This window comes from Hemicordylus capensis, chromosome 3, assembly GCF_027244095.1.
Source record: "Hemicordylus capensis ecotype Gifberg chromosome 3, rHemCap1.1.pri, whole genome shotgun sequence".
Classification (NCBI taxonomy): domain Eukaryota; kingdom Metazoa; phylum Chordata; class Lepidosauria; order Squamata; family Cordylidae; genus Hemicordylus; species Hemicordylus capensis.
The window spans coordinates 309633504-310210219 of NC_069659.1; the positions used below are offsets into that span (position 1 = coordinate 309633504).

General features: G+C 43.5%; 3 protein-coding genes and 1 long non-coding RNA gene across 18 annotated transcripts; 2 read left to right on the forward strand and 2 right to left on the reverse strand.

The window, feature by feature from the left end:
• The first annotated feature begins 40066 nt into the window (after nt 1-40066).
• Nucleotides 40067-74752, forward strand: LOC128348839 (guanylate cyclase soluble subunit beta-2-like). Of its 2 annotated transcripts, none has more exons than XM_053304516.1 (16): nt 40067-40527; nt 43782-43855; nt 48217-48311; nt 51353-51513; nt 51928-52027; nt 53042-53262; nt 56142-56253; nt 58335-58438; nt 60943-61159; nt 61995-62315; nt 63465-63613; nt 68903-69049; nt 70247-70401; nt 71324-71538; nt 71613-71729; nt 72671-74752. In XM_053304516.1, exons 1-16 carry the CDS (start codon nt 40525-40527, stop codon nt 72817-72819), a joined length of 2340 nt encoding a protein of 779 aa, XP_053160491.1. In that variant the 5' UTR covers nt 40067-40524; the 3' UTR covers nt 72820-74752. The 2 variants fall into 2 exon arrangements, with proteins under 2 accessions (XP_053160491.1, XP_053160492.1); XM_053304517.1 differs by lacking the exon at nt 40067-40527 and adding an exon at nt 49506-49567 and having other exon boundaries at nt 43821-43855.
• A 2037-nt stretch (nt 74753-76789) lies between these two features.
• CCDC195 (coiled-coil domain containing 195) lies at nt 76790-88339 on the reverse strand. Its single transcript, XM_053313188.1, has 3 exons — nt 88074-88339; nt 79632-79893; nt 76790-77217 (listed from the first exon to the last, which is right to left on the reverse strand). The coding sequence occupies exons 1-3, from the start codon at nt 88336-88338 to the stop codon at nt 77085-77087; spliced, it is 660 nt and encodes a 219-aa protein (XP_053169163.1). The 5' UTR covers nt 88339; the 3' UTR covers nt 76790-77084.
• A 27442-nt stretch (nt 88340-115781) lies between these two features.
• On the forward strand, nt 115782-199574 carry LOC128350375 (uncharacterized). Its single transcript, XR_008319296.1, has 3 exons — nt 115782-115809; nt 116448-116648; nt 199397-199574. It is a non-coding gene; the product is annotated as an uncharacterized LOC128350375 (long non-coding RNA).
• On the reverse strand, nt 129278-426159 carry DOCK10 (dedicator of cytokinesis 10). Of its 14 annotated transcripts, none has more exons than XM_053308598.1 (57): nt 425674-426159; nt 283832-283948; nt 275113-275202; nt 264848-264930; nt 256057-256129; nt 255229-255351; nt 254803-254937; nt 244226-244409; nt 241765-241850; nt 240595-240678; nt 239919-240074; nt 232364-232582; nt 230266-230388; nt 228959-229041; nt 222993-223115; nt 220292-220371; nt 218268-218455; nt 216985-217050; nt 215503-215595; nt 211060-211183; nt 210761-210882; nt 209826-209912; nt 206859-206951; nt 202802-202920; nt 199945-200014; nt 192453-192566; nt 190551-190622; nt 188311-188457; nt 187870-187953; nt 182771-182867; nt 180845-180889; nt 178498-178673; nt 178277-178393; nt 174662-174773; nt 173067-173188; nt 172850-172964; nt 172627-172693; nt 164403-164450; nt 163649-163750; nt 162372-162496; nt 160944-161056; nt 156949-157086; nt 156330-156512; nt 155785-155895; nt 154637-154852; nt 152538-152595; nt 152107-152205; nt 149113-149219; nt 148146-148268; nt 146679-146792; nt 139228-139374; nt 137103-137313; nt 136348-136538; nt 135126-135226; nt 134293-134431; nt 131773-131848; nt 129278-129944 (listed from the first exon to the last, which is right to left on the reverse strand). In XM_053308598.1, the coding sequence occupies exons 1-57, from the start codon at nt 425887-425889 to the stop codon at nt 129877-129879; spliced, it is 6675 nt and encodes a 2224-aa protein (XP_053164573.1). In that variant the 5' UTR covers nt 425890-426159; the 3' UTR covers nt 129278-129876. The 14 variants fall into 14 exon arrangements, with proteins under 14 accessions (XP_053164573.1, XP_053164575.1, XP_053164572.1 ...); XM_053308600.1 differs by having other exon boundaries at nt 173067-173161; nt 283832-283951; XM_053308597.1 differs by having other exon boundaries at nt 283832-283951.
• Nucleotides 426160-576716: the final 150557 nt, after the last annotated feature.

The following is a 576716-nucleotide window of genomic DNA, read 5'->3' on the forward strand; positions in this document are numbered from 1 at the left end:
GCCTCTGGATGCCTTCTAAAGGTAGTGAGAGAAAACTCTAAATGCTTGTGTTGTCTACTTTCTTCATGTTAAGCTAAAATCTTGAATATACCATTTCTGGCACACCAGTGATGTGCTCTGTGTGTGTGTGTGTGTGTGTGTGTATTTATAAAATTTCATTTTTTCCATTTGTTTTCAGTCTGCCAGAATGCATGCTTGAGAAATAAGGGTGCTGCTTATGGCAATCATCAAGTCTGAAGGGTTATTTCAGAATAAATATTTTTCAGTCTGCATTCATAATCTCAATCTAGATTAGGTCATCAAGACTTTAGAAGATGGTAATATGTGGGTCAACAGATATTTTTGTGCAGCTCAGTACTCTGAACAGAAGTCTAGAAATTTAATCTAATGAATATAGATAAACTAGTAGTGTAGTTTATCAAGTGTTTGTATAGTACTATACACACATATTATTTTATTTTGTCACATTTATATACCTCTCTATATAAAATCTCAGGGCAGTTTACAATTTAAACAAACAGCCACTAAAACCTAAAAATCACATAGAGCAGATTAAAGTTATAATAAATAACACTTAAAAACCACTGCTAACTTAACAAAGAGGCACCTTTTAACGTGATTCTTTTTATTTAGCAGGGGGAGAGTAAACGGCCCTATCCTCCCCCAGCACAGTACCTCCAGTGACTGTTGCTGATGTCTATCTTATGTTTCTTTTTAGATTGTGAGCCCTTTGGGGACAGTGATCCATCTTATTTATTTATTATTTATCTGTGTAAACCACCCTGAGCAATTTTTGGATGGGCAGTATAGAAATTGAATAAATAAATAAAACATCATAAATGAAAAGACTGATAAAACAGGTGTGTTTTCGAGAGTTGTTTAAAAACAATAAGAAATGGGGAGATTCTGATTTCATTCGGGAGTATGTTCCAGAGCCACGGGGCAACCCAAGAGAAGGCCCGGCTTTGGGTTGCCACCAAGCAAGCTGATGGCAACTGCAACTGGACCTCCCCCATTGATCTTGATAGGTGGCAGGCTTCATGAAGAAGAAGGCGCTCTCTTAAATACCCCGGCCAAGCAGTTCATATAATATAATAAACTATCAATATATCTGGTATAGTACCATCAATGTGTGCAGCACTTTACAGTATGGACAAAGCCAAAACGCAAGGCCTGTACCCTGAGAAGCTTACAGTCCGCATGTTCACCCCTGTTGAGGCCACAAAGGAAGACCAAGAGAAGACACCAGGTGCTCTCTCTCATATAAATAATTTGTAAAGTTCTCAGTTCTTGTAACTGCAAACGCCATCTTGAAAAGCAGTTGTGGGCCAAACTACGCATGGCACTCAGTAGGGCAAAAAGCAGTTGGGAGAGTAATTTTTACAATAATATTGCACAAGGGAAAAGACTTTAGAAGGTGGTAATATGTGGGTCAACAGATATTTTTGTGCAGGTCAGTACTCTAGACCCCCCCCGGACTAGCTGTGGAGAGGCTTTGCAGGACTGGGGCTGCAAGGGTAACTAGACAATTTTTACTGGTTCCACCTGCTGAGCTTGCTGCTCAGCCTATATAGGAAGGCTGCCAGTGGTGGTGGGCTTGCCACCGGTGGGGTCACCACAGAAGGGGCGACACCAAAGGGGGACATCTTGTCCAGCTATTTGTACAGAGGGAGGCATTCAATAGTGGGGCTTCTGTTTAATTGGTTTTAAGTTGTTTTAGAATTGGGTTGAAGTTGTCCTAATGGGTGTGGGTTTGTCTGGAGATGGGGAGGCAGGGAGCGCCTTCATTGAATGTGGGGCAGCTATCCTGGTGGTGGTGGGGAATAGAAGAAGTAACGTTGGCAGGTCAGCAGGCCGTTCCAGGGGAAAGGTAGTCAGAAACTTAATAGCTGTCTCCCCTTCCAGCTGTCCTGCCAGCTCTTTGACCTCGGGGAGCACTGCCAACAACCCACATAGCCTTACCTTGCTCCTCTGCAATGCCAGTCCAGTCCAAAATAAATCAGAACTCCTCCATGATTTGATTATGGATGGAGGGGCCGACCTGGTGCGTATTACCGAGACTTGGTTGGGGGAGGCTAGTGTCCTAGTCTGGTCCCAGCTTCTTCCTCCAGGATATTCTGTAGAGGAGCGGGTGAGGGGATGTGGGCGGGGAGGTGGAGTGGCTGTGGTCTATAAGGATAACATCTCCCTTACCAGGGTCCCTGTTAGGGTATCGGACCATATTGAATGTGTACTTGAGTTTGGGGACCAGGGATGGATTGGGACTTCTGTTGGTGTACCGATCACCCCGCTGCCCAACGGAATCCCTCACTGAGCTCATGGAGTTGGTTGCAGAACTTGCGTTGGAGTCTCCCAGACTTTTGGTCCTGGGGGACTTCAATGTTCATTTTGGGACCAATTTGTCCGGGGTAGCTCAGGAGTTCATAGTGGCCATGACAACTATGAGCCTATCCCAAGTGGTCTCTGGACCAACGCATATTGCGGGTCACACGCTTGATCTGGTCTTTTACTCTGATCAGAGTGGTGTTCCATGGGTGGGTACTCCTACGATCTCCCCGTTGTCATGGATGGATGATCATCTGGTTAAGGTTGGACTTACAACCACTTCCCACCTCCACAGGGGCAAGGAGCCTATTAGAATCGTCCGCCCGAAGAGGTTATTGGATCCGGTAGGATTCCAAGAATGCTTGGAGGGATTTAATGTTGGCTTTGCCAATGATCCTGTTGATGGCCTGGTTGAGAATTGGAACAACTTGCTCATCAGGGCAGTAGACACGATTGCTCCTAAGCAGGGTGGATTTGATTTAAATCAAACTGATTTAAATCACTAGCAGGATGGATAAAAATCAAAAAAATCTGATTTAAATAAAAAAATCTGATTTAAATCAAAAAATCTGATTTTTTTGATTTTTATCCACCCTGCTAGTGATTTAAATCGTGATTTAAATCAGTTTGATTTAAATCAAATCCACCCTGCTCCTAAGAGTCCCCTCCGACCTGCTTCAAAACTGGCTGCTTGGTATACGGAATATCTATGAGGGCTGAAGCAGCAAGGTAGGTGACTGGAGCGCAAGTGGAGAAAGACTCGACTTGAATCTGACAGATTATGTCATAGAGCACATTTAAAGATCTATGCTGAGGCGATACGTGCGGCAAAGAGGCGGTTCTTTTCTGCCCGTATTGGTTCTGCAAACTCGCATCAGGCGGAGTTGTTCAGGGTTGTGAGGGGACTAGTATCTGCCCCCCCCCCCTTGAACCAGGATTTGGAGTCATCAGTTATCCACTGTGATGTGTTTAAAGAATTTTTCGCAGATAAAATCTCTCAGATTCGGAATGACTTAGATGGAGACTCCACAATTAATTCAATGTCTGAATTGGAGGTGTCCAACAACTCCTCTTATGCGACTTTACTGGATCGGTTTCAGTTTGTGACTCTTGAGGATGTGGACAAGCTGCTTGGAGCGGTGAGGCCTACCACTTGTTCTCTTGACCCTTGTCCAACATGGTTTGTTCTATCTAGCAGGGAGGCTGTTGTAGGAGGCCTGGTGGAAATCATAAATGCTTCTCTGAGGGAGAGCAGGATGCCTCCTTGTCTCAAGGAGGCATTCATTAGACCTCTTTTAAAGCCTACACTGGATCCCTCAGAGTTGAGCAACTATAGGCCTGTCTCCAACCTCCCATGGCTGGGCAAGGTAATTGAGAGGGTGGTGGCCTCTCAGCTCCAGGCCGTCTTGGAGGAAACTGATTATCTAGACCCATTTCAAACTGGCTTCCGGGCGGGTTATGGGGTGTAGACTGCCTTGGTCAGCCTGATAGATGATCTCCAGTTGGGAATGACAGAGGAAGTGTGACTCTATTGGTCCTTTTGGACTTCTTGGCAGCTTTCGATACTATCAACCATAGTATCCTTCTGGAACATCTGATGGTGTTGGGGGTGGGAGGCACTGTTTTACAGTGGTTCCGCTCCTACCTCTCTGATAGATTCCAGATGGTGTCGATTGGAGATTGTTGCTCTTCAAAATCTGAGCTTAAGTATGGTGTCCCTCAAGGCTCCATACTCTCTTCAATGCTTTTCAACATCTATATGAAACCGCTGGGAGAGATCATCAGGGGATTTTGAGCGAGATGTTATCAGTATGCTGATGAAACCCAGATCTATTTCTCCATGTCACCTTCTTCAGGAGATGGCATATCTTCCCTGAATGCCTGCCTGGAGGCAGTAATGGGCTGGATGAGGGAAAATAAACTGAAACTGAATCCAGACAAGATGGAGGTACTTACTGTGCGGGGTCAGAACTCCAGAGACGATTTTGATCTACCTTTTCTAGATCTACCTTTTGATCTACCTTTTCTGGGGGTTACACTTCCCCAAAAGGAACAGGTTTGCAGTCTGGGAGTACTTCTGGATTCACACCTCTCCCTCGTTCCTCAGGTTGAGGCAGTGGCCAGGGGTGCTTTCTGTCAGCTTAGGCTGATACACCAACTGTGCTGATTTCTCGAGATCAATGACCTCAAAACAGTGGTACATTTGTTGGTAACCTCCAGACTGGACTTCTGTAATGCGCTCTACATGGGGCTGCCTTTGTACATAGTCCAGAAACTTCAGTTGGTTCAGAATGCAGCGGCCAGGTTGGTCTCCGGGTTATCTCTGAGAGACCACATTACTCCCTTGTTGATTGAGCTACACTGGCTGCCAATAAGTTTCCGGGCAGAATACAAAGTACTAGTTATAACTTATGAAGCCCTAAACGGCTGAGGCCCTGGGTATTTAAGAGAACGTCTTCTTTATGTGCCCCACCGCCCATTGAGGTCACTTGAGGAGGTCTGTCTCCAGTTACCCTCAGCTCATCTGGTGGTCACATGGAGACGGGCCTTCTTGATTGCTGCTCCAAGATTGTGGAATGCGCTCTCTGCTGAGATATGATCCTCCCCATCTCTGGCTATTTTTAAAAAACGTCTGAAGACTCAACTCTTCACCCAAGCTTTTTCAGCTTTTTTAATTTGTTGGTTTTAATTTTATGCTGTTTTTAATTTGTTAACCTTTTATATTTGTTGTAATTGTTTTTATGTCATTGTTAACTGCCCAGAGACGAAAGTTTGGGTGGTATACAAGTTAAATAAATTAATAATAAATAAAATGTTAAGAACCCCCTCTTCCCCACACATGCCAGTTTTCCATTTTATTTTGCAGTCTCCCCCACTGAATTTTTAAAAACAAGGTAATGGGTAACAAACTGCATGTAACATGTTTTTGCCCATAGGATTGCTTCTTCCTTGCAGCTTAATGCAAGAGTCTCTTCCAGGATTAGAGCCTGTTCCTGACTGGGGCCGATTCAGCTGCTGCCTTTGTGGTACTATTGCTGCTGCAAAGCCAGTGTCCCCATTTTATCTGGGTCAGTGATGGCAAGTGCATGTAATATGGTTTTCTTTGTGATTCATTCACATATTGAGGTCATTCACACAATCACAAACTGGAGCTATTCATATGACTGGGCTTGGTGGAGGAAGGCTGCTCAAACTCGCCTTCCTCCCAGATGAGCACAAAAATGCTGCTGGGAGATCAGACTGCATGGTGCAGTGTGGAGCTTCAAAGGCCAGAATGGCACATCCAGATATCCCACAATGTGCCATGCCATGAGCGCAGTGCATTGACTGGATCCCCTGTCAGACAGGCAGCTCGAGGAGACCCACGAACCCAACAGTCGGGTTAAGGGAGCGCTTGCTCATTTAACCTTGGATAAGAGACGGGCTTAGGAGCAGGGATAGGCTGGGCAGGAGCATTGGGATCCATGTGGATCCTGGTGCTCCACATGATCAGCCTAGCCCAGACTAGGCTGCTTGTGAGAACAGCCTCACTGTGTTCTACATAGTTTTGGTAGCTGAGTGTGCACTCAGTTTTCGGTTGTGTGGAAACAAGATAGGAGGAAAGCCTGGAAGGAAGTGATTGTTTGGAAGCAAGGCAGGAGGAAAACCTGGGTAGCTTTTCATCCTACCTTGCTTCCACACAATCACTTTTATCTAGGTTTTCCTTCTACCTTGCTTCCACACAACTGAAAATTGGGAGCCCACCAGTGTTCTCTCTAATTTTTTTCATCTGTGTGTGGAATGAGTTTTGTTCTAGGCGGCAGTATCAAGGTACTGTGTGCGCGCATGTGCATTCAGATTGGGGCTTTCCTGATTCAACCTGAGTGGGATCTAAAATTTAGTGAGCGGACATAAAAAAAACTTGTGCGCACCCGCACATGTGCACGCCTTAGAGGGAACACTGAAGCCCAAACAAGAAGATTATTGATTTGGTGATGACTGATTGGAAGAAGATGATTGATTTGATTAAGTGCCGTCAAGTCAGTGTCGACTCTTAGCAACCACGCTGATAGATTCTCTCCAGGATGATCTGTCTTCAACTTGGCCTTTAAGGTCTCTCAATGGTGCATTTATTGCTGTTGTAATTGAGTCCATTCACCTTGCTGCTGGTTGCCCTCTTCTCTTTCCTTAAACTTTTCCCAGCATTATGGACTTCTCAAGGGAGCTGGGTTTTCACATAATGTAATCAAAGTATGATAGTTTAAGCCTGGTCAACTGTATGCCCATACATTTATTCATAATTTATGTTAAATGCACATACAATAATACACTTCCTTTCGGTGCAAGTTTTAATACACACTTCTGCTCCAAGTACTCAGCCTCTAATTTTTATAAGGCATCTTACTTATCTTTACACCTTTATTGTTTACCTCTGCATTGCCATATTGACATGATCAATTGTCTGTTTACAATCTCAGTATTTATTTATGTATATATTGTTTGATTTATATACTGCTTTTCATAAAATTATCCCAAGGTGGTTCACAAAGTTAATACAATAAAATTCCATAAAATCACATTCAAATACTAAAATCTATTAAAACCATAAACATATAAAACACCAAGAATAGCCATAAAAACAAAATGAGCAGCTGGAAAGGAGAGGCTGGCAACCCCTAAGGAGTAAAAGCTTGAACAAATAAAAGCATTTTCAGTTGTTTTTTAAAAGCAGCCACAGACACCAGAGAATGGACTGCCACTGGAAGAGCATTCCAGTGCCTGGGGGCAACAGAGAAGACCCTGTCCCATGTACATAACTGTAGAGCCTCCCTCAATGTCATCACATGGAGCAGAGCCCCCTCTGATGATCTTGGTGGGTGAGCAGAAACCCTTGGAAGCAGGTGGTCCTTCAGATATACAGGGCCCAAACCACTGAGGGCCTTAAAGGTAATAACCAGCACCTTGAATTGGATATGGAAACAACTTGGCAGCCAGTGCAACTATTTCAAAATAGGTATAATAATATGTTCTAGATAGAACCATAGCTGCTGCATTCTGCACCAAATGAAGTTTCCTCAAGGTCAGCCCCATGTGAAGTATATGGCAGTAATCCAGCCATGATGTGACTTACCCGCAATGTGGGTAACCATGGCTAGATCTGCTTTCACAAAAAGGGATGCAGCTGGCACACTAGCCGAAGCTGTGTAAAGACACCCCTGAAAATGTTCCGACATGCTTAATGTAAGTGCATGTAGTTTGTGTATGAGCTATATGGGCTGGTTCAAATAATATCTCACCCCTAAACTGCCCAACAGAATTAAAACAAGAACACACCATGAGCATGTACTTCCTTGCCCGCTCAAATACTGCCCCCATGGAAAAAAGAAACGTGTTGGGAATATGTTAACGCCATGTGCACTCCTGATGCATTCCCATTTTAATCATGTGGGCCAATTTAGAATTGAAGTATATCATTTGAACAGGCCCTATGTGATCTTTTTGTAAATACTAAAGGCCTATTCAGACATTGAGGTCATTCACACAACCAATACCAAGATGGGAGGGGAGGCAGGATTCAACCTGCCCTCTCCCAAACAATTGATCATTGTGTCTTTGGTTTATGAGCCGTGCACCCACACACTCCACACTGCTGGGAGCAAAACGGATCACTATTTGCACTGCTCACAGCAGCGCGGATCAACAGAGTCTGGAACTCATTTTCCCAGTCTCCAGATATCCCACAAAGCACCGTGCAACAAGCGTGGTGCCTTGGAGGATTCCCCCATTAGATGGGCACTCTAGGTACCCATCTCTGTGTCTCCTCATTCTGTGTACAGCCCGAGGAGACACATGATCCTGGCAGCTGGGTTAAGGGTGCACTCACACCCTTAACTTCTGCTAAGAGCCAAGCAGAGCCCCACTAAGAAGTGAAGTTAGTCTAGCCGGGAGCGCCAGGATCTGTGCAGACCCTCTGGTCCTCCACACGAGCATCCTCAATCAAAAACTGTGATCTACCTTGGTTTGCGATCTGTGTGAGCTCTCACTTTTTGGTTGTGTGGAAGCAAAGTAAGAGGAATGACTGGGTAGAAGTGATTGTGTTGAAGCAAGGTAGGGGGGAAAGCTACCCAGGTTTTCCTCCTACCTTGCTTCCTCACAACCAAAAAGGAGGAAAACCTGGGTAGAAGTGATTGTATAGTAGCAAGGTAGAAAAATAAAGTTCTGTGGGCAAGTTCCATTGAATTCAGTGTGATGTGCTTCCAGTAAACTTAAATAGGATTTGCTGCAAGTCTCATGGATTCAATTGAACAAGGAATTGCAGTCATAACTAGATTGTGCTTGAGGATTGTCTGTAATTTTTATTGGTACATCTTGTCCTGGTTTTAGTGACCTAATTGGGCAGGATAAGCTAAGCTGAAGAAAAACAACTTCCATCTTGTTCTACTAGTTGTCCACCATATTCTGAACAATGCCTGGTGGCTTACTGCCATGTGGTGAACCTTGAAAGAAAAGTCTTAATATAGGGATGCTATAATTATTGTGACACACTTTCAAAACAAGTTTAGCAGGAGAAAATACATAACCCAGAAACACATGGGTGGAGTTTGTCTTTTACCTTTGGGTGTCAGCATGTTATCATTCATGACTTCCTACCAAATAATATAATCCACCTGTCCTTTCTTTCTGGGAAATGTTCTGGAAAACCTTGTGGTCTGGCAAAACATAAACTGATCCTCTTGTAGGGCAACCAACTAGGTGATGGTCCAAAGATGGACTAGGAGACAACCTGCCATGGAGAAAGAAGTCTAGTGGGGCAGCCAAGGATTTGACTCCCACCCTGAACACACATACTGAGTAAATATTAAATGAAAACAATTACTCAGTATCACCAACATGATACACATACATCTTGTTCTGTCTGTAGGACCACTGCTCATTGTAGGAGTCACTGGCATTTGCTAGTATGTTGTGAACTTCCTAACATTGGTTCTATCTGTGTATTATAATTTTTTTCATGCTTTTAATGCATATTGAAGCTACCAGTTTAGTTTGCCAAGACAAAGTAGCTGCATATAAATAACCACATTATCATAATGTCACAAAGTTCTGCTCAGTATTTTTATGACACACCCAATACATTAAAATGTATTCATACTCGGACCTGTATATGTTTTAATGCAGTCTCATTTATCTGACTATCCCATGGTTAATTAGTTAAATGAACAGGAAGACTATTTACAAATGATTACCTTTATCACAGAGCTACATGGAGTAGACATGATTTAATTACTATATGTGTTTACTCCAGAGGCCAATGTCACTGAGTTTGATGGGACTTACTTCCAAGAAACAACAGGTATACCTTGTTACTCACGGAGGGTTCTGTTCCTCGCCTACAACCGCAAGTAGTGAGGCATTGTGCCTATAGAGAATGGGGTTAAAAAGGATTTTTGGATTTTTAAAAGTTCAAAGAACAAAACCAAAAAACTCTGAAAGTAATTACTGTACCATGCTCCATGGAGTCTCCTTATACCCAGCTATGCTGTGAAATGCCCCCCCAAATAACAGAAAAAACTTTGTTCTTTGTAGAAGAGTCTCAAAATGGCTCTGTTTCTTAAAATGGCAGCTAGAAATGTCCTCCAAGGTAATTTCCAGCCAGCCCCCGACCCACAGATACAAGAGTCTTAACCCTTTGTGTGCCGTCCCCCCACCCCACCCGCACCCGAATGCCGAGGTTAGGTGTCATTGACTCAACTGTGGATACATAAAATCACGGATGATGGATTTGCGGATAAAGAGGTTTGCCTGTATGCATAAAAATGTAGCCTAAGAGAGTTATGTTGTGAAATCAACATTTGGTTAATGGAGATATAAACACATAGCAAACAGCATCCAGACTAACACACTGATGGAAGAATACTTTCCATCATGCAAAGGGAGAGGGGGAATTTTCAGCATTCTCCATTAGGCACTGCAGTCATTTGTGTCTCCCAAAATATATCCCAAAGATTCTATGACCCTCAGGGACATATTTCTGGGAGGTACAGTGCGTGAGGATAACATCTCTTCTGCCAGTGTTTCACTAATCCGGATGTCAGCTAGTATGTTCAGAATAGTCTTTGAATTATATAATTATAATGGAATTAATATGAAGTTACCTTTTAAAGCAACATATTTTGTAATTGAAATTTGTATGTTTAACAGCTGTGAAACTGAAATGTGTATGTATATTCATTCACACTTGCATGGGTTATAATCTTCATTCCATGCAGCGTCATAATCATTAGGAAGAATTTGTTCAGTCATCTCTGCTCCATCTATCTCCTTTGATTCACAGACATAAACAAATGAGAAGAAATCCTGAATTGGGAAGGGGATCACAAATAGTGCCGCCACCACCACCCCTGCCTGCATAGGTGGGATGACTAAAGCGAGGAGATCCAACCTGCTTCTCCCTCAGTTGCACACCTCTGTAAAGGGACTCCATCACACCATACTTCTTCCCATACAAACTATTCTGTTTTCAAAATAAAATCATGATGACCTTTTTTTAAACAGAAGCAAAGAGTCTGCTTTTTCTTGAAGTCTTCAACAGAAAACAATTGAAACATTAGCAACATGGTATTTTGCTCTGATCTTTTCTTTATATGATTCTATAAAATTATGAAGCTATTCACATGATTGATCAAAACCAGGCTACCAGAGAGAGGGGAGCAGGAGGGAGGGGGAGGGCGGGCAAGAGAGTGTGGGGCAGGAGGGGGAAGGGGCAAGAGAGAGTGAACGGGAGGGAGGGGGAGAGGTGGGAGGGGAAGGCAGGGAGCAAGTGAGAGGGGAGCAGGAGTGAGGGGGCAGGGGGGACAAGAGAGTGTGGGGCAGGAGGGAAGGGGAAGGAGGGCAAGAGAGAGTGGGGCAGGAGGAAGGGGAGGGAGGGCAAGAGAGAGTGGGGCAGGAGGGAGCAGCCAGCCCCAAAGAGCGCACATATGCTCTGTCCAGGTAGGCTAGTATGTATGTATGTATGTATGTATGTATGTATGTATGTATGTATGTATGTATGTATAATAAACCTGTTAGACTAGTTTGAAACTAGCCAGATGGCAATGTTACCTGCATAATGAATTTACCTGTTGATACTAAACCGGGATGGATGGTGCTTTAGTTGCATATGTAGTCTTCCTCTTACAAGAGTGCTAATTTAATTTAGCACTCCATGTTAATAAGGGAGATTGCATGCCTCCTCCTATCAACCCTTTCATTTCCTTCTTTGAGCTGACAACTTAGGCAGCTGTTAACTTAAAGAGGGAGCAAGCAGCCTAAAGAGGCTGCTGTTAGCTTACAGAGGGAGGGGTGGGTGGGTAGAATGCATGCATGCATCTATCAGATACTGGCCTTCTTATTAGTAGAATTGGCACATATAAAAGAATCTAGCATCTGATGTGAAATGTTTGGAAATATTGATGCTGCCACTTTAACATTGTCAACAAGACATTTGAATAGAATACACAAGGATTCTTTGCCTTCACATTGCTTGCCTCCATCTAGCTAGACTTAGCACGCACACACGTGCACACACACGCACCTTTCTCACGATCCCATGAGAGGATTTGAGGGTGGGCAGTGAGGAAGGCTGCAGCAGCTTACCTTCCCCACAGACAATCCTGCTGCTGCATTGTGGGATCCCCCTCCCCGGCGCTGGCCAGGTGCCCTGCAGTGTCTCAGCAAGCAGCAGGTGCTGAGACATGAGCACTTTAGACGTGTTTAAGGGTGCAAGCCGCACTCCCTTAACTTCAGCTAACTGGTCGGCTTCTTTGACAGATTTAGCCACTGAGGCGCCATTGGGATCTGCACAGATCCTGGTGGTTCTCACACACAGCCTAACCCAGGCTGGGCATCCTTAGCCCAGGTCAGGCAGTGCATGAGAACATCCTCACAGAGTTTTATTTAACTTTCTCCATTCTACAACCTTCTGATTAGTCATACTTTCAACTGGGAACAATATTCTTCACTTCAATTTCATTCATGTCAGCACAATATTCTGGGAGCACACATGGTCCTGAAGACAAAATATTTCCGAGGCGTTACGTTATGACAGATTATAGTTCCTAATCCTCGCTTCATCTGGAGTAGTCCTATTTATTTAACTGCCACGATTCTCCAGTCAGAGGTTTCGGGATAGTAGCAGCAGCCTGACCAATTAGTTTGTATTGCCACGACTAAGAAATATACTTTAAGCAAGTATTATGCAACCTAAGCCTGAGCTACTATCTGTAAGAGTCTAGCCAAAAGAATTGTGGAAGATTTAAACAGCTGTTGTGAGCAGCCCTCAAGTAAAGTAACATGAGAAACAGGAACTCGAAAGGAAATGTACCTCAGTTGTTTTTTTTCAGAGTCCTGACCCAGGAATGTTCACAGGGGGGCTGAGTCAGCTTTACATTACTATAATTCCTCTGAGGTCTTTAACCCAGAGCAGAGAATGAAGTACAGAAGGAATCTAATACATGAAACATTAAAAAATGCAATAAAAGATTGCTCTTTACACTGCCTTTTCTCCCAGGAGGCTTGCATAAAGAGGCACATGATAGTAAGTGTCAGCTAAAGCCCTTTGGAAGTACCTTTTGGTACAGAAGAGCCTGCAAGTGTCATTCCCAATGAAGACACTTGTTGATACATGAGCAATTTGATCATATGAATAAACTCTTATGACACCTGCTTGAGGGTCGCTTCTCTTTGCATTTTTGGCCATCTATGTGACGTCTATTTGTAAAAGTGTAGGAAATGTTATGATCCTTATGGACGCATAACTGGAGCACCTACCGGTGAGATGAAGATACTGGCAGACTTGAGGTAACCTGCAGTAAAATCAGTTTCACAAAAATCTGGAAAGGAAAAACCTAATGGGGCCAAAATCCCCCCCAACTGCCCCCATGTAACTCAGTGGAGCGGACTAGCTTGGATGGCTTTAAAAGAGGCTTAGACAAAATCATGGACAGGTCTATCAATGCAAGGGAGCAACGGCAGGAGAGAGGGCAAGCCCTCACCCCCTCTCCTGCTGTTGCTCCGCTGCAACTGGTATTTAGTCGCATTAAGCCTCTGAGGCTGAGGTGGCCTACAGTCCCAGACTAGTAGCCATTAATAGACCTGTCCTCCAGGAATTTGTCTAAGCCCCTTTTAAAGCCATCCAAGCTAGTGGCCATCACCACATCCTGTGGCAGAGAATTCTATAAGTTAATTATGCACTGTGTGAAGAAGTACTTCTTGGAGATGCCAGGGAGTGAACTTGGAACCTTAATTTACATTGAGAGGAAAACCTGGGTAGAGTGATTGTGTAGAAGCAAGGTAGGAGAAAAAGCTACCCAGGTTTTCTTCCTAACCTGCTTCCAAACAACCAAAAGTTTGGAACACACACAGCTCGCAAACCTGGGTAGAACACAATTTTTGATTGTGTGAATGACCTCATTATAAGTGTCTTTATTTATATGTGCTTTTCATACAGTGAATGAGATGCACCCTGAATAGCCCGAACAGCCAAGATACCTGTATAGTGGTATTATTTTGAGTGGTGTTATTAAACTGTAGCAAGATGAATAGTTTGTCTCTCTAGGTGTCAACAGTGAATAGTGGGTCCATATGAAGGTGAATATAAGATCTGTCACAGGCAAGCTTTAAATTGTCTGGGAAGTGAAATGTGTCACATAAAGGCAGTTGGTATTCCATTTGAAGTGCTTGCAGGAAATCGTTTGGAGGAAATATTTCCGTACAGCTGCAGCATTTGGGGTTGCAGCCTGAAATATTTAGGAGGTGAACTGCTCAAACAGTAGGATGATTTGGAAGCAAATATTAACATTTTAGAGATGTCTATGTTAGTGCAACAATGATACAGCCAGGACCTAAAGGAGGATGTCATAGCTCAGAAAAAGACTCACAGCCGAGCCAGTTGTTTTCCCAGGAACAGATTAATTTACAATGAAGCTGTCATATACTGAGCCAGACCATTGACTCATCTTGCTCTGTAATGTCACTCTACACATTGACCGGCAGCAGCTCCTCGAGGGCTTTCAGACCATTTTCCCATCTGGAAATGGGGTGGAGAGCCAGCCTTGTGGTAGCAAGCATGAATTGTCACCTTTGCTAAGCAGGGGTTGCCTTGGTTTGCATTTGGATGGGTGACTACATGCAAGCTGTAGAAATTCCACTTTGGGGATGGAGCCACAGCTCAGCAATAGAGCTCCTTGCATGCAGAAGGTCCCAGATTCACTCCTTGGCATCTCTAGGTAAGGTGGGGAGAGACTGCTGACTGAAACTTTGGAGACCTGCTGCTGGTCAGTGTAGTACTGAGCTGGGTGGACCAGTGGTCTAACTCAGTATAAGGACGTTTCCTGTTTCCCTAATGTGGAAAGTATACCTGTCAGCATCTCTTATGTTATGAGAGGAGAGCTGGTCTTGTGGTAGCAAGCATGAACTGTCTCCTTAGCTAAGCAGGGTCTGCCCTGGTTGCATTTGAATGGGAGACTAGGAGTGTGAGCACTATAAGATCCTGCCCTCAGTGGATGGAGCCGCTCTGGGAAGAGCAAAAGGTTTCAAGTTCCCTCCCTGGCTTCTCCAAGATAGGGCTGAGAGAGATTCCTGCCTGCAACCTTGAAGAAGCCACTGCCAGTCTGTGAAGACAATACTGAGCTAGATATACCAGTGGTCTGACTCAGTATATGGCAGCTTCCTATGTTTCATATAGGTTGACTATGCCAGGGTTGTTTTCCTCCTCATTCTGTAATAGGCTCATTTCCAGCAGCGGAAATGTGCCCCCACTGTGACCCTCTTCCTCCCCACAGTGCCAGCAGGGCTTAAAAGAGCACAAGAGTTGTACACCATTCCTGCCTTTGTGATGATGTAGGGTCTCTGGGGCAAACACCTATTTTTGATTGGGTATTTGGCAGTAGAGGCAACAAAGCAGCTCTCAGCTGAGTGAGAAACCTTGTAGAAGCTGCCGCCAGTCTGTGTAAGCAATACTGAGCTAGATGGACCGATGGACTGACTCCGTATAAGGCAGCTTCCTGTGTTCCTATGAGTTGGATCAAGTCCATTATCACTGCCTCCTCCTGCCCTATATGCTCTCTGTGTCACTGCAGCAGCCTCTGGGCAAGCTTCCGTTTCCTGTTGGGAGACGCCTCTGCAGGAGGCAGCAACAAAGCAGCTCTCTCAGCTGAGACTCCTTCCATCAACACTTGCTCCTGTCTCCCCTCCCCTCCTGAAACAAGAGTTTCTTCAGAGACCCCGACATTGAAATAAATCCGATAAATGATAAAAAGTTAGGGACAACTTCCTTGAATTGTACATACAATAAGAGCCTTTTTATTTACCTGGATGCATGTTCCTTTTCTTTCTTTCTTCTCTTCCTTTCTTCTGTCTTCTTCCTCTTGGCCTCCCCGCTGCTTTTTTTCCACTTTCCTCCAACTGGTGTGGGAGGAAGAAGGCAAGAAGTTTTGGGTGGGGACCACTGGGGCGAGGTGGGTATGGGAAGGGGAGCTGGTTATACAAGGGAGAAATGGTTGTAAACCACTGTAGCAGATTAAAGCCTTTGTCTCAGAGCAAGTTCATGTGAGGGAAAGAAATGCTGAATCATCCCTGCTGAGCTGCCTGCCTAGGCATCTCCTAAAACGTTTCTGTATTATTGGTCAGTTCAAAAGGCTGCCACCACCACACCTCTTATCAATAGAGCTTGAATCTCCCTGGGCTTGGGGTGGAATCCCAGGGAAAACTCTCTTAATTTGGCTCTTGGACAAGTACAAAAATCTTCCATGTGCAAGCCTACACGTGGTGAGAAAACTGATAGCTGCTGAACGTCTGACGACACACTTGCACCAGAGAACTCCCCCTTCGCCCCCCATTTTTGCTGAGTTAAAAACCTACTCGGAGAGCCTTGTGAAAATAAATGAACTTTAAAAAAACAGTTTTATTCAATTACTACAGACTGCTTCCATCTCTGGCTTTCTAGCTTTTAAATACAATTTAGAATACTTAGTAGGATTACAAAAATAGGTTGTCTTAATGCATTTTTAAACGTTTATAGAGTCTTTTGCAACGCCCTAGATAGGGTTGGGCATAGGCTAGTGTTTCTTATTTTAATTACATTGCAGGTAAACGATGTTAGAACAGTATCAGGAATATACAAAGCAGACACCAAAGAAAAAGAAATTCTAATGCAAAGTCTAACTAAACAAACTTTTCCCTAGACTAAACTTCCTGAAGCCAAAGCCCAGGCTTCCTTTTTCCTTGAACTCACAAACTCCGGTTGAAAATCAAGCCCCTGCAGTTCTGCCTTCCAAGAGCTGCAGCCATCCTCCATGGGCACATGTGTCTTTCTCCTCTAACAAAGACCTGCCTTTCTTGTTCCCAGAATCCTCCGCAACCACTCTCTAAGTCCCACCCACCTAGTGTACTGATTGGCTGCCCTGGAGCTCACCAGCATGTCAATCAAGACAAGGGTCCACTCCCTATTAACTCTTTTGGGGGAGGGGTGGCTGGTCACTACAACCACTTAATGCCTTTCAATAAAAATTGTTAATAACAAAAGATAAATTCTCATTTCAGGAAAGGAGGGGCACGTAGAGCCAGTGATGGCAGAGTGAATGTATTAACATCTGCTAAGATGGTGCCTGCTATTAAATCAACAATTTTTTTTTTAAAAAATGTGCTGTCCAAGCAATTGGGAGCACCTTTTTAGTTGATCAGAAACATTTATTTATTTGTTTGTTTGTTTATTTAGATTTTAATACCACTTCACCCAGATCGCTCTAGGTGGTCCATAAATATAAAACAAATAAATGACTCAATAAAACCAGTTTAAAATTATTGCAGAACTCACTAAAGGCCAGGCTAAAAAGATATGTTTTTAGGGCTCTTTTAAGGGCTGCTAAAACTCTTAAGCCCCTAATATCCATAGGGAGCACATTCCAGAGACCAGGACCAGCTACAGAGAAGGCCTGATCCCAAGTTTCTGCCAGGTGAGCTGGCAGCAGCTGGAGACAGACTTCTCCTGATGACCTTAAAGTGCACTGGGGATAATACTGAAGAAGGCGCTCTCCCAGGTAACCCAGTCCTATGCCATTTAGGGCTTTAAAGCTAATTACCAGCACTTTGTATTTTGCCCAGAAACATATTGACAGCCAATGCTAGGGATGTGCATGGACTGCGGAGGCACGGTCCAACGCTGGGTGGGGGTGTTGTCGCTTTAAGGGCGGGGGGGTTTGTACTTACTCCTCCTGCCACTTTTCCTCCTCCGTCGCTCCATTTTTTAGTGAAATCTTCGGGGCGGCAGTGGTTGTCCCTGCTGCCCCTGCCCCCTTGTTGCCTGCAAAATGCAGAAGTAACTCCTGCTCATGCACACGCCGCTGAGGCGTGTGCGCGCTGCACATGTCACACACTCTGCTCAATGCGTGTCAGCGGCGCGCACATGCACGGGAGTTACTTCCACATTTTGCAGGCAACAAGGGGGCAGGGACGGCAGGGAGGACCGCTGCCGCCCCAAAGATTTCACTAAAAAATGGAGCGCCGGAGGGGAGAAAGCGGTGGGAGGGGTAAGTACAACCCCCCCCATCCTTAAAGCAATACACACACCCCTGGCGTTGGACCACCGGACCGGGCTATTTGTGAACCGGTCCACAGACCTCTAGCAGTTCGTGCATATCCCTAGCCAGTGCAGCTGTTTTTAAAACCGGCACAATATGCTCTCTCCAAGAGACCCTGGAGGCCAATCTGGCTGTTGCATTTTGAACTAACATAAATTTCTGAACAACATACAAAGGCAGCCCCATGTACAGCGCATAGCAGTAATCAAGCTGAGAAATTACCAGTGAGTGCACCACAGTTTTGAGATCATTATTTTCAAGGAACGGACAGCCGTGATCTCAACCAGTAGTCATTTTATTACAGACAGTGAGTCACTGGACCAAAAGTAGTTATAAACATACATTTTATAAACATACAATGGAAATACAATAAAAACAACATGAGATGATATCATATATATGTATGTATTATATATAATCTCCATTGGCCGTTCCGGCAGACGTGCCTTTGGTACCATCTGGTCCCGTTGTGTTGGATTCTTTTCGGTTGGTGTGGCCTGAGGATGTGGACAAGATCCTGGGCAGTGTGCGGGCAACTTCGTGCGCTCTTGACCCTTGCCCTTCATGGCTAATAAAAGCTGCCAGGGAGGGGACAGGCAGATGGCTGGAGGTGATCATTAATGCTTCATTAAGGGAGGGCAGGATGCCATCGGGCCTTAAGGAGGCGGTGGTAAGACCTCTATTAAAAAAGCCCTCCCTTGATCCCTCCAGCCTGGACAACTATAGACCTGTGTCTAACCTTCCCTTCTTGGGCAAGGTGATGGAGCGTGTGGTGGCGTCCCAGCTGCAGAGGGTCTTGGATGATACGGATTATCTGGACCCTTTTCAATCTGGCTTCCGCCCCGGGTATGGGACTGAGACTGCCTTGGTCGCTCTAGTGGATGACCTACGCCGGGAACTAGACAGGGGGAGTGCGTCCCTGTTGGTTCTGCTGGACCTCTCGGCGGCGTTCGATACCATCGACCATGGTATCCTTCTGGGCTGCCTCTCGAGTATGGGAATCGGAGGCACTGCGTTGCAGTGGTTCCGGTCCTTTCTTGAGGGGAGGGTCCAGAAGGTGGTGCTGGGGGACTACTGCTCGGCCCCGTGGCCGTTGGCCTGTGGGGTCCCGCAGGGTTCGGTCTTGTCCCCCATGCTGTTTAACATCTACATGAAGCCGCTGGGAGAGGTCATCCGGGGATTTGGACTGAGTTGTCAGCAATATGCGGATGACACTCAGCTCTATCTCTCCTTGTCATCTGATCCTAGGGAGGCGGTGGATGTCCTGAACCGGGGGCTGGAGGCCGTGATGGGTTGGATGTGGGCTAACAAACTGAAATTGAATCCAGATAAGACGGAGGTACTGTTGGTCAGTAGGAGAGCCAATCGGAATGAGGAGATTTTACCGGTTCTGGATGGGGTTGCACTCTCCTTGAAGGAGCAAGTATGCAGCTTGGGGGTACTACTGGACCCGGCTCTGCTTTTGGAAGCTCAGGTGGAGGCGGTGGCCAGGGGTGCCTTTGCACGGCTTCGGCTGGTGCGCCAGCTGCGTCCCTTTCTCGAGAAGGCAGATCTGGCCACGGTTACCCACGCCTTAGTCACGTCACGGCTGGATTACTGTAACGTGCTCTACTTGGGGCTGCCCTTGAAGAATATCCGGAAACTGCAGCTAGTGCAAAACGCGGCAGCGAGGGTTTTATCCAGAGCTGCCCGTTGGGAACATATCACCCCCATTTTGAAAGGGCTGCACTGGCTACCGGTTCGTTTCCGGGTCCAATTCAAGGTGCTGGTTTTGACCTTTAAAGCCCTTAACGGTTTGGGCCCGGGGTATTTGAGGGACCGCCTGCTCCCAAGGGTTGCTGCCCGCTTGACGAGGACATCTGAGGGGGCCCTGCTTCGGGTGCCGACAATGAGAGAGGCCCGGCTGTCGTGCACTCGGGACAGGGCCTTCTCTGTTGCTGCCCCCAGACTCTGGAATGCTCTCCCAGTGGCCATTCGTTCCTCGGACTCCATCATGGCTTTTAGAAAGCTTGTAAAGACTTGGCTTTTTACCCAGGCTTTTACATAATCGTTTTTACTGCTGCTTCTGGGTGTTTTTATTTGTTGTACTGTTTTATGCCTGTTTTTATATGTTTTTATACTCTTAGCATGTTGTTTTTATTGTATTTTTATTGTATGTTTTTAACTTTTGTAAACCGCCTTGGGGCTATATTTTAACGAAAGGTGGTATAAAAATGCAAAAATAAATAAATAAATAAATAAATAAATAAATAAATAAATAAATAAATAAATAAATAATACAACTAGTCAAATCTCCTAAAAAGAGTCTAGTCCTAGACAGTTAATCAAGAAAAATCAAAATATCAGAAACCTGTTCATTGGTATTAACAATTTATTGACAGAGCCAGAGAATTAATACATTGACATATGAATATGTTGATTTAGCAGTGCATCTCTTCTGCATTCTGCAGCACCAACTACACAGAATCTAGCAACGTTAAGAGAAATTCCATGTTTTTGATCTGAAAGGAGGACAACATAAAAATCATTAGATCTACAGGGATACTTATGAAGAATAGGACCAAACCATTCTCGAGGAATATCCCAATAAAATTGACAACACAGAAGGACATGGTCCACTGATTCAGCCTCCAGATTACTACATGGGCATAGTCTATTCCTGTACTGGATGTTATGAAATCTGCCATCTAAAATGGCCAAGGGTAAGACATCACAAAGAGCCTTCGTAAAAACATGCCTCAAGTTTGGAGTTTTAAGGCAAGATAAATAATTGGCTGACTTATTTATAGGTCTGTTATCACCTAATCTAACATATTTAGGCTCAAATCCCTCTGCCATTCCATATCCAAAATGTGCTGTCTCAATAAAGCTTTCTCATTGTCATGTCCCATTCAAATTAGGAACTCCGCAGAGAATCCATATGTCATGATTTTTCTAATTATAATCTTTGACCAATCCGAATTATATGAATCGTTCAGTACCAACGAGGCCAAGCTGGACGGAAGGAAAATCAATTTTAGCCAAAAATTGAAAATATAAAACCAGTAGGTAATCCTACTTCTAGCTGCACAACAATTTTGGGTGTGCATCTCGGAACTGCCAAAATTGATCTAAGAAATTGAGATTGTACTATTTCCAAAGAGCAAAAATCCTGGTAAACACATATCTGTGAGCCATATAATATCTGAGAGAGCACTCTAACCTGAAAGACCCTAATAGCTGAAGGGGCATGATGGCCTCCTTTGAAGACAAAATAGCATTTGCTGACCTCTGGGCATTCTCCCACACATACTTAGCAAGAGTACTCCGACTGCCTGTACTCCTGGGATATAACACCCCAATATTTGTGACACATATTCTGTTCAATATTCACTTCATTAATCTGCCACTTATGTAAAAGGGGTCTTCTCGCAAAAACTACAACCTTGGTCTTCTGATCATTTATTGTTAGATGCTCCTCCTCAGTACTCTGCAAAGGTATGTAACATTCTCCTCATACCAATTAAAGTTAATGACAAAAGTACTGCATCATCTGCATAGGACCCCAAGATGTCTATCACATATTCTGGGAAAATGAAACTTAATATCTGTTAGTTCTCCAACCATGTTATTAATATAAAAATTAAATAACAGTGGGGCCAATATACAACCCTGTCGGACTGCCTTTGAGACTATTACAGGTCTAGTCAAATGGCCCGCTGGTCACAGTGTACCCTAAGAAAGGTACTCTCATAGAGTGTCCGAATAAGGAGAAATAAACTGTGGTCTATCAAAGTGGCCACCAATTTCATCCATAGTTGTTCTCTTGATATATGGTCAAAGGCAGCTCTAAAATCAATAAATGTACTATATAAAACTCCTTTTGATTTACCAATATACTTATTTACCAAATGTTGAAGGACTAGTCCTTGGTCCATTGTAGTTTGACCGGCTCTAAATCCTGCCTGTTCATCCACAATAATATTTTCCAAATCCATCCAACTCAACAGTTTTCAGATACAAGTGCCTAGCATATAGCTTGCTTACTACACTCAGAAGGCTAATTGGCCTATAATTGGATGGTTCAGACTTATTTCCCGTATTTAAAATAGGGATAACAATGGCAAGGCCCCCATCTTTTGGTACATGTGCAGTCTAATCTATATAGTTAACTAAAACTTTCAGGACTAGAACCCACCAATTGATATTATCTTTAGTTAGTTCCATAGGTAAAAAGTCACTTCCAGGACCCTTCCCAGACGTTTGCTGTGATACTAGATTAGAAATCTCACCAGCAATGACTGGGGGTCATTCTGGCAGAAGATCAATATTAATATTATTAGTTGGAATCTGATAAACCTGCTGCATGTCTGCCATAAAATGTGAATAGAAATAAGCTTCCAAAGCAGTGGGGAAAACTTGATAGACTGTACCACTTGTTTTAAAATTAAGAACTCTTCTCACCAAATGCCAACATTTAGCAAAGTTCTTCAACTTGGCCACCTAGATAAGTTGATACCACTTTAAGGTTTGGTTTTTCTTCTTTTTTCTTTCCTTTCTTTTTTTCCTTTCCTTTCCTTTTTTCTTTTCTTTTTGGTTTTTTGTGGGGGTTTTGTACTGGAGAAGATTTTTATATTGCTTTTCCAACCACAACACTGATTGTACTGACACTGAGGGGGTCAACTGTCCTATAACACCAATAAGCATTTACTAAAGTTCTCTTAGCTGCCACACAATAGCACTTAGCAATAGCACTTACATTTATATACCGCTCTATAGCCGGAGCTCTCTAAGCGGTTTACAATGATTTAGCATATTGCCCCCAACATTCTGGGTACTCATTTTACCGACCTCGGAAGGATGGAAGGCTGAGTCAACCTTGAGCCCCTGGTCAGGATCGAACTTGTAACCTTCTGGTTACAGAGTGGCAGTTTTACCACTGCGCCACCAGGGGCTCATTGTTAGATGTTAAAAAACATTTAAATTCAAGGACACAACAATCTCAGTGAACTAGAGTTTTGATGTATAGGTAGTCCCTCACACTTTCTTAATCCCACTAACAGTAATTGACCCCTGCAAATGTTGAGTTAATTTATGGAAATGTAGCAGAAATGCATCAGCAGAATCTGCAGATATTATAGCAGACTATTTGCAATAAATCATTTGAAGCAAGCAATTTAGAGAGTTTGTTTTCCAATTATTTGGACCATCTTATGCAAATAGGGGAGAAATAATCAGAATCCACAAATAGGGGCTCTTCAGCTATATAAGCATCTTGATCTAAATGTTTCAAAGCTAGTCTCATAGGAAGATGGTCACTCTTCAGACGATATACTACCATCATCTGCTGAACATAACAAATTCCTAGAGGCAGAAAAATAATCTTTTGTACTAATTCCCCGCCCCCCTCACCAAAACGTAAGTTCACCATAACTATTACCTTCAACTATCCCATTAATAATTTTTAAAAATCAAATTTGGACATAACAGAGCGCCGTGTAAATACAAACTTTATCATTAGATGTCCGTTTCTGTAGTAATAAACCTTCCTCTCCAATTTGGGGGTGCATATGATATTTAGCATAAAACAAATCATTATTTAAACCAATCCTAGCATTACAATACCCACCTAAAATAATAAATGTTCCTGGATAAATAGATAGTAATTTTGCTAAATATTCTTCAAAATCAGCCCAATATATCTTGAACTTAGTTTGCACCTTTGGCAGGGGGGCATAAATATTAATCACAAGAATAGTAAAACATTTAAATTCAAGGACACAAGCAACAGAATGGGAATATGTGTCTAAACTAGGGATGTGCGGACCAGTCCGGGGGTTTGGCCCGGGGGTTCAGCCTGGGGGTCTGGGGGTTTGAGGTTGAACCAAACCACCACCCTGGTTCAGTCAGACCAGAACCAGACCACCAGGTCCGGTCCGGCAGGTCCGCAATTATTATTTTTTAAAAATTAAAGTCAAGGAAGTACCTGTAGCCCCTTTGGGGTGCTTTCTGAAGCTGTGGGGGGGGGGGTCCACGTGGGTTCCCTCTCCCCCCACTGGCCTTCCTCATCACTGCCACAGCTGGGTAAGTGAAGCATTTTTGGCCCTTTCACTTACCTGGCCATGGCGGTGATGAGGAAGTCTGGCGGTGGGAGAGCAAACCCGTGTGGGAAACCTGCCTCCCCCCCCCCCGCGGCTTCAGCAAGCCCCCTGAAGGGGCTACAGGTACTTTAAATTAAATTGACTTTAAATTAAATTGACTTTAAATTTAAATGAAATTCGCGGACCGGTCCGGGACCGGACCGGGGGGCGGGTTCGATGGGGGGCCAGACTGAACTGGCCCGGTTCCGTTCGAGGCCGGTCCAGCCTCGAACTGAACCAGGCCAGATGGTTCCGTGCACACCCCTAGTCTAAACCTATACACGTCACACATAACTTCATAGATATCCATAGGGCTAGAAACCTCTGGCCTGCCTTTTCCACTACCAGAAACAGCATTTAATGAGTATGACATAAAGCCATTTAGATCTATCTTCTCTAAAGCCCAGATTTCTTGTAAAATAATATTTTATGTTAATAATTTATAATAATTTATTTAAATAGAGAGTCCAGAAAAGAAGGGTCATTCTCCTTGGAACCCCAACCTGCAACATTGCAGGATTACAGCTAGGTAGGATGAGGGCACTCTTTAAATCAATCAGTAGATGGTGTAATAGTCACACCTGAAGGAACAGCCTCCAGAACAGTTGCATTTATCCCTGAGGGCAATGTTTTATCAATTATTACTAGAGCATCTTTATCAAGTTGAACCTTTTCATCTTCCTTAGGTAAATCTTTTGTATCTGTAACAGCAGAAGTCAAAGGATTTTCTGGCAAAGTGACATGCTGTTGAGAAAATGGGCCACTTCTGCATTCCATTTGTCCATAAACCTCCTGCCCCAAAACTTCATCTTCTAACAAAGTCTCAGTATCCAGAGCCTCTCCCCCATCCTTCTTCACTGGCATCTGAAATGGAAACAATCTGGACTGAAGTAATATTTATTAGAGATGCCAAGTCTTCTAGAGGAACATAATTTGATCAAATGATAACATCCATTTGATTTGCAGAGCTTTCACAGTCATCAATATTAGATGCACAATCCATAATTGGTTTTACTATTGATTTCTATTTCAAGATTATAATTAGCCGCCAAAGGGCCCACAGCATCCTGAAAGGCAGATAGAAAACATTTTAACCCTTCTAATTTAGTTATTTCCACCTGCATCTTTCTAAAAGATGAATCCAAAGAGTTAACTGACTTTTATTTCAGGCAAGTTTCCAAATTACTGTCAAGGCCATTTCACCGAGCTTGTTTACACAAAGTTTTCTGTGTAGCTGGCAAAATTAGAGGAGTTATCTTACTGTCCTTGTTACCTTAGATGCTGGAGAACTTGGCTTGGGATTAACCTTTTGAGAGAATAACAGACTTTTAATAGTATCTTGAGATACCCTTTGTGGCACAATTCGAAATGTATTGAGATAATTTCTCATTCTTAAAAGCCTAAATGGAATGAAAGATTACCTAAATGTTAGAAGTCTCTTGTGACCATAAAGGGCAGGCATCCATTTTACAGATACTAAACTAACTTGGCAAATTTGACAATGTAGCAGCTGACTCAATGTTTCACAGCATTTCATGTTATCCAGCAAGCAGTATTAATTTCATTCAAGGCTATCAGCAACACAATCTGAGAGGGTTGTAATATCCATGTACAACCTAAAGAGCTTTCCTCCATAGCTTTTTGATCCAGCCAGCTAATTTTCTCTTTACTTATTTTCTTTAAATTTGACCTCTGTTATAAGTCCAGTTTATGCTCTCCCCCAGAATTCGAACAGCTCTCCAAATTATTCTGAACAAACTGATTAAATGCTGATTCAACAGAGTCCACCTTATGGGTAATAGTTTTGATTTTTCCATAAATATTTATTAAGGTCCAGGCAGTTAGGAGGTATTGTTTAGATAAAAAATTCGCTGTAGTCTGGCTAAAAGCTGAACAACCATGATCTTCCTCCAAGGAGGGATCCCTTTGGGCGCCTCCCAAATGAGGCAACTAAGCCAATACAAAGTAATTTAGTGAGGATGTTGATTTTCTCCTTCCACTAGCTCTTCTCTTAGGAGTGGAAGTAAACTCCGATACTTCAGACTCCTGCAACTCTGATGGGGCAGATTTATTTGATATGGGGAAAGAGTTCACAATACTCACAGGTTCCTTTTAGTTGATGAGATAGGAACATAGGAAGCTGCCATATACTGAGTCAGACCATTGGTCTATCAAGCTCAGCATTGTCTTGACAGACTGGCAGTGGCTTCTACAAGGTTGCAGGCAGGAATCTCTCTCAGCTCTATCTTGGAGAAGCCAGGGAGGGAACGTGGAACCTAGATGCTCTTCTCAGACCAGCTCCATCCCCTGAGGGGAATATCTTACAGTGCTCACACTTCTAGTCTCCCATTCATATGCAACCAGGGCAGACCCTGCTTAGCTAAGTCATGCTTGCTACCACAAGACCAGCTCACCTCTCCACCTTCTATATACATTTACTTGGCAGATTTGTTTGAGGTCTGTAAATTTGGAGAACAGCATCTTTTCTTGTTTCCCATCATTAAACATTCCAATTAATATCAACTCATTAAATTCCTTTGGCCAGCAGCAGTGCTGAACCCCAGAAGAAAAAACACTCTGCTTAATCTTCTAAAAGGCTCTTACTGATGAAAACAGGCAGATTAATTATCCATTATCACAAGTATCCAGCAAAAAAACACAACATTGATTTTAAAACAAAACAGCCATAATTGAAAAGAAAAATTCTCCTCAGCAAGCAGAGAAGATTAAAAGAACTGTTGAGTCTTCATCATCTTGGTTCCTCTCCCTACCAAAGTTGATAGAAAGTGCTCTTGGCCATAGCCTCTACCTGACACACCAGGGTGAGGCCTGGGTCCAGAAGCACTCCCAAGCTACATATCTTTTCCTTTAGGGGAAATGCAGCCCCATTATCTGCAAAAAAAAAAAAAAGGGGGGGGGGCCTTAAAGGCATTGCAGTGGAATGATGATACCAAGTCTCCACCAGGACACCAACAGAATCACCAGTAGAACCAACTCTAAAGCTTTCCAAGTCCTCTTAGAATCATATGGGACCCAACAGCCTTTTCGGGTGGACCATACTAATAGGTCCTGCCCCAGAGGTGGTTTGTGGCCATGAAACCAACCTTAATCAGATGGTGGTCCATCCATGATGACGGAGACACTCTAGAAGTCCCCACCCATGGGACACCATCCTGATCTGAGCAACAAACCAAACTGAGGGTGTTACCAGCTGTATGTCTTGGCCGTATGACCAGTTGGGATAGGCCCATAGTTGTCATGGTCACTATTAACTCCTGAGCTGCACTAGACAAGCTAGTCCCAAAGTGAACATTTAAGTCAACCAACATCAAGAGCCTGGGTGACTCCAACATCAGTTCTGTCAGCTCAGTTAGGACTCCGCTGTGTACTCAATACACCAACAGAATCCTCATTCTATCCCTGGTCCCCAGGCTGAGATATACACACTCAATATAGGCCAGCTCTTTCACAGAGATTCTGCTAAGGGAGAATCCTATGGATCACAGCCACTCCCCCCCCGCCCCCCATTTCCCCTAACCTGCTCCACAACAGAATACCTGGAAGGGAGAAGCCGAGCCCAAACTGGGCCACTAGTCTCCCCCAGCAAGATCTCCATGATACAGGTCGGCTACCTCATCCATGATCAAATCATGAATGATTTCAATCTTCTTTTGAACCGATCTGGCATTGCAGAGGAGCAAGGTCAGGTTTTGTGGGTAGTTGGACCTACTCAGGCCTGGGAGCTGACAGGACAACTGGAAAGGGGAAACAGCTATTAAATTTCTGATGTCTCTTCCCCTGTTACGGGCTGCCAATCCTGCCAACATCAAATCTTCTATCTCCCACCACTACTGAAATAGCTGCTCCTGACCCCCCCCCCTCAAAAGGCACCCTCCACTCCCTCATTTGTACCAGAGCCCAAATACATAATTATAACCAGCTGAGCACCAACCAATAAGAGCTTTAGGACATTATTGCTCTCTATGCTGATGGCTGTTTGTCTCCCGAAACAAGGTAAACTAAAGATAAATCTTCTTCCCACAGCCAGAACGGACAAACGGCCAGATGGCAAAATGGTAAATAATTTTAAATCAATTTTTCCATCTGATTAATTGATCAAACTGTGGAGTCCGACTTGTTTCACATTCCTCATATAGCTGCAGGTGTCATTTCTTAAATACATCGAACACATTTACTGTCTTCATTCAAAGCACAGAGTTAATACCATTGTACTGGGCATTTGTGGAGAGGAAGTCTTCAGTTTTGCATTTTGGCATTTCAATTGGCCTCAGATCCTCATGGGTCTTATTGAAGGTTTCGTGACATTGAATGTGAACAGTTATCTGCAATGTGAATTTCACAACAGTTCTTACAGGGAATAGTAATATGTGTGTGTGTGTGTGTGTGAGAGAGAGAGAGAGAGAGAGAGAGAGAGAGAGAGAGAGAGAGAGAGAGAGAGGTTTAGAACCCAAATCAGGCAATATTCATAATCTCTTGAAGCAGATATATGTAAAGGTAAAACTTTGAAGTTCACTCATATGGATTAACAATCTCATATTTGAAATGTGTTTAGTTATTTTATCAATGTGATTGCCTAATCTGATAGTCAAGTTACTTGCTAGTCCTATAAAGTAAGCTGCAATAAGAGTAGCTAGCTGTTCCTATTGATAGTGCAGAATTTGCACATTAGCACAAAAACAAGTGTCAGTCATAGCAGAACCAAAGTTGGCATTATGTAAGAACAAATGATTTAATGGCATAAATAGCTTCATCATCTATATGATTTTTATTCCCTACAGAAAAAGTTTACAACTCCAGTGAATAGCTTTTATATTTTTAGTGTTTTTATAGTTCTACAGTTTTACTACTATTATGGCGCTTTAGCTTTTAGATAGCCATATGGGTTTTTTTATAGCCTCATATGTCTTCTGTGGATTTAGCTACACAGCTATGTAGTGTTTTTAATGCCCTTAGGCCTTTTATGCCCATTGTTCCTCACAAATCTTTGTGCCTCCCATACCTCTTTTATTCTTTGTACTTACGCTGGTCTGAGACAGTAATAAAGATGATTGATTTTTTTTATTCCACCCTTCTTTTAATAGCTCAGAGCCGCATAAACCTAGGTGTCATCCAGTTTATATTCAAACAGCTCTGTGACGCAGCTTAGGCTGAGAGACATTGACTGCCCCAAAGTCCCCCAGTAAGATTTGTGATTGAGTAGGGTTTGAACTCATGTCTTCCTAGACTAAGTCCAAGACTCTGAGCACTGCATGGCACTGGCTTGACAGTGAAGTTAATGAGGTAGTCCTTGTGCAGTGCTCCACATCATCATCGTCATCGTCATCATCATTGTTTTATTATTACTGTTGTTACTACTATGAATGTATACTACTTTTCAACAAATGTTCTCAAAACAGTTTACATAGAAGAATAAATAATAAAGATGCTTCCCTCTCTCCAAAGTGTCTATAAAACACACACACACACACACACACACACACACACACACACACCACCAACAACAGACACTGCAGGGATGCTGTGCTGGGGTTGGATAGAGACAGTTGCTCTCCCTCTAAATATAACACAGTGCATAATTGATCTATGGAATCCTCTGCGGAATGTGGAAATGGCCAGTAGATTGGGTGGCTTTAAATGGGGCTTGGACAAATTCATGGAGGACAGGTCTATCAATGGCTACTAGCCTGTTGTCTATAAGCCACCTCCAGCCTCAGAGGCAAGATGCCGCTGAATACCAGTTGCAGGGGAGCAACAATAGGAGAGAGGGCATGCCCTCAGCTCTTGACTGTGGGCTTCCCAGAGGCATCTGGTGGCCACTGTGTGAGACAGGATACTGGACCAGATAGGCCTGGGCCTGATCCAGCAGGGCTGTTCTTGTGTGCTTATGTAAGAGAATCGCCACTTTAAAAGGTGTCTCTTTGCTCATTTAGCAAGCGTCACATACTGCAAGTCTTCAAAACACAGGAAATATACATGTTGCACGTATGTAAGACACGGGGGCCATTCACACGACCAGGAGGGGCGAGCAGGCAGGGGAGAAGGCCGGTCCAACTCACCTTCCCCCGGCTGAGGACTGAAATGTTGCTGGGAGCACAGAGCATTTTCCCAGATGATCCACACTGTGGTGCAGTGCAGAACTCTGGATGCCGGAATGATACTTCCCGACCTCTGGGCATCCCACAATGCACCATGCAACGTGCACCGTGCATTGGGGGATTCCCCCACCAAACACACAATCTCAGGGCCTGGGTTAAGGGCTTCCTTGAGCCTTTAACCCCAGCTAAAAGCTGAGTTAAAAAGCTGGGCTAGGCAGCACTGCCCCACCAGGATTGGACCCGATCCTAGCGGTTTTCATGCACAGCCTAACCCAGACTGGGCTTCTCTAGTCTGGGTTAGGGTCAGGAGTGCATGAGAACAACCTAAGGGAATCCAAGAAGCTGTGTCTTGTTGAAACCTGGGGAATCCAGGAACGGTAATTCTTAAATTACCGTTGCACTTTTATACTATGATAATGAGTTTGTCAAGATACATGACTTTTTAAAACCAGCTTTCATTTGTCCCTCTTCCAGTCTTGGCTCCATTGGATCCAGGGTGTAACCTATCAATATAATGGTGGCAGCCAGTTTCTCAGGTGACTGCCCTTTTCTTTAAGCAACCCTAAGTTGCTCTCCAAACTTGGAGACACTTTTGGAGCAGCTTCCAACACAGTCTGAGGAAAACCCTTGCAGCTGCATGGAAGCATTTGCTAAATGACAGGAGAGATGCATTCTTTTTGGATCTGGCTATGTAAATTTGGGTCAACTCACAAAACTAAAGAATGGAGATGACATCAATCCATGAGGAGTTAGTGGAGCAAAATAGTTGTCATGTGGTTGTTTCATTATGCAGTTTGTATCACAAGTCCATCTAGGGTGGGATTCCTGGAAGTAAAAACTCCCTCTGGAGGGTGGAGAGATCTGCAAAATCCACACTCTCCGCTTCTCTGCCGCTGCTGGAGCCCAGTTATGCTCCAGTCTGTTAGCAGGGCTACTTCTCTTTTCATAATCCTGCAGAGAATGTCAGCCACTGATTCTACATCAGTTGCTCTGGAGTCAAAAGATATGACCTGGTGTGTACTGTATGACTTATATATCCAAAGTATTGAATACTAAAGAATTCCAATATAAGTTGCAAGTGAGATTAGAGATGTCACATGATCAGGTCAAATTATTTTGTTAATCATTAATTGATTACCTGTGTTTAGAATGAAAACAGTAGTTTTGACCAAAAAAGAGAGAATACTTTCTAACATCCTGTTTAATGAAGCACCAGTGCAACAGGATAAACACTGGTACTTCTGAAAAGTCCATTTAACTCAGCTCCATTCCTGGCAAATTTCAAGAACTTCCCCTTCCCCAGGAAGTATTCTGTATCGCCTGAAAATATGCCCCTGAAGGTCATGCAGCCCTCAGGGACATATTTTCAGGTGACACAGGAAGGAAGGTGAGTTGTTGAAATTCCCCTCCACACCAGTGCTTCTTTCATTGCAATGGTACTTAATTAGTCATAGGAACATAAGAAATTGCCTTTTACCGAGTCAGACCATTGGTCCATCTAGCACTGGAAGCTGTTCTCCAAGGTTTCAGGCAAGAGTCTCTCCCAGCACTGCCTGGAGATGCCAGGGATTGGACCTGAGACCTTCTGCATGCAAACAGATGCTATGAGCTATGATGCTACTGTGTTAATGGCCCCATCCCTTAAACGGAATATCTTAAAGTAGATAGCGCTCACATGCAATCACCCATCCAAATGCAAACCAAGGCAGACCTCAATTAGCAAAGGGGACAATTCATACTTCCCACCACAAGACTAGCTTTCCCTCCCCAAAGGAAGTGTCAGGAAGACTCTTTGTCTTTGTTTTTGTTTTTAGATGGTGCATGGATATGTTGCTGCAGCAGGCGTCATCTTAGAGGAGACATTCTTCTCCTGTGTGAGAGTGAGGAATACTTTTTCTAAGATGGTGTCTACTCTCTTCAGCTTTTATAACTACTAGTATAAAAAAGTTAATTGGCTGCATCCAAACAAAGTCTATTGTCATAGAAGCACTACTGCCCATGCAAAGGGGGTGGGGTAATTTTCAGCAATTCCCCTTCTATCTGCAGCCCTGCCTGTCTCCCCTGAAAATATGTACTTGAAGGTCCCAGAACCCTCAGAGACATATTTTCAGGGGGAACCAAACACAGTATAGGGAAGGGAGGAATTGCTGAAAATCACTTCTCCCCCTTTGCATGGGTGGAACATATTTTTTAGTGAACAACATTATTTTGGATGTAGGCTGATATTTTTTAAATATCTAATTAATTGGTTATTACTTTTTAGTTGATCAAATGAGTTTTTAATTATTTAATCTGATGAAAAAGGTTAATGAAATACATATGGTATTCCTCCAAAACATACACACAGCATGCTTTGGATCATAGCAGCAGTCTCACCAACCCTTCTGAATTGTTGGATCAGAGGTGGGCAAACTTGCCCTCTCCCACCAGCTGTTGTTGAACTACAATTCCAGTCTTCCCCAGCCATAATAAATTGTGGATGGGGGTGATGAGACTTGCAGTTCAACAACAACTGGAGGGTCAAGTTTGCTCACCCCTGGTTTAGATCCAAACTTATATCTGGCTATAAAAATACACTGGCCCAGGTGTTAAAAATACAGATACAGATGTCTGATCTTGGAATTTGAGAGCAAAGATCTGTTTAGCAAAGAGCTGTACTACAACAATTTGTCATGGGGCAGCTAACCAAGTTGTTGTTGTTGTTGTTGTTGTTGTTGTTGTTGTTGTTGTTATTATATTTAATTAATTAATTAATTAATTAATTACAGCACTCATTTTAACCTATGCAGGGGCATAGCAAGGTTGGAGTGGGCCCAGAGACAAGATTTTAAAATGCCACCCCCTCACTGAAGCTCAGCTCATGAAGTAAGTACATTGTGGATGATGCAAGTCATTTAATGGTACTAGAGAAAGACATGCTGTTCTGGTAGCTCCAGGTCTTAACACTCACATCAGTTTCGGAGGATGAATACAACTGAAGGAAGCCCGGGTGGGTGCGCGGCTGGGGGAGTTAGTCATGTGACTTGCCTCTGGGGGCTCCCCCAAGGCAGTGGGCCCCCAGACAACTGTCTCCCCTTGCCCTATTATAGTTACGCTCCTGAACCTATGCATAAAATGAAAATGTCCCTATGATCCTATAACCAGATTCAACTAATATAAAACTGCTTTTTTCAGTTGAAATTTTAATTGTTGAGAACATAAGTAATTAGAAAAGGTTACTTTCTGCTCTGTAACATTGAAGACTGCAGTCCTATGCACTTACCTGGGAATCAGCACCATTGAATATAGTGGGGCTTAATTCTTTCTTGGTAAAGGTGCATAGGATTGCACTGTGAAACATTTTGAATGAATGCCCTCTAGTGGTAAAACTTCAGAGATTGTTAAATGTTTTACCTTATGAATATGTAGAAGGAAGGAAAAGTGTTGAAAGATCAATTATTATTTTAAAACACACACACACACTTCTAGCCTATTCAGAACAATCTTTAACTTTTATTTCTGGTGGCAATAGATTTTGACATCTAGATAAAGCAAGTGTAGTCCTAATTAATAAGGAATCAAATATTTCAGCAAGGATGACTATGCCGTATGGTTGTGTGGCAGAACAAGGCCTAACCTCTTAGTTTTGAAAATAAGCCCATGTATTGTAAATGAATTGTATTTTATTGCACTGATATTCCTAAAACTCTTATTTCTGTAAATAGGATTGTTTGTGCAAAATTCCTTGCAAGTCTCTGTGTTAGAAAAGCTGGCAGAGTCAAAAGTTCATGGCAGCTTCAGCTCAAGCAATTCCAGTTAAGGATGATGCAATATAATGGTTTGATTTCGGAGGGAAAGGGAGGTTTGATTTCATTTTTAAAAATAGGTGGAACTTAAGTTGTGTTGATTGGATATTTTGAAAAGTATAGGAGGGAAATTGGGGTATATATAGGAGTGGTGTAGAGAGTTAGGGAGTTCAGAAAGAGAACCAAGATGTACATGTTGGAGAACTGTCTGGAAGAGAGTTGTCTGCAGCAGTCAGAGTTGGACAAAGAGAGGAACAGAGCTGGACAAGAAGTCAGAATCAGAAGACAAGTTGGTGAACGTCATGTGAGAATCAGTGAAGAATCCAAGGAAGGGATTGCACAGCATGATAGTTTATCAGAACTGGTGCTGTAACCAGAGCTGTTAAAACACTTGCAGAAGAGTGTAGTCTCTTTGCTGAGCTGAAACCACTCATAAAAAGAACCAGACTGGGCTGAACTAGAACTGTGGAAAAGAACAGGATCTGAGGCTGAAAGAAGGAAAACCTGGAATCACTGAAGTGATTGCCAAGGACTAAGCTAGGGCACAGTAAGAGTCAGGATGCGTTCTGACCACATTTTGTTTATTCCTTATGCGATTTTGGTAGGTGTTGGTTTTGGTGTTTGTTTGTTTTTTGTACTAAACTTGTTAAGCAACTATTGATTTAATGTGAACTAATTGCAAAGTAAAATTACTTTTATTACCACTATTACAAGTATTTTAAAGGCAGGAGCCCCCTTTCCTTTTAAAGGGGAATCCTCACAGAATACCCCTTAAACTGTATCTAACCAGTTCTGAACTGGTTCACAAACTGGTGACCCATTTTGAATTCAAACTGAACCACCAGAATCAGTTCCATGCACACCCCTAGCTTCTACTGCTTGAGGTGGCACATGGATCTCTGTGGGCACACAGAAAGCCAATGTGGTGTTGTGATTAGAGTGTTGGACTAGGATTGGAGAGACCTGAGTTCAAATCCCCGTTCAGCCATGAAACTCACTGGGTGACTCTGGGCCAGTCACTTATCTCTCAGCCTAACCTACTTCACAGGGTGTTGTGAGGGTAAACATTACAAGGCACACCAACTGAGCTCCTTGAAGAAAGAGGAAGATATAAATGTAGTAAATCAACAAAATCTCCTTGTATTGCCAAATGTAGAAATTCTCTGCTTGGTGCAATGGGATTCCTTGCTAGATAGCCGCTACAGCTCTGCAGTCTTGCATGATCTGTTGCTGCCTTGCTAATGGACAACTGAGAACCCTCCTTTTCATTAAACAGCCATTAAATAGCTGAATTAATCATTTTATGCTTGAAGCCATAATGGAAAATTATGTGGAAATGCAGTTTATCTTAGCTCAGAGACCTACAAATTACACAGTGCATTCACAGTTGAGAGAAGATGCAAGCCGTCAACAAAAATAAAATTCTCAGATTCATGGCATAAAATGAATCTCACTCCTTGCACCAAACCCACTGGAATATGTAAATTTTCCTAATGCAAATGACGCTTATGCTAAAGACAGATACTGTGACTCTAACCATGATTAACAAACATTTGCTGCATCATGATGTTTACATAGCTTGGTAATTAAATAATTACAAGTGTCTGTAATAGAAAGTAAACAGTACATTTTTTAAAAAAATCCTTGATGTCTAATGACTCCCTCATAATTATTGGATTAAATATAACATGAAGGCTTCATGTCATAATTTTTAACTCTGAATTTGAAATTCTGGAGTAGAGGGCAATTACATATTTTGGATTTAAAGGAAATGTCTGAACCCTAATAACTGTTAGCATTGTTTTAAAAAATGGTTTAGACTTTGAATCAAATTTATATTTCAAAACAGTCATTCTGTTCTTCTATGTCAGATTTTTCATAAAACTCTTTGGTTTACCAGAGTGAGAACATCATCCTAGTGGGGTGTTAGTTTTGCAACTGACTGGCTTACTTGTTTAGAACGATGCATTTTATTGCCCGTTTTTCATGACATGCACAATCTCTTGAGAGATTTGAAGGAAAGTAGTCATCATAGTGGAGAGAACCTTGGTATCATTTTGGAATTGATTACAAGAAGTGACCGTGGAAAAGAGACCAGCTGGTATAGTGAAAAGAACTCCTTGTAGAGAATGACAATTGATGCAAACCCAAAGTGAAGGAGGTGTGCAAATCTGTAGACTCTGATTAACTCATTGGATGGGCCACTGATGAAGACTAGGAGAAGTTGAAATGCATCTGGCCAGTAATCTATCACTCACTGATTGTCCACTTGTACTTTGGATTTGAACTGTCTTCTTTCTCTTATGGTCATAAGCAATGTTCAGGTTTAATAGTATATATCGTGTAGACTTTTTATTGGATGCTTCCTTTTTATGTCTTTTTAAAAAAAAACCCCAATTCTTTTGCTTTAGTTTTTTGGTGAGATTTTACTGTTTTCTGATGTTTTTAATCACTATTTGAATAAATATTGTCTATTTTGTACATAATTTTTATATTGTGAACCACCCAGGGATGTTATTGTATGGGGTGGTATATAAATGTACTAAATAAATAAAATAATAAATACATAAATAAATAAATCATGTCCTGGTTCAGGATGGTTTGTTTGCTGTAGAGAGCCAGGGTTGTTCTGCTGTTGTTTCTGTATTCTGCACAATAGATTTATCCAGAAATCCCTGGTTAACAACTCAGCAATAAACTCAATAGGTGGCCTTATATAAGTTGCTACTTCTTAGGCATGGTTCCCCACCTGCGAAAAATATGGGCAGAGATGCACCTAGTTAATTTTGGAGTACCCCCCCACTGCAAGTTGTGTCTTCCCCCTACACACACACACACACACACACACACACAGAGTATTTTTAACACATGGGTTCTTGAGGGCACAAACAGCAACTGAACTCACAAGAATGTAAGACTCTAAAACAAGTATTTTATGAATTATATGAAATATGAATTAACAGAAACATTTCAAAATGCACCTTATTTCTTTTCCAATTCCCCCTCTGTTTCTAAAGCAGAAGTTGTGCCCGGCGCAGGTTACCCCGGCCACCCAGAGCAGCACAGGCCAGCAGCACGGCAACCAAGCCACCTGGGACAGACTAAAGAGGATGGCGGGGAGGGGATATGGAGGCCCTGGACTTTGGCCTGGAAGTCCAGGGGGAAGAGCGTCTCTGAATATGGGGATCATCATAACGACCTGCCCTGCAAGAGTTGTTGCAAGGATTACTGCAATCATGTATGAAAAATGCTCTGAAAATTCAGGAAGTGCTATACAAATATCTAAGTAATGGATCAAACTTGTTTCCACTTGTTAAGTATCCATGGGATCAAGTATTAGGGGTCCAATCAGGTAGAGGTGTGCACGGAACCACGGAGCTGCGGCCCGGCACTGGGGTGGGGTTCCTTTAAGGGTGGGGGAGGGTCTACTTACTCCTCCTGCTGCTTTCCCCCCTCCGGCGCATGTATTTTTGTCAGTAATTGGGGCGGCAAGCCACCTCCCTGCCGCCCCTTCCCCCGCTCGGCTGCAAAAGGCTTCTTGAAGCCTTTTGCGCGTGCGCTTCACATCTCCGCGACGTGTGTGTGTGGCCGCGCATGCATGCACGTTGCAGAGATGTAAAGCATGTGTGACGTGCCCACGGGCAAAAGGCTTCTTGAAGCCTTTTGCAGCCAAGCAGGGGAAGGGGCGGCAGGGAGGTATCCTGCCACCCCAATTACTGATGAAACTTCGTGCACTGGAGGGGCGAAAGCGGTGAGAGGGGTAAGTAAACCCTCTCCCCGCCCTTAAAGGAACCCCCACCCCAGTGCCAGACCGCAGCTCCGTGGTTCCGTGCACACCTCTACTTACAGGAAGGGCAGGATGAAAAAATGCAATTACTAATAATGGGAGGGTAGCAAGCTTGGAGCAGACCCTAAGACAAGAAGTGAAGATGCGCCCCTGCCACCTTCTCCTCTCCTGTACCTTTGCTGCAGAAAGACATGGTGAAAACCAAAACATCAGCACTACACCTTTTCTCTTGCTCTTATGCAAATACCACACACCGGGGCGCAACTAGATGATTTTGGCACCCAGACCAGCCCTTCTGCGAGGGCTCACTGCTGTGAGACCCCCCCCATGGTGCCCCACAGCACCACGAGGCCCCTGGAACCAACTTTTGGGGGGCTCCTGCTGCAGCTAACCTATGTGCTGTTGTTGTTTTTTTAAATCAAAGCCGCCATGTCGCCAAGGGGTGGCTGCCTGTGGCTTGGAACAATCTTTCTCTGAACTGCACAGGCGTGCCTTGCAGTTCACAACAGCCACTGGGCGGAGAGGACATGCCCAGCGGTTGCTTCCCCTGCCACCGCTGGGCGAGGGGAGAAGGAGGTCGACTATTCGGCTCACTTCCCTCCTTCCCCGGGCAGCCAACCCTCAGCTGCACAGTGGCTTTGATTTTAAAAACCCCAGCACATAGGTTAGCTGTGGTGGGCAAGCGCAGGGTGGCTATAGGAGCCACCCACCACCATTTGGAGCCCCCCCGGACCTTGGAGGCCATGGACCGGCCCCAAGGTCCAGGGGTTAGAGTGCCTCTGATCACACACTCCCTATGCATGAGAGCAAAGAGCAAATTGTTGCACAGCCAGCAGTCGCTTCTCCCTCAAGGGCCCAGGGATATTTCTCCCACTTGTTCAATTATAGCTACGCCCCTGACTACTAATACATTAACATATGGATATCCTTAAGCAAGAAGTTTCCATTGGTTTTAACTGATGCAAGCATGCAGTGGGCATCATCTCAGAAGAGGCTGACCCTCCCCTATGAGAGAAAAGGAGGAATGCTGCTTTAAGATCCTGCTTGCTTTCTGCAGTTTTTCTTAGAACTTGTATTTTAAAATATATTAAACTAGCTGGACCAGGCACAGAGCATCTGCGCCTCTAGTTCTCCCCCTCCTTCTCCCCACCATTCTCAGCCCTCCCACATCCCTCTTGGCTCTCCCCTCATTCTCAGCCCTCCCCCCTCTTCTCCCCTTCAGCTCTGCTCCCATTCTTGGCCCATTCTGGCCACTGTTTCCAGCCTCCCCCCACTGTTTCCCCCCCTGCCACTGCCTCCCCACCGCCACCCCTGCCTCCCCGCCTCCCCAGCCACCGCTTCCCCCAGCACCACTTTCAGCCATCTGGACATCCATTAGCCTGCCAGATGGCTGCCCCCCTCCCCGCCAGAGCTCGCTCACGAACTCTCACGAGAGCTGCCATGCATGGGATTAGCGACAGGTATGTTTGAGAAAATTATATATAGAGATAATTTAAAATATTTTTTAAAAAATAAGCTGTTGCCCTATTATTTAGGGGGCACTCTCTCTTAGTTGATTAGTAGTTTTAAAATGGATTAATCTAACCTATTAAGTGTTGCAGCTCTGCTGAGATGTTTTGCATGCTTTTCAAGCCTGACTGTGGCTTTCAATTGTTTTAAGGTTTTCATTTTTGTTTTAATTTGCTTTACATTGTTGTGAACTACCGAGAGACAGAAGTTTGGGGAAGTCTACAAATTAGATATTTATCAGGAAGTATCTTTATAAAGGCCTCCAGTTCACGGTTGAGAATTAGGACTTTCCATTTGTTCCCATTTCATTGAAAGCCTTCTGACAGGTGTCCTTAAAGAACACTGAGGAGTGAACATAGGAAGCAGCCATATACTGAGTCAGACCGTTGGTCTATCCAGCTCAGCATTGTCTTGTCAGACTGGCAGTGGCTTCTACAAGGTTGCAGGCAGGAATCTCTCTCAGCTCTATCTTGGAGAAGCCAGGGAGGGAACGTGGAACCTAGATGCTCTTCTCAGACCAGCTCCATCCCCTGAGGGGAATATCTTACAGTGCTCACACTTCTAGTCTCCCATTCATAGGCAGCCAGGGCGGTCTGACCCTCCTTAGCTAAAGGGACAAGTCATGCTTGCTACCACAAGACCAGCTCTCCTTTTCAGGAGTGCTGAGGTTCCCCTCGATTCTGCCTCTGTCAACATATCATAACTTGTGCTTGGTAGTGCAGATTAGGAGAACCGCACTCCAGCACGGAGATATCCTTTGGGGTAGTTTGGCACTTCAGCACCTCAGACCGTTGGACAGCGACCTCTGCCTTCCAGCGCTTCCCAGCTAAAGCAGACAATGGTCACGTTGAGGCAGCCGGGAAGATGCTGCACTCACGCTGGGAGCAGAGAGAGGCGCTGTTTCTGCGCCGGCGTAACCTGGCTCCTCTCTGATCGGATTTCCATTGGCAGGGAAAGGCGACTCCCTGGCAGGCCGGCGCAACGCGGGGGACCGGAGGGCAGAGCCAAGTAACCGCAGCAGGGTTGGGGAGGGAGGAATGGGGGCTGCAGGCAAATCGCGCGGAATTCTGACTCCCGGAGTAGCTGCGGATCCCTTCCAATGTGTCACGGTTCGCAAGCCCTCCCTTTGCGGAAAAGAGCTGATCGCCAGGCTCCCCTAGGAAGCTCGGCGTGTGCTGGACAGACAGAATATCTAGAAGGACAGATATTTTGGTTAAACGAAAGAGCCAGGCCCAATAGAAGAACACAATGCTGCACGCCATCTGAACGTTTGAGTCATGCGCCAGAATGGTAAGTAGCGGTTCTCTCCCTCCTGCCCCCAAACCTCTGTTTGCTTCAAGGTGGGTGCAACGGACCACGGGCTGGAAAGCAAACAGAGAGGATCGGGTGGAGGGCGGCGACGCTCTTTGTGTCAAACCGTTGTTAGAAATAGCCTGAGGTTGGGAGGGAAGAAGGGGAAGAATACCACCCAGCTCTTTTGCTTTTCCAAGCGAGGGAGAAAAGGAAATAATTAAAACTGTATTCTTAAAGCCTTCACTCCGGAGTAGTCCTAATAACTTTAGGAGGACTGCTTTGAGGATCGTAGGAGCTTGGTGCCATCCCGAAGGATGCCCAGACCACTTAAAGCAATTAAATGACTTGTGATCTCGTTTAAGACTGAAACCTGTAGTAGTCTCTTCCCAGTCCATTGGCCGATCCAACTTCCAGTAAAGTCAAACAAACGACTTCTGATTGATGCCAACAGAGGGCGTTGGGTTCTTCCCTCAGGATTTAGGAGAGCGCAAATACTCCAAGTAGTAGGACTACATAATCATAAGTAAAAGAGAATAAAATATTATTACTCCTTATCTGGGCTGATGATTGCAGATAATTATTGTCCATCATTGCCTTTGCCTTCGACTAGCAAAATAGGACTCCTTTTAAACCAGAATGCCTGCTTCATTTTGCCTATACAGCAGCTAGTGCAATTCTAAGCATGTCTGCTCATAAGTAAATCCCACTGAGTTTAGTGGGACTTGTAAGGATCATAGCGTTATATACATCAGCATAGCTGTGCTAAAGGGCAGTAGGCATTTAATCTTATAGAATTTAGCAATTAATCATCTTTCTTGTTATGACTTTGAGAAGCATACAAGAAATAAAACTCAATTCATCTTGTTTGTAAAGCTTTAAAGAGACTGGGAATTATTGGGTATATTAATAAACCTTCATTTAGCTCTCAGAAAGCATCCAAGTTATTTGGACAAGTGAATACTAATCAATTGGGGGAGGGGCGAATGAGGAAAAAATTATACCATCCCACAATAAATATGTTGACCCTGGATTCTATTGCTTTGGCACTATTTGTAAAGATCATTGGAACATAGATTGTTGGAACATATACCGAGTCAGACCACTGGCCCATCTAGCTCAGTATTATCTACACAGACTGGCAGCAGCTTCTCCAAGGTTGCAGGCAGGAATCTCTCTCAGCCCTATCATGGAGATGCCAGGGAGGGAACTTGGAACCATCTGCAGATGCTATTCCCAGGGGGAATATCTTATAGTGCTCACATGTAGTCTCCCTTCAAATGCAAACCAAGGCAGACCCTGCTTAGCAAAGAGGACAATTCCTCCTTGCTACCAGAAGACCAGCTATCCTTCTGAAACACAGGGATAACACAGGCCATTTGGATAATACAACTAAAACTAGAATACCGGCAGTGAATATTCAGGTGCACTATATTTGAAATATAGTACACCTATATTTGAGTGGTGTTGAAATATGGTGTTTTCCTGAAATATAAGTGTCAATAATACACACATACACACTGTGTATTCTCCTAAGGTTGTAATCCTATATACACATTCCTAGGAAGAGACCTCATTAAACACAAAGGGGACTTACTTATGAGTAAACATACATAGCAATGCACATCATGATGTATATAGTTAAAATGACAATTTCCCTTCTGACTTTACTGAAATATGTTTGCTTGATCAGTAACAATGCTGAACTACAGGATCAAACCATAACTATTAACATTGTTTTCAATTCTTTTGCTGTGGACTGTAGAATACATTGGTGTGGTGCATATATTGCATATGTTGAGTTTCCTTCCCCCCCCTTCAAATTCAATTTTTATTAATTTTAACAATAGTAATATTGTCATTCATTACAAATACACACAAAAAGGTGGACTTCCTGCACACATCTCTTCATGAATCATCAACTATAAAGTTTACCCTTGCTATAATAATAATTCAAAACATAAATTTAAACCCTTACAAACATAGCTAATCTACCCAACCTGCAGTGCATATGTTGAGTTTCCTGATCAAGCAGCACACTGGGAATTTGCTGGCAACCAATGAAATTGCAAAGGCAATTTAAAAGGGGCAATTAAACAAAGGCAGTTAAAAATGAGGTGAAAAGAAAGGGAGAGGGCATCACTCTTTCTTGTCAAAATAAATTGTATATGCCAAACCTATGTATACTTATTTAGAAGTAAGTCCTGAAGTCTGTGTACATAGGTTTGCAACTGTGCAGCCTGAATCTACTCATGTTTCCTCTGAAGTGTGTAGGGTTGCAGTGTGCAGCCATATTCGCTCCATATTTACTCAGAAGTAATCGATTAAGCTTAATGGAGCTCACTCCCCATTTTATTAGGCTTCTAAACTTCGTATATCTAATAGCCAAAATGCTGGAACCAAATAAAATAAGGACATATCCAACTGAATTCAGGTGTACTAGACAGGAATCTTCTAAAGAATGCTCATTTTGATCATTGATTTTGGTGTTTTCAGAGATGTCATATGTTCAGACATGTCCAGCTGGGTTCACATATAAAAGTGCTACACATATTTTATTTAGGTAGGCATTGGATTCTAGAATGTGGGTATAGACATATGGTAGAACTTTGTAAACAGCACAGAGGAATCTAAAGAAGCCTTAGCCATAATACATATGAGCACACAGTATGGGGAACTCAAGGAAATCCAGAAGAAAGACTTGAGACTGTTTTGAGATAGGTACCTAAAATTAGGGGATACCTAATTTTATACCAAACCAGAGTTCCCAAGTGAAGACACCTGCAACTGGTATTTGTTTCTGTATTTTGGTTTATGTGGTTGTAATATTGGCTTCTGTAAAAGTAGAGTTCTGAGTTCAGTTTAAAAAGATTTGCTGACCTTGTGTGAGAGACACCTTTTTGTGGAATTTTGAAAGTACTTAGCGCGACCTATTTAATTGATTATGTATTTATTATGTCTAGTACTTGATTTAGTTATTTAATATTGATTGAACAATAGTATAGACATTTACTTATTTGTTTGTTTTATTGAAACTGCAAAGCAAGCAAGAGGATTATGATTGTAAACGTGAAGAATATCATTATACTGCCAAATCCTCAGTCTGTGTGAATTCAGTAAATCATTTTTAAAACCAGTCAGCCAAAGCTTCATGTAATAAAGAGGAGTGCAAAATGTTTTTGTTTTTAAATCAAGTGTTGGTGCTGCTATCTTAAAATCCACCTTCTCTTTTTTTCATGCATTTGCTTTTGCAGTATGGCTTCATAAATACCTGCCTGAAATCTTTGGTGGTTGAAAAATATGGTGAAGAAATATGGGAAAAACTAAGGTAATTTATAAGAAAATTAGTCATTGACTTCTAGGACTAGGAACAGCCTAAAAGATGATAAAGTGAAATTTCCTGCTGTAAAGGAAGAGGACTCGGCACAGTAACCCACATGCACCATACACAATAGCCCTCCTATGAGCCCAAACTATCAGGTCAAAGTGGTCCCATGATGTTTTTTTCCCCAAGGAAAAAGATGTCTACACTATTTCATTGCTGGTGTGATGTCACATCATCTTGCATCATCCTTCCCAGATTCTAGAGATATGAATGGCACAGGGAGGTTTTATTTTGCTACCAGAGGATGTATGCCATTGCTGCACCTTTCCTCTACTTGCAGTTCTGGAATAATCATAGTCCTGTTACTCAGTAGTTTTCTAAAAGTACCTGCTTAGCTTTCACCCTTTTTTCTTCTTCATTCCCTCTGATGGAAGCTTTTCTTTTTTAAAAAATCTAGCTCTTTTTTAACATCTCAGAGGCTGTGGCCTGGGTTGTATAAACAAATGTGACCCTCCCATGCATGTCAACCCATGCACATCATCATCCCTAACATCATTTTAGAGAGTTGTTTGAACATATGGTGCAGCCACACTCGGAGTACTGTGTACCACATCTAAAGAAGGACATTGTAGACCTGGAAAAGGTGCAGAAGAAGGCAACCAAGATGATCAGGGGCCAAGAGCACCTTCTTTATGAGGCTAGGCTACAACACTTGGGGCTTTTTTGTTTAGAAAAAAACAACAACTGCAGGGAGACATGATAGAGGTCTATAAAATCATGCATGGTATGGAGAAAGTGGGTAGAGAGAAATTTTCTCCCTCTCACATAACACTAGAACCAGGGGTCATCCCATGAAATTGATTGCCAGGAAATTTAGGACCAACAAACAGAAGTACTTTTTCACACAACGCTTAATCAACTTGTGGAATTCTCTGCCAGAAGATGTGGTGACAACCAACAACCTGGATGGCTTTAAGAGGGGTTTGGATAACTTCATGGAGGAGAGGTATATCAATGGCTACTAGTCAGAGGGCTATAGGCCACCTCCAGCCTCAAAGGCAGGATGCCTCTGAGTACCAGTTGCGGGGGAGTAATGGCAGGAGAAAGGGCATGCCCTCAACTCCTGCCTGTGGCTTCCAGCAGCATCTGGTGGGCCACTATGTGAAACAGGATGCTGGACTAGATAGGCCTTGGGCCTGATCCAGCAGGGCCCATGTTCTTACGTTCTTATATGAAGTGAGATATACTAAAACAGACCACTGATCCATTTGTATGCACTCTGACTGGCAGTGACTCTCCAGCATGTCAGGCATGGGATGTTGTGCCCAGCCTGCTCCTGAGTCATTTGAGATGCCAGGGACTGAGCCAGTAACCTTGGGTAAACAAAGCACATGTTCTCTCCCAGTTTTACAGCCTCTCCCCCAGTGCATGTCCAAAGCACAAACACTGCAAGACAGAGACTGACAAAGAGAGAGCTGCTACTAGACAACTGTGCAAAACTGCGGCTACCATACTGGAACCTCTGTTTTTCTTCACAGACTAATAGCAGCATCTGGGGGGTTAATAAGATCAGGAAAACTGTGGGGGAAGGGGTTAAACTTTCCCCCCTCCCCTCCCCTCCCCTCCCTCCACTGAATCAGTGTATCTCTGATCCAGATTAGAATTCCCAGAAGCTTTAAAAAATCCTCTCTAATAAAACACTTGGTGTCCGTCCGTGGACGGACACCAAGCGTGCGTTCGTGCCTGGCCTGTTCTGGGCATGCCCAGAACAGGGCAAGGGAGGCACGAACGGCAGGACCCGGCGGCCATGTTGGGGCCGGGAGAAGGAGAAGTGGCCGCTGCCTACGCCAGGAGGAGAGTGCGGGAGAGGCGGCGGCGCAGCCGTGGCCACGGCCAGAGGTGGCGGTGGCCACGACGGGGCAACTGGCGGCGGGAGTGCGGGTGAGGCGGCGGCGGGGCCAGAAGCGGCCACCGCAAATAAAGGAGAGAGGCGCCAGGGGAAGAGGCGGCGGGGAAGCTGGCCGAGGTGGTGGCGGAGCCGCCGCCGAGGCCTGGCGCCGCCAGTAAAGCCGGGCGGGGGGGGGAAAACCTTGGGCCCCGATCCCACCATTCCCGTCCCCCCGCCAAATTACTAAGGGCCAAATTGGCCCTGAAAAATGCCGCCGCCGAACCGCCCTCCCAGCTGCCCGATCCCACCATTTGTACAGGAAAGAGGAGCTCGCTAGCAGAGCTCCTCTTTCTGCAAAGGCTCTTCTCAAACTGGCGCTTTGAGCGGAAAGGGCGTCCTTTCCGCTCAAAGCGCCAGTTTGAGAAGAGCCTTTGCAGAAAGAGGAGCTCTGCTGGCGAGCTCCTCTTTCCTGTACAAATGGTGGGATCGGGCAGCTGGGAGGGCGGTTCGGCGGCGGGGGCCGAAAGCATTACTAGCGCCCGTTTTTCAACGGGCTAAAATTCACTTGTGTTAAATAAAATGATCACGGATCTCTGGTATTATGTCTGTTTTATCCCAAGGGAAAAAGAGAATGGTGTTCTGTTTTAAAATAGTGCTGGAAAGAGAAGAGATTGTCAGGGGAAAGAGTTTGTTAAATGGATTCTAGGGCTATAGTAGCAGCCTTGGACATTGCAGTTGTGCAAATCCAGAGTGCTAGAAAAGTGTACTTTGCTGTTAAAGTTGTGTGTTGCAGGAATAAGCAGTATTATGAACATAGGAATATAGGCACATAGGAAGCTGCCTTCTACTGAGTCAGACCACTGGTCCATCTAACTCAGTATTGTATACTCAGACTGGCAGCAGCTTCTCCAAGGTTACAGGCAAGGTGTCTCTCCTAGCCCTATCTGGTTGCAGGTGCTCTTCCCAGAGTGGCCCCATCCTCTAAGGGGAATGTCTTACAGCTCTCACATGTAGTATCCCATTCAAATACAAACCATGGTGGCCCCTGCTTAGCAAAAGGAATAATTCATGCTTGCTGCCATAAGACCAGCTCTCCTCCCATATGGCAGTATGGCTATATATATATATATATATATATATATATATATGTAGTACAACAGGTTAAAAAAAAGTGTAGATCCACAGAATCCTAGTACTTCCAAGTGGAAAAAGAACCCTAACATCTGGAAACATTCAACTCTTACCACAACTGAGCATCTTAAGTTATTACCCCATGTTGCAAGTGTCTTTAAGCAAAGGATAGTGATTCTGCACGGCTGGGGATAATTCTAAACATGTATTAAGACAAAGATAAGTGATTGTCCTGTCTCTTAGAGAGATAGTAACAGTACTCTTTTCAGTTTGCCTTGTTACGCAGAACAATTTGCAATGATGTCCTGTGTTCACATCTTTTGTGACAGTCCTTTTTCTTGGTGTGATGACTAAGAAGTCATAGTGAAATGATGCATCATGTCTACATGAACGATTAACCAGCAGACACTGAAGGAGACATTCTTGTGTTATTTTTTTTACGATTAAGGAAAGGGCGGAGCAATTCATAAGCTGAGGTGTGAGAGTTGCCCACGTATTGTTCTCTTGGTGACTTCACATGCATGACCAAGTGATATTACTGTAATTTAACAACTCTCATGTTACACTCTGTCCACAGAGTGATAATAGTTATTAGTATGGTTGTGGTAATAACTATGATTAAAGAAGCAGAGTTAAGTTTATTGATGATTTTCCCTTCCCTTCCCTTCTCTTTGATAATGGATTCTGCATCAGCCAGAGTAGAGAAATATAGGCTCTTTCCTTTCTCACATGTCAGGAATGCATGATTCCCCATCTTTGTTATCTTTGTATGTGTCTTGGTATGAAAATGCAGGCATACCTCCACTCCACCATCCCTATATTTTCCACTTCCAAGAGAAATGTTTTTGAAATCATACTTTTTTTCAGGAGGGAAAGTCACCTTGTGATGACTCTTGTTTTTTGGGTTTTTTGTTTTTTTTTTAAATCATCACTCTTCAACTGTGAATCAGGCTTCAGTCTCATCCATTTCATTAGGCTCATTACAACAGCAGCATTTGCACGATGCTGCTCTGCCAGCCCAATTACTGCAGAGATTAGGTTGTCGTTACAGTCTGGTCTCCTCCACTCTCCCAAGATTCAGCTCTCTCAACTGGGAGTTTCATCATAGGCTAGCCAGTGCATAGCCTGCCTTCAGAACCCCATCTTTTCACTGTTGGCAAGCAAGTCATTTTTGAACTGTGAATCCCTAAATATTGAGTTTAATCTCAGCAAGGGATGGGAATGGCTTTGCTGGGCAATGGCTATCCAAGTGGGGGCCATTTGTGAAGCACCTGACTGGAGGAGGGCAAGAGACAGACACAATGTTGATTATAGTGCTGCGGAACCTGTGTTATTTCTGTTACAGAGCCCAATGTGGAGTACAGGATACATTTTTGACTTTTGAAGTTTACAGAGATGATATCACAATGCAACTAATTGACAAAGCATGCAAAATGCTGGGTATGTATTGTCAGGAAATATGCATGGTCTCTCTTTATTTTCACTAGTTTGAAGTAAAATAGACTGATGCTGTAGCACAGCGATCCTCACTATTTTTCAAGCAGGGGCCACCTTGTCAAAATCCCTTCAGTATGAGAGCCATTTCCAACTCTGTGTCCTCCACACAGTGCTGTGCTTTTCTCAGTGGTGGGAGGGCCCTTTAAGAGAGACAAAGCCCTCTCTTAAGAGCTCTAAGAGGAAAGCACAGGGAAGTGTTTCCAGCACTCTGTGCATGCCTTTCAAGATGGTGCAGGGGCTCAAGAAGTAGAATTGCCTTGCCCCCCCAAAAAATTCTGGGTTTCACTCAGATTTTAAGCATCTCACCCAGATTCCTTAGCCCACCCAGATTCGCCCGGATTTCAGCTTTATTTATTTATTTAGCAATAGCAATAGCAATAGCACTTACATTTGTATACCGCTCTATAGCCGGAGCTCTCTAAGCGGTTTACAATGATTTAGCATATTGCCCCCAACATTCTGGGTACTCATTTTACTGACCTCGGAAGGATGGAAGGCTGAGTCAACCTTGAGCCCCTGGTCAGGATCGAACTTGTAACCTTCTGGTTACAGGGCGGCAGTTTTACCACTGCGCCACCAGGGGCTCTTTCTATTTATTTATTTATTTTTAAAAAGTTAAACTCTAACCCTTGTAGAAGTGGAATTATGGAACAAACTGTGCAGTCACTGCACTGCTCAAAAATTATCTTAAAGCTAATTTTTATAATATGCAAACTAAGCACCCGGATTTGGAAAGACAGAATATGGCAACCCTATCAAGAAGGCTCCATGTCCCTTCAAGGAGGCCCTGCCCCCACCAGCACTGGACAAAGGGCAGCACTGCATGAGGAGAATGGTAGTCTCCGCATGTTGCTAGAGGGACTGCACAGAGTATTGAACTTTGGACAAAACTTCACACAGGCCCAATAAATAGTTAGTCAGAGGGCCACACTTAGGGGTTAATAGTGGGGTGCCACTGGGCCCCAGGCCTTACCATGAAGAACACTGTACTAACAGAAGTCAGTTGGAACTTTGCAGCAGACTTCATGAGAGCAAATTATGCTCTCAGTACCTGGATGCATTTAGCCTTTGTGTATGCCTTCTTCTGCTAGTATATGCGATTGCATTTATTACATTTCTAACCCACCATTCCTCCAGGGAGCTCAAGTCAAGTGCCTGAGACTAATTATCCAATGTTATCCTCACCAGAACCCTGCAAGGTAGGCACACTGTTCGAAAGCTTTGCAAAATAAAAAACTATTCAGCCTCCTAAGGCTCAGGAAGGCCCTATGGCATAGCCTGAAGGCACATAATGCAGAGAACTTGCTAAAGCTAAGCAAATCTGGGTCTGGTTGGTCACTAGATGGAAGGCTACCTAAGAAAACCTGTGTGCCTCCTGGAGTTCTTTCAAGGAAGAAAAGCTGGATTTAGACATAGATATAAATATAAACAAATATGAAGTAGTGAGCTTGATGGGTCTCATTGGCAGCAAATGTCATGTGTAAGTGTTTTCTCTCCCCTCGGTACCAAAAGAGACCAATAGTCAAAACAAGGATCCCTTAATGATCACTGGATGTAGAGGAGTTCATATTCCAGCTGGGTAAGAGGCACCTTGTAAAGTGGTGGGTCTCTTATATTTAGTGGGAGGCGAGGAGTAACTGTCCCTGCTCCAATGTCTGTTGTTGCTGGTGTCTCCTTAATGTTTCTTCTTGCATTGTGAACCCTTTTGGAACAGGGATCATTATTCTCATTCCTTTTGCTATGTAAACTGCTCTGACAACTTTTTAAAAAGCATATAAATATTTTAAACAACAACAACAATAAGGCAGCAAGTAACCTAGAGAGGAAGAGTTTCGGCAGGCATAAATCAGCATGGTTGTTTGAGAGATTTTCACTAGTTCAACTAAATGGAGAATGTGTCACTTTTCTAGTCTATAATTAGCAGCAAAGCAACAAATGAAAGCCTAGGCAAGGGAAGGCATAACTGGCATGTCCATGGGCAATAATAATAATTTTCCCCCTTTAAAAAACAACAGACCATCTAGAAGCAGCATAGCAGACTGACAAACTGAGAATTTCAACTAAAACATGTTGGTCATTGTGTGATGCTATTGACGCCTCAGTTTTTATTTTGCAAATAATAAAAGAGACACCTAATGGAAAAGGCATGCATGGTTATGAATTCTAATTTATTTGTTTTATGTTGTTTTTAGAGGTCTTTGGAAATGTCCTGTTTTTGCCTTGAGGGGAAAAAAAGAAGGAAAGAAATGTTTAGGATGAAAAGGTTTACTTCCTGCCAGGAAATTGTATTGTTTTGGCAAAGGGGTGACCACATTTGTTTGTTTTAGAATCACTGTTTCAGAATCACTGCCCAGTCACAGGGCACCCAGGTCATTTCAATTTAAATGGAAAGCGCAGTCATACTTCACTGTGCAGATATACTGTTTACGTGGGGAAATGCTAGAACCTCAATTGTAAAGTGAAATGTTCTTGGTCTCCAATTTCTTTGCCAGAACCCTCTCTAATTTCTCTAATTATGCATTTTCAGGGATGCATTTTATTTTCAAGCCCAGCATAGGTTTTCAAGCACAGCATGGTGTGTTTGCTTTTGAAATCCTAGGGGTCAGGGGAACCTGTACAGGAGCATTAGATCCTGCCACTAAGATCCTGCCTCCATGACACTAAGGTGGTGCATGGAATTGGAGAGTGTTGAGTAGGAGCAGCTCCTGTTGCTCTTATAGCTGTGCTTATGGCATGCAGCCTGATACTAAGAATATTGACTCAGTAAGTTTCAGTAGCTGACATTCCCACTAACCATGTGGCTGCCTATCAGGAAGAAGCATCCATGCAGTGGGCTGCTTCTTTAGCTCCACAGAGCTGATTGCACCAGGGAACACACCAGGTTTGCACCAGGTAGACAGGAGCCAGGACAGGAGCCAATGAACTGGATTTCAGCACCTAAAACTTGTCAGATCTGTTGTGCTAATGCATATTTATTTCCCCAGATGTTCCTCCAGACATGGTTCTGATGCAATTTGGAGAATATTTCTTTGAATTCTGTAAGCGGTCAGGTTATGACCATATGCTGAGGACTCTGGGAGGAAATCTCTATGAATTTATAGAGAACCTGGATGCTCTGCACGGCTACCTGAGTCTTTCTTACCAGGCAAGTGGAAACAAGGATCAATGTTTGTTTCTTGCATCTGAACACTTAGCACATGTTCTCGGCAGCATGCTATGAAACATATCAATATGCAAGCATCTTAATGTATTCAGATTAGTTAATATTGGTTTTCATGCCTGGTTTGAAATAGTTGACTGCTGTTTTATTTCTGTTTTCCTGGACTTGATATTTTTTTAATGTTGAAAACAACTTTCATTTCTTTATTAGTTAAACAATTAGCATAGTTTTTACTATGATTAAAATTTGGCATAGCCACCATTTGGCAGAGCAGTTACAATCGGCTCTGCACCTTGATCTTCCCTGCAGATTGTCATTTGGTCCTGCCTGCTTGAAGGCACTATTGACCAAGAAGCTCTAAAATATAGGATCCTCATATTGATATGCTGTGTTTTTCAGGAAATGAATGCTCCTTCATTTAGGGTAGAAAAGAATGAAGATGGGTCAATGCTTTTGCATTATTATTCTGACAGAAGAGGCCTCTGCCATATTGTTCCAGGTATGTAACCTTCCAAGAGATGTGTTATGAAAGACACCATTTTCAGTTACTGGACTGAAAATATCCAATATATATCCACTATATTTCCAGTGTCTAGCATATTAACTCTCACCAGAGGATATTTGCTGTTATCCTAATGAAGGCTGGATTGAACCACTTGGGCAGAGGCATCTTTTAACTGGGCAGAGGCATATTTTAAAGTGGTGGTTCTCTTATATTTAGAAGAGGGAGAGCAACTGTCTCTATTCAGTCCAGCGTGGCATCTCTTCAGTTCTCTTGTGTGACCTGGTCACGCAAATGGCCAGTGCACATGCACGGAGGTCAAACAGAGCTGGCCCTGGACATTTGGGGGAGGCCAGTGGAGGTTGGGGGAGCCTCCTCCACCACCCCCAGCCCATAGTCATAGCGGCCACTGTGAAAACCCATTTTTAACGGTACTTTATATGCGGTAGGGGCTTCGAACTGGGCCTGAGAGGGTTCAGATTCGAACTGAAATGGGGGCCCAATTCTGGGGTGGGCCAGTACCAAGCCAGTCCATTCTGGTTTGAATCTGGTTCACATTTGAACCAGACTGGGAAAATCGGTTTTGTGCACACCCCTACTAATCATATTGTCCAGAATTACTTATAAGGTTGAGCCTTCATGCATCCAGAAATAATGCAGAAATGGGGCACAGGGGCTGGCAATATATGATATTTTAAGTAGTTCTACACCTTCTGCTTGAAAAGGGAAGCATTCGCCACAGGGAGGCCATGTTTAGTGGCATCCCTGCAGCAAACGTAATTTCTGCTGTCAGATGAACAACCGAGATGATGGCTGCCATGATGGAACTATGGAAATAATAATTCATGTAATGTTCTGGTACCTCAAGTGGTGAGCATTGGGATCTTTTTGAAATATGGGTAGCCAGCGGGTAGAGAGCAGCTCCGAGCCGGCGAGGGGCGGGGGGCACATACACATCTTTGACAGAGCTAACAATTTAAGGACTGTACAATATATGTTTCTTCTTTTCAGGAATCATTGGTGCAGCAGCCTTGGATTTTTTCAACATTGAAATTTCCATGGAAATAGTAAATCAGATGGAAGAAGAAGAAAGAACAGGGAAAAAAGAACACATTGTATTCCTTGTAATGCAAAAACCTGTCTTTTCATACAAAAAGAGAAATAAGTTTGTTTCTTCTTTACAATACCTTTCAAATTCTGGAACACAGATGGAAAAACAGCTGAATAAAGAGGTACTGTGATACGTATTTTTGTGAGCCTAGTCAGCAAGGACAAGGGACACCCACAAAGAAGGAGAGGGCAACTCGTAGGCTAAGAGTCTAAGCTGAAGTAAGAAGTGAACCAAGGGGATATTTCAAGAACTGGCTTCAACCCCATAGGCTGGAGTTAAGAAAATACTCAGAGCATGTGGAACATAGGAACATAGGAAGCTGCCATATACTGAGTCAGACCATAGGTCCATCTAGCTCAGTATTGTCTACACAGACTGACAGCAGCTTCTCCAAGGCTGCAGGCAGGAATCCCTCCCAGCCCTATCTTGGAGATGCTGCCAGGGAGGGAACTTGGAACCATCTGCTCTTCCCAGAGCGGCTCCATTCCCTAAGGTGTATATCTTACAGTGCTCACACATCAAGTCTCCTATTCATATGCAACCAGGGTAGAGCCTGCTTAGCTAAGGGGACAAGTCATGCTACCACAAGACCAGCTCTCCTCTTCATCAACTCTTCATCATTGCCTGTGAGGGCTGCCACCTGGGGAGGCCAGTACCAGGAAACTGGTAGGGCAAAACCCTGACCCTTATTGGGCCAAATGACCTGGTTGCACTTGGGCGCCAAGGAAGGGGGAGTGAGACTCCTCCCCCGCCTGTTTTTAAGACAGCCTATAACAAGACTCAGAGAGGAAGGGGAAGAATGGGAGGAAATGGGGTAGCACTTCAATGGGAAAGGATGTCAATCTACCCAAATCTAGAGTTCAGGATGGAGGATATCAGTCTCCAAATGGAACAGTCATCCAAGCCATGGAGCAACTAGCTCAGGCAAAGCTATGGGTAAGGTAGAGATCTTTCCACATCGCAAACCTGCTAGAATGAAGTGTTGCCCATATTGATAACCTGCTCCCTCATGTCGGGGAAAGATGGACATACCAGGAGTGCTCAGTGTCAACCTCTCCCCTGAGGGGATAAAGCCCCGAGAGTCCTGAATGCAGGTATCAGCAGGAAGATATCAGCATTTGGGCCTTTGTGTGCAAAGAGGACCCAGTTTTATTTATATGAATCCTATACATTTTGACACCAGTCCAGAACTAATTCATTGGCAAGAGCTTCATTACCTGAACAAAGGGTTCTGTGCACAGGACTGACTTTAAAAATTTTTTTCCATTGAAGCTCATGCTTTTAAAAATAGCATGCAGCTAGATCCTGTATGGAAGTATCACTTCTCCATTGCTTCTCCAGGGTTCTGTAATGCACTCCCTGCCGAAATAAGAGCCTCTCTATCTCTGACTACTTTAAAAAAGTCTGTCAAGACACATTTATTCAACCAAGCTTTTAATTAGTATCTAATTAAAATAGATACTGCTTTGATAGTTTTTAATATTGTTTTAAATTTTAAATTATTGTGGTTTTAGCCTTTTTTATTGTGTAATTTGTATTTTATTGTGAGCCACCCAGAGACATAAGTTTTGGGAGAGATATAAATATGCCGGATGGATGGATAATAAAATGCTAAGATGGATGGATGGATAGTAAAATGCTAAGATTAAAAATATATATTTTAGGTGTACCACAGGAGCTCCGTGGTAGAGTATATGCTTTGCATACCAAATACCTCCCAGCATCTCAGTTCCTGATGTCTCCAGTGTCTGAAATCCTGGAAAGCCACATTCAGTCAGTGTAGACCAGTACTGAGTTACATGAGCCAATGGTCTAACTCAGTATAAGACAACTTCCTATGTTCTAGTTTTCAAACATTTACTTGCAAGTTGATGCATTGGTTTCAACGGAACTTGCTTTTGCATAGGATTGAGTATACTCCTCAATCTGAATTATGATTGATTGATTGATTGATCGATCAATTTGATTTGTATACCACCCTTCCAAAATGGCTCAGGGCGGTTTACAATTAAAAACAAACCACTAAAACAATAAAGATCTAAAACAAAAATTAAAAACAATATAACAACAATTAACAATTTGAAAATATTTAAAAACAAGAATTAAACAATTGCAGTAATTAAACCCCCCGAAACCAGGTTAAAATATTAAAACCGATTTAAATACCCTGGAAAGCCAGGCCAAACAAATACGTTTTAAGGGCTCTCCTGAAAGGCTAATAGTGAATTCAAATTATGGATTTCCACAGGGAGCACATTCCACAGCCCCAGAGCAGCTATAGAGAAGGCCTGCCTCTGAGTCGCCACCAGATGAGCTGGTGGTAACTGGAGACGAACCTCCTCAGATGACCTTAATGTGTGGTGGGGATCACACAGAAGAAGGGAGATAATTCCTTCTTCATTTGAGAGAATGATGATGATACTGTTACTTGGATACAACACTATACTTCAACCTTTTTTATTTTCATATTAATTTCACTTCTGTTTGCACAAGCACAATATTTTGATATTTAGATTGCATATAGAGAGCTCCGGCTATAGAGCGGTATATAAATGTAAGTGCTATTGCTATTGCTATTGCTATATAGAATCATAGAATTTTATATCTTGCATAATAAAATAGAAGTGTGCAAAGATTTTTCCAACATTTCATCTAAACTTGCACAGACTGGGTGTTTTCTTATTATTATTTTTGTATTCATTTCAAAGCTGGATAACCAAAAAGAAAATGTATGAGAATATTGGGGAGTTTATGTTTATGTTGAAAGCACCACAAGTCATACTTATGCAAACAAATTGGCATGTGAGCCTCCAAAGGATTTGACATAGTGCTTGTAAGCAAGTACTTTCCAAGGGTAGGAAAGGGAATTTAAAACATGTATAAGTTGCATTACACATATTCCTTTGGGATAGTTCCCTTTTCTGTAGGAGGCCCTTAATATATTCCTATCACACTTTGAAACATTAAACACCTTAGTTCTCACTTTGGGTTATTCCACAGGATTTTGAAAGAGCCATGAATAAGATGAGAGATAAAAAAAGTCTTGTTCCTACTTGTCCTGTCAAGAAAAGCCACTGGGAAACCATTAGAGGAATTGTGACAATTGGAAAAGGTAAAAGTGATTTAATTCAGAAAAGCGTTTAGCACAATTCCTTTGTGTTTTCAGTAAGGCATTTAAAGCACAGTTTTTGTTCTCATTTTAAAGTAGCAGTTACTATTTTAAATTTTATTAGGTAAACTCTGAACACTTAGATGTGCTCCTGCCTAGAGAACTGTCCTAAATGAACTTCTCAAATTCTTCACTGTAACCAACAGACATTTCTCTGGATGTGTACCTTCCATTATGCTTGGGTAATTCAAAATCTTGCAGATCATGGCCAGAATCCAAAGAAAAAGGGTCAGTTCAGACGTAACTACAAACCATAGCTTGTTCTTATGAAAACAAACAGCAGCAAGCCTTGGAAATACACATTTACTTTCCTCCCTTCCCCATTCCTTTCTACATGAGGGAAGATGTAGGTGGGAAGGGTATCTGTACTATATTTACATATAGTGGCAGAGGCGGGGTTTGGTGGTGGTAGCAGCTTCCCCCCACCCCCACCGGCCTCCCCCAGAGTAGCCAAAGCCAGCGGCAGACTGGTTCTGGTCCAGTTCTGGCCTCTGCACATGATCCTATGGGGGTTTGGGGAAAATGTTTAAAAATGGTTTAAAATTGCTCGCTTGCCTATTTCTTTTGTGGATTGGTTGGTAGGTAGCACCCATCATGCCATACCACACAACCCACTTTGGTGTCCCTAGCAGCTATTCATGGAGAACAATGGGGTGTTTCATGTTTTCCCATTGTTCCCTATGCCCAAAACGCTCAAAATATTTTGAGTTTTGTTCCGTCAAAACAACCAGTGTGACCGCTGTTTTGACCATCTGCGTTTTGTTCCAAGCTTGAAACAAAATACAAGATACATTTCGTGCATTTCCCTATCTGACACATTTGGATGAAATTGCAGAGCATAGTTTTCCCCAAACTACAAATTGACTCTGGCATGTTCTCCTCACATCAAAGAAAGGGAAGAAGGATGCACAAAACAGACGACTATTGCTGCTTGTTCTTATACCTCAATTTGCCATTGTCTAGATTGAGGCTTAATTTAGGTCAGGGTTTCTCAATGTGGTACCAGGGTCTTTTAATGTGTCCACCCAAATATAACTGGTTCATTGGCTGACATCCAAACTAATGTGGCTGCTATCATACGGTGGTCCAATAGGGGAGAGGCTCCAAAGCCTATCAAGCCTGCCGAAAATATGGGTATCATTTAAAGATGCAAATTCAACCTGCAGTCTGAAATATGGTAAAGTACATGAAAATCTGTATTACTCATTCTAGAGAGAACAATTCAGCATACAAAAGAATCATTAAAAGATGGCTTGATCTCTGCATAACTTTGGAGGGATGGCAAATTATATCAACCCATTGGCATAAATATGACAATTAAGATTGCTATGGTGTTTGTAATAATCACAGAGTAGCTGAAAATTGGAATCTAGATGTCTCATATTGATCATGTGAAGGAATTCTTCTTTGCTATCCTTGTTTCTCTCTCCCCATCACACTATTTTCTTCTCTATTATCAATTTGCTATTTTCAGGTCCTCTGAGCAGAAACCTGTCTGTTTTGCTTACGAAACTCTGTAAAGTGTTGTGTAAATTAATGACACTGCACTAATATGGATGATAATAAAGTAACCGACTGAATCTGGATACTCTGCAAGTCATATTCTATTTGTGTGAAACCCTTAAGAGAGGAACATTTGGAGAATAAATGATTTGTGTGTTGCTCTCCCTACAAATAAAGAGATGGCATACAAGTGTTAGGTTGCTGGGTCTTTTCTCCTTCTTCCCCCATTTGTGATTTTTCAAATCTTTTCCAACTAAAACAAGCTTACATGAGCAATCTGTTGAACCTGTGCCTAGCAAACACTCAGTACTTGTAATCACATTGTAATAATATGAACAGAATAATACACTTTGACAGAGGGGCAGGACACAGAGGTGATGAGTGTGAGTGAATCAATCAATACATATTTGTGTATTAATGAGTTTTAAACCATCTTGTAAAATAATGTTGGCTACAAACTGCTACTGATTCTATCAGCAAGTCATGATATGATTGAAAGCATCACATTTTCTATATTCCAGGACGACTTTTGAGAGGATTTGATCCTGTTTATCCCAAGACCCTCTGGACTGATCCGAAGACGTTTTGCAATGGGCTTCCTTTCCATATTGTTTTTGATGAAGAGGTAAGGAAAACAAATGACCAACAGTTATCCTACATGTGAATCACAGGTCTAGCCATTGTTTAATTATCCAGTTGTTTAATTATCCAGCTTCCAGAATAAACTGTTTTCTGTTCACTATTGGCTATCCTGTACGTGATCAGTTATTTTGGGGCAGTGCATTGCTACTTCTGATCTCTTTACATATTTAGTAGGTTGGGAGAGGGAGAGGGGGAGAGAGAGAGAGAGAGAGAGAACATATGCTACATCTGACGGATGGAACTTGCAGTGATAGGGTTCTCTGGTAGTGTCCCATCCAGGCTCTGAGCAGACCCAGACTGCATAACTTCGGCAAAGTTGCTGCATAATGTGCCTACAGACCATGCCATGGAATGAGGCCAGCAACTCTTCAGCCAATTCAGAATAATCAGCATATAAGCAACAGTAAACTTGTTAGCTTATCTTTGGTACAGAGTTGAGTATGAAACAGATTTGTGTGAGGTCCACCATGAAACACAATTGCATAATTGTACAGTTATGTTGAACAAAATATTATTTATTTATTTATTTATTTATTTATTTGATTTATATACCACCCTTCCGAAATGGCTCAGGGCGGTTTACAATTAAAACAAAAAACATTAAAAACAATTAAAACAGAGATACAAATATAAATACCAATTTAAAACTTAAAAAACAATTAAACTATCAAAACAATTAAAACCCTGAAAACCATGTATTAAAACAATTAAAACTGATTAAAAACCCTGAAAGGCCAATATTCACCAATAATATTTTGGTGAACCACTCTCAAATTGCTTCTTCAAGCTGCCAGATGATGCCAGATGTTGATTTAGGATAGCATGCTTTCTTTCTATACCGTTGTGTAGCTCACAAATTAATTAGGAGGTACCAGTTTAGTTAACTAGGACACATTTATCAAATCATTCTAAAAGATGCAAATTAGCCAAAGTGAAGCATTTCAGTCCCAATGATTTCTGTGTGAGAGTTAAGTGCTGAATGGGACTTAAAAGTGCATAATTTTAGTGGACCAGGTCTATAGTCTCAGTTTGCCTTGTGTATTCTATTATCCCTTAGATCCTGCTGTGTTATAACTGGAATCACCATGTTTTAAAACTAAAAGCTGCCCTCTTATTTTCAGTTTCACTTTTAAACATTTATATAAATACAATTATGTTACAGAAATACCCACCGCAAACTCTTTGTGTTGTGTTGTATTATTTCTTTTTTTCTGCATATGTCTAACTGAATGTTTCTGATACATATCAGCAATGGATGCTTGCAGTGAATAATAGTGTACTGTGCATATGCGTCTTATTGTGCACCTCCTACATTAAATACAGCAGAAATCCACCCAGGATCTCTCTCCTTGGCATTTTAAAAAGACACTTGAAATTTGAATAAGTAAATACTAGGGGAAAGGATACTGTTTTTTCATAGCATCCTTCAGTTAAATAAAAATTACACTCTTCTCTCTCCTTTCTTTCTTTTCTTTCCTTTCTTTCCTTTCCCAAGAAAGCCAGTATGACATTGCTTAAACTCGGCTTAGTAGAGCACTGGCAAGGCAAGGACCTCCTTCATGAGTCTTCATGAGTCTTGCTTTATGAGTCTTAAATTGTTTCTCTAATGTTGGACAGATGACTTGAAAATTAATGTTCTTATCATCCATAATGGGTGAAATTTAGAATGCTACTCCATGGAAAAAAGCATTATATTGTACTCACACTGAAAAAATTCAGGTCAGGTAAAGGTTTATTGCATAGTGTTCTCCATGCTCATTTTCTGTGTGCAGGGATTTTCTGAACTCCCTTTAAGTAGGATTTTTTGGTAGGTTGTGGGATTTTTAAACATTTTTTTAATGTATCAGGATTTAATCAGGTCAGCTCCATCTGCAATCTGAAGTGGTATAGTCCAGTCAGAGGCTCACTGCCTTTGTGAAAACTAGGATGAAGGCTACAATCCTTGGCTGCCACACATTTGAAGGCCAATGAGCTTTACTGCATAGTAAAACAGTTTTGGATAGTGACAAGGAAAGGAAATAATAGGCCTATGCCTGTTGAAATTTGTTGGATTTGATCCAACCCAACAGGAAATTTTTCAGGAGAGTCAACTTGACCCAGTGAAAATTGTTGGGTCAGTTGGATTAGACTGGAAATCCAACAATTTTCTGACATTCTTTTGGGATTTAAAAGTTATCCCCTTTAACTTTTAATTAATTACTGCCTGTATGAGCAAGTCTAGTGATTGAGGCAACATGGTGGTGTGGTCTTCTACAAGTCAGCCCAGGCTGGCTATGAAGGGAAGAGGCAGAAGGTTAGCTGAATTCTTACAGTCTGTGTGAAACAGAAAGGGACTGAACTGAGGGATACAGTCAGAGTTAAGAACCTTTTAAGGAGGCTCCTTGTAAACAGCCTTTACCACAACAATGCCTATAAACTAAAGCTCTTCTAGTGGCTGAACAAAAACATGGTAAGGATGTGAAAGGGTCTCATTTCTTTCTTTTTAAGCTCAGAGTGAAGCAAGCTGGAGTCAGCATTCAGAAGATTGTGCCTGGCCTTCAAACGCTGGGCATCCGCCTTGATCAATACTTCAGCATCGTCCGCCCTGAAGTGAAATTCACCATCTCCAGTGTTCAGCAATTTATCAACAGTCAGTTTGTTTTCCGGACCAAGAGGGAGATGATGCCAGAGTCCTGGAAGCAACGTCCTATGTTGGAGCTGAGAGGTAGTTTAGTTTTCTTAATAAATATTGAGAAGTTGGGAGTTGCTAATGAGACTAATTGAAGAGTCGACTGGGTACATATGGAGATGTATGAGCATTATTGGAAAGTCTGGTTTTCATCAAAACTAGTAATAAACTAGTGTCTGTGTTTTCATCAAATCTGATAAACCAGTGTCTCTGGTTCAGACAGCTTGTGAGGGTTCACATGACTGAATTCTGTTCTCAACAAACAGGCAACAAGAACCCTGTAGGTAGAAAACTAGACATTAGGAAGAAAGATTCTTTCCTTATCTTCCTAAGGGGGGCTATGGGTGAGGATTTATTTATGCAATCTGAAATAGGACAGTCCAGAGACCAGTTTACCACCTCAGTGAAAAGTAGGCCAGAGTGAGTGAGAGTTTCAGCTCCTTACTCTGTTTGCAGTGAATTATTAACTCATAGTGTAACTGTATCCCTGTTTTCTTCATAGTGCAGCACTGTTTAGTGGCCTTTCTTAAAATATGGAAAACTAACACTTCTAGAGTTTAAATGTGCTCTTCTTATAAGGCAGAGGTTTCTAAACTTGGGCCCTCATATGTTGTTGGACTTCAGCTCCCATCATTTCAGCCACAAAGGCCACAACAGGTGGTCACAACTACTGCTTTCTAAGTTACATCTCAAATGTAGCCTTTGCTGAAAATGGGTCCCCCTTGAAATATCTTCTCCCTTGACATCTGAAATGATGTTTTCCTTGTAACATTTGAGATTATGTATTTGTTCTAAATGGGATAACAACAGCCCCACCCCCCAAATGGAATGCCGGAAACCTACCCATCATGGTTGTATTTGTTTCCACCAGGGCAGATGATCTGGATGGAGTCTCTTCAGTGTATGCTCTACCTGTGTTCCCCTCTCCTCCGCACACTGCATGAACTAGAAGAAAGGCACATGCATATTTCAGACATTGCTCCCCATGATGTCACCAGGGACTTGATCCTCCTAAACCAGCAGCGGCTGGCAGAGATGGAGCTCTCCAATCAGCTGGAGAGAAAGAAGGAGGAACTCCGGATACTGTCAAAGCATCTGGAAGAAGAGAAGAAAAAGACAGAAACCCTACTCTATGCCATGCTTCCAAAGCACGTGGCCAACCAGCTCAAAGAAGGGAAGCGAGTTGAGGCAGGTGAATGAATACAAGATGGGCAGAAATATTAGGGCTGGAACACAATTGTTCAGCTTCATAGAACCAAGTCCAGATATTTTATGAAAGAAGAGCTTGCCATTAAGCACCAGAATAAAAGCCTTTGGCAACGAATGTTTGTTTGTTGCACTAGTGCAGTGTGAGTCTGGATGTCAGCTAAAATGCTGAATTAGATTGGCCTTTGGAGTGATTCAGCAGCCCTCTTCTTTTGTGGAAAGTTCAGCACAGGCTTAACTCTGAGGACGCTATTGAGAGTTAAATGTGCCTAACTGTGTGTAAATCACATCCTTTAAAAAACACATTAAAACATATATAATATTTTATAGCCATGCTTTGATGTGGCCACCTCCAGCCTCAAAGGCAGAATGCCTCTGAATACCAGTTGCAGGGGAGTAATCAGCAGGAGAGAGAGGGGGCATGCCCTAAACTCCTGCCTGTGGCTTCTAGCGGCATCTGGTGGGCCACTGTGTGAAACAGGATGCTGGACCAGATGGGTCTTGGGCCTGATCCAGCAGGGCTATTCTTATGTTCTTATGTGGTGCAGTTGCATCATTTTGTCTTTTGTATATCTTTTTAGATAATGTTTTGATTGGCAAGGATATTTTTAAGCTGTAAAAAAAATCTCTTAACAAGTCAAGATTTAAAAAAACCAGATGTTAGAACATTGAATGACTGGCCGCGTTCGCATGTAATGCAGTTCCGCACTCTCTCACCCCCCACTCTCCTGTCTGAATTTGGATGTAATGGAGAGCAGGCTCCCTCCAGTCAGGGAGACTGAAAAGAGGATGGGGAACTGGCTGTTCTGGCTACCTTCTTGCATGAAGCTCACACAGCCAATCACAGGTGGAGAGTGGGAGGAGCTTCCTTGCTCAACTCCAGTTACTGGGAACACAGCCTGCAGTTCTGCATTCATATTAATGTAGGCTGCATTCAACCTCGGGTTGGGGTGGCGAAACTCACTACAACACAAGGATACAAATTGGAGTTTGTACTTAAACTCCAGTTTCGTGTTTCGTGTAAATGGGGCAAACAAATTAATGAGTATATAGCTTCAGTTCAAAATGGACAATTTTTGATCAGGTTTTTCCTAAAACTGCAACAAGCTTTTAACAGTCTCATTTTGACTTGCAGGAGAGTTTAAAGAGTGCACCATATTATTCAGCGATGTGGTCACTTTTACCAACATCTGTGCCCAGTGTGAACCGATTCAGATAGTTCTCATGTTAAATGCAATGTACCTGCGCTTCGACAGGCTAACCACAGTACACGACGTCTACAAGGTATTTGCTCGCTGTTAGTTTCATCAACATGATATTAGTGGGAGAGAGGAAAATAGGTGCCGAGAACCAATTGTTCTCAATTTCATCTTGCCTTGGAATGGAAGATCACCTGAGCTTTCCTATTCTCTTTTGCTCAAGTCTCCAGTAGCTCTTGTAAAAGGAAGTAGGAAGAGCTTGCTGATAGGCTGGTCAACAGCTCTGATTTACACCTTCTCAGCTATGCATTAAATTTGTGTGCTGGTTCTTTGGTTTGTTCACTCTTGTCCTGCCCTGCCTCTCCCTAAATCTCACCTAAGTTGCTTGTCCGTTCCCTGCCGAATTGTGCATGAATTCTCCCTTCAGCCAACTAAGTGTATCCTGGCTTGCCACCTGGCTTGCCATGTTCACGGGGCAAAGTTTGAGGCTACATGATGCAGCTACCTTGCTAAAAATATGCAGGTCTAGATCTGTCATCATCATCAATTTTATTATGGCCATTGGCCAGCAGAAACAGGAGTAACAAATATGCCCAATACAATGATCAATAAACAATGCTAAAACACAATAAAACAGAATACAATCACTCATAATAAATCACTTAAAAACAAACAGCTCTCGCAATTAAGCACTTAATAGGGACCTTAACCTGATGGCAATGTAGAAAAATTTAGCTACAATTGTTGTAATCCCAGGGCTTGAATCTGCGAGACAGTAATATATTTAAAAGAGCTCATACCTTCCGGGAAATTTGAGTAACAGAGGGGAAATAAGTTCTTCTCTAGTATCCCAATATAAAGAGCAATATAGCAATACATGGGTGACAGTTTCATGGAGGCCAACGCCACAAGGGCAAAAAACCGTAGCAGATTGGTCTTTAGCAAACCTATGTTCCAAAAGAGAAGAGGGCAACACATTAAACTGGGCCCGAGCAAATGAAACCCGAAATTTAGAAAAATGCAGCGTTGTTAAGTAATTAGCACCTCTATTTCCCCAAGGTGGCATAGTCCCAAAATGTAAAGGGGAGCAAGTCCTATTGGCCGAAGACATAAGTTCCTGCCGTTCAATATCGTGCAACCAGAGAAATAATATTTCCTTCACCTTATTATATTCCCAAGTAAGGAGTTCTGAAGGAGAAAGGCCCAGTTGCATAATTTTATTATTTACATATGTTAGCCAAGGGTTGGGATAAGAATCCACCCATAAATATTGGAAAAAAGAAAATTCCTGAATCTCTGAACAGAGTTTACTCCATCTAGCAAAAGTATAAGCTCCCAGGCTTTTCAGACAATAGAGAAAGACCCAGATTCCAAGCATAGAGCAGAATAAGGCACGCACCTAGGCACTGCAAAGATAGCTCTTAGAAAAATAGACTGTACTCTCTCCAGTTCAGCTGTTACTCCCTGGATCCATAGCGGGACTCCAAAAAGTAGTTGGGCCACAATCTTAGCACGAAATTCCTGGAGTGCCATGGGAACAAACTGGTCCCCTTTAGAGTAATAAAATTGCAAAAAGGCACTGAAAGTATTGCGGGCTTTATGAATTGAAGACAGCCTGTGGGTTTTCCAATTTAGATTATATTGAAATAATATGCCTAAATATTTATAGTTGTAAACCTGCTCAATGTGGTTCTGATTTATTACCCATTTATATAATTTCTTGGATTTAGAGAAAACCAGGACCTTTGTTTTTTTGTAGTTAACTGTTTGTTAGTTATCATTACAGTAGCCGGCAAAAGCGTGCAACAGTCTTTGCAGACCTAATCTGGACTGAGATAGCACAGCTGCGTCATCGGCATAGAGTAAAATGGGCACGCGTTTGTTAGCCAGCTTCGGGCCATGGGAATCCACGCTCTCCAGAAATGGAGCCAAATCATTAATAAAGAGATTAAACAGTGTCGGGGCCAAGACACAGCCCTGTCTGACCCCTCAAGTAGAAGGAATTGGATCAGTTAGGGCCCCATTGGTAGCATATCTAACCCGTAATGAGGAATTGGAGTAAAGCTGCACCATCAAAAATAGCAATCTCTTATCTATTGTTTTTCCAAGTTTGGACCATAATAAATATCTGGAGATAGAATCAAACAGAGATTTTAAGTCGATAACGGCAACAAAAAATTTGCATTTGAGGCCGCTAGAGTATTTCTTTGCTAGATGGTGCAGGATCACACAGTGATCAAGGGTACAGCAGCCTGCTCTAAAGCCTGCTTGTTCAATCCCAAGAATTTGATTTTCTGAAATCCATGTCTCAAGCTTAAGGTCTAGATCTGATGAGTGGTTGCCTGGAACCCCATGTACACTGCCTTGAGTTTCATGATAGACAAAAGGTAGGATATACAAGTGTGCGTTAAAGAAAATCAGTTATGTGATCAGAGAGGGTGGCAATGATTCTTGCTTTAAGTAAATTATGAACAAAATAACACACAGAATTTGTGATTAAAATTTTATTTACTTGAGCACAAAAATCAAGACATTTGAATCACTGGCCAATAGAACAAGATTATATGAATAAGTCCAATGATTTAAATAATTTTAAAGTGTAAAATTTTCACTCTAATAAAATGAATTTTTATTAAGGATTAAGGAGCTAAAATGGCAAATCTCATTTTACAGAGTAAGATAACTTTGCTTTGTTTTAACATTTTAAAATCTTATGATAAATCTTAGACAATGAATATATGATATGGAGCAACAAACTGAGCAGGGTTTTATCCCTACAGGTGTCTTCCTGGGTAATCAAGTTTTTAGTTTTAGCTCTGCTAGGTATCTTACCTTGATTACAGTGCCAAAATATCACAGAGCCCCAACTTTGGCATACTACAATGCCCTCAAACTGTAGTTTTGGAAGGGAGATTGAAATGATGGCTCATGTACTTTATTGCCAATGTTATCATAATTTGTAGTATAAATATGTAACACCTTTTATAAGTTGCTACCTAGGACATACTGATTTATTTTATCTTAGTTACCATTTAGCTGAACAGAATGATACAATGCCTGAATTTGCATGTAACACGGAACTATGGGTCCAATGGACCCATGGTTCAGCTCCCTTCCCTCTGCCCACTCTCCCGTCCAAATTCAGACGTAACTGAGACCTCCCTCTCTGCAGTTAGTGTGAGACTGTGGGGAGGAGAAGGAAATGGCTTCCTTGGCTTCCTTCTTGACTGAAGGACAGCCCCAGCAGCCAATTGAAGCTGGAAGGAGGGAGGAGCTTCCTCCCTCAACTCTGGTTGCCGACAAGGGTGGTGCCGTATTCAGATGTAATGCTGGCACCGCAGAACCAAAGTTGAATGCAGTGAAACTCACTACAAACTGAAGGTACAAATCAGAGTCTGGGGAGGGAAACCACGAGTCCATTTTTCATCTGAAATGTGATTGCATGCAATTGGACATACACAAATTTCAGCCGGGGGCCCCTTTACCTCTTTCATGTTATGTTCCCTTTCATGTTATTTCTGAATGTGGTCATTATCTTATAATGTGACTAAGTTCCGCTTGATAGCCAAAAAAGTTCATCAGGAGCTCATTAGGACTTTAATATCATTTGATTTAATCTAGTCTTTCTGTTTGTGCTCATTAATTTTTGTTATATATGATATATTATAAATTAGTTTCCTTTAGGTTTCCTACAGGTTTCCTTTAAGAAGAATAACAGGAATTAAATTTGTACCTGGCTTACCTGTTTTGAAAATTCCTTTTGTATCTGACAATCTTGTTAGACAATGTCAGAGAAAATTATATAAGTATGACATTACAACCAATGTGGTGGTTCAGTCAGCTAAGACGTTGAAACAACAACTGATGACAACAAGGTTATAAAATAGGAGATGTGGCAAGACAGATCACCCAGTATGTGAACTGGAGGAGGGGAGCTGTAGATTAAAACGAGTAGTGTACAGAATAACTTGTAAAGAGTGTGTGGAGTTTTATATTGGAGAAACAGAAAGAGAGTTAATCACTAGATTTAAAGATATAAATCTATATACCGTATAAAGATATAAATCACATACTGTATATCTGATAGATATACAGTATGTGGAGAGAGAGAGAGGCTATGGTCAGTACACATGACCAAATATCATGAGGGAATAAGGTGGATGTATTGGAGGCAGCTACCTAATGGCGCAGTGGGGAAATGACTTGAATAGCAAGTCAGAGGTTGCCTCTTCGAATCCCCGCTGGTATGGTTCCAAGAATATGGGAAACACCTATATCGGGCAGCAGCAATATAGGAAGATGCTGAAATGCATCATCTCATATTGCACGGGAGAAGGCAATGGTAAACCCCTCCTGTATTATACCAAAGAAAAACCACAGGGCTCTGTAATTGCCAGGAGTTGATATTGACTCAACAGCACACTTTACCTTTATTGGAGGTGGAATGTTGCTTAATACAAAGAAAGATTAGAGAGGCAATATATACAGATAAACTCAAACCCAGTGTAAATGGTAGGGAAGAGTTAAAGGAGACCGTGAAGTATATTGGCTACTAAGGAGTATGTAATGTAGGAACACAGACACACAACTGTATGGGCTTGGTTCCCTTTGTCTGTCTTCTCCCTCCCCACCTTTTTACTGAAAATTGATTGAAATTACTGCCAGTGCGTATGTTATTAAAGTTGTGAACAATATAAGCAGGTGATCCACAGAAGATGGAGGAACAACACGGAGGCTGGTGTTTGATGCTGAAATGTTTGTTTTTTACTATGCTTTTAACAACATTTTAAACAATGTTTTTACAAGATATTATCTGTTTTTATGTAATAAATTTGAAGGTCTTAAAGGAGTGATATATTATAATTTTTTTGTTTATCCTATGAGCTTCTGTTGGTATGTATTACTTTTTGTTCTGGTCAATGACCCTAATAAATATAAGAGTTCTGTTCTGTTCTGTTCGTTTCCTATTGTATTTCTTATACTATTTCCTATTCTATTCTATTTTATATTTTACTTTAAAAAAAAGCTTTTAGCAATGGGTCTGAGCAGAGCAAATACTGATCACAGATCTCTCTTTTCCTGGTACCATCTCATACCATCCTTCATCTTACCTTCTTTTCCTTCTATCCAACATGGAAATGGATAACAACATGGTTTTATTCTGTGCCTGGATAGTGCAGGGGTGTGTTTGTAGGTAGGTGGGTTGGGTGGAGGTGCTTGGTGATTTCAACGGGTTAGTTGTGTTATAAGGCTTGGATTCCTTTATTTTCAGTAACTGAGATCTTAAAATGACTAGGCAAAAGCTATCACATTATCATATTTTAAACTTGGGAAAAACTTGGACATGGTAAGTGGTATCTGCTTCTTTTCAAAGGTGGAGACCATAGGGGATGCCTACATGGTAGTCGGAGGAGTTCCTGTGCCTGTATCAACGCATGCTGAACGGGTTGCCAACTTTGCCCTGGGAATGATCATAGCAGCAAGAGACATAAAGAATCCAGTTTCTGGAAATCCTATACAAGTGAGTAACTAAAACTGATAGGTCTTGGGTTGTAGCTTTACATACAGAAGGTCCCAGGTCCAATCTCTGGCATCTCTAGATAAGACTGAGAAAGACTCCTGTCAGAAATCCTGAAGAGCCATTCTCATTAGGATAGACAATACTGAGTAGGTGGATCAAGGTTCTGACTCAGTATGAGGCCGTTTTTATTTGAAGGAATTGCTTATTACTTTTCTTAAGGAAGGTCCTTTAAAAAGCACATAAAACAGAGCACATGCTTTGCATGCAGATTGTCCAGGTTAATTTCTTGGCATCTCCAGCTAAGTCTGAGAGAGATCTCTGTCTGCAACACTGGAGATTCACTGTGCTAGTCATGTTTAATAATACTGACCTAGATGGATCAATGGTCTGAGTCAGTATAAGGCAGCTTCTAATGTAATAATTATGTAAGGATGGTGGGGTGTTTTTTGTGTTATTTTTGGTTACTGGAAAATGGAAGGGAGTCAGACAAGCCAGTCCTCTCAGCCTGCAATAATGCACCAAGTCCTAATGCCTATGGAAGTTCCTATGCCATATATTTGACAACTCCCTTTCATTTCAAGGAGAACTTCCTGATGGATTGTTCCTTCTATCAGCAGTAGTAATCCTCTCATGGACCATCCAGATGGCACACTACAGCTTCTTTCTACCAAAAAAAATGTTTGGGAGAAGAGTTGTCCAGTGCCAACAAACGTGCTGGCTTAGGCTAAGAGTGTCTACTTGGACTGGGGAATTTAAAATAGACCAAATTCAAAAAATGTCCACAATTTATGTTAAACTAGTATGGAGGTCATTTACACAATCAAAAACTGTGTTCTACCCTGGTTTGGGAGCTGTGTGTGCTCCCAATTTTCGGTTGTGTGGAAGCAAGGTAAGAGGAAAACCTGGGTAGCTTTTCCTCCTACCTTGCTTCCATACAGTCACTTCTACCCAGGTTTTCATCTTACCTTGCTTCCACACAACCAAAAATTGTGAACACACAGCTCCCAAACCTGAGTAGAACACCATTCTTAATTGTGTGAATGACCTCATTGTCTAACAGAGTTCACCCCAGGAAACTCTGGATTATGGTTTTTCTCCACTGATTCTGTTCTAGAAATTATGGCTAGATTATGCTTTAAATGAAACATGTAAAAAAGGAAGGCGGGGTATTGTTTTTTGTCTTTGCTTCTTATTCAGATAAGAGTTGGGATTCACACAGGGCCTGTCCTTGCTGGGGTTGTTGGAGAAAAAATGCCTCGTTATTGCTTATTTGGAGACACAGTGAATATAGCATCCCGGATGGAGAGTCATGGAGTACCAAGCAAAATCCACTTGAGTGCCAGTGTCCATCAGTGAGTACAGAGCCCAAGTATGGGTGGGTGAGAATGGGAACACTTCCAGGGCCCTGGGAGTCGAGAAAGTGTTGAAGATCCGGCTCCAGATGGCACCGACCTTTTGCACCAGTGGCCCTAATGACCACTGGGGGCATTGGGAGTAGATATAGTCAGTTACAGTCTCCTCTTTCCTGTTTACTTCTGCCTCTATCACCCCTCAAGCAGGGTCCCACAGCGTTCCGTGGCTCCACGCGGGCACTGGGAGGGAGTAGGCAACCTCCCCTGCTTGCTGAACCTGGTTTTAGAGAAGGGGCTGGGAACTGGGTGACCCTCTTTTGACAGAGTCCTGTTTGAGAGCTTGCCGAGGTTCCACACGGTAGTGCTAACCCCGCCTTCAGACCTCAAGCCCTGTTTTTGCTGGTTGTGAGAATAGCTTCCCAGTCACTTACAGTCTCCTCTTTCCTGTTTACCTCTGCCTCTATAACCCCTCAATTGATAGAGTGTACTCAGGAACTTCCTGGGAGTTCCTTCTTCTTCCCAGAATGCTTCTAGCTCTCTCTCTGAGCACCATGCTTCTATATGTCTCTCTCTGACCACCATGTAGCCAGTGGTTATATATAGGTCTTTTCTATCATCATAGACTTCTGAATAATGTAGATTAGTTTAACCTTACATGAATCTCGATGCTTATCATTTACAAGCTGTTGCCCCTGAGACCCTGTTAATTTCTGCTGTAATGGGAGTGAGTTAGCTCCTGAAACACTCTGCTGTATAAGTAATTACCCCCCACAGAAAAGATCTGACCTGTCATGTAAATCCATTACTATGGGGGGGAAAGGCTAAATTGTAGATCATGCTGAAGGATGTTTATGCAAACTTTGGCTGACTTCAATGTGTTCATTTCCTACAACTGAGATGTGCCATTTTCTTGATATTTCAGATGCCTAAAAGACAAGGATTTTGAGATGATGGAAAGAGGAGAAATTGATGTGAAGGGCAAAGGGAAAATGCACACTTACTTCTTGATCCGAAACAGATTTGCAACTGAGAATGAAATCATGGGAAGGCCAGTAAAGGAGGCTGTTGCCACCCACGAAGCTGCCCAATTGTCTCAGGAGTGCTGGGTGGAAGCATACCAAACCTCAAGTTCACAAGGTAGAGGATGGACAGCAGCCAAATATTCCTCTTGATTTTTTTTTAATTACATTTTCTCTCTCTACCTTTTCAAGATATCCAGCCCAATTCAGATGAGGAAACTCTTCCTATTATAGCAATGAAGTATGCAGATAGTCCCATAGAAGCACACTCCAACATCAAAGGAAGAACTCAAACAAAGGATTTAGCAGGTATTCAAAAGTTGCATGCTCTGTAGGACAAACCAGCATACCATTGATTTCAATCTCCCCTTGGAAGAGGGTCACAGTGGGCACCCTTACCATCATTTGCAGATGGTGTTAATTTAAGGACTTGATTCTGGCAGATAACATTTCCATTATATGGGGCAGTAGTTTGTCAGCTCTTAAATCACTGCACTGGTTGGATAGAAGGCAAGAGTGGATATTCAGTTGCGAATAACACTCCTTCTGTACACAAATAAAAATATATCAGCTTAGAGATGGTTCGAGCCAATGTGCCCAGTCTTTGCTTGTTTCAGCATTGCATTTCTGTTCATGCTTAGGGCCTATTTCACATGTTCCTTTTTTTGAAAGAGGCCGGTCTCTGTGATAAAGCATGCATATCCTGTAATGGCTGAATGGAGAGACAAGTGTGTTTGAGTTTTTTCCCCATGGGTATGTGGACTGGAAAAAACTGGAAGGCCAAAAAATGTACTGGAATGTACTCAATGTACTGGAAGGCCAAAAGAAAAAAGAAAAAGTTCATTCAAATGTCATATAGGACATTGTAAGTAGGAACCTTTGTGGCTTATGAAATAGGAGATTGTTTCCTGTATTATAGAACAGTAGCATTGTTTTCAAAAAAAGACCAGGCATTCAAAATGGGGTTTGTATAATGCTAGTACACAGTTATGACCTAAACAGATCACTTACACCCAAATCGGGTTTATTCTCTACTGAGCAGGGGTGAAGGAGATTTATTTAGTGCAAATTAGATGGGCATGAAAGATGCTGAACTACTCACCTAGCTGTCATCTTCATGCCCAAGCTTTTGTGCCCAGTTTCTTGAGAAAAGATCAGCCTTAATGGTACGCTGACGTGCTCATGTTCTAACTATTAGCACCAGACCCATGTTCTTTAAGAGTTCTCACAGAAGAAACATGTCTTTTCAGGCAGCCTGCACGATTCGGAACCCTATGGAGGTCTCCATGGCGACCAGCCATGCAGCAGAGGCTCTTATCTTTCGCAAGCCAGGAAGAAGCCGGCAGCAGAGGCACCGCGGCTCAGGACCGTTAGATCCAATTTCTGCACTTTACTTTAAGCTCCTGAATGTTTCAGTGGCAGAGTGAACATATGTTCTGTGATGTTCTTTTGCTGTTTCTCTTGGAGTCCTGACTTTGCACACAGAACTACAGCCATTCTTTTCTGGTCACGCACATGTTCTGGCACTGACATTTCTTCAATTAGCTGGTGGCAATAAGGAAACAAACTCCGACCTTTTTTTCCAGCCACAGTATTGAATTGTCCTCCTGTGTGTGTGAACATGACACATCTAGTTGTGTGAGACAGAAGCTGTTGTACTCCAGATGCCATAATATTTAGAAGTGTTCATTATCTATAACAGACATGTGTGTTTCAAGAAAGCCCCAGTGGATTCAAGCAGTACTAATGAGCTTGGTTAAGGATTCTTCTATCGACACACCACCACAACAGTGCTGCAGCTGTAGTCTCCAGTCTGTGACATCACATGATGGATACTTGCATTGCACTGTTGAAGGTAGTATCCTAGTGGACCCTCTAGAGCTTTCAGGCCACTGGCTTTGAAACTGGAGGTTCTGTTTTGGCTATAGTTTGCCCTGTCCCCCTTGAATGTGATGGCCTAAAAGCCATCCCTTTTCTCTCTGAGTGAGGGAACATACAAGCTCCTCTCAGGGAGACAGCTTGTGGGAGTCTTCTGTGACCAGGAAGAAAAAGGTGAAACAGCCAGGGCTGCTGAGAGTGGGTTTGGGCTCCGGTGGAAAAAGAATTGGGGGCCACTGCCACAAGGGCCTCCCACTGCCATGAGGCAGCCTCCATCGCTGCTGTGAGCCCCCACCCCCGACTGCCACCTCCACAAGGCCAAACCGCTGATCTTTAAAATAATTCTAGCCACCATGTGCATGGCTGGCTGTGGGGGGTGAGCCAAGCGCGCACGCACACACACACACACACACACACACACACACACACACACACACACACCCGTGGCAGCAGGCAGAGCAGGAGTGGATGCTGAACCTGACTGTCCAGGCTAGCTGCCCTTGAGAACTGGGAGGCACGCCAGTGCGCCTGTGCAGTTTGAATCGAGTGTCAAAGCTCCATTCAAACTGTGGAGCACCTTGCAGTTCTCAAGGGCTGCTGGGCCGGATGGTCAGGCTCAGCGGCTGCTCCCGCTTTACCCTCCACCATGGGGGTGGGTGGGTGCTCGGATCACCCACCCCCAGCCATGCACATGGCAGCTAAAATTATTTTAAAGATCGGCGGTTCAGCCTCATGGCAGCAGCGGGGCAGTGGCAGGAGGCAAGACAAAAACATATGTAACATAGTTGGGCCCCGGGCCCCTTTCCGGACCTCTGGGCCCCAGTAATTTGTACCAACTTCCCCCTCCCCTACTCCTTGTCGGCCCTGGAAACAGCTCCATCCCTCACTGGTCAGCATAGGGCACTGAGAGAGTAGAACAAGGGAAGGCAAGAACCCTCCCAAATAAGGAACTGCCCCCCTCTGCTGCCCCCTTCAGTGCTGACTCCTCTTTGCTCTCACCTCCATTTATATTTAGGATGGGAACATTGAATGTAAAATGCACAGTTGTTTTTCTTTCAGAGATCCAACATGTGGAACAAAGTTTGATCTCTCAAAAATGAACTTGGTCCCTTCTTACCTTCCTGCTGCTCCACCTGAAGCAGCCTTCACCCACTTAACATGATAAAAGAAAGCTGGGGTGAGATGTGGGACAACATATCTAACATAGTTCTGTCTTGAAAGTGAATGGAATGTATTGACTTCATCAACATTGGAAACTGCAAGTTTTCCCCAATGCCAGTAATAATTACTGAAGGTCAGCAGTCATGGTTGGAATATGTAGTTGTCGCAGAGAGACTTCCAGCCAAGAACCTGCACATGCACATCCAGGTATGGTTTTCTTATCTGTAGGAGTGAATGCACTCTTGTGGTGTATGGTGTAGTTTCTACTTGGACAATAAATGTTTTATCCGAGACATCAAACCAACTCTCTTTTTTGTGCTGTGGAAACTGTTAACTGCAAAGCAATAGCTGATATTTTAGCAAGACTATCATTTCCCATGAAAATTTTGACACAATTCCGAAGTCCTCGGCTGTGTTGTAACTAAGCACACACAAATAAAATCAATGTATATTCTTCACCAGCTTATTTCCATCTTCACCACTCTCACTTCCTTCTCTTCTTTCCCTTGTGTTGATTTTGGATGGTGAATCCCACAAAGGACTTGTCTTCTAACTCTTTGTCAAACACCATATGCATAAATAGGAATATGCTATCAATAATAAAAATGCTGACATGACACGCAGTCTTCTGTCACCCAGAAACTCCGCTCTGGGACTGCTGTGGAGTCCCAAGGCAGTGTTGGGGCTGTTCAGGATGAGCGGTTCCCAGCAGTGCTTCTGCTGGTTTCCCCATTGCAGCAAATGTGGGGATGCTGCTGTTGCACCTGCATATCGGCAGCAGTATCTTCACTGCTCAGGAGCTCGCAGCAGTATCCCCACACCTCCCTCCATCTCCATAATGGCTGTGGATCATGTCAGCCAATATATTTGGCCCATACTGAGGTGGTATGATGTCCACAATCTGTTAAGTTTCACTTACTTGTTGTATTCTTCATCATCCATGGTCCTGCTCATTGCATAGTTGCTCCTCCCCATAGTTGCATGGAAAACCAGCATGTGGAGAATGGGAATGGGAACCTACTGGTTGGCCATGTGCCCTGCACTGCCATATCACTAGCTACTCCCCCCGGAGGCTTTACACACAGGTTTTCTACCCCAAATCTCCTTCAGGAGAGAGTGTGTGCATTCACACACCTTCCAAACTTACCCTGAAGTCCTTTGGAGCTCCTTGGACCCATTCCACACATAAATCGGGCTTTGTCTTACTTTGTCTTGCAAATTCTAGCTTATCTCAAGTTATTTCCGGATTTTTAAAATGCTGGTTTTAAGCTACTTTTTCTGAAAACGCTGGAGCAAATAGGGAGAGGCACTGATGTAGAATCATTAGCATGATAAGAGGGATACTCTCTTTGCAAATGTTGATGTAGCTCTTTAGAACTCTCCCCCACTACATTGGCTAGAAGGAAAACATGGAGGCATGCCATGTGAACTTGCATCAAAGCAAACCCGAAAGAAGAGGGGAGGGGCTGCTTCCCTCAATGCTGTGAGTGTAATTCAAAGCGGCTTTGCTCAACATTTACCCTGCAGCATGAATAATTCCTGGTGCTTTCACATCAAAGCTTGTCAGCAGAGCCAGCATTCTAAATCATGGGGAGAACATCTCCCTGCATTCAGTGTTTGCCTCTAAGACAAGCTCTGAATTGAATATGGGGCTACCTAGAGGAGGAGAGCTGGTCTTGTGGAAGTGAGCATGTACTGTCCTCTTTGCGAAGCAGGGTCTCTCTTGGTTTGCTTTTGGATGGGTGATAGCACATGAGCACTGTAATATATCCCCCTTAGGGCAGGGTGGCTCAACTTTGACCCTCCAGCTGTTTTTGGACTACAACTTCCGTATTCCCCAACCACAGTGGCCAATACCCAAGGATTATCAGAGTTGTATGCCAACATCAGGAGGGCTGAAGCTGAGCAATCCTATCTTAGGGAATGGGGCATGCCAAAGGTCCCACCCAGGTTCATTCCCTGGTATCTCCAGGTAGGGCTGGGAAAGACTCCTGCCTGAAATCTTGGAAAGCTGTTGTCAGTCATTGTGGACACTACTGAGCTAGATGGGTCAATGTTCTGACTTGGTACAAGGCAGCTTCCTATATTCCTATGGCCAGCAATGCATCCATGAGGGGAAATTATGCTCCCTTTCTCCCTTCTACAAGTTGACTTTACATGTAAATGATAATGTTTGCATAGAGGGACAGTCTCCTGTATTGTTTTGTAGCTTCATAGTCAGACAATATCTCATGTTCCTTACAAGCATCTTTATTTCTGGATACTTTAGCAATAAAGAGGAGAGGTTGTACTGAACCCTCTTTAAAAGACCACAGTGAAACCTGTTCTATTAAATGCCATTTAATGCAGTCCTTGCAATAAACCATAGAGCTTAGAAAAATATACAATGGAGATGTATTTGTTACTCCTGTGTTTCAACACTCACTGCCTAGGCCTTTGACAGTCTCTTTCATGGGTTTTATTTCCTTGCTGAACAGTTGGCCAGTGACCTCAGATGCTGTCCAGGTGATTCTCGGAGGGCATTCTGCCAAAACACTTTGCAGAAATGTAATCCGACACAGGGCTATCGCTTAAGGCTTGCTTATCTCAGAAGTCGACTGATGGACCCTTTAAAAATTCACTAGCTCACATGTCCTTTTCAATGATGGTGCTTAACTGTTTTGTGTTCTGATTTTGTGGGCATGTGAAAGAACCTTGATTTTCAGAATAAGGCGAGATGTCCACTGGTAACAGGAAGCTGACAGCCTTTACTTTACCCCTAGAAAGGAAAGATGTGCAAAAGATTTAAGGATATTTCTTTGACAAAATGAGCTACTTTGTAATCGTCTAGATCACAAATACTGATAACTGAAAATGTATCCTGGACTGGAATTGTATACCGTAGTTCAGGGTTTCCCAACCTGTGGTCCTCCAGAAGTTGCTGAGCTACGACTCCCATAATCCCCAGCCTGTGACTGGGGATGATGGGAGTCATCGTTCAGCAACAATTGATGGATCACAAGTTGGGAACCACTGCCTTAGTTCCTGGATCAAAAGCTCTTGGATGGTATATTTTTTGAAACAACATTGTGCTAATCCAGACTATAATGTTTAAGGCAAGTATACAAACCAGGCTATTATTCATTATCATAAATGGCAATAAGTGCAGTAATTCTGGTAGTGCTAGCACTGGTTCTCTAGAGTGGCACCACTGCTCCCAGTTGTGCAGCAGTGGTGCGGCAAGTTAGAACTGCATGTCATGTCGGCCATTGTAAAACATGTGCTGAAGGACAGACTAGGACACTGGGAGGTGCAGTCCATCCCATGCACAAGTACAGAGGTTTATATACTTTCCTTGAATATTATAGTCTGGATTAGTACATTCTCCAAACACTTTTAGGTCTGCAGCTGCAGTGCTGCAAATTAGAACTGTGTATCATGGTGGCCAGTCAAGGCTACAGTCTAGCAAAGAATCTCCATATGTGACGATTGCTTCCTCACTCTTCACTAGCTACAGACAGCAACTGTCTCCCATGTATATACTGGCAGTGGTTAGAACATGGGAAGATGCCTAATTGACAGACCATTGGTCCATCCAGTATGGTCTACCCAGACTGGCAGCGGCTCCTCCAAGGTTGCAGGCAGGAGTCTCTCTTGACCCTATCTTGGAGATGCCAGGGAGGGAACCTGGAACTTTCTGCATGCAGATGCTCTTCCCAGAGCGGCCCCATCCCCTGGGGGGATATCTTACAGTGCTCACATGTAGTCTCCCATTCAAATGCAAACCAGGGTGGACCTGACTTAGCAAAGGGGACAATTCATGCTTGCTACCATGAGAGCAGCTCTCCTGCAGTTGTTTCATTGCTGAGACTCCATTCACATGCAACATTCAAGATCCTGAAGAAGCTATCTTCTTGTTCTTGGCCAGGCTGGCAGGAACTGGAAAATGCCTCTTGAACCTTCAGTTCAAGAACCTTCAGTTATCTTCAGTTAAGAGCCCCTGGTGGCGCAGTGGTAAAACTGCCGCCCTGTAACCAGAAGGTTGCAAGTTCGATCCTGACCAAGGGGCTCAAGGTTGACTCAGCCTTCCATCCTTCCGAGGTCGGTAAAATGAGTACCCAGAATGTTGGGTGGCAATATGCTAAATCATTGTAAACCGCTTAGAGAGCTTCCAGCTATAGAGCGGTATATAAATGTAAGTGCTATTGCTATTGCTATTGCTATTATTCACCTGGAATAACTCCAAATGTTATTCACCTAGAATAATTCCATAATTAAGGCTAAGATATCCAAAGCCCTTTTGAACAGATGTGTGAGAGCAAATAATAAGTGAAGGCTCATACATCCTATGGTAGCTGGTTCTATCTCAAAAGTTGGTTGGTTGAACCTGGATGTTCCACCTTAGGCAGTAGTAGCTGGTATGGGCAGTGTGGGGCGGGTGGTGGAGGAGGAAAACAAGCCACATGTACAGCCCATACCAGCAGCCATGGACCTCAGGAACTGTTATCCCAACTGAGTCACACAGCATTTCACATGAGCATACCTACTTGATTGCAAACGTATGCTACAGCCTGTGATGCTGCACTACACATATATGCTTTAAATTTGCTCAACTGATGGATGCAGTTTTAGAAATTACCATATTTTCATGAAACTGTCTACCAGTCTATTGACATGAATGCTAAAGCAGTGCCAGTTCTGTGAAAAAACCCAACCTCTGACATTGTATAATGACTAGAAATGACAAGTCACCAGGTTTGGGCACTCTTAAATCTAAAAAAGGGATTATTGGAGTTTTATTGACCGTAGGCCTATCACACATTAAGTTCAATGTATGTAAAATCTGTGTACAGTGAATGCACACAGATATGTGTTTTTTTAATTTATTGCTCAATTTTTATACTGCTTTTCATAAGGCATCCCAAAGCAGTTTACAAAAGTTAAAATGCAATAAAGTTTCATAAAAATCACATTAAAAACCTTAAAAAACAGTAAAAACCATAACACACCAAAAAAAGTACAGTTGTGTTCAGTGAATGTACATTAGTATACTTCCTATCGATACCCTGCATTTGGGGTGTCCTAAACCCCAGTTCCCTTTTGCACAAAAACATGCAGAAGTGCACAGACACCTATACACATATACAACGTAATATCTGAAGAGGGCTAAGTGCAGCATGCAATCTGACCTACCTGCATTTGTAAACATGGTCTTGGAAAGATCTCCTTTTATTCGATGTATTGTTGGAGAGGCAATCACCTGGCATTTTCGTAAACCCTTTTTCTTCTTTGTTGGATAGTTGCATATCTGTGGGAAATGCTGGTTGTTTCATTATTCCCTTAACTTCAAGAGCTCCCTTGAATGGATTCCTCTTGTCAGTTTTATGATGTTTGTTGCCAGAAAGTGAAGGCACCGATGAAGAGATGGAATAACGTCTGACAGTCATAATGTTACCTGTACAAAGAATACAACTATGTAGAGTCAACAGATAAAGACAAGACTTTATTTTATGATAAACTACTAGCATCTAATGGCGCAGCGGGGAAATGACTTGAATAACAAGCCAGAGGTTGCCAGTTCGAATCCCCGCTGGTATGTTTCCCAGAAACACCTATATCGAGCAGCAGCGATATAGGGAGATGCTGAAAGGCATCATCTCATACTGCACAGGAGATAGCAATGGTAAACTCCTCCTGTATTCTACCAAAGACAACTACAGGGCTCTGTGGTTGCCAGGAGTCGACCTCGACTCGACAGCACACTTTACCTTTACAGAATGAACTCAGTACATTCACAATGGACTCTTGTCACTATGAAACTCATTCATAAGAGATTGGCGCTCCCAAGGAATCCCTAATTCTGCAAGAAGTTGCTTGTTTTTTAAATAATCGATATCCTGTGTATTCATTCCCAATGAGAACTTTTAACCAATTAACCACCATTATTTGAAACAAAGCAGCCAAATAAAATATAAAAACAATAAAACACTAAGATAAGCATATTAATCTGCAGCAATATTATATTGTCATGTAAGATCATCAGGAGATTTGGTGCAGGTGTTACCAAAATTCTGACACCCAAATCTATTTCTCCATTTCAACTTCATCAGGAGATGGCTTAAACTCTCTAAATGCTTGCCTGGAATTGGTAATGGGCTGCATGAAGGAGAACAAACTGAAGTTTGAATCCAAACAAGACAGAGGTACTCTTTGCGGGAAGCTGGAACTAAGTGGTTTAGATTCGTTTCTTCTGGATAGGGTTACACTCCCCCTGAAAGATCAGGTATGTAGTTTGAGAATACTTCTGGATCCAAACCTCTCCATGATATCTCAGGTTGAGGCAGTGTCCTGGAGTGCTTTTTATCAGTTTTGACTGATATGCCAGCTATGCATTTTCTTGAGATGAACTACCTTAACATAGAGGTGCATATGCTGGTACCATCCAGGCTCGACTACTGCAATGCACTCTATGTTGGACTGCCTTTGTACATAGTTTGGAAACTGCTATTGCGGCAGATTTTGGCAGCCAGGCTGGTCTCCGGGGCTATACTGGTTGCTAATTAGTTTCCAGGTCAAATACAAAGTGCTAGTTAGTACCTATAAAGCCCTGAATGTTCATGATCCTGCCATGCAGAGGCCCATTGGGCATGCGCAGCGGCCTCCAAAATGGCTGCCACAATGGAAGGCAGGCCTGGAATGGGCTGAAGACGGCCCAAACAGGGTGATTTGGACAAATGGAGGCTGGCGGAGGGGGAGAGGGAACTTCTGAAGACCCTCCCCAGCATGGCTGAATCTAAGCCCCCAGACTGGGTGGCAGTAAATAAAAAGTTTAAAAAGAACTTTTTAAAAAAACTGCGAACCCCTCCCAAATGGTCAGTGGGGTTCTGTCTGATAGCAAACCAAACCGGGCTGATGGTTCAATATAGAACCATCGAATGAACTGAAGTGGTTTGATGTTGAACCTGTTCGACATTGAACCTGTTCTCATATCCCTAGCCCAGGGTGTTTAAGAGAGCGCTTTCTTCTCTATCAACCCCACTGCCTATTAAGATGCCTATTAAGATCACTGGGGGAAGACTGGTTGTGGTGGCCACCAGCTCATTTGGTAGTAACCCAAAACCGAGCCTTCTCTATGGTTGCCCCGGGGCTCTGGAAAACACGCCCAAATGACATCAGAATCTCCCCATTACTGGCTGTTTTTAAACAACTCCTGAAAAGTCCTGTTTTTTAGTTTGTGGTGTTACAAAGGTTATTTATGGTACAGGTGGCCCTTGTTATTTGCAGGGGTTTGATTCTAGCCTAAAACCGTGGATAATAAGACCTTGAGTTTATGGGAACGGCGGGTGAGTGGGGTAGGTTCCTTGAACCCCAAAAAGCTTCCAAAAAGCAAAAAATAAATGGAATAATGGAATAAATGGAATAAATGGAATAATGGAATAAATGGAATAAGCAAAAAATAAATGGAATAAAGCACAGTACCTTGCTCTCCAGGCCTCCAGCTTTCTAGAAAGCCCCCCACGCACCCACAAATTGTTCGGATTTTGAGAATTTATTCAAAAATAGTTTGAATTTTTAAAATTGATCGATTGATTGTTAAGGTGCCATCAAGTTGGTGTCGACTCTTAGCAACCACACAGATAGATTCTCTCTTCAACTACGGCTCTTGCTGCAAAATGGTGTTTGGAAATGACACTGGAAGTCAACCACAGATAGGCACATTTTGCCTATTTTTAAAACTATGGATAATGAGCTTGGGTCTAAATTGCACAACTGCCGATATGCAAAACTGTAGGTGCTGGGACTGTGGATAATGAGGGCCACCTGTAATTTTAATTTATTTTTTAGGTTTTAGTTGCTTTTTGGTCAAATTGTAAACTGCCCTGAGATTTTATATAGGGTGGTTTAAAAATACAACAAACAAACAAATAAATATGGCCTCCAATTTCATTTAGTGAGTAGTGAGAAGAGGAGTAGTGAGAAGTTCCAGGAGTGTAATGCAACTTGGATTTGGGCTTCCTTTGAAAGAGAGATTGTGGGTGGCTTAGGGTGGCTTTGTAATATTTGGTTAATCTACACAAATATACAAGCTGACCACCGGATGTAATTGGATGAGCAGAACTTTTTAAACATGGATAATTAGAGACTTAAGAACGTCAGCACCATTAAAAGAGCCCTAAAACATATATTTCTCACCTGGCCTTTAGTGATTACTGACATTATTTTAAACTGGTTTTAATTTTATTTATTTTTAATGAATAAATGGGTTTATCTGTTTTTATTGTTGTAAGGTGGTTAAAAAATCTAATGAACAAACAAACACACAGCAATAGTTCACGTCAGTACCCAGAGATCTCACTCTTTCATCCTACGATGTCTCCGTTTTCCTGCCTAGGTGTCCACATATGATCCTCCAGCTGTTCTTAGCCTACAACCCCAATCATCCCCAGTCACAGTGGCCAGTAGCCAAGGGATGTTGGGAGCTGTTATGCAAAAACATCTGGAGGGCCACAGGGACTCTCCGGCCTAGGTGCTTCATTCTAGGCTTCCCTCAAAATCAGTCTGTGTTAGTCTGCTGTATAAGTTGCTTGCTCCCCTCCCATTTCACTAGGCATCTGGTGGGCCACTGTGGGAAAGAGGATGCTGGACTAGATGAGCCTTGGGCTGTTCTTATGTTAACACACCTCTTAAGAGGGCCGAAGAGGCTCAGGATGATGTTACTTAAGCCACTCTCCTCAGGTCAGAGAGGTGGGTATTACAAGATTCTTCATGGCATTTCCCTTTTCAGAGTCACTCAGTTTTAATTTTAACAAAGCCACTCAGAAGCATCAAGTTGGCCTCCAAATGATTGCTTTTGCTTTTACTTAACAAAAGGAGATGGCCAAAGTAGCCATTACCTGATCCATAACAAGATCAACAAAGGAATAAGGAGGCAATCCAGAGCCATTTCATATTGTTATACTTCCTCCCATTCAGTCTTGACTCATTGCCTTTCACCACCTGAGTGAGCTGAATGAGCTGCCCCACCTTCAACACTGGCCCAGCATTCTGTGCTGGAGCTGGGTCTGACACTACCGTGCTCCACTGCTGGCTCCACCCCTACCCCCTCCACCATATGCTTGAGGCAGTGTGTTTGACAGTGGGGATAGTGCAGTTTTCCATTGGCACCTCATCATCGCTACCATGCTCCTGCACCAGCACCATATCGTGCTCAATCAATCAATCAATCTTTATTATGGTCATAGACCAGCACAGGCTATAAAACAGTAATACAATAAAATAGATTATATAAAAGAGTGTTACATGTATTACTGAGTCTGAGATTGGTCTAACAATTAAAACTAAGAAGGGAGGGATCTAAAAATACAAAATATTTAAGATATGCTACGAAGCGCAAACTGAATAATTAAAATACATATAGACTAAAAGAACGGATAAAACCCCTAATTAAAATAGTAGGGCGGGTAACTAAAACAGATAATAGGATTATAAAACCTGCTACATAAAATGAATAAAAAGTACAGGAGGGTCATCAAAGATCTAATATTAAAACTGATTGCATTTTATGAGTAGTTAAAGTGCGTATCTACTAAAAGAGCTAGAAAATACTAAAAGTAAAGAAGGCAAAATAATACTAAAGTAATACTATTTCCATTATAATACCAGTATAAGTACATATATAGCTATAAGATAGAAACCACTAAGGTAGTAAAATTAGTAAAAATATTTAAAAGGACATGTTAAAATAAATTGGTCACTATATCGTGCTCACTTTCCCCCTCCCCTGCTGCTGTCTCTCTTATAGTTACAGGACATGGCCAATTCCGCACACACACACACACCCCACACACACCAGGAAAAAGATGCAATATCATGACGTTGCTTTCTGCCCTGGTGCATTCTAGGATGGGGCAGTGGAGAGAAAGGCAGTGATTTGAAACATTGCCACCGTGGCTGACTTCTGCCAATTTCTTCAGGAACAGCTGGATCGGCAAGAAAGATAAAGCCCCCAGCCTTAGATAATATTAGATGAAACGCTGATAGAATGTGGCATTGTATTGAATCAATTATTAATAGCGCAGACATTTTTCATCAGAACTGTTTCCTGTGAAAAATGCCCCAATAGGGATAATATCGAATCACATCTGATTATTGCTCCAATTCAACGCACAACCCTACTACTTACCCCAAACTCACAACAATATGATTTCAATCAAATATGACTTCAATCAAATGTCCACCCAAACAGCGCTTTTTAACTTGCCCAGAGGTGGTCATCTGAGATAGATAACTCCTTATTCTGGGCAGAATAAGTACTGAAAAGGCCCTACCTTGCATACACCCACTGTACCTCAGTGGGATGACAAACAAGGTCTCCCCTCACTACTCCATGAACAGGGCCACTTCAAGGTAACAACGTTTGCAATCCTGGTTATAGAGAAAAGGGGTGGTTTGGTTTCACAATCTCTTCTGCATCCACTCATGTGAGATCAATAAGCACGAGATTTTTCTGAAATCTGAGTGGATGTTACTTACAAACACTAAGCCGTCGAGTTGGTGTCGACTCCTGGAGATCACAGAGCCCTGTGGTCACCTTGGGTAGAATACAGGAGGGGTTTACCATTGCCATCTCCTGCGCAGAATGAGATGATGCCTTTCAGCATCTTCCTATATCGCTGCTGCCCGATATAGGTGTTTCCCATAGTCTGGGAAACATACAAGCAGGGATTCAAACCAGCAATCTCTTGCTCCCTAGGCAAGTTATTTCCCCACTGCACCACTAGCAAGTCCTTTAATCAGGGAGGGAATGGAGGAGAGAATCCAAAAAGCCATCATATGCAAATTAGCAATAATAGTGGTGTCATACCAGGAATAACAGGTGGGCCTTTTTGAAACCTCTTCTAGGTGATAGGCAGTACTAAGAGGCAAGATATCAACAACCCCTATTAACTGGGCAGAGGCACCTTTTAAAGTGGTTGTTCTCTTATATTTTGCAGCGGAAAAGCAATGATACCTATTCAGACCAGCGTAGCATCCTTCCCAGAGGCTGTTGCTGGCATATCCCTTGGGTTTCTTGTTAGATTTTGAGTCTTTGGGGATAAGGAGCTATCTTGATCTTTTTTCTGTGTAAATACCTCTGAGGGTTTTGTTGTTGAAAAGTGGTATATACATATTCTTATTAATAGCAACAATAATATGGACACATTTAGCCCAGTTACCAAACTGTATTTGTTATATTTTTATCCTGTCAAGGAGCTCAGGATGTGGTTCTTCCCCACTATTGCCAATTTACCTTCACAACCACTAGTGAGATGGGTTAGTCTGAAAAATAATGACTAGGCTATGGGGCTATTCACATGATTGAAGAAAATCGGGCTAGCCTCCGCTAGCCTGATTTTCTTCAGTCGTAAGAACCACCGGGCTCGCAGCCGAGCCCAGTGGTTCTTGAGTGGCTGACTTGCTCCTGTAGCCTGCCCCTTAGCCCAGGTTTGCAGAGTGAGTGCTCCGCAAACCCGGGCTATTTGCTATGAGGTTTGCAGAGTGAGTGCTCCGCAAACCCGGGCTATGAGTAGCCACAGTGTGACTCCGCACCGTGGCTACTCATGAGTAGACCCCCAACTGGGAGGTGAAAATCTGCCTCCCGGCTCCGGGGGTCTCCCCAGTATGCCCTGCGCACTCGCAGGGCTTCCGGGGGCCACGCAGCCCCTGAGCTCCCCAGCCCCCACCGGCTCCATCTCGGAGCTGACAAACATGTGGGCGGCCAATCTAGCCGCCCAGGGCTCCCTCCCCGCTTGCGAGCAGGGAGAGTGGGCTTAGCCCGCCCTGCTCAGCGCCCCAAACCGGGTCTCACGGATCATGAGACCCAGTCCTATGGTTACTTGAATGGATATATGGGGATCTGAATTCTTAGTCTGACAATCCAACCATGGTAGCTCACAAAAAACGCTTTCTAATCTATATTTTGATACTCAACTATGATGGTTCATAGTTTGATACTCAACTATGATGGTTCATTTGTAGCCTAAACGAAAACAAAGAACCACACTTTTCTACCTAGAAGAAATGATTACTGCCAGAGGTGACTGAATGGTTGTTTACTTACAAGCCAGGTTTAATCTTGAACTTTTCTTTATTATTATGGCTACAATCTATAGAAAGCAAGTCCTGTTGCACTCAAAGGGACTTACTTATGAGTAAACATGCTTAGGAGTATATCATAAAGCACCCCTAATCTCAGCAGCCACTGTTGAGTACCACAGTTCTAAACATATTTAGAGTACCACAATTCTAAACATATTTATTTAAAAGTCAATCTGCTTCATTTCAGTGGGACATGCACAGAAGCATGCTTAGGATTACCATTTAATTATACTCAGTTATTATTGTACTTTACCTATACAGAGTACAAGGACTGAGACCTTCAGAGGTGCTACAGATCCTTGGCTACTATCACAAAATCTGGCTTAAAATATTCATAGGTAGAGACATTTCTTGGATACCAGGTAGAAGTTATTTGAAAATCTCAGGTAGTAGCTTCTAACCAATGATCAACTTCTGCAATTTGGTCCATATTTGGAATTATTTTTCTGCTTAATGCATTCTTAAACATTCTTCTGCTATGTTAGAATAAGCTTTCCTACGCCAAGAAGATTATGAAGTCTCCTCAACTGTATGGGAATTAGCATTTGTTCTTGCTAAGGGAGCACCTTTTTCTGAGGAACCTGGAATTCAAGAACAGAGAAGTGATATTCATGGGAGGCATTAGCTGTCACAGCTGCCACCGCAATAAGCAGAGTAGCTTAGATATACCTGGGCTAAGGCCCTAGATTAGAAACATATTTATTTACAAGTGCAACTACAACTACCTATATTCATATGCTACTTTTCAACATACAGACAAGTCTTTTTTCCATAGGCAAGTTCTACTGCTCTAGGCCCTTGCTCTCTTATTCTTAAGAAAAGGCTTAATGAAGTTACCATGCTTTCTGTCTCTATAACGTTATAACTGATCCCAGAACTGGGGTTAGGGCTGGCCTGGTGAGCCTTACCTATTATTGTACACCACCCTTCTCTGACATCATGTGAAATACCAGGTCTAGCCTTTCTCCTGATAACCCATTTTTTCTCTAGTAGGATTATTTGTTATTATATTAATGAAATATTTTGTCTCAAAAGCAACTGGGAAACAGTAAAAAAAGCCCTATAGATTAGAGTTTCACATTTATATAGGAGAGGTCTGAATTGTACTCAACAAGTCCCTACTTGTCCTCAGATCTCTCAATACTGAGCCAAATTTATAGCCAATGTTTTCAAAGCAAAAGTAATCAACTGGTAGGGATTTTTTTCCAACCTGTATGTAATTCTTGCCTAATTCTAAAAAACCCCTGAACTATCCTGAAAAGCACGATACCCTCTTTAGTTCATGCATCCTCACAATAATCTATGTGCATTAGATTACTGTTGTTCCCATTTTATAGATGGGAGATTTGGCTTTTGCGAGAAGCTGAGCTGCCAAAGCGAACTCACAGCGTTGGTGGGCCTTTAGTTGCTCAATCTGAAGTCCAGCATGAGCTTCTCTAACAAAAGGGACATATTCACCCCAGAGTCACCATCACAGCCACCATGGCTGCTTTGTACCTTTTTGCTCCTGTAGCATTAGAGTGGAGCCAGCAGAGACATTTCTGCGTAGAGCCACTGGGTTGCCAGCAGCCTCTTCCCCAGAGTCAGAAAGGCTCCTGGTTTCATCTCTTCTAGGGTCTTCTCCTGTTGCCTCCTCTCGCTTGGCTCCCTTCTGCCCGCTGAATTTAAGTTCCCCACGGAGAGCTCTGTTCTCTCTCTCTAGCTTGATGATCTCCGAGCGCATATCATGGATGACTTGCAGCAGCTGTTGGTTTCCCTCCATTGCCCACCTCCTTGCCAGACGGCCAGTTCCGGCACAGCTTCCTTTAAAGAGAACCCATGGAGCCAAGGGAAGGGGCTCATGTGGCACATAAACACTTCTGAACAATGGCAGTCCCGCCCTGGACTCAGCATTGTGCTGTCTTTCACCACCAGAAGAGCTTGGATAAACTGTCAAGGCTTTAAGAGCCCCTCCATGATTTATTCATTCTGGGTTTCACTTTCCTGGGCCGAGCTTTCCTCTGGTGGCTGTTGCTTCTGCACAAAGACACGGGCCCTGTCTGCAGCTGCCACTGAAATCCAAATCGGAGTATTCCGCATTCCTGCATTACTCAAACTTTGGGCTCAGGTATCCATACTTAAAAGGATTGTGTCCTACCTTGCACATTCCTCTGAAGGGCTGCTGAATGTGTTAGACTTATCCCGAAGCCCAGTGCTTCTAAATGCATCACTCCACCTCCACTAAGCTGCACTGTTTACTTCCCTTTCTGGCTTTTTCAGAAAGTACACCTTAATAAGAGAAAAATGTGCCCACTCACAGTACCCAGCAGTTTCAGTGAAGCAGCCGATGTTTATAAAAATATGTCTGGGTGGCAGTTCAGAAGGTCTTTCCACCCAGCACTCAGCTTCAGTTTTGTGACATTTGCCTGAATGAAATGTGTGCAGCAGCAATATTCTGGGGAGGTAAGGAGAGACAGATCTAGCATGAATCTTGCATTAGAAATGAAAGACAATCTCTTGGGCTGCTCCTGTTACCTGGTCCCTATGACTATTTCTGTGCTGCAAAATACCCTTATGTAGACTTGAGAAAAGGCCATTTTCTTTCTGTGACATAAGAATAGCCCTGCTGGGTCAGGCCCAGGGCCCATCTAGTCCAGCATCCTGTTTCACACAGTGACCCACCCGCTGCCTCTGGGAAGCCTGTAGGCAAAAGCTGAGGGGACGCCCTCTCTCCTGCTATTGCTCCCCCACAACTGGCATTTAGAGGCATCTTGCCTCTGAGGCTGTAGGTGGCCTATAGCCATCAATGCCTTAATGCCCTCAATGCCACTTGACATTAATATTAAAACACAGATGATGAACTCTCTGATCAGCATAGAAATTATTTTAAACCCTTTACTGCTGGTCAAGGACCGAATAAATATTATGTATGTATTTTAAACCCTGTGCCATTTAAAGTGATTTCCCCACTCTTGGATGATTTCCAGGCAAAAAGAGCTTGGCTAGATTGTGATTCATTATGCAAAGCAACAAATGACAGTGGCCGACACCCAGCACAGCGTTCTGTCTCTGTAATGCTGCCCTGCGGGGCTGCTAAGCCCTTCAAAGGCAGCATTGGGTTGCATAAAACAGGTGCCTGTGCAAGCAGCACTTCCACAGATCTCTCCACTGTCCCAAATGGGGAGATCTGCAAAAACACTGCTTGCACAATCACCCCTTTTGTATAACCTGACACTACCTTTGAAAGGTGCACCAGCCCCTGAGCGCAGCATTATGGGAACTTGACATTCTACTGGATGCCAGCCAGTAAAAACTAGGTATATCACATGCCTAGCATTTGTATAGTGCTTTCAAGAGCTCAAAGTATGGTGTTGTTACCCTACAACAAGCCTGAAAGGTAAATAAGTACTACTACCTCCATTTTGCAGCTGGGGAGCTCAGACTGAGAGGCTTGCCTAAGAGGCCACTTGGGCGCTTTCCAGATTAGACCCTGCAAGGGGGTCACGTGGGATCTCGGAAGTGTGCTTCCACACTTCCTGCGTTGTGACACCGCAGTCCCTACGCAGACAGCAGGGTGCTGTTCACATTTCCGATGCTTTGTTTCAAAATTAATTGCTGCGATATAGAGCTAGGACGTCGTATATTCGGCATAAAGAAGTTGCTGTTTTTCTGGGTTGTTAGTTTCCGCGAGACTGCTCCCCCTGCTGTTTACGTTTTGAATGTGACTTGCCTGAACGGAGGCATATTGCTGCTGCTGAGCAGCTAGACTGGAAAGTGCCCTGGTGAGCTGATAGCAGAGGTAAGAGTCAAACCAGGGAGGTCTTGATCAGCCTTCCCTCTAACAGGGAATTCCAGATGTTGTTGACTACAATTCCCAGCATCCTCAGCTGCAATGGCCTTTGGCTGGGAATAATTTTTTGTTTGTTTGTTTATTTATTACATTCATAAACTGCCCCATCCAGAGGCTCTGGGAGGTGTACAACTTTTAAAAGACATTAAAACACAATTGAAAACATAGTGCTAAAAACAATATAAAAACAATTCAAAAACAATTAAAACCATTTAAAACGAATTAAAATAGCTTTAAAAAACAACAACACTTTACAAGCCTTGGAAGGCTTGTTTATTATGTGTTATATTCAAAAACATCTTGGATTCTCTGCTAGAGGGAACACTGGTCCTGATCCGTAGGACCTCTTATCCAGGGATGGAGCTATAATTGAGCTGCCATGTTCCATAAACACTAGCCACTCACCCACTGCCTTCCCCCGCTCCCCTGGACCCCTGCACACCTGATGCTTCACCTCTCCCTCCTCCAGAGTTGCCACAGCTTCTAAGCCTCCAAGTGCCATGGCAGCTGGCTACAGTTTGCCCAGCTGCTGCACATTATAAAGACATCACAGCCCAGTGACAGGCCACAACATCTTTATAGATCATTGTGGTCAGGCAAACTGTAGCCAGCCATTATGGCTCCTACAGCTCTAGGAGCTGCAGTGAAGGTGGAGGAAGAGAGCCAAAGCGGGTGGGAGGGGGAAGAGAGGCAACAAAGGAGGTAAGGAGATGGTTGCAGAGCCTGGAGCAGGGCAAGAGAAATGGGGCAGATGAGCTTGAGGCCTGGTGGTGGATTTGGCAGTGGCAACTGTTTTAAAACAGTCATAATATGGTCTCTCTGGGTTACTCCAGAGACCAGTCTGGCTGCCACATTTTGAACTAACTGAAGTTCCTGAACTACATTCAAAGGCAGCCCAATGTAGAGCACATTGCAATAGTTAAGCCTGGAGATTACCAGCTGATGCACCACTGTTTTGAGGTCATTCTCTTCGAGGAATGGACGCAGCTTTCAAATCAGCCGAAGCTGATGGAAAGTGCTCATGGCCATCAGGGGTGTAACGAGGGTGGGGCAGGCAGGGCACGTGCCCTGGGTGCCATTGCAGGGGGGCGTAAACTGCCTGCCATGGCCCACCCCAACTGCAGCCTGGAGAGGTGCACCCCCAGCACTTGCTGTTTATTTCAGGCAGTGTTTGCTGCCTGAAAGTGTCTATTCCCCTTTCTCTCCCTCCAGATAGGGAAAGAAAAGAAGAATAGATGCTTTCAGGCAGCAAGTGCTGCCTGAAATAATGCTGAAGAGCTTGCTCAGGCTCTTCGGAGCTCGAGGCCATGCCCCCTTTGCATGTGATGTCAAAGGGGTTGTGGCCTCAAGCTCTGAAGAGCCTGAGCAAGCTCTTCGGCGTCATCTCTGGAGGGAGAGAAAGGGGAATAGATGCTTTCAGGCAGCAAACACTGCCTGAAATAAACGGCAAGTGCTCGCTCAGGGGGCGGGCGGATGTGGATTGGGCAATCAAGTGTGGATTAGGTAATAAGGCGTGCAAGCACTGAATGTTTTGGTTTTTCCCATTTATAACCTACTTTTACTCCAAGAAGCTCAGAGGACTGCATGGTTATGTTTATCCTTGCAACAACCCCGTGAGAGAGGTTAGGCTGAGAGATAAGTGGCTGACACAGAGTCACCTGTAAGTTTCATGGCTCGAATGGGGATCTGAACTTGGATCTCCCCAGTCCTAGTCCAACCCTCTAACCACTACACTCAACTGTTTTCCTCAACCACCCTCCTCTCCCCACCCCATCCCGCTCCTGGGTAAATTAAAAGAATTTTTCCCCCAACTGTATCAGTTGATCTGCTACAACATGGATGGGGATACTGACTGTTCATTTGCAAAAGAAATATTCAATTTCACCTTCAGTGAAAGAGAAGCCATATAATAGTGAACAGAAATCAATATTTCTTTTGGAATGGATGTACTCATGCCTGATAAATATTTACTCTGTGCTCATGGCTGATAAATCTTTAACACAATACAAGCATTTCACCTTCCATTGAAAGATGGGTGTCAGATGTTTGGAGGAGAGGGGGCGCAATTTCAGTGCTTGCCCTAGGCACTATTTCCCCTAGATATGCCCCTGCTGGCCATTGCCTCTAACTGATATACCTGATATTTATGCCTGGATCTAAGAGCACTCCCAAGCTGCATACCTCTTCCTTCTGGGGGAGTATAACCCCATCCAGCACAGGAAGCTCTAACTCATCCCTCAAATTCCAATCCCCCACAATGAGCACCTCTGTCTGCTTGGATTCAGCTTCAATTTGTTGCCCCTCATCCAACCCATTACTGCCTGTATTTAGGGAACGAGTGCCATTTTCTGATGTTGATAAGGAGAAATAGATTTGGGTGTCATCAGCATAACACTCTGCACCAAATCTCCTGATGACCTCACCCAGCGGTTTCATGTAGATATTGAAAAGCATTGGTGACAGAATGGAGCCCTGGGGGACTCCATATAACAGCTCCTGCTTTGAGGAGCGACTGTCACCAAACTCCACCATCTGGGATCTAACTGAGAGATAGGAGTGGAACCACTGCAAAGCAGTGCCTCCTATCCCCAATTCCCCCAGGTAATCCAGAAGGATACCATGGTCAATGGTACTGAACACCAGCTTGAGATCCAAAAGAACCAACAGTCACACTCCCTCTGTCAATTCCCTGGTAAAGATCATCCATCAGGCCTACCAAGGTTGTCTCAACCCCATAGCCCACTCTAAAGCCAGTTTAAAATGAGTCTAGATAATATGTTTCTTCCCAAACCACCTGGAGTTGGTTAGCCACCATTCTCCCAATCATCTTGCCCAACCATGGGAGGTTGGAGACTGGCCTATAACTATCCAACGTTGAGGGATCTACGAAAGGCTTCTTACAAATCGGTCTAACTATTGCCTCCTTCAAACAAGGAGACATCCTACCCTCTCTCAACAATGAGTTAATGATATTAACTAGGCCACCTCCAAGTATTTCCCTGCTAGACACAATCATCAAAATCAAGGTAGGAGGCATTCATTCACAAAAATCTCCAGATTGCTCAAAGTAGGGTAGAGGTTTTGTACCCTGCTCTTAACCAAGTAAGCTCTCCTAACTTACTGTTATGTTTGTGTGGATCCACCTACCTCCTGTATTTGTGACTCAGGCCTGTTTCACGCCCTCGCTCTCAGATAGCGAGGAGGAAGGGGATGCTGATGCAGGGGTGCCTGAGGGACAGAGCCCAGCTGTCGGTTCCCAAGAGACAGCCGAGGCAGGTCCGGCTGATGTCTCAGAGCAGGCACAGCAGTCTGAGGCAGCAGAGACAGGGACTGATGAACTGGAGGATGAGCTCTGCAGGCAACCCCCACTGACTCCACAGCAGAGACGGGTCACAAGACAGCAGGCAAAGCTGGAATCAATCAGGAGAAGTAAGCGCCTCTTGCATAGGGCTGATAAGCCTTGATAATCCCTGCCACTTGAGGATTATCAGCTTGGACTATAAAGCACGTCTACAGCTTGCAGTTAGTCGCTGGAAGGCAACGTATGTCATCCCTAGTGTTGACAACGTTCAGCCTGAGCCAGAGAGAGAGAAATATTTCCGAGCCGTGTTTCGCTTCTGCAACCCAGTTTGGTCTTTTGTGAACTATCATCCTAGACTTCCCTACCGGGTGGCCAGATTGCTAACAATAGAACACTGTGGCTACAGGGCTGCTGTCTATGGATGTGCCACTCTGCAAAGCACACTCTATGATCCTGTAACTGGAGCCGCTTCAGCAGGGCGGGGGTGTGTGTGCCGGTGTTTAGGTGCCGGCGGGAGTGGTACTTTAAGGGCGGGGGAGGGTGTACTTACCCCTCCTGCCACATTTTCCCCACCGGCACTCCATTATTTGTAAGCCCCTTGGGGCGGCAGCGTTCCTCTCTGCTGCCCCATTTCCCTCATCGGCTGGGAGTGGCCAGAAGTAGCGACTGCGTGTGCGCCCACTGCGTGCACGCACACACCAGTCTGCTGTGCACGCGCACAACGGGTGCACGCGCGGTCGCTGCTTCCGGCCACTTCTGGCCGATGAGGGAAATGACCTACCTCCAAATAGTCATATGAACAGGTCTAATGTGGGTAACATTCTTAAAGTATCCATCAAATGAAAGAAAATCATTAAATTGAATGAAGGAGGAAATTCAACACCATATAACCTTTTCCAAACTTCTTTGTGAGTGGTTATACAACATGGGGCTTTGTCAAAATGTATCAGATAAGCAGGTTTAAATCATGGAAATAAATCAGGTGGTTCATTTCTTTGAGAAGAGTCAGTTTTAAAATCTACTACTATAAAAATACATCAATGACTGGGAATAACTGCTCATTCTCAACAGAATCAGGCCTGCCTTATAAGTCTGCAGAAGCCCCAGCAGAGATTGCACTGCCACCAGAATGCTGTGCATCATGTTGGTCCTTTCAAACAAGTTTGATTAATCACTGAATGCAAAGTATTATAATCATTCATAATACAGAACAAGGCTTATACAAATGAATATTAAATTAAAATGGATGTTCATGTAAAGCACAAAAGGAGACCAATGTTTTTCAAAAATCTTTGAGCTTTGTTTACATCACACAACCTGATGTATTCCATTTGTTCTGCCATAATTGTCAAATACCAGGCTTTACAGAATGACTCTCATCATGTTAGTAAATCAGACATGCCAATATTGAGCAATTAATGCCTTTGCTGCCACTATAAATTTCTAAACTAGATGAAGATTATCCAAGGCAACTACTTGTTCTAAATATTCCAATGAGATTAAGGAAAGACTATCATTACTGGTGACTGACAATACCTCTTTGCAGAAGGATACAACCTCCTTGCATTTCCACTCTACACAATCGTTCACATGTGATTGTGTACAAAGGGAAAGTGGGATCTGTTGTGCCTGATCCTCACATGTGTATTACATGATCTGAAAGACTTCCCATTAAATGGTGTGTAAGTGATTTAGATAGTGATTTTGTTTTCTATTATGTAGCATTTTGGTTTCAGTGAAGGGTTTGGTTTTTTTAAAGATCATGTTAGCAAAACCTTTTTTGCATCTGAAAAACAGAAACTTTAAAGATGGATGGGCCAGAGTAAATAAAAAGTAACATGGTATTTCTCTCCCCTAGGGTAACTGAAGGAGATTTGGTACTGGGTGTTATCAATATCCTGATGACACCCAGATCTACTTCTCCATACCAACCTCATCAGGAAATGACACATCTTCTCTAAATGCCTGTCGGGAGGCAGTAATGGGATGGATGAGGGATAACAAACTGTATTTGAATCCAAATAAGATGGAGGTACTGGCTGGGGGGAGGGGGTCAGGACCTGAGAGATGGTTTAGATCTGCCTGTTCTGGTTTAGATCTGCCTGTTCTGTTTCACTCCCCATGAAAGATCAGGTACATAGCTTGGGAGTGCTCCTGGACCCAAAGCTCTCCCTGGTTTCTCAGGTTGAGGAGCGCCAGGAGCGCTTTTTTAAAAAAACAAGAATTTTTGCTTTTATTAGTAATAGAAATAGAACTGGTTACATCTCTGAGATTGACTTACTCATACATGAATAAGAGCAATTACTCATCCACAGCAAAGAAAGCAGGGAAAAGGAAAAAAGACTTGTACAGAGTAATAATATTTAAGTATACTTGAATGAATTAAGATAATCTGTAAAAAAAATAGAGGGTACATCTGAAAACTAAATCCAATTGTCAGAGAAAAAATAAACCTTGAGCCTCACACAGAACTCTCACCTTGGCCTCAGTAGAATGATTTAAAACATAAAAATTCAATGGAGAAGAAAATGTTAGTGTTAAAACACAGGTTCTACCAAAAGAAAAAGATATAGATATTGTATATACGAAGCCACATAGCCACCAATATTTTGTAATCAAAATTCCCATCTCGTCCCATACAGGTATGCAAAACGTCACAGTACAGTAAGTGACAGAAATCAGTTAAACCTTCAGCAGTCCTCCTCTTCATTTAACAAACAAAAAACCAAAGAGATAAATGGAGAGATATTCTTTCATGAAGAGATAGACTAACTTCAGCCAAAACTGGTCTCTATAACCCCCCACAGGGAGAATAGGCTATCAAGCTGTGTCACCCAGATCTCTCCCCTTACATATATGTAATCCTTCTCAATTTCCTTCTGATTGTTTGCATCAATCACAACAAGCAGTTCATTCAACAATTACCATTATACAGTTTCCATAACAACTGATGAAAGCCCATAGGAGGAAATGAAAATTTAAAAAGATACTGAAGAGAAAAAAAAATAGGAATGATAAAGGTATATATATTTTTAAAAGTTAAAATTTGATTTTAGTTAGAAGCTAAGGCTATCTAGTTAATTGTTCAAACCAAGACTTAAGAGTACCAAAAAGTCAGACACTGAGCATTCCAAACAAAATATCTCGGTATGTAGTCTTTTTAAAGCTATTATTATCATATAGTAAAATAGTGCCAATAATCTTATGCCTTAAATTTAAAATTCCCTCATTCTTAATATATCTCATCTCCTCTATGAAAAGGAAAAGAGAAACATAAAGAAACAAAGGACAAAAATCTGTGGCAATTCTTTAAGTCATTAAAACTATCGGGTTTATCATACAACATCCCAATTCCTAATTAGGTTGTTATCAATTTTAAATTGTTATATAGAGTCCCCTAACTGAAATTAATTAGGTATAATATTTAATAATACTCAGAGTTAAAACCTATATATTAAACCCTAAATTAGTTACATTAATTAACATTTTTTCCCAGAAAGTTATATAGCAGTTCCTTAAGTCATTGGACCATTCGGGTATATCTTAAAAAATCTCAGTTCCTGAGTAGGTTATTTCAATGCTAAACCCCTATATAGAGTTCCCTAAATCTTAATGGTTAAAAGAAAGAAAAAAAGGAACAATTAACACAGGGGATACATTAAAATACAATAATAAGGTATATTATTTAATTATACTCTGTTAAAATCTCTATGTGAAACCCTAAATAAATCAAATGTCTTAAGAAAAAGAGCCACAAAGGGGGGAGGAGACCTCAAAAGGAAAGGAAAGGAGGAAAAGGGGGGGTGACAAGTTCAGGAGGAATGAAAAGTAAGAGAGGGAAGATAATTCCATTATATTAAAAATATATCAGCAAAGAGAAATAAAATACTGATAGATACACCACTAAAAATATCGGGCTTCTCATTTATCCCAGCACAAAGACAGAAAGAAAGAAAAATGGGTAAACATCTCAGCTGACTCACATAACATAGGGTTAATATCAAATCTTAAAACCAGTGTCCAAGGACACTCTCTCATTAAGGGGGAGACTGAACAGTGCCAGAACTTTTATATGCCTGGGAAGAAAGGCTTATCAAGTTTCTATACAGTAAAATTCCTTCTGTTAGAATCCTTCTGCGCAAATCTCGCCATAACTACCTATCCAAGGACTAGGTAATTCTAATAAAACACACCCAAAAGACATATCGCTAAAGCAAATAAACTTTTAAATAAGATTTAAATACTTAAAAGATCCCTTTTTGTAAAAGCTTCTTAAATTATCCTAAAGAGAAACACCACTTAACAGTCTCCCCCCATGCCAATTTCCACTTCCTGTATTTGGCAAAAAGTGCCATGATTGCAACACCAGAATAAAAAAAATCATCATCACTCCATCTCAGCTGAGTAACAAGTTCAGAAATTCTTCAAAGTAAAGTCAAGATCCCGATACAAAATGCTAATTGACATGAACTGTGATTGAATGGCAGTTCCATCAGTGGTACTGAACTACAAAAGGCCGAGAAGTCCTGATTCCACTAAGACAGATAGAACATAGGAAAACAGTCCTTCTCTTCTTGTGCCAAACAGCCAGTTCTCACCAGTCATTTTCATTTCATTTCCCCAGTCAGAGCTTCAAATGGTTAGTAATAGGAAGATAATTGTCCAGCCATAAAACACTTTGTCAGCGGTGCAAACAGAAGGAACTATAAATCCAGGGAAGATCTTTCTAGATCCTGGCAGGCATGGCAAATCCTCCCTAATGCAGATAAACTGAGTCTTTCCAGTTGGGACTTTGTAAGTAAAACTTAAGTTGGTTAAATGTGTAAATATGTGGCATTACAAAGCAATTTTTAAAAGACCCATTAAAAAGCTGCTTTGCTCTCCAAGCCAATCTTCTTCACCATTCCTCTTCTCCATTGCAGATGTTGTAACAAAATTCACAATCATCTCTGACAGATTATGTGTAGGTTAAAGATCAAAATAGAATAAGTAATTGCTGTAGCCTCCAACATTTTAAAAAGATTCTTCAAAGCAAAACTAAAAGCTGATAGCATTTGAACGCTGATCTCTCTGGTCAAGTCCATAGAAAGATTCAAAAATAGAAAATAGCAGAAAATAAGCAAAAGTTGACAGTAAAAGAAAACCTTAAATCTGACAAACTCACAGCTGTGCCGGGAAGTTCAAGGTGAAGTGGGGGAGGTTTACGAAGGGGGGGGGGAAACCCCCATACTAATCTCCAACAAATGCTATGAGTAGTTTAAAGTTTAAGATTAAAATAAGAAATAAGTAATTGCTGGGATATCAGACATTTTAAAGAAAACTCTTCAGAGCAAAACTGAAAGCTGTTAGCATTGGAATGCTGAGATCTCCAGCAAAGTAAAGATAGCAAAAAAATAAGCAAGAGCTTTCAATGAAGAAGAAAAACGTAGATCTGCCAAACTCACGGCCGTGGACATCTCAGAGATTTATTAGGAAAGATAAGATAAGAGGAATAGAGCAGGTCGTCTGTAAATAGGTGATGAAAAGCCTCTCTTCATTCGGTCCGATGATCGCAGAAAGGTCTCCCCAGATGTTCATCCAGGGTTTCCAGACTTTTTAGGAACTTAGAGTCTTTTAGAGACCCCCTAGACTCCCACCTCTAGGAGGAGGACCAAGCCCCGCACACATACCTACCTCCATCTGGCCAACGGAAGGTGATAAGACCAAACGATTGATGAAAGCCCTGACAGTTGGTTTTAGTCAGGAGTTTTGGTTCCAGATGCCATTTTGCTTCTCCGACCTCTGGGAGCACTTTTTATCAGCTTTGGTTGATAGGTCAGCTACATCCAATTCTAGAGGTGAATGACCTTAAAACTGTGGTACATATGCTGGTAACCTCCAGGCTTGACTACTGTAATGCACTCTACGTGGGGCTGCCTTTGTACATAGTCCAGAAACTACAATGGCTACAGAATGCGGTAGCCAGTTTGGTCTCTGGGACAACACGAAGGGACCACATAACACCGGTTGTAAAAGAACTGCACTGGCTGCCAATATGTTTCTGGGTGAAATACAAAGTGCTGGTTATTACCTATAAAGCCCTTAATGGCTTGGGTCCAAGTTATTTGAGAGAGCGCCTCCTTTGTCATAATCGCTGCCACCTGTTATGATCTCCTGGAGATATCCAGTTACTGTTGCCACTGGCTCTTTTGCTGGTGACCCAGGACCGGGATTTCTCTGTGGCTGCCCAGGGGCTTTGGAATAAGCTCCCGGCTGAAATAAGAGCATCTCCTTCTCTGTCTGTTTTTAGGAAGACCCTCAAGACCCTCGTGTTTTCTCAGGCTTTTAAGTAGAATTAATTTAACAGGTGTTTTTTTAAAAGTTTTAATAATTTTATTCTATTTTTTTATTGACATGTATTTTAATTTGTGACTTTTAAATATTTTAAATTTTGCACACCGGCTAGAGATATACATATCAGGTGGTATAGAAATATGATAGATAGATAGATAACAAACAAACAAACAAACAATTCAAAGCGAGGAATTTGGTTCAGAAATGATGGCAATTTTACTAAAAGGCTTTGGTCAGGCACAAGTGTCCCTTGGTATTAGAGACTACAGAATGAAAAGTAATGGTGTGTAAGAGATTCAGACAATAACATTCTATCCACAAGTTTCTTGTTCCTGTTTCCCCCCTGCTGCAAAAGATCATGTGCAGGCTAAGTGACAAGAGAGCTCCCAATTATAGTATCACTTCTGACCTCCAAGGTCACTCTGTCAACAATCACCTTGCATTAGACGCAACTGGATGTTGTTCTCCCCCTTTTTGATGTGGCGAGTCAATATTAATTTTATTCACTCATTTCTAAAATGTATCGCGTGCCTCTCTGTCCAAAGACACTCAAGGCAATGGAGAATAAAATATGGAACATTAAAAACAATAATAAGACTACAAAATGGAAAATGAACAAAAACAATGCAACAAAACATCAAAAACTACTTTAACAAGAATACTCCTGGTGGAAATGCCTGGATCAATTGATATATAGAAAAAGTCTTAACAGGTCCCTTAAAACTAAGAAGCAAGATAGGCTTGTGGACTCCATAAAGAGGCAATGGTGACACTAAAGAGAAAGTCTTGCCTAGGGCATGCAGATCAGACCTCTGCAAAAGAAGGTAGTGAAGAAAACACTCACCCTCCCATGGGCCCCATTGTTACTCGTGAACATTGTGGAACATAACTAAAGGATGGTGTCTTATGAATGCAGAGTGTTCTTCATGAAAGCTTCCTTTCAGCAGACAGCGACAGCTACTCGGCTACTGGAATTGCTAAACAGCTGTTTATAGCCATTTGTTATGCCAAGCTAGTCCTGCTTTTCCAAAATTTGGACAGGTCCATTCTTTGCTGTTTCAATAAAAGTCAAATTGTTTTGCAAATAATCACTGTGACCCACCCACACATATGCAAGGCAAAACTCCAGCTAATTGGGCAAAAAGGCACCTTTAAGTGGTGTCTCTCTTACATTTAGCAGGGGAGGAAGCCCCTGTTCAGCCCAGCGTCGCATAGCATCTTTCCAGTGGCTGTTGCTGATCTCTCCCTTGTGTTTCTTTTGGACTTGAGATAGGGAAACATTTCTTACTCCTTTTGCTATGTAAATCACACTAAGAACATTTTTGCTAAATAGCAGTATAGATCAAGAATAGCAATAATAAATGATGGATTGATACATGCAGATGTTATCAAGGTCAGTAGCATGAAATGCATTCCATTGGGAAGTGTCTATACAAAAGGCAATCTTAACCATGGTTTCAATCCGACACACACTTACCTGGAGATAAGCTCCACTGAACACATTGGGACTTGCTTCTGAAAAGATATATGTATTATTGCACTGCAAAGCATTTACACTGTAATGAGTTAGTCATGAGGATTGGCTATTCCTTGTTCCTGAGAAATCAGATCAAAGTCTCACTTTTTAGATAATAACCCATAGAGCAGGGCTGCACAACTTAAGCCCTGCAACTGTTGTTGGACTACAACTCCCATTATTCCTAGTGACAGTGACCAGCAGTCAGGGATGTTGATAGTTGTAGTCCAACATCTGCAGGAGAGCCAAAGCGGTGTAGCCTTGCCACAGAAGCAAATACACATTGAAGCAAACTGCTGCATGCATATCCCTAAATGAGGAATCATCTGACCTCTGGATGAGGACCCATGTTTACAGACAAGAATTGTGCATATGGTTCTTCCCCTACTCCATTGGTGGGGCTACTTGCATATGGCCCAGTTGGTAAACTGGAGATGTCACTGATCAACTGAAACACGGAAATGGGTTTAGGCTGGGCTAGAATCCTTAACATCTAGTTTTCCACATGAACAGACATTTTTAGCCTAATTTCCTTTAAGGAAAGTGAGCTTATGGGATCACCCAGCATTCTGTGTGTAAGTGTGTCCATGTGTCCCTATCAACTTTGCAATGCCTGGACTAACATGAACCAAATTGGATACAGTTGTTGGGACACATAGGGATACCTCAATGGTGTAGTTTGTGATGATGTCATCTACCCCAATTCAAGATGCCAGATGTGTGAACTTTTGAGGCACAAGTGGGCTAACTTGTGAACTGCCTACTGATTTGAACCAAATTTGGTACAGTTGTACTGACACATACGGACATCTCAACAGTGTAGTTTGAGACAATGGGATCCACTCTAATTCAAGATGGTGGATGCATGAACATTTGAGGCACAGGTGGGCTAACTTGTGAAGATGGTAATTCTCAATTAAGATTAAAGTGAAAAGAAAGTAGGCAGATTAGTTCTTACCAGAACTTCTTGTTTGTGTATACTGTACTGGAGCATTCAGCCACATAAGCCAGGGGCTCCCAACTTTTAGTCAAAGGCCACTGTGACTGGGAATTATGGGAGTTGTAACCTAACAACATTATGGGACCCAAGGATGGGAACCCCTGACATAAGTCTCCACCTTCAGTCTTTAGTGATGCAGATCAGACACAAGTTTGGCACGTTAATGAGAACTGGACCTTAGTCTTGGTCTATACTACTGTTGCTGTAACATCAACTGGGAATAATAGCTAACAACTCAGGATGAACATGTGACATGTGGCCATGCCATAGGAACATAGGAAACTGCCATATACTGAATCAGACCATTGGTCTATCTAGCTCAGTATTGTCTTCACAGACTGGCAGTGGCTTCTCCAAGGTTGCAGGCAGGAATCTCTCTCAGCCCTATTGTGGAGAAGCCAGGAAGGGAACTTGAAACCTTCTGCTCTTCCCAGAGTGGCTTCATTCCCTGAGGGGAATATCTTGCAGTGCACACACATCAAGTCTCCCATTCAGATGCAACCAGGGCAGACCCTGCTTAGCTATGGGGAGAAGTCATGCTTGCTACCACAAGACCAGCTCTCAGTAGCAGCAACAATTTGCTCATGAGGATAAAGCAAAGGCCTATTTGTTATTAGAAATTGGAAATTGCCTTCAGCAATGTAATTCTGTGAGAATGCTCACTGATGTAAATGAGTGAATCAATTTCATAATAATGAATTTGACAGGCTGTGTTAGGAGGTGGCATGGCAACTGGTCTGTTTAATGTTGTCTTTCAAGTGCATGCTTTCCTATCCTTCCCATCAAAACTCATACTAGATTATCCTTGATATTGAAAGAAAATAGTTTTTTCAAGGTCTGGTGCTTTTCTGGATAAGAAGTAAAGGCCTGTTCTTTAAAATATATTGGTGCAGAATTCCCTTGGATGACATATGGCCTAGGGTTCCCATCTCAAACCCACAAGCAGGGCTGCTGCGTCTTTAACAAACTGCATGGTCAAGAGAAATCCAACTATTAAAACTTTTTCTGGCATGTTGTGATGAGAAAAGCTGCACCTGTTGAATTTTGTTTATTGCTGTGCAATTGGCAAAGGTACTGGAGTCATGCCAGAAAAAGGTTGTGACTCTACACAAACCTCTCACTCTCTGGGTTCCAAATGAGAGTATCGAATCCCATAATGTAGAATAATATGAAAATAAAACCATTGTCATTGGAACATACAGTGAGGGAAATAAGTATTTGATCCCCTGCTGATTTTGTCCGTTTGCCCTCTGACACAGAAATGCCCAGGCTATAATTGGAATGGTAGGTTTATTGTAGCTGTGAGAGACAGAATAACAACAAACAAACCCTCAAAAGCCCAGTGCCCAAAAGTCAGCGATGGATTTGCATTGTAGTGAGGGAAATAAGTATTCGATCCCTTCACAAAAGATGTCTCAGTACTTGGTGGCAAAACCCTTGTTGGCAATCACAGAGGTCAGACGTTTCTTGTAGTTGGCCACCAGGTTTGCACACAACCCAGGAGGGATGTTGTCCCACTCCTCTTTGCAGATCCTCTCCAAGTCAGAAAGGTTTCGAGGCTGATGTTTGGCAACCCGAACCTTCAGCTCCCTCCACAGATTTTCTATGGGATTAAGGTCTGGAGACTGGCTGGGCCACTCCAGGACCTTCATGTGTTTCTTCTTGAACCACTCCTTTGTTGCCTTGGCTGTGTGTTTGGGGTCATTGTCATGCTGGAATACCCATCCACGACCCATTCTCAATGCCCTGGCTGAGGGAAGGAGGTGCTCACCCAAGATCTGACGGTACATGGTCCCGTCCATCGTCCCTTCGATGCGGTGAAGGTGTCCTGTCCCCTTAGCAGAAAAACACCCCCAAAGCATAATGTGTCCACCTCCATGTTTGACGGTGGGGATGGTGTTCTTGGGCTCATAGGCAGCATTCCTCCTCCTCCAAACAAGGCGAGTTGAGTTGATGCCAAAGAGCTCAATTTTGGTCTCATCTGACCACAACACTTTCGCCCAGTTCTCCTCTGGATCATTCAGATGTGCATTGGCAAACTGCAGATGGGCCTGTACATGTGCTGCCTTGAGCAGGGGGACCTTGCGGGCACTGCAAGATTTCAGTCCTTCACGGCGTAGTGTGTTACCAATTGTTTTCTTGGTGACTATGGTTCCAGCTGCCCTGAGATCATTGACAAGTTCCCCCCGTGTAGTTCTGGGCTGCTTTGTCACCGTTCTCATGATCACTGCAACTCCACGAGGTGAGATCTTGCATGGAGCCCCAGACCGAGGGAGATTGACAGTTGTTTTGTGTTTCTTCCATTTGCGAGTTATCGTGCCAACTGTAGTCACCTTCTCACCGAGCTGCTTGGCGATAGTCTTGTAGCCCAGTCCAGCCTTGTGCAGGTCTACAACCTTGTCCCTGACATCCTTCGACAGCTCTTTGGTCTTGGGCATGGTGGTGAGTTTCGAAGCTGAGTGATTGCTTGCTTCTATGGACAGGTGTCTTTTATACAGGTACTGTAACAAGCTGGGATTAGGAGCACTCCCTTACAGAGGGTTTTCCTCATCTCAGCTTGTTACCTGCATATAGTGAAAAGACACCTGGGAGCCTGAAATCTTGCTGGTTGATAGGGGATCGAATACTTATTTCCCTCACTACAATGCAAATCCATCGCTGACTTTTGGGCACTGGGATTTTGAGGGTTTGTTTGTTGTTATTCCGTCTCTCACAGCTACAATAAACCTACCATTCCAATTATAGCCTGGGCATTTCTGTGTCAGAGGGCAAACGGACAAAATCAGCAGGGGATCAAATACTTATTTCCCTCACTGTAGGAACATAGGAAGCTGCCATATACTGAGTCAGACCATAGGTCCATCTAGCTCAGTATTGCCTTCACAGACTGGCAGTGGCTTATCCAAGGTTGCAGGCACGAATCTCTCTCAGCTCTAGCTTGGAGATGCCAGGGACGGAACTTGGAACCTTCTGCTCTTCCCAGAGCGGCTCCATACCTGAAGGGGAAGATCTTAGAATGCTCACACTTCTAGTCTCCCTTTCATTTGCAACCAGGGCAGACCCTGCTTAGCTAAGGGGACAGGTCATGCTTGCTACCACAAAACCAGCTTTTCTCCTCTCTTTCCTCCTCCATTTGTCTTGTCAGTTTTTACTCGGTTTGCCACCCCTATGCTAATCAGAGGGTGATCTTAGTTTACGATTTGCTGACATTGAACAAAAATACAATCTAAAAAACAAACTGAAACTCAGATTGGTCTACAGTAAGTAATGCATCCCAGTGAGGTTCATTCTAAGCTTTGTTTCCTACGGCACAAGCAGTAGGTGCAGCTCACCTCCCTCCATGAGCATCTCTTATTCAGAGAATCAGAGAATATTACAGTCAGAACGGATCTTGAGATCTTCTAGTCCAATCTCCTGCTTAGTGGAGGAAACTGCTACAATCTCCCTGAGAGACAGCCATCCAGCCTCTGCTTCAAAACTTCGAAAGAAAATGCGGAACCCAGAATTTGAAGCAATCTTTGATATGCTGCTTTGAAGTTAAAACCTTATTTAAACGCTTTAAACCAAGGCTGCTGAACTTTGGCCCTCCTGCAGATGTTGGCATACAACTCCCATAATCCCTGGCTATTGGCCACTGTGGCTGGGGATTATGGGAGTTGTAGTCCGAAAACAGCTGGGGGGGGGCTAAATTCAGCAGGCCTGCATTAAACAAACATTTGAAGATCAGTTGCCCAGATACAAACATGGTGAGAGTGCAGCAACTAAAGCTGCACACACACACACACACACACACACACACGGAGGTTGTGTAGCTGCACAGATGCTCACAGTTGTGTGATCCCTTGCGCTCTTGGTCAGCTTGTTCCAGTGTTGCACTTGTGCAAGGAGGACAGCAGAGCTTGATGCCAATGTCTGTTCTTGGACCTTGTGCAAAATCTCCCTGTTGCACTACCATAACACTAATCTGGAATACAAGCTCCCGATATAGCACAACAGCCTTGCGCATATTTACACAAGCACAGTGTTAGCGGGGATGACAAATGCCTTATCACTTTCCTTCCTTTTCTACTTGGTTCCCCTCTGTCACCATTCCCCACCCTTTTCCTGTTCTTTTTTCACTCTTGTTCAGCCTAGATCAATCTGTCATCTCCAGGGATAGATGCTATCCACCACTGCCCAAGGGAGTGGCACTTGACTTGGAAACGTGAATAGCTTCACTACATTTTGTGGAGTGATACAGAGTTAGAAGCAGTGGTGAGCAGGGCAATGAGCTGGTGGTGGGAGGGCAGAAAATGAGCTGCAGGTGTATTATTATTATTATTATTATTACTACTACTACTACATTTATTTCCCGCTCTTTCTCCAAGGAGCCCAGAGCGGTGTACTACATACTTGAGTTTCTCTTTCACAACAACCCTGTGAAGTAGGTTAGGCTGAGAGAGAAGTGACTGGCCCAGAGTCACCCAGCTAGTTTCATAGCTGAATGGGGATTTGAACTCGGGTCTCCCCGGTCCTAGTCCAGCACTCTAACCACTACACCACGCTGGCTCTCTTGATGTATCTTGGTGTATCTCTTGATCTCTCTTCTTACCCCACCCCAGGTGCCTCTCTCACTTCTCGCCCTGCCCTGATGTGTGTAGGCTGGTCATTCTTCTGGTTGGACATTACTGGATGAATGACCAGCCTGCCTGGCTTGTGGCAGGGGGAGAACAGAAAGAGAGGCAGGGCAGGAAGAGATATGGAGAGATGCAGGTGCGGCTCATTCCCCCCCCCCCCCCGCCCCACACACTGCTCATTGGCACTGTCTGCTACTGGTTAGAAGCAGTGGATCCTGAGATGACAGAAAATATATGATCACCTTACACACACACACACACATACACCCGCCCACCCGTTTCTGGATCTTCCTTAAAACTTCACAGAAACATTAATAGAATAAAATAGCTCTGCAAACGGGTAATGAGACTAAGCAGACTCAGTCCCTCTATTGAAGCTCTAGGCCATAAAGATTGAAACTTCAGTTTGCTTAAGTGTTAAGTTCTAGCTCTTAAAAAAAGAGAGAGCAGTCTACTCACTTTTTGTAGCCCCCCCCAAAGGTAGGCTGTTTATTGAATTCAAAGCAAACACAGAATGAATAGGAGAAATAAAGTCACTATCAGAACAATCTATAGGGTGGAGTCTGTAGCTCCTTTCCCATAAGCTGAATGCTTAATATTTAATCCTATAAGTCCTGCTCATACATTACCACACTGGAGCCTGGTAGTTATAAAAGGAAGAAGATCAGCCTGGCTCTCCTTAGCTGTCAAAGCTTCAACAGCTGACCTGAGTCTGTCGTCTTTCCCAACCAGACAATAGAACACTATCTTTTTTGGACACCAACAGGCTTGGGGACATAAGTAATGAGAGGCAGAGGAAGGAAAGAGACTCTGGCCGCAATCTATCCACATATACTTGGCAACAGGTTTCACTGAAGTAAATAAGTTTTACATCTGAGTAAACTTGCATGGGATCAGGCTGCATGCCCATGAATTATGTCCCATCCCGCTTATTTTAATGGTTCTCTGGCCTAATAATTATGTGTGTGTGTGTGTGTGTGTGTGTGTGTGTGAAAATGAACACATTGCTTGGAAAGCAAACAGAAGAACTGCATCACATCTCGAAATAACACCCAACGTGATCCAGACAGCTTCGGGAGGGGGGGGGATATACCCAACTGAGCTGAAGCTTCTGTTTCATGCATTGGCAGGATGAGTTTAAACATGTAATTGAAAGTCTGCATCAGCAGCAGTAGCGTCTCATTGACGTTTTAAGTGGGAGTGTGGGCGTGACAGGAGCATGAAGGCAAGCGGGGCTTGGGCGCCTTCTGACAGCAAATACCAACCCTGGGCTGACGTGACCAGCATTTGGAGGGACATCTGAAGGAAAGGAAGGACTGGTCAAGTGGAAAAAACACTCAAATGCTTTAAAAGTAACCAAGCACAAGAAAATCTCAGTCTGGCAGAGAGTTTTGATGCATAAGAGGAATATCAGGAAATTTGGGCATATGTCTTTAAACCTGGGCAAATATTTATTTGGGCCGGTTCTAATTAACCTTTCACCTGATTGTACATCTTTAGTTGTATCTGACACAACTCCACACCCATGCCATTTTGTGTACATTCAGAAAGATTATTATTGTTGTTGTTGTTTACACAGTCAGACAGGTGTTTTATCCAGTCAGTTAGACAGGTGTTTTACTATTTGACTGGTTTGTTTTATCCAGACATCGAGTCCTTCCCAAGGACCTGGGATGGCTGGATTTAATAATCATTGTTGTTGCTGTCACTATTATAGATATCGTCGCAGAATATAGGCTGTTCCCAGTAAAGCTGCTTTTTGTAATTGGCTGATGTGATTTCTGTGGCCCCTATGGTGTTGAGGTGCTCTTCAAGTTGTTTTGGAATTGCACATAGGGTGCCAATTTCTTCTGGGATTATTTTGGTCGTCTTCTGCCACAGCCTTTCAATTTCAATTTGTAGATCTTTGTATTTGGTGATTTTTTCTATTTCTTTTTCTTCTATTCTGCTATCCCCTGGTTTTGCTGTGTCGATTATTTTCACTTGTTTTTCTTTCTTCTTGACTACAGTTATATCTGGTGTATTGTGTGGCAGATGTTTGTCTGTTTGTAGTCAGAAGTCCCATAATATTTTTGCATCTTCATTTTCTACCACTTTTCCAATTTTATGGTCCCACCAATGTTTGGCTACAGGTAGCCTGTATTTTTTGCAGATGTTCCAGTGTATCATCCCTGCTACCTTGTCATGCCTTTGTTTGTAGTCAGTCTGTGCGATCTTTTTACAACAGCTGATTAGGTGGTCCACTGTTTCAGCTGCTTCTTTACAAAGGTGGCACTTGCTGTTTGTTGTTGTTGATGTTGTTGTTGTTTTTATTTCTTCCATGCCTTCCAGTCAAGCATGGACATATTTGTGTGGCCTATTAAAAATGTAGCAAACAGTAAAACCACTATTACACGTTGCCGCTTTTCCGAGTGAGGAGACGTTCCAGGGCACCTGGGCTTGTTTGTTTTGGAGGAGAGTGAACTGGGCACTGATATGATATAGCATATTTGCTTTATCTGCAAACGAACAAGCCGAGCATATGAGGAGGCAAACAGCAAGCAACACTCCTGGTGAGTGACACCCATATCAGATCTCCAGAGAAAGGCACTTTTGCACCTTATGCTGCATCTGCTCTCTATTTTCCATTTCTCTGCTTCACTCTCTATCTAAATGAAATCTGCAACATTAATGTTTCTTCACAAACACATCAGCCACCTCAATGGCTGCTGTTGAAGACCAGCAGTTTTGGTCAACAGCTGCATATGTGACTGCTTGGGAACACTGTTTGAGTTTCATGCTGAAATTTGAATACAAGTCTCATCTATCTATTGTCTGCGTAGGGAACTGCGTGGGGAACTTTACCACTGCGTAGGGAACTGCGTGGGGATGCGTCTGGATGCCTGCTGGTACTCTTGCAAGGTCCTGTGATGGTTCAAAATGTTGCCTTGGGAGGGAACGGCAGCGAGGGAGGCAGGCGGGAGAGAGGAGGAAGAAGCAAAATTGAAGGGGAATTGGCAGAGTGGGGGGGGGAGGAAGAGAGGAGGAAACCAGACCCATTGCCTTGGGAGGGAAGGGCATCGAAGGCGGCGAGACACCAGGCAGCCTCCATCAAGCTGCCTGACGGGAAGTACGGCTGCTTTGGGAGCAGTGCGGGCGGGAGATAAATAATGGCAGTGGCAAGAAAGCAGAGGAGAATGGGTCAGAAGGCGGGGGGGGGGGGAGAGGAGCTGGGGCAGAAGGGGGCAGGGGGAGAGGAGACTGGGGCAGAAGGGGGCAGTGGGGAGAGGAGACTGGGGCAGAAAGAGCAGGGGGAGAGGAGACTGGGGCAGAAGGGGGCAGTGGGGAGAGGAGACTGGGGCAGAAGGGGGTGGGGAGAGAGGAGCCTGGGGCAAAAGGGGGTGGGGTAGGTGGGCAGACCCCTTGACTGTCAGACCTGTTCTGCTCCCCACTCCTGTCTTCGGTTCATTCAAATGCTCCTTGTTGCTATACCTGTTTGTTGAAACCACAGCAGCAATCTTTTTGTAGCCTAATCCAGCCATTTCCCTTCATGATAGAAATTATGTTAACATTATCAGACCGATTTGTGATGTATTAAAAATGCAACCCCTTCAACATGCAAAATAAGCAAAGGCAACCCTTTTGACAGCTCAGCTAAGCATAGCTGCTGCTCATCCTTCTATTAGAAAGGTCTCTAGCCATGTGCACTTTTTCATTTCTATATTGCAATAAATGTAGGTGGCGGAATTGTTCCCATGCGTGGTAAAGGTGTACTCTGTTATCTGCAGGGTTTCCGTTCCCACCAATTTCCACGGGTAATGAAACCACAGATAACGGGGCATTTAGGCAATGGAAATGGGGGGGGGTTAGGTTCCTGAGGAGGCCAAAAAATGGGTCAAAAGGGGGCTAAAAATGGCAGAAATCGGGGGAAGCCCTACCATGTGCTGCGGGTCCCGAGTTGTCCAGCAATGTCCCACAAATGCCAATTTTTGCCAATTTTTCCGTGAAAAATTGCAGTTTCCCCCCTTTTAAAAACACAAATGGTGGCTGGAAATGACCTTGGAGATCATTTCCAGCCACCCCATAACTCAGATATGCAAAAATTATCCCCTTTCCCACCATCTTTTCAGTGTATACAGAGGTCGGGTGTGAATTGCCTGGCTGTGGATAGGCGGAAATGTGATTGCTGGGACTGCGTGTGCCGAGGTCCACTTGTATTGTTGAACCGTTTGTGTAACAGGTTGCTGTAGCTTTAAGAAGCATTTCCTGGTTGTGAGGTTCTTGGTTATAATGTAAGCTATGATCCAGCAGTTTAGCAGAGAGCTGCCGGTGAGCCTGCTGGTTGTAAGTCATTGTTTTGACCCTTTTTGTTAAGAGACCGAATGCTGTTTACATGTGTATGCTTCTCTACATATTATTTGTAACCTACAGCGAAAACAGAAGGAAGGGATCACATGCAGTGATGTAGTCACACAAATTCAGAACTGCAGGTGCTCTCCATGACACCCCCAATAGCCATACCCACCCTGACAGCCACACCTCATGGCCATGCCCATCCCAATGGACACATCCCAATGGACACACACTATCTATAATTAGATAGATGCAAATTATTGCATCTATCTAAGTGCATTCATCTTACTGCACTTAGACAGATGCAATAATTTGGGGGGTTCTGCTACAAGTCAAGAAAGAGGTAGACTCTAGGGATTGTAACTAAATGAATGACAGGGAATGTCCACTGAAATGCACTGGTCCCTTCCAAATGGGTACATGAATGGATAGAATTTTCTATCCATGGCTATTTGGAAGGAACCAGTGCATCCTAGTAGCACATTTCCACTATATGTTTTCATTAACAACCAAGCACTCCAGCTCACCCGTCTTGTCTTGGAGGCGTCTAGCATTCGTATACACTGAATATCTTACCTGGTCTGTGCTATTTTTCTTATGACCATTTTATCTCTAGCTAGCACCAGCTAGCACATCCTTCTGTCTGCTCTTTACCTGGTTCTACTCTGTCCTCTTCTGGTGTATCAGAAGCATTTATACCCTCACACCTTAAGGGATGGCATTTGCCTAACTGGATACTGTCCAGCTCGGTCCCAGCCCCCATGATGCATAGGTTTTACTGTATTCCCAAATTTTGATTGATTGATTGATTGATTGATTGCATTTCTAGACTGCCCCATCCAAGGCTCTGAGAGATGCACAACACATCCCCCCCCCATTAAAACAAACACTATTTTAAAACACACTGCTTAAAACAATATAAAAACAATTTTAAAACAATTCAGAGCCATTTAAAAACCAATTAAAATACTTAAAAATAATTTTAAAACCTTGGAGGGCCAGGCCAAACAAGTAAGTTATTAGCCATAAATTATAGATATCTGCTGCGAGTGCATTCTATAGGCCAGGAGCAGCTATAGAGAAGGCCCGGCTCCAAGTCGCCACTAGACGTACCCGTGGTAACTGGAGACGGAGCTCTCCAGATGACCTCAACGTGCGATGGGGGTCATACAGAAGAAAGCGCTCTCTAAGGTAGCCTGGACCCAAGCCATTCAGGGCTTTAAAGGTAATAGTCAGCACTTTGTATTTTGCCTGGAAACCTATCGGCAGCCAGTGTAACTATTTTAAGACAGGCATAATATGATCTCTCTGGGTTGCCTTTTGAACTAACTGAAGTTTCCGAACTACCTACAAAGGCAGCCCCATTTAAAGTGCATTGCCGGGGTGGACGAATGCCTAGAAGTATCCAGACCCTCTCTTACAGAAGGGGGGGTTGGCTTTGAAGGAATTGGGTGGGATGTACCTGCCCATTCCCGAGCCAGGGTGTCTCCCCCCCAGTAGGGTGCTGGGTAGGATTTCAGAGTTCTGACCTGCTTCTATTGGCCCGCACTGTTCTTTAAGGGTGATTAATCACCTGGTGTTCCAGTCTGCCATGCTGTGTGTAATAGTTAACAAAGTTGTGGCCCTTTTCCTCTATACTGAGTCTATGTTTTCTTGAGCTGGGGTCTGGGGATAATGTTTTATTTTTGTTTAAAATGTTTTAAATTGTTAGCTGTTTTATTGTTTTAATTTGTTTTAGCTTTTTACTGTTTTATAAGTTGTTTTAATTGTGAACCGCCCTGAGCCATTTTGGAAGGGCGGTATATAAATCAAATAAATAAATAAATAAATAAATAAATAAATAAATAAATAGTCAAGCCTGGAGGTTGCCATGTGATGCACCACTGTTTTGAGATCGTTCTCTTCAAGGAATGGACACAGCTATTGAATCGGCCAAAGTAGATAGAAAGCACTCATGGTCATAGCCTCCACCTGAGATACCAGGGTGAGGCTTGGATCCAAGAGCACTCCCAAGCTGCATACCTGTTCCTTCTGGGGGAGTACCCCATCCAGCACAGGAAGATCTAACTCATCCCTTAAATTCCGATCCCCCACAATGAGCACATCCATCTTGCTTGGATTCAGCTTCAATTTGTTATCCCTCCTCCAGCCCATTACTGCCCGTAGGCAGGCATTCAGGGAGTGAATACCATTTCCTGATGATGATAAGGAGAAATAGATTTGGGTGTCATCAGCATACTGATAACACCCAATCTCCTGATGACCTCACCCAGTGGTTTCATGTAGATGTTAAAAAGCATCAATGACAGAATGGAGCCCTGAGGGATTCCATATAATACCTCCTATTTTGAAGAGCAACTGTTGCCAAGCTCCACCACCTCGAATTTGTCTGAAAGATAGGAGCGGAACCACTACAAAGCAGTGCCTCCTATCCCCAGCTCCCCCAGGCGATCCAGAAGGATATCACGGTACTGAATGCCGCCGAGAGATCCAAAAGAACCAACAGAGTCACACTCCCCCGTCGATTCCTTGGTAAAGGAGAGGAGAGCTGGTCTTGTGGTAGCAAGCATGACTTGTCCCCATAGCTAAGCAGGGTCTGCCCTTGTTGCATCTGAATGGGAGACTTGATGTGCGAGCACTCAGGATATTCCCCTTAGGGGATGAAGCCGCTCTGGGAAGAGGAGAAGGTTTCAAGTTCCCTCCCTGGCTTCTCCAAGATAGGGCTGAGAGAGATTCCTGCCTGCAGCCTTGGAGAAGCCGCTGCCAGTCTGTGAAGACAATACTGAGCTAGATAGACCAATGGTCTGACTCAGTATATAGCAATAGCAATAGCACTTACATTTATATACCGCTTTATAGCCGGAGCTCTCTAAGCGGTTTACAATGATTTAGCATATTGCCCCCAACATTCTGGGTACTCATTTTACCGACCTCGGAAGGATGGAAGGCTGAGTCAACCTTGAGCCCCTGGTCAGGATCGAACTTGTAACCTTCTGGTTACAGGGCAGCAGTTTTACCACTGCGCCACCAGGGGCTCATGGCAGTTTCCTATTTCCATCAGGCTGACCAAGGCCATCTCAACCCCATAGCCTACTCTAAAGCCAGTTTGAAATGGGTATAGATAATCGGTTTCCTCCAAATGTCTGAACCAGGGTATAGATCTGATGGGATTTGTTGTTACAAACGAAGCATATCATCAAGGCAAAACAGGATTTAATTTTCATATATATATGTAGTGCTAGGTATATTCTCTTACTGATCAGACAATAGTATACTTGGCTACTGAATGCTATTCAAGGAATAGCAGACCTGTAAGATGCTCTCTGTATGCATTCATCCATGAAGCCCTGTGGGTATTAGGAAGATATATTTCAGCACACACTCAGGAGGAGGAAAAGGTTATATCTGAATGTAATGGCATGCTATCTCATTGCTCCTCTTCTGTGAGCACTGAGAAGTTTCAGGGGTTTGCAGCATGCCTTGGATTCTGCTTTCTGTTGGAAAGAGAGTCACTGCAGACTAAAACTGGTTTGTTTATACAAATATACAGTTGAGCACTGGATAAAGTTTGAAATAGTAGAGCATTCCTAAAAGTCAGCAACAGACTACGTCAGGTCCCCAGAGAATGGCCTTTGTATCTTAAGACACTGCAGCTCCTCTAGCATTCCAGGCACTCATCTAAGATCTTATTTCCCTTAGTCTTTAGTCCTATTCAGACGTATTGTACATGTGTACAGATGCCTATACACTTGTACATGTTTTTGCTTGAATGACTGCACCTGTGTTCATTTTAAAGGTGACCATACATACTCCACAAATGCATGGTAAAGATAGAAAGTGTGCTGCTGTAACTGTGTCCAACTTAAGGTGTGAATAACTACCTGTGCTTACTGTTCACTTGTATGAGTGTTCAGCATAATGTCTGAATAAAAGGAAAGATCATGCCGCTGAGTCGGTGTCGACTCCTGGCGACCACAGAGCCATGTGGTTTTCTTGGTAGAATACAGGAGGGGTTTACCATTGCCTCCTCCCACACAATATGAGATGATGCTTTTTCCTATATTTTCCTATATGTATTCCCTATAAATTTTTCCTATATTGCTGCCGCCCGATATAGGTGTTTCCCAAAGTCTGGGAAAGTCTGGGAAACATGCAGCAGGGATTTGCTCTAACAACCTCTTGCTCCCTAGGCAAGTCACTTCCCTGCTAAGCCATTAGGTGGCTCAGTGTCTGAATAGCACTTCTTATTGTTCCTGTTCTGCACCAGATATGGAGGGATGTTAACCTAATTGATGTGTGCAAATGTGTAGGTACATTGGAGAGATGGTTTTGATTTTATGGCCAATAGAATATTCAAAGCTTATAATAGCAGAATGTTGAAACTACTCCACACCTTAACTGTATAGTGGACGATATTTGTAACTCTAGATTTGATCCCTAGATTTCAATCTCCAGGGACCCAGCCTGGTAAAGGCCTATCTGTGTAATCCTGGGTTATGGCTCCTTTAAGTAGAAAAGGAAAGGAGAAGGGACATCCTGGAATGCATGCACTCAGTGGGATTTTCTGTGTTTTATGGTGTTCTAGTTTTATTCTCATTCTTTCTTTTGTACATGTTGCCATGGGAGTTGCAAGCCTTTTTCCTGAAAGATAACAAAGAGAAATAGGGTGGTGGTAGATGAAATGTACCATTGAACAGCCTATAATGGAACAGCTCCGTTTTCAGCTCTCAACAGCCTGAACTGAGTAAGATAAAGGTTAGGAAGTTGCCAAGGATCCTACAATTTTGCCTGATTGATTTGGCATATGCGGATGGTCAAATGTTCCAGGGCTTTTCTGAGTTCTCCTTTCTTGGGCTCTTTGTTCAAGTAATATGTCTAAAGTGTGATTCTGCAAACTGGAATTTTGAGAGAGTTTGCCAGAAACTGAAATCTTGATCCTTGTAGGAGGCCTGTATCGTTTGAACTGAGGGAAGGCTGGTCAGTGAGGGCTTAGGGTAAGCCCAAACAATCAGAAGACAGGATGGCTTGACTAGCACCTTTCCTGGCCAATCATGGAAGACCCGAGGCTGCAGCAGGAGGAAAGAGGGGTTGAAACAAGCTCCCTTCTCAGCGAAAATAGCTGTTTGTGGTTCTTCTGATTAAGCTGTAAGTTTTCTGTCTTAGCAAGTGTATTTGTTTGCTTCCCTCTTGCCCTGACTGCCTGTTCCTGCCCAGTGGGCTTTTCTTTTCTTTGCACCCCCATTCCAGGAACTCCTTTTCCATTCTATTGCCCAGAGGATTTTTCTTTTTTCTTCTTTCATTTCACCCCCACTTGCCCCCTCCCCTTCTTTTGCTCAGCGGGTAGTATTTCTGTGTGGAGATTTTGCTGTGTGCTTGCTGTAAGAAAACACTGAAACTCAGGCTTCCCAGCCTGCCCAGCTGCAAGGAGTTAGCTGCACAGGTCAGCTTGCTGTGGAAAAGTGTTTGCACTGGTGTTGAATGGGGTGCTTTATGTTCCCAGAAAGAGGGAGAGTGGGTGGGTGGGAGTCCAAGGGATCCCAAGGGATTAATAACTGGGGTGTACTAAAATGAATTATTAGAATGCTCACTGAAAACAGTGGGTCCTCTCTCAAGGTCTATGGAAAATACTGGGAGCCATGAATACCAAGGGACATGCCTGGCCTCTATAGAAATAAATGCATTATTTGTTAGTAAAGGTAAAGTGAGCCGTCGAGTTGGTGTCGACTCCTGGCGCCCACAGAGCCCCGTGGTTGTCTTTAGTAGAATACAGGAGGGGTTTACCATTGCCATCTCCCGCGCAGAATGAGATGATGCCTTTCAGCATCTTCGTATATTGCTGCTGCCCGATATAGCTAGGATTCAAACTGGCAACCTCTGGCTTGCAAATCAAGTCATTTCCCCGCTGCACCATTAGGTGGCTCTATTATTTGATAGTACAGGTGAAACTCGGAAAATTAGAATATCGTGCAAAAGTCCATTAATTTCAGTAATGCAAATTAAAAGGTGAAACTGATATATGAGACAGACGCATTACATGCAAAGCGAGATAAGTCAAGCCTTAATTTGTTATAATTGTGATGATCATGGCATACAGCTCATGAAAACCCCAAATCCACAATCCCAGAAAATTAGAATATTACATGGAACCAAGAAGACAAGGATTGTAGAATAGAACAATATCGGACCTCCGAAAAGTATACAGTGTACTGTGCTTGATTGGCCAGCAAACTCACCTGACCTGACCCCATAGAGAATCTATGGGGCATTGCCAAGAGAAGGATGAGAGACATGAGAACAAACAATGCAGAATTGCTGAAGGCCGCTAATGAAGCGTCCTGGTCTTCCATAATACCTCATCAGTGCCACAGGCTGATAGCATCCATGCCACGCCGCATTGAGGCAGTAATTGCTGCAAAAGGGGCCCAAACCAAGTACTGAATACATATACATGCTTATACTTTTCAGAGGTCCGATATTGTTCTATTCTACAATCCTTGTCTTCTTGGTTCCATGTAATATTCTAATTTTCTGGGATTGTGGATTTGGGGTTTTCATGAGCTGTACGCCATGATCATCACAATTATAACAAATTAAGGCTTGACTTATCTCGCTTTGCATGTAATGCGTCTGTCTCATATATCAGTTTCACCTTTTAATTTGCATTACTGAAATTAATGGACTTTTGCACGATATTCTAATTTTCTGAGTTTCACCTGTATATCCCTTCATAACAATAAGAGATGATAATTTCAATTAATTATTTAACTAACTAACTAACTAACTAACTAACATATTTTTATACCCTCCAAAACTTACATCTCTGGGAGTTTTACAAGATAAAAACAAAAGTAAAAAATTAATTAAAAACAAAAACAAGAAATTTAAAAAGAAAGCAAAGATAATAGCGAAGTAAGGTACATAAAAGAATAAAAATCAAGGATAGTATAAAAGAGAGCCAGCAACTTTTGCATAACAAAGATTATGACTGGAATATCTTCTTTCCTGTTCTCTGCTCTGCCTGTTCCAGTGACCAGCAGCTGCCATGGACTAATATCAAGAGAAGACGACTGATTTAGGTCTAGGCAATTTACACAGTTTAAAATGTTGTAATTTTTGGAGCTCTTCACAACTGTTTTGTATTTTACTATCCTCAGCATACTCACATCTGAATAATACCCATGAAAATACCTGTTTGCAATGAACTGGGTGTTATCTAATAAAACATCCCCAGGGAATATTAAAACATAATTACTCTGCAAGGGATGATTCCTATTAAACATTAAATGCATTTCCCTCTAATTGAAATTTAAACCTTTGCTTGTGGTTTGGTGTCACTGAAGATGCGATTAAACATAAAATATGCATAACTCTTAACTCCTTTAGGGGTGTTGGGATGACACCAACTAATGTATAAATAATTTCTAAACAGATTCAGTAAAAGTTTTTTCCAACTTTGTTTTGCCTGCCTGCAGAATATCTTTTTCATTGAAAAGAACGTGCCTATAGACCCCTGCCTCCTCACCGACTCAACAATGGTCTAGAATGCTGATGGTGTTAGGTTGTGCCAGATGAAAGTAGCTAGCTATTTTTATTTATTTATTTATTTATTTATTTATTATTTGTGACATTTTTATACCAAGACATTTTCTGCCTTGACAAAGGCACCCAAAACGGTTCACAATACTAAAAGGAGCAAATCAGGCGCGGAGCCTGACCTCCAGTGGCCCATGTGTGTCCCGCTCACCCCGCCTCCACATCTGACGTCAGATGCAGGGGACGTGGTCTGGCTCCCGAATGGATCCGCTTGGCTCCGTTCAGGACTCATTTGGAGTCTGGCTGGTGCTGCCTTCGTAGCGTTGGCCATTTAACTCCCGAAGGGGTCGCGCGGCCCCTTTGGGAGCTAGACTGGGGCTGGCGATGCATTTGCAGCGCAGCCAGGAGCAGCTCTTCTCTGCCTAAGGTAGGGAAGAGCCGCTCCTGGCCACGCCGTGAATGCAGTGGCCATTTAACTCCTGAATGGGGGCCTTATGGCCCCCGCTTGGGAGCTAAACCAGCACCCCCATGTCTGACTCCCACGAGGCACAGCCCCTGATTGGGCATGGCCTGGGTTCTTTGAACCCATTCGTCTAATGGTGGTTCCACCCCTGGAGCAAATTACAGAAGATTAATAAAATGTCTCAGGCCATTGGCCTTTTCAGGAGCTGAGTAGGGATGTGCACGGATCCGCGGAGTTGCGGTCCGGCATTGGGGTGGGGGTCCCTTTAAGGGCAGGGGGAGGATGTACTTACCCCTTCCACCACTTTCCCCCCACCGGCGTGTGTTTTTTAGGAAGCATTTGGGGCGGCAGGATACCTCGGCTGCAAAAGGATTCAGAAAGTCTTTTGTGTGTGCGCGCGCCACGGAGACGTGACTTGTGCGCGCAACATGCACATGTGCAAAAGGCTTTCTGAAGCCCTTTGCAGCCGAGAGGGGGAAGGGGTGGCAGGGAGGTATCCTGCTGCCCCAAATGCTTCCTAAAAAACGCGCGCCAGCGGGGGGAAAGTGGTGGGAGGGATAAGTACACCCTCCCCCTGCCCTTAAAAGAACCCCCACCCTGGTGTGCAAACCTCGAACCGACCCAAGATTGGACCGGTCCGGAGGCCTGTAGAATGGCCTCTGGACTGGTCCGTGCACATTTCTAGAGCTGAGGACAAGAACTCCCTGGCCTGGGTGCTTGTCTTCCTCTCAGGGCACACTGATCTTTCTGTACTCCTGGGAAGGAGGGAGAGGGGCTACCCCAACAGTCCTCACAGGCCAGAGTTAGCCAAAAGGCATATACCTGTAACCCCAAAGAGCCTTTGCACCTGAACTTAATAAATGATCAATAGCACGTGAGTAAAGACTTTAGGGCTTCTATTACAGCAACTGGAAATGGAATGATTTTTGACCAGAAGCTGTCTACAGGCAGTCTCCCCAGGTCAACGTCCTGGTCAGTTGTCCAGCCCATCTCGTTAGCACAATTGGACGTGTGCAAGTCCTGATGAAAAGTTAACTATGGTTGATGTCTGCTTTCTGACAAAAAGCATCCAAAGTTAGCTCTAAACTCAATCTTGCCTTCAGAAAGTTAGGAGAAGTACTTCTAACCCCTTTTTCTTGTTCTTCTCTCTCTCTCTCTCTGTGTATGTGTGTGTTTTGGGGGTCTGATTTTAGTAAATGTGAATGGTGTCTGCCATACAGACATAAGGCAACTGTAAAGGCTGCGTTTCACTGTTCAAGTTGGTCTGTGTAAGCTAACTTGGCTATTTGGTGTATCTTGGGTATAATTACAGAACAATTGGGCAATAAACAGACACTGTTCCTTTCTTTAGTTCACCAAACCTATCTATTGTCATGCGTATGCACACCTTCTCCCTCAGCCCGTCCTCACAGTGAGTGTGGGACTGTTGTGCGTACCCTAAGGTGTGCGTAATCACTGCTGTGCCATTCCCACCATTATTCCGAATGGTGGTGGTGACGCAGTAGCAATTACGCATGTGTTGGGTATACATGCAGCAATTGCCGCATGCTGCGGAGTTTGGTTTTCAGCTGGGCTGGAAGTGGCGTGTGTTTGTCCCTCTTCCATGGGAGGCATGCTATGCTGCATGCTAAAGGTAAAAGTGTGCCATCAAGTCGATTTTGACTCCTGGTGCCCACAGAGTCCTGTGGTTTTCTTTTGGTAGAATACAGGAGGGGTTTACCATTGCCTCCTCCCGTGCAGTGTGAGATGATGCTCAGCATCTTCCTATATCACTGCTGCCCAATGTTGTACCAGCGGGGATTCGAACCGGCAACCTTCTGCTTGTTAGTCAAGCATTTCCCCGCTGCACCACTTAAGGTGGTCTACACTGCATGCTAGCCACTGCTTTTTCCTTTCAAAGAAATGCAGACTGTGTTCATCAGTAATTTCTGCCACACACAGTACTTACATATATTGTGATATTGTGGCATTCACATCTGCTCAAATTTTATTTTTTTTAACATCTTTTGAAAATGTATATCCTGCCTTTCATTTTTTTTCTTTTTTGCAAAATGGCTGTCATTGCTCCTCCCTTTATGACCTAGAAGTAGAGTTGAGATGTTTCTTTCAGTGGAATTAAGGGTGGGTTTGGATGACACAGCACTGCATGAGAGCCACTTGCAATCTCACCATGGGACAGCTATATCAGAATTATTATTATTATTAATTCGATTTCTATACCACCCTTCCAAAAATGGCTCAGGGTGGTTTGCACAGAAAAATAACTACAAAATAAGATGGAACCCTGTCCCCAAAGGGCTCACAATCTAAAAAGAAACTTAAGATAGATACCAGCAACAGTTACTGGAGGTACTGTGCTGGGGGTAGATAGGGCCAGTTACTCTCCCCCTGCTAAATAAAGAGAATCACCACATTAAAAGGTGCCTCTTTGCCAAGTTAGCAGGGGTCATGAATGTCAATACTATCTAAATTACTTCCTCCCATAGGAGGAAGCTCTGGAGGAACTACATCCCACAGGCATCCCTGCACTTTCCCAGCCTCCATGTGCACACTCCCAACTCTCCTACATCACTCCCCATAATTATTATCAATGCTGCCAGAAGACTCCTGGCAGACTTGGCAGCCGTGCCCAGCCTACACTGGCTGTGCATGTGCAGAAGTACCCCTTAAAGCACTACCACCCTACCACCTGGGGCATTTCCCCCACTGTCACCTCTCCTTGTGGTGGAGGGTGGGGATTCTGACCTCCCCTTTCCCGTTTTACTGATGTGCCTGCCAAATAGTCACTTGTAGTGTCTGTCTGAATGGGGAAGGTGTCCTTGCTGCGCCCACATTACATTCAGAGTTCATAGCCATGTTAGAGCCAGCAACACTTCGATTGACAAGGCTTGTATTTTCAGAACTGTTTGTGCAGCTTAGAAAACTGAATGGTTCCAGAATTCACTGCTGCTGTTAACATCTGTCATTGTTGTGGTAGCTTCCAGAGATCATAACTGAGATGAAGGTCTACTGGATAGGGCTTGCGAAAATATAGGAAGCTGCCATTTCCTGTTTCAAAGTCCGTTGATGGCATTTAAGAGATCAGACGTTATAATAAAGGTCTTATATGTATAAAGTGTCTCTGAGCTTTGAAAAATCCAGACATGGAGTCCGAACCAATCTATGCATTTTGCATATTAGCACAGCGGACCCTATTTATTTATGTATTTTATTTTATATATCATATTTGTACACTACCCCAAACTTCCATCTCTGGGCAGTTTTTGAGCTGGTTCTGGGCCGTTCTGAGCTGGTCTTGTGGTAGCAAGCATGACTTGTTCCCTTATAGCTAAGCAGGGTCCACCCAAGTTGCATATGAATGGGAGACTAGAAGTGTGAGCACTGTAAGATATTCCCCTCAGGGGATGGAGCCGCTCTGGGAAGAGCAGAAGGTTTCAGGTTCCCTCCCTGGCTTCTCCAAGATAGAGCTGAGAGAGATTCCTGCCTGCAACCTTGGAGAAGCCACTGCCAGTCTGTGAAGGCAATACTGAGCTAGATGGACCAATGGTCTGACTCGGTATATGGCAGCTTCCTATGTTCCTATGTTTACAGCATTAAACAAATTAAAACAGAAACGAAAACCTTAAAATGATTTAAAACTACAAGTCTAGTTAAAAACCTTGAGTGAATCAATGTGCCTTTAGAGACTTTTAAAAAGTTGTCAGAGATGGGGAGGCTCTTATTTCATCAGGGAGTGCATTCCAGAGACTTGGGGTGCCAACAGAGAAGGGCCGTCCCTATCTAGCCACCAGATGAGCTGAAGACAAACCTCTCCAGATGATTTCAATGGGCGGTGGTGCTCATAATGAAGAAGCTGTTATCTTAAGTATCCAGGGCCTAAGCTCAGCTGTTTAGGGCTTTATAGGTTATAACCAAGACCTTGTATTTTGCCCAGATATGTATTGGTAGCCAGTGTAGTTCTTTTAATATAGGAGTAATATGGTCTCTATGAGATTACCTGGAGGCCAACCTGGCTGCCACATTCTGTACCAACTGCCGTTTCTGGACTATATACAAAGGCAGCCCCATACAGAGCGCATTGCAGTAGTCAAGTCTGGACATTACCAGCACGTATACCACTAGTTTGAGTCATTTATCTCAAGAAATGGACGCAGCTGGCAAAGCAGCCGAACTTGACAGAAACACCAGGGTGAGGTTTGGATCCAGAAGCACTCCAACTGTGTACCTGTTCCTTCTGGGGAACAGTGTGACCCCATCCAGAATCAGCAGATCAAAATGGTCTCTTGAGTTCTGACCCCACACAATAAGCACCTCCATCTTATCTGGATTCAGTCTCAGTTTTTCATCTCTCATCGAGCCCTTCACTGCCTCCAGGCAGGCATTTAAGGAGGTTATGCCTTTTCCTGATAATGCTGGAATGAATAAATAAATTTGGGTGTCAGCATACTGATAGCACCCTGCACCAAATCTCCTGATGATCTCTCCCAGTGGTTTCATGTTAAAAAGCATTGGAGACAGTATGGAGTCCTGGTGGCCACCATATAAAAGTTCACGTTTTGAAGAACTACAGTCTTTAAGCGACACCATCTGGAATCTGCCTGTAACGTAGGAGCGGAACCACTGCAAAGCAGTGCCTCCCACTCCCAACCCTCTCATATGGTCCAGAAGGATACTGTGGTCTATTGAAAGTCACCAAGAGATCCAAAAGGACCAACAGAGTCACACTTCCTTTGTCAATTCCCCATTTGAGATAATCCACCCCATAGCCTGCCCGAAAACCAATATGAAATGGGTCTAGATAATCAGTTTCCTCTAAAATGGTCTGCAGCTAGGATGCCACCACCCACTCAGTTACCTTGCCCAACCATGGAAGTTTGGAGTCAGACCTATAGTTGCTTAACTCTGAGGAATCCAATGCAGGCTTTTTCAGAAGAGGTCTAATAATTGCCTCCTTAAGATAGGAAGGCATACTGCCCTCCCTCAGATAAGCATTTATTGTTGATGTTCTGCTGTGCAAGAGCACAGCTGGGTATTTTGACAATGTTTGGCGTCCTGAGAATGGAAAGTTCGGGAATCCTGAGAATTGAGAATAGTCCTTTAAATTGTGACTTTTGTTCTAGCTCTGACAGTTTCTGAATGATTGAAAGCATCCGTACCTCAACATGGCTATTGCTCTTAGTAAGGCCAGGTATTATACTGGACTAGAGAGACAGGCAGCCCTCCAGGAATGGTATACAAAGGCATGGCTTAGTTGTGTGTCTGTAGATGTGATATGTGACCTGAGACTGAAACAGTAACGCTCTCCAGCCTCGCCTTATAAGCACCAAACCTCGGTACTTGTTATTTGCAAGGGTCCTAGTATGCAGGGTCAGAATAGAGCTGAATAAAATTTCCTGAGGGAACTGGAGAAGGAGGGCAAAAAGTGAATATCAGGCTAAGTGCTGCTTTGTTCATTTTTTGACTGCATGCCCAAGGGTTCTCTAGAGAATTTGTCCATTTTTGTGCTTCTCGTGTCATTGTTCTGAAAGAGGAACTGGGAAAGAGAGCATGTTTTTTCCTTGCTATTTCCATTTCAAAGGAAATTGCAACCTGCTACGCACGCAGCCAAGTGAAGGAAGCAGAGAAATATTCTTCAGCATTTCAAAGCAATAGCTTTGACTAAATGCTAATTTTGTAATATTTTGGAAAGAATTGAGGATTAGCTCACTCATTGACATCATTTCATGAATTAATGCCTTGTAGCTATTATTATGACTTCAGAAACTGGCCAATCATTTGAAACTTGAAAAGGAAATTTATAGCATCATTATTAAAAAAAAATCTTCCTGAGGTGCATTTCATACTCCCCCCACCCACACGACACAGATTAATCTCCATAGCAAGAAAGGCTGTGTGCAAGGCACCCCTAAGACTCTGTCCCAGCAGCTATTCTGCTCCTCACTTGCTGGTTTGTCTGACCTGCAAAGTCAAAGAGTTGCCAGAGGAGACATCCGGAGATACCTGTAGACACAAAAGAGAATACCAGCTAAACACCAGTGTGGCCACCAAGGAGATGTGCATTATCTCCAATTTATAGTGCAAAGTCTTTGTGAGGACAGAATCAAGCTGCCTCTTCCCAAGCAATTTATCTTTGAGAGAGGGGAGAATTGTCATGGTAACATTAGAAGCTTTCAAGAGGAAGTCCTCTTCAAGTAGCACAGGTTGAAGGGAAATTTGGAAGGGGGAATCTACAGGCTGACCTGCATCCCAGCTGCAGGCAGTTGGGTAACTTGAAGGACTTGAACACAATCACATTGAAAAGCAGCGGGTAGTTTCATCTTTACTTGGATCAGAAATCGGTCCATTTGAGCAGCAACTTCTATGACTGATGTTCCCAGAGCATTCCCAGCTTATTTTCTTCTTCTTCCTTAGTTCCTGGCTTCATCTCCTGATGTGACTAAGCAGGTTTAGTAGTTAGTTTAGTAGAAAGGATGACTGCATCGAGAATTTTTCTGCATCTATCTAATGTAGTTTTAGGCTATGATAGGGGAATCTAGATACATATTTGGCTTGATCAATAACCTGGAAGTACACTGATCCTCCTAAATTAGATTGGAATGGAGTAAATATGTGCATGACTGATCTGCCACAAACTGGTCTGTTTTGAGTGGTTTGATTGTGAACTGCTTTGAACCAGTTTGAGCCAGTTCATTGACCCAACCAGCCCATGGTCAGTCCAAATTTGGTCTGAATTCAGACTGAACTGCGGCAACTGGTTCATACATACCCCTAGAATGGAGTTGTTGTGATGTGGGGCCTCTGTAACCCACTTCCAGGCATTCCGTATCATTTTGTATTGGGAGTCTGCACCTTCTCTCATTCATGTTCAAGAACTTAAGAACAGGGTGTAGGGTGTAGTGGCTAAAGTGTTGGATTTATACTGGGGATAAAGGTAAAGTGTGCCATCAATTCAATTTCAACTCCTGGTACCCACAGAACCCTTTGGCTTTCTTTGGTAGAATACAGGAGAGGTTTACCATTGCCTCCTCCTGCGCAGTGTGTGATGATGCCTTTCAGCATCTTCCTATATCGCTGCTGCCCAATATAGTACCAGTGGGGATTCAGACTGGCAACCTTCTGCATGTTAGTCAAACATTTCCCTGCTGCGCCATTTAAGATTTCCTAGTTCAAATCCCCATCTGGCAGTAATAATAGCTTTGTAAAATAGTTCGTTGTGATTCCGATTGACAAAGAGGAGCTGAGCACAAGAGAGATTAATATCTCCCTGGAGGGCAATCTACTTCCTTTCCAGGCTATGTGGTGGCCACCTCTTCCAAGTCCAAAATTACTGCTCTATTAATTCTACAGGTGTATATCATGTCTGGGGAATTCATTCAGCATACCTGTAAAAAATGGAAATATTCTGTGATACCAGAGTCTATCTTTATAAATTCGTTGTGAGACACAACGGACTTATTGAAATTTCAGGTGTCCAAATAGCAACATGTATCTGGCTAGAATGTGACAGAATGTCTCTCATCGCCTTAAGAATGTTAGCGTCACTACTGGGCACAAAATGTTAAGATAATGAAAGAAGTTTCAAACAGTTATTACTTTGTGGATTGACTGTCTTGTGGCTTGACACTGACTGTCATATTTTTTTAATCTTCTTCCCAATGTGGTGAAAAGTAGCACAGTATATACACAAAGAAGTGTGTATTTTCTAAATATGATGCACATTAACATCTTGAGGTGCGACTATCTGTCTAAAGTACTATCGCCATTTCCCCCATTTGCCACAGTGGGGAAAACTGCAGTACTGCGGCTTGGGCAACCACTGGGTCTGAACAGTATTGGTGTTCCTTATGAGTCTGCAGCAGCCCCGTGGAGGAATGTTATGCCAATGGTGGGCTGTGTATCATGTCAGCCACAGTCTTTGAAAATTCACTCTCTTTAGTTTAGCTTTGTAGGTATGTGCATCCCAATCCTATGCATATTTACTCAGAAGTAAGTCCTGTGTTTAGTGGGTTTTATTCCACGTGAGTGTGCATACGATTGCCATCTTGGTTACCTTGGCTGTGTTCTTTCGGCCAGAATGATTATGGTTAAACAGTCAATTCTTTCTTGGGATTACACCTGGAATCTGGTGTGATCCTGGTTAGCGATCCCAGTTAAATGTTGGTTGATTGTAGGAATTTAACAAGGATTGCCCAGAAATAGTGGTGCTATTGTTTGCTGCTGTGACTATCTAGTTTTTCTGGATCTAAGATTTACAATACAAAGGCAGAACTTAGGTGCCCACCTGCCAGCTGTGGCTTGGTCTGTTTGAGAGATGGTGTTGTGGCGGGAAATGGACAGTGTCAGTTCAGCTCTGTGTGTCTAACTTGTGCTTCACTCACTGCTCTGGTCTGCTCTGCAGTCTGCATTGCAAGGTATACTCACTCAGTCAAAATGTGGCTGAAGACGTTGCTGTAGTTGAGCTTATGGCTATGCTTGCTGGCTGCTAAGGGTGCTGCTGTGCTGTGGCAGCTGTTGCAAGTAAGGATGAAGTAATAATTGTGTATGAGAGAGAAACTTGTGCCAGTGATGTTACGGCAGTGCAGGCACTGTGGCTGGCAGTGTATACTGGGTCAGTGATTCTTTTTTGGCCATCTTTGGACTGTGTGTTTGGCAAAATGTTTTGTTCTGTGTTGGGAGGGAGTGTGTGTGCTGCTTCACAGTGTTGTTTTTTAAGGCAGGTTTCCAAAATGTGTGCACAGTGCACTCTGCTTGTTTTGCCTATAGGGAACAATGGGGGACTTGAATCACCTGCTATCCTCACTTTTAAAAGTGCTGTCCACTGCCTCCCCCCCGCCCCACCCCCATACCAAACTTGACCTGCCGAACCGGTTTGGCTTCAAACCAGTGCATGAACCTCCATTCATGCACATCCCTAGTAGAGACCTGGGTTTGAACCCCCACTCAGCCTTGAGGCTCACGGGTGGTCTTTGGCCAGTCACTCTCACTTGGTCTAACCTACCTCATAGGGTTATTACTGCTAATTTTTATATATCACTTTTCAACAAAAGTTTTCAAAGTGCTTTAAACAGAACAAATAATAAATAAGACGATTCCTTGCCCCAAAAGGCTCATAGTCTAAGGGTTGTTACCCTATGAGGTAAAGAGAGGATAAAAAGGGGTAAGCCCCATGTAAAGCCATTTTAAGCTCTTGGGAGGAAAGACAGGACACAAATTGGAGAGACGGATAGAACAAGTGTATAATGCTGGTGATCAGCATCGGCAAATGAGGGCAAAGTTGATGTTGTCAGGGCACTGGGTAGTGGCTAGCAGGAAGATCTCTTTGGGTTTATTTGGGCAGCTGCTGAAGCTAGATCCCAGACTCAACTTTTGTCTGCACTCTGTCTTCTATCTTCATCTGCACCTGTCTATGCCAACCATAAACGCAAAATGTTCCAGCAGATATAGAGTGAACAACCTAAAGTATCGACAACAACATGGTGTTTTCTGCAGAATTGGTCCCCAGAATAAATATGTACTGGTGCAAGTATGTGAGTGAGAGAGAATTTTAGTTACCTCCCTTTTCCTGAGAAGCTCTCTCTGTCACCCAAAAATATTTCCCTGTGGAATGTAACTCTTTCCCAGGAATGGGGCTTCCTAAGGAAAGGAGGGTAATCAAAATTTGCCCCACTACTGAGCCAGCAGTAGAGCAGAGTGGAACTTTTCCAAAGCACAGATATGTTTGTTAGGATGACAGTCACTGCTTCTAGTGAATATTGCAATAGGTCAATGAACTCGTTAGTTATCATGAAGAAATATTTATAGATTATATTCTACACAGACAAATATTTTAATATAGTTGTATTTGAAATGCTATCCACATTTTAGTAATGTCAATTATTATTAACTAAATTTTTTGTAAAAATGACATATTTTACACATCTTCTATTTACAATTGCAATATACTTAAATGTTATAAAACATTCACTTTTGACCTTTAAAATATATGTATACTAGGACTTGTATTAGATTATATTATCATTTACAGCACACATAAGGTTTGCTGTGAAACTTAAAATGTTCAATGAAAATTTCATGTTCAGTCTGTTTAATAAAGACTGATCCATAACAAAGAAGACCATAGGAAAATGTGCAAATAAGAGGAAAGGCAATAACATTAAAAAACAAACAAACCAAAATGGCAATTAAAAAAATTAACACTGAAAATGTTCAATAAATTAAACAATGTACCACATTTCATTTTCATGGAATCCTTAATTATTTTCTTACATTGTTATCCAAAATACTCTCAAAGTTCTCTAGTAATCTTTTCAAAGTCAAATTCACTATCAAATGTCAGTATTTGATGGCACTGGAGGTCCAGGTGGAGTTGTGATTGTTTTACTGATTGCATGGGAATAAGGTGGTTCCACTCCTTGTTGCTTTGCAGAATCCTCCTTGTACATGATCTTAAAAAACAACAACACAATTTTAAAAAAGGAGTGATGAAATACATTTACAATTTGTGGAAATCAGATTATGGCAGTATATTCAACATGCCCACTCTAACATGTATTCCCAAGTTAATGATTTCAGCAGCTGCCAGATTATTAGGAAGACATATTGGTACTGTTGTATTTCATGGCTACCTACAAGTTGGAATTTTGTGACTGGAAATATCCCAATGTAATTTACTTCTTGTAAAAGCAACTGTGGGGCAACCTGATTTGATGGGGGCTGCAGTGCGTGTATGTTTGTGGGGGGTGGGGGAGAGAAGAGTCCAACCCTTTCCTCCCCTTGTTTTAGACTTATTCCAAATAGTCTTCCAAATTTGCTATTTGTTGAAACTGCTAAATTTTGTGTAGCAATTGTTTGTGTGACAACGACTGACCCAGTCATGATCCAGTTGGTTGCAATATATATATATATATATATATAGAGAGAGAGAGAGAGAGAGAGAGAGAGAGAGAGAGAGACAGAGATTTATTGTTCTTAAATTCTGTATTTGATCTTTGATCAAAATAAAGTTTGATTGAAGGGGGAAACTGTGCCCATAAGCTTTCTGCTTCATGGCTAATAGAAGCTTCAGGCAGTTATGTGAATATAAATCAGGAAATCAGCACCAGGGTACAGATTGAGCTCTTCTTGCCCCATACCACAGCCCTGATCCAAACCGAGAACCCCATGGCTTCTCCTACAAGCAGCAAATTATCTTGGGCATTCCAGTTAGAAAGCTCTAACCTAGTAAGTTTGGTCCTCAGATAATTCTTAGGACCAAAGCCTATGTGGAATGGTTCCAGACTTATGATAGAATAATCCACCCACTGACAGCCAACAACCTGGATGGCTTTAAGAGGGGTTTGGATAACTTCATGGAGGAGAGCTATATCATCGGCTGCTAGTTGGAGGGCTATAGGCCACCTCCAGCCTCAGAGGCACGATGCCTTTCAATACCAGTTGCAGGGGAGCGACAGCAAGAGAGAGGGCATGCCCTCTACTCCTGCCTGTAGGCTCCTAGTGGCATCTGGTGGGCCACCTTGTGAAACAGGTTGCTGGACTAGATGGGCCTTGGGCCTGATCCAGCAGGGCTGTTCTTATGTTCTTAGGTCCCAGTATTGGGTCCTCATTCCTACAGTAACTTCTGATTTTGTAATAGCATCATAATGAGGTCTTTCACACAGCCTCGCTGGGGAATGCGAGTGGGCTGTGAGAAAGGCATGAGGATGGGGCTGTAGCTCAGTAGAAGAGCACATGTTCTGCATGCAGAAAGCCCCCAGTTCAATCCCTGGCATCTCCAGGAAGGGCTGGGAAAGATCCCTCTCTTGCTGGAGAAATGCTGCCAGTGAGTGCAGACGATGCTGACCTGGATGAATCAACTGGTTGACTCAGTACAAGGCAGCTTCTTATGTTTACCTTACATACAATTTATTTAGCTGTCTGTGATGACTGCTGCAATTGACCGTGTCAGGTAAAAGGTGTATAGATGTACAATATATTCATAAGAAACATTCAACATATGAAACTGATAAGCATTATACGTCAGAAGTGAATATGGGAAACAGGGCCCAGTTATAGTTCATGACATCCTAAATAAGAGTGCTTGGGGTCCTATCATTACTTTTTCTTATTTGACTCCATGTTATGATTCATGATTCTTTTAAGAAACAGCAACAGCTAAACACAAATAAAACTAGAGGTGATACTTTAAATACATGTTAAAAGTCAGGTAACACAGAAGACTAGCAAGTGAAAATATGTGACAGCAAAGGGACATGTAGACAAAGAAAACTAACATACCACTTTTGGCTATAGTATTGAGGGAAATGTTAGACAGTGAAGCAGAGAAGTTGTATAAGCATTGACCATGACAGAGCTGCCAGAAAAAGAGAGAGAAAAATGTTGATGGGGGTGTGTCTATCAGTGGAAGTACAAACAAACAGTGAGAAATGCTTTGAGCCCCAATGCTTTTACAAGTAAATACACTGAAGTACTACAAAGAACTAATTCACATCTTATGTTTTGATGTGATAAAGTGACTTCCCCATATTAGTTTGCATAATTAATATATGGTTTGACTAGAGCTGAACAGTCCCACATAAAGCAAAGGATTTGCTGTGCTGTAGTAAATGCCAGTTCTTAGGTGAGGACACATTTAATCAAGATATGCATCCTGTGAAAATGATGTGGTGAAATCACTTTATGACATCACAAAGGCCAAACATGAATTGTCCCTGAGACTGTACATTGGTGTACGAGTTGTACAATCATTCCAGTTATACACATGATTGCATGAAATACAATGTAGCAGTGCACAATTTGAAGATAAATGCTATATAATTTAAGTTGAATCGCATCAATTTATTTTCCTAATGAATCAACATGACTGCCTGCATTTCTTTTCCTGATCAGTGTTGATCTCATACAAATGAGATGTCTACCAAAAGATGAAAATATGTATGGAAATGTGGCTATAGAAATAGGCTAAAAGTGTGTTGCGGGGAAAGCACCTATGCCACCTTCTCTTTCCTATGCTCAACTGTCTTTGTTCCACCATTCCATCCTTTGGCTAATACATCCTACTAATTCTCCATGCTAGGTTCCATGTTTCCTTCTGCACTTCCCATTTGCATTTGCCTGATGTCTTGTCTACCTGCTTTATTCAGGCCTCTGCCATCTGTACTCTTTCCCCCCCCTTTTCCCCGACACTGCATCTCCTCTTATGAAGTTTCTGGTCACAGTCCAGTTTCATTCGGACTTCGCTTCCTCCACCCCTCCCCTACCAACGGAGCAAAGAGGCACCTTTTTAAAGTGGTGATACTCTTTATTGAGCAGGGGGAGAGCAACTGGCCCTATCCATCCCAACACAGCATCCCCCCAGTGGCTGTTGCTGGCGTCTGTCTTGTGTTTCTTTTTTTTAATTGTGAGACCTTTGGGGACAGGGAGCCACTATGTAAACTGCTTTGGGAACGCTTGTTGAAATGCAGTATATAAATAATATTCATTGCACTTGTATTCCTTTTGTACCACTTGCTTAATAAATTTCTGAACTGTTTTCTGGGCACAATGGCCTTTTATTCCAAAATGTTTTGTCATCTTCCTCCTTATGTCTGTGTGGGCAGCCAAATGGTTCCATGGAGAAAGTCTGCTGCAAACTACAGCAGATGCGAAGTGGCTAAAGTGAGAGTGCAGAACATTTGATTGTGTTGGAGATCCAGCTCCAGATGGCATCGACCTTTTGCACCGGTAATCCTAATGACCACTAGGGGCATTGGGAGTAGAGATAGATAGAGAGGGTCTCCTCCTCTTTCCTGTTTATCTCTGCCCCTATGACCCCTCTAGGGATAGAATGTACTCAGGAACTTCCTGGGAGTGACTTCCTTCTGCTTCTTCCCAGAATGCTTCTGGCTCTCTGAGTACCATGCTTCTATAGGTTCCTCTCTGACCAACTTGTAGCCAGGAGTTAGATATAGGTCTTTTCCTACCATCATGTACTTCTGAATAAAGTAGATTAGTTTAACGTAACATGAATCTCCATGCTTATCATTTACAAGCTATTGCCCCTGAGACCCCGTTAACCTCTGCTGTAATGGGAATGAGTTAGCTCCTGAAAAGCTCTGCTATAGAAGGAATTACCCCCAGCAGATTGTGCAGCTAATTTGCCAGTTACTGGATACCCAGCCAGTCTTCCTATGTGTGCCTTCTCTAGGGAGCAGCCTTTTTGTGGGGATTGGGGGTAGATTTTTCTGAGGTGGCAAGTCATGGAGGGACTAAACGCGGCCTATTATTTTCCCCTCCTTTGAATCATGGTATTTCTTCTGTCAACCAGCAAAATGGTTTAGAGAAAGAAAGGAGACAGATACATAGGTGTACTTGTATACACAATGAGGAACATTATACAGACAGATTTTTGTGGGTCTTCAAAGACCTTCTGGAAACAGACGTCTTCTGCTTAGTGCTCTCCGAAGCACAGGCCAGCAGAAATCTCCAACGTAACATGACACTCCATAAAAACAACACTAGCTGAAGATACCTTGCAAGGGTATGTCAATCCAGTAATGCTGCATGTACACCAAACTGTGCAAACACAAAAACTGGGCAAAGGTTACACAAGAGTAAGTCCATTATTTCCAATATGAGCTAACACAATATTGTGTGGCATGTCAGCCACTCTGACATTTCCTTATAATTTATTTATTTCTTTTTTTAAAAAGACCAGTCATCTTCCGGGGGGGGGGGGGGGCGACCCAAGAAGATTGTTTATCTGAGATGGAGAAAAGTTCAACCACAATCACAAAAGGCTTAAATGGAATGGCTTACCTGTTCGTTCATGACTTCAGAGAGCTCACTGAGCATATCCTTGTAATGAGATTTCATTTCTTCTTGATATTCCAACTGGTCTTCCTTAATAAGGCGTTCATTAACCTCAAGAGCTTGTCCACATGCTTCTGCAAACTGCCTGCATAGCATAGAATACACCACATTTATAACCTCTAGGCCAGGGCTGCACAACTCAAATGCCTCCGTGGGCCAAGACCACCCGTGACTTAGTGCATGGGTGCCAAAGTCAATTTTCAGCACATTAACATTGTTACTTAAAATATTATTTAAAATATAATTTCCAAGGATATTGGACAGAAAGAAGGCCTTATCCCTGTCAAGTCAGTGGAGCATCTGGAGTGCATGCCAGCCTCAAATAAATGGTCTCTCCTCTTCCTAAATGTTCATGTTGCAATCCTAGTCATGCTTTGAGAGTAAGCTTCACTGGCTAAAATGTGGGGCGTATTTCTGAGCAAACATGCAAAGGATGGCAAAGGATGGCTCTATAAGGCAGTTTCTAGCCCCTATGATATTCCCTGGGGGCCGCTAAAAAAAGTCCCCGTGGGCCGATTCCGGCCCCCAAGCCTTATGTTGTGCAGGCCTGCTCTAGGCACTACAATTGTTGAAGCCATAAACCATCATTTTTATCTAGTAATTATGAATTACAGCAGTGAAACCATGATTCCTTGCAAGAAGAAAATTCTCTCTGTGTATTAGTAGAATAATGTGGTGTGGTCTTAAGTTTAACCTTATTAAACTGAAGGTTAAACAACTTCAGTTTCATCTGTTTATTTGTGCTAAAATTGTCTTGTATCTAGAAATAGAAAGCTTACCTGAAGATTTCTTTCAGAAGTTTAATCTGGTTATCTGGGTATTTCTTTGCGTTTGTTTCTTCAAGGAAAGCTCGAGCATAAGCCATTGGCCCTGCATTTACCTGTCAAATAAAATATGCTTCATTATATTAAAGTGCAAAGCAGAAAAACATCTCTCATATCTGAGGGTCAGATCTTTGCTTTTTCTTATGGTGATGTGTGTTTCCAACCAATTGTTGAGAGGATCACTATTTTATGAAAGGGTGGTGAAAGAAGTGTCTGTCAGGCCTGCCATGAGGTATTAAAGGGTAGCAGAATGCTGAGGAAAACTACCTGTAGCAGGTAGGGAGATGTAAGGAGGAAAATGAAGAGGTGAATGATGGTAACTGTCAAAGCCCACTCAGACTCTGATACTGAGAAGTCCCTTGAGGAGGGAGGAGGAGGAGGTCCCATCTGAAAGCCCTGGCCCTGATGAAAGCCCTTTAGAACTAACAGACCTAGAACAACCATAGCTTTCCACCACTTCTGCAGTCACCCCCCTTGGAGGAGCCCTGGAATCAGGGGCGTAGCTAGGGAAGAGGGGGCCCGTGTTCATCCCTCTCTCTGGCGGCCCCCCAGAGTGAGGGAGACAATGAAGAAAATAGGGATTGGTGGAACTGGAGGGCCCTCAGGAGCTGGGGGCCCGTGTTCTTTGAACCCTTTCGCTCAATTATAGCTACGCCTCTGCCTGGAATTCTGGGGACCCAGTGCTCTCTAGAGAGGCTCCTGCCTCATCCTTAGAACGTACACCATCACCCCGAGTCTCCAGGAGAAGAAGCGATACCACATCAGGGCTGCACTCCAGCTCGAAGGCAGAGAACTCTGTCTGCTGCTTGGGGCTTTCCTCCTGATGGGCCTACTGAGGAGAGGGGAAGTCCAATTCAGGTGCCTCCACTCTAGCAGGGCTGGTCTTTGGATACTGGAAGGGGTGGGGCTCTTGCTCTGTTAGCTGACATGAGCCTCTTGGTGGTTCATCAGCTCCCTTTGTGAGCTCATGCTTCTAGCTGTTTTGCTAGGTCTGGGCAGAGGTAATTTCCACCTTTCTGGACTTGAGTAGGAAAGGACCAGAGAGCTGGGCAAAAACCCTACAAGCACCCCTGGTGGTTTGACAAAACAGACAGGACTCCATTTTTTAAAAAAAATGTAGAAATGTGGTTTGAAATTTCAACAAGTTATTCCTCAAGAAGGACTGAGCCATATTTACCTTGACGCTGACACTTCCTTGTAGTTTTAGCTGTAGCCTAATCATATCCACTTCTTCCATAGTGCAAAGCTGATTGAGTTCAGAAATTTTCTTAGACATCTCATCAATCGCTACTTCAATGGGATTCAGTTCTGTGCTCGTTTGGCTTATGACTTGTATTCTCTTCTTCACGTACGGAAATAAGTGGCTGGCTGTGCTCAAAAACACGAGATGCACATTTAAGGATAACTACCCTACCACGTTGGTCAATATATGGAAAGGCCAACATATGGATTTCACATGTTCACAATTGAAGTGTAGTCTCATTGATATGAAAATTATGCAACAAATAATGATACTCCCCCCCCCCCAATTCTGTACAATCAATAGATGAGCTGCAGCATCATGTATCTTGATGGCATCATACCTATTTTTAAATCTAGCATTTTAAAAAAATTCATTCATTCACCAATGAATTAAGAGAGGAATGAAAAATGTGATTGCCTGTAAAGAAACCTCAGTGATCAGTTATTTCCTCCAAAATGAATATGTTTCAAAGCCTTGATCAATCAATCATTTCTTATGTATATTAAAAAAAAGCAGTAAGAATTTTGATCAAGGAAAAACATGTCCTAGACTAAAATGTCTAAATATTCAACTCAGTTCTAGTCAGTTCAGTTATGAAACTATATACTCCTGAACACAAGGTTTAGCTATTCCAGAGGAAACCTAAGGTTACTGCTCTCTGTGTTAAATAATGCAGACAATGTCCATACTTGTCAGAATGGTTCGTCTCTTGCACTGTTCTTCTACCCCGCCGTGCTTCTTTCCTGACAGCGTGAATGGCGTTTCAAACACAAAGTGGTTGATATTGTGATGCATTTCGAAGTCAGTCTTCCGTTCGTCGGCTTCTTTTTCCTCAAAGAAAGGTGTAACGTACGTCACTTGGATATAAGCATATTTTGGATCTAAATCCTTAGGGTTAACCTGTATAAACATGGTGGATAAAAAGAAACAACTTAGAACAGCATAGTAAATACCACTAAATGCTAATTAAATGCTAAATGCTAAATGTTCCATCTTATTTGTTATTTTTCTGTGTAAACCTCCCTGAGCCATTTTTGGAAGGGCAGTATAGAAATTAATAATAATAATAATAATAATAATAATAATAATTAATAATAATAAAATAATGATGACAGTAAAACTGTCTTCATTGAAAGATCATTTTTTTGCCTTCTAATCACATGTGGTTGAGGATTGTGGCCCTTCCTTCAAGCATCCTAAAAGAAAAAGATTGCTATTTATACATTAGTGTGTTCATAGTTGACAGAGTACACACTTATTTTGAACTGGGGTATCCATATTTAGTACAAAACACTGAGAAGCCCCCACGCAGCAGAGGGCGAAGGACACAGATCCCTAAGGAAGGCTTTCTTGGTGACAACTCCATAATGATTAAGTTCACCATCCTGGAAGTTTTGGCATGCAAACTCTATACAGCTTCAGGGTACAGGCCAATATCTTTCTGTCTGCACTTGCAGTTGGTAGACTGGGTTGAGCCACCAAATAATAAATGCGTTTAATGGCTTGCATACTGTGCGGTGTGACACTGAAGGTGAGAGACCAGTCCTCACTGCTGTGCAGCTTTATAATACACACCTATGCCACTTGCAGAGGTGGGTTATTCGGCTCCCCCAGAGTTTTGCATGATTGCACGGTGGGATGCGTCTTCCATTAGCGATAATGGAAGAAGTATCACACCAAGTGACTGTGCAATGCTCCACGGTAAGCAGAACATCCTGCCCCTGCAAGCAGCACAGGTCAGTGTGCGTTTTAAAGCTGCACAGCAGTGAGGATGGGGTGTTTCACCATCAGCATCACATTGCACAGTATGTAAGTCATTGTTACATGCCTCAGCTCTTCCAAACAGAGAGGGGTACAAATATAAATTAATAACAGTGGCCACTGCGCACCCCCAGATTTGCATCCCTATTCTCACCTGTTGCAGTTGCTTGAGTAAACTACACCTGCATCAAAGGGAGGCTGGCTGGGGATATGGGAGATGCTGATGGATCTCCCATTCTCCTTTATGGCCTGGTAAGGTAAAGGTGAAGTGTACCGTCGAGTCGGTGTCGACTCCTGGCGACCACAGAGCCCTGTGGTTGTCCTTAGGGGTTTACCATTGCCTCCTCCCACGCAGTATGCGACAATGCCTTTCAGCATCTTCCTATATCGCTGCTGCCCGATATAGGTATCTGGGAAACATACCAGCAGGGATTTGAATCGGCAATCTCTGGCTTGCTAGTCAAGTCATTTCCCGCTGCACCATTAGGTGGCCTGGTACATAATGGCAAAGGGGCCAGTAGTGGAACACAGACTTTAGATACAGAAGGCCCCAGGCTCAGTCCCTGTTGCCTCCAGTTGCAGGTTCTCGGGCAGTAGGGTTGGGCAAGATCCTTCTTTGATGCCTTGAAGAGCCAGCCAGAGTTGACAATCCTGGTTTAGATGGACCATTTGCTTGACTTAGTATAAGACAGCTTAATATGTCCATGTGTGTAGAAAGAATGTGCCATTTGTTTTCCTTGTTATTTTAGTGCACATTTATAATTTTTAGTGCATATTTATAATTTTTAATGTAACTATTCAATATGCCCTTGCTTCATTTATGGATCACAGTGACCATGGACCCTTCCACATACATTTTATGAACTGCTGCATGTTGGAGAGTAGCACTAAGATTTACTGAAAGCCAACATGCCTTCAAAGCCAGAATTTTTCCAGCAAACACCCCCTTGAAATGAATAAGAGCTGGGAGAAGATACAGATGTGCTCTTGCCAGCTCCCATTCATTGCATCTTCTCAACAGATCGTGCTCTGAATTTGGTGGCATTCATATACCTTGTTGGAGTCTTGGATTATCTTCACATTGTCTGCTCCAAACTTATCTGCATAAAGTTTCAGCAACCTTTGTGAGATCTCAGACAGGCCTGTTAATTTGGGTTCTTTGTAGATGTACTCCTTACCCTCCTCTTCCTCAAAGAAGCCCTGATTGAAACACAAACCATAACCATTAGAGTCAATTAAGTATACTAAGCAAGCAGCTTTTGAGGCAGTTTACTGTGGATGTAACAAATATAATTGATTAGATAAACAAACAACAACAACAACAAAAAACCACTTGCGTTTCTGAATGCTGTAGCTTATGCATGAAGGAGGAATGGAATGCATTAAAACCAGACTCTATATTAGCACAGGATGAATCTACACGTTTTATTTTTATGGTTGGTCAGTCCATAAGGAGCGTATCAGTTATCTAAACCTTTACCAGCAGAGAAAAATAACCCTAATGTTACAGAGCATTTTTGGAGAGTAAAATATTAGCCAGTCCATAATTTGTATCCTTACTTTATGGGGAAGAGTGCCATCATGTGGTGCAATCTAGTAACTGTTTTAGAAGATGCTAAATTATCTGTAGTTTTGAGATTCATGTATTTTGATTCAACTTGTGCTCTTAATCCCTGTCAAAACTTCAGTCAGGCTAAAAGTCTGCAACTAAGTCTGCTATGCTATAGAAACAAATAGTGGGTTCATCACTTACCCAATTCTGCTAAACAGAATCTAGTGAGCAAAGCCCCTGCAAAATTGTAGAATGTTCAGGGTTTTTTTAATTTCCCACACTTCTGCTCTATACTTCTGGTCCTCAAGGACCCCAAGGTAGCTTACAAAATTAAAAACAACAATAAAGACAATATAAACCTAATTACATCAACAGAACATCACAAAACACACCCAATCAAAACCATACCCAGCAGCAGCTATAATCACTCTAGTATAAAAGCTTATCTAATGAGCCAGACTTCACTGCCCATCAAAAGGCAGGCAGGGATCAGGTCAGGTAGGCCTTCCCTGGAGGGGCATTCCAAAATCACAGTGCCATGACTACATAGGGCCTACCCACACCATCTCCTTGTGTGCTTTCTTACTGCAGCCTCTGCTTAAGCACACCTAGAACCCCCTCAGTAAATGAGCACTGGTGTCCCTAGATCAGGTGAATGCAGTTTAGGATAAGACCCTTGCATTTCACAGATGGCAAACACTTATCTTCCTCATCAAAGATGCATCTAACTATCCATATGCTCTGCACTCCAGTTATACTGTATGTCGGTCTGGACAGTGGAAAAGCTACTCCTCTGTAAGGGGGTGCTGTGGACTTGGAATGCACCCTAATACTGGTCAGACCAGGTGCTAGCCTTGCTTCTGCAGTTTTCCTCATTGTCACCAGTGGGGAAAACTGCAGAAGGGTTGCTAGCACAACTGCTTCTTCTGACCAGTGTTGGTGCTGCACTCCAAGTTCACAGCAGCCCCAGGAAGCAGCATTACAGAGCTGTAATGATGCACATCAGGTCAGTGAGTAATTATTTTAAAAAGCAGTAAAACTCGTGAGATATAGACAACAGGGTATTGGACGAGGGAGACTTGGCTTCAAATTCATGATGAGGGATGAATGCCTTGGGCAAACTAACCTCACTGAGATACTGTGAAGTTAACATAGAATAACACTCTCTCTATATCACCCTGAGCTACTTGAAGGAAGTGTGAGATACACATGTGATAGGAGTAAAATCATATTGGCTGACATGCTGAAGAAAATCACTCATACTAACTTGTCCTTTTAATTCCAATGGGACTACTATGAGGAAGATTACTCAATCTTCCTCATGTCTGCCATTATATTCAGGCTGAATTATTTATTCATCCTAACCACTGGCAATACATAGAGGTGAAGGGCAGAATGGCACCTTATGACAAACACCAGAGCTGCCCCTCAAAATGGCATCCCTGTGCCCAGTTCCCTCTGCCCCTCCTTAAAGTATGCTAAAACGTACACCTCTCCTGATGTCATCACATGATGCAATTCTCCATCCCAGCTCCACATCATTGGCTGCTGGTGATGGGGAAATGTATAATGTAATTGAGTCAGGATGTGGAATACGTTTGACACTTAAAAGAAAGATAAGGATTATATTTGGCTAAACTACGGCCTGAGGTCAACGGCAAAGAAGAAATGAAGGGAATCTTAAAGTACATAGGCCATTACAGGGTGCAAGTAATATTTTTGTTTCATACCCTTCCTCTCCCAGGTTTTCTCTCTCTCATTGTCAGTGATAACCAGCATAGCTGTGAGTCATCAACCTTCTCCTCCTCTCCTCCCCACTTTTGTTGCATATTAACCAGGTGTTTAATTAGATTGGGGAAAGTCTTGGATATAAGAGTGCGGATTTTAAACAGTGGGATATAGAACACTGAAGCTGACGTATATGTCAAAATGTCGGTTCTTTGTTGCAATTCACTCTTTTTATGTTGTAACTAACGCAATAAAAAAGGTCTGGGGAGGAAGTGTAGTTTGACTACATATTGCAAGAGATCTTCACAAGAGGCTGCGGCTTTTGGTGGCAGCCCCATGTTTCTACATAAAACTCTGCCATTAAAAAATGCAAGTAAATAAATACATATTGATTTCTGACAATGTCAGTTTATCATCCAAATGGACCCTTTACCTTTAAAATGCTCACTGGTATATTTCTGTGAAAAGCTGCACACCACTGAATTCTTTCTAAATTAACCTGTGGCTACACCACTTGACAACAAAAACTGCAAACATCAGGATCTTGATGGCGATAGACAATGGGAAGCATTGGGACTATGTTAGTCATAGAATACCTTTGAAATTCATGATCACTAACTTGTCTAATTGATTTTAGTAGTGCTTAGTCATTTGTCACAGCTTGGGTCCAAGGTATTTAAGAGAGCGCCTCTTTTGTCATGAACCCTGCCGCTTGTCATGATCTTATGGAGCGGTCTGCCTACTGTTGCCACCAGCTCGTTTGGTGGCAACCCACGACCAGGCTTTCTCTGTGGCTGCCCCAGGGCTTTGGAATATGCATCTCCTTCTCTGTTTGTTTTCAGGAAGACACTCAAAACTCACCTGTTCTCACATGCTTTTAATTAGAATTAATTTTAATAATGTGTTTTAATAATTGTTTTATGTTACTGTTTTTATTGCTTTGTGTATTTTAATCTGTGTTGACTTTTAAATATTGTTTTAAATTTTGTATACCACCCAGAAATGTACATATCAGGCGGTATAAAAACTAGATAGATAAGTAACTAATTTGGATGTTGTCCACTGTTGATTCTGGATCTTGTAGGAGGTGATTCACACATTATGGGTCTGCCAGCAGTTGGGCATTGTGAAATGGCAATTAACAAGACATTCTGTTTTTGAGAAGTTAAGAGTTCAGGGAGAAATGTATAGTAGTATTATTCAAAACACCTTTAGGCCTGTGCAATTGCACTCAGTTTGCTTAATTTGCAGTACTGTATTAGACACTAAGCACACAATGTTTTTTGTCTATATTTCAGGGTGACTTTATGGACAATGGAATTTGACAATGGAATTTTCTACTACTTTGTGGACAATGGAATTTTCCACTACTGAGCAGTAGTGTGCTGGAGGAGCAGGGCATAAATATTTTAAATAAATTTAAAAAACAAATTCCTTATGAACCCTTAGAATACTAATTTAGAATTTTGTTTTTCATAGATATTCATGACCCATGGAATTAGAGTCTTCTGTGGATGTTTCATCAAATCTATTCTTGCTAGGAAAGAGCTGGTTTCACATAAATACAAATGCTGTTAGTGGATGCGTGAAATTAACTAGGTCACATAATAGCAGTTCTGCCTCTTTGGGATTTTGCTGTTAAAAAGTTGGCATTTCTTCCTAGAGAAGCTTGATAAAAATTTATGCTGCTGCTGAGCTTTATTCAAGCACAGTTCGGAAATAAAATCTGATACTTTTGTAATGCTTGCCTCGAAAGTAAGATTATGCTCTTAAATTCTTCTCCATCTCGGATTGAATTCTGAGCTGGGGAGGAATTTAAGGCTTATTTGCCTCCCATCCGCCCACACACTTCTTGCCTCCAACTCTCCCCTTACTTATCTTTCTCTGGGTCCAGCAGAAACAGCAAGAGAACGGAGTGTCATTTCTCTCCTCTCCCTGACGCTTGGCTTGATGTGGTGATTGTGTGCCAGATGCAAGAATTGCTGGGAGTCATAGTTTTTCCAGTGCTACTGCCATTGTTCACTAGTGCAGGAAGAACTACCATTCCAGCATTTCTTGCATCTGGCATGCAGTCATTATAACATGTGAAACATAATGGAGGGGAAAGGAAGCCCTTTGTTCTCCTGCTACAGCTGATGGAGCACAAGAAAGGTAAGTGGGGGGGGGATGAATTTTTTTGGGGGAGGCTGAATTGTGTTGATTTTTGTTTGTTATTAACGTAATAAATAATACATAATAATTTACAGATGGTTGTGGGAGGGATTGTATTGGAGCCTGTCATGATCTCAATGACATCATTGGAGGTGGTATAGGTTCAAAACTGACTTAGAATTGAGTCTGTGACAATATTCTGACAACAGTGACAATATCTGAGTTTGGGGTGGGGCCCAGAAATATTTCTTATTCCAAACAAAGTTTCTAGCATGATGAGGCAAGGTCCACCCATCAAGATTTATTCAAGTGTTCATTTATTTCCAGTTTACTTTGACCTTGTTTCCTCTTTATTTATGATTAAGTATGCCTAGCTGATATCTGATACCTGTATATCTGTCATGGTATCCTGAAGCTGGATATCTATCATGATTTGGGTCTAATCCTGCCATGCTTCTGACTCTTATCCCATAGCTATCATGGATAATCTTTTTGGCTGTAGTCTTGTTTTCAGGGTCTTCCATCTATTTTTAATTCTCTGGCTGAACATTATTGCTAGGCATATAACAAATTGAAATATCCCACAATGCAATGCGCGGCATGCAAGTTCCATTGGGGATTCTCCCATCAGATGCACTCTATGCACCTGTCTCTGTGTCTCCTCAGGCTGAGTTGATCCCGAAGAGACACACAATACACAGTAGCCGGGTTAATGGTCTGAGTGCCATTAACATCAGCTAACAGCCAGGTTAATTAAGAGGGTTCGGTGCGCGGGGAGTGGAGGCATCCGTGGAGCATCCCGCTGCTTCTCATGACCAGCTTCACCCTGCCTGGGCTGCCATGAGAAAAGCCTCATGATCCATGAGAAGAGCCTCATGATCTGTTTACTTTAGAAGTAAGTTTACAGTGACACCTGGATCGAGTCTTTCTTCTGGAAATTTTGTTTTAGGAACTGCACAGAAATGGGCTTGTGGGCTGGGAGATAAAGCCAGCAGCAAAGCAAAGTCAGGCCAAACATTTAATGTTTGCATAAGGCCCTACAGCAGTATCACTGAGATGGTGGATACCACCATCTTAAGTCTGCCAATACATAGAGCAAGGCTCTCTGCATTGAACATTTCAGTATAAGAAACACACAGCCTGAACCTGCTTCCACTGGAAATGGAAACAAGATTAGTATCTGAGTATGTGAACAGCACAAGACAAGATACATTTTTGTAGTTCAAGGAAGCAGGGCAAAATAATTAGTTTTGCTAGATGTAGCACAGCATATAAATGAGTGGAAGCAATGTTATTTCATCTCTCACACTGAAGACGAAGAAGCACTAGAAGTTAAGGTTAATTCAGACCATACGGAGAGGACAATTAATTAACAAAGAATTAAACAAAGCATGCAAAAGATAGACAACTTACCACAGCCTTGAATAAGATCAAAAGAAGAAAAGAGCAAATTTCTACATTAAAACCTAATTAGCAGACAGAGTGATTCAGATCAATCTGTTCTTTATACACCTTTTTCCCCAGAAAGCACTCCTTTGAAGAGCATACTTTATTTCTTTCACATGAGTGTACAGTTGAGGAAAGTAAATACCACCAAAATAAACATGCAGAAATAGTGTGTGGTATAAGACCAGTCTACAACTTATTGCAGAGAATCAGAGGTAAGCTAGAAAGCAAAGCATTCTATCAGAAATGCAACTAATGAAGGAATGTAGATTTTAAGCCACTTAAAAAGAATAGAACTAGTTTGGACATCATAAATCAGTTTCTGTAACTATAGGCATGTATTCCAAAGCACAAACATGCTTCCAATTATTATGAAACGTATTGTATTTTTTAATTATAATGCAACAAATAAGAAAAGTCTGTCTAATTGCTTAAATTCTTTTTCTGTTTCAAAAGAGATACTTTCAGACACTGGCTGACATTATGAGCAGCAGTACAGTGCCACTGTACACCGCTCAGGGTTGTTGTGGACTCATATGGTAGCCTCAATCCTGTTCAGAATGAGCAGTTGTGCAAGCAATTATTTCCAATGTTACTGCAATTATTCCCATTACGGAATGGGAGTAATTGTGGTAGTGCTGCTTGTGCAACCTCTTGTTCTGAACAGCATATGGGCTGCCTTATGAGTGTGCAGCAGCTGTGATATACAGCAAATTGATGCTGTACAGCTGTGCATCATGTCAGCCACTGAATATGATGTGAAGCATCATCATAAAGTTAATATTACAAGTGTACTGCTTTACCTCCATCCCTCCATCATTTGACCATCAAGAAGTATATATTTCTCTTATACTTTAATAACCAACTCTGAGACCAATGATGCGATGGGGTTATTTATGCTTCTCCATGCCAGTGGAGAAGATGGTAGAACTCAAAATGTGGCTCCTTCCAGACTGGCTTCTGTCTGGCAGGAACATGAAACATCTAATGGGCTCTCAGCTGGCAGAAACATGTTTAGTGACATGTCGTCCCCAAATTACTATTTAGTTGAAAGAATATCAGAAGAGTGACTAGATATAAATGGATGGTGCTGTTGAAAAATGAGGTGCTTCGCTACTACCTTGTTATAATGTAAACACGCAACTTGATTCTGTATCTGTTTATCTGAAAGCATGTCCCACTGATTTCAGAGAGATTTAGGCTCTAGTAAGCACACGTGGGCTATTCCATTGTTGAATGGGGCTGTATTCTCATGACTACGGAAAGCATGCTTAAAGAGTCAGCTGTGATGGCTGAACCCCATGTACTCCCATGAAGTGTGACATGAGAACCTAAATCCTGGTCAAACCGCAGATCGATAACCAGGATCTAATCCTGGTTATCGATCCCAGATATATGCTTTTCAAACAGAGCAGTTTGACCAGGATTGCCTGGAAATGGTTGGTTCTTGTCACACTCCGCAGGAGTGCGCAGGGCTCAGTGATCATGGACTCTTTAACATGCTCCCCATGGTTGTGAGAAAGTGGCCTGTGTTGGCTTATTTAATTTTCTTCAAGAAATATCTCTGTAATTTACTTAGAGAAAAGCATATGGCATGTATGTGCACAAGCATTTCACAGTTACTCACCTGCCCATAAAATGCCACGCGGTAGTACCGTCCAAACAAGCGTTTCTCAGAATTCACTACTTCTGCCACTTTCAAATAAGATCTGTGGATGTCATAGTACAGCTCTGACAGTCTCTGGAGTAGTAGTAGGAGAGAAATAATATTTTAAAATGAAAGCCTTGATCTTCCAAGTGACCCTCAATGCACAACAACCTATTCACAAATAGGCTGCTGGAGGTGGGGCTGCTTTTGCGAACTCATTTAAAAGGCATTATTCCCACCGCCACATTTTGCCCTTGTAAGCAAAATAGATGAGTCCTGTTTCCCTTATGAGTGACAAAAATACATTTCCCTTTTCTTTACAGCATGTAAAAGAAAATTTTTACACCCCCTGCTAACTGAGCAAAGAGGCACCTCTTAAAAAGTGGTGATTCTCTTTATTGAGCAGGGGGAGAGCAACTGGCCCTATCCAACCCCAGTACAGCATCCCTCCAGTGGCTGCTGCGGGTGTCTATCTTATGTTTCTTTTTAGATTGTGAGCCCTTTGGGGTCAGGAAGCCATTTTATTTATTTATTTTTATTTCTCTATGTAAGCCACTTTGGGAACTTTTGTTGAAAAGTGGTACATAAATATTTGTAATAATAATAATAAATTAATAATGTGGACATGGAGAAATCAAGCTCACTGCTGCTGTGTATTCTAAAGAGGGAAAGCTGTGTTTGAAAGCTGTGTGTGTGTGCCTCCTACTTAATTGACATGATGTGCCTGTATTTTGCATTGAAGTGTCTGAAGTTCTTGTCCCTTGCATGGGAACCATTTTCTCCCATTGTGTTGGGGGCTGCATGTGGCCCATGTACAAGGAAATATAAGGTAGCCCCAGCAGCAGCCACTGAAGAGATGCTGTGCTGGGCTTGGATACGTACAGTTGTTCTCCCCCTGCTAAATATAAGAGAATCACCGCTTTGAAGAGTGCTTAGTAGGGGACTAGAGTGAGCCAGTATTTCCCATGCAGTCAGTATGGTCTCTCCTGGGGGCGGGGGCAAGCTTCTGGGGCATGAATCTTTGCTATGCAGAACTCCACAAAGCTGCCCAACTCACACCCAGATGGTAATACTTTTTAAATAAAAAGCTCTAATCTAGTTTCAGTCTGCAGCAAGAGCTGAGAAACAAAAGCCCCTATGAGAAGACACATAATTCACAGTTCATAGACACGGCTTTTTCATGGCTTTGGTCACTCTCCATGAGATGCTTACCAAAAAAAAAGGCCTTTTTAAGTAGAAGCTTACAAGGAGATGCTTACAAAAAAGGCCTTTTTAAGTAGAAGCTTACAAGGAGATGCTTACAAAAAAGGCCTTTTTAAGTAGTCACTAAAGAAAGAACAATGTGGAAACATGGATAAAAAATAAAATACATGCCCATGTATACAATGGCATTCTGCTCTTCTCTCCCCAGGGTGAATGCTATTTGTTATTTTTAGCTTGCCTTACCTTGAAGTCTCTCTGTTTCTCAAAAACAGCAATGATTGGTTTGTTAACTTCAGCGATGAGTTCATATCTTTCAGATTTCCACAGATAATCAACACATAATTCCAGCTGTTCCACAAGGATGTTCTGCAATTCCACAGAAAGCAGAAAGTTATGTTTGTTCTGAAAGTATCCCTTAATTCTATTGACATAGAGCCTGTTTGCACAATGCAGTGCAGCACATGCAATTATGAAGGGGTTTAAATGTGTTTTTGGAGCATGTGTATAGGGGGCATTTGGGTAAATAGCATCCCCATGCAATAAAAGGATCCTTGGGGGCGGAGGCATCAGGATGTCTGTGGAGGTCATCCTGACAGGCACATTCTTGAAATGCCCCCTTCAGAATTATATGTGCTGGGGGCTGTATCATGTGAATACATAGTGGAAGCTAAAGGCCTGGCTGAAGAGGGTATAAGATTAGTCACTGAAGGGCAGCTTTGCATGTGTGTTTAACACACAGAAGCTGCTTTTTTCCCCTTAAGTGTGGGGGTGAAAACACACTGCAATAGATATGTCATTGCTTGGTGTCTTTAGCTGACACTATATGCTGATGCTTATGGACACGTGCATTATGCCATGCTATTTACTAATGCATCCATCTACTGGATCAATGTGGATGGCATAGTCCATTCATTTGGATTGACTGTGCCATCCAAATTTTAATTTTCTGAATGTTTTTTATTTTAGCTAAACTTGTTCTTCTGCTGTTAGAATTGTGCTGCATGACTAGTTTCTCTGTGCTGATGATCAGCTGACATTTCGACCCCAGTAGGGGTTGTGCTAATTTTACACAAAATTAAGAAAAATAAGAAAAGGTTGTATCAAAAAGTGATCTAAATGCATGGTTTCCTAGGAGTAGATCCCAGTAAACTCAGTGAGACTTCTGACAAGACATACATAAAATCAGGCTGTAAACGTTAGCCTTGCTAACCTCATTATATGGTGTATCTTGCATGCCAGAGTCTTCTTTCATAGCTCCTTCTTCTTTAATATTTGGTGTTATGTTGAGGAAAGCTGGCCATCCCATTGAAAATAAGCCTTTTTAACAAGAGAAAGAGTCCAATGAATGCTTGAATAACAATTGCTTAAAGTAATTATGGACTGAAAAAGAGAAGACAAAGCTGTTATAAAGTATGAAGGCTTTTAAAAAAAATAATGCTGGGACTAATTGCTTTTTCACAGCCCAAAGGATGAGTAGAATAAACAGAATGGACAATCTGTGAAAGATTCTACATCCCATCCAGTTCATTAAGCCACTTGCCAAAGCTGTGGATAGTTGCAGTTTGTGATGCAGGAGAAATATATTCTTGTCCAAATGCATCTTCTTTGGAACTCCCAGTGAGTCTCAAAATAAATATAAGACTAACAGAGCAAGGAATTTATTATTTGGACCATTCATAAATATGTAATTCTACTGGATTATTTATAAAGAAAAATCTGCCACCAGAATGAAGAATGTATACTTAAGAAATGCTTTGTGTTTAGTCTGAAAGCATATAAATATGAATGCCTATAAGCGCATTTATTAGAGATGGGTATGATCCTGAATTTCCCTTAATTGCAAAGGACCTGACTTAGAAAATTTAGTTTGTTTAAATTTAGACCTAGTCTGAATCAGGCTATGTTCCCCTCATGCCACCAGCTTTCCATGCTGCTGACCCTTTCCTCAAATTTAACATGGCGGGGGGAGGGGTGTGGTAAGGAGGGTTTTAAAAATTCTAGGCTTCAGGATCAAGACCGTTTCTTCCTGTCAATGGACATTATGACGTCTGCTTGTGACAGTATATCTTGACATCAGAAGCATTGAGAGCTATGTATCCCATGCTCCCTGGTACCAGTCACCAGTTAGATGCTCCAAAGAGCACATTCCAGCAGCATCAAGGCCTGAAACCTGAAGCCTACATGGCTGTGAGGACTTTTTGCCATTGTCCCCTTTACCAAGGGAAATGTTGGGAGAGGGGGTTGTTGGCAGACGGGGCTGGCAGCACAGAATTTGTTGGAGATGGAGTTCCAGTACATTGACCTTTCGCACCAACTATTGTAATGAACACTCGAGGCATTGGGAGTAGAGGTAGTTAGTGAGGGTCCCCTTACCTGTCCCTGCTTTGCCTCTCTCTATGACCTCTGCCTTGACTCTTCAGGCATTTCCTGTAGCAAGTCAGTTCTACTTCCTTTCTCCTTGGAGAGCAGATGGGAGCATATCTCCCCACCGCCATTCACTATGTAGCTCAGAGTTAGGATAGGTCTTTCCTATCTCAAATGTACTTAACCTAATAAATCTTATTTACTTTATACTGCTCTACAATCTCCATGCTTGTTATTGACTACCTGCAACAATAAGGCTCTGTACTACTTTGTAACTGGAGTGAGCAGCTTCCTCTTGGTGCTTTGCTAAAAAACCACAAACTACAACAGAATTAAGTTTTTGGTTTTTTTTGGAAGATGGCCTGAATTTTGGGGGGTTTGGGGTCCAAAAAGGTTTGAGGACCATATTGATGAAATTCACTTTTTGATCCTTCAATTCTGAAACTAAAGGCCATCACTAATATTAATTGTTTCACTATTTGTGAATGGTCACTTTCCCCCCAATTACTTTACTCTTTCTTCCATTCCTGCATAAGGTTGCTTGAAAAGGTACCTATTTTGCTATTAAACAGAGTGGACAGGATCCAGATTAGGTAGTCATGACTAAGCACCACTGAAATAAATGAGACTAGTTAGTCATGATTAACTTAAGTCCCATTAGTTTCAATGGGTCTAAGTTAGGAATAACTTTGGCATTTGCCATTTGTGTGCTGACGCCGCACGAGGGATGCTGAGAGCAGCATCCCATTGCCGTGGCGGGTGCCTTACAGGAGACATCAGCACAGGCTGCTGCTTTCACGGTGGACCTTTATGAAGTACAGCGCCGTGATGGGGCGGCGGAGGCTCACAGGAGGGGGAGGTAGGACCTGCCTACTTCCTCTTAAGGGAACCCCTTGCCTGCACCGAAACATTTTAGCTGCAGGGAGCCGAATCATTGGCGCCAAAATGATTTGGTCACATCCCTACTCCTCAGTGCTCTGCACAAAGGTAAGCAGGAGAAGTGGCTTACTCTGTGTAGGGCCAGAGGCAAGGTTTGAAGCTGAATCTTTGCACAGGCCTAATCAAAACTATATAAATAATACACATGACTTTTGGAAACATGGATGGTAGAGGATAAGGTAGGGAAATGATGTTAGAGGAATTATCCATTCATTTGCTCCAGCTATACAACATATCTTTGGGAAAGGAAATGGACAATTCGTGAATGCAACAGTCTAGTCCTGAGGCTCTGGATGTGAGCCTCCAGCTTAATACATGACTTATCTATAAAAGCAGGGAATAATTAGGTGGTCTGAATTCAGCTTTGCCTTGATCCATCTTTTTGAGCCTATCATGCAAGCAAGCAGCTAATAGGTAATCAAAAAAAGCTAATGCCCAACTATGAGTAAAGCAGTTATGAAAATAGTTTCACTGTCGGCCTCTTCTCCTTTCTACTGTGATGCTTCTGAGGAAAGTGGTCCCCAGAAGCTGGGTGGGTGGTTAAGTTGCAGACAATTAACTGTGCAAATAACTAATTCTCTGCCAAACATTGTTCTTCTTGGCTATCATAGGTGGATATTATGTAGGCATCCTACTGATATAAACATGGAAACTTTGTCTTGGAGTAAACCTTGTAACAAAAAGTATATAGTACTTGCAATGCAAGACATTAAATCCTTAAAATTTCTGACTCAATCTCCAACCAAGAACAGATCTGGATTTGTGATTTGAGACTTCCTAATATCAAGAAATATAGAAGTGAACCATATTTTCCCCCTTTTGTGAATCCATTCATTCCTATAATTAGAATTGTTTGAATGATGTTGTCTGACCCATAAACAGCCATGGTTAGAACACTCACTTCCTCCAGTGTGAGTTGTTAGTAAGACATTACTATCAGAGAGTTCAGCATCTTCCAGGAGCACACGAGAGGTACAAATCTTTTCCATTTTCCAGTAACCTATGATAGTGTGAGATGTTATTAGCATTCTGTTATCTGTATGTGTTAATACATGCATATTTAATGATACACACTAAGAAATGAAATATAAAAGCCCCCTCCTCTCAAACAAGAAATATTGTATTAGCCTTGGTTTTCATATAGCATACCAGGTTTCTGTTTCTAGGTATGTTACTAGCTTAAATGTCTTACGTGGGAAATATTTGAGAAGAGTCAAAAGGGCTTAAAAGATAAGTAGAAAAGAACATGAATCTCATCAGAAAAACAGGTCATCTGCAATTTGTGTTCATGTTCTAGTGTTTTCTACATCAGTCTGAATGTGATTGGCTTACCCTTTCTTTTCAGGTATTCAGCAATAAGGGCAGCTATATGGATATAGCACATGGCAGCCTGCAATGAGAAATCATATACATTTTTTAAAATTAAGCAGCACAAATCTTGCTTTATCTTCATCAGTGTCAGAACTTGTTTTGCAAAAAGGTGACTAGTCTTTGATTCACAGATTTGTCAATGTGACAGTTTGTACAAAAGAAAGAATCGATGCTGATGTCTTTACTTGAGTTAAGCTCTAGTTAAGTTAGAGAGAGATTTGCCTAAAAGGGCTAAGAGTATGGTCTATACATAAGCACGAAAATTTGGCTTGCAAGATCTGGGCCATGAGATTGAAAGTACATAGAAAATAAATTTGCTCAGAATCTGATCTGGGTTTTTTTGGTTTTTTGTGGGGGGGGGGGGGGGCATTATTTTAACAAATAATTGTAACAAATGTCAACTGGAGATAATTCAAACTCTGCACAGGTCAGTTGTATGTATGTCAGGCTGGCACTATTTGGGACCGTAGCTCAGTGCTAGAGCATCTTCTTTGCCTGTAGAAGGTGCAGGTTTAATCCCCAGCATTTCTAGCTAGAAAAGATTCCTGCCTGAAACTTTGGAGAACTGATGCCAGTCAGTGTAGAAAATACAGAGCTAGATGGACCACTCCCTATGTTCCTATGACCCACCAACCCAAGTCCATTAGGGACTCTGTGTACAGGTGAAACTCGGAAAATTAGAATATCGTGCAAAAGTCCATTAATTTCAGTAATGCAAATTAAAAGGTGAAACTGATATATGAGACAGACGCATTACATGCAAAGCGAGATAAGTCAAGCCTTAATTTGTTATAATTGTGATGATCATGGCGTACAGCTCATGAAAATCCCAAATCCACAATCTCAGAAAATTAGAATATTACATGGAACCAAGAAGACAAGGATTGAAGAATAGAACAATATCGGACCTCTGAAAAGTATAAGCATGCATATGTATTCAGTACTTGGTTTGGGCCCCTTTTGCAGCAATTACTGCCTCAGTGCGGCGTGGCATGGATGCTATCAGCCTGTGGCACTGATGAGGTATTATGGAAGACCAGGATGCTTCATTAGCGGCCTTCAGCAATTCTGCATTGTTTGGTCTCATGTCTCTTATCCTTCTCTTGGCAATGCCCCATAGATTCTCTATGGGGTCAGGTCAGGCAAGTTTGCTGGCCAATCAAGCACAGTACACTGTATACTTTTCAGAGGTCCGATATTGTTCTATTCTTCAATCCTTGTCTTCTTGGTTCCATGTAATATTCTAATTTTCTGGGATTGTGGATTTGGGGTTTTCATGAGCTGTACGCCATGATCATCACAATTATAACAAATTAAGGCTTGACTTATCTCGCTTTGCATGTAATGCGTCTGTCTCATATATCAGTTTCACCTTTTAATTTGCATTACTGAAATTAATGGACTTTTGCACGATATTCTAATTTTCCGAGTTTCACCTGTATGTACCGTGTTTGCTGCCTGCCTCAGGTACAAAATCAGGGTGCCTTGCAACCCACAATATATGGCTAAGGAATGGCATAAGTTTTGTAGACTTGATCTATGGCAGGGCTGCACAAATCTGGCCTCCTGTGGTTTCTGGACGACCGTTCCCATAATTCTCAGCCACAGTGGCCAGTAGTCAGGTATGATGGGAACTGTAGTCCAGCATCTTGAGGGCCCAAGTTGTGCAGCTCTGATCAATGGCTAATTCCATTTGTCTCGGAGGTATAATGCCATCTACTGTAAATACACAGGTCAGTAAACTGCTGGTGGATTTGTGGGCAGGTTTTGCTCTTGCACAAAGCATTGTTCAGGTAAATCAGCACCTCCGCATAGAATTTGTTTAGGCAGCTACTGAGATTTTTATTTATTTTATAACTGTATAGTCCATCCTTCAATGTAACTATTTCCAAGGCAGTTCACAATAATATCAATAAAACAACAATAGAACAATACAAAAGATAAAACAGCAGATTAAAAAGCAGTTGAATTAAGAGTCTTCTCAAAAAGTTAATACTTGGGAAAATAAACTCCTTTCAACCAGTCTTTTTCAAAATAAGTGGTTAGCTTTTGTAGGTTACCTCTGATAAGTCTCCATTTCTAGCATGAATCTTGGCCATGCTTTCCAGCCAGGTTCTGCGTAATTCTGGTGTACTGGCATATGAATTTGCCAAACTGTATTGTAAGTCCACCAGCATCTCAGGGTCCTTCTCGTGTTCTTTCATCTGAGCTGTAGCCATTAAAACTGTTCTTATGCGCTTGGTCAGGTCTTTCACTTCTGCTGGGAAGTTGCTGTTCTTTGGGGAAGAGAGGCAACAGAGTACTTTTAAGTTTACAGAATCTCTGTTACGTTGAATCATATACATTTGGGCCAGCATAATACCATTTATTTGTATAACCACTAGATGCATAATAACCCCTTCAAGATCCTAAGCATGCTTGCTCCTTGCCCATAGGCAGCTACTGCCATGCATAAGATTAAGTTTTTGCATGCCACTGTTGTTTTTGCCACTAGTCCTTTTTTAATATTAGGAAATGGAGGCACAAAGCTATAACCTTCTCATACTGTTCAGAACCTTTTGCAGGAATATATACAACAGACTGGAAAGTGGCTGCTTGGTCCCTAGTTTTCCATTGTTTCGGTTTATGCCCTCTAAAAGGATCTGACTTGATTCATACAATTTATTTATTATATGTGTACCCCACTTGTCAGCCAAAATTTGTTCCTAAAATGGTTTTTTCCAACTGAAATTCATCGAAAGAGATACATGTGCATGTGTGTGTATCAGGCAAAGAGGAAAAGTGGAGTATTAATTGCTCAGTGTCCTAGCTTCATTTCCCTTCCCCTTTGTTGTCATTTCCCCCTTTACATAGAATGCTTGGATAGCTTACTCCTCCTGTGCATTTTTTCATTAAATCCAATTGCTCAAAATTGGAAAGAAACAGAGCAACAACAAGGCATTACCTTGAAACTAGCAGTGTCACAGCATCATCTTCTAAAGAGAGGTCTAGCTGCAAGTGGACAGTAGTCTGCACTCTATTAGTCTTCCATTCATTCATTTATTTGATTTGAATGCATTATGCACATTTAGAGCAACTTAAATTAAGTATCTATTTCATTTGCAAAAATTATTTATTGGCAGATTTTGGACTGAGATGGTAATAGAGAAGAATGTGAAAATGTCTTGAGATCCACCTTTCTGCAGTCAGGAGTAACAGAATTTCTTACTTTCATTTGCTTGTCTCCATTAGCAAAGTTATTTGTAATAGCCAATGAATGTTGAAACCGAGAACCTCCAATTCCGGCATCTGCAATTAACTGGCTTACAGCTTTGATGAGCTGAAGAAGGAGAGGAGGAACAGGCAGTGTTAGCACAGGTAAACAAAGCTGGCACTTGATAAGACTAAGATATAAGCAGAGTCGATGACAGTAGCCCAAGTTGCCCAGCCAGGCAGTTGTCTAGGACTCTATATGGCATCAACCAAGCTGCTAGTAACTTGCATGAAGTTGCCCAGTGCCCCATTTTGCACTTAGGATTATTGCTAGGTATCACAAATCCTTAAGTTTGCTTAAAGAGGCTCATGATACTGGGGATGGAGCTTCTTGTTTTACATAAGAAAAATCCCTTTTCTTTAGAAAGAAAAATTGGGATTCTCAGGGCTTTCATTGGACCAAAGTGTTGAGTTATGAGTAACAATTTAAAATAAAAAGTGATTGGGAGAATTGAAACAGTGGTCTCACTGAGTAGCTTATTCATAGTCCGATTTTCATACCTGCAAATGTGACCTGACAATTGATTTCTGCTTATTAAATTCAAAGTTCTTTCTCATGAAGAAATAAAGCAGTGCGGAGGCTTCCATCTGAGTTGACCGTGACCTGTGATTACAGCACTTAAGAATTTCATAGCAGAATGAGCCACATAAGTCAGCTTGCCCTTGGAAGAATGCAGAAGGGAACTATGAAGACAAAATGTATGAAAAGGCTTTGTGAACCTTTATTACCAGACCTTTCATATCATACATATATGACAACTGTCAGTGCAGGAAACATATCAAGCTTAATGCTTCTAAAAGCCAGCTAAAAGTCAAGTACTCATTTTGACCCATGTCATGTACTTTTAAGAAAATCTCCATCTGAGTCATGCTCCTTAAAGGCCAGTTCTCACAGTATTGTTTCCCTAAGCTTGCATGTTGTAGGGGTGCTATGCACTGTACATTATATTCGGGACTCAAAATCATACATTCGGGACTCAAAATCTGATTTTGTCTGAAAGTTTCTGAAAATTCATTTCAAATCTGATCTGTAGGACACCATCTGGCCACCAGAAGTTCTGCCAAATAAGAGTCCAGCCTTTTTTCATAACTAGTAAATGTTTTTTTTACTAGTACTTACCTTACTCACGAACAATCTTAGAGCAGCAAAGACGTGTTTGAGGGCTGCTGCAGAGTGATTGATTTGCAAAAATAGTAGGTAGGTATCAAAGACTTTTTTCATCAGTGTATTCTGGCAATCGGATTGTTGCAATTGTCTCTGAAAAGATAGCCAACAAACATATTTCACTCTTTTAAAGCTAAATTGTGTGACTTTCTTGCAGGGAAGCTAGGGGAGAGGGGGCCCCATGTTCACCCATCTCCCCAGCAGCCGCTCTGTGAGGTAGATCATGAAGGAAATAGGGAGGGGTGGAGCTGGGGGCCCTCAGGAGCTGGGGGGGGGGCGAGTTCTTTGAACACAGCCACTCAATTAAAGCTACACCCCTGCTTTCTTATTTTGCATCAATCCATCCTGTTCAATGTGTATAACTTGTTTTGAGAGCATTAGCCATGAAATGTCAGCTCTAGCTCCACTATTTTCAGGCATCCAAAGGTTTTCCACTCCCTTTTGTCCTTTCTTGATTGCTATCTCTAATACCTGGTAGGGCACACATTCTAAACATTTTCATTTAGAGCTCCCACTGACTTTCATTTCAGACCCATTCAAGACCTTCCTCATTTGTTTTTGGACCTATTTTGAGGGCTCTAAGTCATTTTACATGCTTTTAAATATGTTTGTTCTTACTCTGAACTGTAGTTTGGCCTCTGACTGTGTCACTGGCAGCAGGTGTTGCAATGTGCAGCCACCTCCTGAGAGGCACTATCTTGAATATCCATTCTGGCACACAGCAAGGAAAATGGTGGTTGCTACACTTGTGATGCCACCCACCCTCTTCCTGCAAAACCCTTGCTTTCCATGAAGCCTTTGGCACCATGCCTTAGTTGTTCATCCTCCACTAAAACTAAAAGGCTATTCCCACAACCTGCTGAAACTGGGCTAAGGGAGCCCAGGTCATTCTCAGGCCATGCAGAGGCCCATTGCGCAGGTGCAGCGGCCTCCAAAATGGCCACCACGCCGGAAGGAGAAGGCCTGAATGGGCCAAAGAGCCAGCTGAATGGCTGGTTTGGAGGGGAATCTCTGCGGACCCCCCCTTCCTGCTGCCTCAAGCAACTCCACTGCAGGGGGTAAGTTTAAAAAATTAAATTAAAAATCATGAACCCCCCGAATGGCCTGATGATCACAGTAACACCAGCAGCAATCATGCTTAGGGCATCTGCCTCTTTAGACAAATGCCTTAAGTGTGAAGAGAGCTGAAGCCAGGACGAATGATATGCCACTGGTGGGACTTCTGACCTGCTTCTTTAAGTGTGTACAATGGACTTGATTTAAAAATGTCTGAATAGGGTTTTAGTAATTACTATGCTGCTTTATAAAAGGTAAGATAATAATAATAATAATAATAAATAATTAATGCTTCAGTTATTTTAATGCTCAGAGTTATAAAATAAGTCATATGGAATCCAAATATCTAGCTGAACCATTTTGTGAATCACAGCCTAAATACAGTGAGGGAAATAAGTATTTGATCCCCTGCTGATTTTGTCCGTTTGCCCTCTGACACAGAAATGACCAGGCTATAATTGGAATGGTAGGTTTATTGTAGCTGTGAGAGACAGAATAACAACAAACAAATCCTCAAAAGCCCAGTGCCCAAAAGTCAGCGATGGATTTGCATTGTAGTGAGGGAAATAAGTATTTGATCCCCTATCAACCAGCAAGATTTCAGGCTCCCAGGTGTCTTTTCACTATATGCAGGTAACGAGCTGAGATGAGGAACACCCTCTGTAACGGAGTGCCCCTAATCCCAGCTTGTTACAGTACCTGTATAAAAGACACCTGTCCATAGAAGCAAGCAATCACTCAGCTTCCAAACTCACCACCATGCCCAAGACCAAAGAGCTGTCGAAGGATGTCAGGGACAAGGTTGTAGACCTGCACAAGGCTGGACTGGGCTACAAGACTATCGCCAAGCAGCTTGGTGAGAAGGTGACTACAGCTGGCACGATAACTCGCAAATGGAAGAAACACAAAATAACTGTCAGTCTCCCTCGGTCTGGGGCTCCATGCAAGATCTCACCTCGTGGAGTTGCAATGATCATGAGAACGGTGACAAAGCAGCCCAGAACTACACGGGGGGAACTTGTCAATGATCTCAGGGCAGCTGGAACCATAGTCACCAAGAAAACAATTGGTAACACACTACGCCGTGAAGGACTGAAATCTTGCAGTGCCCGCAAGGTCCCCCTGCTCAAGGCAGCACATGTACAGGCCCGTCTGCAGTTTGCCAATGCACATCTGAATGATCCAGAGGAGAACTGGGCAAAAGTATTGTGGTCAGATGAGACCAAAATTGAGCTCTTTGCAATCAACTCAACTCGCCATGTGTGGAGGAGGAGGAATGCTGCCTATGAGCCCAAGAACAGCATCCCCACCGTCAAACATGGAGGTGGACACATTATGCTTTGGGGGTGTTTTTCTGCTAAGGGGACAGGACACCTTCACCGCATCGAAGGGATGATGGACGGGACCATGTACCGTCAGATCTTGGGTGAGCACCTCCTTCCCTCAGCCAGGGCATTGAGAATGGGTCGTGGATGGGTATTTCAGCATGACAATGACCCCAAACACACAGCCAAGGCAACAAAGGAGTGGCTCAAGAAGAAGCACATGAAGGTCCTGGAGTGGCCCAGCCAGTCTCCAGACCTTAATCCCATAGAAAATCTGTGGAGGGAGCTGAAGGTTCGGGTTGCCAAACATCAGCCTCGAAACCTTTCTGACTTGGAGAGGATCTGCAAAGAGGAGTGGGACAACATCCCTCCTGGGTTGTGTGCAAACCTGGTGGCCAACTACAAGAAACGTCTGACCTCTGTGATTGTCAACAAGGGTTTTGCCACCAAGTACTAAGACATCTTTTGTGAAGGGATCGAATACTTATTTCCCTCACTACAATGCAAATCCATCGCTGACTTTTGGGCACTGGGCTTTTGAGGATTTGTTTGTTGTTATTCTGTCTCTCACAGCTACAATAAACCTACCATTCTAATTATAGGTCATTTCTGGTCATTTCTGTGTCAGAGGGCAAACGGACAAAATCAGCAGGGGATCAAATACTTATTTCCCTCACTGTATGGATGAGAACCTGAAGTTATGGCTCAAAATGCTGGCATAAATAGTTTAGAATTCAGTTTCTCCCAAATAAAGATATAAATATCTTAATCTTCCTAAAATGTTCCGATGTCTCAGTATATACTTTCTTGTTAACTTATTTCCACAAATGTTCTTATGGATTTCTAGACCCACAGGGCTTGAAAATCCCAGAGATTTCCTGCTGCTAAAGTCTAAAGTCTGGTGTGGATGACAGCAGCCTGCCCAATCATATCGGGAGGAGCATGTGCCCACATGACACCCTGCAGGCTGTCTGGCTGCTGCATTCTTACGTGGAGAAGGTGGGTTGTCTAAATTGTCCCAGACCACATGGTTTAAATACTTTGAAACAGTATTTAGACCACATTTTGAAGGGTTCTGGATATTCTGACCCCTCCCGTGTGATTATGCAGTGGTGGAGTGGGATTCTGCAGGCAGGCAGAACACACATGACATGCATGCACATGTGCCTTGTCAGGTGCATGCTAACATCTCTGCAAATCTTTCTCACAGAGTGACATGAATGAAAATACAAAAAAGAAAGAAAGCTAGAACAGTTGCTGAAAAGATTTATAGGGCAGGGGGAACAAGAGGGCAGATTTTCTTCAGCAGTGTACAGAAGGATGTCATGAGCCTCAACACAGCAAAATGGCATGATAGATATTACATGCACTGGCCTAGCACATTCCTGGTAGTTTTACATGCATGATTCAAAATTTTGCACAGATCCAACACATCTGGCTAATTCTGTGTGTAATGTTGTTCTCCCACACATATACTGTGCATCTATGAAGGAACAGTTTGGCATAAACTCTGAATATTGTGATTTTACATAAAGCATTCTTCCATGTGTTGGAAGATGAAAATGATACCTGGTGGTGTTGAGTGAAAAGACATAGCAGGTCAAGAATAGTGAGGCAGACTTCTGTGGCAATGTTGGCCTCAGTATCTACATAGCTCACAATGTCAGTTTCATTAGAACCACCTACAACGAAATAAATGTAATGAAAAAAAGATACTATTATTTAACTTTATTCAATAAAATTATTTAAAGATACCAGGAAGAGAGCAATTACTTCACTAATGGGGAGTATGAGTAGAGAAGCATCAGACATTTTAAACATCTTTGTACAAAAAAGCTACTATTTTTCTGGAATGGCCACTTCATTCATTCATTCATCCATATATTCATTCCACTTATATCCTGCCTTCACTCTGTCAAAGAATTCAAGGAAGTCTGAATAGGGTTCTCAGGTGGTCTCTTATCCAGGCACTGAACTAGACCAGACTGACTTCAGCAAGGTGGATGGATAATCTGCCCTTGCACTATTCCTGGGACATCCAGGTTGAGTGTAGGTTTATTTCAGACTTGGATGGTTTAACTCATTAGTCAATAGGAGTTTTTAGATTCTCAAGCATTTTTTATATATGGATGATTAATTTAGATATTGAAAACAGATCTTGAGCCATAACTGCTGTCAGCATAGCAACGCTCTGTACTGGGATGGACGACTTGCTAGTGAGGTGAGGTATGCTGTGAGTCATGCCTCACGCAGCGTGTATACCTCAGGGCATCATGTCAGGCATCTCACCTGACCCCTGCTGCCCATGAGCGTCGCCTCACCTGCCTGCTGCTCCCCATGCCTTCCCAGTGCACCACCTTCCCCTGTCCCTTCTCCCACTGCTCATCAGCTTCTGGGTGCACAAGGATAACATGCCTACTGCTGCATGTTCAGAGGCTGGTGAGTGGTGGGGAAAGGGAGAAGGCAAATGCAGCACTTGGCATGCCACCTCCCCTTCCTCCCTTCTCCTGCCACATACCAATTTCTGGGTGCACTGGGATCAGATTTTAAAATCCCATCCCCACAAACCCAGAAGCTGGTGAATGACAGGAGACTGGAGATCAGGGAGATGGGGTGGAGATGGCCTAGGTGGGCTAGCCCTTGAAACTGATATATGTATCAGGGGGTGTGGGCAGCATAAAGGGCATGGTTGCCACTGGCGTATTACCACCTCAGGCAGTGCCAGCACTGCATATTAGAGCCAGCGTGGTGTAGTGGTTAGAGTGCAGGACTAGGACCGGGGAGGCCCGAGTTCAAATCCCCATTCAGCCATGATACTTTGCTGGGTGACTCTGGGCCAGTCACTTCTCTCTCAGCCTAACCTACTTCACAGGGTTGTTGTGAGGAGAAACTTAAGTATGGAGTACACCGCTTTGGGCTCCTTGAAGGAAGAGCAGGATATAAAATGTAAAAACATAAAATATAACTTCTGGCAGCTGGGTCTTCCTTTGTGCTTACTTGCAATGGTGCTGTCTATCATTTGTAGCAGTTTAGGGTTTGAAAAGGCATTTTTTCCACGGATGATTGGTAAAGTCTGAGATCTGTGATGCCTGTGAGTCTCACTGCTGGAAGCAGGATGTATCCTGTGGAATGGAAAGATCGAATGTTTTGCTTAATTGTGCCATGTTCCAGCTGTTCCCCTAAGTCCCTCAAAATGCTCTTTAAGACTATACAGTACAAAGATATTTTCTGTGTTTATGTACTTTAGTAAGTTTACAGAGATCAGTATTTCCAGAAAAAGAGAACAAGTATAAAACATACTAAAAAATTTAGAAAGTTGCCACTCAAGTATACATCATTAGGCACTGTATAACTCCAAAAATACAGCTAGTTTTTGGCAGTAGACTGCTTTCTCAACTGTATCCAGTGGTTAAATGAAAGTCTGGAAAAGCATGAATTCATGGATCAGACGTGCTAATAAGTATTTGGATTCCATGCACACAGATGCATCTTAAGAAACAAAAGGATTAAGTGCTTTCTGTTGGGAGTAAAGCAATGGTTAGATCTACTGTACCATACCCTCAACTGGTATGTCTTTCGTCTGGTGAAGCAATACGCTGCTTCTCCCATAAACATGCAACAATACAATGGCCTGACAGAAAGGTTTAAATCTGAGGGGCCCTTGCCAGGCCCAGCTGTAAAGTGAGATCAGTGCTTGTTTTGGAGTGAGAAGCAAAGGAACGCATCATAGTCTCTCATGCTTCATTTGCTCCTGCCATATGCCACGACACAAGCCTATTATACTAGCAATGGTTGTTTTTCAATTCGCCGCATGTGAACAAAGCAGCTCTCTTAGGGCCAAGCTATACGTTACATTAAAGGTGCAGTTTATCCCTGCTTGTGTGTTTTCCTCTTTGTCAATAACAGCTGTGGGGAGGCCCGACCAGGCTCAGGACGACAGTATGCAGAGAGATGGTATTTAATGTTTTCCTGCACACCATGGCACAACAATAGTTAATTGGTGCTCCAATCGTAGTATCAGTGGCAGCTTCCCTTCCAGAGCTAACCACAGCTTCAGGAATCAGGATGGAGGGATTTTTTTGGTCAAAATTACATAGGGGAAGAAAGTGTTAAATATACGCCCCTCACACACACCCAATGCCATGGTCTGCTCAAACTACACGCAATGTTAAGTCTGTCAAAGTAGCACTCTCACACGTGTGCTCTCTCGCTCTCTTTTTAATAAAAATGGCTCTTATCTACATTAAGACCCATTAAGTTGGAATTAACCTTACCACTGGGGTATAACTCCTGACGTTTGACAGGATGAGTTGGAGCCTTTCAGAGTGCCATTATTCTGGGTGGTTTGAACAAACTTAAATGCAGCAGCAATTTTCCTATGGAAAACAACAATAATTAATAAAACAACAAGATTTATGTTACTCTTTTATTTCAGATGCTGAATTGACATCATCTGAGATAAATAAAAATGCATCTGGCAAAGCATAATACAAAACCCAAATCCATTAATACAGTTCCTTTTCATTTCTACTGCTGGAAATGTAGCAGACAGAGAAGTTCATTGTTTCAGCTAGAAATGAAAAACAAAACTTTATAATATGGCCAAAGAAAAGGGCATGTGGAAGCTTGGCAGCTGGAAACATGATCTCAAATTTCTGAGATAGGGGTGGGGGAGGGAGAGAGAGAAGAGGAAGAGAAAGAAGAGACCAGAAAGTCTCAGATTATAATGCTTATAGAATATTCTTCATTCCATTCCATTTATCCGATCTCTGCCATGGTGAAATCAAACTGCGAAAAGCCAAACACAGAGATTCATGAAGCTACTGATATGAGACCTCCCCCATCTCTCCAATTACTCAGCTCCCTAGGTCCCTAACATTAATGTGCTCAAGAGGGTCTTATAAGCCAGGTACAGTGTACTGGGGGTGGTGGGGGGGGCATTATCTTGAACTGGATTTGTATGTACTCATGTTTGCTGCATCTTTAAAATTCCATCCAGCCATAGTTTTAAGACTAAAGCATAATTACCTCACTATATTTCGTTTTCCTAGATACCTGAAGTTTTGAAGGCAAACTCTGAAAGATAAAAAGAAAAACAGGCTCTCAAATAATTTTGCTTGATAGTATAGCTAGGTTTTACATGCAAAATATTTAGTATGACAGACACATCTAATTTGACTTCCATAAGCTTTCTGGCAATTACTACTGATGTTCAGGACACAGAATCCCATGTAGCCTGCCAGAAAAGTGTTCCCTTTTCAGATATATGTATTTCCTTCTCTTGCCATGAAATTTGCCATGGCTCCAAGACAGTTCACATCATATCTTGCTGACATGATGAAGAAAATTAGCCTAAGCACTCTCACTGAAATTTAAAAGCATTTTAGTTTCAGTGGGATTACTCTGAGTCATTTTCATCATCATGTCACCATTGTTTACTACAATATTTGTAGCTACTTTTTAGTTCAAACTCCCAAAGTGATGAAATGAAGATAAAACCACAACATGGTGTTTTCCCCCTTTTATTCTCTCACTGCAAATATTCCTTGTGAATGTGGTTCTGTACAAAAAGAGCAACAATATGGTCAGTTGTATCCATCACAAGTGACTGTCTAAACCCAGAGTAGATATTCACATAGTTGATTTGTTGGGGAGAGGAGGGAAAATAAGTGCAGTTGTTACTCATTGATTAAAACTTCATTAAGCTAAAGTAAAGTGTGCCATCGAGTTGATGTCGACTCCAGGCGACCACAGAACCCTTTGGTTGTCTTTGGTAGAATTACCCAATGCAATTTTTAATCTGCATTTTCTAAGCACTCAAACAGTAAATTCTCAGTTTAGTGAAAATGCAGTTCTCCCATCAGATAATTTTATCATTGCTAATCTGATTGCTATGTGCACAAATGCAATGAGACTAATGAGTGGTTGTGCTATTAATGAGCGCTCCTGCCATAACAATAGTTTGCAGTTTATTATTTTATTTATTTATTTAGCATATTTTTATACCGCCCAAAATTTATGTCTCTGGGTGGTTTGACGTGCTTATCACCTGTGCATAGCCTAAATCTTCAGTGCTAATGAAGCCAGATGGACAGTTTGTTAACCTGATTGACTTCTCCAGCTCTGAACAGAAAAGGAAGACTGATTCTAGAGATACAACTCTTTTGCCTTTTCCCACAGGATTAGGGATTTATGTGCTGAGATTAAACTGTGATTAAGAAGTAAACCCCTGCTAACCAGGTGCACCTTCTAAGTGGGCCTTCTTACATTTAGCAGAGAAATAGCAACTATACTTATTCAGCCCAGAAAAGTGCCCCTTCCAGAGGCTCTTGCTGATGTCTCCCTTGTATTTTAGCTTAAACATTTATATCCTGCTCTTCCTCCGAGGAGCTCAGAGCGGTGTACATGCTTATTTTTATCTTTCTTTTTAGATTGTAAATACCTTTGTGACAGAGAACCATCTTCTCATTTCTTTTGCTCTGTGACCCACTCTATGATTTTGCTTGTTGAGGTGTGGCATATATTCTTAATACTAATATTAATACTAACAACGGCTAACACGGGCAGTGCAGATGTGCCTGTGCCACTATGGGCTCTAAATCACCCAGTGACGCTGCTGTGCAAAAGGACAGTAACCCTCTTTGGCATCATTGCATGTTGTGTGCTACTTCTGTTGGGAAATAGTCTGTGACATGTGAGCATGCAAGAGTCAGAGTATTGGTACTGCCCTCTTGCACAGTAGTGTTACCAGGTGATTTAGAGCCCTGCCTGTATTATGCTGTGGTACATGTCAGCCAATACCAACAATAATTTTTTCCGTTAATTCTGTGGATATGTTATGGCTAGGCCAATGGCCATGCTTTCATCTTTCACATATGAGTAGCGGGCTCTGTGCAGGGCTAACTGCAATGAGGGCAAAAGATAGTGCTGAGAAGAGGAGATGTTAGCAAAGGGAAAATAAGAGAAATTAGTATATTCCCCATCCTAATATGTATGTGATACACTGGTTTTGACAAGGGGAGCACAAACCTTTTATTGACTTTTATTTTACTGACTTTTATTAACCTTTTAATGGAGAAGGCAAGAAATATTTCTGACAAAGCTTTAAGAATGTCTAAGATGAAAATATTTTCTGTCTTCAGCTTCGATTACTTCACTTCAAGCCTGTGTTGATACTATTACTGCTAGAGTGGAGGTGTTGGAAGGCAGAATCTCTCAATTAGAAGATAAAAGTTCCTCTGTTGATTCCGCCTTGGGAACATTACAGATGGTCAATAAGAGCCCGCAAGCCAGGGTGTGCACCCTGGAATTAGAAACTCACCATTTGAGTTTGCTTATTTTGGGGGTCCCAGAACATATGGAAAAGACTGACTCTATTGATTTCATTATGAGTTCCTTTGAAAACATTTGCTCTGCTGGAGGCGTATGAGTTGGAAACTGAAAGAATTTATCATATACCTATTCCTCCGTCATATTCCACTGACAAGCCTCATCCATTTATTGTAAAGTTTCTTAAATCTACAGTTAATGAAGATCTTTTGAGTCATGCTTGAGAAGGAAAGGAGTTTATGTGGGATAACTCGCGAATCATTTCCCCCCTAGATTTTCCTAAAGAGATGGCTGATAAATGTCATTCTTTCCAAAAGGCACACCTGATGGCTTGAGAGAAAAACCTGCAATATCATGTTAGCTTTCCAGCAGTGTTTTGCATTTATTATGAAAATAAATTGAGATCTCTTCATGATTCTCTAACAGCAGAAAAGCTTCTTCCTACATTGAATCATGTTAGAGCAGAATAATTGTTTTGACTATCTCATGTTCATATTTAAACATCTGCCAGTGGTCTCATCTTCATTTCAAGGTCCCTGCATTAAATCCTGTTTTGCAGTCTTTACCCTGACTTTAATTGCTTTTCTCAGGGATCCACTGGAGTGTGCTGAGAGTCAAGATTACCACGCTAGACTTGGGAGTGCAAATAGATTCCCCCCCCCCCAATCTTCTGGTTTGTAGTTATATATCTATTTTTCACTTATTGGGTTAATTGGTGTTGGCATTATGTTAAGTTGTGCCTATTAATAATTATGTACTGGAACATTAGTATCATGTGTAAGAGGTGAATTAATGCTTATTCATATTTATCTTGCTCTATGATAAATATTTATCGTAGAACACATATTCATCTTGTTCTATGAGCCAGTTCAAGTTGTTTGCTTCTCCTGTTTTGGCTCTTTGCTGTGATGTTTTTAGTATTTGATTATGGTGGTTTCCGTGGTTACCTGGAATGTCCATGGATTGCACCAATCTTTGAAGATCTATCAGGTGTTGGCCAAGTTGGGGGAAATGGCTTTAAGGTTGCTTTTCTACAAGAAACCCCGTATTTTGCCAGTTGATAATTGTTTTTGCAACAGGCATGGATGGGGAACATCTATGTAAGTGGTAATTCTACAAGGGTGAGGGCCCTGGCTATTTTCCATCTTATTTATGTATTATTTCTCTGTGTAAACCACCCTGAGCCATTTTTGGAAGGGTGGTAAATAAATTGAATAAATAATAAATAATAATTTTAATTCACAAATCTTCTGAACTATTTTTTGAACAGGCAATAATAGATGATGGTCACTTTCTTACACTTATTGCCAGCATGGGATATCAACACTTGGCATTAATTTCTTTGTATGGTCCAGGCATGGGTTCCCCAGAATTAATACACAACTGTTTTGCACATTTACATACTTTGGTGTTTGATCACTTGATTACTGGTAGGGATTTGAATCAAATTCTTGATCACATGTATTTATTTATTTATTTACAACATATTTCTATACTGATCCAAACTTGCATCTCTGGGCAGTTTACAATTAAAATAATTCAAATGTTAAAATCAATTAAACCATTAAAATCATTTAAACATTAAAATCAGTTAAAACCCAACATTAAATGTAAAAAACTATAAATCTAATTAAAAGCTGGGGTGAATAATATGTCTTCAGTGTCTTTTTAAAAGTTGCCACAGACGGGGAGGCTCTTATTTCAACAGGGAGCACATTCCAAAGCCCAGGGGCAGCAACAGAGAAGGCCAGCCCCCGATTAGCTGCTGGATGAGCTGCTGGCAACCGCAGATGAACCTCTCCAGACAATCTTAATGGGTGATGGGGCTCATGGTGAAGAAGATGTTCTCTTAAATACCCAGAGCCTAAGCTGATTAGGGCTTTATAGGTAATAACCAGCACCTTCTTTTTGCCTGGAAACCTATTGGCAACCAGTGTGGCTCTTTCAACACAGGAGTAATATTATCTTTCTGAGATGACCCAGAGACCAACCTGGCCGCCATATTCTGTACCAACTGTAGTTTCCGGACTACGTACAAAGGCAGCCCCATATAGTGCATTGCAATAGTCCAGCCTGGAGGTTGCCAGCATATGTACCACTGTTCTGAGGTCGTTCATCTCAAGAAAAGGATGCAGCTGGCATATCAGCCGAAGCTGATAGAAAGCACTTTTGGCCACTGCCTCAACCTGGGACACCAGGGAGAGGTTTGGCTCCAGAACACCCCCAGACTACGTACCTGTTCCTTCCGAGAGAGCGTGACCCCATCCAGAACCGGGAGATCAAAATTATCTCCCGAGTTCCAACCCTGCACAATAAGTACCTCCGTCTTATCTGGATTCAGCCTCAGTTTGTTATCCCTCATCCAGCCCATTACTGCCTCCAGGCAGGCATTTAGGAAGGTTGTGCCTTCTCCCAATGAAGCTGACATGGAGAAATAGATTTGGGTGTCACCAGCATATTCATAACACCCTGCACCTAATGTCCTGATGATCAGAGACAATATGGAGCCCTGAGAGACACCATAGGAAAGTTCAGATTTTGAAGAAAAACAGTTTCCAAGAGACACCATCTGGAATCTGCCCATGAGGTAGGAGCAGAAACACTGCAAAGCAGTGCCTCCTACCCACAATCCCCTCAGACGTTCCAGAAGGATACTATGGTCTAGTATAGAAAGCCGCCGAGAGATCCAGAAGGACCCACAGAGTCACACTCCCTCTGTCAATTCCCAATTGGAGATCATCCAACAGGCTGACCAAGGCAGTCTCCACCCCATAGCCTGCCCAAAAGCCAGTTTGAAATGGGTCTAGATAATCAGTTTCCTCCAAGACTGCTTGGAGCTGGAAGCCAACACCTTCTCAATCACCTTGTCCAACCATGGAAGGTTGGAGACAGGCCTGTAGTTGCTCAACTCTGAGGGATTCAGGGCAGGCTTCTTCAGAAGTGGTCTAATGATTGCCTCCTTAAGGCAAGGAGGCATCCTTCCCTCCCCCAGAGAAGCATTTATAATCTCTACCAGGCCATCTACAACAGCCTCCCTGCTAGATAGTATAAGCCATGTCGGGCAAGGATAAAGAGGGCAGGTGGTAGGCCGCACCATTCCAGACAACGTGTCCATATTCTCAGGAGTCATGAACTGAATTTGATACACATAAGAGGAGCTTCTGGACACCTTGGCATCAGAGTCTGTAACAGTTGTGGAGTTTGAATCTAAATCGGCCTAAATATAAGAGATTTTGTCCACAAAAAACATGACCCCACTGAAATCTTGGCAGCTGCTTGGTTGATCATGTGTTCATGGATCTAGATCATTACCAGTGGTTGAAGTCCCAAGGCATATATGGAGAACCCTGGGTTCTAGACATGGTTTTGATCCTTTCCAGCTTGAAAAGCTCAAATTGTGGGTGAATCTCTGTTTGAAGATTGCTTGTAAATCTTTTTTTGGGCTAACTAGGCCTCCCGCAGTGTCATTACACTAGATCAGTTGATATATTCCGAAGCTGTTTTTAAGTCTTCTGACACTTTGAGGGCTGAGTATGATACACTCTCAAATGCTAGCTGGCAGTTTATTCAGCTAAAGCATTCCCTATCACATCTCTTTGGATCTGATGTGATTGCAGCTTCTGAAACTCAATTTTATTATTAGACCTGGAACATCTATTGATGCATCTAAGCCTGTAACCTTGCTCTATCAGAAACTTAAATATATTGGTAAAACTGATATAGATTATAACTGAGATTTTTGGAACAATGACCTTGGATACTCTGTCTTATTAAATCAATGGAGGGTTGCCTTGAAGGCAATGAAATGTGCTCTTTAAATCTCAAAATGCAGCTAATACAGCAGAAACATTTATTCCATATTTATTGGACACCTCTGAGAGTGTTATTTATTTATTTACTTCATATACCGCCCTTCCAAAATGGCTCTGGGCAGTTTACAGCATGATAAAAACAATTAAAACAAGTTAACAATTAAAATCAAACTATTAAAACACAATAAAACCAATTAAACAGCTAAAACCCCTGGAAATCAGGGTTACAATTTAAAACGGTTAGTCAGTCATTTAAAACCCTGGAAGGCCAGGCCAGTAATGATCTCAAATGAAGGACAGCAATGATCTCAAATCATGAATTTCTGCTGGAAGTGCATTCCACAGCCCAGGAGCAGCTACAGAGAAAGGCCGCCTCTGCGTCGCCACCAGATGAACCGGTGGCAACTGGAGACGGACCTCCTCAGATGACCTTAACGTGTGGTGGGAATCATGTAGAAGAAGGTGCTCCCTTAGTTTGATAAGGGATGGCTGCAGACTTCTAGATGTTGGAGGTGTAACTGTCCGGTTATTGCACCGTTTTGGCTTCAAATGCATAAGCTAGTTAATATGACATTGTAGTTATCATTGCCTGTTAAGGACGTTCACGTTTTGTTGGGGTACATCCCCAGCATACAGAATCTAGCATTACTCAAGAATTGTGAACTCTTCATGCTTGAGGTGTTGCCAAAAGGTAATAAAACACTGGAAGGACAAATTTACTCCTGAACTGCAACTTTGGATCACTGATATGAAATAGTTCCCTGTCAGCATTTAAACTATCCCTACCACCAGTATCGGCAAGGTACAGAAGAGGAATTTTCAGCAATCTGCTCAAACTTTTATGAATTGTTTATGCTTTGAAACACAAGAGATATATCTTTGAAGATGCTGATCCTGTCCCCCTCCTGTTTTGGTTGTATCTTATTATGTTTAAACTATGTTTAAGGGATTTTTCTTTTTCTTTTTCAGTTATATTCACATGTATTATTACTATCCTTGATCATGTATATGAACTGTAATCTTATTGCAATTAAAGTGTGTGTGTGGTGGGGGAGACATTTATTCCAGATGCTGTTGAAAAAGAGAAATAACTTCAAAATAAATTAGTGATGGGTATATTAGTGAGGCGTATATCTGGGTTGTACGCATTGGGGAAATGCTTGACTATCAAGCAGAAGGTTACCGGTTCGAATCCCTGCTGGTACTATATCAGGCAGCAGCAATATAGGAAGATGCTGAAAGGTATCATCTCAGACAGCGTGGGAGGAGGAAATGGTAAAGCCCTCCTTTATTCTACCAAAGAAAACCACAGGGCTCTGTGGGCGCCAGGAGTAGAAATTGACTTGACAGAACACTTTACCTTTACATCTGGGTTAGCTACCCAAAGGCACAGCGGGGAAATGACTTGATTATTAAGCCAGAGGTTGCCGGTTTGAATCCCCACACTATGGGAAACGCCTATATTGGGCAGCAGCGACATAGGAAGATGCTGAAAGGCATCATCTCACACTGCGTGGGAGGAGGCAATGGTAAACCCCTCCTGTATTCTACCAAAGACAACCACAGGGATCTGTGGTTGCCAGTAGTCAAAACTGACTCGACAGCACACTTTACCTTTATATCTGGGTTAAGCAGCTCTTTGGGGGGAAAACCAAAGAGTGGAAATAATCTGTCTTTCACATGTCAAACAAAAATGCAAATTTGGCTTTGCACAGATATAAAGCATTTTTATGTGTCTGACATCTAGAGCAAGGAAACACCAGTGCAATGAGAGGAATAGATGAACAGCATCTCTAGGCTAACTGCACTAATGCACCAGGGAAAGGGTAATTTTTGATAACAAATATGTCCCTGAGAGTTGCGCAGTCCTCAGGCATGTATTTTCAGGTGGCACATAGGGCTTCCAGGGGAGGGAGAGGTCTTAAAAAATTGCCCCTTCCCTGGTACAGTTGGTCTGGAAGTGCTGTTAGTCTGTTATTCTTGCTGCACCCGTTCTCTCTTGCTCTGAATATCAGCTAGTAAATATAAAAATGTATACTTTGCATTTGCTTCCTTCTGTTTCAGTTATTACCACAATATCCTTGGAAGAACAAACCTCAGAGTGAGCTTACTCTAAAATGCTGAAAAAGTCTGTTATCTCCGTGAATGGGGCTCTCTGCCAATAGGAGATCAGTGTATCTGGAAAGAAACACCAAAAATATAACATGTATTGATTACCCATAATTAAAGAGCTTGGAAAAAAATAGCTACCAGCAAGAACTGAGACTAAATGAAGTCTGAAATATATTATGTGAATCCAAGCAGAATGGTGGCTGAATTTCATTATTCCCTTACCTTCTGAGATGGTTTTCATAATGTGAAGGAAACACATTAGGAGACTTCTCGTTTCAGCCTGATCCAATTTGTCAAAACGGAGAGCTGACCCAATCAGAGATAAGGGTCTTACAATCTGTTGGGTTGAAATACACAGGATCTGTACAGTTCTGAAAGTTCTGAATGTACATCTGTACATTCTGAAAATTATCTTTGGATTGTTGAGATGCGTACATACCTTTTCACAGGTTTCAGTCCCTTCACTGGTCTTTTCGTTGAGGCTTGGGTTAGAATCAAGACTTGCTAAGGAGCCTCTGGAATCAGTATGGTTTGCTGCAGAAATAGCTATTGATGAAAATGCTGGAAACAAAAGCCATAGCAAACATGCTAAAATGATGTTTATGGAGACAAAAATTAAACATAAGAATGGAAACCCAAAAGCTTGTTTGTAAGACTGGCAATGTTGAGAACACAATGTATTTTAATTAATGAAGACGCTGAAGGTGATGGGTCTGAGTGTATGAAATATAGTAGACATATAATGATAAATACAATGGTACATGTTCTGTTATCGGTGGTTTTAGAGAAACTCAATACATTCTCAGGCAAAACAGTCTCAGAACCGCTGAAGAAGAGAGTCTTATCAAACACAATTAGTATTATGTATGAATATCTACATAAATTAAGCAGTACTTCTATCCCATAATTTGACATGGTGGCAATTGAAGAGCAAAATTGGGGGAGGAAATTCAGCCTATTCAAAGTCTAATTTTTTCTGACCACAAATATGTATGAGCCTAAGCACAAAATAACTCTAATTTCATAGAATTATGTGTGAAAGGAATCTTTAAGAATACATATCTATTTATGAATCATGCAGGAGGAATTGTGCCAAAATAGGTTCATATTCAATTGTTGTTTCATATGGTAAAAAGAGGGACATCTATGAGGCTGTTAGAGAGGGAGCCCCAGCTCTCTACAGAGTTGTCTTGTGTAGAAAGGCACTTGAGTTACAGATCAGAGCATCTCCTTAGATTGCAAAGGGTCCTAAGTACTAAAGTCATTTCCATCCTTTCAGGCTGGCCATTTGTTTCTTTCAACAGGAAGGGCTTCCTGTTCAGGCATGGATTTCCTAGGCAATGGGAGTCTTTAATGGCTCTTGGCTTGTTTCAAGGAGCTCTGTTATTTGACTGGTTCCCAAGAGCCTATGCCTTCATTCTGACAGCTGGTAATGAAAATATAACAATGAGGCTATTCCCACGACCAGGGGGAAACGGGCTAAGGGAGCCTAGCGTGGTTCCTTCTGGTTGTGTGTTGCCACGGGAGCCATGCGGCTTCCCGCAACAAACCCCGCAAAATACACCTATTCTTAAACGAGGTTAGTGGAGCGAGCACTCCGCTAACCCCATTTAGTTGATCGCGTGCCGCTGCTGCATAGCTCCACGCTGACACATGAGCAGACCCCCCGACTGGGAGGTTACAACAAGCCTCCCAGCCTCGGGGGTCTCCTCAGGATGCCCTGCAGGGCATCCTCAGACTTCCAGGGGCCAGGTGGCCCACGATCTCCGCCGCCCCACCGGCTCCATGATGGAGCTGGTAGTCCTGTGAGTGGCTGATACGGCCACCCAGGGATGGCTCCCTGCTCATCTGCAGGGAGAGCAGGCTAAGCCCGCTCTCCCCGCAGGGCCCAGGAAGGCTCAACACACTGGTCAAAGTTGGTTTAACCACCTTTCATCTAAAATGAGTCAATAAAATAATTCTAAGGTGTTGGAGGGAACTATAACAAAAACCCACAGTGCAGTGAAACATATCTCTGTGGAAGTGCTTTAATACCTGCTATGGAGTTAAGAACGTCTTTGGAAAAAGAGGTATCTACAGAGTTTGCATGTTTCATTGCTGCCTGACCCTGGAAGCCTCCAGCGGTACTCAAATCATCTCTGGATCCCTGAATTTCAATGAAAATAGGGGAACAAATTTAGTTACATATTTATCACCTTTCAAAATCCAAGTTCTGCCTCTTCTCTTGATAGTTTTATAACTGCATAGATTCTGGGACATTCTAGGAATGTGCATGGAATTCTGCATTGATTCAGTGTGACACGAAGTCAACATAACACAAAGCTTAAGATCTCAAATTCTGCTGATTAATGCCAGGGAAGTCTTAGCAATATAATCATAGTATAGATCTTTTGTATTTATATACTCCTTTCACCAAGTGCCCAAAGAAATTAGGAGGTGCCAGGTGCTATCCTTGGGCAGCAGCTAACCCAGTGCCCAAAAAGGCCAACTGCTGACACCTGTGGGAATGATTCTACTCAGTCAGCAAGTAGGGATGTGTATGTGCTGGCTCTGCAGCTGTGGATAGGGCTGGGATCGGTTCCTTTAAAAATGAGGAATGCATGTGCTTACCTGTTCCTCCACTGTCCATCCAGGACTGGTACTGGCATGCAAAAGACAGCGCATGGCTGCTCCCTTGTTCCCAGCAGCCTGTGCATGCTGATGCTGTGTGCAGGCTGCTGGGAACAAGGAAGCAGTCGCACATGGTCTTCTGCATGCCAGCACCAGTTCTGGATGAGTGGTGGGGTGGCAGAGAAGCAGGTAAGCACCTGTATCCCTCCTTTTAAAAGGAACCAATCCATTCCCCACCAGACCGGCTTGGGTGCGCCTACCCGAACCTTGATATTCCTTGACCACTGACCACTTGACCAAGGGCCCGCCTTTGGGTGCGCCCACCCAAATCTTCCACCCTGAGGCACCAAACTGGTTCAGGCACATCTCTATCAGCAAGTGGTGACCACCAGATGCGTACCCAGCTTGCCTTACAGCAGGCTTCCCCAACCTTACAGTAGGAGCCAGCGTGGTGTAGTGGTTAGAGTGCTGGACTAAGACCGGGGTGTAGTGGTTAGAGTGCTGGACTAGGACCGGGGGGGACCCGAGTTCAAATCCCCATTCAGCCATAATACTAGCTGGGTGACTCTGGGCCAGTCACTTCTCTCTCAGCCTAACCTACTTCACAGGGTTGTTGTGAGGAGAAACTTAAGTATGTAGTACACCGCTCTGGGCTCCTTGGAGGAAGAGCGGCATATAAATGCAAAATAATAATAATAACAACAACAACCACCTGCGGCCCTCCAGATGTTGCTGAACTACTATTCCCTGCATCCCTAGCTGCAATTTATTGTGGATGGTTTATTACAGCCACAATTTATTACAGGATGATAGCTGCAGTCATATGAGACATCATCATTTGGCTTAAGTGACTTAAATCATTGTTCCTCCTCCTCCCCTTCATCCTGCTCTACCCTACCCTATTTCCTCTTCCCACTTTTTGTAAAGTTGAGGAAAGAGGAGGAGGAGGAAATCTGGAAACATTTCACCTCATTCACCTGCTTGCTAGCTGTAGCACTGCTGCCTGCCTCGGCAGCCACCATCATTTAATCATTTAATCAAAGTGGCTAGGTAGCAGCAAAAACCACTGGCAGCTAAATGTGCTCTTGTTGCTGGAGGCGGGATTTTTGATGTTACTGGGAAAGTGTTAGTTTCCCTTTACTGTACACCACATACCTGTATTGAGAGCCAATAGCTAGTTTTTAACAATAAAAGGACCACTTTCAGTCCTCTTCTTTGTTAAGCCATTTGTAGTTTGACTTTGTAGTCAAATTGCAGGCTGTATCTTCCCACAGTAGCAACACACTTGGGGACAGCTTCCTTGCAAATTGCTTGGACAGGGTGAGTTTGGCTTTCTAAAAGATCAGGAAGTTGGATGTTGCTGTGCTAGACTAAGGTGGTTCAGTGTTAGAAGTCCATATTCCTACATCAGAAGTCAGGGGCCTCACAACCTAATGAAGACAGGCTACTTAGCTTGAAGCTTATTTAGGAGCCACTCAAACATTTAAGTCGTACAGTCCCCACATGCAACTGTTATCACCACAGTTTTCACAGTTCCTCTTTGAAAATCCCTCCACATTAATATAATATCTCAAGTACAAAATATCAGACAGAAGGATTAGAAACCTCAATGATGTGTAAGCTAGGAATGTGCATGGAACTGCAGCGGGGAGGCTCAAAGGCGGCGGGGGTCTATCTTTAAGAGCAGGGGAGGGTGCACTCCCCCCCTGCTGCTTCCCCCTCCTGCTGCTTCCCCCCCGCCGGTGTCCATGTTATTCAAAGTCCATCGGGGTGGCAACGTACCTCCCTGCCACCCCGTTGCCCTCGTCTTCCAGATATGACCGGAAGTCGCTGACGCACCTGCATGCATGCATGACGTATGCCCGTGCCAGCATACGCAGGTGTGTTGGTGACGTCCAGTCATATCTGGAAGATGAGGGCAGCAGGGAGGTACGCTGCCGCTCTGATGGGTTTTGAATAACAAGGATGGGGGGGGGAGTGGCAGGAGGGGTAAGTGCATCCTCCCCCACTCTTAAAGACAGACTCCTGCCACCTTTGAACCTGCAGAACCACTGGTTCCGTGCACATCCCTAGCGTAAGCAGCCCAGCTTCAGTATGTGAATCCACAAATGCCTGCCATGAGTTCTAAATAATATTTTTGTGCTTCTTTTGGAGCAGGGAAATTTATTTATTTATTTATTTATTTATTTATTTATTTATTTATTTGATTCCTATACCGCCCTTCCAAAAATGGCTCAGGGCAGTTTACACAGTGAGATAATAAATAAATAAGATGGCTCCCTGTCCCCAAAGGGCTCACAATCTAAAAAGAAACCTAAGATAGACACCAGCAACAGTCACTGGAGGCACTGTGCTGGGGGTGGATAGGGCCAGTTACTCTCCCCCTGCTAAATAAAAGAGAATCACCACGTTAAAATGCCTCTTTGCCCAGTTAGCAGAGGTTTCCCACAGTGTCCCAGATGTCGAGCAGTTCTGGGCACAATGGGAAAAATGGCCACTGCCACACAAACATGTTGTCCTCCACTGGCAGTAGTCATTTCCCCCCACAATGCCTGGAATTACACAACATCCAGGTATTGTGGCAAACGAAGATGCCAGCTGTCCACTGCCTGATGCTGAGAGAAGTATGGCTGGCAGCTTAAAAAGAAAATGGAAAAAAAAGACACGCTGCTCCACCAAAGTAAGCTATGAACCTTGGGCCCAATGTAGGAGGGGTTCCACCAGGCAACATTTTGCCAAAGGTTTCTCAATGCTGAAACTTTTCATGTGCATTTTGATTTGATATTAATATGCCTTCAAAGAAAGCAGCCTTTACCATCAGTGGGGATGCTGAGGTAATACAGTGACATGTGTGAACGATACCAAATGATAGAATGAATGTTTAAATTGTGTTACAGTCAAATCTCTACAGCCTGTATTTGACTTCCTATTATTGCCAAGTTAATCTAAATACCGATTCAGCAGAAACAGGTATTGAGAAAAGAACTGTTTGTACTGTAGCTTTAGAAAAATCAAATTGCTACCCAACATATGATTTACCTGATTGGATGTATTTATATTGAACAGAATCATGTCCTTCATATATATCCTTGGCATATTGTCCAAAAGCATGCCATAAAGAGGCATATACAAATTTGCTATTTTTGCCTGTTTCTCCTGAGGAAAAAAATGGGAAATTCAAAGAGATGAATCTCTGCAAGCAGCTGGATAGATGTTAAAAGCTTGTTGCAATATGCAGGAATGGTAAAAAGTTCACTTACCAGCTCTGCATATCGATCGTCAAAGGAATGTTTTGCCATGAGATTTTTGAGTACTGCTAAGGCCATATGTCTGATATCCTGATCTTCCTGGAGTGCAAACCCAACCTCCCGAAGAAGTAATCCAATTAAGAAATGCTTCCGGCAAAACTCATTTGTCACAGTGTATTCTGGAATATCTTGATGAGAACAGACAAAAGGCTCATTGTACTTTAAGAACTTGCTCTATTAGTGCTTGTCCAAGGCTTATAGTATGATAATATCATTGCAATGAGAGCTCTTTTTATTGGACCAGGTTCAAACAAAGCTAACTACCAATGATTAATGGTTGTTTTGTTGCAATATTTGTGAGTTAAAGATTAGTAGCTGGAAGTTATGTAGACTGGATGCAGACAGCCATTTTGCCACCCTTTTGCATCTTCTACTTCCAGTTCGGCAGGATGATACAGACAATCAAGTTATTGGTATCTTTCCCAGCTGAAGATAGTTTGGTAGTCTGCATGGGCTCTGAGTTCCTTTTAGCTTCCTTTCCGTAGGAAAGAATGAGATCACCATGTCCGTGTGGGCATCTGTATGCAATTCCATGTGTGTCCACTTAAAAACCTTTGTGCTTATAGTCTGATAGAAACCAAATTTACAACACATGGGAAGGGGTCCTAGAGAACCCTTATGGAGGTATTTTAATTTCAATCTGTCATCTTGTTCCCAGATGGCATCATAGACTTTTCCTTCCCACCTTTGGCTTTCTACACAAAGCTATGGAAGAACAGCACAGTCAGTCACTTGGTGCCAGGAGTAAACTGGTCTCGGCTTGGATCAAGCAGCAGTGTTGTGCAAAAACTGAACAGCTGCAAACCCAGTATAAGCACCACCTCTTTTAGACTCATCAAAGGGGAGAGGTATCTAAAGCATCCTGATGGAGGTATTTAGATTATAACTCCTATCTCAAAACAGATAGTAGTCATTCCTATTATAAGTACCTGCCCTGTAAAATTGTTTTGGGGGGGGAGCATAGTGAACAAGCAAGTCCGATTTCTAAGAAGAGGAATCAAATACTACCAAAAAGATTTTGTTCTAAACCCTTGATGTGACTTGTGTATTGAAAGAAGTGAAAAGTAGGCTCCATTATTTCTGTTAGAAGTACTGGTTTACGACGATATACCAGTGGTGAAATACACATTGCCCTGCTCCAAAGACAAACTTTAAATGACCTCTTTAATGTGTTAAAGATATTAAAGTAACTTACATTTCCCCCCACAAAACATATAAGCTAAAACAAAACTGAGTAAATGTTTTGGTATAATACACTCTCCTCAGTACATCATTTAGCATGCCAGCTGAAGGCACTTAAATACAGAAGCTGAGAACAGAAAGCAGCAAACAGATAAAAGATAACACATGAGGGAGGACAGAGCAGACCTTTTGCAGAGAAGACAGTAACTCTTTCAGTGACCAATTTATCTCATGGCTTCTTTCATCTCATCCTGAACATTAATAGGTTTCAATTGTTCTATGAACATTGCTTCCCTTCAACAGCCAATATTGATACTTTTGTTTTGGTCCCTTTTCCAGTGTGTTCTTCTTTCATATGCATTGCCCATGGTTTTGTTTGACTTTTATTATGCTGCATATCAGTTAGATCTTTTCATTAATGGTATTCCTATTTCTCCAATATAGAATGCTATATTGGAGAACGTTAATGTTAACATTCTTTAATGTTAAGGATGTGATGAAAGAAGCCATGAGATACATTGGTCAATGAAAGGGTTCATATCTTCTCTACAAAAGGTCTGCTCTGTCCTCCATCATGTGTTGTCTATTATCTGTTTGCTGCTTTCAGTTCTCAGCTTCTATATTTAAGTGCCTTCAACTGGCATGCTAAATGGAGCACTGAGGATGGTGTATTACACCGAAACGTTTGCTTGGTTTTGTTTTAGCATACATGTTTTGTGGAAAATCTGTAAATTATTTTAATATCTTTTATGAATTAAAAAGGTCATTTGAAGTTTGTCTTTGGAGTACTTGTTCAATTCAGGTTTCCTAAGGTTTAAGGTTTCTTAAGGCTTAAGGGTTCTTAAACTATCTTTATAAACATTTCTGTCAGATACTGTTGATGAGGATTACACTCTGGCGAACTGGATTCCATGACACACTCATTCAGTATTTGACAACACTGAGGCAACTTTCCAAACTGAACTTGCCATCATAGTTTATAAATACTTGGTTCAATGAAAAATTGTAGCTAGCTTAACAAATGCTATGAATAGTATTTGGAATGCCCGAATCCCTTAGTCTGTGCATTCACATTTAATTGATGATCATCAAGGACAGAAAGCAATTTAATTCTTACCTGATGCATGAAACTGCTGTGTTGTTTCTGATGGTGTAACAGGATCTTAAATAATTTTACAGAAATATGTGGGGAGGGGAGACAAGAATTACATTTTTATACAGTCAGGTTAATGGAATTGTTCTCTGAAGACAAGGTTTCATTTGTATCTCCTTTACTTGTTTGTATGACATAAACGTTATTTTGCAAACAATTGATTTGTAGAAGAGTCTTCAGATCAGTTCATATGACTAACCCCACCCCACACTTCTGTAAATGTGTGTGACTGTTAACGGAGACAATTTCTTTCTTTGTATTAATTATCATCATCATCATCATCATTATCATTAATAATAATGATAATAACAATAATACTATTTAATAATAATAATAATAATAATAATAATTCTGTCTTTTATCAAAAGGCCCCAAGGCAGCTAATGACAGCAGATAAAACAATGCAGATATGCATATTCTAGCCCAGTAAAAAAAAGCTCAGGGTAGGTAACATGAAAGTGCGTAGGGTCCTAGTGACTGGTAAACAGTTCTTGGACACACACAGAGAGAAAAACAGGGAGCAACTGCAACTTCAAGGCATCTGCATGTGACTCACTCCTAGCTCTGAGAAGGGCTCCTAACACAACTTGATCATAATAATAACAGGAAGAAAGCAACGTGGTGCAATGGAATATGTGTTTGATTGAGGTCTAAACACTGATTTGAATCTTCACATTGTTTTGTAGCAAGGCAATATTTTTCAAGCTTAGTTTCCTATTTGTAAGAGCACAATCAATGTCCCCTGCCTTACAGCACGGTTATGAGAACCACAACAAAAGGCATGTGTTTGCATCCAAACTGATATGATACAATTATAAATAATTATATCAATTAATCCCTTTTTCTTTGCATTAATTATAAAAATGGCTAATGCAAAAATACGATGATGATGATGATGCTTGTGCAATGAACAAAGTTGTGCTAGCACAAGAAAATAATGTAGCTGAGCAAAGGCATCAGATTTTCAAAATTGCTCTATTGAACTAAAATTACCTTTAAAACACATGAGGCATGTCACAGCTTGTGTTCCTATTGTGCAAGTGCAAACATGCACAACTCCAGTTTGTAATGTAAGTACCAGACAGTGCAAATAGGCTTCCTTGGCTTCCTTGGACTAGCACAAAGTTCCCGTGCAAGTGCAACATCAGAATGCAGGCCATTATTTTCCTTTTTTGCCTGGTAGAGCTTAAAAGGAGACTTGGATTGATTTTTACTTTTTTGCTTCCTCCTAACAAGTCATTCCATATTTGCTCAGGCTTAAAATTTCATTGTTATTTCTGTATCATCGTCTTAACATAAAGAGTACAGGGCTGCTAAATCTTAGAAACAGTGTAGAAACTGCATGTCCTGATGAATTTCCTTGTGTTGCGGGTGGCATGTAATATCTTGTCTGGGCATATATTTGCTTGATTGACCAGAATGAATGCAAATTTTATAACCCTATTTATTTTCTCTTGCTAGAAGTATCGTATTAACAAAAGCTGCTTTTTCAGTGACCATTACTAACTGTACATTTTTAGCTAGTTAAGTATATTGTTTAGCTAGTTAAGTATATTGTAAGTTAGGTCCATGTTTCATGATGTGTTTTTCTTGCTTTCATTTTGTTTATTCTTATAAACTACCCCTTCTAAAGTGCAGGACAGCTCACAAAATAAAACATAACAACATCATTGTTTTTAAAAATAACACCAAAGCTAAAATGTATTCTTCACACAAAAATATTTAGGAAATGCAAAGTAGTACTTTGATACTAAATACATTGTATAAAATGAAACCCCATTGATTTCAATTATTCAATTAAATCAAAATAGGGTAGACTGTCATGTAAGTATATTTCCAATTGTAAGCAATTTGTTCTGAATGACAAATAATAAAAAGGGAAGCCCTTACCTGGAATGTTTGCGGATTTCATAGGCAAGCACAGAGGAATGAAGTGTTCATGGTTACATACTTCTTGAAGAAAGTCAAATTTATATTGGAATAAAATCTGAAATGTTACATATTGATAGATTTGCACTTATATCAAGAACTCATATATCATTAATATCTCTTCCAAGCTTACATAAAACAGGAAAATCTGTGGCCTATATGTAAAACTAAACTTTTAAACACAATAAAACATTTGTCTCCCTACAACTTTATTACAGTTACCTAAACATGCCTAATTTTTTGTGGGTTCCTGCATTGCACCAACTCTGATTTTCAAATGACCGCACACAGGCTTGATTCAGATGTAATCCCAAAATTGGTGCTACATGAAAGAGCCTGTCTATTCCTTTTAGGTCAAAAATCCCACCCATCTCCATTTTTTGTGATAATTTGGTGAGGCAAAAATGTGGGGGGAATTTTGACACTTTCATGGAGGAGTCAGGAACCACAAAAGTTTTTGAAGTTCAAGCAGAAGGCTTACCTTCTGAGAGCTGGTCTTGTGGTAGCAAGCATGACTTGTCCCCATAGCTAAGCAGGTTCTGCCCTGGTTGCATCTGAATGGGAGACTTGATGTGTGAGCACTGCAAGATATTACCCTCAGGGGATGAAGCCACTCTGGGAAGAGCAGAAGGTTTCAAGTTCCCTCCCTGGCTTCTCCAAGATAGGGCTGAGAGAGATTCCTGCCTGCAACCTTGGAGAAGCCGCTGCCAGTCTGTGAAGACAATACTGAGCTAGATAGACCAGTGGTCTGACTCAGTATATGGCAGTTTCCTATGTTCCTACCTAAGGTGGCCCTTTTCTTCCTGAAACAGTGAAAAAGCTGCTACCTCTGCAGGCAGCAGCAGCTGCACTAGAAACACCACTTTTCTTCAGGCAGCCATTTTCCTTCCTGGAATGCACCAGGAAATGATGCAAAGTCATGACATGGTGTCTGTTTTTTAATTTTAAAAGTAAATACAGAAGCCTCTGATCATGGATACACATTTACTTTGACCCTGAGAACTGGGCAGTGTTCTGATAATTGCTGTTGAACCTGTGATGCTAAAGGAACATTCTATCAAAGGAATGTACTGGTCCTGTCTGAAGATCAAGTGATGCTGGGCACAAGTACTCCAACATGTTAAATTAATCACTGGCTAGGTCATCCCACTGGACAGTCTTGTTAGAGTGCATGGATATTGAGACTAAATCAAAATTAGAAGGTAACTGATGTTGTGCTGGTGACAGCTGCTAAATTACAGCTAGCTGCTAAGGATGTGCATGGAACTGGTTCGAAGGTCCTTTATGGGCCTCTGAACTGGTTCGATCAGTGGGTGGTTCTGCCGGTTTGACGGCGGGGAGGGGATGTATCTTTAAGGGCAGGGGAGGGTGCACTTACCCCTCCCGCCGCATTTCGCCCACCAGTTCTCCGTTTTGTTAAAGCCCCTCGGGGTGGCAGCGTACCTCCTGCTGCCCCGTTGCTGTGTCTCCCGGAAGTAACAGACACACCTGTGCTCCGGGCACAGGCGTGCATGTCGTGTGCACGCTGTGTGTGCGCATGCTTGCAACATACATGTGCCCATGCCTGGCAAGCACAGACACGTCTGTTACTTCCAGTCACTTCTGGGAGATGCTGCGAGGGGCGGCAGGGAGGTATGCTGCCTCCCCAAGGGACTTTAACAAAACGGAGCACCGGCGGAGGAAATGCTGAGGGAGGGGTAAGTTCACCCCCACCTGTAAAGATGCACACACTCCACCGTCAAACCAACCCCTCCTGGTTCCGTGCACATCCCTACTAGCTTCCAGGTGGAACGCAAAACATCTTTCACCTATGGCAGGCTGGTTTGATGACGCAGAGTCTTAGTCATGCATCATTTTCAATCAAATCAAAAGAGACAATGCCATCAGTGTCTGGGGATGACTTCTTGAAGAAATTATTCCCAATTATTAATTTGTGGACTCCGCAAAGACAAAACATAGAGGACCATTCCACTTTAGCTCAATCTTCATTTTGTAATATGAGGGGGCAATATTTTTATTTCTTCATTGTTCTGCAATTGTAATTTTGACTAATCTTTTTAACATTAAAAACCTTTCATATGTTGACAGCAAACTCTGTGTGAATAGTGGTTGTGGGTCTATCTCTGCACAAACTTCCTCATAATATAAGAGAACACAAGAGATACAAGAAAAATAGCTTAAGTTGTATCTGTGTTTAGTCAAAAGCACTCAAATATTGTCCTCCATATTAGAAAACCTCGACACAACTAACTTGTTTTCCAATGCCAGAAATATATACATAGAGGTTTCAATAAAATGTTGAAAATGTTTGTGGTTTAACTGAATTTTTCAAGAACATGCTGACTCAAAAACTAAATTAACATGGTATATACTGATATAACCACATATGGTGGTTCTTCAGATAGTTACAGATGGAATCAGACCGCAGCATAATCTTTCTATTCCAGAATCGATGTACATTGGCCAGTTCTGGCTTAAGTTTAGCCCAGCCAGGTGATTGGCTCTGGTTTGCTCATATCAGCTAATAGAAACAAGTCACTTAAGAAAACATCCTCAGTCGGCAGACAGAGCCATGATGTAGTTAGTCACTTTTCAAGTTTACATATAGTAAGTTAAACTGCCATATTGGTCTTGGCTCCTCAATGCCTGAACTTACAAGTATTTTAGGAAATAATAATGAAAAGAGGTTATGTTCTGAATCTTTATCCACATTATATTTGGGGATGTAATTTGATGTAAACTAACAAATCTGTGGTCTGTTGGTTGTTACCTGCAAAATCTCTGGAAAAAGTTATGCTATGAATGAAACATGTGGTAACAGTTTGTAGTAACAGCTTACACAGAATTCTTTAGAGATCTAACATTAGTTTTTGTTTGTTTTTAAAATCTCAGATGCTGTTCTTGTTTGTACACCGCCCTGAGTCTGTGGATTGGGCGGTATATTACATCTCTTAATAAATACGTAAAATAATAAATAAATAAAATCGTGATGTTAGAACAATTAAGGCCGGGACTACATGTTCAGCACCAAGCCCATTTGTGGGAGTGCAGGTTTCTGCTGAACAGCTAAAAAGCAGTGGTGTGAAAGGGTGATTTGCAGTAGGGAAAAGGCTCATGAGGAGTGCTTAGTTCTGCTGCTGCTGTTTGTCCCCTAGAACACGGCTTCCCTTCTATATTACAAGGTAAATGTACAACCAGCACGCTGCCTGAAGAGATTTACAGGGGTAGTGGGGTAAGTGAGAGAAGAATTGAGCACTTCGTCCAAGCAGCCACTTTTCTGTTGCAAATTGCATGCATGCATGTGTGCATACACACATACCACTCCACCACACTGGTGCAAGGCTGTTTTAATCTCGGTATGTTATACATTGTAGGGAAAGAAGGTTCCTTAAAGAGAACCGAGTTGGATAATATATTGGATCATGCCCTGCACTCAGTTGTAAGCCCTTTGAATCTTTTGTTCTGAATTAGTGATGTGCACGGTCCGGAGAAGTCCGGACCGGCACCGAAGGGGGGCCTTGTTTCTAGGGCGGGGAGGGCTTGCTTAGCCCTCCCGCCTCCTTGCCCCCGCCAGCGCCCGTATTGAACAGTATAGGGGCGCTGGAAACCAGCCCCCCCCCCGCCGCTGCCGCCACCGCGGCGAAATAACCCCCAAAGCCAGCCAGCCAGCCAGCCCTCCCTCCCTCCCAGCTAGCTGCCCGCCGACCCACCCACCCACCCGCTCGCTCACCCGCTCGCTCACTGCATAAGAAACGAGAGGAGCTCCGGCACAGAGCTCCTCTCGTTTGGAAGGCCTCCTGCAGAATGGCGGCTTGCGCGCACGCGCATGCGCGCGCCGCAAAGCACGCCGTTCTCCGGAGGCCCGGTCTACCCGCCGGGAAAGGGCCGGGTAGACCGGGCCTCCGATCGCTGAGTAGACCGGGCCTCCGATCGCCGGAGGCCCGGTCTACCCAGCGATCGGAGGCCCGGTCTACCCGGCGGGAAAGGGCCGGGTAGACCGGGCCTCCGATCGCTGGGTAGACCGGGCCTCCGGCGATCGGAGGCCCGGTCTACTCAGCGATCGGAGGCCCGGTCTACCCGGCCCTTTCCCGGCGGGTAGACCGGGCCTCCGGAGAATGGCGTGCTTTGCGGCGCGCGCATGCGCGCGCAAGCCGCCATTCTGCAGGAGGCCTTCCGAACGAGAGGAGCTCTGTGCCGGAGCTCCTCTCGTTTCTTATGCAGTGAGCGAGCGGGTGAGCTAGCGGGTGGGCGGGCAGCTAGCTGGGAGGGAGGGAGGGCTGGCTGGCTTTGGGGGTTATTTCGCCGCGGCGGCGGCAGGGGGGGGCGGCTGGTTTCCAGCGCCCCTATACTGTTCAATACGGGCGCTGGCGGGGGCAAGGAGGCGGGAGGGCTAAGCAAGCCCTCCCGCCCTTAAAGGCATACCCCCCACCCGGACCCGAACCAGGCAGGGCCGGACCGGTCCGGCAGTTCGGCCATTCTTTGGAATGGCCGCCGGACCGGTTCGGGCACACTGCTATTCTGAATAAACCTTTAATCACAAGTGTATTTTCAGAGGAAAGGTTCTGGGTGTATTCAAAGGAAGATAGTCAGATCAAGTCCTATTTAAATTAATGGAACTTGAGCTTGTTGGGGAAAGCTTCTTGACGGTTTGAATCCCGCTGGTACAAGACGGATCTGGTACAAGACCACATCAGAGTGGCAAGTCTGAACTAGTGGTGTGCATGGATCAGTTGGCATGGTTTGGTCCAAATCTGAACCGGATCAAACTGTGGGTACTCGAACCGATTTGGTCGAACTGATCAGTTGGGCCGGATGGTTCAACGAACCAGCTCAAACTGGTTTTGAACGGTTCACAAACTGCTCAAACCGGTCCAGTTCGACTGCTTAGCATGGAGAAGTGTCATGTAATTTAGGTGTAGCTATTTATGTTTTCGTAAAACTTTAGATATAAGAAGTAAGGATTAAAAATACTGCTGTGAAACCAGCTCTTCCTATGCATGGATTCTGACTGGTTCCATTGCAGAAGTGCTTGAAACTTAAGCATGCATTAGTTTTCTTACCTTGTGGTCACCTCGTCCAAACATACTAATATAGTTGTTGATCAGGTTAAATATAAATCCTCGATCCATGAATGTGAAACAACGCTAGGACAAAAATGCAGCTTCTTTAATTATTCATTCAGGAAATGACTTAGAAGAACATAGAAGAGGCAATACAGAGACAGGATTATTATCATCCTCCCAAACAGTAAACTGGTTGTGAACTATATTCCATCTCTGGGACCAATTCTCTGGGCAGGTATCACCTAGATCAGCAGTGGGCAAATGTGGCCCTCCAACTTTTATTGAACTACAACTCCTATCTTCCTAAAGATAGGAGGCCAGCTGGAGGGCTAGGTTTGCCTACCTCTGACCTAGATACTGTCTGCAATAGCCTTATGAGATCATAGCTCAGACCATACCAAGGCTAAATGAAGGCTATTTGTTGCACAGGAAGCTTACCTTCAGAAACCTGCCAGCACTGTGGTTTGCATTCTTCGTCTCTTCGAGAGCATCTCTGTGTTTCCAAACCACATGATCTGACAAGACCATTATGAGTGTATCCAGCTCACTTTGGAATGATTCTGGGAATCTCTGGGTGCGAGGAAACTGTACAGACAGCAGATGACTTCTTTAGAATAAAAATGTAATCTTGACAGCATTCACCATACTCAGATGGTTCTCTCCCACCACATATGCAACCATACACAATGTTAACAAACTAAACCACATCTTCAAAACTATCAGCATGAAAGTGTGATACCCTGTGAAGTTGATGGGATTACTCATGGATGAATTATATGGACCAGATTCTTCAGCAGAAGAAATTCTACTTAAGTTGCACCATACCATGTGTATGATGGTATAACGTTTTGGGGTCAATATAGCCTGGAAGGAGAAGGCTTCTGTCTGGATCACAGGCCATATCTCATGTAGGTGCAGAATGTAGTTGGGAGGAACCAAAAGGCCATTATATAAATTTCTGATTGCAGAAGGTTCCAAGTTCCCTCCCTGGCATCTCCAGGATAGGGCCGAGAGAGAGATTCCTGCCTGCAACCTCGGAGAAGCCACTGCCAGTCTGTGAAGACAATATTGAGCTAGATAGACCAATGATCTGACTCAGTATATGGCAGCTTCCTATGTTCCAGGGGTGGGCTCACCATTCACAAATTGATCAATGCATATCAAGTGGATAGTTAAAACTATAGTGAGGATCTGTGAACCAACATTTCTGAGTCAGTCCTCCTACTGCGCACACATGCATGCATGCACACACACACTTGCATCTCACAATGCTGACCAAAACACTGTTCCTAAAAGTTAGGGGAGCCACTAGAATGATATTTATTGCAGTGTGAGCAGCTGTAGTGCACACACAGAGATGCTTGGGCATACAAATGAGCATCTGTGGATCTTGTCTAATACAATTAAGTCAATTGTTTTTGAATGATGGGAAAACTTTTACAAGGATTTTATAACCCTAATTCTGAAAAATTGGCAATACTCAAGAGATAATTTACGTGACATTCTAATGAAATGAAACAATGAAACTCAAGTCATTATGCTATTGGTTCCAACATACAGACAAGATAAGAATCATGTGTCTATCTAGGATATGTCCAATTACATCTCAGATTGATAGAAACAGCAGATGTGGCCCTGTTTGTCTCTCTGCCAGTTGTGGATTTGACTTCGTATGTCTCACCCCCTGTGGCTTATATTTCAGAGCCTTATTAAAGAGTTCTCATCCACAGCATGACCATTTGTGGGAATTGTGTTCTCTTGTTCCCACCAGAACAGCCAGTGCTATAACACGCCTGATTCTGAGGAAACCTGAAGAATCAGAATTTAACTTGATGCAAATTAGCATATTGCACAGGGATTAAATTTTCAAATGTTAAACCTGGTGAGTGGGCAAGATTATTAAAGGAAAGAGAAGCATTTAGGAGCACAGCTGTATAGTGTGCATTTAAACTACAAGCACACCACAGGACCAAAAGGCCTCCCGCCCAAATGAGATTTTGCCCAGCATTGCAGAACAGAGTGAAGGAAAGAAAGTGTTGTCCACTTATCTGTTCATGTTTTTCCTAACAAAAGAAACACATAAATACTAACCTAAGAGGTTAGTTCAAGAGCTCTTGTCTACTGTGGGACACAGGTGTTAACTGCTTGAATAAACAGTGGTTGACAGACTGAGGGAAATTATGCAGAGTAGTTCATTAACTTGTCCTTTTAATTCCAGTGGGGCTATTTTGAATAATTTTCCTCAGCATGTCACCAACGGTTTTTTAAAATTAAACTAATTAAGGACTATGGTGGCAGTCCCCTAACCCCTCCCATGGGCATTAACCATGGTCCTGATCCAATTGCCCTGCCCCCCGCCCACATATGTTATTTGTCCTGGAAAAAAAGCTTCAGGGGTCAATGTAAGTTTTTTATTCTAGGGTTAATACAGCAAAGGTGGGGGCCTGATATGGCTCAGGACTGTGGTGAGTAGAGTTAGGACCTCTACCACTCCTCTATGGTCTTGCACGAACACTACTTGCACACAAAAGGGCCAACAATATTACATCTAGCTTGACCCTAAAATTATGGGTATATAGATAAGCAATGTGATCTCCTGCCTGATATTTGGGGTCAAGTAAAGTTTGGTTAAAATATGTGCATGGTTACTTAGACTGTAAAGCAACACAGAGTCTTACCTGGAGCTTTTTTGTATCAACCAAGTGCTGTGCCACTGATTTTAAGATAATTGCAAAAAAGAACCAGGAATGCTGTTCAAATAACCGGGGGGCGGGGCGGGGAGAGAGAGAGAGAGAGGTTATCATGATGACTGCATTATTTATTATCCTGTTTAATTATTTTCTATATATAGTCACATACACACACAAATGATCTGTGTAATTCAGCAAGGGAGAGACCTGCAGAAGAAATAGAATATCCTACAGAACTGAAAAATATTCTGCAGAAACGTGCAAAAAGTAGTAATTACTTGCACATCTTCTAATATAAAACCACATTTGGGACATTCTCTTGGGTGGTTCTAGCTATTGTCTTGTTCTAGAAATGAAACTGCTCAGGTGCTAATGCAGGCAAACTTCTCAATTCATGGATCTGACATCTGCTGTTCCGCATATCTGTGTTCGAGCACCCAACCTCGGCATGCACGGAAAAAAGAAGGTTAACAAAGTGTAAATTTTGCATATCTGCTGGTTTGTGGGTGGCTGGAAATAACCTCCAACCTCCATTTCCGGCCACCATTTTGAGGAAAGGAGCCATTTTGTGGCTTGTTTGTTTGTTTTTAAAAACCCATGATATTTCGCACAAAAATGCCAGATTTTGGGACTTTGGGGGGCATTGCTGGACACCTGGAGACCTGCGGAGCATGGTAGGGCACTTTTTGCAGTTTTTAGGGCCCTTTCCTGTCATTTTCGGAGCCTCTAGGAACCTAACCCCCCAAATCCCATTGACTTATTATCTGTGGTTCCATTATGTGCACTTGTAGTAGAGAACAGAACTCCAGCAGATAACAGAGTTCACCTATTGTCTACAGCAGCATTCTTAATTGTAAGGATCTGGTGCAGTCCCCATCGACCCCTAAGTGTGACCCCCTGACTAATTGTTTATTGGGCCTGTGTGAAACTGAATATCCTGCACAGTCACCCTGGCACTATGCTGAGATGACCATTCTTACCATTTGCCCAGCACTGGCCAGGGGGCGCCTTTAAAAGAAATGGAGCTCCTTTGAGCCCCTGCACCACCTTGAAAGCTGTGCATGGAGTGCTGGGAAGCATAGCTCTTCTCAGGGCTTTTCCCCATACAGCTCTTACGAGAGGGCTCCGTATCTCTTAAAGGGCCCTCCCAGCACTAAGAAAAGTGCAGTACTGTGTAGAGGTCAACACAGTGGGAAGTGAGTGACCCCCACTTGAAAAATAGTGAAGATCATTGGGCTATACTGTGAAAAAATAGACTACCTTCTATAACGAGGGATTTAAATTAATTTTTACTTATGCACATGTAAATATAAGAGAAACATATTATAATTTCATGTTTAAAAACCAACCTTTTAGCCCTATATAGGAATTTCAGCTGATTGAGGAGCTGAAAACAGACTAAGGAGAAAGTTACACTTCTTTTTAGAAGTGAATGAGTTTCCAAGAAACATTCTCAGATATGAAATCTGTATGTGAATATACAAAAATCCAAACCTGAATCATCTAACTTTGTTTAATTTTAAGCCCTGAATGAATTTATAAGAATTTATAAGAGTTTATAACAGATTCCACCTTCTACTAAACTTTGATTTGAGGTTCCTTCAGCACAGTCATTTTTTGGAAAATCATATCAAATATTTCCCTGATCCTAAAAGTTAATGCTCCTGTTCAGAATCCCATGTGTACGTCTGTGGTCACATAAATATATTTCTTTTGCAGGCTGCTCCATTCATGTAATTGCAGATGGTAATTCCATAGTCAAAAAAGGAGCGTAGTACTCTGTGTGTTGTGGAGCAGACAACAGCCAAAAAAACCAAATCAGGAGCATGTAGGAAAATGTATATTTATGCAAACACTTCAGGTTTGGGAAGAAGAGAAAGAAAGATTTACCTTTAAAACATGTTTCACAGTTTTTTGGTCATTTGACTTCAAAAGACCAGTCATGTTCTTGGCCAGCTCCTCATGAACAGTCCTTTCTTCAACTGACTTGGTTCTGAATACATACTAAAAGGTGGGGGGAGGTATGATTTTATTATGCAAAAATGCAGAGAAATGGCTGACAGTGAGAAAGTTTATCTGCACAGACTCCATATAACATTGATGTCTCCCTGGCATTACCCTGACAAAATAGTGTAGTGTTGCAATTAAATGTAAGTTCTAAGCAGACGTTTTTGCACTGAGATTATTTCTATATAGCTGCGACTTGTGCTTCAAAATGAACAGCTTATAATGCTCCATTTTAGTTTGCTAGGGCAATGAGCTTTGCTAGGATCCTTTTCCCTTCGTGTCCCTTTACCAATAAAATGAGGGCAAATAGTAAGTAGAATGAGAGAAGGGCCTTCAAGTTCAGGGGGAGTTACGCAGCCTGGAAATATATCCAGACGAGGAAATATGTATTAACGGAGCATTTTTCAGGCCCTTCCTATTATCAGAATGCTTGTCTCTTCCCTGACCTGCAGCAGTCCTGGATTTCTGCAGATGAATGCTTGAAGCCCTGTTCACAAGGGGCACTTCAAAGTAGCACTTCAGGCAAAAAAGTTGGAAACTCCCTTTGAAACAGGAAAGTCCCTAAACAGTGAGGTGAGTCTCACGATCGGTGAGACCCGCTGTAAGGGGGTTTGCTTAGCCTGCTCTCCCCGCAGACAATCAAGGTTGCAGCCCTGGGTGGCTGGATTGGCCGCCTACACGACTGCTGGCTCTGTAGATTGGGGGCCGTGTGGCCCCCAGAAGTTCCAGGATGCCCCGTGCAAGTGCGCAGGGGAAGATGCTCCGTGCAAGTGCCTTGCAAGTGCACGAGGCATGCTGGAGAGACCCCTGAGCCCGGGAGGCTGCTTGCAGCCTCCCGATGGGAGTCTTCTCGTGTGTTGCCGTGGTGCAGAGCTGCGCCGCAGCAATACATGATCAGAAAACCCGGGTTAGCGGAGCGCTCATTCCACTAACCTGGGCTAAGAGGAGGGGTATTTAAGCAGGTTACCTGCTTTGGGGAAACCAGGCTCACCTGTGAGCCCGGTGGTTGCCATGGTTCATGGAAAGCGGGCTAAGCTCCCTCAGCCCGCTTTCCACAGATTGTGAGAATCGCCTCAGTGTTGTTGCTCCAACAGCCTGTTCTGCCTTCTGGTGCACTTCCATATACATGAGGAATGTTAAGAGTGCCACTTGTGAATAGGGATTCAAGCTTTCATCAATGCAATTGTAATCAATGACAGTACATATTACCGCATTTACCTGATTAGAAGATGACTCTGGATTTAAGACAGCCTCTTTAAAAAACAGAGGTTAAATACAGGTTGTGCCTGTATTCATCCAAAAGGAAGAGGACTCTATATTTAAGATGACCCCCCCCACCGTCCCACCAGTTTTTAACATAAACAAATCTGGAAAAAAGCTAGTCTTGGATTCAGATAAATACAGTAATTGTGTACAATTGAGAGTTCATGGCAGTGTTAGATTAAATTAAAGGTGGTCTTTCTTTTTAACAAAGGATATTAATTTTTGATTACTAAATTATAAGTTCTTATACTTCCTTCACTATGTCAAAACAGTAAATGCAAATTCATTTAAATGAACAGAATCATTAAAAACATAATAAATCAACAACAGAAAACAGTAGTTATTTGACAGCCCTCCTTGCAAGTGATTCTAATGTGGGATATTTGCAGCAGAAGTGACCACAGGCTACTGTTCACACATTTTGGCATATTGTGGGCTCATTAGCCCATGTTTTTTCCTGTCATTTCACAAAGAGATTGGTCTTTGCACACAAAACAAAAGAACAATCCAACTAAATATGTCAGTTAAAAATCTTCTTTTTTGGCAATATAGAACCAATGGATAGAAACATGGCACTTCTGGATCAACATTCCTGTTTACATGCAAGCCTGTTATCAGAAGAGCTAATACTTAATTGGTGCAAATTTTCCCAGAGGGTACTGTCACTTTCTGGTTTCTTTGCAGAAGCCAAAAAAAGCCTTTTAATAATGAAGAACAGCAACACATTCAAAACATTCCCAGTGAGATAAAGCAAACAATGAAATGTGGAAAGTATACATTTAGATACTGAAGCATCACCCCTGCCAGCATGAAATTATCAACAATTGTAATTATCTTGCACATGCACCATTCTTCGCTCTAAACTCTAGTTATTAGCCAATCCGGAAATGTATGAAATGCAGTGACTGCCATGTTTGGCCTTTTCCTGGAACATGAGCAGAGGAGTGAGCAAACCACCCATTCGACCCATGCTGTTCTCAGCACATTATTCAGAGCACACTATTAGCAATAACTAATTAAAAACTTGCAGGTTGCTCTGATGATTTACACCTGAACAATCCTCTGCTGAAACCGTGGATTTGCATCATTGTCACTCCAAGCATAATTTGGCTAATGGGAAGTGACTTGTAAAAAGTATTATGTACTTTGTATGTTATGGGACAGCATTAAGCTAGCTTAGCTGATCTTGAAAATATTTCCTAATAATAAGAATTTCATCACGCAGTCTCCTTAGGTTGGAACTAGATGTAACAGCACCTGCAAGCCTACAGAACGGAAAACAGCAATTCCATGCCTCCTTTTCCTTTCTCCATTCCCCCCTATGATATTTAAGTTTACCAAGTACATTATGTGACATCATCATGCAGAATGATGACATCCCACCATGTTTTGAGTATTCTGAGTTGTTCTGGGGTGAGGCAGAGAATGAGAAATAAGGTGTTGACAACTACCCTATTTCAGCTACAGTATCAAGTTCAAGCTTTAGGACACTCTTATTGGTAATAACAAAGGCTCACATGCTTCACATGTTCAGTCAAAGGCTTGCCATGCAGTCAAGCATGTGCGTGGAGAAGTGATTTTTGCTGCTCTCCCCTCCCTCCAAAATTGCTGCTTGCCTTCCAGAAATATATGTCCGAGGGTTGTGCAGCCCTCTGGAACATATTACTGGGAAATCACTCCCCCTGTGCACACACTCAGATGCACAGTACATGGGCAAGCCTTTGACTGGGCTCTGCAACAGCCTCTCTTTTGCTTTTCCTCCTAACAGTGCTGAGCATGTGGGTCAATAATGATGAGCATTTGTATAGTACTTTTGAGAGTTCAGAGGACTATGCATATGAAGCTACCTTGCAATCCTTACAAATTACTCTATAAGGGAGGCCAGTATTTTTATCCCCACATTACAGTAGGGTTGCTGTGGCTGAGAAGGAGGGGTTTGCCTAAGGCAACCTAGTGAATTCACAGCAGAGGGAAGATTCGAAATGGGGAGTGTCTGATATGCAGCTCACTCTCTTATATCCCTGCTAACTTGGCAAAGAGGCACCTTTTAAATGTGGTGATCCTCTTTATTTAGCAGGGGGGGAGTAACTGGCCCTATCCACCCCCAGCACATTACTTTCAGTGTCACGCCCTCGATCTCAGATAGCTAGGAAGAAGGGGAAGCTGACAGCCTTTCAGCCGATGCAGGGGTACCTGAGGGGCAGAGCCCGGCTGTCAGTTCCCAAGAGACGGCTGAGGAAGGTCCAGCTGATGTTTCAGAGCAGGCACAGCAGTCTGAGGCAGCAGAGACAGCGATGGACAGACTAGAAGATGAGCTGTGCAGGCAACCCCCACTGACTCCACAGCAAAGGCGTGTCACAAGGCAAAAAGCACAGATGGAAACTATCAGGAGGAGTAAATGCCTCTTGCAGAGGGCTGATAAGCCTTGAATCCCTGCCAGCTGAGAGTTATCAGCTTGGACTATAAAGCACATCAACAGCTTTCTGTTAGCCGCTGGAAGACAACATTTGTCAACTCTCGTGTCGACAGCTTTCAGCCCAAGCCTGATATAGAGAACTATTCCGAGCTGTGTTTCGTTTCTGCAGCCCAGTTTGTATTGTGGACTATCTTCCTGGACTTCCCTTCTGGGTGGCCAGATTGCTGACACAGTGACTGTTGCTGGTGTCTATCTTATGTTTCTTTTTAGATTGTGAGCCCTTTGGGGACAGGGAGCCATCTTATTTATTTATTTGTTATTTCTCTGTGTAACTGCCCTGAGCCATTTTTGGAAGGATGGTATAAAAATAAAATAAATAAATAAATAAATAAAATACTCCACCATACCAGTCCTTCAGAATTCTTCAAAACTTATTTGTTAACAATATAGATTACCCTCCGCCCTTTGGTAGGGCACTTTTCTGTACATTGCCTAAAGCCCTCTTGACATATACCTCTTAGCCTCAGCCAGTGGTGGTCTCATCTCCTTTGATGCCGGGGCAGGATGCAAAGGGCTGATCTGCCTTCCCATTTGCCTCTTCAGGCTGTCACCTCAGTTAACCCCATGAGAGAGCTACCTCTGACCATAACTCTCTCTCACTTCAAAACAAGGAAGCAAAATTAACACCGTCCTAATAATCTTCACAGTATTTTATGAATGTCATGAGATATTTTGAAAATGATTAGAAAGGTGTTAATTTTCATTATCACAAGCATGTATGCATCCTCTACTGATTTTTACAAGGATGTACAACAAAGTGATAACTAACACTCTGAGAGACCCCAAAATTGAAATAGTATTAGTTTCCTTTTGTCTAAACAAAAGTGTAACTATTACAGATTCAGTTTTGTTATGCCACTTAAGCTTCTAGGCACAGAGCCATGTATGATCTATGGAAAAGCATTTACAATATATATGCTGATACTTAGTGTTCTTGCTGGCAATTACTGTACATCTTTATGATTTGTGACATTTTACTGAACAGAAACCAGTAAATAGCACCCTGGCACTTGTATTCCAACTTGATGCCATATGTTATACTGATGCCATAAGTTTTAGTATGGGCCACTGGATACTTTTCAACCATATTGTTAATTGTCACATGCCTATTTACTGCTTGAAGAATGCAATATCGGACGAAACAGCTATTATGGATCAAACACCACAGCTGGATCTTTTGCATTCTATCAGACACAATGGAAGCAGCTCACACATTCATCTTAAGTGGTCAAGGAGAAAGTTACTGAGCAGTGAGTCTTGAGCAATGTGCAAGTGTGTGTGAATCAAACCTAAATTCACTAATTTGATTATCCTTGTCTAGCTACAGTTTTTTCCAGAAGCCAATGATGAGAAATAGAGGATATTCACACATGTAGCCTAACTCAGGCTAGGGCAGCCCAGCCTGGGTTAGGCTGTGCATGTGAAGCGCTGGGAGTGAGGCTGCTCTTGGTGCTGCCCCCATGCCAAACCCCACTTTTAAACCTGGCATGAACCGGCATTTAGCCGATCATCGGAGTGATCGCCGCCGTGTTTAATGGCTTCCACCCAGCTTGCCATCATTTTTGGCAGTGAGCTGTGGGGAGAGAGCAGCCGAGCTGAGTGTGGTAGCTGCTCTAATGAGAGCAGCCACCGTGCTTATGCCCTGGGGCACTCTGGGATGCAGAAGGGGGGAGTCCTTCTGTTCCTAGTGTTTCCCTTTGCCACACTGCCACTCATGTGGTGGAGAACAGTGGCCATTCATCGACCAGCAGGCGAGTGTCTGTCTTCCGCGCAGCCCGCCCACCCTCCCGAGTAGGTCATGTGAAATACCTTGTCGTGTTCTTTATTCATTTAGTTTACTTTCCGAACACGGGCACTAACTGTTTTCTGTTCTGTTCATTTGTTCATTAAGTCAAAGGATTTCTAAACTAGTGCTTTGAATTTGCCTATGTGATACCTAACAGAGTCTGAGAGTAGATTCACAGTATTCTCTTTCCTAACTTTAAGAAACTAATTAATTAATTAATTAATTAATTAAGTGGAATAACAATGTAGTGTGCATTCACACTGAAACCTTTTTGTGAACGTATTCACTATGTTCTAGTTCACTGCCACCACATATTCCATCAAGAGACCCCAAAGTAGATCTTATTGATACTGGATAAGATCACGGTATTTATTGTGTTTTTAACTGCAATTCTGTTATTGAAAACCTGTTATTGAAAATGAGCTATTATGAACTGAAAATGAACTTGAAGAAACTGTTATTAAAAATGAAAGAGGACCTACAACTTCCCAAGACATCACATTTCATGACTAATTTTACTCCCAGTTAGCTTTTCCGAATGTTTAATCTAAATATACTTCTCTATAGTTTAGAACCATTATTTCTTATCCTATTTATTCTAAATATTCTTGAAGTATACAGCACTTTTCAACATAGCAAATATTTAACAATCTCTTTTACCCTAGTAGATCCCAAGAACAATGTGACACAGCAAGGTTGCTTTGTGATAGGCAAACTGCTTGTTTGTATAGCTAATACCCTTTAAGACTATGGCCAAGGCCAGCAAATTGCTTACAGTGAACATGCAGTGAAGCAGCAGATATTCTTTGTCCAGCTAATCTGCCCTTTGCCTCTATGCTTTTGTCATATTTAGTGTCTAGATAAATCATAGTGCACAGAGTACTATGTTGGTATGTCTGATAACGCTTGAGCCCTCTCCCTAAAAATAATGGTATGCATGTAAAAGTGTACATTATGTGGGGTATACATGTAGGATGTTACAACAAAAACCTGGTGGTGAAGGTCAAGACTGGAAGGCCTGGGCAGGGACAGGTTAGTAGCAGAGGTGACCTAGGTAATTTTGGAGCCTGGACCTAAAGGCCTTTGGAGCCCTCCCACCTGCAACTTAAGCATCATTTTTTAACACGTAGGTTCTTGAGGGCACAAACCATACCACCTAGGGCAGACTAAAGAGGATTTGCCCAGTAGCCTTGTTGTGCATTCACTGTACCCAGTTTGCCACATATGTGTAGTTGTATTTTTTTAAATGTTAGTTCAAGGGGCACTTGTAATTGCTACTACACAAAAGGACTCTGCTTTTAGGTACTTGATGCTGATTTCCTAAAACATCCCCACAAGCCCAGCAACACACTCTGAGTGAGAGCTGAATGGAGAAGACAGAACAAGCAGTGCAGATCCACACAAAAAAGAAAGAAAGAAAGAAAGAAAGAAAGAAAGAAAGAAAGAAAGAAAGAAAGAAGTGCAAGGAGTCATGCCAGAAGATTAAAAGTATTCCACATACCATAAGCAGGTACAAAAGCACTGTAATTTGGACAATAAAAATAAGGTTTCCTGAGAAAAACAACAAAAAGCTAAGAAAATATTACAGCAGAAGCAATTTCAAAGCACATAGAAAAATAACCAAGAACACCCTCCTGATTAAAATTTACCATCGAAGTTCTGTTAATTTGCCCATTTGTAGCATGTTTAGATTCATAAGAGAATGGCCTGATAATTCACTATAGTTGGCTAACATGGGAAGCAAACACACCTATTACATAATATTTATGAAGGATGTCATCAGAAGAAAAAAATCTGGGATACATATGTAACATGGCAGACATGATGAAAAGTGAGTTAAGTACTCTTACCTTTACATATGACTGGATACAGTGGTCTAATTGTTCTTCATGGAACTTGTCAACAATATCAGTAAGTACCCTGTAAAGTAAAAGTACTGAGTGATCTTTTAGCATGATGCAAAAATATATGGCAGTAGTGCAATCACGACTAGCAGCTTCTCTGGAGCTTTTAGACTTTTAATGTTGAGCACAACCAATTCATGTGAGACATTATAGTTCATAGAAGATCATTTCTTTGAACCAAGGAACACCCCAAATCTGTTTTAACTGATAAATGTGCAGAATTTTTGAAAATAAAACGTAAGAGCTAGAACTCTAACCAAAATGTAGAGCTGGGCCCTTCCTTCAGTCCTATAAGCCAATACCTGGCAAAAGAGCCTCAAATGCTTTTATTTTATTGGAATCTGGGAACTTGCTCTGCTCTGGGTGCAGTACTGCTTGTGGTAATCACTGCTCTGCTCAGCCTTTGTATCTCAGTCTGTAAATGCTCTAATACAGCGGCAGTCACAAAGACACAATGAAAGTTCAGTGTGCTCCGCTCTAAGAAAATCCAGGCAGCAGAATGTTCCAATGCTTAGGAAAGGAGAAAAACATTTTACTTAGAATAAAAATGACATATTACATCCCCAGTATTGCTTGCAAGTTGCTTCAGGGAATAGATTCATCTGGTCTCTGGGCATGTCCATGGTGGAGTGCAGAATAGGGATGTGCACAGAGATCTTCGGTGCCAGCGGGGGTAGCGCTTTAAGGGCGGGGGAGGGTGTACTCACCCCTCCCGCTGCATTTCCCCCGCCGGCGCGCTGTCAGTTTTAAGCCCCTCGGGGCGGCAGCGTTCCTCCCCGCCGCCCCGTTTCTGCCATTGGCCAGAAGTGGTGAGTGCGTGTGCGCCCTTTGTGCGTGTGCACGCCCCTCTGCCGTGCGCGTGCACGACGGGCGCACGTGCACTCGCCACTTCCGGCCGATGGCAGAAACAGGGCGGCAGGGAGGAACGCTGCCGCCCCGAGGGGCTTAAAACCGACAGCGCGCCGGCGGGGGAAATGCGGCGGGAGGGGTGAGTACACCCTCCCCCGCCCTTAAAGTGCTACCCCCGCCGGCGCCGAAACGGCCCCAAACCCGAAACGTTTCGGAGACATTTCAGGCACATGCCTAGTGCAGAATCCAAACTCCACAAACTATTCTGGAATTTGGACAAAGAGGAATGGATCCATCCCTAGCTGTGCAAAAACTTTTTGGCTTATTTAGCAAAGTTGCAGACTCATAGATGTCAACTGCAAAATCCCAGTTGATTTTTGTGAAAGTGGATTGAAAATTTATAATGATATTCTAAAGTCAAAAAAGACATTGACAGGGTTCAAAGAAAAATTATTGGGCCAAGACAAACTACAAAGGGCATAATTTTAAACAGTACAGTCTCATGCCACACGTGAGCCTACAGTTTTGTGAGACCCTCAGGGATTTATTCTTGTGATATTAGTTATATTTACTTACTTATTCTTGTGATACACAGGGCAGGTTCAGATGTAACAATGGAAAGGAACATAAGAACAGCCTTCTAGATCAGGCCCAAGGCCCTTCTAGTCCAGCATCCTGTTTCACAAAGTGTCCCATCAGATGCCGCTGCAAGCCTACAGGCAGGAGTTGAGGGCATGCCCTCTCTCCTGCTGCGACTCCCCTGCAACTGGTACTCAGAGGCATCCTGCCTCTGAAGTTGGAAGTGGCCTATAGCCCTCCAACTAAGAGCCGTTGATAGACCTCTCCTCCATGAAGTTATCCATGAAGGAAGTAGGATGGAACTGGTGATTCCTCAGGAGTGCACATGTCCATTTTGTTGCAGCCACTTCGTGATGTCTGAACCCCACCAGTGCTGGATTGCCAATGGTTTCCTCGACAACCAGACATTTTCTGCTGAACTTCAACTCTTGGTTATAAATGGTGGACAAATGTGGACAAATGTTGGGTAGCTTCAGATGACATACAAATGGCCAGAAGTAGCTGTTTGTGCTGGGAGTGTGCTTCCTGGGAACCTCCACTTCCCTCTTATTTACTTGCCACCATCACATGTGAAGCTGCTTGCAGAGGGCTTCAGAGAGAAGAGAAGATCGGCAAAAAACCTCCCCTTCCCCCATGCAAGTGACCACACTGCTTTAGTCAGAAATGCAGCACTTTCACATCCACTTCTTTGCTGCACATGTGCTGTGTTAGGATATTGGTGAAAGTCTTCTACAAAGCCCAGACAGAATCTAAGCAATACATTAGAGACAATTCCAAATATATTGCAGAAATCAAGATTAGAAGACTGAGTCTCCAGGAACTTGAGGTCAGTGGGGTTCCCATGGTGAAGTAGACAAGACACTAATGCTTTGTTTTTTAACCGCCTTCCACACTGGTCACAAAATGTTATCTACAATGAAAAGTCAGCTTGTTGCTGAAAACAACCTATCATAATGATTACATATTTGATGCTTAACTGTTTTGCGGATGCAGTGATGAAGAATTTATTGAACCCCCTCCCCTGCAATTCTGAATTTTGAGCAATCAGCAAGAGTGAAAAAAGTCCTAGGTGGTTCAAAATGTGTGGTCAACTTGCCTCTGAGGCTGGAGGTGGCCTATAACCACCAGACTACTAGCCATTGATAAACCTTGACTGCAAGCGTGCAGCATTAGTCAGGATGTTAGCCTCTCGTGGTCTTCTGTCTCCACTTTGCTCCCATGTGTGCCTTTCTGTCTAGTGGTGAATCATTACGGATACAGAAAAGAAGTCAAAAAAATCACATGTGGGGAGCTGCTATATGTTTCAGGTATTTTAAAACACAAATATGTGTTTTTAAAGTTAAGGTGCCAGACAGACAACAGAGCAAATGAATACCTGGTCATGGCAGTTGTAATCTCATCCTCTTTATTCTGTACAAGAACCCTGAAGAGCTGGTTCAGGATCACAGGAAGAAAATTCATAATTACATGGATCTTCTCAATTCTAAGTAAATTCTAATTAAGAAACAAAATGCAAAAGAGAGAAAGGGTCTTCAGCCTCTACTCTTTCTTAATAGCATCATTTCATTTAAATCACTGAAATTAAACTTCATTGTAAAAACAGTTCTACACGTTCCACCTGTAGTTTAATGCTATATTGTAAGTATGATCATGAAGGCAGGGCCAGGTTGGTGCAATGGCTACAGAGTCTTGATTTGGACCAGGGACTGCTGCTTTTGAATTCTTGTCCATTGGGGTGAAGCTCACAGGGAGTTCAGCCGACTTTTCCTCCACTGTGAGCAGGAGCAGCAGTGTGGCAGAGGCCAAAGCTGGGATTGGGAGGAGGAAGTCCTCCTGCATCCCAGAATGCCCTGCACCAGCAGTGCAGTGGCTGCTCTCGGTGAGACCGCTCCTTCTTCTGGCTTGCTGCCTGAAATGGTGGCAGACTGGGGAGAAACCTTTATCCAGCGGCGATTGCCCAGATGATCACCTGCTGAGGTAGAATGAACCCATGGTTTGTTCCACCTGGGTAAAACATGGGGTAGAAGAACAGGGCTACCCTTGGCTGGAGCAGCCAGTTACCCCAGGTAGCTCAAGTTGTGAGAATAGCCTCTGGGTGTGCTTGGCCTGGTCATACACTCTCACATTAACCTACACTACAGAGTTTTAATAATGATAAAATGAGACAACTTAAGCTTTTTTGAGGGATATGAATGTGAGAAATAAATAACTATAATGCTTCTCTAAATATAGGGTGATTTCCGACAGCTGGATTCTTCTCTCTCCTATGCACTTGAAAGATCACGTGAAGTAACTCAGTTTCCCTAGTGCTAGCAATGTCTTGAACACTGAACTATGGAAAAATTACCGCACAGAGAAGTATGCGGTTAATGAGCATATTTCCTTATTCCACCTATCCTGTATCCTGCACTTATTTGAATGGAAAAAACCCAAAGAGAATGTCTATGGGTCGGTATAGATGACACCACCTCAGCCAACATGATAAGAAAGGGGATGCATCAAGAGTGCATCTGTCCCAATGCCCTCCAAGGATGTCCCTTCATCACATGGAGGACTGTTCATCTGAATGGCCACTCTACATGTGCTCCAAAGGAGTGGCTATTCAGATTAACAGTCCCCACACGCAACAAAGGGACATGGCAGGAGGGTGTCATGATGTCCACAGAAGACATGATGAAGGATGTGCTCTAGGCACATCCTCTTTCTAATCACATGGGCCAGTAAGGTATCATACAAACTGGCCCCATGACATAATGGTTCAGCTACATTTTGCTCACCACATGGTTGCACATTGTGCAGATGCTTTTGAATTAAAACAGAGAAGAATAGTCCCAGAATATCATTGAGCATTCATATTTGCCACTGCCAACTGCAGCAGTCGGGGGGTGGGGGGTGTAGTCATGTGCACGGACTGGTTCGGAGGCCATTCTAAAGGCCTCCAGACCAGTCCGGGCACGGGGTGGTTTTGGTTCAGGTGGGGGGTTCCACTCAAAACAGGGGGGGCTTTACTCACCCCTTCCATTAAAGTCCCGTATTTTTTGTAGTAATCGGGCGGCAAGGTGCCGCCCGCTTCAATCTCCTCTCGGCGCGGGCTCCTCGTATCCATAACCGGAGCGGCAGGATCGCTCCCAGTCCCTGCCGCCCCCTTCAAGCTAAGTCCCCCTTGGCTGGCGGCCGCCCCCTGAAGCTCCCCAGAGGTCCCCCGCCGCCCCCTTCTTTCCAAATCTACCCCCATTACAAGAGGACGCCAGGAGAACTCCCTGCTGTCCCCTTCCCCCTTGCCGGCTGGGCTGCAAATGGCTTCTAGGAAGACTTTCGCGTGCGTGCGCGAAAGGCTTCCTGGAAGCCATTTGCAGCCCAGCCGGCAAGGCGAGCGGACGGCAGGGAGTTCTCCCGCCACCCCGCTCGCTAAAGTAAGCCTTACTTTAGCGAGCGGGCGGCGGGAGAACTCCCTGCCGTCCGCTCGCCTTGCCGGCTGGGCTGCAAATGGCTTCCAGGAAGCCTTTCGCGCACGCACGCGAAAGTCTTCCTAGAAGCCATTTGCAGCCCAGCCGGCAAGGGGGAAGGGGACAGCAGGGAGTTCTCCTGCCGTCCTCTTGTAATGGGGGTAGATTTGGAAAGAAGGGGGCGGCGGGGGACCTCTGGGGAGCTTCAGGGGGTGGCCGCCAGCCAAGGGGGACTTAGCTTGAAGGGGGCGGCAGGGACTGGGAGCGATCCTGCCGCTCCGGTTATGGATACGAGGAGCCCGCGCCGAGAGGAGATTGAAGCGGGCGGCACCTTGCCGCCCGATTACTACAAAAAATACGGGACTTTAATGGAAGGGGTGAGTAAAGCCCCCCCTGTTTTGAGTGGAACCCCCCACCCCAGTGCCGGACCGCAGCTCCGCGGTTCCGTGCACACCCCTGGGGCGGGTGGCTGGGGCTCCCCCCCCAGCTGGAAAGGGCAGGCCGGGTTTTGGAACCGGGCCTGCCCGCTCCATTGGGGGTGGGGTGAGCCCCCGATGCCACCCCTTGCCACCCCTGCGACTGCCACAGCTGTCACTGGCAAGTTTGAGGTAAAATTTATCTTTCCTCCTGCCCCATTTCTTTTCATTTAAGCCCCCAGGTCCCCCCCTTCCCCTGTACTGGGAAAGGGGAATTAGTTATTTATCATTACAGGGGAAGAGGGGACCAGGAGGCTTAAATAAAGAGAGTAAAGGGGAATCCTTACCGAATTCTCCTTTACCAGCACCACCTCAAAACCGCCCCCCCCCGCCCCCAAACCAGGCCCAGTTTAGGTGTGCACAAAACAGTTCAGCTTGAGTCTGGTTCGACTTGAACTGAACCGGGTGTCCCATTTTTGTACACATTCCTACTGGTCACACACTGTTAGGCTAACCTGCTGGGCTTGTATTCAACCCCCTATGCAGCCAAGTAATAGGAAGGACAGGAAGGAGCAAGATTCAAAATCACCAAATTCCTGAACTAAGGCAGATCGAAATTGTGCATCTGAAGCCATAGCTTTACTCTGAATGCTCTTGAGCAGCTTGCATATAGCCAATCTATATAGCACGCTCTCAATATAGCATGCCCTCAGCTCCTGCTGTACGCTTCCAGTGGCATCTGGTGGGCCACTGTGTGAAACAGGATGCTGGGCCTTGGACCTGATCCAGCAGGGCTGTTCTTATGTTCTTAATCTCCTATTTAGCTGTGGGGAATAAAAACTGCTTCTAGGCATGAAGCTTTTGTCACTTAGAAGAGAGCTGGATCGCTTCCCTTTCAAGCAATCCATGTGTATGAATGAATGAAAGTATAAATGTATGGCAGTGATCCTCACTATTTTTCACACAGGTGCCCCTTTAACAAAAACCTTCCATTGTGAGAGCTGTTTCCCACTGTGTGATCTCCACACAGTACTGAGCTTTTCTCAGTGCTGGGAAGGGCCTTTAGGAGAGATGGAGCCCTTTCTTATGAGCCCTAGGGGGATAGAATGGGGAAGGGCTATTTGCAGGAGCTCAAGGGGGCTCTGTTTCCCTTAAATGAGCCCCCCCCCCACTTTACACTTTGGGGAAAGTGTAGCACTATACAGTGGGAATGGTTGTCTCCATGTGGTGACAAGACCATGCTTCACACAGGCCCAATAAACAATCAGTCAGGTGGCTACACTTAGGGTTGATGGGGGCTACCACTGGCCACCAAGCCTTACAATGAAGAACGCTAATGTATGGGTTAGTAAACATCACTTATGTAGCAACTTTTGTGGTCTTAATTTGTAAGGCTGCTTTGGTGCCATTTATCAATATATGATGGTGATGATGAAGATGAAGATGAAGAATAACTCACCGGTATTATGGGTGCATTTTTTTTCTTTACTTAAATGAATTATAGAATCATTTAAGCAAGGGAAATGTGAAGCGCAGTGTTACTTAGCCATGATTGTTTCTGCTCATTTACCTTACAAGAGATGATGAAGTTTGAGGTAGGTGGTTGGGAGAGAGCCCTGGTCCTTTTTTGGCACTGCTGGAAAAATCTATTCAGATATGGATCCTAAAAACAGCAGATATATACAAATATTAGCACAGAAGCAGGAATTCTGGCTTGCAGAATTTTTTGGCTCGGGCCCGAAAAATATCGGGGGACATCGGGGGTGATTCGGTTCGGCCCCGAATCACCCGAAATTGCTCGTTTCGTCTGTGCCCGAAATTTTTTGCACATCCCTACGCATTACATGCAAAGCGAGATAAGTCAAGCCTTAATTTGTTATAATTGTGATGATCATGGCGTACAGCTCATGAAAACCCCAAATCCACAATCCCAGAAAATTAGAATATTAAATGGAACCAAGAAGACAAGGATTGTAGAATAGAACAATATCGGACCTCTGAAAAGTATACAGTGTACTGTGCTTGATTGGCCAGCAAACTCGCCTGACCTGACCCCATAGAGAATCTATGGGACATTGCCAAGAGAAGGATGAGAGACATGAGACCAAACAATGCAGAATTGCTGAAGGCTGCTAATGAAGCATCCTGGTCTTCCATAATACCTCATCAGTGCCACAGGCTGATAGCATCCATGTCACGCCACATTGAGGCAGTAATTGCTGCAAAAGGGGCCCAAACCAAGTACTGAATACATATGCATGCTTATACTTTTCAGAGGTCCGATATTGTTCTATTCTTCAATCCTTGTCTTCTTGGTTCCATGTAATATTCTAATTTTCTGAGATTGTGGATTTGGGGTTTTCATGAGCTGTACACCATGATCATCACAATTATAACAAATTAAGGCTTGACTTATCTCGCTTTGCATGTAATGCGTCTGTCATATATCAGTTTCACCTTTTAATTTGCATTACTGAAATTAATGGACTTTTGCACGATATTCTAATTTTCTGAGTTTCACCTGTACAAACCCTCCTGAATAACTCCACCTTTTGCAAAATATAGTTAGGGATGTGCGAACTGGTTTGAATTTGAACAAGGCATTGGGTTCAACCTGCAAGTATTTTGCAGTTGCGGTCTGCAGACTATTACTTTCCCTGCAATGAAAGACACTGTGCACTGATAACCTTAATTGCTTAATGACTGACCTGAGGTCAGCAATTAGGTCAGTGAAAGTGTTTCTGCAAAATCAGCAACTTGCAAAATGGAAGGAAAGTATAAATACCTTTAAAAACCCATATCTTAAGAACTTAAAATCCCACGGACTTGGGGGTGCTTGGGATGGCTTGAGGCCATCCCTGCTGTGCCCCCTGACCCACTTTGGGGTGCCCTGCCACCCCCAAAAGGGGGGTTTGGGGCAGCCCCAAATCCCCACTATTCTCTAGGGGAATTTTTTTTAAAAAAAAGAAAAAAGAAATTCACCATTAATAGTACCAAATTGCCTTGGGGTTTGGTGGGTGGTTGGCACCCCTGGGTGCCGACCACCCCCCTTTGCACCCCTGGGTGCTCCACATAGGGAATAATGGGTAATAATAAAACAAAAATTTCAAAATTTCATAAAAAATCGTATGAGTGTCCGATTGCTTTGGGGTTTGGGTGGCAGGTACCCATGGGTGCCAGCTACCACCCCACCCACTTTTGGAGGTTCGAAACAGTACAAAACGTTTCAAATTCTAACCGAACCAGGGGGGGTTCGAGCAAAACCAAAATGAAACCACCCCACCCTGGTTCGAACCACCCCACCCCTGGTTTTGCATATCTGCAGTGGGGTAATGGACACCTGACCTCGATATATGCAGTGGGCAGGGAATGGTAGGGGAACGGTAAAGCCTGCATATCCATGGGTTGCTGCCATTTTGTGTCCAGGAGCCATTTCATAGCTCTCTTTAAAAAACAAACAAACTTGGCACTGTTGGGACTCTTGGGGGGCATCATTCGAGTAACAAATGACTGAAGAGCATGGTAGGGCACTTTATTTGGCCCATTTACCGATTTTGGGGGGGCAATTTTGGACATTCTGGGAACCTTCCCCCCACTGATTCCCATAGTCCTAATACCTCGGTATCCATGGATCCCCCCCTCGTTAATAAGAGCCAGTGTGGTGCAGGGGTTAAGGGGTGACCTGAGTTCAAATCCCCATTCAGCCATGGAACTCACGGGGTGACTCTGGGCCAGTCACACATCTCTGAGCCTAACCTACCTCACAGGGTTGTTGTGAGGACAAACATAACCATGTACACTACTCTGGGCTCCTTGGAGGAAGAGTAGGATATAAATGTAATAAAATAAATAGACAAATGGATAGATAGATAGGTAGATAATGGGGTTCTCCTGTACTTAGTCCTTTTTCTTAATCATTTCCTTCCACTGGAGAGCCACTACCAGTCAGTGTATATAATACTAAGCTAGATAAAGTAGTAGGCTCTCTCAGTAATAAGGAAGCATCATATATTCACATGGCCTTGGTATTTTTTTTTCTTTGCTCTTGCCTCTCAGCATTTAGACACAAGATGCTGACATTGGCTTTAAGTAAAGGCAGAATTTTATTAAAAGGTGGATGTGCAACTGAAATTCCTACTGAATAGCTCCTGCCCTCATTCTCCAGTTCAGGTAAAACAATGCATAGGCAGGACTTTGGAAAGTAGTGGTATCTTGCAGTCTCCCTTGTTCAGGACAACCTGTCCTAGTTCAAAACCTCAGAGCAAAACTTTGCTTTTCCCTGCCCACAAACCTTGAGATGTGCCAAGGAGGACCAGAAAGCATCATTTGGCACTCAGCCACCAACCTTTTTAGTTCAATGAGGCTGCCAGGCCACAAAATATTCCCCATTCCAGGTCCCCTCCAGATGATGAACCTACCCAAACCAATCTAATGCCTTGTAGAGCTCCTCACTATACCATATGGCAATGAGAATTAGGATGGCTATATGCATTTGCCTCTTTTAGTGCATTAGATAAAACAAAATAAGGATGCTTACCTGAGTATAAACAGTCGATACAACAAATGCAGACACTTTGAATAGTGGCTTCCCTCCGTCTACCCATTTAATGTCACTTCCACTGTGCTGCAAAAAAATTAGGAAAAACCCCCATCCTGTTAGAAAATTAGAAAGAAAGAAAAAACCCATCCTGAAAAAAAACCCCATTCCTTAATTTGCCAAATAGAGGCAGTGTGAACAAGTTGGCTTTGTGGTACACTTGTCATACCACAGGGTCCAGACTGGCACCTCAGCCTTTGTTGGATCCATTCACACTTTTCGCTAACAGCATGGGAACCTCTTCCTTGTGGCAAGATTCAGTTCTGCCACAATAAGTGCCTAAATACTAGAACCACAGACAAAGCCAATCAGGTCAGTTCTTACCATCCTTGTTCAATAAAAAATGAGCACATTTGTAAATAATATTGCGTCAATTTCCCACCCCACTCCTACTACAGTTGCAAAATTCTATGTGCACATTCAGCAGGTTAGCGCAAAGACTTATTTCACTTTGTGTGGTCATATGCTTTCGATAGATTGCCTAAAATCAAAGAAAGATGTAACTGTTAAAAATGTCCCAAATAGAAGCAGCTGAATGTGTGAAATCATAGAGAAGTGTCAAATCACAATCAATATACTTAAGAGCCTTTGTTCTAAGAGCCAATTTACACCCAAGTGTGGCCGAACCCCCATGGCGTTCTGTGAGGGTTTGCGAGCCTTTTGTAAAAAAAAATTTTTTAAACCTTAAACCCCTGCTGGGGGATTGCTGAATGCGGCGGTGGGGTGTGTGTGTGTGTCTGTGGAGGTTCCCCCTCCCCCACAGGCCTTAATAATCACTGCTGCAGCCAAATAACAACCAAATAACAGTCCATTTCATGCAAAATTGTAAGGATACTGCATGCTTCCAAAAGAATCAAAGACAAACCATTCAATACCTTTCCACTTGCAGAATCCTGAAGACTTAGATAACTGGGAGGCAGACTGGTGGCCACTGGGATGTTATGTTCTTGAGACACTAGCTGGTCATCTTTTAACAAAGGCAGCCAAGCATATCCCACTGTACCCAAAAACAAAACTTAGCATAAGAATTTTTGAGTTAATTCAAAACAAATGAACAAAACAAATAATCGGAAAAGAAAATAAGAAACACTTGAGACCCAAGATGATGATCAAAACATATAGGAATGATTCAGAAATTTGAACAAAAATTGAGTACAAAACTGAGTACAGGTACCTGATGTTTCCAGAGCTTCTTTCTTTTTGGCATTAGCTTTTGCATTTATATCACAGGTGACATGATAAAATGAAAACAAAATGTGATGTTTCTTATGGAGTTGAGTAGGCAACTCTATTTTTACCTGAAATATAAAACATTGCATTCATATTTTGTTTAAAGAGAATCAAATAAGAACAAGAGAAGGATTATAAGGTTCAGTGTCTCTTCTGCCACTATCTTAAACCTACTATCCTTGTTTCAAAGTGTACTGAAGCTACAAGGCGCATATGCATCTCTATTCAAAGAGGAGCTGCCCCACTCAGCTGTATGTCACAGCTATAAGCGACACAATGGGGATGTGAGCACAAAACTCTATCACTAGTGTGAAGAGAGGGAAGCCTTGTTTACATAGAACTAAAAAACAAACAGGATAAAGGCTAGGTAATACATCTGACTGATTTCAGCAAAACCTATTTCTTTTAACCCTTTATTAAAGTAGCTGTCTGCTTGTACACTACTTTAAAAAAAATTGTAAAATACTAACCGGATAACACTCCAGTATTTATTTATTTATAAACAGCCAGGTGGCTCACAGATCACTAACACAAAACGTGAAAACCACCATGAAAAAGTCTGTAAGAATATAATGAAGAGCTAACATATTTAATGATCTCTTTGGATAAACACATCTTGTAGGCTCATAACTAGCAACTTTAATACTACTATGATCAAGTGTGGTCAATTTCTTTTTACATAATCTTTCTATTTATTTGTTTAGATTTTTATCCTGCTTTTAAAATAGTGTTGCCAAAGTGGGTTATAAGTATAAACAAGTTGTTCTAGTAAAAACTAAACTGCCTACTTTCCTTTCACTATCCGTGCAACTGGAATAAATTTGATCCAAATCAGTTAGGCAGTTCACAAGCTAGCCCACTTGCACCTCAAATGTCCATGTGTCTGCCATCTTGAATTGGGGTGGGTGGCATTATCACAAACTAAGCATTTGACGTGTCCCTATGTAGGGATCTACAGCTGTAGCAAATTTGGTTCAAATCGGTCAGGCAGTTCACAAGATAGCTCCCATGCAACTCAAATGTTTATGCATCTGCCATCTTGTATCGGGATGGGTGTGTGTCACTCACTACAACTGTACTCAATTTGGTTCAAATCGGTTAGACATTCCACAAGTTAGCCCATTTGTGCCTCAAAGGTTTACGCATCTGCCATCTTGAATTGGGGTGGACAACATCAATACAAGCTATGCCTCTGAGGGGTCCCATTGCGTCCCTACAACTGTACCTGATTTGGTTCATATTGAGCCAGGCATTGTGAAGTTGTTAGGGGGAACAGACACACAGACGGACACACAGACAGACAGACAGACACACGGAATGCCTGGTGATCTCATAAGCCTACTGGAAACTAGGCTAAAAAGCAAAAAGTACATAAAACTTCCAACAGTAGCTCTGATGGGGGCTGGTTGGCTGCAGATGGAATGGCTGCAGGTAGAGCTCTTTAAGGAGTTTTAGGGCCAAGACTGAATCCCTTCCTCCAGGAATTGGTATGGGTTTCTCTGCAGCAGGGACTTCTTCTCTCTACTCTTGCTCTTCTGCTGACACCCACAGCCATATCTTAATTCATCTCCAGCAGATATATACAGCCTGTTCTCATGAGCAGCCACGACCGGGCTAGGACAGCCAAGCCTGGGCTTTGCTGTCTGTTAGAACCAGCAGGAGCCAAGCAGCTACCGCCTAGGGAGCCCACCTCTTAAACAAGGTTAATGGAGCAAGTGCTCCTTTAACCCCGCTTACCTGATTGTGTGCCAGTGCTGGCTGCTTTTAGTCAGCACTGAAGCACTGACAGGTGCCCGTGCCGGGAGGATACTCCAATGCACTGCCCACTTGTATGATGCATTGTGGGATTCCCAGGGATCAGAATAACAAGTTCCAGCCCTGGATCCCTCCACCCTGCTCCGTGCTTCATGGAGTGTGCTCTCACAACTGAGCCTTGGATTGTCTGTGGGGAAGGTAAGCTCTTTGGAGATTTCCCTGCATACCTGTTCTCAGCAATTGTGAGAATCACCTCTATGTCTCCTTCCTCCAAATTGCAGGCATCTGATTTTTTCCAAACAGTTTTTTCCAGTCTCCTCCCCACAGTAGGTTTATCTATCTTAATGTTTATTTGGTGGCTTTTCCCTCAAGGATATCTTTTTGGGTGTTTTTTTAATGAAACAAAGCTCAAGGGAAGCAACAGGAGGGGAATGTGATTCAATGATCCTCAAAAGAACAGTGGCAAAGCTGAACATGGAGCTGGGTGGGAGGTTTCGTAATTTGGAAAGGACCAGCCAATCAACACGCTGTACAGCCAGTTTATCCTGGAAACAGGAAGAACCAGTTGCTACTGGGCTCCTTTCAGTTTAGTGGTCTGTATTTATGTCCAACAAAGGGGATGACTATAGATCCACAGTAGGCTAATAGCTCAGGGTATGTCATCATGTTCTCCTTTCATGACCAACACTTAAGGTAAGAAGAGACATAGTGACAATCAAACTTAAAAAAAAAATTCTTAGGTGAATCTCATACTCAGATTCCATTTTTAAAAGCACCCCCCCCCCCCAAAAAAAATTAATCCCCCCCTCCTTTTCCCTGTAGTTTACTGACAGGCACAAAACTCTCACAATCCACTTGTGAGGGGAATCACAATGAAACTGTTGCTGTGGTAACAAAATGTTCAGTGCTCTTAATTACAGTTCTCTTGATCTGACCGCTAGAATAAAATGCATGAACTCTGTTAGGGAATATACAAACGTTATGGCTATCCTGGTGATAAGGATGATCGTGTGCAAGTTAAGTCACATAAATTTCACTGAAGCTTACTTATTAAACATAGTACAAACCACACAACAAGTTTACGTATAACAATTTCTGCAAGAGATCTGCAGTCATCATGTGATAAGCATAATCTGCTCAGGTGTTATCACTGGGCCCAGTCCAAAGATGTGAGCATATAGTTGACAGCATACAGGCATATGCATGTCTAGGGATGTGCATGAACTGGTCTGGAGGCCATTGTAGAGGCTTCCGAACCAGTTCGAACGTGACGCAGTTTGGGGGTTCAGCGCCGGGGGGATGGTTCTTTAAGGGGGGGTGCACTTACCTCTCCTGCCGCTTTTCTCCCGCCAGCGCTCCTTTGTTAAAGCAGTTTTGGGGGCGGTAGCATACCTCCCTGCCGTCCCTACCCCTGTTTCTGGCCGGAAGTACTGTGCGCACATGTGCACATCGGTACTTCCAGCTGAAAACGGGGGCAGGGGCGGCAGGGAGGTATGCTGCTGCTCCCAAAACTGCTTAAAAATGGTAAGTGCACCCCCCAACCTTAAAGAACCACGCCCCTGGCGCCAAACCATGGAGGCGCGGTTCCGTGCACATCACTACATATGTCTCCAATTCTTGGGTTTTTGACAGCAACAATTAAATGTTGCTCATACAGTACTCCAGAGATTCAAGATAAGATATTCAAACTTATTTTAACTTCACAACATCCCAGTAGGCGTGTGCACAAAACAAGTTTGCCTGGTTCAGTTCAAGTCCAAACGAGACTTGAATCGAACTGGGCATGTTCGGTTTTGGCCCCTGAACAGACACCCCTAGCTCGGCATGAATTCAAGTCAGTTCGTGGGTTCTACAGTTATTATTATTTTTTAAATCAACTCACCATTTCTGGGGAGGGTGTCATGGGGGATCTCTAGCGGTTTACCCTCCCCCTGCCGACCTCCCCCCTGATCTTCCCTGGGCTGTTTCTGGGCCACCCGGCCACACAAATGGCAGGGGTGCATATGCAGCAGCCTCCAAATGGCCACCAACACGTCAGAAAGGGCTGGATCAGCCTGAAAACAGACTGAAACAGCCCGGGGGAGATTGGTGAGGGGGAGAGGGAAACCACTGGAGAAACCCCACCCCCACGGCTGTGGCAGTACTCCCCAGAAGCGGTGAGTTGTTAATTTTTTTAAAAAAATGTAGAACCCCCGAACTGGCTGTGGGGTGGTGGTGGCTCAACCTCCAGCTTGAGGGTGAGCCTTCAAGCTGGACGAGTTTCTTGGCAAACCAGCTCAAGGTCGAGCTGGTTCGCAGAGCCCTACATCTCAGTGACTAGACCGAGGCCTTCATGTATGAGCATTAATTGGATCCATTTTTAGAAGTTATTTTACATACTTATGTATCATTTTATAAGGCGAATAACTTAATAAAGTGTTCGCTGGTATTCTGAGGATTTTACAAAATCAGATCAATGTTATCCACATGACTTAACCGATTTAAATTATTTTGAGATAGATATCCAACTACTTATAATCTTATGAATCGTACAATATGTGTCCAGACTACAGGCTAACCCTGTAGCCTAAATAAATATATTTCTTATGGCAGTACAGTAATACGTTTCTAGTGACAGAAAGAGTAGACTGACCTCATCGTAGAAATCAGGGTTCTGAGAATGATGCAGCACAGCTGTGTATGCTGCCGATGTAAACAGTGGTCCACCAGGCTTCCCGTAGATACACTATTTAAAAGATCATGCTTTCATTTAGTTGTTAAGTTTTCTGGATTGTATTTTTGTGGTCCATAGTACACAATCAAAGCTTTTATATAACAGTACAAAAAACTACGCCAATAGTGCAAGGAGTGATTTCTCCCCCCACTCAAAAAAAATTCCCACATGCTACATGGCAAACTACTTCTGAAACAAGAGATCAAATCAAACCAATCTTTATTGTCATCAAAGATCAGATACATAGATTAAGAACAATAGACTGAAACAAGAGAATTTCAAAACATCTTGTGACCTGGGCGCTTTCCAGATTAGCCACTCAACAGCAGCAAAATGCTTCCATTCAGGCAAATCATATTCAAAATGTAAACAGCAATGCACCCAGCAGGGGGAGCAATCTCACGGAAACTAACAACTCAAAAAACTCAGCAACTTTTAAACACCGAATATACGACGTTACAGCGCTATATCATAGCGATTAAATTCGAAACAAGGCATTGGAAATATGAACAGCACCCTGCTGTCAGCCTGCTTTCTAATTTGGAAAGTCCCTGGTGTGGGTCAAGTGTTGTTGTTTTTTTTAAAAGGTCAGTGGTTGACATCCCCACTTACAGTACAACATACAAAGTGACTGCACAGCATTTAGTAGTCGAGAGTTGTGCTGCATGTGCATGGGGCAATTTTTGCCAACTCCTCCTCCTCCTGGGGGTCCCTATGACCCAGAAGTGCACCCCTGAGGGTCATGCAGCCCTTACGGACCTGCTTCCAGGTTGCAGAGCACACTTTCAGAGAGAGGGTGAATTGGCTAGTGAGACTTTGGATTACTAGATGCTATGGAGGCGCTTTGCACACTGTGTTTCCACAGCATTACTGGGGATGTAAGGCACTAATTCCACAGAGCATGCAAAAGCCCTTTGGTCCATTTGAAGTAGCTCTTTGCATCCCAGTTACTGAGCACAATGGACTGTGCATTCACTTTGGGGCATATTTCTAACATGGAAAGTGGAGTAAAATTCAATACGCTGTCCACCTGCACTACCTCACTTATGAGATCGTATGAAAAACTATGTATGACATAGTATGATCTTGTATGAGATAGCATGATAGTTATGAAAGGAGGCTTAGATGGTATACCCTATATCACCTGGAATGGAAAGGTCCTTTTTATCACATTGTACGTGAACCACTTTTCCATTTAAAAAAAAAAAAAATTAGTGGTAGAACTGCAGAGCTGACATTTCTAGAAAAGATATTGTAAAGGACTGTTATGCAATTACAAAAGAATGCATTTGACTGTTCATATTCTTAAAAGAGCTAGATTAAAACAGCCTCAGTTGTAGAGTTTCCAAAGAAATCTCTCTTTGACATGTTATACTGTGAATGGGATTTATCTTTGCTCACCTTCACTGGCTTGGCTCCTTCCTCATCTGAACTTTTAAATTCAATACAGACTGTTATATTCCGGGCCTGAACAGAAAGGTGCACATGGAAATAATTAGCTCATAAAATTACATGCAAATTAAATATGTGTGAAATATATAGCTTTGTTCCAAATCTGGCACTACAACTGCCAAGTTGAGAATGAAGCCCGACAGCTTTATGAAGCTATAGAACCATTTGGAAATATTTAACCCAGTATCAACTGGAGTATATGAATGCAGAAAAAAGAGACTGTCCAGCTTTTAGTCTTGTATTTTTGCAATCCACAAACTATGAAGTCATTCCCAAAATCAAAAATTGTGTTCTACCCAGGTTTGGGAGCTGTGTGTGCCCCCAATTTTCGATTGTGTGGAAGCAAGGTAGGAGGAAAACCTGCGTAGCTTTTCCTCCAACCTTGTTTCCACACAATCACTTCTACCCAGGTTTTCCTCCTACCCTGCTTCCACACAACCGGAAATTGGGAGCACACACAGCTCCCAAACCCGCAAAGAACACAGTTTTTGATTGTGTGAATGACCTCTATATATCCATATACAATACAAATTGATGTTGAAGGTTAATTTTAAAGATATAAGGCTGCAGTCCTGTCATACAGTCTACATATTTAAATCTAATTGATTTTTAACACAATTGATTCCATGAGGATGAACGCTTATTTTAAAACAAGTCTTGTTGATTTTAATGAAACACATTTTAATGAAAGTGCGCTTTTGAATTACTCCTAATTCCATTGGGTTGTATCTTCTTTTCTATTGCCATTTCAAAAGACAGAACATTATTTTTTCTTGAGGGTTTGAATTAAATATATTTTTTAGATTTAGCAAATATATAGATAGATATAATCCACCAAGAATTTCTGCTATGGAAGTCCAAATGCAATTGATAAAACCAACAGTACTTATTTTCACATAAAAGATTATGAAAGAAAGTAGATTCAGAGGTATTCTATAAACAGTACAAACCAAGGGCCAATTCATCTGAACTTGTGATGAATGGCTGATTATTAGGTACACAGCGAGCTTTCAATAAGAAATGAAGCAGTCATTCAACTGCTTTGCCACACACTCAGATCCCTTGTATGAACAGCTGTGAGCAAAAAGCAACTGAATGTATCGATACTCTCCAGAGATCTGGCTGTGTGGGGAAGCAGCCAGGCACCCATTTCCCCATGGACTGAAAGCTGGCTGTGCACCCTCTGATCACATAAAGAAGACTTTGGTCTTTTGCACTGATGATGGTCATACCTTGTTGAAGCATTTTTGGCTATCATATTTCAGATGTTTAGGATAGATATATATTTGGTTTTTATATACTCTGAAAGTCTGAGAATACTTGGTAGATTCTTGGATAAATTCTTCCACTTCTACAGTTGGCTGATGTTCCTTGGTACCATTAAATGGCTTGATTGGAATAAAAGATGATGTGACACGATCTTTGGAAATAATACAAAGAAAAGACAGTCATGGACTTTCAATCTTTTGAAATTATTGATCATAATTACAGGCCATAAGGAACATTATAGGCCATAAACAACATAATTAACTAAGTGAACACAACGGAGCTTACTACTTCCCCTGCCCACCAGCAGCAGTCCCATCTGTCACTTGACAGGCTGCCTTGATTATATATAATTGATCAGTCAATCAATTTGAATTGTATTGTTGGAGCCACAGGCTATGACAAAGACATAGAAGAAAAAACTAAGTTAAACAAATACCATCAATTCAAAAACCATCTTATGGGAGGAGAGCTGGTCTTGTGATAGCAAACATGAATTGTCTGCTTGCTAAGCAGGGTCCGCCCTGGTTTGCATTTGAATGGGAGACTCCATGTGAGCACTGTAAAATATTCCCCAGAGGGGATGGGGCCGCTCTGCCATATAGCGAGTCAGACCAATTGTCTATCTAGTTCAGTATTGTCTACACAGACTGGCAGTGGCTCCTCCAAGGTTCCAGGCAGGGGTCTCTCTCAGCCCTATCTGGAGATGCCAGGGACGGAACTCAGAACCTTCTGCATGCAAGCATTTAGATGCTCTTCTCAGAGCGGCTCCATACCCAAAGGGGAATATTTTACAGTGCTCACATGTGTAGTCTCCCATTCAAATGCAAACCAGGGTGGACTCTGCTTTGCAAATGGGGACAACTCATTCTTGCTACCACAAGACCAGCTCTCCTCCCATATTATAATACAATACCTATGTACCTATGTATTGTACAGAGAGCCAGCGTGGTGTAGTGGTTAGAGTGCTGGACTAGGACCAGGGAGACCCGAGTTCAAATCCCCATTCAGCCATGAAACTAGCTGGGTGACCCTGGGCCAGTCACTTCTCTCTCAGCCTAACCTACTTTACAGGGTTGTTGTGAAAGAGAAACTCAAGTATGTAGTATACCGCTCTGGGCTCACTGCAGGAAGAGCGGGATATAATAATAATAATAATAATAATAATAATAATGTGATGATGATGATAATGATGATGATGAAGGTGGAAGCAGCAGAGAGCTAGGTGAGTAATAAATATCCCTAATAAATATTTAAAATCTAATGCATTTGAGTCAATGAATAATAATGCAAGTATCAGTCTTAATGTTTTGGAAGATATACATTTTGTACACTCACAGCAACTTACTATCTAAAGATGTACTGAGGGCTACTTTGCAAATCCAATGCAAATGGGAGAAGAGAAGAAATGTGAGTGATAGATGCTCTACCTGCATCTGGGTATTATATGAAAAGGGGAGATGTAAATTCTTCCTCCACATAAGGAACATTTGCATTTATTCCCATAGTCCAATATCTAGAACAGTGTGGAGAGGAAGTGACAAATACTCACACTCCCTCTCCCACCACTTTCATGGAACATGTCCTCTGAATTTCCCCCATATGGAAGGTTACTGACCACATTTTTGGTGTAACATAGCCCAAATTTCAGTGGGCTAATAGTGTAAACACCTATATCGGGCAGCAGTGATATAGGAAGATGATGAAAGGCATCATCTCACACTGTGTGGGAGATGGCAATGGTAAACCCCTCCTGTATTCTCACAAAGACAACCACAGGGCTCTGTAGTTGCCAGGAGTCGACACCGACCTGATGGCACACTTTACCTTTAATAGTGCAAAACCATCTATTTGTCTCCTGCTCAAACTCCATTCCTATACATAACAACCACAGAACTAAATGGAAGTATACAACTTTAAAAAGCAACATTTCATTTTTCTTAATCCAAGTGTCGCATAATCATATTTAGTATTGTAAACAAAATCATACTTGGATGCTCCAAAGGTACACAGTCAACAATAATTTCTAAACTGCCAGGGATTGTCTGTATTTTATTTATCTTCTCGGCTCTGTAAACATAAAAAGTCAACATTTTAGGTTTCTAAATGGCTGTTTTATTCTTGCTTTTTTTCAGTTAGAATTTTTTATTTAAAGAATTTTTATTTTTTAAAAACATGGCTACATTGTCATATCTTGAACTTCTAGATTACAATAGTTGAATAAAGAGTATTACAAGTAGCGATCCAGAAAAACCTCTTCGACCCAATTACCAACCATTACCCCATAACAAAGTTAAAGCAAACATCAATAAGTATCCTATAACCATAGAGTAAAATAAAATGGGTCGGATTGAAAGAAAGTTAGTCATAACTAAGCATTATGGAAATCAGTTAGATAAAAGTTGTGAAATCACAACTAATGGGGTTTTTAATCAACCCAATTAATTTCAATGGAACTTAGTCACAACTAACTTTATCTGGACACAATCTGATGTACTTAGTGAATGAGGTGCAAGTTAAAGAATAAAATAAAATATTAATTCTAAGTGAGCTGTCAAACCAGAGCAAAATATGTTCTCTTAGTTCAAATTTAAGTGAGGGAACTGACTAAAAAATTATCCTAGCACCAGCTATTGCAATAACTTGCAATATTTATTTGGCAAGTGTAAACTATCTTGAGCCACATTAGGAAGGGCAGTATATTAACTAACTAACTAACTAACTAAAGCCTGCTTCTCCATCATTGTCCTCAAAATATGCTGCTTTTGAGGGGGGGAAATGAGATGCCCATAACAATAAAATGGTTTGAAAACAAAACAAAGAGGCAGTCGTAGAATAACATTTTATTTATAAATGGATTGCTTGAAGAGGTTTCAGTGGATAACCATAAACAGGGTGAGGACAGGAGTATGTGCAGGAGTGACTCATCCTAATGAATGTGTGTGTGGGGGGTGGGGGTGGCTGGAACCAAAGGAGGCACAGCTGCCTCTTCTTCTCAGAGCTCCGTTTGCTCTTTCTCCCATTCTGCTCCACCCCAACGTTAATAAGAGCCACGCTGCCTGCAGGCTGTTCCTGACAAATGGCCAGCCTGCATGTAGCGTGGCTCTCATTAACACTGAGGCATGGCAGGACGGAAGAAAGAGGAGCAAACAGAGCTCTGAGAAGGAGGGGTGGCTGTGCCTACTCCCCTCCCCCCCGCCAGCGACTTACTAGGATAGGTCACTTCTGTGTATAAGCTCCACCTCTCTGACATTATTTTATAAAAAAAATAAAAATAAAAATCCCCAGTAGCAATTTTAGAATGCATCTGTACGGCTAGAATTGTCAACCAGGACAAGCCTTCCAGAGGAAGAATCACTTTGGCTTCGGAGAAGAGAAACTGAGGTTGTGCACACAATCTCGGATGTGCACTCCCATGGGTTGGGGGGAAGGCAAGAGCTCACCTGCCTTCCCCCACAGACAAGCAGTGACCGTCTTGGCCTCTGCCATGCCATGCGCCCACACAAGTGGCAGAGCGGTGGAGGCCAGAACTGGGATCGGGAGGAGGAAGTCCTCCCACATCCCAGTGCATTCCACACCAGGAGCACAGTCATTCCTTCCCCTCGGCTCAGTGCCCAAAATGGCAGTGGGTTGGGGAGAAGCCATCTACCTAGTGGCCATCTCCCAGACAATTACCTGCCAAGGCACAATGAACCCGGCACTCCAGATGGCACTGCAGGTAACCCAGGCAGCTCATGTTGTGTGAATGCCCTCATTTGTGTTGCATCTAGGTAAAGTGATTTAACTGAGCACTGCCTCTAGACTATCCTGTTCTTCTTTTCACCTGGGCTAGGAGAAACCTGCTGCAGGTCTCTGTTTTAAGCCTGCCGTGCCTGAGACCATCTCTAATCAGCTGATTACTTAAAAAATATATGCATGCAGCCTGAATCAGTAGTCAAACATATATCTTCCTTTATTAACCTGTTATAGCTCATGGAACAAACACAAATGAGCTGATCCAATAAAGACTGTTAGACATATAGACTAATGCTGCACTGGTGCATTTTAGTTGTCCTCTCCTTCCCTCTGAAGCCCAAGGTGACTCTGGAAAATATGTCCCCGATGATTGCATGATCCTTAGAGACATATTATCAGGAGGCACAGTGGACTTAAGAGGAAGGGGAGAGCAATTAAAATCATCCTCTCACATAGCAACAGCATTAGAGAGCCAGTACTGTGTTAATCTGGATGTCAGCCTTTCTTTCTTTCTTTCTTTCTTTCTTTCTTTCTTTCTTTCTTTCTTTCTTTCTTTCTAAAGGAAAGCTTTGAAAAAGGCCCCTAATGAAACTGAAGAGCCATTGGATAAAAATCTCTGTGAATACAGATGTTTCTTTCTAAATACCCACGGATGAAGGAAAACATGAAGCTATACATATATCTTTCTCACACTTTTTTCTTCCTTCTGCTGAAACTAATTCCCTACAACAGTAGAATCAAATGGCAATAAACTTTGTTAATATATCAAAAACCTTTCCAGTTTTCCTGGAAAACTCTTCTGGAAGCTCTCTTTGGCAGATAACAGACTAATGTTAAAACCACTCCATATAGTATGATTATTTTGGAACTCATTCTTTTGCACACAAAAAACCTTTAATGCAAAGTAATTGGAACAATGTCATAGCTTTACACACAGAGAGACAAGTATTCCTTACCTTCTGTATTCTGTTATTAATTTAATCAAGTCATCTGTTGCAATTTTGCTACTTTCTTGCCTGAACAAAGGTGAGAACCGAGAATCTCTGTCAATATTTCCCTGATTATCCTTAAAGACTGGTCTAAAATGAAGAGAAAACAATATATTAGATGACAACCATCAATTACTAATTCGTTCTCTCACATAATTGTTCTCAAAGCCATGAGGCACATGAAGCAATCCTCCTTAGGGAGGTTAATTTTCTATAACATTGGGTGTCTACTTCCTCGCCACTAATGCCATCATTTATTTATTTTTTAAATGTCCCTTTCTGAAATTAAATGTGACTTACTGGACTTTTAAAACTTCCCACTTGCATATACTGTAAGTTGAATTTGATAATGGTGCGACTACCGTTTCGAAGGAGTTCAACAACATTTACATCTCATATCAGATCCCAGGAACTGCTTAAGATTAAATAAAAGGCCACCTCCCTTCTTCTTGTGTACTTCTGATGAAGGATACAATTCTATGTGCATTTACCTGAGAAGAAGCCCTGTGGCACACTTTTTGACTTCTGAGTAAATGTTAATGGGACTGGTCTGCTTCTGTTCTCATATATATTAATTTATTCTATTTAGAAATGTTTTCTCATTGTCATAACTTGACCTTCATATTCTTGCTTCCCTAGGACGCATTCCAGGCAGCTTAAAGCATAGTGGCCCATGGGGCCTAACCCCTTATCATTAGGGCTGTCAGCTCTATTGCTGGTGCTGTTCCTGGGTCTACAGCAGCAACATGGCATGTAGAAATTAAGCAGGTGCAACTTTTGTGTGAGAGGAGAGGAGAGGAGGACACGAGAGGAAAGCTGGTCTTGTGGTAGCAAGCATGACTTGTCCCCATTGCTAAGCAGGGTCTGCCCTGGTTGCATCTGAATGGGAGACTTGATGTGTGAGCACTTCAAGATATTCCCCTCAGGGGATGAAGCCACTCTGGGAAGAGCAGAAGGTTTCAAGTTTCCTCCCTGGCTTCTCCAAGATAGGGCTGAGAGAGATTCCTGCCTGCAACCTTGTAGAAGCCACTACCAGTCTGTGAAGACAATACTGAGCAGGATAGACCAATGGTCTGACTCAGTATATGGCAGTTTACTATGTTCCTATGTTTTTACCTACCATTTTATACCCATGTTAAGAAATACCCGTGTTAAACTGCTGTTAAATGCACAGGAGTTGGTAACTCTGCTTATGATCAATCTAATATTCCAGAAGTCTATTTCTTAGAGGCAGGCACATGTCACACCAGATTTATTCATTTATTTTATTACATCTATACCTTTCCTCAATAGAGTTCAAGGCAGTACATGTAGGATTCCCAAGTAGTCTCCCAACCAGTCACGGATTGGACCAGATCTACTTAGCTTCTGCAGGAGACTGGGTTCACACAACACACTCTGTGGGAGCACACACATCTCAGGAATCTCAGATTCCTATCAAACTAACATGAGATTGATTGTGTGAGCACACCCATATTGTTTATTAAAGACCTGATTGATAAGGCACTTGCCTTGGGAGCGTGAGTTGCTACCTGGTGAAATCAGGAGATGAGTTCTGTTTATCTTTTAGGCTTAAACTTTTTATTTAGTCTTAAGCCTTTCATATCAGACACAGGGCCAGATGCAGGGCCATTACTTTAGGCTTAAGCTTTTCATATCAGATACAGAGCTAGACCCTCTACTAGGGATGTGAGAGCCAGATGCTAGCCTGGTTCAGCTTGAATCTGGACCAGATTCAAGCCACCCTGGGTGGATTGGGCTCAGCTCGCGGGCCATCTTAGGGGAGGTGGGATACTTGTAAAGGGGAATCCAGCTTGGATTCCCATAAGAACAGCCCTGCTGGTTCAGGCCCAAGGCCTTTCTAGTCTAGCATCCTGTTTTACACAGTGGCCCCTTTAAAAGTATACCCTGTCCCAAGCCAGCCCGCAAGCTGGGTCCACAAACTGGGGGGTGGTCCAGTTCTAACTTGGACCAGCACCTCACCTTTGGGGGCCGGGCTGGTTTGACCTCAGACCACCCGAACTGGGCCGGCTCGATGGCAAGCCTGGCTCAATGCGAGCCAGTTTCACACATCCCTACCCTCTACCAGTGCAAATTGGGAAAGCAGTGGTAATAGCCATATATATTATCCCTCGCCAACTGTGAGGGTTCCGTTTCTGGAAAACCTTGCAGTTGGTGAATTCATGGGAGACAAGCCATTGAAACCAATGGCAAACAGGGGGTTAGGGGAATTGTGGAAAGACCGAAAAGAAAGTAAAAAATAGATAGAATCGCCCCTTGACTCCCAAAAATCACCCCTGACCCCCGGAAACGTCCCCCTGACCCCCAGAAATGTCCCCTGACCCTTAGAAATGTCCCTCTGATGCTTGGAAATTACCCCACAAGCCCCTGAAAATCACCCTTGCCCCCTGGAAATGAGCACCTGACATACATCCCCAAACCCACCAATTTTTTTTTAAAACCATGGATATTCAGGTTGCAGTTGGCGAGGGTGATCACGATTTCCTAGTCGCAGATACTCGGATCCACGATTGAGAAAACCACGATTGGGAAAATTCATGATTGGCTGTACATTAGCCATAAAATACGCTTTTACTGTTGCAAGCTCTTAAGACAATCTACATTCTTGGTTCTAAAATATTTTTATGAGAAGAATAGAATGGAAGGAAGAGGGATATGTGGAAAATATTTTGTGGGGAAAAGAATCCTCCAAGTACAAATCATATTTGCAAACTCTGGCTGCAGTGGTAGCAATATGAGAATGAGAGATTGACTTGTCACATTGTAATTCTAATGCAGGCTACAATTATAGTCTCTTGGGAAAGCACACTGGGAAAAAGATGAGCACTTAACCAACATAAATATTTGTTGTGACGTAAAGGAAGGGCAGTTCTAGCTGCAAGACTAGAATGCTGTCAGATGTGGGGTGAGAGAATATGTAAAATTTGCACTGTGGCTGTCTGTACCTGCTTTAAATAATAACAGAGCAAAAAGGGACATTTCCATATTAAATGGGAGCAATGCTAATGCCAAAAATTAAAGAAATGGAAATCACATGTACAGACCAAGATTTCTCCTTCTTTCTTTTAACCTTTCTTAAACTACTTTTTGTACAGTGTAATATGTGTGCATCTAGTGGAAATTTCTATTTTAAGACTGGTAAAATTACCAGTGCTAATTCAACTATGTTATAAGTATGTACAAATCCAGCCTAAATCTTTGATATATGGGAAATGTACTTTGGATTTATGAATGTGTAACAAAAAAATTTTTTGGCACTGAGCTGCATTTATTCAACAGTATTGAAGCTCTCCTGTGTCCTGATCCAGATGCTACTTTTGCAGTATTTAAAGCGTTTCTATAAGATCTGGTTCCTTGCCACTTCATAAACACACGATAACAGGAAATATATGTGGTAGGCATGATGACAGGATAACTTCCCATGCCACCACCATTCAATGGACCATTATATTGTGTCTCAAAGCAATCTGCATTTTAAAATAGGTCGCATGTGACGTGTATTCCAGTGCACTGCCGCTTATGTTCTGGGTGTAAGAAACCAAACGTTCTCGAAAGGACAAACTTTGTCATAAAGAATGCTAATTTTAGTAACAGTTCATCCTATAAATAAGGAGCACGAATTTTCTAGGAATTTACGCCACTAATGCCATTGCCAACATCCTGAGTTATTTCCTTAACATTTGCTCAACCTTAAAAGAGGCCAGGTTAGAGCAGAGGGGAAATGATGGCTGCTGCTCAATTTATGTTATAAGGAGAGGTAGTGATGAAGCTGCTTCCTTTCATTTTGGGACCACTCCTGCTAAATAGGCAAAGAGGCATCTTTTAAGGTGGTGGCTCTCTTACATGGGCAAAGCGGCGGGCAGGGGGTATTGTCCCTATTTAGCCCATGATAGTATCTCCAATGGCTGTTGTTGGTGTCTCTTTTATCCTTTCTTTTTAGATTGTGAGCCCTTTTGGGAAAGGGAACCTCATTTAGAGACAAGATGCCTCTAAATATCAGCTGCAGGGGAGCAACAGCAAGAGAGAGGGGATGCCCTCACCTCTTGCCTGGGGCTTCTCAGAGGCATCTGGTGGGCCACTGTATGAAACAGGATGGGGACTAGATAGGCTTTGAGCCTGATCCGGCAGGGCTGTTCTTATGCTTTTATTGTTTTGCTGTGTTAACCACTTGGGCGCTTTTTGTTTATTAATAAATATAAGAGCAGCAGCAATATTTTGAGGAAAGACCTGCACATCCTATTGATGGTAGATTATAATTTAGTTCTCACATACAGCACATAAAGTTGTAAATCTATTTTTGGACTCTCACATTTCTAGGCTAGCCTTCTCTCTCATTTTCTAGGGAGACTCACTTGTATTCTTTGCGCAGTTTTGTATGGAGGAAAATTCTACCATCTGAACCTCCACCTCGAATCTGAAGTAGTACAGCTCAGAAACTCATCTCCTCTTACAGATAAGTCAGTCCCATTCTGTATGACCACACTTGCAATTTGTAGTTGCTGAATCCAATGCCTTCCACACAGAAGCAGAAAGGAAGAAATTTACATATGACACCTGGCTGACATCCAGACTAAGGAAGTGCTAGTGAAGTGCTAGAAGCAGCAGTGCTCCTGTTGAGTTGTTGACTTAGGCAATACAAGTGATCTCACAGGAGTCGGTGGGATTTTGATAACTTTCCTTTCCTTCAAATGTACTCTGTCTTTAATTTAATTTAATTTAATTTAATTTAATTTAATTTATATCTATCGATCTATGTAAACCACTTTGGGAACTTTTGGTTGAAAAGCAGTATATAAATATTCATCATATTCGTATTCCTGCATGAAAATACAGAATGTCCCTGAGAGCTGTGTGACCCTCAGGGACATATTTGTGTGTGCACAGAATGCTTTTGAGGGAAGGGGAAATAATCACAATTATCCTCCCTTACTACATGTGATTACCATTGCTGAGTTAGCTGAAGCCATTGAGAGAGTCGTTGCTTCTTACATAGCTCCAGTACTTCTTTAGTCTGGATGGCAGCCAGTGTACCTTACACAAGTGCTCAGTATTATCTAGAAACTTACTCACATGTCAAGCCAATTAAAGAGGCAAGCATTAATGTCCTATGTCAAACCACTCAGTTAGAATTAGGTTATTAAACTGGGGTTTTTAAAAAATAACATCAAATAAATGGCAGCATTAATAAAGCACATTTTGTTTGACAGGGGCCAACCTATCTTTAAGTCCTCGGGAATGTTTAACTGCTGCAAAGTACTAACAGAGAGTGGGAAACCTATTTAAAGGGAAATGCATGCCAAGCGCAAGAGGAGTTGTTGCTATTTTTACCTAAGGAAAAGTCTGAAAAGGTTAATGAAAAATAGCTGGACAGGCAAACATTTAGGAGCACTGGCTTGCATTTTCTTCTCCTTTTGCATTGCTACAGGCCAAGAAATCTGTTATTTATATGTTCATTTTGTATTTACTTTGAATTTCTCCAACATAATGTAAACCCAGACTTTGTTCAACAATGAAAGTACAATAGGAAAAAATGAGTTAATTATTATTTATTATAATATAATATAATATAATAATAATAATTGTTATTGGGATTGCCTTGGGATTGTTTTTAATGAAAGGCGGTATATAAATTTAACAATAAATAAATAAATACTGCTTTTTAAAAAAAACCCCAAAAACGTTCACAAAGCAATTTACAGAGGAAAAGAATGTGGAAAGTTGTTCCTTCTAATGGCCATTATTTACTTTGCTCTTCTTTTCCTGCTCTCTTCATTTCTTTGCCCCGCAGCTGTAACAATTGTTTATTTCTCTTTTAAACTGTAGTAGTGCCTTTCCAGTTTCAACTACAAAGGGCTAGAGAATTTTAATGGTAAGAGAAATGGCTAAAAATAGTGTACAAGCCAATTACATACCTCACAGACCAAGCAAAAGGCATCCGATATTTTCCCAACTTGCTGCAGAATTGCTTGTTAGATTTTAACACTTTCTGGGCCCACTAAACAAAAAAGAAATATGTTAAATCTATGAATGACAGAAATCTCATAAACATTTTGTAGCTGTTATTCTGTTGATGGTCACGTGAAGTTTTAATTTTTCATTAAAAAAAGAGTGATATAAACAATATCAGTTCAGCCAATTATGACTTCTCCAACCCTATGGCCAACAAGCACCTACCTGCCACACTTCCTCTCACTATCAGATAACCTGCAGCAGACTCTATTGCCTATATTTTAAACATGGTACTTCCATAAAGGCAATGAAAGTTTTGCCACTGACTGACATCCAGACTAGCACTGCATTGATGCAACAGTGCTGAGTTCCAGACTGACAGTGTACCATCACATGAGCAAGGGAAGGAGTGATTTTTGATGATCTCGCCATCCCTCTGAAGCCATGAATCACAATATGTCCCTGATTGTTGTGCAGCCCTCAAGGACATATTTTCATGATACAGAGTGGGCTTCAGAGGGAAGGTGAAATTGTCATAATTTGTTCCTTTCTCCATTTGTACAACAGTGCACTGTTAGTCTGGAACTCAACACTGCTGCACTAGCACAGTGCTAGTCTGAACGGCAGCTACTGAATGCAATGGGACTATGCACGACGAAGCAGATTCTTCATATAATTAGAAATCTACAATTGATCCTGATTTCTATAGTTTGAATTCTGATTATTTCAGGGAATGTCTCTTCCTATATGAGCCCCACTCTAGCATTTAAAATTTTCCTTCTTTCTCCTTTAAGAGAAGGTCCTGCTCCAGGTTCAATCACATGCAGAGACTAGATTTGCCTCTGTAATGAGCAGGGCCTCTCTCTGTGGCTGGCTGATGTTCCTGCACTCAGAGTTTCTTCAGCTCCATCCTTATTCAGCCCCTTTTCAGAGAAACCTGAAGAAGGTTCTTTTTCAGAAGGTTTAAAAAAAAAAAATCTGCTCTCACTGATTGTTGTGCTGTTTCTGCTGCAGTCTATTGCAGTACCAGCCAAAGCTTTGTCTGTTTCATTTGATTTGTCTGCTTTATTGGATGTTGCTCTTACTGATTTGTTTTGTTCAGTAAACCACAACAAAGTTTTATGAATAATGATACAAAGATCTTTTCAATCAATACACAATAAAAGAACAGATAAATAAAATGGTTCTGTGGACTGCTAAAACACTTCTGCTATGATGATTTTTCACTACGATGTTGACTTATTCCTGGGACTTATTCAGATTACATTACCTTGTTAGAGTCTGCATTTCTTATGTAAGGTTCTGCACTAGTGGCAATATTTCCCATAAGCACCTTTTCAATTTTTGCCACCAAAACAATTTCAGAATGGGGATTACTTATGGAGAAAATGGCCTGCAGGTGGGAGAGAAAGCTCAGTAAGAAGACAGCAATACAGATAGCTAACCTAGTAAGGAAGTAATGGCTAGAGCAGCAAGTCTCAATCTGTGTGCAAAGAGAAAATGGCTTATGTTCTGTGAAAAAACTAATTATTTAAACAATTAAAGGTTCCTGGGAGAACAAAGTACTCATTCACAATGAGTACTCATTTACATTCGCAAACAGTATTATTATTTACATTTCTATCTTGCCTTTCCTCCAAGAAGCTAAGGGCACTATAAAAGGTTCCCCCCCTACTTTATCCTCATCACAACAACCCTGAGAGGTTGGTTAGGGTACAGGATAGTGACTGGCACAATGTTCCTCTGTAAATTTTATGGCTCCACGGGGATTTGAACCTGGGTCTTCCCACTCTTAGTCTAAAGCTCTGATTGTTATACCACACTGGCTGTACCATACAGTAGCTGCCTGCTTTGCCTCGCCATGAATCACAGCACTAGGTTTGCTTCTTTTTCCAATCATTCCAATTCCTATGAGGGCAGATAATTGCTCACCTCTATGCAATCTGAGTGTGACTTGAGTCCTATTCACATTTTATGACCAAAGTCCACACAGTCTCTGTAGAGTGTACACGTGATTATTAATCTGCATGCCTGCACAGTTACTTACACATTACATGCAATACATGTCATCTGTACTCTACATTTTCCAGGGTTCCAGTCTCTGTGTTGACTTTTAATATGAACACATGTACAGTCATTAACAGAAAAACACAGGCACCTGTATGTGCACATTGCACAATGTCTATACAGCCCTATAAGATTGCCTGATTCAAAAACATACATGCGTCTATGATATAAAGTAAAGTAAAGTGTGCTGTCGAGACAGTGTTGACCCCTGGTGACCACAGAACCCGGTGGTTGTCTTTGGTAGAATACAAGAGGAGTTTACTATTGCCATCTCCTGGGCAGTATGAGATGATGCCTTTCAACATCTTCCTATATCGCTGCTGCCTGATATAGATGTTTCCCATAGTCTTGGAAACATACCAGCGGGGATTCGAAATGGCAACCTCGGCTTGCTAGTCAAGTCATTTCCCCGCTGCACCATTTCTTGACTATTGTTTATGCAAGTAGCTCTCACTGAGATGCCAAAAAACAAATAAATAAATTATATAACCTCTTCTAGCTGACAAACCTGGGCAATTTGTATCTGTTACTGTAGTTTTGTTTTCTGAGTGCTGTAAGTGCTGTAAGAAGTAACACTTGCTAGCACACATATAGTACTATAAAAACTTTCAACATAAAAAAGATGTGTTTCAGCTTTCAAAGTCTGGGAAATGCTTTGCTAGGGCTACTGTATGTGAATCATGTGTTGTAACTTTATGAGGTCATTCATTCTCATGACTAGCTCTACCTGGGTAGGGTTGGTGTTAGCCCAAGCAGAGTTGATTGTGAGAAGCATTGAGAATGATCCTCAACCAGGTAGCCTGGGTTTTGTACTCATGCTAAGAGTGAGGTAGGAGGGTGTGCGACCAGGCTGCCAACAGCTCCTCCTAGGCTGCCGGCAGCCATTTTGACCATAGAGGCTGGGAGAAGGAGTGACCTGAACTCTAGAGTTTCCACAATGCACCGTGCTGCTTGCACAGTGGGTTGTGGAATTCCTGGGGGCTGGGCTTCGCTCCCCTGGCCTCCAGATTTCTGTGCCACTCACTGCAGCAATGATTGGGTGGGTGCATGAGCGGGGCGGGGGGGGGAGGGAAAGGAGATCGTGTGGGGTAAGATAGCATGATCCTTCCTTCCATCCTGCTCTCTCCAGCCCCCCACACAGTGGCCGTGTGAACAACCTCATTGACTGAAACTTGAATATCCATTACTTTGGTAGATTAAATATCCATACCAAACTATTCTGTGAATTTTATTTTATTTCTCCTTTTCTATTTTAATATTCAAAAAGCAAACATCTGTTAAAGTAGTCAGATACCAGGTACCTGTTTGGGATACTTCAGCCATTCCTCAGGAAACCCTTTGACCTGCGGTTCTTCTTCTTTGGTGCTAATAGTCTCAATAGTACCATTTTCTAATGAGGACGAAGAACCTGCCATCATCTGTCTAACAAGAGTATGATTTAAATCCACATGGAAATCAGCAGAGATCTTTCGGTTGTCCCTTATATCAAAAAGAGCCACACTCACAAAGAAAGGTTCAATCTGGAAGTAAAAAACAAAAATAGAGTTCACCAAAGAAAAGAATACAGCAAATTTCAATAGCTTTAGGGCTGCAAGCTCAATTTAATGGGTAGAAAAACCAACCAGGACAGCATTTATTTGGGAACAAGTCCTGCTGTATTCAGTGAGACTGCCATCTGAACAGACATTCAGTGTAATCATAGGGTTACATTGTAAAGCTTTAGTTGATGAATTGATGGGCAATTTTTAATTGGTGAAAGTCAATTTTAATTGGGATGAGAGCCGAGGACACAGTTTTCATTTCTTGTAAACTATTTATATTCTAGAGCGTGATTTATTAATTTTGGTTCACAGAGGGGTTTCCCCCCTGCTTTTGAAAAACTGATGACTTTAATGACTTTAATGGCAGTTCACAAGAGTTAAAAATTAACCAAATACACATAATTACAGCAAAATAAAAAAATCTAAAGCAGTATCATAAACATAAAAACCAGCAGATTCAAGAATAAACTTTATTACGATCATAGATCAGACAGTACAACAGAAAACATTACATAAGACTAGAATGTGTAATACAAGCACCCATTCCATGGGGCAAATCCTTAAATTAAATGGAATCCCTAACAGCCATCGGAAGGGCATTTAGGCGGGCAAGAGTAAATGGACACCTAAATTTAGGGATACGAAGATTATCTAAATATGCTACCAGTTTGAAATTAAAAAGTTGTTTTCCCAGATAGATACCACTCCTTAGACAGGCTGTGTCCACGTGTAATTCTGTGTCGGCAATACGCTGCTTAATAACCTGCCAGGCCTGATCATGTCTTAATCTAAGAATTTCCTCATGGGAGAACCCAAAATGAAGAAGTTTATTTTTAACCAAGGTCTTCCACTTATGATTAAAGTCATCAGTCATTACCAAGGAAGCCAGGCCTACATTGGCAAAAACCAGTTTTAACCAAAACTTTATAATACAGGTTCAGTAACCCGATTCAACCCTAGCGAGACCTACTTCTCATCTGGTAAGAGAATTGGGAACACAGGGGGGAACTTGAAGAATAGCTCTAATAAATTTAGACTGTGCAGCTTCCAGTGGGCCAAAATTACTAGGAGGCCCCAATTGGGCACCATAAAAAAAATAAGGGATAAACTTTAGCGACAAATAACTTAATCACTGCTGGGCTATATGAGGCACCTCTTGTAAAATGGAATGATTTTATTTTATTTGTAGAAATTTGAGCATTTTGTATGGACAAATTTAAGTGGGCATTTCGTGAGCCAGAAGACTGGAAAATAACTCCAAGATATTTAAACAAGTTGACTTGCTCGATTTTGTGCCCCTGCATAACCCAATTGTGATATCTTGGACGTTTGGTGAACACTAAGATTTTCCTTTTGTGATAATTGACCTCAATGGATTCCTCCCTACAAAAATCATAATATACCAAGGGCACGTTTTAATCCTATGGGAGTCTGAGTCATGAATAGCCATATCTTCTCTGTATAGAAGAATGGGGACAGGTCTATTGGCCAGTTTTGGAGGGTGAATGAAAGGAGTCGAAAGACAGGACAGTACAGAATTAATGTAGACGTTAAACAAAATAGGTGCTAGTATACAGCCCTGTCTTACTTCGCTAAAGGCGGAGATTTTTGAGGATAGATGACCTCTCGAGGTATATCGAACATTTAAGCAAGAATTCTTGTGTAATTAATAGCAGAAGGCGGGTGTCAATTGACAGTTCTTTCAATTTCATCCAAAGTCTTTCCCTAGAGATGTAATCAAAAGCTGACTTTAAATCAATAAAGGCTACATAGAGAGAAGAGCCAGGGTTTTGAGTGTATTTGGCTGCTAAAAATTGGAGGGTAAAAGCATGCTCTACAGTGGAATGGCCTGCTCAAAAGCCCACCTGTTCAGAAGCTAAAACATTGTTAGATTCCATCCAACTGGTCAGTTTGCCTAATAGGTGTTTGTCGTATAGTTTGCTGATTGTGTTTGAGAGGCTTATGGGTTGATAGTTAGCAGGATCATCACGTTTCCCTTTTTTATAAATGAGGATTAAGATAGCTATGCCCCAATCCGGTATTTTAGCTGTTAAATCTATGTACATGAAAAGAGAAGCTAGCATCAGAACCCACCAATCCAAATTTGCTAGCAAAACTTCGATGGAAATACAGTCAATTCCTGAGGCTTTACCTTTTTTGGATTGTTTAATGAAGTTTTCAACTTTCATGCAGGAGACGGGCTTCCAGGGAGGCAAATCATCAATATTTAAATCAATGTTACACACTGCTGCATCTAATTTCTTATACAAAGTGGAAAAATGTCGTTCCCATACCTCTGCAGATATAATAAATGGGGGAGGTGTAGGAGCTCTATTTAATACAGGTGAAGCTAGCCTCCAGAATATAGTGGAGCTTTTGGATTTAGCAGCCTCTATTAATTCAGCCCAATTGGGTTTAACGAACTGGAATCTCTTAAATTTTAATAGTTGCTTATATTGTAATTTATTAGTGTGGAGCTCCTGCATAGTAATGTTAGATGTGCCCTCGGCATAACACTTAAGAGCACTAAGTAAGTTTCTTTTTGCAACTACACACTCCCTGTCAAACCATGGGCAGGAGGAGAACTTTAAACGATTGCTGGGTGGAGGAGACAAATTAACAAGAACAGGGAGCAATAGAGACAAAATGCTCTCATAGCAGTCTAGCACAGATCTCGTCAGAGAAGTGGCAGACACTACAATGATTACGTCACGGAGATGGGAAAGATTAGTTGATTTAAGTGTGTCAGTAAGTCGCCTAGATTGAGCCTCAGACCACCTTAACTTCTGGTGAACCCAGCCCTGGTCTGGGCACGGCTCCAGAGTACACACTGGGTGTGCCCCGCCCTTCAACCCGAGAATCAAAGCAGATTCAATAAAGATATATGACCAAATAAAAGTCCACTGAAAGAGTGAGGTCTTCTCTGACCATTGAATGGTGGACAGGCTGAGGATCTCCCAGGGATCTCTTGGGGAGCACTGCATTTTTGGGGCAACTATGGAAAACGTTCACCAGATGCTCAGGAGGTGTTCCTCAGCTAACCTTAATGGCAGAAAGATTCATGTGTGGGTGTTGGTGTAATTGAATGAAAAGGAAAATATGAAGGGTGGCCTTTCCTTCTAACAAGGAGTGGTACCTTCTGCTTATTAAATTGTAAGTTATATAATTGTTCCCTCAAAATTTCAAAGGCAACCTATGTCAACATTTTGATAATGCAAATATTGACTAACCCATAAACATAATTTTATGTTTATGTTGACTACTCTACGTTAAATGCCTTATGCAGTGCACAGAAGATGGAATAGATATTTCTTGATCTATGCAGGAAGTTCTTTCAGAAGGAAAACATGGAGAGAATGATAGGGTACATTATATATAGCTGCTGGTTGCTTATTAAGCAGTAAGCTATTTTAGAAGGTACTATGTTAGCCTAGATCACCACTATTAGCATAGCTATGTTTGATCATATCTGCACCATCTGCCAGAAGAGATTATAGAGCAGTCACAGGTAATGGATGAGAAATCATATTCATTCTATATGAGAAGCTGCTCAGTTTCTCTAGAACTATTTCTCGTGATCCTGACCCTTTCCAATCTTTTCCAGGGATTTTTCAGGAACACACTTCACGTAGTGATCCCATATTAGTTATTAACAGAGAGCTATTAATTGTGTTGTCCTGAACAAAAGATATCTGAACAGATATCTGAATAAGACATACAGAAGTGTGTTTTTCACAGGTGAATAAACAGAACACTCTGTTCAGAATTTCTACCTTTATTACAAAATACAGATTACAAATGAAGCAAATGAGGCATTCCTGATGCATCACTGGAACTAATGGTGCCTTTTTCACTAAACGACTAAAGGGCAGACTATGTACATAATCCCTAATGTTATGGATAAAAGAAAATATTGACACTCAGTGGTAGCTTAATCTGTAGCAACTGTGAAAGTTTCTTAGACTTTTCATAGTGAAAGCAACCTAGAAAATCACAGTGTCATCCATTTTTCTACCCTAGACAAGATTTTGGAAAATTAGTGTCAGTTTAGCCACTGAATGTCAATTGGTATATGTTATACTGGCAAAGCAGACTACGATAGGTGTGCATTTACCTTTAGGGATGTGCACAAAACCGGTTCGCCTGGTTCGGTTCGGATCCAAACCGGGTCCGAACCAGGAGGGGGTGGTTCGGTTTTGGTTTTGTCCGAACCACCCCCTGGTTCGGTTCGGATCCGAACCGAACCGGTTTGGACTGGTTAGGATCTCAAAAAGTAGCTAGGATGGTAGCTGGCACCCAGGGGTACCTGTCACCCAAACCCCAAAGCAATCGGACACTCGCACAATTTTTTATGAATATTTGAAATATTTTTATTTTTTTCTCATAGGATATAATGGGACACGAACCAGGCCATATTCCCTATTGTGGAGCACCTAGGGGCACAAAAGCATGGTGGGTGGTAGACAGACAGGGGTGCCTACCACCCAAAAAATCCCAAGGCAATTGGACACTCCTCTGATTATTGGTGAATTGTTAAAGTATTTTTGAATTCCTCATAGAGAATAATGAGGATTGCAGCAAATGTATAGCTTCATGTCAGGGGGAAAGGGGTGTCGTAGAGTGCAGTGTGGTGGCTGGTAGTTCCTAGGGTGGGCAAGGAAGCTACCTGAATTATTTGAAAGGAATTGGGCAAAGGGGTGATTTTTAAGTGATTTTTGAAGTTTACGCGTCTTTAAGGTTTTTCTCCATAAAGAAGCATGGAGGTGTCAGCAAATGTATAGCTTCACGTCGGCGGGAAAGGGGTGTCGTAGAGTGGAGTGTGGTGGGTGGTAGTTCCTAGGGTGGGCAAGGAAGCTACCCGAATTATTTGAAAGGAATTGGGCAAAGGGTGATTTTTGGTTAATTGTTGAAGTTTTGTTTACGTGTCTTTAAGGTTTTCCCCCATTAGATATAATGAAGGGTGTATCGCTTCACGTCGGGGGGGAAGGGGTGGCCTAGAGCGGTGTGGGGTTGGTGGTAGTGCCGGTTAGGGGCAGGAACGCTACCTGAATTTTTTCAAAGGATTTGGGCAGAGGGCTAATTTTTGGTGAATTGTTGAAGTTTACGCGTCTTTAAGGTTTTTCCTCATAATAAGTTATAATGGAGCTTTCTGCAGCCCCATAAGTGCACTTGGGGGGTGCTGGGGTGGCCCAGAGCGAGTGGTGGTGTAGTGCACATAGGGTGCCAACCACCCATGGGTTTCTAACCCATGGGGTACAGGGTTCTGTTGTTTCTGAGGTATTCTGAGTGTGGATTCTATGATAGTATATTAGAGTGGATTCATGGTGTCTCATTGAAAATCTCATTTGCTATCATAGAATCCACACTCAATACCTCAGAAACAAGAGACAATTAACCAAAACAATTAACCAAAAATCACCCCTTTGCCCAATTCCTTTCAAATAATTCGGGTAGCTTCCTTGCCCACCTGAATATTCATAAAACATCATAGGGGTGTCTGATTGCTTCAGGGTTTGCATGGTTGTTGGCACCCATGGGTGCTACACAATAAGTAATAATGGCCTGGTTCGAGTCCCATTATATCCTATGAGAAATTTTTTTTTTCAAAAATTCATAAAAAATCGTACGAGTGTCCGATTGCTTTGGGGTTTGGGTGACAGGTACCCCTGGGTGCCAGCTATCATCCTAGCTACTTTTCGAGATCCGAACCAGTCCAAACAGGTCCGAACTGGTTCAAAACAAACCACCCCCGGTTCAGTTCGGATCCAAACCGGGGGTGGTTCGGTTCGGATCCGAACCACCGAACCAGTTCGCACATCCCTATTTACCTTTTTTCTTAGTATTGACAGGGGCTGACATCCAGACTAACAAAGCACCAGTGCTTCGGGAGAAGCACTGATGCTTCTGAAGAGTTTAACTAACTCACTTCATGCAGTGGGTGAGGATTTCCTTTTCCCCTGGAAGAAATCTTTGCCTGACAAAAACTACGTTCCTGAGGGCTACGAGGCCCTCAGGGACATATGTTCTGGCCACACAGAGTGCTTTCAGAGGAAGGAGAGGTTATAAAAATTCATCCCCTCCTCCATACAAGTACTAATGCAACGCTATTCTGGAACTCTTCAAAGCCAGCTGCTCGCCGAACCAACTGGCTGGCGCAGTTTGTTTGCCCCAGCCCCCTTTAATGAGCACGGACGCCGGGGAGCCTTGTGATTGCCCCCCTCAATGCTCCTCGTGCCAATTCAGTCCATCTCTTGAGGGCAACCCCACCCTCCCATCCCTCAGATATAGGCTGGGCATTGCTGGTCAACGTGTGGGGCCTGGCAGGAATTTTTTGGGTCCACACCTAATTGGCCAGCGGTGTGTGCCCTTTTTTGCCTGCCTCAGTCTATACCTGTAGTCCTGGTAGTCAGTTAGTGCCATAATTATCTGGTCACATTTTGGCAGGTACAGTGCAGAGGGAAGCAACAGCTTATAATCGGTGATGCACCTTAGGTAAGTGTTTGGCTTCAAGGAGGAGGAGCGGATCCCTTGAGGCTTGACAGATCAGTGATGCCACACAGCCCCTCTTCTCTGAGAAGCGACATCCTTCTGTGTGGCTTGGAAGCATCGGAGGGGCATCGTTAGTAACAGAGACCTGACCTTAGATCGGCTAGGAAGGGCGACGCCTGCTTATGGTGCCACCTGGAGCCAAGGTGCTAATGCCATTATCATCTAGGTCAAGGCGGCCACTCTCAGAGCTGGCCTTCTAGGAACCGCACTGTGGTGGGTGGAGCGCCAATCCCAGCTGAGCGCCACGTTGGCTTGTAAAGAACTATGTATCAATAAATGTGGCCCATTTCACCAAATAATCTTGTGTCCGTGTCTCCTTGGGTCTGGGTGCAAAGCACTGATGCTATATTGATGTTTCTTCCATAGCACCGATGCTCTATTAGACAGAATGTGTCACTATATTTTTAATTATATGCATTTTTAAAAAAATTGCTGTACACCCTATAAAATCATGTTGCTCTTATACAGCTTAATCTAAAACCTAATGAGACCAGCTTTTGTACTGATTTTAATGGGGATACTTGGGCAAGCCCATTTAGAATGCATTTATATTGACTGACAACAAGGTCTATATAAATTGACTCTGTTTACATTAGATGCATATGATAACATGGCAGCAAAGTAAGCATGGAAAATGAAGCCCGTTGTTTTTACCAAACCACAATGGGAAGCAACTGGTTCTAGAAGAGACCTGAGTCACTCTCTAGAGGACACAAACAACTATAACTTGACACAAATAGATCAATCAACTCTCGCTTAAACTTACATTGGTAACCGGATCATTTTCATTTTCGGAAACACAAGCTTGAAGATTCAAACTAAGGGATTTGCAAGTCATCATGAACTGCTTTGGATCCTTCTCTTCAAAAGGTTTGAGTGACAAGTCTGTTTCCGAGAGCTCTTTTCTTTGTGGATTCAAGGCCTGGAATAAATACACTGAGATGATTAATTATTTTAAATCAATATATTAATTCTTGTATTAATACAAGAAAAACAAGAAGGAACAGAATTACTTGGAATAAACCTATTAAAAACAAGATACGGAGTTATGAATATCACTATACACAGAACGTATTTCCTGACCTATTGCGCAGTGTAACGTGGATGGTTCTCCCATGGATGTAGAGTCACAAAACCATGATTGTGTGATTTTAAGTAGTCACAAAAAAGCCCTGTTCTGTAGCAGCATGGATGGTGATTTAGACACCTGGGGCAGAACACACAGTTCTGAGCCACCCACATTATGCAGCACAACATGTCAGATACAACATGTCAGTATTTAGACCAGAAGCTAATATGAGTGGGAAGAGAGGATGTGGAAGATATATGCAAAGGCAAAACAGCGAGAATGACATGGCTGCTAATTTGTTATTAGCGGTACTAATCATATCCTCCTTACCTATCTGGCAACTTAGAGAAAGTTACAGAAACATTTTACTTACAGTAATATCTGGGTCTAGAGAGAACAGATTTAATCGCTCCATATTTCGGGATGCTCTGACAGTTTCTTCTGTTTCTGTGAGGTACTGTAACAATAACATCTTATTATGCTACAGATAAATATTCCATCAGCTCAAATAGTTTAAAATTATTTATGCTTATGAGTGAGTTTTGGATAGTATAGAAATTTGTTAAATAAATAAATAACAAATAAATACATCTAAAAGCTATTTTCCCAAGGTTATGAAGACAAAATTGTAATCTTTCTCCCTTTGCTTCTCTCTTTGAATGCCTCTACAAAACAAATCAAAGTGAAAAATTTGTTTTTTCAGTGGAACTAAAGCAAACTTTCAATGATGCTCATATTTACATTCTTAATAATTTTTGAATTCATCCACAACTTCCATTACATCTAATTATCCTCAGAAGTTTTAGCTATAACTGAAGTGTACACAGTCATTTCCAGTGCTATATTCACCAGCAGCAAATTATAGGTTTGCAAACAGCAGCTATCTCACAGAGAATTATAAATTCACAAATAACAAGTGATTAGTGATCTGGGAGAACTCAACTGATCTAGAACATTCTTGCAGCACAACTAGCAATTCACCAAACCAAATGCAGTCCATTTGTGGGCCTCATTAGGTTGGGTGGATTGAGTAAACCTGTTTTAGTTTATTGGGGCTAAAAAATAGGGAGTGTCAAGTTCCTGACATGTCATAATACATGGTTGGAAAGATCCATTTACTCAGTGGATCACAATAGTGCAAGTCCAGTCTCAGTCCTAATTCTGAAGCTAAAATGGGAAGCAAAGAACCATGCATGGCATTAATGTGGAAAAATCTAATGTTCACCAATGGGACAGATGAACCCTGCTATGCTGCACATTAATCTCAATACTATTTAAACAGTTCACAACCACAGATTAACCCAATAGATGGCTCAGTGGTGCCTCTAGGATGGTTTGTAGATAAGTCATCTCTTGTGCTGTCCCTGAGAGGTCAGTTCTCTACTCAGTTCTGCATTCTATTTAATAGCCTTGTGCTATGCCAAAATGACACAACTTGTGGCAGCTGACAACTTAGTGCTAACTCATCCTGCTGACCCTAGCTGCATTTTGCCACTTCAGTACATACAACACAGAGAGATTTGTAACAGCTGTAATCGCTTACTTTAGAAAAATCTGGATGCAAACTATTCTCTGAAGAATCCGTTTCCTCTTCTGGGCAATCATAATTCAATGACATGTTTTCAGAATCTTAAAAGATACAAACAAAGACTGGAGATGAATTCCTTCTCAATACGTCAGTGATCTTTACTGTGTTGCAAATGGGGGTCACTTTGGCAAAAACCCTTCAACTTGAGGATCTTCATTTCTCACTCTGCTGCCCTCCACATGAGCTACACTTTATCCAGCACTAGGAGCTTGGAGCACTTGCAAATGGAGCACTTGCAAATGTAATTCTTTCCAGTGCTTTCCCCATATTCAATTCTATTTATTCAATTTCTATAGCACCCTTCCAAAAGTGGCTCAGGGTGGTTTACACAGAGAAATAACAAACAAATAAGATGGATCCCTGTCCCCAAAGGGCTCACAATCTAAAAAGAAACATAAAACAGACACCAGCAATAGTCACTGGAGGTACTGTGCTGGGGGTGGATATGGCCAGTTACTCTCCCCCTGCTAAATAAAGAGAACCACCATGTTAAAAGGAGCCTCTTTGCCAAGTTAGCAGGGGTAACCCATAGAGCTCTATGAGGAAACTGCAATAGTTTAATGATGAGCACTGCTTTCCAGGACAGGAGCTCTGCATGTGCAGGGTTTTTAGCACTGCTTGCTGCTGTAAGTGGAACAATATGCTGTATGGATTACAATGATTTCCCATCGTGCTGGTGTGTTAGACAGAGAAGAGGATGGGGCAACCCTGACAGAGCTCTGTGTGCACGTAAGAGTCCCATGGAATACATGGAGGGGAAAAAAGTTAGAATGGAAACACTGTTTTGATCTCTGCATTAAAACCAGTGAGCTCAGAATTGTGATTCTAAGAAATGCATTTCACAAAGCCTGTTCAGCCCTGGAATGTCTCTGTGGCTGTCAAGTGTCAACTGTACTGAACAAAAGCTGCTACTCTGCTTCTGGAATTATGACTCATATGTAAAGAGAATCACAGGATATGTCCTGTGTTTGAAGGAACGTTTCATGAGAGTGTGGTCTCACTGAATGTTGCCAGAGGTCTCTTCCATTGTGTCATTTATGGTGCAAATCCATTTTGAATCATAGTGCAGGTCTCCCTGCTTAAATGCTCCTAACATTTCAGAGGGTAATAAAGTCAGGAAACCACAAACCAAACATATACATTAAAAGGATGCTGAATAACATTTATTAAGACCTGCCCAAAACAGTTTATGTCCTATAGGGAGCTATGCAGTTATGTCTAAATATCTACACTTTAGAAACACTACTTTAATATTAGCTTAGAGGGATGTGCATGGGCGCGCATGCGTGACATGTTCGCACCCATGCTGGTGCACTCAGGCATGTCGGCGACTTCTGTTAATACTCAGAAGTCGAGGACAACAGGGCAGCAGGGAGATACGCTGCCTTCCTAATCAGCTTTGTAGAACATGGATGCCGGCAGGGGAAAACTGGTGGGAGGGGTAAGTGCACCCTCCCTCGCTCTTAAAGAGAGACCCTACCACGTTCGAGCCTCCCCATCGCGGTTCTGTGCACATCCCTATTAGCTGAAGCTGGTTTTGGATTGTGGCTAACAAACTGACCTACAAAGCAGCAAGTCCATTTGAATTCTATGTCATGAAGTGGCCTTAGGCAAATCACTCCCTCTCGGCTTCAGCTCTAGGAATGTGCATGAACCGTGGTTCGAGCACCATTTGGGAGCTCTAAGAAAGAGGAGAGAAGGTCCTTACCTGCTCTCCACCGCCCCATGCAGCTTCCTGCTGGGGTGGTGCACATTAGGGATGTGCATGAGCCTGTTCAGCATTCCATTCAAGAAACATCGAACAGGATTGGAGCACCCGCATTTGCACTGGAGCGGAAAATGCAGCAGGGGAGGTAAGAGCACCCTTCCCATGCCTTAAAACTACCCCCGCACCTCCCGGGTGTGTACAGAACCGGTTCCGTGCACACCCCTAGTGCACACTCCAAGAAACTACACGTGGCACCAGCATGCCACGGCATCCACACATGTGTGGTCAGCAACATCATGCTGACCACACAAATGGCGCCCATGCATGCGTCATGTGCATGCTGGCAGTGTGTGGGGCTTCTTGGGATGCACGCAACCCCAGCAGAAAGCTTCATGGGGCGGCGGAGAACAGGTAAGGACCTCTTTCTTAAAGTTCCCAAACTGTGTTCTAACCGTGGTTCATGCACATTCCTTCTCAGCTACAACACTGGGATAAAAATATTTATTTACCTTAGTTGATGTAAGCATCACAATCAGATAATGTATGTGAAGCACTTTGAATACTCAAAATAAGACAAATGCTAAGTATTGTTAATATGCAATTAAGATGATCCTTGCAGAACAAAGTTGAAAAAATTCAACTATAAAGTTGAAGAACATGCAATGCTGTATTTTACACCCACAATTATGAAAACAGATTCCCTCTTACCAAATTTTAGGTCTGTGAGGTCTGCACTCTTCCTTTCCTGAGCAGACCCTTCTGGATTTATCTGCAAGATCTTGTTGAGAGTAAAAATCCATTCATCCATATCTTGCTCATTTTCAGCTGCCAGTACGAAGTATGTCAAGTCATTCATTTTCAGTTCAAAGGCGTGTTTCCGAAGTCTGTTGTTCTATTGGATGAAAAGGGTTTTTAAAAAAATAAAAAAATAAATAAATTGTTACAGTAATGCTACATGGTAAATGCTAAACTAAAAGTAAAAAAAGAGTATCATTCACAAATTTATGATACAAATGTGTTGCTAAAGGATGGCATTTGGTAACTGATAATCTATAATAGAAACAGTAGTAAATTTTCATACATCACACACATTGCAACAGTAAGCCTTCTAGAGATGCAAATACAGTACAAGTGCTATATGTATCTTGGTGTTTCAGTCTGCTTCATAAGGGCATTCTCTAACAAATGCTTTACAACCTGATCCTATAAATATTATTCAGAGATAAAACTGCAGCTAAATTCCATGCTTGCTTATTCATAAACATGTACCACTGTATGATATGGGCCTTAGTTATAGCTAAGTGTGTACAGAATGGAATTGCACCTGTGTAGCTCAATCATATGCAAGTTTCAAAGGACGTAAAGACCATGGGCTGATATCCTGTCTAATAAAGGCTTGCATAATGAGCAAAATTGCAGTAGTACAAGAAGATCACATAGTTGTACTCCAAAAATGGGATCTGTGGAATTGAGCAACAGTGCTATATCACGTTCTTGTGTAAATGGTCCCTTTAAAGCAAATGAAACATGCCACAGGTTCTGCAGCTGTTGTGAAAGTGCAAGCATGATTGTGGTAGCACAGCATTAGTTGGGAATGCAACTTCAGACTTGGCTCATGTAGCTGGTGTAACAGCTTTGCACAAGCGCAACATCCACAAGCATTTCAAAAGTCAAGATGTCAATCACTGAATTCATTTGGGCTTACTTTAAAGTAAGGGTGCATAGGATTCTAGCGTAGTCGATTACATTAATCCTGGAAGTTGTTGACAATACCAGTTGTGCTGTACCATCTTAGCCAACTATTTTGGAGTTGATAATGCTCAGAAAACATGCACAATGAGGCAAGGAGGTGACTTTTGTTTGCATGATGCTAAGTAGCTCTCTTTTTGCCCGCTTCTATGGCATGAAAAAGCTCTTGTAGCTGTAGGCTGTACTGCTCTGGTCTTATCTAATGATGTGGAAAAGAAGATTTGCTTGGCTAGCATGGCACAGCTGGATCTAAGCCTTCAAAAGAAAATTGTATTGTGATACCTTTCCAGTCTTTCAGATTGAGCTGACTAAAGACCCTAATTCAAGGCTTGGAGACATGCTAAGCGATATTGGCAGAAGTGCTGAAGTAATTGCATTTTGTCAATATGCAAAGTAATGTTCAGAACAGAAAACAACTCTAATAAACCAAGAAAAATGGTTTAAATGTAATCCAAGCAAAATAACCCAGTTGAAATCCAGCAAAATTTAAAAGCCAGCTAGTTTTAGATGGCTACTGATACTGCAGAGCCTTTGATCTTTGTCTGCGGACTTCACTGAATTCCTTATTCACTGAATTCCTCATAATAACATAAGAACAACCCTGCTGGATCATACACAAGGCCCATCTAGTCCAGCATCCTGTTTCACACAGTGGCCCACCAGATGCTGCTAGAAGCCTACAGTTGAGGGCATGCCCTCTCTCCTAGTTACTTCCCTGCAACTGTACTCAGAGGCACCCTGCCTTTGAGGCTGGAGGTGGTCTATAGCCCTCCGACTATAGCCGTTGATAGACCTCTCCGCCATGAAGTTATCCAAACACCTCTTAAAGCCATCAAGGTAGTTGGCTGTCACCACATCTGGCAGAGAATTCCACAAGTTGATTATGTATTGTGTGAAAAAAGGTGAAAAGTCTTTAAAAGGTGAAAAGTCCCTTTAAATAAGTCCCGTAGTTAGACTTATAGAGAAGTTTTATCTGGAAGTCTGGCTATGGGGCTTGTTTTAAGGGACTGCACCCTTGAAATTGGGGGATGGGCGCAAAACCAACCCCACACAGGGGGCCCACAGGGTCAATGGGTCACCCCTGGGATGTTGGTTTTGCCCTCAGCTCCCAATTTTGAGGGTATAGTCCCTAAATCTAACTGACAGGACGTCAGGAAAATGTAGGAATTCTGACCTGATTCCAACCAGCCAACAGTTTTTTTTGGGGGGGGGCATGTTGTCCCTCCCGATAATTTCTCTGTCAGCTCTGGACCGATCAGATTAAATTATTTTAAAGTGCACAGGCCTAGTTGCAATGCTTATTTTCTTAATAGGTCTTGACTGCTATGTGGCTAGAGACAGCCCAAGACACTGTTGCCTGACTCAGAACATCCAAATGCTGTCTCCCCCGCACCTCTAGCAATAGTAAACAGGAGAATAAGAAACTAAATAATGGAAATTTTGCAGTCCTTTAATTGCACATCAGGTATCCTGCTTAATAGTGGGGCTAGTTCCATATATGGCGGCGTTAGGAGCAGATGCAATGACTTCAGCAGAAACAATATCCAATTTCCAAGATCTATAAGAAGTAGAGTGAAAAGTCCCATTCAGCTAGTGCAGAATAGGGCCATTCTTTTCTTTCTTGATTTTGAGAGACATGAACATATTCAGCCTGCACTGGCTGCCAGAATCCTTCTGGTCCCAATACAAGGTGCTGACTTTGACTTTAACGCCAACGGGGCCAAGATAGGTGGGACTGTAGTGATTTCCTCTCCCCAGAGCAGGTCCCAGTTGTGTTCTTCTACTCAGGTCCTGCTTCATATCTCATTATGATGGACAGCAAGAATTGTAGCTGCAAGAATTAGGGCCTTTTCAGTGACTGATGAAAAGTAATGCAGTAATGGCTATGGAGTAATTTTCTTCTTGAAGTGTGAAGTTCTACCTCTTTGCATGCCTTTAGACAGAGTTGAAAGGGGTGCATCATATTTCAATTTCCTTTTGGTTTGCAGATTAGGTCCTAAGATAGTTTGGCAGGCAATGGAAGTTGCTTTTGTCTGCTGTTTGAATTTGTCTTATGCTATATCTAGGGCTTGCTCATTTCATTTTTAAAGAAGCTTCCAGTTTTTAAAAAGTAGCATAAACATGTTTTAAATAAATACATCTGAAGTGCCAGAAAACAATATTAGTTGTATCAATCCAATTGAGCTAGCCATTTTGAGTTTATGGCAGAAAGGTGACTCTACATTTTAAAAATATAAAAATATGTAATAAAAAGAAGCTAAGCATCTCAGAACACAATGCCAGATCAGTGTTGCAGGCAGATCAGCAACATAAGTGGCTGACAATGAAAATTGTGCACTCCACCTGAATTACTCTGTGCATCATACCCCTGGCCATAACTCTGCATACAGTTACAGTATATGCTCCTAATTGCCAGTGGCATCAATGAGACATACTTATACAAACTATATGCAGAATCACATAGATAATGTAAAGATTGTGCTGAATACTTTCTATGCATTTATTTAAAATTTTATCCAACCTGTCCCAAGGAACTAGGTTAGTTTTATATATAATGCAATCCATCTGAACATGCAGGGACATATGCATATAATGTTTGTTGTATTATGAAAGAAACATTCACTGTACACACCAGGAATTCCTACTGCTTGCATATTCCACCAATGTATGCATAGATCTATGTGAACAAGGGATTCATTCCTGGATCATATCTTAGGAACACAGGAAGCTGCCATATACTGAGTCAGACCATTGGTCCATCTAGCTCAGTATTGTCTACACAGACTGGCAGTGGCTTCTCCAAGCTTGCAGGCAGGAATGTCTCTCAGCCCTATCTTGGAGATGCCAAGGAGGGAACTTGGAACCTAGATGCTCTTCCCAGAGTGGCTCCATCCCTTAAGGGGAATATCTTACAGTGCTCACACATTAAGTCTCCCATTCATATGCAACCAGGGCAGACCCTGCTTAGCTAAGGAGACAAGTCATGCTTGCTACCACAAGACCAGCTCCCAGTACACTGGGATCTTCCTAGTACACTGAGCTGCTTCTTCTCTCAATAGTTTGCTAGGAGCACCTTTCCAATTAAGTATGTTAGAAAGCCCCAGCATACCACTGTTCTGTTCTAAGACAGCTGCTCAGACATATGGGCCACATTTTCAATGAGCATCAATGGAAGGTAGCAGCTGGGCCCTAAGTATTTCTTTCTTAACATGATTCAGCAAGACTGCCTGGGGAAAAACAACTGACCCATCATTTGCATAGTCTCAAAAATAGCTAAGAAAATGGCAGAGCTTCTCAACACATCTATTTAGTAGAGTCTTTCTGCACACTTTTGAGCTGAAACAACTTCTCCTGTTTAATTTTAATCCTCCCATGAGGAAGATAAAGTCCATTTTCTGATGCAAAAAAATGTGGGCCATGGAATAACCAAACTACAGTGTGTGGGAAGCTTTTGCACCCTTGCCTGAAAAAGCAATGCAGTCCCCACATAAGTACCAAAAGGACACCAAGCGAAGTTCCACAATCTCAGCGAGATGCCACCCACCCCCTCTGGTGTAATTCCCAACCAGTCCTGTAAATGGAGCTGTGCAATTCCAAAGTTAGCCCCAAAGGCCTGAGCTTCAGGAAACTCCCGAGCCTCAGGACAGGTAGTTCAAAAGCGGCGAATCTCAGAGAAGATCTCATCCCAGGGCCAGTTCCAGGTCAGCAGAGCCCACGGGCACATCAACAATGGGGCTCTTGCAGGGAGGGCAGGGGATGGAGGGATCAATGTGATGGCACAGGTTTCAGCAGTGGTGCTCAGGCATCAGTGGCTCCGCCAAAACAGCTGGGCCAAAGAGCCTCTCTGAGCCTTGCCATTAAAGCTAGCTTCATGATGGTACAATTCTTTCAGCTTGAAGCTGGGGACCTCAACTGTCAGTCAGTTTAGGAATTGCATAGCACCTGGGGCAGGGATTTGGGAGGGACACTCACAGACCTTGGACAGCTTCAAGGGGAAAATATCAGGACCTCAGTCATTTCCAAGCTAGAACTGACAAAAGCTACGTTCACAACATTTTTTTTGGTTTACATTTATATCCCGCTCTTCTTCCAAGGAGCCCAGAGCGGTGTACTACATACTTAAGTTTCTCTTTCACAACAACCCTGTGAAGTAGCTTAGGCTGAGAGAGAAGTGACTGGCCCAGAGTCACCCAGCTAGTATCATGGCTGAATGGGGATTTGAACTCAGGTCTCCCCGGTCCAGCACTCTAACCACTACACCACAGCTAGTCTCATGGCTGAATGGGGATTTGAACTTGGGTCTCCCTGGTCCTAGTCCAGCACTCTAACCACTACACCACAGCTAGTCTCATGGCTGAATAGGGACTCAGGTTTCCCCGGTCCTAGTCCAGCACTCTAACCACTACAGCACGCTGGCTCCATAACATAGGAGTAATGTTACTACAGTGGCTGCTTGGAGGAGACACCTGGTTTTCATGCCTGCTGGCCAGGCAAAATGAATTGGTCCCACCCCATTCTTAGCATAGGGTATGTTTCTTAAAGGGGCTTTGCCCAATTTTCTAGGTGCTCAGGGGACTCCTCCAAGTCAGAAAACGAAGGCAGGGCTGGGTCCTCAGATCATAGTGGAGACACTGGCTCAGGTTCCTTTCATTCTTATGGGCGGGGGGATGTGGTCCCAGTGACATGGGGTTGGCCGGGTATGGATGGTAGGGTCTTGCCACTCTGTCTCAACACCCTGAACAGTCCACATAGTCCTGAAGTTGGGGATCCTGAATCCAGTATCATGATATTTGATTATTTCAGTGAATGAGAAGGCATATAAAGGAGCAGACAACCCCAGCATCTGTAATGTAAATACAGTTAGCTGTAATGCCTGCTAACTGGCCTAAAAAGTGGTTCTCCTAGATTTAGCAGGAGGAGAGCATCTGTCCTCATTCAGCCCCGCAAAGCATCTGTCCAGTGGCTGTTGTCGGTACATCTGTGTCCAAAAAAGGGCTCATGAATCCTTTTTGGGACAGAGAACCATATTTTCATATCTTTTGCTATGCAAATTGCTTTAACAAAACAGAACAAAACAAAACAACAACCATGTATTGCAGTGCTAGGCTCTCATATAATATTTACACATCACTTACTCACAGATATAAATACTGGAAATAAACATTCTAACAACCTCTATGAAAACAGGGAACAAGAATGATCAGTTTGGATGTTTTTCTGTACTGTACACTTCTCTGTGCACATCCTTTTGCAAAGTCATTCACATTAGAGGACAGAATCCTGTCAAGCTTCTTTGTTGAAGAAGGCAATTTCACATGCTGAGTCCTTAAACACACTGAACCACAAGAATCCAATATCTACTTACAAGATGCACTTCAAAGTTTTGGCATCCATACAAGATTTAGTGCAAAGGTTTCTTCTTTTCAAATCTTTAGCCAAATGTTTCCTTCTGTGGCTAAGTTAATAGATAAAATATTTCTTTTCTGTATTTGCTTCTTTTCTAGTGCTGCCACTAGAGCATTTGGCTTTTGACTTAAAATATAGCTATCTTCACATGTAATTTAAATATTGGCATTATAACATACATGAAGAATGCCAGAAATACCACTTCAGATAAACTGTGACAAATATTCCAAGCTTGGCCCAGATTATGCTTAATGTCTTTGAAAAATATCCATCTCTAAAAACCACACAGTGACTTGAGAGGTGGCTAGAATGTATATAAGTTTTTACTTTCCTGCAGCCCATCTATGTTACATTAACCTAGAGCCTACTTCTCTTTTCACATACATCAGAAAAACAAACAAAAAATGGTTAAGAATACAAGTGCTCTTCCACAAGTGAAAATACGAAGATTTCATGGGTTGCAAGATTTTGCTCTTCAAAGCAAATGCCTAGACCAACAGTAAATTTGGAGGGTTTGGAAACTGGGCAGATTAAAATACTCTAAACAATAATATGTAACATTTCCTGTATGATACAGGTATGTTTTCCCCTGGAAGCCAAAGAGCAGCTTTGAGAGGATGATTTAGAGCAGGAAAACAGTGCAGGGGGGGAAGGTTAAGCAACACTCCCACCAGCATTGCTGCCCTGATCCAATCTGGACATAGCTGTTTTGAACTTTAAAAAAAACCAACCCACCTGTGGGAGAGGAGAGCCAATCACAGAACTCTCCAGCAAAACAGTTAGTTTGCCCCTCATGCTTCTATTTTTCCCTCTGCACATTAATATATGAAAGAGGTCTGACAGATCTGTGGCAACTAAACTCCAAAAGAGGTTCTAAATTGCATAGATCTGTTAACCCATTGTGTGTGTTATTAATCCACAGGATGGCTGACATGCAGACTAACCAAGTGCAGCTGCTGTGTTCCAGAGTGATACAGCATACATACTCATAGGTGGGCATCTTTCACCAATCTCTCATTACCCTGGAAGCATTCTGTGCAACCTGGAACTAGATCCCTGAAGGTTGCACAGCCCTCAGGGACCTACTACTGTGTCCCGCCCCCCCCCCCACCCACTGAATGCACAAAGTAAAATATAAGTGAAATATATGTCTACTTTCTGAGACATTTTTCCATGTTGGAAAAATGAAATTCCATTCCTTAAAAGAATTATTTATCTGAGGTGAAGTAATGCTGTGTGTTTAGGAAGCCACAAGAAAGCAACAGTTAACATTCAACATGCCAAACTATCAGCGTTCGCTAAGATGTTTCATTTTCTTTAGCAATCAGATTTATGGTCAAAGAAATCATATAAACATGATACTTTAAAAATCATTTGCACCACATATTGCTGTAAGTTATGAACGGATCTTACAACTGAGTTAGATCATGTTGCAGTGAGTTAGAGGAACTGTGGTGGTCCAGAAAGTATTTGCATCTACTTTTTGAGGCACACATCCTCTCTTCAGCAAAGATAAATATAGTACAGCTGTAAAACTCAAATGCTAAACAGGAAGTGTGGTTGGGCAAGCACAGTTACATAGAGGGGTTCCTTAAACAAATAACCATAGTACAGAAGGCATAAAGATCAATACAGTACCATGAATCAGGTTCCCAAAACGTAAACTATTCTTTAAAAACTATATCACATTACATTTGTTATGTCATGTTCCTAGTAATTTTGCAATTACAAGTTTTTTTTAACCATATATTTGGTAAAAAGAAACTTGTAATTGTTGTTTTATATATGTTTGTCATATATAAAACTGGTCAAAACTGGTCATATATAAAACTGGAGCCTGCTAATTGGTCAAAGAGGCACCTTTTACTATGGTGATTCTCTTTATTTAGCAGAGAGAAGAGTAACTGGCCCTATCCGCTCCCAGCACAGTACTTCCAGTGACTGTTGCTGGTGTGTGTCTTATATTTCTTTTTAGAATGTGAGCCCTTTGGGGACAGGGAGCCATCTTATTTGTTTGTTATTTCTCTTTGTAAACCGCCCTGAGCCATTTTTGGAAGGGCGGTATATAAATCGAATTAATAACAACAACAACAACAACAACAACAACAACAACACTGTTTGTCATATATATGATTGTTTTAAGGCAAAAAGATTTAGCATATTTTTATTGTGTTTGCAAACATGAAGAAAAATAGTCACATTCTAACAGGAAATAGGGATGTGCCCGAACCACAGCTCAAACCACAGTTCGAACATTTTTAGATAAATTGTAACAGGAACTTTACGAAAAAGGAGAGCAGGTCCTTTGCTGCTCTCCGCCACCCCATGCTGGGGTGACATACACCTGAAGAACCCCCTGCATGGTGCCAGCATGCACATGGCATCTGCGCACGCGGTTTCTCCCTCATGCATGTTTTCAGTGGCTGACACCTAGACTGAAGTTGTGCATCGTAAAAAACATTTGCCTACTCTGCAGGATTTTCAACTATCTCCCCATCCTCCTACAGCTCACCGTGCCTCCCAAAAATAAGGTCATAAGTAAAAAACATTTTATGCAAAAATAAGGTGCACTGTAAAAAACATTTGCATACTCAGCGGGAATTCCAACTATCTCCCCATCCTCCTACAGCTCACTGTGCCTCCCAAAAATAAGGTCATAAGGCCAACCATCAGAAACATATTTTTGAGAGGCACAATGAGTGGCAGAGGGAAGGAGAGATGGGTAAAAATCACCCTTCCCTTGTTGCACATGAGACTTTTTTTTCCTGTGTGCACAAAGCCTGCACAAATGTCCATCACTGAGAGTAATGGGCCAGATCCTCAGCTGATATGGTGCATTACTACATTGAAGTAAATGGAATAATACAAGCTTACATTTTACTTTTGAACTGTGTATACTGTGTCTGATGTCTGTCTATGTCCTAAGACCTGCAGACTAGGTTTCACTTGCGGAGTCATAATGTTATCAGTAAGGGGGCTGAACACAAATACAGTTATAACCTGCTAGACTAATGAAACAAACTTATTAAGAGAGTTTACAAAGATTCAAATTAACTTAATTGCTGGTGAGTATCTCAATACCTAAGCATAGGGACACTCTGGATGAATGGACCTGTGGTGTCTTGTCTTGAAAGGTTAAAGCAAATACAACTTTCTAACCTAGTTCTTAATAGCCGAGCACCTATATTTTATACCTTTCATTGTAGATGAGCAGTCTCTACCCTAGAGCCATTTCTCCTTCCAGAAAAACAACCACCATAGTTTGAGGAAAGATTTCACAACTAATTTAGATAGGCTCCAATCAGGATACTATGAGAGTATTATGGGCATGTTGTGAGGGCCAGTTCCTCTGAGATTTAGAGGATCTTGGTACTGGAGCATTTTCCTCATCCATTAACTCAGCTAAGTGCAGTTCCCATTGCGCTGTTCTCTCTCCAAAGAGAGAGGATCGAATTATTTACAGAGAAATGCCTGAAGTTTGGTCCACGCCTTTAAAGAGAAATTGACAATAGGTAATAATAAACAGTAGTAGCGATAGGCCTTTTCTATTGTGGCTCTCTATTTTGAGGCCTCGCTTTTTAGAGAGGAGCTTCCTATTTAGGAGTGCCTTTGCATCACTAGCGGGACAGAATGAGTGTCTTTATTTCATGGCACATTTGTTGTGTTTATATTGTTTTAATGCTCTTTTTAATGAGGTGATAGATAATTGTAATTTGCTTGAAGATCCTGACAAGATGACATACATACATACATAAAGTAACTTAAAGGTAAAGTTGTGCCCTCGAGGTGGTGTTGACTCCTGGTGACCACAGAGCCCTGCGGTTTTCTTTAGTAGAATACAGGAGGGGTTTACCATTGCCATCTCCCGTGCAGTGTGAGATCTTGCCTTTCAGCAACTTCCTATATCGCTGCTGCCCGATATAGGTGTTTCCCATATTCTGGGAAAGATACCACCAGGGATTCAAACCAGCAACCTCTTGCTGCTAGGCAAGTCATTTCCCTGTTGCACCATTAGGTACATACATACATACATATACTATAAATATTATATACACACAAACACACACACACACACACACACCCTATGTCTGAAAAAAAGAATGTAAAAACAAAATAAAAGGTTGGCTTACCTGAACAACCCCTGTACAGGAATCCAAAAATATGCAGCCTTTGGGTTCCTTGGATATCTTTTCATCTTTGTAAAAGTTCATTATGTATGAGTTGTCTGTCAATTGTGTCAGCTGGAAGTAGCGCTTTTTGAATGACTATATGTATACAAAAACAAGATTAGCTGTACTCTCAATTGTTTCTGATAGATGCTTTATTCAGACACAGAGTTTTAAATGAATTACCACTGATAACTATTTCCAGGTGTACTTTTTCAGCAGACAATGGCAACATCCATTATGATATCACTTAAAGTACTTTCATTGATTATATTTTGAGATATAAACAAGTAAGAAAAATGGAAAATAGAAATTTAACAATCATGGGAGAGAGAAAGAGAAAAGAACTAACGAAACAGCTCACATCTAAGAAAAAAATAATTTCCTTACCCGAACTGTAATGCTGTTGTTTACTGTACTGTTAAAATTCCCTTTATAAAGCCAGCCAGACTTGAAAACCCCTGTCCCTGCTCCTCCACCACCTCCTTTTGAAGATGAATGGGATGTTGTGTCCTGTGTGAAACACAGCGTTAATATTCCACCCAGTTCTTTTTTCTGTGAATCGAAGACCTCAGGGCACACAGAGGCTGTGAACATGAGCAGCGAAACCTGGGCTTGGGCATCCCCGCCTTGGGTTGGCTGCTCCTGTGTGGTGCTGGGATCGTGGGCAATCCCGGGGCTGCCTCCCCCACAAACTCAGGGATTTATCCCAGGCAGCCCGTGCTGCCTCCCTCTTAAACCTGGGAATTTACACCAGTCTTTTACCTGGGTTAAAGGGTGCGAGTGTGCCCTATATACCCCAGGTTCGGAATCATGAGTATGCTCGGCCTGCACGCATTGTGGGATTCCTAGAGCCCAGAAAAACGAGTCCCAGCCTTCAGAGATCCGTGCTGCAGGGAGTGTGTGGGTGTGCGATGGAGCTCTGAAGCAGCCATTGCCGATTATCTGGGGGCGGGGGAGGTAGGTCCATCCCTACCTTCCCCCCACCCTCCCCGCCCCCCCCATTATGGTCAAGAGAATGACCTTAACACACTATGACAGACACCTACGTTCTTTTAACAAACATAACCTCTGGATGCCTCTTAAGTATAGATCTTTCTTCTGCTGAACAGACAATGATAAAAGATATTTGTTTGCATCAAAGCAGAAAATTATTTAATGAAAATGGTGTAAGAAATGGTGCTAACAGCACTGAGGGAAATTGTGGAATATACTTACTTCATCCTTATCAATGTCTTCATGATCTATTTCAAAGGAATGGGAAGGGAGTTTTTCCGGTTTATATTCATTCCTGTGGAGGAAAATGTAGATTAATTTTCACCTTCATAATGTATAATAGAGTATTCATCTAAGATCCTTGCTAGTGCAACTCTTACTTTTGCATATCTGAAAATACATTGTATGTCACTGCTTGTCATCTTCCATAACCATAATTGGTGGACAGTTATAGTTTGCTCCCAAAAGGTGTAAATAAAATGCAGATCTTGCCTCCAAAAGTAACTGAACACATTGGGCATATAACACTAGCTCTATTCGGACATTATTTTAAAATAACACCTGACTGTACATGAGTACAACCATGCCACAGAGCACTGGAAGTCCCACCCAGTGTGTCACATACCCTGCTTGCCATGCTTCTCACGGTTATGGCAGCATTTTTCTGAAGAGGCAAACGCTGTAACCATGATAGTGGGTAGGGATGTGCGAACAGGTTTGGAAAATAACCTGTTCAACATCAAACCAGTTCAGTTCAATGGCCTGATATCAGACTGAACCACCCTGGTTTGGTCCAATACTGAGCCAAAACCACCACCACCCCGGCCTGTTCAGGGGGTTAGCCAATCTAAATAATAATATATATATTTTAATAAAACCACAGAAATAGAACTTGCTGCTGCTGCTCCGGGGGCTTCTCTGAGGTAATGGGGCGATGTCTCCAGAAGTTCCCCCTCCCAGCAAAGGCCTCCATTATATTCCAAATTGCTTGGTTCGGGTGGTCTTCAGTAGGTGTGTGCACAAAACCAGCTGGCCTGGTACCGTACAGGCAAGTTAGGTTTTGCCCCCCCCCAACCATCCCCCTTGGGTTCGATTCGGGGGGGTTGTGTATCAGTTAAACATTTGTTAGTACTCACCCCTCTGAGGTGCTTCTCCAAGACCATGGGGGGGGCATGGAGGTTCCCCTCCCCCGCTGGCCTTTCCCCCTCATGGTGGCCATTTTGGAGGCCACTGCACATGCGTAATGGACCTCTGTGACAGGGGAGAGGCCTGGAATGGTCCGAAGAATGTCCTAGCTAGGCCCAAGACCGCCCAAACCAGGAACAGGCCCAAGACCGCCCAAACCAGGTGATTTGGAATATAATAGAGCCCGGCAGGGGGAGGGGGAATTTCTGGATACACCCCCCATCACCTCGGAGAAGCCCCTGGAGCGGTGGTTGTAAGGTCTATTTCTGTTTAAATTGTTTTTAATTGTGTTTTTAAAGACTTGCAACCCCCCTGAACCCGAACTGAACCAGGGGGGTTCGAGGTGCACAAAACCGAACATGCCTGGTACAGTCTCAAACCAAACTGTGCAACCTGGTTTTATGCACACCCCTAATAGCGAGTGCTTCCATGGTCAGCAGCCTGGGGTGATGCAAGCTGCTGATCATGGTTTTGGTGTATGTCTGTTCAGATGAATGCCACCATAACCGTGAAGAGCATGGCGAGAGGGGTGAGTGACATGCTGGGTTGGGACTTCCAGACCTGCTTTGGGCACTGTAATTATGTAAAGGTAAAGTGTGCTGTCAAGTTGATTTCAACTCCTGGCGCCCACAGAGCCTTATGGGTTTCTTTTGGTAGAATACAGGAGGTGTTTACCATTGCCTCCTCCGCACAGTATGAGATTATGCCTTTCAGCATCTTCCTATATCGCTGTTGCCCGATATAGTCCCAGCAGGGATTCGAACCGGCAACCTTCTGCTTGTTAGTCAAGCATTTCCCCACTGCACCATTAGGTGGCTGCATATTATGTACAGCGCCTTAATTATACTGTCCAAATAGGGCTACTGTAATGATCTTATACCACATTCAGCTTTATAACTTTGCCATCCTTGTTTTTGTTGTTGTTGTTGAAAAACAATTTCAACCCCCTTGTTTACCTCCACCTGCCTACTACATATTTTTTTATACTGGGCTGTGGTACATCTGGAACATTCCAATCTATATTTGACACTATTTATGTATATCTTGGAATACTGCACTAGAGCTGGACTTGGTTCATGGAGCAACTTTCATTATAGGAATGGTCCTGAGAATAACTAAATGGGTGTTCAGGTCACAGTGCATCCATTTATTTAAAATTTCTGTGCTTCCTCCTAGCACTCCTGCAAGCTATCACGGTGGCTTACAACCATTAAAAGTATAAAATACAATACAAAATTTAAAAGGCCCTCAAATAACCCAAACACAGCCAGTCAAACATCAGCAATCTTCTGAATTGGTAACTATAAATAAAATGTGTAGACTATTGCTTATAAGGGGGGGAAAATAAAAGACTTGTGCATTCTTTTCTGGCTCAATGTTTTTAAAAGCCCCAAGATATCAATCATGCTTAATGTTTTGCACATTACAATTGTAATTCCTGTTTTTGATTGGATTATTTCATCATTATGTCAGATTTTTCTTTAAAAAACAAAACTTGGCCACTGGGCCAGGTTTAATTTTGAAAATCCTTAAAGCTAATAGTGCCTCATTATTAATATTAATAATCTTTTTAAAAATTAAAAAAAGCCTTGTTAAAAAAAGAGGTACTTGGCTACTCATGGATGATCTATACAAGTTTCTAAATACATAGGATGAGTCATATTTCACTACTTCCCTGATATGTTACTTCTCAGTTTACAGGACAGAGTGACAGGAATGAATTGGGCCCCTTAAGACTAAACCAGGAATTATGTCTGCACATTATCTGATCATTTCCCCACTTCCTCAAAGACACTTTTTCCCCCCAGAAAAGGAGAAGTTCCCCAACTACTGTATTGAAAAATGATTCTGACTGCAGCTGACTCTTCTACCAATCTATACGCTCTGAAAGTGTGTGAAACAACTAGTTAGCACAATATGCCTTGAGGGATGGAAACAATTGAATCTTCTCAGTGCAGTGCTTCAAGGTTTCCATCATGCCAGCTGTGTTAAAACAACTGCCCCATTCTGATTGATGTGGTTCATAATACAACATTCCAAGGTAAGGTTTTGATTAGCAATGAAAAATTAAAGTTTTCTGGGCTATATTTGAGCCCAATAAAGTCGCACATGCTGAAAAATAGCTTGCTGCAAGGAAGACACTCTTCTCCTGGGTAAACCTTCTTTAAAAAAAATTATAACAAGGGGAAAAACTTATTTTAAAGATCAGTTTTCTCACTAAACCAATATACTTCTGCAGTATAATAGAAGCTCTGTAATGATTCCTCTGCTGCACAACTGTTCTCTTCCAGCTGTTGTTGGACTACAATGATCAACATCCCTGACTACTGGCCTCTATGACTGGGGATGATAGGAGCTGTAGTCCCACAGCAGCCAGGAAGCCAAAGTTGTGCAGACCTGCTCTACACAGAGGCTGTCCTCACATCCAAATGCAGGGTCAGCTGGAGGGAAGGCAAGATCCTACCTTTCTGACCTCAGATGACCAGAGTCTCCTTTTGGCTCGGCAGCTCATGCACCCACACAAACACTGCAATGGCATTCTCCAGAGCTAAAATTGGGAGCTGGGGCCTCTAGCTATTCCACAATGCATAATGCAAGCAGTGGAGAGGCAGCCCTCGGTACTGCAGCAGCTCTGCACTGCCTGGCACTGCAAGCCAGAGGACTCTATGCTCAACCTGCCCACCGCCTTCCCTGGAGCAGTGAAAACCATGATGGTGGCGCTGGCAACCAAAAGCCAGCACTGAGCCATTTTTGGAAGGGCAGTATAGAAACTGAATATAGAAATCAAAATCAAATAAATAAAAGGAAAAGGTAGGACAACTCTCTTCTTGTCCTACCTCACTTTTAACCTGGGTAGCGGATCTGGGCTATCCCGATTCAGAGTTCTGGATCAAGAGGACTCCTGCTGCCCCAGATGACCACAGGTTCCTGGGATAACCTCAATCCTACCCAAGTATCTGTGGTCATGAGAACAGGCTCACAATGTTATATATGGCACACTAGATTAGACACAAAATGGCCAGTTTAGACACAACCTTCCCACCTTCCAACCTCGTGCTTGGGATAGAGAGGATTGGAGGGACATTGAAGGGGAAATGGCTGCTCAGCAGATACGAATCCATCCCCATGATTTCTGTGACTGACACCACTGTTTTCTTGCTTTCTGTTGCCAATACTCCATTGTGGCACTGTCACTTTCTACCCAGAAGACACCCAAGTCAATGCACAACTCATTAAAAAGCATTAAAACAATGAAAACAGCCAACACAACACAAAACTGCTCAATTCAGTCTGATATTTTGCATTTCTAATTAACTCAATTTTGGAAATTAAGGCAAAGAAAAGACCCTACAACATGGAAAGAATGAGGATTGCATGAATACATTTATCAAACAAACAAACAAACAAACAAACAAACAAACAAAACATGTTCATGTTCACACCAAAGTCACACACAAAATGATTTACTTTGTAAGAGTGACAATATTTACAGTCATGGGAAGACCAAGTTATATGAGCATGAAAATTTAAAAAAGCTAAAGACTCTACAATATCCCTTTGTCTCTAGGATTAACACATAGTTTGTTGATTATAAGACCCATGAACGACAGAGGTACTGTGGAGCAGTGTTCTCTCTATTTTTTCCCTTCATCTGTGTGTGGAATGAGTTTTGTTCTGGGCGGCAGTATCAAGGCAGTATATGCGCATGTGAATTCAGAGTGGGAACTTCCTAATTCAACCTGAGAAAGATCAAAAATTAACTGAGTGGACATCAGAAAATGTGTGAGCATGTGCACATGTGCATTCCTCAGAGGGAACACTGCTATGGAGGGTTTACAGTGCATGACTCTGGCATCCTTCAGATGTAAAGCGGAACCAATGGACCCATGGTTCCACCCCACCCTCTCCCTGTTCTCCCATCTGCATTTGTACATTCCAGAGAGCTGTCTCTGCAGATAGGTGGGAGAGCTGGCTGTGCAGGCTTCCTTCTTGACAGAAGGACAGCCCACAAAGCCATTGGGGTAGAGGTAGGGAGAGGAAAGCTGGTCTTGTGGTAGCAAGCATGACATGTCCCCTTAGCTAAGCAGGGTCTCCCCTAGTTGTATATGAATGGGAAACTAGAAACTTGAGCACTGTAAGATATTCCCCTCAGGGGATGGAGCCGCTCTGGGAAGAGCAGAAGGTTTCAAGATCCCTCCCTGGCATCTCCAAGATAGGGATGAGAGAGATTCCTGCCTGCAACCTTGGAGAAGCCGCTGCCAGTCAGTGAAGACAATACTGAGCTGGATAGACCAATGGTCTGATTCAGTATATGGCAGCTTCCTATGTTCCTATGATCTTCCTCCCTCAACTCAGGTTCCATGGGGCCAAAACTGAGGTGCCAGTTGAAACTGGAAGTTGAAAGTGGCCAAACTCCACTCTGAACTAAAGGTTCAGAGTGGAGTTCATGGAGGGAAACTGTGGCTCCCATTTCGCCTTTAAATCCAGTTTCTCGAAATCGGGTGTGCAGCTATGGAAACCGGAGGCGAAGGAACCTCTGGTGTCCTATTACGTCCGAATTTGGCCATATGTATAGCATTTGATGAAAACCAGAAGTTACCACTGCCACAAGATGAAACGTACCATACATTATTCTTAAGTCAATTTGTTTTGAAGATTGATTCTAGTTACTTTATATAATTGTAATGACTCAAATGTGGATGGAGTGATTTGAATGTTCTAGAATCTTTTTTGGATACCTGATATAATGTTGTCTAGTTTAGTTTACAAGAGGTCATAAGTAGGGATTTGCCCGGAACCGTTCCAGGGGTGGTGGTGGTGGTGTTCCCTTTGGGGCAGGGGAGGGTGCATTTCCCCCTCCCGCCGCATTTCCCCCGCCGGCACTCCATTGTATCAAAGCCCCTTAGGGCGGCAGCATACCTCCCTGCCGCCCTGTTGCCGTCCTCGGCCAGAAGTACCGGATGCATGCGCGCCCGTTGTGTGCACCTGTCTGTTGTGCATATGCACACACAAGATGGGTGCATGCCCGCCCAGTACTTCCGGCCACTTCCGGCTGAGGACGGCAACGGGGCGGCAGTGCTGTCGCCCCGAGGGGCTTTAATACAACAGAGCGCCAGTGGGGGAAACGCGGCGGGAGGAGTAAGTGCACTTTCCCCCGCTCTTAACGGAACACCCCCGCCGCCTTGGAAAGCCGAAATGGCCCCGGTGGCTGAAACCCTCTATAATGGCCTCCGAAACGTTTTGGGCACATCCTTAGTCATAAGAATGTGTGGAAAATGGAAAATACAAACTACAGGTTTGTTTGTTTATTTACCAAGTCTGTGTCCTGCCCTTCCTCACTGGAGCTCAATACAGCATCAGAATTTGATGATGAAAGAGAACATGCATATACCAGCTTACCCATTCACTTCTTTGTTGTAAAAATCCACGCATAATCTGGTCGTATGCATAGAACTCACCCCCACTGAAGTGGGGAGCAGAGACCTTTGCACAGATGGGAACCCAATGGTTGTTTCTAAGCTACTTCATTTTACAGATGGATCCAAACAACTTTCCATAAATATTTTTAAATCAAAAATATAGATCTCTTCAAATCTAAGTGTCAGAAGACTAGAGAAACTTTATACTTGGTCTAACTGAAGATATGACCCCTAAATTGCTACTGAGAAGAAAAACACTGGAGAAACAACAAAACAGGCAACCATGAAACAAACAATTTCTCCCCCTCCAAATCCCTTTTCCCAAAAGACTTATTTATTTATTTTATTTAACATATTTGTATACCTCCCAAAACACAAGTCTCTGGGCAGTTTACAACAAAACAATAAAAACAACAAATAAAACGGTTAAAACATTACAACAATTTAAAATTTAAAATGTTACAACTATTAAAAATAATAAAACTGTTAAAACAGCATATTATTATTATTATTAATAATTTGATTTCTATACCGCCCTTCCAAAAATGGCTCAGGGTGAACAAATGTGTCTTGACTGCCTTTTAAAAAGTTGTAGGAGATGGGGAGGCTCTTATTTCAGCAGGGAGAGTGTTCCAAAGCCTATGGGCAGCAACGGAGAAGGCCCCGTCCTCCACTTTGAGTGGAATGCAAATTAATGTTTTACTACTGGCTGGCTGCCCCAGCTTCTACACACACTCCTCTTCATGCTCACAAAAGAAGCAGAGGAGCTGCACTCTCTCAGGCTGTGGTGCTTTGGAAGGGCTGCCAAAAGATGTCTTTATCAGGCGGTATAGAAATGTGTGTGTGTGTGTGTGTGTGTGTGTGTGTGTGTGTGAGAGAGAGAGAGAGAGAGAGAGAGAGAGAGAGAGAGAGAGAGGAGGTGGCCAGTAGCAGGAGTGAGTGAGTGAGTGAGTGGGGGGAGGGACATGCACAGCTGGGGCGGGGGGATGACAACAGGCTGCTTCTGTTCTAGCTATGCCTCTGCTTGCAGAATCATGACATGCCTAAAGCCACCTAATAAATTATGGAAAATGAGATTTTCACCAAGGACTTCCCAGCTCATTGCTTACATTCTTAGCCACTAATGTTCCACTTTGGCTATGTGATTCACTGCCCAGTCTATCAAGCGCTGCTGTTGCTCAACTGCCATTCATTCCACTGGAGATTCATTGAAATAAGATGCATTTGTTATAACTAACATGAATGATAGCTACAGCTGTTTTGCATGCCTGTGCCCGCAAAAAACTTGCCAGAATTGGAGGGAAATTCTTCATAAATGATCTAGAAGTTGGGGTAAGCAGTGAGGTGGCCAAATTTGCAGGTGATACCAAACTCTTTCGGGTAGTGAAATCCAAAATATATGTGAGGAGCTCCAAAAGGATCGCTTCAAACTGGGTGAGTGGGCGACAAAATGGCAAATATGGTTCAATGTTGGCAAGTGCAAAATGATAAACATTGGGACGAAAAACCCCAACTTCAAGTATACACTGTTGGGATATGAGCTGTAGGTGACTGACCAGGAGAGGGATCTTGGGGTCGTGGTGGACAGCTTGTTGAAAGTGTCGAGTCAATGTGCGGCAGCTGTGAAAAACACCAATTCCATGCTAGGGATCATTAGGAAGGGGACTGAAAACAAAACGGCTAATATGATAATGCCCTTATACAAAATGATGCTGAGGCCACACTTGGAGTACTATGTACAGTTCTGGTCACCACATCTAAAAAAGGACATTGTAGAACTGGAAAAGTTGCAGAAGAGGGCAACCACGATGATCAGGGGCCTAGAGCACCTTCCTTATGAGGCAAGACTACAACACTTGGGGCTTTTTAGTTTAGAAAAAAGATGACTGCAGGAAGACAAGATAGATGTCTAGAAAATCATACATGGTGTGGAGAAAGTGCATAGAGAGAATTTTCTCTCTCACACACATAACACTAGAACCAAGGGTCATCCCATGAAACTGACTACCAGGAAATTTAGGACCAGCAAACAGAAGTACTTTTTCACACAACACATAATCAACTTGCAGAATTCTCTGCCACGAGATGTGGTGACAGCCAACAACCTGGATGGCTTTAAGAGGGGTTTGGATAACTTCATGGAGGAGAGATCTATCAATGGCTACTAGTTGGAGGGCTATAGGCCCAGGATGCCTCTGAATACCAGTTGCAGAAGAGTAACAAAGGAGAGAGGGCATGCCCTCAACTCCTGCCTGTAGGCTCCCAGTGGCATCTGGTGGGCCACTGTGTGAAACAGGATGCTGGACTAGATGGGCCTTGGACTTGATCCGGCAGGGCTGTTCTTATGTTCTTACATACATGCATAATAATTAAAAAATAAAGTCCAACAAAAATATAGAATTTCTTACCGCGGTAAATGTCTAAAGTCTCCTGAGTATTGTTCATATTTGTAGTCCACAACATGCCACTGGGAATTGTAATATTTACATGCCTAAAAAAATCAGGTAGAAAAAGTAACTGCAATTAGTTTGATTCAGTAGGGAAAAATGCAATCTAACATGGAGAATCCATGCACAGAAACAAGATTCCATATGCAAATCCCCCTTGTAGGTGCAATCCCAACTGTGTAAAAGCATGGAGAACAAATATACCTAGCACACACAATGCTCCCAGATCCCACTTCCAGATACTTGGTATTATAATCTCTGATGCATCTATAATCAGTTGGCAGTGGGGTAGGAGTAGGGTGGAGAGGAAGAAAACTGCCTAAAGGCACCAACGTTTTCTCCTTTCCACTAGGTGATTTATTCTATTGGAAATAATGCTCTAGTCACTTGAAATGGGGAAATCCCTGTGCACAGTCTACTGCTGAACATAAGGACCTCCAGATCTGTGCAGGATAAAACAAAGAAACATTCAATGATTGCAAACCTAAATTCAGTTGTTCATATTTTGGAACCAATGACATCAACAGACTGAACCATGAGTAAGGGGTCGAGAGTGGCTACAAAGAGAAGCATGAGGAGAGGCGTAGAACATGTCTTTTGGTTTCTCTTTCTGAACATCCATTCAGTCCCCTCCTCAAAATCATATAGAAAACTATTCTTTATACTCCTCTGAACCTAAATTTACCATACTTACAAGGTTAGGTTTTTCTGCTATTGTTACATTTACAACAGCTCATCTTTCCTTCCCTTCCTAATATTCCTTATGGTACAATCTACATTCCAGTGAAGCCAGTGGCAAACCTCCAATTGAAGTAATGATCCCACCCCTAATGCCTTTAGTTATCATAGCTCAACTGTCATGGTTTTCTCCAAAGCAGAACTATCCATTTCCCTCTCTACCTTACCACAGATCATAGTTTTCAAACTCAAAAGTTGGATTTGTTGCTCATCTTGGATTTTTTTTTTTTAATACAAAGAGGTGCCTTTCAAAATCTAAGTACTCATACCTTTGTTCAGAATCCCTCTTATGTTCAAAGGAGGCATTCTTGAAGTCAAGAATAATGGAATGGCACACATTTTGTACTTTATTCTTATTCCATTAAAAATTAAGCAGTTTGTAAGTTACACTCAGTTAATGTTGTCACACCTAGATTCAGTGGGCAACATGCACACTAATGCTTTCTTTATGCAGCCCAAGCAATCTTACATGTTTGTGTGGGGGGTGGGTGGGATTTTTTTGTTAATCTCCCCTTTACCCAGAAGTGCTCTGTATAACCTGTAATTATGCCTCTGAGGGCTGTGAGACTCTCAGGCACATAATTGATAATTGTGGGTTGCACAGAACACTTCCAGGTGAAGGGGAGATTGGCAAAAATTGATTTTGCCCCATGCAAGCATCTGTTCTTCAGAAGTGGGCGTGCAGCTGTTGAATGTGTGTTTTTGGGGGGCTGATATATGCCCAGTTAGCAGGGACATGCTAGTGTGGTACATTTAAGAGTGTGCCTGGCTTGCACCTGGGAGACCAGGGTTCCAGTCTTACCACATGCACAGAAGCACTGAATGGCCTTAGATGAGTCTCAGCTTTGGTTTTCCACTTGCAAAACTTAATAACAGGAGTTTCCTATACAGTTGGTGAACAAAATAAAGGCCCCAAAATAGCATGTATATTATAAGTAGCACATCGATCATTAAATTACTAAATGGCAAAACCCCGAGAATATAATTATTCCACACCAGTGATGGCACTTTGTATCCACATGAGATACTGCAATGAGAAGCAGGATTAGGAACTTGCATGCAGATTAACAGGTGGACAAGCACATTTCTGTCTCTATATTTCTGTGGTTACGGTTTATAAGAAGTAAGCCCGGTGAACATCTGGCCTATAGTAAGTGTATATTTGATTAACAGCAGTGTGTATACTGTAATATATGAGCCAGTGAAAAAGCTTGTTGTGTCAGTTAGATCAAGGACAGCATAGATCCCACACTTCATTCAGCCTCTTGCTGGCACATGCACAAAAAAGGCATTCTGAAAGGGTCCGTTTTCTTCTTTTTCTTTGGTATCTGTATTACCAGTCATTATATGCTGAAAAGATGCAATAGTTATACATACAGTGGGGGATCAACAGTTAATTCTTAATAGTGTGTCTTATTCACTAGTGGATTTAGATGCAGAGCTGACACATACAAACTAATCACAGTTCTTAGCCCTAAAGAATTAACATAAAAGGTCTGTATCTTTTCACAGAGATTAATACATCTAATGTAACCGTAACAAACAGTGTATTCAAATGATATTAAGAGCCTGGCTTAAATTTCCAGAGCAATTTATATGAACAGTTCTATAGCTGCTGGACAATATTCTGCCATCGATGTGCTCATACTGATGGCGCCTCGAAATGGTGCACAAAATGTTCCAGAAGCTGCTTCCTGCCAGCCCACCCAGCTATAAACTGGGCAGAACATTACAAATCCTAGAAATGGAAAAATAAAATTTTCTTATGTTGTTTGGCCCTCTTATGGACATTGTTAAAAGCTCGCAGAAGAAATTGTGATCATTATTATGCCAGAGCCATCATGTGAGTCATTATGCCAGTATCAGAGAACAGGAATTAAAAGGGCTTGATGATATTCTGACTTGTTTTCTCCTATTGTCATTATGGCATATATTAGCCAGGAAGGACAGCAAAAGGAAAGGAATCTATAAGACCCCTTTGAGGAAAGCTAGAAATATTCCTCGAATGAATTTAGATCCAGATACCTTTCTTGCCAATAAACAAGAGAAAGGGCATTACAGTAAGTGCTTGGGCCCTAATCGTGCATAAAATGATAATAATTTAAAAAAAAACATAGAATCAAGGTGTGTGGGGGGCATTCATTTGCATGAATCTCCTTCTATTATTTCACTTTAAAAGGAGCTTAGACAGATTAATGGAGGACAGGTCTATCAATGGCTACTAGTCTGGTGGCTGTGGGCCATCTCCAGCCTCAGAGGCATTATGCCTCCCAATACCAGTTGCAGGGGAGCAACAGCAGGAAAAAGGACATGCACATACCTCTTGCCTGTGGGCTCCCCAGAGGCATCTGGTGGGCCACTGTGTGAAACAGGATGCTGGACTAGATGGTCCTCGTGCCTGATCCAGCAGGGCTGTTCTTATACATTCTTATGTACTCTGCCCAGGAAGCTGTTCTGCAGCTTTCTTCTATTTTTATGTATTATCAGTTTCCTTGCCTTAACTAGAATACCCACGATATCCCATGCTTAGCCTGGCTAGAACTAACACAATCAATTGATAAGTAGCAGCAATATGATTTTGACTTGCACTGCAGAGTTACATTTGTAAAAGAGAAAACATAAATGAAGCAGAAGAACATTCCTGACAAGCACTGGAGCTCCACCTTGTATAGTTTATAGCTTACATTTATAGTTTACACATTAGGTTCTCCCATGGCCTAGAGTAATGATCCCCATGCAGAGTTTATTCAGTGAAAGATGCCAGGTATAAATAATAAGAAAAACACTGGATAGTCGTTTTAGTAGGTGTTAAAGATCTATTGGGGATGTCTCCTACATCTCATATATCAATTTTAATAGCATTAATCCATTAAGCAGCTCACCATTAGGTGGTGGTGTGATATTTTTCATCCCATGTAAAGTAGATTGTTTTAAAAACCTGTTTAAAGAGTCACATTTCCCTGGAAGAGCAAGAATGCTCTCCCATTGGCGGAGGTGATTATGACATCAGTGCTGCTCAACCTCCCTGCATCCTTCTGATATGTGTGGGAGGACTGACTGAGTTGTGTGGTCTTGTTTTGCACCAATTTCTGAAAATGACTGAAAAGGGATTTGTAAAAAGCAAATTCAGGAAATCTGTGTCATTTGTAGATTCCTGCATGATTGAAAGTTTCTTCGCTGGCAATGAAGATTACATTAGTGTGGAGATGAGGGGAGTGAAGACCAAAAGGTTGGTATTACAGCTGGTTCTATAACTAATAAAACAAAGGGAGCAACTGTGTGAAGAAAGGGGGGGTCAGTGCCTGTTTCCTGCCCTTTGTGCATGCGTGTGTATGTGTGTGTGTGTTTGCCCTAGAAACAGCAAGAGAGGACTTTCTGTCCGGGCTGGTGAAATCTGCCCCTCTCCCCCAGGGAAGGTGAAATTTATTTATTTATTTAAAATATTTACATACTGCTCAAAACTTGCATCTCTGGGTGGTTTACAATAAAACACAATTTAAAACAAAATTAAAACATTAAAACAATTTAAAATTTAAAACAATTTCACATTCAATGAGTCTAATTGAAAGCCTGGGCGAACAAATGTCTTAACCACCTTTTAAAAAATTATCAGAGATGGGGAGGCTCTGATTTCAATAGAGAGCACATTCCAAAGCCTTGGGGCAGCAATGGAAAAGACACATCCCTGAGTAACCACTGGATGAGTTGGTGGCAAAAGCAAATGGACCTTCCTAGATGATCTCAAAAAGTGGTGGAGCTCATAACAAAGAAGGCATTCTCTTAAATACCCTGGGCCTATGCTGATTAGGGCTTTATAGGTTATAAACAGCACTTTGTATTTTGCCTGGAAACATACTGGTAGTCAGTGCCGTTCTTTCAGTATAGATGTAATATTGTCTCTTTGAGATTACGTTTGAGATGGCCGCATTCTGCACCAGTTGAAGTTTTTGGACTACATACAAAGATAGACCCACATAGAGCGCATTACAGTAACCAGGTCTGGAGGTTACCAGCATATGCACTAACGTTTTGAGGTAGTTTATCTCGCGAAACAGACACAGCTGGCATATCAGCCGAAGCTGATAAAAAGTTCCTCCGGCCACTGTCTCAACTTCAGACACCAGAGGGAGGTTGGATCCAGACACACTCCCAGACTGAGTATCTGTTCCTTCTGGAGGAATGTAATCCCATCCAGGACAGGAGGATCAAAGTTGTCTCCTGAGTTCCGACCCTGCACAATAAGTACCTCCATCTTATTTGGATTCAGTCTCAGTCTGTTATTTCTCATCCAGTCCATCACCGCCTCCAGGAGGGCATTTAGGGTGTTTATGCCCTATCCTGATGATGTTGACATAGATAAATAGATCTGGGTGTCATCGGCATACTGATAGTATCCTGCACCAAATCCACCGATAATCTCGCCCAGCAGTTTCATGTTGATGTTAAAAAGCCTTGGAGACAGTATGGAGCCTTGTGGGACTCCATACCAGAGATCTTGAAGAGCAACAGTCTCCAAGTGACACCATCTGAAATCTGCCCAAGAAGTAGGAGTGGAACCACTGCAAAGCAGTGCCTCCCACTCCCAACCCCTTCAGACACTCCAAAAGAATACCATGGTCAATGGTATCAAAAGGCACTGAGAGATCCAAAAGAACCAACAGAATGCCTTGGTATTCAAATGACCTTTATATTTGCTGATGGTCAAAGAATATCCTCATTGTTAACACTGTTAGTTCTTAATTACAGCCTCAGCAGGGGAAAGAAAAGTCTGGATGCTACTAAATACTTTCTGCTGAGGTCTTCTTTTAGTTACTATATATAGACTTGGAAAGAAAAAGAAAGTAGAACATGTGCTTTACTATTTAAGGGGGGGGGGGGAACCAGTTAAAGCTGTTATCCTGACACAGTTCCATTAACCAAATTCCCACTGAAATAATAATTCCATCTCCCTGCATTTACCATTGTACAGTGACTTTCACACTCTTTTTTTTTTTTTTGCTCCACAGATGGGTTTGGCCTCAGTTATATCTTGCCAGTTTGCAATAATTTCCAGATAGGAACATGTCACTCTGAAATTCCTTCCCATTTCAGTGAAGGCAGGAGAGCCAGCATTGGCCTTGCTACTGTATTGAGTATCAAGTGGCACTCCCCACTTTTCTTTGAAGCCAACAACTAGAAACAGGATACATTTTTATAGTGGGTGTCTGCTAAGTCAGGGAAATAGCTAATCAATAGTTTCCACAGTTATATAAAAAGTGACGTGGAACCTGCTTCCCTGGTTCTAATCATATTTGGGCCACTAATCTTGAGCTTGTTCTGCAACAGTTTGACAGAGGCCCACATGATCTGCAACACCAGCATTCCCGACTAGCTGGCACTGCTGTGCACATGGAAGCCGGCCCTGGCAGTGTTGCACAGGAGTGCAGTTGTGCCATTACTTAGAACTGCGCACCTGCACTTCTACAGAGCAACTTACATTGTTTCCAGTCTAAGTAGTACTGGGTAACTGTGGGTGCACTGTCTCAGTTAGTTATGCAACTGTGCTCTTCCACAAAACTGACAACACTTCCTGGGCTGGCTTCCACATGCGCAGCAGCACCAAACAATCATAAATACCAGCATTACTTTGTGGGCCAGATCCCCCACGTCCCAAGAGTTCTAAATTGGCTCATAATGTTTTGGTGCATGGACATTTTTCAGTGCCACTGTGGGAACAGGCACATTGCCATAGCTTCACTGTGCATCAAAACTTCTGGCACCCTGCTTGCTAGTACATGGAGACATTAGAGCTCCAGTGGCATCAGTTGCTGTTAGCCGTCTCCCAAGAGCATGTTACAGAAGGCCATATTCTCCATTTCCCCTACCAATCTTCCTCCCCACATGGAAGTAGAGCCTAATGTTGCTAAGTGACAGTGTGGATTCCTGGTAGAAAAGAGGGTGCAAGGTTGACTTTGATTGGACCTGGGACTGGGAAACTACCCCTTCCCAATGCACAAATAGGGATACTAAAGCTGGACTAAAATGCAGCTATCAGAAAGGGTAATTTCTTATTGATATAGGGTTAAACTAACCAACTAAGTTCTGAACATGCACCAACAGGCACTACCTGCCTTCTCAACCTGGTCTAGCAACCACACAAGCACAAAAATGTGGTATCCATTTCCTTCCCTTTTTAGCTTACTTTCCAGTAGGCTTATGAGATCACCCGGCATTCTGTGTGTCTGTCCATGTGTCCATCTGTGTGTCCGTGTGTGTGGCCTACCCCTATCAACTTTGCAATGCCTGGACCAATATGAACCAAATTGAGTACAGTTGTAGGGATGCGTAAACTTTTGAGTCGCATGTGGGCTAACTTGTGAACTGCCTAACTGATTTGAACCAAATTTGCTACACCTATAGGGACACATAGGGACACCTCCACGGCATTGTTTGTGATGATATCCACTCCAGTTCAAGATGATGGTCACGTGAACATTTGAGGTGCAAGAGATCTAACTTGTGGACCTCAGTTTGAACCAAATATAGTCCAGTTATAGAGACAGTAAAAGGAAAGTAGGCTGATTAGTTCTTACTAGAACAACTTGTTATTAATTACAAATGAAATGAGTTTCAGAGTAAGAATATTCAAATTACAATAATGATGACTATTACATGAAGTAAAAAATGGTACCGTGGGCACATCATATTTCCAAACATTGACTGGCTTCCATCCAGAGTAATGGAGCAAGGATGCAATGGGAGCTGCATCTTCACAGCCAGAGGCTTTGCCTCTGCCACTCTACCTGTGCATGTCCACCCATGAGCTGGGCCCACAAATTTTGGGCATTGGTACCATCTCAGGGGATGAATTCTCAGAGTGGGTTTTGGCAACATCTACTCTCTATAGATGGAAAATAAGTGATAGCATTCCTGCACCTGCTGCTTTCTATGTCTTATCACCTCTATTTTTATCTTTACCCTCAAACAATTAAGGTAAAATTGCAGTCATTTCTGCACAAAGCAAAGAGTTAGGGTAAGGGTTAGGTTAAGAATAAACAAATTGTTGTACTCTCCATGGACTAAAATTTAAAGAACATTCATATCAATTTTCATTTCTTAAATTTTATAGTAGTTTAGGCACTTTTAAAACTTTAAAATCCTTTAAAGTATCTTTTCAAATTTGACAGCTGCTAGCCCAATGGTCAGGACAATTAAAGCATAACACAATGAAAGCTGAAAGTATTGCAATGCTGTCACCTATTTTCCACTTCTAGACGTGCAGAACTTGCCAAAAATCACAATGAGCATTTGCCCCCTAAGATGGGACTGGCCATCTCAGCTGGCTCATATACTACATGAGGCGGGGTCATGATCTTGGGCAATCTTTCCTGCGTTTGGTCAGGCAGCCCTCAGAGACATAGTTTCAGAAGGCACAAGGCACTTCCACAGGTATAAAAGCACCCAAAATTACTCTCCCCCGCCCTGCACACACAAGTGCAATGTCAGTGGGGAAGTCTACAGCTCCGAGTGTGTGCTCTGTTGCTCTGGATGTCAGACATTGTTAGCATCACAAACAAAAATTGAACAGGAGCTCCCAGATGAAAGGAAAGGGCAAATACAGGCATGTGGGGCTGCTTTAGACATAACAGGAAACCATAGTTTCTCACTAGAAAAAAAGTCTTGGAGAAGTGTAGGCTCACAGGCTCCCTCCAGTTGCCCTCTGCTCGTGCTGCTGGGAATCCTTTAAATGACTCCAGTCCTCTTCAGACATTATGAGCACTGTGGGTGCTCACATTTACAAGGGCAAAAGCGGGGAGGAAGTCCCACTGCCCAGCTGTCAATCATCCCCTTGCATCCAACAAACATGCTTCTGGCACTATTTACCTGAAGGGGGAGGTGTTGCAAGCATGTTCATCAGTGGTTCTGTGAGTTGAAAGCTTGATCAGTTGAGGTTGCAGCCCACAGAATCTCCACTGAACATGCTTACAAAGCCTCACCCTTCAGACAAACAGTACTGTAAGCCTGTTTGACAGGTGCAAGGGGGTGACTGATAGCAGGATGGTGGGACTTCCTTCCCACTGTTGCCCTTGTAAGCATGAGTGCCTGCAGCACTCATAATGTCTGAAGAGGACTTCTGTGGCTTGTGTAAAGCCAGGAATTGTGCTTTAACTTCGACTTTTTAACTAGGATGTGAAACCAGGGTTTGAAGTTTATTTAATAATCTTGTTTGGAAACCAGAGTTAAATCACAGTCTCTAGCTTTACACAAGCCATGGAATTGAGGCTTAAAGAAGCCAATGATTAAGTGTCATAGTCCCACAGTGAAGTCAAATAGGTAGGGGGAAACAGTGTTTGAGATGGTGACATTCCAGGGCTCAATCCCTAGTGGGAACCATGGTTTTCCATCACATCTGAATCAGCAAATGGTTTCCTAAACATGACAGTAATATGGGACAATCTCATGTGAGGACAAAGCTTGTGAAAAAATGAGCAATGCATTTAAAAGTTTGCATAACTGAAACAGATAATATTCTCATTGGCAGACCACTCCTTTTCAGTACGTAGTAAACCGATTACTTTAACCCTAAGAAGTTAATTTTTTTAAAGAGTTTCGACAGATATTATTCAGCCATAACTGAATAAGGCTATTTCCATGAGCAGCCTAACTCAGGCTAGGGCAACCCAGCCTGGGTTAGGCTGCTCATCTGCAGCACTGGGATCAGGGCTGATCCCAGTGCTGCCGCCTTGCCTAACCCTACTTCTTACACAAGTGCAGTCTTAATCCCAGCGGCTGGGGCCATGTGCATGCTCGGGCTGCATGCACAGCTGCGGCAGGATCCCTCAATGAATGCGCTCCTGGTGCAGTGCATTGAGGGATGCCGGAATACTTCCTCCTTTGGCTCTCCCTGCTCCGCTGCTCATGTGCTGCAGCAAGCAGCAGAACTGTCAAAGCACCTCCAATTGTGTGCGGGGAGGCAGGCAAGAGCCTGCTTCCCTGCCCTCCCTTCCCACTGCCACCAGAATTGGTCGTGTGCATGACCTCAATGTTTTCTGCAATTAAGAAATACTATATAGTTCTGCAGCCTTGGTAGAGTGCATCTGTACTCACAGCCAGAATCAGTTTAACAAATCTGGAAAGAGAAGCTCCACTATAAAGCCATATTTATTTTATCTAAGCAGATCAGATGTTCCAAATGGCTACACATAACATAAATTTTCATTTTAAGGGTGCAAGATGCTTGAATTAAAAATCTACCTTGGGTCAAAAGAATATCCGACGCCTAGCTGAAACTGAAGTTGCAGCTGCCAACCAGGCTGGAAAATGAATATTTGGAAAGAAAAGCATTCCTGGCTTTAAAAAAACAATTGAAAAACCTTGCTGAAAAACCAAAGTGTCATTAAGCCCACACAATACAGAAAGCTACAATGCCATCTAAACTTTTAAAAACAAAAAAATCCATTCTAGTTGTATGCATTTGAAACTAAGGAGATTAAACAGAGCTAATTTACCTCTTTAACAAATAAATGTTGTGCTTTTTGTTCCGCATCTTCAGGAACAGATGGGTACAGTGTTTTTATTTCCCAGGGAACTGTCGCTATCTGACAAAAAACAAAAAGGTAATGAAAGAGAGACTTAGAATTAAAATATGTATGCAGAATGATACCTATTCGACAAACAACTGAGCAAACAAAGGTCTGACTTAGATATGCATTCTCATCACAATGACCGCTTGCTTGCATACTGTAAAAGGTTCATCATGTTCAAATATCCACAGTTAAAACTTTCATATTACTTTCACAAGGATCTCAGTACAGAATTTTCCACTGTTACCATTGGACAGACTATTTTAACACAAGCCACTTTGTAACTCAAGGCCAATATATAATGAGTTTTCCCACACCTGCTGGACAACCCTATAACATGGATAACCAAGTGAGGGAACTCACTATGGGACGGCAAGCTGTGCAGTCTAAAATGGTACAGCCACTGTGTGTTTGGGTATGGGAAACTAAACATGAGGATGCCAATCCCAGGGTCAAATATTACTTTGAGACCAGCTTTGAGTAGTTAAATAATGGAAATGCAAGCAACGTACAATGTCCACACATCCAGAATGAAGGCACAACACATAATATGGAAGGGGTAGCATCACAACTGCTGAGCTAGAGTGAGCTGCTGCAAGCCAACAGTAACCTAAACCCATGACTCAACTCTTTAAGTGCGGGCTCCCTACCTTCAAGGCAAGAGCTGGGAGACATGGCTCCCACTACTAACTGTGGAACACTATCCTGCCTAGTTCAGTGGGCCACTCATTGAAATAGTCCATACTCACAGCCAGCTCATCAAAAGGTGAGCTGAGGGAGCTGTGTCCCATATCAGCAGCAAATATGAGCTGTCAGCCCTAAACAAAATGAGTGAGGCAAAATCCAAAGTTACCTCACTACCCATAACCCTCTAAGTCCTGAGAAGCTGCCCTCACGCTTGATCGTGAAAAAGGCCCCAATAAGGTTATAAATGCTTAGGTATCCAATTTATTGTCATAAGTTGCCTTAACCTCAGGAGGGGAAAGATGTATATTTTTTAAATAAGAAAAACGTAAATAAAAGGGCACCAACATTTTGAGCACTTTTTCTTGAGTATATTAAGGGTGTGGAAGCTCAGATTTGTTTTCAATTAGCAACCCATGAATTTCCTTAGACAGAGCCAGATGATTGGTCTACCTAGATTAGTGCTGTACATTGAGTTTCGGTGACATTCTAGAGTTACAGACAAGGATGCTTCCTGGATGCCAGTATTTGAACCTGGAGATTGAACCTGAAGATCAGTTATGGATCACAGAATTAGCCCAGCTCCAAGACCCACTTTAATCTTCCTAAATATTAAAGATGTGGCAGTGCTGGCTGCAGGCGGTATAAAGATATGATTGACATAAATATGATTCATGAAGAAATATGATTCACAAATAACATACATACGTACATACTCTATAACCAGTTGATAACAGAACTTTGCCTCCTCTTTTGACAGAATAAGCAAGATGTCTGACAAGCACGCTAACCCACAGCAGATGAGTCAGAGAACCAGATTCCTAGTTAACTGCTCAAATGACTGACTGCTTTGTTAATTGATTTCTCCATTTAATATCATCTGTGCGGACACCTGAATAGTCATGAATGTGACTTTTGCTACTTTTAAAATCCTGCGTTTACAATGAAATACAGTGGGGCTAATCACACAACCGCACAGATGGGCAGGTGGGGGCGGGAGGCAGGGTTCAACCCACCTTCCCCAGGTGAGTGACTTTCGTTTCTTTGGTGCGTGAGCCACATGCCCACACAAACCACACTGCCAGGAGCAGCGCAGATCAACAGAACCTGGGACTCATTTTCCTAGCCTCCAGATATCTCACAAGGCACCCTATGATCCTTGGGGGATTCCCCCATCAGACAAGCACTCTAGCTGTCCATTTCTGTGTCCCCTTGGGTTGCGTAGAGCCCAAAGAGTCACACTACTCCGGCGGCTGGGTTATGCACTTACTCCCTTAACCTCAACTAACAGCCAGTCTTGGGAGCGGGGTTAGGCTGGGTGGGAAGGCTGGCATCTATGTGGATCCTGGCACTCCATACAAGCAGCCCAGCCCAGGCTTGGCTGCCATAGCCTGGGCTAGGCTGCCCGTGAGAACAGATTCATTCTCTTAAAGACATATCTCAGTTTCGAAGGACAATGTTTAGAGAGCATGTCTTGTTATTACTAAGAATTTATATATGACATGTTACTATACAAAATACTTTGCATTACTGATTTCCTTGAAGCCTGGGAAATTGATTGTTACTATAGACGTCCTCAAGGAAATGTAGCCCGCTGGGCTTGTTGATGTGGAATGTCATCTCTCTGATTACTTATTAATCCTGTAATGGACACTGTTGGACACTCTCCTTGGTATTTGTGTAATTGGATGCATCTCTGTTTTTATTGTTCTTATGTGTACCGCCGGGAGGCAAGGGGCTCCAAGCGGCAGCCCAGCGGCAAACCTGCTTAGGGAGCCCACCACTTAGTCCGGGTTAAGGGAGCCCTTAACCTGGGCTAAGTTCTCGTGTGTCAGTGTGGCACAGCACCAACACAGGAGCAGGCTCCCGGCCAGTGCTAGGGGATCCTCCAATGCACCGTGCACTTGCGCAATGCATTATGGGAATTCCAGGAGCTGGAATGACACATCCCAACCCCCAAACCTCCTTGCTGGACATCAAGTCCATGTGAGTGCGCGATCTGCATGCCCAGCACAGACTAGCCAATTGTCTGTGGGGGAGATACGTTCCAGCAGCCTTCCTCCCTGCATGCCTGGTAGCTCTTCTCACTGAACATGAGAAAGGGCTCCCTCAATATTTTCACCGCACAGCAAGGCAAAGAGAGTAAAGGGTCTGTTAGTTAAAATAGGGTTAGGCAACCTTGGCTCTCAGCTGTTGTTGAACTACAACTCCCATCACCCCCAATTTATTGTGGCTGGGAATGATGGGAGTTGTAGTTCAGCAACAGCTGGAGAGCCAAGGTTGCCTACCCCTGGTTAAAACTTCTTAGTTCGTACATGAAAAAATGTGGCCATGTGACAAGCTTGGTGAAATAAAATAATCAAGCAAGCTCAGTGAAATGGCTTTGTCATGTTAAAGAAATGGGTGAATTACTTTATTATGTAAATATTCTACTTTGGGAGATGCTCACAATCAGTATTACCAATGCAGGAAGTCCAGCATGCTGATGATGATGCCAAGACCTCAAAAACAAATGTTATGAGATCATTGCAAACAAGTAACCCATTGTGATGTTGAAGCCAAAAGGCATGTTACTTGTTGTGGGTCATAGGAGGAACCAGGGAAGGGTTGAATTCAATCCTCTGTTTCTCCCTAAGCTTTTACTCTTGTATATATTATGTCAGATTGTGTGTGCCACGTGGCAGGAGGAAGTGATAACCACATTTCAGCAAGGCAGAAAGCCAGGTGTAAAATATCTGGTAAACCAGTAGCATTGCAGTGAAAATTATATAAACACATTTTATGCTCCTCTAAGAATACAACAGGTTGGAAACAGTGTTTGTTCAGCTGCCTTTGCCCATAAAAGCCCTTGTAATATAGAAATTAAAATATCTGTTTCAAATCTTGGAAAGTTGCAGATTCAAACCTTTGTTCCAATATGCACTACCTAAACAAATAATTGGAAAGAGATTCTAATCTCAACATGTAGAAAGAACGGAAGTATGGAGGAGTTTTCTTCTTGGTAGCATTCTGTATTATGCTTGAAGCTGAATTCCAAGGAACTTCACTTCTGAGAATCTGCTCTGCTCAGACCACTAGCACACTTGCCGCCACAAAAATGCTTCCTGTTCAGTCACATAATTTTGCTTCTAAATGGCTGCAGTGAAATAGTCTGAAATGAATTCACTGTTGAATCTGATGAGAGCAGAGAACTATAATTTCCCCACATTTTAGGAAGGATGTTGATAAACTGGAACAGGTTCAGAAGATGGCAACAAAGATGGTGAGGGGGCCTGGAAAGCATCTTTTGAGGAATGGTTGAAGGAGCTGAGTGTGTTTAGTTTTCGTTCATAAGGAGCTGAGAATGTTTAGTCTGGAGAAGAGAAGAGGGGATATTAAATAGAGCCGTCTTCAAATATTGGAAGGGCTGTTATAAAGAAGGAACAGAGTTCTGAGGGCAGAACTAGACTCAATGGGTTGAAGTTACAAGGACGGACATTTGGGCTAGACATTAAGAAGAATTTCTAGACTGAAAGAGTTGTTTGACAGTGGAACAGTCTGCCTCATGCAGTGGTCAGCTCTCCTTCTCTGTATTTTTTTCAAACAGGGTCAGAACCACTGTAGCAATGTCCTGTACTGAGCAGAGGGCTGGACCAGAAGACTCCAAAGTCACGCCCAACTCCACAATTCTATGATTCTATCAATTGTTAGAACAGCTTGCATTTTAAAAAGACAAGAATCTCCAAAAGGGGGTTAGAATTGAAAGTACAGTCCTGTAGCATATTCAGTGGCTGACAGCCACATTAGCATTGTGCTGATGCAGCAGTGTCTGAAATCCACATTAATGCTGCACTGTCATATGGGCGGGGGTGATGGTGGTGGCAATTTTTTACTATCTCCCTTTCCTGCTGAAGCCCACTCAAAAATATTCCCTGAAGGCTCTGAGACCCCTGGGGACATATTTCTGGGAGGCACAGTGGTCTTCATAGGGAAGGGGAGCTAATAGAAAATCATCCCTTCCCCCTCACACAGAGTTAGTGTGCGTGTCAGAGATTGCTGCACCACTGCAGTGCTAGTCTGGATCTCATTCAATACATTTGCACCCGTTATAATTTTATGAAATGAATCTAGAGTCTAAATTATTCTCCCCAAGCTCAGTTGGGTGTAGGATTAGGCATATGCTACCATATCTATGTTTGATGGAGCGATTCTGTGGACAGAGGATAGTTGTATGCCATAGTTGTATGATATCTGAGAACCCCTTGGATGGGAACAATCCTCACCCCTCCTTGCCCATTCTGCTTAGGCTAATAACTTGTTGGGAGATACTGGGGCTGCCTTTCCCTCAAGCTCACCTGCAGTCAAAGCAACCTGTCTATAGTTCACACCTGGCCACAGGTATACGAGACCTCTACTGGGCCTCCTTCCTGTGCATCCACCTGATGGCCTTTGTTACCTCCTCTATCTCATTTTTGTGGTCACAATAAATGATCACATATGTCTGTTCGTATACTTGGATGAAGTGTCTTTGGTTCTTTCCAAGCATAAATATGAAGAAAAGTAACGTTCATGACTCAGAGATATGTATTGCATCCAAGTCTGAAGAGGAACTTGTACTTCCCCAGGAATCTGGCTTTAATTCCTTAGCAAGGCCTGCCTCTCACCCTGAGATCTTCATCTAAATGTGAGGATGTTATTATGCGTTATATGACTGCCACAATGAAAAGACAGCCGTTTCTGCAGTTTGTTATGTATAGGGAAGTAAAAGGACACATCACCTTTGATCTCTCCATGTCCAGTAGATTCATCTGAAGCTAAAATAACCTCAGGCCTGCAGCTGTGTGTCCTGAAGGACTGGAACCAACTTTTTTTTTTAAAGTATTGTAGCAAAGTAGATATTCATCCCATTAAAGGCAATTTTGTACCACCACCTTGATAATGAGGGACCAATGACTTCTTCAGCCCAAATTATCTACTCCCCCTGCCATGGCAAACTTTAATGGCCATCCGAAGCTTCCATTCCAAACAATGCATTAAACAGTACAAACAAACAAGGGTTAAGCTTTGGAGTACTGATATGAGCCTAAAAAAGAAGTCACATGATTTTGAGAGAAAGAATCTCATGCTCATTAATATGAAAATGTAATCTCCATCTTGTCCTAAAGAAACTATCTGCTTGCTAATGTCAGTTAAAGTATCCCCATCTATTGTTCTTCCTTGAGTCTCAGAAGAAATCCATCCTGTCAACCAGGGTGTCAGGGCACACCTTCCCCCCGACAAATGTGAAATATATTGGCTCTCTCCTGCTCCAGTTATGTGCGTGGGCATGTGCGTGGCCAGCTTAGCATCATGATTCACAATCATAACAAGGGCCTTTACTGGGGCAACACTGCCATCCCGGTGTCCCCCCCCCTCAGTGATTCTATGAATAAAATGAGGGAGGGGGGCTTGCAGAGGACCTAAGTTTTCTAAGCTCAGGTGCTCTTCTTCTTGTTGATTTCTGCCCATGTCATGTCCAAGGAACGAGTTTGAGTTTTGGTTATGCCATTCAGGAATGTGCAGGCTTGACCCAGTCTGCTTAACTTCTGACTTGGATAATGGCCTCTGATTCAATGCAGATCTCTTAGCCCAGTACATTTCAAGGATCAGTTAGTTATGCCATGCTTTATTTTAATGGGCTGGGAAAGCTGGCTGTGTCCTGTGCTGATTACAGTGAAAAGAAACAGACTTTCAGCCAGTTCTGTTATTCCTGGATGTACATGCTTTGGCTGTCTACAGGACTGCATTTCTAAGTTTGTAACCCATTGTTTTACATGTGAGTGTAGCTCAATTTTGATCAACTTAAAGCAATTCCTAGAAGTGCTAGTGCAAGAGGAAAGCAATTACTTTTCATGTAATTGAAAAGTAATAGGCTCGTCTATGACAATGACTACTTCACCATAGGCAAAATGTGTCCAAATGTGTCCACTTAAAGTGCTACCCTAGGGACAAAACAGTGATAACAGTGCCTCTCATTTTTCTATCACGATATGGTCAGAATTCCATTGTCTGGGATTAATTTCTGATCCCCATGCACACCACCCCATTCACAGAACCTACTTCATCAGTCATTACTGATGAAGCCCCTGGTGGCGCAGTGGTAAAACTGCCGCCCTGTAACCAGAAGGTTACAAGTTCAATCCTGACCAGGGGCTCAAGGTTGACTCAGCCTTCCATCCTTCCGAGGTCGGTAAAATGAGTACCCAGAATGTTGGGGGCAATATGCTAAATCATTGTAAACCGCTTAGAGAGCTTCGGCTATAGAGCAGTATATAAATGTAAGTGCTATTGCTATTGCTATTACTGATGGATGATGTTGCTCATGAGGAGAGGAAGCATTCCAGGAACTGGGAGTTAGGATATGCAGACTGGTTTGAGTCAAATCCCGGTTCAAATTGAACTGGCCCGGTTTGACCGGTCCAAGTTTGAATTGGACTGGCTCTGGTTTGAACAGAACCAGTCTGAACTGGTGTGGGGCAATGCTTGTAAAGGGGAATCAATTGAGGATTCCCCTTTACAAGCAAAGGGGGATTTCCAAAGGGCAGAGGAGCGAAAGGGGAACTTACCTTCCCGCCAGTGGCAGGATGGTGGGGGCATGGGCTCCTCTAAACCCGCTGCCGGCCTCCCTAATAGCAGCCTGGGCAGCAGCTGTAGCCCTGTTCGGGCCTCTGTGACATAACTGCAGAGCACACAGTGAGCCTCCACACATGCGTGGAGGCCTTTAGAATAGACAGCCCAGTGCTCTTTCACAAGACCACCAGAGCATCAGCCACTTTTGTGCAAGAGCACCAGGATATCTATTCTAATGGCCTCCACGCATGTGCGGAGCTGTGAGCTCTGCAGTTACCACACGGAGGCCCAAACCAGGCTACAGCCAGCCATCAGCCCGGGCTGCTACTGGGGAGGCTGGTGGGGGATTTAGAAGAGCCCCCGCCACTGTTGTCCCGCCAGCAGTGGGAAGGCAAGCTCCTCTCTCACTCCCCCATCCTTTGGGAATCCCCTTGTAAAGGGGAATCCCTGGCTATTCCCCTTTGCAAGCACTGATCTGAAACAGTCCACAAAATGGTCCATACCGGTTTGGTAGTTGAACCGGACTGGTTTGGTGGTTGAACTGGACCAAGCCTGGTTTGGCCAGAACTGGAACAGGCTGGATCGGTTCGAATTTGGTTTGAATTAGACCCAAACCAGCCATACCGGTTCTGTGTAGGGATGGGCCTGGACCGGTCCAGAGGCCATTGAAAAGGCCTCCGGACCGGTCCGGACTGGTCCGGACCTTGGTGGTTCGGTTCAGGGGTGGGGGGTAGCTTTAAGAGTGGCGGGAGGGTTTACTTACCCCTCCCGCCGCTTTCCCTCCCTGGTGCTGTAAAGTTCAGAGTAATTGGGGTGGCAGGATACCTCCCTGCCGCCCCTTCCCCGCTGCTCCTCTGCAAACTTCCCAATAGTCCTTTGCTTCACGTCAGAGACTAAGGACTATTGGGAACTTTGCAGAGGAGCAGCAGGGAAGGGGTGGCAGGGAGGTATCCTGCCGCCCCAATTACTCTGAACTTTACGGCGCCAGAGAGGGAAAGTGGCGGGAGGGGTAAGTAAACCCTCCCGCCGCTCTTAAAGCTACCCCCCACCCCAGTGTCGGACCGCAGTGTGGCGGTTCCGTGCACACCCCTAGTTCTGTGCACATCCCTACTGAGAGTGAACCTCTGTTGCTGCCAATGGAACCTTCCATCCTGGAGTAAATAGCAGCCATGGGGAAGACGTCCCCCCAACACAGTCCCATTGGGGTCCCATGAGTGATATTTACAGTTTAAAAAACATACATGGCTGATATTTAAATTAAAACAAACAAACATGTAGGTCCCATTCATGCAGTCTGTATATGTCTAGTTTGACCATAGGTGACATGGTTTTGGATTATCCTTGGCTTTATCTGTAAACATTTAGCACTTACTGAAAAGTCATCATTGGGGAACAAGATGAGGTCTTTGAGATGGTCATCTTCAACATTCTTCTCAATTTCTGCAATGACTGTTTCATAATCCAAAGGTTCCAGAAGTTTGGGTTTCTCCTGCTGAGGAAACAAAATGAAACACGAAAAGACGACAGCAATTAACCTCAACTTCCATGTTTCCCTTGCATTTATTTCCAAAGCAAGGCCTCATCTTCTAATACCATTTTACACAGCTGAGTTGCTATGGGTTCTCTTGCTTTCATTCACAGCACAATGTGGTGAAGCGAAGCACACATAAAGAACTGGCTGATCAAACTGTTCATTATCAGCCTGATTATTTCCTGACAGTTTGTCTGCTCAGGGTGGGATAATTATACTATGCAGATAATATGAAATAATTCTACATTGCCACATTAACCTACTCATTAAGTTCAGGAACTTGCTTCTCTAACCCTGCAAACCACTGGCACCACATATAGGCAATATTCTTCTAAGTGAATTTGTTGGAGAATGGCCGGTTTTAATTTCAATTGTTTCCATGAGCTGTGCACTGATTCATCCCCATTACTCTCTTGTGCTTGGCCACATTTTAGACTTGGGTAGCTTGCTAGAAATAAAAGTACCATTGCTCTGTTTAGCTTGGCATTTACCCTGGCCTCCCTGTAAAAAGTATAAACTGTTTGGCAATCAGCCCTATACATACTTCAGTAAGGAGCTGGATTATACCATCATAAGCCATCATGAAAATACTATTATTGCTCAAGCATGATATTAGCCTTTTTAAAAGTGTTCAGAGGAAAGCCAAAGAAAAAGTACATTTGCATTTGCCTCTGTATTCAACACAAAAGGAGTGAACAAGAACGAAAAAGAGCCCACCTAGTATGCAATGATGCTTTAAACACAAGATTATATGTCAAATGGGCAAAGGGGAAGCTTCCCTGTTTCTGCTATTAAATCAGACGAAAGAAAGAAAGAAAGAAAGAAAGAAAGAAAGAAAGAAAGAAAGAAAGAAAGAAAGAAAGAGGAGAAATCTCAAAATAACAGAATTTTAGAGCTGAAAGGGACTTGGAGGTCTTCGTGTCTAGCTTTCTAGTCCAAGCTGGGGAGAGGCTCAGGCCGAGTGGAACAGGCCATCAATATCAATCAGTGGGGGTGTAAGGTGTTCACACATTCTTTTAAGCGGCTTAGGAGCAAAAATGCTTTGGCAAAACTCTAAGGCTGAATGTCTGTCTGATCAAATGCAAAATATATGCTATGACTAGACTTAGGAACTATGTAGAAATTTGATATTGAAATTATAATTGTTATAATTATTACTGATTTATATTCTTCCCTTTTCAAAAGCAGACACAAGGCAAAAAACAATTAAAACAATAAAACAATATTATGTTTGCATTTGTATACACAATAGCTGACATTCTCCACAGCCTTAGAGGGCAAAGCAAGAGCTCCAGTCTCGCAAGGAGTGAGTAAACTAGCTGCCCTGGAGGCTTATCTCACAAGGTAGGACTCAGGGTTAGGGAGGGGGATGTGATTTTTACTTTTCTCCCTTCGGGGGGTGGGGGGGGGCAGAGCTGCACAGCCTTTGGGGTTATATTTCTACAAGTAAGCAGAGCTCACAGGAAGAGACACTCTTACCCCTGGCCTTTGGGGCTGAAGTCCAGGGTTTCTACAGCTCCTGGGGGCCCCCAAATCCTCTTAATCTGTCCTGGGTGGTGTGGTCACCACGCCATGCCGCCAGCCCACACTGCGCTGGGCAGCCGAGCATGACTGAGACCTGTGCTGGGCGACTGAGCATGACAGCGTGGGGAAGGAAATATGTGGGATGGGAAGATGTTAAGTTGCTTGTTGAAATGTTTCTGCTACTGCATATTTGCATAAATATACAAACATTCTTGTGAGTTCTGTCGCTCTTTGTGCCACTCTCAAGAACCCAGATGTAGTGGTGTGCATCGGTCCGGATCTGTCCGGACCGGCAAGGGGGTGGTGGCTACCTTTAAGGGTGGGGGGGTAGAACTTACCCCTCCCGCCGCTCTTCCCCCTCTGGCGCTGCTTTTAAAATCCATGTTTTTGGGGCGGCAGCGTTCTTCCCTGCCGCCCCGGCCCCCGTTGTTGCCCGGAAGGAGTTTACAAGCCAATACGCATGTGTGTGTCGCGGCGTGCGTGCCTGGCGCCGCTGTGCATGTGCCGCATACGTCATACGCACGCTGCGTGTGACGTATACGGCGCGCGCCACGGCGCACGCATGCGTATTGGCTTGTAAACTCCTTCCGGGCAACGATAGGGGCCGGGGCGGCAGGGAAGAACGCTGCCGCCCCGAAAACATGGATTTTAAAAGCAGCGCCGGAGGGGGAAGAATGGCGGGAGGGGTAAGTTCTACCCCCCCGCCCTTAAAGGTAGCCACCCCCCCGCCGGACCAGTCCGGATCCGGACCGGTCCGGAGGCCTCCAAAATGGCCTCCGGACCGGTCCGTGCACACCTCTACCCAGATGTTAAAAATACTGTGTGTGTCACGCTGTGTGTGTAGGGGGATGATGCTTAACTTGCAGTGGCGGGGGTAGGGTGGGGGGTGGGAGGGCCTCCAAAGGCCGTTAGGTCCAGGCTCCAAAATGACCTAGGTGCACCTCTGCTCACACGCTACCCTTGAGGGCAGAGCGCTTGCGGAGGATGTCAGCCAATGCAAATGAATATACAATAAGAGCAGTAGTCTAAAAACAGGTAAGTTCCACTTATCTACCAAAAAGTCAGCCAGATGTAAAAAGTCTTTTACTGCTTATCAAAAACAGGGAAAGGTGAATGATTTATTTCCCCTGGGAGAGTGGCAACAGAAAAAAATTGAGGGGGGCCCAGAAGGAAGATAGTGCATTTCTGGGTGAGTGAGCTGTGTCCCACATATTAGCAATCTGAAACAGAAATGGGAGGTAGGGGGCAACTACTTTTATGAGGCGGTATGTTTGCCCCCCTTGCTCCATGCTCTGGAGTCACCCTTGCCTAGGGATAGAATTCCACAGGTTTGGCACTGTCAATGAAAAGACCCTGGTAGAGCAATTTTCTAATTGGAGTGTCTGAAATGTGAATCTAAAGTCAAAATAAAATGTTTACGTTTAAGTAGTTGAAGGACACTTTAAGCAAAGTAGCAATGATTCAGCTTTTACACATGGTAGAAAGGTAGAAGTGCATATAACTGCATAAGATCAACTTATGGAAATAACCACAGCCATCTCAGGAGTCAGGACATCTGAGCATGCTGCCCAGGCATCTTCCTGCTCCTTTCCAGCCTTCCAGTCCAGACATAAATGGTAGGGACTGAAGAGAAGAGGGTTCCCTGAAGGGATGTGCATGAAATAGATTTTGCACTTTGTTTCGGGCTCGAAATGAAACGCGAAACAGCCAAAATGTTCCACTGAAATAATGATTAAACCGGCTGTTTTGATTGAAGAAACCTAACATTTTGAGTATTTGTGTCATAGGGAACAATGGAGAAAACTTGAAACACGGCATTGAGCCACATGGGGACAAAATTTGATGGAGACAAAATTTGATGGGGGTTTGGGGGAAAGGTTAAACATCTGTTTAAAATTGCCCACTTTTCCATTTATTTTCTGGGTTGAGTGCTAGGTAACACCCATCATGGGAATTTGTCCCTTCCAACACAGATCACACATTTCAAACATAGTCCAAAAATGGCCGAAAAAGAATCACTGACCTCGAAACCACAGTGCCTGCACTACAGTAACATCATTGGCACAAGTTGCTCTCCCACACAAAATTATGACTCCTTACATTTCTTCCTAGCATTGCAACAGCTGCCACAGCAGCACCCTTAGCAGCAAGCATAGCCATAAGCTCAACTAGAGTAACTTCAGCCACATTTTGACTGCATACACCTTGCAATGCAGATAGCAGAGCAGACCAGACCAGTGAGTGAAGCAAAAGTTAGTTTCAAGGCCAGACAGGCAGCTTATCACAGCAATCACCAAGAAATATTACATACACACAGTTTAACCCTGGGCTAAACTGTTCATGTACAGTGCAGGAATCGTGGGTGATCCCAGAGCTGCCAACTCGCCCAATCCTACTTTTTTTTAATGCTGCCCTTAACCCTGGTGCTGGGGTCATGTAGATGCTTGGCAACTCCTGGGGAATTACCCCAATGCACCATGCTCATCACATGATGCATTGTGGGATATCCAGAACCCAGGATGCATCGTCCTGGCCTCTGGAGATTCGCACTTCCCACCATCGAGGAAGGATCATCTGGGGTGGGGGGTGGGAGGTAAGTTTGGCTCAGCCTTCTAACCTACCTGGCAGTTGTGTGCATAGCCTTTTTGAGATAATGTTGCTTCTTCAAAAGGTATTATTTTTCAGAAATCCTAGAATAGCTGTTTAAAATGTATAGAAGGGTAATAGGTGAAATGCAAGCCCAATTCAAAATCTAATAAGATGTCTGATGTGGGAGATGGAGCTTCTATCCATTTATATCCCCTTAAACTGACCCCAGATTTGTAGCTGACTGTTACAAACTTTTAAGATCAAGGTTACTCTGGCTGTCCTGGCTGTGATTTTGCTGCCTCAAAAAGCATGAGAAAAGAAAAGTTGCTTGTATCCTATTACAAACTTGACAGTAACTGCATAGGAAGCCTAGCAGAGAAAGTGCAAAGAGTATAACAATTGCAGATGATTTTGGATCACTGTTCTATTTGCTTATGCAGCAAGAAGAAACTGGTTCTACTAAAGCAACTGCTTTCTGTTAGTGGAATTAATGTCTCCTTTCTGCTTCCACGGCATATTAATGCTCCAGAAAGCCTTGTCTATAATGTTTTTCTTTTGTTTGTTTGAGTCTACTGCTAATGCCACAGTCCTGTCCTAATTTCCTGTTCCACACACTCACGTCACCACTGCCATCACACCTCCTTTTCTGGAGCCTCTGTTGTTCTTCACGGTAAAGACATAATTCTTAAGAGTCTATTGAAGTCGAGGGAAAGAGTCCTGCTGACCCCAGCGAGTGACTCACTAAATTCAGTTCTGGTGCTGGGGCTTCTCTTCCACTGCTCATATCACAATTAAAACAAAACATTCATGGCTTGTGCGGCATTCTACCGTAATGCAAAGTGAATGGGAACACATCCCTGCATAGGGGTGTGCACCGGACCACGGACCTGCGGCTCGGCACTGGGGTGGGGGGGTCCATTAAGGGCGGGGGGGGCTTTACTCACCCCTCCCGTGCTTTGCTGCTTCGGCGCCATAATTAGTTTAAAAAATGCGCCGCAGAATCCCTCGCCGCTCCGGGGCTCCTTCTTGACTTCAAAATCGGGCGGCAGGATACTTCTCTGCCGCCCCCAAAGCCCCCTCAAGCCATTTGAGCTCTTTAAATCTCGCCCCGGACCGAGTGCTAAAGCGCTCGGGCGGGCGGCGGGGAGATGTCCGTCCGTCTGCCCGCCCCCTTCCCTGCCTTCTGCGAAGTGCAGGGAGCCTTCGCAGAAGGCAGGGAAGGGGGCGGGTGGACGGACGGACATCTCCCCGCCGCCCGCCCGAGCGCTTTAGCACTCGGTCCGGGGCGAGATTTAAAGAGCTCAAATGGCTTGAGGGGGCTTTGGGGGCGGCAGGGAAGTATCCTGCCGCCCGATTTTGAAGTCAAGAAGGAGCCCCGGAGCGGCGAGGGATTCTGCGGCGCATTTTTTAAACTAATTATGGCGCCGAAGCAGCAAAGCGTGGGAGGGGTGAGTAAAGCCCCCCCGCCCTTAATGGACCCCCCCACCCTAACCCTCCCGAACCAAAACCACCCCTTGTCCGGACCGGTTCGGAGGCCAGTAGAATGGCCTCCGAACCGATCCGTGCACACTACTATCCCTGCATCTGCATTTCAATCACCTTTAGAGGGCACTGATTGGCAATGTTTGCCAGTGCAAAGGTGCACTAATGCTTTGGAGATGGGGGCTAAAAGAAGTGGGGTTTAGGACATGGCACCAGTGGCAGCCCGGGAACATGCCTCCGGGGGGGCAGGAGGCAGCTTTAAGAGTAAAGTAATTCAGGACTCACCTCCGCGGTGACGGCACCTGAACGCTATTCGGAGCTGCAATGTGCCACCCAGCAGCCCCTATGGCAGGGAAGCACCTCTGCCACTCACTTGGCCACTGGCAGGAGCTCAGCTCCGTGGAAGTCAGGTGAGTGGTGGAGGCTCTGCCATACGCGAACCCACAGACGCAATGTGCGTGGACCAAAAGCTCTTTTTTGCTGCACACACCGCCATCGCGTAAGTTTTCAAATGGGTTCTATGCTGCATCCTGTCAGATTCGAGCCGAGTTCTCCTCCACTTGCGTTACAGTTGTCTACCCAGCCGCCTCATCCCCTGCAACTCCTCGGTATACCAGGGGGCCGTCTTAGAAGCAGGCCTGGAGGGATGCTTAGGAGCAATCATATCTACTGCCCTGGTGAGTTCTCCACCAGGGCCATAGATATTTGTTTTAAATATAAAACAAATCTGATTAAAAATTTAAAACAAAAGCATAAAAGCAATACAGAGTACAAAGAGCAGTGGCAGAGACAATCAAATAAAAGCCTGGGTAAAAAGCCACAATTAAACATGCTTTCTAAAAGTTGTGATGGAGACCGAGGAGTGAATAGCCACCGGGAGAGCATTCCAGAGTCTGGGGGCAGCAACAGAGAAGGCCCTGTCCTGCGTGCACGACAACCGAGGCTCCCTCATTTTTGGCATCTGGAGCGGAGCCCCCTCAGATGACCTTGTCAAGCAGGCAGAAACCCTTGGGAGCAGGCGGTCCCTCAGGTATCCCGGGCCCAAACCGTTAGGGGCTTTAAAGGTCAAAACCAGCACCTTGAATTGGACCTGGAAACGAACTGGCAGCCAGCGCAACTCTTTCAAAACGGGTGTGATGTGCTCCCACCAGGCAGCTCCAGATAAAACATTCTCGATAGATAGATAGATAGATAGATAGATAGATAGATAGATAGATAGATAGATAAAACATTAATTCAAGCCTCTTTCTCCTATGTGCATGGGTTAGCCCATGTGGATAAGTTAATGGTGAAAGCATACACACCCCTGCCAATATGGTGAGGAATGGGTGAGTGGCAATATCTCCCTAAGTTCACACAGGGACATCTTTCTGGAGGTGCAGGGCATTTCCAGGGGAAGCAGAAATTGGCAAAAATCACACCCTGAATTCACTGCACTGTAGAACCTGGCACATGGGGATGGGTGTGCAGTGAAGGGGTGTGTGTGTGTGTGTGTGTGTGTCTTACTGGCACTCTCATAGCCAGAATGTCAGCCAGTGACTGTCTCACAGTCCCCTAGTGGGCTTCCTGACTGAGCAGGGACTTGAATCCAGATGTCCACAGCGTAAGTCTTATACTTGATTGTCTATGTCATTCTGGTTCTCAGACTTGTGATGCCGGCCATGATCATCCTCTTGCACAGGCTCCCATTCATTTCAACTAGTACCTTCCCATTCTTATTCAGAGGAACTTTCTAGGTCCTGTGGCACCTGGAGGTTTGATTTGTTTTGCATCATGAGCTTTTGTAAGCAAGAACCTATTTCACTGGGTGCAGTTCCCTAGTCTAGCGTGGTGTAGTGGTTAGAGTACTGGACTAGGACCGGGGAGACCTGAGTTCAAATCCCCATTCAGCCATGAAACTAGCTGGGTGACTCTGGGCCAGTCACTTCTCTCTCAGCCTAACCTACTTCCCAGGGTTGTTGTGAAAGAGAAACTCAAGTATGTAGTGCACCGCTCTGGGCTCCTTGGAGGAAGAGCAGGATATAAATGTAGTAATAATAATAATAATAATAGTCTAGTGGTCGTGACAAATAAATAGTAAAACAAATTTTAAAGCCCCACTCCCTACTCAGCCATAGCACATTAAGTGATTTATTATTTTATAGCTGCAACAAGCAGCAGTGAGCTGCAGGGGTAGGATATGCATATTTTAAATAAACTAATTAAGTAACGTGGCTTTTATTTACTGGGCAAATGTGAGACTTGACCTATAGTCAACCAATATTCCTTACATTAGGTGTTAGTTTATACAGTGAAGTAATGAAGTCCTGGGGTGCATTTGAATCCTTAAAATGTCTTGCAGCTGCCCTTACTTAAATGACTCACTTCACAGTTGTCATGCACACTCCAGTTTCCTCCCACACAATTCTACATTGCCCCCATTCACATTTCCCATGCTGCCGAAGACACTTCTGTTTTCAGTCCTGCAGATGTGTGCCCATGGATAAAGCTCACTACAGTACAACACTAAAGCTCTATAGTACATCAGTTGCTCCATCCCTCTTGTATAGCCCTTATCAAGTGAATGTTAATCATGGCTGAGTCCTACTGAAACCAATGGAACAAGTTAATTGTAAAAGCAAGTCCCTTTGCTTTCATCAGAAGTTAGTCATGGCTGACTAACCATGACTCAGTCAGGGTCTACATAGTTTTTAGCACAACCACTTAAATATGAGAAAAAAGAATCTCTCCCGAGTGTTAGAAGCGGGATGTTGAGTACAACAATGCATTTTAAGACACAGCCCTGTGTAGTCCTGAGAGATCCACACCAGTCTTGATGTCAGGAACAATACTGTAGCACTTTCAGAGATAATTACCAATTTTATACTAGTACCAAACAGGCTTGTTCACATTATCCTTATTAGGGTAAGACAGGCATCCTACCCAAGTTTGGGAGCTGTGTGTGCCCCCGTATATTGTATATGAGTGAAAAACAAGGCAGGAGGAACCAGCAGTGATTGTCAGCGAGCCATCTACAGGGTAGGAGGGCTTTTCCGCCTAACTTCATTCAGCAGCTGGGTATGTGTCCTACCCTAATTAGGATTGTGTGAACCTTATTTCCATACAATATAGGAACTATTGTATGTTTAGGGCTCAAATAGCCCTAAACAGATATAAAATGAAAAACCATGGCTGAAATCTGAACACAATCAACTTGCTTAAGTACACTGTACAGTCATCTAATGGCGCAATGGTGAAATGACTTGCCTAGCGAGCAAGAGGTTGCTGGTTCGAAACCCTGCTGGTATGTTTCCCAGACTATGGGAAACACTATATTGGGCAGCAGCAATATAGGAAGATGCTGAAAGGCATCATCTTGTACTGTGTGAGAGATGACGATGGTAAACCCCTCCTGTATTAGAAAAAACAGACAATAAAGGCAACCACAGGGCTCTGGTTGCGAAGAATCGACATTGACTCAACGGCACACCTTTACCTTTACAATGAAGTCAATGAAATTTAAGCAGCCCAATGAAGAACTGCTGCGATATGCGACACAAAGCATTCTTTCAGAGATGTGGGGTGGGGTGGGCAGTTCCTTAATGACCCAGTCTAAGCACCATGAATGCTCTGTCATCTCTTAAGTTCAGGCTATGGTGTTTGAGCAGTACAGATTTTATTTTCTACATAGGATATTAGGATTTGGCAAATTAACTCTGATACTCTTTCCCCCAGCCCAGCTTTTGTTTGTTTGTTTGACATTTGTGGTTGAAAATCCTGATCGTTTTTGTTAGAAGTTATATCTATACAGCAAGAGGCTTGTCATAAAAGCAGACATAAAAGCCTCGATGTTTGAAATAGAGCACTTATCCTAGCAATGCTTGCTGGGAGATTTGTAAGTGAGCTAGGCTAATTCAAAGCTTTAACAGTCCTGAAATTGTCTGTACTGAATTTAACTTGTCTGGGTCTCCTGGAAATGAACCAATTAAGCATTCTCTCTGCCAAGACTGAATAAAACAGGATTGAATTTTTATAGTGGTTTTTTGATATTATTCGCTAGCTGAAATGAGTAATGAATTACGTTAGCTAGATGCGAATGACGATGTGGCTATAAAAAGAGGCACTCATCAGAATGTTGCTACTATTATAACCACTTCCTACAAACTATTTAGTAGACATTTACAAAACTGAATCTTCCCCGTTCATTTCAAGAGTCAGGCTATCTTTAACATGCACCTGGCCTGACCTAATGCCAGAACTGGAGAAAAAATGTTCACCACAAGTCAAAATCGCAGTTGTCAAACAAACCAAATACACATTTGCCTCAGTTGTTAAATGAAGCCCCAGCTCCTGCGACCTCTCATTGTTTGTTCCAGTCTCAGCAGTCTGGCTGTTTGAGCAATGACTAAAAATATCCTCATAATTGATTTCATAGAAACACAGTGCATAACTTGCCTGGGGTTTCAAAATCTGACCACACTCAGAGAATAAATGTAGTACAAAGCACTTCTTCAGAGCGATGGGGCAAAACAGTAACAGAGGCAATGTATCTTCTTAGGGCAGGTGAGTGAGCGCTTAGAGTGGGCAAATATTGCTCCGTCTAGATGTGCAAGGTTGATAGAGAAGTATCCCAACAGACTCAAGGCTATTATTAAAGCAAAAGGTGGTTCAACAGAATATTGACATGGGGGGGGGGGTGATCCTTTTTCAATCTCAGTAATTCTTGTTTTTTATTTCTGACACTTTTTCTGGACTGTAATTGTGATGTTTTTCAGTTGGATGTTATAGGCTGCATTGGATAAGTACAGCTGGTGAAGGGAATTTCCTTTGTGTTTTCATTTCAGGATGTAAGGGAACCAGAATTTAAGGTCTATCAAAGGGGGTGATTCTTTCCTATACCCACTGTATCTCCCTGCCTTTAAAAGGAGTCCCTTCGTACACTTAGTAGGCCCCCCTCCCATTGCTACTTTTTGAAAAAGAAGTGAGGATCTCCAAGCATGGTATGCTCATGTTACCTTGGGTTTGGCAAGCTGCTTCCAGTGGAAGCCTGCTAGATCCTTCTAGGTTTCTCAAGGAGCACAAAGTCTGACCACTCTAAAGGTAAAGTGTGCCATCGAGTTGGTATCAAATCCTGGCACCCACAGAGTCCTATGGTTTTCTTTGGTAGAATATAGGAGGGGTTTACCATTGCCGTCTCCCGTGCAGTATGAGATGATGCCTTTCAGTATCTTTCCTATCTCGCTGCTGCCTGATATAGGTGTTTCCCATAGTCTGGGGAACATACCAGCAGGGATTCAAACTGGCAGCCTCTGGCTTGTTAATCAAGTCATTTCCCGGCTGCGCCATTTGGTGGCTTTCTGACCACTTTAAGGTAAGCTAAATCTACACTTGAGTTCGTACACTTAGTAGGCCCCCCTCCCATTGCTACTTTTTGAAAAAGAAGTGAGGATCTCCAAGCATGGTATGCTCATGTTACCTTGGGTTTGGCAAGCTGCTCTCTTGTTGCTGAGAAGTCACTTCCTCCCCCACTTGAAAAACCAACAGCTTGAACTGCTCAACTTTTGTAAGATCATCATAAAGGCAGCTGTACCAAACAAAACCCAGGAGTCAGCCATTCCTATCTTTTTTCCTACCTAGTTCATGATCTTCTGCATGTTTTCTCCGAAATAATTCCCACAGTGGGATGGTACTCAGGCCCAATAACTGGGCATAGGACGGAAGCAGGCCATGAAACTGACACACCGTGGCCCCATCAGCAACTTGCCAGGTCTTGCTGGTTCATTTGTGTAATGGAGGAGGAGGAGACCAAGAGCACTTATTACACAGAGGACTTGGAAGGAAAGTGGAACAGAAATGAAGTGCATTTTGCTACAGAGCCCAATTTCTTATACAACAACAGAGTAGTTCACATGAACCTTCTTCATTACAGGGGCAGGCTGCGGGGCTGAGAAGTCAATTCCTCCCCCACTTGAAAAACCAACAGCTTGAACTGCTCAACTTTTGTAAGATCATCATAAAGGCAGCTGTACCAAACAAAACCCAGGAGTCAGCCATTCAACAAGAAATATCCTGCTGCTTAGTTGAGCTTGACTTCCTATTGAGACATTTAAGCCACTCTCTTAGCTTTTCTGGTTTTTCTCTTGCACATACATTTGAGTTGGGATAAAAGGGTAAATAGGGCTGCTGAAAATGGTGGAAGGGACAACAACCACTGAACCTACCCACTCACCCTGACAGCAACCCTACAGCACTTGTTTACCTACAGTAAATGTTCTTCACTTTTCATGAACTAGTGTTCACAGAGTGATTAATTCACACAAGGGAAGCAGAGTGTTGGTGTGCTGAGTAGGAATCAGGGTTGTCTTTAGGCTGGAAGAAGCCCTTGGGAACCAGTGGCCCTTGGTAAACCCATGGAGGAGGTTTACCATGGTGGTGGGGGAACTGGCAATTGCAGCTTAGACTGGTGATGGAATGTCACTGGGTTTGGGGGCAAGTATTGCTGGCTCAGGGGTTGGACAGGTAGTTGTCTCAACAGGTGTGGGCTCTTAAACCTATGCCCAACCCAGACAACCCTTGATGCTGCTCTTGAAGGAATGATGAGTGGTTCTTTATGCTTGTAGGTCATGACCTCTGCTTTAGGAGGCCCATTTAAACGGAGATTAGGTCCCTGCTGATGTGCCAATGATAGCAGCATTGTGGTTAGATTACATTCTCAAAATGTAGCTTTCACTAGGAAGTGAAAATACTGTAAATCTCAGCATGGGGTGGAGGGTGGGGATCAGAACACAGACAATTCCAGTCTCTTCTTGTTCACCTAAGAGGCTGCTGTTGCTGTGCATTGTTTACAGGTCAAAGCATTTATAGGTCATCCTCTGCAAAGATCTGCACTATACTACAGTACTATACAAATCATGAAACAGAAAAAAATGCAGATGTGCAGCTATAAACTTGCAAAAGTATACGAAGATGATACAGACAGGCTCTTCACAGGTCAGTGAAGAAGTCTGCCTGATTAATGAAGAAGGATTAGACCTGTCGCCTGTAAATCTAATGCTGGGGGAAACAAGAGTATAATTACTCGTGGTTAAAAGCCACTGTAACATTGCAGATTCAAAGCCATGATTGAAAGCTGTACATACTTTCAATCTAAGCTGATATAAATGACTTGAGTGTCTACTGCTTGCACAAAAATGGAAAAAAGACAAAAGTTATTTTGGCACATCAGAGGCTAACTGCCTTACTGTGTCATAAACCATCAAAAGGAAGCAGCCTGCTTCATTAAGTCTATGAAGCACATTTTTTTAAAAACAAAAAAACTGGGGTACATTGTTAGGGCCAAAACAGACATGATACAGGAGATTCATGAATGGATCTCTCAACATTTTGTTTAACTTGAAAGCAACTGAACAGCAGAGCATGTTCTCTACCACTATTGCCCCTCCCAAAGAAGCCCCCCAGGCAAATGGGAATGGAGAGCTGGTTCAAGGATATTATGACATCCAGAGATGGGGGTATTTGCAACAGCTCGATGGCAGGGAAGGAAAGGGAAGGTCAGCTTCCAAAGATGAGATACCGGAGACTAAATTGAGAAAGAAAAATTATCCTTTAGAAGTCTCACCATGCAGGCTGGTAACCTGTATGGCCAAGAGTCCATATTCTTTCTCCATATTCAATATTTAAAACAAACAGCATCACAGACAAATAACTGTGCCTACTAACAACCTGCCGTGTTCTAGCACAGAGAACATATGTCAGGACTGGAGGAATAGTGTTGCCCTAAAACTGCCTGATGCATTTTGAGATCATTCTAATGGCTTTCAAACCAAGGATTCATCACTTCTCCTGACAACCTGAATTTGCTAAGGAAGTGCAAAGACACTGCAGGGGCAGTTGAGCTAAATTGACTCTACAATTGTCACATCACAGGGATAATTAGAAGTGATAGGACATTGACTCTGAGCAACTATGAGGTCAGGGACACACACACTTTAATTCTCAGGGAAATTTTCATAGTGAAGAGTATGAAAATTAGGGGAACACGTATGAGTAGATATACACACACTCTATTATGGATAAAAATAATTGCAATTGCCACCATTCTCTAATTGTCTTCCATCACAAACTAACAACCACATCTGTTACAAATCCTTTGAGACATTCTGAGGTCATTCACACAATCAAAATCTGTGTTCTTCCGGGGTATAGGAGCTGTGTGTGGTCCTAATTTTCAATTGTGTGGAAGCAAGGTTAGAGGACAACCTGGGTAGAAGTGATTGTGTGGAAGCAAGGATAGAGGAAAACCTGGGTAGCTTTTTCTCCTACCTTGCTTCCACATAATCACTTCTACCGAGGTTGTCCTCTAACCTTGCTTCCACACAATCAAAAATTGGAAGTACACACAGTTCCCAAAGCTGTGTGTGCTCCCAATTTTCAATTGTGTGGAAGCAAGGTAAGAGGAAAACCTGGATAGAGGTGATTGTGTGGAAGCAAGGTAAGAGGAAAAGCTACCCAGGTTTTCCTCCTACCTGCTTCCACACAGGACACAACCAAAATTGGGAGTACAGCTCCCAAACCTGGGTAGAACACAATGAGGCTGTTAAGCAGCCTAACCCAGGCTAGGGCAGCCCAGCCTGGAACAGGCTGCTTGTTTGGAGCACCAGGATCCATGCAGATCCTGGCACTTCCAACTAGCCTAATCTTACCTTGAAGCCCAGCTTTTAGCCAGGGTTAAAGACATGAGTGCGCCCTTAACCCGGCTGCCAGGATCATGATGGGACACAGAGATAGGTGCCTAGAGTTCCCATATGACAAGGGTATCCCCCCGTGCACCAGGTTTGGTGCATTATGGGATACATGGAGGTCGGGATAACTTGTCCCGGCCACTGGATATCCGTGCTGTATGCAGCAGCATGGATCATATAGGAGCATTGTCTATGCTTCCCACCAACGTGAGATGCTCATCTGGCAGGAAGGTATGTTTTGTGCATCCTTCTGCCTGCATGCCCGCATTAATACCCTTAGTTTTTGATTGTATGTGGGGGGGAGTTTTTGAATGTATAAATAAATCTCTGAATTACATCTACCTTGCAAATGGACGCTCCTGACATTTCATTTGTTCATCATGATACAATTGAGAATATTTAAGTGTACGCTTAAGATATGCCCTCTCCTTTACAAGTGAAATCAGAATTCCTTCAGCTGCTGCCTATTACTTCTATTGCTGCATTTACTTCCTGTTTTCTTGACCTCGTATAAAACCCAATATTTCTAAATTCTGAATTCAACATCCCATGATTAAATGAACTTGCCTGCCTGTATATGGGGCTGAAAACTGAATCTCAGCCTTTAACTATCAACAGTCAACACTCTGAAATAAGTAAGTAATAACACATTCAAAATATGAGGTGATCGCACTAAAATCAAGAGTTTCATTGCTGTGAACAAAGCATAGAATCAGGTATATTCAATTCACCCCAGACTGGCACAAATAAATGAAAGATAACAGCAGAAGTTATCATGTGGCACAGGGGTTCCCAACCTTGGGTCCCCAGATGTTGTTGGACTACAACTCCCATCAGCCCCGGCCAGAAGGGGATGATGGGAGTTGTAGTACAACATCTGGGGACCCAAGGTTGGGAACCCCTGATGTAGCATATAAATCTCTTTACAGGAAGCTCAGGCTCTCTGGCTCTGAACTATCCTTTGCATTTTATAATGCTCTTATAGTCACCTTTACTGTGGGTCTTCAGTGCATCACACTCTTACAGAATAAAAGGAGATCTGTAGCTTTTCTGTGGGAGGCAGACTGTCCACTGACAGCAGAAATGCCTTTGGGGCAAGTATTTAGTGTGCTCCAATTATGAAATATTGGGTGGGAAGGCATAGGCTGCAAACTGGAAAAGTGCAGTCAAGGGAATCCATGTTTTAAGCACTTTCCTGGAGGCTAAACAAGTCATTGAGAAATACACTGACAGACTCGCATGCCACAGTGACTGCAGCTTACTTGAATCCAAACTTTAAAGGAAGAAGACACAGGGCACAGTGCCTGGAAGAAGACACAAGACACAGTTTACAGCAGCCTGCCATGAAAAATGAAATAAAAACCACAGTGTAATTGAAAACAGTATTTTTGTTGCTCTAGGATTGTTTTTTTTTAATTGGCACTTGGCTTTCACTAAACCAATGTAAATACAGATATTGAAACATACTGGCCCCCCAAGCAGCCCTACCCTCGTGCATATAAAAGATAGCAAACATTTTAGTTTGTGAGTCCTTTTGGAAAAGGGCACCGTCTTATTGATTATTTTTCTATGTAAATTGCTTTGAGAACGTTTGTTCAAAGAGGTGTGTAGTAGTAAGAGTAAGAGTAGTAAGAACGCTGGGCAGAGATTCAAATCCCCACCCACATCAAAATATGCATTCAGCCAATTCAACGGGACCTAAGGAGCATCACAATGTGGCCATGGGTGTGTATCCAAATACACGTCGGCAGCCATATTGCCAGCATGCACAGAAAATCTGCTTCCACATTGCAAGCTTGGTTTGTTTCTTTGCTGTACTGTCTACAATATTACAATTTACAGCATTAAACAATGACTATTAATAAGTCCATATGTCTCATGACAAATATTGTTGCATATGGTATACAGAATCATATTTTATTAAACGGAAGACAAATTGGTCCCCAGTGCTGGTAAAATAGCACTGCAGATCTTTCCATAACAGGGCTGGGGGGAAATGGTGTTTGGATTCATAAAGAATGGGAATTTCAGAATGGCTAAAATAAATCAGACAAAATATGTAAGGCTATTTTTATCTATCTTCTTGAAAGAAAAATGAGAGAAGTTTAGAAGCAAGGCCCTGGGTGTTCTACTCCAAAACCAAAGTCCAGTCCTGCACCAAAGATGACCCTGTTCTGAGGCCAGAATAAAATACACAAACTGAGCAATTTTGTTTGTATCTACTTATTGTGTTGCATTTATTTGGTTTAAAAAGCCATATTTTAAAAGAACATTGTCAAAGAATAGCAAATATAGGAGAAGTTGAAAAAGCTGTTCAGGGCCTCAACGACTCATACTCCTGGCCACTGGAAGTCCAAACTTTCTCCTTCCCTCCCTCCAGATCCTGATGTCCAAACTATTTGCAATGTTGAAGATTTCTTCTATTTTAAAGAGTTGTTTTTTTAATGCAGCCATTGGGGGCCCTAGAGATCAAAATCATGTGGGGTTGGTAGTGGTTAACCCTTTCCCTATATCATTTTTCTAATGTAAATTCCTCCCCAACTATTTGCCCCATTAGGGAAAATATTTTCTCTAATGGGGGCAAATAGGCATTTGTGATGGGTGGGATTTACAATGGGAAAATGACTTGAGAAAGGGTTAAGCTCCCAGCACCACAGTCCCAATCCAAATCTCCCTGAAGCCAGTTTCTTAAAAATCCAAGGAGGCAGGAGGTCCCATCACAGACTACCAATAGCTTCTCTATAGTTTGGCCTGAGACCAATTGTCTACCTGCAACTCCTTCAGCTTTCCCCTATAGCATTGAGTCTTATTTTTGTAATGAAATAATTGAAAGCAAAGAATCTTCTAAGATCCAACATTCTATGCCAGATACCAAATCATGCCTTTTATAGTAAAACCACAGATGGACACACTACAGAGCTTCCACTAAAGAACTTAGCACCTTCTAAGGCTTTCAGTGACTCAATTTTGGGGAAGGAGGGGTATTTCTAATCTTCTTCATGTCCATATGGAAGATAAAGACTTCTGAAAATGAGCCCACATGACCAATCTAATAACCAATATTAAAGATGTACTTAAATAACATTTTCTTCAACTTCCATTCTATAAAATATATGTGGAGCAATAGTCAGAAAAAAATAATTGCACTTGATTCACCATCATGTTTAAACCTGGCTGCACTTCAAGATCAGTTCACTCTTTCGCCTTGGAGTGATAGCAGATGAGTTTTTCTTAATTTGCAGATAAAAGAAAAACCCAGATTAAACTGAATGTAAACTGGGCTGGAATCACGACCCCATGTTTCACAAGCAGCACCCAATCAGTTTTATTGAGTCCGTTTGCTTTGTATGCTAAGATAAGATACGCATATCAGTCCAAGTTCTGCTCTCTCCCCTACCCTCAGAATGGGGAACTCACATGAGAAAAGTACTAGACAAAGGAAGAAGAGTAAAGGTATAGATACATACACAGCTCAACCTGGGAATTTCTCCTCGATTGACTCGTCTTATTGTCCTCCTCTTCCGCCATTCACTGGGTTCCCTTCTAAATACTTTCCCTCGAAAGCTCATTATGTCAGTAGAAACTCAAGCAGCAAAGAAATCCAAGTTAGAAAAACATGTTCCTTTAACCTTTTAACTATACCAGCTTCAGATAAGTGAAGCAAGTTAGCTATACAGTGCGAGGAGGAAGTGTATTTAAAATTGAGCTTATGCCGTATCCACAGAAAGTACATATGGGTGAGAGAGAGAGAAAAACCACCCTTCAGTTATTACTTCCTGTGAGCAAAGTCACGTTAAAAAAATGGTATTCTTGTGAGCTGCAAATAAAATGAACCGTAATAGGGATCACGCCTAGGCATGGTCCATTCAATATTTCCCATTGCCCTTTTCACAGCCAATCACAATAAAATCCCATTGCCATAAGGAAGTATGACTAGAGGAAACCTCAGTGTGGTGTCTTTCCATATCTTTGCTCAACTGAATTAGTAATCTTAATTATGGTAACTAAAGAGCAAGGAAGGCATACCTCTGAAAGTTGAGGCAGTTTCTAAACAAGGTTCAAAACTCTCCATGATCTTTTTTCACAGCCCAGTTACAGATATTCACTGACAGGCCAGGAGGTGGAAAATACATAATGATGTGATGCCCTTTAGTGCTGGCTGATCACAAAGTTGAAAGTCAGTTATCTCTCAGTCATCATACCTCTGCTAATCGATCAAAGGGACCCCAGCACAGCATCCCTCCAGTGGCTGTTGCTGGTGTCTCCCTTGAGTTTCTAGTTATACTGTGAGCCATTTAGAGATAGGGTACCACCTTATTATAGTTATTATTCTACGTAAACTCCTTTATTATGATTTTGTTTACAAGCAGTATATAAATATTATATTATTATTATTAGTAGTATTTTTTTGCCTTTGTTGTATTATTTTATGGACTTTAAATCACTTTATATATTCATTCATTCATTCGATTTTTATACCGCCCTTCCAAAAATGGCTCAGGGCGGTTTACATAGAGAAATAATAAATAAAAATAAGATGTTTCCCTGTCCCCAAAGGGCTCACAATCTAAAAAGAAACATAAGATAAACACCAGCAACAGTCACTGGAGGTACTGTGCTGGGGGTGGATAGGGCCAGTTACTCTCCCCCTGCTAAATAAAGAGAATCACCATGTTAAAGGGTGCCTCTTTGCCAAGTTAGCAGGGGATGTCCCTGTGTACCAGGTCACTTTATATATGTACCAGGTCCATTTTTTGGTTGCATTTCCATACCTGATATAAGAGTAAGACTCGCCTGTCATTATTTTTGGATGCTTACAACCGTCCTTGAAAGAAGCACCAGTAATTCCAGATCCAACATATTTTGTTCACATATGTATTTATATTTATTTTATTTATTAAAATATTTGTATACTACCATCCGGTGTAAAAAAAAATAGGGTGACTCAGAACAAAACTATTTTGTTTTACAATTATTTTTGTAAATGTGTTGTAGCAGTTGTAACACTATCTGTAAACATCAGGAACTACCTGTGTTAAGGCTGGGAGTCTGACAACCTGCATACTGCTGCCCCATGTGGCAGACAGTTGAACTACTGTAGCCTTTCCAAGCATGGAATTCTCATGTCCTGGACTGAATTCGACTAACGTTGTTTGTTAAATCCTTCAAAGACAGGATGGATATAAAGGCTTCTTGTCTGAACTCAGGCTTTGCCTTAATTTCACTAAGGATGAACTTCTCTTAACAAACCATGAACACCTGCTGGAGAAACAAGCACCTTTCCTCCTGGACATCCTCCTGTGCTCATTGTGGGAAGCCAATATATAGTCTGGAAATCACACTGGTTCTCAGCAGATGTGTGGACTTGTGCAGACACCATTCATTTGTATATTCCAGGAACTGGAAATGTTCAAAGAGGCACCTATTTTCTGAAGCTAGAGTCACCTGTTAATTAACGTAAGTGAGTATTTATTATATTCAAAAAGGTGTTTTCTTGATTTAAGCTGACAGAACAAAGCCTGGGGGGGAAACCCGCCTATTTATTATTTATTTATTTATTTATTTATTTGCAAATTAACACATTGTATACCATCCAACACAGAAGTCCCTGGGTGGTTCACAATCTAAAAACAACCATTAAAACATCAACACAGCTAAAACAATTTAAAATACAAATAATCACCTGCAGAATATGATTGATCAGCTCTGTTATCTCTCATCCCCATGTATTGTTATTAACATGTTCATAGAATATAATTAGAAGTTATTATTAATATTCATGATGATATATTTGACCTAGGTTCTTTTTTATGAATTATTTTTTAAATATTAGAATCAAATTAAATTTTAAAAATCCAATTTAAATTTAATTTTTAAAAAAAAAAATAGAACCCATCGATTGTTATCAACACTGTATAGCCATTTAATGATTTATTTTTGCTTTCACATGCTGCTGAGCTGATACTGAAGGCAGTAAGACCCCATTGTAGTTGTAAGGGCTATTCTAAATCTGATGTGGGCAAGATTCCCAAACAGGGTTTCTTAATCTTGGGTCCCCAGATGTTGATGGACTACAACTCCCATCATCCCCAGCCACAATGGACATGGCTGGGGATGATGGGAGTTGTAGTCCATAAACATCTGGGGGGGGCAAGGTTAAGAAACCCTGTTTCCAAATATTGTTGAATACAGTTCTGCTTTGATTGTATAAATTCACAGTCTAAAGCCCACATTTTTATGAGTGGGTAGGAATGGTATAAAGATTCACTTCCCATCCACAAAATGGCTATGATACTGGCCTGCCTCATGGGTTACCATAAGCTTTAGTTAAATAATTCATGTGAAGAACTTCAGATAATGTGCTATATACAGGTAACAGGGATGTGTAGTTCCATTGCATAGTGCCAAATGTCCAGGAAAACTGTGGAGCATAAATACATTTTTATTTATATCTATGTAAACTGCTTTGGGAACATTTGTTGAAAAGTATATAAATATTTGTTGTATTCATATTCATAGTATTTTAAATCCCTTCTCAATTTGTAGTCCTTATATAAGTGCATGGGATGTTACCAAAACGACATAAGAAGTGATCAGTTTTGTTTTGGTGGGTAGCATGGCATGGACGTTTTGGATACACAGCCATAGAAAATAATATATGCATCAAAATGCAGCACAGTAAAACTTCTTTAGTTAACATTTATTCTCTTATGTAACATCTAAAAACCCAAGAAATTAAAGGGACACAGAAGTGCCCCTTTAGTTAAGGCAAGCAGCAAAAAAAGAGGTCCCACCATTATAAGCCTCAAAATTCTGTTGCTTATAAATATGACAACGGTTGAGCTAATACCTTGAAACTTGATATATGCGCTCTACTTGATGAGGTCTAAAAATGTGCCCTATTTCAAGGAGATTTGATACAAAATGCCATAGTCACAGCAAGTTAAAAGGTGCAAGTTAAAAAGTAAAGGAGCAGGACAACATGGGTATCTTTGCAGGTGCCAGGCACTCCATCCTCCCCATCTTGATTTGGGCCTCAAAGATGAAGGAAAACTGTGGGTGCATGAAGGGCAAGTTGGAAGCGAGCACCAGAGGCGTATCTAGGGAAAATAGCGCCTAGGGCAAACACTGAAATTGCGCCCCCTGTCCAAGCATCTGACACCCATCTTTCAGATAACTTTACCATAATATCAGCTGAAAAATACAAGTCAAGCTCGTTAATCTTTTAATATTTCAAAAACTATTTAGCAGTGGACTTAGCCAGACCAAAAAATGCTGGAACACTACAAATTTCAGTATGTGGGGGCTCATGAAATACCCAAATACTATGTGGAGATGTACTTGGAAAACTAAACAGAAGTGCCTATCTAATTCTCTACTATGCATTGTAGCATCACCATTACATAAGTTTTAAAAATCAATGGAGAATTTGACTTTTCCCAGATACTCTGTAAATAATTAAAGGATATGCAGAGTAAACTGTGTCACTGCTTGGAATATATTCTAATCTTTCAGAAAGACAGTTAAAATGAGAGAAAGAGAGCAAGGAACTCCCAATGGGCCTTAATATTAAGGGTTTCACACTGATTCAAAGACAAACTCACCATTAATAGCCATATTAGCAAGATATCACATTTAACTTACTTATCACAAGAAGCAAAGTAAGAGCAAATGAATACAATCCTAGCTCTTAAGCGTCAGCTCAGTATTCACAAGCCCTGATTCTCTGTACATAGTGCCCATCTGAATATGTGTACAGTGTCTTATATTATATTTTTATTATTATTATTTTTACCCGTAGCCCCTTTGGGGGGCTTCCTAAAGGCTGGGGATTTTTTTGCAAAGATTCCCCCTCACCCCGCTGGCCTCTAGGGCCTCTCAGGGACCATTTGAGCATGTGCAGTGGCCGTTTTTAAAAATAATCTTTTTTTAATTAAAAAAGGCCACTGAAAACAAAATGGCCACCGCGCATGCTCAAATGGCCTCTGCAAAGCCTGGCATGACCTAGAGCCTCACAGAGGCCATTTGAGCATGCACGGTGGCCATTTTGTTTTTGGCAGCCATTTTTTTTTTTAAAAAAAATAATTTTACAAAATGGCGCCCCCCCTTCAAGTGGCGCCCGGGGCACGTGCCCTGCCTGCCCTACCCCTAGATACGCCCCTGGCGAGCACAATTTGTGACATTGCACAACATCATTACTGACCACAGGGCACATCTGCTAAGGCATAAGCCTTAGACTCCAATTTCCAGACTCTGGAGCTTGAGCCAGAATGTGATAGCCTTAACTCTGGTCTTAAACTGGCAGGGTTTTTAACCCTCAAATTGTATATCTGATTCAGCATATCCAGTTCAATAGTATCAGTGGTTTCAAAACAAGAGAAGACTTCATATGTAAATATTCTGCTTCCTGCGTCTAAGAAAACCTACTGCAACAGCCTATTTAACAGCTCCTCTGCACAAGAACCATTTCCAAAGTTACTTTTATCTCCTCTTGAGAGAAAGTAACAATGCAAGCACTCTGCAATGTCAGCAACCTCTTCAGAGACATCTATTCTGAGAAACTTTAAAAGAACCTCCGGTCACATGGCTATGCAGTCTTTTGCTATCTTAGGGCAGAATAGTCTCCACTGAGTAAAAGTATCCTGTCTCTCCTTGCTGATCATTCATGAAAAAGGACAAGCATCAAAAACCAAATGCAGCAACTTTCAAATACATCTCTTGTATGGGGGAAATAAACTGTACTAGATGATTGTGTCAAGATGGGAACTATTTTGGCTTTGCCTGCATTCTGCTTAAGCCCCCTTGTACTTTGATGCTGCCCAAGTTTTGCAGGGTGAATTCCTCCTCTCCACTCTCTTCCAAGCTGTGGCTATGTTCTACAGCCTTCTGGCTTTGATGGAAACTCCTTTAAGTCCAGGCCTGCCAACAGTTTCCTTTATTAATTTCATTGTTGTGTGAAGCATTTTGTAAAACAAATATCTTCAGTTGATTAAAAAAAATAGGATCATGGAAGCATAATCAACTTACCATGCAAGGTAAGTAAATAATTATCATGATTTATTCAGAGAAAATGTGGACTGCTTTCTTAATAATGTAATTATGTTTCCTTTAGAACATTCCCTTATTCTGAATCTAATTGATTTAAATGTACTCTCTCTCTCTCTCTCTCTCTCCCTCTCTAACTTGTGGTAATAACAGCTAACTATTTATCCTAGCGCAGCGGGGAAATGCTTGAATAATAAGCAGAAGGTTGCTGGTTCGAATCCCTGCTGGTACTATATCAGGCAGCAGCGATATAGGAAGATGCTGAAAGGCATCATTTCATACTGCATGGGAGGAGGCAATGGTAAACCCCTCCTGTATACTACCATAGAAAACCACAGGGCTCTGTGAGAGCCAGGAGTTGAAATCGACTTGACAGCACACTTTACCTTTACCTTATTTATCCTACTAAAAGAAAAGACAAGCTGCAAGAACCATCCCTCTTTAATTTGTTCAAGTTACAATGTGCCACAAAACCCAAGGCCTGCTATCCTGTACAAGAGCCATGACTACAGTTCAACATCCTCTCTACATATGGAATATCAGTATGGACTGAACTTTTGATGCATTGTGTAATTTTTTTCACAAACACGCAATTCCATTTGTGCAATTTCTGCACTTGTGCAACTGCACAAATGTTATTTTTAAATTATTATTTAAAACCATCAGAAGAGCCTTGTGCCTGCCTACCACACTGATTTTTAAAATATTTTTGAAAGCTGACTACAGTGAATTTTTCCGAAGGTAGTTCATCATGGAACAATTTGATGCTGATTGTGGTAACCTGATTGTTGTTGATAGCAAGGAATTACATCTTGTTTTCACAATGTTGTGAATCCTCTAAGAGCGTAACATTTAACATGCAAGCTTGAATACAGTTCTACTTTGACTGTATAAATTCACAGTCTAAAGCCCACTGCTTTATGAGTAGGTGGGAATGGGATGAAGAGTTCCAGTCCCATACAACTCATCCTTGCTCCTATCTTCATGGCCTGGCTTCTGTTCCTTAGTCACTTCCGAGAGTGTGATGGAATGTTGGGAGAGTGGAATGGAATATTAAGAGCTGGATTTTATATACTGCAGATGGATGGCTGTGTTTCTGTTTGCGAAAGGGTGGCTTTGCTGTGCTCCCACTTCATGGAGTACTGAAAGGCAAAGACGTCTGGCAATTACGAATGGAAAAGAAAGCTGAAGCACTTTGCCAAGCGATGCAGACATTCCCAGTGACTACCAATGAAGAACCACAACATTAACAAAAGTTGGTATTTGTCCTTGTTTTCTCTCACACCACCAACACTGGCTGAGTTCTGAAAGCTTCTCACATGCAACCATACAAGGAGTTGCCAAAGCAAAATGTTCCTGAAACTGAGACTGAACACAGGATCCCCCAAGCTGTGCTGAGTTAACGGATAGCACAGACTCCCCTCCACCTCGCCCCCCAAAAAGGCTGGGAAGTACATGAACATTTTCTGTAGCACTTTATTCCATAGAAGAACTCTTAAGTTTTCCTTTCCTCAAAGGACTTTGAGGTGCAAATTAAATTAAACTAAAATGAAGGCAACCTACTTAATTGATATAGTTATGAAGAATAGTCCTTAGGCCAAGTGAAAGCCCATGTAGAAACACATTTTTCAGACATTCAGACATTACACTGTATGTTTGTATAGGTGTCTTTACAGAGGTACGTGTTTTTGTATAAATGACTGCATGTGCATTCTGAAAGTGAATTTGCATACAGGCCTCCTCAAATGCAGGGCAAATGTAAGCAGGAAGTGTACTACCGTAGTGCACTGAACATAATGTGTGAGCCACTGTACAGGTGTACACTCTACATACATTGTGCAGAATGTGTGTGTACAGATCGCACATGCATCGAACACACGGAAAGGACTTGCAGTTGAAGTGATGCCCTGCCCCTTGAACAAAAATGGAGACAACCTGTGGTTTGATTAACCTCAGTTAATCAGCCGGTGATCGTCTGGGCAACTGCTGCCAGGTTTAACAGCTCCCCCCGCCCCCGGCCTGCTGCCATTTCCAGCAGTGAGCTGGGGGTGGGTGGGGTGGGGAGTGGCTGCTCCAAATGCAGTGGCTGCTATAATGAGAGCTGCTGCCATGCTCGTGTCCCGGGGCACCCTGGGATACGGGATTAAGGCAGGCCTCCTGCTCCCAGCATTTCCCTTCGCTGCTCCACCGCTCATGTGGGCATGCATCATGGCAAAGGGAACACCACACCTCTCATCTGCAGGGAAGGCAATAGCAATAGCAATAGCACTTACATTTATATACCGCTCTATAGCCGAAGCTCTCTAAGCGGTTTACAATGATTTAGCATATTGCCCCCCCAACATTCTGGGTACTCATTTTACCGACCTCGGAAGGATGGAAGGCTGAGTCAACCTTGAGCCCCTGGTCAGGATCGAACTTGTAACCTTCTGGTTACAGGGCAGCAGTTTTACCACTGCGCCACCAGGGGCTCAAGGCAGGCGAGCTCTTGCCTACCCCACAGCCCTAGGGAGTGCACAGCTGATGTTGTGCACGCTCTGCTTCATCGTAGGGCTACTTCCGTTGATGTAGCCCTGAGTATCATGTCAGCCAGTGAGGCTATTCACATGCACAGCCTAATCCAGGCTCGGGAAGCCCAGCCTGGGTAGTTCCGTGTGTGAAGCGGTGGGATCCAGGGTGATCCCAGCACTGCTCCTGCACCTAGACCCACTTTTTAACCCACCCAGCGTTTAGCCAAGGTAAAGCAAACCTGTGGCTTGCGTAAGCTTGGCCAGTGATCGAGTGCACCGCTGAGTTCATGTGCATGACCTCAGTGTGTGGTTGTTAAACAGCCAGGATCAAAATCTTAATTGTACAGGGGCTGGGAGTGGGTCCAGGGAGAATGACAGAAAACCTACTTAGAACAGTAGATGGCACAAGTCTAGAGCAAGGCTGGAAAAGGTCAAGGATGAAGGATCGGGTTTGAGTATAGGGATAATGAGCTGGTGTTTAGGGAAGTTTCTAACTTTGGCCCCAAATCACTTTTATAGAACAATTTATTTACAGCACAAACAGACAAATGAACAAGCAAGCAAAAAGCCTGAAAACACATAACATCACTACTGGGAAAGAGGAAGGTTACAGGGGAAGGACAAAGAAGGAAGTGGAGAAAAAATGTGTTTCTGTTTCCTCTCTCTGCAGTGATCCATGAAGCATCTCCGACAGCCACAGAAGCTGAACCCTATGCAAAACAAGCAATGATTGCTTCTTGTGCTGATTTTCTTCCAGGTGCTTACACCTGAACAAAAAAGAATAATTTATTAAACTTGTGTGTGTGTGTGTGTGTGTGTGTGTGTGTGTGTGTGTGTGTGTGAGATTACTGCTGTCCCTTGAGAGAAGGAGATAAATGCCAGAAGATAAGCTTGCTTCAATCTGTGAATTAGCAAGCAGCCAGCTCTTCCAAGTGCACATACAGGTAAATGAACAAGCAAAATGTATGCACCTTAATGCAAACTCTGCTTTATCTGTATTATTGGGTTAAAAAACACACACCTTAGAAATGTATTAATAATAGCTTACATGTCCCACAGTATGACATAGGCATTGCAGATCCACCCATGCCATGGAGGGGCTCTAACACACATGGCAACAGTGCTGCATAAGAGGGCAGTACTGCAACAACTGACCTCTTGTGTGATCGCACATCACACACTACTTCCGTTATTCCCAATGGAAGGAGCACTCGATGTATGCAAGAAATTAAGGTGTCCTCTTGCATAGCACCATCACCACATATGTTGGAGCCCTGCAGAAGTGTGGGTGGTTCTGTAATGCTCTCATTATGCTGTGGGACATGTAAGCCAATTATCAATGATACATACAGAAGTGAAAGAAAAAAACAATCGCTAAACTTAGAAGAAAAACTTAAAAGTTTTGAAAAAATTATATATTGTTCAATTGGTACAAAATCATTATTATTATCATTAACAACAAACTGCTTTTCAACTTGAGAGCAGTTTATATATTGGCAAGTAAAGAGAATGTTAATTAAATTATGTTGATATCCTTAATTTCATCTTTATCTTTGTTCTAGAAGGATGAAGCAGCATAGTCTTTTGTGGTTTCAGTTTCCTTCTCTTCTAATTTAATTACAGTTTAGACTCTTTATAGGAAACATTGACAGCTTTTCCCCCTCTGGTATCTGCTTTAAGTGTTATATAGCCTTAGATGGAAGTCTAACTGATTTAATCTTTTTTTAAAAAATACATCTCCATTTGCGTTTTAAAGGGCTCACCTCTTTAGAACAGACATTCAATTTCAAGTTAGCTTAGGATAAACTCATGTTGGTTGCACTGGGGTATTATCTAATATGGGGGCCAGTCTCACATTCTCGAGTTATTGGTCCTAATGTTTTAGATGAAAGAAAGGGACTGCCCAGGATTGCACAGACAAGTGAGCTGCGCATTGAAGTGCGCAATCAGCAAGCTTCATCTGAACACCAAGGTTGAATTAGGCAAATCCAAAGACCCTGAGGCATCCTGGACAGCACCTTGCCTGGCATCTGGCATCCTATCAGCTGCACTGTCAGTGGGCAGGATGGTCAGGGTGCTGTCTAGGAGGGGAGGGCACCACCACAGCTGCTAGCCACTGTGACTGGAAAGTTGGCCAGAAGCAAGTGGAGGGCATCTTTTCCAGAGAGACATCACTTTCTGGCTGGCTTAGCAGGGAGAAGTATACTCATCCATAAATTTTCCTCTCCCCATCAACTTAGCATCTCCTCCTTGCACCAGCATAAATCAGTTGTCCTCCACCGGATTGGCATCATCTCTGGTGCTTTACACAGGGAGTATAATAGCTGGAAGGGGGCTCTGCCCCCCAAATTCACCAGTATAAGAACAGAAAGCAACAATCCCCGGGAACCCCCAGCCCTGTCCCTCCCAGTCACATGTTGCACAATCACACATACATACACACCCTGCATCCCCCCTGTCCTCACAAGTGGCCAAGCAGCATTCCATGCTAGTGTTCCTGCAAGTAGTAGAGCTAGCCACCATCACATGGATAGCCAGGTCCACCTGCTGGCATCTGCCAGTGGAGTGTGGGGCTGCTGGGCATGGCATACTATGCTGTAGCTTGAAGGGGCATGAGTGTGGGTGGCAAGACAGGTGTGGGTGGGCATTGCAGGTGAGTGTGACATGGGGTGTTGCCAGGAAAATTATAACCAAATATGTTGGGGATGGAGTAGATTCAGGATGCTAGAGAGCTTGTGTGTAGCCTCCATTCTAGGCACAGGTGTCTATGATAAGGGCATGTGGTGTACAGGTGAGGGTGTGTTGTGTGTAGTGACCTGGATGGGTAGATATCCACTATTTTATAATTAATCTGAGACTCATACTTGATGATAAAGTTGGACACTTTGTAAACATAGATTACAAAATATGGCTTCTGGGTCTGCAACAGCGACACCACAAGTTTTAATGGAGATGTTAGAACTGTGCATCATGTTGGCCATTGAAAGCAATGAAGGATCTCCCAATTTTGCACTGATGTAATTTCTACTCAAAAATATCCCTTCCTTTAGTATATCTATCTTTAGTATATCTTAAGACTTGGAATTTGGTCTAAATAGAGATCACCATTGCCCCTATAACTCTGATGAAACTGAATCAGTTGCACATGTGCTCCTGCTGTGTGTCTTTTATATAGACCTTAGGCGAAGGTTAATTGACCCTCTTTTACATAATTTGCCAGGTTGATCGGATGAATTTTACACCAAATATCTACGAATAGATGTGAATTCATCTATCACACACATAGTAGCAAAATTCTGTTGTTCTGCAATACGAGTTCATCACACTCTGCTTGCTAATGGTTAGATCCATTGTACAGTTATGTTATTAATATGGCTATGTTTAAAATTTTATATTGTTTTAGATGTTGTGTTATTCGTCAAAGACCCTAAAAAAGACTTACTGAGGTCACCATTTAGATGGAACCTGATATATAACAGAAGACAGTAACAAAATACCAAGACTGAAATGATTCCATACCTCCAAAATGCTCTAACATGCTAAGACATACAGTATGTAGGACAGATGATGTTGCTGTTCTCACCACCCAACAGACATTTTGGTTTAGCCAGATCTGGTTGAGAGGCATGCCATAGTGTTAGTGGTCCACATATTGCACAGTAAGCTGCCAAACCAAGCAATGGGTGCATAAGCTGCTTCTGAGCCACACTATACCTTACACTGCTTCTGAAGGCAGAGTTTCTGGGTGACTAATAGGGAGAGTGCCATCACATTTGTGATGCTACACTCATCATTCGCAGGGTAAGAAGCATTGCAATTGTGATGATGCACTCACTCCCTAGTAGCCACAGAGTAGCCCCACCTTTGGAAGCAGTATGGGCGTGGTGTATAGTGACTCAGAAGCAGGGAGTGCACTCCTCACTTTGTTTTCAGGAAGACCCTCAAGACTCTCCTGTTCTTGCAAGCTTTTAATTAGAATTAATTTTAATAATTTTAATAATCTGTTTTATATTGTTTTTATTGTGTTTTGTGTATTTTAATATGTGATTTTAAATAATAAAATGTGTACACTGCCTAGAGACGTACATATCAAGTGGTATATAAACAAAGAAACAAACAAACAAAGAAACAAATAAATAAAAAGTTGGTTGAAACAAACAAATAAGAAGGCACTGGAAAGTGTGCTCCATGCAACAGCTCTAAGTGAATATAACTTGTAACATTGTAGTAATACTCTGCTTTTATTCAATGGACTAGATAACCAGGGTTTATTTAAGAACATAAGAACAGCCCTACTGGATCAGGCACAAGGCCCATCTAGTCCAGCATCCTGTTTCACACAGTGGCCCACCAGATGCCACTGGGAAGCCCACAGGCAAGAGGTATGTGCATGCCCTCTCTCCTGCTGTTGCTCCCCTGCAACTGGTATTGAGAGGCATTGTGCCTCTGAGGCTGGAGATGGCCCACAGCCACCAGACTAGTAGCCATTGATAGACCTGTCAATGGAATCTCTGTTTCAGGAACCTCACTTAGGTACAATCTGTTGGGGTTTGTTAATTTTAGCCCCAGTAGGAAAACAGCAGAGCACTAAGGAAGAGAGCACACACTCCAGTTACAAAGTAAGTAGCAGAGGATGGTTTAGTTGCTGCAGCTATTTAGAGAAAATGCATGGAGATTCTTGTAGAACTAAATATTAAGTATTTATTGGTTAATTACATTTGGATAGGAAAGTCCTAATCCTAATCTAAAGGACTACATATTGAATAGGTAAGGGGAGAGAGATATGTTTCCATCTGCTCTCTAGGAGGAAAGGAAGGATTGTGACTCAGCACAGGAAGTGCTGAAGAGTCAGATCAGGGGTCATAGAGTAGGGATAGATAAGGAGACCCTGACTCACTGTCTCTACCCTCAATGCCCCTAGTGGTCATTAGGACAGTTGGTGCAAAAGGTTGATGAACTGGAACTCCGTCTCCAACACAATCACTTGTAAATGCGTTCCAGATCAGATATTTTGGCCTGAAGTGTTCCATTTTCCTCGGTGAGTGCAGTCTGTCTTATTTCCATAGCAGTAGTTTATCTTCCACTTAATAAGCCATGTTTTCACTAGCCCTAGTAATTCCTGCTTCTAACAGAACCACAGTAGTTTGGACGGCCTTAATACCAGAACTATCCTTTAACATAGTTTGCAAGAAGATAATCCACCAACCAATCATGGTTGGTTGGGCAGGGTTAGCTGGGAAATCTCTTTGGTAACTACAGCCTCCATGCTTCTGCTTTCAAGCGGCTCAGCAGAGAGAGATTCCAGCCAAGTATATAGAAAAATCAGAAGTGATCTTCAGCTGCTGCCATGGCAACTCCTGCTCTTTATCCAGCCTCTCTAAAGCGGCTGTTTGGCCAGAAAGGAGAAACCATAGCAGCAGTGCTGCCAGGCCAGGCCGGTACACTTTTGGACTCACACATCACACCAGAAATGTATGTGAGCTCAGATGCTACCTTTGAGCTTCCAGCATAATCAGTACTACATAAAGCTCCAGCTTGCACTTCAGCCTCTTCTTCAACGTGGCAGAAGATGCCAGGTCAAAACACTCTGGTTTGTCCAGCAAGTGCAAACTGGCTACCTAAAAAACTGGTGTATTTAGCAGGTATGCGTGTAACTGTACAAATGCCAATAAATCAGTACTGTGCCAGATAAATGGGTAATTTGAATTTTCTGGTGAGGAGTTAGGAATATTTTCTGCTTGGCCATTCTGCTTGGCCTATCTCAGCATTAAAATGAAACCAGTGCTGTTAGTTAAGTCTTCAAGTTCAGCTAGCTTATCTCCACAGACATCCCACATTTTTACTCCATGAATGGACTTCGTGCTCCCATGTAATTGTTGCCAACAGTCAGTCATTAAGATTAGGTCTTTAGGGACAGGATAATAATAGCTTCCTTCCTTCCTTCCAAAAGAATTTCTCAATACAGGAGCTCATCAAGCAGATGCTGAAGGCCAAAACTCTTCCTGATGTTTATACTTACCAAGCGAGAGAGGGTAGTAATTCAATTTGCACATGTCATTCATATTTTGGCAACCAAGGCCTTTTTCCTTGATGGAGGCGGTAGATTGGTCCCAACACATCCTTTAGGAGGATCAAGTAATTTTGTGCCCTTTAAGTCTTGTGTTTAACCAGGGCTCCACTTTGAATTGTGCTCCTTTGGGTCCTTGAAATAGGTGAAGTGAGTTAAAAGGGTTGTGCTTTAATAGATAAGAGCATCAGATTCTTAATTGAGTTGGGTTTTGCCCATGCCCATGACAACCATTTCTCCTCCCATTCTGTTGTGACAACAGGAACTGTACTCTGCTGCTTGATCAGCTAGTAGCTAATTAATTTGAAATGTGTTTGTGTACGCTGAGCTCAAGAAGAACAAATGCAAGTTGGTTGAAGTATTACACCTTGGGAGCTAGGCCTTTGCTACAACAACATCAATATCAGAATGAACACTGTTGGAGATGTGGCTCGTCAAACATTGGCTCTCTGCACCTGTTTATCTAGCCTACTGACCTTGGGGCTTTAGGGGTAGAGGTAGCAAGCAAGATAACCCCTCTTGATTCCGTTCCTTGTCTCTGCTCTGAGCCCACCCGAGAGGTAAACTAATATTCTCAGGCTACTTCCTTCCTACTCTCCCTCACTTCATCTCTTCCCCGCACCATTAGGTAGCTAGCTAAAGGGACACAGGCTTTCTATCCTAGCATGTAATTTCCCTAATAAACCTTTTGGACCTTAATCATCACTCTCCAAGTACTCTTAATGAGCTGCTCCCTCCTCACACATACTCCTCACACATGCTCCCTCCTCACACATCCTCTACTGTATAAAACTCTCCCCTCCAACACACTCAACCATCATTCATGGTGGGGGGGGGAAAACACACACACACACACGCTAAGGTTGTATGTGGTACTCCACGTCCACACAGTGCTTTACCAATCAGAGGTAACAAAACAGAAGCACCGTGGTGGCTGGGCAGTGGGGATCCATATGCAAATAGGGAAGAGGAGTGGGTGGGGGTGAGGGAGCGGGTGGGCAGTGGGGAGGGGGTGAGTGAGCAGCAGGGCGGGGGCAAATGAGAGTGTATGGCTGACACTCAGCAGTAAATCAGGAGTTGTGGCAGGGGGCAAGGACAGCAACAAAGTCCTACCATACAGAAGCTCTGTGCGGGTTCGGCTGGTTATATTTTAAAGCTGTTTCTTATATAGATAACTAAAGCTTTTTTCAGCAACAACTCCATTTTCTCCTCCCCCTCCCTTTTCCTTCTGACTCCAGCCCCACCACACTTTCTACAGGATCCCCACTGGGACAAGCTTCTCAACAACACAACATAAAATATTACTAGATAGAATTCAACACATTCCTTTATCTTTAGCTGTGGCTTACGTGTGAAATTTGTCTGAGATTTTATTTAACACATCAAGATGTTGTGTAAGTTAGCATCTTACACCTCATAATACGGCTAAAAAAATATGTGCAACTTTTTTCCATAGATCACTGAATTTAAGTTAAAAAAAAAAGTATGACCATTATTCAGTTGTTTAGGTAATTCAGATGTTTTTCTTTAAGGTAATACTTCTGTAGTAGCAAGACCATTTCTTTCAAAGCAGTCCACTCACAAAATGCCATTGTTTAGTAAATGCAACCCCAACATTGACATTTCACTTCCATGACAAATGTGTTTCATGAGTGCCATAAGCAACTAATCTTCTTTATATATAATTCACTAAGGCATACCTGTGGCTAATCCCATGCGTGGCATCTCTTGTGAGAGTTCGGAGAGCTGCCGGTTAGAGACGGGGACCAGTGGGGGGAAGAAAATGGCAGCGGCAGAAATAACAGTGGTGGCAGGCAAATGACAGCATTGGCGGGCGCAAGGAGAAGGTGGGGTGGGCGGGAGAAAACGGAGGTGGTGGCGATGACAGGGAGAGAGGGCAGGGGAGAAAACAGCAGTGGGGAGAACTTGAAAGCGCCAGCCAGGCCCACTGGTGAGGAAAAGTGCCGTCAGCAGGTGGTAAGGGAAAACGGACTGCGAGGAGGAGAATGGACTGGGGCTGAGGGGGGGATGAAGATGGGGAGGAGAGACAGAGAGAACCAGGGGCGCATATGCTCTGCGTCGGATCAGCTAGTACATATTTATTTGTTATATTTATATGCCAACAACCATCAAATATTGAGGCAGTTATTAGGAAGTTACTTGCACTAAACAGCAAAACTCATTCTGTGTGTTCATGAAATTTTGTGTACTTTTTAGTCCTAATCGGTCTAAAGATTAGGACTAATATGGGTACTCCTGACCCATATTAAGTGTGTAGGAATGCTTTCTTGGTTCTTTCAACAACAACAACAAACAACAACAAAAACAAGTTGCCAAAACTAGCCAAGGTGCCTTTTTTCTCTCCCCACAGCAATGATCCTACCATTTCATTTGCTTTAGGAAAAGATCTTTAGAATGCTGAATGTTCCTCGGCCTCCAGAACTGCAGCTCATCCATCCCCAAATGTATTTAAGTCTTTTCCATTTCACTTTTATCATTGTGATAGCACTGAAATTGAAATTTTGATACTGCTCTAAGCAAAGAATTTCCATAATCTATATCCTTTCTGTCTCATGGGACCTTGATAGTATGCCAAGACGAACTTGTGAGATGTCTTCTAAAAAAAATCATCCAGGGGAAAATGATGGGTTTCATCATGTAGAGGATCATTGGGATGAACTTTTAAAATGCAGGTACAACTGAATGTTTTTCCTATCAATACATGATTTTAATCATTTTTGCTCCAGTTTTGCCTTTCTTTGGGACAAACATCTTCAAAAACCAACCTTATTGCTTTTTACTGCCACTGTGCAATTGAGGGTCACTACTTTTGAAGAGGAAAAACTTCAGCAGGTGAGGAGCATCTATGTTTATGAGAAAACATAGAATTTTTCAGTTCACCTGTGTGATTTCAATAAGCTTCAAAACTAATATTAATTACATTGGCTGACATCCTGCCTAACTGCACACTGGGAAGGATTGTCCCTGCTGCAGAGAGCTTCCTGAGCTCTGCAGAGCTGATTGTACAAGGTGGGCTGGATTTCCATGATCTCTCCTTCTCCTGGAAGTGCCCTACATCAACCCCAAATAGGTCCCTGAGAGCACAGTGAAAACAGCCTCCCTTGTGTGATTGGTGCTGCAGAGCTCAGACAGTTCTCCATAGTAGGGATGCTTCTTCGTGATGTAATGTCACCCATTATAATCTGATTTAGCATAATAGGGTGAATCCCAATTAACTGCAACAGGTCCAGGATTTCACACAAAAGGGTCTCCTTGTTCTCCATCTAGTAATCTTTTATATTGTGCTATTTAGAAGCTTGTCCCAGTGGGGATCCTGTAGAGAGTCTGGGTGGTGGTGGAGGGGAGTCAGAAAGGAAAAGAGGGGGAAAGGAGAAGGAGAAAATGGAGTTCTTTCTGAATAAACTCTTAGTTAAATCTATATAAGATTCCCTTGTGTTTTGTGAGGGAAGCAGCTATAAAACAGGTTTATACCACAAGCCTTACAATTCTCTTGGTTTTGTTTCTGCCACACAAAGAAGTTTCACCTCTACAGTCAGTCACAGGCAATTCAAATGGGAACAATAATTAACTCAAAGAAACTCTTAGCCATTGTTGAAATAATATGTGCTAGGTTCAATAAAAAGCAGGGTGGGTTGTTTTTTGGTTTTTTTTACAAAATGCCTTCCCGCGCATAGAAACATGGAAGTGTGGAAGTGTAGGAATATTCAGTTACAGAAACTATGAATACAAAGAATTATATATAATTCAGAAAACCATTTCAAGGAGAAGTAGTGAAGAGCAGACAAATGACTGGGTGGCAAACCCCACAGCAATATTCATTTTAAGCACAGTGACTGACATCCAGACCAGCCTACCAGTTGCTCAGCTACAGTAGCGCCCACACTATGACAGTACCACTGCAGCTGCACAGCCTCAGGCTCATAGCAGGGGGGAGTGAATATTGATGATTTTTGCTCTGGCTCCGGAAGTGCCCCAAGTCACCCACAAATATATCCTGAGGATTGTTAAGCCCTCAGGGACATATTTTTTGGATGACATGGGGCACATAATCAAAATTCGCTCCCTGCTGCTGCTCAGTCCCAGCACATCTAGGAAAGCACTCAGTCACTCAAGTACAGCTTCCTACTATGCTACCAATAGCCTGCTCTGCATGTCAGCCCTGTATTTGTAGATTGCATCAGGTTTATATCAGAGACGTGATGCTGAGGAATTAGCATGCTGAGGAATTATGCTGGGGAATTAGCTGAGGAATTAGCATGCAATTTTAGTGTTTAGTACAAGGCAAACCTTTTTCTCATTATATCTAGCCAAGCACTAAAACTTCCTACCAAAATAAAAATAAAATAAAATAAGGTTGCCTATGCTGAGATGGAATAACCTCTCAATATAGCTTTATTTACAGTATTTAGCACTCAGGTAAGCAGTTTCAATAAAAGGAAAATGTTTTGCTTACTCTCCCATGGCTTCTTTCCTGAAAGCTAATTTCTATATGCTTTATTCTCCATGGTATTAGGCAAATGGATTCTAAGCAAAGAAACAGAGAAAGATCTATAAAAATTAAATTTGAGTTTATTTTGGCAATTGCTGTAAATAAATACAAGGATGGTTGCAAGGAATCCGATTGTATTGCTGCCAGTTGTAGCTGAATTTAGCATTCCCTGGCATAGTAATCTTCAAGTGCAATTAAGCTTTTTATCTTAACCTGATATCAAGAAAATTATTAGAGATCCAGCTTAATTGTGGCACAGGGAGAAATCAGAAATGAATACAGCCTCTGCAACAAGATGGGAGCCTGAAAATAACATCACAGGCAAAAATGAGTTGGGATTAATTGGCATTAATTCTATATCTTCCAACATTTCACTGATGAAAACCGGGACATGCCTATGAGTGTATAGGGGACATGGCCAAGCAACCCAAGCAGTGTGGCATGCAACTCTGACTACAAACATGGAAAGGTTACAAAAAATGCATGCAGAGAATAATATTCTAGACAGAGGTGAACTTAGGTAATTTTGGACCCTGGACCTAAAGGCTTTTGGAGGGCCCCCCAGCTGCTGGATCCCTCCTACCCCCGGCTGCAAGTTAAGTATCCTCCTCCTACACACACACACACACACACACACACACACACCATGACAAACACAGTATTTTTAACACGTGAGTTCTTGATGGCACAAACAGCAACTGAACTCACAAAAATGTAAGAATATAAAACAGGTATATTAATGCAAATATGCAATAGCAGAAACATTTCAACATGCAACTTAACATATTTCCATCCCACATCTTTCTTTCCCCACTCCCCCCTCTATCTTGAAAGCATCCAGCACAGGTCATAATCACACCTGGCCACGCTGCACTGTGCGGGCCAGCGGTGACCACACCACCCAGGACAGATTGAGGAGGAATTGGGGGGCCTCCAGCATGTGTGGAGGCCCTGGACCTTGGCCCTGAAGTCCAGGGGTAAGAGTGCCACTTCACCAATATTTCACTGGTGAAAACAGGGACACACCAATTCGCATATCAAGAATTGCTGCACAGCTCCCCACTCCCAAAATTATTTCACATTGCTGAAAACTGAATTCTATATCTGAAATCTATATCTTGTCCATTACATATTGCCTTAGCATTGGATACCTATTTACATGCAGATGCACTAGAGACACAAGGCATCAACCCAACCACTAGGAGATTTAATTTCTAGAGACTAGAAGGGAGATGAATTCTGAAGGACAACTCTAGTAACTCACCTGAAGAAAGTTGACCATGACACCTTCTAGAGGCTAAAAGCGCGGGGGGGGGGGGCAGGGATAGTGGTTGACCAGGAACAGAGTTCATAAAATAGGGGACTGTTCCAGTGTTCTCTCTAATTTTTTTCATCTGTGTGTGGAATGAGTTTTGTTTTGGGTGGCAGGCATTGTGTGGAAGGCATGTGCGCACACATATATTCAAAGTGGTACCTTCCTGATTCAATCTGAGCGGGATCTAAAATAACTGAGTGGACATTAAAAAATGTGTGTGCACACACATGCATATGCCTTAGAGGGAGCACTGAACTGCTCCTGGTAAACAAGGACAACTGGAGCCTACGGGCCCATTCAGATGGACGTTAGCCTTCCACCCCTTTTAAACACAATAAGGCTTGAGCCCCATTGTGAATGTGCCCACCGCTGTCATCCAAGGATGTGCCAATGCATTTTCAGCATGCCCTTTAATCATGAGGGGTAATAATTGGAATCACCCCTGACACGCGATGAAAGGACCTGCTGAGAATGCATCAACATGTCCTTGAATGACATAGGAGTGGACACATTCATGAAGGGTGCTCAAGTCTTATCATGTGCAAAAGGACAGTGGGCTAACGTTCTCTGAACGAGCCCTATGCAATTTACACACTACATTCTTTTCAGCTACTTTCTAAACTTATGTGGCCTAGTCATGTGAGAAATATAATATACAACCTGGAACCTCAACAGTTTCAACTTCAGCTATGACCCAATGTCCAAAAATGTGCTTTTGTGAAAAAATCAGCCAAAAGAAACTTGTGAACTGGACTTTCTGAATGAATTTCCAGCTGCAAAAGACTGAAGAATAAGCATGAGTTTGTGTATGGAGAGCCAGACTATTCCGGTCAAAGCAATTCAGTACTTGGAAATCCCCATGCCAGTCATGAACTTGCTGGGTGCTCACACAGGTCACAATCCATCAGTCTCTTAGTTTTCTGTCTGGAAAGTGGCCATGACAGTGACTTAATGCATACAGCTGCACTGGGAGAACCAACAAAGAGAAGGTTGCAGAGATTTGTTTGCGTGCTGAAATACTATAGCAAGAACAGAAATGTTGAACTGAAAGGCAGAACTACCCTCAAAACTACCCTCAAAATAGGGAGCTACACACTAGAAACTAGTCAGTTTCGTGGCCTCTAGTGTATAAATTGGGGGAAATAGTTAACTCTGCAGGTTCCACTTTACTTGGATGCTACTATGTGCAGTTGATACTTGCTCATATTCATTTACAAAGATAGGCTGAATTCATTGCTTATTTTTAGTGAGAGAGAATGACAGGTAGCAAGGAGCAGGGTGGTGTAGTGAGCCAGCGTGGTGTAGTGGCTAGAGTGCTGGACTAGGACCAGGGAGACCTGAGTTCAAATCTCCATTCAGCCATGATACCTGATGGGTGACTCTGGGCCAGTCACTTCTCTCTCAGCCTAACCTACTTCACAAGGTTGTTGTGAGGAGAAACTAAAGTATTTAGTACACCGCTCAGGGCTCCTTGGAGGAAGAACGGGATATAAAATGCATAATAATAATAATAATAATAATAATAATAATAATACACAGTTAACAATCAATGGTGAGGCACTTGGACAGGTTAGCATTAGAAGAGGCATTTTCCAAGGGGACTCACTATCCCCTCTATTGTTTGTAATCGCCATGACCCCACTTTCACAAATACTAAACAAAACAGGCCTTGGATACCAAACATCTAAAACATCAAGTAAAACCAACCATCTGCTGTACATGGACGATCTGAAGTTGTATGGAAAGTCCCAGTCAGAAATCGAATCACTGCTAAACACTGTCCGTATATTCAGTAGCGATATAGCAATGGAGTTTGGACTAGACAAGTGTGCTGCATTAATAATGAACAGAGGGAAAATAACAAAAACAGAAGGAATAGAACTGCCCAATGGAAGCAAGATCAAGAACCTGGAAGAGAAAGAACCTTACAAATACTTGGGCATTCTCCAGGCTGATAACATCGCACACACTGAAGTTAAAAGAAAAATTGGAAGTGAATACATCAGGAGAGTTAGAAAAATCCTCAAGTCCAAACTCAATGGCGGGAACACCATACAAGCCATAAACACCTGGGCTATACCTGTTATCAGATACACTGCAGGAATAATAGACTGGACCCAGGCAGAGTTAGAGACGCTAGATCGTAAGACCAGGAAAATAATGACCATCAATCATGCTCTGCACCCCCGCAGTGATGTAGATAGGCTCTACCTCCCTGACAGCTCAGGTGGAAGAGGAATGCTGCAAGTCCATCAAACAGTAGAGGAGGAGAAAAGAGACCTTGAAGAATATATAAAGGACAGTGAAGAAGATGCACTTCAAATGGTCAAGAACAAGAAACTATTCAACACCAATGAAACAAAGCAGGCCTACAAGAAAGAACAAGTCAAGAACCGAGCAGAAAAATGGAGAAATAAGCCCCTGCATGGTCAATATTTGCACAGTATAAGTGGAAAATCAGACATCATCAAGACCTGGCTATGGCTTAAGAATGGCAACTTGAAGAAAGAAACAGAGGGTTTAATACTGGCTGCACAAGAACAGGCACTAAGAACAAATGCATTAAGAGCAAAAGTAGAAAAATCCACCACAAACAGCAAGTGCCGCCTTTGTAAAGAAGCAGATGAAACAGTGGACCACCTGATCAGCTGTTGTAAGAAGATCGCACAGACTGACTACAAACAAAGGCATGACAAGGTAGCAGGGATGATACACTGGAACATCTGCAAAAAATACAAGCTACCTGTAGTCAAGAATTGGGGGGACCATAAAATTGAAAAAGTTGAAGAAAATGAAGATGTAAAAATATTATGGGACTTCCGACTACAAAGAGACAAACATCTGCCACACAATACACCAGATATAACTGTAGTCGAGAAGAAAGAAAAACAAGTCAAAATAATCGACATAGCAATACCAGGGGATAGCAGAATAGAAGAAAAAGAAATAGAAAAAATCACCAAATACAAAGATCTACAAATTGAAATTGAAAGGCTGTGGCAGAAAAAGACCAAAATAATCCCAGTGGTAATTGGCACCCTGGGTGCAGTTCCAAAAGACCTTGAAGAGCACCTCAACACCATAGGGGCCACAGAAATCACCATCAGCCAATTGCAAAAAGCAGCTTTACTGGGAACAGCCTATATTTTGTGACAATATCTATAATAACCAACAGTATTGATGATAAAATTCAGCCATCCCAGGTCCTTGGGAAGGACTCGATGTCTGGATAAAACAAACCAGTCAATAACACCTGTCTGACTGTGTAAACAAGAAAAAAATATTATAATAATATACTACACCACTCAAGCATATATCCTTTCACACACAAGTCATGTCAGATTCTGAAAGATATCAATAACCTCAGCTCATGCCTTGCATACTGCAATCAACATTGCTCATGGCTAGGATTTAGCTAAAAATAAAACAGAAAAGATGGGTGTAGGCTGTGGTTGATGATAGAAAATACTGATAAGAAGTTTTGGGGCCTTCTTTAGTTCTTTAAAAATGGGTGCTGATTTTTACTTGTGTGAAGTAAGAATGCACACAATTTTGGTGCATTCTCTCTAATTTTTCTCATCTGTGTGCTTAATGAGTTTTGTTCTGGGTGGCAGTATCAAAGTAGTCTGTGCAAACGTGCAGACATTCAGAGTGGGGCCTTCCTGACTGAACCTGAATGAGATCTAAAATTAACCAAGTGGACATCAAAAAATGTAACCCTAACCCTAAACGGCTCTAGATGTGTGTGTGGAGTTTATGTATTATCCCATAGAAGAGATACAGAAGTTTCCTTCTTTGCATGTTAAAAAAAAGCAGAATCAAATGGTGCATTTTCACTTCACCATGGTTCTTGTAATGTGTGAAGCTACTTCTGACGTGTTGCCACTGTGCGCCTTTTCTCTCTCCTTTCTCATCATTTTGACACTTAGCTATTTGAGATGTGAGACCAAAAAACCAAAATACCCACTAAGTGTATTTCAATAACTAGTAATTTTCCTTTCCCTGTGAATTGCAGTCACTCTGCTAGGGGATAATGTAATTATCCTCCTATACTCTGCAACGTATCCTGTCTGATAAGCAACCAAGTGCTTATCATTACTGGCTGCCACCTTTAATTTTATTTTCAGTTGAGGATGGAAGCTCTCACAGGCAATGAACACTTCTCCATCATTAAAAGCAGATTATGCCACTGGACTGACCACACAGCCTTATATATCAGTTCACTAGTTTGAAAAGTAATGATGAGCAGGTTCAAAAGACTGCATAATAATCCCATGATCTAAGGGTGAATGATTCAGGAAGATTAGTATTTGCCATATACTGGTTAATCATTGAGGTATATTATCTTTATTTGTGGTCTCAAAATATTGACGATCCCAGCATAAGGTGTTCTCTGATTTAGTCTATAAGGAACAGACTTAAATGCAGTCAGGCAATTGTTAATGTAGCCCAAATACTGACTATTTGGATTAGCGGCAGCTCTCCAAAGTCTCAGGCAGAAGCAATTCCCAGGCAAGCTGCCCATTAGAAACTCAGATCCGAGGGCTGGCAAGAACCTGTGATAGACAGGCTAGCAACCAGCAGACCAGGAAGCAAGCAGGCATCAATCAGCCGGATGGTCTCCTTCAGGAACGTACTACTGCCCAAACTGAGGAAGAAAAGTAATCTGGGAATTGTAAGGCACAATATTGGCTCTCTAGTGTAATCTGATTCCCAGGGTCAGGACTCCTCCAGTTCCCTCCTCTGACTAGAAGTCCCAGAGAAAGAGGGAGCTGGGAAACTGTAGATTCTAAATTCGTCTCCTCCGGTTACCACCCACTCGTTTGGCGGCTACTCGGGAGCGGGCCTCCTCCATTGCTGCCCCTGGACTTTGGAATATGCTCCCTGTTGAAATAAGAGCCTCCCCATCTCTGGCAATTTTTTAAAAAGGCACTGAAAACATATTTATTCACCCAGGCTTTTAATTAGGATTTATAGTTTGAATATTTTAATGTTGGGTTTTTAAATGATTTTAATGTAATGATATTAATGTTTAGATTATTTTAATTGTTTAACTGATTTAATGTTTAAATGTTTTTAACTGTGAACTGCCCAGAGACGCAGGTTGTGGGCGGTATAAGAATATGCTAAATAAAATGAAAAAATGAATGAATGAATGAATGAATAGGGTTGAAGAAACTTCTTGTCCTGGTTTGGGAGCTGTCTGCACTCTTGTTTGCTTGCCTGCTAAGCAGTAGCTGAGTAGAAAAACTCCCTTCTACGCAGCAGCAGGACCGAGCTAAATGAGGTAGGAGGACAAGTCCTTTCCCCCCATGGCTGCTTAGCACACGAGCATGGATGGCACCTTCAAATTCGGTTTTAACTGACAGATGATCAGCAAACGGGAGTGGGCACAGCTCCTAAATTAGGGTAGGAGCCTTCTCCTACCTTAATTGTGACTGTATGAACTGCCCTACTGCCTAGTCTGCAGGACTACCAGATTGAGCTCCATGGTGCTTGACAGTGAGATCCCTTAGCTTGATATGCTTTTGTATAGATGATCCTATTTAATTGTATCAGCTGTGCTGTTGGGAAGGGTAGCTACATATAATTCAGAAACTCACTATGAACGGGTTCACACGATCCACCAGCAAGTAAGTTGGAGGGACCCTCCAGTTCCTGGGAAGTGCAAACAGGTTCAAATTTGAACCAGTTTGGTTCAAAGGTTTGAACTCGAACCAAACAGGGCATTGAATTGGCAATGCCAGTCCAAATTTGAACCAAACAGCCTGATTCTATTCAAACTGGTTCGAATAAGTTCAAACTGGTTTGAGCCTCCAAAACTGGGTTGGGTGGTAGGCACCCATGGTTGCCATCTACCACCCAAACTCCAAAGCAATCAGACACTCCTACGATATATAAAGGGTTTTTTGGGGGGGAAACTTTTGGATTTTTCCCATAGGGTATAATGGGGACTCAAACTGTCCCACTATTCCCTATGCAGAGCATCTAGGGGCACAAACCTGGGGTGGGTGGTAGGCACCCTGGGGTGCCTACCACATACCGTACCCCAAAGCAATCGGACACTCCTGTGATTATTAATTATTTTGGGGGAGATTTTTTCAATTTTTGCAATTCTCCCAAAGGGAATGATGGGGATTTGAGGATGTCCCATTCCCCCCTTATCAGCTTTGGCTGATACGCCAGCTGCATCCATTTCTTGAGATGAACAATCTCAAAACAGTGGTACATATGTTGGTAACCTCCAGACCTGACTTCTGCAATGCGCTCTATGTGGGGCTGCCTTTGTACATAATCCGGAAGCGTCAGTTGGTACAGAACGCGGTGGCCAGGTTGGTCTCAGGGTCATCTCGGAGAGACCACATCACTCCTTTGTTGATAGAGTTACACTGGCTGCCAATAGGTTTCCGGGCAAAATACAAAGTGCTAGTTATAACTTATAAAGCCCTAAATGGCTTAGGCCCCGGGTATCTAAGAGAACGTCTTCTTCATTATGATCCCCACCGTCCATTGAGGTCGTCCGGAGAGGTCCGTCTCCAGTTGCCGCCAGCTCGGCTGGTGGCCACACAGGGACGGGCTTTCTTGGTTGCTGCCCCGAGACTGTGGAATGCGCTCCATATTGAGATATGATCCTCCCCATCTCTGTCAATTTTTAGAAAGCATTTGAAAACCCACCTCTTCACCTAAGCTTTTTCTGTTCTTTAAAATTTTAAGGTTTTAATTCATGGTGATTTTTAAATTATTAAATTGTTTTAAGTTTTTGTATATATTTTTAACTTGTTTTATACTATTGTTTTCTGCCCAGAGACAAAAGTTTTGCACAGTGTACAAATGTAATAGATAGATAGATAGATAGATAAGACCTGTCATGCCCTCAGATCCACTTTGTGGTGCCCAGGCATCTCCCAGAGGGTTGGGGGAATGGGGCATCCTCAAATCCCCATTATCCCCTATAGGAGAAATGCAAAAATTGAAAAGAAATCTTCAAAAAATCCTTAATAATCACAGTATCTGATTGCTTTGCGGTTCAGTGGGCGGTAGGCACCCCTGAGTGCCTACCACCCACTCCAGTTTTGCACCTCTAGGTGCTCCACAAAGGGAATAATGGGCCAGTTCAAGTCCCCATTATACCCTATATAGAACCTTTTAAAATGGGTTTGAATTGGGTTTGAATCTGAACCAAACCAGTGGTGGTGGTGGTTCCGAGCAAAACCAAAACCAAAGCTACCCACCCTGGTTCAAAGCTGGTTTGAATTCGAACCAAACAGATCAAGCCGGTTTTGTGCACATCCCTAGCTCCTGGTGGGTGTGTTGTCCAAATCAGTCCATTGCTGGTTTCCAAGCCCTCCATCCAACTTTTGCCTGACATGGGGGCTATTCACATACACAGGCAAAACTTGGCTAGGAAAGCCCAGTCTGGTTTTGCCAGAGCACGTGGACCAGTTGGGAGACTACTCATGTGTAGGTACTGCGCAGAGCCCAGTACCTACCACGGTAGCAAACCCTGTTAGGTGCCCCAGCTGTTAGCCAGGGTTTAGGGTGCAAGTGCACCCCAAACCCAGGCTAATGGATTGTGTGTCAGAGCTGCGTGACTCTGCGCAGTACCTACACATGAGTAGCCTCCCAACTGGCATTGGGAGGCTCCCTATAATTCACCACTCTCCCCATAAGGCACCACTCACTCAGGCAGTGCTTTATGGAAATTCCGGGGGCCTCCCAGCCCCAGAAACCCCCTTCTCCCTGCAGGAGCCGGCCATGGATCACAAGGGAAAGTAAGCGTCTCAAGGCTTCCTCCCCTTGCCCATTTTGAGCCTTTTTTCCAGTCACGAGAAAGAGCTCTTTCTCTTCCCAACTTCAAACCTTGCTTATGGAAATTGGGTGGAAATTGGTTGAAAGTCAGGTGGAGGTCTTGGGAACCGGCAGTTGGCAGGCTGGGACTTGGGAGTTCCTACCAGTTTACTTGCTGGCAGATAGTGTGAACCCACCCTATCTAAAATTTCTGGCCCTATCAACGCTATTCAAATAATCTGGGTTCCAAACGGTCCCTGCTTGAAACTAGATCAGCCACTATGATAACTGCTATGCAGTTATCACACTATGTTATAGCCACACATAAGTGGCTAGGATTAACAGCTCTGCTGTTATCATAGCCACTATAACTGCTATGCTGTTATTTTTCATTCTAATGATCTCACTAAAGCAGCTTACACCTCTGAAGTATATTATGGGGGTAGACAAATCCGCAAGCACAAAGGGCTGCAATAAAAATTTATCAAAAGCTGAGGGACTGTTTTCATCGTTTTATTTATACAGCCAAACAACAAAATTTAATACGGTGGTCAAAGGATGCACAGCTGGAGGAAGTGTTGCTCTCTCTACAGTGTTATGCAAGCAATTTATTGCATTTGATCAGATTTGTCAATTGACAACTATTGGCTGACGTCCAGAGCAAGGAAGCTAAGAGGAACAGTCTAACAGCACTTCCAGACTAATTGCAACAGCGCACGAAGGAAAGGGCAATTTTTGTGCAGGCATCAGGGACATATTTTTAGGTGGCACAGAGGGAGGTTGTCAAAAACTGCCCCTTCCCAAAAAGTTGGTCTGGAAATGCTGTTTGTCTGCTGGAGTTGGTGCTAGTGTTTTTTGGTGTGTTTTTTTGCTCTGAATGTCAGCAAGTTTCTGGAATTGATAATCAACTAATATCTTCATTTGTAAGTATTAAGGTGAATTCAGATGCCAAAATACAAATAAAAATAGATAATGCAATTGTAAGAGTATGGAAAATGGAAGCCGATGCCAACATCTGCCTATCCCTAGAAGACACTCCACCAGAAAGCAAATTAATAGAAAGCACTTCCAACTATGAAGAGTGAAATACAATTACCTCTCTGGTATTAGAATTCAAACATTAGATTAATTCTGTCACTCAGATGGCTGGAAGATGAAAGCAAACATTCTTCAAAGGAAGTGCATTTGATTCTATAAAGAGCTGAGAAATTCTGAGCCTAAACTAGGGTGCTTAAGACTGAACATGTGAATAACCTGCCTGAAGATTTTTTAAAAACGTTTTGCACTTCCTCTAAAAATACAGAAAACCAGTAATGAAAACAGAAACAGTGCAACCACAATAAAATGTTCAAGACAGGGTGGCAACACAGCCATGTACGAAAAGCACAATGTTCCTCTTCCTCTCCACCGCTGTCACCACCTCCAGCACCAGTATCTGTCAGAGGAAGTTCCTTCTAGTTAGCTCCAGTTTTCTTAGGCTGACAGCTCACTATTCTCACCTTCGCTTTCTTCTGTGTGCAGCCTTCCTAATATGTTCTTTTGGGCTGAAGTGAATGCTTTTCCTTTGCTTTCTGTGCAAGGATAACTTGGGCTTTTTCTGCGGCATCATCTCAGTGCTAGAGCACTTGCTTTGCATGCAGAAGGTCCCAGGTTCAATCCATGACATATCCTTTTCCCCCCAAATTGAATTCTTATTGATTTTAACAATAATAATATTCATTCATAACAAACATAATAAACAGATGTGGACTTCCCACACCTCTCTCTTTGTGAAACATCAGCTATAAAATTTACCCTTGCTATAATAATAATAGTTCAAAACATAAATTTAAACCCTTACAAACACAATTAGTCTACCCAACCTGCATTTTTTAAAAAATCCATGACATATCCAGGTAGGTCTGAGAAAGTCCTTGAGAGCCAGTCAGTGCAGAAGATACCAAATTAAATGGACCAGTGGTTTGACTCAGTAGAACATAACTTAATGAGGTCATTCACACAATCAAAAACTGTGTGTTCTACCCGGGTTTGGGAGCTGTGTGTACTCCCAATTTTCGGTTGTGGGGAAGCAAAGTAGGAGGAAAACCTGGGTAGAAATGATTGTGTGGGAGCAAGCAAGGAGGAAAAGCTATCCAGGTATATTTGGTAGGAGGAAAAGCTATCCAGGTTTTCCTCCTACCAAAAATTGGGAGCGCACATAACTCCCAAGCCCGGGTAGCACAGAGTGATTGTAAACTGCCCTGAACCATTTTGGAAGGGCAGTATACAAATCAAATCAAATCAAATCAAATCAAATCAATCAATCAGTCAATAAGTTGTGTGAATCACCTCAATATGTTCATATAAACAGTCTGCAGAGTCATGTTTCTCTGGGAATCAGGCTGTGGAGCCTGCTTTCATCTGTCTTTTTATTTTGTTTTTGTAACTGCATTTTCTTTCTTTCTAAACAATCAACGATTAACAAAATAAAGAGCATTTTAAACAAACCATGGAGGAATCAGTGCAGGGAGGCATGCAGTGGGAGAGAGGAAATACAATGCATCATGATGGTCTTGCACATCAGCAGAGCTCCTTCCCTTGGGTGTTGGCAGTATCTGTGTCCAGCTTACAATTCTATGCACCTGCCATGCAGATTGCACGGTGATAAGTGACCTGCAGGATCCATTGCTCCCAAGGCACTTTAAAATCCTAATATGAAGGAAGAAAGCTTTGTAGAATGTGTATTTACTGGCTGACATACTGTGCAACATTGTGTGTTACAATGCAATGTTCATGCAGTTGTACAAGTATCTTGTGCACACAAAAAATTGTGCAAATGCAGTTGTGCTACAGTATGGCTGTTATCTCCAATGGTCCTACTGTCACACAATTCAGTGAGGACATTCTAATGACCAGTTCTACATGGGCTAGAACAGCTTTACCTTGATAGAGCTGCTCATGAGAACCACTGGGATTGGTCCTGATCCCTGCACTCTGCTGGGTAGCCAGAGTTCTATACCCGGGCTAGAAGTGAGGGAGGATGTGCACATGCCTCCTCCCTCACTCTTGGCTCATGTGGAAACCCAGGCTTCCTGCAGCCTGAGCTTCCATAGAGTCAAGAGGAAAGAGTATCCGGCAGCTCAGAACGCCCCCATGCATCACACTATTTGTGCAGTGTACTGTAGGATTCCAGAGGACTTCCTCCTCCGTATCGCCCGTCTGCCAATCACTACCATGCTGGTTGTCTGGGTGCGCGGCCAGCAGAGGTAGTAGGACAGCTGCTGATCATCTGGTAGGAGAAAAGTATAAGCCTTCCTCCCCCACCCCGTGCTTAAGCCTCCCCCCCAGTTCATAGTTTGGTTGTGAGAATGACCTCACTTTGTTCAATTTTTGTGCTTGCCCAAGAGTACACTTGTGCAACCGCGAAAACATTAAATTGCAATGCACACATGCTGTTCTGCAGGATGTCAGCCACTGTTCATAAGTATGGTTCCTCTCTGAGTCAGGTTCATACTAGAGATGTGAAGGCCCGAAACCCCCCTAGAAAAATTCAGGGGAAAAACAGTTCCCCCACCCCCAGTCTTTACCCAATAGACTTTTTTGTTTTCCCCCAAAGAATTTGGAAAAATTTATTATGAAATATTTTCTTTTGGAGTTATGCATAAAATATTTAAGAAAAGGTGTTCAGATATAGTCATATAAGGAAAGGCGTTCTGGCCTTTACTCTCCCAAGCTTCTTGCTTGCTTGAGATTCTGCCATCTTCTACAGCATGTGAAAGAAACTGTTCTATGTTTGGAAATATATACTACTAGTTCAAGAAATAAAGGAACATGTGAAAAGGTAGAGAGGCTTGTCTCAATACAGCAATTCAGTTTTCATATGTCATATGTACTGTAGTGATACAGTACTTCTAAATGTAATACACCAAACATGATAAATGTTATGACCGATGCAGGTCATACATAATAAATGCTCTTAAGAGAATAAGGCTGTTCTCACAAGCAGCCTAATCCAGGCTAGGGCAACCCAACCTAGGATAGGCTGCTTGTCTGAAGCACTGGGATCTGCGTGGATCCCGGCGCTGCTTGCTCACCTGACCCAGCTTTTAATCCCAGCCTTTCATCAAGGTTAAGGGCACGAGCGCACCCTTTCCCTCAGTTCCAAGGTTGAGTGAGCACTTGGGCTGCTTGTAGCCCAGCGGTCACAGACACGGATGCATCCTCCAAGATACTTGGGATCTGTGTCGTGGGATACATGGAGCCTGGGACGCATCATCCCGGCCTCCAGAGATCTGCACTCTGTGCAGCAGCACAGATTATGTGGGAGTGCAGTCTATGCTTCCTACCAATGTGGACGAATTATCTGGGGGGAAGGTAAGTTCTGTGCAGCCGTCCCCGCACCTACCCTCCTTGCCCCCGTCCGTGTGCATAGCCTTAACATGAATTTAGACCCATAAAGGGCTCTAGAAAAAGAACCTGTATATATTTCAATTTTTCCCCAAATTTCATTTTTTCCAGGAAAAAAGTGGTTTTTAATTATTTCAAAATTCCCGGAAATTTTACTTCTCTAGTTCATACACAGACATGTATGAACAAGCAGGGAAACTCTTCCTTTAACCACAACTAACGTGGGGCTGCTTCTCATGACTGGCAGCTGGGTAAGAGGTGGGTCCAGCCAGGCTTTCTGAACTGTGCGTTCCTGAGAAATGGTCATGTGCCAGCAAACACTGGGGTAGGAGGAGGGAGAAGGGATTATCTGCTACCCTCCAGGACAGCGCAGAAGGTGCTTTTCCTCCACCTTCAACACAGTGTTGGGTACACAATGTGGGTGTTTTGCTGTCATCCTGCCCAGATGGAGGGTAGAGATGATCACTCCTCCCCTCTTCCAACCTCAATGTTTGCTGATACACAGCTTCTCAGGAATGCACACTACACAAGAAGACTGGCTGGATGCTCCTCCTCCTACCCTGATTCTGCTCATGAGAACGAGCCCCTGGATTTGTGTGGCTTGTCAGGCTAAGTGCTCTGAGGCTTAGTAGTTTCTATTGGTTTGTTTGCAAAGCTGAACTGGATGCTTCCTCCATATCTTTGAGAAGCCCTGGCAGCCTAGGCCAATCTGACCTTGACTGTGACACAAATTGAGCATTAGGGAGTAGTATTTACAGAGATTCTCAAGCTTGATCACAGCTGTATTGGGCTGACCTGGATCTGACCCAGCTCACTGAGACAATAACGCATTTGAAGATGGCAAAATAAGTGGCTGTCCTAAGGCTCTCCTGGCCACCCAAATCAGCTTTATCTGGGATTTGTAGGGAAATTCAGAGTCACTGCAGTTTACTATTTTTGGACGTGCTTATTTTGTTTTCTGCACACATCACTCTGAACTGCTGCCTAATGAGTACCAGGAATATCTGCAGTAGTTATAGAAAGGATTTTTTAGTCAGGAAAGCCCAGCTCAGACATAACATCTGGTTTATACAGGGATTCTGCTTTAATGCCCAATTTTCCAGCTGAAATGACAGAAGTAGAAGGAGGTCAAGTGCTCTGCCCAAAGTCACACTGGTGTCTCAGCCAGATGTATATACCAGGCTTCTCTAGTTCTTAGTTGGCAAAACGCACTCATTCCTTTCATTGTCTCGTCTCTAATACTCATAATTGACACATTCCTCTATCATTTGTTTATTTGCAAATTCCTTTCCCACCCAACCAATTACTAGGGCTCTCCAAGTAGCTTACAAAACAATCACATGTTTAAAAATGTTTAAAAATGTCAAAAATCATGGAAAATTATTTGAACCCAACACACAAGGGATCAAGCAATCTAATACAAAACGCTCCACAAAGTAATCAATGAAATGGAAAGTTCTGTCAATAGGAAAGGTTTTTAAAACACTTTTTTTAAGCTGTTAAGAGAATTTGCCATGTGGGACTGCCCTGTGAGCTAGTTCCAGAGGCAAGGCGCTACCATGACCAAGTCCCTACAGTTTCCAGGTGTGCCTCTGAGAAAAGGAAGCACCTTCAGCAAGGCTGAAGCATCCTAGGATCTTAAGGCATGCATGGAAACATATGGAAAAGACCTCTTTCCAGTACCTCAGACGCCAAGTCATTTAGGCTTTAGCTGCCAGCACAACTCCAGACCAACTTTGAAAGAAGCATTTGCAGCTTCATTTCTGGACACAGAAGGAGCAGATTTTCACAGATATAGAAGTTCAGAAGTGATTGCATTTATCTCTTCCATATACACCCCTTGAAAATTATGTCACCAGATTTGTCAGTCTCTCAGTGTATCCACTATTTCATAGGGCTATGATAACAACATGGAAACACCCCACTTCTGGAATAGTTACATACAGTGGCTGGCAGCCTGACTAATGAAGCACAGATGCAACAGTGTTGCATTCCAGATTAAGGACCCAAACGAAGAAAAAATTATACTGCCTTTTTTTCATAGCTGCTTTCACCACCTGAAAATATGATTCTGACAGGACAGATGAAGGGGAGATTGTTTTCCCTGAGTCTGGATTTACATTACATACGTTAAGTTACATGTTTTAGATGCGCTTCACCATTTGTGTGAACAAAAGCATGGCTACTGATAAGTAATTATTTCTTACACTATGTTGTGAATAATAATAACGATAACTGAATATGTTGATTTTTAATCATACAAATAAAAGCAGTGTAAGAGTTAGGGTCAAAATCACTCAGCAGATGGTAACTCTGCCCAGAGAGTACTGGTGAAATTAATTAACACTACAATCCTAAGAATGCTTAGTCAGAAGTAGTCTCCTTCAAATTCCACTCTAGTAAGTATTTTCAAATTCTGCAGCCTAAATCAACACCTTTAAGGAGGAAGGAAAAACTAACTAGTTTTAATTAAGTTATTGCTAGGGTTTTATACACTTTCCAAAAATAACTAGTACTCATTCCAGGTACTCAAACTAGTACTCGTACTCATACTCAAGTACTCCAAGAACTAGCACTCAAGCATGGAAAATGGCACAATAGTCTGTAAACCTATCTAAAAGGGGTGCTGTTACTATTTGCCCTGTTCCATTTATTATTATTATTATTATTATTATTATTATTATTATTATTATTATTATTAATTTTTATTTTATTTTTTTTGCTTTCTAGACAAGGGATGGTCTTATTCATAACTTCTCAACATTAGGCAAGAAACAATTTGCTCTTATTTTAATGTACATTCTACTTGACTGTCTGATGACAGGTAAGTGGCAATACTACCAGAATATTTTAATAGGATCTATATCAAGGATTGAACTTGGGACTTATAACTTACAAAGGATGTGCTCCACCAATGACCTATGGCCTGTCCCTTCACTTGGATTTTTCTCATACTCCTAGAGTGTTTAAGTGTGTGTGTAATTATTTTTGATTTCACAACTGCTGATTCTTTACGAGGTCACCTTAACGCTAGTCAATGGGCACTTTTAAATTGGCAGACATTTAATATGAGATGAAAGAACCCTATGTTTTATATGAACTTTAATAGGCAAGAGCAAGCTACGTATTAGAGACTTTCCAGCTGTGTGTCTGCTGCTTTTATGTGAATGCATAAGACTGCGTTTACTCAACAAAATGTTAACCCTTCCTGTCTTACTTGATTATCAAGTAAATTTAAGCCAGTGTATCATGTAATGCATCAAATATATGTAAATGTATCAATTAAATGTATGGGTTTGGCTGGTACTAGAATTTTGCTCTTCAATTACCAGAATATACCTTAATAGGAGACCTGCTAGTAGAGGAGTAAAGTAGATATCACTGACTATAATTTATGCTGATATCTGATGTAAATCAAGAGACTGTTTTGCTCAGCAGTGATAGGCCAGAAGGTGTGGGTAAACGGGTTTTGGTTGCTAGCAATGGAAAAACCTGCAAACTCTATTCGGGCAGTACATTTTGTTTCTTTGCCCAAGTTGTTTTTGTTGTTTTAAAAAACTTAGTACACTCACATTAAGGCTATTCACACAAACAACCCAGTCTGGGTTGGGCTGATTGTGTGGAGTGCTAGGATCACTCCTGATCCTGGCACTTCCACCCTCACTAGCATGACTTTTTGCCCCAGCCCTAAATCGGGTTTAGAGGGCAATAGTGTTCCCTCAACCCCAGGGCTGGGCACTCAGTGTGTACTCAGTCTGAGCACAGCCCAAGTGCCTAACTCACAGGGAAATCCCCCAGTGAACCACACTTATCACGCAGTGCATTATGGGATTCCTGGAGGCCAGGACTCATTTTCCCAGCCTCCAACAATCTGCACTGCTGAGAACAGTGCAGATTGTGTGGGTGCACGATGGTGCACTGAAGAGTAGCTGCTTTCTCATCTGGGAGAAGGTAGGTCCAACCCTGCTTCCCCCAATCCCCTGCCTGCCCTTCCTGCCGCTGCCATGGTTGTGTGACCTCATTTTGTTTTCATGGTTGTCCCAGTACAGTTTCTGAACTGCCTTTACTTGCAATTACTACTTAATCAGTGCAATATTAGTGATATTTATACACCTATTTGGCCCAGCAAGATACCTTAATAAAATATTAGTACCTAGTTTCTGGAGGGCTCTGACGCTGGCCCAGTGTAATGCCTTAGAAATGGCTGTCTGGGAGGGGAGATACTGTAAGATTCCCTCCAAGGAGCATGTCTGCCCTCGTGGTTCTGCGGAAGCTGAGTCAACAGCCCATGTAATCTTGAATTGTCAGTTTTATCAAACGTTGCGGGAGAGAGATATAAGTCCTTTTTTAACAGCATACCCCAGTTGTTCTGAGCAGTTCTATTTGGAATTACTTTTAACAGACCATTGGGATGTAGTACCTTATAACGTGGCAATGTTTTGTTTTCTGGCTAACAAGACTAGGATAAGAAATGTTGAGAAGTGAGATATGGGGTTGGATTGAATTAAATTTTAGATTATTATAATGTATGGAGCCCTCCGTTTTATGTAATGAACGAACTTGGGTGTTATGGCTCTGTTTTATGTTTTAACAGTTTATTACTTATTTGACCATGTTTGCTTTTATGTAAATTTTTGTACTTTGTGTTTGGCTGGTCGAATGACCATAACAATAAAGTTTTGATACACCTATTTCTGAAATGTTATTTCTGTATCCTCCCACTTTTCTCAAAATGAAACAAAGTAACAAATCCATTTCTTTCTTTGCCGCTCTCGTCTGATCCTATCCCTCTGGCCTGTCAACAAATGTGATTCTAAAACTGGCTGTTATATGGCAGCTGAGCCTGTGCTGAGAAGTTTGGAACAATTACTCCTTTTATTCAAGCCATGATGCTTCTTCTCATGCAGCTCCAAATGATGTTTTCCATTGTTTAAGTTCACATTTAGTTTGTGGCCCAGAACAAAACATACCCTTTTCAGTTTTATTTTCTTCTCTTGCTTTACATGGATATGAAATCATAGATAGGTTTTTTCATGGGCAGTGTGAAAGCATCAACACAACCACCTGTTAAAAACAGCAGACAATGGAGATCCTACGTGTGACCGAGTTCTTCCAGTGTCCTTGCAGCATTTGGGATGGTGACGACATGATAGGTGACGACATGCAAATCACATGTGCATGCAAATGGGCACTACTGAGGTGTGCATCTGACTGAAAGTGCCTCTTCTTTCCCAAAACAGCTGCACGTGGCAGCCATCTTTTCAGGATTGGGTTTTATGGGATGGGCGAGGTTCACTCTTTCCCAGCGCCCCATTTCACATGTTTCCAGTGATTTGCCCCTTCAAGGTAATTGCTTCAGGATCGCAAAACCTGATGGGGAAAATGGAGTATGTGGAAAGAACCTCCTTCTTTCCACCTACCACAGTTATGAAGACTTTTCCCTCCCCTCCCCATGGCTGTTTCTCATAAAGGAGGAGGCATTTCTGGCTGGAAGTGTGCCTCTATAATATGCATTTGTCTGTGCACATAGTTTGACCCTTGGTCAACCTATGCCTCCAGCTTAAGGAAATTTAACCTCCATACCCATACGTTGGAGTAATACGTTAATTCAAATCAACATGTGACATTTAGCCAATATCCCCTTTGGCCCTTATCTGAGGGTGCATTTTCTCCTTATACCCTTTCCCCCTTACTTCTATGTCTCCACCACTTTTATGTACAGCATTCCTTCCAGTTTCTTTATCTATTTTGTTATTCTCATTAAGAGATTCTCCAGTTTAAACAAAGATTATTAGTCCCTGTGCTTTTGAATGCCACAAGTAGTGAAACAAAAGAAATAGGCTTTGTTAAGCTGTGAATGGAAGAGATACATCATTAATTTATAAGGCAGAATGCCTTCTAAATTGATTCCTGAGGCATCAACATGGTTAAAGCTGAAAAACGTTCTGTATTTCATGGGATAACTAATCCAGGAAGATACTACATCTACATGTTGAATATACTTACACATGTGGATAATGATTTAAAAAGCATTCCAGTACTCAATTGACTATTTTGGAAAACTTTAAACATCTGTTGCTCAGGCAGAGATAAATGCACAAAGTCAGTATGTTTCCTCTCGTAAATGATTGGTCTTAAAATGGATATGTTCCTGCCCAAACAATTAGGGCTGCCAGCCCTGGATCTGGCTCATTTAACTATGACTTTAACAGCTACTTGACCTGCAGTAATTAGCAACCAGCTATTAAATGCACAAGAGCAAGCCATCTCATTTTATTCTGGCCAGTTGGCAAACCATAACCAAGAGGGATCTATACATAATATATTTTTTTAAAAGTCTATCGTTGAAAATACCTAGAGAATAAGCTGTTCTTATGCAGTAAGGCTGTTCTCACAAGCAGCCAAGCCTGGGCTTGGTTGCCCATAAGAACCACAAGGATTCACATGGATCCTGGCACCAAACTTGGCTCCATAGCCTGGCTATTAGCCAGGGCTAAGGGTGCGAGTGCAACCTCAACCTGGCTGCAGGGATCATGTGTCTGCTCGATTATGGAGTTGCAAGCCGGAAGGCAATCTTAGTGACTAAGGTGAGTTGGACCCAGCCTTCCCACCCACCCAGCCCTGCTTGCCATGTGAAAGGCCTCAGTATTTAGTAAACAGTGAGCTCAATAGATTTGGGAGACAAGCCACTGATGACATTTTCCAAGCTCCTGCTTTTTCCAAAGTATCTTAAGGGAAACTGAATAATTTATTCCAAGGCAACACAACATATGAAGAACTTGGAATTGATGTTCCATTATCCTTTAGACAATTTTTTAAAAGCACAAATCTGATACGTTGATGGCAGCATCTTATCTCTTTTTTCCTGGACTTAGATGGGTTTGTAGATTCCTATCTCAACATAGCAGAGCTTAAACCTTCTACTACACTTTGTGCACACTAGAGCTGTTTAAAGCAGTCCTAATTCAATTAAGGGTCCACCATGGTACATTGAAGTTCATCCAGTTCAATTCAGGGGGATTCTTTTTTCAGCCTGATGAAGGGGTCTCCTACCTAACTGGCTGCACTGACTTCTGCAGCTTCTTCTGTGGTAGAAGGTGAGTGAATGAGGCTACTTTAAATAACTGAGGCCTTTTAAAATAATTCAAGCTATCGGATCATAATATACTGTGACTATATTGCCTGACACTTTGCTGTTTCAGTCTACTGATGGGGGAACAAAAAAGGGAGCAGGAAATATTTTTGTGCATGTGGGGGAGCACCCACTATGCCTTGGAGACATCCCTGTGTCAACCCTTTACTTTTGTGCCTTTTCCCTGCCAAACATTGCTCCCCTAAGTGGCTATTTGGCCCTGAAATTGTGATAATTGTAGTAAGTGTAGCCAAGCTACCTCTGTAGTGGGGTCCCCATCAAATTGAAACCCTACCCAACTGCTACTTATGAGTAAATTAAAATCTACACAGTGACAGGTGCCTGCTATGAACTAAAGTGCTAGGTGCCTTTAGGTGCCTGCTATGAACTAAACATCTATATATCCTTGCAATCAACTGTTTGCCCTTTCAGTCAAACCATCCCTATGTGTCTGATCAAAAACATGGCGTTTCTTTCTGTTTTCCTCTGCCGCTTCCTGGGGGGTTTGTGCTTCAGTGACCACATAATTTCCACAGGCCTAAAAACCATTTGTTGGGATTATGGAGCTGCGAGCTGTAAGGCCCAATCTCGGTTAACTAAATCTGGCAGGCTCTACACAGGAGAAACCGGCTGCAAGCATTCAAGTCTCAAGCTGTGATGGTGTTGTCAGCAAAGTTTACTCCACATTTACAACACAAGGGACATAGCATGGATCAGAATTAAGCCCGATGAGTGCTGATCAGTGTTCCCTCTAACATGGATTCCCAGATGATGTTGACTACAACTCCCAGAATCTCCAGCTGTAATGTGTTTTGCTTAGGGATTCTGGGAGTTGTAGTCAACAACATCTGCTAATCCCTGTTAGAGGGAACATTGTTGCTGATTGCTTGATGTGAGGAACAGCTCAAGCATCTGTGCCAAGAACACCAGGAACAGTTTTGCCACACTCCACTCCAGTTTCCAAATGGCTGCTTAAATTTTAGCCCCTAATGTACAACAAGCTGGGTAGTTCAACTGCTCTCTGCAACACTTTAGGATTATTATTTTTTGGCAGGATGGGCAGAGGGCAACCCCAGACTACCAATAAAAAAAGAAATTAGAAATGCTGCATCAAGACAAACCAATCAAGACAGTGGTTAAAAAGAAAATCGTAATTAAAGTATCTTTTCAACAGCAGTGTGCCGATTTAATTAGAGCAGAGAAAAGAGAAGCTTTATACGTCTAGCTGCTTCTTCACTGAGCTCTTCATTTTTCTTATACTGCCTCTTGATCTTTCTGTTTTATTCCTCTCTAGTTTCCACTAGCAGCTCTTTATTCTGGCACAATCTTTTGGTTGGCTGCCTTGCTCATCTAGTCCCTTGTCTTTATTGGCCTGTTTCTCAGACAGCATTGCTCAAAGTGCTTATTTGATTCCAAAACTGAGCTTACAAACACATCCGTACAATCACCAAGAGGCTTCAGTGAGTTTACACCAATCCAGATTAACTGCACTGAGATGGAACTGAAAACAAATTTAAAAAGATACAACCAGGAACAAATTCAGCTATATATACTAGTACTGGGGTAAGTCACATGTCAAGCAAATGTTAAGAGGCTGAAAAATAATATGTCTAGTCCAGCATCATATAAGGTATTTGCTTGCATTTATTTAAAAGTAAAATGAGTCTCTTTGCATCCACTTAAACAATGTGAAATAAAAACTAGTGAAATAAAACCCAGTTCTGTTTACAATTGGCTTGAATTTGAACAAAGGCACATGTCTGCATTTTCTCTCTCAGTTTTATTTTGGCTTACTGGCAGTTAAAGCTGGTATCAGGTCATGAAAACATGATTTTTCTCTTGTTTCCTCCCCCCCCCCTTCTCTGTTGGATTTCACATGTTTTGATACCTCCCTTTAGGTACCCTTTCTAGCACTGAATATTCACCAGATTTTAGAGGCTGTAGAAATTTCAAAAATATCTAAATTTTGTCAATAGGTAACCTTTCCTCCATCTCATTCTACTACTACTATTTCTACACTGCTTTTCAACAAAAGTTTCCAAAGCGAATTACATAGAAAAATAAATAATTCAAATGGTTTCCTGTCTCAAAGGGGCTCATATTCAAGACAATTGTTTCAGCATCACTTCCTCCCATTCCACTGACTGCTACTTTAGTTTTCCTGGATTAGTCACATGAGAAAACCTACCCAGTCAGGGATCATGTAGCAAATAGGGTGATGATGTCATGGTTAAATCTAATGTGATGTCATTGGACACAAATAAACAGTCATAAGATTATGATGTCACACAAATCAAATGAGGGCAAGAACAAACAATGGCCTTTTAAAAAAACCCATTTTCACCAGGTATACCAAAAACAAAATGCCACTGAGAAATGGTGGCAGTGGCTGACATCCTGACTAGTGAAGTGCACATGTAAGGAGGCTCTACAGGGTCACACAACTCCCCCAGTCCTCTGATGCACCCACTGTTGCACCAAGGTTGAGGCCTCCAAGCACTGGCCATGCTCCAGAAGCACTCTGTAAGACTGGGAACATGTCTCTGAGGGGCAGTGATGTGTTTCTGAGTTTACAGAGTGCTTTTAAAGCACAAGCAGCACAGACATCTTAGCCCTGTGGTGCAATGGCGCATACATAGGAGGACTGGGGGAGCTGCGTGCTGTGCATCCCTGCAGAGCATCCTTCCACATGAGCTTTCTTAGTCAGCTTGTCACCCACTTTTTGTCAAAAATTGGAGAATGCACTCATTTTCAGAGTGCATTCTTTTTGGGCCCCTCACTTATCCCAAAAGGAGTCTGGTGTTATATGTCAGTCAGAAATGTTCTACAAGATTCTCATGACACTAGTGGCTTTTCTTGTAGCATCTTCTGATGCAGCAAACTTCAGCCTAACTCATGACAAGCTAACGTGGTTTTTCATGTCATGCAGCAACAGTATCCTTAAATGTCTCTGTTGCCCATGCTTAAGAACAATACACTAACAAGTAAATGGGATTTAAAGTGGTTTTAAGTACCTGAGACATTCATTTTAGATTGGTGAACTTGCCATGTCACAACATTCCCACTAAAAGTATCATTTCCCACTAAATGTATCATCAGACAATTGATTTGTATGGGAGAATGAGTGCCAAAGAGCTTGTATATGCTGTGCAGGTGGGATAGCATCCTCACAGCTGACCCATCCATCCATGACCACTCACCTACCAGGGTGTTGCCCTTCCCACACAAAGTCCTTTGTTTTGTTACTAGGCAATGTTTGAGAGATCATGACATGGCATTTGGAACTGACATCAGAGCAACTACTTATTCATCAGAATTTGTGTAGGATGTACACAATGCTGTTGTACAGGTTTATTAGGTACATCCATCTGAAACATCTTAGTGATGGATGCATTATAAATCAATCAATAAATACATCAACTTTAATAATTAATACATATTATTATGCAAAAAACTTGGTGATATACTAAAAAGCAACCAAAATGCAAAAAGTACAACAACAACAACAAAACCACACACACACTTGAGATCTAAAGTGTTACATTTGGATAAATGGGAAACCCACATTGAAATATCTGATCAGCAACAAAGCTTATAGGGTGGACATAGGCAAATTACCATATCTCAACCTAACCCATATCACAAAGCAGCTGTGTGACTGAATGCTTGATTTCAAGAATGAGGGATGGGATACAAATTATAACACATTTTTTTTAAGGCATTATTTTTCTATTTTCATTTGAACAAGGCTCTGCTATTTAGATAGCTTCTTGTCAATTCCACTCATGCAACAATTAATCTCTTCAGATTCTGGTCATAGGATCACAGAATTTAAGGCTGGAAAGGACCTTGGAGGTCTTCTAGTTCAACCACATGCACCGTGCTGGAATCTGCTACAGCATCCCTGACATATGATGGCCCAGTCTCTGTTCCAAAAGCTCAAGCACAGGACAGGTCACCTCGAGCCTCAGAGGCAAAATGCCTCTAAATACCAGTTGCAGGGGAGTAGCAATAGGAGAGAAAGCATGCCCTTGTCTCTTGCCTGTGGGCTTCCCAGAGGTTTCTGGTGGGCCACTGTATGAAACAGGATGCTGGACTAGAGATGGGCCTTGGGCCTGATCCGGCAGGGCAGTTCTTATGTATGTGGGGCAGACTGCTGAATAGTTCATGAAGTTAGGAAATTCCTCCTCATGTCCAGCCTGGATCTACTGTCTTGTAATCTCAACCCATTGGTTCTTGTCCTGTCCTCAGCAATAATAGAACAAGCCTAGTCATCTTCTGTGTGACAGCCCTTCAGATATAAGAAATTATTATATATCTCCTCAGTCTTCTCTTCTCTGGGCTTCTCTTCCGGGCATATCCAGCTGTTCTTCACAGGACTTGGTTTACAGACCCCTCACTATATCTGCTGCCCTCCTCTGAACCTAATCCAGTTTACCAGTTGGACTTCTAAAAATGCAGTGCTCAGAGCTGGACACTGTGTTTCAAATGAGGTGTGACCAGCGCATAATAGAATGCAACTATTACTACTTGTGATTTGGATGCTGTGCCTCTGTTAATGCAGCCTAAGACTGCATTAGCTTTTTTATCAGCTGCATCACACTGGCTCATGTTCAACTTCTGATTCACTAAGACACCTAGATCCTTTGCACAAGGACTGAAGCCAGGTACCCGCCCCCCCGGCCACTCCTATCCTTATGCAATTTGATTCTCTCACACAAAATGTAATGTGCGAACTGAAGCACAGCAAACATTCCCCTAAAGTCACACACATAGCTTCTAATGGCACAGGGGACTTAATGAAATCTCTAACCGCTAGTGCTCATTCAAACTGTTTGAACCAGTCTCTTCTGACTCTGAAAAATTTACAAGCAAATATTTAAGGCTGTACAAAACAAACCACCACATACACCAATATAAATCCTGATCAGTCATAGCTATAACATAGAGAGAGGCTATTCACATGACACGAGCCGCCTGGGGTAACCCAGATGGCTCGTGTCACCCTGAGTGCTGAGAAAGCTCTGCTCCTGGATGCTCCCGTACGTGGTAGCCCAGTGTTTTAACCCAGCATTTAGCTGAGGTTAAACAAACCTGTGGTTCGTTTAACCTTGGCAGGCAACCATGAGCACAATCGACGCCAGGTTAAAAGGCACCCCCCAAGCCCATCACCATTTCCAGCAGTAAGCCAGGAGAAGGAGAGGCTGTGCCGAGCGCGGCAGATGCTCTAACAAGAGCAGCCGCAGTGCCCATGGGGCGGGGCACTCTAGGATGCAAGAGGGAAATCATCTAAATCATACATGATCTAGAAGTTGGGGTAAGCAGCGAAATGGCCAAATTTGCAGATGACACTAAATTATTTAGGGTAGCAAAATCCAAAACAGATTGTGAGGAGCTCCAAAAGGATCTCTCCAAACTGGGTGGGTGGGTGGCAAAATGGCAAATGTGGTTCAGTGTAAGCAAGTGTAAAGTTATGCATATTGGGGCAACAAATCCCAACTTCACATATACACTGATGGGGTCTGAGCTGTCACTGAGTGAACAGCAGAGGGTTGTGGTGGACAGCTTGTTGAAAGTGTCAACTCAATGCATGGCAGCTGTGAAAAAGGCAAACCCCATGCTAGGAATCATTGGGGGGGCGGGGGATTGAAAATAAAAATGCTAATATTATCATGCTCTTGTACAAATCTATGGTGTGGACACATTTGGAGTACTACGTGCAGTTCTGGTCACTGTATCTTAAGAAGAACATTGTAGAACTGGAAAAGGTACAGTTGAGGGCAACCAAGATAGATGATTAGGGGCCTGGAGCACCTTCCTTATCAGGCAAGGCTACAGCATCTGGGGCTTTTTAGTTTGGAAAAGAGACAACTACGGGGAGACATGATAGAGTTGTATATAATTATGCATGTAGTAGAGAGCATGGACAGAGATTATTTTTTCTCCCTCTCTCAAAATAGTAGACCCAGGGGTCATCCCATGAAACTGAAGGCTGGGAAATTTAAGACCAACAAAAGGAAGTACTACTTTTTCACACAGTGCAAAATTAATCTATGGAATTTTCTGTCATGGGATGTGGTGATGGCCACTAGCTTGGATGGCTTTAAAAGGGGCTTAGACGAATTCGCGGATGACTGGTCTATCAATGGCTACTAGTCTGGTGCTATAGGCCACCTCTAGTCTCAGAGGCATGATGCCTCTAAATACCAGTTGCAGGGGAACAACAGCAAGAGGACACACCCTCACCTTTCTGCCTATGGCTTCTCAGGTGCATCTGGTGGGCCACTGTGGTAAACAGGATGCTGGACTGAATGGGCCATGGGCCTGATCCAGTAGGGCTGATCTTATGTTCTTAAGTCCTTCCGCTCCCAGCTTTTGCCTTTGCTGTGCAGCTGCTCATGTGGGCAGCAAATACAAATACACTGCCACTCATCTGCCGGGGAAGGCAGGCAAGCTCCACCCTTCCCCACCGACCTCCATGCGTGGTGGCGTGAGGTTGTGTGCATGACTTCAGAGTTGTGTTATATCCTGCCCTGTTTTTTCTAGAAACAACAAACCCAGAACAAGTCCGATAAATTTACTTCAGATGTCTTTGTAAATTTTGCAAATAGGAAAGATTAGTTTCTCTTTAGATGCTCCTTAGAGTTTAGAAATCTACATGGGGAGATGAGGAAAGCGATTCAGCTGGTAATAACAGTGAAAGGCCATTCACCAAGTGCAAGTTTGAGGCTATTCAATTATATATAAAGTGCCATACAGATTCTACTGAAATTAGTAGCAAATAGGTGTCTTGTTTTTTCATAGAAAGGTTCTGTGCCTTTAATAAGTGCATAATAACCTGAAATGAATTATGTGTAGCTTTTCCCCAACATGAAAACTGAATGATGGGGAAAGGTTAAGGCATGCTACAAGAGCCCTTTGAAGGTGAAGGGGGAAGCTGTCAATCATATAATTCACTTTGACTGAAATTTGATTTCTCTTTTTACCAGGCAGGTGATCAGCTGCAGGAACATATTCTCCATTGTACCCACATAGCATCGTATTAAAAATAATTTCCCAAATGTTGTTAATGAAAAGACACTATATCTGTGTTCATTCTTTTACATATGCAGTTTGGCTTTCTCATGAATAGGGACCCCAAAATGCCCATGTGTCCTACAGTGCTGACAGAACTCTGGACTCTTGACAACAGATCATATTTTGTCATGAGAAAACAGGACTATTGCTGAGCTATCTATGAGTCAGAGCTATCACTGCACTATGCATTAACTCTCTCTGTGTATCTCTGCATTAATCCCTCTTAACCAGGCAAAGATGAACCTTTCAAAATGGTAATTCTTCTTATATTTACAGGAGGAGAGCAACTTGCCATATTCAGCCCCAGCACAGTGCAGCTCCAGTGGCTATTGCTGGGATCTGCTTGGTGCTTCTTTTTAGAAAGAGAGCTCTTTGTGGGCAGGGAACCGGTTTCTTATTCCTCTTTTTCTATGTACTGTAAACCACCTGGAGAACCTTTTCACTGAAAATCATGATTATACTCATTAATAATGAAATAAAATAAAATAAAATAATAAAATAACTAGCTTAACCCACACAGAGCATCTGCATGCTAGTACTTGATTGCTCCCCTCACCCCCTGCCACAGCCCTTCTCATCTCAGAGGAGCCACACTCCTGCTCCTCCTTCTCCATCCCTTTACTCCATCCCCTCGCCCCCTTGGTCGTGGCTGCAGCATTGCTGGCGTCTATTGGCCAAGCTGCAGTCCCTCTATCCCCAGAGACCTCCCCACCCTCACCTGGGCACCACTCCTTCTCCTCCCCACAGGAGCAGCGGCGGCGGCGGCTGACCAGGCCCTTCCTCATTACCACCATGGCCACTCGTTCCCCTCAGGCCCCTGACAAGCCTGGGCCCGTCTTTTGCCTGCTGTCATGCCCTTGAGCTCCGACAGCGAGGAGGAAGGGGAGGCCGGCAGCTTTCCGGCCGAGTCAGGAGTATCTGAGGGGCAGAGCCCGGCTGTCAGCGTTCCTGAGACAGCTGTGATAGATCCAGCTGATGGTTTAGAACAGGCACAGCAGCCTGAGTCTGCAGAAAGTGTGAGAGACCAATCGGAGGGAGAACTAGGCATTGAAACACCGTTGACACCACAACAACGCAGGTGTTCTAAACGCAGGATGCAATTAGAAGCTGTTAGGAGGAGCAAACGCCTATTGCTGAGGGCTGACAAGCCGTAAATTCCTACCAGCTGGGAGCTCTCGGCTTGCTCCATAAATTACAGCACCAGACTCCTACTCATTGCTGAGATTCAACGCACGTCATTCAGTCGACAGTGTCCAGCCAAGCCGTGAACTTCCCTGGCTGTGGGCCAGACCTTGACACCTGCCTCCCTCCCTCTGCCAATGGCCTTGGTAGCCCCAAACAGCAGAAGTCATTGACTGAGCCCTTCCTTACTGCTGCCACCACTGCCATTGCCACTTGTTTCCCTCAGGCTGCTGACAGGCTCAGGCCCATCCCTCACCTTTCCTTCATCTCTTCCCCTCCCTTCTTTTTCTCTCTTTCTTGCTCCTCCACTCACTCTTCCTCTCTGCCTTTCTTCCCCTCCCTTCTTTTTCGTGCGTGCTCTCTCTTTTTCTCTCTCCCTTGCTGAGTTAACAGATCTTGTTCAACTTGTTTCCTCATAAGTTTCCTCATCTAACACAACGGCAGCCTCCTTCTCCTGCTCTTTCCTCACTCACGACCCCTCTCTTCATCGGCCCCTGCCCATTATCCTTTTATATATAGAAATTCCTCTCCTCTACAGTCAAGAACATCTTTCGAACAGTAACAGTCACATTCCAACTGAACCTAACCATCACAGGCTCCTCCTCCCTACCTGAATATGGAATCCCCACTGCCCAATCACCACAGTGCCAAAGGCTCCTCCTCTCTATTAGCATATGGAATCCCTACTGTCCAATCACCATGGTGCCTCTGCTCTCACAGGCTTCTTCTCCCTATCTGCCTATGGAATCCCCACTGCCCAATCAGGTGCTTCTGTTTGTGAACTCTCACGAGAGCTGCCACACACAGGATTAGCCACAGGTATGCCTTAGAGAATATGAATATATATATATATATATATATATATATATATATACACACACACACACACACACACACACACACACACACATACATACACACACACACACATACACACCTAATAATAATAAAAACAATTGTGTGTGTGCGCGTGCTTGCACAGGGGCATTTTAATGGCACAAGTGGGTAATTGCCTTCATAAAAGGTCTTTTGGTTAAAGTATGAAAGGTATTTGTATATATATGATTGTACTGTGGTACTTATACTAAATATGCAGTGTCAGAAAGTTTTATTTAGAATAAGCATCAATGAGAAAGGAGATACAGGGGGCTCCTAGTGCTAAAACAAGAAACAATATGAAGACGAAGAGTCCAGCTGATATGTTTGGACTCAGAACAGACGCTTGGGGAAGTTGGGACAAATCAGGTCCTGTAATGAAGGGGATGATCCAGACTATTGTTTTGCAAAAGGCTGACTAAAACTGTTTATTTTTTCTGAGCTTAAATGTCCTTTTGTCATTGGGAGCCATATTTCTTTGTGTGGTTCCCTATCTGAAGGGAATACTGGATATTTTGTGATACCATGAGTTTCTATTTAAGTATGTCAAACTTTTTAACTTGGAAAAACCCCTCACTTGGGCAACCTGACTCTAGAGAGGTTAGTAAATATCCCCAAGCTTGGGCTTTGAAAAGAATCTGGGCGATTCAAAAATGTCCACGCCTCAGTAGAAGTGAGCTTCCCAAGATCCTGGAAGTTCTGCTAGCCTTGGATCCGGGAGAAGTTCACCAGCTTTCCTCCTCTGCTTCCTACCAGCCTCTCTATCTGTCCCCTTTTTATTTACTGCTTGCAAAAATAGTGGGAGAAGCAGCAGGAGCAGCAACCCCTTGGGGATGAGGGAGTCTTTGTTTCTCTCCTCCCCATCCCCCAGATGTGTGCCTGGGGAAAGCTGATAGCAGCAGTATTACATGAGGAGCAATGCACTGCAGAAGACCTTGGGCAGACTAAATTCGATCATGCCTTTGCTCCAGCATGCTACGGAGTAGGCCATCAGGCATATGTGGGGGCAGGAGGAAGAAAAGCCACTTCACTTTTTGTGAGGTGGCAGCACCACTCTTCTCCTGACAATGTGCAAGACTAATGGAGGAAAGGGAAAATCCTCCCATCTCCCCATGTAACATAGCTGGGGACAGGTAAGTCATTTTCAGAGCCCCCATTTCTTCCTAATTGCGGCGGGTGGGGGAGAAATCAGATCAGAGAAAGAAAGTGAGCTCTGAATTGTTTTCCCATCTCTACTTATCTCTGGCTAGTTACCTTATAATAAACATGTTGTGAACTTAAGATAAGGTATTCCCCAAAGATACCAAAACAAAATTCTGGTATCAGGCTGATATGGAAAGAATCATGTTAATTAATGCTTTACTGGGCATCCACATGGACACTACAGGTCCATATTAACTTCTGGCAATTTTTCTTCAGGTCAGTGGCAAAGGGAGTGCATAGGCGACCCATGTTCTCAGGGTCAGCCCACCCCCACCCCACTGTGGCTGCTTGCTCCCTGACCGAGCAGTCCGCAGGGAGGCTGCCTTGTCCCCACTGCTCAGCTGGCCTCTGCACATGTGTGGCAGCATGCAGGGGGGTATGCTGGGTGCCCATGGTGCCGCAGAGAGGAGAAGAGGCAAATGAAGCAGCCCCAGAAATTATTAAGGAGGCCCTGGAGGCACATCAGAATGGGTTCTTGGAATCCATGCATCCTATTACAGTTTCGTCCCTGCTTCAGGTAGGACCAGTTCAGAGAAGGAATATATAATTTATCAATCATTTAAGAATGATTAACAATTTGAGTAGAAGTCTCAAAGATGCATAGGACTACACAGTCATGAAAGTATGTATGTATGTATGTATGTATTTATTTTTTTTTATATATATATATATACACACACACACACACACACACACACACACATATAAATATATATATATATATATATATAAAAATACATACATACATACATACATACATATATATAGAGCTGCCTTATTCCAAGTCAGAACATTTTTCCATTTTGCCCAGTACCATTTACTCTGTCCAGCAGTGGGTCTCCAGGGTCTCAGCTAAAAGTTTTATCCTTCACCTGCTACTTGATCCTTTGGCTTGAGATGCCCAGGGTTGAACCAGGAACCTTCTGCATGCAAAATATGCACCACTGAGCTATGGCCTCTCCACCAGACATTCATCCTCAGCTCTTCATGGGGCCTCCATCTGAGATGAGTTTGGTGGCAACTGGGTAGAGAGCCTATTCAATGGTGATTTGGCGTCCATTTTTATGGAATGCTCTTTCCTCATGGAGGTTCACTTGGTGACAACATCCATGTCTTTGCAGAGCCAGGTGAAGAGTGGTGGTGTTTTTTTAATTACTCCAAATAATGCTGCTTTCATTTACTGGTTTATTTTGTTAAATAAACAACTTTATTGTTGTACTATTTCTTCTCTTCTTAATTTTTAGGTCCCCTAGAAATATACTAATATACAGTGATGTAGCTGCAAATTCATAAGTGCAGGCACTCTCCATGACAGCCCCCATGGCCATGCCCACCCCAACAGCCAGAGAAGCCGAGAAGTACCGACGCTTCGTCCCTGCGCGTCCACCCTCCACTATACTCCTGCTAATATATCAAGCAACACTGGTTTGAACATAATTCTTTCCCATGAAAACAAAGGCAGTGAATCCATGATGAAGTCACTACAACCACAACTTAGAATGTCTGCTTCTTTGCCTGAAATGTTTAATTTCCTTTCTTTATCCACATTACTTCCCAACTCCCTGCTTTGTTTATAGCTCCCCAACAAGTAGTACTGCCTTCTCTAAGAACCACTTCACATTAGATCAGCTGCGGATTATGTGATAAAGTTGGATGCTGGCTTCTGGAAGACACAAGACTCAAAGTTTAAAGTAAGCTGATATTTAAGACAATGCTTCAGCTATAATGTTATGCTTCATGGGATCTTCAATACCTGTGCACTCACTGTCATCTTGGACAGTTAGTCACTTCCTGTTCTTATCTTGACGGTCTAAATGTTGGGGTTTCAATGACATTTAGATAGCTGAAGTTTAGCTACTTACATACATAATTCCATCTCTCTCATTTCTTTCCCATCCTTCCTCCAAGGAGCTCAGGCAGCAAACATGGGATTTCCTATTTTTTATTCAAGAAGGAGGATCAGGCTGAGGGAGAATAACTTGTCTAAGGCTATCCAATGAACTTCATAGCTGAATGAGGATTTGAACTAGACTTGGAAAGAATATTCGTCAATGCATCAATTAGAATTGTAGAAAATATTTCAGAGAATTATTACACAGTATCCATTCTATTAAAAGCTTTGGAGAATATTCTTTTCCACATCAGATTTGAATCCAGGTTTCTCAGGTCCAAGTCCAGCACCCTAACCACATTGAGCACTGAGCACACACTGGCTCTTTTATGGCTAGTATGAGATGAAGATGAGCAATAATTATCTAGTTATTCCATACTGATAAAACAGTTTGCAGCTTTCTGAATACTAACACTCCAACCCTAATCATATTTACTTTTGAGTAAGTCCATACCCCTTCCCCCTTCGTAATGGACCTTTTCCAAATATGCAGGCTTAGGGTTTCAGCCTGAGCACAAACCCACATGACACTTGCCAGTGGGAAAGGCAGGTGTCTTTTCCAAGGTGCAGCAGGGGACGTAGACAGCTAGTTCATATACTAGTTCATATACTGCACAGTCATTTATCCCACAGTGGTCTCTTTCTGGAGCAATGAAGGCAGAAGCACCTTATGTATTTGTGCAAGGGTAGATAGAATGTGCTGAAACAGCCATGAGAACATGCCATTGGTTTGAGTTTGGGGCTAAAAAGCTCCAACTACCAGAATGATAGAGTATTTACAAGGGTATAGTGTAAAAGAGGCTCGATTATATTTAGTGATAGTTTACCTCTGCATGTGAGCAACATTAGGCAACCTAATACCTGCATTGAGACCTTGCAATAGCTCATGCATTGTGCATCTGAAAAAACACTATACCGTGGTCATGGTAACTGGGGCTAAAATGCTAAGAACCAGATGACCAAGACGATTCTTATTTTATAGCCAGGTTAGAAGGTTCAGTAAAATGTGGTCCAGTAATTAAGTTACCGGAGTAAGTGCTTTTGGGAACTGCAAGGGGGAGGGGATCTCGTTTCACAGTCACTCTTAAACCTGCTGCTCTTTTAAAATCCTAGCACAAACAAAACGCCTGACAAACAAAACGCAGCCACCTTCGTGTCACTGTGGTTCTTTTCAACCAAAATAAAAACAGTCAAATTTCTTAATATTCATTCACTAATACTCCTAACAGTGATGCATATTGCCTAATAGGTACCTTCTCCCCCCGCCACTTCAAGAAATAATGGTTTGTTATTGCAACAATTGTTTACAAGGAGCTCTGGGAAGGTAAGCAGAAAACACCTTATACAAAAATATGGCTGTGTCTATCCAGCACTGAAACAGAAGTTTTGCAGAAAGATCACAGGCACATATGGTACACTCTGGCTACAGTTTAAACTCAGCATAAGAAGATAAAACACATCATGATTACAGTGTAAACACTGCATACATCCCAGCAGAAAGTTCAAAATACATAAACAAATCAGGTAGAGAAACACTGCTTTCTGTATCGCATGCCAGCCTTTCCCAGTTTCAACTACAGAGGAAAGTGAAAATTAGGCACTCTTAGGTAACAGACAGAATTTCAATTAGAGGTCTGTCACAGTTTCAAGCATGTTAGCAAATGCTCTTTTCTCCTTTCTCCGTACTGCAAGTCAAGAAATCACAAAGCATTTGTTCTAATAACCCTCTCAACTGTGCCTGCTTGCTAAAAGTATACTGTACCATAATGATGAGAGTCCTGGGTCGGCTCATTTCATCATCACTTTCCAGAGGCAGGATTTCATGTGACAATTCTTCTTGCCGTCGCCTACAAATATGTGGACAGTTCCTCTGTACCACTGAACGAAAGGCTTGAAGCAGAACAATGCTGGCAGCACAACCCATAGCTGCATCCTGAAGCCTACAGAATAACTTCTATGTTTATGCTATGTTTGAAAAACAGTGGCTCCTTGTCCCTGAAAACAGCCTACAGTGCAGCTGCAGCAGCCAGCTCGCTCCAATCATTTCCTTGAGCTGCAATCATCTGATCACAAACCAAAGAGCTTGGATGCAGATATAGGAAAGATTTGATCCACGGAAACTACACACACGCGCGCGCACACACACACACACACACACACACAGACAGACAGTATTAAAGTCCTCTTGTACTGCAATTGTTTCTGAAAACGTAGGAGAACAGTTTTTTCTCTTTGCCTTTTGCAGTAATCCTCTTCCTGATCCGAGATTCACAAAGCCAAAAAGTATAAACCAGCTGTTTAATAAAACCTGGCAGTGCTAGTTTAAATGCTTGTTAATTCTCCTTATGGTAGTCATTTCTAGTTTTCCTCTGGGGGATTAAGTCATAAGTGAAAATGAACGTTCATCTAAACTGCTTTATTAAAATGAGAAATTAGCTCCTGCTTTACTGAAGTATATGAGCTGGTAGCTTTGTGGAAGGCAGAGGGAGGGAAGTCTTCTATTTTCCAGGATGTCACTAGCATGCTGAAACATTAAAACACAACGAGCAGAATGAATGCAAATAAAATAAAATAAAATGCATTTTTTAGCTCATGTCCGAAGCTCACTGGCTTAATGAGAAAAACCACTGTTTAGATCTGAAATGCTTTTCAAATAGTAGTTTTTTTGTGTGTTCCCACACATGCAGTTGTTCTGCAGACTAGGACATTTTTATGTTGGCAGAGGCAGCCTGTGTGTGGCAAATCTCTTTAATGAGAGCTCACTGCTAAGGAATTAAACACAGCTGACACACACACAGACACTGAGAATTAATGTGGCAACTAGGAAGCATTTGTAAATGTTTTATTGATAAGAATTCAGGCAAAGAAAAAATGTCGGGGGCGGGGGATAACAGACTATGAGTAGTTAACCTGGCATTCTCTCCGCTGGCAAAGAAGTCATTCAAAAAGCAGCTAAAGGGGTGCTTAGAAATCACATGACCTGATTTGGAAAAATATCAAGGTCTAATGGTATAGTTGTGTGAAGTAGCCGTGCTCTTCAGAGGAAGTTGGCACTAAAAATACTTTTTTTTTCATGAATAAAGCAAGCCAAGATGGTGGAAAAAAGATGTTTTCAATGGAACAGCATTAATATTATGTTGCTCTATCTGCAGTCACATCTGCCTTCTTTCTTTCATTGTTGATATCTATCCCCCCACAATGGGGCCTACTGCTTTTGGAGGCAATGGGACCTTTGCCATTGACTTTCACGGGGACTTGAGCAAGCCTGTAATTCCTGTTGATGTAATGTTTGGAAGAGCTGCTTCATGAAATGAATTGTTTAAAAAGAGAAAGAGAGAATAGTGCTTAACACGGTTCTCTGAAACCATTTCACACAATGGTTGATTAGGCTTTAATTACTCAGTAATCTGTCACAATACAGCAGCATTTTAATGAAAATATTTACCAAGGAGATGAAATGAGTTCTCTAAAAGCATGCTGCTCGCTGCCAAATGTTTCTCTTTCTTGGATCTCTTAGAAGTAAGCCAACTGCACTGCTTAGATATCCTCTCATATTCATATATATATATATATATATATGAAAAACACTAACTAGCAGGAAGGGCATCAAACTGTCCTGAGTTTTGTTAGCACCCTTTAGATATGTGTCTCCTCCCTCAAGTCATCTTGCTAGGCAGCTCACACTCTTAAACAATGGTTTTGTGCACATGCCATACCCATTGAAATGAAGGGAAGTTCCCACAGAAACTGAACAGTACTGGACCAGGACCATTCTCTTTAAACACTTGAATATGGAGAGTTAAAGTGACAAGTGTTACTCTATGGCCACATTTGCACGTAACATGAAACTGGAGGCCCCTTCACCTCCGGTTTCGCTAACCATACGTCTAAATGCAGGTAACCACAGGTACAGCAAAAAATGGACCCACGGTTTCCCTCCCCAAACTCCATTCTGACCTTTGGTTTTCTTTAAGTTGCATGGCTTCCGCCTCCAGTTTGTCAGTGCTAGCATTACATCCGGATGCTAGCACTGCTAGCATCCGGATGTAATCCTTCTCCCAAGCTGGTTATAGTTATCCTTCTCCCAAGCTGGAGTTGAGAGAGGAAGCTTCTTCCTTGCTCCAGCTGTTATTTGCTGTTCAGCTGTCCTTCACGAAAGAAGGAAGCACACAGCTAGCTCCCCCGCCTCTCTTCAGTCTTGCTGACTGCAGAGAGGATGCTATCCATTATGTCCAAATGCGGAAGGGAGAGCAGAGGAAGGGTATGTGGAACCACACGTTCACTGGACAGATGGTTCCGTGTTACGTCCAAAGGTGACCAATATGTGCCCAGGAAGCAGAATTGTGACATACAATATTTCAAAGTAGTAAAAAAGCAAGAAAGAAAAAAGCACAAAGACAAACTCCTTGAAATGGAGGAATGGATAAAAACGAGAAGAGTTGCCTCCTAACCAAGGTAACTGTGCTTCAGGTCAACAGCTTTACAGAAAAGAATAGTGGCTGCACAGGAAAACTAAATTATTTTGTTTTCAAAATAAGACAATGGGCCCTTTGCTGCCAAGATATCTTTTGAAATATGGAATCATCCTAGACCTCATGTGCTCAAATGAATTGCACTGGGAAGATTTCCCATATTTCGAATAGGATATTTCAATTCATAATTGTATAGAATCAGATTTCAAAGGGACAAGATGACTATTGATTTCAACTTCCTACCCCAAGAGCAGGACTCTCCTTTTGTCATCCCTCTAGGCAATCCAGGCTATGATGTGTCACATGCAATGGCTGATTAAAGACATTCCTGAAAAGGACAAGCTTACAGATAAGATACATTGCAGGAATGAATTAGGGTACTGAAATCCAAAACATACTATAAGGAGCAACAAAAGGATCTCTCCAAGCTGGGTAATTCCTGAAAAGGACAAGCTTACAGTTAAGATACATTGCAGGAATGAATTAGGGTACTGAAATCCAAAACATACTATAAGGAGCAACAAAAGGATCTCTCCAAGCTGGGTAAGTGGGCAACAAACACAATTGCGGTTAAATGAAAGCAAGTGTAAAGTGATGCATATTGAAGCAGAAAAACCCAACTTCACATATACACTGACTTTGTCTGAGTGATCGGTGATTGACCAGGAGAGAGATCTTGGGATGGTGCTGGACAGCTCGTTGAAAGGGTCAACTCAGTGCGCGGCAGCAATGAAATAAGGCAAATTCCATGCTAGGGGTTATTAGGAAGGGGACTGAAAATAAAAATTAGGCAAGCCTACAGCACCTGGGGCTTTTTAGTTTGGAAAACTAAAAACAGTTAGCAGTTACCCCTGCTAACCTGGCAATTACGCCTGCTAACTTGGCAAAGGCACTTTTTAACGTGGTGATCCTTTTTATTTAGCAGGGGGAGAGTAACTGGCCCTATCCACCCCCAGCACAGTACCTCCAGTAACTGTTGCTGGTGTCTATCTTATGTTTCTTTTTTAGATTGTGAGCCCATTGGGGACAGGGATCCATCTTATTTATTTGTTATTTCTCTGTGTAAACCGTCCTGAGCCATTTTTGGAAGGGCGGTATAGAAACTGAATAAACAAACAAACAAACAAACAAATAAAAAGACACAACTATGGGGAGCCATGATAGAGGTGTATAAAATTATGCATGGTGTAGAGAGAGTGGAGTCACCTTAAGTGGCGCAGCAGGGAAATGCTTGCCTAGCAAGCAGAAGGTCGCCAATTCAAATCCCAACTGGTACTATATCAGGCAGCAGTGATACAGGAAGATGCTGAAAGGCATCATCTCATACTGCGCAGGAGAAGGCAATGGTAAACCCCTTCTGTATTCTACCAAAGAAAACCACAGGGCTCTGTGGGTACCTGGAGTCAAAATAGACTCGACACCACACTTTACCTTTAGAGAGAGTGGACAGAGAGAAATCTTTCTCCCTCTCTCACAACACTAGAACCAGGGGTTATCCCATGAAACTCAAGGCTGGGAAATTTAGGACCAACTAAAGGAAGAGATTTTTCACACAGTGTGAAATTAATCTATGTAATTCTCTGCCATGGAATGTGGTGATGACCATTAGCTTGGATGGCTTTAAAAGAGGCTTGGACAAATTTATAAAGGGCACTTCTATCAATGGCTACTAGTCTGGTGGGTATAGGCAACCTCCAGCCTCAGAGGGAAGATGCCTCTAAATACCAGTTGCAGGGGAGCAACAGCAGGAGAGGGGGCATCCTTGCCTGTGGGTTTATCAGAGGCATCTGGTGGGCCACCGTGTGAAATAGGATGCTGGACTAGATAGGCCTTGGGTCTGGTCCAGCAGGGTTATTCTTATGTAAATGTTTGGTTGTCACAATGCCAGTGATCCATTTATATCATCTTGGGATACAAACTCTAATTATGATGACTATTGAAGAAAATGTTTCCCCCCCAATGTATTTGAATAAAATTATTTTTTAAAAGCAGAGAGAAAGTGTATCGTAGAGAAGATCTTGCAAAGCATATATGTCCAATTGATCTAATCATATCTTACTGATCGAAGCCATACGTATGAATACACAGACACACACATGCACACCCTGCTATACAGTATATTATAGTGGCATGGGCTATATTACATAGCCTGTTCTTCAACAGGGGTTTTCAAAGTGATTCACAGCAATAGTAGAATGCAAATAATACAACATTAAAATTACCATAACACAGATGGCTGATTCAGATGAACACAGCTCTGCTCACCTGTTGCGGGGAGGGACATGGCAAGAACATGCCCACCCTGATATCACTAAAGGGCATCCTCATACACTGCCAGGACATCCTTTAATTGTGTGAGAGGGACAAATTACCTCTCTACATGTGCTAATCCAAACTATCTCTCTACATGTGCTACAAAACCATATGGAAACTAAGTTCTGGAGCATGCGAAGAGAGGCAACTTGATTGAATGCCCATCACATGTGATTAAAGGAGGTCCCAGCAGCATCTCGTGATGTCCTTTGGTGACGTCAGGTCAGGTACATTCTTGCTGCATCCCCACCTTCAGCATGTGAGCTGGTGGACAATCACCCAAACCAGTTTAGAAATAGTAAGTAGGAAGCAGCATAAAAAGAATTTTAGCTCTGAGGAGCCTATGATAGTCCTGATAAAATATGATCATATTCATTGCTCTCCTGCAAGGATCAATTAATCAGGTCTGATGTACTTTCCTAGAACAAAGTACTCCCAAAGAAGGGAGCACAACAAAACAATTCTTTTTTTGCTAGTAATGGCACTTGAAGTAGAACCTCATCTCTTAACTGATATTGAAGAAGCTGCTTCCCTACATTAAACTAAGCTTTAATTCAAGTATCATTGTAAAGGGGCTAGAGATTAGGGGTGTGCACGAATGGTTTGCTGTGAAACGGTCCACCACAAACCAGGCTCTTTCAAGCAGCTCAATCGCAAACCGGACTGTCTGCGATCAAACTTAATTGAACCAGGTTCATGGTGGACCAGTTCAGCACTCTGAGGGGCTATGTAAAGTGGCTTATAAAGGGGAATCTGATGAGGACAATCAAAAGGGAATCCTTCACAAAAGGCTTCTAAAGGGTGGCCAAGGGGGCGGCAAGAACCAAAGCACCTTTAAAGAAAGTGATAAGGTGATTGCCGGTGGTGACTGTGGCACCACTCCTTTGAAGCTGCCTGGGCCCAGTGTAGAGCAGTGGTGCTCCCCACAGCAGCCCACGCACAGCAAGACGATTCTGGCACTGACCTGATTTCCATGCATATGCATGCCTCCAGCTGCTCAGTTTGACTGAACCCATTCACAGACCTGTGGTTCAGTCCAATTTCGCTCTGTATTCATACTGAACCACGAAAAACAGTCTGCACACACCCCTATTAGAGAATAGGTAGTCAAAAGTAGTGCATTCATGCGTGCATACACATGCACACAGTTGGTTTTTTAATGTTTTAATTCTGCCGGATCTCTAACTTCCACAAGTGGGTATCACGGTGCCTTTAACTCTTGCTGGGATTTGTCCTATAAGAATGTCTATAGCTGAGGAAGACCAGCTGCCTTGCGGTAAAAAGAGTAGGGGCAGGCTGACATGAAGTGTCTTATTTCTGTGTTTAATTGCAACTCTTTTGTGGACAGAAGAGCTCACATCTCCCCATTCCCACTTTTGCTGTTAGTCACAAATAAAGTAAGTAAATAAAGTTGTTCCGTTGAGTTGGTGTCGACTCCTGGTGCCCACAGAGCCCTGTGGTTGTCTTTGGTAGAATACAGGAGGGATTTATCATTGTCATCTCCCACGCAGTATGAGATAATGCCTTTCAGCATCTTCCGATATTGCTGCTGCCTATATATGCAGCTTGGGAGTACTCCTGGACACAGGCCTCACTATGGTATCCTAGGTGGAGGCCATGGCCAGGAGTGTTTTCTATCACCTTCGGCTGATTCGACAGCTGCACCGATTCCTTGAAGAGGATGACCTCAAAACAGTGGTGCATCAGCTGGCAACCTCCAGGCTTGACTACTGCAATACGCTCTATGTGGGGCTGCCTTTGTACTTAGTTCAGAAACTTCAGTTAGTTCAAAATGTGGCAGCCAGACTAGTCTCTGGAGCAACCCAGAGACATCATATTATGCCTGTTCTGAAACAGTTACACTGGCTGCCGATATGTTTCTGGGCAAAACACAACTGCTGGTTATTACCTTTAAAGCCCTGAACAGCTTAGGTCCAAGTTATCTTAGAGAGCACGTTCTTCTCCACAATCCCCACTGCACGTTAAGGTCATCTGAGGAGGTCCATCTTCAGTTATCACCAGCAACTCGGGGCGACTCAGAGGCGGGTCTTCTCTGTAGCCGCTCCCGGGCTGTGGAATGCACTTCCGGCAGAAATCCATAGTCTGAATTCATTATTGGCCTTCAGGAGAGCCCTTAAAACATATCTCTTTGGCTTGGGTTTTCATGGTTTTTAAACTGTTTTTAAACTGTAAATGTTTGGTCTGGTTTTCCAGGGCCTTTAAAAGTTTTAATTGTTGATGGTTTTATGTTGTTTTTATAGTTTCTGATTTTAACTGTTAATTGATTTTAGGTTTTTTTTTTTTAATTTTAGTGTAAACCTCCCTGAGCCACTTTTGGAAGGGCCGTAGAGAAATCAAATCAAATCAAATAAATAAATAAATAAAATTTGAATATATATTTGACTTTCCTCCTGAAATATATATTAATAGGCATAGGACCTACAAACAAAAGTTCTCTGAAGAGGTGTTTATGACAAGAGTATAGAAAGATTACTGTAATGTCAAAAGCACCACTTCAGAGAACTTTCCTTCATGTCTTGGGGATAGAGAAATGAAAGTGATACCTCATAATCTTTAAACTGTTGAATGATTCATGGAACATCAGCAGTATGTATACATTCAACACACACTTCTTGAATTTTACAAAGATGGGTGAGTCAACCTATTTTCTTCTCTCTATGGAAAAGCAACACTGAGAGTAGCCCTAAATACAGTTCAAAACTTCAGAACTTTGGCCCTTGAGCAGATGTCGGGCTATAGCTCCCATCATCCCTGACTATTGGCCACTGTGGCTGGGGTTTATGGGAGTTGTAGTCCAACAACAGCTGGAGGGTCGGGGTTATGCAGCTCTTATACAGATGTAGCCTAAACTGTCTCCCAACTCCTTCACTATGTTGTTGCAAGGAACCACCCATTTTGCTGATACTGTGTAGTCCTATGCAAACAAAGCGATTAACTAGGCTGTATATGAAACACTGCATTGTTTACTGATACCCTCCATAAACAGACAAGTATTTAAATAGGCAAGTATAAAGAAAATGCATGCAGAATGCCTAATTACTTCTGGAGTAAGCAAAATGAACACATCCTTTAATCTTTGGAGATTATTTCAGTAAACAATTGACCAAAAGTTACCACAGGTTACTGTTTTGTTGCAAAATAAAAATATTGGCTGACTGTCATCCAAGCAAGGAACCACATGTGGGACGAGCACTGTTGTCCTAGCACAAGAGAATGGCTTAGTTGCACTAATATCAGGCATCACACAATTTATTTATTTACATTTCTAGCCCACTCTTTCTCCAAAGGAGCACAGTACATGGTTATGTTTATCCTTACAACAACCCTGCGAGGTAGGTTAGGCTGAGAGATAAGTGGCTGGCCCAGAGTCACCCAGTGAGCTTCATGGCTGGATAGGGATTTGAACTCAGGTCTTCCCGGTCCTAGTCCACCACTCTAACCACTATGCCACGCTGGCTCTCTAGTCCGCTATTGCACTACAGTGCTCTTAGGAATATAGGAAGCTGCCTTATATCAGACCATTAGTCCATCTACCTCTGTACTGTCAACACTGACTGGCCATGGTTCTCCAAGGTTACATGCAGGAGTCTCTCCCAGCCCTTCCTGGAGATGCCAGGGAGTGATCCTGGGGCCATCTGCAGCATGCAGCTTCTAATCCACTGAGCTATGGCCCCATCCCTTAAGGGGAATATCTTACAACATTCACATGTTGTCACCCATCCAAATGCAAATCAGTTCATTGCTCTAGAGGTCAGTCAGTGTGCTTAAAATGTGATTAAATTGCCATTTAATATGTGTGGGTTTTTTCTTTTTTAACAGGTAAAAGCAAAATGGAAATGATTTATTTATTTAACATATTTGTATATAGTCCATGAGTCAGGCCACAAATTTTGGCCATTGCTACCATCTCAAAGGGCAAATGCTCACAGTGATTTTTGGCAATGTCTACCCCCTAGAGATGAGAAAATAGGTGATTGCACTGTCAGACTTACAGCTTTCTCTTTGTTATCACTCCTCCTTTATACCTACTTCCAAACAGAGGGTAAAATTGCAGTCATTTTGCATAGAGGAAAGGGCCAGGGTTGGGGTAACAACAAACAAGCTGTTGTACTCTCTCCATGGAGTAATCTTTGGATGTCATTCCTGTCAATTTCCGTTTCCATTCCTCTGACAACACTGATGAAATTTTATAGTAGTTTTTAATATATTTAAAACTTTTGAAAGCTTTTAAAACACCATTGCACATTTGGCCACCGCAGGTCTGATGGTCAGGACATTAAAAGCATGATAACACAATGAGAGCTGAAAGTATTCCGATGCTGTCACCTATTTTCCATCTCTAGGGGCATAGCCCTTGTCCAAAATCACAATGAGCATTCATCCCCCCAGGATGTTACCAAGCCAACCCCAGTAAGCTCATATACTAATGCCACCCAATATGTATGTCTCAATGACAGTTTACATTCAGAAATGACTAGCATTACTGAGATTACTGATTTCAGTAATGCTGAAGGAAATGTTTATTTAGGCTGTTTTTGATGGTCAGAGCGAAGGCACTTTCCACTGGATTGCTTCTATCCAGCTCCCTTTTCCTTCTGGCTGTGGCCCCATTATCTTAATGTGGCCTCATTATCTCTCATTCTCCAGTGGATAAGATCAATCAGGCCATCTCATAAGAAAGGTTCTGTTGGATCAAACCAAAGGTCCATCTAGGCCAGTATCCTGTTTCACACAGTAGCCAACCAGATGCCACTGGGAAGCCAGCAGCAAGAACTTCCTAGAAGTAGGGACAACAGCCCTCTCCTACAGCTGCTTCCCTGCAACTGTTATTTAGAAGGATACTACCTCAGATGCTGGAGGTAGCATGTAGTTATCATAACTAGTAGCCATTGAGAAACCCTCAACAAATTTATCTAATCCCATCTAATTTACCTAATTAAAGCCATCTAGGCTAGGGGCAACAAATTCCATAAATTATGTGCTGTGTGAAATATTTTTTTGTCTTTCCTAAATCTCCTACCAGTCAGCGTTATTAGATGAACCTGGATTCTAATGTGGAAGGGGGGAAAAACTTCTCTATTCACTTTGTCCACGCCATGCATAGTTTTTAACCTCTAATCGTGTCAGGTGCCCCCTTAACATTTTCTAAACTAAAAAGTCCCATATGTGGCAGTCTTCTCTTACAACAACGATGGTACTAATCATTTGATTGCCCTTTTCTCTACATTTCCAACACTACAATATCCATTTATTTGTGAGAAATCCATGTGAGACTAGGGGAACATTTAAATGACCCAACCAGGTCCAACCAATTTTGTGCCCATACATTTTCCCCTCTACACTTTGGGTCAGAGATATGGAATCCTTCCCCTGTGCCAAAGCTCTGATCCAAATCACCCAGAGGGAGGGAGGGAGAAAGAGAGAAAAAGAGAGAATTGTTTATGAGAAAGACATCAGGAGTTTCTGTCACAGAATTCCCAGTCTCATTTAGTTTGGCCCTCAGTGATGCAAATCCATAAGCTGGAACTAGACCAATTACAGATTCTTGTGGCACTCTCGCTTTTTCTTTTTTCCACTATGAAAGTACACTCAACTATAGTAAACACAAAGTCATTTCAAATGTGTGCATTCAAAGACATGGTTTTCAAGATCTTCTTTCTTTTAGTTTCCAAGCTGAAACAAGTCACACCACAGGAACCATCCGGTGACTCACTATTAAAAAGAAACAGTTCAAAGAAAAATCAATCCAACCACAGATAATTCTGAATTCCTCAAACTATGTATTAGAAATGTGGCCAGATACAATTTGAAATTATTTTTAAATATTTCTATGTGGTGCGCAAGTAAAATCTAAACTCCCCCCTTCTTTGGGAGGGTGTACCTTTGAAACTTATCTCTTAGATAAAAATGGCAGGGTTTCACAACGTTTCTCAGCTCCAGTAACATAAAGTCGTTAGAATACCACTCTGTGTAAACAAATGAATGAAGAACTTCAGAAAATTAGTATTTGGCACCCTCTAGGGAATAATTCTTGAAAGGCAGACGATGGCCCAGAATTGTTTGTATTACATAGCTTCTTGTTTTGCAGTTTTCTTAGTATTTAAAAAAGCTATATATTTGAATTCAAAATGAGCACTTTCTCAAACATGACCTTAAGAGTTGGCGGGGGAGGAGGAAAAAGAGGCAAAGCCTGTCCTTGGTTTTCCTTCCGATGAATGATCAGCATACAAGAACATAAGGGGAGCCCTGTTGGATCAGGCCCAAGGCCTATCTAGTCCATCAATCTGTTTCCTACAGTGGCCCAGCAGATGCCTCTGGGAAGCCCCGAGCAGGAGATGATGGCATGCCTCCTATCCTGCTGTGGCTTCCCTACATCTGGTATTCAGAGGCATACCACCTCTGAGCCTGGAAATAGCCTATAGCCACCACAGGCTACTAGCCATTGATATACTTGTTCTGTATGAAATTATCTAACCTCTTTTTAAGCCATGCAAACTGGTGGCCTTCACCACATTGTCCTAAATCCCCTGCCAGGCAATTTCACTGGATGCCTCTGGTTCTAGCGTTGTGTATAAGAGGGGGGAAAACCCTCTTCCTTAGCCACTTTCTCCAGACCATGAACAATTTTAGAAGCCTCAATCATGTTTCCTCTTTAGTTGCCTTTTTTCTAATGTTATAGGAAAATGTTGTAGCCTTTCCTTGTAAGGAACTTGTCCCAGCCACCTGCTCATTTTGGTTGCCCTCTTCTGCAGCTTTTCCACCTCTATAGTGCCTTCTAAAAATGTCACCAGAACTGTGCATCACATCTCAAAAAGGAGGATATAGAGCTGATAACACTAATGATATGTTGTTCACTGTCAGGTGTGCAGGAAGCCACCATCGGCATGGGTGCAACCTGCCACTGCCGGCCCTTAGGCACCCTAGCCACTCCCCCTGAGTCTGATGTCAGGCTCAGGGGGCAAGGCTACATGTGGGAATGGGGCCATGCAGCCCCATTCACAAGGCACTTCAGCCAGTGCTGGGATTCCAGCCTGGTTAGAAGTGCCTTTTCCTCCCTTGAAGGGCAGAGAGACATGTTCCCAGCCAGGCTGTGAACCCAGCGCTGGCAGAAGCTTCTCACAAACAAGGCTGCATGGGCCCCGTTCCCACATATAGCCATGCTCCCTGCATCAGATTTAAGATGCAGGTGGTGGCTCTACAGGGAGTGATGGCCAGGTTTTTTGGACTTTGGACCACCTTGCTCCTGGTTGTCCTCTTCTTCTCTTTCCTTCAACTTTCCCCATCATAATGGACTTCTCAAGGGAGCTGGATTTTAGCATAATGTGTCCGAAGTATAATAGTTGGAGCCTGTTCATTTATGTCTTGAGTGAATATTATGGATTGATTTGTTCTATGATCCATTTGTTTGTTTTCCTGGCTGTCCATGGTATCCTCAAAATCCTTCTCTAGCACCAAAGTTCAAAATACTTTTCTTATCTTGCTTCTTCAAAGCCCAGCTTTCACATCCATAGAGTGCCATGGGAAAAACCATTGTCTGAACGATTCTAAATGTTTTCCTTGAAAATGGCGGAGAACATAAAACTAAGTTAGGTATAACTAAGTATCACTAAAATTAATGGGACTTCATGACTAACTTGTCTCATCAATTTCAGTGGTGCGTAGTCATGACTAACTAGTGTGGATGCTCATGTTTCCACATAACTGAAAGGATTAGGATAATTATGCTTGCCACTACTTTTTGTGTGTGTGGCTATACTTGTTTCATACTTCTATTGCCTTTTCATGCTGCTTTTATTTATGTATTTCATTTTTAACCTTCCTTCCTCCATGGTGCTCAGGTGGCCTACTGCTTAATGGGCTAGGAGAAGGTCTTTCCTTATGGAATTCTTAGGCCTTCTGAAATAATGTTCTTCTGAACAGCAGTTCTTAAAAGCAAAAGGTACAGCTTTAAAAAAAAAAAACTATTACAGCAATTTAAAAAGGAAACAGGTCATGGTGAAAATTTGTAGAGTTTCTTCCAGACTATTTTAAGAAATGATGGATCATTTCAGACATATCTTCATGCCAAACTGTAAGGAGGATCTCACCACATATCAGGGGCAGAAGTGTGATAAAATGGTACATGCAGCTGATGAGGAACAGTTGGGTCAGTTACCAAACTACCATAAGAACAGCCCTGCTGGATCAAGCCCAAGGCCTATCTAGTCCAGCATCCTGTTTTCACAGTGGCCCACAAGATGGCTCTGAGAAGCCCACAGGCAAGAGCTAAGGGCATGTCCTCTCTCCTGCTGTTGCAACTGGTATTTAGAGGCATCTTGCCTCTTATGTTGGAAGTGGGCTATAGCCTTCAGACTAGTATCCATTGATAGACTTGTCCTCCATGAATTTATCTAAGCCCTTCTTAAAGCTATCCAAGCTCATGGCTGTCATCACATCTTGTGGCAGAGAATTCCATAGATAAATTGTGTGAAAAAGTACTTCCTTTTGTCAACCCTAAATTTCTTGGCAATTGGTTTCATGTGATAACCCCTGGTTCTGGTGTTATGAGAGAGGGAGAAAGATTTCTCTCTCTCCATACCATGCATAATTTTATAGACCTCTATCATGTCTGCCCTCAGCCATTTCTCCCCCTAAACTAAAAAGCCCCAGGGGTTGTATCTTTGCCTCTGGCACCCTCATAATCTTGGTTGCCCTCTTCTACACCTTCTCTAGTTCTATAATGTCCTTTTTGAGGTATGGTGACCAGAACTGTACACAGTACTCCAAATGTGGCCGCATCATCGATTTGTTTGGCATTAGCGGTTTTATTTTCAATCCCCTTCCTAATGTTTCCAAGCATGGAATTGGTTTTTTTCACAGCTGCCACACATGGCGTCGACACTTTCAATGAATGGTCCTCCACAATCCCAAGATCTCTCTCCTGCTCAGTCACTGACAGCTCAGACCCCAGTAACCAATCTGGCAACTCTCTCCTTAAGTAGCTGTCTAGAGAGAGGACATGCATTCTTACACCAGCTTAAGTCTTGCTAGCTGTGCCTTATTTTTACCTTCTTTATTTTAGGGTGTTTTTAAAAGATATTTCAGAACTGCTATCATGCCTTCTTGATTCTTTTTTCCAGCCACAACACAACCACTTCTTCCAGCCTTAATTTTTTTATGATGCCTTCAGAACTTTGTACCATCTTTTCTTCCTCTCCTCTGAATCCTGCCCATTTTGAGGCAGGATTTGACCAAACTACAATATTCCAGAGCAGGCCAAAACACTACTAAGTACACATTACTTCTAGCAGTTTGCATAAAGTTTTTAATACTATCTGAAACTGCACTTAAAAAGTTGGGGGGAGCAGCATTATAGCACTGACTAGAGATACCAGTGAATTTCCCAAGCTTGTCCTTGAAAAACACAGGAACACAGGAAGCTGCCTTATACCAAGTCAGACCATTGGTCAATCTAGCTCAGTATTGCCTATACAGACTGGCAGTGGCTTCTCCAGGGTTACAGGAAGGAGTCTCTCTCAGCCCTTCATGTATCTTGGAAATACCAGGGAAGGAACTTGGAACATTCTGCATGCACCCATGCAGGTGCTCTTCACAGAGTGGCCCCATCCCCTAAACGGAATATCTTACAGTGCTCACATGTAGTCTTTCAAATGCAAGCCAGGGTGAATCCTGCTTAGCAAAGGGGACAATTCATGCTTTCTACCACAAGACCAGATGTTCTCTCCAGTAAAACACTAGAATTCCAAAAGGTTCACTCCAAAGGAAAGGTAAGTTCTTAAAACCACCAAAGTTTTTCTCTGCTTGAAGAAGTTTGCTTGATCTCTTTCCAGTCCCTGCCAGCCACCCCATTCCCCAAGCTTCCTCTGTCCCAGTCCTCACAAACATACTTCCTTTCCATTACTGACCTGTTCCTGGCTGTGGAGGTCGGAGCAGGAGCAATCATGAATGAGAATGGGGAGTGGGATTTTTCTCTCTCTACTCTACTCTTGTTGCTCTGATGTATCTGAAAGCAGCAGTGTGCTAGAAGGAAAAAACAGCAGTACAGGGATGAGGGAAGGATTTCCTCCCTATCACCCTTAGCCCATCAAATATAAACTTTGTGGTGGCCCTTGAGACTTGTAATTTTTCCAAGGGCACATAAGAGATTTTACTTTGAATAGGATCAGAATAGCATTTCCTAGAAAAGTTAAGAACTATAATTAAAGATTTCAAAGTCAAACACCTCAATTTATGATGGTTTTGCATCTTTATTAAGTTTGTTTGTTTTTTTAAGTTTCTTTTATTTACTCTGGCTTTTTTAAAAACAAAAATCCAATTATGAATAGGAAAAATCTCTTTAAAAGCAAAGGTAATGAAACTGCCATGCATAGATGGCAGTTACCATCTATATGCAGAAATGAGCAAAGATACAGGGGTCTTTCTGTATATCATATCCTTCTTCTAAATTTGTCAGTTCTCATTACAGCTCCAGAAAATTGTTCTGATGGGTTTTAGCAGAATAATGTTTTTCAATAGCAATATCTATTACTATGTGCATATTTAATGTCTGAATGCTTAACACTGCAGTAGAGGAACCATACAGTAAATTACATTTAATAATTTCTTATTTTAATACTGACATTTTTTTTAAAAAAAGTCTGTCTGAAGCCTTGCACACAGACCTGTGTATCTGCATCACACACTCACATATCTGCAGCTATTGTTAATTAATATTGTGCTGTCTTTAAAATGAAAATAATTAAAGTCCTTTAATGTTTCATTTCCCAAAGGACATTTAATTTCAACAGGTTACATTTTCAACAGGTTTATAAATGTTTATATATTCTCTGACACATGTGGTGACTTTTGCAGCCTATACAAAACAGAATATAATTATTATAGTGCTTTCATTTTCTGAGTTAATGGCTAAAGAACAAGCTATTTGGCCTGGACATTAAAAACCCAGGTAGGCAATCCCATTCCCAAATTGATGTGCCCTAAATTATAGCGAAATTCACATGTTATGTTCAATACCCATACAATCTGTGTCCAGTGCACACAGGTACAAATCTGTACACAGTTTCAGTTATTCACATGTTATGTTGAATGCAGCCACAGCAGTATACTTCTTATCTGTAGCCTGCAATTCTGGGGACCTGTATAAAGGCTCACCTTTAAAATAAACTCAGGTACACTAATTCACACAGAACATGTACCCAAGTACAGGTACAACATTATTTATTTATTTATTTATTTATTAAAACATTTTTATACCACCCAAAACCTACGTCTCTGGGCGGTTTAAGATTAATTGTCTTAATCAGACAAATGTCACCTCTATATGGGTAGTATGATGACTATGCTTTTACATACATGGAAGCAAAGCAACACCCTGCATCTACTTTAGAAGTATTATGTTTGAAAAGTCATGTGCAAGAACTACAAACAAAGATGAGTGGAGTCTCCTCACAACTTCCTGTGGATTCACCATTGTCCTATAGCTGGCAGATTAAACTCTGTTCAAGAGTTCTTCTGTACTCATGGATGTTGTAGCCGAGTACAGCATCCACAAGAGTGCACCTGAAACCCCATCCCACACTGATCCACTTTTAAACCTGCCCTTTACCCTCTACTGTCCACAAATGCAATGTTTGTCCAGCCAAACACATTATTCGTGGAGATACTAATCATCTAACCATGATTAGAATGTTTCCTCCCCACCCCCCTTCTGCAGTGTTCTGATCATGGGAAGAATCTCTCCCTGAGCACAGTGTTTGTCTCTTTAGGCAAATGCTGTAATTGTGGAGAGCAGAGTGAGTGGGCTTTTAGTGCACATCATGGAGAGACAGGGTTTGCTGGCATGTTCTCCGGGATGCTGTTTCATTGTAATCAATCCTTTTATAATGATTATTATGTCTCTAAAATCATATCATTAACACTTGGATTATTCTAGAAGTTCTATTGCTGTGAAAGAGACCTGATTATGCCCAGCATATGTATTTAAATAGTATATATTCAGCTTCACAAATCAAAATGTCTTTCTCATGCTAGCAGCTGAGTTAACAGCAGTTGCAGATGTTGAAAACATCACATGAGGAAAACATTGCTAAGAACGTTCACACACTAACTAAAAGAAACAGCACACCTACTTTCTGCCAAGTGATCTAAATTGACTCAAACAGCTAGCACTTAAGCCCAAACTGTGCTGTTCTGTAGCATCACTGTCACTTGTTTTTTGCTTGCTCCACTTTTCTGAGCCAAAGCTTGGAATGAAACCAGATGCATGTGTGCAATTGCGTAAATGAGAATCCAAATGTGCAGTACCAGGTTGAACAAAGGTATATGTATAGAAATAGCATAAATTGCAACCACAGTGCTGTTCTGAACACACCTGGATAAACTTGCCTTGTTTAGCTACATCCATAACTCCAGGTTGTCTTATTGAGTGAGGCTGTTCTCACGTGCAGCCTAACCCAGGCTAGGGAAGCCCAACCTGGGTTAGGCTGCACATGAGAACTGATGGAATTGGACCCGATCCCAGCAGGGCAGTGCTACCTAGATGAGCTTTTTAACCCAGCTTTTAGCTGAGGTTAAAGGCTTGAGCAAGCCCTTAAACCCAGCTCATGATGGTCATGATATTATTATTATTATTATTATTATTATTATTATTATTATTATTATTATTAGCTATTAATTCCACCAGTGCTCCCCCCGCAACAAAAGCTAATGCTTTGATATCTATTAAAAAAATTAGAATGTTGAATGAGGATGGCCAACATCCACAATAAACTGTAAACCTGCACAATGGAAAGAAGTGTACCCTCACGGTCATATTTTCAGGTGGCACAGGGCACTTCTAGGGTAAAGAAAAATCAGTGAAACTCCCTCCCCCTGTACTATAAGTACTCAGGAAGCTCTCTGCACTGAAGATGCTTCTTCCTAGCACATGGGCACATGTACGGGCATCCTTTGGAGGGATTATGGGGATCACCCAAGCCCCACAGCATCCCTGGCCCCATGCCAGGGATGGCACAGAGATTCCTGCCTGGAGTCTCCTCACCAGTTCCAGCCCTGGAGCCTGGCTCCTGCCAGAGCAGCCACACTGACCCAGTCAGGCCACATGGCTGGGTTGCATCTCTCTGATTTGAACTGAGTGGAGTTCAAGGTGGTGCAGCAGGCTGAGGCAGGCCTGAATGACTGCCACCAGAGAACGCAGTGGGAGAGCTGGGCAGGCTAAAGGAAGAAGAGGAAGGTGCCATGAGAAATTTGCCTGAAAACCTGTGTCACCCTTCTGTAAAAGGGCAGCCAAAAGAGAGGAGGAGAAAGGACAGTCAACAGCAATGTGGTCAGAAAGCTGTCTTCTCTGTTGGACTTGGCACTGAAGAGGGCAGCATTCTCCAGGAACCTCTCAGCTCTGCCCTTGCACTTGGTGTGCTCTTCCCCATTTCAGCCAGAGCTAGTGCATAAAGAAATCCACTAGCCCCTCACACTGATACCAGTGTTCCCTCCCCATCCTAGGCCCCATGCCACCTGCCCGGGCTATAAAACCCCTCATGCTGAGTCTCCTTCGCCTGAATCTCCTTTGCCAATGCTCTCCTTCACACTAGGATTGAGGCTGATGAAGGGGTGGGAAAAGGAGGCAGACTGGCCCCGCAACTGATGTGTGAGAGGTGTGGCCAGCATCAGGGGGCAGGGCCATTTCTCCATGCACAACCTCATTCTCCCTGGACCCCTCACATACTACGGGACAGCCCTGGGCACATGGTTAGAAAGATGCCAGTCAAGAAAATCTAAATTATAACTAAAAATAGATGGAACCAAAAGAAATCACATTGCACAATCAGGACAAGCATAAGTACATTCTTCATCTCCTTAGGCTACTTAGCTGGTGGCTCCCATTCCACAGTACTAGGCTTCAGAATTCTACTCACTTCTGACAGCTTTGCTGCACCAGCTTCTAGAGCCATAACTAGCAGTTTTATGTATGAGGGCAGATGCCAGCATTAGTTTCCAATGTTTTATCAAATGCAGGCAACATAGTAATTCTATCTTACACAAAATCACATGCTGCTTAGTCCAAGCTGCATTACTTTACTTAACATGATCTGGTGAAGTCACTAAGCAGCATACAAAATGCCACACAAGATGAATGGAGGAACCATTTATAGCTCAATTATGTCAGTGCTGATCAACAGAGAAGCAGGACTGACCAGCTGAGAGAAACGTGTAGGTGGCAAATTACGTATGTTCAGGATGCTATTCATTTTTGGCTCACGCCCAAGTTCCAGCTTCATCTTCTTTCTTAAGATGAACTGGGGTTTCCCCATGTTTCCTGAAGTAGATGATAGGTAAGGAAAAGAAATATGCATCACTCCATAAGGTTTAAAAGCACTCTGAAAGCTTCCTAAAGCATCTGCCAAACCACAAGCAACCACTAGATCAGAGAAGATTAAATTAGCTTTCCAGCTATGGATTTTACTTTCAATTTGTATTGGGCTAATTCACCTGAATATGTACCAAGATTAATTATTGCAACAGCATTATACAGTACTAGTATTTTTTAGCCCGTTACAATAACGGGCGCGAGCCTTCCCTTCCCTCCCCCCCTCCCCCCCCTTGCCTCTTTCCTCTCCCTTGCCCCTTCTAATTTCCCCCCCCCATCCAGTTTCCCTCTGGGCTCCGGGCCCGCCGCCACCATTCTCCCTCCCGCCCCCGCCTGCCTCCATGCCCGCCTGCCTCCATGCCGCGGCAAGGACCCCGGGGCCGGGCGCCGCCGTCTTTGGAGTTTTTGGCCAGCGCGGGCCCTTCGCTTTCGGCCTCCGTGCCCCCGCCGGTCTCCCCGGCCGGGCCAGGGCTGCCCGCTACCGCCGGCCTCCACTCCGGCCCCCCACCGGCCCAGTCTCTGTCTCTTTTGGCCGTGGCGGCAGCTCTGCCGCTGCCTCGGCCAATTTTCTCCGCCGCACCTTCCCGGCTTCTTCTGGGCGGCCGCTTGGCCGCCCAACATGGCCGCCAGGTGCCGGCGGTTGTGTCTCTCTGCCCTCCCTGCTTCGCGCATGCCCAGAGCGACCATCGGAGGCACGGACACACGCTTGGTGTCCGTCCACGGACGGACACCAAGCCTTTTATTATAGAGGATGAATGGTGAAATGTGAGTGTGTGAGATCCAAGTTCAAATGTATCACTCTTTTAACAAGCTGTGTTATATTGCAGAGAGCTTTTGGCCATAGCAGGCAATAAAAAAATAAGATATGTTTTGGCAAACTGCTATGCTTCAAAAGCACACACTCACTTCCTCAGCCTTGGAAGTGCCAGAGGGAGAGGCATTCTCCCTACTATACGAAGCATATTCTAGATGCTCTAGTCTAAAGAGTGCTTGTTAGGCGGAAAGGACTCAGTAGAGAAGAGGGTGTTTTATGCTGGGCATACTAGATGACAAACGTATAAACAAATGTGATTAAATTTCACATTCAAGGAAAAGAACCAAGGCAAGAGAAGCTCCTATTTTGTGACAGCACCAGGGACATAGCAAGGTTGGAGGTAGCCTTGGAGCCCTTTTGCTCCCCCCACCCACAGCCCACTGCTCCCCTGCCTTTGCTGCTGCCACCTGCTGGGATGGCCAGGTGAGACTGCCTGTCACCCACCTGCCTTTGCCAGCTGCTGAGATGGCCCCACATAGCCACCCTTCACTGGGATGGCTGAGAGTTGTAGCCTAATCTGTGCTGACTCGGTGAGGACTGCCCCGTCTTCGGCCAGCTGCTTGCTGTTTCTCAGAAAGAACAGGCAGCTGTTAAAGGGGACGCCTGCTCTTGCTGGGAAATAGCAGCGGTCGACGCAAGTTGGGACAGAGTGCCCAGTGTGTGGGAGGCAGCTGGTGGCCCTGAGAAACCTGTGGCCCTGCCTCAGCTACACACCCTGTCACAATGGTGGCTGTGCCCCTGGATTGTACTTTCTAGACTCCTACCTCTACAGAATGGAATCAGTAAGGCAAGGGTGAGTGTGGCGGCAGAGGCTCATCTAGACCAGGGATAAGCAACCTTGGCTCTCCCGCTCTTGTTGAACTACAATTTCCATCACCCCCAGCCACAGTTTATTGTGGCTTGGGATGATGGGAGTTGTAGTTCAACAAGGCTGCCTACCCGCATCTAGACCTTATAAGGAGGTGCCCATAAGCCATCTCTCTTGTCTTCAATGCTGCTTAACATCTATATGATTTTATAAGGTTGTACTTGCTTTCTTTGTTGTACACTGCTGCGCTTTCCTGAAAATGTGAGATATAAACATCTTTCATTTATGTTCCTATGTCCAGAAAATACCAGTATAATGCCACCTATGCTGATGACATTATTAATGACATTCAGGTCTTTCTGCCCTTTCTGTCTAGTACCAGGGAAGTGTGTGGATGTCCTGAACTGTTACCTAGTTGCAGTGACAGACTGCATTTGAGCTCGCAGTGGAGACAATCCAGACAAGAGGTGCTCTTCATCAGTAGAACAGCTGAATCTGTGTGTGTTCTGTACTTTACAAGATAGCAGCTGTGGGCAGGAATGTCTTTTCCCAGCTCTGGCCAGTGAAGAAGGCAGATCTGGCCATGCTGACCTTCATATCATTACTGGAGTACTGTAATGTGCTTCAGATGGGGCTGCTCTTGAAGACTGTCCTGAAAGTTCACCTGGTACAATATAAGGCTTTTTGGCATTCTGTCTGCTAGTTGGAGCATTCTACTCTTTTTTTAATTGTGGATTTCAGTATATTTCCAGACACAATTCAAGGCACTGGTTAATACAGTACTTATAAATCCCTTCATGGCTGAGACCTCGACCCCTAGAGGATTGCCTTCTCCCACAAGAACCTGCTTGCCCATTGCAATTGTCATGAGTAGGTCTGCTCCATGTCCCATTACTTTTGGAGGCTTGGTTGGTGAGGATGTGGGACTTAGCCTTCTTGGTCGTGGCTTCCAGAATTCCCTCCCCCAAGAGGTCCGATTGGCTTCATCATTGCCAGCTTTTAAGAAGCCAGTAAATAACACATATTTTTTGCCTGGTTTTTTACTGATATATAGAACTCTGCCTTTTCTGCTATTTTATAGCCCTAGCATTCTGAACAAAAAAAATTGTAATTGCTTCTGTTGTTGTCTCTGTATTTCCTTTTACTTGGTATTTTATTCAATTACTGGTTTGATTATCTTTAGCCATCCTGATATTCTCTTGAATGGGACAGAAAGTCAGGATACTGTAATTAAAAAACAACACTTGAAACAAATGCTTTTGTTACTGTGATGAGAAAGTAACTAATAATAAAAGCTAACCGTCCCATATCTTGACAAATGGTGCCTCTAAATATTTGTGTTTGCAGTGCTAACTTCTCTGCTTCGAAAGCATGGGTGCTCTTGTTGTGTACAAGAGTGTGACACTTTTTACAGCTCTCCCCTTGCTTTTGACAGCGGAAACACATCCCTGAGGGTATCGCAGCCCTCTGGGACATGCTTCCATTCGTCAAAGAATGCTTCTGGAAAAAGAGGGAGGGGGGTCACTGAACCCTAGCACAAGAGTGCCCATGCTTCAGAAGTGGGGAGGCTAGAAATACGCACATACTTTTGTTAGGAACACACACATGCTGTTAGGATGTCTGGCACTGTTTTAGCTTCTGTTTTCCTCCATATTTGATAATGGGTTCCATACACCACATGTTTGTGCTAGCTAATTTTTCTTCTAAATAAAGTTTCCTTTGGTTTAATTTAGTCATCTAATTGGCAAGCTTCTTTTGCAAAGGTTCCCAGCACAAAACCTACTTCAACTTTTGAACCTCCCTTTGCATTTGCCTTGTTTGTCCAATTCTGTTTTGTGCAGAAGATAAATGCCCATACATTTCTTCCATATTACTGACATCTGTATTGCCTGACTGGAATCCACAAATGAAAAGAATGTTTTATGATTTGATTTCAAGCTGTTTTTGTAACTAAGATTGCCTAAGTAAATTCCATCAAACAATGCTGAAAGCATGAGGCAATCAGAAAGGGCAAAGGGTCCACAATTTTCCCTGGAGCGGAAAGTTCAGAAATTTTTCTAAAAAGACCTGCAAGCTTCAAAATCTGCAGTCTGACTATATCTGAATAATGAACACTTGGGTTACGTTTTAGGGCTTCCCCTTGACTTATACAAGCTTTTGCAATATGTGAATGGCCTTCAGATTTGTCATCTTCAAAATGAGAAGGAAACATGTCTGTGTGCACGCAGCAGGACTTTTAAAGTAGACAATAGGAATGCATTAACCAGTAATGGACATGCAAGGAGAGATAATCAAGGAATTTTGCCAACACTTCCAGCTCCTTCCAACACTTGCCAACTCCTTCTAGCCCATTGATGGGTTAGCATGTGGTTTGTGCAAGAGTAGCACAATTTATCAGTCAATATACTCACATGGAAGAACTGTTTCCTAATTTGTCTAATGTTGTCTTAAAAACTCTATACTTAAAGGTTACATACAAAGCATCGCCCTCTGTCCATGAAATTTGTAGCTGCTTTTATGTTCATGTTTTTAGCTTTACTAGAAGTCCCACAGAAAACACTCAGGGGTCTTTTCTCCTCCAGTATCCTTCGTTCTGGCCACCATGAACAATTGTGATCCACTTTGGATAAATTGAGCCCATAGTCAAAGAACTTTATAGCAGTGCTTTTCAGCCAATGGTATGCATACTACTGGTCGTACAGTATATCAACTATTATGTGGGTGAAAAGAGAGAAAATGGCCTCACTGGAAGTCCTGTATAAGATTTATCTTATGAAATGACTCAAGTTTTTAAAAGTCTTGATATTGTTATTGCAATCCTTTGGAATAAAAAAGAAACATTACACAATACAGAATTATGTGACTGTATTGCGCTGCGCGCACCGGAGACTTCCGGTCATATCCAGACACCGGGGGCAATGGGGTGGCAGGGAGGTACACAGCTGCTCCGATGGGCTTTGGGGGGAAAAATGAATGCCAGCAGGGGAAAAGCGGTGGGAAGGATAAGTGCACCCTACCCCGCTCTTAAAGTTAGACACCCCCCACCGTTGAACCATTTGAACCAGTTCAGAGGCCCATAAAGGGCCTCCAAACCAGTTCCATGCACATCTCTACCTCACACATTTAGGTCATGTGAACAACCTTACTATCATTCTGCAGAAACTCATAGTAGTGGCTAACTTATATTATATTATATTATATTATATTATATTATATTATATTATATTATATTATATTATATTATATTATATTATAATTTAACACTTATATACCACTTTTCAAAACAAAGTTCACAAAGCAAATTACACTGAAAAAGAAATATGGGGTCAAAAGTGTTCTTGTGAGTTTTTCTGTACAGAACACAGCACAGCTGCAGTCCACAAGGTTTCATATACCCCTGCTAACTGGGCAAAGAGGCACCTTTTACTGTGGTGATTCTCTTTATTTAGCAGGGGGAGAGTAACTGGCCCTGTCCACCCCCAGCACAGTACCTCCAGTGACTATTGCTGGTGTGTGTCTTATATTTCTTTTTAGAATGTGAGCCCTTTGGGGACAGGGAGCCATCTTATTTGTTTATTTCTCTTTGTAAACCGCCCTGAGCCATTTTTGGAAGGGCGGTATAGAAATTGAATTAATAATAATAATAATAATAATAATAATAATAATAATAATAATAATATACATTATATATCATATATACGTCATGGAAATTAATGTTTCTGTGAAAATTAAATGGATTAGCCCTTGGAATAAACATTTCAAATCTACAATTAGTATGTTCTATCCAGCTGTCAGATAAGACTCATAACAGTCTTATCTTACATTTCTTCTAGGCTAACCACAAGGTTTTGAATGCTTTTCTACATATAAGGATATGATGTCCTTTTGTCATAGAACTCAGGTCCTGATTATTTTTCACCTTAGCCTAAGTGAGGAAGAATTCCACAGGCATTCTTGTGATACACTTCTTATAATTAGCAAAAAGGTACACTTCTTATAAATAGCAAAAAGGGGTGAAGAAAGAAATCCCATTGGAGAGAAACAATTACAAGCAATTTTTAAAAAAGAACAAAAAACCTGCATCTACACTTAAGGTAATGTAAACCAAATTGAATGTATACCAACCCCCGCCACACACACACACACCAAGAGCATTTCTTTGTTGATCAGATTTAATCTTTTTTTCCTTCTCCTACCCCTGCTGAGATCAGATGTCTCCACTTAGAGCAGAGGTGTTTTTATCCTGCTGGTGCATGTAAGCTAGCTTGCATTCATTAAGCACCATTACATCTGCATCATTTTATTTAGGTCAACATGTCACAGCAATGCAAGATCATATTTACTTTCAGTCAGACTCTCTTACCCTCAAGTATGAAAAAGCTAAACAATCTATATTGGACTCAGTGATAGAAATATCATCTACTTTATATTCCAAAGGGGAATTCACAAGTGAGAGGATACGTCCTAAGAAGTACATGCAGCAGCTGAAGCATGCAATTTCATTTCTACCTATGAATTATTTCCACAGATAAGTGCAAATGTTGGTAATAAATGGCATGCTAAATAGTGATGGCAGTACATTTTAGAAATGGAATGTTCAGAATACGAACCCCCTTATGTCCAGAACTTCTCGAGCCATTCTAAGCAAAGCCAGCCCCGTTCTAAGTTTTGGCTTGACTCGCAAGGGCATCGCATCCTTGGACTCCCAAAGGCCTGCAGAGCATGGAAAGACACTTTATTTGGCCCATTTTTGCATTTTGGGGCACTTTTTTGGTGTATGGGGTTTTTTTAGTCTGTGAACCTAACCACCACCCCCCACCCGTTTCCATAGACTCAATGCCTCATTATCCACGGTTCCATTACCTGTGGTAATATGTGGGAATGGAACCCCCGCAGACAATGAGGTAAAACTGTACCACCGGTACTACAAAATGTTTTCCTGACAAACACTCACTACCAAACAGGTATATAAAATCTGGGAAAGGCTTGATTTGCTACTATTCTTCTACTACAACCGCAAATATTTATATACCACTTTTCAACAAGAGTGCTCAAGTAAGAAAAATAAATAATAATTTTGGTGGGGGCTACCTTTCCCAAAAGGGCTCACAATCTAAAAAGAAATGAAAAGGTAGACACTAGCAACAGCCATTGAAGGGATGCTATGCTGGGGTTGGCTAGCTGGGGCTGGATAGCTGATGCTATGCTGGGGTTGGGGTTGCTTTCCCTTGCAAAATATAACACAATCACCACTTTAATGTCTTTGCTCAGTTAGCAAGAGAATTCTGACCACTTGGCTGATCATCATCTTCCACATTGTGGAAATGCTTGCTCTTTAAGTACCTTTCAGCTGTCACTGACTCACAAGAGTGGCTTCTCATGAGAGCAGCCACTTCCTTCTCCAGGAACCACTTACACTCTATAATCTTTGCTCTACTGTATTGTCATTGGACTGAACCACACGAGTCAAGGGTGTTGTGGGGCCATCCTACTTAGTTGGGTGATTTGATCATCTCAGGTGCAGATGATAATGCTGAAACTTGGATCACATGAATCGCATCTGCTAAAATAAAACAAAGTACTGGGTTGAAAGCTCCAAATCAGAACACTCCGCTTATTAATAGAATGTTAGGGTTGGAAGGGTCCTTAGAGCTCTTGTAGTCCAACCCCTGCTCAGTGCAGAAAACGGCTACAGCAGATGACTAAAGCTCATGTGGGTATTGCAAAAGTGAAATAATGTATCATTTTAAAAGCACCAGCAGCTCTCAAAACAGGATGCTCTACTTGACATTAAAGGGTGAGTCCATACATACAAGGACAGATGTTATATACAGCAGACAGCTGTCCATTTCTCGGCATCACCGAGCTATCATGCTGGAGAACACTGGCTAAAGGTTCTGATCCAGCACAAAATGGGCTGGCTTACACGATAGTAGCAATGCCTGGTAAATGGAAACCAGAGATCTTGATGCTGCACACACTCCTGTGGAGTGTCTCATGTAAAGTCAAGATTTTTCCCACACTGCAGAAACCCAACATGCAAGCTAAGATCATTAATCTTAAATCTGAACATGGGTTTTCAATGCTGGCTTAATGTTGGGTTTTTGTAGCACAAATCTGGAATCCGTGAAAATTCTGAGTTCACATGACAAGCTCTGCAGGAACATGCATCCCACCCAATGTGCCACGTTACAGATCTACATGGTGTAATGTAACCAGGTAGTCATTAGGAGTGTGTGCCCGAGATATGGGGGGGGGAGGTCCTTTAAAGTGCGGGGAAGATGTCCTTACCTCCCCCACCACGCTTCCCCCTCTGGCGCTGCTTCAAAAACTGCTGGTGCGGGGTGGCTGTATACACTCTTGCCACCCCAGACAGTGTTCAGCATTTGAGGAATAGAACGCCGAACCGGTTCGTACACATCACTAAGTAGTCATTACTAATTTGCAGCACATACGCTCCAAAAGGCTAAGTAGTTCCCCTCTCGTTTCCCTTGTTCATCTTGGCAATGATCATTTTAAAACTCTAAACTCTGAAATATAAAATTATCTGAAATTCAGCTTGCACACCGCAGCAGCCTATTACGTTCTGCCATAGTTTGGGGCATTCTTTCCTCCATCGAGGATTGCTCTTTACAAAACTAACACAGCTCAATTCACCACTGAGGATAATCTCTTTTACCCTATTTCTACCTACCACCTATTTGCCAGTTATTAATCTGATTTCTTGCATTCCATATCTGGTTTCCAGCAGTAGGAGAACAGAGTTGTTGTTTTTTAAGAAAGCATAACATTAATGTAGAACTTTTGGTAAAATTTAAGCATCTTTTGAACTGTTCTAAATTTGCACTTGATTCACAGAGCAAAAGATTGCCATTTTTATGTTAAAACTGTGTTTTCCTTCAAAATAACAGCAACATATAGCAGCATACCTATATCAACCTGCAGAGGTCCTTTTGATACAGATAAGGCAGCTAAAGTTGAAGATCAGTGTCATTAGCCATTTACCCACCTGCCCAGGCTTCAATGCACCTTTCCTTGTTTCTTTCCTCCTTTTCCATTTCTTTTTGGTTCTCTCTTTTCCTGCTATTTCTTTTCTCTTTTCTCCCATGTCTGTTATGCTTTAATCCTTTGGCTGAGCTGTCTGTTGCTTCCCCACCTCCTCCTCTTTTGAGGAACAAATTCATCTCTGGTGTCAAGCTGGTTGGATACAACTGTTGGCTCTCTAGACTAGAGGGTGAGTCCAGCAGCTAGGGAATTTGCAAGTAACACATTTTTGTCTTGCCCTTTGCTGACTGACTCTTAATGCACAACTCCAGTAGCTATTATATGTTCTGAAGTGTGCGTTTGTGGGTGTGTTTATGCAACAAAAAGTCATACTTCCTGACTACATACAGATATCAAATTTTGCATACAAAATCCTGACACTTAAATTAGCTGAATGGACTATTTTTTTTAACTGGAATATGCTGGGGAAAGGGGTATTTTTATTTTATTTTAGAAGAAATTCTAAATACAACCATCAGATTTTAACTATTATTGTTCTGAACAGATTTTTAGCATTCAATAATCAGTTCAAAAATGAGAACTTTCTCAGATTCAAATTTACTATGATTCAAATTTAGCATAAGCAGTAATTATTCAATAGAATGAATGTTTGAAGTTGACATCTTACAAATTTCAAAATGTTATTTTACTTCCCTTTTGCAAGCACATTAATACACATAAGAACAGCCCTGCTGGATCAGGCTCATCTAGTCCAGCATCCTGTTTCACACAGTGGCCCAACCAGATGCTGCTGGAAGCCTACAGGCAGGAGTTGAGCGCATGCCCTCTCTCCTGCTGTTACTCCCCTGCAACTGGTACTCAGAGGCATCCTGCCTTGGAGGCTGGAGGAGGCCTATAGCCCTCCGACTAGTAGCCGTTGATAGACCTCTTCTCCATGAAGTTATCCAAACCCCTCTTAAAGCCATCCAAGTTGTTGGCTGTCACCATACCTTGTTGCAGAGAATTCCACAAGTTGATTATGCATTGTGTGAAAAAGCACTACCGTTTGTTGGTCCTAAATTGTTGTTGGTGAGGAACAGAAGAAGTAATGTTGGCAGGTCAGCAGGCCATTACAGGGGAAGGGAAAATAGAAATATAATAACTGTTTCCCCTTCCGGCTATCCTGCCAGCTCTTTGACCTTGGGGAGCAGTGTCGACCACCCATGGAACCTCACCTTGCTCCTCTGTAATGCCAGGTCAGTCCAGGACAAATCAGAAACCATCCATTATTTGATTCTGAATGAAGTTGCCGACCTGGTATGTATTACAGAGACCTGGTTTGGGGGAGGCTGGGGGCCCAGTGTGGTCCCGGCTTCTCTCTCCGGGGTACTCTGTTGAGAAGCGGGTAAGGGTCCGGAGGCGGGGAGATGGAGTGGCTGTGGTCTACAAGAATAATATCCCCCTTACCAGGATCCCTGTTAGAGTATCAGACCATATCAAATGTGTGTACGTATGTTTGGGGACCAGGGATAGACTGGGACTTCTGTTGGTGTACCGATCACCCCGCTGCTCAACAGAGTCCCTAACTGAGCTGATGGACTTGGTCTCAGACTTGGTGTTGGAGTCACCCAGGCTTGTGGTGCTGGGCGACTTCAATGTTCATTTCGGGACAAATTTGTCCAGGGCGGCTCAGGAGTTCATAGCGGCCATGACGACTATGGGCCTATCTCAGGTGGTCTCGGGACCGACGCACATTGCAGGTCACACGCTTGATTTGGTCTTTCACTGATCAGGGTGGTGTTCCGTGGGTGGGGAATCCTGTGATTTCCCCTTTGTCATGGACGGACCACCATCTGGTTAAGGTTGGACTCACAGTCACACCCCACCTTTGCAGGGGCGAGGGACCTATTAGGATGGTCCGCCCAAGAAGGTTATTGGATCCCATAGGATTTCAAGAAGCCTTGAAGGGATTCAGTGTTGGCTCTGCCAGCGATCCTGTTGATGTCCTGGTGGAGAATTGGAACAACAAACTCACCGGGACAGTAGACATGATCGTTCCTAAGTGTCCTCTCCGACCCACTTCAAAACTTGCCCCTTGGTATACGGAAGAACTATGGGGGCTGAAGTGGCGAGGTAGACGGCTAGACCACAGGTGGAGAAAAACTCGGCTTGAATCTGACAGATTGCAACATAGAGCTCATTTAAAGACCTGTGCTCAGGCGATATGTGTGGCAAAGAAGTGATTCTTTACTGCCCATATTGCATCCGCAAGTTCACGTCTGGAGGAGTTGTTCAGGATTGTGAGAGGGCAAGTATGTGCCCCTCCTCCCTTGAATCAGAATTTGGAACCATCTATTACCCGCTGTGACGTGTTTAATGAATTCTTTGTGGGGGAAATCTCTCGTATTTGGGCCGACTTGGATTTTGTCTCCACACTTACTTCAGTATCTGATGCGGAAGTATCCAGTGACTCCTCTTATGTGGTTAGGCTGGATCAGTTCCAGTTTGTGACTTCTGAGGATGTGGACAAGCTGATTGGAACGGTGCAGCCCACCACCTGTCCTCTTGACCCTTGCCCAACATGGCTTGTTCAATATAGCAGGGAGGTTGTTGTAGAAGGCCTGGTAGAGATCATAAATGCATCTCTGAGGGAAAGTAGGATGCCTCCTTGTCTTACGGAGGCAATTATTAGAACGCTTCTAAAGAAGCCTACCTTGGATCCCCTGGAGCTGAGTAACTACAGGCCTGTCTCCAACCTTCCATGGCTGGGCAAGGTAACTGAGAGGGTGGTGGCCTCCCAGCTCCAGACAGTCTTGGAGGAAACTGATTATCTAGACCCATTTCAAACTGGCTTCCGGCCTGGCTATGGGGTAGAGACTGTCTTGGTCGGCCTGATGGATGATCTCCAACTGGCAATTGACAGAGGAAGTGTGACTCTGTTGGTCCTTTTGGACCTCTCGGGGGCTATAGACCATAGTATCCTTCTGGATCGTCTGAGGGGGTTGGGAGGCACTGCATTACAGTGGTTCCGCTCCTACCTCTCGGGCAGGTTTCAGATGGTGTCCCTTGGAGACTGCTGTTCTTCAAAATCTGAACTTTTGTATGGTGTCCCTCAGGGCTCCGTATTGTCTCCGATGTTGTTTAACATCTACATGAAACCGTTGGGAGAGATCATCAGGAGATTTGGTGCAGGGTGCTATCAGTATGCTGATGACACCCAAATCTATTTCTCCACGTCAATATCATCGGGAGAGGGCATAACCTCCCTAAATGCCTGCCTGGAGTCGGTAATGGGCTGTATGAGGGATAACAAAGTGAGACTGAATCCAGATAAGACGGAGGTACTCATTGTGCGGGGTCAGAACTCGAGAGATGAGTTTGATCTGCCTCTTCTGGATGGGGTCACACTTCCCCAGAAGGAACAGGTACACAGCCTGGGGGTGCTTCTGGATCCAAGTCTCTCCTTGGTGTCCCAGGTTGAGACAGTGGCCAGAAGTGCCTTCTATCAGCTTCAGCTGATACGCCAGCTGTGTCCGTTTCTTGAGTTAGACGACCTCAAAACAGTGGTACATCTGCTGGTAACCTCCAGACTGGATTACTGCAATGCGCTCTATGTGGAGCTGCCCTTGTATGTAGTCCGAAAACTACAGTTGGTCCAGAATGCGGCAGCCAGCCTCGTCTCTGGGTCATCTAGGAGAGCCAATATTACTCCCATATTGAAGGAGTTACACTGGCTGCCAATATGTTTCCGGGCAAAATACAAGGTGTTGGTCATAACCTATAAAGCCCTAAACAGCTTGGACCCTGGGTTTTTAAGAGAATGGCTTCTTCGTAATGAACCCCGCCGCCCATTGAGAAAATCAGGAGAGATCCATCTGCATTTGCCACCGGCTCATCTGGTGGCTACTCAGGGATGGGCCTTCTCCATTGCTGCCCCGAGGCTTTGGAAGGCACTCCCTAGTGCAATAAGAGTCTCCCCATCTCTGACATCCTTTAAAAAGTCCTTAAAGACGCATTTCTTCACCCAGGCTTTTAACTGATATTGTTTTAATTGTTTTGAATGTTGTTTTTAGAATATTGTTTTAAAATTTTTAAATTGTGTTTTACATTTCTTGCTTTTAAATTTTTATTTTGTTTTGCTTTTGTTTTTAATTAATGTTTTACTTTTTAATCTTCTTGTAAACTGCCCAGAGATGTAAGTTTTGGGTGGTGTAAAAATATGATTGATAAATAAATAAATAAATTTCCTGGCAATCAATTTCATGGGATGGCTCCTGGTTCTAGTGTTATGTGAGAAGGAGAATAATTTCTCTCTATCTACTTTCTCCACACCATTCCATTGAGGCTGGAGGTGGCCTATAGCCCTCAGACTAGTAGCCATGCTGGACAAGGACCAGGGAGACCCAGGTTCAAATCCCCATTCAGCCATGATACTTGCTGGGTGACTCTGGGCCAGTCACTTCTCTCTCAGCCTAACCTACTTCACAGGGTTGTTGTGAGGAGAAACTTAAGTATGTAGTACACCTCTCTGGGCTCCTTGGAGGAAGAGCGGGTTATAAAATGTAAAAATATAAATATAAATATAAATATAAATAAATAAATAAATAAATAAATAAATAAATAAATAAATAAAGTTATCCAAACCCCTCTTAAAGCTATCCAGGTTGTTGGCTGTTGCATCTTGTGGCAAAGAATTCCACAAGTAGATTATGCGTTGTATGAAAAAGTACTTCCGTTTGTTGGTCACAATTCTCTTACATATATAAAAATCGTGTCTATTATATATTCTGAAGAGTTTGTTTGCTTGTGGATTTGTTTGTGCAAAATAAAGTCACACTTCCTGATTACCTACAGATACCAAATTTTGCATAAACAATACTGCCACTTAAAGTAACTCTAAACTAGCCGACCCCGCACAGAGCATCTGAGCATTCTTTGGGGCTGGCGGTTATATCCCTACCCACCTTCTGCCCCAGTCTCTGCTTCTGGGCCCAGCCTCCTCTCCTCCCCACCGCCACTTCTGCCCCCCCCTTTCCTCCCCCCTTCTGGGCCTTGCCTCCACAGCCGGGTGGGCCAACCGCCGCCTCTGTCCTCCATGGCCGGGCCAGGCCCGCCACCACCTCTGGCCTCCACGGCCAGCTCAGGCCCGCCACCACCTCTAGCCTCTGCCTCTGGCCGGGCCCACCGCCACCAGCCTCTGCCATCACCGGCCGGGCTTGCCATCACCGCCAGCCAGGCCTGCTACCGCCGCCGGCCTCCACCACCGCCGCTGGCCTCCACGGCCAGGTGGGGCTCACCGCTGCCGCCGGCCTCCACCACAGCCAGGCCAGCCCCACCACCGCCATTGGCCTGCACCTCAGCTAATCAGATGCGTCCGCCACCCAGCCAATCCGCTGGGTTGCCTTAGCCCACAGAGGCTGAGGCACATCTACCAGAATTAAATAGATAGATATGTACTTCAAAATGCAGTGCACTACTTTTTACTCTGGAATATGCTGGGGAATAGCTGTAAATATTTTTTTTAACTTTACCTGGTCAACAACAAGCACACAGTTTCATGAAGTTGCAAAGCAATGGCTCAGGTATCTGTGAAAGGGTCTTTCTATATGGCAATATAGGGTCTTTCTATATGGCAAGTTATTCAAAGCTTTCACACAAGTTCCAAGAGCAATTTTTCTTACTCCCTGTACACACACTGCTGCAAGCTTCTGTGCTACTTCCTAGCATGATCTTACCCTCTGCATACACACTGAGCAGTATTTTCATAGGGCCATGTGAAATGGCGTAGTAAGGGCTTTGGCAGACCATACTCCCACAGGGAGCCCTCCCACAGCAGCAGCAGTGCTGTCACACTTCCTAACCTGGCAGTGGTGGCAGCAGTGGTGAAAGCAGCCTCGCTCTGACCCTGGAGGGGCTGGGAATGAAAAGCGTGCAGGCACCCTGATGACACAGGGAGCACACGTGCCCTCATTTCCAGTCATCTCAGGGTCAGAACCCTGAGCGGTTGGAAAGCTGCGGTGAGCTACAGGAACACACTATATCACTGGGGTGGGCAGTGCGTCATGCTACAAGGAGAAAGCTAGAAGAAGAGTGGCAGCAGATGGCAAAATACAGGGAAGTGCAGCAGCAGGAGTGGCTGGTCGGTGGTAGAGGGGAGGTGGGGGGAAGCCAGTGAGGCAGCCCTTGAGGTGGGGTGAGGTGGCTCTGGAGGCAGAGTGGCACACGTTCTTGAGATGTGTCTGCCCAATTATCACTCTGACCCTGGCTACGTGCCACCCAGCTCTAGCATTCAAAGAAGAACCTACCCTTTTTCATTACTACTAAATAAATAAATAAATAAAGTTATCCAAATAAATATAAATAAAGTTATCCCTTTTTCATTAATACATTTTGGGCAACTGGGGAAAAGGGCGGCATCTGTTCAGAATGTAAGAGTTGGCCAGTAGATGATTCTGTGGGTAGACAGCATGGTCCCTGCTCTTCGTGTGTCTAGGAAGTAGCACAGGAGCCTGCATCAGCATGCATACAGACAATAAGATCATGCTTGTAACTTGTGCAAAAGCTTTGAATATCCCACACTTTGTTGTCATATGGAAAGATCCCAAAATCAAGGTGTGATCTCACTGATGCAAACCTGTTGACATAATAGATGTGTCTATAATAGATTTTATTTGCCTCCTGGTCACATCAACCTGAGGGGTGTCACTAATTGAGCTGCCCTGTTGCCCCTCTACCTGTTCATAGGCAGAGGTATTTTGCTCAAAATCACTGATTTTATTATGCCAGCCACCTGGTACCTGTGAACATTAAGAAAGAAGGAAGGTTCATTCAAGTTCAAGGTGTGAGGATGTGGAGATAGCCACTAGCTTGGATGGCTTAAAATGGGGTTTAGACAAATGAATGGAGGACAGGTCTATCAATGGCTACTAGTCTGGTGGCTATAGTCCACCTCCAGGCTCAGAGGCAAGACGCTTCTAAATACCAGTTGCAGGGGAGCAACAGCAAGAGAGAGGGCATGCCCTCACCTCTTACCTGTGGGCTTCTCAGAGGTATCTGGTGGGCCATTGTGTGAAACAGGATGCTAGACTAGATAGGCCTTGGGCCTGATCCAGCAAGGCTGTTCTTGTGTTCTTATGAGGATACAGAAAAAATGAATTCATATATATGAATTCAAAGAGCACAAAGCATGTGTATTCTAAGTAACATAAACTAAGTAACATACAATTTCATCTTAATCAAACCTATTTGATTAGAAAACTTTATTGTCCCTCAGTCTACTTTTCACAAGAGCCACAGTTAAACTGCCAACTGCCACTCATGACAGTTGGTGCTTAAAAATTTTTTTTAAAAAAACCTTTGGACCAATGAGAAGCCAGAGATTCTAGGAAGAATGCTTGTCCCTTCATGTGAACATTCTGAGGTAGAATGAAGCCTTCTCCAGTAGTTACAGTCCCGGATAGAAGAGGAATAGGAGTGTGCTGGCTAACTCTGCCCCCTGGTACCAATGTGCTTTACCTCAGAAATCATGGAAACAAGTCTCCCAAGGTTCAGCACATACCTGCAGAGGCATGTGTTGAACCTGGAGAGACTACTCTACATGATTTACAGCACTGATTATCAGGGTTCCTGGGCTCTGTGCTTGCCTTTGCAGACAGGTGCTAAACCTGACAAGAGAAAGGGCCATTACTACAGATGTGTTGGCTAGCCACCTGTTTTAATCCCTTGATTAAACTGTCTTTTTCTTTCTTTTTTCTACCTCCTCCTTTGAGCACCAAGTTCATCTCCTGAGCCAAGCTGGCTAGCTAGAAACAGAGGGAACAAGTTCGCCCTTTGTCTCAACTGATGATGTGCTCCTATTTGTCTGTGCTGGGTACAACGTGCCTGGGATTGCAGTAATGAAGAGGACTTAAGTTTCTTTGTAACAGTGCCCCTTGAAAAGAAAAGTGTTGTTTGGAAAAAAAGTACATGGTTTTTAAAAAAAAATTCAAACAATTTAGAAAAAGTCTAGAAAATTGTAAGATTTCCTAAATCTGTGAAATTCTGCGAAACCGTAATTTATGGTATTGCATGCAGAGGCATTCTTACCCCTGGACTTTGGGCCTCCAAAGACCGGGGGGGGGGCTCCCACTGCTACCCCACACCCGCTCCACTGCTGCACCGAAACATGGCTTTTCTGTAATTTTAGCTGCCATGTGAGGGGGTAAGGGGTGAGCTGAGCAGGCCTCCCCCCACCCATGGCGGCAGAGGCTGGAGCGGCCGCTGGGCCTATCCATCTGGCCAAGCGGCCCTCGAAAATTGCAAGGTGCACCTGTGCAGTTTGAATAGATCGTCGCAAGCCTGGGATGTCATGGCAGCAGCAGCCCAGGTGCCAAAATCAGCTAGGTGTGCCACTGATTGCATGGGTTACAGCAGATTACCTGATTTTATCATAGTTTAGACCTAAATCTATAGGATTAAGCAGATTTTAACCAGGTTTGTAAATACACACTTCTCTGATCACGTGTGACATGTAATTGCCTGTAGAAGACCAGGCAGGAAAGCTTTGACCAGGCAGGAAAACTTATTTTATTTCAAGACGACAAATATGGGCTGGTTGACAAGTTCCATTTCAGGACTTATCTGCAAGCTTTTAAACTACAATATTTAAACTACAATACTCTTTTCAAGAATATAACATCTAAAATGTGACATTTTTCAAATCAGCAAGGAGTTAACATAGTTAAGGATCTTATGGGCATGTCATAGTAAACTAAAGTACTATTTGGAGTACCTGTTCAGGATCTTTACCTGCATTCTAGATATCAGTGAAGAGGCTACTGTTAGCAAAGAAATCTGAAAAGCAATGATCTTCATAAGTAAAAAAAGTAATGGCTCAATTTTATGTCCATGCCTTGCAAAAGTATAAAAGGCAAAAAGAGTTTTCATTGTCTTGAAGCCAATATGGTTTTAGCCAAAAATAATCTATGAACTTTAGATTTCCCAGATGTCATTTGGATGCTTCAAGTCTTGTTCCCGCCCCCACCCCCAGGATGAAAATCTATGGCTCAGACACAACTGTGAGGATTTGGCACTAGACACATTTAGCAAGCTTAATGAGGCCACACCACTTTACACATCTAATCTATTCCATTCTTTAATCTATTCCATTACAATTGCAATTTATTCCTGATATCAAAATTTATCCATAGGGTTCAAGCTCTAAACTTGGATGAACTTTGCTTCTCTTGCTCATTTCAAATATGTTGCTGAGAACAGACATTTGGATCATGATTCAAATAGAATTCAAGCACAAGATACAGTACAATGAAAGAAGACAACAATCTGCTATTAGAAACAAACAGACATTGGCAGATGGGTTGTTAAATACCACCTACTCTAAATGGAATCTGCTGCCAATATGAATGGCACATAATCCATCATTCTGAAAACTGATCACTCTGATACATTTAACGAAGATAAGAGATCCTCTGAGATGAAATCCTATGCATAATTATTTGGAAATCAGTACAACTGAACTCAGTGAGACATGCAGTCGAATCCTGTGCATGTTTTCTCAGAGGTAAGTCCCACTGAATACAGTAAAACATACTCCCAAAATAATAGACACAGGATTATAGTCCTCATTTCAAGTAAACACTACACAGGACTGGGCTGCAGGGCTTATTAAATGAAGGTGAATGCCAGAGCACTTAAGGAAACCATAAACTCCAGATCCTAAGAACTGCTCAGATAAATCGCCTATAAATTGTTTTTGTGCAATTATGCTGCAAAAGAAGTGAAGTGAAAAGCCATAATACAGAGGTTAAAATAAACCCTTTGGTTTATTTTATTTACATGGGATGTGACTTTTTGCAGATTTCAATCAAGGGGTACCAAGATATCAAACTATAAAAAATAATCTATACACTGCTTTAGTCAAATAAAATATAATGGTTACAATAATCAGAGCTACTGTCTGATTTAAAGGGATAAAAAGTAAAGCTGAGCCAAGAGTTCTGAAAACTGTGGGGGAGGGCTTGAGGTGGCCATCAAAGGTGCCCCGAAAACATGCCCAGGCTTATATTGTTTTCACAGACTGACATCCTAATGAAGGACTATTGCCACACCAGCATTTCTGAAGATTTCCACACTAACACTGCACTGGCGCAAGCATATGTGGTGGGAAATTTCCACAACCTTCCCTTCCTCTGGAAGCCCTCTATGTCACCCAAAAATGTTTCCTCAGGGACATGTTTTCAGGTAGCAAAGCACTTCCTGGGGAAGGGGAGATTGTTGAAATGTCCACCACCACTGAGACTGAAGTGGATCTGAGTTAGCTGAGCTTTTCAGAAGCACCGGTGCCTCTCTGGTTGCAGTGGTGCTTTGTTAGTCAGGATATCAGTCATTACTTTTTGCAGCAGTGGAACACTGTTTGTTGGAGATGGGGTTCCAGTGCATAGAGCTTTTGCACCAACTATCCTAATGACCTCTAGGGGCACTGGGAGTAGAGACAGTGAGTAAGGGTCTCCATAACTGTTCTACCTGTCTCTACTCTATGGCCCCTGATCTGACTCTTCCGCACTTCCTGTGCTGAGTCAGTTTAGGTCTTTCCTATCCAAGTGTACTTAACCAATAAATATTAAGTATTTAGTTCTTTCCCCCACCTGTCCCGTGGCTATCTGGCAGCTCTCCAAACTCTTGCGAGAACTGCCACACATGGGATTAGCCATAGGTATGCCTTAGCGAATTATATAGAAAGAAAAAGATATTAAAGGCAGAGGCTGACATCCAGACTAACTTACTGACTACTACCACTAACAAAGTAGTTTAAAGGATTACTAAATTTCATTAGGGCTTCCTCTAGTAAATTTAGTCAGGCTATCAACCAGATTTTTAAAATGTCACTTATGGTGTCTCTATTTTTTTAAAAAACAAACCCTTGTCTAAAGTCACATCTAAATGTAGCAGAAATAAACATGTAAAACCCGACATGTATCATTTCTTAAGATCTGAATCTTAAAGATTCAGATCTGCCTGGCTGCCTCCTCTGTCCCTGCCTGGCTGCCTCCTCTTCTGCTCCCCCCTTCATTTGCCATCTGCTCCTCCCAGGACTGTCTGTGGTGGTAAGTCCTTGCGGGATGGGGGCCAAAGGTGACTGGGCAGTTATCAGTTCCTACGTTCCACCTGCTGGAGCTGTGGCTGCCCAGGACTATATAGGCATGCTGATAGTAGCGGCGGGCCCACCACCGGTGGAGTTGCCACCAAAGGGGCAACACCAAAGAGGGTCACCCCTTTAGGGAAGCCACTTCAGGGGATAGCTAGGGCGAGGGCCAGACCCTCTGTTTAATTATTAGATTAGGGAGGAGCTACTCAACAATAGAGCTTCTGTTTAGTTAGTTTAGTTGCTTTTAGAACTGGCCTGAAATCACTGTCATGTGTTTGGGTTCATCTGGAGATGGGGAGACGGGGGCGCATTTGAATGTGGGGCAGCTATCCTAGTCGTTGTGGGGAATAGAAGGAGTAACGTTGGCAGGTGGGCAGGCCGTTCCAGGAGAAGGGTGGTCAGAAATTTAATTGCTGTCCCTCCTTCTAGCTGTTCTGCCAGCTCTCTGACCTTAGGGAGCACTGCCAACTACCCACATAACCTTGTCCTGCTTCTCTGCAATGCCAGATCAGTCCAAAATAAATCTGAACTCATCCGTGATTTGATTATAGATGAAGGGGCCGACCTGGTGTGTATTACTGAGACTTGGTTGGGGGAGGCTAGTGGCCCAGTTTAGGCCCAGCTTCTCCCTCCAGAATATTCTGTAGAGGAGCAGGTGAGGGGACGTGGGCGGGGAGGTGGAGTGGCTGTGGTCTATAAGGAAAGCATCTCCCTTACCAGGGTCCCTGTTAGGGTATCAGACCATATTGAATGTGTGTACTTGAGTTTGGGGACCAGGAATAGATTGGGACTTCTGTTGGTATACCGATCGCCCCGCTGCACAACCGAATCCCTTACTGAGCTCACGGACTTGGTCACGGAGCTTGCGTTGGAGTATCCCAGACTTTTGGAGCTGGGGGACTTCAATGTTTATTTTGGGACTAATTTGTCTGGTGCAGCTCAGGAGTTCGGCCATGACAACTATGAGCCTATCCCAAGTGGTCTCTGGATCGACACATATGCAGGTCACATGCTTGATTTGGTCTTTTACGCTGATCAGGGTGGTGTTCCATGGATGGGGACTCCTGTGAGTTCCCCATTGTCATGGACGGACCACCATCTGGTTAAGGTTGGACTTACGACCACTTCCAACCTCTTCAGGGGCGAGGAGTCTATTAGAATGGTCCGCCCGAAGAGGTTACTGGATCCGGTAGGATTCCAAGAAGCCTTGGAGGGATCTGATGTTGGCTTTGCCATTGATCCTCTTGATACCCTGGTTGAGAATTGGAACAACTTGCTCACCAGGGCAGTAGACACGATTGCTCCTAAGCGTCCCCTCCGACCTGCTTCAAAACTGGCCCCTTGGTATACGGAAGATCTACGGGGGAAGAAGCGGCAAGGTAGGCGACTGGAGCGCAAGTGGAGAAAGACTCGACTCGAATCAAACAGATTACAACACAGAGCACATTTAAAGATCTATGCTCAGGAAATACGTGTGCGGCAAAGAAGCGGTTCTTTTCTGCCCGTATTGCCTCTGCAAGTTCACGTCCGGCGGAGTTGTTCAGGGTTGTGAGGGGACTAGTATCTACCCCCCCTCCCTTGAACCAGAATTTGGAGTCATCAGTTACCAGTGTTTAAATAATTTTTCACAGATAAAATCTTTCGGATTCGGGCCGACGTAGATGGAGACTCCACAATTAATTTGATGTCTGAACTGGAGGTGTCCGACAACTACTCTTATGTGACTCGACTGGATCGATTTCAGTTTGTGACTCCTGAGGATGTGGACAAGCTGCTTGGAGCGGTGAGGCCTACCACTTGTTCTCTTGACCCTTGCCCAACATGGCTTGTTCTGTCTAGCAGGGAGGCTGTTGTAGGCGGCCTGGTGGAAATCATAAATGCCTCTCTGAGGGAGGGCAGGATGTCTCCTTGTCTCAAGGAGACAATTATAAGACCTCTTCTAAAGAAGCCTGCATTAGATCCCTCAGAGCTGAGCAATTATAGGCCTGTTTCCAACCTCCCATGGCTGGGCAAGGTAATTGAGAAGGTGGTGGCCTCTCAGCTCCAGGCCGTCTTGGAGGAAACTGATTATCTTGACCCATTTCAAACTGGTTTTCGGGTGGGCTATGGGGTGGAGACTGCCTTGGTTGGCCTGAGGGATGATCTCCAATTGGCAATTGACAGAGGAAGTGTGACTCTCTTGGTCCTTTTGGATCTCTCGGTGACTATCGACCATAGTATCCTTCTGGAACGTCTGAGGGGGTAGGAGGCATTGTTTTACAGTGGTTCCGCTCCTACCTCTCCGATAGATTCCAGATGGTATCAACAGGAGATTGTTGTTCTTCAAAATCTGAGCTTAATATGAGGTCCCTCAAGGCTCCGTACTTTCTCCAATGCTTTTAACATCTACATGAAACCGCTGGGAGAGATCATCAGGGGATTTGGAGCTGGGTGTTACCAGTATGCTGATGACACCCAGATCTATTTCTCCATGTCAGCTTCTTCAGGGGCTGGCATATCCTCCCTAAATGCCTGCTTGGAAGCAGTAATGGGCTGGATGAGGGAGAATAAACTGAAGCTGAATCCAGATAAGACAGAGGTACTTATTGTGCGGGGTCAGAAATCGAGAAACAATTTTGATCTACCTGTTCTAGATGGGGTCACACTTCCCCAAAAGGAACAGGTTCGCAGTCTGGGAATACTTCTGGTTCACACCTCTCCCTGATTTCTCAGGTTGAGGCGGTGGTCAGGGGTGCTTTGTATCAGCTTACGGCTGATACACCAGCTGCACCCGTTTTTGAGATGAATGACCTCAAAACAGTGGTACATTTGTTGGTAACCTCTAGACTGGACTTCTGTAATGCGCTCTACATGGGGCTGCCTTTGTATGTAGTCCAGAAACTTCAGTTGGTTCAGAATGTGGCAGCCAGGTTGGTCTCCGGGTCATCTCGGAGAGACCACATTACACCTCTGCTGATGGAGTTACACTGGCTGCCTATAGGTTTCCGGGCAAAATACAAAGTGCTAGTTATAACTTATAAAGCTCTAAACAGCTTAGGCCCTGGGTATTTGAGAGAACATCTTCTTCATTATGAGCCCCACCGTTCATTGTGGTCGTCCGTGGAGGTCCGTCTCCAGTTGCCACCAGTTCGTCTGGTGGCCACACAGAGATGGGCCTTCTTGGTTGCTGCCCCGGGACTATGGAATGCGCTCCCTATTGAGATACTATCCTCCCCATCTCTGACTATTTTAAAAAAATACTTAAAATCCATCTTTTTACTCAGGCTTTTTTAGCTTTTTAATAGGCTTTTAATTCTGTGATTGACTTTTAAATTGTTAGTTTTTAATTGTTTTTATGTTTTTATATGTGTTTTTATCATTGTGAACTGCCCAGAGACACGAGTTGGGGTGGTATAAAAGTGTAATAAACAAATAAACAAACAAACAAACAAACATAAATAAATAAATAAAATCTTAACTTAAAGAATGCTTAGGAAGATAGAAAGCTGTTGTTTATGAGTCAGACCACTGGTCCATCTACCACTGTATTATCTACTCTGACTGGCAACAGGGCTTCAAGAAGGAATTTTTCTCCTCCCTACCTGGAGATGCTGTGACCTTCTGAATGCTAAGTAGATACTCTGTTACTAAACTACAGTATGGCCCCATCCCCATGCTTTTCAAGGTAAAACAAATGACTGGGGAGATGGACTAATTTCTGAGACTAAGCATTATAAATGAGAGCAAATCACTACTGTGGGCTTGCTATTACACCCAAGGAGTAGCTAGTTATTACAGGTATTACAGTCTAGGAGATACTATCCTGTATCATATTTAAGATCATCCTCTGAGCTCATATGGGTGATCCTGTAAATTCCACAATTTGTTCAGTTTCAGATTATGAGCATTCAGAAGGTCACAGCAAATACTACCAACCAAATATCACAGATGAGTGGCATTCACTTATCTTATAGGGGAACACTATTTTGTCTAGTAACTATCAACCCTTGCTTCCGGAAGCCTCTGGACACATACAGCAAAATCCTATGCATGTTAACTTAGAAATAAGTTAACCACCATATACCTCAGAGCCATAGGATTGCAGAATTCAAGTCTGAACCTAATAATTAGGCCTGTGCATGATTGAAAAAACTGGATTTGGATCGGATACAGAATCAGAAATGTAGTTCTGATTTTGGACCCTTCAGAAAATTGGGTTCGGTAAAATTGGCAAAAATCCCCCAAAAGCTCTATGGGGAAATAAAAAATCACCCAAAAACCCCACAAAACAACAACAAAAACCCTGTCTAGCCTGGGAGCTCTCAAAGCCGGCACACAAGAAGCTTAGGATGGTTGGACTGAATATTTAATTAGAAGTGAGTCCAACAATCCTTTGATGTTAATTTTTAAAACTAACCAAGTAATTGTATTCACAGAGAATGCAAAAGAAAAGTTATTACACATCCAAGAATCACAGAGGAAATGATGGAACATCAAAGAATATCAGGGGTAGTGACCTAACATCCAAGAAAATTCCACTTTAGCTTTTACGTTATAAGTACAACTAAAGGCTAAATACTTTTTAAAAAATAAATGCATGAGCGGACTGGCTGGCAGGCAGGTAGGTGGGCAGAGTGGTGCCAGGAGGAGGCCTTATTTTCATCAGCTGCAGTCAGGCTGGGTGGATGGGAAGCAGTTCCCCATTGACATCTGGAGCTTTGAAATGCTCCTATTTTTTTCTGAACAGGCCACTCACACCAGGCTATCCCTTTAAATGGTCTCTGAGCACATGTGGGGAGGGCCATTTAAAGGGATAGGCTGGTGTTCTTTTCGCTAGAACACTGGTGTTTTTGCGCAAAAACACCAATGTTAGTGAAAAAACACCAGGCCATCCACTCAAATGCATAAATAGCCCAGTGGTTGGTTTTTTGTTGTTGTTGTTTGAACACTGGTGTATTTGCGCAAAAACAGCAGTGTTCTAGCAAAAAGAACACTGAGCTATCCCTTTAAATGGCTTCCCCACACATGTGCAGAGGCCATTTAAAAGGATAGTCCAGTGTGAGCGGCTGGCAGGCCGTCGTTGGGAGGGATGGTGGGTGGGGTCGCCACCAGTCCCTGCCACTGCAAGCTCTGCAGTTACTGCTCCCAGCAGCAGTTCAAAGATACCTCCATGCCTCTTGTTTTTAAAAGCAGTGGCTAGCAGACCACAGAATGATAGTGAGTCGGGTATCTGCCTCTCCCTCCGCTGTGGGCTCTGCACAGCAAATGTAATTTCCCAGCGCCCTGGTGCCTCTGTCTTAAAAAAAAAAAAAAAAGGCTGAAAGAAGGCTCTTCTCCTCCCCTCATACAGGTCAAATCAATTCAGATTTGATTCAAATAGAATCGAGTCCAAATTGAATCGACCTGTTTAGGGCTGCTTCAATTTGTGTTAGAATCACAACATTTCAATTTGCATTCTAATCGAATTGAGATTTTTGATTGTGTACATCCCTAATTGAATGCCTACAGAGAGCACCAAATAGAAATCTGTCCTTTATTTCTAGGCAGACATAATTCTGCATTGCAAAAGACATCTTGGTTGTATCACCCAAGATTTTGGATTATTCTCCTACACTGGATAAGGTGCTATATTGAGCTGCAATCATGCAAGTTTTAATTGTTATAGCAACTAGTTAGTGCACATTGCTCAGGAAAAATATGAATTTCAAAATAGAGACTTGATTTAAATCACCAAGAAAAAAGCTTGATTTAAATCATTGTTTTAAATCAGGTTTTCATTTTGAAAAATATATTTCATATAATTCATATTGATTTAAAATCAATCTATGCTTCTGTACATAAATCAAAATGAGAAATAACTCCTTCCTTCAGGAATACAGTCTACAAGACAAGGCACATAATAGAAAGGGAACTGGAAAGAGAGAAATAGAGGAACAAGATCAGTTTGACAATGTCAGAACAAAAATGGTAATCTACATAACTGACATTTACACATCAGGTTAGGGCCAGGTTGATCATTCCTTGCTGGTGCTCTTGTGGAGAAGCAGGTGGTACAATTATCCAACAGCTCTTGAGCCTCTGGAAAGTGAAAGGGTCCAGGGAGGCCTTCCCTTACTTCTGCAGCCACAAGGCTACAAAGAATATAGCATTCTTTCCGGCAGGTAAAGAGGAAGCAGCAATGGGGAAAGTATGGAGATCTGTCCATTGCATCAGATGCCAGTACTGAACAGCATTTGGAGTAACCACAACTGTGCAGCTGTTATGTCCAGTGATGACTGGAAGCTCACGGGAAGAGATAAAGGATCCTGACCATTCACACACACGAGCTCTATCTGTTCCCGATGTCATACAGCATAACTTCTGAAAGAGCCTGTTGATGTACAGTTCATACACATGCAGGCTCTTTCAGAAATCATGCTGAATATGTTTAGGAAGAGGGCAGGGTCAGCAAGAACAATGATGCTCTTCCCTCAGTGTATTCTGTTAATGAAACTGTTCTGGGGTGATTGATAAACACCCCTAAATTTGTGTTTGGCTTTGCATGGGGAAATTAGCTCAGAAAGGAATAGTTCCACATCAGATTAAATTTGCACAAAGTTGTGGACCCAGGAAATGACTGGATTGAGGCAAGATTTAAGTTTCAAAATCAAAAGAAAGTATTTATTTTAGGGAGGGGTACAGTGTCAAAAAATGTGTGGTTAAAGCAATATTACTATTGAAAATACATTCAACTGCAAAGAGGTGTTTTAGCTTAAAGTCCTAATTGTATAAATTTCCAGGCAGGCAAGAGAAAGAGGCTATTTATTTATTTATTACATTTGTATCCTGCTCCTTCCTCTAAGGAGCCCAGAGTGGTGCATGTTTCTCCTCACAGCAACCCTGTGAAGTAGGTTAGGCTGAAAGAGAAGTGACTGGCACAGAGTCACCCAGCTAGTATCATGGATGAATGGGGATTTGAACTCAGATCTCCCTGGTCCTAGTCCAGCACTCTAACCACTACACCACACTGGCTTTTTAGAGAGAGAGGTAGCTGGATTTAAGTAGAGGGAATAAGGACAGAGTTGGGCCCAGCAAGGGGCAAAAGTTCATACCACCTGATCTGGACAAAGGAACCTCAGGGCTCCTGGAACAACCTAAGGACCTTGTTCCTCAGGGACAGCTCAGTCAGAGGCAGGGGTGAGAAGGTTGGAGGGGTTAGTTGATCCACACCCTTGTGGATTCACCTCTAAGGGTGTTTCCTCTGTGAAACCAGCTTCCTATACTGGCGAGGAAGACTGGGTAGATCAGGCTAGGCAAGGAAGCCAGTCTGGAGAGTGGCACAAAGAACTGAACACAGCCTGGCATGGTGACCTGTGAACAGTAAATTGCCCAAGCAGCTGGTGGCTCCAAGGTAAATGGTATGCAACGAGCACACTGGATCATGGAATTGGGATATGATATACCACAAAACATGTCCTGAGCGGACATTCCAATTGACCTTTTTTGTTGAATAGGTGTGCAAAGGATTCCATTGTTGCTGATCGCTCTTCCTGAGTGTAACAATGTGGGAATTGCCGAGACAAGCCAAGGCTGATTAGAGTGCATAGATGTGAGAAGAGGAAATCTGCATGGACAGAGAGTCCAATAATCCAATCAGTACTTTTAATGGGTGCATCTTATCACTAACTCAACCTCTTCTGTAAGGGGGGGGGGATTTACCTCTGCGAGCCTTATCTGTATTCTTCCTGCTGAGTTAATTGGTGCATTAGCTTGCTGCCATCCTTTGCAAAAGGAGAGGAGGGGCCGAGGCAGTTCACTCTGAGTGCAGAGTGGCCTTAGCTGGAAGTTAACCTGCTTTCGCTAACTTCTGGGGTCTACTTAGGGTATCCCAGATAGGGAGGGCATGCATCTGTTCCACTTTCTAATTTGCTTGTTAGTAGTCAAATCTAGGGGCGACTGGCTCACTGTCAACCTAATGATCCGTCCCCATGTGCCACAAACAGAGAGCTCATGATGTTGTGAGGCTCCTGAGCATCTCAAGAGTGAGATCTCCAAGCATGGAGACTCAAACACTAACGAGGGAGCTCCTGGGATCTGGCAGAAAGGCATTGCTAGTAACAGTTCCATCAGCACTAATATAACATCCACATGATCCTCTGTTGTAACAGTTAGGGAGATTGTGGTATATGAGCATGCAGTTACCAGGCCAAATTGCAACTTAGCCATAAACTCCAAGGTAGCCTTAAACAAGCCATTATTTCTTAATCCTCTCCCACATCTGGAATATGGGGATAATCATACTGGCCTACTATAAATGAAAAATAAATGTAAACCAACCTGTAAATTTATACAGCACCTTTCACTGATTGGTCTCAAGGCGAATTGTACAAACTGAAGAGCCATCACAGTTGAAGAGCCAAATTGAAGAGCCAACACCAGGTGAGGGACCCAGCATATAGGTGTCTGTATACCAATGCCAGAAGACTCATAGCCAAGATGGGTGAGCTGGTTATTTTGTTACTAATGAAAACATATAGTGGGTGTAACAGAAACCTGGTGGAATGGTGAGAACCAGTGGGACATGATTATTCCTGGATATAAACTCTATAGAAGGGACAGGGAGGGGGAGGGTTGGGGGAGGAGTGGTGCTGTATATCAAAGAAGGGATAGATTCCAATAAGCTAGAAAACCTAGGTGGAACAGAGTCCTCCACACAATCACTATGGGTAACATTACAAGGACTGAAAGGAAATGTGTTACTAGGGACATGCTATCGCCCTCTGGATCAAAGTGCTGAGAGAGACCTGGAGTAGGAGAAACAAATAAGAGAGGCGTCAAAGAGAGACAGGGCAGTAATAATGGGTGACTTCAACTACCCACACATAGACTGGGTAAATTCATGTTCAGGTAATGAGAGAGAGTCCAAATTTCTAGATGTGCTAAATGACTGTGCCTTAGAACAGTTAGTCGTGGAACCAACCAGATAGATGGCGACTTTGGATTTAATCCTGTGTGGTGCCCAGGACCTGGTGTGAGATGTCAGAGTTGCAGAACCATTGGGTATTAGTGACCATACTGCGATCCAATTCAGCATATAGGCAAGAAGCAGGAAAGGTACCACCAAGTTCAGGAGGATGCCAGCATGGCTAACAAGTAGAGTCAGGGAAGCTATAAAAGGAAGAAGATTTCCTTCAGAAAATGGAAGTCCTGCCCAAATTAAGAGAACAGGAAGGAACATAAACTCTGGCAAAAGAAATACAAGGATTCAATAAGGGATGCAAAGAGAGGGTTTGATAAGCATATAGCTAGAAGTGTCAAAGGGAATAACAAACATCTCTTTAAATATATCAGAAGTAGAAAACCTGCCAGAGAGGCAGTTGGACCCTTAGATGATGAGGATGTGAAAGGGATTATTAAGGAGGATAAGGAGATTGCAGAGAAGCTGAATGAGTTCTTTGCATATGACCTCATACCCTCTCCAGAATTGTTGAAGGAGAGCTAGCATGACTTCTGTAAGGGAAATTCTTGCCACACTAACCTTCTGGAGTTCTTTGAGAGTGTCAACAGGCATGTGGATAAAGGTGATCCAGTTGACATAGTATACTTGGACTTTCAAAAAACTTTTGATAAACTTCCCCACCAAAGGCTCTTGAGTAAACTTAGCAGTCATGGAATAAGGGAACAGGTTCATGTGTGGATCAGTAACTGGTTGAAGGACAGGAAACAGAGAGTAGGAATAAATGGACAGTTTTCACAATGGAGGTAGGTAGGAAGTGGGGTTCCCCAGGGATCAGTACTGGGACCAGTGTTCTTTAACTTGTTCATAAACTATCTAGAAGTGGGGGTGATCAGAGAAGTGGCCAAGTTTGCATAAGACACTAAACTATTTAGGGTAGTGAAATCCACAATGGATTGTGAGGAACTCCAAAAAGATCTCTCGAAATTGGGGGACTGGGCGACAAAATGGCAAATGCATTTGGTTCAATGTAAGCAAGTGTAAAGTGATGCACATTGGGGAAAAAAACACCAACTTCACATATACGCTGATGGGATCTGAGCTGTTGGTGGCTGACTGGGAGAGAGATCTTAGGGGTCGTGGTGGACAGCTCATTGAAAGTGTCATCTCAGTGCGCGGCAGCTGTGAAAAATGCTAATTCCATGCTAGGAATCATTAGGAGGGGGATTGAAATTTTTTTTTTAAAAAAAATCTAATATTATAATGCCCTTATACAAATCTATGGTCCAACAATATCTGGAGTACTGCATACAGCTTTGGTCACCGTATCTTAAGAAGGATATTGTATAACTAGAAAAGGTGCAGAAGAGGACAACCAAAATGATCAGGGGCCTGGAGCACCTTCCTTATGAGGAGCACCTTCCTTATGAGGCTAGGCTATAGCATCTGGGGCGCTCTACCTTGGAAAAGAGGCAACTAAGGGGAGACATGATCGAAGTGTATAAAATTATGCATGGAGTGGAGGGGGTAGACAGAGAGAAATTTTTCTTCCCCTCTCACAACTCTAGAACCAGGGGTCACCCCATGAAACTGAAGGTTGGGAAATTTAGGACCGACAAGTGGAAGTACTTTTTCACACAAAGCATAATTAATCTATGGAATTCCTTGCCATGTGATGTGGTGATGGCCACCAGCTTGGGTGGCTTCAAAAGGGGTTTAGACAGATTCGTGGAGGACAGGTCTATCAATGGCTACTAGTCTGATGGCTGTGGGCCATTTCCAGCCTTGGAGACATGATGCCTCTCTATACCAGTTGCAAGGGAGCAACAGCAGGAGAGAGGCATGCACATACCTCCTGCCTGGGGCTTCTCAGAGGCATCTGGTGGGCCATAGTGTGAAACAGGATGCTGGACTAGATGGGCCTTGTGCCTGATCCAGCAGGGCTGTTCTTATGTTCTCATATCTCTGTGCCAAATGTACACATTTCTTAATTCCATTTATCCAAGTACACATATTGGTATACAAACTAGCATTAAAAAACACAATAAAAACCCATTACAACAGGACAGCTTTCTTTCTAGGACTCTCAGGCATCCTACTCAAGACCACTCAGTGTCGTAAAAGGAAAGCTATCCTACTACTAGGTGCCTAAGTAGCCTTGTTGCTTCTGGAGTTACTCAGACTACCCAGGCATAGCTAAAATAAAAAAAGCTGGTATTAAAATCAAACCTCAAGCCAGCAAGGCAACTGGTTAAGAGCTCCCTAAAGAGCAAAGAGGAAGCGAGGCAGCCTTGTCCCTTCCCCATTCACCCAGTTTCAGGTAAAAGATGGGGGAGAGGAGTGGGGTCGGAGGTCTGACAGAATGTTGGAAAATCCATAACAAGACTCGACTTGACATGGATCCTCCCAACAGTCCAGTTCCAACATTTTCGGCTGTGCACAGGCCTTAGATATACATTACAGAGCTGCCTGGCTCCACAGAGGGTGCTGGATGATATATGATGAAGTCTCTTATAGATATTGGATAAATAGGTAACAGGAATTTTTTCAGGAAAGCAGAACAGCTTTCCTCAAATCTGCTCCCTTTTTGTCAAAATCTGGGGGTGGAAATCACCCAAACCTTTAGGAAAGCACCACATATTCTATATTCAACCAGAAAAGGAAAAGGCGGACTTCTTGGATTAGGCAAGCATCCCTTCCCACAGAAAGGGACACTGTGTCACATCCTCTACCATACAGAGGTATAATCAGAGGCCTACATCCTCTGCCACACACATCCTACGCAACTACAGTTATCAGGATCTGTTCTAATCTATTACTTCTATTGTTAAAAAAACAAGCGATATTTGAACTCTGATCCTGCAATATGAGATAGCACAGACTGAAAATTATTCATCCCGGATGAATCTCACTAAAGTCAACGGAATTATTTTGAGGCAAGTGAACTCTGAACTGCAATAAATTATTTCAGTCCATTTGCTCTTTCATATCTGTGCAACTTGTATTAAATATTGCTAAACCATTGAGTCTCTCAACCACATCCTGTGGCAGAACTGCAGTGCCTAATTGCTCACAGTTTGAAAAAAAAGCATCTTTTTGGTACACTTTGAAATTTCCTAGCATATAACCCCCCATGCAGAGCATAAATTTTTCCTGAAGCCATAGCTGTTTCCTGTGGTATAGAGAACAAACAAGGAATTCTGCAGCATCTTGAGAAACCAACAGTGCAATCCTATGTATATTTACTCAGAAATAATTCCTACTGTGTTCAACAGAGTTTAGGATTGCAGCTTTAGACTCTGATCCTATGCAAACATACATGAAAGTAAATCCCAACAAACAAGACTCATTTCCGAATAAACATGAACAGGATCTCACTGAACAACCTACATTGTATAAGCAAGGAGCTCGCCTGCATTGGCTTCAATTGCACTTATGTGGCAGATGCCTCATAAGACAGACTGTACAGTCATCCCTCACCAACCGCGGGTTTCCCAATCGCAGATTTTGGTATCTGCAACTGCAAAATTGTGGCAGGTCTTGCCAACTGCAACCTGAGTATCCAGTTTTGTGAGATTTTTTGGAAATGTGGGGGTTTGGGTGGGAATTTGGGAGGTCAGGTGGTCATTTCTGGGGGTCACAGGTGATTTCCAGAGGTTGGGGGTCATTTCCGGGGGTCAGGGGGTGTTTCTTTCTATTTTTAACTGTTTTCCCCCCTTTTTGTGACCATGATTCCCCTAACCCCATTTCCCATTGGTTTTAATGCCTTGTCAACTGCAAATTCGCCAACCACAAGGTTTTCCAGGAATTGAACCCTTGAGGTTGGCCTTGTCAACTGCAAATTCGCCAACCACGAGGTTTTCCAGGAATTGAACCCTTGAGGTTGACATATCAGCCATGTCATTCAATGGAACTGTGCACACATGATGTGGCCCATAAAACAAACTACTTCAGGCAAGCAGTTGCCATATGAATTCAGTTTTTAGCAGCCTACATACCATTCGTGGTTTGCGAGAAATAAGTTGATTATGGTATCTACCGTCCACAATATACTTCATCAATTTTTTAAAAAATCAATAATTCAGGTACTTTATTCCTGTACTAGTATTTTTAAGCCCGTTATAACAACGGGCGCTAGCCTTTTTACCCCCCTTTATGTGTTCTTCATCTTTTTTTTCTTTGTGTGTGTGTGTGTGTGTTTGTTTGTCTCTCCTGTCCCACCCTCCCTCCTGCCCCACACTCTGGCCTCTCTTCCTCCCCCTCCCACCCTGCTCACACCCTCCCCTTCCTGTCAGCCTCCTGCCCCAGTCCCTCCTGCCACCCTACTCCCTCTTGCCCTTCCCTTCCCCCTCCCCCTGCCTAACTCCCTCTTGCCCTTTCCCCTCCTCCTGCCCCACTCCATCTTGCCCTCCCCCCTGCCCCACTCCCTCTTGCCCCACTCCCTCTTGCCCTTCCTCTTCCCCCCTGCCCCACTCCCTCTTGCCCTCTCCCCTCCCCATGCCCCACTCCCTCTTGCCCCTCCACCCTGACCCACTCCCTCTTGGCCCTCCCTCTTCCCCCCTGCCCCACTCGTTCTTGCCCTCCTCCCTGCCCCATTCCCTCTTGCCCCCCCTCCAACCCTCCCTCTTGCCCTCCCCCCTCCCCCACTTGCCCTCCCCCCTTCCCCCTCTCCCCTGCCCAGAAGAGTCTTGCGCTCCCCCCCCCAACCTGGCAACTTTACTCACTGTTTTGAACGCGACGGAGAAAGGAGCTCGCAAGCAGAGCTCATTTCTCGGGCAAGCCTCTTCCCGGACTGTTGCATTGGGCGTAAAGGACGCCCAGCGGCAGTCTGGGCAGTGTCTTTGCCGAGAGAGGAGCTCTTTTTGTGAGCTCCTTTTTCCTCGGTCGTCGGGGTTGGTTCTTCTTTGGGTAAGGAGGTCTCGGGCAGCTGGGTGGGCGGTTGGCGGCGGCGGCCGCAGAGGCATTTTCCTGGGCCATGTTGGCCCTTGTTCATGTGTGGGGGAGCGGGGAAGGCGGGATCGGGCTACTGGGAGGGCGGTTGGCGGCGGCCGCTGCGGTGGCATTTTCCTGGGCCATGTTGGCCCTTGTTCATGGGGGAGGGGTGTGGGGATGTCGGGCTCTAGTGTGGGGAAGTCGGGCCCCAAAGTTTTCCCCCTGGCCGGCTTTAGCGGCGACGCCAGGCCTCGGCGGCGGCTCCGCCACCACCTCGGCCGGCTTCCCCCGCCGCCTCTTTCCCCTCCGCCTCTTTCCTATCTTCGCGGCGGCCGCTTCCGGCCCCGCCATTTCCCTCGCCGCCTCTTCCCGGCTTCTTCTGAGCAGCCGCTTCTGGCTGCCCAAGATGTCCGCCGGGTACCGGCGAGCGTGTCTCCCTTGCCCTGTTCTGCGCCTGCGCTTCGCGCAGGCGCAGAACAGGGCAGGGAGGCACGAACACACGCTTGGTGCCCGTCCACGGACGGACACCAAGCGTTTTATTAGAGAGGATATAAATTGCAACCACAACCTCATTATAAAGGGTAGGACTCAGGATAAGTTAAATGAGACATGACTAACTTAGTCTGGATCCTGCCCAGACTCCTTTTAGCAAATTGTGCTTTTGTTTTCAAAGGTTTGTTGTGTGTGTCCTTTATGCATGTTTCACCCCCTGTTGTGGTCTCCTGTGTACATGTTTAGTGATATCTGCAGGGTTACAGATTTTTGTGCAGAGTGCTTGAGTAAATTAGGTTTTGTGGCTATGTGGTGGTGGTTAATAGTTTCATGTGTTATCTTCATTGTTAAATGGACTGTAGGACCTGTTAAAGTGAATGTGATGAGAGAGCACTGAGAGGAGGAAATGCAGAAGTATGAAGATATGTATATGTATATAGTGGGGGGAGTATTCCCAACACATCACAAATATTTACAAATTAAAATGATGTTGAAATGTTCAGCACCACTCCCATCTACAATTAAACCTCTACAAACTTAAAAGAAGAAGAAGAAGAAGGGGGTTTAGAGCCCCCTACGTCATAACACAAAAAAACTCCAGCTTATGCAGCATCAACACTCAGTCATAGGCAATGACAAACAGGATAAAGATAAAAATTATGTTAGATCCAATTTGGATGAACATTTTAAGAAAAGCATCTGGCACAGAAGGGATGCATTACACACACACACACACACACACACCTATAGTATATTCCAAAGAGTTAAACTCAACCACTTATAGTTTGTTAAACTGCAGCTAAATATTATCTAGAAATGTTTGCAATGTGTAGATAGCAAAGCTTATACTTTTTTTAAAAAAACCTGATGGGTTTTTATTTCTCTGTGTGTATGCATATTTAATGTTGAGATACATTGAGCCATGGGTCAAAGGTGAGGGCTGGAGAATAAGGAAACACAATACTGTATTGTGACCTTCAGGGATGTGATAGAGGCATCCCACTCCAGGGCTGGTAGCTCCTCTGCTGTCAGGGAGAATGAAGGTCTTGGGCAAGGAGGACATTGGTCTGAGGAAGAGTGAAATGCTCCTTTAGAAGGGACCTCTTCCATGGATGATGAGTCCATATCCTCTCACACAGGGGATACTCCTCTGGGGGGTGGGGGCCTCCTTGTAGTGGGTGATTCGATCATTAGAGGTATAGAGAGATGGGTTTGTGACCCGCGTGTTGACCGCACGGTGACTTGCCTGCCTGGTGCAAAGGTTGCAGACATCACACAGCATCTAGATAGGCTCTTAGGCAGTGCTGGGGAGGAGACAGCTGTCGTGGTGCACGTTGGCACCAACGATGTGGGGAAATGTAGTCAGGAGGTCCTGGAAGCCAAATATAGGCTGATAGGTAATGTACTGAAGTCCAGGACCCCCAAGGTAGCATTCTCAGAAATGCTACCTGTTCCACACACAGGTACAGTGAGACAGGCAGAGCTGAGGGATTTCAATGCGTGCATGAGACGTTGGTGCAGGGAGGAGGGGTTTAGATTTGTTAGGCACTGGGATACATTTTGGGGGAAGCAAGGCCTGTACAAAAGGGATGGGCTAAACTTGAAAAAAGATGGAACCAGATTGCTGGCGCTTAAAATCAAAAAGTTTGCTCAGCAGCTTTTAAAATGATGCCTGGGGAACAGCCAGCGGCAGCTGGGCAGTATCCCGTTTGGCAAAAGCCATCCTTTAAAGTGCAAGGGTGCAAAGGATTCAGATAAAACAGAAGGGGGCAGAGCAGAACCGCATAAAGAGCAGACAGGAGCCTGTGCCAGCTGGTCAAAGAGTCAAAAGAAAGATAGCACACATCAGGTGAGAGATTCAGCATATAGGTGCTTATATGCCAATGCCAGAAGCCTCCAAGCCAAGATGGGTGAGCTGGAGTGCTTGGTTGCTAACACAGAAATAGATATAGTGGGCATAACAGAAACATGGTGGAACAGTAAGAACCAGTGGGACACTGTTCTCCCTGGATATAAACTCTATAGAAAGGACAGGGAGGGGCGCCTTGGAGGTGGAGTAGCACTGTATGTTAAAGAAGGGATAGAATCTAACAAGGTAGAAAACCTGAGAGGACTGGAGGCCTCCACAGAAACCCTGTGGGTGACAATACAAGGCATGAAAGGGAACGTGCTACTGGGAATGTGCTATCACCCTCCAGATCAAAACACTGACAGTGACTGGGAGTTGCAGGAGGAAATCAGGGAGGCGTCAAGGAGAGGCAGGGCTGTAATCATGGGTGACTTCAATTACCCACACATAGACTGGGTAAATTCACAGTCAGGTCATGACAAAGAGGTCAGATTTCTAGATATGCTGAATGACTGTGCCCTAAAACAGTTGGTCTTGGAACCAACCAGAGAGAAGGTGACCTTGGACTTAATTCTGAGTGGCACCCAGGATCTGGTGAATGATGTCAGTGTTATCGGCCCTTTAGGGAACAGTGACCACAGTGCGATCAAATTCAGCATACATGGGGGGAAAGAATCACCAAGGAAGTCTAATACAAACATTTTGCATTTCAGAAAAGGAAATTTCTCCAAAATGAGGAGTAGGGTGAAAAGAAAGCTGAAAGGGAAAATCAGGAGAGTAACTTCGCTCCATAGTGCATGGAGTTTACTCAAAACCACAGTACTAGAAGCCCAGTTAGACTGTATACCCAAAAGGAGGAAAGGTACCACTAAATCCAGGAGGATGCCAGCATGGCTAACAGGTACCATCAAGGAAGCTATAAAAGGGAAGAAGACTTCCTTCCGAAATTGGAAGACCTGTCCAAATGAAGAGAACGGAAAGGAACACAAACTCTGGCAAAAGAAATGCAAGGCAGCAATAAGGGAGGCAAAAAGAAAGTTTGAGGAACATTTAGCCAAAAGCATCAAGGGGAATAACAAAAACCTCTTTAAATACATCAGAAGCAGGAAACCTGCCAGGGAGGCAGTTGGACCATTAGACAATGAGGGAATGAAAGGGATTATTAAGGAGGATATGGAGGTTGCAGAGAAGCGAAATGAGTTCTTTGCGTCCGTCTTCACGGCAGAGGATACTGAGCATATACCTGTTCCTGAACCAGGCTTTTTAGGGATGGAGGCTAGAGAACTGAGTCAGATAGAAGTGACAAGAGATGATGTTCTAAACTCTCTGGAAAAACTGAAAACTAACAAATCACCAGGGCCGGGTGGCATCCATCCAAGAGTCCTCAAAGAACTCAAATGTGACATTGTTGACCTCCTTGCTAAAATATATAACTTATCCCTGCAATCAGGCTCTGTACCAGAAGAATGGAAAGTAGCAAATGTAACACCGATTTTCAAAAAGGGATCCAGGGGTGATCTGGTAAATTACAGGCCGGTTAGCTTAACATCCATTCCAGGCAAATTGATGGAAAGCATCCTCAAGGATAAAATTGTAAAGCACATAGAAGAACAGGCCCTGCTGGGAGAGAACCAGCATGGCTTCCGCAAAGGTAAATTTTGCCTCACAGACATTTTGGAGTTCTTTGAGCGTGTCAACAAGTGTGTGGATCAAGGTGATCCAGTTGACATAGTACACCTGGACTTCCAAAAAGCTTTTGACAAAGTTCTTCATCAAAGACTCCTGAGGAAACTTAGCAGTCATGGGATAAGAGGACAAGTACATGTGTGGGTTGCTAACTGGTTGAAAGACAGGAAACAGAGGGTAGGGATAAATGGAGAGTTTTCCCAATGGAGGGAAGTAAGAAGTGGGGTCCCCCAGGGATCTGTACTGGGACTGGTGCTTTTAAATTTATTCATAAATGATCTAGAAGTAGGGGTAAGCAGTGAGGTGGCCAGATTTGCAGATGATACCAAACTCTTTCGGGTAGTGAAATCCAAAACGGATTGTGAGCAGCTCCAAAAGGATCTCTCCAGAATGGGTGAGTGGGCAACAAAGTGGCAAATGTGGTTCAGTGTTGGCAAGTATAAAGTGATGCACATTGGGATAAAAAAAACCAACTTCAAGTATACGCTGATGGGAACTGAGCTGTCGGTGACTGACCAGGAGAGGGATCTTGGGGTCGTGGTGGACAGCTCGTTGAAAGTGTCGACTCAATGTGCGGCAGCTGTGAAAAAGGCCAATTCCATGCTAGGGATCATTAGGAAGGGGATTGAAAATAAAACAGCTCATATTATAATGCCTTTATACAAAACTATGGTATGGCCATACTTGGACTACTGCATACAATTCTGGTCACCGCATCTAAAAAGGACATTGTAGAACTGGAAAAGATGCAGAACAGGGCAACCAAGATGATCAGGGGCAAGACTATAACACTGGGGCTTGCCTTTCTTGTGAGGCAAGACTACAACACCTGGGGCTTTTTAGTTTAGAAAAAAGACGACTGCCGGGAGACATGATAGAGGTCTATCAAATCATTCATGGTGTGCAGAAAGTGAATAGAGAGAAATTCTTCTCCCTCTGCCATAATACTAGAACCAGGAGTCATCCCATGAAATTGATTGCCAGGAAATCTAGGACCAACAAACTGAAGCACAACATATAATCCACTTGTGGAATTCTCTGCCACAAGACGTGGTGACAACCAACAACCTGGATGGCTTTAAGAAGGGTTTGGATAACTTCATGGAGGAGAGATCTATCAGAGGCTACTAGTCGGAGGGCTGTGGGCCACCTCCAGCCTCAAAGGCAGGATGCCTCTGAGTACCAGTTGCAGGGGAGTAACAGCAGGAGAAAGGGCATGCTCTCAACTCCTGCCTGTGGCTTCTCAGAGGCATCTGGTGGGCCACAGTGTGAAACAGGATGCTGGACTATATGGGCCTTGGGCCTGATCCATCAGGGCTGTTCTTATGTATACATTTTGATTGCCTGAAGGCTAGATATATCTTGAAAAGGAGACAATTGCTCCATGTAATAGAGATCGGTGGAGCACCATCATCCCTCTATCCAATTTGTTAGAGAGCCTGGAGGGGAGATTTGTTTATCTACCCCAGCTGCAGCAGAAGTGCACAGGTCAGGAGAACACTGCCAAATAATATTATCTGGTGACATGGAGTTAAAGTTCTAAATAAAAATAAAGTAGTTTATTTAGGAAATCCTTTGGGGAGATAGATAAGGCCTAGATGCCTTGCTGCTAGCTACCTACAGGAAGAGTAGAAGGGAGAAGGAAGTCTCTCTCTCCAGGTGAGAAAATGAAACCCGAGACTATCAGTCTAACAAAGGGGAAATAGAGTAGGGAAAGCATAGTCAGAGAGGGGATTCCTTTGCTCACTGTCTTTATACATTTGGTCTTAAAAGGAATCAAATGTCAATGCATCCTGAATCGGAATGGCCTCTATTGCATTTGCAATGATGAAGTGCTAGGGGACCTAGAGCAGTGTTTTTCAACCTTTTCAGGGTCAAGGACTGGTAAATTCTTCGTGCGCAATTTCAAGAACCACTACGTAATTCATGAGCAGTTTCCTGGACCAGCAGTTAGTAAAGGGGTTTCAAGTTTAAGTCCTATCTATCTATCTATTTAACAGACTTCTATACTGCCCAAAACTTGCATCTCTGGACAGTTTACAATTAAAATAATATTATGAGCATTAAAATCATTACAGGTGGTATCATTTACAAGCAAACATTAAACATTAAAACTATAAACCAGGGGTTTTCAACCTTGGGTCCCCAGATATTGGTGGGCTTCAACTCCCATAACTCCCAACCACAATGGCATTTGGCCATTATGGCTGGAGATTATGGGAGCTGAATTCCACCAACATCTGGGGACCCAAGGTTGAGAACCCCTGCAAAAGCCTGGGTGAACAAATATGTCTTCAGTATGTCTTCATATGTCTTAAGTTAATATATAAAGTAAAATTTGTTAACAAAGAATTTATTTTGCCTACATACTCATTAAAAACACACACAAGATATTAAATTAATGTGAAACTGGATATAATCCCACCAACTAGCCGGCAGCCCTTCAGAAAAGGAGAAGCATTCCACTACCACTGCGGGCTTCTCTTGGGCAAGATCTTTTCCTTTTCCTTCGAAAGCTAAAGCTCGAAGGGCACTCACACGCACCCTCGCTCTTCCGAGACCCATCAGTGCCCACGAACATCTGAGACCCACCAGCGGCTGCTGCAGTCCATGGAGTGACTCTACAGTCCAGAGATCGAGGCACAGCGGTCTCGCCCTCCTGTTCAGAAGTAGCCCTCCAACTGTTTATCTATTCTCATACTCGCGGGCAAAGTAAGCCAACTGGCACCAAAATTTGCACATCTCTACAAAACCAAGGGTAAACTCCCTGAAAACATGCACATACCTCCACTTTGGAGAAAGTAGTTCTCAGGCCCCCGCCCCCCACTCCACACATTTATTTGGAAGTAAACACCCACTGATTTCAGAAGTCACTTCCAAGGAAAAAGGAGCAGGAGTGATACCTCACCCTAAGAACCTGACCCCTTCATACTTCCAGCTCATCCTTTTTCTGGCCATCCCTCATACACAAGCTTCGGTCCATTGCCACGCACTTCTCCAACTTGTCCCACTCATGCCGAGTCTGCAAACACTCCTGCCTTTACTTCCTCTCTTACCCTGCAACTTGCCCTTCCGTGTAGGTATTAAAAGGGTGAAAAAAGAAGTCAGAGGCATGCAAATGATAATAAGCAAATTGAAGGAGACAAAAAGAAAGGCAGCAGTTAAGAAACAAGACAAAGTGCGGGGCCCTAGGTTAATCCGGCACCGCCTCCTCCATTGTTGGGGGGGGGATTTACCTCCCAGCCACGGACCACCACTCAAGTCTCCGTGGACCTGCAGTGGTCCCCAGACCGCTGGATGAGAAACAGTGATCTAGAGGACTCTCCATACCCATGCCAAGAGTCCTCTTCATCATCCATCCCTGTCTCAAATTACTTATGCAAGGGGCAGAAGGGGGAAACTCCAGACTGCTGAAAGCATGCAGTATTGAGAGAACTTGAGAAATGTTCCAGGAACACAGAGAACCATGAGAAATATAGTGCGTGGCATCCCTGAAGAAACAAAACAAAAGGTCGGCTTCTTTCATCAGCAGTAACTCTCACCATCATGTATTTACTGGAGAATCAGTCCCTGCGCATTCAAGATGTGCCCTCCATCCTGGGCAGAATCTCTAAATTACCATTTTCATAGATAGATAGATAGATAGATAGATAGATAGATAGATAGATAAGATTAGATTAGATTAGATTAGATTAGATTAGATAGATAGATAGATAGATAGATAGATAGATAGATAGATACTAAGCCTATACTGAAGACCTATTCAAGATCTACTACTATTCAAGATCTACTACTACAAGAGACTACTTCAACAAGTTTTCCAATATTTATATTTTTCTGTAATGCATCTTTTGGAACTCAGTTTTGAAATATTGACTTCGCAGCAGAAGCATGGTAGATTATTTCCTTTGTTCTTTGAACCTCTACACTTTTATTAAACAACTGTAAATATTTCTCTCTTCCTAGGAATGCCAAAGTAAATATTTGTATGAATACATCCTACAATATTGATGAATCACGGTAGTCACATTTCTTTTGCTTACACAAGTGAGTCACTTATCACTACTAAAGTGAAGTGACTGGTGTTGGTAGCTATTATTACCAACAATTACTATCCACTAACTGTAAGAGCGGCCTTGTCTGGCATCATGGCACACTTATAAAGTGCAAATTGTGAATTTTTAATGTATCCCATGTTAGTAACTTGCAATGCATTCTATAGGATATAACACCAAACATATGTTTAGTCTCACGTCAGGACAAAAATGTCTCTCTCATCAAATTTTATACACTCTCAAAAAGTTTCCTTTGGAAAGTACCCAGAAGTTTAAAAACCCCAGAAACTCACCAGCCTTCCAGGACTGAGAAAATCAAATTAATTAAGAGTCATCAGAATTTGCTCAAAGATGTTTGTATTTATAACTATGGTAGATTATCTTACTGAAGCCATGTTGGGCATATTATGCTTTTTGTATCAAATACACTAAATATAGTTTTAAATCAGTTTAATTCCAGTTCTTCAAATACTTCCTGTCTTAACACTAACACTACACGATGGCTAAAATACATCCAAGGTGAAATGAAATCTACTTCTTCCACCCATCTAGCTACTTTTCTGGAACAATGAGGTGTGATATATATCTTTCAATTTATCTATCTTGCATAAAATTAGCAAGGCTGCCTGTCCTTCATTCTAATTGTAAGAGCAGGATAAACAGTGACATATCACACATTTCTCCTCTGCATGTTTATTTAGAAATAAATCCCACTGTGTGAAATGGAGCTTGCTCTCAAGCAAGGGTTGGTAGGATTGCAGGCTTAGGCTAGTTGCTAACACTTGCCAAGGCAGAAACTAAGTTGAAAGTTTAGGTTCTGTCTGATCTCAGTGCTGCTCTAAAAATGATAATGACCACACTGATCCATCATGACTTCTGTGAACCAACAGCATACATGTTCACCTTGGACTAGGAGGTTTTTATTGTAATACACACAGACATGTCATGCATATGTCCGGATATTGTCCGCATCCTGTACACTGAGTTATCCAGAGGTACTGGGAGGATGATGACTCAAGCCAATGCCGCTGGAGCAAGTAGGGCCCAGCCGTGGCACCCTGATAAGACAGAGCAGCAGCAGGCCCAGCCATGGCCAGCCTGACACTTCTGAGTGCAGCAGGCCTGGATGGCAAGACAGCCTGATTTATTTTATTTTATTTATATACGTCCTGATTCCAAAGGCTCTAGGCGGTTCACAAAGATGAATACAATACAGACAAAGTAAAACAAACTGTTAAAACAACTATTTAAAACTTTCAAAGATTACTAAAAGCCAGGCTTTAAAAAATGTGTCTTAAGGGCTTTTTTGAAGGCTCGATGTTAAACCACAAATGTCTATATGGAGCGTATTCCACAGCCCAGGAGTGACTAAATAGAAGGCCCATTCCTGAGTCACTGCCAGACGGGCTGGCAGCGTCTGGAGATGGACCTCTTGCGATGATGGTGGGGATCGTGCAGAAGGCAGTGCTCTCCCAGGTAACCTGGCCCTAAGCCGTTTAGGGCTTTAAAGGTAATCACCAGAACTTTGTATTTTGCCTGGAAACCTGTTGGTAGCCATTAGGCATAATATGGTGAGAAACCCTGGAGACCAATCTAGCCGCTCCATTTTGGACCAACTGAAGTTTCCAAACTAAATACAAAGACAGCCCCACATAGAGCGCATTGCAGTTGTCGAGCCTAGAGGTTACCAGAGTGCACCACTCTCTGAGATCACCACCAGTTCTGAGATCATTATCTTCAAGGAACAGATGCAGCTGTCATATCAACCAAAGTTGATAGAAAGCACTCCTGGCCACAGCCTCAACCTGAGAAACAAGAGTAAGGCCTGGGTTCAAAAACACTCCCAAGCTACATACCTGTTCCTTCAGGGGGAATACAATCCCATCCAGAATAGGAAGATCTATCACATCCCTCAAAGTATGACCCCTTACCATGAGTACCTCCATCTTGCTTTGATTCCGTTTCGATTTATTATACCTCATCCAGTCCTTCATCTAGTTGACCTCCTGATGATGATCAACTAGAGGAGGCCAGCCAGGTTGAGCCCTTTGGACAAGGATGGTAACAGCAGGGTGATCCTGGGAGTGTGGGAGAGACACACAGGAGTGGGCAGGGAAGCATAGGTGGGGCCAGGAAAGAGACTATGGTTCCCATGGAGGCATTAAAGGAGTAGGTAAGGAGGAGGGGAAGGGTGTGGAAGGGATGTGGGGTCTGCTCCTCCCTATTTTAAAACAGCAGTGGCTAGTTATGGGGAGACTGGCCTGAAATCAGGATGGAGTCCTCCAGAGAAAGGCCAGGCAACAAGAGGAGGTTGTGTCCAGTGGGGGGAGAACTATCAATGGTGCAATAACGATCTCCCCTGTTTTCTGAGGTCCTGCCACCCTGTCTAATGGGATCCAGGAAGACAATGTAGTTTTCACAGCATACAGTACTTGTAGCCACTGCATTTATGCAATATTTAAACCTGTTTATGTCCAACCATCTGTATTATTATATTTCAAGCCTTCCACACCAAACCACCTTCTACAATTGTTTCCAAACCCCACGACTTTTTCAAAATCCATCACCCAACCCATTTACTCAAAGAAGTATGGTGTGGAGTAAAATACATGTGTGAGGACTATAATACAGCATTATCCTAAGCAAAACCACATATTCATTATTAGTGCATTATTTGTGCAGTGTCCACTTTATTATGTGGCCTATATCAGTGTTTCCCAACCAGTGTGCCACAGGGACACTGGCTGGTGTGCCACATCCCCAAAAGCGTAGTCATCTCCAAAAGCAGGGAGTTTATGTGTGCTTTAGGATGAAAAAGGATTGGGAAACACTGGCCTAGATTACAAAGCAATTGAAAAAACAATGTACTATGGGAATGTACATAAAACCAGGTGAATTTTAAGCGGGCATATGGTTTGCCAGAAAAGTTGTTGCTTGGGGATAGGGAAATGGAACATTTTCTGTGAATTCACATAGTATCCACTTCCCCATATTAGTTATGTGGTTCAGTGCCAAGCAGATGGCCAAGGCACTATATAAATTCGGATCTACTAGTTCTGTACTCTAACCAACAATAACTCAGATCTTTCACTTCACTACAGTTTACAGCCACTTGACTAAATTAAAAATCTGCTATGTTCTGTGCACAAAATTAGTCTAAGAAAAAGCATGTACACATGCATGTAATGATACAATAAAATATAAATATATATATATATATCATCATTGTTATTATATTCTTTACACTGGATAAAAATTTACACCCATTTTTCACAGGTGGCAATGACTAAAATAAGAGAATTACTTTTACAAAATTATTCCAACAGTCACTTGGCAATCTCATCATTCAAAATAAATTAAAGCAGCTTTTTTTAAATTGGGGAAAATATTGCCAAGCCACGAGAAGCTCGAATATGATGAACTTGTCATGTATGCAAATTATGAATGAATCATCTGAAGCCTCCCACTTTTTACACTAGGCAAAAAGAGTTTGCACACATGACCATGTTGAGTGTACATGACTATAACATGTAACAGACCATACCAACAACAGATTGACTTTTATATTTTAAAAAAACAAAACACCTTACTGGCCCTGCGCAGAACATCTGCACACTAGGACTTTATTGCTCTCCTTAAAGTCCTGCCACAGCCCCTGCTTTATTGCTCAGTGTCAGCCACCCCTCCCCTCCACACCCCCACTCACAGCCATCCCCTCTCCTCCCCTCCACCACTTTCAGCCATCCCACTCACAGCCACCCTACTCGCAGCCACCCCTCTCCTCCCTACCACTACTTTCAACCACCACATTCACAGACACTCCCTTTCCTCCACTCCCCCACTCTCTCAGCTCATCCAACCGCTGCTCACTCCCTCAACTGGCTAGCCTCTGACACCCTGCCAAGTCTCCTCACAAGGAGGATGGCCAAGCTGGGTGGGAGAGAGTATCAAGGGCCATCGGTACAGGCCAGATGGGAAGCCCCAGCTTTGCCATCTTCCTCGCAAGGAGACTCGGTGAGGCATCAGAGGCCGGCAGTTGGAGCTGAGGGAGTGAGCGATGCCACTTCTCCTCCTTGGCAGCAGCTGCCCCTCCATCTGTTCCTCAGCCTCCTCCTCTATGCCCTCTCCCCCCCACCAGTGTTGTCAAAACTCTCGCGAGATGTCCCACGTAGCATGGGATTTGTTACATATGTCCTAAGTCTTTTAAATATAAAGATGTTTCTCAACTAATTTACAAAAGAAATGCAGCAGTGAATAAGTTTCCCGTCAAAGCACAGACACATACAACAGAAGATACGACTGCAATCGCAGATAGAACATTTCACTTTATTCAAGATCCTACGGGTTTGGGTAGAGTCATGTTTAAAGAGTTCATTGGAGAGGGATGTCCAAAAGGTTCACTTAAAACAAGCAGTTCTGGTAAGAACTAATCCGCCTACTCTCACTAGAATTTTAATTGATAATTACCACCTTCAAATTCATGCTCTTTTTGTTAAACGCCAAATGCAGTATGCAGAGTACAGTAAAACTGTAGCCACCAGAGACTCGTCTGTAAGAACAGATTGCACCGTGTATAGGTGGAGGATGGCAATGAGATAATGACATCATTATTGTAGTGCCCATTGTGGCACTACAACTGCACTAAATCTGATCCAAATAGGTCCTAGAATTGCAAAGTTAGGTGGAACACACGCTCAGCCACCATCTTGAAATGGTTTCTGGAATTCATTTATGGGATATCAAGTTTTTATGTCCTCTATAATCTTAACATATATATAAAGTTTGGTGTAAACCCATTGGGGGTTCAAACAATAGCCCATTTCTACCTCAAAAGTTCATGCATGTGCCATCTTGAATTGAGGTAGATGGTGTCATTGCGAAGTATGTCATTGAGGTGTCCCTATGTGGCACTACACAACTGTATCAAATTTGATCCAAATCTGTCCAGTCATTGCAAAGTTGTTGACGGGGAACACACACACACAGACAGACACACAAAGGGACAGCAAGGAGATTGCACAAAGCTACTTTCCATGAGAAAAGTAGGCTAAAAAAGTGCTGTCAGAACAGATGACTGTGATGTATGTATTAAACAATGGCATTCTGCTAATAAACATTAAAAAAAGAATGGAACCCAGTTAGTGTTAGGCCTAAACTAGACCTGGCATGGGAGTTCTGTGACTGGAGCTCCTAAAGTCTTTTTCTTTAAAAAAAAAAAAATGACAACTGCAGGGGACCTCCATTTGAATAGAAGCCGAAGCACATAGGAACACAGGAAGTTGCCTTATACAGAGTTGGCCCACTGGCCCATCTAGTTCAGTATTGTTTATACTGACTGGCAGCCGCTCTCCAAGGTTTCAGGTGAGGGTCTCTCCCAGTCCTACTTGGTGATGCCAGAAATTGAACCTTAGATCTGCAAGAAACTGAACCTGGGTCCTTATGCATCCAAATGCTATGCCACTAAGCTATGGCCCCATCCCCTAAGAGGGAGGAATATTTCAGCAGACAGTACTCACATGTAGTAACCCATCCAAATGCCAAGGTTAACCCTGCTTAGCAAAGGGGTCCATTCATGCTTCCTACTGCAAGACAGTCTCTGTACCCCAACCAAGTGAAGGGGGGGGGCTAGCCTTTTGTCCCTGCACCATGGCCCCAATCCAAATACACCTCTCCCTAAAGCTTCTGTTAGTTGCAGAAGGAAAACCTTCCTGGGACAAGTAAATCCTCCCCCGCCGCCCGCAGATAACAGGAGCTTCAGAGGATTATTTAACTGCTATTTTAACTAGGCTTGAGCCCAAAATGTTCTGGAGGCCATTATAAAGACCTCCAAAATGTTTCGGCTCGGCAGGGGGTGGTGGTGGTTTCAGCGTTTCGGTGGGAGTGGTACTTTAAGGGCGGGGGAGGGTGTACTCACCCCTCCCGCTGCATTTCCCCTGCTGGTGCTCCGTTATTTTTAAGCCCCTCAGGGTGGCAGCGTTCCTCCCTGCCGCCCCATTTCCCTCATCAGCCAGAAGTAGTGACTGCATGTGCACCCATCGTGCATGTGCATGTCAGACAGGCGCACACAACGGGTGCATGCGCAGTCGCTACTTCCGGCCACTGAGGGAAACGGGGCGGCAGGGAGAAACACTGCTGCCCCGAGGGGCTTAAAATAATGCAGCACTGGTGGGGGAAATGCGGTGGGAGGAGTGCAACCTTCCCCCACCCTTAAAGTACCACCGCCACCAGCGCCAAATAACATTTGTGCACATCCCTAATTTTAACATTGTTGTCATGGCTTTATACTTCTAACACATCTATATTTGGAAGTGTGTGCAGGGTCAGAGAATTAAACCCCTGGGCCAATACAAATTGGTGCCCCATTAATTTCTTTTTAAAAGGCCAGGAGTTCTAATTATGAAATTCCCCATCATATCTATTCCCATCATACATCATATAGAAGGAAAAACATGCTAAAACTCCTGGAATCAGCAATGGATGGATCAGGGCCGATAAACTGAAGTGAAATCCAGATAAAAGGAAGATGGAGACTCTTTCAGTGAGTGGTCCATCTGACTGTGAATGGGGTGTACAGTCCATTCTAGATAGTCCCTCACACTGGCCCTGAAGGATCAGGTCTGTAGTTTGGGGGGCACTACTGAATCCAGCATTGTCACTGGAGCCTTGAGTGCCTTTCATGGCTCAATGTGCTTTGGCTGGAGTAACCCCTTCTAGACAGAGATAGCTATCAACACATTGGAATTCTCAAGATTATACTACTGCAATGTATTCTACAGAGGGCTGTCTTGGCACACTTCTCAAAAAACTAGTTCGTACTGAACACTGTGGCCACTGCTAACTGGGACCAGCCATCTTGAACATATCTCATCAGTTCTGGAAAAGCTCCACTAATTGCCAGTTCATTTCCAGGCACAATTCAAAGTGCTGGTGTTTACCCAGGACCTGGGTACTTGGAACGGCTGCTTCCTGACATATAAACCTGCCTGGAAACTTCACTCTTCCGCAGAAGCCCTCCTCTAAGTCTCACCACCTTTTCAGGTTAGGCATGTGTAATCAGGGAAGCCTTTTTGGTTGCGGCACCCTGACTTCAGAATGCTGTCATTGGAGATGTTCACCTGGGGCCCTGCTAACCATTTTGTCATGTTAGCACCAGGCAACAATAGGCCACCTCCAGCCTCAGAGGCAAGATGCCTCTCAATATCAGTTGCAGGAGAGCAACGGCAAGAGAGAAGGAATGCCCTCACCTCTTGCCTGTGGGCTTCTCAGAGGCATCTGGTGGGCCACTGTGTGAAACAGGACGCTGGACTAGATAGGCCTTGGGCCTGATCCAGCAGGGCTGTTCTTATCTACTTATGTAAAGAGGTTTTTGTTTGCCCAAGTGCTCTAGAATGTAATCTAAACTGGTTTTAATCTCCACCATTTTATGAGATGCCACTTTCCTGCTATTTGTTTTATTCTTGTTATATTTATTGTTTTAATTTCGATTGTATGGCACTCCAGCAGTTTTTGATGAAAGGCCATTAGAAATCTTTAAAATAAATAAATGTTATGCAAAAGGTGATATATGGAGTGCAGTTGGAGCAGCTGGATACGATCTCTGTTAGAAAGCAGATGTTCAGTATAGAAACAGTTAAACCCAGAATATAGAAGACTTTTGGCACAAGACTAATTACATAACTAGCCTAATAAGCATCTGAGGCGACAATCCTGTGCATGTATTTAAAGCTAAAGGTAAAGTTGTGCCCTCGAGGTGGCCGCAGCTCCTGGTGACCACAGAGCCCTGTGGGTTTTTTTGGTAAAATACAGGAGGGGTTTACCATTGCCTCCTGCCGTGCATATGAGATGATGCCTTTCAGCATCTTCCTATATCGCTGCTGCCTGATATAGGTGTTTCCCATGGTCTGGGAAACATACCAGAGGGGATTCGAAATTGCAGCCTTCTGCTTTGTTAGTGAATCATTTCCCTGCTGTGCCACTTTTGAACTCAATGGGATGTACTACTGAGGAGCCAAATATAAGACTGCACTGTAAGAATGCTGTCTGATTCAAATTTTGTACCTCCCTGGAACTCAATGATTGCAAAGCTATCTCACTTACTAGGAAGTAAGTCTCACTGAACATAATGGGGCTTACTTCTGAAAGAACATACATAGTTTCTGTTGCAAAGCTGCACACTTACTTGGGAGTAAATCCCACTGAACTCAGTGGGACTTACTTTTGAGTAGCCATATGCAGACTTCTCTTGCTGTTAGACAGAGTGTAGCTACAAATGAACAGCCGGGGGGGGGGGTGAGGGGTGGGAGAATGTCCCGGGGCCACTGAGGGAAGGCCAGCGGGGTGACAGCATGCTCTTTACCACTGATGAATATATGAGGTAACTGTAGCCAGGACATATGTTTAAAAGTGTTTTTGAGCCAAGGAAATACACGCACACACACAAGGATGAGTCTGTGAGAGTGTCTATGTATGTGTGATTATTTATGAGAGTGAGAGAAAGATCATGCTGATAATGTATTGTTCTTCACCATGTCTGGACAGTTCTTCCGCTGTAGAAGAATTGGGGTTGGGGGTGAAGAAGGCAGGGGGTCCATCTTCACTTCTTGTCCCAGGGCCCACTCCACTCTCTCGCTACGCCCCTGCTTGTAGCCCAGGGGTTCTCAAGCTTGGGTTCTCAGATGTTGTTGGACTACAACTCCCATCATCCCCAGCTGCAATGGAATGCAATGGGAGTTGTAGTCCAGCAACGTAAGAACATAAAAACAGCCCTGTTGGATCAGGCTCAAGGCCCATCTAGTCCAGCATCCTGTTTCACACAGTGGACCACCAGATGCCGCTGGAAGCCACAGGCAGGAGTTGAGGGCATGCCCTCTCTCCTGCTTTTGCTCCCCTGCAACTGGTACTCAGAGAGGCATCCTGCCTTTGAGGCTGGAGGTGGCCTATAGCCCTCTGACGAGTAGCAGTTGATAGACCTCTCCTCCATGAAGTTATCCAAAGCCATCCAGGTTGTTGGCTGCTGTCTGGAGATCTAAGTAGTCTCCAACATCTGGAGACTGGCTGGCTGAAGAGCCAAGTGTCTCCAACATCTGGAGACCCAAGCTTGAGAACCCCTGGGCTAGCCAGCAGCCAGCCACTCAGTCTCTGCTTCAGCTCCTGCGGCCCCCCCATCCGCCCCTGCAATACCGCCACAAAAACACTAACCTACCTTTCAGTTTTATTGCAAATATTATTAAGATAATGAGGCTGTTGGAATGCCAGAAAGCGCATTGCAAGAGTAAAGCATGGGCTCAGGGCTGACAAGTTGAACTCAGAGACGTGCATTTGCTCTTCCTCTGCTCAGCCTATATATATACAACCGCGTTGCAGCAGCCCCCCCCCCCGCCCACCCGAAGACCCCGAAGGCACGTGCTGCCGCCCCGCAATTGCCAAAAGGACGATCCCCTCCGCGACCGGCCGGCAAGAGAAGCAGCCCAGCGCGAGGCAGCTCCGGATCGGACGGGCACTCTCTTTCCCGCGCTGGCCAGAAGAGGCGAACTGAACTCACCCTCAAGTGGATTCGGCTGCTGGCGACGGTGGCGATGCTGTGGTGGCGAAGCTCCGACGGCGCCGCGCTGGGTCTCAACAGGCTGCGGGTGAAGCGCCGCGTCTTCTCGCCAGCCATCGGCGGGTCTTTGAAGGATACCTCCAGCGGCGGCGGCCCGTCGCAGCAGGGCGAGCTTCGTCTCTGCCTGGTCTTGCCCGGCCGAGGCAAGAGGCGCATCCAGGAAGCGAAACTTGGGGCTTTTTGCTTTCCCTTCCCCGCTCGAAGGCGTGACGACAGCCCCTTCTCCCTCTCCCTGCCCAGTTCCGCGGCACTTCGGGGAGCGCCAAGTTCAGGGGGGCTGCGTGGGTGGGAGGGGAGGAAGCGAGGAGGTTTGGCGGCGCTGGAAACGGAGAGCAACGCTGGAGGGTGCCCGAAGCGAGGCAAAAACGCTTCCGTTCCCCGCCGCAGCCGCCTCGCCTTTCACACGGGCGGGCTTGGCTGAGCAGCACAGCTCCACGCAGCACGAAGGGGGCTTCCTCGACTTCGCTGCAGACAAACCCTGGAGAGGGAGGCTCCGGAGTGTTTACCCTTCAGATACCAGCTGGGACGTTTCAGTCCTTTCACCAAGGTGGGGGGGGGGGTGTTCGGAGTTAAATTACAGGCGGAGGAGGAACAATAAAGGGTGAGCAGCATATCAGCCCAAGTGCCTTTATAGGAAGAAGGGACTTCTCAACTTGGATCAATGCGTGCGCGCGCCGGGAAAGGTGGGGGGTGGGGGAGCCAGAGACTTTTTTCCACGTTTCTTCATGTGTGCCTTGGTATGTCTCCCCTTTGCAACGGCAACCCCGTCTTGCTAACAAAGCGTCCCTCTTTGCTCTAGGAGCGAATGATCGCTCTTGCCCACGCATTACTGAGACACGCTGTGCCGGGATTCTGTTCAGCACCGCCTGTCACTAGGTTACAATTTACAAAAAGAGTTTATAGGAAAACATTTCCAGAAGCAAGGCCTGCAGCGTTGGATCTTGGATCTGCAGCGTTGGATACTTGGATCTTGGAGACCTGGATGCAAGCTTTACGCACTTTACATGTGTGTGCATGGCTCTCCCCTTTCCCTATTTTATCTTCACAACAACCTTGCAAGGTGGGTTAGGCTGAGAAAGAATGACTGGCCCAATGGCACCCAGTGAGGTCCATGGCTGAGCAGGGATTTGAACCCAGATCTCTCCAGTCACAGTCCAACACCACAGCAATTATGTGACACTGGCGTTGCACCAGCACAGAGCCTATATGACTTGCAAACTGTATGCATGGAAACTGCTTCTCTAAGGGAGGCAGGATGCAATTATTAGACTTCCTCTGAAGAAGCCTCCGTTGAATCCCTCAGAGTTTAGTAACTGTAGGCCTGTTTCCAGCCTTCTGTGGCTGGGCAAGGTAATCGAGAGGGTGGTGGCCTCCCAGCTTCAGGCAGTCTTGGAGGAAGCTGATTATCTAGACTCATTTCATAATGGCTTTTGGCGGGCTACAGGGTGGAGACTTCTTTGGTTGGCCTGATGAGTGATCTACAATTACTAGGAATTGACAGAGAGAGTGTGACTCTGTTGGTCTTTTTGGATCTCTCTGTGGCCTTCAATACTATCGACCATAGTATCCTTCTGGAGTGTCTGAGGGGGTTGAGGTAGGAGGCATTGCTTTACAGTAGTTCCACTCCTACCTCTCTGGCAGATTCCAGATGGTGTCCCTTGGAGACTGTTGGGCTTCAAAATCTGAACTTTTATATGGTGTTCCTCAGGGCTCCATAGTGTCTCCAGTGTTCTTAACATGTACATGAAACTGCTGGGAGAGATTATCAGGAGATTTGGTGCAGTGTGTTATCAGAATGCTGATGACACCCAAATCTACTTCTCCATGTCAGCATCATCAGGAGAAGGCATAACCTCCATAAATGCCTGCCTGGAGGGATAACAAACTGAATCCAGATAAGATGGAAGTACTTATTGTGCAGGGTCAGAACTCAGGAGACAATTTTGAACTGCTGGTTCTGGATGGGGTCACACTTCTGAAGGAACAGGTACACAGTCTGTGGGTGTTTCTGGATCCAAACCTCTTCCTGGAGTCTCAGGTTGAGGCAGTGGCCAGAGGTGCCTTTTATCAGCTTCAGCTGATACGCCAGCGGCATCCATTTCTTGAGATAAATGACCTCAGAACAGTAGTGTATCTGCTGGTCACCTCCAGACTTGACTACTGCAATGCGCTCTCTGTGGGGCTGCTTTGGTACATAGTCTGGAAGCTGCAGTAGGTTCAGAATGCGGCAGCCAGGGTGGTAATCTTGGAGAGACCTATACTCCTATACTATACTAAAAGAGCTACAATATAGTATAGACTCCTATACTAAAAGAGCTACACTGGCTCCCGATAGGTTTCCAGGCAAAATACAAGGTGCTGGTTATAACCTATAATGCCCTAAACAGTTTAGGTCCTGGGTATTTAAGAGAACATCTTCGTCATGAGCCCCACCTCCCATTGAGATCATCTGGAGAGGTTCATCTGGTAGTTACTCAGGGATGTGCCTTTTCCATTGCTGCCCCAAGGCTTTGGCATGTGTTCCCTGCTGAAAGAAGAGCCTCCTCATCTCTGACAACTTTTAAAAAGCCAATTAAGACACATTTGTTAACCCAGGCTTTAATTAGACTTACAGTTTGTAACATTGTGTTAAGTTTTAAATTGTTTTAATGTTTTGTTTTAATTTGTGCTGTTTTATTGTAAATTGCCCAGACGCATAAGTTTTGGGTGGCATATACATATGTTAAATAAATTAATAAACTGTATGTATAAGTGAGGACCACAGTTCCCAACTGCACAGATAGAGCCTATGCATACATGTATACTTTGTGAAATCATGAGAGCATGATTTTGCTCTCTTCACATGTGTGCTCACTGTGACATATGTGCAGAGCTAGTGACAGCGCCAGTTCACATACCTTTGTTTAGATATGTACACTTCAGGTTTATGTGGGACAGGAAGCCAGTTAGAATTCCCCATGAGGTATTCATATATGCATGGTGACCATGTGACAACAGCATAGGTAGATATGACATACAGGCAGTGTTCCTGCTAAAGAGTTGACAGAACATTGGGAATCCCCATTTCCACCCCTACTTTCTGGACTACCCAAATCCAGCCATTTCTGTGGGTCATGCATGGAAACTCTCATGTGCAAGCCAATGAGTGTGGCTTATGGCCTTGAAGACATTAATCCAAAACCTGGCATTATCAGCATGGAACAGGTCATCTGTGAAGCAGCAACTTGTGCTGGGCTCCTTTCTTCCCAGAACAATATGAAATGACACAGAAGTGAGGATGCAATGATCCCCTGTCTCAACTATAATGTGAATCAGTGGAAATCCTCCGCTAGGCACTCAGTTCTACAAGCAGCAGTCACACAAAGACCTGGTTAATATGTTAATAGTGGTGGAAAAGCTGCTGCAGCATGGCTGTTCCCATACAGCTCCTCCAGGAACCTTTGAAACAAGTCACTCTCATGGGTGGGACTGACAATATAGTTACTTCCCACACTGCTGTTGCTCAGTTCCAGTTCTGTAATGAGAAGTAATCGCAACAACAACCTATGATCAGCTCCTTCATATGTTACCAGACAGCCATGCCACAGCCGCTGCCATATTACTCCTGGAGGTTCCCAGATGGGCAGCTTAACTGCACAGCAGGAAGTCCCTAAAAATGAGCCGTTTTGAGCACTACACCCAAGTGCTCCTTTTTAAGAACACATATATCACACAGTTACTGCAGAAGCAAAGCTGAATAATGCCATTGGCTGTACGAGTGGCACCTTCTGTCACTGTCCAGACATTGCTGTAGATGGTGCCCTGGTATGGGAACCCCACCCCCTACACACAGCCTATGTGACCTATTAGAATGGTCTGTCCAAAAAGGTTATTGGATCCAATAGGATTCCAAGAAGCCTTGGAAGGATTTAATGTTGGCCCTGCCGGCGATCCGGTTGATGCCCTGGTGGAGAATTGGAATAATCAGCTCACCAGGGCAGTAGACATGATCGCTCCTAAGTGTCCTCTCCGACCCGCTTCAAAAATGGCTCCTTGGTATACGGAAGATCTACGGGAGCTGAAGCGGCAAGGTAGATGACTGGAGCACAAGTGGAGGAAGACTCGACTCGAAGCTGACAGATTACGACATAGAGCACATTTAAAGATCTATGCTCTGGCTATACGTTCAGCAAAGAAGTGTTTCTTTTCTGCCCATATTGCTTCCGCAGGCTCTCGTCCAGCGGAGCTATTCAGGGTTGTGAGGAGTCTAGTAGGGCCCCCTACTCCCCTGAATTCAAATTTGGAACCATCAGTTGCCCGCTGTGATGCTTTTAATGAGTTTTTTGTGGACAAAGTCTCTCGTATTCGGGTCGATCTAGATCTAGATTTAGACTCCACAGTTATTGCGGTGTCAGATGCAGAGGTATCCAGCAACTCCTCTTGTATGGTTAGACTGGATCAATTTCAGTTTGTGACTCCTGAGGGTGTGGACAAGCTGCTTGGAACAGTGCGTCCTACCACCTGTCTGCTTGATCCTTGCCCAGTGTGGCTTATACTATCTGGCAAGGGGGTTGTTGTGGAGAGCCTGGTGGCAATTATAAATACCTCTCTGAGGGAGGGCAGGATGCCTCCTTGTTTTAAGGAGGCAATTATTAGACCTATTCTTAAGAAGCCTGCCTTGGACCCCTCAGAGTTTAATAGCTACAGGCCTATCTCCAACCTCCCATGGCTGGGCAAGGTGACTGAGAGGGTGGTGGCCTCCCAGCTCCTGGCGGTCTTGGAGGAAACTGATTATCTAGACCCATTTCAAACTGGTTTTTGGGCTGGCTATGGGATAGAGACTGCCTTGGTCGGCCTGATGGATGATCTCCAATTGGGAATGGACAGAGGAAGTGTGACTCTGTGGGTCCCTTTGGATCTCTCGGCAGCTTTTGATACTATCGACCATAGTATCCTTCTGGAACGTCTGAGAGTGTTGGGGGTGGGAGGCACTGCTTTGCAGTGGTTCCGCTCCTACCTTTCTGGCAGATTCCAGATGGTGTCGCTTGGAGACTGCTGCTCTTCAAAATCTGAGCTTTTATATGGGGTCCCTCAGGGCTCCATACTGTCTCCAATGCTTTTTAATATCTACATGAAACCGTTGGGAGAGATCATCCGGAGATTTGGTGCTGGGTGTTATCAGTATGCTGATGACACCCAAATCTATTTCTCCATTTCAGCATCATCAGGAGAAGGCATATCCTCCCTGAATGCCTGCTTGGAAGCAGTAATGGGATGGATGAGGGATAACAAACTGAGATTGAATCCAGACAAGAGAGAGGTGCTTATTGTGCGCGGTCGTCACTCGGGAAGCGGTATTGATCTACCTGTTCTAGAAGGGGTCACACTTCCTCAGAAGGAACAGGTACGCAGTCTGGGAGTGCTTCTGGATCCACACCTCTCCCTGGTTTCCCAGGTTGAGGCAGTGGCCAGAAGCGCTTCCTATCAGCTTCGGTTGATACGCCAGCTGCGTCCGTTTCTTGAAGTTCATGATCTCAAAACAGTAGTACACTTGCTGGTAACCTCCAGACTTGATTACTGCAATGCGCTCTATGTGGGGCTGCCTTTGTACATAGTCCGGAAACTACAATTAGTACAAAATGCGGCAGCCAGGTTGGTCTCCGGGTCATCTCGAAGAGACCATATTACTCCTATATTACAGGAGTTGCACTGGCTGCCGATAGGTTTCCGGGCAAAATACAAAGTGCTGGTTATAACCTATAAAGCCCTAAACAGCTTAGGCCCATGGTACTTAAGAGAGCGTCTTCTTCTGCATGATCCCCATCGTCCACTACGTTCATCAAGGGAGGCTCGTCTGTGGCTACCTTCATGTCGTTTGGTGGCCACCCAGGGACGGGCCATCTCTGTTGTCGCCCCGAGACTTTGGAATGCACTTCCCGTGGGAGTAAGAGTCTCCCCATCTCTAGTGGCTTTTAAAAGGGGTCTAAAGACTTATCTTTTTACCCAAGCTTTTTAGCTTTTTAACTTTTTAGCTTTTTAACTTTTAATTTTTTAAACTTTTGATTGTTTATTATTTGTTTTAAATTGTTTTTAGTATTTGTTTGTTGTGAACTGCCCTGAGACCTTGGGTTAGGGTGGTATAAAAATGTGCTAAATAAATAAATATGTGTTGTGAAACCACATTCAATCTCCGTTTGGAAAAGCTCCTTGTGACATATGAACTGGTCATTCTGAAAATTCCTTTCAACCACCTTCCACGTGTGTTTTTCTCTAGGGTATTTGATGGAAAAGGAAGCACCTCCAAACAGCTCTTTTGCTTGAGCTTATAATTTGCTAATAAACACAAAAGGTGAAAGCAGGAGGAAGAATGAGAGAGGTCCTACCTGCCAGAGGATCCTCTCTCTTCCTGGACTGTTTTTCTCCCAAACTAAGAGGGGAACATCACCACCTCCTTGAGAAGATAGTGGTAACTGCAAAGAGCTTGCAGGGAAGTAACGCTCTATAAGCATCATGATTTTCTGCCACAAGATGGGGTGACAGCCAACAACCTAGATGGCTTAAGAGGGGTCCAGATAACTTCAGGGAGGAGAGGTCTATCAACAGCTACTAGTCGGAAGGCTATAGGCCACCTCCAGCCTCAGAGGCAGGATGCCTCTGAATACCATTTACAGGGGGAAGTAGCAGCCAGAGAGAGGGTATGTCCTCAGCTCGTGCCTGTAGGCTTCCCAGTGGCATCTTGTGGGGCACTATATGAAACAGTATGCTGGACTAGATGGGCCTTGGGCCTGATCCAGCAGGGCTGTTCTTATCTTCTTATGATCCATTTCCTCCCTGGATGTCACTCCTTAAGATGCTAATTCTACACAAAACCTAAGTTGTAGACTGTAAAATGTGATATATTGTGGTTTCCTGCAAGTTACCTTTCCTCTCGTAGCCTTATTCCCCACAAAGTGTTGTAAGATACAATAAATTAGTGCAAAGTGTATCTCATCAGGTTATATGGATCAGCAAACTAAATAATATCAAACATTTTACAATTATAAATAGCTATGAGAAATAACAATGTGCCACTTCAATTCTTAATGTAAAGCTCTTTGATCTATATTATTTATTTTGAAGAGTTTGTGGGTGTGTTTGTGCAAAATAATGATTTTTTATTACCGACAGATACCAAATTTTGCATACACAGTCATATCACTGAAATTAGCTGAATGAAACATCATAATGCCCAAAAGAAGCAGAAGTCCTTTCTCAGATTCAAGTTTACTATGATTCAGATTTACCATATATGGTAATTAGTCAATAAAATGAACGTTTGCAGTTGACATCCTACAAATTTCAAACTGTTCTTTTACTTCCCTTTCCCCAGCACAGTAATAAAACATTCTATCTATCTATCTATCTATCTATCTATCTATCTATCTATCTATCTATCTATCTAATTTATATACCGCCTGACTCCAAGGCTCTAGGTGGTTCACAACTATAAATACAATAGATACAAAATAAAACAAACTGTTAAAACAACACTGATATAAAACAATTCAAACATTTAAAAATTACTAAAAGCCAGACTAAAAAAGTGTGTCATAAGGGCTCTTTTAAAGGCTGATAAAGATGTTAAGCCACAAGTTTCTATAGGGAACGCATTCCACAGCCCAGAAGCGACTGCAGAGAAGACCCGTAAGAGAAGAATAGAAGCTATTACATATATAGAGAGAATATGTATATAATATGTATATATTATATATACAGAGAAGCTAATACATATATTACTTTTTTGTAATCTATGTAAATTACTTTGCCCAGTCAACAACAGGCCTCATCTTTACGCTTTGAAATTAGACAAATTCCAGTGATTTAGACATGGAAGTCATACTACAAGTAATGAAGGCTGCTGTAGTTGCAGTTGTATAGTTATATTATAGAGTTATACATAAAAATCTAGAAAGTATTCCTCTCTAGGGAGTAATTCGTAGGAAAACTTTATGTTTTTCTAATTATTTTCACAACTAATAAAGGCAGATCGTTAGATCTATTAAAAAGGTAATCCAAACCTGAAATCTGAGGAGAGCTCTTCTTTGCATAACTGAGTGAAGAATGAATTCTATAGAAGGATCAGGAAATGTCATCATCTTCTTCCTTTTAATCAGCAGCATGCATCTGCCTAGCAAGAGGAGAAGGAGACTTATTCTAGGAAAGAATGCACTCCGTCCAGCATACAGTATAAACCAAGCAAATAAAAGGGAGAAAGATTAGGTAATTGGGAAACTAAGTAAATGGGGAAATGTACTTCCTTGTATAGCCACTTAATGGCGCAGTGGGGAAATGCTTGACTAACAAGCAGAAAGTTGCCAGTTCGAATCCCCACTGGTATTATATCAGGATATAGGAAGACCCTGAAAGACATCATCTCATACTGCACGGGTGATGGCAATGGTAAATCCCTCCTGTATTCTACCAAAAGAAAACCACAGGGCTTTGTGGACACCAGGAGTCAAAATCGACTTGATGGCACACTTTACCTTTACTTCCTTGTATAATTCTGAATTACTCGTTATTTCAATGGGAAGTTATCCGCCGGCTTAAGGTAAACTAATGAATTCACACCAATAGATTCAGAGAGATTTCAAGAGGACCTGTGAGAACTACTGAGCAGAGCATAAAGCAAAATTAGGTTTATACTTAGGCCCAGGGTATTTAAGAGAACGTCTTCTTCACTACGAACCCCATTCACCCATTGAAGGCTAGGTAAGCTAAAAGGGAAGGAGAATGGAGGGGGGAATTGGAGAAGGAAAATCAGAACAAGAGGGGAAACTGGCATTTCAATCCAGCTGCTGCCAGGATGATATTTGTCTACTGGGTGCTTTCCAGATCACACACTGTTCAGCAGTAAAATGCTTCGGCTTGGCAGAATGGTTTTGAAAACATAAATAGCTTGCACAACCCTCCTACAACAGGAAAATACAGCTATTTATTTGCGATGGACTTGCAATGTTGAAGGACTAAAACACAAGGATAAAATCTGAATGAAGGCATCGGAAATGTGAACGGCACCTTGCTGACGGTGCAGGGACTGCAATATCGAAACTCAGGCTGTACAGAAGCACACTTAGTAAACAGTGACAATGTTGTATCATGTAATATGGAAAGCGCCCAGATTATTGGTGTTAATAGTTTTTTCAGGGATCAGTGGCATTGCCACCATTGTGTAAGAAGCACCAGCCCCCCTCCCCCATGCATCCTAGCTGATGAATGAAGCACTCACTGCTGTAAGAGGGAGATGGGCAGTGCTTCCGGGCCTAATGCTGGCCAAGCCCAGCATTGGTGCAGGGGGCATGGCCAGCAATGGCCACAGAAACGCTACTAGCTGGTTCCTCCCAGCTGGCAAGGCAAGTGCTTTGCCTACAAGCGGAGTGCTCTTTTCTCTCCCTCACTCAGCCAACCAGTGAACAAAACACTCCCTTTCAGGGGCATAACTACTATTAGGCAAGGGGAGACAGCTGCTTGGGGGGCCCCACACCTGGAGGGCCCCCCCAGAGGCAAGTCACATGACTCCCCAACACTCGCAGAGCTTCCTTCATTATGATCCTTCCTTTGTATTTCTTCCTTCGACCTGGCTAGTATCTCTCTCTCTGTCTCTTGACCCTCCCTCCCTGCCTCCCTCCTTGTGTGTGTGTATCAGCGAGGGGCCCATTTAAAAAATTTGTCTCTGGGCCCACTCCAGCCTTGTTATGCTCCTGCTCCCTTTGCCAACTGGGAGAAACCAACTGGTGATGCTTCCATGCCCAATGCTGGCCATGGCCCTGCATCAGTGTGCTTCTGACATTAATGTAGGGGGCATGGCCAGCATGGGCTCCAAAAGGTAGGTGGTGGTACATAGCAGTGCAGGGGCCACTATGAAGGCTGCCACAAACCTTCCCTCACCCCTATCTGGGATGGAGGTGGGAGACCTTTATGGGCCTCCAAACCAGCTTGAATGGCGGGCGGTTCCGCCAGTTTGAAGGTGGGAGGTTCTACTTTAAGGGCAGGGGGGTGCACTTACCCCTCCCTCCACTTTCCCCCCACCAGCGCTCCATGTTTTAAAAGTCCACCAGGGTGGCAGCATACCTTCCTGCTGTCCCGTTGCCGCCTTTACTGGAAGTCAGCGGAAGCATTTGATGTGCCTGCATGGGTGCATGCCAGCTAGGGAAAAGTGGAGGTAAGTGGGCCCTCCCCTGCCCTTAAAGCAGAACCCACCCACCCCGCCACCTTCGAGCCTCCCCTGCCCAGTTCTGTGCACATCGCTAGCACTTAACTCCTTGTAATAAAAATGATGAAAACTATTGATAATAGACTGCTGTTCTGTGTCTCTTATGTCCAAGCATATGAGTAGCTGTCAGTTTTGCTTGCAAGAAAGGCGACAATACCCCTCTGGTTGCCCACTCCCCCCACCACCCATTTCTTCCTGACATTGGTGCCATAGCTACTGCCATGTGAAGCTGGAGTGTAGATAATCTACCTTGCTCTGGACACTTATAATAGGAAAAGCAAGTAATGGAAAACTTATGCACAGAGGGGCTCAGGGCTACAATGCTATATGCCAAGGCTCTGAATTTTAAAATCAAAGTTGGCTTCCTGCAGGATTATTTTTGGCCATTCTGGCCATTCTTAATTGTAAAAGGCAAGGCCTGGGCCCAGAATAATGAGCTACTGCACACCATGCATTGTTTGGATCTTCAGTGAATGTGTTGAAAGCAGGACACATGCTCAGTAAAAGCCACTTCCACTGAGAAAGTTATCCTGAGAGCAATCAGAGTGTGATCACTGTACCATATATTTTCTATCTGGTGCTGAAGTGTTTGTTTACATTTTTCCAAAATAGGAGGACAAAAGATGCATATCTCATAGGTACTGTATACTGAACGGATGGTTTCTGACAGTATATTTTATGTAACTTTACCTTTACAAGATGGTAATATCTGGAATAGTGATACTGTAGCCCTAGTTCTCATTACCACCTTAAGTGGCGCAGCGAGGAAATGCTTGACTAACAAGCAGAAGGTTGCCGGTTTGAATCCCCGCTGGTATGTTTCCAAGACTATGGGAAACACCTATATCGAGCAGCAATGATATAGGAAGATGCTGAAAGGCATCATCTCATACTGCGTGAGAGGAGGCAATGGTAAACCCCTCCTCTATTCTACCAAAGAAAATCACAGGGCTCTGTGGGTGTCAGGAGTCGATGCCGACTAGATGACACACTTTACTTTACTTAGTTCTCATTAGTGTACATGCAGCCAGTATCTGTAGTGTGCTGGATCTAATTTTAAAGTGGTCGGTCTCCCTCCCTCCCTCCCTCTCTTTCTAAATGGCAGTAGTTGATTTTTTAATTGATATTAATACACAACCTTTCATTTAAAAAACCCTATTAAGCAGCTTAGATAGCAAGAAATTATAAACGGAAGGGAAAAAATGCCCCCATGAGGCTCACAATTAAAAATATGACACTGGGGAGGTATCAGCAACAGCCACTAGAGGGACGATATGCCGGGTTGAAAAGAGACCTTTGCTCTCCTCCTGCTGAATATAAGAGAGCTACCACTTTAAAAGGTGCCTCTTTGCCCAAATAGCAGATGTTGATTATTAGTGTAGCAATAAAATGAGTACATAGCTATATGATGGATAGTTTAGATCCAATCCTGAATAATCTGAAATGAGTAGTTTTCCTGCTTTTGTAATAAAGTTAGACATTTTTTCCAGTTTTGAATCTCAAAAATAGATCCATTAACATGGGAATGTAAAGCAACTGAACTTTGCCTCCCCTTTCACATATCTTTAGCCTATTGTTTGTTATCATCACTTGTCTTGTTATGGCTAAGGAAGGGGCTGGGAGGGAATCACTCTTGGTTTTTGTTTTGCCATCAACTAAAGGGCTCTTTCCTCACCAGTGTTTTCCTATAAAGAAAACGTTTCTTTGTAGGAAAACTGTGCACCATTGCTTATGAAATACAGCACATACTAGCTTCCCTCAAAGTAATGACGTACACATCTTTTCTTAGATTTACTCTGTGCAAGAAAAGCACGTCATCATTTGAATACTAGATCAATCACCCTTTCCGAGGATCATGGCCATCTGGAGAGTAAGTATCATTGAACTCAGATGTCATGCTTGAGATTGTACTGTAAGTAACTGTAAACACTAGTATTAAAAGTTTTGGCTTTTCCTCTCTTTCAACTAAACTTATTTTTATGCGCACACAAAAACAAATAAACGTACTACAACAACCCAACAACAAAACATCAAACATTTTTTGAAAACTGAAAAGCAAAAGACTTCTAAGAATTCTTTATGAGCAATTAAAAACCCTACCCAAACCATTTTCCCCTAGGAACAATGAAAGTGGTTGTTCTTTCTAGGAAGCCTGCTGGTTTCTCTTCTCTTGAAAGAACTTTCTGCAGAGTTTGAATAAGAGAAAAATCACCCTAAGGATAATGTGCCACTGTGTGGCTCAGGCCACTGAAACAGCAGCTCATTCAGGTTCATAGGTAAAGCCAAACCAGACTTAAATGGGACAGATGTTGGAACTCTACTACATCCAAATGCATGGAAACATGATTTTGTGGCAAAAGTGACCTCAAGTTTGCCTTGTCAAACTCCAAATTGAACCTTCGGATTGCACAAAGGTTCGCTGTCAAGACCTCCAGTTTGGCTGCCGAAGCATTACGTCTGACACTGGATGCCACCATAACTGCAGTTTCGCACCAATTTTCAAACCGCAATAATAGAGGCAATGGTGCAGACCTGCCCAGGGGTGTGGCAGCTCTATGCCAGTGGTGCTTCTCACTGACTGCCTCTTGGAGAACCAGTCCCACCCCTCATGTCACCTATGCAGCTATGGAGTTGCCTGGCAACAGGGACGCTGTGACGCCCCATCTTGAAGTGGTCAGCCTGTCAAGCTGCTCAGTCACTCAGGGGCATTCCTTATTCCCATTCTGTCCCTTACCCCCCCGCCACCTGCCAGGCAAGCAGGAGGGAAAGGAGATGGGATGACAGGATGGGCACTAGGTACTTTGCTCCCTGAGACAGTGATGTATGTGACACATGCACAAAAACTCCAGGTGGCAGCATGAGTAGTGCACGCCATCACAGCACTGGGAGGGGAAGATTGGGCAGGGGCGAGTGCCTGCGCTTGGGTTTGAAAGGCAGCCCCAAGCAGAGATTCTTGAGCAGTCAAGTTCTATTTTTTCATTGAAATGAGGAAGGGGGGCCCAGCCACCTCCCCTTGGGGTTGATTGGTCCCTAGGATTGCTTATGAGAAGTACTATCTGTGGGGACCAATTTCAAATGTATTAGGTGATATTCGAGTGCTCGCAACCCATTATCCCATGGACCGCTCTCTCATGAGAGTGCCAGGGCATCCGGACTCAGAACTAAGCAAGGATGCTCTATGGAAAAAAGCGGTAGGGACGGGTACTTTGGTGAGTGCTATCTCAGTCTTGGAGACTGCCACCAAGTAGATGTTAAACCGTGCACCCTGTCAGCCTGCCCACCTATGTGGACATGTGTACCCTTGCCTGCACCCCGAAACGGTGACCCCACTGTCCTGAATTCGCTGTCTGAACCCAAACTGGCTGGAAACTGGGGCTCCCCTCTCCCACTAAGCCCTACGCCGGGAGATCTGCATATGGTGCAACACCAGACTGAGCTTGGGAATTTTGAATTTAAAATAATTTAAAAGTCCATCCCCAAATCTTGTATCGCTGTCAGCATGCAGTCCTGAGGAAGACCCATGGCAAATACCCCTTGCTCCTCCCCAGTAGACTGCCCCCCTCATGGGAGGGATAGCCAAAATGAGCAGGGCACCCCATTGCCGGGAGGGGAGCAAATGTGAGTGTGTGCTCCTGGCCAGGTTTAAAAGCCAGCCCCCCCCCCCCAAGCAGAGATTCTGGAGCAGCTGACTTCTATTTTTTTCACTGGAAGGTTGGGGAAGGGGGCCCAAGCACCTCCCCCTTTGGGGGGTTTATGCTCCCTAGGCTTACTCATGAGCTAGGCTGATCACCAGGGTCAGTAGTGCTCCAGTCTTAGCGGAGTGCATAACTACTGTGAAGGCAGATTCGTCCAACCTGGGATGGACTGCTCCCTCACAAGCGTGCCAGGCATCAGCCCCCTTACAACTCATGAGAAGGACCAATAGAGTGGAAGGGGAAAAATGCTGGGGGGGAAATATACTGATGCCTGATGGCAAAACATCCCCTTCTCCCACAGACTGCTCTCTCACGAGAGTGACAGGCCATTGGGGCTCTATATCTTGCCAGGTTGCTGTGTGGAAGAATGCCATGGGGAGGGCTACCTCAGAGACTACTTTCCTTATACTTATATACTTACAAGTATTATACTTGTAAGAGTGAAACCTCTGACAGGGCTGAGCTTTCCAACTACAAAGAACAGAAATTTCAGAATGTTTGCAGTTCAGCTTGTATGTGGGAGAATTAAAAATTGGCAGTTTGGCTGGGATTAAAATGTTGGCAGTGTACCACTTCTGTAATAGTCTGCCCCAGGGCTCCTGTGGACTGGAAAAAGCAGCCCTGACATTGTTTTGCAGCAGCAAACGCAGAAGCTGTATTTCTGCAGGTTTCCCCTTTGTCTGGAAACACAGTTTCCTCAGTCTCTGCTTTAAAACTGTGTCGGGGCTGCCTTTGAAGTCTGCAGCAGCTTCCGGGCGGATGATTACAAAAGTGGTAGGCTGCACATCATATCAGCTGATGAGCCTCTAAACTATGAAACAGTAGGGACAGGAGTAGCTTTGTGAGGCAGGCTTACTACTCAAAATTGGTTCTAGGAAGAAAGTAATCTGATATCTAGGAAGACTGGAGGGATTTAGAAGGAAAGTAAAACCATCTGTGAGAGCATTAGAGCTTCTGGTCCCCCCCACTTACATAGTTAAATAGCAGCCTGTCTGGTGGGGGCCCCCACTGGCCTTACCGACTCTGACGTTCCCTTGGCAGCCAAGGCCAGAGAAGCCCCAGGTGGCCAGACAGAGCAGCCCGGCGAGCGGCCAGCTGAGACACTGCAAGACCAAGGAGCCAGGCTAGAGGAGGCAGCAGCAGACAGAGGCACAGCTGAGGGGAATAAGGGTGAGAGCAGCCTGATATGGCAGGGCGGAGGTCCAATTAGCAGGGGCGTGGGACCCATCGGTTGTCATGAGGGATTTAAGGCAGGCTCGGCCAGTGATGAAAGGCAGTTGGAGGGTGAGTGGTGGAGGTCTCTGGAGAGAGACTGCCACCATGACCCCAAGGAGCCTGGAGGAGCTCCTTGGGGTGAACCAAACCCCCTCCCCTCAAAAACTCTGAGGCCCTGCCTGGGGGAGGTGAGAAGGAGAAGTAAAACTAGAGAACAGCTGTGGAGAGAACAGGGTCGTGACACAGCCACATACATAGCCACAGTGTATGTGGCAGGGCCTATAGAAACTCGTATAGTTTAATATAATATCCTGGGGTTAATAACAGCTTTGGGGGGCAATTTCTAAGAGGACTGTGGTACAGAGGAAATGGAATAAATACCCTTTTCCCAATGACCATGGTCCTGATCTGCCTCCTGCACCTTCTACTTACTTTAGGGGGTGGGATGGAAGATCTAATGACTCATTAGCGTCTGTTTTGATCCTGAGAGAAACAGGAACCTGAAGAAATGGTATGTGAGAGAGAAGGCTGGAGGAAAAGAGATAGGGAGCCAAGACAAGATAATGAGAGAGAAGACTCTGAACAAACTTCACAGTGCTGAAGTCTGAATAATCTGTACGCTATGGTTCTCTGTGAATGTGTGCATGGCGAGGGAAGCAGATATACTAAGAAGGCTGGCAAAAGAATGAATGTCTGGAAATGGTGGAACAGAGAAGTGGGACAAAAAAGACAGTGACTGAAAAGCAAGGAACAGGTGGCTTCACACAATCCATCGCAAGCAAGGGAGGCAAGGAAATGCTAGGAAAATGAGGGAAGAGCATTTGCATGCTTGCTTGCAGGAGGTTCCAAGTTCCTTCCCCGGCATCTGCAAGATAGGGCTGAGAGAAGCTGCTGCCAGACTGTGTAGACAATACTGAGCTAGGGATGTGCAAACAGGTCTGACTCCAAACCAGTTTGATTTTGAACAGCTTGATGTTGAGCCGAACCGCCTCTCCCCCCACCCCTGGGTTCAGCTCACGGGGGATGGGGGTTCATGAATATTCTTTTTTTAAAAAATATTTATTTATCTATTAACCCCTCTGGGGGGCTTCTCTGAGGCCATGGGGGGGGGGTGTCCCCTGGAGGTTTTGTTTTTATAACTTGTATTTTGTATTATTGTTTCGCTTTCTTAAAATTCTGTTCATCACTTTGGGAATTTTATTTCTTAGAATACACTATGAAAGTATATTAAACTAGCTGGGGTGGGCACGGAGCATCTGCACCTCTAGTTTGCCACCACTGTCTCCGTACCGCCCCCGCCCCGGCTGCTGCCATTGTTTTCCTCCCGCCTGGCCATTACCACTGCGCTCTTCTTTTTCACCTGCCCGTACCGGCTGCCTTCTTCCCCCGCCCGCCCTTACTGGCCGCTTTCTTCCTTCTTCCCCCCACCCACCCATACCAGCCACCTTCTTCCTTTTTCTGCCTGCCCACATTTTCCTTCCACCCACCCATTGCCACCTTTTGACCCCCCTACCTGCCCGTACTGGCTGCCTTCTTCCTTCTTCACCCCACCCGTTGCCCATTGCGCCTTCTTCCCCCTCGCCTACCCATTACCGTCTTCTTCCCCCTCCCTGCCCCCCATCATTTGCTGCCGTTTTTCCCCTGCATGCCGGCTGGCTGGCTGGTGCTGCTGCTGCCATTTTCTCCACCCCACCCCCCTTGTCCCTGTCGCTATCTGGCAGCTGCTCATGAACTCTCGCGAGAGCTGCCTCACATGGGATTAGCGATGGGTATGCTTTAGAGAAATATATTTAAAGATATATTTTTTAAAGTAAGGTAAGTGATGGACACTCCACATGAATGCAGTATAGCCACACATACCTTGTTCAGACATAGGAACATAGGAAACTGCCATATACTGAGTCAGACCATTAGTCTATCTAGCTCAGTATTGTCTCCACAGACTGGCAGCAGCTTCTCTAAGGTTGCAGGCAGGAATCTCTCTCAGCCCTATCTTGGAGAAGCCAGGGAGGGAACTTGAAACCACCTACTCTTCCCAGAGCGGCTTCATCCCCTGAGGGGAATATCTTGCAGTGCTCACACATCAAGTCTCCCATTCAGATGCAACTAGGGCAGACTCTGCTTAGCTAAGGGGACAAGTCATGCTTGCTACCACAAGACCAGCTCTCTTCTCCTGACATATACAGAGACATCCCAACTAATGAACATCCAGTTTACGAATGACCCATATTTACAAACTAAGTTCAACAATGTATTAAATTAATCAAGTCCCCAACTTACAAATGCACATAGAAACAAACCATCCTTCACAGGAACTATATGCATTCTGAGTTATGAACATGCAACTTACAAATGAACTTTTGGAACACAACCCATTTGAACGTCGGGGGTACTCCCTGTATATATTGTTCAGACTTTGGAAAGGAAAGGAAAGGTTGTGCCGTCGTGTCAGTGTCGACTTCTGGTGACCACAGAGCCCTGTGTTTTTCTTCATAGAATACAGGAGGGGTTTACCATTGCCATTTCCCGGCACAGTATGAGATGATGCCTTTCAGCACCTTCCTATATCACTGCTGCCTGGTATAGGATTCTGGGAAACACACTAGCAGGGATTTGTACCAACAGCCTCCTGCTCTCTAGGCAGATTACTTCCCCACTGTACCATTAGTTGTTCAGACTAATAATAACTCTATGCAAATCATTAACTCTGTCCATACCAAATCCCAGCACAGTGTTCTCTTGTGGCTGTTGCTGGTGTCTACTTTATGTTTCTTTGCAGATTGTGAGCACTTTTGGGATGAGGACCAGTGTTCCCTCTAACAGGGATTCCCAGATGTTGTTGACGACAACTACCAGAATCCCCAATCAAAAGCCATTGCAGCTGGGGATTCTGGGAGTTGTAGTCAACAACATCTGGGAATCCCTGTTAGAGGGAACACTAATGGGGAGCCATCTTATTCCTTTTTCTATGTAAACCGTTTTGAGGCCTTTTTGAAATCCAAAAGCAATATATAAATATTCTTAATAATATCAACAGGCTGCTCACAAAAATGTATGCTTGATTCCATGGGAGGTAGTTTAAGTGTTGTACCTTATTTGAAAGAGAGCCCAAGGACCTGTAATGCATTCAAGATTTATTAAGTATAGCTAGTTTTAAAACTGGGCAAATTCCCATTACCTATTACAGAAATAATAATATACTGGGGCTATTCTCATGATTGCAGAAAATCAGGCTAGCCTCCGCTAGCCTGATTTTCTGTAATCGTGAGAACCACCAGGCTTGGCTGCGAGCCCGGTGGTTCTAGAGCGGGTAACCCGCTCAAGTACCCCTGCCCTAAAACCAGGTTTGCAGAGCGAGCGCTCCGCAAACCTGGTTTTGAAGATCACGAGTAACTGCTGCGCGGCTCCGCAGTGCGCCGTGCCTACTCACGAGGAGACACCCAGAGGGGAGGCAAAAAGCTGCCTCCCGGCTCCAGGGGTCTCTCCAGCATGCCGCTGGAGCTTCCAGGGGCCGATTGCCCCCTGCTCCTCCCAGCCCCCGCCAGCTCCCTCACAGAGCCGGCAATCGTGTGGGCAGCTGATCCGGCCGCCCAGGGCTCCCTCCATGATCGTATGCAGGGAGCATGGGCTTAGCCCGCTCTCTCGGCTTAGCTGCAAAAACCGGGTCTCACTGATAATGGGTCCCAGCTCACTATTTGACCTTTGCTCAAATTGGTTGTATGACTGTATACGCTGAAAAGCCTAACACTTGAGGAGCCCATCACTTCAAATGATCAAGCTGTCAAGGGAGCCAGATGGTTTTCCGAGTGCACTCATATTGTAGAATGATGTGGGAATAATATCTCCCAACTAAATCGGAGTCATACCTAGGTTTGTTTGGCTCAACTAAGACCAACTAAAACAGCGCAAACCTATGTTTGTTTACTCGGAAATATGCACATGAAGTTCAATGGGACTTAGTCCTATCTAAGAATCTTCACACACACACACCCCATGTATAATGCATTCCTAGTGTTGGCAAATTTTGAACAGATTTACTATATAATGGTATTGACACTATGTCCTAGGAGTCTCTGGTGGCCAACATTCAGACTCACACAGCACTCATACTGTTAACATTTGCTGGTTCTAGGAGGGAGGAGTGATTTTGATCCATTTTCCCTTCCCTCTGAAGCCAACTGAGCCTCCTGAAAATATGTCTCTGAGGGCTGCGTGACTCTCAGGGACATATTTTAAGGACTCATCATTGGCTTTGGGAGATCAATGAAATTTGCCCCTTCTTTTAGCACATGCAGTATCCCTCCACCAGTACTTGATTAATCTAGAAGTTGGTCTCTATTTTTAAAACCATTTTTGAAAATATTTATTATGCTGGGTTTGCAATCTTTGATCCAGTATACCACATGAGTATAAACTTATACTATATAGTGGAACTATATGCATGATCCAAAGCCAAACTATATAAAGGACCCAAAGCTCTCTTTGACAAAACCATTTGTGGTTTGCATAGGGCAAAATGAGGCCCCGAATCCCTGCACAATTGGAAGCATATTGATTTCTCTTCAAATATGAAAACATGTGCAAACATTAAGGGGCCACTTCCCTCTTTTTATTCTCTGCCAGGGAGTATTTCTGCTTTATAACCAGCATTTTAGCCATTCAGCCTGGGGAGTCAACTTGAGGTCAACTGGCTCACATGAAGCAAATTAATGTGGCAGGCGAGTGAGCAGATTATGCAGGGCAGCAAAATCAGAAACTGTTTCTTGCCACCACTGATGGAATCCTTGAGCCCTTAGTGCTGCATACGATAGTATCCATCCATTAACAGTAGAAAACATATTAAAGAATGCAGCACACTTGCACATTTTTCTACTAATGCCAGGAAGTTATTTGCTCTCAGATAAGAAGCAATATTTATCAGTTGATTGCATTTTTATCCCACCCTTCCTCTGTGGTTCCCCCACCAGTTTAATGTGAGTGACATTCACCTTAACTGCAGGGCCAAATTGCAGATGATGTCAAGCCCACTACTTAAAATTAAAAGTTTTTCCTTTTTCGATATAGACTGGGACAATGGAAAGGGGTGGCTAACACTTTCTGTGCCGTTTTCCTTTGGAAAATCAGCCCCACCCCACCCCTGGCTAAGTAGATGTGTGCAGCAAATGGTTACTTCATGGAGTCAGCTTCTTCCAATGGGAAAACAGCATAGGGCAGTGGTAGCTAACTCTGGCTTTCCAGCTGTTGTTGAACTACAACTCCCATCATCCCCAGCCACAATAAATTGCCAAGGTTGCCTACCCCAGGCATAGAGGAAAAGTGTTAACCCCACCTCCTCCCTATTATTATTTTATTATTTATTATTTTTACATTTATATCCCACTCTTCCTCCAAGGAGCCCAGAGCAGTGTACTACATACTTGAGTTTCTCTTTCACAACAACCCTGTGAAGTAGGTTAGGCTGAGAGAGAAGTGACTGGCCAAGAGACACCCAGCAAGTATCATGGCTGTATGGGGATTTGAACTTGGGTCTCCCCGGTCCTAGTCCAGCACTCTAACCACTACACCCACTGGCTCTCTATGCATGGTCCAACCCCGCATCCAATCCCCATTGGCTGCTTTTTGTGAACATTCTGGTTTTAAACTTCTCTCTTAATGATGGACTTATTGTGACATGTAATTTGGGCTTCAGCTTTCAGTAGGGGGGATTTCTATATATACATTTCTTACCTCTACAAAGAAAGCCAACATTGTTTCACTTGCTAAATAAAGTCATGTGCATGTTTTTAATGCTTATGAAACAAATTAGTGTTATTTTCTTAAATGTAGATGTAGTTATCAAAATGCAACTAAGGAAAAGGAAGTTCCACTAAGATCAATGAGACATGCTTTCATGTAGACATTCCAGTCACTTTCCTGGCTGTAGGTTTCTTGGTGATTGCAGAGAACTGTGCTGCAACAACAACAGCAGCAGCATCCTGTGTGGTTGCCACGGGTAGAGCTCAGAACAGAATGGGTAATCTACCAGCCCAAGGCTCCACAAGTATTAGCACTTTGCCTGGCCACGGTCTCACGACTTGTGAGTCATCAAGCCAAATCCAACCACTTTGTCTTGTGGCCTGCCAGAGATTTGATAAACTTGTTTTGAAGTACCAAGCTGTTCACAAAAGAGGAGGCCTACTGGTAGGGTTGCCCACATCCCATTGGCTGAAAAAGGGACACAAGGTGGGGAGTATGCAGGAGTCATTGGGAGCCTGAGTGCTGTATGTGTTTTTACCACTTTCAACTTAAACTATGGGATAAGTTACAGATTGCTACTCCTCCACTTATTGATATCAGCATCGTTATCCTAACTGGGTGTGATGTGATTTTGTAAATATAGGTTTCACACACAAGCGCTGGACCAGGTCTTACGATCAGTGAGACCCGATTTGGGGCAGTGAGCAGGAAGAGCGGGTTAAGCCCGCTCTCCCCGCTCACGAGCGGGCAAGGAGCCCTGGGCGTCCGGATCAGCCGCCCACATGATGGCCGGCTCCGTGACGGAGCCAACGGGGGGGGGGGAGCGGGGCCAGCCCCAGTATGCCCTGTGCGAGTGCACAGGGCATACTGGGGAGACCCCTGGCTGGGGGTCTACTCGTGAGTAGGCGCGGTGTGAAGCCGCGCCGTGGCTACTCACGAGCCTAAAAAGCAGGTTTGCTGGAGCGCTCGCTCCGCAACCCTGCTTTTTAGCAGGGGTTCTCTAGCGAGTTAACCGCTCAAGAACCACCAGGCTCAGCTGCGAGCCCGGTGGTTCTTACGGTCAACAAAAATCGGGCTAGCCTCTGCTAGCCCGATTTTTGTTGATCGTGAGAATCACCCCACTATCTAATAGTCATCCCTTGCTTGATGTCCATGATCCTGATTCCTGGATAATGCTAAGGTAGCCAGTCATTGATAGCTGTTAATGTTAATGTTTTTGTTAATGTCTCCAGTATGGGAATGTTGGCAACTCTAAGCCTGCAGCCCACCAGAACCACAGAGTACTCTGGTAGGGAAGAAGAAGGAAAAGAGTTGCAACTCAGTTGGGCACTTCACATGCTGGCTGTGAAGCACCTTAATGTGGTCTGTGGGGAGAGTGGGCTTAGCCCACTCTCCTCTCAGACCACCAGCTGCTCGTAGCTGGGTGGCTGGATCGGTTGCCCACATGGCTGCCAGCTCCATCACGGAGCTGGCAGAGGCTGTGGGGATCGAGGGCCGTACGGCACCCAGAAGTTCCAGGATGCCCCGCACAAGTGCACGGGGCATTCTGGAGAGACGCCCAATCCCTGGAGGCTGCTTGAAGCCTCCCAGTCGGGGGTCTACTCGTGTGTTGCCATGCACTGCAGCAGCACACGAGCAACCAAATGCAGCTAACGGAGCACTTGGTCGGTTAACCTCATTTAAGGGGAGGTGGAATTAGGCAGGCTAGCCGCCTTGGGAGCACCGGGCTTGCCTGCAAGCCCAGCTGTTCCCACGATCCCTGGAACGCAGGCTATACTCCCTTAGCCCGCTTTCCAGTGATCGTGGGAATAGCTTTATTAATCATTTCATTATTAGTGGATATAACTGCTTTGATCTGAGCCATAGTTCTTCCCCCTACGGAAAATAGGGGAGAAACAGCATCTCATGAGGGACAGACAATTTTGGGCTGAAATAAGAGATGTCCCTCCCTGCTAACCTTACCTACTGGGCCCGTGGTGGACCACTATTCTTGGCTAGGGAGAGGTATTCACCTTGGTAGACCTCAAGTTATACAGGTCTGCCTGAGGAGCCACAGGCCATAGGATGGGGGTGTGAGGGGTTTTATGTTTCTTTTTTAGAAACATAGTTTTAGGTTTCTTCTTGGATTGTGAGCCCTTTGAGGAGAGGTATCCATCTTCTCTCTGTTTTGTTGAAAAGCGGTATATAAATATTTGTTGTAGCAATCATAGTAGAGGGGTCAAGGGTAGTTCAGCCCAGCAGGCTTCTCATTACCTCTCCATAGAAAAAAACAGAATCGGGCTCTTAACTGGGCAGAAAAGAAATCTCCTCTATTAACACTTACAAGATAATGGTGCCTTCATGAATACTATCTATCATTAATATAAACCAGGGGTTCCCAACCTGTGGTACTCAAAATGTTGCTGAACTAAAACTCTCATCATGCCCTGTCACAATAAATTGTAGCTGGGGATGATGGGAGTTGTAATTCAGCAACATCAGGAATACCAAAGGTTGTGGGAACCCTTGATATAAACAACTGCTTTGGTTAATAGATGATGAAATGACTTTTAGTGTCATTGGATTAAATAATCTAAAACTGTCATATACTGTATATATGGCTGGAGAGCTGAGCTGTTCTTGTGGTAGCAAGCATGACTTGTCCCCTTAGCTAAGCAGGGTCCACCCTGGTTGCATATGAAGGGGAGACTAGAAATGTGATCACTGTAAGACATTCCTCTCAGGGGATGGAACTGCTCTGGGAAGAGCAGAAGGATTCAAGTTTCCTCCCTGGCTTCTCCAAGATAGGGCTGAGAGAGATTCCTGCCTGCAACCTTGGAGAAGCCGCTGCCAGTCTGTGAAGACAATACTGAGCTAGATGGACTTGTGTAGACAATACTGAGCTAGATGGACCTATGATCTGACTTCTTCAGGAAGCTGACTTCTTCTATGACAGCTGTGTGTGCATGCGTGCATGTGTGTGTGTGTGCACATCCTAGGCTCATTTCTGTGCTGTTTATTTTGGCAGAGATGCTATCCCTACAAACTAATTAAAATTTGGCAGGTTGGTAACATTTTGAAGCCATAAATAATCATCTTGCTACTTCGTAAGTCATCCATGATTTAAGAGAGAAAACTCAGGCAGAAGGAGACAGTAGCCTTGCAGCCAGAGTGGACATGGAAACTGACACAGTAATTTATAGGAGTAGTAATTTGATATTCTGAAATCCCAAGACTGATGTACTCTAGAGGCTGTTATCGGGAATCAATAATCTCACTCAATCCTGAGCTATACCACGGCCAATGTAGTGGAAGAGAAGGGACTCACGAGACCTCAGCTTCTTGAGAGATATGCACCAATTCTTCCTGATTGGAAGCAAGCCCTGTCATTATAGTCATCTGTGAAAATTAATCAGTTGTGAAGCTGACTGCCTTTCATATGCAAGGGTCTGACTCAAAACCGAAAGAAGTCCCTTGGAATCTTTGCTGTGACTGGGGCAGTTCTTGAAATTGCTGCGGCTGAACCTAAATTTCTTTTGAACCTTTTAACCTAAACTTAGGGCAGAGAAAACAGTCTTTTCTTACTCCCTTCTGCTGGAACAATATCCACAAATGTGCGTGTTGATCAGCATTTGAACTTGCCATCTAAGGTCAGCTATTTCCTCCTGATTCCTTTAGGTAATGGCTTTCAAATCCCCCTGGATTCTTTAATATGTTTTCTAATCTATAAATAACCTCTCTTTGCATATAAACAGCAGTTTGCGCCAAATAAATTCAAATCAACTAATTTATCCAGCTTCTTGTGCCATCAAGCTCTGCCTGGACTTCAGTTAAAAAAAAAAAAAAAAAATCAAAGCCAAAGGGGCAAAGGTGCTATTGGCCTACTTTCTTCAACTCCCCTAATGTGATAGGGCTGTACTGGCAACCAGCAATGGTCTGACTTTTTATGACAGCAACATCAGGATGTCTGTAACTTCCTGTTACTCCCTGTCTCCTTGACATCTCACTCCATTCATGGTGCACAGGGAAGGAGGGGGGCACAGCAGCAAGCTGTCGGCATCTCTGCCACTAATATCTCACATGAGTGAAAGAGTTAAGGAAAGGGATGGAAAGAAGTAACTGTAATGACATGCTGGAGTCTGAAAAGGGCAGAAAAGGGTCTACAAGGAAGAAGGCATCTTTTGAATGTGCTACTAAATCTGCTTGCAGCCTAAATATGCTGTAAGGTAAAGTGTGCCATCAAGTCGATTTTGACTTATGGCGCCCACAGAGCCCTGTGGTTTTCTTTGGTAGAATATAGGAGTGGTTTACCATTGCCTTCTCTCGTGTAGTATGAGCTGATGGCTTTCAGCATCTTCCTCTATTGCTGCTGCCTGATAAAGTACCAGCGGAGATTTGAAGCTGTTGTCAAACCATACTGAGTAAAAATTCTTTTGTACGGTTGTACTGTGTGACATGTATATTTATAAAAGTCTATTAAAATGACTTTCACTATTTTTCAGTTTTTTTCACTTTGGCCAAAAAACCCAAACCAAAACAAAAAAACCCCTGCAATACGACAACCAACTTTCCCTGTGTAGTATAATGCCTTTTCCAGTATGGGAGGGGTCCCTTTAAGAGAAACAGAGCCCTTCTGAGTCACAGAGATGTCTGGAAAGGCATGCACAGAATGCTGGGAAGTGTAGTCCTTCTCAGCACTCCCCCCCTCCAGCTCTATGGAGAAAGCATCAGGAAAGACTGTGCTTCCCAGTGAGGTTCGCCTGGCACCATCACTTTGTTCTTTTAGATGCCAGGTGAAGACCTTTCTCTTCACTCAGGCTTTTTAAAATTGATTTTTAAAATTGATTTTTTAAAAGGGTTTAAATTATTTTGTATTGTTGTTGTTTGTGGTGTGTTGTGATTTGATATGTTTTATGTGTTTTTAATTGGATGTTTTAATGTGTTGTGAGCCGCCCAGAGAACAATTTGTTATGGGATGGCTAACAAATAAAGTTGATTTTTTAATATTATATATCCATGTGAACCTTCTAATATGGCTCTGGGGATCAAAAGGGCTCGGTTTTCTTTTAAGGCAAAGCACAGAACTGTGTGGTGGTAAGAGTCACCTCTCCAGAGGCTTGAACCAAAACTACACCCAGGAGCCATACTTAGTCAATGGGAGTTCCTTTGGCTTGTGGGACTTGCAATGAAGAACACTGCTCTATAGCTTGTTCTTTTAATTTTTCAAGAGAAAGATTAAAACACCTTTCAAGATTTCAGGCAAGTCCTATTTTGGGGGTTAAAACAAAACAAAACAGTTTCCCAGGCAATCATGAATTCCTGGCAGGGGGCGGGGGGATCTGGGTTATGAAACTTCCATTTTTATGTAACCCAGATGACAAGAATTTGAAGGGAAATAAATCTTAAAAACCCTATTCTTGAGGGAAAATCAGTTAATAGATTATTTTTTGGAAGTGATAGTTTGATTTCTCTATATTTTTCTGTTGCTAAGGACAAAGACTTAAAAAACGTTAATGGGTCAGAATGCCTACAAAGAAATCTTTAAGGCAAATATCACTTACCTCAAGCATCATTTCCAACATCTTTATTTTCCCTATAATAATATTCCCCCCTTTGAAGAAATCTGTGACTTGCAAATAGGCTCCTTGACTGGAATTAGTTTTGTTAATTTATGAACATGTGTATTCTTGTCTCCCTCTAGTGGCTAATCCCAGCAAAGGTTCCACTATTCATACATAAAGGTAAAGTGTGCCGTCAAGTTGATTTTGATTCCTGGCAACCACAGAACCCTGTGGTTTTCTTTGGTAGAATACAGAAGGGGTTTACCGTTGCCTCCTCCCGTGCAGTATGAGCTGATGCCTTTCAGCATCTTCCTATATCACTGCTGTTTGATATAGTACCCACTTAAGGTGTGTAATTGTTTGTGCACTTGGACATTAGAGGGAGATGTGGGAAATTAGAGGGAAATGAGTCCATGTACAATCACCAGTGGAACACATTGCACCATTTCAAGTGAAAGGACATTTATTTACTTGTACGTACAGTGGTATTCCTTTTGTGACAATGATGTCCTTCTATAACAATGCATGCATCCAAATCCTAATGAGAATGCATTTCTGATTTTGGAAAATAGAAGCCTATGATTGTTGCTAGTAATTATAACTGGATAATCCCTAATCATGTTTTTTTGTTTGAGTTCACACATGTTCACCACTTGATAGTCACAACACTGAGTGAAATCTTGCTTGTGTGAAATAGCACTCACGGCTTTCTTATTAACATGCATCAATTCAAACACAACCATTTTCAGTAGAGACATTTCACATGTGTAGACTACATCTGTGTATAGATCTATGCTACATCAGAGGTTCTCAAACTTGGGTCCCCAGATGTTTCTGGACAAAGGCCGTTGTGGCTGGGGAATGATGGGAGTTGTAGTCCAGCTACAGCTGTGGTCCCAAGTCTGAGAACCATTGGTCTACACACATCTTTAAACTATTACATTTGTATTGTTAAAAAGATCTTAAGCCACATTCAGTAAGTTGTGTTCATTTAAAAAAAATATTCACACATACACACGGCAGACAGACAGACAGCAGATATACATATTAAGTTTGCAGGGAAAACTTCTTTCTCTTCTGACTAGTCTTTTTTGGGAGGTGGTAGGAAGTCCACTCACACTCTACATGAAAACAGCCATGCATTGACACACATGGGTAACAAACCGCAAAAATGAAAGTAAAAATTCCTGAAGTTTCAGACAGAGGCTGCTGAAGTTCTTATTACAATGACATGAAGCTTTGCAACATTTATCCTCTAGACTGAGGGAGGGGGAAGAGAGCTGTGTAGGCAGACACCAGATTGTAGGAACAAAATCCAGCCTCAGCATCTGTCTGCTTGGCAAAGTGCCCAGGTGGCTGCCTCCCGAGTTCTTTGGCACAGGCTCTGCCTCTGGGCCTGTCACATGATTAGGTTGGTGCTCTGATTCTGAAGCACTTTTATCCTCCTCCTCCTCCTCCTCCTCCTCCTCCTCTTCTTCTAAAAAATGCCAATTCTCTTTCCCTTGTGCAAGTCTATCCAACCTGCTTACCAGCCAGGTGCTTTTGAGGCCACACTGTAGCAGAAGCAATGCTTTAGAAAGGGGCTCTTTGCCTCTTTCACTTTACTTGCACTGCACATTATTTTTTAGACTCCTTGAACTTCCAGTTACTTTTTGGATTCAGACAGTAATATTCAAATTCTGGGGGCTAAACTTGCCGTGGGGGTGAGGGACAGTCTCATGTGGCTAGAGCCATTTGATTTTGCATGTGGACATGTGTTTTGATTTTGTGTGTGAACCTTTGCACGTGAGCTGACTTTAGTAAATGCTCCACTTCAGACTTAAAGACAAACTAGGTGGTATATGGGAAATGAATGGTCAGGGTTTTCTGATTGGTTTTAAAAAGTTAAGAGCAACTGCAAGACCCTGCAAGATTAGAATGGTGGTCCACATCCATGTTCTACTTTAAATTGGCTGCCCAAGAGCAATTTGACTCATGGGGGAAACATACAAGTAAATGCAGAGGTGCACCTAGGTAATTTTGGAGCCTGGACCTAAAGACCTTTGGAGGCCCCCCTCCCCTGAAAATTAAGCATCATCATACTCTGCTGGGCAACCACACCACCCAGGACGGTCTAAAGAGGATTTGGGGGCCCCCAGGGGCTGTCAAGGCCCTGGACATCAGCCCAGAAGTCCAGAGGTAAGAGCACCTCTGGGTAAGTATAAGCTACCTCCATGTTTTCCCCCAGGAGACAAAGAGAAGCAGGGAGGGGATTTGCATTGGAATATCCCAGGGCATGGACTGAGGCCACATTCTACACCCATCTTGCTGAAGATTTCTGGTTGTGCCTTGATGGAATGTCTGCCTTGGGAGAAACCCCTTGTAAATGCCTCGAGTTCCATGATGGAAGGAAGCCAGGATACATATGTAATTAATACAATAAATGAAAATAGTATGGGGGAAAGGGTCCCTTTTTATCCCAGTTTGGATTCAGGAGTCCCAGAACTGCTTATAACTTTTTTTTAAACATGAGAGAGCCAGATCATCTATATTCCATCTAGTCTGGCCCTAAGTCTGGACCGGGTGCATCCTCACAAACAAGTAGGACTGAAGTTCCAAGGAAACCATCGGGGACCAGGAGCAGAAGCAGTGTGCCACATGGAAGACAAGTTGCTTTTACTGAGAAGAAAGCTCCGAGACTAGGACTTTATAGGGCTTGGAATGGAAGGAATTGGTCGACAGGAATTGGCTCTTGGGGTCAACTAACTGAGTGTTCTGATAGGCTAGTACTGAAGCCCAGGTAGTGCCTTTAAAAAACTGAACGTGATCTGCTCGGTCAGTTGAAAATGACAGTCGAAACAGAGCACTGGAAGTGCTGCAGGGGTTAAGGTGCTGAAGCACGACTGCTAGGAGCCCCAGTTCAGGATTGCTCCTGATGCCTTACAGGTTTAGTGTGGGAAGGCTTCAAGAGTTCACTTTCTTCTCCCTGTGTCCTTGTATTACTTAGACCAGGGGTTCTCAAATTAGGGTCCCCAGATGTTGCTGGTCTACAGCTCCCATCACCCTCAGTCACAATGGCCAAAGATGATGGGAGATATATTTCAACTACATGGGGGTGAAAATGTGAGAACCCCCGATTTAGACACTAATAAATGCTCCATCCACCTTCCAGCCTTCAGTCACACAAATGCATTTTTGCTTCTGCCATAGAGACTCAAATGGTGCTCTAAACCACAGCCACTGCTGCGTGTATCCTTTGTTGTAGTTCAGGTAACATGATGAAGGGATGACAGGTAAATTGCTGAATAGAATACTAAAAGGAGTTCTATAGTAGGAAACATTGGGCAGCATCCAGGAAAATGATGTGCTCATGTTAGGATGTTTCACAGTCCCCTCCTCCCTGTCCCCGAGAGTCTCCCAGCCCCCCCAAAAATGTTTTCAGAGCCTTCAGGGGCAGCAGAAGGAAGGGGGAATCAGGAAAAATAGTTGCAAATGTGAAACTATTCTAACGTGAACACATCATTTTTCTGGATGCTGCCCAATGTTTCTACTATATAACTCTTTTTAGTATTCTGTTCAGCTATTTACCTGACGTTACAGCAGCATTCATTTAGATGCTGCCCATTGTGTCATTCAAAAGCATTTTAGGAGGGTGAGCAGGTTGGATCTGAGTCCAGACAAGAGCAAAGTGATGCTGAGAGGCAATGGCCATGGTTGGGATGATCTGCCTGTGACTGGTAGTGTCTCTGCGGTCCTTTCAGATCCTTTGGTACTCCTGGATCCAGCACTGCTTCTTGAGAAGTTGATTTCAGGAATGTTTTTTAAAACTTTACTTTTTAAAGCAGGAAGCTTTCCCCTCTTTAAGGGAGTGCAACCTTGCTGCATTGATCCATGCTTCTATAACTTGTTGTAATGTCCTTGCCTGAAGGCAACTAAGAAGCTCCCTTCAGCTGGTGTGGAAGATGGCTGCACACCTTAGAATTCTTTTTGGAAGGTGTGCAGATATTCAACTTGGTCTGCACCAGTTACATATTTGTGGGTCAGTTTGCTTTCAGACTCAGTTTAAGGTTCTGGTTTTTCAAGCCTTACATGGTCAGGACCTCAAAACATTAATGACCAGCTGTCCAAATGAGACTAGAGTTGTGCATTTTGTTTTTCCCCTCTGTTTTGTTTTTGGCCAGAATCTGAAAAACCCCCATTTTGTTCTTTGTTCGAAACCATCCAATCCGAAACACCCCGATTTTGTTCTTTGTTCTAAATTGCAAAATCCAAATCTGAAATGCTTTGGATTTTAAAAATGGCCCCAGGGCAAAACTAGTGGATGTGGGTGGAAGCTACCACCCACATTTTAGAGGAATTGGGCAAAGGGCTGATTTTTGGTGAATTTTTGAAGTTTAAGATTTTCCCCAAAGGGAATAATGGAGGTTTCAGCAAAAGTATTGCTTCACATCAGGGGGAAAGGGGTGGCCCAGAGCAGAGTAGGGTGGGTGGTAGTGCCCAGTGGGGGCAAGGAAGCTGACAGAATTATTTCAAAGGAATTGGGCAGAGGGCTGATTTTTAAAGATTTGATGGAGTTTACGTGTCTTTAAGGTTCTTCCCCACAGGGAATGATGGAGGTTTCAGAAGCCCCATAACTGCACTTGGGGGGCACTGGGGTGGCCCTGAGCGAGTGGTGGTATAGAACACATATGGTGCCAACCACTCCCATGGGTTGCTAACCCATGGGGTACTGGGTTCTGTTGTTTCTGAGATGTTTTTAGTGTAGATTCTCTGGTAGCATATGAGAGTGGATTCATGGTTTGTTGATGAAAATCTCATATGGTACCACAGAATCTTCACTCTCTACACATGGGATTAGCAACCCATGGGGGTGGTTGGCACCCTATGTACACTACACCACCACTCGCTCTGGGCCACCCCGGTGCCCCCCAATTGGAGTTACGGGGCTGCTGAAACCTCCATTATTTCCTATGGGGAATAAACTTCAACAAGTCACAAATAATCAGCCCTTTGCGCAACTCCTTTGGAATCTGGGTTGTGGCAGCCTGGCAGGGACCCATTGGGGCACTACCACCCAACCCACACTTCTGCCCCTGAATGCATTCTGAGGCTGGCATGCAGTAGCCATAGCAGGCTGGCAGGCTGGGCTCAGGCTGGTAACAAGGCAGGCATAGGCAATGGCATGGCATCATGGCAACTTGAGGCATGCAATGCTGCAAACTAGTTCTCTCTCTCTCTCTCTTCAATAAGGCAGAAAGGCAGAATGGCGACTACTAACTTGCTGAATGAACTGAAAATCTCTCCTTGAACTCCCCTCCCCTCACCCTTGCCCCTTCTTCAACCCTTTCCCTGGCCAATGTGGGGTCAGTAAAGAGTGGCAAGAGGCAAAAGAGCCAATGGGAAACAAGGAGGGAATCGTCAGCAGGTCACCCTATGCTTTAGGTCAGGGATCCTCAACGTTGGGCCCCCAGATGTTCTTGGACTTCAACTCCCATAATCCCCAGCCAAAGGCCACTGGGCCTGGGGATTATGGGAGCTGAAGTCCAAGAACATCTGGGGGCCCAACGTTGAGGATCCCTGCTTTAGGTCACTGATCAGAAGGCTGGAAGGGCAGGAAATTCAATGAGATGTAAAACACAAAATGGAGACTGACTCAGAGATTGCCACAAAATGGAGGTCCGAAACAACAAAACGTTTTGTAGCCGAAACAGGGACGTTTTGTTTTGTATACAAAACTTTTGTATCTGAAAAATGGGTGTTTTGTTTTGTCTACAAAACACCCAACACGGGCTGTTTGGGTACAAAATGTTTTGTATCTGAAACATTTCGCACATCCCTAAATGAGACCACACTTGTTGAGGTGCTATCTTTGTGACAGGTATGAACAGCAATAGCTCATTTACAGTAGCTGTCTGACATCCATACTAATAAAGCACTAGTGCTATGGGAGAAGCACCAGTGTAGCACAGTGCTTCTGAAGAGTTCCAGATTAATGCTGCCCTAGTGCTTGTGGTGTGTGTGTGTGTGTGTGTGTGTGTGTGTGTGTGTGTGAGAGAGAGAGAGAGAGAGAGAGAGAGAGAGAGAGAGAGAGAGAGAGAGAGAGAGAGAGAGAGAGATTTCAATGGCCTTCCCTTCCCACAGAAACATTCTGTGCCACTTCAATATATGTCCCTAAAGGCTGCACAACCCTCAGGGACATACTTTTGGGTGGCACAGAGCAATTCTGGGATAACGGGAGGTTATCGAAATCTTCCCCCCTCCACTGCATGAGCAGTGGGGCTGAGTTAGTAGCACTCTTCAGAAACCCTGGTAGCACTGGAGCTTTGTTAGTCTGCATGTCAGCCAGTGACTGCTCCAAAGTCACCTCTTGAAAGGGATCAGAAAAGCAATCTCCTTGCTCTCTGTCCAAAGGTGCTGGAAGACACTTTTGACTGAAAAGTGTCAAAAGTCCCATTCTGTGTCTGTTTAGATTTCTGTGATGATTTGATACTGCTGCTACTGTTTGCTCTGTTTTTTTAATTTAATGTAAACTGCTTTGAACAGTGGGATACATATTATCACTTTTAAAAATACATCTTATAAATAAGAATGTTTTTTGTTTACTTTTTCTCTTTATGTGGAGCAATGTTGAGCTTGATCTTTGTTATCACATAGCTTTGTTTTTTAATATGTATCTGTCATTCTGAAATTCTAGCTTTATATAGTACAACTTTTCAGATTTGTAGACTTCAAATAAATTTCCCATCCAAATAATATACTCTTTATTCACTTGTTTATAAGGCCATTTTTGCCATGTCAATCTGTGCTCTCACCATAATTATTTTATTCACCACTATTAGGTTCTGAGCAATTTCTGCATTAACCGCAAAGGTGAAATCATTCACTTTTGAATTGTTAATACATTCAAGTTGCTAGAGCAGATGTTGGCACTCCTTCCTTTTGTAATATTAATCAATAAATATTTTATTCCAGAAATAAATCTCTGGGCCAGAGTAGTCTAATGTATGTATATGTTATGCCCTCCTTCAGAAAAATTCTGTGGCATGAATTACTTTCTTGTGATCTCAATCTTTGTAAGTGTTTGAGTGACCAATGCACTCTGCGAAATGAGTGAATTGCATTAATTTTAATTTAGCAACAGCAGGTGATGGATAGCCCTTAAACCATCTCCTGACACACTGTCCTCCTCAGTAATTTTCTCTTGGCAGCATTGAATATGAATATGACCCTCAAGGGAAAAGGCTGATTGGCTAAAATGGCTATGTTGCCAGTGCTGTATACCATTCTATTTCTTTCATGTTGGTCCTCATCTTTCTAGCGTATTTCTAGTCCATCCACTGGAAGAGGTGGTGTACCTGTCCCAGTGAAGGGGCTCATGTGTCCCTGCCCTTGGTACCCACACATAAGAAGCTGCTAGGCTAGTTCACAGAGCCATAAACTGGGAAGGACAAGCATCTCTCCCAGCTTCAGGAGATGTGCACATTCTCGATATGTGTGTGTGTGTGTGTGTGTGTGTGTGTGTGTGTGTGTGTGTGTGTTAGCAAAAACCTAGAGAGGAAGAAGGGAGAGTGACTGCCTGCAAGCCAGGAGCCAGATAGGATGGCACTAGCCTACACAGCACTCACACCCAGCATCTTAACGAATCTATCAATGGCTACTCGTCTGGCTACAGGCCACCTCCAGCCTCAGAGGCAAGATGCCTCTATATACTAGTTGCAGGGGAGCAACAGCAGAAGAGATGGCATGCCGCAGTCACCTCCTGCCTGTGGGCTTCCCGGAGGCATCTAGTGGTCCACTGACGGAAAGAGGATGCTGGACTAGATGGGCCTGTAGCCTGATCCAGAAGGACTGGACAGTTCTTAGGTTCTTAATGAGGGAGGAGGAAAAGCTCTCCTGCACCGTTCCAGGCTCACGAACAATCATTTTCCTGTCTAGGCTTTTGCTAACGCACGACTGGAAATCAGGAGTAGACACAGCTCCCAAAGCTGGGCAGGATACTTGCCCTACCCAGTTTACAATTGTGTGAACTAGCCTATCACAAATGAGCACAGCAAGAAAGCCTATTAAGAAGCAAAGGGAAGAGCAGGCATCCCCAGTGCTAGAAACTCAACAGTAGCTAGTAAAAGGAAAGGGAGCACCGGATTCCATCATCAACGTTTTCACTCCTGTTTTCGGCCAAGTCTGTAATGGCGTCCTGTCATTATTACTGCTGCACTCGGTGTTGACTGCTGAGCCTTGGCTATCGGATATAGGCTTGACACTGTTAGTAATTTAACTGACTCATTTACAAAGTTATATACAGCTCCCTGGCAAGGCACGAACTGGGCCTACATGGAGTATGCACTCTGTCCATGTAACTGGAGGTCCAGCTTTTTGTTAACATGGAATTCTGACTGAAGAGCTAAGGAAATCTCGATTTTACTGGTGTAGCATCATTGTTATCCCAGCACCTGGACTCCCTGCTTCCATTCTAACCTTGCCTGTGACTCAAACGAGCTAATTCCAGTCCTGCAACCATACCTGGCTTTCCTTCACTGCCTTTAAAAAAAAGACTTCCCCTTATTAGCTGCAAAGTAACTCTGAGTGCCACTCAGGAGCACAACATGATACTTGGTAGGGTGGAGGGAAGCTGCAGTCATGAGAACATAAGAACAGCCCTGCTGGATCAGGCCCAAGGCCCATCTAGTCCAGAATCCTGTTTCACACAGTGGCCTACCAGATGCTGCTGGAAGCCACAGGCAGGAGTTGAGGGCATGGCCTCTCTCCTGCTGTTACTCCCCTGCAACTGGTACTCAGAGGCATCCTGCCTTGGAGGCTGGAGGTGGCCTATAGCCCTCTGACTAGTAGCTGTTGATGGACTCTCCTTCATGAAGTTATCCAAACCTCTCTTAAAGCTAAAGGTTGTTAAAGGTTAAAAGTTGGTGGCTGTCACCACATCTTGTGGAAGAGAATTCCACAAGTTGATTATGTGTTGTGTGAAAAAGTACCTCCGTCCTAAATTTCCTGGCAATTAATTTCATGGGATGACCCCTGGTTCTAGTGTTATGTAAGAGGGAGAAGAATTTCTCTCTATCCACTTTCTCCACAACATGCATGATTTTATAGACTTCTATCATGTCTCCCCACAGTCAGGGACAGAGCCACCATTGGACGAACGGGTTCAAAGTACCCCGGCCACCGCCAATCAGGACTGCACTTTGTGGCCCCAACACCCTCCCATGCCTGACGTCAGATGTGTGGGGTGTTAATTCATTCCCAAATGGGGCTGCACAGCCCCATTTTGGAACAAAGTCGGCCCATGCTGCATTGGCAGCGTGGGCTGGAGTGACTCTCCCAGGCTTTAAAGGCAGGGAGAGCCACTCCTGGCCTCACTGCCAATGCAAGCGGGGCCGATCTCCCTCCCGAACAAAGCCGTGCCGTGTTGGCAGTGTGGCCAGAATGGCTCTCTGTGCCTTTAAAGGCAAGGAGAGTCGCTCTGGCCCACGCTGCCCAACACAACACAGGCCGATCTGCCTTTTGAACAGGGCCACATGGCCCCATTTGGGAGGGAGACCATGCCCCCGCGTCTGACGTCTGACACGGGGGCGTTGTTAGCCAGGCCTGCATCTGACATCAGACGTGGGGGCAGGGGCAGGGGCCGTGGCAGCCGAACACGGGCCACCACCAGCCTCGCTCTGTGGCTGCCCGCAATTGTCTTTTTTCTAAACAAAATGGCCCCAGGTGTTGTAGCCTTGCCTCATAAGAGAGGTGCTTTAGGCCTCTGATCATCTTGGTTTCCCTCTTCTGCACCTTTCCCAGTTCTACAATGTCCTTTTTTAGATGTGGTGACCAGAATTGTACGCAGTACTCCAGGTGTGGCCACACCATAATTTTTTATATGGGCATTATAATATTAGCATTTTCATTTTCAATCCCCTCCCTAATGGTCCCTAGCATGGGATTGGCCTGTTTCACATTGAGTCAACACTTTCAACAACCTGTCCACCATGACCCCAAGATCGCTCTCCTGGTTAGTCACTGACAGCTCAGAGCCCATCTGCGTACATGTGAAGTTGGTGTTTTTCGTCCCAATGTGTATCACTTTACACTTGCCAACATTGAAGCACATTTGCCATTTTGTCTCCCACTCCCCCAGTTTGGAGAGATCCTTTTGGAACTCCTCACAATCCGTTTTGGATTTCACTACCCGAAAGAGTTAGGTATCATCTGCAAATTTGGTCACCTCACTGCTTACCCCTACTTCTAGATCATTTATGAATAAATTTAAAAGCACCGGTCCCAGTACAGATCCCTGGGGGACCCCACTTCTTACTTTCCTCCATTGTGAAAACTCTCCATTTATCCCTACCCTCTGTTTCCTGTCTTTCAACCAGTTAGCAATCCACACATGTACTTGTCCCCTTATCCCATGACAGCTAAGTTTCCTCAGGAGTCTTTGATGAGGAACTTTGTCGAAAGCTTTTTGGAAGTCCAGGTATTAGGGATGTGCAAAACATTTCAGTTACAGAACGATCTGTACCCGAAACAGCGAATTTCAGGTGATTCGGAGCCGAACCGAATCACCCTCAAAGAAATCCGAATAATTTCGGATCCGAAACGAATCACCCCTGTTTCAGATCCGAAATATTCGGATGTTTTGGAGCTCCATTTTGTGGCCTTCTCCCCCCCCCCTACATTTTGAGCAATGGCGTCTATTTGAATTTCCCACCTTTTTGCATCCCATTGACTTCAATGCAAAAAGGTCTGATGTGACGTCTGCTCAAATTTTGGGTCCCAGGGGCAAAAGAGTGGGATGGGGTGGTAGTGCCCAATGGGTGGAGGCTACCACCCCAATTGCAGAGGGATTGGGCAAAGGGCTGATTTTTGGTGAATTTTTGAAGTTTTAGTGTCTTTGGGGCAGATTGGGGGCATAACGTGGGATCTGGGCCAAAAGAGTGGGGTGGGGTGGTAGTGCCTAATGGGTGGAGGCTACCACCCCAATTGCAGAGGGATTGGGCAGAGGGCTGATTTTTGGTGAATTTCTGAAGTTTACACATTCTTAAGGTTTTCCCCCATTAGGTATAATGAAGGGTGTATCGCTTCACGTCGGTGGGAAAGGGGTGGCCTAGAGGGGTGTGGGGTTGGTGGTAGTGCCGGGTAGGGGCAATGAAGCTACCTGAAGTTTTTCAAAGGATTTGGGCAGAGGGCTGATTTTGGTGAATTGTTGAAGTTTACGCATCTTTAAGGTTTTTCCTCATAAGGTGGTATAATGGAGCTTTCAGCAGCCCCATAAGTGCACTTGCGGGGTGCTGGGGTGGCCCAGAGCAAGTGGTGGTGTAGTGCACATAGGGTGCCAACCACCCCCATGGGTTTCTAACCCATGGGGTAGAGGGTTCTGTTGTTTCTGAGGTATTCTGAGTGTGGATTCTATGATAGCAAATGAGATTTTCAATGAGACACCATGAATCCACTCTAATTTGCTATCATAGAATCCACACTTTCACATGACCTATTGCAAGACCACTTCCCAGGCAGCACAGGCTCCTCACAGGAATGTCATGCCACCAAAGTCTGTTCCTGAGCCTGACTACCAACATTTGCCCAGCATTTGTAACCTACATTTGAAGTTGGGTGGAGGGTGTCAGGCAATACAGGTCAAGAACCAGGCTTCGGCAGGTCCAGACAACGCACTTGTCACTAGGGAATCAGACTTGCAGCAGTTCATAGCCCAGTGCAGATATCATGCTGTACGAGTGTATAGATGTCAGTAGCCTCGTATATTTATTTATTTATTTGTCATATATATTTTTAATTGTCATATGTGTTGATGTGAATGACTGTACCTGCATTCATTTTAAAAGTGAACCTGGATACAGGCTCTTCAAATGCATGGTGCAGATAGGGAGTGTACCTCTGTACCTGCATTTAACATAACATGTGAATGGAGCTCAAGTGAAGCTAACCCCCGCACCCCACCCCCACCCCTCTCTCTCTGGGGCAATTATTATATGTGTTGGTATGTAGCCTGTAATACTCTGTTAAAGCCTGTCTTGAAGCTTCTAAAACTTATGGTTCCAAAAATACGGTCTTAATGCGTAGTTTTCTGAAACATCACTAGGTTGCAGCAGAGAGCTAAAATCAGATCAAAACAGTCGTTTATTACAAGGAAGGTGTACACGGTGAGACAGTTCTTTAACAAAATTTATATGTGAAGTTGGTACAAGACTAAATATAAAATATGACATCCTTTCATATGGCTAAGTTTGGGTTTTACATACCATAAAATACTCACAGATACGTGTGTGTGTGTGTATTTGTGCACTTGAATGAGTGCACAAACACACACACACACACACACACACACACACACTCAAATGCACACAAACATTCAAGTACACACACACACACACACACACACACCATTCACATGACTGGATGGATATGGGGGGCAGAGGCCAATTTACCTTCCCCCTAGAGTCCTAGACGATCAAAGCAATACTGCTGGGAGCACAACTTGCGCTCCCAGACAATCTGCGCTGCTCCCGGCCTCCGGATATCCCACAATGCATTGTGCCATGCGTGCAGTGCATAGGGGGATACCCCCATGAGACGGGTGCTCTAGGCACCCGTCTCTCTGTGCTGCTTGCAGCCCAAGCACACACACGACCCCAGCGCCGGAGTTAAGGGCGAGCTCAAGGCCTTTATCTTGGCTAAAGGCTAGGATTAAAAGTGGGGTTAGGTGGGCGGGGCAGCGCCGGGATCCACATGGATCCCGGCACTGCACACAACCAGCCTAACCCAGGCTGGGCTGCCCTAGCCTGGGTTAAGCAGCTCGTGAGAACAGCCTTAGAGTCTATGATTTTCTACTAGAAGATCCTAGCATTGTATTTACAGCTCCCTGTCTGATTAAATGATAGCAAAACAAGCTCTAAGAAGTGATGTTGCTCAGACTTACTAGATGCCAGCACAGGTACCTAGATCAGTTGTGGAAGCAGGCTTGCTCGACAAACATGATTGTATTTTTTTGCCTGAAGCTGTAATTACTGGAGCCAGCCAATTTATGAGGAAAGGATAAAAGAAGGAGGGGAAGCGATATATTTATCTGTGAGAGATAATTTTTACAAACTAGTGAGTGCTTCAAAGAAAAAGTCAAATTTGGCAGTGAACACCTAATTATTACTTTGATAATAAAGCTAACACACAACATTGTTTTCTCTATTGATGAGATATTGGCACACGGGAGTAAAAAAAGAGGGGGGAAAGAAAAATGAAACATTATTTCATTCAGTCAAAGCTTCCAATAGCTTTTAGCAGGGTCTCTGATCCTTGCCATTGTTCTTTCCCTCTAATTTGGTTGTAAGTAGTAACTTCACAGCTGTGCCTTGGCAATAAACTACATATCTATAGGTTCCTATATTTAGATTGCATAGACATGCTTTAACAGTGACAAAGACATAAAGAATGCTGCTTAGCCCCTAGTGAAATAATACAAAAGAGCTAATGAAGCTTATTCTAATAGGCTTTGCAGAGTGACCAGCTGTATAACTTCATTTGTATTCCACAACAGGGACCCTCATTGTTGAACAGAAACTCCAGGAATAGTATCAAGTTATTCTTCTCAGAGGATAGATGTGCTTGTCAATTCCTTCTGGTAGCACATATACAAGATTCTCCAATTAAGTGTGCTTCTTCAAGTAACAAATAAATAAATTTTGCAAGTTTCAACACTTAAATACTTAAATAAATATTTAAATAAAAATAGCAAGTTTTGGGTGACGGAAGCTATCACTTACAGTATTAAGACTTCCCTCTGCTATGCATTTACCTGGCAGTAAACCCCTCCTGTATTCTGCCAAAGAAAACCACAGGGCTCTGTGGGCGCCAGGAGTCGAAATCGACTTGACAGCACACTTTACCTTTGAGCCCAATTGGACATGTGGGAATTGGAGGGATTCTACTGTGTAACTGAGCATTGACTCTCTTCTTGCCTAAGGCACACTTACCTCTGTATGCATGAGTCTATGTTTGGTCCTCGGGGTGGAGTCAGTCTTCAGCTCTGTTGATTGGTTGTTTTATCAGGTCCGTTAGTTTTGCTCTCCTCCTCTCCCAGAAGTGACTATTACCTTGTCAGCTAGTGTTAAGAAATAATAATTAATTAAGATGTTGTTTCTGCAGCTAAAGTTAAGCCTCTTCTTTAATTCCTTATAAATCAAGGAATCACTCTGCAACGTGAATTACCTCTGAGTAAACATATATAAGATCACACTGCCAATGTATCATAGATTCCCATCCTTTGGGCCCCAGATGTGGTTGATCTACAACTCCGATCATCCCCAGCCACAATGGCCTTTGGCTCTCCATATCTCAGAGAAGGGGTTTTCAACCAGGCAACGCATACTTGAACTCTTCGGGGTACTCTGAAGCCTCACAGGGGGCACATGTGGCACAGAACCCTTCCCATCTCCCTGACTCCCTTGCATGCTACACTATTGACTTCCTCTCCAGGCAGGGAGGGGAGGAGTGTCAGGCAGCACCCCTCCCTCCTCTCCACATGACTGGCTGGCCATGTGTTCAGGATTAGCCCACGCTCCCTCAGTCTGACCGACAGACTTGGCAATGAAGGAAATGTCATCCTTGCTGCTGAGCTTTTCAGTCAGGCTGGTTGAGGGAGGGGTGGGCTAATCCTGAGCACCTAGAGAGCCAGTCATGTGGAGAGGAGGAAGAGGTGGATAAGGTCAGGGGTGTGCTGTGGAGCCATGCCCATGAGGCTCCAGAGGACAGGAGGAGGAAGGAAGTCACAGTGCAGAATTCGAGGGGCGGTATTTGTATGTCTTTGTTGCCTGATTCCAGGGCAGATTCACTTGTATTTTATTTTCCACCCACTGTGACAAGGTTTGCTTCTGGGTGTGTGCCACAATACTTGGCTGCTTATATTTTATTTATTTTATTTTATTACATTTTATATCCTGCTCTTCCTCCAAGGAGCCCAGAGTGGTGTACTACATACTTGAGTTTCTCCTCACAACAACCCTGTGAAGTAGGTTAGGCTGAGAGCGAAGTGACTGGCCCAGAGTCACCCAGCAAGTATCATGGCTGAATGGGGATTTGAACTTGGGTCTCCCCGGTCCTAGCCCAGCACCACTACACCACACTGGCTCTTTTTTTAATATATGGGGCACCTGAGCTGAAGTTTTGAGAGGGAAGGGGTTCATTTGTTTAAAAATAAAGTTGAAAACCCTGCCTTTGAGTATTCCTCTGTCAGGGCCACGCCAAGACCATTAGTACATGAATTGAAACCTAGGGTGCCCCCCCCCATCTGCTCATTTTCTTTACTGAGGACTTGACGTTTGACTGTGGCCTGATGTACAGCAGCCAGAAGACTGCTCTGTTGACAAGGCAAGGCCAGGTTCCTGATACCAAAAGGAGACGATTCATATGCCTGCCAGTAGCAGAGGGGCCAATGTTGCATACCCCATTCCCTTCCAGAACTGAAAGTATTTGGTGCCTAAGCATCCTATTCTTAGATAGCTCCCTAGGCGGCATCCCAGCCTCCACCCATGAGGATACAGGGCCACACCTAGAGTAATCTACATGTACTCAAAAGCTCACCACGTGTGAACAGCCAGCCCTGCAAGGAAGGGTATATTAAAGCCTATGCAGGACACACACCTATGCTTCTCATCTTTTAAACCATTTTTAAAACATCACATTATATTCAGTCTCTAGATTTATCTTGGCATCTTAAGGCTCAGAACCCCAGAATCTGAATCTGAGCACCATCGTAAGTTTTAAATCAAGTAAAATCAATCTTGTAAACCACCTAGAGACTTCGGTAGTGGGCAGTATGCAAATATGCTAAATAAATAACTAAATGTTTAGGCCATGTTTCTGGAGCTGGTTCATTTTTCATACTGTATACTCAACATTCTCTCTAAAGTATTGTTAACTGTTATAGCATTAATTATTATTAACTAAGTATTATTAATGGTCCCATTTTTGTTTGCTTGGTGGAAGGGTGTGGAGAAAGTGGACAGAGAGAAATTCTTCTCCCTCTCCCATAACACTAGAACCAGGAGTCATCTCATGAAATTGATTCCCAGGAAATTCAGGACCAACAAACGGAAGTACTTTTTCACACAATGCATACTCAACTTGTGGAGTTCTCTGCCACAAGATTTGGTGACAGCCAACAACCTGGATGGCTTTAAGAGGGCTTTGGATAACTTCATGGAGGAGAGGTCTATCAACGGCTACAAGTCGGAGGGCTATAGGCCACCTCCAGCCTCCAAGGCAGGATGCCTCTGAGTACCAGTTGCAGTAACAGCAGGAGTAACAGCAGGAGAGAGGGCATGCCCTCAACTTGTGCTGTAGGCTTCCAGTGGCATTTGGTGGGCCACTATGTGAAACAGGATTCTGGACTAGATGGGCCTTGGGTCTGATCCAGCAGGGCTGTTCTTTTGTTCTCAATAGCAAGATTAGTTGTGGCCAGTGTGGATATGATTTAGCCAGTTATTCAGACACACAGTTTTGCTTGATATTATGCAAGTTAAAATTAATATGAATGTTCAGGCAACATTTGCTGAGCACCTGTTTCACCCTTTTAATAATGATATTAATAATGATAGTGATAATGCCGAGCTACAGAGTTGCAGGGATAACACAAATGAACTAAATGACCTGGAAAGGTTTCCCAATAGATCATTATGATGATCTCTACCAGTAACAGAGTATATGAGCAAGCTTGGCTTGATCTTCAGTTAAAGACAAAACTGACAACAAGACATAATGGTTTAGCTTGGCTTTTCTCCCTGCTCTACTCCCCACATTTATTGTGAGATGTAATGAAACTGAAGTGTTTATTTAGTAAAGTTCATATAGTAACAATATTGTACCAAAAAACAAACAAATTGCTGCACAGCATTATCCACTGGAGTCCCATCTGCTCAAGATGAGAATACTAATGAAGTATTAGAAACTGCACTTGTATTTCCATTCATATTCCTGTTGCCCATCTCACAAATCACTACATTGCCAATGAGAAATGTTATAAAATTCTATTTTGTTTTTGTTTCCATCCTGATGTGGATGGCTTGGATCTTGCAAAGTAACATGAGCAGCTTTCACACCTCCTCACCTCCCATCGGCGTCTAGAGTGGGGGCAATGGGAGGCTCAACCCCTCCCAGATTGAGCCAGTCCCATTGATTTTAGCTGGGAACCTGCCAGTTATCTACTGTCACTTTCTCTACCTATCCATCACAGAGTGTCCCTCAGAGCAAGAAATGATGTTCTACTGTCAGCAGTTTTTATCTGGGAAATTTTTGAAAATTCCCTTGGTCAGTTGGATCTGCCCTTGTGGTTCAGGAGAGGTTGAATCTTCTATCCACCATGTGTTGCTTTATTATTCCTTTTATCATGATAGTTGATGTAGTCTTATTACTCCCTTGTTATCACATTTTCCCAGCTGAACTGATGCATTTTATGCTATACTTGCAGATAAGAACATAAGAACAGCCCTGCTGGATCAGGCCCAAGGCCCATCTAGTCCAGCATCCTGTTTTACACAGTGTCCCACCAGATGCTGCTGGAAGCCTACAGGCAGGAGTTGAAGGCATGCCCTCTCTCTTGCTGTTGCTCCCCTGCAATACTCTCATAAGAGGCACCTTTTAACGTGGTGATTCTCTTTTATTTAACAGGAGGAGAGTAACTGGCCCTATCCACCCCCAGCACAGTATCTCCAGTGGCTGTTGCTGGTGTCTATCTTATGTTTCTTTTTAGTTTGTGAGGCCTTTGGGGACAGGGTTCCATCTTATTTATTTATTATTTCTCTGTGCAAACCACCCTGAACCATTTTTGTAAGGGTGGTATAGAAATCAAATCAAATAACTCAAATAAATAATAAATAAAATAAGGTTGCTAAATTCTGTATGGCCACTGTTAAGATCCTCCAACAGTTAACCTCTGGCTTTATGTCCCAGATGCCGTTATAAAATAGCCACGGTGTATACTGTATGATATAACTCTTATCTGAATGTTGTATTATTGGTTTGTTTCTATTTCTGATTTGTGATCTTAATAAAGCTATTAATTCATTAATTCATTCATTCATTCAAATGTGTCACCTGGAAGCACCCAAGCTTCAAAAATGACCAAAGGCTGCACAGTAAACTATGGGGATCATATAGCAATCTTATATTGTCTTTCATTGGAAGTTGATAGTGCCATCACTTACAGCATTACCCTATGCTTGGCTTACGTGATATAGCTCCAGCCTGCTATCTACTTTACTTCCAAATCTCCCTGTCCAGAATTTCTCCAACAGCTCCATGGATATAGTGGCTTGGATGTGGTTTTGACTCAGTCACATGACTGTGATCGCTGTTGGGGGTGAAGTCAAGCCTTAGTACTGATCACTGAACCACCAGGAATGCCCCTGGACCCTTATGCCAGATGCCATGCATCACAGATTTATGGCAGTAGAGAATAGGATTGGCCTGAAAGGAAGAATGTACTGGATTTTCTGCTGACTTGATGTGCACTTGATAATGTTTGGTCATTGCTTACTGGACTGAATTTGACTGGCAACTGAAAACAGAATACAGCCAGCAGCAGAAAACTCAGTGTCTACTACATCAATTGATGGGTCTAGCTTCTTCTTTTAAAAAGAGAACTCTTAAGTTTGACTCAGGTCAAATGGCTTTTCCTAAGACTTCAGGACAGTTTGGTTTGGTGCTGGAGGTACTAAGGTAACATAAATGATATACAATTTAAATATGTTCATTTTGTTTAAATGTGTGTGTGTGTGGTGGGGGGTACATTGCTTTGGCTCCTGCCTATAGTTTTGCTTGCAGCTAAACTATATACTAAACAGGCTAGAAGTAATATAATCTGTGTGATCATTAATATCTTAATTGAAAGCCTATTTTTATATTCAAATAAATATCTTACTCTAACTGTGAGAAATGTAGATAATGCCAACCTCTAGGAAGTATTTGTCTCCGGCTCATGGGCCCGGTTTGCCGAGGACACATCCCAGCAAGCTCTGTGGTGCTCAGGTTGCAAGGCTGTGGGCAAGGCGTCAGGATGTCAGTAGAGCGCCAACCATTGGCCACAATCTTCAAGGGGGCGTGCTCAGTGTGATTGTGCCTTTTTGGAATTGGTCACCTGCCCTCATGAGGGAAAGGGCATTTAAACCCCCTCATCAAGCCACTTGCACAGCTGCCCTTGCCGAGGCCCAGCAGACACACAGTCTCACACAAGCAGCACAGCTGGGATCGGGGGATGCAGAGGGCCACCAGTTTCATGTTACTCTTGGGAAGCGGTCATGATGCCTTCCTAGGAGGGAACATGTATATGAAGGCAAGCAAAGGATCCTGGGGTTTGCCCCACTGTGACACAGGAAGCCTCTTCTCATGACCAGCGAGAAGGGCTAGAAGGTGGAATGTGGGGACAAGCAGTCCTTTCTTGCATGGGCAGATCACTTGCCCAGATGAGCACCGGCTCCTGCCAGTAGATCTGAGGGACGGGATGCCGGGATACACCACCCCGTGTTGCCCTGCCCCCGGAGCTCCAATAATGCACCGTGTGAGTGTGCCGTGCATTATTGGGATCCCCCTCCCCCCCAAGGCTGCCCGCCATGGCTGCTCACACGATTGGGAGAACAGGTCAAGAGAGCGCTTGCTCTTCTAACTTGCTCTCCGAACCTCATTTTGAGGGGAAACTCCACAAGTGGGTCAGCTGTCATGGTGCCACCGGGATTGGACACAATCCCGGCAGCTCACATGTGCATGCAAAACCAGGATGGGCTCCCTTAGCCCAGTTTTGCACACATGTGGGAATAGCCTCAGGAGGTTACTGCAAGGGCAGACCCGAGCAAAGCAGCCCACAAAGCCCCAACACACTCTTGCTCTGTGTTGGCTTGCCGGCTGGGGATTAGCCTTCTCATGAAAGGACCAGTCCAATGGGGAGGACCAGAGGGTCCATGAGCTTCGGGCCTCCTTCATGAGAGACTTGAATTAGGACAACCAACTACAGGAGGTCCTGCTGGTGAGCCCCCACAATATCTCTGTTTAACAATACTCCACACCTTCCCCTCGCCACTCAACCTCAAAGGCAGGATGACTCTGAGTACCAGTTGCAGCGGAGCAACAGCAGGAGAGAAGGCATGCCCTTGTGAGCCACTGTGTGAAACAGGATGCTGGACTAGATGGGCTTTGGCCTGATCCAGCAGGGCTGTTCTTATGTTCTTAACCTTTACAGACTCCCAAAGAGTCTGGGCCGCTGCATGTGTCCAGGAAGTTCTGGGTAGGCAGAGTTGGGTAACATAGGGGATGGCTCTTTCAAAATTTCCAGGCTGGGACCAGTATTGCAGCATATATAGATCAGCCACCATGGGGAATCCGGGGCCAGGGGAACAGCTGATTTCAGCGATCTCTGCCTAGCTGGGTGGCTGTGCTGGGCAACCCCACCCCCATGTATATATGTTAAAGGACAACCAGATTGCCAGAGGGAGTGCTTTCCACTAGTCACTGAGCTCGTTCACTGCTAATGCACTACTAGTCATTGAGCTTGGGAAAGGTGTTGCTGGGCTACCCTTCCCTGGGGCTTGCAGGGATCTAGCAACCAGGCTGGGCAGCTGTCAAGGGTGCATGCTCCCACAATAAATCGAAGCAAGATCTGGAATGTGTGGGATTAGAGTTTTTACTAGCAGCAAAGTGGAAGCAAGTGCACGTAGAATGAAGTCAATGGAAATTACCACATTTGAATCATCAGTCCATAAATTATGATCAAATGCCGTCCAATATGGGTCAATGCTAGGAGAGGGTTCGGTTGCCAGTTCCATAGGTTCTGTAAAGAGTCACAAGTCGATAGCCAGGCACAGGGTTAAGATCCCAGGAGCAAACAGGAGCAAGGTACTCAAGAGCACGGAGCTGGAACTGCACGCCAAAGCGATCAGTTGAAACCAGTGCGGTGCAGAGTGAGTGGTCTGAATTTATACCCCTTCAAAGCTAAATGCCAGGTGAAGCCAACTAAAGTCCCGCCTGCCATCGGAGCTACAGGTTCAGATGCCTCCCTGGTCAGATTTTGCAGCCAAATGGCTGCTTCTTCTCTGCACTTCTCCTTCTCCTTCTCCTTCTCCTTCTCCTTCTCCTTCTCCTTCTCCTTCTCCTTCTCCTTCTCCTTCTCCTTCTTCTTCTTCTTCTTCTTCTTCTTCTTTTTGGTGGTCACACTGACACTCCCTATAGCTCACCAGACTGCTGCTTCCTCCCCATCTGACAAAGGCAACGGTTCCCCAGCAGCCACCTGCTGTTCCACAATAGGGAAGTTCTCCATCAGTGGAGCTTCTTCCTCAGCGTCCTGAAGCAGGACCATATCAGGGGGCTGTGGGTCAGGCAGTTCCTCCTCAGAATCTTCTGAATCGGACCACTACCTGACAGCAGCAATAACCCTCCGACCCAGATGGGACAACCACCTGCCTAAGGTTTTATTGTGACACTTGTCTTTATTGCCCAGTTAATGTAACCAAAGTGTAGGTGTAACCCAGGATGGTTCTTCTCGTGAGATATGGCTGATATTGCATGCTTGCACCCCAAGGGAAGGGGCTAGAGCCCCCTTCCACTACAAACCTACAAAAATTAGAATAGAACTACTCAAGAATTCCAGGGGCTGTCTTTTAACACAAACTTAGGCATGACTCCATGTGCTTGTGAAAAACTTCTGCAGCCCTTGATTGCTGCAAACCTCTCCTACTGTGCTCATCTTGTCATCCCATATTTTTTATGTAGATTGACAAAGGGGAACCATAAGACGCTGTGGAAAGTGGGATAACTCTAATGTGGTTAGCTGTCCTTACATGCATTGAAGCTTGGGATGCAGCAGTGGGCGTCCTTTTTGCTGGGCAACAGCAGGAGGAGTGTGGGGACTGCAGAGAGTGGGGAAACTGATTGGGGAGGCAACCAGTGATGTGTTTCTGGGCTAGTCTGATCCACCATCTCTATGGTTTTGGAAGCAGCCACAGCATGAAACCCTGGTTACATCAGAGGCAGGATTTGGACAACATGGTGCCACCTTCAAACCTGAAGTTCCAGTAGCGAAACTCACCACAGACAGATACAAAGAAATTCTTGGTGAAGAGATCAAGAAAATGGCCATGGCCATATGTGGGAGGGTTTGTCCAAAGCTGGGGATCTTAGGGAGAAGAGAAAGAATGCATCAGGGTGCATGGGATGATCAACATGAATTTGGAATCAGCACGGAGCAAATGGGAGTGTTATGGAAGAGGAAGGTTGTGAAGGGACCAGGCAGGCAATATTGAACATGAAGTTGCAGAGCAGACAGAAACGAAGGAATAGTACCTGTGAGAGGGGATGCTACCAGCTTCCACTTTGTGGGGTATAACTGCCTTTTATAGCTGTAAATACTTTGGCTCTGAATATAAACTGTGTGTGTGTATGTGTGTGTGTGTGTGTGTGTTTATGCATAATCTTATCTTCAGATTACAGTTGCTGTGAGAACAATCACTTTGCATTTTCCTTACAGCTGTGTTTATATCTTTAACCAAATGGTTGGATTAAAATAGATTTTGGGACTGTGTTTTCTTTTCTCTTTTCTCAGAATAGCACTTCCAAGTCTATAAAACACTCCCTCCTCTATTGACTGTGGAATAATTAATTTTAACACATCCACGATTGAACCATGCATTTGGTTACTCTTTAATTTAGTTCAAGGCATGAGATCTAAAATTTAGTTTAGATTGCTATACATCCAGGTAAGGTAACACCCTGCTGTTACTGTTACAATTGCCTTTGAGGGCTTTTGTGAAGTTTACAAAATGTGTAACTTACACCTTGGAAGGAGATTTACCAAACAGTTCTAGGCTAGGGGGTGATATATAACAAAAGTTCGATCATGTAAAAATTACATAGAGTAGGAGAACATTCAACTAAACATTACTTTTTACAAAAGTGATCATTATTTAGATCAAAAGTATCTCCTTAGCCCTATTCAGACTGCACACCATACATAGTTACAAGGGATCTATATGAATGTACAAGTTTTTATATGAATGACTGTATATGTGTTATTTTAAAAGTGAACCTAAATACAGGCCCCTTCAAATTCAGGGTACAGATAGAAAGTGGACTAGTATATGTGCACTCAACTTAATGTGTGATTAATTGTGCATACATACAGATTTGTGCATGAATACACTATAAATAGATTGTATGTGAGTTGAACATAATGAGGCTATTCACATGAGGTTGTTTGCATGGCTGCCACACTGTGGGGAGCATGGGGGAGGGGTGGGTGAATCCTGGTAGTTTGGGGGGCCAGGTTGACACTGTTCTGCAGTGGTTCCGCTCCTACCTCTTGGGCAGGTTCCAGATGGTGTCCCTTGGAGACTGTTGTTCTTCAAAATCTGAACTTTTGTATGGTGTCCCTCAGGGCTCCGTATTGTCTCCGGTGTTGTTTCACATTTACATGAAACCTCTGGGAGAGATCATCAAGAGGTTTGGTGCAGGGTGTTATCAGTATGCTGATGGCACCCAAATCTATTTCTGTATGTCAGCATCATTGGGAGAGGGCATAACCTCCCTAAATGCCTGTCTGAAGTCAGTAATGGGCTGGATGAGGGATAACAAACTGAGACTTGGATCCAGATAAGACAGAGGTACTCATTGTGCAGTGTCGAAACTCAGGAGTCAATTTTGATCTGCCTGTTCTGGATGGGGTCACAATTCCCCAGAAGGAACAGATACACAGTCTGGGGTGCTTCTGGATCCAAGTCTCTCCCTGGTGTCCCAGGTTGAGGCGGTGGCCAGAGGTTCTATCAGTTTCGGTTGATACGCCAGCTGCATCCGTTTCTTGAGATAGATGACCTCAAAACAATGGTACATTTGCTGGTAACCTCCAGACTGGATTATTGTAATGTGCTCTATGTGGGGCTGCCCTTGTACGTAGTCTGGAAACTACAGTTGGTTCGGAATATGGCAGCCAAGCTGGTCTCTAGGTCATCTAGGAGAGACCATATTACTCCTCAGTTGAAGGAGTTACACTGGCTGCCAATATGTTTTCGGGCAAAATACAAAGTGTTAGTTATAACCTCTAAAGCCCTAAACAGCTTGGGCCCTGGGTATTTAAGAGAACGTCTTCTTCGTCATGAACCCCACCGCCCATTGAGATCATCAGGAGAGGTCCTTCTGCATTTGCCACTGGCTCATCTGGTGGCTACTCAGGGACGGGCCTTCTCTGTTGCTGCCCTGAGGCTTTGGAATGCACTCTCTGGTGAAATAAGAGCCTCCCCATCTCTGACAATTAAAAAAAAATCTTTAAAGACACATCTGTTCACCCAGGCTTTTAACTGTTACTGTTTGGATTATTTTTAATGTTGTTTTAGAATATTGTTTTAATGTTGTTTTTATCTTGTTGTGAACTGCCCAGAGACGTAAGTTTTGGGCGGTATTAAAATATGCAAAACAAACAAACAAACAAACAAATAAACAAACAAATCCTGTCCCCTGGCCCTCTCCGTTGCCTCATCATCTGAGTGTGCGGGAAGTGCATTGCTCAGTTGATCATCTGCAGGGAAGGTATACTTGACCTGCCTTCCCTGCAGACCGCCCTCTAGCCCTTCACTAATCGTGAGAAGAGGGTCAGTGTGTTGAATAATGCTCTTATCACAGAGACATCAATAACTTCAGGAACCCTAAAGTGTCAGAACTTTCTCTTTACCAGTATTTTAGGGCCTCCTGGATATTGAATGGCCCTCTCTCTGGGTCACGGTGTTTACTGTTAAGGGTATACCACCTGAACCCCTCATTTCTCTTCCCTTACAACATGCCATTGTGTCTGTGATTGGCTTCCAGAAATAGGAATGCAATTAATTTGGCATTCCTGGTGCCCTAGACATAGAATAATAATGGGTCACAAAAGACCATACCAATTTTTCAAATACCAGCATGAGAGCTGTCTGAAGGCATGCATAACAGCTGCATAACAAGGTTTTTAGTCACTCTAGATGGACACGCATACCAGCACTGAGCCTTATAAGTACTCTGCTCTTAAGAGTACTATATCTGGCACAATGATGGTCATTGGGAAAAGACCCAAGATCAATCAGACACCTTCCTTTTACAAGAGTTACAAACAAAACCCTGGGGAAATTGCTTGAGAATTGATGACCGTTAGTAACAGAAGAGCACCAGAATGGCAAAAGCCACGGACCTATTGTTTGTTGGGTCACCTGATTAGGTTTGGGCCCCGGGTACCTTAGGGACCATATGTTTCCAGAGGAATCTACCCACCTGACTAGATCAGCTGGGAGGGCTCTGCTCCATAGGCCAAAACCTTCTGAGGCCCATTTGTCAAGCATGTAGGACAGGGCCTTCTCAGTTGTTGCCCCCAGGCTGTGGAACTCACTCTCATTTGAGACCTGCATGGCTCCCTCTCTCCCAGCCTTTAGGAGGAAAGTGAAGACTGCCCTTTTTATTTAGACTTTTGGCCAATGAGCTGTCCTTTGCTCTTTTTAAACTTATAGCTGTATTTGCTCTGTTTTTATGGTTTTTATTCAGTTGTTTTTCCCCTCCTTGTTAACCACTCTGGGGTTTTAGGATGAAGGGCAGTACAGAAGTATAAATACATAAAAAATAATACTAGCTGGGCCAGGCGCAGAGCATCTGTGCCTCCTCCACCCACCCCCCACTTCTCCCACATCGCCTGCTTCTCCCCCCTGCCTGCTTCTCCCCCACCCACTTCTCCACCCCACCCAGCCCACTTATTTCCCCTCTGCCCACTCGTTTCTTCCCCCTACATCTCCCCCGCCCACCTGGCCCACTTCTTCTCAGCCCCCCCACTGGCACTTTCTGACTGGAGGGCCAGCCAGAAAGCTGGCCCGTCACCTCCTCCCTCCAGCCCACCCACCAATTCCTGGTGGCCAGGCTGGCCCGCTACCTGCTCCCAGCAGCCTGGCCACCAACTGCTGCTCCTGGCAGCCGGGCTGCCCCCTGCTGTTCCCGCCAGCCAGGCAGCCTGCTGCCTGCTCCCACCAGCTAGCCCACCAGCAGCCGGTATCCCTAACTTAATCAAACCTTTGTTCTCAGTAATTAGAGGGTCATTTCCAGAATGGGCAGCTGCCTAATGCTGCCCTCCAGGCAAAAAACCCTATGAGAGATGCCCTTTTCCATCTCAATGCACATAGCACAAATCCTGTGTGTGTCAATCTGTGTGACACCTTTGCTATTCCCCTATCCCTGGTCACCCCCGCACACCCCAAGTTACACAGACTCTGATTTACAGTTGGGGGACTGTTGGCCCCAAACTAAGCTGCCTTTTCACTGTCTTGTTCTCTTACAGTCTTCCCTTTAACTTCCATCGAATCAAGGCCCCTCCAAAGAGGGCCAGTATGAGTTTTAGACTCATGTTTTTGAACTGCCCAGAACCTTCTGCTGTCTCAATAAGCCAAGTAACAGTCTCTACATGGGATCTAGTGTACTGTAGTGATTAGAGCAGTGGTTCCCAACCAGGGTTCCTCCAGATGTTGCTAAATTACAACTCCCAGCATCTCTAGCCACAATAAATTGTAGCTGGGGGTGATGGGAGCTGTAGTTCAACAACATCTAGAGGGACCTTGGTTGGGACCACTAGGTTAGAGAGTTGGACTAGGAGCCAGAAAACTGGAGTTCAAATCCCCATTCAGCCATGAAACTCACTGGGTGTCCCTAGGCCAGTCACTCAGCCTAACCCACCTCACAGGGTTGTTGTGCAGATCAGGCGCGGAGCCAGCCAAGCGGTGGCCTGGGTCCAGCCCTGCCTGGCAGCCCCTCTAATGGTGTCCAATGCACATGACATCACGTACACAGAGTGTGCCCTGAACAACCCCCCCCCAGCTACCAGGAACCCCAAGCGAGCGCTTGCTGATCCTTTTCAGGTAGCGTTTGCTGCCTGAAAGCATCTATTCCCCTTTATCTCCCTCCAGAGGGAGAGAAAAGGAGTATAGATGCTTTCAGGCAGCAAGCGCTGCCTGAAATGACAGGGAAGCGTTCCCTCGGGCTCTTCGGAGCTCGAGGTCACATGCAAAGGGGGTGAGCGCTTGCTGCCTGAAAGCATCTATTCTCCCTTTCCCTCCCTCTCTGGATGGAGAGAAAGGGAAATAAATGCTTTCAGGCAGCAAATGGTGCCTGAAAAGGATAGGCAAGCACTTGCTCAGGGCTCCCAGTAGCCTGTGGAGCCTTGCATGAGCAAGGAGGGGGGGGGTTCATTCGGGGCTCTTTCAGAGCCTGAGCCATGACCCCTCCAGGCTTCTGCGGCCCCTACCATTGGCAGCCCGGGTTCTTCAAACCCATTTGCACAATGGGGCTACATGCCTGGTGAGGATAAACATAACTATATAGACTGCTTTGGGCTCATGGGTGGAAGAACAGGATTTAAATGTAAGATAGATTGATAAATAGATAGATTAGATAGATAGATAGATAGATAGATAGATAGATAGATAGATAGATAGATTATTTTGGTCTTTGACCAGTATAAAGTACAACAGATTTAGATACAGTTTAAATGTGCTAACATTCAGCAGCATATTAAAAATTAAGACTTATTACACTGAAGCATAGAGTGTTAAAATATTAGAGATACTAATAAGCTTAAACGATGGCTGTAAAACAACCCCTTCACTAACCCCAAATAATGTGCTATATATCATTAATCAAATTAGAGTTAGTTGGCAGCCAACTCACGCTGCATTTTATATGCTGCAGCACAGTATCTAGCAATGTTATACACAATGGAAGGGTTCCAATCAAAGAGCAATAAAGAAACATAAATTTGATCAGCTCAACCTGGCAAATTGGGGAAATAGAAACATTATGGATATCCCTATAAAACTGGTAATATAGGAGGATGTGCCCTTTTGTTTCTACTGCCCTGGAACCACAGGGACACAATGTAAATGGAAGATAATAAATATCCATTTCCTTCTACCCACAGAAGATGGCAGCAACCTTTGCAAGCAATGCTATCAAGCAACACAGATTTTGGGACAGGTATACAGTCTATAAGTCTCCATCACCCCCCCATCCCAGTCCCTCTATGATAGGATCCTCTCAAGTGCATATTCATTAGATACACAATGCTCTGCTTAAGAATCAGCATCTTGTAGCCAGGATCTCTGTCACTGGCTCCCTGGGAGCTTTCCAACTGCTTTAATCTCGTGCGCTTCTGTTCTTTAATAAATTTAATCTTTGTTTTCAAGAAACTTGCCTTGACTCCGTTGCCCCCCTATGAGTACTTGAATGCTGACCTTTCCTTTACCCATGATCAGCTTTCCAGTGATCTTACAAAACACCATTGAGGTATGCCTGTTTGCACCCAATTCAAGCTAATTTCACCACATAAGCCAAAAGTATGGTCACTAACAACAACCACCATCTGAGCAAAAGTGGTAACATTACTACCTTAAAAAGAAGCCCAGGCACCATCCCCTTGCCCCCTTCTTTACCCAGCCAGCAAACTAAGCTCTCGCCGGCTGGGAGCATAAGGTAGGCCCCTCTCCTGCCCAGCCAGTGTTTCACTGAAACTCTGGCTGTGCTTGCGGTGGTGGTGGGGGAGCCCACCCAGCCAGTGTTTCAATGAAACACTGACAGGAGAGGGATGGAAAAGGGTCCAAATGGACACTCTCCCAGGCATAGGCCCTGCTCCCTAGTCTGACGGAGGCAAGGGGTGGGGGCAAGGCTGAGGGCGGGCCCTGTCAGTCCAGGCAGAGATGCCCTTTCCCAGTCAGCAGTCTGTTGAATTGCTGGCTGCGAGTTCCTTTCAACGCCTCCTCAAGAAGGCAGGGAAAGGAGCTCCCAGATTCCATGAACTACTGACTGGGGAAGGGAAGCTCTGCCGGGGCTGACGGGCCCCGTCCTTGGCATTGGCCCCACCCTTTGCATATAATGTCAGGGGCAGGGGGCCTGGCTTGGGGCATTCACATGTTTTGCACGCGCAACTGTAAAGCCTAGGCGATGGGGGAGCTGCCAGAGGACTTTGTCCTCTGGCCACAGCCAAGCTTCCTAAGCCCCTGTCCGTACATGTGTCTTTACACACCTATGCAGACATGCCCAATAACACTGAGTAGGATCTGGACACAGGGTAAAGATGCATGTCTGCAGATGTATGACAGCTGAATTGTATATGGCCACATCAACTCTGTCTCCTGATTCAGCTCTGTGGTGCCAAGGAAGATGGATGGGAGATGGAGAGGGAAGGGAGAAGGAAGGAAGACCATTTCCCTTCTCTTTGTCTTGCTAGTCTTTCCCCCACCCCCCACCCCCGCCAGAACATTTTGCTTCTAACTTGTGCGCTTGTAACTATTTTCTTCATCTCTGTAACCAGAAAAGCTCCTTGCCATGCTGTCCCTTGGCTGAGAGCTGGCTTTTAAAGCAATCTAATTGTGTGAAAGCGCACAATGGACCTCCCCCACACTCTGCCGAGTCAGTTTGGGCATGATGCCAGACTCAGTCACTCAATCTGTGTGCGGCAGACAAAAGTGATGAGACCAAATGTTTTCGGACCAATATAGGTGACTATCAAAGTGGTTCTACACAAAAATCTAGGAACCGAGCCAACTGTATAGTTGCACATCAATGGGCTTGAATGGCTTGTATGAGGCACTGAAAAATATACATCTGCTATGGATGTTTAGTCTGGTATTTTGTGTGTGTGTATGTGCTTGCACCATGAAGTAGCTATCTGTATTGCATGTCATTGAAAATATAATATACTCACAGAGTTGCTGTGAGGATAAACATTACAATGTACACCACTCTAGGCGCCTTGGATGTATATGTATATGTATATGTGTGTGTTTGTGTGTGTGTGTGTGTGTTACAAAAGCAGATACATTTAATTTTTAAGACCTCACTCTATAGTTAGATGTTTACCTAACTAGTGAATGATTCAGGCAGCAAGATTTTATTTATTTGTTTGTTTATTTATTTATTAAAATATTTTTATACTTACATCTCTGGGCAGTTTACAACAGAATAAAAACAAAGTAAAACATTTGATAAGACAAAAGCGGGGGCGGGGGGACACACACACACATTACAACAATTTAAAAAAATAAAAATATTTTTTTAAAACAGCATTAAAATCATTAAAACAACATTAATTAAAAGCCTGGGTGAAGAGATGTGTTTTTAAAGACTTTTTAAAAGTTGTCAGAGATGGGGAGGCTCTTATTTCACTAGGGAGCACATTCCAAAGCCTCGGGGCAGCAGCGAAGAAGGCCAGTGTAGCTCCTTCAATACAGGAGTTATATGGTCTCTCCGAGATGACCCAGAGACTAGCCTGGCTGCCACATTCTGGACCAGCTGTAGTTTCCAGACTACATACAAGGGTAGCCCCACATAGAGCACATTACAGTAATCCAGTCTGGAGGTTACCAGCAAATGTACCACTGTTTTGAGGTCATTCACCTCAAGAAATGGATGCAGCTGGCATATCAGCCGAAGCTGATAGAAGGCACCTCTGGCCACTGCCTCAACCTGGGACACCAGGGAGAGACTTGGATCCAGAAGCACCCCCAGACTGTGTATCTGTTCCTTCTGGGGAATTGTGACCCCATCCAGAACAGGAAGATCAAAATCATCTCTTGAGTTCCGACCCTGCACAATGAGTACCTCTGTTTCAGCCGGATTCAGTCTCACTTTGTTATCCCTCATCCAGCCAATCACCGACTCCAGGCAGGCATTTAGGGAGGTTATGCCCTCTCCCAATGATGCTGACATGGAGAAATAGATTTGGGTGTCATCAGCATACTGATAGCACCCTGCACCAAATCTCCTGATTATCTCTCCCAATGGTTTCATTAAACAACATTGGAGACAATATGGAGCCCTGAGGCACACCATACAAAAGTTCAGATTTTGAAGAACAGCAGTCTCCAAGGGACACCATCTGGAACCTGCCCGAGAGGTAGGAGCGGAACTACTGCAAAGCAGTGCCTCCAACTCCCAAATCCCTCAGATGCTCCAGAAGGATACTATGGTCGATAGTATCGAAAGCCGCCAAGAGGTCCAGAAGGACCAACAGAGTCATACTTCCTCTGTGAACTGCCAACTGGAGATCATCCATCAGACCGACCAAGGCAGTCTCCACCCCATAGCCAGCCCGAAAGCCAATTGAAATGGGTCAAGATAATCAGTTTCCACCACCCTCTCATTTACCTTGCCCAGCCACGGAAGGTTGGAGACAGGCCTGTAGTTGTTCAAGTCCAAGGGGTCCAGGGTAGGCTTCTTCAGAAGCGGTCTAATAATTGCCTCCTTAAGACAAGGAGGCATCCTACCTTCCCTCAGAGATGCATTTATAATCCCTACCAGGCCTTCTACAACAACCCCCCTGCCAGATAATATAAGCCATGTTGGACAAGGGTCAAGAGAACAGGTGGTAGGCCGCACCATTCCAATCAGCTTGTCCACATCCTCAGGATTCACAAACTAGAACTGATACAACCTAATCACACAAAAGGAGTCACTGGACACCTCCACATCAGACACTGAGGTAATTGTGGAGCCGGAGTCTAAGTCGGCCCGAATACGAGAGATTTCCCCCACAAAGAATTAATCAAACACATCACAGCGGGTAATCGATGGTTCCAGATTCTGATTCAAGGGAGGAGGGGCACTCACTAGCCTTCTCACAACCCTGAACAACTCTGCTGGATGTGAACTTGCGGATGCAATACGGGCAGAAAATAATTGCTTCTTTGCCGCACGTATCGCCTGAGCATAGGTCTTCAAATGAGCTCTATGTTGCAATCTGTCGGATTCAAGCCGAATCTTTCTCCACTTGCACTCCAGTCATCTACCTCGCCGCTTCAGCCCCTGTAGTTCGTCTGTATACCAAGGGGCTAATTTTGAAGCGGTTGGAGAGGATGCTTAGGAGCAATCATGTCTACTGCCCCAGTGAGTTTGCTGTTCCAATTCTCCACCAGGGCATCAACAGAATCACCAGCAGAGCCAACACTAAATCCCTCCAAGGCTTCTTGAAATCCTATTGGATCCATTAACCTTCTCGAGTGGATCATCCTAATAGGTCCCTCACCCCTGTGAATGTGGGAAGTGATTGTGGGTCTGGCCTTAACCAGATGGTGGTCCATCCATGACAATGGGGAAATCGCAAGATTCCCCACCCATGGAACACCACCCTGATCAGAGTGAAAGACCAAATCAAGCGTTTGACCAGCAATGTGCGTCGGCCCCGAGACCACTTGGGATAGGCCCATAGTCATCATGGCCGCTATGAACTCCTGAGCTGCCCCGGGCAAATCGGTCCCAAAGTGAACATTGAAGTCCCCCAGCACCACAAGATTTAAGAGGGACTCATTTTAGCTAAGTCTCTTCCCACAGATTTCCTGAAGCAAAGTGACCCAGGAAGTAGAGGATATAGGTCACAGGGATGCAGTTGTCTTGGGTAAGGAAGCCTCATCCAGGAACGACGTACCATGCAGTCACTGTTGGGACAAGGGTATGCAGCCTCCTTGAGGCTTGTCTCTGAAGAGAACAAGAGGCCTCTGAAGGGTGATCGCACTTTTGGGGAGTGGCAAGGACATTTTGGGCTATGATGAGCCTGAAGTGAAAGAGTGGGTGGGGCTTTGAGGGGGTGAAGATTTAGTTAATTTGCTTATACTTTTCAGCTGTTGGTGGAAGAGCATAATGTTCATTTTGGACAGTTTACTGTGCTGAGAGAGTAGATTTAGTCCAGAGCATCTGGAAACTAACTGTTCACCTTTGTTGGGATGACTTTAGGTTGCTTGCCAGGGCTTCAGGCAGTATTGTTTCTCAGTCCTAGCTGTAGGTGTCAGGGGTTGAGCCGGGGACCTTCTGCATGCTGAGCAGATGCTCTCCCACTGAGCTATGGCTTGCAAGAGAAAACAAAACTTAAGTCTCTGAAGAGCAACAGGACTTACTCTCCTATCCCAAAGGATTTAACATGGGACTGGGATAGGAACAATCCCAGAAAATCCATTCAATTTGGGTGGTTTTCATCCCAAGTGACTGGGGCTGGGACAGAAATTACCCCCACTATAAGGAGACTATGAGGCTCTCCACACAAGCAGTGTGGAGAACTGAGGTGGGTTAAGTGGGGAGAGCAGGCTTAACCCGCTCTCCCCGCAAAGAAGCAAGCAGGAAGCCCTGGAAAGCCAGATCGGCTCCCTACACGATTGCTGCAAGTGTGTGGGGCATCCTGGGGAGACCCCCGAGACTGGGAGGCTTTCAGCCTCCCAGCAGGTGTCTCCTCATGAGTCACCACAGTGTGAAGCCATGCTGCGGCACCTCACGATTGGGTAAACTGGGTTAGTGGAGCACATGCTCTGTTAACTTCGTTTAAGGGGCGGGGAATTCATGGAGGCTAGCTGCCGGGAGCTGCGTGGCTCCCGTTGTAGCACATGATCACCCAAAGGCAGGCTGGGCTCCCTTAGCCTGCTTTTGGGCAATCATGGGAATAGCCTCTATACATTTTGGGATGCTTTTCTACCCTGTGTCATTTTTAAACAAACAAACAAACAAACAAACAAACAAACAAACAAACAAACAAGTGATGAGGGGCTGTGCATATACTGAGGCTATTCACATGCATGCAAAACTGGGCTAAGGAAGCCCAGCCTGGTTTTGCAAACATGTATGAACCACCAGGATAGAGCCGATTCCAGTAGCACCATGGCGGCAAACCCATTTACCAAGCCTCCCTTTAAGAGCGAGCGCTCTCCTAACCTCATTTTTCCGATTGTGTGACAGACTGCAGAGAGCTGTGGAGGGGAGGGGGATCCCCTTGATGCACCGTCCACTTCTGCAGTGTGTTATGGGCACTCCTGGGGCTGGGATGACAGATCCCAGCCCCCAATTCTCCCCACTACCTGGGCCAGCGGGGAATCGTACAGGCATATGAGGGGCATGCCCAGGAACGGCGGATCGATTGCCTGTGGGGAAGGCAGGTTTAACCCACCTTTCCCACAGCCCGCCCTCAAGCCCTTCTCACTGCTCATGAGAAAGGGCTCATTGAGGCTATTCACACGATTGTAGAAAATTGGGCTAGCCTCCACTAGCCCAATTTCCTACAACTGTGTGAACCACCAGGCTCGGGCTCAGTTTTTTTGCTTGTGAGTTGCCATGCGCCCCCCGAACTCCCCAGCCCCGGCCGGCTCCGTGACAGAGCCAGCAGTCGTGTGGATGGCTGCTATGGCCGCCCAGAGCAGACTGGCTCACCCTCCCCAGGTGGGTCTCTTTGATCGTGAGACCCGCCTCCTAGTGTATCAAAGTGCTGTGCAGGTAACAATGTAGCAACAAGTGCATAGCTGGGAGTGCCGTGGTTTGTTTGTTTGTTTACACACATTTATGCAGCCTGGGGTAGGAATTTAGCCCCTAACTCATTGAGGTTAAGAAAAACCTTAACGAATCACATGTATTTTAAAATGGATTTCCATAAATGTATTTAACTCCCATTCAGTATGCTTGATATTTGTACTCTGCTTAAACAAACCTGTGGTAAAGTGACATAAGATTTAATAAAACTGGAAAAAGTCTGTAACAGTGATTTTCATAAATGATATAGGTTAATGGCTGAAAGCAAATCCATGGATTAGCTACAATCTACAGTGGCAATGTTGCATTTATAGGAAGACAACACCTTTCTACTACCATCAACATGGCCCAGTGTTGCATAACCACAAGTGAAGGTCTTTTGTTTTGGACAATGAGGCATAATGTCTAAGTCCTCTGTAAGGATGGAAGCATGCAAGATATTGCAGAGGAAGGCAAGATGGCATTTACCCCTCTGTCCTAGATTTTCTTATAGCACCATCATGAACAGACATCCCCCGTATCTACTGGTTTCAGCCCCATTGCATCAATTTAAACTTCTTTTCATTAACTGTTGTGTAAGAGCAACTTATTTCACATATTGCAGAGGAGCCAATGCCCATGAGAGATTGGCACTACCCCACCAACCTCTTTGAGTCACTTTTTACATTTTAGAAACACCCCTAACCTACCTGTAAAAGTGAATATTAAAAAGTGTCACAGCATATTTTAAGATGTTTACATTATGAATAAGGTGGGGTGTTTTTTTTGAGGGGTGGGGGAAAACATGATTATGTGTGCTTCTGAAAGCAATACAGATTCAAGCTGAATTTCCTAAATATTCCTGAGGTTGTTCTGAAATAAATTAGTATGAGATATAGTGAATAGTGGAGATGGAAGACAGGCAGCTATCTTAAAACAGGTTCCAGTGGAGGGGTATTGCTTTATAAGAAAGAGGAAAGTTGCAGAGACAATTATAAATGAGGTGAAAAGAGATAAGAAGGCCGTTCCCACAACTGTGCTGGGGAGGGTTGGTGGGGAGGCAGGCTCGTACCTGCCTCCCTACACAAAATCTCCCTTCCCCAGTAAGCTCTGCCATTTGTATGGCACATGAGCAGCACCATGGTGAGCAGCACAGCTGAGAGTCGGAGGAGGCATCTGGGTATCCCATAATGCACCGTACCAGCAGTACGGTGCAATGGAGGATTTCCCCACTGCTGGGCACTCTTGCTGCCCAGCTCTGTGGCAGCTCGAGCATTCACATGACTGGAGAGTGGGGTAAAAGAGCACACCCGTACCCTTCTGCCTCACTATAAGCCTGGATATAAAACTCAGGCTACTCTGGTGAAGAGTACTGGGATCAGGACTGATCTCGGAGAGCCCAGGTAGGACTGCTCGTGTGCACAACCTTATAGGTTGATACTAAGCCTTTGGACCAGGAAGGGGCAGCCATTTCATGAGGTGAGGTGAGGCAGTCACCTCGGGTGGCAGATTACTGGGGCCCCAACAGGACAGTGAGATGCCCATGGCTGTTGCTTTTGGAGCAGCTTTTCTGGCCCAATATGACCCTTGCAGACTTTGCAAGGAGTGCCTCTCCCTACACTCCTTGCAATGCTTGAAGGAAGCACAAAGAAGAGGAAGCTGCTGGAAACCCTTTCCTTCTCCCTAGTCCCTGCATCACATTCAAAGCCTGCAAGGGTTAGTTTTGGATGGGGATTGGCCCCCACCAGATTCATGTGGCAAAACAGCATGTGGCACCTCACCTTAGGCTTTGCAGTACCTGGGGTCACTCCTCGGACCATGGTTTGCATAGCTATATGTTTTCCATGTATTTGTCAGAACATAAGAAGAGCCCTATGGGATCAGGCACAAGGCCTATCTAGTCCAGCATCCTGTTTCACACAGTGGACCACAAGATGCCTTTGAGAAGCCCACAGGCAAGAGATGAGGGCATGCCCTCTCTCCTGCTTTTGCTCCTCTGCAGCTGGTATTGAGAAGCATATTTCCTCTGAGGCTGGGGGTGGCCTATAGCCACCAGACTAGTAGCCATTGATAGACCTGTCCTCCATGAATTTGTTTAAGCCCCTTTTAAAGCCATCTAAGCTAGTGGCCATCACCACATCCCATGGCAGAGAATTCCATTGATTAATTATGTGCTGTGTGAAAAAGTGCTTTTGTTGGTCCTAAATTTCCTGGCCTTCAGTTTCATGGGATGACCTCTGTGTTGTGAGAGAGTGTTTTGAGAGAGGGAGAAAAATTTCTCTCTGTCCACTCCCTCTACTCCATGCATACACTGTAATTTTATACATTTCTATCATGTCTCCCTGCATTCGCCACTTTTCCAAACTAAAAAGTCCCAGATGCTGTAGCCTTGCCTCATGGTGCTCTAGGAACCTGATAATCTTGGTTGTCTTCTTGTGCACCATTCCCAATTCTACACTTTCTTAAGATACTGTAACCAGTACTCCAAATGTGGTCGCACCATGGATGTGTATAAGGGCATTATAATATTAACATGTTTATTTCCAATCCCCCTGCCTAATGATTCCTTGCATGCAATTTGCCTTTTTCACAGCTGCCACACACTGAGTTGACACTTTTAACGAGCTGTCCACCATGACCCTCAGATGTCTTTCCTGACCAGTCACTGGTTTGAACTGGTTCAAAGCTTTACTAGAAAAGCTAGGATTCCCCTTTACCAATAAAGGTGCAGGCAGGGGGCTTCCCTAAACCTGGAGGTGGTGGGAGTGATTTATACCAATCCCAGCAGTAGCAGTGGCTGTGGTGTGGGTGTGGGTGGTGGCAGCTGCTCCCCCTGCTCCCTGCCGGTCTCCCCCAGAGAAGCCTGGGCCAGCAGCGGCCCAGTTCAGGCCTTCAGCAGACCACAGCCAGTCCACATTATGTTGTTGGAGGTTGGTGGTGTGTGTGTGGGGGGGAGTCACCAGTGCCACCCCCCCCCCCCATGGCCAGTGCTGCCAGGACTGGTAAGTATTAAATCACTCACCTCCCACCCCTTCTAGATTCCCCTTTAGCAGTAGAGCTCCGGACCGGCTCGGTTCGAGCAAGACCCAGTTCAGTTCAAACTCTTATTGACCGAGACTGCTCCAGTTCTACCCCAAAGTGTCCGACCACCTCCCGGGCAGGTTGTCTGCTTTTGATATATTTAAATATGTTTTTCTTCTTCCCCTTGGCACTTCTAGCTATATGTTCCTCAAACTCTTTTTGTATCCTTGCATTTCTTTTGCCAGAGTTTATGGTTCTTTCTGTTTCCTTCATTTGGGCAGGACTTCCATTTTCTGAAGGAAGTCTTCTTCCCTTTAATAGCTTCCCTTACTTTACTTGTTAGCCACACTGACATCCTCCTGAACTTGGTGGTACTTTTCCTCCTTCTTGGTATACATTCCAACTGTGCTTCTAGTATTGTGGTTTTAAATAAGTTCCATGCTTTCTGGAGTGTTTTGATCCTCCTGACGGTCCCTTTCAGCATCCTTTTAACCAGTCCCCTCATTTTTGAGAAGTTTCCTCTTCTGAAGTCCAACGCATCTGTGTTGGATTTCCTTGGTAATGCTCCACTTGCAAATAAGACAAATTGGATCACACTATGGTCACTGTTCCCCATTGGTTCTACAACTCTGACATCTCGCAATGCGATGTTTGTGAGTCACACTGTGCAGGTACGGAGAAGCAGCTTACCTGCTCCAGGCCCAGCCAGGCCCAGCTCGGGCCCAGTCTCAGCCGCTGGTGCCATGGAGGCAGGTGGCTGTGGGCTGGCTGCAGGCAGGCCTGTTCAGACCTCAGTCCCCCTCTGGCTGTGCATGACTGGAGATCAGCGGGCCTGAGGCTGTGAGTGGGCTGTGGGCTGGCCACAGCCACCTTCAGCAATTGCATGCTCAACCACTCAGCATGGGCTGGTGGCATGCCCACCCTGGCCCTCAGTAGGACACTTCGGAGGGGCCCCAGGCCCAGTCCAGGCCCACTGCAGTACATCTAATTTAAGTGGCAGGACTGTGCATACTAAATGTGTCATGTGCAGTTCAGTGGGAAGTATTTAATTGATCATTTCTTCTTTTTTAAAAAATCCAGCTTTTTCTGAGCTTTGTCTGGTATATTAAAAAGGAGTGCATTCAGCTAATTTAAGTGGCAGGGCTGTCCATGCAAAATGTGGTACGTGCAGGTCAGTGGGAAGTATTTTACTCAGAATTGCTCTAAAAATACGAAAACAAAAAACTTTCCAACTTTCCCTGAGCATGTTTTGGTGTAAGAAATAACAATAAATAATGCATTACAGCTCCTCTTGTGGTGGTGTTGGTGTTGGTGTGTGTGTGTGTGTGTGTGTGTGTGTGTGTGTGTGTGTGTGTGTGTCGAGGGGAAGGCCTTTAGGTCCAGGCTCCAAAATTACCTAGGTGCACCTCTGTAAGGCACAGTCATTTAGCATGTCTAGAAATTCGGCCCTTTTGTGAAAACCCGCACACGAATCTGCACAGTCTATGTGAGGGTAATTGAAGTCACCCACTATTACAACTCTGTCTCTCTTTGACACCTCTCTGATTTGCTTCTTCAACGCCGGGTCACTCTCAGCATTTTGATCTGGAGGGTCACAGCACATTTTCTTTCAGTCTTCATATTCTCACCCATAATTATATATCACACTCTTCCTCCAAGGAGCCCAGAGCTATGTTCATGTTTACCCTCACACCAATGCTGTGAGGTAAGTTATGCAGAGAGATAAGTGACTGGCCCAGAGTCACCCAGTGAGTTTCATGGCTGAACGGGGATTTGAACTTAGGTCTCCCCGGTCCTATTCCAATATAACCACTACATCAGACTGGCTAATCCACATACATGCCTTCTGTAAGGGTTTAACAATAACAAATATTTATGTGGATTAGAAGTGATAACCACCACTTTTTTTTTAAGCCATCTTTCCTCATCTTCCATGTCTTTGCAGCAGCTTTTGATATTTTGGGCCATGATGTTTTCCTACAGCCTCAGCATCCCTCGTATGTTTATCTCATGCATTACTTGTTTGGTTGAAATGTTAACTTTCTGACAGCTCACAATACGTTGCCGTCGGTCTTCATATATTCAATGTGGCTTTGGGCTGTTTTAGACATCCTCGGGAAATTTATCTTGAATTCCATTTAATTTCATTTTTCCTCCTCTCATTGTCTGGTGTCACTCAAGTGCAATCCTTGTGGTGTTGTATGTACCACAAAGTAGGATGATGCATGAGACACAGGTGTGTTTCCTCCCCCGCCCCTCAGTCTAGACTCCACAAAAGCTCTCTCGGTGCTCTCTGACTATTTGTGTGACATGCGGGCTTTGATGTCTTTGAACCTCCTGAAGTTAAATGTCAGACAGTCTGAATTATTATTTATCAGTCCCCTGCAGCAAACAACTGAATTTTCGTATTTGACTATAGCTCTAAAAAGCCACTGTATTGAAAATGCATAGAAAGCTCAGATGCGCCACATTTCATTTGAGATGTCATGCTAGAAGATTCTGGCAATCTCCTCAACAGATTTTATTTCAGATTCTGCTTTATTAAAGGATGCCTGTGAGGCATCCACTTTACCTGAAAAGGTAACTTCTGTCCTTTCTCTTGACACACAAAGGGTAGTAAGGAAAACTTATATTCTGCCACAGATTCCATGATTTTATTTTGAGAAGCAAATCACTCACAACCTGGTTTTCTGGAAAGAAGTATATGTCAAAGTAGGAAAACATGTGCAGCTTGGCTAGCAATCTGCTTAGTTGCCCCTTTCCTTAGGAATTCAGTCCTGCGCTATGTGTTACAGGTAAATGCACACCTTCCAAATCTCCCTGGTAATGTATAACTAAGAAATAATACCTGGGGCCATATGATAAAGTATATGGGGATGGGGCCATAACTCATTGGCAGAACATATGCTTTGTATCAGGGGCGTAACAAGGCTGGCGTGGGCCCGGAGACAAAATTTTAAAATGGGACCCTTGCTGATACAAACACACACACTTCACAATATGTAGTCATGTGACTTTCCTCTGGGGGGCCCCTCGAGGCGTGGGGCCCCCCAGGCAGCCGCCTCCCCCTGCCTAATAGTAGTTACGCCCCTGCTTTGTATGAAGAAGGTTCCATTCTCCCGGTAGGGCTGGGAGAGACTCCTGCCTGAAATCTTGGAGACCTGCTGCCAGTGTAAACAATGCTGAGCAAGACGAACTAATGGTCTGACACATTGAGATCATTCACACCATCAAAAACTGTGTTCTTCCTACCTTGCTTCCACACAAACAAAAATTGGGAGTGCACACAGCTCCCAACCTGGGTAGTCTGATTGAGTGAATGACCTCATAATAAGGCATGTCCTCCATTCCTATATGATATCAGGCTGGTTCACACAATCATCAAAGGCGCATTAAAAGCTGGGCTACCCATATTTTAATCAGGAGTGGAGCTATAATTGGGTGGCCATCATGTTTTTGAGAATCAGAGCTGCCCAGATCCTGGGAGCTACCTGGCTCACCCCTCCCCCGAGGTCCCCCAGGGATCTGTCCTGGGACCTGTGCTCTTAAACTTATTCATAAATGATCTAGAAGTTGGGGTAAGCAGCAAAGTGGCCAAATTTGCAGATGACCCTAAATTATTTAGGGTAGTGAAATCCACAACACATTGTGAGGAGTTCCAAAAGGACCTCTCCAAACTCGGGGAGTGGACAACAAAATGGCAAATGTGGTTCAATGTAAGCAAGTGTAAAGTGATGTATATTGGGGTAAAACAACCCAAATTTACATATACACTGATGGGTCTGAGCTGTCAGTGACTGACCAGGAGAGAGATCTCGGGGTTGTGGTGGACAGCTGATTGACAGTGTCGACTCAGTGTGTGGCAGCTGTAATAAAAGGCAAATTTCCATGCTAGGAATTATTAGGGGTTGGAAATAAAAATGCTAATAATATAATGCAATTATAGAAATCTATGGTGCGACCACATTTGGAGTACTGGTACTGGTCACCGTATCTTAAGAAGGACACTGTAGAACTGGAAAAGGTGCAGAAGATGGCAACCAAGATGATCAGGGGCCTGGAGCACCTTCCTTACGGGGCAAGGCTACAGTATCTGGGGCTTTTCAGTTTGGAAAAGAGGTGACTATGGGGAGACATGATAGAGGTGTATAAAATTATGCATGGAGTAGCAAGAGTGGAGTAGCCGGAGTAGCCACCTAATCACACAGCAAGGAAGTAATTTGCCTAGGAAGCAAGAGATTGCTGGTTCAAATTCCCACTGGTATGTTTCCCAGACTATGGGAAACACCTATATTGGGCAGCAGCGATATAGGAAGATGCTGAAAGGCATTGTCTCATACTGCTTGGGAGATGGCAATGATAAACCTCTCCTGTATTCTACCAAAGAAAACCACAAGGCTCTGTGGTTGCCAAGAGTCGACACCGACTCAATGGCACAACTTTACTAGAAAGAGTGGACACAGAGAAATTTTGCTCCCTCTCTCCCAACACTAGAACCAGAGGTCATCACATGAAACTGAAGACCAGGAAATTTAGGACCGACAAGAGGAAGTACTTTTTCACACAGCGCATAATTAATCTATGGAATTCTCTGCCGTGGAATGTGGTGATGGCTACTAGCTTGGATGACTTCAAAAGGGGCCTAGAAACAGAGGCGTATCTAGGGAAAATAGCACCTAGGGCAAGCACTGAAATTGCGCCCCTGTCCAAACATCTGACACCCATCTTTCAGATAACTTTACCATAATATCAGCTCAAAAATACAACTCTAGACACTTTCAGGAGAAACAGGTTGTAAGCAACACACACATGAATACACACTCTTTCTTTCAGGAGAAACAGGTTGCAAGAAACCACACATGTGGCACATACGTACCAGTCGCCTTCCCATGGAAACGCAGCACATCCATGTTCTGGGCATGCCTCCACAGAGCTAAGCAGTGAAAGCTCTCTTTAGCAAATGCTCTGCCACCTCAGCACACCTCACTACAGGTTGCTGCCTCCAAGAAATTCAGGAATGGGTTTTTTTCTGTCCAAACAGCTTTTGCCTTAAAGGGAGATGGTTGCAATGGGAAATCCTAGAGGTCCCAAACAATCTGAAATTACCCAGCAGCTTACAATAGGCTTGGATCCAGCAGCCTGATCAGGAAGAAGATGGAAGCTGCAGCTAGCCACAGAAAGGCTTATTGTGATATTTGAATCAGAAAAATGGTGTATGTGTGTGTGAGAGAAAGAAGTTATGATAATAATCTACCCTGCACTACCATCACCAATTTTCTGTCTCTGCCACACTGCAAAAGTTTGGTAAAAGGTTGCCCCTGCCCCATCCCCTCAATATCTGCCTGGCATGCAGAGGGGAAAAATATTACCAGCTAGAGCAAGCTGGCTTCCCTGCAAAGTAGCTACAGGCTGAGAAAGGGGGAAGGCGCACCAAGGGCCAATGAAATAAATTAAAAAGAGACAAATTGTTCAATACGGAAGCAGGCAACAGGCAGACTGGACAGTAAACCTTATGTCTAGTTTATCAAATGCACTAGTCAATCAGAATCACAGCATGACTATTCAATGTGTCTTTTAAAAACAATTGTGTTCAAAGTAAAAAGGGAGTTGCATTGATGTTTTTAACAAGACATTCTAAAATATAACTTTTTTAGAAGGCAAGGAAACTTGAGCATATCTGCTTGGGATGCACAGGCAATAAAAACCCGAGTACAATGCAGCTAAATTGAAGGAAATAATCTGCAGCATGTTAACCACTTATTTCAAAAGACAAGCCATGTATCAGTATGGTAAGACTGCATAACACAGGGATGGCAATACACTGCAAATGCAACATTTCTGGGTGTGAATTCTTACAGCAGTTTGTTTTTAAGCACAAGTTAAAGGCAGGTACTTTCCAAGTCTGAAATCCCACAACCTTATAATCAGATTGCTTGACAAATATGCAGATAAAAATAGAGCTCTGTATAGAGAATTAAACAGCATGCGAGTGAATATTTAGGTATTAAACCAACATTATCTTTTAAAGGGATGTTTTGTCCACTTACTTTTGTGCCACTTATGCCCAGGCATTTATTTGATTTTCTGCTGCTGTTCTTTATACTCTGTATAGCTTTTATGCTTTTGTTTTAAATTTTTAATCAGATTTGTTTAATATTTTTCACTTAATATTTTAATTGTGTCTTTTTTACCATTTTGTGTTTAAATTTTTGCTGTAAACCGCCTTGGGATTGTTTTAATGAAAGGCGGTATATAAATTTAACAATAAATAAATAAATGTATATCTGTTTTTTAAATGCTCGGGTCCTTGCCAACAACTTTGCATTCTTCTGACTCCCTAGATCAGGGGGGGAAAAGCTAGACTAGGGCCTTGCAGAGGCCATTTGAGCATGTGCGGCAGCTTTTTTTTTTAATGGCCACCGCACATGCTCAAATGGTCCCTGCGAGGTCCTAGGCCTTGCCAGGCATCACAGAGGCCTTTTGAGCATGTGCGGTGACCTCCAAAATGTTCCCTGAAAACATTTCTTTTGTCTTTTGAAATAAGTGGTTAACATGCTGCAAATTATTCCCTTCAATTTAGCTGAGTTGTAGGCCTGAACAGGCCTGAAAATCAGACTGGGACGGGCTGTGGCAGTGATCTAGGGGGCGTTTGCTCCCTTAACCTCATTTTAGAGGGAAGCTCCATAGGCAGGTTTGCTGCTACGATGCTGCCAGGATTAGGCCCAATTCTGGTGGTACACATGTGCGTGCAAAACCGGGCTGGGCTTCCTTAGCCCAGTTTTGCACACGTGTGTGAACAGCCTCAATCACTCCTTTAAAATATGCCTCTTTGCCCAGGTCAGCAAATCAGGGGAGATGTTGCTCAGTTAGCAGGGGACAATCTCCCTTTCCTACCACAGCTGCCTGCACCACTGGAAAACATGTCTTTTAGGCTCAGTGACATATTTTGGGTGGCCGAGGCAGCTGTGGAAGGAAGGGGAGATTGTTTGCTTCCCTGCATGCATGCACTGAAGCAGGCTTAGTCTGGAACACAACACTGCTGCACCAGAGCTTTGTTAGGATGTTAGTCAATGCATTTGGGTTGTAAGGAAAGGTTGGGGTCAGGTGCACTGCAGGAGTCTATCCATTGTCAGAATGTGCTGTATTGATGAGCTGTTTTAAGTATGAAAATTGCAAAACCTGCATTTTAAAACATATGTACATAACCTAGAAAAAGTTAAGTATAACAACACTAATGCTCTTACTACTGCTGCTGCTAATAATAATAAATAATAGCTCCAAGGACACAGAGCACAAACAGTTAAATAGGCATTATTTCCCAGCAACCTAAAACTGGGGAGTTCTTTTTCCTCTCTTGTTTGCTTGCAGCAGCATTGAGCTTGTTTTGAGCTTAATATCCTTTATCATCAAAACCCCACAACTGGGAATTTGACCAATGAAATGTGAAATGTTGTAGGGTGCGCCGAGGGGCACCACTGAGGCTATGCACTCAGTGCATTTGCACGCAGCCATTCAGTCTTTGTCTAAACTGCTGACATTTTGAATTCCTTTCCAGCAGAAAGTCATGAATGAATCCCATGTTGCAAAATAAGGATCTCTTAATAATTATTAGTGTAACAGGATCTGTCAAAAGAGCTGCACCTCAAAATCTGCCTTCATAATCATATGAGCCATTTGTTTACTGCATTCCTATTTTCCGACCTGCAAGGGGGTTTCCAAGCTGTCCCTACCTCAGCAGATGGAATACTCATATGATTATATTGCCATGGCAACCACAGCTGCACCAGACAACCAATGCTCTGTTGATTTCCATGCAACATGTGAGGTCACTGGAGCCTGCAGAATCTTCTTTATACCAATCAGGGTCCTTTTTGATTTAATTTGGTTTAACATTTGGTTTGACCCAGATCCCAGAAACATAACCAGTGCAGAAAAATAAATGTGAGGCTAATCTTAAGGAATATGGCTGCACCCCAGGGATGCTTGATAGGAATACATATTTTGGTAAAATTCAAAAGTTAGTAAATCACTATTTAAAATGTTTCTATAAAGGTAATTATGTACCATTTCGATATTTCTTCCACCCCCTGCATACAGACAACTACATGTAAATGAATATGCAGGAACTATGTTCAAGTGAAATAATGTCATCTACAGTCTCATAAACATAAATATAGGTCTATATTTATATATCAGTTTTGATAACACAGAACATTTTAAGATCAGCAAAGGAAATGATGTCTTGATGGTGCTGCTATTTTAGAGAGCAATATTTTAAAATTAGGCTTGTTTTTGTGTTTCCTACACCAAAATACTCTGCTTCTTACAATATTTTTCTGTGTCATCTACCACTTGTGCTAAAATCAAGCCATTATACTTTTCTTTTAATCTAGTTCTAAAATTTCATGATGATAATTGAGTGCATGAGGAAACTCTCAATTGGTGAGCCTATTAATTAATGATATCAGTATAAAATTTTCCATATATGTGAAATTGCATTTGAATGTAGTTTAAGCTTGTCATCAACACATTGGCCATATTAGCATGTAATGTGGAAATGGGGGTCCAATAGACCCACGGTTCTGCTCCCCACCCGCCACCCCCACTCTCCTGTCCTTATCTGGACATAATTTGGACATAATTAAGAGTAGGCAGCCTGCAGTCAGTGAGACTGCAAAGAGGAGTGGGAACTGGCTGTGCGGACTTCCTTCCTTCATGAAGGAAGCCAATCACAGCTGGAGAGAGGGAGGAGCTTCCTCCCTCAACTCTGATTTCAGGAAATGCAGACAGAAGTTGCACATTTGGATGTAACTCAGGCTGCGTTCAATCTTAGGTTGGGGTGGTGAAACTCACTACAACCTGGGGGCTCAAATTGGAGTTTGGAGAGTGGAAGCTTGGGTTACTTTCCGCACAAAACCAGAGTTTGGAAGGGGTATCCTTTGGCAACCTCTGGTGCCTTCAACTCTGGTTTAGCATTACGTGCAAATGCAGCCAATGTAACATTTTTAATCACAGGGAAGTATATAATTTATGTAATCAGTTGGCCAGTTAATTAGTTAGTAAATAAAAAGTGATGTTCTTAGAAAACTCTGATAACTTTTATTTTATTTGTCCTGAACAGTTTTAAAAGAGGCATAATATGGCGTGCTCCAGACTCCGGTATTCTTTAAGTCCAGTGTGTTTTGAGGAGAGTTGATCTTGTGATAGCAAGCATAAATTGTCCTCTTTGCTAAGCAAGGTCCTCCCTGGCATGTATCTGAATGGGAGACTAGACGTGTGAGCACTGATAGTCCCCTTAGGGGATGGGGCTGCTCTGGGAAGAGCAAGATGGCTCCAAGTTCCCTCCCTGGCATCTCCAGATAGGGCTGAGAAAGATTCCTGCCTGCAACCTTGGAGAAGTTTCTGCCAGTCTGTATAGACAATACTGAGTCAGATGGACCAATGGTCTGACTCAATATAAGACAGCTTCCTATGTTATGATTAGAAGACATTAACATAGTAGGCCAGATTTAGAGATGCACATGTGCAATCAGGTGTTGCATGAGCTATTGAACAATACACAGCACAGATTCAGATCTGTGATACACATCCACACTCACAGATAGTCCAACAACAGCTGGAGTACCAAAGCTATGCAACCCTGCCTTACCTCTTTGGACCTTTGCCACTGTTGTAAGCCTGGCAGACTGAGCTCTGTGGTTCAAGGATATTAGCTTGGATCAAGAGCCAGCCTAAGGATTGTCAGCAGACCCAATCTCTGCCCACCTGGCCCAATGAAGCCCTAACTTCAGAGTTTGCTTCTCAGTTTGAAGGACTTGTTTCTGACACTTCCTAAGCTCCTGCTCCCTTTCTTGATTGCTGCCTTTGATTTTAACCCCCTTTGACAGAGCCTGCTTCTAGTTCTTCTGATCCTCTATTGCTGCATTGGAATTTGACCACACACCTGCCTCTGATCCTTGTTTGCTATTCTGGAACTCGACTCCTGTCCTGTGTATATTGGACCACACACTTGTTTCTGCCCCCATGCCCTGACATGACACCCTGTTGCCCTGGCTGAGAACTAACAGCAGGTTCTGTATGAATAGCCACATATGATATGTTCATATCAAAACATGCCAGTTTGTCTCAACTACTAGAATTAAATGAGCTTCTCCTAATGCGAGTAAATGATTCTTGATGAACTTTTGTCATTCCAGGAAGATGCAGCCCAATCTAGACACGTTATGGATTTTTGAGTGCTTTCATGAGGGTGCCACCTGAATATGCACACAGATAAAAATGTAATATGACCTGGCGTCGTCTTTCTTCACAAATCGCTGAACATTGGCCACTGAGTCCAATAGACCTGGGCAAATGTGTATAAAACCTCTGAGGTTTGCATACACATCTTCCTTCCAAAGCTTACTGCCTGACTTATTATAAAGTCACTCACCCGTGATGTGATTAGAAGAGAGATGTGGATAGAGCTGAACGTGGAAGAATGACCATGCACTACACTACGATTTAGTATTGTTACTTTAAGAGATTGTTTGGACATGCTGTCAGAAGTCATCCGGGCAAATTTCTCTCAGGCGCATTTGAAATTGGCTAAGTGGTATGATCAGCAGGCTGTGTGTGTGTGTACGAGAGAGAGAGAGAGAGAGAGAGAGAGAGAGGGGAGACTTTTTTTAAAAAAAGGAAACAAGTAGCTGTGATACAGAAAAAAGAGGAACATGTCCACTCACTCTGAGAGTGCTATATTAAGATAGGTCCTGTGTGAGTCAAGAGTATCCTACTGCTCCATATAAAAGTGGAATACCACAATGTGACACAGTTTCTTATTTTTATTCCTTTTGTTACGTAAACTGCTTTGAGAACGTATTTGCTGAAAGGTGGTACATGAATATATTTTTAATGACAACAACTTTGCTGAATGGCCTTCTCCCCCCGCCCCACCCCAACTCCAATCCTCTTAGGCTCTCCTACTTTGGATTCCAACTTCATGTAAAACAAAAACTGTTGCAATGGGTTTACACGAATTGCACCCAAACTATGCAACCAACTTCCCCCGAGACCCCCAATTTGCCTCTGTATTGGCCTTCTGGAAGGGGTGCAAAAAGCATATCTTCCTTTTGGCCTTTGGTTCAGCTGGCTAATTTGAGAGGCTATCACACTGCACAACATTCCTTGTGTATTTTAACAGAACACATACACAGTTGCTCAAGAGCGCTCTTGTGCAAATGCAAAAACTGTGCAAACACTGTTCTACAATAATAGGCCATTCTTTTCAATCTCTCTACTATTGTGCACTGCATTTGTGAAAGAGCGTGCCTACACATTCCATTACAATACATATAAAGCAGTGTGCAGTATGTCCACTGGTATGGGGCTGTGCCTGCTCTTTTATTGCCTTGTTTATTGAATGGCTTGTATAGTTGCTATTTTTGTTGCACACTACCTTGAGCACTGGAAAGGGGGCTAATGTAGTTGTATAAAATAATGAAATAAATAGAACTTTAGAGCAGTAGGATTCACCACTAAGATTGGGTATGTATGTGTTATGTATATACATGTACATTGATGTATTGCATAAATGCTCAACATTTTATTAAAATGTTTTATTAAACAAATATATTGTTTATTAAATATAGTTTATTAAAACAAATATATTGTCTCGCCTTTCATTTCTGCATTCGACAATGGTGGCTAGAAGTGCTGTATTTGCTCACAGTGATGTGGGCATCACAGGTTGGGGTGCTAACTGAGCAAAGAGGCACCTTTTAAAAGTGGTGATTCTCTTTATTTAGTGGGGAGGGGGGGGAGCAATTGGCCCTATCCTATCCATCCCCTGCACAGCATTCCTCCAGTGGCTGTTGCTGGTGTCTATCTCATGTTTCTTTTTAAAATTGTGAGCCCTTTGGGGATAGGGAGCCACTCTATCTATCTATCTATCTATCTATCTATCTATTTATACCTATCTATACCACTTTGGGAACTTTTGTTGAAGAGCAGTACATAAAAACTGTATTTGTTGTATTCGTATATAACAGATGTATACCAGAATTTCTGTCTGGTACTTAATCAAGTACTTTTGTCAGAATATTAGTTCTCATGGCAGAGTTTCTGAATTTGTTTAGGATTTTATTTACAGCTTCAGAGAGGCTAGCTAACAGAGAAATGTAGCCTGAAGTCAAATTGACATTCATCATTCAAGCAGAAAAATAAATTAAGTGCAACATTTAGGCTCTTTCTATAAGGTCGTTAAGAAGTAACACAAAGAAAACCAGGCTTGTGTTAACTTTCAGATGCCGAAATGGAATAAATGAGCAAAAATGTACTGCCTGTATTAATCAGATCTTCTAATTAAGGATTTACTTAAAAGAAAGCAAGTATTTAATAGCTTGTGTTAAAGGCAACATTAAGCACTTAAAAAACCCACACTGCTTTAATGAAAGCAGGAGCCTAATAGAGTCAGTTAACTTAATACATTAGAGGTTTTTTTTTAAAGCAGTGAAAACTGATCTAGATTTCATCTTCAAAACTATTGTCTATTACAATTTATAGCTGGCACACATTGGCTTAAGCCACAGACAAATTAACCTGGAGCTCAGGTCACACACCAGAGAAATCACCATCTATATAAAATATGCCGAATCTACCAGGTTCTTCCTGTTAAAACAGATATTGTTCATGGAAATATTGTTATATGCCCCCAGACTCACTTCCCTGAGCTCTGAGATGGTCTAGGAGTGCAACAGCTACTTGGGTTCTGTTTCCCTTAGAGGAGAGATCACTGGGGGTTAACAGAGTCTTTCTAATACTTGGTTTATTTACAGATACTAGTTGAGCATCAGATGGTTTTAAAATAGCAGATCACTCCTACAAGTGAGTAACAGGTTGCATCAGTTTCCCCAGAGAGCAGACCCTGCATCCCAAGGCGCTCCAGCATTCCAGCCTCCAGAGATCAGTCGGACTGTCTCTCATGAACTCCTGGCTTGAAACTGCGGTTTCTTTTTACAGACTAACTATGACTTGGGCCGGGGAAAGAATTGGGATGGTACCACCTTCCAGTCTTGGCTCAGCAAGAGTTAAGTGGACATGGCTAGGGGCCAGACTCTTCCCATATTGGAGCCGTTACTCTCCCCACAGAAAAGCCATTAACACCTTAATCCTGAACATCCTCGGGCCCCCCTGGCCTGCTTGTTCACTTGTTTTATTTCATATTTATATTATATTATATTATATTATATTATATTATATTATATTATATTATATTATATTATATTATATTATATTATATCCTGCTCTTCCTCCAAGGAGGCCAGGGTGGTACACAAGGGCTATGTTTATTCTCACAACAACCCTGTGAGGTAGGTTAGGCTAAGAGAGAAGTGACTAGCCCAGAGTCACCCAGTGAGTTTCAGGAATGGATGGAGATTTGAACCAGGATCTTCCCAACCCTAGTCCAACACTCCATACTCCACTACACCATGCTTATGAGCAAATGATCAGTCTGACAAAAAATTTGGCTGGGCTAGCTAATGACACAACAAACTCACTGCAATGGACACTGCCCAGAGCATTCGGATGGGGTGGTTTATAAATGTAATAAGCAAATAATAAATAATAAATATAAACTGAAACCACTGAAATCAACAAATGGAATCCCTGATTATTTGCATTGATAGAAACAAAATAAAAACAACCTGGATAGAATACATAATATTCAGCCTGATCCCAGGGCTGTCTCTAGCTTGTGCAGGCTACAGGGCAAAATTAGTTTCTCTCCCCCGCACCTGTCTCTGTTGCTGTGCAGCCCTGCCTGATTCCGAGGCTATTCACACGATGGTGGAAAATCGGGCTAGCCTCTGCTAGCCTGATTTTCTACCATCGTGAGAACCACTGGGCTCAGCTGCGAGCTCGGTGGTTCTTAAGCGGGTCACCCACTTAAGTAGCCCTCCCCTAAGCCTAGGTTAGCGGAGCTCCGCTAACCTGGGCTTCCTGATCGTAAGTTGCCATGGTGTGACTCCACGCCATGGCAGCTCACTAGTAGTCCCCCGACCGTGAGGCTGAAAAGCAGCCTCCCAGCTTGGGGGTCTCTCCAGCATGCCCTGCATGCTCACACAGGGCATGCTGGAGCTTCTGGGGGCCACGCAGACCGAGGTCCTCCCAGCCCCCATCGGCTAGGTAACAGAGCCGGCAGTTGTCTGGGCAGCAGCTTTGGCTGCCCAGAGCAGACTGCTGCTCGTGTGCGGGGAGAGTGGGCTAAGCCTGCTCTCCCTGCAAACCCTCCCCAGACTCTTCTCACTAATCATGAGAAGAGCCTCTCCATGTGCTTAGAAGTTTAATGGGACTTCATTCTCACATAAGTATGCATACGATGGATTCAGACTTAATGTGAAGCCATAAGTAAGTAAAAACAGCATTCACATTTACAGTGCCAAAAGCAGATAGGAAGATCTGCCCCAGTGCTGTCACTCTCACCACCATCACCCCCGCTGCTCTTTCTAGGGGTGTGCAATTCAGATTTTTGGTCTTTCAATTCGGATCCAAATTGAAACACCCCTGATTTGTTTTGGGGTCCGAATCTGACCCATCCGAATAATCCAAGATTCAATTTGGATCCGAATTAATCTGAATCTGAATAGATTCGGATAAAAAAATGGGTCCTGGGGCCAAAAGGGTGGGGTGGTAGTGCCTAATGGGTGGAAGCTACCACCCCAATTGCAGAGGGATTGATCAGAGGGCTGATTTTTGGTAAATTTTTGAAGTTTTAGTGTCTTTGGGGCAGATTTGGGGCATAAAGTAATTTTGGGTGATTCGGCCCCAAAACAAATCACCCTCCTAGGCCCCTGAAATGTTTCTGAGCCAAAATGAATCACCCCCATCTCAGCTCTGCATTATCTATTCTCCTCATACCTATTCTCCGCATAATCTCCGCATTATCTACACTAAAACTTCAAAAATTCACCAAAAATTAGCCCTCTGCCCAATCCCTCTGCAATTGTGGTGGTAGCCTCCTCCCATTAGGCACTACCACCCCACTCCACTCTTTTGGCCCTGGGACCTGAAATTCAAATAGACGTCACATCAGACCTTTTTGCATTGAAGTCAATGGGAGGCAAAAAGGTGGGAAATTCAAATAGATGTCATTGCTCAAAATGGAGGGGGAAGAAGAAGGCACTTATTGGCCACGAAATGGAGGGCCAAAGCAATAGATAATGTGGAGCTGAAACGGGGGTGATTCGTTTTGGCTCAGAAACATTTCAGGGGGCTAGGAGGATGATTTGTTTCGGGGCCGAATCACCTGAAATCAGCTGTTTCGGGTACAGATCGTTCTGTACCCGAAACATTTTGCACATCCCTAGCTCTTTCTAGCCACTCACGGTTACAGCAGCATTTGTGTGGAAAGGGAAGCACCATAACTGTGATGACAGCTGCTTCTGTGATTGGCATCCATCATGATTACAGAGTGTCCCTTTTCACATAAGCATTTCTGTAACGGTGAGTTGCTAGAGAGAGGGGGGTGAGTGACAGCAGCAGGACAAGACTTCCTACCCATTTTCGGTGGTGTAAGCCTGAGTGCCATTTTTTCAAAACATCTGAATGGGCTAAGGTTTCTTTAGCTAAATCTGAGTTATGTCTTCTGTCTGAACCCAAGCTTACCCAAGCTTAACTGTGATTTGTTTAGGACAAACAAATCAGGATCTGAAACCATGGTTTGCAGCTGCTTGGTATATCAGTTTGTGCTAACTGTGTTTCCCATTCTATCTAAATTCATAGACCACTGACAAACTCTGCCTCAAGAGGTTGCTATACTGTGGAGATGGGAGGGAATGTATGAACTATGAAGCTGAGTCCTGAGCAGATGGGCCACAAAAGCAGAAAAGTAGTTCTATAATTATGGTTTGCCTGATGCACATCTGGAAGCTCAAATCATGGTGCGCATCCTTAATTATGGTGATTATGACCCATGATGCTGAATCATGATTGAAACCAGTCATTTTCTTGGACAAGTATCATTGGTGTTTATTTTAAATCTGAAAATTTTGTACACAGATTGAATACTGATCCTTTTTTTTTGTTAGCCCCCAAATTAATGAAAATGGTTGCCTTCTTTTTAGACAAACTGGTTCCCAAAGTCATTACAAATCTATGGTCAAATAACAAAATTCCTAAAATCAATATATTCTAAAAGTCAAAAAGAGAGATAAAAAGTGGCCATGTTCCAGTGTAACTTAAATCTCCGCCTCTGCAGTGAATGCCATTCTAATTACTAAAAGGTTTTTTTTTTAAAGGCAAGATATTTTAACCCATTTCCTAAAATATGAGTGTGTGCTAATCAATTAGGCTTTTCTCTGCCAAGTTCTACTGGCATGTTGCTACAATCAAAAAGGGGATGACTACTTGCTCTGTTTCATTATGGGAAGGTAATATCGACCAAAGCTGTAGCACTGGAGTATAATTTCAATACTCATGTATATTTCTCTCTCTCCGTATTCTCTCCATAATTTCTTTCATTTACAAAATAGACCTTCACAGAAGCACATTCAAGCTGATACACAATAATTCAAGATAATAATAAAAAAGAACAAAATTAATTAAAACAATCAATCAACCACATTAACCATAAAGCACAACAGCAAAGTAAGAACAGCAGCAAGAGCAGTTTGACTAATCCATAGCTAATAGGAGCTACAGGGGGTCTCCTTTTAGCTTAACAAAAAGGCATGAGGAGCCAATCATGTTTCTTCCAGGTCACGTGTACTTTGATCCTTAATTGTGCTGAAGAGTTGTATGTAATCCCAGAGATGGGATTATTGCCCAGGAGTCTGTGAACATGTTTACTTAATGTTCTTAAGCAATTTTACTTAAATAAAAACAAACAACAAACAAACAGGATTGGAAACTACAGTTTGAAGCTAGTTTGCAAATCAGAGTTTGGACCTTTTGCATGGGTTGGTTGAGTGTGTGTGTAAGGGAGAAGAACAGTCATATATTATCCTAATATTTGTTATACAATGAGGTCATTCACACAATCAAAAACTAAGGATATTCACCTGAGCTAGGCTGTGTATGTGAAGTGTTGGGATTGAGCCCAATCGCAGTGATGCCCCTGCACCAAGTCAGAGTTTTTAACATTGTGTTTAGCCGAGGTTAAGCGAACCTATGGTTTGCTTGACTTTGGCTGGCAACCGTCTGGGCGACCGCCACTGGGTTGAATATCGATCCCCACGGCCCGCCACCATTTCCGGCAGTGAGCTGGGGGGAAGGAGTGGCTGCATCGAGCGCAGCTGCTGTCTTAATAAGAGCAGCCACCATGCTTGTGCCCTGGGGCACCCTGGGATGTGGGAGGGGGAAGTCCTCCCGCTCCCAGCATCTTCCTATGCCGCACTGCCGCTTATGTGGGTGTGCAGAGCAGCAGAGGGGAGGATGGCGGCTGCTCATCTGTCGGAGAAGGCAGGCAAGCTCCTGCCTTCCCCACAGCCCCTCCATCCTCCCCAGTGAGGTCTTGCTGGGTTCTACCACAGTTTGGGAGCTGTGTGTGCTCCAATTTTCAGTTTTATGAAAGCAAGGTAGGAGGAAAACCTGGGTAGCTTTTCCTCCTACCTTGCTTCCACACAACCAAAAATTGGGAGCACAAACCCAAGTGGAACACACACCTGAGTGGAACCCAGTTTTTGAGTGTGTGAATGACCTCCTTATATAACCCAAACAATTAATTTCTTATTTACATGTTAGAGTTTACTATCTGTCACCCAATGGCGCTTCAGGGAAGTAACCTGCCTAGAGAGCAGGAGGCTGTTGGCTCGAATGCCTGCTGGTGTGTTTCCCAGCATATAGGAAACTCCTATACTGGGCAGCAGTGCTACAGGAAGGTGCTGAAAGGCATCATCTCATACTGTGAGGGAGATGGCAATGGTAAACCCCTTGTGTATTTTACCCAGAAAACCACATTGCTCTGTGGTCACCAGGAGTCGACACTGACTTGATGGCACAACCTTTCCTTTCCTTTCCTTTCCTTTCCTTTCCTTTCCTTTCCTTTCCTTTCCTTTCCTTTCCTTTCGCCATCATTCCATCTCATTGCCCTTGGTGAGCAGTGCTGATGAGTGCTGAACGATATGTTTAATGGATGTGGCTTGGCCTCAGAAGTAGTGGGGAGGGGGTTGGTTTTCACCCTGTCCCTCCTCCACCTGTCAGTGGGAGAATGTACCCTGCTCCTCCCTGGGAACCTATAGGGCTAGGCCGCTCCTATCCCAACTTACTTCCTCAGCCTCAGCCACCTGGTCCTTAAATAAGATCCTGCCCCCTGGCCCTCCAACCTGGGCCACGCTGCCAGCCCAGCTACTCTACCGGAAGCCTCTGGGATGGCCTTCCCCTCCAGACCCACCCCAGATTCTGGCATCATCATGCCAGGCTGCATTCAAGGGGCAGGGGCAGCCATCTCATCATCACCACTAGGCGACAGCCCAACCCAAGGCAGCCACCTCCCGATCTTTCTTGCTCTCCCATCTCCGGAGGGTCGGGTCAGGCCGCCCCCCCCCAATCATGATCAGGTGCTCTGCAGCTTCCTTCCTCACTGCTGTGCAGCTGGATAAGTGGCCTGATGCTTCAGGTATCAGAGGGGGGTCCCTACACTATCATGACACAATTTCATTTTTGTGTCTCAAAAATAATTGGCTAATACCTCGCAATGCTGACCTTTCCACTGCTCTGCAAAAGCCTCTGCGTTGCAGGAAAAGCCATACGCCCAACAGCTGTTCTTCAAATAGCCAGAGGAAAAAAATCCCAGACACTTTGAATAATCCATCTGACCTACATATTTATTTCATTAAATGACATGAAATATTAGCTCCCCATTTACCAACTTTCAAATTCCTTACTACTCATTTCAAGAGTAAATAGACCATATAATGTAACATAGGATGTTTACACGGTAACCAATTTGTTATTCTTTAATATTTCTGCATATATCATTCACTGCGTATTGAGCTCTGGAGGCTGAAGACAGATGGACTACCATATGGACCCTGAAAAGGATTGGTTAAAATGGCAGTGATAAACTAACAACATGAAATGCAAGAGAATGAAGAGGGCATTCTTTTGGAAAGCTTGCCTGTACAAATGGGTGGTACATGTATTTAGAGCTGTTGTGTGCTTCACACTTTTTGTTGCAATTGGCTGACCTCCAGACTACTGTTGCACACGCTGAATACTGTCCCATGTGCACAGCAGATGCGGGGCAATTCTTGTTGGTTCGTTCTGCTGTCATCTGTGCCTCCTGAAAATATGTTCAGGAGGGTTGCAGGCTCTTCGGGGACATATATTTGGAGGCACAGAGGGCTGCAAAAGGAAAGGGAGATTTGAAAAAAACCACCCCTCCCTGTTGCACATTCATGAAACATTATCTGGTGCACCAGTGCTAGTCTGATATTAGCCATTATTTGATGGTGTTACTGCATTTCCCTGGTGCAACACATATAAGATGTGAAAGGCAAACACACATTCCTAAGCCCTTAGGGACATATGCCAGAGTATCGTGGTTGGACATGGTTCTCCGGCATATATGCACTATATGCTTAGGAATGCATCTCTGGCTATCATACATTGGGGCTATTCACATGGTCTGCAAAAATCGGACTAAGGCAGCCTAGCCCGATTTTTGCAGCCCATGAGAACCACGAGGTTCGGCTGCAAGCCCGGTGGTTCCTAAGCGGGTCACCTGCTTCTGTAGCCCGGTGCTTAAACTGGGTTTGCGGAGCGAGCACTCCGCAAACCCGGTTTTATCATCGTGAGTTGCTGTGACGTGGCTCCGTGCTGTGGCCACTCATGAGTAGACCCCCGGAGGGGAGACGAAAAGCTCCCCGGGGCTCCGGGGGTCACTCCAGCATGCCCTGCCCGCTTGCACAGGGCATGCTGGAGCTCCCGGAGGCCAATCGGCCCCCGCTCCCCCCCAGCACCCACCGGCTCTGTAACAGAGCCGGCAGTTGTGTGGCCGGCCACTTCAGCTGCCCAGAGCAGACTGCTGCTTGTGTGCGGGGAGCGTGGGCTAAGCCCGCTCTCCCAGCTCACCCTCCCCAGGTCGGTTTCTGTGATCGCGAGACCTGCCTCATTATGTGTTTGAACATTGTGGTAGTGGTTGGAAATACTGTGAAATGTGAAGTGCTTCTCTCAGACCAAAAAACCCCACAAGGTGACTGGCAGGGGTGTAACTAATTGAACAATGGCAGTGGGGATGGGGGGACAAATGTTTTCTGGACCCATTAGGGGGCCATTGTCTGGGAAACAGCCCTTTATTTTTAATTCCCTCCTGCCTTTCTGCCTCAGTGGCAAGCTGCTGGCTCCTAACAGGAGTATAGAGTATGTGTGATATTATTTCTTGGATAGGAGCAAGAGAAAGGGCATGCCGAGAATATTTTGTTTTTTACCATGTCCTTACAATTCTTCTGCAGTAAAGACACCAGAAAGAAGGACATGGGTGGGAGCGGGGACCTATCTTCTCTTATTGTCTCAGAGCCCACTTCAACCTTTCTACACCCCTGGCTGATTGGAAACCTTTGGTTCCCCCCCCCCCATCTCATACTGAGTTGGCATCAGTCAAGTTACTGTCCTCACATCAGCATATCCAGTTTCAGAATTCCTAAATCTGTGCTTCTGCAAAACGTGGCATAGAAAGCAGGATTCAAAGCACAATAATGAATCTTTGGGTCCCATGCATCCAAGGGGGCTTTCTTTGGAGGCTTGTTTTCCTCATGCAGCCTCAGCCTCACACACACATCCCCATCCCATCCCATCCCATGTGATGTAGCAAACCACTTTTTAAACTGAAAGAAGTTTATACGCCACCAGGGTCAGATGTTCAAAGCAAAAAAGCCTTTAAAAAATCAGTTGGACACGCAGACATTTTAGTGAGCCTAATGGCATCCTTACACTGTCCAGCCACAAGTAAATACAAGATTGCTTCTTAAATCACCTTGTACCAAGAAGGGAACAGTAAAATTGAACAGATAAAATATTAAAAGGTAAAGTTATGCTGTCGAGTTGGTGTTGACTCCTGGCGACCACAGAGCCATGTCGTTTTCAGCACCTTAATCAAACAGTCAGATCTTAACGTTTCAGTTCCATTCTTATTTAGGTGCAGCTGTGATTAAAATTTTGGCTTGGTACCAGTTCAGTCAGACCAGTTCAACAATTAGTTTAGTTCTCCTGAAATGGTTTATGCCAGGTTGCATTCGAAATCAATGCACTATGCCAATATTGATTTACAAAAGGTGAATGAAGTAAATTCAAGGATCTGAATCTGTCACCATGAAGCATGCCTTCTATTAACTAATCAATATATACTCAGTGGTAAGCTTCAGCTGATAGAGATAGCAGATATTTCCCTTGCTATAGCAATGGATGCCTGCTGCATCCTTAGGTGAGGTGCCTGTGTCTTTCAGGACCATCCAACCTGAAGCAATGCCAATGTTAATGTTTCTTCCTGGACCTCTCCATAGATGCTTATGGTCTTGATTTTTTAATGCTACTTATCACTATAAGGGTACATCAGATGTGTTCCTCTCTAACCTGTTTGTTCTAAATATCCCTGAAGGGAGGTCACCACAAAATTTATCTTGCCATTTTCAAGTACAAGATGTGTGAACCCGCCAACTATAATATCCCGGGGATTCTCTACATCATAAAATATATCTGTCAAAAATATCAAATTGTTGTGTGTGTGGGCGTGGTGGTCATTTGGCTAAAGACCAATGACCTAAAAATATCGCTGTCCCAAACTAAGTGCTTGCTCCTAATCCCATCTTTGAATGGGGGTACCAATCATTTGTGGCCTGCCCACATTTCTTGGGAGTGGCTCAGATATATACATAGGCCAGATTATTTACAAGGTTCAGAATATGAAAGGATACCTCTTGCATTTTGTATATGAAAATATCTGACATCTTATATCTTTCTATAGTAAGTGAAGAATGCACCCCAGGACTGGCTCCTTTCACCGTGACTGGTCCCGCTCCCTCACTGGGCCAGCATTGATATCACCCCATCCCCTCACCGGCCTGTCATGAACCCAAGCCACCCATACCACCTACCAGGCATGTGCAATAAGAGTTCAGCAGCTAAGGAGTCTGGATGGTGGCCAGACCCCCTTGCTGCACTCTTTCACCATCCTGAGGGCCCACCCATTGACTGAGAGCCATCAGTGTTGGAAGATCACGAAGGGAATGCAGGAGAGCTGACACCACCTGAGACCCTTCCTTGATCCTGAAGAATTACCGCCCCCACCTCACCCAGAAGATACTCCCTTGCCTCCGTCTTCTGATTCTGAGGAGTCCCGGGAACCACAACCAGCAGAGGAGGAATCACCACCCCACCAGAGAAGCTTGCATGTAAGAAACAGGCTGTGACTCGTTCAAATGACTCCAGCCTCTATAAGAGGTGGGAAGAAAAGCATGAAACAGGGATCCTGGTGTAGGCCTATGCAGTGATAGTCAGGCTTGAGGGAGGACTAGGCCTCAGTTAGAGTAACTGCTTCAAGGTGGGCCTCTCCAAATAAGGAAGAAAGCCTGGGGAAGAATCACATCCCTGTGGCCCAGTCCTGAGTGAGCAGGAGGGTTTACTGGACAACAGCCTATAGAGAAGTAGGGGAGGGCTGCGTTAGAGTTTAGTTCTTCCCGCGAGGCCTCAGAGTGAGGTCTGATCAGAACTACTCTAAAGAAAGGGGAGACTAACAGCCTTGGGCTGGGGATCAACTGGGAATTCCTTACCTGGAACTAAGTAGGAAGGATAGGGACCAGTTTAGCTAGACATTTCAGGGAATTTATCTTTGTTTAAGTGCAAGGATCTGACTGCAAGGTTCTTGTAGTCGCTGGGGAAGGGTTTTACTTGAATGGAAGAAGCGATTGTTGATGCCTCTATTGTTTTCCTTATCATCCAATTATTAATAAATCCTTGTTGCTAAAAAGTGCCACTCCTTATTGGGTCCTGCCTTAGTCACATGCTCCTGAAGGTCTAAGACTACTCAAGCCTTTCTTATAGGGAGGGGTTTTCCACTTTACTCTCCCAGAATATTCCCTTGGAAGGGTGGATCTGCTCATATTAAAAAGTGGATGGTGGCAGCCTACCAGGGACTAGAGGAGGCCTTCTCTGTTGCTGCCACCAGACACTAGAATGATCTCTCGGTGGCCATTCGCTCCTCAGACTCCATCACAGTTTTTAGAAAGCGTGTGAAATCTTGCCTTTTTACCTAGACTTTTATATGATTGTCTTTACTGCTGCTGCTTTGTATTTTTGTATGGCTATATTGTGCTTGTATTTTAAATCTTTTTAGTCAGATCTATGTTTTTATATTCTAGCTTAATACTTTGTGTAATTTTTAGTCTTCTATCTATCTATCTATCTATCTATCTATCTATCTATCTATCACATTTGTACACCGCCCCAAACTTTCATCTCTGGGCAGTTAACAATAGCATAAAACAAGTTAAAATATATACAAAAACTTAAAACAAATTAACAATTTAAAAATCATCCACAAAACAAAACAGTTTTAATTTTTCTGTGTGAACTGTGAGATTGTTTTAATGAAAGATGGCATACATATTCAACAATAAAACAAACAAATAAATTTTGTATCCCCTCCCCCCACGTTTGAGTGTTACAGCCTATTTAAGAGCTCCGTCTTGAAGGAGCAGTTGCTGAAGCAACTGCTGTAAAGCCTTCCTGCCTGCTAATGAGCTCTAGCTTTGACTCCCTGGTTCCTGATCTTCCACTTGCCTGACTTTGCCTTTGCCACCTCTTGTCTCTGGCTGACCAGTCTTCTCACCCACCTCGACTGGGAAGCCTTCTGGTAGTGACCTTTGCACGTATGACCTTGACCTTGCCTTATCCAACAGACTGCTCCCCAGCTTTGACCCTTGGCCAGACAATTTTGATTTTACAGGACTGTGCTAACCCTGACCGGCTCACCAATATGTACCAAACACGACACAACCATGCCCCCCCTCCCAGCTTCAGGTGCCTCAATGCCACCCTTATTCCCCCTGCACTGGCTTCACCTTCCTGGTATGCTCTGCACTCCTGCAGCATCCCACTGGCCTCTTCTGAATGTTGCAGTTGCTGCTGCTCCAACATCGGCATTCACTTTCTCTCTCACTCTTTTTCTTGCTGAGTGTTTGCTGCACAGTGTTACTCTGGATGTGAAATGGAAGCTCTTTCTGTGCATAGATATGTGTGTGCACATAGAGTGTATATATAATGCATATTTTTGTAATAATGTTATTCATTGCTCTTTGTATAAAGCAGACCATTTGACAAAACCCTGAATTATCTTACTAAATATTTCATGTATCTATGACTTTTTATATCCATCTGGTATGTTTAATCAATCCTATGCTTGTAGAAAATAAGCACATTCTATTGGAAACTAAGGCTTTAACTTAGGGCAGCTCTGTCTAAAAAAATTACCAGTAGGACAGTTCTTTGCCATCACTCCTAGGGTTGGCAGGAAAGAAGAGGTGCTGCAGAGGCTTGTAAGACAAGAGGAGAGTGTCAAAGCAAATAGTCATAGAAGCTATTCTCACGATTACAGAAAACCGGGCTAGATTTTCTGCAATCGTGAGAACCACTGGGCTCGGCTGTGAGCCCAGTGGTTCTAGAGCGGGTAACCCGCTCAAGTACCCCTCCCCTAAAACTGGGTTTGCGGAGCGAGTGCTTAAGGAAGTGCCTTCTTTGTCACAAGCCCTGCCACCTATTAAAATCATCTGGGGAGGGAGGTCCAGTTACTGGCTCATTTGGTGGCTACTCAGGACTGGGCCTTTTCTGTGGCTGGCTGCCCCAGGGCTTTGGAATACACTGTCAAAATAAGGGCTTTTCAATCTCTGATGCTTTTTAAAAGACCCTCAAGACACACCAGTTTTCTCAGGCTTTTAACTGAAATTACTTTTAAACTGTTTAATTGTTTTTATCTTGTGAAATTTTTTTAACTGTTTTGTCTGTCACAGTTTTTTAAACTGTTTTGTCTCTGAAATTGTTTTAATCGTTTTAACTCTGTTTATATTTGTTGTGTTTTAACTGGGTACACCGCCTAGAGATACACATATCAGGCAATATAGATAGATAGATCAAAGCCAGAAGATAAATCCAAGCCTTCTCCTCTCTTCCACAACCTTACCTGACTTCAGATGAGGAGACAAGTAAAAGGGAGGTCTTTCCTCCTCTTCCTTTCCTTATGATCCATGAATCCACTAATGGCTAACAGATTAATTGTTAACATTAATGGAGGGATTGTTGATCTACGAAGCTGTTCTCACAAGCAGCCAAGACAGAACTAGGGCACCGAAGCCCAGGCTTAGCTGACTATGGGATCCGCAAGGAGCCGACTGGCTCCCTGCAGCACCTCAGCAGCAAACCCGGCTAAGAAGCCAATCTGTTAAATGGGATTAAGGGAGTGAATGCTCCTTAGCTGTGTTTACCTGACCATGTGTCAGTGCTGGCTGCTTTCAGCTGGTGCTGAAGCACTGGGTGCCCATCTGTTGCTGGGGAGATCCCCACACTGCACCGCACACTCGCATGGTGCATTGTGAGATTTCGGAGGGCTGGGATGATACATCCCGACCCCCACACCTCCACACTGCCCATGGCAGCCACAGACCATCTGGCCGTGCAATCCATATGCCCAGATGATCTGAAGCCAGGATATCCCGAACAGAGCAAAGCAGGAAGGTTAAAGTGGCCCTGGGACAAGAAGTGGAGATGGGCCCTTGCCTCTCTTCTTCTCCCCCCGCCACTCCCAAGTCTTTGCCATGTATTTGCTGCAGAAGAACTGTAAGAACATTGTGAAAACCATTTCTTGGCATGCCCTTTATCTTGCTCCTGTGAAAATATTTATTTATTTATCTATCTATCTATTTATTTATTTATTTATTTGAAATATTTATATTCCGCCCCTCCAGTGCACTACTGCTCGGGGCGGCTCACAACAATAAAATAGATACAAGATACAATGAAAATAATAAAATTAACCAAATAAAACAAACAAGATTAAAAGTCAGATTAAAAACCACAATCATTATTAGGTTCAAATGAAAAGCTATTTTAAAAAGCTATTTTTAAAAAAGTTATTTTAAAAAGTTATTTGAAAATTATAACAAGCTAAAGAACCTACCAGATATAAGAAAAAATGGATCATTAAAAAGCCTCCTTAAAAAGGTGTGCTTTAAGATGTTTTTTTAGAAACACTGAGAGAGGGAGCATGGCGAAGCTCTTCAGGAAGGGCATTCCAAAGCCAAGGGGCCACAACTGAAAAGGCCCTGTCCAGTCCCCTCCAACTGGATCTCTGTGAGTGGTGGGGCCATGAGCAGGGCCTGAGATGATGAGTGAAGAGCCCTAGCAGATTTATATGGGCGAATGTGGTCCGACAGGTACCCCAGGCCCAAGCCGTGTAGAGCTTTAAAGGTCAAGACCGGCACTTTGAATCTAGCCTGGAAGTGGACTGGTAACCAATGAAGCTACTGCAGGATGGGTGTGATACTCATGAAATGACTTGCAACCATGAGCATCCTTGCGGCAGCATTCTGAACCAGCTGAAATTTCTGAACAGTCTTCAAGGGCAGCCCCATGTAGAGTGCATTGCAGTAGTCCAATCTGGATGTTACCAAAGCATGAGTGACTGAGATCACATCCAAATTCTCCAAGTGGGGTCACAGCTGGTCTACCAGCCGTAGTTGGTAAAAGGCGCTTCTGCACATTGCTGCCACCTGTGCCTCCAAGGACAGCATTGGGTCAAGAAGCACCCCCAGGCTGCTGATTTTGTCTTTCAGAGGGAGCATGACCCTGTCCAAGACCAGATTTACCTCATTACTCAGATGATCAGTTGTACCAACCCAGAGCACTTCCATCTTATCTGGATTAAGTTTCAGCTTGTTTGCCCCCATCCAGTCCAGAACTGTCTCCAAGCCCCAGTTGGGGGCTTGCCACCCTGGTGTCTGTTGACTTAAAAGATAGGTAGAGCTGGGTGTCATCAGCATATTGATGGCACCACAGCCCACACCTATGGATGACCTCTCCCAGGGGCTGCATGTAAATGTTAAACAGCATGGGAGACAGAATAGATCCTTGTGGCACCCCAAAGGCAAAGGGGTAGAGCAGGCATCTCCCAGCACCACCTTCTGAGTACAACCCTCTAGGTAGGAGCAGAGCCATTGTATAACTGTGCCCCCAAGTCCCAACCCAGAGAGACGTCCCAGAAGGATACCATGGTCCATGGTATCGAAAGCAGCTGAGGTCCAGGAGGATCAAGAAAGTCACACTCCCTCTGTCTATCTCCTGGTGTAGGTCATCCATCAGGGCGACCAAGGCAGTTTTAGTCCCATATCCAGGTTGGAAGACAGACTGGAAAGGATCTAAGTAATCAGATTCATCCAGGGCTGTCTGGAGCTGAGACGCCACAATGCTCTCCAACACCTTGCCCAAGAAGGGGAGGTCTGAAACTCGTCAAAAGTTATTTAAGTCATTTGGGTCCAATGAGTCATCTGAGTCCAATATCACACACTCCCCATGCATGCCAACACTTACATACATGCGCTTGTGTCATGGTCATCCAAGAACTTTCCAGGGAGGGAGCAAAGCCAACAATCCAATATGCTCCATTGTATTAAATGGGAATTGGCTCAATCGGATGGAGGGGGAGGAACTGACCCTATTTGCCTCCCCTCCAGATGCCCATGACTTGCATGTGCACATTATCCTAAGTCAGAAACATTTTTAACATATATATCAACTACAGTCACCTTGTATATCCACACAACATCAACACTAGCACCTGTCAGCCAATCAAGGGAGAAGAGGAGGAGGGAGGGATGTTGCCTGACACTCCCCACCTCTCCTCTCCTGTAAAGTCCTCCAATCAGGAGCCAACAGAGTCCCAGTGAGTTAGGGAGGCAGGAAGGGGAGAACAAAGAGCAAGATGTTGCCCAGGCAGTACACCCCTCTCCTTCAGGGGCCCAGGGACATTTGTCCCACCTTGTTCAATTATAGCTACACTCCTGGGCACAATGTCTTTGTTCCCTTTTCATGAGACATGAAAGTGCAAGCAATTAGCCACAGCAATGAATAGGTTAATTGAATTAAATGCTTTGGGCCAGATTTGTTTTGGTGTGGCACCCTTGCAAAAATCAAGCCTCGCTGGTAAGTTTCAGTGCAGACTGGCAAGAGGCTCATAAGCATTCACATCAGTTAGACACATGCTGATCTTTTGATCCTTGTCCAATAGTCTTACTCGCACATCCCTCTGATGTTTGATAACATCTCTAAAAACGTATGGGAACTTTAGGCTGTTCCCTAAAAACGGCATCTGCTGCCTTGCTATTGCCCACATTAACTTAGCGGATTAAATAGAGGATAAATCCATGGAGATCTCTTCATTTGCATTTTGCATTACTTCTTCAAAAGGAACTGGGGGGGTGGGGGGGTTCAAAAAGGTTCTTAGAGTGCAGATGATGGCGTTCTTAGATGATCATCTTAGTTACTGCATGCTATGCCCTCCCAGAGGATATGGAAATGATATGAAAATGAAACAAATGACAATATTCTATTCTACTTACAATCCAGCATCCACTGTGACACCCATGACACACAAGCTGATTTTCTTCTGATCTGGATTGGCCAGATTTAAAGACTGGCTGTGTCTGGAGTAAACTGGCCCAAGATAATGCACCAATATGGGAGCACAATCCTTTTCCTGCAATGGACACATTTACTATCGCAATACATGGTGGCATGTAACTCCACTTTGGGCCACAGGTATGAGTTGAGAGGGGATCATGGAGGTGGTAGTTCCTACCTCTTCCCTACCAAGTGCTATTTTATGAATTAGATACAGAGGCTCTCGACACAAGCAGTGTGGAGAGCCTTACCATGCTCTGCAGGGAGAGCAGGCTTAGCCCGCTCTCCCTGAAGACGAGTAGGGAGCCGTCCCTGGGTGGCCAGTTCAGCAGCCCACACAACTTCTGACTCCATCATGGAGCTGGTAGGGGTGGTGGGGATTGGGGTCTGCCTGGCCCCTGGAAGTCTGCGAGTGCATGGGGCATTCTTGAGAGACCCCCGAGGGCGGGAGGCTGCTTGTAGCCTACCGGTCGGGGGTCTACTCATGTCTTGCTGTGCCATGGAGCCGCAGAGCAGCAGCACATGATCAGTAAAACATGGTTAGCAGAGCTCTCGCTCCACTAACCTCTTTTAAGGCAGGGAACTTAAGCGGGCTAACCACCGGGAGCTGCACGGCTTCCAGCAGTTCCCACAACGACAGAAAAGCGGGCTGGGTTCCCTGAGCCCACTTTCCTGCAGTCGTGAGAATAGCCTCACAGTCTGTAATTGGATCCTTATAGATCCCGGAAACATCTGGAAGACCCTAGTGCTGTAACACTGCTGAAGCTATGCAAGTACAGAGTGCTTTCTGGTAGGGTTGCCAGCATTCAAAGTGGCCTTTGTAGTTATGCTTTTAACAGGGGCTTGGTGTGTAGACATTAGTAGCTGATAATTGTAGAGCACATAGTGAAAATGGTAAGGCACATAGAAGAACAGGCCCTGCTAGGCGTGAACCAGCATGGCTTCCACAAAGGTAAATCTTGCCTCACCAAACTTTTGGAGTTCTTTGAGAGTGTCAACAAGTGTGTGGTACAAGATGATCCAGTTGACATAGTATACCTGGATTTCCAAAAAGCTTTTGACAAAGTTCCTCATCAAAGGCTCCTGAAGAAACTTAGCGGTCATGGGATAAGGGGACAAGAGCATGTGTGGATTGCTAACTGGTTGAAAGACAGGAAACAGAGGGTAGGTATAAATGGAGAGTTTTCACAATGGACGGAAGTAAGAAGTGGGGTTCCCCAGGGATCTGTACTGGGACCGGTGTTTTTAAATTTATTCATAAATGATCTAGAAGCAGGGGTAAGCAGCAAGGTGGCCAGATTTGCAGATGATACCAAACTCTTTCGGGCAGTGAAATCCAAAACTGATTGTGAGGAGCTCCAAAGGGATCTCTCCAAACCTGCTCTTGAGTGATTTAGAATATCTCTGTTGTTTGGGAAACAATATTAAATGATTTCCCCTACAATTATATTTATTTATTCATTCGTTCGTTCGTTCGTTCATTTATTTGTTCATTTGTTCAGTTTATATAATGCCCTTCCTAAAGTGTCTCAGGGCAGTTTACATTAAAATCAAAACACATAATAAAACAATTGAAATTAAAATAAATAAATAAACCAGACTAAAATTAAAACCAAACTACATATTATTAAGAGCCCAGCTAAAAAGATGGGACTTTAAGGCTCTTGTGAAGGTTCCCAAGGAAGAGAATCCTCTCATATGCATGGGGAACATGTTCTGCAACCCCGGGGCAACCACTGAGAAGGCCCAATCCCAGGTCGTCACCAGATGAACTTGTGGCACCCAAAGACGGACCCCTCCTGATGATCTTAGTGAGTGGTACGGACCTTGTAGAGAAAGGTGCTCTCTCAAGGAATCCAGACCTAAGCCATTCAGGGCTTTAAAAGTAATAACCAGCGCTTTGTGTTTTTCCTGGAAACATATCAGCTGCCAGTGCAACTGTTTAAGAACAGGTATAATGTGGTCTCTCCAGGATACCCCAGATACCAAACTGGCTGCTGCATTTTGGACTAGCTAAAATTTTCAAATGATGTACAAAGGGAGCCCTACATACAGTGCATTGCAGTAGTCCAACCTGGAGGTTACCAGCTGGTGTACCACTGTTTTTAGGTCATTCTCCACAACGAATGGGCAAAGTTGTCAATTCAGTTGCAGCTGGTAAAAGGTAGGGATGTGCAATGAGGTTTTATGTCGAAATGTGTTCAACATCAAACCGGTTTGGTTTGACTGTTTGGGGTCGAACCAATTCATCCCCTGTTCGGTCCAACTGAACACCCCCCAACTGTTCTGGGGGCTCGCAGACATTTTGTGTTTTTTAAAAAATTTTAACTTACCCCCTCTGGGGGAGTTGTTGGAGGCAGCGGGGGGGGGGGGCATGGAGCTCCCCCCCTTCCGACCTCCCTTGATGTCCATACCGGCCATCCGGCCAGCTCCTCGGACCATTCTAGCCTTCCTCCTCTGGCGCGGTGGCCATTTAACCGGGTCACACAGAGGCCAATTGTGCAGGTGCAGTGGCCTCCAAAATGGCTGCAATGCCAGAGGGAGAAGGCCTGAATGGGTCAAAGTGCTGGCCAGCTGGCTGGCTGGTATGGACATCAAGGGAGGCTGGCAGGGGGAGGGGGGAGCTCCAACAATTCCCTTGGAGGGGATCAGTAAATTGTTGTTGTTTTTTTTTTTAAATGTTTGCAAACTCCCCTGGACTGAATCGAACCAGGAGGAGGGGTTTGAGGGGGAGTGTCCGGTCTGGATTCGAACTGAACCAGACCAGCCAGTTCCATGCACAGTCCTAGTGAAAGGCACTCCAGGCCAGTCTCATCCTGAGGCACCAGGGTGAGACCCTTGTCCAAGAGCACTCCAAAGCTTTGAACCTATTCTTTGGGGGGGGGAACCTCATCCAGAACAGGAAATTCTCTCCCACCTTGCAGATTATTACCCCCAACAATGAGCACCTCCAGCTTTCTTTGATTCAGCTTCAGTTTATTATCCCTCATCCAGCCCATTACTGCCTCTAGGCAGGCATTTATGGGGCTAATGCCATTTCCTGGGTATTGATGACAAGGAGAAATAGATTTGGGTGTCAACAGCATATTGATAATACCCAGCACCAAATCCCCTGATGACGTCTCCCAATGGTTTCATCAGTGGTGGCTGGCCAGTAAGAGCAGGAGGGGCAGCACCCCCACAAACAAAAACAAATAAGCTAAAGGATCGGATTTAACAGCAGCCAGGGAAACCCTCAGAGTAGTAAGCTTCTTCCAGCCCCCCTTCCCTGCCTGTTATTTCCCCCAGGAAGAACTTAAATAATGGGTTAAAATGTACTTCCTGGTTGCTTCAGGGAGTATATTTTTAATACCTTTCCTCCTTCTTTCTGGGGGCAGTGCCAGGAGGAGCCCCCTAGGAATCAGATTGGCTGTTGAGTAGCAGCTGTTCCAGTCAGTAAGACCAAAAGAGGACGTTTCAGACAGAGGAGGTGGGGCTGGAGGAAGCTCTCTGCTCTGGAGGAGTCCCTGGCTGTAAGTCAGATCTTTTATTAGTTTGTTTGTTTGGTGGGAGGGTGAATGCGATCCCTGCTTTCTCTTTTCTGTCCCTCTTTCTGCCTTTCCCCCTTCCTTTCTACTTTCTGACTTTCTCTTTGCTTTTTGCCCTGGCTTTTTTGCTTTCTGCCTTCTTCCTCTCCACCCCACACAACCTTTCATTTTCCTGCTTTTGTTCTGTGTTTCTGCTCTTTCTGTTTTCCTCAGTCCTGGCAAGCTTGGGTAAATACCCAAGCCCACTAGTGTGGAGGAAAGTGGAGGTAGGCTTCTGCCTCGGTGACCAGGTTCTCCTCTGCCTCCCCTGCTCCAGTGCCCACCAGCCACTACTGAGTTTCATGTAGATGTTGTTACCAGCTATGCTTATTTTATTGAGCTCCAAGGAGCCTCCCTGTTTGCAGTTGCATCTCCAGGCTTGGAGATTGCACTTTGGATATGCTCAGGAGCTTCACAGCAATGTGAGCTCAGTTTATGGTACACATGGGGATAGGTCACTTAGTTGGTAATGGGCTAGTTGCTCCCAGATTTGGCTACGAACTAAGCAAATTGGAACGGGGATTGGATAGACCCCCTTTCCCTATGGGGGAGTCCCAGCTAAGCAGACTTCAGAGTTAACTATAGTGAGTTAACTGGCATACAAGGCCACTCTGAACACTGAGTGAACTATCTTTACTCCCCTCATCCTCTCACAAGAGATAACTACATGCTAATGAGCCGATTATGCCAAGCAGGAAGAAAAGTAGATAAGGCAGTGAAGTAATGATCTCCCCATCACAAAGAAGATGAGTCAGTATTGTAGACCTAGAGATGTACCTATTGAAATTATTGATAGGATTACTGGAGAGGCTGTTCCAGCACAGATACTCTCTGGTACACCTGCATACTCTTATTTTAATCACAAACAGCCTTACTTGCAAACGGCAAGCCCCCCCATTGTTTCATGCAGGAAGAACGATCAGACACAATGCATTCCATACAGGCCCAGCCTGTCACTTCTAATCAACAATGTAGGACAGTAGGGATTTGCCCCCGAGGCATGTTTTGGGACATAAGTACCCCCACTTCCATGACACAGTGTGCTCCTTTGGTCTTGCCACCTGGGACTCCAACAAGTGATCTTTGTGCCCCCTCTTATGCTATACTTGGGACTCGATTGAGCACCCCTTTTGCTCTCTTGCACCCTGAAAAGAGCTTGAAATCACCACCAGCTTGGGCAATCTACCACCCACCCACCATCACTACTGGGGGTGGTCAGCTTTTCGTGCCATCACCCAGATTGATCCTTCTGCTGATCCATACAGCTTGCTTTGCATAGGAAGCTGGACCCACAGAGAAACCCATACAGCTTGCTTCACATAGGAAGCTGGACCCACGGAGAAACCCTTCTCATGGACACCTCTTCCTCTACTAATCTCCACAACTCTCCTGCTTCTCCACAACTCCGAGGAGCAAGATTGTACAGCCCAGAAGTCCCATTGCCCAGATCAGGTCAAGGTGAATGCTAGCCCCACTCTTGGGCCCCCATCTATCTATCTCTCAAGCCTCTTTCTCTTGCCTGCCTGGGAATTTACACAATTAGACTCTAAGCTAGAATGCCTAATTGAAGTTGATTTATTTAGAAATGTACTTTAAGGTTAGAAATGTCTTACCATAGTTAATTTGCTTTGTAACATTTTTATTGCTTTAAATGCACAATTCTCTTCCTGTATTTTCCCTCCTTCAAATAAATTATTCTTTTTATTTTTGAAACTATAACCTGTCTCAATCCAGTCATTTCTTGAGTCCAAAGATTTGCACAAATTAAAACTGGTAGAGCTGACACCCTTTAAGAGCTAATTCCCCCACAAAGCCTGAACATTGGGATGCTGACCAAACACCTCAGGGCCATTAACAATGTTAAAAAGCATTGGTGACAGAATGGAACCCTGAGGGACTCTATATAACAGCTCCTATTTTGAAGAGCAATTGTCACCAAGTGCCACCATCTGAAATCTACCTGAGACATAGGAATGGAACCACTGTAAAACAGTACCACCTATCCCCAAATCCCTCAGGCGATTCAAAAGGTTACCATGATTTATGGTATCGAAAGCTACTGAGAGATTCAAAAGAACCAGCAGAGTCACACTTCCTGGCGGACTCTTTGCCAGAGACAAATTCCCTGGCAAAGGTCATCTATCAGACCAACCAAGGCCATCTCAACCCCATAGACCACCCTAAAGCCAGTTTGAAATGGGTCTAGATAATTAGTTTCCTCCGAGGCCACTTGGAGCTGGTCAGCCACCACCCTTTTGATCATCTTACCCAAACATGAGAGGCTGGAAAATGGCCTATAATTATCCATCACCAAAGGATCCAGAGTGGACTTCTTAAGAAGAGGTCTAACTATTGCCTCCTTCAAACAAGGTGGCATTCTGCCTTCCCTCAGTGAGGTATGAGTGATATCAACTAGGCTAGCTCTTACAACCTCTCTGCAAGATGAAATCGGCCATGTTGGGCAAGGATCCAAAGAACAGGTGGTAGGCTATACTCCTTCAAGCAGCTTGTCCACATCCTCAGAAGTCACAAACTGAAACCGATCCAATCTAATCTTGCAAGAGGGATTGCTGGACACCCCCCTACCTGGCCCTGCAGAAATAATGGAGTCCAGATCAGCCCGAATGAGAGATTTTATCTGCAAAGAATTCATTCAATGTGTCAGAGTGAGACACTGTCTCTGGAAACATATTTGAAACAGAAGGGGTTTGAGTTAAATCCCTAACAATCCGGAACAGCCCTGCTGGACTAGAACTTGCAGATGCAATACATGCTGAATAAAATTGCTTCATTGCTGCACATATTGCCACAGCAGAGGCCTTCGAATGGGCTCTAGCTGTGTCTTATCAAATTCAAGATGAGGACAAACTACTAAAACAAACAAGCAAGCAAGCAAACTAAAACTAAAACTGGAGGACTTTAAACATAACTTTCCCTCAGACATCAGTCCCACACCGGAGGCCTGGCACCAAAGGCCAGCCCTCTTTGGCAACTGGTTGCCAGTAGCCCGCTTACTGGAGCCCATTCCTTTGGCTATATCAGCAGCTGGGCCTCGGGCTGTCCTCTGCCCTTTTGTGCCAGACTCCCCAGCACCCCACCTCTCATGTGCACTCTGGAGCTTGGCTGATGAAAGTGGCCCCCACAGTTGCTCATCAGGGCAATCAGGAGAGAAGTCCAGGCTGGAAGAAGGAATTCCAGCATCAGGTCTTCTCTGCTGGTCAAGGCTGAAGGGAGGAGGCAGGGCAGGCTCGGCAAATCTCCCGGCTCAGGCCCAGGAGATTCAGATGGGAAAAGAGTTCCTAGCCTCTCAGCTTATTTAGCAGGGGGAGAGCAACTGACCCTATCCACCATCAGCACAGTATTCCTCCAGATATTTCCCATGCATTTTCAAGCCCCCCCACCCTTATAAACACGAGGGACAGAAACTTAATCTTGCTAAAATTTCAGAACACTGAAGCTGTTAACCGAAGGTTCCATTTGATTCTTCTTCTTCTTCTTCTTCTTCTTCTTCTTCTTCTTCTTCTTCTTCTTCTTCTTCTTCTTCTTCTTCTTCTTCTTCTTCTTCTTCTTCTTCTTTACAAGCAATCATCTATATACAACCAGGCAGATTTCAAGATCTCTGTTGCCTCCCCCTTTCTCTCCACCCAGTCTGTTATGATTAATTAAAAAGCTGCCATTTTTCTTCAATAAGGAAACTTCCACTGAAAATAAGAGACATATAATTGGCAATAACGCACCATTGGGGAAAAAAAAAAATCCACGCCTAACACACTGCTCTATGAAAAAACAGCTGTTACTTTCATTCAGGCTGCCAGGCATTTCTCAAATATTGTATTAAACAGCATACTGCAGAATGGAACCTCTTTGTAAGCCCCACGTGTGTGCACTTGCTGGAGAGTGAAACTGTTCCATCAGCTTATCACAGTAAGGGGGATGGGGCTGTAGCCCACTCAGCACTTACTTTACACATGCAAAAGGTCCCAAGTTCAATCCCTGGCATCCCCAAGGAGGGCTAGAGGAGAACCATTCTCCCCCTGAACCCAAGAGAGCTGCTGCTGGTCAGAGTCAGCAGTACTTAGCTGGATGGACCAATGGCCTGACACAGTATAAGGCAGCTTCCTATGTGCCCCTACTAGGAAAGGAATAGATAGTGCTGTGAGTTTAGGGCAGTTAACTTGCTGGTCATTCTTTTGCAAGTTGTTAATGCCTCTGAATAACTTCCAGCCTGGAGAAGGATGTCCCTGGGAAATGTGAGAGAGTTGCATACTTCCTGTTCTTGGCAGAGACTCATGGGAAGGTGTATACACATGAAAGGGGTGTGTGTGTGACTCTGGCGGGGACAGAGCAGGCAAACCACTGTGATAAGAGAAGAGAGGTTTTATGCTGAAATGGACTGGTTGGGCAGTGGCTGGCTCAACTTGGGATACAAAGCCCCTCTAATGGAAATGGAGGCCATTTTTGAGGAACCGAGTAGGGGTGTGCAATTCAGGTTTTTGGTGATTTGGTTCGGGACCCGAACCGAATCACCCCCGTTCTATTCTGTGCCCGAATATGGGCTACCCGAATCACCCCTGATTCAGTTCGGATTTGGATTAAATCCGAATCTGAATCGATTCGGGTTAGAAAAAATTAGAGTGGATCCATGGTGTTTCATTGAAAATCTCATTTGCTATCATAGAATCCACACTCAGAATACCTCAGAAACAACAGAACCCTGTACCCCATGGGTTAGAAACCCATGGGGGTGGTTGGCACCCTATGTGCACTACACCACCACTCACTCTGGGCCACCCCAGCACCCCCCAAGTGCACTTATGGGGCTGCTGAAAGCTCCATTATTATACCTTATGAGGAAAAACCTTAAAGTCGCGTAAACTTCAACAATTCCCCAAAAATCAGCCCTCTGTCCAAATCCTTTGAAAAAATTCAGGTAGCTTCCTTGCCCCTACCTGGCACTACCACCAGCCCCACACTGCTCTAGGCCACCCCTTTGCCCCTGACGTGAAGCTATACATTTGCTGACACCTCCATGCTTCTTTATGGAGAAAAACCTTAAAGATGCGAAAACTTCAACAATTCCCCAAAAATCAGCCCTCTGCCCAATCACTCTGAAATTGTGGTGGTAGCCTCCTCCCATTAGGCATTACCATCCCACCCCACTCTTTTTGCCCAGGTCCCACGCTATGCCCCCGATCTGCTCCAAAGACACTAAAACTTCAAAAATTCCCCAAAAATCAGCCCTTTGCCCAATTCCCCTGAAATTTGGGTGGTAGCCTCCACCCATTGGGCACTACCACCCCACCCTGCTATTTTGCCCCTGGGACCCGAAATTCGAGCTGACATCACATCAGACCTTTTTGCATCCAAATCAATGGAGGCAAAAAGGCGGGAAATTCAAAGAGACGTCATCCCGAATCACCCGAATTTTTCGGGCACGAATCAGGGGTGATTTGGCTCAGGCATGAAAAATATCGGGGACATCGGGAGTGATTCGGTTTGGCCCCGAATCACCCAAAATTGCTCGTTTCGGGCACAGATCGATCTGTGCCCGAAACGTTTTGCACATCCCTAGAACTGAGGAAGAATTCTGTTATCTCCTCAACTTCATCCAATGTTCAACCTATATATTTGTGTAAATTGTGTAAACAATTACAAAGACACCATAAGTCTGCAATGATTCTCCTTCCAAAGTAAGCCTGAATCCAAGGTGTGCTGTGAATGACTGTGACATCCTGGAAAAAACTGGAAAACAACAATAAAAATCCTAGTTTTTTTCCACCTCTCCTCCCAGGCCTTGTCATCACTACCCTGGAACTTCTCACCACTCGGGCAAGAGGGACAACTGAAGCAGTGTGACATTGCCTTCCCTGAGCTATAGTGACTTAGGCCAATTGTACAGCCAATCCATCTTTGTAAGGAGCCATGTATTTTTAAAATGCTACTTTATTATAGTTATTTCCAGTGTAGCTATGGTTGCTAGGATATGAATCTCTCAGAGGCATAATTTAAAAGACAGCAAGCACACCTTGGTAAAATGCTAAGGACAAGCTATATTTGAATGGGGGGCGGGGGCGGAATCCACTTCAAGTTACATGGCTGAATAGCTGACAAAAAAGATTATTCTTTGACATTTGTGATACATTCTCAACTAAAATGTTTTGTGATACATTTCAACAAACAATACTTACATTACCATACTACACATCAGGTCTACACAACCAGCAACCCACAAAGCAAAATGCAGCCCACCAGCAACATTTGGCTGCTCACCAGGTACTTCATACATCTCTTGTATTTGTTACCTGTTGGGGAGTGGATCAAAGTGCACATGATGTTAAATGTGTCACGGTACTTCTAGTTTTCCTTTTCCTTTTAAAATAGAAGCCAAGGAGGGGCCAAATCGGAGTTGCTGTTTGCCCTGGAAGGCAAGCTAGCAACTTGCCTTCCAGGGCAAATATCAGGGTGAGGGAGGCCCTACTTCTGTTGGGAAAATGGTATGAGGAGAGTGTTGAACCTTCCTTTTCCCTGCAGCCCCTTTCTGTATCCACTCGCCTGTGGTTGTCTTTTTAAAAAGAAGGAAAGAAGAACAATGGCATATTTAATACCACATAACTTAGGACTATTGCAAGTAGGGACCCTTGGTCCCAATAGGATTCCAATCTGGATTGGGACCCCCCAAGCCTGGCATTTGGTGCCAATGGTAGCTTTCCACCCAGATCAACAACAGGGACAGAGGTGGGAATCCAGATGGGGACTGTGATGAAGGCCAAGGGTTACCACCTCCCTTCCTAATGCCTTGGCCCCAATCCAGATGATGATGATGATGATGATGATGATGATGATAACTTTTATACCGCCCTTCCAAAAGGCTCAGGGTGGTTTACATTAAAACAGGCTCAGGGCAGTTTACATTAAAACATTACAGATTACCCCCCAATCCAGATTACCCCCAATCCTATTTATTGTCAAAGATATTCCCAGTAGCTCTAATGAAGAACCTTCCCAAAGAAACGACAAAATATGTCTCACAATTCACAAGAGGTAACAATTGCCTTTAATTATAGCTCCACAGCTAGCTTTGGGAGAGTCAACAGAGGTTAATGTGAATGCCAAGAATCCTGAACTATTAGAATAGCCTAAAAAGTCTTCCAAAGTCCCCTCCTGACATTACATTGGTGGCATGGCAGGCACTTTAGCAAAGCTCCTTCTGTGCCACTCAGATAATATAAGAATATAGGCACATAGGAAGCTTCCTTCTACCGAGTCAGACCATTAGTCCATCTAGCTCAGTATTGTCTACACAGACCGGCAGCGGCTTCTCCCAGGTTACAGCTAGGAGTCTCTCTCAGTCAGGGAAACCCACTCACATTTCTTAAAAGAGTGTGTGGTAGCCAAAAGAGTGTGGCAGGGAGTAAGCAAGCTGTTAGAGTGGCCTGATTTGGAAAAAAATACTTGGGAAGAACTAACCTCGGGTTTGAGCGATAGAACCTCCTTTCGAGGTCCCAGAAAGAAACCTTCAAGGAAACGGGATGGAACGGGTGCCCCCATACTAGGGAATTGGAACATTCCCCTTCTCGTAATCAGGTTAGTAAACCTGTATGTCATTTATGCAATGCTCCTGCATAGGAATAGGGAAGGAAGACGCGACCAAGAGGTTCACGCAGATGAGACAGTAAATCTCTTCTGGAAAAGTTTGTATGGTTATGTGCAAAAAGACAAGAGTATCTCTTCTAAACAGCAATGGGACAAATTGTGGAAATGGACGTCGGACGTAACCCCCCCGATTACCTGATGTGCCTTGAAATCCCCCACCCCTGAGTTACAGTACTACCTGCATATACTTCATAACCTTGTGGGTTTCCAAATCCTTGTGTGTAAATCTTTGTAGATATATGATGTACAAACAACCACTTTGTATATAATTGTGGTTTGGCAACGTACTGTATGCTTTGGTAGTTTGTTGGTTCAATAAAAAAATCTTGTCCTATCAAAAAAAAAATCTTGTCCTATCTGGAGATGCCAGGGAGGGAACTTTGAACCGTCTGCATACAAGCATGCTGCTGCGCTTCCTTCCCAGAGCGGCCTCATCCCCTAAGGGGAATATCTGACAGTGCTCACATGTCAAATGTGAACCGGGATGGACCCTGCTTAGCAAAGGGGACAATTCATGCTTGCTACAACAAGCCCAGCTCTGCTCCATGGGACACCCCTGGCCACAGTGGGTGAACGGGAGCCTATGCTGTAGCTCTTTCCCATGCCATGCTGCACAAGTGTCTAGGATGCTCCATTTACTGACCCCTCTCATGTGCCCCAAGGCATTCCCCTCCACCTGAGTGTGTGGGAAGGGTCCACACTGCAATGATTTCTATGTCACCATTGTTACCCAAGAAAGAAGCCTAAATGACCTGATGACCTGACATGTGGGTAGGGCAAACACAGCTGAACTTCACACACACACACACACACACACACACACACACACACACACACACACACACAGCAAGAGTCTTGAGTGCCTGGATATTTATCACACTGACCTTGTTTACAGTCTAAAGGAAGCTTTCAAAGTGGTGATTTCCCCTATATTTTTTATTTCTTGTTTACACAGTCAGACAGGTGTGATTGACTGGTTTGTTTTATCCAGACATCGAGTCCTTCCCAAGGACCTGGGATGGCTGAATTTTATCATCAATACTGTTGGTTATTATAGATATCGTCGCAAAATATAGGCTGCTCCCAGTAAAGCTGCTTTTTGTAATTGGCTGATGGTGATTTCTGTGGCCCCTATGGTGTTGAGGTGCTCTTCAAGGTCTTTTGGAACTGCACCCAGGGCGCCAATTACTCCTGGGATTATTTTGGTCTTCTTCTGCCACAGCCTTTCAATTTCAATTTGTAGATCTTTGTATTTGGTGATTTTTTCTATTTCTTTTTCTTCTATTCTGCTATCCCCTGGTATTGCTATGTCGATTATTTTGACTTGTTTTTCTTTCTTCTCGACTACAGTTATATCTGGTGTATTGTGTGGCAGATGTTTGTCTCTTTGTAGTCAGAAGTCCCATAATATATTTACATCTTCATTTTCTTCAACTTTTTCAATTTTAGTGTCCCACCAATTTTTGGCTACAGGTAGCTTATATTTTTTGCAGATGTTCCAGTGTATCATCCCTGCTACCTTGTCATGCCTTTGTTTGTAGTCAGTCTGTGCGATCTTTTTACAACAGCTGATTAGGTGGTCCACTGTTTCATCTGCTTCTTTACAAAGGCGGCACTTGCTGTTTGTGGTGGATTTTTTGACTTTTGCTCTTATTGCGTTTGTTCTTAGTGCCTGTTCTTGTGCAGCCAGTATTAAACCCTCTATTTCTTTCTTCAAGTTGCCATTCTTAAGCCATTGCCAGGTCTTGGTGATGTCTGATTTTCCACTTATATTGCGCAACTATTGACCATGCAGTGGCTTATTTTTCCACTTTTCTGCTTGGTTCTTGACTTGTTCTTGCTTGTAGGCCTGCTTTGTTTCATTGGTGTTGAATAGTTTCGCATTATTGACCATTTGAAGTGCATCTTCTTCACTGTACTTGATATATTCTTCAAGGCCTCTTTTCTCCTCCTCTACTGTTTGATGGACTTGCAGCATTCCTCTTCCACCTGAGCTGCGAGGGACGTAGAGCCTATCGACATCTGCGGGGGTGCAGAGCATGATTGATGGTCATGATTTTCCTGGTCTTATGATCCAGCGTCTCTAGCTCTGCCTGGGTCCAGTCTATTATTCCTGCAGTGTATCTGATAACAGGTATAGTCCAGGTGTTTATGGCATGTATGGTGTTCCTGCCATTGAGTTTGGGCTTTAGCATTTTTCTAACTCTCCTGATGTATTCACTTCCCATTTTTCTTTTAACTTCCACGTGTGCAATGTTATCAGCCCGGAGAATGCCCAAGTATTTGTAATGTTCTTTCTCTTCCAGGTTCTTGATGTTGCTTCCATTGGGCAGTTCTAGTCGTTCTGTTTTTGTTATTTTTCCTCTGTTCATTATTAATGCAGCACACTTGTTTAGTCCAAACTCCATTGCTATATCGCTCCTGAATATACAGACAGTGTTTAGCAGTGATTCGATTTCTGACTGGGATTTTCCATACAACTTCAGATCGTCCATGTACAGCAGATGGTTGATTTTACTGGATGTTTTAGATGTTTGGTATCCGAGGCCTGTTTTCTTTAGTATTTGTGAAAGCAGAGTCATGGCGATTACAAACAACAGAGGGGATAGTGAGTCCCCTTGGAAAATGCCTCTTCTAATGCTAACCTGTCCAAGTGTCTCACCACTGATTGTTAACTTTGTACTCCACATGCTCATTGCTTTTTAAATAAATATCTGAATGTTTTTGCTGACACCAGTTGTTTCTAAACATTTTAGTATCCATGTCTGAGGCAATGAGTCGAAGGCTTTTTTGTAGTCAATCCATGCAACACTTAGATTTGTTTTTCTTCTCTTGCAATTTTCTAAAATCATTTTGTCAATCAGCAGCTGGTCTTTTGTGCCTCTGGTGTTCGGACAATTTCCTTTCTGTTCAACTGGAAGCTGTTTGTTAGTTTATAAGTGTTGCATTACTTCATCTGCTATTATTCCAGTTAATAATTTGAACATGGTTGGCAGGCAAGTTATTGGTCTATAACTACTTGGAACTGCACCTTTTGCTGGGTCTTTCACTATGAGATGAATTTTCCCAGTTGTTGGCCATTGTTCAATATCACCTCCTTGCAAAATGTGATTGAACTGTTTTGATAGCTGTTTATGAAGGCTTGTTAGGTGTTTAAGCCAAAAGCCATGCAGTTCATCGTCGCCTGGAGCAGTCCAATTTTTAATTTTCTTTTCTCTTTCACTTATTAATTCTGGTGTTATTATTAGATCTTGCATTTGTTGGTTACATTTTTCGACCTCTTTCACCCAGCCTGCTTTTTTATTATAATCTATTGGATTGTCCCATAATTTCCCCCAGAATTGCACTGTTTCTTCTTTGTTTGGTGTGTCTACATTTCTTGCAGTTTCTCCTTCTATGCTTTGGTAGAAACGTCTCTGATTCAACTGGAATTGGAGATTCTGCCTGTGTTGTGTAATTCTGGCTTCGTATCTGCTAATCTTCTTTGACCCTGCTGTTATTTGCTGCTTTATTATTTCCAGGACTTTTCTAATTTTCCTTGAATCTAGGTGGTATTTTTGGATCAGATACTGTTGGGTGTTTTCATTCGTCTGCTTCTTGTCTTTCATATCTTTCAATTTACTAGCATCTGATCTAAGCCTGGCAATTTTATTTTCTAATCTAATCTTCCATTTAGGTGATGTACTGCTTTCTTTTTTTACAGGTCCACTGATATTATATCCGAGCTCTTGTGTTGTTATTGTTGCTGCAACGTACATTAGTTGGTTTGTTTCTTGCAAATTATTGGTTGTTATTTCTGCAAGTGCAGCATTGACATCTTTTAATGCCTGAGCAAGTTGTCTTTGGCAACTGTTTTTAGAGCTGGAAGTCGAACCCTGGTAGTTGTTTGGTTCATGTGCTCAGTTATTTTTTGCTTTAGTTCTTGTTGCTTTTCTGTTAAATGGCATTCAGGTTTTTGTGGTGAAGGCAAAGGGGCGGTTGCCTGGTTTTGATTTTGAAACAGTTCAGCAACAGTGGCATCCTCTATTTCCAACACCTCCTCTACCTGTGCCTGAGCAACTGCTTCAGTTGGTGGTAATTCTTCTTCCATATCTTGAGCCTGTGTTGCTCTTTGCAGTTCTTCCAGCTCAACTCCTGTGAATACTTTATTTCTTATTATGAATCTTCTCTGGTCTGCTAGCCTTTGTTCTGTTATTTCTGTATCTGGATACTTCTCTTTCCAAATTTGGTACATTCTTTTTAAATAACCTCTTCTAGTTGGACTAGACTTGTAATAGCAGATCATTATTTCCTTGTTGGCATTTTTTGTATATTTTTTTCGGTTAAACGGCGTTTCTTCCAGTAACTTTGCTGTCTTCAGCCCTGGTTGCTCAACTGAAGATCCTGAGTCCTGTTGCCCACTTGCCACCAGATGTCCAGGGACTATAGCACCTGGCGTGGTCCTTGTTGACCCGGGCAACAGCCGATCCGGTATAGATTTATTAAAGTTACGTCTCACCATATTTTTGATGGGAGAGGCACTCTTTGTCTGGCTCCTCTGGTGAGACCTGTCCAGTATGGTTGGACCTCTGGCATAGCTCTCACCTTCCTCAGAGCACACAAGCCCCACAAGCACGCCAAGGTAGTGCCTTACTGGGGGTATTATTATTATTATTATTATTATTATTTTACATTTTATATCCCGCTCTTCCTCCAAGGAGCCCAGAATGGTGTACTACATACTTCGGTTTCTCCTCACAACAACCCTGTGAAGTAGGTTAGGCTGAGAGAGAAGTGACTGGCCCTGAGTCACCCAGCTAGTCTCATGGCTGAATGGGGATTTGTACTCCGGCCTCCCCAGTCCTAGCAACTCATCCTGTTCAGCTCCAGCACAGCATCTCTCTAGTGGCTTTTGCTGGTGTCACCTTGTGTTTCTTTTAGACTGTGAGCCCTATGAGGGCAGAGATCCAATGGCTTCACACAACACACCAAAAGCAGAACTCAGCAAGTCCTCTCCATGTGCGCCATAAGTTCCAGTCCTCCTGACACATAATCCAAACCCATCAACGTCTGATTGCCTATGCTGGGATCCTCCCACCACCTGTTACCTACATTTGAAGTCGGGTGGTGGAGGGAAACTTATATTGGCAACCCAATAGGCAGGTTTGGATGACATGCTGGAACTAGAAATTGCTTCTCACGCCAGGAGTGTGCACTCATGAGAAACTGACAGTTCTGTGTTTGGTGGGTCATGTGAAAGTGCCCTATGTAAACTGCTTTGAGAACTTTTCACTGAAAAGCAGAAAAATTATAAAATACAATACAATACAATACAATACAATACAATACAATACAATATAATATAATATAATATAATATAATATAATATAATATAATATAATATAATATAATATAATATGCCCCAGTATAATATTACTGCCCCAGTGAGGCTCTGCCTTGGCATGGTTGTGGGGTTGCGTGCTCTGAGGAAGATGAGAGCTATGACAGAGGTTCCACCATACCGGACAGGTCCAAAACAACTTAAAGGGCAGCTCAACACCATAGGGGCCACAGAAATCACCACCAGCCAACGACGATAAACAACTTTACTGGGAACAGCCTACATTTTGCAGCAATACCTATAACAACAACAATAATGATAACAAAATTCTGGCATCCCAGGTCCTTGGGAAGGACTCAATTGTTGGATAAAACAAGCTAGTCAACAGCACCTGTTTGACTGTGTAAACAAGAAATAATAATAATAACAGTTGTTATTACATATGTCTAAACTCTGGCAATGTGTATTAGGGGTGTACAATTCGGGAATTCGGTGATTCAGTTCGGGACCCGAACCGAATCACCCCTGTTCTGTTTTGTGCCCGAATATGGGCCACCCTAATCACCCTTGATTCGGTTTGGATTCGGGTTTAATCCGAATCTGAATCTGAATCGATTCGGGGGGTAAAAAGGGAGCCCAGGGGCAAAATTTTGGGTTGGGGTGGTAGTGCCAACTTCTGAGGTGTGAATTCTCATTCTAACATAGCAAATGAAATTTTTTTCAATTAGACAACTCTCATGACCCCACTTTCACTTTTTCACACTCTCAATTACTATGAATATGAGGAAGTAATCAATTTAGCACACTTCACCTTATGAAGACAAACCTCAGAATTCACCAAAATTCACCCCTCTGCCCAATCACTCTGAAATTGGGGACGGGTGGTAGCCTCCACCCATTAGGCACTATCTACCAGCCCACCCCACTCCTTTGGGGCAGATCCACTTTCTGTCCCCAATCTGCCCCAAAGACACCAAAACTTCAAATATTCCCCAAAAAATCAGGCCTCTGCCCAATACCCCTGAAATTGGGGTGGTAGCCTCCACCCATTAGGCACTACCACCCCACCCCACTCTTTTGGGGCAGATCCACTTTCTGCCCCCAAACTGCCCCAAAGTCACTAAAACTTCAAAAATTCTCAAAATATCAGCCCTTTGTCCAATCCCCCTGAAATTGGGGTGGTAGCCTCCACCCATTAGGCAATACCACCCCACCCCACTATTCTTCCCCAGTCACAACTTTCTGCCCCAATCTGCCCCAATCTGCCCCAAAGACATGAAAACTTCAGAAATTTCCCAAAAATCAGCCCTTTGCCCAATCCCCCTGAAATTGGGGTGGTAGCCTGCACCCATTAGGCACTACCACCCCACCCCACTCTTTTTGCCCAGATCCCATGCTATGCCCCCGAACTGCCCCAAAGTCACTACAACTTCAAAAAATCCCCCCAAATCAACCATGAACTGAATCACCCAAATTTTTCATGCCCGAAATTTGGGAGATTCGGCTCGGGCCCAAAAAATATCAGGGGACATTGGGGGTGATTTGTTTCAGCCCCGAATCACCCAAAATTGCTCATTTTGGGCACAGATCGTTCTGTGCCCGAAATTTTTTGTACATCCCTAATGTGTATGCCTGCCCATATCTCATGGAGCACAGAGTATGTAAACTGGGGTGGGGGAAACTCAAGCTTCCAACTGTTTTTGAACTACAACATCCATCATCTCTAGCTGCAGCTAGGAATGATGGAAGCTGTAGTTCAACAACAGCTGGAGGGCCAAGTTTGCCCACCCATTGATGTAAATTGATCTATCTAAAGTCCACTCACAGTACTTCCTGCAATGGTGGCAGTACCATTATTATGAAAATGGATGCCTGGTTCCTATGGCTTCATGCATAACTGGGCCAGTTCACATACTCTGTACTCCACAAAATGGTATTTGGAGAATGGACAGGAAGACGCTTTGCTTGGAGCTCATTTTGACCATGTGAAGAGAACATGCCTGCTGTGTTTCTTGTACGCACCAAGGATTCAGTCCCACTACACTCTGAGTAAATATTCTGTTGAACTGTAAGACATACAAACGTAATGTCTGGCCATTTCCCAAGGTATCCCAGAAGAGCTTGCTTGTGTAAGCAGATCACACACACACTACATAGGAAAACACTGCATACTGTATTCAAAGGTCAGTGATTCATTAAATGAAATGTTAACAAGTCTCCTTGAAATTGGAAAGGTGACTAATTCTCTAATGTATTCTCGTCTTTCTTGCTATTGTTAGCATAATGCTAAATTCAAACTTGTTTTGATGATGAGCTTTAACTCTAGAATAATTGTCTTTAAATTCCTTTATTCACTTGAATATTGATGGATGGCATTCAATGTTATGTTATATGTGCTTTGCAAAAGAAGTGACATGAAAATCTAATAACATTCATTCCACAAGGTGCTTTGGATTTTTGAATGTACTTTTTGTGGAAAGTGTTTCCTGTCATCTATTTCTCCATGTAACCATTTTTCGAATGGCAGTATTGAAATTGAATAAATAAATAAATAATAAATAAAGTACTCACCCCCTTAACTACTATTACAACGACAAATGTTTATATGCTGATTTTTTTAAAAAAGCTGTCAAAGCAGTTTACATAGGAAAATAAACGCATAAGATTAAGGAGAGTGAGGAAAGCTGGTCTTGTGGTAGCAAGCATGACTTGTCCCCATAGCTAAGCAGGGTCTGGCCTGGTTGCATATGAATGGGAGACTAGAAGTATGAGCACTGAAAGATATTCCCCTCAGGGGATGGAGCTGCTCTGAGAAGAGCAGAAGGTTCCAAGTTCCCTCCCTGGCTTCTCCAGGATAGGGCTGAGAGAGATTCCTGCCTGCAACCTTGTAGAAGCCACTGCCAGTCTGTGAAGACAATACTGAGCTGTATAGACCAATGGTCTTACTCAGTATATGGCAGCTTCCTATGTTCCTAAGATGGTTCCCTGTCCCAAAAGGGCTCACAGTCTAAAAAGAAACGTAAGGACACTCTGTAGCCCTTTTTCTTCTTTTTTCTTTTTAAAGCAGGGGGCAGAGGGTATCTTGCCACCTCACTAGCACCCTAATAATCTGCTGTCTGAAGTGACTGCCTCCCCTTACTTCATGGAAGGGCCGCCCCTGGCCCTTGGAAGATTGGTGGCATGCCGGTAGGAGTAAGGACTCACCTGGGACAGGATAAGCTGTTAATATAAGGGGCAGATGACCTGTGATTGTGGTTGAGAGGACCTGGTGCCATTTGACCATGTTGTGTTTGGAGCCTGCTGCTGAAGGTGATTTCACTTTTTGAGTTAGTTTTATTATTGTAGCTGTTTTTGATCCTGTTTTCCTTTTTTGCCTACTTTCCAAGTAGGCTTATGAGATCACCCAGCATTCTCTGTGTGTGTCTGTCCCCTGCTATCAACTTCACAATGCCTGGACCAATATGAACCAAATCAGATACAGTTGTAGGGACACATAGGGACACCTCAACAGCATAGGTTGTGATGTCATCCACCCCAATTCAAGATGGCAGATGTGTAAACTTTTGAGGCAGAAGTGGGCTAACTTGTGGACTGCCTAACCGATTTGAACCAAATTTGCTACAGCTGTGGGAATACATAGGGATATCTCAGTGGTATAGTTTGTGATGATATCATCCATCCCGATTCAAGATGGTGGATGCTTGAACATCTGAGGTACAAGTAGGGTAACTTGTGGACCATCTAACTGATTTGAACCAAATTTGGTATAGTTGTAGTGAGTGACACACAGGGACATCTCAGTGGTGTAGTTTGTAATGATGTCATCCACACCAATCAAAGATGGTGGACATATGAATGTTTGAGGTGCAAGTGGGCTAACCTATGAACCGCCTAACCAATATGAACCAAATTTGCTTCAGGTGTAGGGACACATTAGGCCGACTCAAGGTTGTAGTTTGTAATGATGCCATCCACTCTGATTCAAGATGGCAGACACATAAAGGTTTGAGGTGCAAGTGGGAACTGATTTGGAACATATTTGGTGCAGTTGTAGGGACACGTAGGGATATCTCAGAGACATAGTTTGGGATGATGTATTCCACCCCAATTCAAGATGGCAGATGCATGAATGTTTGAGGTGCAAGTGGGCTAACTTGTGAACTTCCTAACTGATTTTGAACAGATTTAGTCCAGTTGTAGGGATCGTGAAAGAAAAGTAGGCAGATTAGTTCTTACTAGAACAACTTGTTAGTTTATTAATATGAACAAGTAGTGGATTGTTTAATTTCTGTGGGATTTCAGCCCGTTATTTGATTAATTGAATCAAATTGTTTAAAATTTGTGAGATGTTTTGAATTGTGAATTAATTGCATTGAATTTTGATAGTGATTTGTTTTTATAAGTGACTTGAAGTATTTGATATTGCTGTGAGATGCTTTGAGCACAAACTTGTTTGTGGAAGAACAGTATAAAAATACTGAATCAAATCAAGATTCAAGGTCGAAAATGACAATCACAGGATACAGCAATAGCAATAGCAATAGCACTTACATTTATATACCGCTCTATAGCCGGAGCTCTCTAAGCGGTTTACAATGATTTTAGCATATTGCCCCCAACATTCTGGGTACTCATTTTACCGACCTCGGAAGGATGGAAGGCTGAGTCAACCTTGAGCCCCTGGTCAGGATCGAACTTGTAACCTTCTGGTTACAGGGTGGCAGTTTTACCACTGTGCCACCAGGGGCTCCTATATACAGGATAGCAAACAATGCCCAATTTAAATGGTGCCTTAGCGGCATGGGAACTGCCACTGTTGTGGTTCTTTCTACTTCTCTAAACTTGCATAGAAAGTATGTGCCACATGGATCAGATGACTGTTGCATCTGGGATTCAGAATAGACCCCACCCAGTCAGCTGTGTTCTGTACATGTCCTCCTTGAATAGCTATTTTCTATACCACAGTGTGGTACATCCCCTGCTAACTTGGCAAAGTTGTGCCTTTCATAGTCACAGTTGTTTTCTATTTAGCAAGGGCTGAACAATTTCCCCTACTCAACCCAGCACATCGCCTCTTGAACAGCTATTGCTGGCATTTCCCTTGTGTCTCTTGTTAGGTTGTGGGTACTTTTGAAATTGGGATCCTTCATTTCATTTCATTTTGCTATGTGAACCACTTTGAGTATTTATTTGTTGAAAAGCTATTACTACTACTGATGATGATGGTGATGATGATGATGATGATGATGATTGTGAGCCCTTTGGAGACAAGGAGCCATCTCATTCATTCATTCATTCATTTTTCTCTATGTAAACCACTTTGGAAACATTTGTTGAAAAGTGGTATATAAATATTTGTTGTTGTTGATGATGATGATGATGATGATGATGATGTAAGGGAGGGTGCCATCTTACAGTGATCAGATATGACCTTTATGCAAGCAATAAATCTACCACCTTTCGTTGCATCCATCCTAATGGCAGGGCTGTATCTGCACAGGGAAAAACCAATAAGGGCCCCTTCCTTTACATCGTAGCTCATAATAGTGACTGTTGCTAGAGATGTGCACCAAAGGCTCATGCATGGGCTGGCTGGGCAGGGAGGGGTTCCCTCAAGGAGCTGATAAGGAGCTTTTCCACCACTTTTCTGCCGGCGGCGCTTGCCCTTGCAACAGCTGCACATGGCTCCAGCTCAGTTCTCTGCAGCCTCTGCACAGTGTTGGCAAATATATGTTACTTAAAGGAACCGCTCTCTGCCCTGTCAAACCAGTTCAAGCACTGGTGCCCGAGCCGGTTCAGCGCTTCCCAGAAGAGGTGCCAAACCAGCTCGTGCACATCTCTAACTGTCGTTGATTTTGTGTTTTGGAAAGCTGCACGCTAGAAACTATAAGGCTAGAAAAAAAGAAACACATGCGTTTAATGTCTCCTATTTACTCAGTTACTTAAACTAGCAATAAAGTCAGTTCAAGCCTTCTTATAACAACCCGTTGTGTCAAACACGCTCATGTTCTATATTGGGCTGTTTCAGAAATTCACTGAGGAAAAAAAGGCTTAATGGAAAATTACAAGCTGCACTCCCTTCTGTGCATAAATTATTCCCAGTTAGTGCTTGCTGTTATGAGCCTGAGAAAATGAAATGATGCTTCTAAGGTAGGAAGTAAGACAACTTCATAGGGAGAGAAGCATTCACCATATGGAGATGTTGGTCCTCTGCTGAAAAACACATATACGATAAGATCCATACACAGTAGTACTGAACTCCATAACCTACCCCTTGAACATCTAGCTATGGGCCTGGAGAGGGAGAAAATATGCCTTCTCCCCAAATTATCTATTATTATTATTATTATTTTACACAGTCAGACAGGTGTTATTGACTGGTTTGTTTTATCCAGACATCGAGTCCTTCCCAAGGACCTGGGATGCCAGAATTTTATTGTCAATGTTGTTGCTGTTGTTATAGATATCGTCGCAGAATATAGGCTGTTCCCAGTAAAGCTGCTTTTTGTAATTGGCTGATGGTGATTTCTGTGGCCCCTATGGTGTTGAGGTGCTCTTCAAGGTATTATTATTATTATTATTATTATTATTATTATTATTATTATTATTATTATTATTTCAATTGCTATACCGCCCTTCCAAAAATGGCTCAGGGCAGTTTACATAGAGAAATAATAAATAAATAAGATGGATCCCTGTCTCCAAAGGGCTCACAATCTCACAATTGATGCTAGAGATTGTGAATGCCATTCTATACCCACTGAAATCAATAAATGATTCATCACGATTGGAATTTACAGCGGTCTAGTGATGTCTTATGCATTGACAACCCACCTTTTGAACTACAAATTCAGTGCTGGGTAGCTCACATGCACACATGAGCATGTACCAATAAAGTCACAGGCTTATCCGAAAGCTTCTCTTTTTCCTTGCCAGGCTATTCAGTCATTGACAAAGGTACTCTATCCCCTGCTTGACAGGCCTAATTCTTCCCTATGACTTTTTGTTTGTTTGTTTTACTACTTTACCTCTACCAAAAAAGCAACAACATCATAAATGAAGAAATGCTTAAGAAATTTCCTTAATCAAACTGTTCTCTAAGTGCAAGTCAGCTTAAAAGGTCTCCCATTCGTTTGGCACATAATATATTCTCTACATTTTGCAGATTTATTTCCACATGCTAAAATTATATTTTCAAAAGTGACTGTCAGTTTGAAAAATTAGCCTTACTTACTGTGCTTTTTACACTGGAAAGGAAAGCTGACGGATGCATCATCAGCAAGTATCCCAGGGTTTCTCTCATTAAGCCCCAGAGTTCACGTCAGAGCAGATGAAAGGATTAAATGGCTTAGTTTCTTGATTCTCTCCCACTGTTACTCTGAACTAACCAAATTCAAAATATTAATAATTCTTAGAAAGCTTGAGGTTTCTATGCTTTTTAAAGAAGATGGTCATATTGTAATACAAGAGGCAATTAACATCTGCTAATTCCCCCCCCCCCCTTATATAGTGTGATCTTTTGTTTTCTCTAAGTGGGAGAGAAGGCTGGGGACAAATGAATGCAGAATCATTGATGTTTATACAGTGGTCTATGCAAAGGTATTTCTCATTGTCTTTAGTGTCAGGTACATCCTTGTGAACACAGTGGGAATATCTAAGCACAGTCTTTCCCCTAATTTTTCCCAGTGGAAGGGACACTTTCTGCTAAAACAAAGCTCCAGACACATTGAAGTCTTATAGACAGGAGGAATGGGTATATGATGTAATTCTGTGGAGCTCTGGTGAGAAAAAGCACTGGATGTAGTACTGGACACAAAATCCAGGTCCCTGAGAATCTTAGCTTTTTTTTTCTTTTTCTTTTTTTTTTTTTACAGCTATGTTTGTAGCCTTTATGGCTGAAAGTTGATGGGCAATGCATACTGAAATCTCAAAAACTAGACGGGTGGCTGAATAGAATTTCCAGTGGTGGGAGTAGGGTTCCAACATAGCTCCTGGGTATAACTATGGCTAGCAAAATTATCATATATGATGCATAATAATACATACTGCAAAATAAACATGTAAAGCTAAAATAAGAGAAATTTGCTCAGTTTCCATAATGTATGCAGGTTGAAGACATCAGTTTCTTTTGCTACAGAATTTGGATTGCCTAGATGAATGAGGCTACGATTCACATTGAAAGGACCAAACACCATATTCACAAATGCAGATTCTGGTCTTCATCCAACAAGCCCACGCAGCACCTGGTAAGTCACCAATGAAACTTGAGTATCTACCCTAAGATGTCCAAGTCCAACCCAATGTGAGGAGCTACTCTTAAAGAAAGAAGTGAATAGCCCTGCTGTGGACACACAACACCTTGCACAACACCTGAAGGGGATCTCTGGATGGCCTAGAACATTTGCTAATGTTCAGTCATCAATATAACACATTCACGAGAAAGCAAAACATTGCAAGATACCAAGTCTTCTCTATTTTCCCATTTCTTAATTGCTTCAGATTAGAAATTATGTCTCAAAGTAATTAATGCAAAGTAGCAGCTTCTTTGCATATTGTAAGGATCTTTGGCATCCTTTTTGATCTGTCTTACTTTGTACATTTTAAGCTGATCACCTGTGTTCAGGGGGGTGACTGCCTCCTACCTACTCGGTCATCCTATCACAAAGCAGTCTACATATGTCAAGTGCAAATACCTCTGCTACAATTTTAAAGTTCTTAGTATATTACTTTAGAGAGCAGTCATATACACTGTACATTTTGCGGGCGCCATGATTGGAGGATCTCTCTAGACGTTAATGCAATAAGTGTGCAGTTATTACTCAGAAATTGAACATGATCCATAAGTTTTGTTTTCCTCAGCATTGTGCTTTTGTTGCAGCTGAATAGCACAGTGGCAGAGCACATACTTTGCACTTAGAAGGTCCTAGGTACAGCCCCCAGCATCTCCTATTAAAAGGGTGAGGAAACAGATGATGAGGAAGATGTCAGTCTGGGGCTCCGGTGAGATCTTGCCAGTCGCATATTTGGCTCAATGGGCCAACGGTATCACGCAGTATAAGGCACACATTTTTTTTAAAAAAAAACTTATGTAAAGCCTGTATGCTTCCCCTGTTCATTGTTTGCAACACATCTGTCCCTTCATTTCAGAAAAAAGTAGCAATGATGAGTGCAGCTATTCTTTCCCACCAAGTGCAGCATTCTAGAAGCTAAGGCTATTGTGATTTTTTTTGCTAAGAAAACATTTAAAAAAAAATAATTGGGAAAGGCCCCCATTATCTACATAATGAGGTCATTCATACAATCAAAAACTGTGTTCCACCTGGGTTTGGGAGCTGTGTGTGCCCCCAATTTTCAGTTGTGTGGAAGCAAGGTAGGAGGAAAACCTGTGCAGATTTTCCTCCTACCTTGATCCACACAATCACTTCTACCTGAGTTTTCCTCTTACCTTGCTTCCACACAACCAAAAATTGGGAGCACACACAGCCCCCAAACCCAGGTAGAACATAGTTTTTGATTGTATGAATAACCTCATTGAGAAGCTGCCCTAACTGAAATCTAAGCTCCTCACTTGACAGAGTTCATCTGCTAAGAATGGCAAGGCTGAAGCAACTAGCCTCTCTTTTTTTCTGGAATGCTCAGGATGCTACCTGATTGGTTGTTTGAGAACATTAAAAGGCATATCTGAAGCGTCCTTTCAATGAGGAAAAACTAAAAACCAGTGTAGCATCAGTGTCACTTGAAAATATGTCCCTGAGGGCTGCACAACCCTCATGGACATATTTTCAGGTAGAACAGAGAGCTTTCTGGGGAATGAGAGGTCATCAAAATTTGCCTCCACCATTCAGCCAGCATGGTGTTTCTTTGGAGCACCAGTGTTTCACCCATTTAACTGGTGCTTCATTACACAAGATGTTAGCCACTGAGACCTTTTAATTTGCGGGGTGGTGGGTGGTGGGGAGAATTGGCAGTAAATTTAGGACAGGCAAAAGAAAGTATTTCCTCACACAACAGAAGCTGTGGCAATGGCCACTGACTTAGATAGTTTTGAAAAAGATTAGACAAATTAATGGAAGGGCTATTAGCTATGATGTCTAGATGGAATTAGTCATAATAGCCAGTAGCTCTTTGTCATGATAGTTACATGGAAGCTTATTGTTCAGAAGCAGTGGGGACAAATAATAGGATATAGTTATTGCCATCATGCTGTGTATATGTGAATTTCCCAGGGTCAACAAGTGGAACAATGCTGGAAGCAGAATAAAGAGAGGGGAGGCTTTCTACCTTACAGGCAAAGGCATGCACCTTTTTAGTGCTTGACTCTGCATGCTCTCACTATCACCAGATAGTTTCAGAGGATTATGTAGGAAACTGCTTTATACCGAATCAGGTTGTTGGTCCTTCTAGCTCAGTATTGTTACTGCTACTGCCTTGACTGTCTGAGAATTCCAGTCTGCTCAGTATTTTCTACACTGACTGGCAGCACTCTCCAGGCTTTCAAAAGGTTAGTCCGATGCCAGGATTGAACCTAGGCCCCTGCATGCTCTTGCCCTAAGCTGCAGTCCTATCTCAATGGAGAAAAAGCATAAGAAAATAAGAACAGCCCTGCTGGATCAGGCCCAAGGCCCATCTAGTCCAGCATCCTGTTTCGCACAGTGGCCCACCAGATGCCGCTGGAAGCCTACAGGCAGGAGTTGAGGGCATGCCCTCTCTCCTGCTGTTACTCCCCTGCAACTGGCAGAGAATTCCATAGATTGATTATGTGTTGTGTGAAAAAGTACTTCCTTTTGTCATCCCTAAATTTCTTGGCAATAAGTTTCATGGGATGACTCCTGGCTCTTGTGTTATGTGAGAGGGAGAGAAATTTCTATCAGCTTTCTCCACACCATGATTTTATAGACCTCTATCATGTCTCCCCTCAGTCATCTTTTTCTAAACTTTTTTCTAAACTTTTCCTTGCTGAATTTAAGCAGGTCTTGTTAGGAGGTCTAGTTGCTGAAGATAAGCAGGCTAGAGCAGAAAGCCATGTATGCCACCTTTGGGGATGGTGCTGTAGCTCAGTGGTAGAGCATCTGCTTTGCATGTAGAACATCCAATGTTCAATCCTAGGCATCTCCAGGGACAGCTGAGAATGATTCCTGCTTGAAACCTTAGAGAAGCTGCCGGCATTCAGCACAGAGAATACTGAAGTTGATGGACCAATGGTTTGACTTAGTATTAGGTCTCTTCCTATGTTTCTATGTTTATCCATGGCTAATCTCCTCTTATGGTTCCTAGGATCTCTCCCTGACCTCTAGGATATTGTCTAGGTATCTGTTTTTGAGTAGAGTAATTCTCTTCAGCACAGTACTCCTATTTTGCTCTTGTAGAATGCACATAATACAAAAGTTCCAAAGTAGGCAACACTACTTTGGTGGTATCAGGAAAATAAAATGCTCTCCAGTACTCTCTAGAGAAAGAATATAATACATTTTCAGCACTGTCTGACAACTCTTCAGTTGATGCTTGCAGATGGAGAGGGATGTGGTGCAATCAAATAGAATCAACATATTCTTGGGGAGGAGAAAACATTTTCTTACATAATCTAACTTTTTGACATGTATGTTCTATGAAATACTGCTGAAGACAGTGGTACATGGGCTATTCTAATTGCCATGAAGCTCAGCTTTGAGGCAGGAATGGCATAATACAAATGAAACATAATGGAACTGATGCTCCAATTGTGAACAGAACAAAGATCTTTATGAAATACGACACTCCACTAAACACATATTCCTTGTACAATGAAGCACCCCTTTGAAATCAATGGTGCAGTCATTCCTGTCATTTCAGAAGGAATTTGCATAGTAAAATGTTATGTGATATCATAAAGCCACCAGCAAAGAAGTAAAAGATGGAAAGAAACCTACTCACTCTGCATGTGTGCATATCATCACTGGTAATCCTAACAATTTGCCAAATGACTTTTTCCATATGCAGTTTCTTCATTTTACAGGCTTCTTTTAATTTACAAAGGGGAAGACTGATAATGTGAGCAAAAGAAAAGAAAAAAGATACACATCAAGGTATGCCCTACATGAATAGAAATTTGCCAGAAGCACTGTGGTGGATTCAAGAAATTGGCAGAGACAAAAAGACAGTATTTGGATGCAAACACATTGTGCCTGATAGGCCAACCTATAAGAGTCACCTATTCCCATGAGTGGTGCAGAACGATTCTAATTGCATGTGACATTATTGTTCCCCAAAGTTGCGAGGGCAGAATCAGTGCCTCCTTGAGTCCTGCAGCAAAATACCTCTCTAGATGCCCTAGAATGGGATTGCAGAATGCTGAAAGAGTAGAAAGAACTGTACCACTTCAGACTGCTGGTGGAGACGCCATTTTTTCCAATGCTCCCCTATGCTAAAAAAAAATCGCCACAAATAGAAAAGCAGTACAACAGGGGAAGGGTTGGTTTGAACGTTCCCCCTCAAGTAGTACGTTTTCTGTTTGCAAGCAGGATGGTGGCTGCAGATGAGATGGTGTGGAGCTCCAAACTGCATGGGCTGTCATTCACTTGGTAGGGGATAGGAATCCCCACCCGTGCAACTGGGGATTTCAATTGTACAGTTGAGGATTCCTATCCCCTCCCAGGCAAATGACAGCCCATGCGGCTTGGAGTGGGGCAAGCAGCGTGGAGGGCGGTGAATGAGCCACATACCTGTGATGTATTTTCTGCCACCCCTTCCACCAACTCATCTGCAGCCGCTGTTTGCAAGTAGGGGTGGTTTTTTTCTTCTTCTAAACATAAGAGACTGTTCAAAAGTGATGCACTCCTCCTGTACTATAAAACAATGCAGTCCATCCAACCACTTCAGCATTCTACAATCTCATTCTGCTGTGCAGACCAGCCGTGTTCCCCCGAGAATGTGAAACCAGACTACAAAATAACACATAACCGAAAGTATGAACTGGTTTGCAAAGCTGTTTCATCCCTATTAGTCTCCTGTTCAGTACATTATCCAACCCCATATGACTTTCCTTTCATACTGTTCTCCATATGATATGTACTAATGTGTAGAATATGAGTGGAATATCCCAATCTTAAATGGTCCTTTCTACTAATAGGCACCAAATGACCAAATATTCTCATAGTGTGGGGTAGTGTTGCTGAAAGCCCACTGAGGTTTATGCCATCGTACCATTACATGCTTCTTGTGCTACTTATTTCTGTTAATATTACTGGACTCTCTACAGTACTTTGGAAGCTGGGGTGAGGTCATGTGATGCAATGGTCTCAGGTGATGAGTGAACCACAGGGCAGCAAGGGCAGGCCCCTGCTCCATTGCATCTGCCACCCCACCTGTCTGATGCCACTGCCCCCACCTCCTCTCCACTACCACTCCTGGACTTTAAAGTTTTCCCTCACTGGCCCTGCCCCTTGTCCCCAACTCACCAAAATGGAGTAGACAAAGTGGACATGTTTTGTGTGTTCTAGAGCAGGGAGAGAGAGCACAGCACATTGCAAGCCAACTTAAGTGCCAACAGGCAATGGACTGTCTCTTTAGATAGCCTTCTTCTCTAGCGGAACAACCGTCAAGCTTTTGGAGCAGTTTACCTAGATAGTCAGCACCTGGAAATCCCACATAATATTATCAGTGCAGAGAATAGAGTGGTGAATAACCCATACAAACAATTAACATACTAGCTCCATTCAGATATTTTGCTGTACGAGTGTACAGATGTCTGTGCACTCATACATGTGTTTTTGAGAATGACTGTAGCGGTGTTCGTTTTAAAAGTAAACCTGGACATAGGCCCTTGTAATCTATCTAGTAATTGTTTATGTTTTGTTGTCGAGAAGTTTGTCCCAGTGGGGATCTTGCAGAAAGGAATAGGGAGGGAAAGGAGAAGGAGAAAATGGCATTGTTTCTGAATAAAGTCTTAGTTAAATCTGCGTAAAATTACTCTGTATTTATTGGGGGAAGCAGCTAAAAAAATATTTGGCAATGAGATTTTGAACCAGCTAAGTGTGTGCGCCTGCAAAGTTTGTGAATGCTCCTGCAGCCTCATTTCATTGCATTCCTGGGCCTACATTCCTGAACTCCTTTCTACTATTGCTGCTGCTGATTGGTCCTCTAGCTTCCTGACCAGCACGACCCCTGCGTGCCTTAAATGTAACCGGTGATTTTGCCAGCTTTACTGATGAAATGCTCAGGGATCATAAAGATTCTGATTGAAACCATAGAAGCAGTGGTGTGCTGTGCACCAAATTGATTTTGGGCGTTCTTTTGAGCTTGAAACAAAATGCAGATGGCCAAAACATTTTGTCGAAACAGCAGTTGACCGGCTGTTTTGATGGAACAAATAATGTTTCAAGTGTTTTGGCCGCAAGGAACAATGGAGAAACTTGAAGGATCCCATTTTTCCCTATGAGTAGCTCCTAGGGATACCAAAGTGGGCTGTGTGATAGAGCATGATGGATGCTACCTACCACCCAACCCACAAAAAAAGTGGGCAAGCAGGCAATTTTTAAACAGATTTTTAACCTTTCCCCAAGCCCTCCCGTATGAACTACTTAAGCCCCTCCCCCTGTGCACTGCTTTATGCTGCTACCCCGGCACAATTTTTAACATCTGAATGGAGTCATTGCTAGCCGTGTTTGTGGGTTCTTAGCTTTTGGAATCAATTAGCCCACCTCAGTCTTGACCTTCAAGAGTCTCTTCTATCCTGCTGTTTTTCTCATTTCAAACCTTACCACATTCCAAAGTTAGGAAATACTGTACTAACTGACAGAATATATCACATAGCAGGGACACAGGTGCAGAGGATAAGATGGCAGTGGTAAGGAAAGAGGCTTGTTGGAAGCCATTAGTTTCCAAAAGCAGCAGCACAGAAGTGGATATACAACACTGTTATTGCTCTTACCCTACATGGAGGTCAAGTGCTTGATGGCCTGTTTCTCTGCTGGAGTAAGTATATGTTATTGCTCTTGACTTTAAGACTAATTGACCTAGGGTCAAGACTCATAGATACATGTCTTATTTTCCATAAATGGGCAGTTTGGAGTTCTGTGATTCTTTCCTCTATGGGCTTTTAAAAAAACATCCAAAGCAGCATTGAGGAGGCTAGGTCTAAGCAGAACAAAAATGAGCAGGGAAGAGCTACTTAACCCTTCCCCTCCTGGCACTTTCCAGTTCAAAATTATGTCCCAGCAATGGTCTGGCCTGCTTTTCACCTGTGTGCAGAACTGAGGGTGAGGTGGGAGAAGACAAGGGGCTGGAGATGGCAACTTTGATAAAGGAATGAGAAAGAATTAAACAGCCTCTTCCCTCTTTCCCCTCTGTTCAGACATGTGATTATTATTACTCATCTAAGCTGCCTTGGGTTAAACAACAACAACAAAAAAAGAGGACAGAATCGCAGAGCTCTGCTGAAAAGGACAATTTGTAGATTGGCAACTTTTAGATTCCAGTTCTTAGATTGGAAGGTAAAGTGTGCTGTCAAGTCGATTTGGACTCCTAGCGCCCACAGGGCCCTGTAGTTTTCTTGGAACACTTTAAAAAGGCAATGGGGGAGATCAACTGTCCCTATCCAGCCTCAGCACAGCCTCCCTCCAGTAGCTGTTGCTGGTGTCTACCTTCTAGTTCTGTTTAGATTGTGAAGCCTTTGAGTACCATCTTTTATTCTTCTATGTAAATGGCTTTGAAAACTTCTTGAGGTTGTTCTCATGACCAGCCCTACCTGGGTAAGGCAGCGCTAGCCCGGGAAGGGCAGGTCGTGAGAACTGCTGGGATCAGGATTGTAGCCTGGGTTTTGTACCTGAGCTAAAAGTGAGGTAGAAGGGTGTGCATGCGCCCTCCTGCCTCACTGCCTGGTTTTTGAAAGCTGAGGCTGCCGGCAGCACAAGCTTCAATACAGCCGGGTAAAAGGAGTAGCCTAGCAGTGGGAATCCCCCAGTGCAGCATGCTCCTGCACAGCTGGGTTTCCCCTGTCTCCTTCCTGCTCTGGCAGCACTCACATGCCAGCCATGTGGGCATGCAGTGCCAGGGCCAGGAGCAGCAAGGATCGTGTCGGGGGAAGACAGGTAAGCTCCTGTCTTCCCCCACTTCCCCACCGCCCAACTCTCCCCAGCCCCATCAGTGAAGGTTGTGTGAACGACCATCTTGGGTTGAAAAGCAGTATATACGATATCCATAACAGTAATAATAATGACTGGTGCATACCTGTGGTATGTCTGTGGTAGGTTAATGTACAATCACATGATTTGGAGAGAACTTTTTGGAGCTCCTCACCATCATTTGTGGATTTCACTACCCTAAATAGTTTAGTCTCTTCTGCAAATTTGGCCACTTCGCTGATCACCCCAACTTCTAGATGAACAAGGTAAAGAGCACTGGTCCCAGTGATAATAATGGCAGGTGCATACCTGTGGTACATCTGTGGTAGGTTAATGTACTAGGGTTGTGCGTTTGTTTTTTTTCTTGTTTTGTTTTTGGCCCGAATCCGAAACACCCCCATTTTGTTCTTTGTTAGAAATCAGCCAATCCGAAACACCCCAATTTTGTTCTTTGTTCGAAATTGCAAAATCCAAATCAGAAATGTTTTGGATTTTAAAAAATGGCCCGAGGAAAAACTAGTGGGTGGGGGTGGTAGTGCCCAATGGGTGGAAACTACCACCCAAATTTCAGAGGAATTGGGCAAAGGGCTGATCTTTGGTGAATTTTTGAAGTATAGGATTTTTCCCATAGGGAAGAATGGAGGTTTCAGCAAAAGTATAGCTTCATGTTGTGGGGAATGGGGTGGCCCAGAGCAGAGTAGGGTGGGTGGTAGTGCCCAGTGGGAGCAAGGAAGCTGCCAGAATTATTTCAAAGGAATTGGGCAGAGGGCTGATTTTTAAAGATGTAATGGAGTTTGCGCGTCTGTAAAGTTCTTCCCAATAGGGAATGATGGACCTTCATAATTCCTGCCCCATAACTGCACTTGGGGGGCATCAGTGAGTGGTGGTGTAGAGCACATAGGGTGCCAACCACCCCCATGGGTTGCTAACCCATGGGGTGCTGGGTTCTGTTGTTTCTGAGATATTTTGAGTGTAGATTCTCTGGTAGCATATGAGAGTGGATTCATGGTTTGCTGTTGAAAATCTCATATGCTACCAGATAATGTACACACAGAACACCTCAGAAACAACAGAACTCAGCACCCCATGGGTTAGCAACCCATGGAGTGGTTGGCACCCTATGTGCATGACACCACCACTCACTCCCGGCCACCCTAGTGCCCCCCAGGTGGAATTATGGGTCTGCTGAAACCTCCATTATTCCCTGGGGGGGAACCATAAAGAAGCATAAACTTCAACAATTCCTAAGAAATCAGCCCTTTGCCCTATTCCTTTGGAATCTGGGTTGTGGCAGGCACCCCTTGGGGCACTGCCACCCAACCCACTCTTTTGCCCCTCAGGCCCCCTTTCTGCCCTGAATCTGCCCCAAAGACATGTCTTCAGAAATTCTTTAAAAATCAGCCCTTTTCCCAATTCCTTTGGAATCTGGTGGCAGCAGGTACCCATTGGGGCACTCCCACCAGAACCACTCTTCTGCCCCCAAAGCCCCCTTTCTGCCCCAAATCCACCCCAAATAACATCAACATCACACATCAACAACAGCAGAGCTTTGGAAAAAACCAGGCAGATTTGCAAAGGTCATGCACATCCACATCTCGCCCCCGTCCGAAATGCAATTGATCTACACACAACAGTGTGAAACAACAACAATGAAATGCACACTGCCCCACTGCCCAGTAAGGGTAAATGCACACTGCCCCACTAGCCAATGAGGGTAAAATTTACCCTTAAATTTGCTTAAAAGGAATAAGGAGGCAATTGCCAGCAGATCAGCCCATGCTTTTGCTGGCCAATCTGTGGGCTAGAAGGGCTGGAAATTCAAACAGATGTCAAAACTCAAAATGGAGACTGAAGGAGAAAAACTTTTTGCAATTGCAAAATGGAGTTCCAAAACAGCCGAAACAACAAAAATGCCTTGTCCTGGTTCTCCTCTAGTACTTAAGCTGGTACTCTGTACTTGACTGTACTAGGGGTGTGCGTTTCGTTTCAGACACAAAACGTTTTGTATCCAAAACAGGGATGTTTTGTTTTGGCTACAAAATTTTCTGTTTTGAGCATTGGGTGTTTTGTTTTGGCTACAAAACAGCCGAAATGGCCTGTTTTGTGCACAAAGCGTTTTGTGTCCGAAACGAAACGCACACCCCTATAATGTACAATCACATGTTTTCTGGAACTACTAGAGGGCAGAGGAAGAAGACAGAGAGAAATCATACTCTTCTTCCTCTTGCCCTGAAAGCTTAAGAGGCCCAAATATCAAGCTGACCGGCTGACCTGGCCCCATGCTAGAGCAGCAGCAACACTGTCAACTGGTCTCAAGTTTCATCACTATTAACTGTCAGATTAAAAGGAGGTTCTCCCATGCCAGCCCCTAAATATGCGATTCAACTTCAAAGAAAAAGAAATCGTGCATCAGACGAGCAGCCCGTTTCATTATCTGGCTGAAGGAATGTTATTACATTCCAGAAATAAAATAGCATTTAATTATGTTGGCATGGATAGCACAACCAGAAATATTATTAGGCTATGCACAAGCCAAATGCTGGCAGAGTATTTCCATAGTGTAAATGATTCTTATAAATAATAAGAATGCAATTAATGAAAAAAACATTTTCAAACTAGCAAATGTTCCCGAAAAATGCCAGCCTATATATTCTCTTCCTGGATGCAAGCCCAAAGGGAAGTGAATGAAGGACAAGGGGAGGGGGGAAATGGGTGTATTTAACCTATTAGTTAAACCCTTATCAAATGTCAAATTCATAAAAGCCTGCTCGAAAGAGAAGAACTTGCTGAAATGGACAATGAATATCAATCAACTCTAAAAGTCTGATTTTTAGGGGGGGGAATCAGGAAATGCTATTATAAGATCAGTTTAGTGGTTCGCCAGCACCACAGTGATTATTATTATTATTTTATTTTTATTTTTTTCATTTTATATCCCGCTCTTCCTCCAAGGAGCCCAGAGCGGTGTACTACATACTTAGGTTTCTCTTTCACAACTACCCTGTGAAGTAGGTTAGGCTGACAGAGAAGTGACTGGCCCACAGTCACCCAGCTAGGATCATGGCTGAATGGAGATTTGAACTCGGGTCTCCCTGGTCCTAGTCCAGCACTCTAAACACTACACCACGCTGTCAGGGAGGGAGGAGAACAACTCAAACAAGGCCCCTCCTACTAAGATACTGACAGCCATCATGTCCCTCTGGGAAGAACTGTGTAGCAGGAGCATCCAGAGCCACTACTGACATTGGTGCAGAAGGAGAGCTACTCCCAGTGACATAGCAAGGTTGGAGTGTGACAGAAAGTGAAGATGGGCCCCTGCCCCCACTTCAACAGAGAGGCATGAGGGGGAGTATAAAGAGTAACCTGTAATTCCGCTGGTGCCTACCCACCTCAGAGACCCAGGGACATTTGTCTCTTGTTCAACTGTAGTTAAGCCCCTGGCTATTGTCTTCATGGGTTTGTGACAATCTATTCCAACTGTGCAGATACGCCGGAGCACCTCGAAGTTCTCAAGGGCCACTGGGCCAACCAGACAGGCCCAGAGGCCGCTTTGCCCACCGCCGCCACAGGGGGGAGAGGTAGGGAAGACTGCTGGGCTCACCCCCCCCCCGACTGTGCACATGGCAACTAAAATTACAGGGGGAAGATCAGCAGTTTGGCACAGCAGGACAGTGGTGCAGTGGCATGGGGTGGTGGCAGGAGACCCCCCTGGACATGTGGAGCTCCCCTGGACCTTGGAGGCCATGGACCGAGGCCCCAAGGTCCAGGGCTAAGAGCGCCTCTGGTTATTAACCCCAGCCTATGAGTGTCTTCAGACAGAACGCCAAACTGGAGGTAAACATGCCAGAGGTTCGGGTTTGTGGTTGACCGAATGAGTGAAACAACAGTTTTGTCCCACAAGTGCGGGTTGGTTTTCAACCCCAAACCTGAATTTGAACCTTTGGTTTGTAGTGGGTTTCACTGCTGAAACCTCAGGGTTGAAGGCAGCATCATGTTGTCTGAATTCTGCCACCACTATAACCTGGGTTTCATGCCCAAGCTCCTCTCGCTACCATTGAGAGGCCGGCTCAGAGCAGCCCAGAAGTGCGTCAGTTCTAGGGTGGCCGATGTCCTTGCTGGCCACCCGCTACAGTTACCCTCCCCTAAGCCTGGGTTAGCGGAGCGAGCGCTCCGCTAACCTGGGCTTTCAGATCGTGTGTTGCTGTGGTGTGACTCCGTGCCATAGCAACTCACGAGTAGACCCCCAACCGGGAGGCTAAAAAGCAGCTTTCCAGCTTGGGGGTCTCTCCAGCATGCCCTATGCACTCGCGCAGGGCATGCTGGAACTACCGGGGGGCACATGGCCACCGATCCCCACAACCCCCACCGGCTCCGTGACGGAGCTGGCAGTCATCTGGGTAGCTGATCCAGCTGCTCAGGGCTCTGCAGGCACTCATCTGCGGGGAGAGTGGACTAAGCCCGCTCTCACTGCTTAACCCCATCTGGCGGTTCCCACTGATAGAGGGAACGACTTCAACATGTATCTTCACAAATCTGGTGTCTGTATCTGATGTCTGTCCATTTGCTTGGATTACTTGAGCAACCTGCAATTCACATCTTGGCACATTGCACTGCCCTTTAATTGGAATTACCATACAAAACATTTGGACGGCTTCCATCCGGGGCAGGGGAGAGGGCACATGTGCAAGAGATCCTTTCATTAATAACACACCTGTTCAAGTGTGGCTACCCAGCAAGGCATCCTTTCAAAGGTGTTTGTGTGCTGTCTGGTTGGGCACTGATTCCTCTGGATGCCTGGATAGTGCCTGCATTTTTAAGGTTCCTGTGGATGGTGCTGCTCCCTCCAACTGCATAGAGGGGTGCCCTCAACCCCCAGACTGGTGCAGTACCATGCACACCAGCAAAAGAAAGCCTATCAACAATGAGATAACTTAAACTCAGGGTAAAAAGATAGCCCTTAGCTTTTAAAAGTGGTTCTGTTCTATTTTTGGTACCAGTTTGTAGGGGGAGGGGGCCCCAATCCCTTCCCCTTGTGTACAAGCATACAGTCTTGGCCATACCACATGAGCAGAACTGTCCAAAGAGACACAAGTACAGGAATGAGCTTGAGATAGGCTTAGGCAGTGCTGGGGAGGAGACAGCTGTCGTAGTGCATGTCGGCATCAACGATGTGGGGAAATGTAGTCGGGAAGTCCTGGAAGCCAAATTTAGACTGATAGGTAGCATATTGAAGTCCAGGACCCACAAGGTAGCATCCTCAGAAATGCTACCTGTTCCACGCGCAGGTACAGTGAGACAGGCAGAGCTGAGGGGTTTCAATGCATGGATGAGACATTGGTGCCGGGAGGAGGGGTTTAGATTTGTTAGGCACTGAGATACATTTTGAGGTAAGCAAGGCCTGTACAAAAGGGACGGGCTGCACTTGAACCAAGATGGAACCAGACTGCTGGTGATTAAAATAAAAAAGGTTGCAGAGCAGCTTTTAAAATGACACCTGGGAAACAGCCGATGGGAGCTGGGCAGTATCCCATTTAGCAAAAGCCATCCTTTAAAGTGTGAGGGTACAAAGCAGTCAGGTAAAACAGAAGGAGACAGAGCAGTACCACATAAAGAGCAGACGGGAGACTGTGCCAGCTGGTCAAAGAGTCAAAAGAAAGATAGTGAACATCAGGTGAGAGATTCAGAGTATAGGTCCTTATATGCCAATGCCAGAAGCCTCCGAGCCAAAATGGGTAAGCTGGCACCATTAGACAAAGAGGGAGTGAAAGGGATTATTAAGGAGGATATGGAGATTGCAGAGAGGCTAAATGAGTTCTTTGCATCCATCTTCATGGCAGAGGATACTGAGCATATACCTGTTCCTGAACCAGGCTTTTCAGGGATGGCAGCTAAAGAACTGAGCCAGATAGAAGTGACGAGAGATGATGTTCTAAACTGTCTGGAAAAACTGAAAACTAACAAATCACCAGGGCTGGATGGCATCTATCCAAGAGTCCTCAAAGAACTCAAATGTGAAATTGTTGACCTTCTTGCTAAAATTTATAACTTATCCCTGCAATCGGGCTCTGTACCAGAGGACTGGAAAGTAGCAAATGTAACACTGATTTTCAAAAAGGGATCCGGGGTGATCTGGGAAATTACAGGCTGGTTAGCTTAATGTCCGTTCCAGGCAAATTGATGGAAAGCATCCTCAACGATAAAATTGTAAAGCACATAGAAGAACAGGCCCTGCTGGGAGTGAACCAGCATGGCTTGCGCAAAGGTAAAATTTGCCTCACAGACATTTTGGAGTTCTTTGAGAGTGTCAACAAGTGTGTGGATCAAGGTGATCCAGTTGACATAGTATACCTGGACTTCCAAAAAGCTTTTGACAAAGTTCTGTTGGAGATGAACTTCCAGTGCATCGACCTTTTGCACCAACTGTCCTAATGACCACTAGGGGCATTGGGAGTAGAGACAGTGAGTCAGGGTCTCCCTATCTGTCCCTACTCTATGACCCCTGAACTGACTCTGCAGCACTTCCTGTGCTCAGTCACAATCCTTCCTTTCCTCCTAGAGAGCAGATGGAAACATCTCTCTCTCTCTCCTTACCTATCCACTATGTAGTCCTTTAGATTAGAATTAGGTCTTTCCTATCTAAGTGTATTTAACCAATAAATATTTAGTGTTTAGTCATACAAGGATCTCCATGTCTTTTCTCTAAACAGCTGCAATATCCAAACCATCCTCTGCTACCTACTCTGTAACTGGAGTGTGTGCTCATTCCTTAGTGCTCTGCTGTTTTACCTATTGTGGGTAAAAATCAACAACCTCTAACAAGTTCCTCATCAACGACTCCTGAGGAATCTTAGCGATCATTGGATAAGGGGACAAGTACATGTGTGGATTGCTAACTGGTTGAAAGACAGGAAACAGAGGGTAGGTATAAATGGAGAGTTTTTGCAATGGAGGAAAGTAAGAAGTGGGGTCCCCCAGGGATCTGTACTGGGACCAGTGCTTTTTAATTTATTCATAAATGATCTAGAAGCAGGGGTAAGCAGCAAGGTGGCCAAATTTTCAGATAATTCCAAACTTTCGATAGTGGAATCCATAACTGATTGTGAAGAGCTCCAAAAGGATCTCTCCAAAGTTGGCGACAAAGTGGCAAATGCGGTTCAATGTTGGCAAATGTAAAGTGATGCACATTGGGACGAAGAACCCCAACTTCAAGTATATGCTGATGGGATCTGAGCTGTTGGTGACTGACCAGGAGAGGAATCTTGGGGTTGTGGTGGACAGCTCATTGAAAGTGTCAACTCAATGTGCGGCAGCTGTAAAAAAAGGCCAGTTCCATGCTAGGGATTATTAGGAAAGGGACTCAAAATAAAGCTGCTAATATTATAATGCCCTTATACAAAACTATAGTGTGGCCACACCTGGAGTACTGCGTACAATTCTGGTCACCACATCTAAAAAAGGACATTGTAGAACTAGAAAAGGTGCAGAAGAGGGCAACCAAGATGATCAAGGGCCTAGAGCACCTTTCTTATGAGGCAAGACTACAACATCCGGGGCTATTTAGTTTAGAAAAAAGACGACTGCGGGGAGACATGATAGAGGTCTATAAAATAATGCATGGTGTGGAGAAAGTGGATAGAGAAAAATTCTTCTCTCTCTCCCATAACACTAGAACCATGGGTCATCACATGAAATTGATTGCTGGGAAATCTAGGACCAGCAAACGGAAGTACTTTTTCACACAACGCATAATCAACTTGTGGAATTCTCTGCCACGAGATGTGGTGACAGCCAACAACCTGGATGGCTTTAAGAAGGGTTTGGATAACTTCATGGAGGACAGCTACTAGTCGGAGGGATGTAGGCCATCTCCAGCCTCGGGGGCAGGGTGCCTCTGGGTACCAGTTGCAGGGGAGTAACAGCAGGAGAGAGGGCATGCCTTCAACTCCTGCCTGTGGCTTCCAGCAGCATCTGGTGGGCCACTGTGCGAAACAGGATGCTGGACTAGATGGGCCTGATCCAGCAAGGCTGTTCTTATGTTCTTATGAGATAGATGCATGTTCCCTTCTTCCAAGGACCGGTCTCTCATGAGAGTGTCTGGCTATGGAAACATGCATGAGAGCCAGAGGGCTGTTGCCGCCCAGTCCTAAATCCCTGCAAGCCCTGGGGAAGGGTACCCCAGCAACACCTTTCCCGGTTCTGGCGACTGCTGTGAAGCAGAAATCCAAGCATCCTCTCTGACAGTCTTGTCTCTCTGCATCACATATCCATCACTTCTTCTTTTGCCCCACATGGCTTGCTAGGGATCGCTCACGTATGTGGGTGTCCTGTCCAGGATCCCCCACAGCAGCCGACTGACATATGCTGCAACACCAGTCACACCCCAACCCATCTGGCTATGGACATGGGATCCATCCCGCCTCTCCCAACTCTGCCCACCTGAAACTGCTTGGACACATGGAACAGAACGGACTCCTTGGAAGTCTGGAAGCACTGAGGGGAGAGGGGAGAGGGGAGGTTGAGCGGAGTATGATTTCTATTATTAATCAGAGATACTGGGAGCCCCACATCAGTGGGGCTCCCTATAGTTGGATGGCTTGCCTCATGAGAGTGCAGTCCAATGCAGACCCAAAACTCATGGTGCTTCTGGTTCTCCAGTCTCATAAGAGGGCTAATCCCCAGCCAGAAAGTTCACATGAGGGCAGGAGTGTGTTGGGGCTTCCTGGACTGCTTGGCCTGGGTCTACAAGTTCAAGAGCATCCTTTGTCACAGTGGTCCAAACCCCAGGATGCTTTGCCTGCCCTCATATACACATTCCCTCCTAGGAAGTCATCATGATCCCGTCCTGGAGTAACAGAAAACTAGTGCCCCTCCCCATCCCCTGGTACCAGTAAGTGTTCTTGAGTGAAACTGTATGGCTTTAGCGCTCTTGAAAGGGCAGTGGTGCAAGTGGTGGGAGGAACGGGTGGGCAATCAATGCAAAAAACAAAAAAGCACATTTACACTGGGTGTGCCCCCTCAAAGATCATGGCCAGTGGTTGCCACTCTACTGACATCCTGACACCTTGCCTGCATTCTGGTGAAATGGATAGTATGGAGGTTGCTGGGAGCTTTAGCAGGCCAGGAAGGAGGAGGGGTCCCTCTGCCCAGAAGCCAGGGGTTGCAAAACCGCAGCTGGATGATCGTCTGCAAGATGATTCCTGTCTTCACAGATTAACCACAGGTTCATCTACCACAGGTTTCACACTATGTCCCAAGGCACCCACTGTCTCCTAAATCACCCTAATTGGAAACATAAGCCAGACAAATCCTACTGTCCCAGCTGCTAGCCTTAGGCCTACACTGCTAGATGAGGTACTGATTATTGTTTGAGTTCCTTACATTCTATGGACTCAGAATTATTACTCCTCCTGATGTATATTGGTGCATGTGAGGGTCTACCCTACTCCAGAGTACCTCTGCTGCCACCAATCAGATTTGATTAGGCAAAATCAACTCTCACTTCTAGGGTGTGCACAAAACTGGCCCAGTTCGGTTCAAGGCTGAACTGGCCTCAGTTCGGCTTCGGGGGGTGGGGGGTTGTGAATATTTTTTAAAATTAATTCTTTTTGTACTTAACCCCTCTGGGGGGCTTCTCCAAGGCCATGTGGGGGGTCTACAAATGTTCCCCTCTCCCCGCTGACCTCTATTTTGCTAAAATGCACCAAGTTCTGGTGATCTTTGGCTTTCTCCAGAACTTTCCCCCACCACGGTGGCCATTTTGGAGGCCAGCAGGCCATGCAGGGGCCAGGCCATGCAGGAGCCCATTGCACATGTGCAGCGGCTTCCAAAATGGCCATTGGAGCAGGGGAAAGGGCTTAAGATTGCCTGAATCTGGCACTTTTAGCAAAACACTGGCTTGCTGGGGAGGGAAAACATACATTGTCCCCCTCACACAGCCTCGGAGAAGCCCACCAGAGGAGGTAAATAGAAAAATAAAAATAAAAATATTTGCAAACTGCGCCGAATGGCTGGGAACGGGGTTCGGTCTTATGTCAAGCTGAACCGGTTCAACTTTGAACAGTTTCGGATTTGAACTTGTTACCAACACATCCCTACTCACTTCTCCCCCCTCTTGAGGGTTTGGGTGGGATCGCTAGACAGCTTGAGACCCGCAGAGCATTATTTTCATCTTTCTAAAGCCATTTTTTGCCCTGCAGGAACCACGCCCCCCCCCAGTTGCCATTGACTCAGTGCCTCATTATCCATGGTTTCGTTATCCATGGAAATCGGCAGGAACAGAACCCACACAGATAGCTAGGTCTACCTGTACTTCGATTTTTCGATAAACATATTTTAAAAAAATACAGATAGATAACATAATAAATAACCGTAACAACCAATATTGGAAAATGGAAAAACATCAGTACAAAGCTGTAGAAAAACAGGACCTTTGGCACTGGCTCAAATAATTTTCAGGGTATGGCTGCATTTGCACCTTTAAGCTTTGCTCTCCTCCGATATTTCTTCCTGATCTTTTGCTCTTTTCTGGAACGTTTTTATCAAGCAGCTTTATTCAAAGGGCCACCTCTGTGTCAGAGTCCATGTTAAAAGTCCAGTAAATCATTTGAGCAAACACACTTGTATTTAAGCAGCATCAACAATTGTGCATATTGGTACAGATAAAGGACCCGAGCAGTCTCTTATGGAATTTGTGAAGCATTCCTTTTATGTGATTGGACTGCAACCTTGCTCCATATAAACAGAAGTTAATGGGCAGTTTGTTATACTCTTGGGAAACTGTCTTGTTAGCACCTCATTAATGTGCTTTTATTGAGCATCATTCTGTGGGATTCAGTGTTGGTCTAATGCATTACTGTCTCTCAATAGCTGTGGATGTTCATGAGCTGCTAACAAGACAGTTTGCCAGAAGCAAAGACTGACCATTAGCTTCTCTTCATGGGGTGAAAGACTGTGAGGTCAGTGGAGAGGAATGGCACAAGAGGAGTAGGCATAGAAATGGTATACCATATGGAATTAGAGCAACAGCAAAGACAAGTTGCATAGAAATCTGATACAATATGTTAAGAAGCAGAAGTTTAAATAGAAAGATGGTTAGAAATCCAACGTGACCTTCAATTAAGTTCTAGAAATGATTCTTCAGTGAGTCACAAACACTTAAGATAAATAAGATGAAGAAGCCTGATCTGTCATTCAACTGTGAAAGAAGCACAGGTATGGTATAACTCTATTCTGAGAAATGCTGTAGAATATCTACTCTAGACAAGAATTCAAAACTTACTGGAATGGATTTGGAACTAGGGATGGTGTGTGTGTGGTGAGGTGGTGGGTGGACAGGAAAGCAAATGCTGAGCCAGTTAACATAGTTTTCTATTATTTTCTCATCTTCACATTTTCAAGTGTCCTAATTGTGAATAGCAAGTTGTTTGCCCTTAGTGTTGTGGGGAAGAGTTATGTGTATTATCTGCCTTGAGGCCCCAGGAAGAAGTCGGCTAATAATTAAAGTGGGGGAGGGGAATCTACTAACGTTGAAACCACCCCATATTACCTTTAATTATCGCTTCAATGGTTATCAATTGACACTGAAGCCAAAGAAAAGACAGCACTAGCTCTCTTTTTCTTTTAAAACTTCCATGGCTTTGTAGGAAGTTGGACAAATGTATGTTGATCATTCAGGAGGGCAGCCCCAAAGATCATGTTGAACAGGTTCTTATGTTTTATATAAAATTGCTAAGCTTTTTACATGCTGTACCAGGAAAATAGTTTCCTACAGAACCAAGCCAATGCTACTTTGGGTATCACCCAGAAGAGGGCAGTAGCTCAACAAGATCATCAGTAACACCCTTTGGGTACCATGTGCTTTTGCTTTACTTCAGTGACATCATTTTTGGACTCTGCCATGCAAGCCTGAAAGTGACTCTTGTCTGTTCCTGAATTGTCACAGTCATGTGACTGGTGTTTTGGTCTGCTGCGATCACCTACAGCATAGTTTCTGTGGCAAATAGTTGCAGCAATATTGTGCTGTCGTTCTCATCCAATATTAATTAATCATGTATTTTTTTTGCTGCTGCATTATCATGTTACTTTAAAAAAAGAGTACCTTTAAAAAGTAAAGGTATATTATACATCAGAAAGGTGGGACTATATGGCTCCTCTCCTTAGCTGTTTCATCCATGAAACTACACAGTATTTTGCCCCTTTTCAAGATCAGGTGCTTGTCATTCCCCTTAAATCATCCCATGCTTTTAGTGTCAGTTCTAATTCTGCAGCTCTGCAAAAGGCTCAGTTGTCATATGAGATGGGTTTAGGCATGCGATCACTCGCAAATAATGTATTTCTACAAGGCATTTTTAAAAAAATTAAAAATATATAGACTTCATGTCCTGCAGTGAATAAAACAAAAATATCACAATGTGGGTGTGGAGACTGGAACTACAAAATCTCTGGCATTTCAAGGAATGTGGATAATATGGGTCAGTGCATTACACATTTGTAAAGGACAATGTGTTAAAATCAGAATAAAAGCATAGAAAGAGGAATGGCATCCTCCACATGTATTAACATGGAAATTTAGAAGCCACAGGGGAAGGCATTATTCTCCTAGTGTTTGGCCAGTGCCAGCCACACTGAAGTGAATGTTGCTTTAATGTTTTGCCCTATATGTCCATGTAACACTGCTAACTGAGCAAAGAGACACTCTTCAAAGTGGTGATTCTCTTCTATTTAGCACGGGGAGAGCAACTGGCCCTATCCAACACCAGCACAGTATCCCTCCAGCTGTTGTAAATCTGTCAGGCTAGCCAGACAAAGCGTAACAGAGGCAGAAGTGGAACAGCAAAATTTAACAGGAATAAATTCTCCAAACCAGGTCCAGTCCAAGTCAATCCAATAAATCCAACAGAGTCCAAAGCGAAATCCTCAGGCAAGGTCAACACAGACCAGGGTCCAAACACGGTCTAGGTAATACACGAACACAGCCGATTAGCTTGCAGGAAATTTGTTGCTATCAGCAAGGTAGCTATGTTACAGGCGTATTAAATAGGCTGACTCCCAGTCCTGTTATTTAAGAGTTGCTGAGTCAGCAGCTTTGCCTCTTGTTCTACGCATGCGGCTTCTTAACTCTTGTTGTCTCTTGGAGAGGTGCCTCTCCACAGCTGAGACTGGTTGCGCCTCCTCCACAAGAGCTGCCTCACCCGGCTCTAACTCATCTTCAACTCCCTATGCGTTGGACCCATTCTACTTTGCACTTCTGGTCTTTGCCCACCCTCCTCTGCTGTCAGCTCTGTCTCTGCATCCAACTCCTCCTCGGAGTCTTCCAGCATGCCCATGACGCTAGCGGCTGTTGCTGGTATCTGCTTTATGTAGGGGTGTGCATGGAACTGGCTGACCTAGTTTGCTTTGAGTCCGAACTAGACTTGAACCAGACTGGGCCAGTTCAGTCTGGCACCCCTTCGAACCCCCCCCCACTTCGGTTCAGGGGGGGGGTTGCAGACTTAAAAAAAAAATAAAAAGTTTTTTTACCTTATACCCTTCGGGGGTGTTGTTGGAGCCGGCATTCGGTCCAGGGTCAGACCGAACAGAGGATGGTTCGGTTTGACCCCAAACCTTCGAACCGAATAGGTTCGATGTCCAGCGTGTCAAACGTTGAACCTGTTTGCACATCCCCAGCTTTCTGTTTCTTTTTAGATTGCGAGTCCTTTGGGGACAGGGGACCATCTTATTTATGTATTATTTATTTTCCTATGTAAACAACTTTGAAGAACATTATATAAATATTCATTGTCATCATCATCATCATCATCATCATAGTAGTAGTAGTAGTATATTTTGGAAAAACTGCAGCAGCCCAGGTCAAATCAGGACAACAAACTGCAGGCTAAGAAACTGCAAACAGGTGGCACCACTTATGTGAACTCACCAGGCCTATCATTTTAATTATCTCTTACCCAAACTTGTTGATATGATTTATTTCCATGAGAACTAGAAGGCAAATTGACCTGACTGAAGTCCTCAGGGATTTTAATTAACACCTGTGTCTTGTAGAAGCGAAGGACATTCTGTTTTCCTTTTTTTTCCAGTCAGAAGAAATAATGAATATTATATTTTTACACACTAGATAAGGAGGTATTGATGTCAGGGGTGTCCTGTTAGTGTGGCAAGGTGAGGTGGCTGTCTTAAGTGATCGACTGGTGTAGACTGCCTGCCCCTGAGAACCTGCTGCTGTCTCTAGCTGCTCCCAGATCCATTGCCGTCCCCAAGGCTCTTTTCTTCTTCTTCTGGCACACCAGCCCAAATTGCTGTCCTGTGTTCCACCACCTTCCCGACTGCCCCCACACCCTGCCTGCTCAAAAAGCAGAGGTTAGGGAAGCTGGAGCAGCAGGAGGTGATGAATCACACTTCCTGCCACTCCGATTTTTCCAAATTTCTCTTCTGCTTTTTGAACAGGTAGAGTGGGCTGTGGCAAGGGACAGGAGCCACTGCAACCATAGGCAAAGGGGCTTACTTGCCTCCAAGGGCTTGCAAGGGTCAGACCAGGAGCTCTCGAGCCAATACAGGCAAAGGCTCCATGTGAGGAGTGGGGCTGCAGCCATATTTCTACAGCCTGCTTGGGAGAAATTGCAATTGTTGGGGGAACCATGCTATGGCTGTATCTTTAGACAGAGGGCTTTGGGTACAATGAGTCTTTTTCTCTTCACCATAGATGGCAGCAGGAGCATGCAACTGCAGTGTAGATAAAGTACTTCATTGAATACATCATTCTCTCTTTTCTTGAATGAAGAAAGTTTTCTAAACTATTCGAGTTTTCTAAAGATCGTCTCACATCTCCCTGCTCCTGTATATGTTTTCTCCTGCTTAGGAGCACATTACGTTGCCATCTACTGACTCAAATCACTGGTTCATCTAGCTCAGGATCGTCTACACTGACTGGCAGCAGCTTCTCCAGAATTTCAGGCAGGACTCTTTCCCAGGCCTACCCGGAGATGCCAGGGATTGAACCTGGGACCTTCTGCATGCAAAGCAGACCCTCTGCCACTGAGCTATGGCTCCATTCCCTGGGCTACGGCCCACGTACTTTTATTGCCTCAAGCAGTTTTGGTCCTTCCTAGCCACTGTGCAGGAAGTTTATAGTCCACCATAGTCTCACCAGGTGGTGAATAGTAAATAACTGCGGCAGTTCCTTTCATTGAACTTCCCCTCCAGGCCACATCTGACCTACCTCTGTCAGAACTATCTACAATCCTCTGTTTCTTTAATACTTATTCTATTTGGTCCATTGTTTTGTTGTTGTTTGCTTGTTTATCAACCTCAGGCAGCCAGGTAGCAAGGCAATGGTCCTATCCTCCCAGTATCCTACATCCTGGCACTTGTGTAACAAAATACCAAATCCACCCTCTGCACTCCTCCTTGCACCCATGCCTGAGGTGACTACCTCAGCTTACCCCATGGAAGGGCCACCCTTTTCTCCCAGCCACCTTGCCAAATAGCCAGTGAAGAAGCTTCCTGGTCTATGCTATCCCAGAACACTGAATCCTGGAGTTAGCAACTGAGACCTCAGAAGATCCATATGTGGCACTTAACCAAACTTGCCATGGGACGTTTCTGTAACTTCACACCTGCCTGTATCAACTTTATTTTATTTATTTATTTATTTAGCATATGTTTATACCACCCCAAACCTATGTCTCTGGGTGGTTTACAACAAAAAACAGAAAAGTTAAAACATTATTTGAAACAGATAAATGACAACAGAGAAATTAAAACATTGGTTAAAATAAATGACAGCAAAAAGTTAAAACATTACAACCAGGGGCGTAACTATAATTGGGCAAGGGGAGACAGTTGTCTGGGGGCCCACTGCCTTGGCCCCCCCCGAGGCAAGTCACATGACTGACTCCCCCAGCCATGCACCTGCCCAGGCTTCCTTCAGTTGTATTCATCCTCCGAAATTGATGTGAGTGTTAAGACCTGGAGCTACCAGAACAGCATGTCTTTCTCTAGTACCATTAAATGACTTGCATCGTCCACAATTTACAAAACCTTAAAAAAAATAATTTAGGATGATGTTCTATTGTGGCACATAGGAGATATATAGATATACCGTATATACTCAAGTATAAGCTGAATTTTTCAGCACCCAAAATGTGCTGAAAAAATCAGCCTCGGCTTATACTCGAGTCATCTATCTGCCCGTGATAAAATGTCCCCCTGTAATAAAGTACCGTACATACTGGTCACAATATACCCCACTGATGTCTCAATTAATGTAATTTTATTGGCATTTATTTTGATTATTGAAACTCACCAGTAGCTGCTGCATTTCCCACGCTAGGCTTATACTTGAGTCAATCAGTTTTTTGGTTTCTTAGGTAAAATTAGGTACCTCGGCTTATATTCGGATCGGCTTATACTCAAGTATATATGGTAGATATAAATTTTACTCTGCTTTTTGTTACCACTGTTCAGCCTCATTTAAGATTTCTTTACTTCATGAGCTGAGCTTCAGTGTGTGTGTGGGGGGGCATTTTAAAATCTTGTCTCTGGGCCCACTCCAACCTTGCTACACCCCTGATTACAACAATTTAAAACCTTAAAACAATATTTTAAAACAATGTCAAACTATTAAAATGGTATTTAATTAAAAGCCTGGGTGAACAAATGTGTCTTTAAAGATTTTTTTTAAAAATGGTCAAAGATGGGGAGGCTCTTATTGCAGCAGGGAGCGCGTTCCAAAGCATCGGGGCAGCAACTGAGAAGGCCTGTCCCTGAGTAGCCACCAGATGAGCCGTTGGCAACTGCAGACGGACCTCACCTGATGCTCTCAATAGGTGGTGGGGTTCATGACCAAGAAGACGTTTTCTTAAATACCCAGGGCCCATGCCATTTAGGGCTTTATAGGTTATAACCAGAACCTTGTATTTTGCCCAGAAACTTATCAACAGCCAGTGTAGCTCTTTCAATACAGGAATAATTTGGTCTCTCTGAGATGACCCAGAGACCAACCTGGCTGCTGCATTCTGAAGCAGCTGTAGTTTCCAGACTACATACAAAGGCAGCCCCACATAGAGAGCATTGCAGTAATCCAGTCTGGAGGTTACCAGCATATGTACCACTGTTCTGAGGTTGTTTTATCTCAAGAAACCAACACAGCTGGCATGTCCACTGAAGCTGATAGAAGGAACCTCTGGTCACTGCCTCAACTTGGGACACCAGGGAGAGGCCTGGATCCAGAAGCACCCCCAGACTCTGCACCTGTTCCTTCTGGGGAAGTGTGACCCCATCTAGAACAGGCAAATCAAACTCATCTCCCGAGTTTTGACCCTGCACATTAGTTGGAAGCCCCTCCTCTTTGTACTGGTCCCTACAAAATCTAAGGTTGCTTTCTGTTCACAGCCCACCTGAGAGGGAATGTATTCTAAATGCATGGTGTTTTCTTGTGTCTATGCTTGAACATTTCTACAAAGTTGGACTTGGACCACAGAATCCTTAATAAATTTTAATAATTTTTTCTTGCACATGTTACGGGGTCCAGAAATGGGATTTTCTGTGCACATCCTTGGCACCCACACAGACATGCTTAGCCTGGCCTGATGTGCATTGAAGAGAGTCCAGGAAAGAAGGAGTGTTTAGAAAGAAAGAAGCTAAGTGTAGCCTAGGGAGTTGGTTAAGGAAGCATGGCTACTGCATCCCACACAGACAGTCTGGACACCCCCAAACAGGCTTCCTGTATGACTACTCTAAAACACTCCTGAGACTTCCAAATCAGTCAACCATGACTTTTCTCCCTTTCCAGCATGTACCTACATTCCTTACCTAGGCATTAAAGCCACTCAGTCATATTTCCTGGATCCTTCCTGAGTACCAGCAGAATAAAATCCCTAAAACTGACTTTTGCCTTTCAAGATAATCAAAATTTTCTTCCTACCCTCTTTGAGTCCATTGTTCTATTTTCTCCACACAGGACCATTGCCATTAATCTTTAACCTGGAGGGGCAGTGATTTAGTGTCTTCTTACTCTATAAAGTCAGCTGACCAAAAGTCCCCAATTTGTGCAATCTCTGAGATTCTTCCCAAGGCTGTTGGACCTCTCTTTTTTCATTACCACACCCCAGCTTCATCACAGAGAATCCAGTTTCCTCTTCCTTCATGTTTGACAGGCTATACAGAGAGAACTTCTCCTTCCTCTGCTCCTGGGAATTGTCCTCCTTCCTTTCCAATTTCCCCTTCCCTTCCCTGTGTGTGTGTGCACATGCGTGCCTGCTTGTAACTTTTCAGGGTGGGCTAGAAGCTTTCATTAGATCTAAAAGGCTCTCCTGTGGGGAGCCCCAGCTCTGAGCAAAACTTAAGGAAGACAGCCTCTAGCTGAAGTCATCAACCAGGGACATCCATTGGGTTTCCCCACAAATTACAGGGAACGTGCTCATGCAGTACCCTTTGCTCCTTCCTTTCTCTGTTTTTGGACCCTAGCAACTCCAAACCTTGATCAACTCTGAACTCTAGCAGTCCACAACAGCACATGGAACTGCTTCCTTCCTCGCTCACACTTCCTGGTTCCCAGCATCCCCCAGACATTCACATAAAACTCTTAAAAGAAGCCAACTTCCTCAGGTTGGTCTCCCTCTGCTTTCTGAACTTGTCTTGGTTACTTTCTTCCCTTTTCTTGTTCTCCTCGCTGTCTCTCTCACTACCAGATCTCCAGATGAGCTCTTCTTTCTCTTCCTTCCCTGCAGTGATTTAGGTCCCTCTCTCCCTCTCTCCGCACTCTTGCTGGTTCCCCTGACCAGCTCCTTCACCTTTCTTTACCCAAGTTTGCCCAGTTTCCTTTCCCTCCCCTTCCCAGTCCCTTGCCGGGATTCCTAACTGGATTCTCTTTCCTTCTGTAATTGAACTCTCTCAGGCTCTGTGCCCATCTTTTCCTGGTCTCCATGCCAGTCTCTGTCTTCCATCTATGCCCTAACTCTTTGGGGGCTTGCTCTTACTCATCTCCATCCCATACCAGTTTTTACCGGTCTCTCTTCTCCTTTCCCTCAGCTTTCTTAGGGACATCTCCTCCTGACCCTCAGATTCATCAGCTGGTTCTTTGACCAGCTTCTCCCTTCTTGCCTTTCCAGGATTTTTTGGGGTCCTCTCTCCTGTGCCCTCAATTCTTCCACTGGAGCATTTACCAGCCCCAGCCCTTTTCTCTCTCACACACAGATTTTTAGATTGACTTTCTCCACTAAGCAGGCCAACCACCACTGCTGCCCTTCTCCCATCCCTCTCTATCATAGCTATAAACTTAAAGTCATAGCAGAGGTAAATGCATTGGGCCTGGATCAGAGGTGCTCTTACCCCTGGACTTCTTGGCTGAAGTCCAGGGGTAAGAGCACCAGAAGTCCAGGGGGCCCAGAAATCCTTTTTAGACTGTCCTGGGTAGAGTGATCATGTTAAAATGTGTTAGAAATATTGTGTGTGTGGGAGGAGGACTCCAAAGGCTTTTAGGTCCAGGCTCCAAAATGCACCTCTAGCCTGGATACATGCTCATCTGAGTGTCCAAATCATATGAGAACCCCCTCATTAGCATCATAGTCAAGCCTCTTCATTGTATTCAATGCAATGTATTTTTATTTGTACTTTTAAACCTGTGGTCATGACTTTCTGGGAAAGTCAAAGGTGCCCCTTTTAACACACACACACACACACACACACACACACACACACACACACACACACACACACACACCCAATGTACCTATGTGCTTCATACATCACTCATTGAAAGACTTGTACAATCTTGCAATGGAAATACACAACTTTCTACCTCCATTTTAAATATCTGCAAGAAAGCATTAAATATCTGCAAGGAAGGAGCAGGGCAAGGGACTGAGATTCAGAACCCTATAGAATACTGTGTTTTTCTTATCAGGAGATAAACAATACCAAGCATCTAGTTAAAAATTCTTTCCCTACTAGTTGTGGGGAGGGAGGGGGCAGAGAGATTTTATTGTTTACATCGTAAGGCTTGTATTGCATGAAGGGCTCTGACATTTCATTCACAGCGGCACAGAAACTGACTTTGCAATGATGAAGTCTTTTGAGTACAGGCTGGTTGGGAATCTTAAAAAATAAATGAGGAAGACTGTGCATGTGGTTTCCTTATGAGAAATAAATGGCCAGATGCCAAACATTTCATTTTTGTATCAATGGGTTTTTAAAAACTGGTCAACAGTTAAAATTCATAACAGTGGTTTCAATGTAATATTTGAAGCTTTCTGTTCTGGAAAAGCTGTGGTTTACATTCCCCCCTCCAAGTTCCCTTGATAAGCAGAAGGTAACTTAAAAGTATTCCCTTGGATGCATTAAGGTAGAGTACAATTCCTTCTGCTCCAGTTGCTGAAAAAAACCAGAGCACTGGAAATAACAGAACTTAGAAATCCTATGAAATATACAGCTCATTCAGCTCCAATAATCTACATTGTTTTCCTGAACTCATGATCTGAAGAAGACTCTGTAAAGCCTTGAACGTGAAGATAAACATATTTTTCAGAGTACCCAGAAGCAACCAAGTTCCTATTGAGGGTTTGTCCAAATTTTAAATCTTTTACTTACTAACCCCACTATCATGCTCATAACCAGCTTTCTCAGCATTTCTAAAATAGCGATTCCTTATCTTTGAGCTGCTATGTGGAATTGGTTCAGTGTTGGGAAATGTGAACCCCCTGTCCCAGAAGGTAGTCCTGAGAGTTTTAAAAAGATCATGATGCCATTGTTTAGAAGATGATGCCTAGACCATCACCTGCATATACTATGACTTCAGGTGTAATAAAAGTTGTGTTATCTGCTAGGCAACCAACCCCATGATTGTCTCATGTCCTGTATCCAGTGGTGGTCAGAAGTTCATGTTCATGTGTATCAGGGCTGCATAACTTTGGCCCTCCAACTGTTGTTGGACTACAGCTCCCATCATCCGCAGCCACAGTGACCAGTCATCTGGGATGATGGGAGTTGTAGTCCAACATATTCAGGAGGTCAAAGTTGTGTAGCCCTGATGTGTATGCTCAGTCTTTTCAAGAAATTCAGCCTGGATTAGTGCTTCAGTGGCCACCAGCAGCAATAAAGAAAGATACTAGCCATTGGTGAGCAACAGACCACTGCATCTCTCTTCCATTTATTTTCTATCCTTTTGCTTCTTGCTATCCCATGGCTACCCTTATTTTGCCCAGTTTACCTACCATTTTCTACTGAATATCTTTTATAGATAGAAATTCATTATTTCTCCTCCTTTGGGAAGCTCAGATTGGCTTAAATGAGAGTTTCAAGCAGTATCTTGTCCAGGCTTTGCCCAAGCATTATTTCTTTGGGCCAGGTACAAATTTGTAACACTCCACTTTCCCCAAAGGCCTTTGGTCTAAAAAATAAAAATAAAATAAAGGACTAGTTGACATTTTTAGGTCCCTTTGTTTAAGCTGTTTATGTTTTTGGCTATCTGATTCATATTCATAGTCAAATATGGAAGTATGTCAGTGTTCCCTATAACAGGGATTCCCAAAGGCTGTTGACTATAACTCCCATAATCCTCAGCTGCAATGGCCTTTGGTTGAGGATTATGGAGTTGTAGTCAACATCTGGGAATCCCTGTTACAGGGAACACTGAAGCATGTATGTATATCCATTGACCAATGAGTCACTGCTCCCATCTCTGGGATCTAGCAGCATGGAAGCCAGAGGCCTATCACATTTCCTTGTGTTTGGGGGCCTGTGTAAACTCTATCAGCAGCACTGAATGTCCTTTGAATTCAGTGTCTCTAATCATGATGGTGCTTGCTTGTCCCTCCTGCCAGTTGGATGGCAGAAGCAGTCACCCTGGTGACTTTTCCTGCTGCCACACCCTGTTGATATTTCCTGCATGTACATAGGAAATGCCAACAGGAACAACATAACTCGGGGATTTGTGGTGCTTGGGAGCTGCCACATGGCAATACACTTGTCTCTGCCTCTCAGACTACAAGTTGCAGCGTTGATATGGATAATAATTTGAACTAGTCAAACCCATACATGATTGGGGACTTGCATGCTTATGTTCCGCTCCATCTCCTATGATGTCCCTTTTCATAATCACATGCAGGGGTGGCTCAATTAGACCACCTCCATGCAATTATGAGAACCACACAGTGTGTATGTGTGGGGGAGAGTATACACATCCATGGTTCTGTGTGGGCAGTGCTGTCTCATATGTATCATCCTAGATAATGATAAATTATCCTAGAGTTTCCTAGACAGGCACTATTTCTTTATCCATTCTAGAGGAGGTCAAGGCCAGCAGTTCAGACTAGTGTTTACCTTGTTCAAAGCTTCTGTTTGGTCCAAGAAACCTCATAAGATCTTCCAAGATCTGATATAGATACAGAGAAATTAGTTGGCATAAGCATCCTTAAGCACTTATAATTTAGCCTCAGTCTTTTCTTTGTGGTAAAGGGCTTGCAACTCAGGCTAGCCCCTTGGACCTCTGGCCTTGGACCCCTTTTATGCTTGGATCCTTTGTCCAGACACTGACCAAGATATATGTTTAACAATGTAATAGCATTGTGCCCTTTGTGGGCTCTGTTATGCCTGTAAAGAAGGCTATTATATTATGAAGGTTCGGGGTGGCAAAATATAACCTAAGGAAGAGAAGAATTAAACAACCCACCAACTGTCCACTTAAAGAGAAGAATCTTGTTGGTAGATGCTTATGGCTTATTAAACTTGCAATGCACGTGTGTTCTAGAGATGGGACATCCTCTGTGAAGTGCCCATGCCATCTGATAACTTGTTAGGATGCAATTCAGTTGACTGTTGGGAATGTAATCAGTTGAACTGATTCACTGAAGTTCTTCTGACATGAATTAATTGATTAACTGCATGGATATCCCATTTTTAATATATATATTGCCTTCCCATCAGTGAACTCAAAACAGCATGTTTAGGGTTCCCAGGCTGTCTCCCATCCAGGCACTGACCAGATCCAGACCTGCTTGACATAAGCATCATGTGCTTTCAGACCACAGCCCTGAGACATTAAGACAAAAGCACAAAAGAGAGAAAGGGAGAGAGAGAAGTAGGTAATAACTGATCAAGGGATTTATTACATTTGGAATTCTTACTCTAAGTACAGTTTCCCAGAGACATAAGTATATGACCAGTAAACTGCTGTGGTGATTAATATATGATTCATGTGGTTCATTAATATATGATAAATTTCTGAGTTTTCAGGGGGTGGGTAGGCAGGCAATTCCTCTGTCAGTCTTATGGCTACTACCAAAATAGAATAGGATCAGCTATTTTTTTCTTTCAGATTGATTTTGCCTAATGATCTCAGTCTTCTTATTGGTTCCCTGCAATGATTCCTGTGTAAGTACATACTTTCTATGTCAGCCATTTTCTGCATCACAGGCACATATCACTAAATATATTTCTCCTCTAAACAATTTGCATTATTAGCAGAGATTGTGCCACTGATTGCACAGGAAGTACTCAAAAGAGGGTCACCTTAAGTGGCGCTGGGGGAAATGCTTGACTAACAAGCAGAAAGTTGCCGGTTTGAATCCCTGCTGGTACACTTATATCGGGCAGCAGCGATATAAGAAGACGCCGAAAGGCATCATCTCACACTGTGCAGGAGGAGGCAATGGTGAACCCCTCCTATATTCTACCAAAGAAATCCACAGGGCTCTGTGGGCACCAGGAGTCGAAATCGACTTGACGGCACACTTTACCTTTACTCAAAAGAGAGTTAAACTTGTATATGATGTACATAGACTGATCATAATTTATCCTGGAATAGGTAGACCCATTTCTCACTTTTGTTTCAATTGTCACTCTAGTCTATAATGCTAGTAGTACTGTTTCTTTACCTTAAATATTCCCATTAGCATACTGAGAGCAGGAATTATGCTGAGACTCCCTCCTTGCTTCATCCATCAACTGTATCTAACAATAGAACCTGAAGATGTGGAGCTAACATTTTCCTTTATGATTTGTACAATTCAGTTCCTATGCATATTAATTCAGATGTAAGTTCCACTCAGTTAAATGAGTTTTAACCAGTTTACATGAACGATGGGCAAATTCTCCTCTGCTTGATTTAGGATCACCTTGACTTGGCATTTATGAGCTTTCTTCGACAACTCTTGGAAAACTCACTTCCCCCCAAGAAAAACTTGCAGTGTTGGTGTATGCTCACTGATGGTGTCATGCACATATGCCAAATATTTCCCTTAGGGATTTGTAGCACTCAACCATCCCGCTCTCAAAATGGCAGAATAACCTATATTCATAACATTCCCCCCCTTGTCACTTTAAACATGTCTACATTTACAGGATTCAATATATAATGCTCAATTGTATTACTGTTGGTTAATGTTGAATACTGGTCTTTGCTGGACTGTGACTGTATCAATAAAGACTGATTGACTGACTACTAATTTTTCACTCCCCCTACGCCTTAGCAGTTTACAGTAAAAGAAAAGAAAAGATAGAAAGCAGGGTAGTTTTTCGCTTCTTAAGCTCAGTTGATAAAATTGTTGTCCTAAAATACAGTTTAGAGTATTTTTGTACCTTAAAAAGGTACCCCCAAAAAGCATATGCTCTGCCAAAAACAAGAAAAATAATAAGAGAAAACCTTCAAAAATTCACCTAGATTTTATCCATTCTTCACTACACACCCTGGGAATGGTCCAATAAATGAAGCAGAAAAGCTCCTCTGAGAAATATAACTCTTATAAAGCAATTTCATTTCCAGTGCAAGTGAGCTGTCACAAGTGAATTGTTCTTTGGTCGCTCTTGGGAGGTTCACCACCTGTTCATATTATTCCTCCCTAGACCAAAGGAGCATGCAGAGTAAAAAGCAGCAGTCAAGTCAAATTGTTGCCTGCAGCCAAACAATCCCAAGCTGTGAGCTCATCAGCTCTGATAAACTAAGCAGGTTGAGGCTAGGTCAGAACTTGGTTAGAATGCAGCTACAGACATTTCAGATGCTGCAGGAAATGGTGCAGGAAAGTCAGATTGGGCCACTTCTCAGAGTCAGAAATGAACGAGTGTCCAATTGTGGGCTTGTACAGACTGAATGCCACTGGAGTGACTGGCTCTCAGCTGACAGATGAAGCAGAGGCATTGACTGGTGGCTGTTGTGTTCGAGGTTTAATTCTATGCTTCCAGAAATGCTGGAATACATTGCAACATTCCTGATTTGATTAGGCAACTGTATATGTCATAACAAAATACTCACTGTCATTTTACTATGAAACAAAGTCAACACAGTTCAGAGGCACCTTTTGCACCAGACTCTCTGAGTCTGGTGCAACTCAAGCACAGATCTGTCTACATGTTGCAAAGATGCAGAACTTTGGCCCTCCAGTTGTTTGTGGACTGGAATGCCTACCATCCTCAGCCACAGTGGTCAATAGCCAATGTCATCTTCAGGAGTATGCAGGGCAGCCAAAAGGTTTCTGATGCAGCCATTGTTGTTTGAAGGCTCTGCATGTATGAAGAGAATGCATGTTTTAGTTTCCACATAGGCCTGTGTGAGGTGGCAGCCCTTTGTTTGGGGGCCCATCTCAGTGGTTCAGTTGACCTTCTCATCTGATTCGATGCTTCAGAAGGACTATGCATGCAGCCCATTTGAAGTGGACTAAAGATTCAGCCCATCCCCCTTCTCCCATCGCCACCGCTCCCCCAACTTCATAATGGTGCCAAATAAGGCATGGAGGCCATTCACACAATCAAAAACTGTGTTCTATCTGGGTTTGGGAGCTGTGTGTGCTTCCAATTTTGGGGTTCTGTGGAAGCAAGTTAGGAGGAAAACCTGGGTAGAAGTGATTGTGTAGCTGACCTCATTGTTTGCCTTTCTGAAATTACCTTTTCCTGCTCTCACTTCAGAAGAGCCTTCGGTGTTGCTAAAACAGAAGCAGAAGCAGCAGCAGTAGCAGCAGTGCTGAAGGCCTGCTGCTCAGTGGTTTGTTGGCAGGAGACGTGGGCC

Coding starts and splice junctions, on each gene's coding strand:
- LOC128348839 (XM_053304516.1), top strand. Junction 52,028..53,041: donor CCTCTGCCATATTGTTCCAG/GTATGTAACCTT, acceptor TCTTCTTTTCAG/GAATCATTGGTGCAGCAGCC. Junction 69,050..70,246: donor TTTCTGGAAATCCTATACAA/GTGAGTAACTAA, acceptor CTTCTTATTCAG/ATAAGAGTTGGGATTCACAC.
- CCDC195 (XM_053313188.1), bottom strand. CDS start 88,338: ATGGAGGGAAACCAACAGCTGCTGCAAGTCATCCATGATATGCGCTCG. Junction 79,894..88,073: donor AATGCTACAGGAGCAAAAAG/GTACAAAGCAGC, acceptor TTCTTTGTACAG/GTAACATTATGACTGTCAGA. Junction 77,218..79,631: donor GACCATGTTTACAAATGCAG/GTAGGTCAGATT, acceptor TTTCCTTTCTAG/GGGTAAAGTAAAGGCTGTCA.
- DOCK10 (XM_053308597.1), bottom strand. CDS start 425,889: ATGCGCCTCTTGCCTCGGCCGGGCAAGACCAGGCAGAGACGAAGCTCG. Junction 178,394..178,497: donor ACGATCGATATGCAGAGCTG/GTAAGTGAACTT, acceptor TTTTTTCCTCAG/GAGAAACAGGCAAAAATAGC. Junction 152,596..154,636: donor GAAATGGAGACTTATCAGAG/GTAACCTACAAA, acceptor TTCTCATTGCAG/GCTGCCATGTGCTATATCCA.